We start from the raw sequence: 541,786 nt of genomic DNA, 5'->3' as shown, positions 1-541,786 counted from the left end.
CAAGAAACCAATAACTGAAAACTCCTCGAGCGTGAATCACATTTCACGGGGGAGCATTTTTTTTTTGCCTCACAAGGTCTTTTGGAGATATTACTCCACATTTGTGTCGTACTTAAGGTGCCACAGGAGAGCTGATGACAGCCTTTCCACAATTTGCTGAGCTGCTCGGCTGCTATCCGTAATCCAAATTGCCCCCCAACTTGCAGCCAAAGCGCGTATCCTGAACCCACGACACGAGGATTTACAAGGCTGGTGCAGTAATGTTGATGTTTTTCAGCATCTCTGTAAAACAGAAGCAGCTGGAGCTCACTGAGGGGCAATAACACATCATCAGGCAGACATGCATCGAATTTGGGAAATGTTTCTTCCTGAGCGTGCGGGCCGACAGTCTTCCATCTGTGACGACGGATCGCTCCGGGCAGAAGAATTATCAGTCATAGCCGCGAGACCGGCTGTCTCTCACCGGGGAAACCTCGCAGCACTCTGAGAGACATCTGACTCGATGTGTCAATAAGTCAGACAGGATATGCTGTGACATGTGCTGATGAACTGAGCAGTGCTGCCAGCGCCTGTCTTTCCGCTCTGACACTGATTCGACCAGACAAACCTTGTTTACTCCTCATTTAGCCATTATTTCAGCCCACCGACTTCACATCCCTTTTTTTTGCAGCGTGCAACTGTTACCAACATTGTTTTGCAATCATGCAAATAATTTCCACAGGCGGGAGGTGCACGCATGCCGCTGGAACACACGACGGTCCTCAATCTAAGCAGGATTAAGCGCTCATGTTGGATTAAGGTACACGGGCACATTTGCATTTTTTATTCATTATCACTGAAACCTGCGTCAGGAGGCCAGAGAATGTTTGAGTGAGGAGTTAATGCACTGATAATGCACTTTTTCATCTTTTAGATTGGCCAAAAAGGACAATAAACATCACGTTTGTCACGAATCTGGATTAGATATTTGATAGATAAAGCTATAATCTTCAATTTCCCCAGTGTGGATTATAGATAAGATGCAGTCCTGATAGAAAAACAAACATTCATTCTTATGTACAGTGACCTAAAAGGAACAGTTCAACCAACAATTTAAATTCAATCATCATCTCCTCAGCCATATGCTGATGGACAGTCAGTTTTAGAGTCCACAAATGGTTTTAAAATGTGACAAACAACCGAAAAAACACATAAAATGGCTAATATACCATACTCATCTGGCATAATCCAAGAATCCAGAAGATCTGAGATCACAAATTGATTTGAAAAGATGTTATTCACTCCTGTTTTTAATCTGAAATCTTCAAGTAGTAAAGATAAAAGTAAAGTAGTACTACTTTGGTAAACGTGAATGCCACTAATACAAATAGTACTTGAGTAAAAGTCTGAAAGTATCTGATTATAAATGTACTTAAATGTCAAAAGTAAAGGTGATCGATTGTCGACCGAGCCAATTATCAGATCTGATATTCGGCATTTTTCTGATTATTGGAGTCAGTGTTTGTTTTATGTAATTTGTTTTCATGATATTGTTGAAAAAAATAAGTTAATCTCACACACATGCACTCATTTGGCTCTGATGCAGCACGTAATCTGAATTTATAACTATAGTCAGTAGTTGCTCAGATAAATGCAGTGAAGTAAAAAAGTACATTTGTCTCCAAAATGTAGCAGAAAGGAAGTATAAGGTAGCAGAAAATGATAATACTCAAGCTAAGTATGTCAAAATTGGGCTTAAATACGGCACAGTAATCATCAGGATGCAGCGATTCTGTGGTTTTGCAAGACAATCATCAAACGATACATCAGGTGCGTGATTGATGTTGAAGGTGTAAGAAGCATCTTTTCCAATCCATTTGAATTCTTGTTGTTTTCAGAGATCTGGACGACGCCGGACGAGCAGTTCGAAGCCATTCCATGTTCCATTTTTGCCGTGAAGCTCCGGAAATGTTTCGCAGACTACGAAACTTCCCCCGACTCTCCATCAGCACGGAGGAGAGGAGATGACGACTGGTTTCTTTTTAGGGGTGAAGTGTTCCTTTAAAAGCAAAACGCACGACAGCGTGTACAAACAGAGACAATGAGGTGGAAACGAGAAGACGGGGTTTTTTGTGGGTTTAATTTATTAGTCCATAAATGAAAACCCTCCAGCACATGACGTAGCCGGCTGGAGAACTGAGAGCCAAAAAGAGCCAGTGAGATGTAAATTCAGTCACATATTTATTACATAAATATATAGTAAAATAGACCAGCGACAATTACCATAAAAATATCTTCCTTTAAAACCCTGACCATAAACAAAGATTTGAAAATCACACATAGACATTTACAAACACGCTGATTGTCTGGACCTGTCAAGAAGCAGCCCACCACAAAAACCTGACATCACACCACCCACTGGACTCGTGTTGGGAGGAGGTAAAGAGGAGGGCGGGTGCTCAGGAACAGCAGGGGATTGGGTACTTGCATGGCTGGGGGCGGGGGGGGGGGAGGAGGACAGGTCCAGGTGAGAAGGGGCTCGGCGTGATGGAGGCGTGGGTGGTGTGAGAGGAGATCACAGTAGATATTCGGATGTTTTCCTGCGTGCGTGTGCGTGTGTGTTTATTGAAAGACAAGCCCGTGTGTTGTGTTTATGAAGCCCAGAGCGTCGCCTAAAAGGTTGACTGCACGCACTTGCATGTTCGTTCGCCCCTGTGCTTCGTGGAAATGAATCCTAAACTATTAGAATATAATAAAAAATAATATAATAATAACATGTTTTATTATCTTTATTAACTTTTTATTGTCTGCGTCAAGCCTGCACCAGGAGGCTGTATGGTTTGTGGTAAGAGGGCAGTTAAACAGATTCCTGTACTTTGTGAGACACAGAAAAACAGTAAACTTATCCGGAATAAAACTCTTAAATAAAACTAGGCTTTGTTTGACCCTGAAAATATAAACTATCTGGCACATCTGGATAGAGACAGAAGGAGAGAGCTCTGCCCTGCGTATACAGTGAATGGCCATGTGTTTCCCTGTGTGGTGTACCTGCAAACTCCCGTTACACACTGCGAGCGCGGTAATATGCTCTACGACAGATCTCATCTGGATTTGTGTTCCCTTTGGCTTCTTATACTCTCTAGACGTCTCCCTTTAGTCTGTCCCGATCAAGGACTGAGATGCGTAACAATCCCGGACATCTCGGTCACTCGTGAGTCAATACAGGAAGAATGTTGAAGATACAAACTCTGCGTGGAGAGACATCTTAGTGACTTAAAGGTGATGATAAACAAATTGTTTTTTTTCTTGGTGCACTCCAAAGATGGCGTCCAGGTGACGTCATGACACACTTTTCTAAGTAAAGTTTAACAAATTGAAATAGAAAGAGTTTAAGTTGATCTCATTTGCAGTGCAAGACGTTCAGAGGTCTATTTAATGATGGCAGTTGTGTTTTTGGATGTTTGGTCCTCGAACAAACATGGGATTGGACAAACGCCACTCATGGACGGAGTGCCTGTTCCGAGACTGAAATTTTCCTGGAGATATTCTAGGCGAGAAACAAGCAGTGAGATTTCTGAATCTGTCTCCAGTTTAACTCAACTGCGGTCCATTTTTTTCAGGTATTTGCATCCATTTGCCAAGACCTCAGCTGTTATCTACGAAGACACTGATCTTGTTGACATCATACACAAGACGACAAAGTTCTGCAACTCCTGTCGCTGGTTCGCTGCAATGATCGTATTGTTTCGGGAGTCACTGCCAATCGTCTCAATCAGTTGTCTAGGTTTGAGGATGTGCTTGCTAACTCCTTGCATCCATCCAAAGATGGTGCATTAAAGCAACTCAGTAATCCAGCAGTCTCCTCCTGCTACTACTGCTAGTACTGCTGAACTTGAGACGGTGAGTCTGTATTTGAGACTGTATTTTAAAGTTGCCTTCAACATTCTTCCAGTAATGAATTGTTGGAGCCACTGAGTGTTTGAAATGTTCGGGTTTCAGGAGATCACATCCATCGAGGACGGTGATACGAACAGTACCAGTCCTGGATCAGGACGGCTGACGAACCTCACCTCAATCTTTTTTGCACGCTGCTGTTCCCAGAAGTGTCCAGAGAATTTAACTTACAGGACTCATTGGATGGGATTCTATAGTTTGCGTGGAGAGCTGTGACAAGAGGTCGACATGCTTTCAATACAACTTGACCGAAACACCTCACCATCCCGTCTTTGGCACCTTTCCGACTAAACCTGACCCTTTATTTTTGTTTTTTTCGGACAGGTCGTGACCCCCTGAGCGTCTGCAGAACACATCATAGTTTTCCCAGCAGCCTCTGCAGTCACAGTGAAGCGAGGAACTCTTGAAGGATCGGTACAAAAGTAAGAAAAGCAGCTGCGTTAGCTGTTGCCTGTGTGGTTCGTTATAGCTTGTTTTCATGTTTGTTTCATTCGTGTGAAAGTCTGTGAAACTGCTGGTTTGAAGTCATGAAGTTACAGAGTAGTTACACAGATACTGAGCAGGCTGAACAAGGGACCAAGAAAACCAAAGTAGTGCGAAAACAAAGCAATCAAAAGTTCCCCCAGAGAAGATCTCAGTGTCTGCAGATTCTTAGGTCGACTTCTGTGTGTTCCTATTGGCTGAATTTGCTGAAACATCCAATCACACGGGGTGTTCATTAAATGCACCGTCCGGACGTTGAAAGCGGCATCAAGACAGATCAAACTCTGAACTGTTGACTCTGTCTTGATTTATCGCCGATGTTCTCTGATGCACCTGTTCTGTTCTCAGGTGTGTAAACATTGTTTTTTAATTTTGAGCCTCGCGTTACGTAACAGGACAAGCGGATCGAGAGATAGCGAGTACAGACACACAAGACGGTTCATAGACATTTTGTACAATATCTACCAATAAAGCCCGACATGGACACATCTACCAGCACCGACACGGAGGACCTGTTGCAGTCCACCGGGTGTCTGTTTTGTTTTTTTCATCCTTCCTGCTGTTGAGGAAACCGCTTCGAAAGCATTGCGTTGTGGGTTTTTTTTTTGCTAAACATTTTTCAAGAACATACTACAAGCATGCTAAGCTTTCTGTACATGCGACACCGAGTCCCTTCTGTTGTAAACAGTGCGAGCAAATAAAGGAAGGTCCGGTTCAAGAAGATGTTCCCGGTGGACGTGAAGCCTTAAAAGAGGTGGTTGTCGGTGGTTTTTTTGCTGGTGCTGTATAAAGTGGCTTGGACCTGCTACAGAGTGGAATAAAATCGATCCCTTCCTTTAGGTTTCAGCTAAGCAGAGAGCGTTTCTCCTCTGGTTTTGCATACAACGGCGGGACTTGTGAAGCGTTGGTGCCAAGAGAGGTGAGTGTGAATGCTCGGACGACGGGACAGAGAACGAGAAGGACAAACGTTGGACCAGGAGCACAGGGAGGGGGACGGAAAGCACCCTTTGAGGCCGGTTTATCAAACCTGAGCAGTTCTGAACCGATTCAAAACCTTATTTTCAACCTGACAAACATTGCATATTTTTTCTCACAAAAGCGCAGATCCCCCCTAAACTAATATAACTAATAATTTATCTAATCTCTGATCTATATCTCTGATTGATAGACATTTAATAGATGAGCTAATTTGCGTACATTCTTAGCTGTCGAGGCATGTGGTTTCCCACCCGTTTACAAAAATACCCCCATGACTACATCATCCCCAATCTTCCACCTATAAGTGCTCTTAGTTCCTTTCTTGGGTTTTGGTGTACTGGGCAACCGTCTCAAAACAGGAGAGGGGACAGTGTCCACGCAAAGCTATTCATAATGTCTCATGGCCCGATTGTAGTTGGGTGCAGGGGATGGAGCTCCGTGTGCTATCGGATTAGGGACGGGGTGATGTGGTGTCGGCTTGGGCGATAAAAGTCTCGCACAAATAACGCAACAGACGATGTTATTGTCATCCGGCAAAGACATCTCGTAGTCTCGTTCACATCAAGTGGCTAGTCATTTTCTCAAGCTTTCATCACGCAATATTGCCAGCGGGCATCGTGAGGCTCGTTTATGCCCGACGTTCGATACGGATACAGACGGAGCCTTCGGTCCTTGCTCTAAGTTCCTTTCATCCGTGTTTCTGCACGTTTTCTGAGAGCTTACGGATGCGGATCAACGGCGCAGTGTTGAGAAAAGAGGTTCAGATCGAGGAGAACAGGCTCAACAGTACATTGTTGTAACACAGTGTACTGACGGAGACTTCCCGGTCTGAGACTATTTCACCCGCTACAGAATAATCTGTGGACACGTGGGGGAGCCAATGTGAGTTGGATGGCAAAGCGGAGGGCAGTTACGGTTGTACCGTTGTAATGGAGGTATCCATTTCCGTACGTAAAAGGAGCATAAACGAGCCTTTAGAAACTACGTCCTCCATGTCTGTATGTTAAAGCGCTGTGTGCCTTTACAACAGCACGATTGACCTGCAGTAACCTCCGCCAGCCCGGTCTCATTCCCACCTCGTCAATATCGGTGAGCATCGTCTCCGCTGCCACAACAGCCGATAGATTACGTAACTGCGGTTTGACATTAAAAGAGAAATGTCACATATGACGGCAAATATCACGATATTCGATAACATCAGCCCAAGCCTAATGTGGTGCAGTTCTATCATGATCAACACATCCCTGTATTTACACAAAGCCCCTTTATTCAGCCATTAACACACAAGTGAGGCTGCGAAACCAATCAATTAATTAATCAAACAGCTGATATAGATTTGGCACTTTGATTTCATCTTTCAGCTCCTGTGTTTACATATTCTCTGCTGATTTTCATTGTTGTGGTAATGTCCCCCAAAAGAGACTACTGGCTTTGATTTAGTCATTTAATATTGTGTGTTGCCGTAACCTGAAAACCACCCCAGGGAGTCCTTAACCGCCGCCACCCAGCACAGTCAATTACCAGAGATTGTGCAAGCCTTCACGGTAAACCCTCCAATGCCCTATGAAACACGCCGTAGAACGACACCACAGAGGAGCAGGGGATACAAAAAGCGATCAATAAGGCCATCATTTGGAAATAGAAATGAAATTGCAAAGCCTTTGAACTGGCAGCAGCCGCCCGCTCCGGTTGTTCGCTTGTGGGAATCGCTGCAGCTTTTTTTTTTTTTTCCTTGTTGAAACGTCGCCCACTCTTCCTCTCCTACAACCTCCAACGCTCCCACGTATTAATGGTTCTCAAGCCCTCCCCCCCTCGCGTGTTGCTCTCTGTTAGCCTGCTGAACTCAGCATTAGTTACATTCTTCAGAGGATATAATACAAGTCTATGACAGGACTTCTGTCACGTGCCGCGGCCTAAAAAGGTGCTTTTTTTTGTTTGTGTTTTGAGGAGTTTGGGAGGGGAAAAGCGAAGCAGGTCGATAGGACATCAGCACCACAGACACAGATCTCTCACATGAACATGGACGCCGATGATCACATGCACACACCTTTATATATATATTTATATATATATATATACACATGCACAGCCTCGAGTAGAGCCATGCCAGTCTTTCAGTATATCACATAGGCTAAACAGAAAGCACACTGAAATAGAACAGTGGACGGATGGAGCCCGGCTTGGATGGGAGCCACATTCTGCTGCATGAACACCATTAGCCAACTGGGTGAGGGGGAGCTGGATATTGCTTCTGGCACTTTGACCGGAAAAAAAAGTGCAAAGACCAGACAGACACCAACAGCAATGTCTGAATTTGCTTCTGTACACTTCTGGAAATGTGTTTGTGAGAAAAAAAAAAAGTCATCAGTGTGTGATTTATTCAGGATCACAAGATCAAACGTTCTGGTGTGTTTCCACCGCGGAAGCCCATTTCTGCCAGGTAACGAGGATCCTAATGTACTTTTGAATAACTTTGAGATTGTAACTCAAAATCAAAAAGGTAATAAGTTGAACATTTTGACTTCCTTTATCATAATTTTGGCATAAAACGTCAGAAAAGTGATTGATTTACTACAAGAGCTCCTGACATTTCATGAATTTTCTTTTCTTGGTTTTAATCTCTTTACTACCTGCAATCTTCACTGCTCTGTCAACTCTGCTATTCTCTACAATCTTAGCATTCAGGGAGTAGCCTCTGCTCTGTTGCTGCCCTCTTAACTGGACTGGACTGAGCTGGTTTAAAAAAGTTTTGAGCTCTTGAACTGTGCCGGCGTCACCTCAGATGTCAGGTGACACGACTATCACGGCCTCGTCGGCAGGTGACGGATCATTCTTCCTGAGGCAGTCGTAGAAAAGTCAGACGTTTGAGTTTATGATCGTTTTATGTGAAACACGGCTTCAACTGAATTTATTACCGTTAACTGAAGCTTCACTGTCTGATTATACTGATGCTGCTCCAACTTTAAAATAAGGTGAAGGTGTTGCCTTAACCTGTAATTCTATATTTGATCTAACTTTCATCAACTATGAATAGCTTTTTTAAGGGCAAGAGACTCCAATAATCCCAACCTTTCAAAGAATTCGGAGGATTTATCTCAGACCTTGTTTGAGATTGGTTATTTTAATATTTACTTGAATGAGAGCTCAGTGCGACGGCGTCACCTCGGACTTTCTGTTCTATAAAACGAAATTATATTTACTTTATCGTCTCACAGGATCATTTGTCTCCTAGCAGCTGCATCACACAACACATCCATCAATCATACTTACTGTTGGGGTGAGACGGGAGTTATTTATAAGATGATACATAATCATCATCAATGATCACAGCCATATTTTGAAGGAGGATGGATTGAATTAACTTTTCTACTGGTTTAGTCAAACATTTAGCACTCTGATCCACCAGCTTTAATAAACCATGAAAGTATTTTTATTTATTGATTAGATATGGACATAAAAGTAACACTACATCAAGTCCTGATGTTTTATTTCCTGTAACAACCCTCGAGGCTGTTTTGAGTCTTAAGACTTTAACTGTGCGGTCACGTTACCACACCATAAATCAGCTGATGAACCAAAACACAAGTTTAATATGACCTCACATCATAGATTTAAGCCAAGTGAAGTAGAGAAACACTTATTTTTATGTACCTGATTTATACATTTTGAATGATTGCTGGACTTTGGTCCCTAAATCGAATATAATCTCAGTTTTCGTCACATTCAGAATAAGGCGGTGAGCCTCACATCAGTCCACATACTGCTTTGATTTCAGAGTGGTTAAGTGATGAGTCTTGATTTCACTTTGAGAGCCTGCGTCACAAACACAGTAGTGAGTAGGTTTTGTCACCACAGATTGCTGAATCAAGTTTCCCTGTGTCTCTTTAAGTAATACAACATAAAAAAAACCTTTTATTGTGAAATATGGAGTAACTCAGGGCTCTTTTATCGGACATCTGCTATTCTCTCTTTATACTTCAACTCTCAACTCCAAATTATACCTGATGATTTAATTAAATTCACTTTATATGCCCATAAAAGCAGAAGATCATAACTTAAATCTTTAATTAGAGGCTGGGTTGTCAGGATGTTGCAGTTTCCTGCTCCTAAATTGTGATAAATCTGAAATTCTGGCTATTTAGCACAGTAGTTAATGTTTAAGTTTGTCCTGCTGAAGAGTTTTTGGTGCCCTTTAGCTTTTCCTCTTGTAATTGTGAAGTCTGTCTCCATTTCCAGGACTTCATTGTGGAGAGTGTGTGTTTAAAAGTCCTTTTTCCTGATCCGAATAAAGGAAATAACTAAATTTGACGTTTGTCTGGCAGGAATAGGCTTCCACACAGCGCGGCACCAAACACAACCCACAAACACTCCCTCTCAAACACAACAACAGACGGACACAACACTCTCCCACCTCCACACACGAGGGAACATGTTTCATTCAGGGTTAAGAAAGCAGTGAGGGCGTTATTCTTTGTGGCCGAGATAAGACTCAGGGTCCAAATCCTTCAAACCTGGACGTCTTCAACCCTTTTTTCAGTCTGACACAGGGGGAAAAAGGTACATTTGCTTTGATTGTAAATGGAGAGGACAAAAAAAAAGATGAGCTAACAATATTTTTCATCTAAGGTTCATCATCATTTATTAGAAAATGTTCTTTTACCTGAGAGAATCCTTCAATAGCTTCCTTTACCCAGTCACAAGAGGCGGTCTGTGCTTGTGTGTGTGTGTGTGTGTGCGTGCGTGTGTGTGTGTGTGTTTGGACCGGGCTGAACCGATGCTCTCACAGGTGGGCGCGTTTTGTTTTTTTTATTTTTACAAAAAAGCAATCATGAGATTATTGTTTTTTTTCTCCCACGAATGTATAAATAAGATCTGATGAGACGAGAAATACGCCGAAAGGTTCACTCACTCGCTTATTGCACTTCATTAAAAAATAATTGTAAACTTTTATAATGAGTCATTTAATGTCTTTTCCGCCTAAAGGCTGGAACTCTATTTATTTTGTCGGGTGCAGCTAATCTAAAAAACATTAAATGTGCAATTTAAATCTTTTATTTTGTCAACACCAAAGACTCGTCCACTTAGCGCGGCTCGGTCGGGGCCATTCAAAGTGCATTTTAGTTAAGTGCTCATGTACAATTGATGGTCTGGTTGGAGATCGTTCTCAGCGGGGGTTGATGCAGATTTTTAAAATCCTTTCCTCACATCTCAAAAAGCAGAGGTAAGCCGAGGTTAAGTAAACTTGCTTTTGAGACGTATGCCCCCACTGACGCACATCAACCAACCGGATTATTCTTTAATGTTACATTAACTTGGTCGCAGGGTAGAAAAAACAATTAAAGCTTCACACACATGTAGCAGAGGGATTGAATTTTAAGGGGCTCGTATGAATCTTGGAATTCGAGGGTCTGTGGCGTGGACCCACCAAACAATGAGAGCATCGCACCCAAACTACCACACATGTACATCGACACACACATGCACGCACACACACACACAGACACACACACCGCTTTCTGAGCAGTTTACAAAAAACAGCACATCTCGTAGAATCCTTATTCTCCACAACATCCCCAGTACCCCTCCTACTTGTTCTCCGAGACCTGGGCTACTGTGAACAGTTACCGGCCCTGAGGACCAGCCGGTCAGCCTGGACCCTCGCCCACACAGAGTTAGCAAGGGTCTCCAGGTCACGTCGAGAACCTCTGGAATTCGAGCCGAATTTGATTTCAGAAGCAAGACCTGCTCGTTGTTGTTACGTCGAGCTCGTCTTTTTTTGAAGGAGAGCTGGAGGGAAATTGCATAGACATCTTGCTACTTGCATGTCTTCACAAACTCTACATTTGGCATAGGGGGGGACCAAACACAACCATAAAAACCATAAAAACATCACAGACAATCTCCACCCTTGTCCAATGTGTCAACATGTGAGAATAAACCCAGGATAACATTATAGGAGGGATGGGCTCGGAAGCCCCCGCAAAGCCAGCCCTGAAACCCTCGCTTTGCTTGTTGTGGTCTATAAAATGCAATTTGCTTGAGTTAGGGGGGTCATTACAGACCCCAAATTACTTTCAGCTTTTAAGCAGTCAGCGCTGAAAATAAATACGGTGCTCAGTTAAAACTCTCATCATCATCTAAGAGTCCATTTACACTTCAGTACATGTGTCTTGGGCGGATCAGATGGCTGCCGGACCTCAAAAAGTCAAGTTCAAACGCATTCGAAGTCGTTTCTTTAAACAGGTTACGTAACTCAGTCAGTAAAGTATCACTGCCTCTATCCGTGAGTTTCCTGGGCACGTCAATGCGGAGGTTACTGGGGACACCATAATGGGCAATACTTGATAGCGCTGCTCGCCAGAACTAGTGTAGGTGACAACATTTTGAAATAACTGTCGCTCTGGCGGTTGTAGAAGCGTTAGCTAGGTGCGCCAAGCAGATAATAGTAGTGTTAGTAGTGAACACGATAAAGTCGCTAACCTTGATCTTCACGAGTGATTGATACAGATTACCGATCGCTCTATGAACGAGGGTTAGCGTCCTGTAACCGTGGAAAAAACAAAAAAAAAGCCACTTCAGGTAAAGTGACGGAGCGCGCAAGGTATCATAGCGGCTACGAATTAAGCGGATAGCTTCACCCGCTGTACAAATGATTGCTAAAGTTATGCTAAAACGATGCAATGTTGGCTAGCTAGGTGATTTTGCTAACTGTTACATATTGTAACCAAATTCGAGGTTGCAGGCGTTCTTCTTCTTCTTCTTCCTCCCCGGTTCAGTTCTGCTGTCTGGCTCAGTGGACTCACATTTATACAGCTTAGTGTAAACAAAGTTTAATCTGGATACAAGACACCTGAGAGTGTAAATGGAGCCATCGACCAGTCTTTGTCGTAAACCCGCTCAGGTTTCCAATCAGAATCTTAGCTCGCAAGGTTTTTTCGGGCTGGCTTCTGGGGTGGTGGACAAATGGGGGAATCCATTTTGGACTGGTTCCAACTACGATGTGGGTGTGCTGCAGCCAAGTTAGCCGACAATCAAGCCTAATAATAACTTGCTTGTGTTTTCTATTCATTTCCCCCTCCCTCCCCCCCCCCTCAACCTCCCACTTAATCCAACAAAACAAACCCTCCCCCCGCTGCCTTCCTAATCTTCAGCCACTGTGGCTGCCGGCAACACTCACACCGATAGTTTGGAATAACTGAACGCTGCTCCATAGATGAACACACAAACACACACACACACAACATTAGGCATTCATGTGTAGCGTGTCCTGTCGTGAGAGTATGAGGGGTACGAATCTATCTCTTTGCAAACAAAGAAGAGGCACAGGGTTTATGATTAATGTCACGGGGCACTTGAATATGGATCGGCATGCACATGTGAGAGAGTGCACACATACAAATGTACGAAGCATTACACATTACTCTTTTTTTTTTTCTCCTCTTACATGACAGTGAGGGATGGAGCGGCTAAAATTTTTACTCTGTTGCGATAAATCTCGAGTGTCGTATGGGTTTTTTTTTTGTTTCTTGTATTTACATCCTTGGTTATGGCTAAAAAATAAAAATGTAAAATGAAAATGAAAATAAAAACAGAAAAAAAACATAGAAAAATACGTAACATAGTATTGCACCTTGCAGACGGGCAATATATATTCTCAGTTTTGTTGGTTTTGTTTGTAACGTCTATGTGACACCACTATCCTTTCTGCTGGTGTGTGGAAGTTAGGTTGTGGGTGCCGGGCTCAGGTCCAGCCCCCTCCTGTCAGCTACATTCAATACCATAAAACACTCAGCCATTACAAAAGTCTTAATCCCTCAGTCTCTGGGCCATTCACATTTTGAGTTCACCGTCTTATAAACTGTGCCTTTAAGTTGGAGAAGTGCTCACATTAGCAGATGATCTCTTAACAATCTCGCGTTGCATCTCCCATCAATCCGAGAAAAACCAAATCGATAAGATAGAGAGCACAAAAGCTTGAGGGAAAGAGTCCTTTTGTAACTTCTACTGATGCGTACACACAAGCACATATTATCTTAACATATACAACTTTTTTTATTTTTTTTAAATCTATATATGCATCTCTGAACTTTCACATGTGCCTGCAAAATATGACTCCTCCCAAGTTCCTTTGAGTTTTGTGTTGTGTGAGGTATGACAAGATTGTTTCAGTTTGTTTTTGTTTTTTTTTTTACTTTTCTTTTTGTTTTTTTTGTTGTTTTTTTTCCACTTTTCAGTTTCTGTTGCATTATTTTTCCTGTTGAGGTTTTTTTTTCTTCTTTTTTTTTCTCCAAAGTTGTATTTCATTAAAAAAAAAAGGAAACAAAATATAAAAAAAAAAAAAAAAAAAAAAAAGAAATTCCTGTTTTGTTGTTTTTTTTTTTGTAAATACCTCCTGATAAAAGGGGGGACGGGGGGGACGGGGGGGGGGGGACGGACAGCTGGACAGACACACAGACAAACAGATCAGTTGGCTTATCAACACAAACTATAGATGTGAAAAAGAAGTGAAATATTTTTCTATGTTACACTGCACGCATGGTCAAAAAGTGACTACAGCTGTTTTTTTCTCCTTTTTTTGCTTTTTTTTTTTACACAGAGCAGTTTTAAGCTTCAAAAAACAAACAGAAACAAAAAAAAATAAGAAAAACAATAATAAAATGCAAAAAAAAAAAAAAAAATCTCCAATCATTTTGTTCAGGAGTCTTTTTTTCTTTTTCTTTTAAAGTCATCTCTTTTCATTTTTGTTTTATGGATTTATAATCATTTCATATATCTTTTTTTTTCTTCTCTTTTCTTAATCTAAATCAGACTCAGAAGGTAAAAAGCAGCATTATAACCCCTTCTGTCAAACACACGTTACCCAGTCAGCTCACGAGAACAAAGGACATCGATAAGTTGTTTTTTTTTACGTTTTCTCTTTTTCAGTTCTTTTACAAAGAGGTGTTGGAATTCCAAACCTGCATCTCTGGAATATGGGATCCTCTTATAATCTCGATCCTTGGAGGTGGTTATCCTTTTTTTGGAGGGAGCTGAAGGGGGGAGGGGGCATTTGGGGTTGTCAGCTGGCATGGGAGCGATGGGGGGGCGGATATGGGGGGTTGTTTTGGGATCCGAAGGGGAGGCCGTACATATTCCCGACATCGCCGCCTCCCCTTCCCTCCGAGTGTTTGTTACCATCAGTCTCTACAACCGGCCACATCGCCCTCTCTCGCCCATGTCATTGATGGCAGTGAGGGTTTGAGGCCCTCAGCTTTTTGTTTCCTGTCCCATGCGTTCTTTTCTTCACTCACATCCTCACATTCTCGCGCTCAAAGTCTTTCGTTCGTGTCGCTGCTGCTGCTTTTTTTTTTTTTTTGCCGTTCACATTCATCCGGTGGCGCCTCTGTTAAGGGCAGTTAATGGCCAGCCTTGTCTGACAAGGGTGAGACCTGGATCCCGTTTGATTTGTCAATGATTCTGGGTGGGGTGGTGGGGAAGATGAGAGGGGGAGAGAGGGTGATGATGGAAGGGAGGGCTCTGGATTTGAAATGTCACTGGGCTGCTATAGGAAGGATGATGGGAAAATGAGTTCTAAAAAGGAGAATGGTTAAGTGCAACACAGCCCTCCTAGCCTAGCCTACGCAGGGCTCTCTCTCCACCCCTGGTCGGGTCAGTACCGAGGCGAGGGTCATGTGCTGTTGGTCTAATACTGACGAGGGGACAGGTTTGGGACTGAGCCCACTGCGGCTGCCAGCCTCTGTTACACAGAGCAGCCAAATACTCCGACACTGCTCCGTTTTACACGGAGCAGCGGGGGAGTTAATCAATCCAACGAGGGGTGTACGTTACACTTTAATGATTAGGGGCTGAAGGGAGGACTGCTACAGTAGTGCAAAAACTCCACTCTAACACCAGCCTGGCTGGGTGGGGGGGGCTGTTACGATGGTGACGGGGTACAATTCAGTCAGAGCTAGGCTCACTGTGGTAGGGTAGGGTAAGGCAGGGCAGGTGATGGATCTCTGGAAGTGGGGGATGATGTTTGTGGAGGGGAGTCAGACCAGACTCCGCCATTGTGCCCAAACATGGCGTTCCAGTTCCTCTCTCCTCCCTCCGATCGGCATCGCTCCAGACGTTGAAGAAAGTGAGGCTCGGCCGTCCGTGGCGACGCCCCCGTGATCCCTGCCACGCTTTACTCTGCTTAGGTACTTCTGAGGGGTGCAGACGACCCTTCCTGTACAAGTGCCCAGTATGAACTACTGCTCGGCATTGAGTATAAAATAGAATTTTCTTAGTCTCTCTATATCTTCCATTCTCTTCTCGTAAGAGTGGTAAACCCAGTTAGATTTGGCTTGGCCCCCAGAATTGGAATGAACAGAGCGGGCTTTTACGATCAAATCTACATTCTTGAATGGTCATTTGGCTAGTACACTACGATATCTGCCATGGGTATCTGCGGTGAGATATTACTGCAATAGTGGTGAGCATTGGTAAAGTGAGTGACACTTCAGGAACTTCTAAACTGCCTCGTTTTCAGGTTGAGAACATTCCACCTTTTTTTTTTTTCCCATGTCTGATGCACCCGTCCATGCACGAGAGAAAGCTTATTTCATTGGGATTACTGATCACGATCCAGTGGCAGTCACCGTAAATGTACTGTGGAAGATCGCCATGATGCAGAAGGAAAAACCGCCCTTTCTGTGCACGCTAATTCAGCGGACGTGGCCACCGCTGGCTCTCGGTTATCCTCCACTGGTATCCATCCATCCTCCCGCCGCATGCGTTCGATGGGCGTTAGCCGGGCTGCACATCCACGCTGTCCTTTCGTCGCTTCTGTGAGTCGATTTTTCTGCTTTGACAGAAACTGGTAAATCCAAATTTTTTGAAAAAGATGACACTTGGTCCCATATAACAAAAAGAGATAACCCGAATGTAATGGGTACCATTCCCTGGAGTGGGTGACACGTTCCAGGGGGATGGCCGGCCCTCCTGTCTTCAGTGGTATTTTCATTTCAACCAAGTGATAGCACTGAGGGTGTGGTGTGTGTGTTGTATGCCGTGAGTGTTTTTGTCTTTCCATGACTACAAGTGTGCACCTATAGGCAAAAAATTATGCACAGTTGTGTGTTAATCTACACATGCGCCAACTTGAATGGTGTATGTCTGTGTGTAGGCTGTGGGCAGCTGCCCTGTGTCCACAGAGGTGAGGTAGTGCCTGACACCACAGGGGCAGTATTGCTGCCCCAGCCTGGGGGTGTGTCCACTTTGAGGTAAATGGTAGCCTTCTTGGCGTTTTGCCTGCTCTCAGTGACTGCCCATGGTAAAAAAAGGCAAATGTGTATGGAAGCCTGGAGGGGCCACACTGAGCGGAGTCCGTGAGGAGTGGACTCTGAACAAACCCTGCAGGTTAGGGCTGTATATCATATACAGTAAAATGAGGCATTCACGTTACTTTGAGGTGATGTGTGTTTTCATGTTTGTGTGTGTGTGTGTGTGTGTGTGAGACACAGATATAGAGAGAAAGTGTGTGTGTGTGTGTGTAGTGTAAGATGAGCTTTGCCGTCTTGCTGCTGGTTGCTGCTATTCGAAACCTCCTTACAGGCTGCATGTGGGAGATTTACTCCCGACTCTTGGCTCTGGATCTACGATCCACCTATTAAATCTTATCCCCTCTCTATCTCTGCTGCTCCCCTCTCTCCCCTTCCAAGTAACTCTCCCCCCTTTTCTCTCCTCTCCTCTCCTCTCCTCTCTTCTTGCTTGCTTTCTTTCCCTCAATGCAGTAACTCCTTGGAGAGAAAGAGGGACTTAATTGCCATTCACAAGACAGTAGGCTGCTGGCACAAGCAGCACGGGCAATGACGAGGCAAGTCTGCTCGTATGTGTGTGTGTGTGTGTGTGTGTGTGTGTGTGCTTTTGCATGCGCACTGTATGTCACAGGAGCCGGTCCAGTGACACAAATGAAGGTAGATATGGAGCCATGGTCTGCACGGTTTTTATCCGAAAAGGTAGACAACACAATTTCATAAAAGTGGAGTAGCCTTATATAAATATAGCACCGGTTTCACTGGGATCTAAGAGGAAGCAGCTTCATGAACAGCTGTAACGGCTCAGATTGAGTTGAGGAATTGAAAATGAACTACGGTAGGTCTGGTAGCTCCGTTTTGACGACAGCCATTACACACCAGAGAAATGCCTCAGGCGCCTGCCGAACGTATATCCACGTGCAGTGTTTTTGCTGATTGTGTGTGCCTGCATGACTGTGAGCGACAATATGTCACTGATGACGGTGTTTTTATTCTGAATCTACTGCCTGAAGAGTGATTTCAGAAATAATACTGAGAGGTGTTGGCCAGCGTGACGGCTGGAAAACATGGGCTTTAAAAATGTGTAAATCTGTTCCCCCAGAACGGGGAAACGGACCCCTGCAAAGAGCGCCGCTCTGAAGAACTGAGGTGGAACAGGCTGTGGCTCAGTGTGTGTGTGTGTGTGTGTGTGTGTGTTGTGTGTGTCTGTGTACGTGTCTTGGCAAATGGCTACAACTCTTACTAGATAAGACATCATGCTCAGACAGAAGGGCCCCCACACGGATTTTAAAACAGGGGTAAGTAGAAGGAGGAGAAAGAGGTGGAGGAGAGGGTGTTCCAAAAACAAAATCCTCTGTTTGCTCGACTCTCCTGTTGCTGGTGTGTTGTTTCTGTGATCGCTGCTTCCAGTTTTGAAACCACATACTGTAAATGTGATGTCGGAGAAATGCAGATTCCTGCCGCGAGGACTCTCCCTCCATCCTTCCCCTATAAAAAACACGATGGCCCTTCCCATCTCCCAGTTTGCCCCAACTTCCACTTCCTTTCGCATGGCGGCAACTGTGTTTCACACCTCCTGGTCCTCAAAGACCTCCAGGAAGAGCGGCGGGAAGAGTTCGTTGGGACACTCCACCTTCATGTGGAGGAAGCGGCTGGCGTGGCACGCCCCGATCATCCGCAGGTCCGTCACCTTCATCAGGAGCTTCGGCCAGAAGTGGGGAATGTTGTGCTTGCGGTAGTTGATGTAGTGCTCAAACGCCAGCAGGTAGGTCTCCTGGCACTTCTCGATCTTGTCCATGGAGGTCAGGCCAGAGCGGTCTGGTGGCGGTCCGGGGAGGGTGAGGAGGAGAGACAGGAAGAGGTGGAAGGAGGGAGAGGATTGAGAAAATGAGTGCACCAGCAATCATCAACATACTGTAATTATGTCTAAATGTCAACATACTGGCTGGAAAATGTGACCTTCAGTCGGCTCAGTGAAGTCTATCATGTGTTATTATGGACAATTACCATTGTGCATCACTGACGTGTGCTGGAGGTTTTGGGCTTTGCAGGATTTTTACGATCCCAAACGCTACAATGAAATTTGCTAATCAAGTCTGAATCCCATTGAATACGTTATTGTAGACTTATAATTAACAAAAGGCAACAATTAACAACGATCTCTCAAAAGGCAGCGACAAGCTCAGCAAAATGAAATCAGCGCTCCGAAAAGTTGAGACGGTTTTAAGTGCCGGTGCCAGAAACCTTGATTTTATATTTTGCTTGATAACCATATGATCGTCACACAGCTTCTTTCACAAGAGTCCAGAATCACAAACATCCTCTTGTTATTCCTGCCCCGTTATTCAAACACCTCGAGCGTTTTATGTGACATGAGTCCTGAAGTCAGGATGTGTGAGAGTTTTTACAACGAACAGACCAACAGTGAAGCTGTTTTAATCAAATTTAGGATGAGCTTCAGATTTCCTCCCTCCAACACAGAATGTGTGTGCAGACTTTTATCTTCGGGCCGTAATTACATTTTTGATTCACCATAGCTTTACAATGTATACTTTGCACAGAAGCGGGTAATGACTAGGAGTATGCACTGTGGTGGGCGTGTGTCTCTGAGGACGAAGACGACTGAAAATTTACATTTACATTACATTAACTCCTACACTACCGGAGTTATGAGCAGCACAGAAGTGAAGGCGTGAAGTTCGTAAATGGAGAACAACCTGAGCTCATGAGCAGCACGGCCTGCAGCAGCGCCACCTCCGTGTCGTCCAGGTTGAACTGCGCCAGGCTCTTGCCCAGGTCGAAGATGGCGTCCGACACGACGCCCAGCCCGCCGTTCTTCAGCTGCTCGCGCTTCACGGCCATCTCCCCGTTGAGCGTCAGCGTCTCGCTCTCGGGGTCGTAGCGCATGGCGGCTCGGAGAGACATGATCTCCATGCAGCAGCCCTTTAACAGGATGATCTGGTCTTCACAAGGTAGCTGGCGGAGGAACAGAAGTCTCACGTTAATGCAATGCAGCGTCATTGTTTCTTTAAATAAGTGTTTTGCCAGAGCTGTAGCGACGCAGCAGCTCTAGTGTGGCGGAGCTGATGAAGTCACAAGCATGTCAGCAGTGAACGTTCTGCACTGGAGTTTAAATTATTTACGCTAACAAAACCTTAGAATGAACTCCACAAGGGGAAGAAGGAAATGATGGTGAATGATGTCACCAAAATTACATTTTTTCCAGCAGTAACGGACAATGTGATCACTGTTTTTCTTCAGTTTTAGAGTTTCAGTTGTGAAACAAAAGGATAAGAAAAAGAAAAATGTGTAAATGTGACAAATCTGCTTCTAATTCTGCTATAAATGTGATATTGATATTATTGTTGCATCTTACATCTGTCATTTATAGTGGGAACTTTAATATAATCTTTATTTGCACAGGGCTTAAAAAAAACAATGAATAATAACATAATAACAACAGAACCAAAAAATCCATATTCCATATTTGGGGATTTATAGACACACATTTTGAGCTCATCTTGAGAAGAACCATGAGGTATATTTTGGTCCAAAGGTAAATAATATTTACATTTTCCTTCTATCTTTCCATTCATTAGTTGATGTTTAGAGTTCAGAGTGGAGCAGATGACAAATTGTTTATCATGTTCATCGTTTTACAGAAGAAATCTGGAAAAATCATGAACACGGACAGATTTTCTGTCCAAAAAAAAACCCCAAAAAACCCAACAAAACAAACAGATGTGTCTCACACAATTCCTCCGGAGTGGAAAAACACGATTTTTACACTTGACCTCACTTGAGACGAGTGTTTTTAAGTATTACCAACGCAACTGTGGCCTTGTTGTTGTTTACGTGCTGCTCGGCCTGCACTTGTTAGCGCTCGCCTCAGTTCTCCACACTGTAAACATTACACATCGCTGTTGATGCAGCGCTCGCTAAAGCAGCGACATGCAGAGGATCCAAAACCCCGCCACAAAAAAAAAAGGCTTTTTTTCAGGCACGGGATACGTCCAACGAAAATAAACACAATCCCAAATCTTAAAGGATAATTCCACCTAATTACAAGCAGTCCGACTGTCTGACTGCTTGTTGTTGTTGGACTCTATCGCCGTGTTTCCGTATTCTCAGCTCTCGACAATCGAGGTCGAGACTGGAATTACGCTGAAACGAATGAAGGGAGGGAGGAATCGGAGGGGAAAGTTATGGAGAAACAAAAGAGCGAGGGAGGGAGAGAGACATGGAGATGGATTGAAAACGAGGCGGACATGTTTTTCCACTGATGAACACAGATTATGACTAACACTCCCCTGATTTACATGGATATTAGAATCTCCCGGTTGAAACCCATTTTGATTAAATCTACAGACTCTGATGTGCCGAATTAAATCTCACCTTAATGTAAGTGTGTTCCGCAGCTCGCTGCACTCGACTGCTGAGTGGATTAATTGGCATTCATTGGCTTGATTTGTCTTGTAAATTTGTACCTGCGGGGTACGCTTCATTTTTATTTTTTTTTTAGCGGCTGGGCGAGTTTGTTTCTGCGCATTCAAATCGGCAATTCACAGCAGCGAGCAGATCTCCCTCCGCCTCTTTCTTCGGATTAAAAAGGCTGCTTGCACCAATATGATCTATTGTATTGGGACTGTAAGATAACGCGTTACACATGACTAATGTTCTGCAACGCAAAGATTTCCTTATCTGCCACCGTTTAGTTTCCTCATCTCTAAAATTAATAGAAAATCCAGCAGCAGTTTGAGGAATCTATTGTAATTCGCACTCATTTGAATACAAGCATCCATCATTATAGTAACGAGCGTCCGATAATAGAAACAATCCGAATGCGTTTGACTTTTTTAAACACGCGCTGATTAAAAAAAAGTGACGTCCTCTACTTTCTAAACTATCTGTGATTTATGGTTGTCAAGAATCTGTAATCAATCACAGCTACAGTTAGAAGTTAGACTCGTATTCAAACACACACACGCACACACACACACACACACACGCACACACACACACACACACACACACACACACACTGGCTCCGAAACAGTAACTCTACCCTGATAATTATCCAATCACACAAGGTCTCATTATGAGCAGCAGACACAAGAAGCATGATTACATGTTGCTAATTAAGGCGGAGCAGACGAGAGCAGAAGTGCTTCTCTGATTGTCGCCGGCAACAAAAGCTGCTTCTGGGTTTTCATTTCCCGAGAGTCAGACGTACATCGAGAGCGCCGCAGCATCAATGTGAATGATCAGCGTGCTGTATTTCTCTTTTAAACAAAAGAATGATTCAGAAACGAGGCTTCTAAAGTTTAATTTAAGACTTTTTTTTAAAGACTGGTTGCTACAGAGTCAGATTTTTGTGATGGTCCTGATGTTAAAGGTGCCCTGTGGAGTTTTTGACCACTAGAGGCGCCGTGGAGCATTTTCCTTTTCTTTCACAATGAGTAGGTTCTTGTTTTTTTTTTTTTTTTTTAGGTAAACTTGTTTTACGCTATTCCGCTGACCCACAGTTGAAAGAGGAGAAATTCATCATTAATGGAAGTAAAAAAGAAATAAGATGGACGTAAGCAAAGGAGGATTTAAACAATGCTCAGCTTTGTAAATGTTATGTTTGTTAGACATAAATGAGTTTTGGTGAAAAATACTGAATGTGAACAACTTTTACTACAGAACAATATTGGGTAAAAGCCTTTGCACCTTAATTTGAGCATTTTCTTGCACAAGCTTCAGTCTCCAGAGTAGGTTAATATGTTAAAACCTCAACTTTTAAACTTTTTGCTTCAAGAAGTAGTCGCCGTGTTAGCCGCCACACACTAGCTGGCTGTGCCCCGATACAGAAATGATTATTGGCCCCTTGTTGGTTTGGTTTTGTACTTTTGTTACAGCTTGATCAATGACTAGATCCAAAAACAGACCTTAAAGCCAGACTGAGGTTAAAATTGCTTTATAAAGGTCGTCATAATCCAATCGATTCATATTAACACCTGTCAAAATCATATTAAAGACACTGCAAAGGCGTGAAATTCAGATTACTGCATTTTAGAATCTATAAAAAGACTTTGCTGTCGAGTTGTGAATATTGATCCTAACTCTTGTGTCACATGTCGCTGTGCTCCTCCTCAATCAGATAAACTTATCACACATTTCCTGAACCGACTTCCTGACAGAAGCTCGTCGGTCGCTACGCCGTGTGTGTGCATCTGTCTGACTCCCAACTCTGAACCTGAAAAACCATTAACCTCCACTCACCTCGGAGAACATGGGCAGTTTTTTGGCAAAGTCGACGACACGGGTGATGGCAGGAGTGATGATCTTGGTGAACTCGCTGAAGGCCTCCAGGTCCACCTTGTCTCCGTCTGACGTGGGGGCGACCGGGGACTGGCCGATTTTGTCTGGCTGCGTGGGGACAGAGACGCGGGAAGGCTGATTAGAAAACAGTCACAACCTGATATTGACCTGAGCAGAGGGAGTCCGATGCGAGGACGAGCTGAAGTCAACAAATGCCAAAAAAAAACAAGACGACAACAATGAACTGATTCCTTCATCGAGGGTTCTGCTGTTTGTTTGGAGTCGATCACACACCGTCCTGCTCACTACAGAACCAAACGTGTATCAGTCCGCAGCTGAAAATAGTCCCAAACAAATGCACTTACTTAACTTACAATAACTGAGATATTTCTTATTAAAAAAAAAATTCAAAAACAAACAATGAAACTGTATATTTGAGATTCATTTTCACTGTTTTTCATCTTCAGTCCAAACAAATACGTTTCATGCTTAGTGGAACAGAAATGGTAGAGAAGTTGGAAAGAATACAGACAGGAAACACGATATTATACATCAGTAGTGCAGCAACAATTAATTTTATTGTTGATTATTTTGTTTGATTAATTGATTAGTTGTTGGTCTATTAAACGTCAGAAAAATAGTGAAAAAGAAAGTCTTTAATGTGTAATTTAAGAAGCTGGAATCTGAGTATTACGGTCTCAAAAAAAGACTCAAACTGATTAATTTAATAGGTGACAACTAAAGATAAACCATTAATCACCGCAGCTGTAATTGTTAGTTTTGGTCTTTTCATTGGGTTTAGTGACGATGAGGAATATACAGATTATTTGCAGCCTTATCTTTTAAATTAACTTCAAGGCACATACTGTGTGCCGCGGTAGAGGAGGAGCGGAGAGCAGTGAGCTGAGCTGAAAATAGAAAAGTTGAGTGTATTACACGATATGACAATAGATTATATCAGAACAAGTTAGAGCTGAGTGTGTGTGTGTGTGTGTGTGTGTGTGTGTGTGTTCCTGAGGAGCACAAAAGACTAAAACAAGATTAAAGGGGAATCGATAAGAGTGGTGTAGGGCTCAGAGTGAAATATAACAGAAGGAAAGAAAAGAGTTTTAAACGATTTTATGGCCTTTTTTTCCTCCTCCACAAAGCACCGACTTGCCTTGGGAGACAAATTAAAACCCATTTATAAAGATAAAGATGGCAGATTGTGCTCTGTGAAGGCAATGGGACATGTCACCGGACGGATGGCGGTTACGTAGCGGAGGACTGCAGCGCCGGGGTGAAACTGCAGCGTCATTAATACACATGTTTACAGAGCCGTTGGAATCGCGGCTTCGACTATGAAGAATATTGTTTTCACGCTCCGCTAAACGAAGCGAGTGTCAAGGCCCGAGTCATTTATTCTGGCCCGGGCTTCGACGGTAAAACGGGACGAGTTTAAAAAGTATAGAAATAATCACCTCACGCGGGGAGCCATCACTCACAATCCAGAGGGAGAGGGACGGCGCGCATCAGCGCAAAGTTAATCACGATAATAACTTTGATGGACTGCAACCGGTGTCGCGCGAGAGCCAAAACAAAGCCTCTCGGTTTTCGCCGGCGGAGGTCTCATAGGGCATTTTTCATTTTCGTCGGCGCATAAATATCTCTCTCCGGAGAGACGCGGAGAGAGCATCTGAGGTTCAGAGCTGCGCTGCGATACGAAGAAGAAGAATGGAAACAAATTACGAAGACGAAGGTTCAGCCGAGAGTCGCGAGTGACGAATACAGAGTCTCTGTGGATATAATACACAACACAGCCACTCAAAATGACAAGACCTTTGTTAGTTTCTTGGGTTGTATACTAACATCATCCCAAATGTCTCCAATGTTTCTCCTCGAGTCACGCAGACGGATTAGCTTTTTTATCAGCGGGGTGTTTTAATTGTGTTTTGTTCAAAGCTACAACAGCTGACTGAGATGTTTTGTTGATTCTGGAGGTCCCTGTGGACAGAAGTGGCAGCGTGTCCACCCTCAAACCCACAAAATATACTGTCAAAAATAACATTATGGAAAGAGAAATCTACTCCTGCTTCTTTTCAACTGCTCACTGTGACTTCGCCTGGGAAAATGTAAACACGGGCTCGTACAGTCGGCGTGCGAGAAAATATATATAGGAAAAAGTTAATGTTCTGACTGGCGGTCTTGTTGTAAGAGACTTTTTCACAACCAGTTAAAAACCCTCCTTGTAGTAGATTTAACTTAAACTGTTAAGCACACAGTATTTAACAAACTTTAAATCAAAACAATAAAAACTAAAGACTACTGGCACTACGTAGCTTACCAACCTCCCGTCTTCTCGGATATTACAGCGACAGGTGACTGAATGAAACGCACCTTTAGCGAAATTAATGATTTCTTCTGTGTTTTTTTCTTTTGGATATTGTAAGTACGTGATTTAACCAAATATATATCAAAGACCTGGTCGTTTTCAGACATTTAAACGCGTAAATATAGCACCTTATAGCTTAAAACAGTTTTGCAGAAACACTTTTTAACAAACCTCCAGCGACGTCGAGCGGTGAAGATTGGTTTTTATTTGTCCAGGTTTTGTCAGAGATATCTGACATTCAGTCGCTCCCACAGACGAAAAAATGCCATTTAAAAAAAGTCATAAAAAACATCCGACACTCTAAATGATCCGAGGACATCTTTGTCAACACGTCTTCACTATTTCGTCAGTAGACTGCAGTAAAGAAACTGTTGACGGTGACGTCTCTGGATCACCCGGGTTAACAAGGACACATTCTGCTGCTGACATTTTTTAAAATAAAAATTTCAAATATCGTTTTTCAGTGCAAACTAAAAATCCGTTGACTTCCGTCGCACTGGTGTGGCTGCAGAAATGTCAGAAACAGACACTTCATAATGTTAAAAAATAACTGAAACCAACTGCATGAAAGTTACGTGAGAATCTTAAATAAGTCGTCTAATAAACAGGGTTCGTACACATATTTAAGGTCAAATTCAAGCACTTTTCAAGCACTTTTAAGGGTCCTTTTTAAGATTTTCCAGCACCTTATTGCTAGGGTAAAATACGTATCTAAAGGAATATATATACTTGTGATTTTTTTCTTGTCTTTTTATCACAATTATGTACATTGTATTATGCTGTAAACATCTAAAATGATATTTTATAATAGCAAAAACTTCAGAAATTAATTATCCAGTCTGATCCCAATTTTGTGAAAGACACAGAGTTATAATGTCAAGCACTTTCAAGCACTTAAACTAAAATCCAAGCACTTTTCAGACCTTGAAAACACAACATCACAGAAATGTGTTTTATGTGATTATGTTTACTGTATATTTGTGAACGTCCTCCACGTCTCGGGCCTTCGGGGGGGGGCTTCATATGGACTAACGTGATTTTCTTGCAACGGTTGATGTTTGTTTCTAACTGCATGGCCATCTGGGCGGCACCGAGGGGAAAAAACACTTGGCGACAGTAAACAGGCGGAGCTGGAGGGTTGGTTGGTAAAGGGAGCCTGAACACTGTGAGATAACACGAGGGTGAATTTGGGATACGCTCTCCTAAAGAAACTCTTTTTCTGTAACGTATAGAAAAAGGAGACGGCTCGGGATGTGTCCAGAAAGAGGCCCGGGATATTTTGGGCTTTGACACGAACCCCTCGGCGCGCACTGTGAATTGGCAGCTGTTAAAACCCAGAGGAGAGAAAAGAGGGGGATTTTTTTTCTTTCGTGCAGACTCATCAGTTATGTGGAGAGCTTCAACTCCTGACCTTTTATCAGATGGATTAGTGCTGGAAAAGTTGGTTCCAGTGGAGCTGCAGAAGAAAAACGAGGTCCAATATGTTTTAATCTGGCTGATGGATGGTTTCAGCGCAGTGCTGCGACTTCTACATGCATCATACTTTGTGATTAAGATGCTTTTTTAGTTAATAAAGTTAAGTGTTTTCACAGGAAAAATGTCGAAAAAGGTCTCAGTGAATTCGAGAAGTGTCTCAGACTCTTACTGTCCGACAACATGAAACACTACACAGAGTTTATACTTTAATTTTATTTCCATTTTCTGCTGTATGTTATGTTTCTGTTTCACTACATTTTCCAGGCGAATGTTGCACTTTATACTCCACTACAGTTGTCTGATAACTTAAGTTAGCAGCTGTTTTGCAGGTTTCATGCTGCACCAGAGTCAAAGTAGCTTACTTTGACCTGTATTGATTTTATCGGCAAACAGATGAAAAGAAACCCAAAAAAACAACAACAATAAATGAAGAAAATTGCATCAGATAACCTGCAAGGCCAATAATCAGTCGACCTGCACTGTACAGTTCTATTTTGTATTTGTTTCTTTATAAAGTATAAAATCAGTTTCAGAAATTGAGTGAAAAGTTAAATCTTTGAAAAATACACAAAGATTTAAGAACATCTCTCCCCCTTTTGTTTTTATGGCAGCATGCACTCCACCTGGCATGGACTCCACAAGTTGGTGTAAAACCTGCTGACTCATGTTACCCCAGCATGATTTGACAGTTCTCCAAAAAAAAGCTTCTCATATCATCCTGGGATGATCTGGTGTGGCAAAAAAACTACAACTTGTGGAGTCCATGCAACTGTTGATCGGGCATGGACTCCACAAGCTTGTTCAAAAAAACCTGCAGACTCGTGTGATCCCAGCATGATTTGTACGGCACTTAAAGGCTGAGAAGGTCAAACATTCTGTGATATCCTCCTGTGATGAGTCATCAGGTGTGGCACAAACTTGTGGAGTCCGTGCCAGGTCGAGTGCATGCCGTCATTAAAGTAAAAAGGGGCACATACTAAACATGAAGATGTTCTGAAATTCACGCTTTTTCTTTTTCTTTACCATCGCAAAGTAATATTCTACCACAGTGTTTTCACTTCTACTCAGCCAAGACTCCTAGATGCTCTTCTCAACACTGAAATCATACACTGTGAAGTGATATGAGGGGAGATTGATGGAGATATTGATCGATACTAATGAATGAATGTCTGCTTTTCAAGGTTGCTGAAATTTCTGGCTTCCAAACTCAACTTCAATGCCAAAAACTTCCCCGTTCCTCCACACACACACACACACACACACACACACACACACCTTGAAGACATCTGAGTCGGATTTTTCCTACAGATTGATATAAATCATCTGGTGATAACATCTCTTAAAGAACCGCGCGCTGCATAACAAGGCGATACGATCACCTCGTGACTTCGACACTGAAGGTACGCTGATGTTTTTGAACCACATGTCCTGCACGCACAGCTGAGGGGAAACATTTCAGGCCAGCAAATGACTGTAGATACAGTTAATGAGGTCACAACCTATTGAAAAATAAGAGATTCGTGTGATTTTGAAAGGCTTGACATTCATTGTTGGTTTACGCTTCACTCGGCCTGGAAAACAAAACGAAAACACCTGAAGCGTGAAACGTGGACCGACCTTTAAGAATGTAAGAGCTGATGGACAGTTAAACAACATCCTGGATATGAGTTAATATGAGTGAATTAACAATTTCGTCATTTTTCGATGCCATAGGAACTTTTAAGAATCGCTTGTATTTATTCATTTCGGTGATTACTATTCTATCAGTCACATACGTTGGCGGCTGCGTTGACTCAAAGACACGCTAATCACCGTGAATTTAGTATGTTTATCTTAATACAAATGATTAGAAACTACTTCACGACAGATGTGCAGACATTTACATACACACAGCTGTATGAGCCGAATCGCTGTGTAAGCGGTTTCCAGATGCCTGACCGCAGCGCGTTACGGAGGGAACACTATGTAACCGTAACTCTGGCAGATGTGGAGGCTCCGTCGCGTTCAGCCAAGCACTACAACGAGGGGAAGAAACACGGGGGGAGCGAAGCAGGTTTCACTGAGGACGGTGGAGAATCGAAAGCTCTTCGGTACCAAAACAATCCAGAACCTGCTGCTGATCAGGTGCATTGATTTGTGGTCAATTAACAGCTTAAACCAGACACTCAGAGAATATGGGTCACATCCCGAGACGAAAAATAAACGCAGAGAAGTTTCCTGGAACGTGAACAGACTCGAATTTTCCTCCTCACATCAAAGTCAGCTGCGCTATTGCAGTTTTGATATGATTATTGATTAGTGGGAGGGACTAAAAATCATCATGATGATCTGACTTTTGTGGGGTCTGCGCCGAACGAACACGTTTACTTACATCTGGAGATTTGCAGGTCAGGACCACCCTGCGGCGCTAAAGTATAATGTTTTTTTGTCACACAGTCGACATTTATAGAAAAAAATGCAGCTGCTGTGATTTAGATATTGCAACTTCTAACTTCACCTCACGCCGAGCCACCGAGGGCGAAACAAATCACACAGGAGACAGAAAGCCGACTGGTGCCTGTTCCTCAAGGCACAACTGGAAAGGGAGCCAAACAGAGTGAATTAAGATATTGCACTTGGCAATACCGCGATTATGACAATATCTCAATTCATTGTGGAGCCCTAATAATTACAATAATCTATAAATCCTTCAGTATAATGTTTTACAGTCTGCACCTTTTTCACAATTTGCAGCGTCTTTTTGAAAACACGCCAGAAACGATCGGCTCCTCTGGAAGCATCGAGTGAAAGTTTCAGCATGTTTTATGGCTTTAGTAGATGATGTCACAGATGCTTTTGGGTCAGAGTGCTGGTGAAGGTGTCGCTGTTATTTAAACCCTCTCATCCCAGATGTTTGGCAAAAGCCTGCAGATGTTTCCGTGAACATCATCTGGTAGTCGTGCAGTTCTGGTTCTCGTCATTTCTTTTAATCACAAAATGTGATTTATTTTTTTTTTGGTTTGTTGCTTTGTCAGCAGGATTACACAAAAACTACTGAGCAGAGTTCCATGAAACGGGGATGGAGGACGGGTCTCGGTCCAGAATAGACCCGGTTACCTTTTGTTGTGGATCCAGATAAAAGGGACACACTGTTTTTCCTACTTTCTTTTGTCATTTCGTTAATTTCTAAGGAAATAATGGCTGGATCTTGTTGAATAAGATGTATTAAGGTGGCTCGTATCTATGAATGTGTACAAAGGGGGACTGTTAGACCCTGACTGACACACACACACACACACACACACACACACACACACACACACAGAGCTGTTCAGTTTATGAAAATAACAAACACATTTTTCGACACTTTGTCCAGAACTTTTTCTCTGCGCGTCTTCGCCTCTTCTCTTCTTCTCCTCCGCTGTCCTTTGCTTGACTTGACGCACAGCTTACTGTAATCAGTGCATCACTCAACACAGTCATCCTCCACTGAGCACTCATTTGTGAGTTGAAGTACGGTGAGTGTGAGTGTGTGTGTGTGTGTGTGTGTGTGTGTGTGTGTGAGTAGCGGTGTCACTGCAGCTGCTTTATAGCCGCGGGGCTGAAAAAAGGCTTAGCATGTAAATTTAGATATTCAGGGTTCGGTGGCTACAGCCTCCAGAGCCCCGTTAGTGGGTGAAGCCTGTGTGAAATAGAACTATTTATCCTTTTCAGATGAACCCGGCTCAGGGCTTACATACAGTATTTCACAGCAGTGGGGCAACTGTGCTAATCATTCAAATCCTTGTTAGTGCGAGGCAGGCTGTAGACGCGGGGCTTTCCACAACTTACAGCAGGTTCATGCTACTTATTTCCTGAATACTAACCATAACCTACTTACTGTGCTTGTAATCCTAAATGCGAGTCTGGAATAATGTTGGAGTGATGACATAATGATCACACCTTCTGCGGGATAATTCTTCAACTTCGCCGACCGGGTCGGGTTATAAATGATAGTGTGTAATTAGGGTTATGTAATCAGATTGTGAAGATCAGTGACTTTATAACATTTAGAAAAAGGAATTATGGCAAATGTTGTCAAATATAAACAGTAGTCCTGTCGTTTGTGCCGGTTCTGTTTCTGTGAAGGTGGTGAGACTATATTTATGTTGTTGTTTTTATTGTTTTAGTGTTTTTATGTTTTTTTAAATTGTGTTTTCCTGAATAAAGGAGTCGTAACCGAGCCTGACCCGAAGTGGACGGGGTGTTTTTTTATGTCTGAAACTCAACTGGAGCCTGACGCAGTTAAAGCCTCGTTCACGTCTGTAAAACAAACTATAAATTGTCCTTTAATTAATGACGTTTATTATAGTGTTACTATGTCATTTCATGTATTTAAACTGCCTTCTGTTTGAATCTTACAGTATTTTTTTGTTGTTGTTTAAAGAGACAAAATAGAAACGTGTTGCGGCTGCGTGAAGTTCGAATTTGAAGTAATCAATATTCAGATTAGTTTACATCTTTTCTTATTCAATAGATTACATTACTTATGACACAAACTGGCACGTAATCGATTACAATTCAAAAGTAATCCGACCTATCCTGCCCGGCGACACCTCACAGATCCCTCCTTTTCAAATGAAGCCCCTACATGTGGCCGTGAGCTTCGGCCCAAAGCTGCTGTGAAACTGTAAACGAGTGCTTCGGACCGCGTAAGCACCTCAGATAATCCTCGGCCAAAACATGAGGTCAGCATCTGTCTGTGTTTGTGTGTGAGACGGGGGGGGTGAAGAGTGATACCAGGCAGGGACACCCCGACAGGGCTGTCCAGGATAAATCCGAGCGGTAGCGCAAAGTCTTCCCGCTGTGCTCAGCGCTCGGCTTTAGTTTGAGAGGGAGAAACTCGAACTGCCAGCATCCCTGCCAAACTTGCAGATGAGTGCTCATGACTGAGGATTTGCGCTGGCAGAGATAAGGAGTCAGCTCACAGTGAAAAAAAACAAAACAATAAGAAAAAAACAGAGGTGAAAGTAAGGGTAGACGCCGAGGGACAGGAGGAGGGGAAACAAAAGAAATGAAGACGGGAAAGAGATTAAAGCCAAAAAAAGAGAGAGAGAGAGAGAGGGAGAGTCGAGGTGTGAATGAAAACTATGAAGGGAATTAGGTCTGGTTAAGAGCACAGAAGGATTAGGATGAATAAAACCCTCCAAATGCTGGAGAGAACTGAGGAATAAAGACGCAGGCGGAGAGAGAGACGGGAACAGAAGCGGGCGGAAGGGAAACGCAGAGTGATAAAGTCGTCAAGAGCAGCTCTGACAGGCGGCCGTGTGAGGAGAAAATGAAACACTATCGCTTCTGATTTTAGCCTCCGCGTGTTTGCGTGAGGAAACAATCCATATTGTCCCGTTTGTCACTGAAGCCGCACGGCACAATTTACAGGTTGGTATCATCCGCTCGCTAAACGTTACCGCGCGTTCACCTCGTCCTGAGCGCTTAAAACAAATCCTACCTGCTGTTGCGTGAAACAGGGACATAAACTTCGTAAAAACATACATTTGGGGGAACACTTTGCTCCGCACAGACCTTATAAAGTGGTCGTATCGCAAGAGCAGTCATTCGCAACTTTCAAAATTTGTGCCAACACGCCAGATTAAAAGCTGTGATCCAGGAGCGCTGACATCGATTAGCAAAAAAAACAGACAGGGAAAGAAACCTGAGAAGAAACCTGCAGATAAACTGAACTTTAAGGGGAGCCGGGAGGTGAAAGTGTGTGTGGTAAACACATAATCGCCATAGCTGAGTGCACAAACAGCTTCCTCACACACGGAGGGATTAATGCATTGTGACATTTCTCATTTTCACCTTTCCCTGTTTCATATTTGACATAAAAAAAACAAAAAAAAAACAGAGGTTGTGTTGTTGACAGCCTGTCTGATCTCTCTGTGTGCACTGTCAGACACTGTTGCAGAGATGTGTTCCAAGCAATTAACTATAAAAACCCTCAGCTGTTAAGATGAGACACAGATTGCAAAAATAAAAACAGAATCATCCTTTAAATTTCGAAATTAGATTAGACTGTTTTTCTGTAAACCTGCTGCAGCATTTGGCGTGTAACTGGTCACTTCTACGTCATCTCACCAGGAATTTGCGCTTCTGTTTCCACTGGGCGCCCTGAGCATTGGTGTGTCGGTGGGCCTCCGTCACCAGGTGGATCACCTCCCACTCGTCCCCGGTGGGCTCTGGACGGGTTTGGAGAGTTTTCACCATTTCCTCCTTCTTGCGCCGCTCCCTGTTCTCCTCGATTAGCCGCCGCTTAGCCACCCGCTTCGAGTCGTCCAGCACCACTGGGAGGAGGAGGAGGAGGAGGAGGAGGAGGAAAAAAAGAGGAGTGCGATTAGTTTACGCGCTGCCATCGTCTTGACACTCAATCTAAGAATGAAATGTGTAGTTTCAAAGTGATAAAGAAGCGTTAAGTGAGGCTCAGCGCCGCGGCTACGCCTGAAGGTGAAGTAACGTTAAGTTCTCTTTGTCTTGTGTGGAGTAGGTGCAGCACTCACAGTCCATGGCCATGCCCACTGCAATGCACTTCTTGAAGCGGCAGAGCTGACACTGGTTGCGGGTAATCTTGTCGATGATGCAGCAGCCATCGTACTTACAGGAGTAGGCGGGGTGGAGGTTCTTTTGAATGGTCCTACGGAAGAAACCCTGTCGGACAAACACAGACGAGGGAGAGATCAGCCGACGGTTTGTTGCCGGAGGAGAGGAAGACGTTAGAAAGAGACGTGAAGAAAGGAAGAAATATCTGCTGTATCGATTATGATAATTAGATCGATAATCGAAAAATTAGCATGATTCAGATGTTGCTGATTGGCGGCCAGCCGGTCATTCGTCAAACGCGCGATGATTAATCGCGGCGTCTTCTTCGGCGGTGCGTCAGAAATCACACCTCACTGATGAACAAACGGGAGCCGGAGGAAGACGGATGATACGGGGCTGATGTGACAGACTGACAGGTGTAAGACAAACATGTCAATACATCATCCTACTGTGGCGCTTTTATGTGTTCGTGCAGACACAAGTGACTGTTTCAGAGTGTCAGAGTGTGTGTGTGTGTGAGTGTGTGTGTGTGTGTGTGTGTCAGATATGTAGCAGTGTGTGTGTCGAAGCAGGTGACCTCAGAAGCCTCATTTCAGTACTGCTGACAGATTTTATGTGGGTTATGAATCTGGTGTGTCTTCTGAAACTCTTCGGTTGTGGTGCGTGCGTGTGTGTGTGTGTGTGTCTGTGTGTGTGTGTGTGTGTGTGTGTACCTTGCAGCCCTCGCAGGTAATGCAGCGGTAGTGGTAGCCTGTGGCCTTGTCACCACACACCACACATGGCTCATCCTTTTCGAGGTAGCTGGGTATGTACCCTGAGAGAGAGGAGCAGAGGGGAAAGTTAGACGGAACAATGTGTTTGTTTGGGCCGTTTTTACACACACACACACACACACACACACACACACACACACACACACACACACACACTTATTTATTTCTACTCATCACCACGGCAGCAGGCCCGGAGACCAAAAACATTTCTGCTGAGTCACCCAAACTGGGGAAACCCGTAACTGTAGCCGACCACTGTTCCTTTCCTGGAAAATACCGCAAGCTAAAACCTTCTAATGCGTCCAGTACAAACATATATCATAACACGCAATATATGATTATTCTCTCTCTCTCTCTCTCTATATATATATACATACACACATATAAGTTCATATATTTCCCCTTTTTTGAGAATAACTTGGCCAAGACAGCAGAATAAACGCTGTTAATGAAATAACAACAACTGGAGCCCGTCTCAGATATTAACAGTCGCTAACCTTTTCTCACAGACCATGATGCAGAAAAAAAAGACGCTTGGGGGGGAAATCCTAATTATCACATTCCCTGTGAAAATGTTATCTGAGACTATTAAAGTGTATTGATGAAGTGTAAAACATCCTGCCACCGTTAAAACATCGGGGTGATGAGTCTTTGAAAAACCACAATCGCCGGATTCTTGCAAAAAATGTGTGTGTGTGTGTGTGTGAGCAAAGCGAGGTCGACCACAAAAGAAAAACAGTTATTATACGTAAACAGGAACAACGTTCAGAGCAGCCGACTCAAACTCGTCCACAGTAACCGGCTCTGACAGCTGCAGAAGAAGGTGCAGCGTTTTTGAAAACCTTCTTTTTCTATTTTATTTTACGGATTTCCTGTCCGACACCGGGGAATATTGTAAGAACACGGGCGATATTGATTTCGGTGTTATACGCGTACACAGGTTAGAAGGAACCAGCTCAAGGAGGGATTTATACATTAAGGCCGAACAATGGGAGGGTGGGAGAGTCAGAGCACATGCAGTGAGCCGGAAAACACGACCGCGTTCGGGGGCAGCGGTGATCCCGTCTCGCCTGAGCGTCGACGTTAACATTAAACGGTCGGCTCACGGTTAGCCTCGCAACGATACAGCATCGTCTGGCCTCTGCGGCCTCGGCTGCACTCTGTGACACACCGCTCTCCTGATCGCCAGTCGGTGGCGGTGATGCGCCGAGAAATGCAGCGAACGCGAGTGCAAAGACAGCGAAGAAGAAGAAGAATAAGCCTGAATGTAAACATGCCTGATTTAAGGTGTGTGTTTCACGAGGAGGGAAATCTATTCAACGTATTTGTAAAGGAGTTTTTTGCTGAGAAACACTTCATGTAGACAAAAAACTTTTGGGATTTGTGTTTACAAGAAAACTCCACAGAGCGCCTTTAAAAGTCGGTAGCTTCATCTTCAACAACAGAACTGATACTGCCTCTCTCCTCTTTACTGTCCCTTCATCAAGTAGAATATAAGATCCACTCTGACAGAGGAAGTCTGTCTAATTACTGTCAACTCTTTTAATCAACCAACTAACTCTCGACAACATGTTAATATAAGTGTTCAGTGTTTTCTGGCCTTAAAATAAGCTGTGTAAATATTGACTCATGCTCTGCAGTACACTGTACAAACACGACTCAAATGGCTGCGGTCACAACGTTACAGATTGGCTCTTTAATGTTATTACAATATAATCCTGCTGAAAGAGAACTTGTTGCACGGGCAGCATACGGCACATTGGTTTACGTAAACGTCTGCGATCTAAATTTACAATATGTGGATTGCTCTCTCTCTCTCTCTCTCTCTCGCTCTCTGGCTCTCTGTACTCTGCGTCCTCTCTCTGCAGCCTTTCCTCTGCTTTAAACTGGGGAATAGGACACTTTGTTCTTTTTCCATACGGCCTGCAACACCAGTCAGCGCGAGGGAGGGAGCGCAGAGACACAGGAAATAGCAGATTTCCAGCCACGGCGTATGATATATAGCTCCCAAACTGGGAGGGGGAGGAGATGGTACACTGCAAGTCACAAATAAGCACACACACACACACACACACACACACACACACACACTGGCCACTGGTAGATGCAGTACATGTGTATGACACTCACATGACACATATGCTTGTGTGTGTGTGTGTGTGTGTGTGTATAACAAGGCGTGGTGAGAGCTGTGACTGGCAGTGTCAGTTGGGCTCTGCCTTTTGGCTTTGTTGCAGATTTTAGAGGAGGGGGAGGGCAAGAAGAGGATGGTGGGAACGAGAGGGGAAAAAAGACGAGAGCGAGGGGGGGGGGGGGGGGGCACATGTGACATTTTGGACCAAATTGATTTTTATAAACCGCCGAAGGGCTCGAGCGTTTTCGGTTGATAAGAAAAATCCATTCAGTGTCAGAATATGATTTTAGACCGAGACGGGAAAGAAGCAAAGCACTCGGGTGAAAACGGTGAAGGAAGCGCACAAGTGCATTTTGAAAATTACAAAAAAAAGAAACGAAAAGTCGATCCCCTCAGAGAGGGAAGAGGAAAAACACAGAGGCACTAAGAGAATAATACAAACTAAACGGGGGAGGAGGCGGGAGGGGGTGAGGTGTGAAAGAGGGAGTAGGAGGAAGAGGAGAAACGGGCCGAAGCGAAGATAACGAGGACATCAGAGAGCGATCGTATAGGAAAAATGTCAGCTCCGGTGCGCTGGCAGGGCGAGCAGGAGCAGCGGCAGCGGCAGCCGGATCCCACAGCCAGCCTGCTGTGGCTGTGTTTGGAAGCCAAGCCCAAAATCAATACCGCTGCAGCTCTCCGGCTCCGGCTGCACGCCCCTCCCACAGCGGGCCCTGCAATACGTCCACCGGCGAAAAAACCCAGGAAAGGGAAGGAGATTTTTCTAGTGTGGCTGACTCAAGATAAATATTTTGTCTTCGCAAGTTTCCCAAGACAACATCTGCCGCTTGGTTTTCTTGTGAAAGCGTGCGGATCGAGCTGGTACAGCACAGAGTCGGGTCCCTGAAGGAGTCTCAGGATTGTTTCTCAGAGGTCCTGACATGACAACAGGACAGCGGGGAGACATTGAGACTGTAAACAGAGAGGATATCAGGAGACGAGAAACTGAAACTACAGCTGTTATGCTAAACCTCGTTCCCGCTCCTGCAGTGTTCACGGCTGAAAATACAGCCGCAGCTTTAGTTTTCCCTATAAATCAACTTCATGTTCTGTTCTACTATCAAACTGCTCATTTTGTCTGAACAACAAACCTAAAGTGATGGAATTTATGATTTAATTACAGTTTTAAACTGAAGCGTGAATCCTTACACATGATAAAGTAGGAAAAACCAATGTTTGGTTTGCTTATTTCTTAGGTTAACAATTTCATTAGTGAAAAAATAACTGATTCACTGATTGTTAAAGCTACAGTGAGATGTTTTGCTGCAGGTTGTCACCTCACAAACATGTCTAAGCTAACGTGTAATCAATCAGTTTGCAATCTGCTATCTAATTGATTAACAGGATTCATTTAAAGTTGGTTTTCTGGCTACCAGATGAAACAGAGATGTAAATCCAATATTTACATCTCTGTTTGGATTCTTCACTAACTCCTCAAAGACAGTATCTGCCTTCTGAGCTGCTAAATGATTCGGCTAGTTGCTAAATCTGTCCATCTGCCGTCTGGTGCAGAAGACAGCTACCTGCTACCTGCTACCTGCTACCTGGAAACGAGGCTGATGAGAGCTGTAAGACGTACCTGTAATCGCTGCTTATCGCCGCAGGTGCCGCCAAAGAGAAAACAAAAACAGACGTTTCACTTTAAGAACATTTATTCCAATGTCTGCCTACAACAACACAGTGGCTCCACAACTGGTAGTGACTTTTTTTTTTTTTAAATGTTGGACACAAAAACCCTCCCGAGTGTCCTGAAGGCGTACTGAAGTGTCCAAAGTCTGTTTGAGGGTTGACTCTCCCGCAGGACGACGCTGACATCATTACAGCGCGTGTAATTTGATCCGAGCCGACCGAGCCCCTCAGACAGACACACTGTCATACTTTCCCGGCTCAAATGGACCGTGGCGGGTAGAATATGGTACAAGATTCCAGCGGTGATGCAGAGCGGCGGCAGAGGGAAACAAAAAGAAGCCTACTGGGAGGGAAAAACGTGACGAGTACCGGCCTGGAAGATATATTTTATAAATGCCAAATCAGCCATCCTGTACAATCTGATTTTCACGTCGGCGTTCCTCCCACCCAATCTCATTCAGCATCTCCCTCTCCCCCGTCTTCACTCGCTCCTTTGAGCTCGGGGGGGGGGGGATCCGGAGCTGTCACTCAGACGACGTTCTACGTCCGACAAGAAAGGCAGACGGAGCAGAAGGCTTTCGTTTATTGATGACAGTTGCCAAGATGTTTTATTTTTTTTTTCTCTTTGGAGGTGACAAATCGAAAGCGTAATGTGCACGAGGCGGCGATGAATAATGCACCCCGAGCTTCCGTGCAGTCACTCAGCTGCCTGCATTCACCGTGCCGAAACTGACAGCGACAATTTTCCTTCTCTAAGAAGAATTCAAAAATGTGTCAAACGCCGCCGAACGAAAATGCCGGGGAAAGTGATTTTCAGACCGACTTGGTTCTGTGCATTCAGAGAGCTTTTATCCTCTGAAGGAGAGGTGTGTTTCTGAAGAGGCTCAGAAATACAGGTTTGTTTCCAAGCTGCCACTTCAGATCTGCTTCACAGAGTCTATCTCCAACAACCCGGCCCCCTCCTCCACCTCCCCCCCATCATCAGGTACTCACCAGTCATGCTCTTCACCGAACATTGGCTGTTCTTCCTCTTCCTTTTCGGGCCATTGAGCCACCTGAGAGGGAGAGAGAAACGAGAGGGACAAAGAGAGGAGAGAGGAAAAAGAAAAAGCAATAAGCAACGGTGCATTTTCTGCATCAGGATACATTACAAGTCAAACTGGATTGGACGAGATCACATCTGGAATTGTTCTGGCCTGCAATGTGATCACATCTCAGCCAGGTGTGTGAAAGCAGTCTGTCCACATGTGAACGGGAGGAAAAAAAAAAAATGCTCGACAAGTTAAAAAGGTCGTCTAATTCCACCTCCTCCTGATATCTCAGCCTGCCCAGGAAAAGGGCTCCGGACCAACGCTTCCTCTGGAGAGAACAAATAAACACACAGACGCCCAGGCGCCGAGTCCTTTACAGCAACACTGAAGCGCCTTTATGCTGCATTCTTGCTAATGGCCAGCAGGGGGGGGGGGGGACTCCACTGGCTGCAAAAAAAAAGATGTCCGATTGTGTGTAAGCTTATGAAAAAATCACCCTACTTCTCGCTTCATTCATTATCCAGGCAAACACGTCCTGGTGAGGTTCTTGTTCTCAATCGCGTCTTCAAGTCTTCTTCATTTTGTGAATTATTCACCTCTTGTGTTTCTGCGCTGCTTGAGTGGGCAACCTAGTTTAAGGGGGTTTATTATTAATATTGCTGATTTCTTTTTGTGCTGCACAGGTTGTTTTATTCTGAGAGTAGAGCGGATGCCGCTCCGCTCTCTGACTTCACGTCTTTTGCTCGATCTGTTACAAAACCAAAAACAGACTAGAGAGCCTGTTCTCTATTCTAGAGGCCAGTTCGAGTAAAGAAGACGATGATGTGAGGCATGTTTCAGGGCGTGATTAGGAGAAGTCACCATCACCCTGCTGTCCAAACATCCCGTTTCTGGATTTTAAAAAAAACAAAGATACCGATGGTCGTGATGTCCAACTCGCTGCTTCAGAACAAACCGATGTTTGACGCCACGGTCGGCCGGGTATAAATGCCGTCTGATGGAGTAAGAACAGGCAGCAATGCACCAAATATTGAGGGGAAAAGATAAAGTATCTGCACAGTTCAGACAGTGTCATAAATAAGCCGATGAAAAAAGAAATGTTGTGACTTCCAGAAACTTTTCTGTACTTGTCTCTTCCCTTCGTCATCCTGGATCTCTGTCCCGGCTAACAACCTGCTGCTCTAATTGGGTTCAATAAAAACAAGAGCATTAATTGCTGCCAGTTCAATTTCTGACAGAGAGCGAATTTAGCTCTTGAGACCGACAAGTAAACGCTTCATCACGAGCCCCGTGTCAAAGCAGAAGGGAGTATTTGTGGCAACAAATGGTTCACTTGACGGAATAAGCTCCGTTCTCGAGGGTTCTCCCACACTGAATCCAAACAGCCGGAAAAAAAAACAATTTTATGGGGAATACAATTAATCCCCCCAAAACAACTCCAACTATTAGAGTACACGTGGGGAAAGGGCGCGCGATAACAGACGAAACACAAAGCCTGCATCGATAATACGCATCACGCAGAGCAACACACCTGCACCCTCACTGACACACGGGGGAAGGCATGTAATGCACAGATGGGAAGTGACGGCTCTGAAAGCGCAGAGATGGAGGAGAGAGGGAGTTAAGTACGGGGGGGGGGGGGGAGTGAGGAGAGCAGTATGGGAGAGAGTGCTTCTTGTCAGCGCTGGATGTGTTTAGAATTCCCCGGAGTCGAGCTCTCTCTGCTCTCAGACTCTCCCCGGCGGACCTCCAGCTCTCCTCCCACGCCGGCCCCTCTTCAACGCCAGCTCCCAGGACTCCATTAGCACCGCAAATAAAGCGAGGTCCGGCTCCGTTAGGAGGCACCGCGCGGGCCTAAAGGTTACATCTGCACTGGGATGGAGTTGTTTTACAGCGTGTTTGTTGCCGCGTGGAGGAACGATCCCTGGTGTCACACCCTCCGTCTCATTAATGTTTCACTTTGCAGAGCTCTTCCTCGTCTGAATCTATAACACTTACAACAATGGCAGAAGTTGAAGGCTATATAGATATTTGAGGCCGAGATAAAGGTTTGAATGTGTGACTGCGTACTTTGGCGTTCAGCATAAATGAAGTTGTAGTTATTTTATTAGTCAGAGTCTCCTTGAAATCTAAACTCCTCTGTTCAGCTTTTCCTCCCTCCAAAGTTTTCCGCGTGCAACAACTGACGCGTAACAACGTCCATTTGCATTAAATTTGATAAATGAATACAAACACAAGAGCTGTTTTCTCTATACGACCCACATTAGCATCACTGACAGGACCATCGGGCCATTTCCATTAAGTTATTCTTACCAGATGCATGACCTCATCGCTACGCATCCTGCAACAGCTGTGTTTTTTAAATTAAATTAAAGAATCAAAAATGTGCTGCAGATTTCTTTTCGCTTGCTTCCAAACAAAACAAAAAGGCACACGCCAGCTAGACGGCTGAAGGCGGAGCGTGTTAAATAACACCACGTACGAGACACGTAAAGAAAAATACAATCTGTGTTAAATCTCCTTCCAGGGAGAGAAATCGCTTCTAAAAAGGTCATCCTCCACATCAGCTGCTCGGTCGCTTGACTGCCGTCACGCCACTATTTGTCATTTTGTTCAGTCTTGTGTGCGGCCGGAGATCAATTCGTCCATCGCAGCTTCGGGGAAAAACAAGATTTGAAACAACGCCGTCGGCTGAGCTCCTTCCTTTCTCAATCTACATCTCTGATCATATTTTCTCACTTTAGATTATGTAGTTTGAACCTGGGAAGGCATTTTTTTTTCCCCTTTTTGAATCCTGAAGTAATCACTGTATAGTTGGCGGGGTCCGTATGACCTCACTCGGTGCTGTGATGAGGCGTTCTTTACCTCCGCTCTGTTTATCATTTCCACATGTGAGTGAAAACCTTCCCCGTTATCCTTTTATCCCCCTGCATGCGCAGACACGATCTAAACGAGGCGCAATCTGTTCCCCCTCCCGATCTGATCAAAAGCTTTTTCTCACCTCTCTTATAATCAGCCATGTTTTTGTTTTATATTTCACACCAGTCAGCAAATCGTGTTTGCCCCTCAGACACATCACATACCTGTCAGATCAGGAGTTTCTAAATGCCAACTCCATCTGCCTTTTCATGCTTTTTTGTTTTTTTTAACCTTGACTTTAATTACAGCATTGGCTTGTTTTCACTGACGGTTCTCTTCGCCCTTTTCAGAACATGTCAGAGAGCCTAACAGGGCATTAAATGATCTCAGAAACAGCCGACTGGGTTAAAGGGCTTGATTCTTCTTGGTTGTTGTAGCGTCTTATTAGAAACTCATCCGTGGCCCTAAACTCGGGGGGATGATGCTCTCGTCATGCTGTGATGCGGGAGGAGAACGGAGGGACGTCAGACAAGACAACCGTCCCCCAAAAGTTGGACAACTGAGGATGCTCGTCTGTGAAGAGACCGTACACAAAACAACAGCAAAGTTTGGAAGGTTACTCCGTGTGGCAGCTGGATCGTGATCTTGTGGTCTTCCGAGTCCATCGAGCCGGGCTTCAATCTCTCTGGGCTTGTGGCCCGAACACGCTGCGGTCGAACCAGTCTGTGACCTTTGAGGAACTGCTGGCAGCTACAGGTGTGGTTTGGGGCGCGACGACCGGCAGGAGAAGCGACTGTATGTTTCAAAACAACAACGACGGCTCCTAGAGACGTCAGCTCGGCTGCTGCATCATCGGCCGGTATCAGAACTGGAGAGTTTAGTTCATTGGAAAGAACAGAAAAGATATGTATCGTATGATCTCTGGCGTGACGGCAGTGGCGGTTCTAGACCAGTTTGAATAGGGGGGCCAGGTTGGAGCCGGCTTTTTTGTTAGGGGGCACATATAACCCGGGAAAAAAAAGATAAATCCCTCATTCAGACAAAACAGTGTTTACAATTTCAGCAATTTTGATTGGGTAGTAAACTGCTGAGACACTTTATTTCAGCCTTTCCCTTCAAAACAAAATCATTGCAAGAAATCTGTCATTGTATTATTGATGCAGACTCCCTGTCAGGGGGGCCACAGGGGGGTCCAGACTCAGGGTTACCCCCACCCCCAGGACCGCCCCTGCGTGACGGTCCCCTCTCTCATCAGGTCCCTGGTAGCGCTCTCCTACCGTTGAAGTGATTGGCTGACGGTAGCCTGCGATAGATGTTAATGCACAGACGGTTCGTTCAATCACCAGCCAAGTATTTTTTTTACACGACGACTTTGCGACCGGTTCTGCGTAACAAAACATCTGGTGCGACTGGTTAGTCGCGCGTTGAACTTCCTGAACTTTTGGCGCAAAAATCACGTCAGCAGGCTGAGAGAAAACCAATTAACGCTGCAGCCGGGAAGACAAGCTCGACTTTTTCCACCGCCGCTCGAATGTAAACATCCACATCACTCCGTGCAGCTGCTGAGGGCGACAGCCATCAAACTGTCAGCTGTGTGACAGTTCACTTCTCCCGAGTGGCAGCAGGTTACTTGGAGATGGAAATACAGGCGAACTGGATGAAAACAGAGTTATTCAGGTCTCTGTCAATCAAGCGACAACTACGCCGTCTCTGCGTCTCTGCACGCAGATCTCGCATCCTGACAACTGGCCCCCCCTCATAACCTACGACACCACAGCCTGCCACATGTTAAGCTTTACTTTCCCACAGCTGAGCTTCAACCGCACATCTGATACAAAACAACAGGCAGAGAACTGGCACGGCGACGATAATGGAACGACACTATAAATGACAGCTCCCCCGAATAAGCTCCAGCTCTACTACAGGCCGGTCAATCCAAGAATAGCATTATTGAACATATTAGCAGCCTTGCAGCTAAAAAAAGAGCTCAGCACTCTTGGAAGAGATTCAGAGGTGCTTTACGCGGCTCCGAGGGCTCTCAGTGGGAAAGGGTGACAGAGGAAGTGGCCGCGAGAAGAAGCGAAAAGGAAAAACAAAACAAAAACACAAGCAAAGAAGTGCAGAAGAGCAGATAGAGTTCGGCGTGGAAGCTCCAACATCTGCTCGCATGTTCCGCATGACAGCACCGCAAACAAGCATCAACTTTTTTGTGTAACATCATCGCTGCGAGGAACAACTCCAAACGAAGATGCGGACAAACAAACTGAAGGGAAATTTGACTTGCAGAGACGCAGGCGGCCTGGCCGGACTTTAAAAGACTATGTCACGCAGTCACGGTGGCAAACGGTGAGCAGAGTAAGTCTGTCGGTTGGTGGATAAAAACAACAAACGTGATTTGAGTATTTTTTGACGGAATGCAGTTGTGTTTTTTTGCAGGTCGAGGCACGACGCCGAGTGCCGCGCAGGCATACCACAGAGCGCCCTTTTTCTTTTTCTTTTTTACAATTTCCAACTGTGAAAAACTCCAACGGGATTGCAACACGGCTCTAAATATGCAAAGTCCCTCACACTGTGCCTCTCAGCAACCCGAGCCAACCCCGCAGCAAGCGTGCACACTGTACTTTCCCTCCAGCACACACACACACACACACACACACACACACACACACACACACACACACACACTCACACACACAGGAGAGCGACAGTTGGATCCCTACGGCCCCGCGATGGCCGCTGAACGGAGCGGGGCCGCTGTGCACATGTTGCACAACAAAATGCACAGAGTCCAGGACAAACAAGAGAGAACAGAAAAGAGTCGACGACGCGAGCCAGAAGAGATGACATGAAAAAGACTTACAGTGCTGACCTGATGACGCAGTGGGACTGTAAAATATGCATGGCGGAGGAGCACTTCGAGTTCAAGTCGCAGATGTACCTGACTTGCCGCTGCACAGCTCTCACGCATGCACTCCGGTCTATCTGCGTTTCTCACTCTCTCTCAAACCCTGATGTCTCTACCAGCCGTGCTATCTTTAGCCTGCTGACCCACTCAAACGCATGCTGCCTCTCCCTCCCCTCCCCCTCCCCTCCCACTTCTGCAATCTGTGGGACTTTTCTTGCTCTGCTGGCACTGTAGTACCACCCAGCCTCCCCCTGATTGGAAGACGGCCAGTGTCTCCACCTGTGACTCTGACAGCAGCCGAAGGGGCGTGTTGAACAGGTAATTACAGAGGCTGTCAGGTAGCTGAAGGGCCCTCGTCTATTTTAAGAAGCAGCGTAGGTTTTCCGCGACAGCTGCGGGCACGCACGATCACAAAACAAAGCGGTACGACGTCTTCTGGCAGATAATTGCCCCGAGTTTTGATGCACTTAAAGGATTACGTCGGCGTTATTGTATATGTTTCCTAATCTTTTTTTTTTTTTTTTATCAAGCGTGATGAAGCAAAACAAGTCAGACAAGACACAACACGGCGGCAGGTCGGCATGACGGGGCAAAACAGGCAAACAGCAGAAATGGTTCGGATTGAGTTTAAACTCAAAGTTACACAAACAGAGAAGAGTAGTTTTTAGACCGATTCATGTTAAATATAAAAACATATCTACACAAAGTTAGAGAGAGATTCAGCAACACACCTCCTCTGTGGTGCTTGTGAGGATAACTCCACATGGCAGTTTGAGTTTACCTCCTAACTAATCATGGATGATGGAGCCTACACAGCAGAACGGAACGACAATATCACGGGAAACACCCAACTTATCGTCAATCACATTTCCAGTGTGAGTACTTTTAGTTTCTTCAGTCTTTTGCTTGTATTACTGATCTTTAAATCTTCTCTTCTCTCCCCTGTACCACTCGAGGGAGCTGGGGCACCACCACAACAATTAGTTGTGTCAAACTGTCAAACATTCGCTGGTTTCAGCTCCTTCTGTGAGGGTTTGCTTCTTTAATCTGTCGTTTGTAATACTGAGTGAAGAGTCTTTGTGTTTTGGACTGCTGGTTTGGTCAAAACAAGCGATTCGAAGCGTTACTTTGGGCTCCGGGATGTCGAGATGAGCTAATTGCTAATTGCAGGGTGAGAAGGTCAAGTGAGAAAAAAAAAAAATGTGTATTGTTAATTGTCTGGATCGACCCCTTTGCATCAGTAACGCAGGGCTGAGAAGCACCTGCTTTGAAGCATCGTGCTCCTTGAACAGCCAGAACAATACAAAGACACTCAGAGTGGCCCGGAGATTTATATCCATAACAGCATCTGAATGAGGCCCCCTGTCCCACGTTTAATGGGCCACAGTGGCCTATTGTTCAGCGTGCATGCTACAGTCCTATAGCTGGAACCGTCTCGTCCTATACATCCAGCTAATGGACACTTTGTTCCCTCATGTGTCCCGCCACTGTCTAAATTACAGGCTGGAGCTGGAGGGGGATATAGCATGCCACTGAGTGAAAGCAAGACAACTCCCTCTGTCCAAATACACAAGTGTACAGCAAACCACACATAACCAATAATAAACATGGAGCTAAATCCTCCACATACATGCAGCCCGGTACACGCTGTGCTGCAGAGCCTAAATAAAGACTGAATCTCTGCAGCGAAGCCTGTGATTAGCTGCTTTTATTTCACAATCTCCTCTGTGAATGTGATGGGTTTTCGCATCTATAAATTCTAATCTATACTTTCCTGAACTATTTCCACCAGTGAGGATTCCAGTTTTAACATACGGGATGATGCACTAACTACAACCATGCACGTGAGCGCACGTGACAACACGAGTCCGATCACGGACACTGAATACACACGTTATCTTACTGACATTTCTTTTATCTCGTCTTTCTTTGCATACGTTTGCTTTAACCGTGCGACACTTGGATGAGTTACAGACTTTATCTGCTCGTTATGAAGAGGAAAGACGCTTCCGTTACATAATCACATTCGAGGGATCACACGCAAAGAAATGTGTGTTTATGCGTATACTCTAAACATAAAGAACATCGATATTAGAGTTGTCTTGCTTCCTGATCATCAGCATCGGCCCCAATAATCCAATAATCCAATAATCCAACCATCCAGTGTGTGTTGGGCTCTAAATCATACATCATTGTGGACCATTACCATTCTAATATCTGCGTAGAGACAACTGTAAAAAGCTAAAGAAGATGAGCCCGACTGAAACTTGTTTGAGAAGTGTACTTGGGATCGAATAAAACTGTAAGATCTGGGAAAAGTCAAGTTATTTTTTGCTGCTCTCCACATTGATTTTACAGTGAAATGGCCCCTTGAGCAAGGCACTGGTCCCCGGGTGCTGCACGCCGGCCGCCCACCGCTCCCTCAGGATGGGTTAAATACAGAGTAGCAGTGTCAACATGTACATCATATGATATGTGATATAAATAAAGATTCCTCTGCTACTTCTTCCTCTTAGGTGCTTTAAGACGTCAGGAAACCCAGTATTCACTTGAAATAGCTCAAATCTGTCACCTAAAGTCGACACAAATGCACTTTCCTCCTTTTCTTGAAAGCCGACAGTCTCCGGTTAATGTTGAGATCCCTGCAGGACGGCGGTGAAACCGACAGCTGTTTCGGTCGGTTACTCTGATCAGCCGAGGTGCGCGCCGACTCCGGTTACACTCACACACACACTCACACACACACACACACACAAAATCCAGTCGGTACGAGCCTGCCTCCCTCTCACATTATTGGAAAGCTGAATTTTGGGGGTTTTAGTACTTTACATCACCGCGGTAACTCAGGTCGCAGTGGTTCGGATGAGGTCGAGGGACATAAATGTGTGAAAGTCGTCTCCGTTCCGTCTCTGAAACACTCAACTCATGATCAGCTTTCAGTCAACAAAAACTAGTCCATCACTGAGACGGGTTTTTGCTCGGGTTAACAGGTTCAGCAGTTGTATGTATACATTGAACACATCCTATGTAGGCACACCCATATACTGTTGGAGCAAATGTCAGCTCAACAAAACACCTTCATCACCTGGCAGAAATAACCGGTTATGTACAGTAACTCCCTCTCTATTCACCCTGTTGGCATTTAGAGAGTATCAAAGCCCCACTTAGTATAATTCAATTCTCACGAGGACATAGAAGCAGTGATGTAACAAGTCATAAAATCCATAGCAACGGAGCAATTAGCAGTGCCTTTAACAGGGGGCATGGCAGGACATCCTGTCATCATGTATGTACGGGAAGGAAGAGCGTGTTTACTGCAGACGTACCGCGCTGCAGCACGGCGAGGGGGTGAATCTGATCCACGCGGACACGTGAGCTGCGGTGGGTGTTAAAGTCAGCGAGGAGGAAACAGGGAGGCTTGACGTTTATGTCCCAGGAGGTCAAGAAAACAAAAGTATTAACACATTTTTAGATTCATGCACGGCTCGGGGAAAAAGGATCGTATTTTCTCCCAAAGTGTGTCGAGGTGCGAATATTTCACAGTGTTTTCGAACTCATCATTTATTTCTCATGATGACAGTTTATCTCAGATGAAGAGAAACACGCGTTCCAGAGGGATTCTGCCTCCGACTGCAGGAGGTGAAGCTGTACTTCATTTCTCAGATTGCCTAAAACGTTCTCTGATTAGTGCGCTTGTTTTAATTCAGCTTTGTTTTGGTTATAGTCTCGCTTTAATTTGTGTTTATAGTCATTTAGCTCTCTGTGCTAATTGTTTTGCTGCTGCGTTTGTTTAGTTTATTCTCTTATTTCAATTATTTTTGATTTTCCTACCACTACTTTTGGTTGCATATATTTTCTTGTGACGCCGCTCTGACACATTAACCCCGATGGACGGCTAATATCAGTGTCAGAGGAACATCATTCTTCAAGTTTCTGTACTTTTATTATGGGAAATTACTAAAAAATTAAGTGGTAAACTGAATACATTAGGGATGCATCCAATTCTCGTCTGACACAGATGTTTGAATTTGGCCATTACTCCTGTCCCCGTTCATATTATCTGGTTTACTGTGTCATTTTTCAAGCAAACATATCAAATATTTGCCGTTTCCAGCTTCTTAAATGTGAGGATTTGCTGCGACGATAAAAATATATTGTATACAATAAAAGATTCATCTGTTAATCATCAAAATACATTGTCAGATTAATCCACGGTAAAAAATATTGATCAGTCACGGCCTGAGATTGATCTGTGCGGGTTTGACTGTGCTCCCCGGTACAGATACGCTACAAGGAGTCACGATCACACGTCTCCTGCTAGTCACAGCTGAGCGAAGCAGCTCACACCTGTGGTGAACATGAAATCCCACAGCGGCGCCCAGTCGAACAGGTTAGAAGAACGACGCAAAGGAGCAATAAAGTTGCGCAAGAGTCATTAAATCACTACGATTGTCTCTGAGCTTATCTTGACAGCACCAACTGCACCAACCGCCTGAGAAAAAAACAAAAAAAAAAACAGCACTGTGATCTTTTCGGCTCTCGTGTTCGACCGGAGGCTCTCAGATCAGTGGATGAAAACAGGCCCCTTGAAGCGCGTCAACAACAAAGATTCCTGGACGCGGCGAGGCCGAGCCTTCATCGCTGTTAATGCAACACAGTGCAAGCGGCCTTGCATCAGCCGCGGTGATGTGTGAGCGCGAGTGACGCAAGCCGCAAAACTACACATCTACGCTTGAACCAAATCCGGCGCGACAGAGCGCACAACAATTTATGAATTTTAACGAGGCAAATATGTGAAGCAAACTCTCGCAGCGAAAAACATTCCGGCTCGAGCAAGCACGTGAAACCTCAAGAAAAGTGCGTCGAACACAACTATATTTTGATGAGAGAATCTTTCACGTGTATGTTTAAAAAAATGTCCCGACCACGTATCAAACATTCCTCCACCCGTAGGTGCAGGCGTTCCATTCTCCGTCTGCAGGCTGGTAACCATAGCAACAACAGGCTGTCAACATGCAGAGGGGGAGGGGCTGACGGAGATTTAATAGCATCCACCGTCATCCTGAACACATCAGTGCCTCAGTCTGAAGCCCCGAGAGCTTCAGTCCTTGTGTTTTAAGTCGCCTGTGAGGTGCAAAGTGCTGCAGCCGGCACTCAGTACAGGTGCTCCAACACAAGCAGAGATATATAGAACGCCCACCCCCCGACATGTCAAGGGGAAACGGATCCTACATCCATGACCGTAACAACTGTCCCTGTCCCCCCCCCCCCCGGCAGCAGAGCTGTTAATCCCCCGACAGGTGCCCATGTTAGCTGAGGAATCTGCGCAGGCTCCACCGGATCGACTCTCTTGAAGCGAGTTTGCAACGCGGCACATGGAGACGGCGCGCAGGGAGAATCTGATGCTTCATTCTAGGCGGCATGCTAGTCTCTTCACATGGTGATAAAACGGGATTGCGACACACGGCTCGAAAATATTCAAGGTCCCTCCTCAGCCACCTGAGCTAACCCCACCGCAACACGTGTGCCGCGCTTCACCTCCACGGCTGCTGACGTGTTACAGCAGCAGATTGATTCCTATATAGCTTTAAATAGGTAGATGCATAGAACACATTTAAGTGTCATTAAGTTCAGGAGTCCAATTTAAACACATGGCATTAATGGTGTGTGTCTAGTGTTGCCTTCACATGCAGCTCTTATCCTCTTACTGCCAAGAAAGCAGTATGTACTATATGTCTGTAAGCAGGGCTGCCAAAAGAGAGGTCAGAGCGTCTGTTTGTGCTGCTGGCCAGCATAAGACTCCATTTCTATAGTAAATAAGTAGAAGTTATATGTTAATGTTATTGATATAGTGCCATCTTTAAGAACGTTGATTTTTCTAGTCTCATTCCCAGCTCGTTAAAGCTGTCAGTGTCAGTATGTGGCTTGTTGGGAATGAGACTCAACAATCGACTTTCTTCCAAACTGGGCCTTTAAAATCGATTCAAAAAACCAAGCAGCACTAATCAGGAAGGGTTCAGTGAAGACTCCTGGAAACGGTTGAAGGCGACCGCGATGAAACAGTAAAATAAAACCGATATCTGCAATAGAAAGACAGTACGAAGCTACAAAAGTGCTGAGAGCTGATCACACAGAGATGCACATACGTGAGTCTCGCAGTCGTGACACGGGGTGGGCTCGCTTTGAGAGACAAACTAGAGAAACTAGGCTTTTTCAGATAATCTGGCAACCTGTCTTTAGTCCGATTTAAAATATCGGCAGGCCAACCGTGTCGTTGTGTCACATGTTAATCCCCTGCAACCTCCGTGATAATTCAAATGTTCGTCTGTTGTCTTCCTTTATCTCTCTCGCTCTCTCAAAATCAATAAACACATGTTAAAGATGAACCTTCTCCAGACAGGATCCATCTCGGTTGTGGTTCGGTATATCATGGCAGAGCAAGACAGCGTGGGCCAAAAGCGAGGGCGGAAAAAGCGGCAGAAGTCGCTCAATTAAGGAGACGTGGGATCCAATTCACGTTTTGTGTCTCAAGAACTTAAAGCAGCAGGTGTTAGCTTTGGCTCGTGGCCCACCGATAAGTTTGAGTTTCAGCCCTTCAAGGCAAAAAGTTTGGGCACGCCCGTCCTCAGACAGCAGTCAGTACAGCTGTAAAACATTTATTTGAATGCCAGAACGACGCTTAATGTTTCAATTATTTCATTAGCAAAAGGAATATTTATCTACAGCAACGTAAATAAGCTTTCTGTTAAATGCTCCTTGCAATGTGTTCTTGATTAGAAAACCTGATGTGATTAAACAGAAGCTGCTGTGACCTTCCTACACCACTCAGACTGGAGACAAACTCAACAACTTCACTCTTTGTTTTTTCGTCTAACTGAACTTTTCCTCGCAGCTGAAGCCGACTGACGATCCGTCCTTCACCCAGAGGGCCCCCTTCCTCCAGCGACGGCACTTTTCGAGAGCTGCGCGGCTCCATTCTGCTAATATTATGTTTTCATTAATGAGAAGGGGCTTAAACAGCGCCGTGTTTGTTTGTGTTCGGGCTGGTCTGACTGGCTCTGCTCCTCAAGACATGAACAGAGGGAGGGAGGAGCGCCGGGGTCAGATGTAGCTATAGGCTCAGCGCTCTGGAAAACAATCCAGACGAGAGGAAGAGAGCGGCGGCGGCGGGGAGGGGGAAGAGGGGGCTACGATGTTCAGACAAAACGGCCCAGAGATGTGAAAACAAGAGCGCCATGAGAAAGATTTGGATGATAAAGGAGAGGCTTGAAAAAATAAAGATTTCCCTTCTGGATGTCCTCGGATCACCTCGTCCATATAGAACAGCGTCAGCACGCAGCAGAGAGGACGCGTCTGCTTCATGTCAGCGCTGTGTTTACATCAGGGGAGACAACCTAAAGGAGGAGCTGATTAAAGGCCGTACAGACGGGCCGAGAGCAGCGCCGCACTCACCGTTTCTCTTCTCCCTCTGATGGGCTAGGGTCCTGCTCCGTCGGAACGAGTTCCATTCACCTTAATTCCATCCAGCAGCCAATCATGAGAGACTGAGGCAAGCCCCACCCTCGGATGCACACTTGTCATTCGCCGGTCGGGAGGGTTCAGTCAGTGAAACATGACAGGGTCCCGTCCCTGAGCATTAGGGAGGAAGCGGGGCCGGGGTGGGGTTGAGGTCTCTAGAAAGGGACTTGCCCCCCTTTTGTGAGGTCGGTGCGGTGCGGCTCGGGTGCGACGCCGCAAGATGAGGAAGATGTCAGAGGTGTTCTGTTGAGGTAAATCTGCAGACGCTTTGGGGGGGGCCGGGGCTGGAGGTGGGTGTCAGTCTCAGGGGTACGGAGGGTGGAGTGTGATCCAGCCTGCAAGAGAAGAAAAGGACACAGTTAGATGACACAGTCTCTGGAGCGCAGACCACTCCATCATCGGCACAAAACCGGCAACCGTGAAGTTTACGCCGTTTTAAAGGCGAGAATGCCACAAGATGAACTGTTTTGATCCTGGTTTCTCACTATTAATGGTGTAATTGAGAAAATAATTGGCGGTTCAAACCCTTTGAACTCCGCCAGTCAAGTCCTTCTTCAAATGCTTCTTATCTCTTAAAATCTCACTTATCTTAATAACAAAACGACTCCTACAGATCCAGACACAAACTCTGCTCCCCTCCCGCCACGTTGTTTTGCACAGCACGTGACGTAACGACATCATCACGGGCGTAAAATGTGACGAGACGGACGACAGAGGACGAAGAATACTCTCGTATCGACCATCCGACGCGGTCAGTGGCTCCAGGAGGCCGATTACTAATGAAAATAAAACCCTTTGCACATTGTTGAACTGCATTCACACCAGCGAACACACTTCTGAGTCTATGTAAGCTCCATCTTTCAAAGGCAGTCACACTGTTTTGTATATGTAGGTGCAGATCTTGTTTTCATCTTTGTGACGCCGTCTGACGGCGTCTCTCGACGGGTCTCCTCCTTCTGCAACAACGTATTCTGTCGGTGACAAATTGCTCATTTTCCTGCGGAGGAAGGCTGTTTTCAATGCAGCCGGTAATCTCTCTATTAGCAGTAAAAGCAATAATAATATCAGTCATGTCTAAGGACATTCTCATGCCCTCGTATCCCACTGTTGCGGATTAGAAAAGGCATTGAGCCGGGGATTAGCGGAGGAAAAGAATAAAGCCTTCCTTGGACAACAGAGGAAGGGAGGCAGGGGCTAATGGATCAGGACCCTCTGAATTTACTCCCCCACACACACACACACGCAGTCTTTCACGCAGATTCAGCTGCACATCCTAATGCTACTTAACCCCTGCATAAGAGGTGACATTCAGTAAACAGGCTTCCAGGAAACATCCAGTTTTAGCGGTAGCAGACGGCGGCGACAGTCCCCCCTCCTCCCCTCTGACCCTCCAGGCCACCGTATCCAGTCTTAACTTGGTGTGTGACTCGAAGGAATTTTTCTCTCTCTGAGCCAGCTTCAGTGCACGTCACGTGGTTTCAGTCGGTAAACAATTTTCCAGCGGGACGCAGGGCCGCAATGTTTCGTGACTGATAAATCCGTCAATTATTTGTTTATAAAGTGCCAGAAAATTTGAGAAAAATGCTTGTTAAAATGACCTGGAGTCCACAGTGATGTCTACAAACTGCTTCTTTTGTCCAACCAACAGACCAAAACCCAAAGACTCCTCATTTACTGTCATAAATGACAAAGAAAAGCAGCAAATCTTCACATTTAAGGAGCTTGAACATGTAAATTTGGACATTTTTACATGAAAAATGACAAAAACAAATACATCAAAAAGCTGAAGTGATTCATTTTCTTCCTGGTTAACTGGATAATCATCGTAGCTCTGTTTGCAGCCCTTAAATAAAGGTTACTGTAGTGTTGTCACTACTGGAGCTGCTAACCTCGATGCAACACCTTGATAATACATACCATGTTCGACAATACGGGGGAAAAAATGTTTTTTATGTTTATGAAAAGATAAATACAACGAGGTGTGTGTACTGTGTGTTCAGAGCAAAAGCATTTAAGGTAATTGAGGCGCAGTGGGAGGAGGCGGGAACAGCACAGCTGGTATCAGTGTCGGTACTGTGGAACATGAGTACTGAACGGGTCCAAATATTCAGAAACAATATTTTTCTCTATATCTTGACGTACTTTGCTGTTCGTTTTTAAGTCTCATGCTTGTTTGTTGTGGCCAAGGCTCCCTTGTTAAAGACATTTTTAATCTCAATGGGAATGTTTCTACTTAAATAAAGGTTAAATAAACAGAAAAGGTTCATGAGTTTACAGGCCAAGTTGCTCAAATGCATCAGCTTAACACCTTCTTTATCCTGTTGAGTTTATGAATCAGTGGAGCCGCTGCGTGTCACTGCAGAGTGGCTGGATCTACAGCGGTTTAACAGTGTTATAAAGCTTTTATTGAGCTTTTAAAAAAAAGCAAAATATTTCATCATCAAGAGGTCAAGAAAAGAAAAAAAAACGTAGCTTAATGGACACCAGGGTGTGTTGCTGAAGTCTCTTATAGTGTTTTCACTCACTGCTCCGATGTCAGCCGGTTAGCGCCTCAAACAAATTGCAAACAGCCGCCTCTGCAGCCGCACACCTATCTATTATGTGTCTACTGAAAGGAAAAATCAAGAACCCTCATTCAAACCGTTGCACTTCAACACAGCACGCACACAAACACTCTGTCGTAATGAAGCTGAGTTGGCCCTACGAGGACCAACTTTGGTGAAGAGCACAGTAATGGCACAACCCCCGAGGCCCTGCCACTAATGGAGTGTGCTTTATCAACGCCGTCTCTCTATCACATCGACTGTCGCTACAAGTGGCGCTAGCGTCAGTGCTGCTGCTGTTTGTGCTCGCTGGCACAAACAGTGGGTTGTTTATGGCGCCGGGGCCGCGGTGACGGGCGAGAGAAGGGGGCCTATTGTTGGATAAGCAGCTGAAAATTAGCTCCGAGTATCAGCGAGTAAACGAGCACATGTCCGACCTCATTCAAAGAAATATGTAACTATGAGTGAGAAAAACATCTCTTACGACCCCGAGGGCTCATCTCGCTCTATTCATCTTCATCTCTCAGACCCGGAATAGCCGGGCGGTGCGGTCACGGCGGGCCGGGGTAGGCACACAAATCTCCTCCACATTTTTTTTTTTATGCAAGGAAACATAAACGAGCATACTGCAGCTGCTGTACATATTTTTCCATTTTTAAAACAGTTTATGGTCGTATTTGTGGAAACTGTCTAGGCTTCAAGTGTCTGGATTGGTTGTTTCCCAAGGGTGCAGTTCACTGACCTCCGAGGACCGGCGGTTCTAAAGGAGTCGTGCTGTCAGATTAATGGCGTGCTACTGATTGGAGCCCGCTATAACCTTGCGTAGCATCGATGTTGACGTAAGATATTTCCCCCCTTCTTTCTAACAGGCTGGCGTGTTGGTTGGTTGGTTGAGTACGGGAGTAAAGAGGAAGCCAGCATGATGGGTGCAACTACCAGGGGTGTCAAGATTCTCCAGATTCTTGATTTGATCATTTATTCTGGCCGCGTCAACCAATAAACATACCGGCTTAGTCATTAGAACATTGTGTGTTACCTTTAGACACCTGGGTATTCAGAAGTCAGAATATAAGACTTTGGTTGAGCACCACGAATAAAATACTGGGAAGACGCATCCTTTCAGAGATTAACTACAGCTGTAAAACTGTCTCACATCTCAATCAGGAACTACTTCCGCCCTCTTCTCTGAGTTGAGGCCAGACAGCCGAGCGTTGCGAACCGCGGCATTAATCAGGGTTTCCACCTTTCCTGGAAGAATTAAATGTCCCAGCATGACATCTGTGATTATTGAGCATAAAAACAAGCGTTTGACTATTTTTCTTGCCCCTTGACCTTTAATATAATCCAGATTGTGCTTGGAGGGATTTATTTTTCACACTCATTATGACAGGAGAGATTTAGATATAAAACGAGTGACATTTCCTCTTTAAAATGTCTAAAAACGACATTTGTTTCATTTTATTGAGCTGTGTTCTTACAGTTTTAATTCGATGCCTCTGGCTATAACTTCCGGGAGCGGGGAACATTAAGAACATTTCTAAGTCACATCAGATAGATTTACATCAGCAAGGGTGGCTGCTCGACAATGAGGACAACAACTGCCATGATCCCAAGCTACTTTCGATTTGGTCTTTCCCAATAAAAAAAAAAAAGGTAATTACCAGACAACATAAATCCAGTTGCACTTGCTTGCTCTCTTCCATGGGTCAGGTTGCTGTGATGGAAAATAACCAGACTGTCAAAACTCAGGACACGTAACAAGGTGCCTCAATAACAAAGAAGGAAAGTAGTCTGATAAATCTTTTTAACAAACCTCCCCTCTCTTCGTGGGCCTTATAGTTGCCCTCTAAATTACCGTGTCCTTGTACGTACTCGCTCACCCCTTTTGCTCCCACCCAGGATGTTATGCTCATATAAATATCCTCTATAACAAGGTCAGGCCACGAAAATACAGTTTGTCAAGTGGTCTGGGGTATTTGGGTACATAGCATACTTGAGCTGAGGAAAGATGGTGAGAATGAGGGGAGATAAGGAGGGAGAGCGAGGGAGAAAAAGGGAGTAAAGAAAGAAAAAAACAGAGGGTGAGATTGAGAGAGTATGTGCAGTATTTTGCGGAGGGGGATATTGAGGTAAAGTTGATGAAAGGTAAAAGAAACACTTGATTTAGGTCCCTGCTGGAACGAAGACAAAATAAACCCACTTATCAGAGCTGGAAGACAAATAACAGGAAGAGAACAGGGAGTGTCAAATAGCAGATTTAGGGCGTTCAGCTGTTTTCGAGCACGAATGTACATATATAGATAAATGTCTGGGATTTCCACAGTATCAGTTACGGATTTATTAAGAAACCATTTATGGCCCTGCGCACATTGTTGAGCAATAAAAATGTGGACAATCCAGCTCATGCTGCGAACGTATGAGGAAACAAATCACATATAATAACATGTGATTCATTAATTGCTGCTTCAGCGGGACGTGTTCTGAGGTCACCTTCCAACGGCAGCCGAAACGTGATATAGAAGACGGTGGAGAAGGAGACGGGAAAGGTGGGACCGGTAGGGATGATGTACGACAAAGAGCCCCAGCTGGATCCAATAGACCCCCTTTTTTCACGGCAGACATTTTGACTTTACAAAGCAGGAACGGCCCAGGTGGGAGCACTAATGATGGCCGCATTCCAGTTAGGAGAGCCAGTTCCAATCGCTCAAGCTCTGCGCACGCTCGCTCGCTCACCGACATAACCAACTGGGACTCTTAATGGAATGGGGCCTGGGTTAATCCCGGCATGTAGTTACAAGGCATGTGCCTTAAACAGCTCAGGCACCATGAAGCCTCTAAAATCCATCGACAAACACTGGTCCACTTTATGCTGGAAATGGTTTCCTCACTGGCAGAAAAACAGCTGCTGTGGGCGGCCTAGGTTGTTGTTCAGAGTTTTGCATTCTGCCACGGGCTTCTATCGGATGTTGATCCTGCGTGATCACTATGAAAAGGTTTATTTAAACCCATGACATGTTTTTCTAAACCTAACCAAGTATTTTAGTCTACTTAGGCATTCTAAGGATGTAAATTCCCTAAACTGAACCAGTTATTGAAGAAGCCTAACTCTAACCAAGTATTTTTGTCTCTTAAGGCTAACCAAATACCTACATTTCGTAACCCTAACCAAGTATTTTAGTCTCCTTAGGCATACCAAGGATGTAAATTCCCTAAACTGACCCAGTTATTGAAGTAGCCTAACCCTAACCAAGTATTTTAGTCTCTTAAGGCTAACCAAATACCTACATTTCGTAACCCTAACCTAGTATTTTAGTCTCTTTAGGCATACCAAGGATGTATATTCTCTAAACTGAACCAGTTATTTGAAGTAGCCTAACCCTAACCAAGTATTTTAGTCTCTTAAGGCTAACGAAATACCTACATTCCCTACGGTAACCTAGTATTTTAGTTCCCTACCCAACCAAACAGCGACAGAAAACTGAAAAGAAACTGTGTTGCTGGTCCCAGAGATACATTAATCACAATGTTGCAGGAACAACACCAAGATGGCGACATCAGATACCTCTTCCTGCCGTCTCGCTTCTCTCGTCTGGCTTCGATGCCCCAAAAATGCCATCCATCCATTGAGACATGTCAAAACACTTCAGCAGCACAATCCACTTCTCACATGTCCACCTGTCCATCACGATGTAACAAACACTCGTCGTTTCACCGTTTCTAGCTCAAGCCATCTAAATCTGGAGGAGCTTTGAAGCCACACAGAATTCATTCAGCCATATCTGGATGAAACTGGTGAGCGGAGACTTTAAAAAGGTCATGAAATATGAAGTAAAACACTTCCGAATGGGCAGAATTTGCTTTTTAGTTGATATCAACAAAGATGCATACAGCAGTATAGAAGCAGAGGACTACAGACGCTGCACAAGACAGCATCTCGACACTTAGAGTTACATCAAATTAGTGGTTTGCAGGTTGACTTGAGAAAGTCTGACATTTTATTTGAAACTGAATTCCAAGAAGTTCTCAGATTCTATACAATAGTGTCTCCTTTGAAGTGCGCACACACACACACACACACACACACACACACACACACACACACTCACACACACACACACTCACACACTGCAGCTCACATGGCTCATCCACATGCACCTAGATTCCCTTCCCTTCCAAATTTTAATTGGCCCTGCAAAAAAACTGGCGTTTTCCCTCCAGCACGGCTCACCTTTAATTGCGCGCTCTGAAATACAGCCTTTAAAATGCATCAAAAGAATAACTAGTGAATGTATGTTGATGCCTGGAGAAGCTCGGTATTAATTAAACATGACCCGCTCTCTTTTTCTCCCAAGTTTCAGGTCAGAGAGATGGATGTCCGTCTCTGTTCTTCAGAAAAGTGAGGAGAGAAAAATGGGGGAGGATGAATTCTTCAGTGCAGAAGCAGGCAAGTGTGAAATTACGAAACTAAGTTCTACACCGGGAAGAAATAATTAAGTTCAAGGATGTTTGGGTTGTGTTTTGATGGAGAGAAATCAACTGAGAGTACTATCAAAGACAACAGGCACTGAAACAATATTCGGGAATTCACGCGAGCGGAGACGCTTTGATAGTTTGTGAGTTGCAGTACAGATACCATTAGCAGAGAGTGTGCAGCGAAGGGAGAGGCACCTGTGAAGGGCATGTTTTCATATTTGTAGCCTTGGATACGCGGTGCATAACTGATCCAAGGTTTGGGAGGACCGCTGTGTTTGAAAATCACCCTGCAGACATTCAAAAGTTTCTCTTTCTCACTTTTTCCCTGTGGTCTTAGAGCTCTGGCAACAAGGCTACCGCTAGTAGCATGCAGTAGGAGTTTTACCTTGAAACTCTGATCTCAGTACTATGAGGAGGCGGAGTGAAACACCCGGATGTATTAATAAGTAGTTAAATTTAGTCTCAGACCCAACGGTGGTTTTAAACCATCTCAAGTCCTCGTGGTAAAGGGACACTAAATCCATTGAGTGAATGCAAATCCGTCACTCTCCCTTCGCCTCCTCCGTCAGTAAGGTTCAGTTCAGTTGTTCCGCCGTTACTTGTGGATAGCAACTGGGTAAAACGATGCCTCTTTCTGTTTTTAATGGTGCACCGGCGGACGTGTTTTCTTTGTGTCGATCTTCTGGTACAGCCATTACACTGTGCAGTCACCATCCATTTCAGAATCATAAGTTAAAGCAAATAAAGTTGTCTAATACACACATGAAGTACTTTGGGTGGGCCGGCAGGCATATCAAAAGCTGCCAAAGTATATTTGCCGACCTATTTAAACATTTTATAGGCTACTTTTATCTTTTCTTTTTTTTTTTATCTGTCCATCATTCTGTGGGAAACGCTGCACCAGTTTAAGTGTTTGGGTCTTAAAAACACTTCACGGCTGCAATACACACACACGTCTACCAAAAAGGCATCAACGTGGCCTACGCTCGACCGACTGTTATTCCGAGTTGGAATCACGAGTACATCAGTAAATTTTTCGAGGGTAAATGAGCTGCCTGCGAGGTCGACCTTCGTTCCCCAGAGCGGCAACATAAATCTGCCCACGGAAACAAGCCCTCGCCCCTCCCTCATTACCACCGCTGAGGTGACCTTGAACAAGGCCCTCAGACCCCACCTGCACCGACGGAGCTGCTCCACGGCCAGAAGACCAGACTCTCACGCTGGGCCGGTTCTGTGTGTGAGCGTCAGTATGTCATACTTCCAGTTTTAGACTTTAAAATAGAGCTCCGTCTACATCTCGGTGGAAGAAGAACTGGGAAACAAACACAGACGACTCCTGCCAGCCAGACTCCCACATTTAATTAACATGGTGTTATGTTGTCAATGCAGAGTGTTTTTTACCCTCTCATGGGTCTTTCCAATCCCAGCCTTCCATTCCATATGGTGTGAATGCGATGTGTGAGACACTCTGTAAATCTGCCCTGTTCCCTTACAGCTGATAAGCCGCGAGCAAATTGGAAAAATTTGGATCAAATCATAAGATTCAGTGAGTCGGTCCGACAACTCAGGTGCGTCTGTGTGACCTTTATCCAGATATTGGGAGGTACAATACCTCTGTCTGGTTATACATTCATGAGCCTTCAACCTCCAGTATCAAAGCTTTAAAATCAGTTCATCAAGACGGAGGGATCATCTGGTTTTGAGCGACACATTAGACTATAGAAAGCGTAGTGTTGTCAGAAGATGGCGGTGCAGTCTACTCTGCACATGACTGGAATAAACAGAGTAGAAGAAGAAGAGGTTGCTGACAAAACCAATCTCCAGTACAAGACGGAACCAAACCAGTTGCCTTGGCGACCTTCGAGGAGTGAATAGAAAGAGGTTTTCAGGAACGCTTTGACACGATGACGATGCCGACGGTCGTTTCCTCAGAAACAGCTGATGCGTCATGTGAGGTGACTCTTCACTATGTCACAATCTTCTTTGGAAAAGAAAAAAAAAAGTTTCCCCATCTCCCATTCTGCAGGAGGGAAGTTTTTCAAAATGTGCAGGTTCCTTTCAAACTCTTTAAGAGCTCGTAAAAATATGTTAATGGAAACAGCTCGTGGGAAAGTGAAAGAATAAGAGAAAGAAAAATCACTCAGCAGATTTTCAACACTTTGGAGACTGGTTTTATCTCCCCGCCCCTCTGCACATCACTTTTCCAATTTTGGTCCATTTAAATGTTATAATGGCACTCTTACACTATGGCTGAGACACTGGATTTGGATTCAGGGCTTTTTAACAAGTCGTTTGAATCATCGGTGCTGCGGCCTGCATGTCAGCTCACGTGTTGATGTCTTGACACACTAAAAACAGACATGTAATTCTAAAAATGTCCATACCCTCATTTAAAAATACCTGAAATAACAATTGAACAATCCGTCTGTACATGTCATTATTTGGCCGTGTTATTTAGTCACTATGAGTCATGTGTGAGGCCAGAAATAGACTATTAACAAGATTTTCTTCCTCTTGCACTTGTTTTGTTCATGAAATGTGTATAAATATTATGGGTATAATATGGCGTCCTTCGTATCTTTGCAATCAAACACTATAATGAGCAAAACAAACCAAATACAAATGAATGAATAAATACATTTCTCTCCCCTCGAGAGACTTGTTGGATGTAACCTCGGCGCGGTAGAAGATGAAGGTGCACACATGCTCGGAAGTTCAGCCCCTCGAGCTCCTGAGGAGAACCCTCGTTAGAATTCGCACCATGACAGCAGTCGCGGGGTCAGTGCCCCCGACTCCCAAGGGTAGCCCGAGCAATTAGTGGTTAAGTAATGGAACATGGCCAGGCCCGAGTTGTTGATGTGGTGCACGCAGTCCGATCAGTGGAAGAAGTGGAGGTGGGAAAGGAGGGAGGGGGTGTAAGTACCCTGGGGTCGCGAGCAGTCAAAGGCAAAGAGATCATGTTTCATGCTACGTCTCCACTCGCTCTCTCGCCACGCTAATTACTGTCAGGGGATTATTAATAGGTGCCAGCAGGTCAAAGCAAAGTGACTAAATGCTGTCTGTACCACCATTTCTTTAAATGTGACCTTGTGGCTTTGAGTCGACCCAAACACAGAAGTATGCAGACACAAAAATGTTAATGTTCAGCTAACGTGTGCACAGGAGCGCTGATTTGAGGTTTTAAACCTGTCAGGTACAGAAGGAAACTACTCACAAACTACTTATATCCATTTATTCATTACAGAGCTGCAATGATGAGGTGATTAGTCAAAATAAAGTGAGTTGACAAATTGTTTGATAATCGAATTGTTACTTCAGTCATTTTTCAAGCGGAAATATTAAACATTAGCCAATTCTAGCTTCATAAATCGGAGGATTTGCTGCTTTTTTTTGTCATTTACGACAGTAAATCTTTACACATTTCATCGACTAAACAAATAATCAATTAATGGTAAAGCTTTTCTTAAGGTCCTTGTAATCAGGGTTAGTTAAATGAAAAGAACGCTTATTAAAAGTGCAATATGTCAAAATCATGCTACAAATAAATAGGGGCCAGCGTATTGTATCTCCAGATTGACTGCTAACTGCTACTGCCATTAGCTAGTTAGCTCAGTTAGCTGTGAAGCTAATTAAAATTAATTCATACATATCGTCACTTAAACATTAATAATAGTATTAAACAATAGCATCATTAACATGTTGGGTTATCATTTTGAAGCACTTACAAGAAACTTTTATAAAGTTGATAAAAACTTTGGAACACGTACGAGTTTCTTAGAACTGTTTAACTATGACGTCATTGTCAAAACTTTGCTAAGCTTTTGTGCATTTTAAGAGATATACACTCTCTTTATTATGAATTTATGATATGATTAGATTATGCAGCTTAATATACGAGCTTATCGGAGCTATGACACCTGACTCAGCGTTGTTCTTCACCTGATGCAGAAAGCTGCTCGAGACACGAATCTCTGGTTTCAAACAGTTTGAACTTTGACCTACTTCGACACTGAGCTTTTCGAGCTGTGATCAGCAGCACTCAGTATGTCTTGCGTATCCATAATGTAGATGTCAAACAAGCAAACAATGGTTCCTTTAAATTGTGTCACTTTCTCGGTGCTTGGTATGTAAAGACAGGGTGTTTATTACAACAACACATTTCTTTCAAAGAGCCCCCATTACACTGTGTGTATGTATAAGCCTTTATATAGTACACACACAAAATCCCTCAGAGCTGCCCTGCAGAAAATGGGAACACGGTGTCCTACCCTGACTCTGCTGGTAACAGTATGTTTCTTATTCTGTCTGCATGTACAGTATGTGTGTTTGGGCGTGCATATAGACACGTCTGCACTGACAGAGGACAAACAGGACATACTGGGTCGACGGTGTTATTGTCTCTCTTATTCTTTCAGCCTTATCTGTTCCTCTCACCAATTTTCTTTCCTCATCTACTTTATCTTCCTTTCAGCCCTGTTTTTGATCTATTTCAAGAGACTGCACGTCCCCACTTCTCCAGCTGTTTTCACCTCATTCTTTGGCTGTTTGGTTGTCACTTTCGAAACTAATAATGACAGTAACGATGAAAAGGCTCGTAAAACAAAACCCATGGGAAAGCTGAACCGCTGTGAGATCTCTGTTATTTTTGCTCCCCGATTAGCATCATGCCAAAACTGCTCAGGCTACGTCAACATTGCAACTATGGAAGGACTACTGAATGACCCTATCGGGCAAAGAACCCCTGAGGTAAAGATTTCTTTGTAGAAAAATCAATCCAACTACTTCAAAAAGACGTAAAACAGCTACAAAGAGATACGAAACAAATAGAAGATACATAAAACAATAACAGATGCGCAGAAAATTGTACAAATTGTGCAAAACAAGGACAAAGACATGAAAAACAAATACAAAGAGGCTTGAAATGAACATATAGAGACCATAAAACCTACAAAGAGACGCAAAATGACCACAAAGAGATGAAAAACAACTACAAAGACACACAAATGAACACAAAGACATGCTAAACAGCTACAGAGAGACTGAAAATAACCACAAAGAGATATAGAACAATCACAGAGATCAAAAACAACTATAAAGAGACACAAAATGACCACAAAGAGATCAAACTCAACTACCAAGAGACTCAAAATGACCACAAAGAGATCAAACTCAACTACAAAGAGACACAAAATGACCACAAAGAGATCAAACTCAACTACAAAGACACGCAAAATTACCACAAAGAGATAAAAAACAACTACAAAGAGACACAAAATGACCACAAAGAGATCAAAACAACTACAAAGAGACACAAAATGACCACAAAGAGATCAAACGCAACTACAAAGAGACGCAAAGTGACCACAAAGAGACGCAAAGTGACCACAAAGAGATCAAACCCAACTACAAAGAGACGCAAAATGACCACAAAGAGATGAGAAACAACTACAAAGAGACACACAAATGAAGACAAAGACATACTAAACAGCTACAAAGAGATTGAAAATGAATACAGAGATGCAAAACCACATCGAAAAAGTGCAAAATGACCACAAAAAGATGCAAAACAACCACGATGAGACAGAAAACAACTACCTATGGATGCAAAATTACTATAAAGAGATACAAAAGGACCACAGAGTGTGATTGAAAACAATTAAAAGGACACACAAAATGCCCACAAAGAGACGGTGAACAACCACAGAAACGCAAAATGATGACAAACAATGCATATTGTTTCCCTTCGGTGTGGGGTGACATCCTCCGATGTACAGTAAAAAGGGGGGGGGGGGGTTGTTTACATGTCTGTGCCCAGCAGCCCATTGTGTCATAATCCATGACTGCAACAAAGACAGAGAGGCAATCAGAGATGAAGATGTAGAAACACGTACAGAAGAAACAGCCTGAAGAAAGCCAGATGGATACTATACATGAGCTGGCTCACATACAAGCAGGCCAGCTGGAACTCTTTTAAAACCTGTTTACCCAGAGGAAGAACATCTAGTAGTTATCCAGTAACGCCACCGTTTTTTCTTGGAGTTCTTGTAGGAGTTAGCTACGTTGCTCATCAGCAGGAGTCGGTTCAGGGGAAGTCCAGTGGCACAGCTAGGCAGAGCTGGCTGGCGCCTGGCACCGATGTGTAGTCGAAGACATAAATTTACCAATGACATCTGCATACTTGCGAGGCAGAGCAGCTAACGATGCTGCCAGCCTCCCTTTCTTCCCTCCCAGCACTACAAAGTCGCTCATTCTTAACGTTTACCGTCCTGTTACAACAAACAACATAACATGACAAACAGAACAGATGTTTTGTGTGTCTCATTTGTTTTTCCTCAAACGTTGCTCTTAGCAAATAAAAAGATTGCAAGAAACAGTTATCAGTGAATTTGTCACATTTTTCTCGGTTACTAGAGGAACTGTTTTGCCTTTAAAATGTCACAAACTGGTGAACAATGCGAGTTCCCACAGCCCGAGGTGACGTCTTCAAACTGCTTGTGTAGATCGCACCAACTGTTCCAAATCCAAATATATTCAGTTTACAGTGACCGCTCGCAAATATTAGTTTTTTTCTGGCTTTTTTCTGGCTTTTCAGTCAATTAATGAAACTATTTGTCATGAGAAAGTCGTGTTTTTGGCACAAAGCTATGGCAAGAAGTCATCACAAATGTTCAAAAGGAGGATTGTGTTGCTTAAAGTAAATCAAAATGCAAATGAGGTCAGTATGCGTGACTTCACAGCCGTTTTGTGTGGATTTTATTTGGATAAAGGCTTCTATACATTCAGACGAAGCGGTGGGAATCAAACCCGAGGACATCCTGTGACTGGCTTGTGTTGTTTTTTGGACCGAACATAAAAAAAAATGGTGTCAGCAGGGGCTAAATGAGGCAATGTATACTTTTACAGGAGCCACAAGCGCTGGAGGAAGGTTGCATACCCTCCTGCACGTGACTGCTTATAGAAGGCAATGTGAGCCCGGGCCAAAGATTAAAGTACATCTATAGATAATGTTCACATATTAACTTTTAATCTACTCGGCAGCGGGCAGAAAAGGAGGCGGAGGAGGAGGGGAGGGAAAAAAAAAAAAGGAAAAACAATCTGTCCTTTCTCCTTCTACCTCTCTCATCCCTCCTCTTCCCACCCTCTTCTGGCAAGGACAAGCGAAGGTGCTGCCAAGAATGTGACTGCATTTGGAAAACAAATCCAGCTCACTTCTCTTTTTTTCACTTCTTCTCTTTTCCTCCGCTGGCAGTTTTCTTCTTCTTCTTAAGGTGGACGCGTGAGCGCCTGCAAAGACCCCCGACGACTTCAAAACCTTAGATGTTTCTTTAGTTAGACGGATCGACCGATCTGCAGATTCCTCAGCCTAAAGATATTTCCAGCCTTTTTTTCAACCCCGCGCTCTCTCCTCGAAAAAACCTCACACAGCTGTTTCCCCCCTGCCTCGCATTTCCTCACCAGCCCACCTTAAAAAAAAAAGAAGTGCACTCGGTGTGAATCTGTCCGAGGCTGGATGCATGTGTGCTTTCCTGATTGTTTTCCCGGAGATGTCCACTTCCCCGCACTTGTTCATTTCCTCGCAGCTAATGGAAGTGTCTAATTGTTAACGAGACGACGCGGCCATAAAGAGAGAGAATCCATTACTGTTAAAAACCATCAGTAAAACGTCTCTGTGGAGGATATAAAAAAAAACAAAAACTAACAGGGTCCTTTTAAGGAGGTTTGTAGCCACCGTCTCTCTCTCTCTCTCCATGTCTGTTTGCATTACATTACATCAACCGCTAGCAATTCTGGCTATAAACTGTACACATAATGGAAACACACAGGCTGGATCCAAGGAGAGAACAGTGTAGATTTTAAGATGAAGACTTTATACTGCGGTCGCTGCGATCGAATCCCTGTGTGGTTAAGTGTTCGGAGGCGGCAGGCACGCCAAATATCCTTCTGAGAAACGAGGGAAGAGTGTGTGTGTGTGTGTGTGTGTGTGTGTGTGTGTGTCAGCGGGCGCAGGTGGTGTAATTAGATGGACTAGCAGAGTAGGGAATTCCACTTCCAGTCAGCGTGTGTGTGTGTGTGTGTGTTTTTTTGTAGTATTTTGTCGCTGTGTGTGTGTGTGTGTTAGTGTTGACTCGTGTGTGTGTGTCCATCTAACATTAGGCAGATTGAGCTGGCAACTACATGACAAGAGGAAAGGTTGTGTGTGTGTGCGTCTGGGCCCTGAGCCGAACCTGCAGTGCAACACACACACACACGCACACACACACACACACACACACACACACACACACAGGCTGTGACTGCATGGGTAACTTTGTCCAACTGAGCCGGCAATCTGGGCCGCCACTCCTGCTCGCTCTACTCTTCCTCCCTTGCTCTCTCTCTCTCTCTCTCTCTCTCTCCCTCGTCTCCCTCACCTCGCCTCTCTGTTGGACAGGTACAGGTGCCGTTGCCATGCCGACGGCCCGGGGAGAGGTCTCCTTTACTCAGATTTAAGAGATGGAGCAACAGGGAAACCCCCCTGAAAGGCCACAGCGAGGGCAGGACCGTCATGAATTCCGCGGAAAACACAGCGTACGTCCTACTGAACGAGGAAGGAGATGACGGGACTATTTGAAAAACAGATCTGAGTTCTGGACAACAAAGTACATTCTGTATAATAATGAGGCCGAAATATGTATGTTGTGGTTTGTTGTGAGTCGTGGAGTCTGATGTGGAGGATCCTCAACCAGAAATAAACACACAAAAAACAAGTCTAGTGGTTAAAATGCCTTTTTCCTTCTATTCTAACACATTTTGTGGCTTTCCACTGATTGTTTTCTTTCCTTTTCTCTCTTGTCTTTTTTGCGTACAGAAACTAAATCAATATATCAACTCACTTGCAATTATGATGGAGGATTGATTCTAAATGAGCTGAAGGTTGTTTGTTTGACAGATTCACAGCTTCTTATCTCCCGGAGCGGCTGTGGCACAACAGCAATAGTTTGCGAGTGTGTGCACGTGCACATACTGTTGTGTTTCACTGTAACCAGCCTGCCGGAGAAGATCATGTGTGTTTAATCGTGTGTGTGTGTGTGTGTGTGTGTGTACAAACAGGGCGGGGATCCAGGCACCAGCCTCGGCTCAAATAAAACAAACCAGACTGGCGTATAAACATGGGCACAAATAAAATGATATAAATAGACGTGTGCAAATTTATCGAGTTAAACAGCAAAAAAAACCTCAACAAATTGGGTTTGTGTTTGAGACGGAGCCAGCCGGAGCTCCGTGGGAGTTGCTCGCCTGGTGTCTTTACTGAGGCGGGTCTGTGCGTTTCTATCTCAAAATCTTTATTAGTTAGTGGCTGAGAGCTTCAAATCGGAAAAACTACAAAATCGCGGACACGTGCAGGTGAAGGCCCGACATACAAGCGGGTCCTCTGAGGTTTAGTAGCCGGATTATTGGGCCTGTGAGAAGCAAAGGGGCTCAAATAAAACCACCACCATCAGGAAAAAGAGCAAGCTGAACTTTAAGTCGACCTTTTGTATCTCATGCTGTTTAGCTCGTTCTCCGTGTGGGGCAACGTCACCAGCTGTCTGGCCTAGATACAGCAGGCCGGCGCTCCGCAAGATCCCGTACGCGTCCAATCAGCGCGCGCCTCGACGCATGTATAAGACGACACCGAGCAACAACACTGAGGCCATTCTGATGACCATATTTGAGATCCCGGCGCCGGCGTGCAGCTCGCCTAAAGAAGAGTGGGCTGTGTATTCAGGTCATGTGTGTGTCAGGCAGTTCTCCCAGTTAAAGAGGACACATGTCCAGATGTATAGGCTCGGGAGCGTCACATCAGAGTGAGCCGAGAGAGCGTCTGGTCAGTGTGGAGTCGTCCTGGGTGTCTGTAAGGCGTTCCAACCCCACATTATCTCAAGTGTTTGCAGTTACCCCAACCTTTTAAAATAAAAGCATCTCCTTACATGTATTATCTCTGCTTTATTTGTCAGTATTTTACAGATTTGTTCCATCTATTCAGACTGCACTTCAGACACGAGTAAGACCTTCCTGTGTCAATGCAACAAACCCTGAAAACAGCAGCCCTGAAAGCTTTTATATCGCGCTCCTCGCGTCCACGTTCTGCTTTATCAAAACCAAATTGAAAATCGTAAAAAATCTAAATTGCGCCCCGGTTCTTTTGTTAATTACTTTCCGATTTAAAATACTGTCCACCCCCGCAGCATCACGGTGAGCAGCTAACACTCCTGAGTGAATCGTGTGCTCGCAGCACGAACACTCGACCTGTTCTGACAACACGGTGCATTCAGCACAGAGGAAACACGTGAAATTTTAGATAAGAATGATGACTATAATAATCATCCAGTGACTCCACTTCGGATTACATTTTTACAACTTACACTGTTACTAACATGTATCATCATTAAGATAAAGCCTGCATGCTGTATATTATATGTATACATGTAAACATGCATAATGACCATAATCCATCCCCACTACAGTACGTACACATACCGCATTTATCCAGTATTTATGTCCTTACGTCTTTGCACTACCAGTACTGTTCACAACCATCAGAAACATACGCTTAAATACAGACTCATAGTGTCAGCCAAGACAGCAGTTTGATACGAGGATGTGTTGGATTTTTAATATCCTGTTCACACGACTATCTTCTCACATGTTATTGCACAGTGCAGACCTCCAGTACGTCTTTATTCGTCACCATTCTTTACCTCCTGTTTTCAGTTTCTGTAAGCTGCATGTGACTAATCACAAGACCACAGCGGAGAACTGTTCCTTTAACTGTACTTGAATATAGATACAGATGTTTTTAAGACACACACACACACACACACACACACACACAGTCTGTACTCCATGTCACCTTTCTCCACCCCCCTCAAACACTTCCATTCATCTCCACATCTCCGTCACCTCTGTAATGAGCAATAAAACACATACTGTAAAGAGACCAGACACACACACACACACATATATACACACACACTCACAAAGGACCAACATGGTCATTTCTTACATGCCGTCCCACCACCACCACCACCACTCCCTCAAACCCAGGGGTGTAATGAAGCCTATGAGGCCTGTTGAGGCCCCTGGGCGCCCCTGAGCCATAACTACACCCCCCTCACACTACAATCCTTTCCTGACTGGATGCAGCAGAGTCTATGAAAGAGGAGAAGGTGGTAAAGGCGGTGCAGAGGTGGGGGAGGGGAGTCTGGTGAGGTTCAAAACGTGGAGGCAACAGGCTGGAAGGTGATTTTCTTGGCAGGGCGTCTGGTTGGGGGGTACAGAGGGCCACGGGCGCAGATTCCCGCCGGCTCCCGCCCGAGTTCCTGTGTGGTCCCGGATCTGATTAGTGCCAAGCCCTCGTCATAAACAACACACACACAACATGCTACAGCTGTCCACATGTGAACGCTAACACAGGCTAGCATCGACAAACAGATTCTTACACACATACCCGATCAATCTCTCCGAACACGTGCTGTGCACATGGAGTCCAAACGGCGTTCTCGCTGTTCAGAATTCACTTCTTGTTGGAAAGACGTCAGAACCGATCGAGGGGGAACGCAGTTTACAGGTTTTGGACTCGTAAATGCAAGACGGTGATAAGAAACAGAGCAAAATGGTAGAGTAGAAAAAGAGAAAGGATGATAAAGAAGCAGTGGAAGAACGCAACGAGAGCCAAGGCTGTCAGAGCGCAGAGTTCTCACTGCAAACTACCCCGAGGAATGAAAATCAAACAGTTACACTCAAGCGTCTCATTTTTCTTCCCGTGATTTTCTCTTTGTTTTCTTTTCTTTTCAGGGATGCGCCGCACAAAAGCGGAGCACATCTACAGAATCAAACCTAAGGCAGCAGATACTGTACATGCACGAGTGGGATGCTTTTTCCGTGCCGCGGATGAGTTCAGCCAGGGTTTGCCGCCGGTGCGCGTTTACTCGGAGAACCTGAGGCGAACTGCGTCCATGTGGCAGTCGAGTCCGAAACTGTGGATGTGATTAAAGAAGAAACAGTAAAAGAGGAACGACGTGTGTTTGAGGCTGGATGTCGGGACGGATTTTCTTCTGCCTCAACATGTCTTTGAATTCTAGAGAGTCAGAATCACGGTGAAGACTGATGGTGAGAGGGAGCAGAGTGCGCCTCCTCAGACTGGCTCCACCTGCAGAACGCCTCGGGAGCGCGTCTGAGTCGACTCCATGCACGTCGAGGATTAACGATCTGACATAACATCACATTCAAACTGCTTAATCTAACTACCTGACAGCTCATGACTCAAAGTGCCCTACTACGTGTTTTACACACTTGGATCCAGGACTCACCTTCGTACCGTTTAATTAATTGAGCGTGCAGCCGCACGCCTCCATAGACAAAGTGAAATAAACTACATGTGGCAAAGGTTGAAGAGACGGAGCCGCGCAGCATCCTCAGACGGAGGGAGGCGGGGCTGAAGGGCAGGGCGAGCTGTCAGCGGCACGTCAACAACACCACTGCTTTGTGTTTCTGCTTTGGTGGGTTGGAATCTGTCTAATGATCGGATGAATGCTCTATACAGTAAGATTTGGGAGGCTATATGGCACTGCGTCTGTGGCTGGCACAGCAAGTGTGTTTGTGTGATCAAGCGAGATCCAAATCATATAAAACTCATGTGGATCTATATTGTACTGAATGTATGTTTAGATTATTTGGCACTGGATATGTAGGACACAAAGTAAACCATACAGCTCCTGTTAAAGATCCCCTTCAAGACATTTTTAAGATAGTAAAACACTGTTTATGCTATTTTTTGAAGGCAAATATATCCAAATTCTCAGCTTCCAATTTCTTAAATGTGTATATTTTCTGGTTACCTTACCGCCCACTGACAGTAAACAGGTTGTGAACAAAACGAGACATTTGAGGGATTTAGGAAACACTTTCTTCTGACATTCCATAGACCAAAACAAATCGATTTATCAAGAAAATAACCCACAAATTCATCTATTATGAAGATAATTGTTAGACGCAGCACGTCAGACAGTATGTCCACGTGTTGAACTGATGTTCCAGGGCGAGCGTGGAGAAACTTCAGAAGATGGAGGTGAGAACAGACTCTGCACATACATCATTCTGCACGGCGAAGGTCAAACCTCCAAGCGGAGCAACAATGAGCGAAACACATTTTTGAGTTAAGGAGGAACATGTGTTCATAACCGACCTTGAGGCGGACGGCAGGCAAACACTCGACACCGTGCGCGTCTCAATACCAGGTATTGTCGACGGAGGCCTTCTCCCTTTGCACTACTTTTCTTGGAGGCGGTGTTTGAAAACCTTTACATTGAAGGTTTAACAACACAAGTATCTAGTTTATTTATTGAATAATCAGAATGGAAGACTTCAAGGCCGGATTATGAAATCTATGAGTAGTTCATCCACACGTATTATAAAGTGACGATTATTTAAGGTCATACAACAGCGTTCTCTGTCCCTCCCTCTTGTTTCTACCTTCAGGCTGGGTGATATGGCTGAAATCATTATCACAACAATAACTGCATTTTCCCTTAATTCTTACATATCGTGATATGGTGAAAGTATGCAAAAAATTTACCTACAATATGATCAAACTGATGTCTGTGCAAAACAGAAAGTTGAACAGCTTCCTAGATTTTAGCTGGCTGGGAATAATTAAAGTGAGACTACTTGGATTGAAAACAAAGAAATAACATCATCCTCCAACCTTCAAAATAAAATAAAATATGGGTTCATCAGCATAGAAACGTACTTCCGACTTAAATATGCTAAGGAATTATAAGAGACATCCTAATTTTTAACAAATAACTGAACTTTTTAAAGGTCACTCAGACCTTCGTTGCACTATCTTCGAAAGCGCACTAATTAATGGAATGACCTTTAATATAACCTTTCACATAAAAAAAGACTCCCTACTTACTCAAAGATAAAGACGTTTCAGTACTCACAGTATCTAGCTTTACAAACTGATAGCAGGCTGTCTCGAGCCATTATCTAATAAATGTGCCGACGAAAACCTGATGTTCACATGATCACGTAAACATCTGCGACACTATCGCCGAACGTTATCTTTATCTGCTGATGGGTTGATAGCAGTCAGCGAGGTGATTAACGGCCGACACCAATGACTGGCGATGAATTGGAGCGTCCCTACTCTTCTCTGCTTTTTAGCCTCAGCACTGAACATCATCCTGTCATTGTCAGTTAAATAGGTCCCACCTGAAAGCCTAAACTCAAACTTGATGAGCAAAAAGCGATAAAAAGTAATTAGATGTGGGTTAATGTAAAAAGGAAATCTGCATTAATGTTAAATATTAACACTGCGATGCAGATAAAAGAAAATCTGGTTGAGAGAAAAAATGCAAATATGGCAAATCTCAGGTTTTTAATTAAACCTGTGTGGAGGATGAAAAGCCTCTTGGACAAATGGAACATTATGTGCGCTTAGTTAGTTCTCGTTGGAGCGTTTTTTTTTTTTTCTTCTTCTTCTTCCTCCTCGAGGGGGGAAGTCGGCGAAGCATATGTGAATATAGATGAACTTGAGCGGGACGGTCCTGTTCGACCAGATACAGAGCGGCCGTTGCGTCCCCGTCACACTTCGCATAAAACTGTGTTCAAAACAGCGTTACGCACACAAACGTACTCTCACAAATTCGCATCACACACATGCATTAAGCCCGGCCCAGACATGCATACAGAAACACGTCTACGCGTACTGTATGGATGCATGCACACGGGAAAAGGTCAGAGGGGGTTCAGTACACTTAAGTTCACTGCAGGCTGTTTACGGCTGCTGGAGAATCAAGTGCACCCGACGCACTCTCCCCTCCTCCACTTCGTCTTTGTCCCTTATAGAAAAAATAACTATTGTGCGCGGTGTTAATTCCGTCTTCTGACCGCTTCATGCTCTCACCCACAGGCTACTGCAAATCAAAGAGAGAGGGGAGAGTCATCTGAGCGCGGAGCAGAGAAGAAAAGAGGCAAACAAAGAAGACTGATAGAGTCTGCACGGTCGACTTCACACTGTGATCTGTGTGCGCGTCATGCAGAGTACATATGGGCACATGCAGACGTACAGCGCACACATGCTTGCACAATAGGGGAAGGAATGCTGTTTGTCACAACCTCTGAGAAACACACCTGTCTAGATGAACAGGTGCGAGTCATGATTCTTCCCCTACACGTTCAATCTTTATTTCACCGCCCTTTCGCCGTGAAACGTTTGTTTTTCCCGGAGCTTTTGTTAAATGAACAAGCTGTCCAGGTTCACCTCAGAGGAATAGTTCTTAGACAGTCATGAATGGAGGTTTTCCACTTTGTGCTGGAGTGAAAATAAAAAATAGTATCATCTCCATTTAATGTAAAGAGCACGCATAGGAAGAAATGGTTTATTTTTAAGTAAATCTAAATCTAAAAATCAATAAATCATCATTAAAAGTCATTTGTTGAAGGTGCACCAGTAAGATTTTTCTGCCTAAAACATTCAAAGCAAACATGGCTCTCACTCACACTAAATACATTTTTGTCATCAAGATAAATGCAATTTTACCTGGAAAACTAACTAAAATGTTTGAGAAAAAGTCCTGCATCCATGTCTTTATTCAGATCCCTTCCAAAACTTTACAGGGCCTATTCTGGGCCCAGACCCATCATCCATCCAAGTTTCATCAAAATCCGTCCTGTAATTTTTACTATTTTTGCATTATGTTGCAGACATTTCTACTGAAGTTAGCATGCTAACCAGCTAGCCCTGGCACCTGTACTAGCAGTATTAACACTGACACCCAGTCCAGGCATGCTCAAGCCAGCTAACACTGACTAGCTACAGCAGCTCCAGTTCGCAGCATCACTCTGCTGATTCGCTGCCCACTATTTGTTTGGAGTATTAATTCAACTAGTGTTCAATTCTTACATATTGCCCCTTTAAATGCCCGCTTGCAGCCTCTAGAGGGTGAGAATGAACCGCTGGCGTCTTATAGGTTCAGTATCTCTGGCCTTTAGACTTTTAGTTGAAGAGAGAAAGCAATCTGAAGATGTCTCCTTGGACTCTAATCATTAGAGTCCAAGGAGAGAATCATTAGTTGCAGTTAGTCATTGCTGACTCAGAGGGAGAATGAAGCAGTAATAGCAGTAAAAAAAAAAAAAACTCAGCTGATGTGAACTGTGAAGGTATTATTTTCAAAAGCAGGAGGCAGACCAGTCATTTCTACACTTCTGTGAATTCGATATTGCGAACAGACATTTTTATCTGAATATCCTCTTGTTCATACGGGCCATTAAAAGATAAAACGCTTCTATTAGGAGAGATGGGGGACAAACTCTGCAGTAGTCTCCAGTGCAGAAATGTGTTTTACAATTTATCTGAAGTTAATATGAAGCTTCAGTTACACAAATCAAGATGGTATCTTTCAAACCTCGCAGTCTTTTATTCCCAGGATTCCCTCTTTGTCTTTGCCGAGCTGCATCGGAGAAAAACAACAGACAGACCGAATAATCGCCCAGAATTTCACTTCAGATAAACCTTAAACGTGTGTGCGCGCAAACAACGAGGACTGTGGGCTTTTGTTCCGTCATTGGAGGCGCTTTAGGAAAGGCATCTTTAAAAGGCATCGAACAACAGCTAAGACTGATTACAGCGAGCCGAGACCCTGTTTTCGACGAGCTGATTGATCTGCAGTGTATCAGATCTATATTCAACCAGGATGGTCTGTTGAAATCCGAATCGTCTCGGCTGGCATCGCTGTGCTGTTTATCGTGTTAAACAAACCGACCCCGAATGAACGTTTGCAGCGAGAGAGATCAGCATGCAGAGCAGGAAAAACCTTTACGCGCATTACGAACATGCCACGCATGACAAACATACCAAAAGCAGATTCCCAAGCTTGTTTTTACCCAAAGATAGCCACGCAGCATGTAGGACACAACAGTCAATGGAGTCCTGCCATGATACCGCTGAAACAATTCCTTCATTTATCAATTCGATCCGAACGATACATCAAAGACAAACAAGCCGCGGCGACTCAGAAGACGATCAATTAGCTACTGTAACGGGCTATTCCAGGCCGCACAGTGTGTCGCGGCGGATCCAGTATCCAGCGTGGAGCCGGCCGCCGCTCCCACAGCTCTCATTAGCCAAGTGGGACGCAACCAACACCGGGGTTCGCTCATAAAGACCTTAAAAAAACCGGAGATCAAAAGTGGCCTTTGTTTCACTGAAGCGGTTAACTCAGATCTGTGGGAATAAAGTTCAGAGGGGGGGCCATTATTCTTCGGCGTGTTACAGGAGAACCCAAGTGACATAAATAGTGAATAAGCCCTGCCTGGCTCCATTAAGCCCAGTGGTGGAGCGCAGGGCCACTGGGATCTGTAGTCTAGATCCGACTGCGGAGTTAGCGCTGCATCATAGACGGAGATATAATGGGAGATGATGACACGTTGCCACGGGACACTGAGCTAAAGCAGCCCGTGCAGGATTTGCTCTACTTAATCTGAGCAAAGGGGGCCGTGTTAGATGGGAGATTTCGCTACAATGATCTCTGAAATGGAGCTGATTGCCGCTGCAGGAGGGACGGCGAGGGTTCACAGCACAGCGGTGGGGAGCTATATGTGTCCGTATTACTTCCAGAGATGCTGGTGCACGTTTATCCCACATGCCAGCCCAGAAAAGCGCGCATCTTCTATTTTGGCTCCTCTAAATTTTTGTGGTGTCCAAGCGCAGACTTCAGCTCTACAAGATGTGACAACGTAAATAATATGCGCTAAAAATAATTTCGCTAACTACCGTTCTGACAGGCAGCATCGCTCTAAAGATCCATTTTTGGATCCTCGCTGCTGCAGCCCAAACAGCTGGCTCAGCATCCAATCGAGTGACGAGAGGAGAAAAGATAGAGAGGGGAAGGCAGGCGAAGGGAGGAGGAGAGGATTAGCAGAGAGATTGAGAGAGGAGGAACGACATATATGAGGGGAAGTCCATATGGACATTTTGTTCCATCTTGGGACTCGATGATAAACATCTTGTACTGCCGAGCAGCCATCAGTGAATGTACACGTCTCACCGCGGCCCATCTTTTCCTTATGAAGCATTGTTTGACAGATCCGGCACAGCAAGACATTCCAGGTCACCCAGTCCAACACAAACAAAAGATACTGATGCGTGTTTGGAGTATGTACAGTATGTGAGAGGAAGGATAGGCGTGAGTTACCTGTGGAGAGAGGCCCCCTGCAGCGCAGCCGGCCAAGACAGCGTGAGATAAAGTCCATCTCTTTGTTTGTCCACTTATCTTTAAATTACCTTCAGCGTGCATCGACATGCATCCTGACTGATCCAATCACTGAGACCACATGCAGAGGTGGTCTGGGCCACATGTGACCACATTCTTTGAGCAGTGTGTACACAACATGTGTCCTGACCCGCCCACTCAGCTGACGTCCTCTGTGACACAGGAAGAAGCTAAAACATCAGACAGAATGGATTACACGCTGTCTTGAAAGTATTAAGTTATTCATCTATTTATTCATGTATTGTCTTCAAATGTTAAATTTCAGTTTACATGTAAAATTAAATGGGGGAGTAAACAAATAGGGGTATTACTATGTAGGTAAATACATATATAAGTGAATTAAAACATAAATATTATTGATGACAAACATGTCAAACTAGTACAGTAAAAAATATAGGCCAGTTCCTGCCTTGTTCCCAGACTCCATTCAAAAATCACTCGATTTTGAGAGTTACTGTGTCAAAAGACACTTTGTAAACTTTGTGAAACGCTGACTACAACATTTTCCTAAATAGTTGGGCCTTCTTGTTAATTCTGCAAATGTTATCCACAAACATTTTTCATTCTTTGAGTCCGTTTGTCCCAGTGACGTGACCCGTTTGCATGTGGTCATGGGACAACTGATGGGATTACAGCTGTCCAGTTGTGATGGGATCACTCAGGACGGATGTTAATACAAAGTCTGAATTCACTCTCTGTCTCACACCATTCAGGAACTTTACCCACCCTTTTTATTTCCATTAGAAATCTATCAAAAACAAACACAGTCTCAGAGACAACAACGTGAACATCAACGTGAACACCGGCGGTCTCATGTGTGTTGTTCGGCACCATGCTGCTCCTGCGTCTGCTCAGATGTAAAGGCTAAAAGAGCCCATTATACTGTGACCACAGCCCTCCTCTAACAGCTGCACCCACTGACAAACAGGCCGCCTCAGCAGCCTTATCACAAACAGCAGGCCTATACCAGCTGCCTGGAGCTCATGTGACCATATCATTAGACTAATGGGCTGTCGATTAATGTTAACATGCCAGCAGAGCTCATATCAGGGAGATCTACAGGTCGGTGCAGAGCCATCAATCATATAATTGACTGGTGAGCTACCTACCTACCTTTTATTTGTTATCTTCTCTTGAGTAACGATCCGTTTTCCCTTTCGCCTTAGAGTCCGCCACCATTACGCTTCATTGATGAGACAACCCAGGGTGGGTACGAGCATTTTCCTCTTTTTTTCCACAGAGTACACCTCCCTGATAACTGGAACCAGAGCCAAGATATACACAAGGACAAATCGGATGTATAACACAGTCTATAAAACACCCTCTGTTTACTCCATCTAAATTGATCTGCTGGGCCAACACCAGGCTACAAAGTGAGACCGTGTAGAACAACTCAGACTCGTATATGTTCATGTCGTCTCTCGTCCGAAAACAGAAAACTGGTGTCATGAGCGGATGTTGGGTAAATCATGCATAACGTATGATTAGTTTACTCCACTGAATCTTTGTCAGTGCTCGTGTTTTCGCTGATGAAGGGAGGCTGGGACTTGTAAAACAAAAATGATTCCTGTCAGCCTTACAAGACGACACGCTGAACAGGACGGATGGGGTTTCTGATCGTGTAACCTACGTTTAGTAGGTGTCCAGCAGGCGTTCTGATCGGGCACTTGATTGCTTTTTGACGGAACAACTCAGGACCCCTGCTTATCGCAAAGGTGAGCCGATCCACCCTGAGCAAGACAATTATGTGGATGATCATCTTCTTTCGATCGCTACCCAAACCTTTTAATTTGAGTTGGGAACACTCTTGTCTTCACCATGATAGTCAACGGTACAACGGCTGCATCACTGCCTACTGATCTCCCGCTCTGTTTTACCTCCACTTGTAAAAGATAAGCCGTGTTTCCACCAGAACGTTTCGTTTCCACAAGTTTCCTTGGGCAAACAATTCTGGGTTATACTTCTAGTGCTCGTCCAAACTAACGCAAAGTAACAAAAGCGCCAGTTCTTGACTGAAAGAGCCACAAGTCGTGCAAGGCATCATGGGGGCTGGGAATCAGGTGGATACACTTAAAACCAGGGTCATTACCAGATGGAAACAGCCACATCAACCACTTAAGCAGTGCGACATCGTATCTTATCATCATAGCAATCTCGGCGACTTTATCCAGTGAATACTTCTAACACTATTGTTATTGCTTTGCCCACTTAGCGGACGCTTCTGAAGCCTGTGCATCAGTTATTATGATACTCTGCGGGTTAGGCTAGTTACGCCGAGCAGCGGAAGTCCCACCACAAATCATTTCCCCACTAACCTCCCCAGTGACCTTCACAGGAAACGTGTGTACACTGCACTCGAACTCCGTCACTCATCAGTGCCCTCTGATGTAAATCATTACAAACCTTTAATCTTTCCGCCCCGAATCTCACGACAATCTGTTACCAACACAGATTTCTGAAAGCTCCAGAGAAATGTGGCTGAGAGAAGTGTCGGTAGAAAGTGAGTGGCTGCTTCCATAGAAATAAAGATAAAGCCTTCCCCAAATCTGTATTTGTGAGCACAAAACTGTACACAGCTGAGAGGCAGCGCCAGCCAAATGTTTTTTAGCGAGGGGGTGATACCTGCTGTGGCGATATCCCCCCCCCGCTTAAGAGGATTGGGAATTGAAACCAGGCACTTTCTGCTGAATAAAATATCTGAGCTTGAGGGGTCGTATGCTGGGTGAACGCTTGGTGCTGCACACGACAGGTAGGTGTAGGTGTGGTGGTGGTGCGAGACACAGCTAAGAGGCATTACGCTCACCTTTTGATGTGAGCGAGAGAAGGTGTTAGCAGAAAAAAACGGCGCGTTATCTGCGCGAGAGGTTTTTGCTCGAGCGTTGCCTCTTTGTGCGTTTTGTACAGTCGGTCCCGTTCCCAGAGAAGAGGGGATCCCTCCTCCTCCTCTGCTGTGACAGTAAGAGCTGGAGGATGAACAACAACAGCCGATATGTTTCTTCGCAGGGGGCGAGCGTCAGCGCTGGGATTAAAATCCCTGAAACTTCAACAGCAGCATCTCGGATGGAGTCTAGTTACAGCGGCAAGGTGACAAGCAAACACAGGAGAGCTTGTTTTATCTTTCAGCAGCCGGAAAACATTTTGGGGGGGGGGGGAGGAAAGCGGGAGGTGTGATTCTGACTGCCGCTGTGAGACAGCTGATAGCAGGATGACACCTTTTCACTCAAGTCAGGAAGCCCGGAAAACAATGCACGACGAAGAACTGGATCGTAGAACTTTGTGTTCAAACGTTGTATTACAGGTGTTATTTTAAAAGTAGGTCAAAGCATACGTTTACTTTAATATGTTAAATGTGGGTTACAATGTCGGAGCCAACTCCGGCTCGCACAGACCGCATCAATATATCTTAATGTCAGTAAAACACGGCAGCAGGCAGTGTTTAACATTACTTTAATCTCCTTCCTGCCTATTAGAAAATAACCTACTCCCTGTTTTATTCATGACAACAGCCACATTAATCAGTGTCCCGCTTAATCCAAGTGAGACCTGAAGCGACCCTCGGCAGCGCTGTGTTCCCACGCCTCCAGCAACCTTTCTTTTCGGGAAGACTGTTGTCAATCATAGTCCCTCTTTCCATCCACTTTTCCCCGTCGTCTTGAGTCACTTGTTGATAGATGACCAAGAAAACTTCAGTGTCACTTCTAGCGTGAAAGGTGACCCTAAGATGTCCTAAGAGTGACCGCAGGGTTGCCAGGTTTGCATCCAAATGTGAAAGAATGAATGCTTGTTCTTGTTCGTCCATTCAGGCCACACGTTCATACACTGACGGCGGCGGCTGCCATGCGAGGTTCAGGAGAAGTTTGGGGTTCAGTGTCTTGCTCGAGGACACTACGACACGCAGCTGCATTTGAACTAGCAACCTTCAAAAAAAGACATTAATGTAAACATTTTCAATCACATAACAATCAAGTTAGAAGGCCTTTTTTTCTCTTACTGGCAACTTCTATTGATATGACAATATCCAAGATGGCTGCTGAGACATGACCGAATTAGAGCGCCACGTCCCAACTGATGACAGCACAGGCACTTTTCAAGCCTGTGGATGTTGATAGTCACACTATACATAAATCAATGACATCAAACAGCTTCCTGTGAAGGTCCTAATGTATTCAAATCTGCGGCGGCATTGCAGGCAAAAACCAATAAAAACACCATGAAGGAGGCGACTGGCAGAGGCTTAAAGAAACACCAGCACGGACTGAGCTGCAGATTAGAGAGGGAGTGAGGAAAAGTTTTCAGCGGAGTTGGCCTTTACATTGCCTAAAGCAAATATGTATAACTGAATATTGTTTGAGCAAGTAAATGAGGCAGCCCTTTGTCTAACTGAACTTTTCTTTTTTTTTTTTAAACATTCTCTTTTATGTTTGCACAGCGCCTGTTCTGCATCCCAAGACTTCTCGCCAAAAGAGTAAAATATTAAAATCTCTGAGGAAATGCAGCGCTAAAGTGAATAAATGATAGGAAAAGAGTGGCTTGGATGATTATTAATGAATTGCCAGCAGCAACATGACATATTTAGCTGATTTCTTCCCCCTGCAGATTAAAAAATCCAGGTCCTGCGACAGCAGCAGGTAGGAATAAAACTTCCACAACAAGCGGAGTGATCGAGTGGATGTCATGAAACCCACTCCAATTATAAATCAACACAACCTTAGAGAGTTTGGAAATGTTTTCTGCAGAAAGCTTTTTTTTATAACAGAGATTTTTTTTTTTTTTTAATCTTTGCTGTGTAATTGGGCCATAAAGCAAACGTGTGGTCTTTGATCCCATTGAAGTTTCAGGCCCGGCTTTGATTGCTGCACCCCTATGGGGACGTTATTTACAGAGCGTTTGAACATCCATGCATTATTTGTGGAGCTGAGATAATGATGGCAGCGCCCTCTCTGTGCCTCTGTTGGCTAAGCGACGAACCGCGACCCATTACCAGCATTAATGACAGGATTTGAAGGGGGGAAAAGTCAGCAAACTGTGACTTCATGCAACTGATAAACTGCACGCCACGGCTGAAACCGTCCCCGCTGCAATTTATTCATGCAGCCAAAAAAATCCTGCATACAGTCTAATCCCCTCAACAAAGACTATTTAGGACATGAGAGGATATACTAAGATTCCACATTAGGCACATTTCTCCATGCATGAAAACCATCTGGCAGCAAGAGCTCGACAGCATGAAAATGTAAATATTACTGTTGGAAATTGCACAAATCTGAGAGTGTGTACAATCCTGCAGATGAAGAGCATCCCTAATGCTAGATGTCATTACGCAACAGTTAGAAATTATTTATTCCAGCACCAAAAAAAAGAAAAAACAGAAAACAAGGAGAAGATTCAGACTCAAGCACGGTGACTCATAATCCCGGGGCCCTCGAGGCTTTCTCTGCGACTAAACAAGCAGTCTAAATAGCTAACCTAGATAGCGCACAGCGTCCCCTCATCTGTCACGCTCACACACACGGCGCACATGATCACGCGAGGTAACACAGGAGACAGGCCGGCTACACTGCCGCTCGCTAACACAGCCAGACATGCATGACCGCTGTCAGATGGGAAACATTAAAATAACATGGGACCTGAGGGGACCGGGAAAGAGGATTGGAGCCATCCTGTCTTCCCTCGCTAACGGTCCCTCAGCACCGGGAAGAACACGTGTGTGTGTGTGTGTCCCCTCAGCAACCTCTATACACCGCAGCTAATCACATTGTATGTGGCTATATAATTACCTCGCTCATTAGTCAAAACCCAAGGGTTATCTTTATTAACTGCCGGGGCGTTGTGAAGAAGGGGCACCTGTCGCTGTCGTGCCTTTTGTTTAATTAATTGCGTTTGGAACGGGCCGCCATTCGCTGCCCGTCACTTAATAGCCGGGTAGGATAATAAACACGAGGTCGTTTGCGGCATCCAGCGGCGTTCTACACATTTATAAAAGTCGACAACAAAATACGTTCTTTATTGCGGGGGGAGTGATGCATTAGCCGGCTCTTCATGTGACCTCAGAAAAACGTAAACAAGAAGAATTGGATTACATGTGCAGCCAATAGGGGGTTGATTTGTTTCTGTGTGCACATGATCGAGTGGGTAAGCAAGCTTGCAAAACATCTGTAAGGTCACACTGTGAGTTATTATGGGCATTATTATGGGTCAGAAAAAACACATTTTCCTATGATATATTGTTTTATAAAACTTTTTGAGATCTCAAAGCAAATGTGCTACATTTCTTCTGCAGTTCTAGGTTCTAAAATAATTTTTGTATTTGTCTCTATACTTGTATTTAAAGGTGCAATGTGTAAGAATTGGCCACGTGAAAGAAGGTGCACGCATACAAACAGACTTCTGACTGCTGGGAGGAGAAGGTGTTGAGTCCCTGGATGGAGGGAACGCTGGAAAAGAGCAGCAGCGTATCATAAAGTTTAAACTGTTATTACTTCAACTTTAGTTGTTATTTTTTTTCGGTTGTTGTAATCTTTAAATCCCACGCATTGCACCTTTAATCGGCATGAAATGTACATAATCTAAATCAGTCTTTAGCCATCAGCTGAAGCCAAAACAACAATCGATTACACAATGAAATGAATGACAATAATGACATTTGTTTTCTGTTTTCTGGTATCTCTGGTGTTTCACATTCTCAGATGTGCCTTTGTCCTTGCGCAGCACCTGACCTGAGGACTCTTAACGTGCTTCCCACCTGTCACTGATCCATGTGGGGCCATAACAGTGCTGAGAGGGTCCCATAAAACCCAAACGCTCATATACACATTCCTCACATGCTGTAGATACTGTCCACGCCCCGCACTCTATAGCATATACAGCACAAGTGCCACTAGATTAACACATGTTGGGGTGTGTCCAGATAATAAAGTCCAAACAGTGCTCTGTAGTCTTTTGTGTATCTTTAGATAAGTTTCTTGTATTTTTTTTTTTTTTTTAATCGCTGGATTGTGAACGTCACTTTTGTTCCTGTGCCCGGGCGGCGAAAGAGGGTTTCGATAGCAACACAATCTTTAAGTGCTTATATCACATATATCGCTCTATATCTCAGCTATACGCCCAGATAAGCCCCGACAGTGGTAAAGAAGCAAACCACGGGCGCTTTGATGACATATTTTCTGGTTTTCCCTCTCCTGTCTCCCTCTTGGTCGACATATTGGACCCGAGTGGTCGTCGTAAGAATCTCAATCGAGAACATTTGTTGTCAGGACCTTTTAAACCCTGCTGGTAAAGACCCGAGAAAAGACTCCCACCCTTCTTCTCAGCAGCACAAATGTTTTAACCCCATCTTCAGCCGGGTCACTTACGATCAGTGAAGCGTCGACTACTTCCCAACATGCGAAGCTAATGGAGGATGTGGATTCTGGCTCGGTCCACGAGGGACTATAACAAACCGGTCGTAATCCACTAAAAGACTAACACTGATGCACTGGAAATCAGAGGGCAGGTATCGACGTTTACGTCCTAAAACTGCTCGAGCATCACTGATTTTTTTTTTCCTCTTGCGCTCAAAAGTTTGGACCAAGTTCTGCGACTCTGACAGCGAAGCAAAGGCACGGCGGTTCTGTTTGTTCGTGTGTGTGTGTACCAGCTCCGGTTAACTGAACATCCTGTCGGGCCCGAGGCTGTGTGCGCTGGTTTAAAAACCGCTGCTATTGATCTCAAGACCCGTCTGCCAAACTGTCTCCCGCAAAAGCGTCCACACTCGCTCACAAACACACCGGCATCCTTCACAATCCGTGCTGCGCAGAAAATAAAGAAAATTAGGTGTAAACCGGATAAGGAGGGAAAGAAAAGAGCGAGGGCAGGCAAAAGACAGAAAAAAAAAGGGAAAAAGAGAGAGAACAAGAATGTATCCACACTGGATGTAGCCTTTTGAGCCATTAAAGCTGAGCCATTAAATCAATTTCCTCTAATCTGGACAGGGCCGTCCCAGAGCAGGAAATGCCAGCCAGTAAGCTTCTCGAGGGAGAAGCAGCCATTGTGCCGGCACACGGAGCACAAACTGAAGATCTGATTTAATAACATGGCTTTTTTTTTCTCTCCTCTGCTGGAGGGACGGTCCCCCCGATCGGCTCATTCATTCTTCTGCTCACTAATTCGATCCATCTCTGCGTTTCTTCACCAACACCTTCCATTACAGGACTCCACAGCAACAACACACACCTCGTTACCGAGAATAAGGTCCGCCCGATTAAAGCGCTAATCGAATCAGTACGGAGCTGACGTGGGTCTGACGGGGAGCAACACATCAGCTCGTCTGTGTTGTGTTTTAATGTGAACAAAAAGTGGATTTATAGAGAGAAAATGTTCTAGTAGATAAAAATAACTTGGGCTGGGTTTTAAAACTTTATTATCTGATTGAATGATCGAATATCAATTCATAAAATCCCAAGATCGATCGTTTTTATTTATTCCTTATTACTGTAAATGGAAATGAACACCTGCTTAAATGTGGCTGTATAAAATTTATGTTATAACATGTTTTGGTTTCATTTGCAGACACGCTGTCGGAGTTTCATACACAGGGGAGGGTCGGGGGCTTAAAGGTGCATTCAGGTGCACCTTGTAAAATCTGAAATACTACATTCGATGAGCCACAAAGGCTGTTCAAGATGCAGAAGATTTTTTTTTTTTGTGATGTTCCTTAATTCAAAGTATTAGAGCCTAAATTATGGTTTAATGTTCAAAAAACACATCACTGCTGCAGCATCTTCCTTCAGAACGCTCCGTTTTAGCTCCTGTCGCTTTAAGGCCCGTCTCCTGAAAAAGCCCAGCTGATTGGTCAGCTCTCACAGACCTGAGCAGGGACAGCCCACCGCGTTTCCTCTTCCAGTTCTGTCTGAGTTTGAAACCTGAATTCCTGGTGAATCATAATATAGATGCTAGACATAATTAATGATTAAGAAAATGGCAGGAAATCTATGTGCAGCATTAGCTTAGTCTCAGAATCTCTTTCATCTCAAGGCAAAAAACTGAAATATCCCTAAACGAATGAATATTGAATTGGAAAAAAAATCTGTAAAAAGATTCTAATCGCCATGTAAACCGGACATGAGAGGATTTGGGAAATCAGCGGCGATGTATAATCTCTTTACAGGAAACGCTTCGACAGGAAGAGCAGATGTGGAGCTTCACCTCGCGAGCCACCCGGGAAGAAGAAACGCTGTGTTTGTGTGGATGAAGCAGCGGTCTGAAGAGAGTTTAGACATCACCGCTGGCAGCACATCACGAGTCTGTTTGATGCCATGCCATTGTTTTGATCCGATTCGAGTGGCCTCACAGAGCGCGTGAGGTGAGGAGAAGCGAGGGGGGGGGGGGGGGCGGGAAGAGATACCATATAATTAAAGTATCAGACGATTTTATGACAACGTGGAAGTGGATCTTTTAAATGAATCCAACATGGAAGCACGAGGAGGCTTCTCACTTAACGAAACTCTCGTCAGCTGTGCGTATATATCACACACACACCCTCCCGCTCGCGCTGTTGTTCTGGAACGCTTTTGTTATACTGTTTTACGGCACAATGCCGGAGTGCGATTATGCGTCACATCCAGTAAGAGTGTCACACTATTTGTGCGGGATGATAAAGCCTTATGTCATTCAATCCTCTCTCTCTGGATAGCTGAGTAGGTTGTGTGTGTGTGTGTGTGTGTGTGTGTGTGTGTGTGTGTGAAGGGAATATGCCTTTATCCTGTGGCGGTCCATTAGCTGACAATGGGAGAGTGTAGGTGGGGGTATCGCTACAGAGACGTTTGTTCGCTGTGTGACAACGTGCAGTTGTGAAAGGTGAGACCAAACCTCTCCACCAACCGCCCACGCAGATGCGTTCCCGTTTCTCCTCTTTCCCTTCTTCTCCGTCTGTGCAGCGAGCTCTCTGACGCCTCTTTCCGTCGTCACGAGCATCGCGTCACCTCGCTGTAGCCGTGACTGAAACAACAGTACCGGCTGAACTGCAGAGGTTGCACTCCGCCGCTGAACAGCTCCGTCTCTTCCCCCACACTTGTTCGTTATCCTTTCAGTTCCCCCGGTCGGCGCAACAGCAGCACGTGTTCCAAACCACAACTTCCTGTTGGAGCCGCGCGCTGATTGGCCGAGAGCGGTACATACCCCCGACACACCCACCCTGAAATGCTTTACTGAGGTTCCTGGCACCGGCTCTCTGGCCTTCTCTGCACTGGGCAATTAAGAGGTTTGCGTCTCTGTTCTGCATCTGTACACCCCGCCCACACACACACACACACACACACACACACACACACACACACACACAAACATCCCCTGATAGATTAAGAATAATACACACACACACACACACACACACACACACACACTAGTGCTGGAGTCAGCGCATAAGCAAACGTCAGACCTGGGCTGGGCTGTGCTACGAGGAGGAGGAGGAGGACAGCTGCCAGCAGTGACTCGCTGTGTCAAAACACATCGCTCACACCTCCTCACTGTGGTTTTATTCCACCGCTGCTTCACTGATAGGCTCTCAGTAAAACACTTCACCCGGAGAGGCGCTAAATGTAAGAGAACCCGGGGAGATGGGACGGCCGCAGTGAGGATGGACAGGACGAGAGGTCAGCAAATATAACAAAAGGCGCTTTTCTAGTCCTGAAGAGTATTTTCATACTTCCTGCGGCTGCTCCGAGAGCCCGCCCCCTTCGAACCACACACACTCAGCCCACAGCGGGGGCTTCAACGCGGACCACCTATTAGCGCTTTCCGCACCGCTTAGCCGCTGATGTGCGACTGTGGATGTGAGATTGAATGGCGGCGGGCGCAGAAAAAGAGGGCTAGAGATAGTAAAAAGAAATATTTCCTAATGATGTTCTAAAATTAGAAAAAAAACCCCCACACTGGCGGTTTTGGAAGTGGAGATCCAGTTCGTTCTGCTCAGCTGTCTTTTATACGGGGCTGGAGTTAAATCAAGGAAACGTAAAACTGCGGCTTTATACGATGGGTAAACATTAACGGCACATGGCTCGCACATTGTCGGAGGGGGGAATACCAGCCCTCGGTCCTTCTGGCCGTCTAAACTTACACACCAAACAACATTAAAGCTGGAGTTGAATCCAAGGAAAATGAAGAACAACGTATTTAAAGCAAATTCTCCTGCGTGAGGAAAATCTCGTCGTAAAAAGATCATAAAGACGGGTCTCGAATGTGCAGCGTGTCTTGGCAGCGAGAGCATCCCTGTGGGAAGGAACACAATAGCTGTTGAAGCTGTTAATAGCTCAGTGCGTCTGTTTTCTTTGCATTATAAAAAGCTGCTTGATGGAGGTTAAAGTTTAAGGCTATAATGCACAGAGCGGACCTGCAGGTCCCGCCGCCAGGTAATGACCCTAATCTTTTTCCGAGCAGGAGCTGCCCCCCGGAGGTGGTAATACATTTCCCTCCCCCGATGCAGCGAGAGCGTATGGGTGGCAGAGCAGCAGAGAGCAGGACTACAGCGTAGCACGGTGTCAGGGCCATCATCGATTATGGTAATTAACGGAGAGGAAACGTGGCTCGCTCCTTCTGCAGCGCTGCGGAGGAGAAATGAAGGAGAGGGGGAGGCCAGGAAACAGGAGAGAGGGAGAGAGAGAGGGGGGGGGGGCGCGGATGTGACGGGAAAACATAAAAAGGTAAATGAAATGAGAGGAGAGAAGACGGCGAGGAAGAGATGTGGGAGTTGATATAAGACGGGCCGGTGGATAGGCGAGTCGTGAGGGCGCAATCGTCGTCTTTTCACACATTTGTGGTTTACAGTCTGCAAATACACAGACGTGTGATCTGCAGCTTACATGCTACTGTGCTCACAATAACGATACACTTGTGTTGAAAAGGTATCAGATCTGGTGCGGTGCTGTTGTCTGATTGCTGATCAAAGAAATTAATCTTAAAATGTGCTACTTTGGCTTCAGACGCTCACTCGACGTCCAGCCCACACCACGGTCGATCCCTCATCACGACACATCCTCTTGGGAAAACGAACGTCCGCACGAAAATCTGGCACCAATCTATTCTGCAGATGGCGAGACGGTTCGGAAAACAAGCTAACTGTTATTACGTCGATGCAAAACTGGACAGAAATCGTGGGATTATCACAGTCTTAATGGTTCAGCCCCTGGGGGAACACGAACGCGCGTCCAGAACGTCAATCCCATCCATTAGCTGTCGAGCTATTTCAATCTGGAGCGCGGCGGTGGAGTGATCAGCTGACAGACCGGTGCCCTTTCTAGCAGCACGGTGCTAGCATGCTAACTGAATCATATCACGTAGCCCGTCGCTAAAATTCACAGGGCAGTAGCAGGATCACGGTCAAGGCCTGAAGGCCGTGGCACCTCGTGGAGACGAACTACGAACCTACATATGCACAACGTCTGCCCCCGCACACCCGACTTGGATTCCATATTTCACCCACATCGTGAAGTATGCAGCTCGGTGCTCGGGCCAAGCGATGTTGCGGACTTACAGGAATTTAACAAGTCTGAAGGGCACTTATTCACCACTTTTTCTCTCAAGACCGCGTATCAGGACCTCGTTTTATTTCAGTAACTCACAAGCTGCCAGGGCTGGAAGAGAATAAAGAAGGGAGGAGGAACGGAGGAAGAGAGGAGGAGGAGGAGGAGGAGGAGGGGGAGCCAAGGCCCAGCGGCTCACTGCATAAAACCAGTCTCTGGGGTAGTGTGTGTGTGTGTGTTTGTGTGTTTGTGTGTGTGTGCACGCCCATAATGGAGGTAATTAGCTGATCAAACAGATAGACAGTGTAGCAGACTCGTGCTGTGGGTGGGCTCTAATAATCCAGATCATTAGGTATGAGCGTATGTGGTTTATATGTGGCTTGTATGAATTTGTCTGAGTATGTGCAGAGTGAGTCTGTGAACTTCTGCTGCCGAGCTCCAGCAGCACTGCTGGATACGAACACTAATCAGGTCCGCGAGAGGGTTTTTCTACAATGTTTTACTGGACAAGAAGGAAAGAAGAAGAAGGAAAAAAAAAAAAAGCTTTTCCCACAAGAATCTAAAAACGTCTGGCCTCAGAGCGGAGAGGGAGCACGCACATTTTTCAAGTGCACCTCATTTCTTCTACTGTAGACAAGAGTCATTACATCATGCTGCCTCTCGCTGTTACGGGCCTCTGGTTTGTCAAAAAGCTGCAAAAAAAATTAAAGCAGAGCAGACCGAGGAGCCCGAGGGGAACAATGCCCCCTGATCTGAGTCCAGACAGGAGCCTTTGTTTAATCACATTCCCCTCCGGATCATCGCAAAGGTTGATTAAAAAATACCACAAGGTACAGCACACGTGCATCAGATGAAACACACTCGTATATAATCCCCTTCACGTCTGCTCTCCTTCTTTATATTTCCCGGTCAGCTGCTTTAAAGAGACGATATGCAAGAATTCAGCCACACCATTACGTTTTCCCAAATGTTTGCAACAATATTCAAACCCGGAAAAGTTTGTACATTTACTCATGGTTTCATTTCTACGTCTGGGAGAGGGACGTCAGCGAACAAGACTAAATGTCAGGAAAAAATAATTTCACTTCACACCGCCATTATTTTAGAAATACTGTATTCTCTATCAGCTTGTCCTAACATGCTCAAACTGCTCCTTTTTTGGCCCAATAATCACGACACAAAAACCATAAAACGTCATTAGGTATCAACGTTACTGATGCTCGTTTAATTATGTTTTCTTCTCAACATCACATTGATCTTATATCCTCAAATGTCTATAACACTGTAACGGAAACAGAAGTAATGAAGTCGTCTCTAAAACTTTTTATTTACACTCGCGTCGTCTCTCAAAGTTCAGATCAGCGTCTCCGACTCTCGCTGTGTCGGAACTTTACAGCGCAAAAAAAGTGAAATAATATTTCTCAGCTTTGGCTCCAGGTTCACGCCCGTCCTGTGGGGACCGACCAGACGCGGGCCTGCGAACCGAATCAGGCCCCAACTGCTAGTTAAAGAAAACCAGGCTCTAACTTATATAACTGTCCCGGACCAGGAGGAAACCTCCGCCTCCCGCTGTATCCCACTGTGCGGGATAAAAGTCCTCTCAACACGTTTCATCTGTCCCATAGCTGCCACATCCTTCCACTGACGTTTACGAGCTGACTGACGGGACAATGGACAGACCGCCGCTTGTGTCCGCTCGTGGCCGTTTGATCGGCCAAATGCCACCCTGTTCGCGCTCTGATGTCATCGGCGGGCGGCCGAGGCCGGGTGAAATACTGTACAAACAGAGCGGAAAACACATGTTGACACGTGTGAAACAAACCTTCGCTCTCTGGTCTCGAGCAGGGGGAGAGCGACCTGAAACATGATTTGGCAGCGGAACAAGGATTTCTCTATGCAGCTACCCCCCAAAAATGTGTGGTTTTTTTTACACACATAATATTTGTTCCATGCCATTTTGGGATAAAATACAGTGTGTGAATATTTACATTCTGTCATAGTTGAAGTCCGGGGGGATTGTAAATTGTAAAAGGGACACACACACACACACACACACACACAGAGAGGCTAAAAACGCTGACACACGAGCACATTTAGCGCTTGCACACACAGCAAACAGTCAGTGTGTTTTTGGGTCGTCTCCAAGTGCGTTGCCCATTATGAGCAGGGCGACTTCGCTGAACAGCGTCAGTGTGCTTCTGTTTGTAAAGCGAGACGATGGCGGGCACGTGAGGAGGAGCGAGACGAGCCAATGGATGAGCGAGGGAGACGATGTGCACGAGTCATTACACTCGTACACAGGCACAGCAGGACAGAGAGAGAGAAAGAGGAGGGAGGCGTATTTTTTCACGTTCACTACGCGATGTGATTGCACTCAGAGTGATATTTGTGATGAGAGCCCGGGCCTCTGACCACAAAAGGGGTTTTGTACAGAAGAGCAAAAACAGATCAAACAATAATTACGGCAGCAGAAATGATCGGCGAGGATTCTGGCAGACGGAGATCGATGAGCGGTGCAACAGCGGACCTCTGGATATTCTACGTTTTCTTCGATTGTCAACAAATCCATCGGAAGGGCTGAAAAACCAACAATGAATTGATCCGACTAACAAGTATTGTGCGTATCAAAGCCTGTTATTGCTTCGTCCTCTGTGCCAGAGAGCTCTATTGTCGTCCGAAAAAGCGATTAAAAACACATCAGAGCGGCGCTGTTAGTCCGGCCGGCAGGTTCCCTCATCGCCGTGAACGCTCGCACACTGCAGTTTATTTTGACTCGGCCCCACAACCCACTCCAGTCCTGCTGCTGTAAATACACACTGCAGCACCACATGGGTATTAATGTGCGGCTGAAAATAGTCCCCGACAAATCTGCTACAAACTACCAGTTGATTTAGGGAAGAAAACCCACATCTTAATAAAAAGTTAAAGCAAATATACAGTGTTTTGACCCTTTTTTTATAGGAGTTTTATGTCCTCAGCAGGAGCCGATGTGCTCAACGTGCCACAGACAGAGTGGAGCTGTGGGAAAGTACTGAGAGGTGGAGGTGGACTGGTGGTTTTAGTCTTTTATTGATTTGTAGGGAAGAGGAGAGGAGAGGAGAGGAGAGGAGAGGCGAGGAAAGGAGGGGAGAGGAGAGGAGAGGAGAGGAAAGGAGGGGAGAGGAGAGGAAAAGAGGGGAAGGAGGGGAAAGTAAAGGAAAGGAGAGGAAAGGAAAGGAGAGGAAAGAAGAGAGAGAAAAAAGGAGGAGAAAGAGAAGGAGGGAAAGGAAAGGAGAGGAAAAGGAAAGGAAAGGAAAGGAGAAGAAAGGAAAGGAAAGGAGAGGAAAGGAGGGGAAGGAAGGAAAGGAGAGAAAGGAAAGGAAAGGAAGGAAAGGAAAGGAGAGGGAAAAGGAGGGAAGGAAGGAAAGGAAAGGAAAGGAAAGAAAAGAAAGAAAGGAAAGGAAAGGAAAGGAAAGGAAAGGACAGGAAAGGAAGGAAAGGAAAGGAAAGGAAAGGAGAGGAGAGGAAAGGAAAGAACAATGAACTGGAAAGGAAAGTAAAGGGAAGGGAATGAAAGGAAAGGAAAGGATAGGAAAAGAAAAGAAAGGAGAGGAAAGTAAGGAAAGGAAAGGAAAGGAAAGGAGAGTAAAGTAAAGGAAAGTAAAGTAAAGTAAAGGAAAGTAAAGAAAAGGAAAGGAGGGGAAAGGAAAGGAAAGGAAAGGAAGGAAGGAGAGGAAAGGAAACGAAAGGAAAGGAAAGGAAAGGAGAGGAAAGGAGGGGAAACAAAACAAAAGGTAAAGAAAGGAGAGGGAAGGAAAGGAAAGGAAAGAAAAGGAAAGGAAAGAAAAATGAACTGGAAAGAAAAGAAAAGAAAAGAAAAGGAAAGGAAAGGAAAGGAGAGGAAAGAAAAGAATATATATTTCACAGATGACACAGCTGGCTTGCTGTTAGCCTGCAGCTGCATTTCCAGAAGGTAACTCTGGCTGTGCTAGAGATGTTTCAAAGATCCTCTATTGATTTAAGGAGAGTGTTTAGTTTACTGCAGCAGTAAAAGGCCCGACCATGAGCCTGGATACACTTACTGTATATACACTGACCTGATGCCAGAGGGAGGAGCGCTGCAGCTAAGGCACCACTGTTAGCGGCTAACATAGCAGCTCATTAATGCTGACCGGGTCTCAGAATAGAAGGCAGAAAGACCTCCACCAAAAACAAAAAAAGCATCTGAGAAGTCAGCGAGGGGGGGAGGAGCTGACATCCACAAACACAAATAAAAACGCCACGGGAAAATGAATGAGTCTGGTATTTAGCCACCACAAAACTCACTTGTGTATGACAGCTGCAAACACCCACACTCACTCCAAAACATCAGCAGCAGCGGTGAAGTGCGGCGGTCAGCTGCGGCGGTCGGCACTGTGTACTCTGCGCTAATGTATTCGATCTCTCGTTAAGCGTACGCCTGTCAGGGTATGAGAGAGAGAGAGAAAAAAATGGCTCTCTTCAGCGACTGTGAGCGGGCAGGTCGGCCACACAGAACACACTCTGCGCCCGGGCCGGGCCCTCTCTGTTTGCCAGGAAACCATTCCCCTCTGAGCTGCTGGCAAATAGCCCCCTGAGCGATGGAGGAACCACTGATCAATGAGCTGTGGGACAGGGTGGCAGCACACAGCTAGTTAGGGCGGCTGATAATGCTCCGACAGAGAGCGAGAGGCAGAGACAAGTGAGTGTGAGTGTGTGTGTGTGTGTGTGTGTGTGTGTGTGTGTGTGTGGTTGCTACAGGCAGGAGGAGTGACGGTTCAAACACACAACACTGCACTGCTGCTGATAGCAACAAGACGCCCTGCCTGCCTTTGATTACGGGTTTTTTTTTTTTTTCTTCTTCAGGTCTGTGGCCCGTCGACCTGTGTGAGTCTTTCTGTAACTCATTGTTGCATTTCGACAAAGAATTACATTTCATTTGCAGCCTTTTATGTATCTTTTTTTTTTGTCATTTCAAACGTCCCATATTGTAGAAAGTGAGACTTCCTGTCTGCTTTCTATTATAAAGCAGGTTTAGGTGCAACATTTTAACAAAACTACACCTTTAAACAAGCCGTCAGGAATTACGCAAGGTTGTGATGTCACCAGGAACACAGTGGGCGGTGCCTGCTCGGGCCTGCGAGAGCTGACCAATCGGAAGCAGGGAAAGTCTCCTTAAAGAGGACAGTATGAGAAACACAGTCATGTAACGGCGTGTGTCGTCCTGTCGACCCGTCTGTGGTGAGCATGACGAGGTAAGAACGTGATGACGATATCTACGGTGAAAAAAGTCCTCTTTGGTTACTAAACAGCCGCTCTGTTGAAGGTGAGCCGGCTATGCAAAGCTGTGTTCCCAGGATGCCTCGGGTGGACAGATTTTACCCTGAACAGAACTCACCTGTCATAGTATTCCCTCGAACGGTCATTAACGTCCAGCCGGTTCACAGCGTGACCGTCCTCCGAGTTTATGTTTTCCTTCCTATCCAGGTATTACTGTTTTGTGTCAACACGTATATGCACCTGAGGAGATGTTTACTGTCACACTACACGCTCTGATCTCTTAAAGACACCGCGGGGAGTTGAGGTAAAGGTGCTGTAGTCGTTACCCACACACAACGAGACACTTGATGTGAGGGGAGGTAAGTGTACACGTGCATGAACACCACCTGTGGAGCAGCTGACTGCAGATGGAAAAGTACCTTAAGTTCAGTGAATATATAATGGGCTCTGGCCATACCGCATTCCTCCCTACACAGCGGTTCACCGAGTGCACACACGATCAACGGCAGCAGAGATAACAAACTGAGTGGCTCAATGTCACACGCCGCTAACTGCCGCCCTCCGGGCCGCGGTTACATCAGCGGCTCCCTGTATGTTTGCAGGGCTTACATGGGCAATTTGCTCCATTGTCGGCGACAGCACATCAAGGCTTTTTAGCCAATAAGAAAAATAAGAAAAGCACAATAGAGATTAAGTATAATTTCCCACGAGCAAAGAGGCAGATTATTTCTTTTGCTCGAGCGTGAAATGTGTTGTTTCAGCGCTGTGTGGAGCCGCAGGGGCTGTATTTACAGACAGCTGCACAACCAAAACAGGTGACAGTCTAAAGTATTTGTCTACGGATTTACAAAATGTGAATGGTTTTGGTTTAAAGGGTGGAAATAATTCAATCACAGCAGTTACAACCATTATAATAAACGCTGTAGGGCACGGTTTATTTTACAGATGGGGTCAGTAACTCAATTATTTCATTGTCAATTAATCTGTTGATTACTTTCTTGATTAATCAGAGAGTGGTCCGGTCAGAAAAAGGTGAAAGTGGTCGATCAGTGTTTCCCAAAAGCTTAAGATGACTCAAATGTCTCTCCTGTGGTACCGTGGGAATCTCTCTGGGGTTCTGTCGGGTCGTGCCGGGGGCGGCTGGCTCGGGTTTGAGCTAAACTGATAACGTTGCCAAAGATCCTCGATTAATTTTCCCGAGACGATGGTTCACTCCGGACAGGTCAGAGTACAGCGTCACTTGAAGGCTGCCATTGTTTTGTTAAACTCTGTAATCTTTTTTTTTTTGGTGAATATTACTTGAACTTTTAAAACCTTTAAAAACGTTCCTGCAAATACCACCAAGATATCGAAACAACATGTATTTCAGTCAAGTTCCTCAGTTCCTGATCAATTTATTTGTCCACAGCCTCACACATATTTAGTTCTGCTGTCACAGAGGAGTTAAGAAACCAGAAAATATTCACATTTAAGAAGCTAGAATCAGAGGATTTTTGTCTGTTTTTCCTCTAAAATACTACTTAAACTGATTAATCCATTATCTAAACAGTCGGCGAGTCGGCTAATACTTTAGACTCTCCTTTGTTTTTGCATGCCGACTCGCTCCGACTCACGCGAACGCGAGTTGACAGACAGCAGACAAATAAAATCCACTGACAAACATTAAACACAGCCTGACAAAAGGGCCACTGTTCTGTGTGTAGATTATGTTAAGACTTTGGACTCGGGTGTGGACAGTGACTGACACCTAATGTTGCCAAAAGAACTGAACCGGGCGAGCGCTGAGTCGCTGGATTGTGATGACGACCAGGACAAATCTGCGGAGGGATTAGATTTACTCGGTGTCCTGCGCTGCGAATGAATTCAGACGGCTTGAATTCAGCGCGCCTACAATGCCGCCAAGATTATCTTTATTTTGTTCGCATGTATGTCAGAAGAGTGCACGGATGGAATGTAATAGATTACACTCGCAGATTATACATCAATTTCTTTTTTTCCCAATTTCGCTGCTGCTGCTGACAAGACCGGCTTTAACTGTGCGAGCGCTGTGAACCATACTATATATATACACACACACACACACACGGCTGCGTACAAACATGCACCTACTAAAAAAAAGTGCATGCTACACAGTTTGCACATGTGTGTACGAGGTGTGTGTGTGTGCGTGTGTGTGTGTGCACTGCAGCAGCTCTGTCAGCAGCGGGCCTGTAGCACCAGGTGAGATTTATGAGGTGTTAAGAATGTTTGCCTCCAGCTCACTGATGGGAGACCGATCCCACCTCCGCACCCCGCCCCGGCTCCCAGTTAAGGACACACAAAAGGGACCCACAGACACACGCTCGCATGAACACACAGCTGCCTCCGTGCACATCAACCCCTGAACCCAGAAGTGTGAGCCCGAGGTCTGCACAACCCCCCATCCCCGGCTCTGAAAGGCTCACTTCCTGCAGCTGAACACACCTTCTAAAATATCCAGCTCCACCGCCTCCACTCCAACCACTTTTTCTCTCCCAGACGATGACATCGCTCCGTCTTTTGTGGACGAATCAAACACGTCCTGGCCTTTATCTAACCAAAGAGCACGGAGGTGCCGTCTTGCGGGGAACCGCTCTGATAGAAAAGCTCGACTTGAAAGTGGCTGGAAAAGGTCGCGTCGGGATCCGGTGAGAGGGGGGGAGCACGTTTCACAGCTTTTACAAGCTTCGTGAACACAAAGGCTTCTGGCTTTAATGGCCGACACTGAAGAAGCTCTCGTATGGAGTTGCAGGGAGACGTGTTGGAGTGGAGCCTCTTCCTTCAAAAACAATCTTTTGCAGAGAGCACACAAACCTGAGAATTACCTGATACTAATTGTTTGGATTAGCTCGATGAACGCGGCTCATCGCTGATTTGTCTTAAGCCACGTTGCAACTCTGCACCATGAATCTGCCATGTGAGAACTGGTTGTCCCAGGCTAAAAACCATGTTATGTCACTGAATTCCTTACATTCATTTGCCCCTTTGGACCGTCTTTTACAAGAGGGGTAACAAAAAAATCTAGACTGCAGATGCATTGATAAGAATTAAGCTGTCAAATCGATAATCTAACAAATCAACGAAACCTGACGGTCTTTATGTAGCGTGCAACAGCATCTTAACTGAGGAATGCCCGTGCATTATGCAAGAATCAATAAACTAGGTCACTCATCTGTCTCCTCTCTCTCTGTCTCTCTGTCGTCTCAGAGGTCAGGGGTCAACGCGCTGCGGGTCAAATATTTACAACAGCGTCGTAAGAAATTACGACCCAGGTAATCCTTCGGAAGCTCCCCCTCCACTGGAAGATACCAAATCTGACGTGCACGTGTTGCATTGATCCCCGACACAAACAAACAAAGGCGGTGCCGCGACAACGATGACAGCTCAATTCTGCTCCGAAGGAATGAGACTATTGATTGATGATTCCCGCTGATCGGTTGCAGCGCGAGCCTCACTCAAACCCTCAAACAATCACTTGTAGCCGAAGCGGCAATTAAATGGGCCTCGCTTCTGCATCGCCATCAGTTCCCACAAGTAGCAGTTCAATCTGCGACTGACACCGGTTCCCTCCGGTCCAGTGTGAGCTCTCCGCCGTTAAAACCTTCCTCGCCGAGCATCTGTCCAAGCAGCTCTGGGGGTTATTCCGTCTCACTCCGCCCGAGCTGCTGTGCATTATCTCCCTCTGCTGCTTCCCTAATGCTGCAGGGACTTAGGGCAGGATTAAACCACAATTATGCACTTCCCCATTCACTCCAGCTGTGCGGTATGAGAGGAGAGGAGAGGAGAGGAGAGGAGAGGAGAGGAGAGGAGAGGAGGATACAGGACAATACTATCCGTTTGTGCGGAGTCACAGAAACAAAACTGACTTCTCAGCCATCATGATTATCTCAATTTCCTGTCTTGTAGACCAGCACAGAGAAAAACTCCTCTTACTTACAGTCAGCTTCGTCATTAATAACCATTAAGACATCAGTGTTTCCCACGCAGAGCACTCAGTTGGCTTATACGAGCGGCTGCAGAGCTATATTCGCCCAAACTGTTTCACAATGTTCTGCTTTTCATTACTTTTCCACCTGAGAGAACAAACACCTGCAGCCCGCTGACATTTGCACTGTGGAAACTCTCGCACGCTATAGGTAATTATGACAAACGCGAGCAACCAGCAACAAAAGGAACTCCTGCAAGAGCAACACTGAATTCAATTAATGTCGACTAAAAATGGAAAACTCGAATCGCTCCACGCGCACCTTCTTACTCATCAGGCAAACGGGAGAAGTGACACTGCAGCGATAACTAAATACGGTTTCACTGAATGACAACGGATATTGAGACAAGGCTGCATTCGCCACAAAACCACTAAATATATTAAATAAAAAGCAAAGCGTGCACAGACAGGGATCACTCTCTAAGTTGCTCTTCTTTTAGTTTCCACCCAAATCCTGCGGGGAATTCTCGGGTTAGAGTCACTAAAAGCTCCGATATGTTCACAATCTGGTCGCTCACCGCATCCGTCTGGCCCTCGAGCTTCTGGAGTATTATCTCAATCACAATGTGGCTATTAAGCGCAATATCCAAAAATTGCAAGAAGCTGCATTTCTTTGATAACAGTGACGTGTGTTCTAATGAAGTGCTGTGGCGCTGCAGATGTCCTCTCCCACAGATATTGCTCTCCAGATGTGAGAGAGCTCGTCACATCATCTGGATCATTTGGGATTCCACCGCAACTAATCATGCATCGGATCCCAACTGACGCATCTGTCAGAATAATCACAATATGATTATATTTTTCATGCGCGTATTGTTGTGCAGCCCTAGATTTTTTTCAGAGATAACGAAAAACGACTTCCTGCTGCGGGTGAGAATGTCACTCTGAGAGCGAGTGAGAGTGAGCCAACACAGTAAAGCTGAGGGTTGGGCAGCGAGACAATGAACTGAAACTGGCTGTAAAGCCTCGTAAAGCCGCCGGGATGTACTGTACTTTTATACAAATATTGATTATAGCCGCTTTAAGGTGCCGGCTGTGGATTGTAACGTCCTCTGGTCCATGTTCCTTGTGTTTCTGTCATCTTTCTCGACATTCAGTTCTCCAATAACAGAATAAAAACATTAAAGAAAATAAAAAAACACCTGTGTTGAGCCTGGCAGGGAAATCAGAGGGCAAAAACAGGAGGTGGGCAGACAAAAGCCCTGTGAGCATACAGGAGTGACTCAAGGTGACCCAGGTGAGCGTGTCAACATGTACATGAGCTCCTAACGGGGACAGCTGGACTGTAGGTGACAGCGTGCTCCTGAAGTAGATCAAACTAAACCTCAGAGAATTCAGGAAAGCGAGGGGGGGGGGGGAACATGTCGCTCCTGTGTCCGCTGGGAATGGCATCGTTAAGCCTGCACGCTGAAGCTTCCTGGTTTGTAAAGAAGTGTGAGGGGGGGGGGAGCACACGAGCACACGTGACAAATCGCCGCGTGTAATTAGTCGGACGAGATAAAGAAAACAAAACGCCAAGACAAACAAGCGCAGATTCCCAACAGGGCCCCGGCTCGCCCGAGTCTGCAGCGTGTAAACACGCGGCGCGCTTAAACATACATGGGCTGAACACACGAGGAGAGACGGGCAGAACGCAAACCTACCAGTCATATTGTGTGTTTGTGTGCGGTTAATGATTTCCCCCCGGCCTCCTGCGTTGTGTGGTCCGCCTCGTCTCCGCCCTGGAAGAAAAATAAAAAGAGGATTGTTAGGAGAGGGGGGGGGGCGGCCGGGCGAGCAGCTGAGAAGGAGGGCAGGGGGAGGAGGAAGGGAGGGATACAGCATATAGAAAACAAACAAGGCCATACAGTACAAAGGCCAGCGAGGACACCCACCTCCTCCCTCCTCCTCCCTCCTCCTTCGCATGAAATCTCCCAGTTTCCCTCTCTGTCCTCGCGCTCACTTTTCTCCCTCCGTTTCCACGTCTTCTCTCGACTTCAATCTCTTAATCTTCCCTCCATCGCTCCACTTCTTCCTCAGACTTGTTTTTGTTCCCCCTCTCCTCCTTAACTCTTCATATTTATCTATTTTTTTTTTATTCCTCCTCTTCCATTCCATCCCTCGCTCCTCTCTGTGAGAAAAAAAAAAAAAAATCATAACTCTGGCCTCAGAGAGCCTCGGCCTGTTTACCTCACAAGGCGGACATGAAAGCCAAACATTCATCGGCGGGCCTTGCGTCACAGTCACGCTATAATGGGTGCGGAAACATCCTCCTACAGCTAGCGTTACTGGTTTTAATGTCGGCATTGGAACCAGAGACTTTGGCGGGGGGCCGGCAGACGTTAGCGCGCATGCTACGGACGTCCGCTACCTTTAGGGTCAGACTTTGATGTTTACCAACCACGTCATCGCAGATAAGGAGCCGCTGCAGCTCTGCTGCGTCGAGAACATCAGCTGTGGTGCCGCTCTTCCATGTGGGTAAACAAGGGGTTCATAACATTTCGGTAAATACAATTATTAACCATTTTTTTCTGAGACTGAAATCTGAGAAATTCTATCCATGTTGTGTCCTCGGGTAGAGTATGGAGCCGCCTCGACTCCTTTAAACATCCATCGTACCCTTTTCGCTCACTTCAACTCAGGATAATTCAGCCTCTGATGTTTTAAGTGGTGTCAGGAAACCAATGTTTAAAAAAGCATCTTTTGAGAACGCGGCATTATCCAAACTGTTCACTCGGAGGTGCCGATGAGAGACGACGCTAAACGGTAGTCACTCATTTCAAAAGTCTGAAGCGTGAAAACAAGAGCTGACAGGGGAGCGGAGCGCTCGCTGGAGGACTTCAGCGACTCGGCGACAGCAGAATATTTAGCAGAACTGAGCTTTATGATAAGAGTCGCAATTCGGTGCAGCGGTAGTCGACCGAGGGGCGGATATGTGTCACAGTGCGTTTCTCTGCTTCGCGACACTTCTCTCCCTTTAGTTCCTTTGTGTCGCTTCTTATCAGTCGCAAAAAATGAAGATCTGATTGTCGCTACACTGGCTGCAGCTCACAACACAACACATCACAACACAACACAACACAACACATCACATCACAACACAACACAACACATCACATCACAACACAACACAACCCGTCTATTATCTGGTGAGGTCGCAGGCAGTTTATCCTTGATGGTTTGTGTCTAAATAAAAAAAAAAAAAAACCCACGTGCAGCGTTGCTCGCAGGCATCAGTCAGCTGCAGGCTGGCCACAACAGACGGCTAATTGCCGCACGACAGACAGAAACAAACAGACGGGTGGAGGAAGGTGAGAGAGTGATCGAGAGAAAACACCCAGAAATGTGCGAAAATCTGTGAGGGTGAGAAAGATGAAGGTAAGAAAGACACCTCGACTGGAGAGAGCGGTGAGACAGGAAGGGAAAGAGGAAGCAGCGAACGTCTTTACGGCCCCATCGGACAGGAAGTGCTTGAAGTAATACGTGGGTGTGTGTGTGTGTGTGTGTGTGTGTCTCACTTGTACATGTGGATGCGTGTTGTGAAATTAGGAAGTGTCTGCGTCTTGTGTTGCAGTAACTGTTCTCATGTACTGCAGGACGATTACGTATAGGACTTTTCATTTACATGTCAGACATTCTTACAACATGTTTATTCCTTTAATGAGCCCATATCATGCGGTCCATCGCTGCAGCACCTCTATTCACTCTCTGTCTCTTTAAGGCCCCCCTCCTTTAAAAGTCCAGCGCTATTCTGATTGGCCAGCTCTCACAGGCCTGAACAGGCACCAACCATGTTCGTGCAAGAGGGGGCGTGGCTAAGGGCAGCGACTGTATAGTTGTGACATCACAATCTTAGGGAGGTCTTAACGACTCATTAGAAGACAGTTTCTGATTACGAGCCGTGTCTAATTTTTTATACTTTCTACTTCAGCCTCAGAGCTGCTTTATTATTAAAAAGTACATCACTTGGTGGTCAGTAAATGGACCTTGATTTTTCCGGCCTTTTATTTACTGGATGATTAAAGAACAGGAAATCCTTCCAGTTTATTTTATCCACGACCAGATTTTAAATGAAAGGTTAAGTCATAAACCAGTGCACTCACTTTTTTCTGGAGCTTTCAAAGAGGATAACCTTATCTGCTTATTAGATCTCGTTTTGACTGATACAAATCCGACCTCAAGAGTAATTTGATAGCTTTTTAATTTACTTTTCGGAGCTTTCAAGCTGATTAAGCTCCAGAATTAAATTTTCCTCCCTAACTGCTTCGTTTCCACGGTCGCGAATGAACGTCGCGATCGACTTCCCCCGAGTAATAATCCAGAAAATGCGCGACATCCTGACACACATTGAAGACCTGGATCTTTTTTTCGTCCACTCCCAGTGTACACACTGATGGCATGCGTGGAAAATGTGATGAAAAACGACAAGTATGGGTCGGATTTAACATGCCACATGAGGGGAATTCCCCCCCCCCCCCCCTCAGTCTGAACATAGAGATCCATTTTGCTGCAGACATGCTGTGGACGGGAGAGGACGGTGAGACGGATGGATAGCTTGATGGACAGAAGTGCAAGTGGAGCCTCCAAACATGACTAATTATGCTAATAGATGAGGCCGAAGGTCAAATACTGAGTTTACACAGGGGATCCCTGGGTTTGCAGAAGCAGTCAGATAGTGGACTCACACTGACGACCGGTGAAATACATTATCTGTGCAGTGTTCGGATGTTTGAGACGAAAAATAGCATTATGGGTCACATGTGCCGGATCAGCTCGCTGAAGACACAACGCGTTACGACGGGAGGTCAACTGTTTAACCCTTTGCGCTGACTCAAATCTATCCTCCCACACTGCGGAGCGACAGACGATGATGGATGGCAAAACAGAAACAAAGCGAGCCGGGGGGGGTGGGGGTGGGAGGGAGGAGGCGTGCACCCAGTTGAGAAATTGGGTGTCTTTGGAAGAAGGGAAGCTTCAAAGTCAAGTCTCTTCATTTTGCTAACCCCCTCCAAGCAATGCTATCGCCGCTGCCAGTGCGGCCTTTTCACCATTCTGCCGACATGAATAGCTCCCTTTGTCGCGGTGAAATTCCACTGGCAGGCCTCTAATTAGCTGGAGGGCTCTTCTTCCCCCTGCAAGACCTGCTTGGGCAGAAAAGACCGGGCACAAGGAGCGAGGTAGCTCGCTGCGAAGGGGATCTGGGCAAACAATAAAAAGCCTGAATGGGAGAAGCAGTCATATGATGCCCTCCTGCTGCAGCTAAAACTAACTAATATATATATATATATATAATTTGAGTGCTCTGAACAGAGTGGAGGAAAAACAGGCCGAGAGTTTCTCCCCAGCCTCCGCGCTGTGTTGGTTTTCAAGGCAAGGAATCTGACAGGTGGTTAACCAGCGCTGGGTTGTCAGAAACCCAAATATGAATCTTACAGTTGGTATTTACATGGGATTGTTAAGGAGTGGCTGACCTACAGGAATGTGACAACTATTCTGCCTGTCAACGGCTGACGATTGGCCGAATGTTGAAATCAATCATTAGTAACGTGACCTGCCTCGCGTCTTCAGGTCGAAACTTAAAGGAGTCCCTCAAACAGGTGAGCGATGAGCGGTGGACGTCGAAGCCTCAAGTTGGGCGTCGTGGCAGAACGACAGCGAGGTGGCTTCACCATCAATCAAAACGCGGCTTTATCGTCTACTTAACTCTGAACGATGTGATCTTCATCAGACGACGCCCTGAGACATCTCCTACATCTACGACTGCCACGTAGCATCAAAGTGATAATTCTGTTCTCTCGTCCGTCTGTTCTGCGCAGACTGTGTGAAACTCTGTCGGCCCTGTGCACAAGCTGATGACGGGTGTCTTGTGAAGACTGGCATGTGATCACATGCTCGTGCTAAATTTGCACTGACTGGATAGCTATCTTATATAATGTATATAATTTGATCCCGGCGCGATGTCAGATGATGTCGTGCCCTCACTAAAACGTTCCCACGGTCACCCAGTGAAAAAGATCAGAAACTATCTCGACGGATTCCGTTTTATTACCCTCTCTCTTCTTTGCACGGAACAGGATTTTGTAATTTCTTTTAAGACGACTCACAGTTATAAAAAGATCTTCAACATCAGTCGCAAAATGAAGATCTGAAGATCAAGAACAGCTTCATTTAAAAAAAAGAGGTTTAAAATAAACCTGATGCTGACATCTGAGGAAGCAGCTTCATCTGATACATCAACAATAAAGTCATGGCGGAGCGAGATGTAAATTGGCAACTTCCTATTTCCTGTTAACAAAGCGACCACAGGTGCTGCGAGTAAACAATACGTGGTTGTGAGGCTGCAGAGGCTAATGCACAGAGAATCGATAATGCATAACAAAGTGCAAGGTTGAATCTGAAGGTAGTGCAGACGGCAACATGAAGGTAACATCCACCACGGTGACAAGACAATGAAGACGTTGTTAGGCGAGAGAATAGTGATTCATGGTTTCATTAAGGAAATGTACTGCTGGTCTTTGTTACCGTTGATTTAGTGGCACTTAAACACATCAGGACAAACCAAAAAAAAAGGAGGTAGCTTCTTGAAAGGAATATCTAATTATCTGATTGTTCTAAATTAGCTTCACCATCACGGGAATGTTCCAGAAGAGAAAAAAAAAGGGGGGAGGATTTGATAAGATGCATCAAAGGCCGAGTCTCAGGTTCACTCTGACCGACTGCTCCATGCCTATCGGACCCGGGCCGCCCTCTGGGTCCCGACATCACCCCCGCATCTTTTCAAAGACACACTGTAAAGCCTGGCCTGTAAATATAGTTCACGATGTCTTAACAGTCCCTCCTGTAAACATCTGAACTCTGCAACAGAGGTGGTCTGGTATTTTTAGTTGCTGGGATGCCATTTCCTGCAGTATCTCCACAATACCTTCCATAATGTTATCTAAATAAAGACAGAACACATTGATCCAAAGCAATTCTGAATGTAGACACATGAACAAAATATGTCTTTACTTCATTTGTTATTTTTAAGACAGGCCTGCAGACGCATCCAGCAGTTTTTCTGGCGACCAAAACCCATTTCTGGCGACCCATCTCCATCCATGATCACGGCGACTAACGCAGGTGTTTCAAGCCAAACCGTGACGTCTTCCTAACACTAACCAGGTGGTTTTTCGTGTCTTAACCTAACCAGAGCACAAGCGCGGTATTGTGACTGCAGAGAAAAGGGAAATTCAACCAAAACAGGCGCAAAGCTTCAACATGAAGAAACGTCCAGTTTTGCAGAAACGTACATATCAAACATTTATTCTGGCGATTGGAGTTGCTCTTCGATATCTCTGCCGTCCGGCTTCTCTGCTCCCCTGGTTTCACTTCCCCTGCTCCACTACTCACTCTCACCACGTTTTGCACTGCACATAAAGTGCTGTAATTATGTCAAGTCTGAGCTTCTCGCTGCAAAAAGAATGAATGCCGCAGTTGTTACGGTTTTCACTTCACAGCGATTTAAAACAGGATCGCCCCAAACAGTTTTTACTACAACCAGTCTGCCAGCGGGAGGTCTGTTTTCACAGGGTTATGAAAGTTCTGTGGTTCTGATTTAAGTATTTCAGAGATCGTTAAGGAACAGAGTCTATGCTTCAATCCAACAACGGAGACAATCATTAGCCGGTACGAATCAAAAGCCACTGCTGTTTTCTCGACACTGCAGCAAAGACATCACAGTCACACGACTTGCACATCTCCACAGAAGACGTGACTTTGATGCGCGCTGCGAGAGAGGAGGGGTTGTTTTGTGGGATATAAGTGCTTCCCCTCCTTCCCTCCGAGCGCCGAAGTGAAAGCACCGCCGACGCGATCTCGCCAGATAAAAACACCCACAGCGGACTCGAGGAAGTCCTAAACAGAAGCAGAAAGAGTCTCCCCACTTCAGAGGACGTCCGACTGAAAACATCTCGAGGGTGAATTCTGTCAGTGGGCCCCCGAAGCTCACCACCGCACACCCTCTCTCTGGTGGCGAATGCAAAGGCTTTGAACTAGAGGCTGGGAGGGGAGAGGGGGGTGCTGGGAATTCACTGGCCTGTCAGGACTGTGAATGATGGTGGATGGGGGGGGGAAAAAAAGAAAGAAAAATCAGATCCTGCCTCGCTGTTACGCCTCAAGGAAGACGATCTTCTGACGACGCAGACCGAGCCACGCAAGGCTAAACATGGAAAGTCATAAAGAGACGTGGCTCTGGGGGGCGCAAAGTGTCACAAAGGCGCCAATTACACCTGCAATTTCAGCAGAAGAGATCGTAATCAACCAGGTCGTCGGACTGTTTCTCCGACGCCTCCAGAAACACTTTGAGGTGCTCAACAACTCAGTGTTTCAGGCGGGAAGTCAAAGTCGAAGATGATTATCAGTGAAGTATGAACAGTTTTCTATCCAGTGTTTCTCTCGGTTTGGGTGGAGGGAACTCTGCCAGCCACAGTTCCCGCTCTGCATCATGGATATTCTTGTGTCTCGTGTGGGAAAGGGTTTAAAACCAATCTGTGGCAGCTTGGTATAAAGCAGATCCGCTTGCCAGTGACTTTGCAGAGTTCACATGTAAAAAAAAAAAACCCCGGCCTCCCTAGGGACACTTTATTTCCCAAATCCGACTCATCACCATCCTCTGCTTCCACTGCGTTTAACCTTAACCTAACTCACTTACCCAAAATAAGAAGTAAATGAGATCTAACAGCCCCTTTTGATCTTTCTTTTTTGGAGGAAGACAGCCCGCACTGAACCGGCGACACGATGAGAAAATACTGTGAAACAATTGCAGCAATTTATGAGCGCTCGGTGCCAGCAGCCCGAGGGATCGCAAAACTCGTCTGGCGAAGAGAGCGCGAGCAAGACAACAAGAGAGAGAAGAAGAAGTCGGGAGTCTCTCCGGCTCGGGGTGCAGTCTATGCCGTGAGTTAGTTTGCTGCGTGTGTTTTCTAAAACACGTTTAATTCCTACATATTGTTTATGAGCGTCACATGAAGCATCCAAGCCGACTGTGGCTGAGTGCTTCCAGACTAGACAGTGACAGAGGACCGGAGCTGCTGCATCGTAGATGACATGTAACCACAATAATTTACAGTGAAGAATATATTTCACATGAAAGAAGAGGAAAAAATAGAGGGAAATCACGAATACAGTAAGATCCATGATTCCTGAAAGCAGTTAAAATATGATTTTACTTTTATTTTATTTAATAAACCCAAATATTAGGGGTGTGCCAAAATATCGATACTGCAATATATCGCGATATTTCGTCTTGAGGTACGTTATCGATAAAATGGCGCCAAATATCGATATTTAAAAATGTAACCACCACCACCCCTCTTCTTAGGACAACTTTATCTTTATTCAAACATAGGTATACACCCAAATGAACTTTAAAAAATGGTTTAAGCAGCTCCGAAACCCACACATATCGATATTTAATGATAGTTGTAGTCAGTGTGTGTGTTAAGAAGAGTCACTGTGCAATACACTCTTTGTTTACTTGGCTGTCATTCATGTGAAATTGACTGACAATGTTTTGTAGTTCCTGTGAAAGGGATTCAGTGCAGTCAATAAATTCAGTGACACAGATATCGTGATGCATCGTGGATGAAATTTCTTGCAATTTATCGATTATCGCAAAATCGCTGTATCGTGATATTATCATTATCGTGGGCAAAATATCGTGATAGTATCGTATCGGGAGGTACCTGGTGATACCCAGCCCTACCAAATATACATGAAATGATCACAGCTGAGCCCAAAGTGACGTCTTTAAATAGCTTTAAGAGCCCAAAAACCCCCCAAAACTCTTCATTTACCTTCGTAAATATCAATATCAAAGCAGTTGGCGATCTATTTTAACTCGTGGCAGCTCTAGGATCAATTACAGATTTGACTGAGCTTCATGGTAACTTAACACGGGAAATGATGTACCTCTCATATAAACATACAGTACATCAGAAATCATAATTAATTTAACACTCATCTATTATGTATAATAAGGTAGTCAATGATTTATTCCATATGCAAACATGCCACATCATATAGTCGAGGAAAAACCTTTTACCGTAGACGAAAGCCCCGGCAGACACACACAGGTTTTATTAAAACAAAACTTTTTTCTATGTGTTTTGACCATTTGTACATACGTAAAGAGCATTTTAGGTCACCGACAACTGAGCTTTCGCTAAACTCCCTCCAACGTGAAGATATTCAGGATCCTTTTCGGCGTTTACGTCTGAACGGACACAGGCAGCCTCGTTTCTTAGCGCACGGAGCGTCACGTGTTTCATGATACTGGAGTATGTGAGTTTGTAGATTGACAGAGTGGATGTTATATTGTTTATTAACATTATATTCCGAAAGACACAAGTGGACGTTGACCATGCTTTGATGTGAAGGAGGGTTTTGCTAAAGTTATAAAGGAAGATTGAGTGACGAGCAGACATGTTTCTCTGCCTCGTTCATGGTATTCTCTGTAACCAAGCAACCGACCTCCATGTTTACCAGGACGTACATGCCCACTGATAGCGAAGGCCAGAGGATATGTGTGTTTTCAGGTGTGTTGGACCCGTTTTTAAAAAGTAACCATACGTGTGGGCACTCGGCCTCCATTGATGAATAAGCTGAGGTTTTGTCCTGTGTCGTCGGGAGTTGCTGCTCTGAGGAAAACAGATCTGGTTGTCAACAGTAATACCACTTGAAAATGCTCAGGGATAAAAGTTGTCTGTTTCCATTTATAGATACAATGTTGTAAAAACCGTGGATCTTCTTCTCGTTAACGAGGGATTATGCGATCGGATTTCTGGCTTTGCGAGCGAGATCAAAATTTCTGTACATCAGGATGAACTTTCAGCGTCACCACACGGGGAGAGCGACGAGATGAAATGTGGCTGCTGCCTTCAGGGACGGCTCGATATGTCATTTGTCTGTGGTCAGCGAAGGCATCATCGCGGCAACATGACGGGCATTGCATGACAGCAGCGGTACACGCGCGCAAAACCCGTCTTTTTCGGGGAAATCTGCGTCTCGCCCATCTGGAGTTGATGTTATGGGGAGAAGAAATTGCTCCTTCATGCTATTTTCGCCGTTTCATGTCCAAACAAAAACATGTTGCGGGCTCGAACGCATTCTTGCACTCTGGATTTTAAGCTCGAGACGCAGGCCTGCAACATCAGGAATCGATTGGCGGGGCCGTGCGAGAGTAGCTGTGGATGAAAGCATTTTATTCACACGTACATGGACGTGCATTCCCCGACATGCACACGCACACACAAACTACAGCGAATGTCCTTCAGGCCATCTGTGTGTCAATCTATTCAGGTTGGAGGGGGGAGAGAGAGAGGAAGGGGAGTGTTGGGGGGGGGTGACAGCATGTTCATAGTGTCACTCCAAGGGCGGTCGTTTTGTCCCGGAGAAAGACTGGATTCACGGCACGGGCGGTCGTAAAAATACACAGCACTCAGGAGGAAAGATGACCAGAGAGAGAGATGAGGAGGAGGAGGATGGCAATAAGGAGAGAGATGACGAAGATAGGCGGACAGAGAGAGTCGTTGATGAGGGTCCGCACAGCTGGATGGTTCAAGGAGACGGGGAAGATGGAGGGGAAGGGGGAGGGAGGCCATGGCTAACAGGGAGAAGACAATGCAACAGGGCTTGTCAAAATGAAAATTTAGTGTCGGTCGAGCTGCAAATAGCTCTGACTCTGTGCCCCCCGGCGGCGTATTTGCATGAAGTATGCGTTGAGAAAGAGGGAGAAACGGACGCAGGGTGAGGAAAGAGGAAGGAAGATGGAGCTGTATAGATCCTGTATGGATGTGTGCGTGTGTATATACGGGGCATGAGATGGAGCAAGACCATTAAAACTACTGCAAGTTACACAAAAATCGGTTGTGTTCGTCTTGGGTCAGTGTGAGAAGAGAGAAAAAAAAATCTGATTTAGTTTTTTAAGATGAGACGGGATGAATGTGATTTAAGCGTCTGTATTTACTGCCAATGTTTTTAAACTCTCACACACAGATTTGGGGTTTCTTTGAATGAGATCGGTCATCATTACGTCCAAGATATGTTGCTAATAAGTTAGTCAACGAAAAAGAGAATTTAAACGACAACTATTTTGATAATCATTGAGTTGTTTCAGTCATTTTCTGCTTCGTCAGTGTGAGGATTCTCTTCTCGTCTTCGTGGTTTATGACGGTAAATGAAGAGTCTTTGGGTTTTGCTCTGCTGGTTGGACAGAAGAAGGCATGTGGAGACGCCTCCTCGGGCTGAACCCTTCCTCTAAATGATTAAAGCTGCGCTCTGTGACTTTTGCAGTGACTTAGGACTTGGAGATGGGTAACACAATCCTTGTGTTCTCACCCCGTCATAACTCAAAACACAAGCCCGCTGACGGCTTAATGGATGAAACATGTTGCCTCTTGTAATGACTTTGCCTTTTAATCACTGAGCCATCATAGTAAAGACTTTTTGTTTGTTTTTTGTTGTGTATTTGGAGAGCCTGGGTTACAAATACACATTTTTACATTCAGCTTAAGAGTACGTTGAAAAATTAAAGCTACCTGTTGCAAACTGCTGTTTCTTATATCAAGAATCTCGGTTTAAAGGCCCACGAAAAGCTGCATAATGCACCTTTAATAAATTAATAAAAAACAATAACTGATAATAAGAATGACCTGTCCCCGAGTGCTTCACAAGCCTGATGTGGAACACTGTAAACTTCCACTGTAATTACATTCTGTTACACTACACTCGTCCTGCTGTTCGGAGGCGAACGTGGCTCAGGTGGTCGAGCGAGTCGTCAGCTAATCAGAAGGTCAGCGGTTTCGATCCGCAAATCCCCCGGCTGCTCGCCGAAGCATCCCCGGGCAAGATGCTGAACTGAGAGCGCGTTAACGGCTGAGCAGAGAAACATCACGCGGGGGAGGATTTAGGATGGGAAGCGCTGCATCGCTCCTGACGAGCGGGTCGACACCTTCGGCGTGACGACGTGCGAGCGTGAGAAGTGTTGAGAAGCGCTCTGAGCCGCAGAGGAGAGCTAAACAAACCCAAGTCCGCTTTCTAACAACTCTGTTTCTCCTCCTCACACACCGGCTCGTGTGATTTTAATTCGCCACCACAGACATGCTGTTGCGCCCAAAAACTTCTTTGATGCAGTTTTTCCCCCCGATGGGTCTTCCTCGTCTTTTTGACGAAGAAGTCGGTTCAGCTGCGTTTCAGATATGAGCTGCAAATCCTCGTTTCTGCGATCTACAGCTCGAGCAGCCGCAGCAGCGAACTGCCGCGATACATCACAGCAGAAGAATCAGCAAAATAATGCAGAGCCAATGTTGTTAAGATCCAAATTGTTTCGAATTAGTGTTTTTTCGCCACTCCTAGCCAACATGTTTGGCCTACAAATGTGTTATGCCCGTAAATTTCGGTCGAGCCAGTTTTATTTACACAGCAACAGTTCCGACAAAAGATATCTCGTGACACTTTCCAGTCGGAGCAGCTTTTCAGTTTGAAATACAGCCGAAGGTCTTTTCTATTCACGCCGCTGCCAAATGAGTTGACGCATGCTGACTGAGCCAAAAGCCTTCAGATAAGATGTCTGTGTTTTACAGCTTACCACTGTTTTAAACGGCCACAACGGAGAAAGACAAAAAGGTTCAATACTCCAGCTTTTTAATTGCTATGTTCATTTAATTGTCAAGCTATTTTGAAGGGATTTTTTTTAATAAGATGTAGCTAACAAAAGAACATTTGAATAAGATGAGTTTCCATCAACTGGTTGGGAGCAAATAAACTAGGCTAGGCAAAGCGTAGTTTCAGTTATGCAAAACAAATCAAAAAAGTAGAAGTAGCAGTAACGAACCCGGAAAAACAAACAGTTGCCATCTGCTAACACACCTCCGCAAAGAAGAAGAGGAGGAAACAAAACAGGTTGTCTTGGTTGTTCTATGAGGGAGCGCGGAAATTAACCTGGAGCGGGAATCATGCGGGAATATCTGGGAGAGATTCGGACAGCGGACGCAGCTGCTGCTACTTCTTCTTCTTCTTCCTCTCTGAACGGAAACAGCTGATCGATCATGTGAGCTAAATGTTTGTTATGTCAGAGTTTAATCCAAAAAAAAGGTGCTCCCATCCAAAAACATTTGTAAAAACATTTTAATACTAAATAAACGTTCTGTTTCCATCAATCTTTTCGAATGCGATACTTCAAAATGCGAATGAAACGCAGCTATCGTTTTAATCTTCGGGAACGCAAGTAGCTAAACAAACTTGGCTCATATGTGTGTTCATGATCCCACAGCGACCTTCCCTCCTCGGGGGGGGGGAAGGGAAAAAAGGAAGGAAGAAGCTCAACAGGTGCACGACAACAGCTGGGGGCCCCAGCAAAGCTCAGGACGTGCATTAAATCATCCCCGGGCCTCAGACCCGCGGCCCGGCCCAGAACAGAAGCCATCATCGCGGAGGCTAAATGCGATTAGTGTCCGGTGGTAATCTAGGGTCTATTCATTCCCGCTCGGAGTAGGTGACACGTTTGATTCAGAGGATTAGTCCACCTCTCCTCACGGTGCAGGGGAGGGGGAAATCAAAGGGCCCACGTCAGGGAAGGAGCTGCGCGGAAGAGGAAGAAGGAATATCAAAGAAACAGAAAAAGGGGAGCGGGAGCCGTGAGCCCAACACTCTTACATAATTAAAGCGGACAGTTCCTTTGTGCAGCCATGTCATTAACATAACCCGGCACACTGCGGGGGCTGCGAGTGCAGCGGGTTTCCTTCAGCCCTCCAGAACATACGTGATGAGAGGCTGAGAGACACGAGGAGCCGTCCGATGACACGTGACGAGTTTCCAACAAAAACTTTGACGACTGTGATTTAATGAGTCTAATTAGCGGCCGTGAACGCAGCGCTCGCCCCTCAGCGCGCATCCATCTAAATAGACGCATTATTCCCGGCTAAGAAAAACTCATCGCGGCAATCAACACGCATGTCAGTAAACATCGCCAACGCCATTTAACACCAGACCTTTATTTCATACACGCACACACACACACACAAACACAAACACACACATATATCTACACACTGCCACTGTCTATTTAGCGCAGCCCCATTAAAACTGCTGTGTTTATCACACAATAAGAGACATTTAGGAGCGCGGCGGTTGAGCTCATCCACACAGGCCGCCACACAAAACACCGAGGAGCCATGTGACTCACCACATGATGTCACATGTGGCTCTGGGCGCTTTATCTACGGCTCCGTATCTCTCTCTCTCTCTCTCCCGCTCGCTCTCCAGCCCCATCTGCAACCACTTCAGCCGCCCCATCTCTACATGCGTTTTGAAAATCGAAGCTTTCCTCTTCACTGATGCAAAAATAAACAGCAAAGAGGAGTAAACACACACACACACACACACACACACACACACACACGCTGGCACATGGAACTGATTTTTGAGATCATGTAACGTGACTCATTAGGGTCATGTATGTGTGTCCACCTGGGTTCAAAGCTGCTGGCTCGTGTTACAAAAGCAATTTTTGTGCGCTAATGATGAAATCTGTTACCCTACATACACACCGAGCCCTTAAAAACACAAAAATGCTAAACTCGAGCACACCTGCGGCTTCATTTAAATGCCAAGCGGCCATTAAAACGGCAGAACGTCCGCCAGAAACACAACACGAGCTCAAACGTCTGTAACAAGAGGAAAGAGAACATCTCTGGATCGTCAGTATCGCAGCGCAATGTAATGTGCCTTTTTTCAGGAAAAAAAAAAAAGGCGCCGCAAGAGAACACAACACTGCATACAGCAGTAATGATCGTATGTTCCACCCACAGAGCACACTCGAGCACAAGAACAAACACACCAAACGGTTGCAACACATCCATTTTTTCTATAAAATCTCAGCTCTGACACAACACGCGAGGAGGCGAGCTGGGGGAGATTTCACAGGTTCACGTGTGATTCCAGGACGGTCAGCTAATCCAGCTCATAATAGCCCGACACCCATTAACTGGTAATCTACTGTCCGACTTTTACTCCCACTAGTGAGCGTCAGATAATCATTACTAGATTATCTGACGTGTTGCCGGGTGGAGAGGTTCGGAGGCAGCAGCACACTCCTACCTAAAGTTACAGGTAGGTGTGATATGGCTTTAGCTTGTGAGAGCTGTCCAGCAGTCGGCGGTCAGATCTAGCTTGACTTTAGTAAGTCGCCATAATGTACGTATGAACTGAACTCTTTAAATCCCACTACCGTGATAAATTGCAGCGATCAGTCCCAATCGTTCAGCTGGGTGAAGGCCTAGGACCATCAGCCATCCTCCGATATGGAAGCCATTTTTACTACAACTCATTTGGCTTGGTTGCCTTTCTGGAGGGTTCATCTCCACCCTCTTGTATAAGTATTACTAACTATTGGCTCCAGAAATCCAAGATGGCGACGGCTGTGACGCCACGCCCCTCTGCAGAAAACCGTCACTTGCTGGTTTGGTTCATCTTCATCATCTCACAGACTAGGGGTGTGCCAAAATATCGATACTATGATATATCGCGATATTTCGTCTTGAGATTCGTTATCAATACACTGGCACCAGATATCGATATTTAAAAGTGTAAAAAAAAACAAAAAAAAAACACCACCCCTCTTCGGAGGACAACTTTATCTCTATTCAAACACAGGTATACAACCAAATAAAATTTAAAAAATGGTTTAAGCAGCTCTGAAACCCACACATATCGATATTTAATGACTTGGCTGTCATTCATGTGAAATTGATTGACAATGTTTTGAAATTCCTGTGAAATGGATTCAGTGCAGCCAATAAATTCTGAATTTCTTCAGTGACACAGATATCGTGATGTATCGTGGATGAAATTTCTCACAATATATCGATTATCGCAGAATCGCTGTATCGTGATATTATCGTTATCGCGGGCAAAATATCGTGATAGTATCGTTTTGCGAGGTACCTGGTGATACCCAGCCCTATTACAGACTGTACACTCAGAAACCTCACTTTAACTCTACCCTAAGATTGAACTCAAACTTAAAGTATGTTACATATTAATTATTGACAGAACCGGGTTCCCAATCCCAATCCTTTACTTCTGAAATGTGTCCAAAGCATAAAGTATAAAAACCTGTCAAACACAGCGAGACGGCGTTGGATGTCTTCCCAGATTTGCTTACTTATTAATGCATGTAACATTTTCTTTTTCCTAGTTTTATACTTCTTTATATAGACAGAGTTCTTGTGTTCAAGAACGGTTAAGAGCCCTGGCTTCTTATGTCAAGCGAAACGACAAGATCCAGTTCAGATTCTGTCCGTGGAGACATAAACAATAAGATTTTATGGAACAGAAATGTCATTTTCTCGCAGGAAGGTAAACAAACTGTGAGGAAACCATTAGATTCACAGAAAATAAAGCCTTCGTTTCACGGAAAATCAATACATCAGCAGCAGGGTGATACAGATATCACACTGTCACGGCAGCCACACACACACAGACACACTTTGCAAAGCCTCCTACTTGCATGTCTGTGTATCTTTATGTGTGTTTTTATTATTCACCGCTTTCCCTCTGTGGATTTTTCCATTTTCTCCACATGGAAGTGCACAGCGGTGGCACATAATGTAAGCCCTGTGAGGTTTCTCCCGGTCAGGTTTATGCATGTGCTAGTTTTGTTATTAGGGTCTCCACAGATACAACCGCACAGAGGCAGAGAGGGGGAAACAGACGGAGAACCGAGTTTAGACCGTCGCACAGCAGCGGCGTGAAGGAGCGAGCGAAGTCTGAGTCGGAAAGGATGACGAGGGGGGAGAAAGTGAAGACGAGGATGGGAAAAAGAAAGGTGACGAGGGGTGAGGTGAGGTGAGGATTTCTGTCTTTCGCCTCTGGAAAAGTGAAAAGCTTTTCTGGGGTTTGTGATGAACGACAGCATGAAATCGTTTGTGATTCTTTCAACAAATACAAACGTGTTCACGTTCAATAAACCGAAGCTCTCATGAAGATTTATCCAGGATTGCTTACTCTTCATTAAGTAAAGTGACTGTTTCCTCATCCGTGGACTCATACACTTTCTTCTAATGACTTCCTGTAACCTTTGCTGTCAGAGCCCAAGCTATCCAGCTACTAGCTGCATGCTAATGACGATACAGCCGGTTAGCTTAGAATAAACCCCGACAGAGGGGGAACACAGTAACCTTATATGGGAGGGTTAAGATGCTGTTTTCATGTCTTAATGCTAAGCTAACTGTTTACAGGCTTTGGCTCCATATTAAAAACATGGGGAAAAGAAAGATATGAGCGCATTTCCCAAAATGTCCAAACAATTCTGCAGTTAGCATGTTAGCGACGCAGCTAATCGAGGGGCGTTTCGGTGTTTACACTGCTAGCATGAGGGCTTTAGATTACCAAAAGTCGGGAAAGTTTTAAGGAACGAGCACCCGAAAAGGAGTGAGCAAAAAACAGAACTGGACAGAGGCCAGTTTGACAGATGCAACTTTCACTCCGGAGATGAAGAAGACAGGTTCAGGCGAGGGAAAGGAAAAGGTGTGTTTGGTGAGAAGTCCGTAAGTGCGATGTTACGCCATGTTGAAAGTAAATCAACAGCGTTGTCAGTGTCCTTGCTGGTTGTTCTTTGTGGGAAGTGGCGTTTACAGGCGGCTGGTTTTGTCCGTGCCCGCCAAAACAAATGTTTAAAAAATTACATTTAAATCATAAAACGGCAACAACTCGACCATTAATGACATGATCGGACAACTGCAAGTCATAGTAAGTTATAAGTTATACAGTCGGGGTGATTTCTTACTTATTTTAGTGAATGACAAATGTCATTTTGAACGAGGTCTTCTTACGTCTACAAAATTCCCCTGGATGTTCTGGTTTCCCCTCGGCTCTCGACGGGCACAGAGAGAAGCTGCATGACACTTCTGCTTTAAAGCCGGCGGCGCTGCCTTACTCTCACATTCACTGTCAAACACACACAGGGCGGTTTCAACGGTGGCACAGAGATACAAGGGCGACCAAAGTAGGCCAATCACAGTCATTGTGGTGTCTGCACGGCCTGATTGGCCTTTGTGCAGCGGGCCGGTGGGTGGGAGATACTTCAAACTGCTGCTGACAGAAATGCATTTTATTTCAGAATCTGACTCAACTGGTGTTGAAGCAGGACAGTGAGGCTCATTCTTAGAAAGACAGGTGTGAGATAAGTGTATTGTAGCATCCTTTTCATGTTGTCTGTGTCTGTGATCAAGGTTCTCACACAGTTTCCTTTAGCTTCATATCATGTTAGTTGCATATCTTTGACACCATGAAGGCATCAGCCTTTTAACGCTCTTTTTCTGACACTAAACACACCGGACAAATAATAAAAAGAGTCATCGATCACGTCCCGTGGCTTCACTTCACCGCATGAACGTTAAGTATGAATCAGCAAAGAGCTTGAAATAAAAACCGTGCAGTCAGCAGACCTGCCTCTCGCTCCACCTTAAGAACGTTACCCAACACTCCACATGCATGTTGAAACCCCAGTCCACAGATAACATCTTCCACAGTTCACCCCCGCTGCACGTTAGAATAACGAGGCCGCTCTGCTTCACGGCGAACCTTTTTCCTTTCACAGTCGCGGCATAAAAAGCTGAATTCTATAGCGGGACTTAGTGCGGACACACCCTTATTTGTATTAGCCCGGCTCCAGCTTTTAATGCCGCTCTGCTGTGCGCGGTGTAGTGCGCGTAATGTACAGAACATTATGTACTTAACCACGGTGTTGCACTGTGCTACAGACACAGGCTTAGTAATCCTCTCCTCTCTCTCGCTCTCTCTCTCTCAGACTCGGGACATAGATAAGGAAAGTGTCTACCTCTCTGGCTGTTCGCCTGTGAACGCTGATGTGAGAGTGCATTGTCCTCGCCGGAGAGGTGACACCGGCGGATCTATACCATGAACACAGGGAGATCTTCATCATGTGGAGCCACAGGCATAGGTCTGTGTTACAGCCGAGCGCGTATCAGGTGGTGTTACAGCCCGACGTGGCCTTTCGGTACGCCGAACAGTGTTATAAAGGCGGTGGCAGGGTTATTAGCGGGATGATAAATGCAGGTATAAAATTAGAAATAGGACCTCTCTGACAGCATTGTGGGTAACTTAAAGACGAGACGGGAACGGTGACAAAGGTTTCCAGAGGCACGGCAAAGTCAGAGGCATTCTACTTAAAGGAATTGACCAGTATAAATAAATCCTGATGACATGTCATGATATAGAGATCGCCTGCCGAGTTTCTTATCACAGCTGTATCAGTATCGGGGTGTATACTGTACGTCGGATGGCTCGTAACAAGATATCTGAGGTAGTTTAGAAAACAGCGTCTCCATTACATAGTTTGACCAACAGCTTGGAGTGAGGTCGGGGCGATGTCTACAGTGAAAACATGGTGACGGATAGATCAGCTGTCGCGACCCTGACGGATGTGTTCTTCGCCTCTATTGGTCGTGTTCGACCTCTGAAGCCCTCAAACTGAGCAGGAAAACAGCAGAAACTTAGAAAGAAAACACACTAAAACAGCCCGCAGAGAAGAAACGCCACCACCGCAAATGTTACCAAGCATCTGGGCAGGTTTAAAGGGGCAATACGCGAGGATTGAAACTAAATCTAAGTCACCAGAATGTGAAGAAATAGCAGTTTGGATGTACTTAGCTGCAGAGATATCCACTGAAGCTAGCGCGCTAACCAGCTGGCCCCAGCTCAACCCCGTCCAAAACTCCCACCTCAGTTCAGAAATGACATTTAAACAGTAATAACCGACTCAAAGGACCCCCTGCAGCTTTAGCTTAGCAAGAAGACTGGACGCGTGACAAAACGGCTAACCTGGCTCCCCTTAAAATCACAAACATTTTGTGTTTACATTTCATGTTAATGAGACAAATGTTCGAGGTGTTTGTGGCCAAAGTCAGACGAGCTCCTCCCCCCCCCGCCTCAGGTCCGTATGCTGAGCTTGGCAGAGGATGATACTGACATGTTCGTATGTACAGTACATATAAAGCGTTGTTGGACCAGCTGCAAAGAAAACTTCTTTTTATCAATTTTGATTGGACGAACGGGACAAAGCCCACTGGCACACACGTCTGGTCAGGCTGGTGATCTCGTCAATGTATCTTCTGATCAGATAATTCCTCAGTAAGATCATATCAAAGTGTTATTTGGCCACTAGTGTTCAGACAACACTTTACTTTTTCTTTCCAAGCCAAAACTGTGCAAGAATGAGCTCAACTAGTGTTGTTTAAAACAGGTAGAAGTGTGTGTGGGCTCGTTGGCGAGAGGGAAAGACAATCCCCGAGATCAGATTCTGAGGCATTTCCTGTCCCATTTCCAGCAGCAGCATGTGAATTTGTATTAAGTGACCTGCAGAATCGATGCCGAAAGGAAGCAAAATAAACACGAGTACAGTAAATAAACTCTCTAGCAAACACACAGCAGCATTTGTCTCCAGTCTCCCTGACGGCCAGAGCTGCCGGATTACATCGAGGCGCTCGGCTGAAGCGTGATGAAGGCACAGCAGCCACATTTTCCCAGCTGATCTGAACCGACTTTGACTTTGTCACAAGTTCAGGCCAATTCCCACCTCCCCTCTCTCCTTTCTCCCCCGCCAGATAAGCACAACAGCAGCGGAGCAGAGGTCTGGCAGCGAGACAGACGGTCGTCTGACAGGCAGCAAGAAAAAAGCATCGGCAGTGGCGGCCGCACGCCGTGACGGACCGCCCTGCCAAACACTCCGATTGTGTACGTGAGCCAAATACTCTGTTGCTCTTCTTCTCTTTTTTTTTTAATCAGAGCGACGTGAGAGCTGTCGGCCGCAGCACAGATACTGTACTATGAAAGCGGGTAACCAACAACTTCCTGTAGAGATGCGATAATGTAATTCTGTACAGTTGCATTCTTACACATCTTGCAACCTGCAGGATCATCAGCAGAGAAAACTCATTTTCCCCAGCAGATGAACTCCTCACGAGTTTTCATAATCGATTCATCTATTCGGTCAATTTCAAAAACAAAAAAAATATTTTTCACAATATCGAACAACTGTGTGTTCCTTCACCTGAGGGGACCTGGTCTGATTGTATTCTAATGTTCAATTTACATTTTTTTTAGAAGGAAGGAAGCAGCAACATTGTAACATTGTAGGCTCTAAGTTCTTATTTGACATTATTTTGTAATTTAAAAGTCTAACTGTGATATTCAGGCGGGATGTTAACGTGATATTACATTTTGGATATGGGCCTGACCTAGTTCATGCTTTTATTTTGACGCTTGTGAGAGTAAACGACGGGTTTTAAACTGTTAGTCGGAAAAAAACAGATGCGATTTGAAGACGTCACTTCGGGCTCTGAGAAGTTGTAATGAACCGGGACGCTACTTCCTCTGATACCGATCGTACTGAATCCATTTTGACAAGAGATTACATGATGCACACGTGGTGATCTGTCTCCAGGAGTAACCAAGCGTGGCGCTGATGAGATTCTTAGGTACTGAAATTCAGTCCGTGCCATGAAAGTTAGAATCTGATACCCGGGCCTGATCGATGAATGAATAGATGATGAGAATTTTTGTTGGTAGCAGCCTGAACAGATAAAGGGATATTCAGGTGTAAGTTTAATCCATGGTCTCACACACCGTGAAACTGTGTTAGACTCCCTCTCGAGCGATCAAGTTAGCAGACCGCTAATTTACGGAGTTTTATCAACCTCTGAAACGACCGCACGACAACAATACTACTGAAAAGCTGACTAAATTTACCACTCTTCTGCAGCAGCTTCCTGTTGACGGGAAGTCCCGGCGAGTCGATTACCGAGTGCAGTAGAGTTCCGCGGCTCATGGATGAAAATGTATGATTATGACTCCATGGAAAAGCAATCAAAGTTCAAATGTGTCTTACCTGCCAGTTTATAACAGTTATTATCGAGAGCGGACAGGGAAAAGAACGGAATTGAGCATTTCTAACCGCACTCGGCAATCGTCGCGTCGGGACTTCCCCGACCCGGAAGCTGATGGAGGAGAGTTGAAGTCTGTTTTTAGCTTCACAGTAGAAATCCAGCTAAGCTAGCGGAGGTTAGATGCCCCGGACTATGTGCTGAGACCCTATTTGTACTGTTGCTGAAGTTTGGTGCTGTTCTGAGCATTATTTGTGGCTTTTTGGTGGCGGTTTATATTTGGATCCATTTACTGCAGTGTATTGTTGTCGTGCGGTCGTTTCTGAGGTTGATAAAACCCCGTAAATCAGCGGTCTGCTAACTTGATCTCTCGAGAGGGAGTCTAACACAGTTTCACGGTGATTTAGAACCATGGATTAAACTTACACCGGAATATCCCTTTAATGCTACTCAACTGTCCCACTGTATAATATCATACTACTGAACTGCATGAAGTTCACCATCACAGCTAAAACTGAGATACAAAAACAAAAAGCTCCATCATCGCCGTGGACCTTCCCCTTCACAGAAAACGTGATGCCTCCGCTACATAATTGATGCCTCAACATATGAGCTACTACGTTTTTGGCTGGATCAGGTAACGCCAACAGAAGGAGGGGGGGCGGGGGACTCCTTCTGGAGTAACTGTATGCTCGTCTTTGTGCTGAGAGAACTGGAGATGTGACCGCTATGTGATCTGTGATCAAATCTCTCGATAGGACAGGAAGTGGGACTGACGTCGGGCGTCTGAGAAGTTTTCTACATGTGGAGTAAACAGTCTGACGAGCCGTGTGCTGGCAGCTGAACGATGATGAGGCGAGCCGGGCCCTGCGATGTCTTTCTGGGAGTTTGAGAAGTTAAAACACAGCCTTGTTATTCAAAGACAGAAGTCAACAACCACAACAGCCCTGGAGGACATTCTGTGGCAGTTGGCATGAATACATTATTGCTGAAATGTTAGGTCGGAGAACAGCTACGAGACTTCTAACTGCCTGATGCAACAGCTTCCACGGCAGTGTAAGGGGGCCGTTCTGCTGCCTGATGATAAGGCAAACCTGCCATTTTGTGTCATTTCTCTCATTCAGTCTGACATTTTGTTCATGTGAGCCTCTCTCTGTCTCTCTGTCTGTCTATTTGTTTTGTTTGGCCCGAACAAATCAGCAGAGATCGACGAACGCGGTCCAAAACAAAACCAAAAAAAGGTCGACATGGAGGCTGTGGTCGCGCTTACAAAGAGCAGCTGACGCCTTAATGACGACGGATGAAATGTGAACGATTGAGATTTATTTTCTTTAACTTGACTCATCCACACCATGTTTTTTTACACAGTTATTCATATTAGTAGTTCCAAGCTTTCAACACTTTTTTGTGAAGAAGCAGAGAATCTGTGCTCTGCCATTTTTCTGTCAGTTTGTTGGTTTTTCGTTCACCACGGAACACTTTAATTAAGTAGTGGCTGCCAGAAGGGACATTTTTCTTTTTGAATTTTCTTTTTAAGAGCTGCTCTTTAAAGGTGCAGTATGTAGGAACTGCCCACCTGTCGAATTCATATCTAAAACAGAGGCAGCATATCACAGTTTGCTAGCTAGCTCAGTTAGCCGTGCAGCTAACAGTCCGGACTGAGAGCGCAGGCTAGTTGAAGCTGATAACGCTGCAACACAATACACAGATTTTGAATGTTTGTTTTCAACTGAAATTCCTACATATTGCACCTTTAAAACATCCGATCTCATCCACACTCTTTCATGCATGTAGGCAGCGAGAGATGTAGGAAGACCTGTTGTTCAAACCGTGCCTGCAAAGTGGTTTCCTCGACACGGGGAAACAGCGTTACATGAGCACATCAGGCTCCTGTGGTTTTGGAAATTGCTCGTGGTCATATTGTGATCGCAGTTGTGAAGCTTGATGAGTCGGGAGAGTTAGGTGAAACTGACCAGCTCTCTGCGTAGCGTCCACTTCTAAGCAGCTCTGCAGGGCAACAGATCAAAGCGAACATCCTCCTAATGTAATAACGGTGAAAAATCTCACGTCAGGAAAGGTCTGTCACCCACGTTTGGCTTTCAAGATGGATCACGGTGGGCTTAGACTGGATAACAACACGGTTAGTTTACATCCACTGTGAATGGACTGGGTGCTGGGGAGGACTGATGGATGGATTAGGACAGCTTCGCCAGTTCAAAAACAGGAAGCAGGATCACTTCGCCGTAACAAAGGGTGTGACTTTACACAGAACCTGTGATGTCCAAAGCCCCTAACGATCCACATACACTCGTCTATTACACTGATCAATCCCTCAGTGCCTGAATATGTTTGATGCCTTTGTGAAGCGCTATGCTAGATATGCAAATCATAAGCTCCGTGCCTTTTTGTCTTTTTTGACTTCATTCGGAAGCCTGGAGATTATTTCTGATGTAATGTTCTGAATGCTGCTGGGAACAATGACTCACCGCACTGTACTGTGTTCACAGGTACAGGCACAGGCTCACTCCGCTGTGACATAACACACAAAAAAAAGGCATGAATATATTAGGGTCTTTCAGCCCGGCGTGCTCGCAGGGGCAGTTCTAGGGGGGGCCAACAGGGGCCAGTGCCCCCGTAACTCTGAGTCTGGACCCCCCTGTGGCCCCCCCAACAGGGAGTCTGCATCAATAATACAATGACAGATTTCTTGCAATGATTTTGTTTTGAAGGGAAAGGCAGAAATAAAGTGTCTCAGCAGTTTACTACCCAATCAAAATTGCTGAAACTGTAAACACTGTTTTGTCTGAATGAGGGATTTATCTTTTTTTCCGGGTTGTATGTGCCCCCTAACAAAAAAGCCGGCCCCGACCTGGCCCCCCTATTAAAACTGGTCTAGAACCGCCACTGCGTTCTCGGAGGAAGCTGGCTCTGCCGCCAACATGCGGGACAACACATCGGCTCTGCACATGGTCTCCCCCCCCACCCTCCCCTCCTTCACCGAACTGGGAATCCAAACCAGACCAAACACAATGGACAACCGAGGGCGCTCCCTATGGCAGGACGAACTAGCGGAGGGAGTCGAGGCGGGAGAGGGGGGGAGAGGAGGGAGAGGAGGGCGAGGTTGGCGCCGCGGCCAAACTCACTAAATCACTGCGCTAATGTGCAACAGGCTTGTCATCCGAGCATCTCGCACATGCACCAAAACAGTCGAAAAAGCAGCTCCACACACGCCAAATCTCATGTGGACGAGCCCACATGAAAGCCCGGCGGAGGGGGGGGGGGGGACCCCTGTGTCGACGGAGCTCAGCAGATCTTAGCTTCTTAAAACCGCGCCAGTGCAGTGAATCAATTAAAGTGGAGTTTGTTAATCAGCATACAAAACGGGCCAGACGGACACGATGTGCTGGAGAGAGAGAACAGGAGACGGGCGAGATGAGCGAGCGAGACAAGAGGGTCACGCAGAGGTAGAGGGAAGGCAGAGGAGTCATGGGGGGACTCAGAGGGAGAGAAAGCAATCCTCTGTTCGACCTCGCTTCAGGCTACGGGATAGACAACATCTGTAGAACAAATTTCTTTCCGTTGTGCTTTTTTTTTTTTTTCCCCCCGCACAGACGGGGAGAAGGCAGAGCAGGAGATGATCCCTGGAAGAAATAAAGGAAGAGACGATTCTAGAAAAGAGACAGAAAAACTAGAGCGAGGCACAAAAAGTGCATGTACGCAAACTATAAATCAAAAGTTCGGTGAGCTCTTTCTGAGAATATAATGACTTCAGAAAGATCTGATACTCGCTTCTTGAAGGCAAAAATTATGAATAGCGGGAATTAAAACAAAAAAAAAAAAAGTTGAGGAATTTCTTACCGGCTTTGATTTAGAGAAGATTAAGTGCTCTACAAGAAATGAGCTTGATTGGTTTTTGGACAATTTGGCGCACTTTCTCTGATTTCTTTCTTCTGGGATAATGGTGAAGCACATAATTTGCAGTATGTGGAGTATGTGAGGGGGGAAAGGGAAGTGGAGGATGCTTTGATTGTACTTTATTAGGAAATATGACGAGTCTTATTCATGCCGGGCTGAGTAGCTTTAATTTAATTGTTACACAGTCTTTTTTGTATTGTTGTTTGGTTGGTCAACTGGTTGGTTGATTTGTCAGCAGGATTACACAGAAACTGCAGAACAAATTTCCACAAAACTTGGACAGAGGATGAGTCTCGGCCCAGAACAGACCCCGTTAGCTCTCGGTGCCGATCCAAATAAAGGGAACGATCCAGGAATCTTTTCTTTAACACGGTGAGAGAGGGCGCTTTTTGACATTTTCGTTAATTTCTCAGCATAATAATGCATGAAACTTGATAAATAAAGTCAGGCGTAAGTGGCGCATGAAAGAGAAAAGTTAAGAAAGGAGATTTTAATGGGGAGGTACAAAAATCAGCCATCACCGCTGGAGACTGGGAGTGATGCGGGTCACAGAGGTTACCTAAACGTCGTCGGACAATTTATCAAGTTGTGACCGACTGAAAGTGAAAAGAGTGAGGAAACGAGAGGCAGCAAGGAGGAAAGAGACAAAGGGGGTCAGAAGTTATCCGAGGAGTCAGCACAACCCTTCCCCGGGACAGGTTTGTCTGTTAGCCCCCTCCCCGCGTACACAAACACTCCCCGGGGTCAACATGTGGGGTGACAGACGCCCAGCGAAAAGGGGCCCAGGGTGCTGCAGCAGCCTGTAGTTGATTTAGGAGTTTTGAACGCGGGCCAAAATTCCTGAAGGAACACAGTAAGCAGGGGAGGGAGAGGAGGGAGGAGAGGGGAGAGAGAGAGGAGGGGAGAGGAGGGGGGAGAGAGAGGAGGGGAGGAGGAGGGAGGCCATAAAAACCAGCCAAGAACTGGAGGATAAAAAAAAAAAAGAAGGGGAAGAGAGGGAAAAAGGGAATGTGGTGAATATGAAATAGCTGTGTGTGAGCGTGTGTGTGTGTGTGTGTGTGTGTGTGTGCATGTGTGTGTGTGTGTGTGTGTGTGTGTGTGTGTGTGTGTGTGTGTGTGTGTGTGTGTGAAGCTGCAGACAGGCTGGTGTTGCTATGGTGAAACAAGATTCTGGGAATGGTGGAACGGGTGAATTCCAAATGGGAACGTTGGGGGTGCAGTGTGTGCATGGAGCCAGATAGACATTACCGTGGTTAACATGTGCATATGTGTGTGTCTGTGTGTGTGTGTGTGTGTGTTTATGTGTGTTTATGTGTGTATCGTTGCGGCACAAAGCATGTTTAAAGGAGCGTTGTAGAGGTACGTCACAGGACGAGATCCGGCTCGATGACGAGGAGGCGCGAGTGAGACCCAAAGGGCAAAAAATAGAAGAAAAACAAGGTCATAAAACAGGTTACAGTGCCGTTTAAGGGGGCTGGGTGTCAGCCGAGGATTTAGCCTCTTAAAGCCGCGAGTGTGCAGCCGTTGGGAAAAGAGATGCTCACCACTGGGAGAGTGCAAACGTACGGCGTCAGTGTTGAACTTAAAAACAAAGCTGAGCAGCCACTTTGGTCGTTTCATGCTCATTTTTTAAAATCAGATTTCTTGGAGGCGGCTGCTGCAGAAAAGCCGGCAGTGACACTGGATGTTCATTTAGGTTTAACAAATTGATGCGGTGCTGAACGTCTTCAGCACCTACACAGCCATGCTGTTCAAAAAAAAAAAGGCAATTACAGATGAAAAAAAAAAAAAACAGGTTTTCCTCGCGACGCACTGTACTCAAGGACTCAAACCGAAAGCTGCATTAACAAGACGAATGTTGCGAGTCCTCCGGTGACAGAGCTCCAGTTTTTCCCCCTCGCCCATCCATATGCATTTCAGCTGTATCTAAGGCTAAGCAAACACTGTTCCCTCGCCTCCATCCATCCATGTAAGCCCCATTATAGCCTGTCGGATCAGAGGGCAAACAATTTGTTTGAGAACCTACAAAAACTCCTCTTCCTGAGAATGAGTCACCGACCGCCGGGGTTAAGACTCCTCTCGTTTCTCTTGCTCAGCCACCAGAAAACTCCTGTAAATTCACCAGACACCCTCCACCGATCTTTCTCTCCGGGGCTGCGGAAGACGGCGCGCTGAAGACGTTGTGCACCTCGCAAAAAACAAAAAAAAAAAATTCCACAGTCACGTCATTGCTTCTGCTGCGTTTATCCCTCTTTAGTCACAGAAAATATTTGATTTTCAATAATCGTTCCAAGGACAAATGGTGTATGTTGCACAGATTCTATCGGCTTGGGAATCTCGAGACTCCTCATGATTCAATTCGATTCAGATCCAGAGGGCTGGGATACGATTAATAACCCCGTTATCTAAGCGTCTCGATGTGTTTTCTCGATGATCCCAGCTGATGCACGACACCAAAAAATCATACAATACTGCCAACAAGTCCCCCACGCACTACTTCTATAAGACTAAGAAGCTTGTCTGACTCTTCACATCAGTCCTGTTAGTTTAAAAATCAACTGGTGCGTGTTGAGTTTGGAGCGAGGAGTCGAGTCTGAAGTTACACACTGAGCTACAGTCGCCCAGAGCTGCACAGAAACCGGCCTCATCAGATCTTTTTACTAGTTTAAAAACGCTAATGAATTTTACACCGACACGCATTAACGTGTACCTCTGTTTTCCCAGACGCATTATAAACATTCGTTATGTTTGCGGACCGACGACTCTCCGGCGGACCTCCGCGAGCGGCCACAGATGTGGTGGCCGCCGCGGTAGCACTCAACGTATACGACTGTACGTTACTTCCCTGATGAAAATCATAAATATGTCAAATCTAGAAACCCAAAACCCCTAACCTTTAACATAAACACATAAATTTAAAGTCAATCTGAGAATACTGCTCCTTTTTTTCTTTTTCTTTTTTCTCAATCTGTTCCTGGTTATGTGCTCTTGTGTACCTGAGTGTTGGTTTTTAGCTCAGCCTGGACTTGCAGCGATCACTTGGCCCCCGGCTGAGCGTTCAAACAGAAACCGGCTTGGTGAGTCAGTTTCACACCGAGTCCCCCCTCTTTTTTTTTCTTTTTTTTTTTTCTTTCTTCCTCTTTATCAGCACCTTCTATTTATAGCACCTTTACTGCAGTGGCGCAGCTTAGTACAGTATGTTCCACAGACACACAGGCCGCTCCTGACCACATCCCAGAGGCATGTCTCTGCAGCCGTCGCCCACCGCCGTGTGCACGTATGGAACTGGAATTATCTCAGACTGGGAGGAGGCGCACACAATAACACACACACACACACACACACACAGTCGCGGGCGCCCACACGAAGATGCATGGACACACAGTGATGCATTCAGGGACCAGCTCACATGTTTAAGGACGCGGTCGGACAAGGACACACATGTAGCGTTAAATATAGAAAGCAACATACACGCAGGAGTTTCAGACAAGGACGCCATTAATGTTTACATCCTACATGCATACTTCTACAGAGCCATACGCTGGCGGTTGAGGTTCAAGGGAAAGATAATAGTTCCTGCATGAAACTGCTCACGGCAAGATGTGTGGATTTTCTTGTGGAACCAGGTCAAGTTTTCTGGAGACAGACATCGCTGTTGAGTTTTCAAAAAGAGGCAAACTTGTTCTTGGAAGGCAGCATCTCCAACTTTCTTCCTCCCTTCTGTAAATCTTTGGGGGTTTCCTGTCACGGTTATCCCGGCTATTATAAATGCTAATCAAAATATTCTGCGTGTAATCATCAAAATATGCTTGAGACTCTTGAAAATGGCTCCAAAACACGCTATCATCATGCCACTTTACATTTTGTTAACCCTCTCAGAGAGGGTGCAATGTTTTCCGATGTTACCGGAGCGTGTTCTGGATGATGATGTCGCTGTTTTCAAGACACGTGACTGGACAAACGCCTTGTGACACGTTAATGAACATTAGAGCAAAGGCAATAAATACCATTAAAAGTCAAAGCCAGTTTTTATCTGAGAGGCTGAGAGATTCAAAGTTTTAGTGACACAGACAATTCAACAAAAATTTAAAATTAAAACAAGATCTCTACAGCTTTTTCAGTCACTCTTGTCATGATTCTCATGATTGTTCTGATCCAGAAATTCATCAAATTCAACTTCTCAGAGTTTTTTTTTTCTTTTATCCTGATCTGCGATAAAATCTTTGATTATCCCTCGCTGTTTGTTGGACAAGGTGACATCATGTCAGGCCGTGATGTACAAAGAAAATCTCATTAGATACATACATAAACCGCAGTTTTCGTCCAAAGCAGCTTACTTTTTATTGCCCCACATACACAGGAGGAGCCAGGGGAGGGGATCAAACCGCCACCACCGCCACCGCCGCCACCGCCTGACCTACTGACTGTGGACTTGTACATTTTATTTTGAGATATCACAAAAGGATTATTTTCAGTGCAGGCACCCTCACGGCGGCTAAACAGAAAAATGTCTCCTTACCGCGGTGAAATCACGACAGGCGCTGTCAGAGTCACTTCGCCGCTCGCGGAGCAGGAGCAGAGATTTGTCTCTGGGTGACATCAGAACTAGTCTGCAGCCACACTAGACCTGTTGGTGTAACACTGAGCTGCTGAGGCGGAGGGCGAGGTCACGGGAGCATTACAAACATGGCCGTTTATTGTTATGACATCGGCAGCCTTGATGAGACTGAGGGAGTGTGTAGAGAGGTCAAAGGTCGAGGCTGGGACTGCATGTTATCAACAGAGAAGTGAGGCTGATGCCGGGTGGCCTCAAAGCTAGATTGTTTGTAACAGTCAGCAGGGCTTGACTGGTTTCAAACAACAGTTTGATTTTATGTAAGCTTATGAAAAAATTATCTACTTCTCACTTGATTTATTACCTCAGCAAACAGTTTCTTTATGAGTTGATGGTCTTAATCACCAGTTTCAAGTCTTCTGTAAAACAGCATGATGATCAATTGTTAAAACATGGGCCCATTTAGAGTAAAATAGACGACAAAGCAACCTTGTGATTGTCAAGTCGCTACCACGCTGTCCACCCTATCCTCCAAAACTCGAGGCTTTAACACCTCCACGGATCAATGGGTGACGTCCCAGTGGCTCCATCCAATATTCATCATACTCTGAGAACCATACTGGGACTTGATTTCCAGGAAAAAAAATATTTAATCAAGACAGCGCGAGTCATTCTAACGCACAACAATCTAACTGGATTGAATCAAGTCCAACGACGCAAAAACAGCTGAGAAGCGTTCAAAGATCCGCCTGACAAACGGCCGACTTCACACACAAACACACACAGATGCACACACAGGTGCGTCTAACCACGCTGGCGCAACTTCAGCTGAAACTAACCTTGACAGACTTGGCTGAGTTTCCACACACGATCTGCTTTGCCAAAAGGCACGTGGGCAGTTTATGTAATCGAGATAACACCTCAGCTGGCAGCGCGGAGCGAGATCAAACAAACAAAAGGAAAAGAAGAATGACATTAAGGGGCGCCGCGGCAGCAACGTCGGCGAGAAGCAACATCAAAATGAGAAAGTAGAACAGCATATAGAGCGAAACCTCTCCGGTCGTCGGGGATGAATATGAGTCACGCATCTCGCCTCGGTGCGGCTTCCGTATCGCTTAAAAAAATAATGATATTACTCACGCTGGCAGGGACCGAAGCCTACTCTCAGTTAATGTTCAACAGACCGCCAAGTTCAATAAAGAAAGTGGTGCGAGTTTGATCAGACTTTATGACACGATCTATCAGAGTGGACTCAACCTCTGCACACACGGCGTGGGAGGGAGAAAAAACGTCCCAGCGTGGCTTCGGCTCGTCGCGGCGTGTTGAAACCCGCTCGGCAGCTTATAGAAGTACGTCTTTAATGAGAAGGTGCAGAGCGCGGTTCACTGATCTGGAACTCATCCAGCCGCGGTACAAAAGGTGGACTGATGCATTCCTGTGCACGTCCCCTCCCCCTCTGCTTCTGTACCTGCTGGTATGAGAAAATATACCGTACGTGTTTGTGCAAGCGTTCACCTGTACGTACACCTGAAAGATACGGTTACAAACACTTATACATCCACTTCCCTTTTCTTTAACAGTGTCTGTGACTCTGAACGCCCCCCCTGATGAAACTCTTCCACATGCCTGCGTAACAAACTCTAACCAGGCTGAGCCAAAGTGTCGCAGCAGAACTAACAGCGGCGACCACGTGCGGAGCTGCGAGAGCGTCCGGCGTGCGCAGCGAGCCACCGCTCCTAACCCCGGGCGTTTAATACTCTCTCTCCGCCTTTATTGGAGTCCTCCAAAGTTCACTTCGCTTGTGTGGCAGAGGAGTAGGAGTGAGCGGGGAAGGCTGGAATATTTGTGGCCCGACAACAAAAGAGCTGGAATGTCCTTCTCCAAGCTGGTTAATGCTGCCCACCACTCTCGAGCCATTTCTGCCCTCTCTTCCCTCAAGTCTTTTTCTCTCAAATGTTTCTCCTCTTTGTGTGTGCTGGGGTTTTTTTTTTTTTTTTTTCAGCCTCTGTCCTCCTGTAGGAACAGTGGTCTGGCCTTGATTATAGACATTCGCTGTACTCGGAGCTTTGTAGCCGTGTTTACAGACATTTGGACATAATAGACGTGCCGGCTGCGGATATACAGCTTTTGTTTTCAGCCCTCTGAGAGGTGCCTGTGGCCACAAAGACAGCCTTTCTTGGGCAGGAGGCAGCTTTGAAATTAACACCGACTCTTTACACCCGCACCTCTGAGTCGAGATTAACACTTGCCAGAGTACACACTATCAGATTCTCCTCAACAAGGATAAGCACACACACTCCTATACGCGGCCATAAACACCCAGTATAGAATCGTATGAAGCAGCGTGTTCTTACATGTACTCCCTCGGAGCATGTAGAACAAAATGACCCACTTTCCCCTCCGAACATGCACAGCCCCCTCCTTATCTGCACTGATGTGTTATTCATTAAACTTGCAGACCGGCAGACGCTCTGCCTTCACTGTCCTCAACCGGGGGGTAAAAGACACCGTGAGGTCTCCGCCTGTGACATACATGCTATATTTATCTATAATCCCATACGTGCTGAACGCTGACGGGGCGAGGGTGAGAGCAAACACAGCCAGCGTGGCGTTAAACAACAGAACAAGGCGCCCGGCGCGGCCTAACACTTTGAACCCCCTCTCGCTCTCTCCACCCACGTGACTGGCAGCACAGTGGCAGGCCAGACTGTATGGTTGACATATACGTATATAATGTGCCGTGCGGCGGGGGGGGCAGTTCCTGCTGTTTGAGCAGGAACTTGTGTTCATATCAGTCTCTGCTGCACCTGTTCACAGCCTCAACCGACACCGCCTCAGGGAGGCATGGAGAGAGGAGAGAGGGGGCACAGAGGGGGGACGGGAGGACAAAATGTACATGAAGAAGGAGGCCCGCATGACGATTAGAACACATAGACGTTAGGCTGTAAACACAGCTGCCACAAACATGCAAAGAGCTGCTCGGATCCTTCTTTGTTTCTTTTCACCCATGGATGAGAAATTCAGTCGTTATCATCCCCGCCCCCATGCAGATGGGAAGACAGGTGAAGTTCTGTCGTCCACAAAGCTTTTTCTGGAGCTTCACAAGCAAAACAGCGTCGCCGAAGTCTCCGGTGAAAACCCTCAGCTCGCAGAAGACGCAGGGAACCTGAACTGATTTGAACACGCGGTCGAGCTCGTCGTGCTAACACTTTTAGCCTAGCAGCTACAGTGAAGATTTTAGCATAAAAGGTACAATATGTGAGAATTAGCCACCTGTTATCTGCTAACTGTAGCTGCTGTTAGCTCATTAGCTCAGTTAGCAGTGCAGTCAGCGATCCAGACAGGAGCTTTGGGGAATATTTTATATATAGCATCCTTAAAAAGAGAACGAGGGATGCATCAGCTCTGCTCCCGCGACCGGCCTCGTCACATACCTACAGCGCACGCCGGCTTCTCGACAGTTCGTGTTTTCCAGCAACTAAAGTTCAGCGTGTTTATTTTGCAAACGCATTTATTGATTCTTTTCATCTGCGGATGAATATTTGATAATCCAGAGTGCGAGGATGTGTCAGAAACTCGTGGCAAAAGTAATTAGGTGACAGTCCGATGAAAGCGGTAACCCACTTCAGTCCTTTAGCACATGGTAATGACAGTCACAACAAAGGGAGGCTGTCCTCGCTGAGACGTTCGTTCGCTCTCTTCAAACAACAAAGCGGCCGTCCGGGAGCCCCGCGCTCGCATCACATCCAGTTCATCACTGACAGTCGGCAGCGGTTTGTTTTACTGTCGGCTGAGTTTTTACTGTGAGAGAAACTCAAAACGTACGTGTTCCTTTGTCTCGGCTGTTTGCTTATTCATGTGTTTTTCCCTTTTCTTTCCCGCACCGTGTCAGAGACCGTGTGTTACTAAGACGTGTCTTGGTGATTTATTCGTGCGTGTACTTGTAAATTCATTTCTATCATAATAAAAACACTCGCATGGATTTTTTCTCGCATTTTTGTAACGCCCATTGAAGAGAATGGTGAAACAATGCTGCAGATCATAAAGCGCCCGTACGTTTTTTGTTTTGTTTGGCGGAGACGAAAGGGCCGATGTCGTCGTTCAGGTTGAACTGAATGACAGATAAATTGCTGGATATACAATACATGAAGAAACACTGAGAACATCATCTTTTTCTCTTGTGTTGTCCAACCTAATGTCCAAAGTGCAAAGGCATTTATTTTACTATAATCAAAGAAGAAAAAGGCAAAAAATGATCACATCCAAGAAGATGAAGACTGAAATATGACTTAACTGATGAATCAGTTATAAAATGCTTGATTTTTGGGGATGATACCGTTATTAGAAAGTAGAAAATTATGATCCCTTGTGTGTGCCAACAATATGTAACAGGTTATTTTACAATCTAAAAATAAACTTTATTGTCTAAAATGACATCAGTACAACTTACTTAGGAATTAAATGAAATTAAAATCATCCCCAGCATCTCTTTCTGCATTATAAACCTCTAAATGAAGAAAAGAAATAAGTAACGTAGGATGTTGAGATTAATCTGCCAGGTAATCTTACAAAAAGTCTTCTTTTGTTCAACAAATGGTCCAAAACTTAAAGAAACTCAATTTACTATAATGAAGGACGAGAAAAAGCGACATTTTTTTTACATTTGAGAAGCTGAAACTGTCAAATACTTGCATTTTATTTTGAAATATGACCGCGAGACAGCCGTAACAATCGTAATAAACCCTCACATTGATTGTAACACAGGTACTCCAGCCCCGATGTGTTGTCTCAGATAAAAATGGAAATGGTTTACCAACAGATCTGGCTCGATGTGATAACAACAACCTCGACCGTGTTTCATTAACATCCGTATCAGATGTCTGATCGGCTCTGTGATTAAAACTACTGCACGTCACACGATCTCCCCCCCCCCGTCAGACCTCTCCAACACGCAACTGCCGCCGAGGGTTCAAAGCGCTGCAGCGAAACAGGTTCAACGTCTCTGTGGTCGTACTTCACAGCCACGTCGGTCTGCGTAAACATCCTGTCATCTTGGATCAAACTGCAGCGCGGCTCAGAAAGTCATTAGGAGTTTTCTGTTTTTTTTTTTCAGCGCGAGCTACAAAGCCAGAATGTCGCAGAGCACGTTCCATTGTGTTCCAGTTTGTAAATAGATCAAAATGTCAAAGCTTTAGTCGTTTGTGTCGCGGTCGGACTGGATCAGGAAACAGGAGCTTATTAACTTTTCAAGTTGCGTCGCCCCCGGGGGACAGCGGCGCAAACGCCAACAGTATTTATCGCTAAAAAGGTCCATAAGTCATCCGTTTTTTTGAATTCTTTAACTTAAATGGGTTTAACTGGTAATGAACAGTCTCTGTGTTGTTCTGCTTTAACTTATTAACTAAATAAACTTTCAACAAGAACCGAGTCGCCACAGATGTCTCAGATACTACAGATTGCATTTCGGTTGTCAGATGCTTGAAAGAAGCTGTAAAACAATAAACATGTTGGAATGATTCATAAAAATAAAACCATAAACCTTAAGTTCTCCGACCAGTAACGGAACAAGGAGCATGTTCAAGCTTTTGTAAGTGTCAAATGTACATTTATGCAATTAGACTTTGACATAACTTTTCCTCTTCAGCTAACTGTCACTGTTCCTGATTCTTTTCATGATGACTCGGTTGATCTTTAGTCACTACATTCTGAAGAACACTCATCGTAATTTTCCCAGAGGCCACGGCGAGGTCTTCAGTTTGTTCCTTTCCTCCAATCAACAGTCCAAAACCCAAAGAGTATTTCATTACTTCCATAAATAGAAGCGAATCTTCACAAATCTTTGCACAAGAAATCAGCTTCTCTCTGTCACTAACAGCTGGATGTATCCCATCATGCACGTCAGCGGCGGCGTATTAATACACATTTAGAAGCCAAAAAGAGTCCCAGTGTGAGACCATTTATTTTCATTGTGATTAGAGAAATGGTTGCCCGGCCACCCGGGAGCCTTATCCAGGGGCCAGATTTGGCTCACAGGCCGTAAATTGAATATCACTGACTTGGAACAATGTTCCCTGTCTGGTTTCCTGAAAGAATTCAGTCATTGTGAGTTTGAAACTGGATAACACTCGATACAATCATATCTGTTTCACACCGTGATATCCAGTTGGCCGTGTGACAGGAGCCGCTGCACTGCGGAGGCCGGCAGCGCTCAGACGGCCCTGCTGAGGAAGCCCGGCCGCGCTCAGCACGGATGTAACTCGTCTCAGCTTTGATCACAGGTTACCAAGGCGGGGGTCACGGAGGCGACGCAGCTCGACAGCAAATACTGGAAACATTTCAACTGTCGTCAGCGTGTCAATCTCATCTCCCCCTTCTGTCGCAGCCTAAAATCCACAGTGATGAAACAAAGTGCTCTCACAGCAGGAGAGACGCGCTTTAAAGAGGAAGACAGCCGGCTCTGCAGACGAGCGCTACAGCTGTGCCATCCGTCCTCCGAGCCGCTGCAAGATTTTAAAATGAACGTCGGCGCCGAAGGAGAACATAACTTCTGATTTTTGTTTGGCACGAATTCCTGGCGGCTCGTTTGAAAGGCTGAGCACATCAATCATTGACTGACTTTTAACGATCCGCGTGGAGATTTCTGATATCGCCGGGGCGATTGTAGTCGGATATGTCAAAGTGTCCTGCTGTCAGATAAGTGATGAGGACTTTCTGTGCGGAAGGGCCGGTGAGATCTGTTTGAGGAAGTCTAGGAAGAGCGCTGACGGTTGTATAGCAAAATATGTTCAAATACATTTTTCTAACAGGATCCTTCAGATGAACGTCGCCCGATTGATCTCGTATCATTCATACGACTAGTAAACCCGGATACAGTTCATCGTGGTAGACGCCACGCATAGTAAGAGATAGGCAACGTGCCTGGGGTGTTAAGTGATTAATAAATTAGTGGATGGACAGAAACATTTCAATTAAAAAGCAAAAGTGTCAAATATGTTCCGGTTCCTGCTTCTCAAATGTTGCAGCAGCCTTAACAAATCACTCTGGATGCGGATTAGTCACAGTGCGAACAGGGGATCATATAAATGTGATTTAAAAGAATGCAATTAAAAGATAATATAATACAAATCCAGCTAATACAAACATCAGAAACTTCTACTCGAGCTGTACGTGCGTACTCCAATCAACTCCAAATAAAACCAAAGGAAAAGAAAGCAGCTCTGAGAGGTCAGCCGCCGTAACCAGGAACAATATCAGGCCGCAAAAAACACTTTCAACTCTCTGCCAACTGCGGTTTTGCGCTTTTCCGCTCGAGCCTCCCCTTCTGACCCCGAGCGCGCCTCCTCGGCTTTTAATGCGCGCGTTGATCTGATCGCACGAGAGCGAGTGAGACGACCGAGTATCAGCCGAGAGCTGCAAAAAGAGGAACATTTTGTGTTTTGCTGCGACGAGGCGAAAAAAAACCCACTTCCTTTCAATGAATGAGAGAGCTGTCCAAGAAACCGCACAGTTTCACAAAATACCACCCACTCTATCTGCACGATGCTGCAACCCGGCATTACATCTGCGCCTTGTTTATGCCGCGCTGCAGTAAAACCGTATGGTGGGGAAGAGCAGGGAGGCATAGAGCAACATAAAGCCTGTGCATTAGAGAGACACACCTCCACCGCTGCACTGTGACCCGGCCGAGCCCGCTGAGCCCGCTGAGCCCGCCGGTATTGCAGGTAAAGCCGCCTCTCACAGGATTGAGAGAAAAACCACAAAGTAAGCCAACAAGACACAAACTAATTCCACCTGGTATTAGCCGGCGTCATTATTCGGATATTGTTTCCTCAGTTCCTGGAAATGTCATTTAGCAGCATGCTAATTAATCCCCGGCTTCTTTGCGGAGTAAAACCAAATTGCCGGTACTCATTTCTGTCTAGACATCCGAGAGGCTCCTCCAGGCTGCTTATTAAGTTTGTTTATTGATCACCGAGAAAAACGCTGACTCAAATGTCACAAACACAGGAGGAGACAGCAGTAATACAGCGACAGTTTGTGCGCACATCCGTCTGACTGTAATGGTTTCACTTTAAATGTCACCGTGTGTCTCCTGTCTGCACAGCATTAACGGTCGTAAAGCCTACTTCTTCCGGTTAGCGGCGGGCAGAGGCTCCCCCGGACGGCCATCTGAGAAATTCAATTCGCTCAAATTGGAATTGAGGTTTTAGTGCAGGGAGCTGTCCAAAAAAGCGAGCGCTGGGATTACCCGGCCAGGTGGCGAGTCAAACTGTCGGAGAATAAAAGTAATTTGGCCGCTGGCTCGCCGCCCGCTCCCAGTTTGTCCCGTCCTGCTGCACGGATCGGAGAGAGACGTTAGCAGAGCTCCCAGATTATCCCCAGTGTGAATGTGCCTGTTTGTGTTTTGCGCGCATGTTTCGTTGCGCGTTTGTCCATGTGATTAGGTGCGTGCATGCTTGCATTTGTGTGGCCAGGTGGGGGTTGTGTGTGTGAGTGCATGTGTGTGTGTGTGTGTGTGTGTCAGAGCGGGAAAAGTGATTCCCCTGATGGGCACGACAGCTGTGCAGGGAGTGGCCCGGCTCGTTGTCTCTGCCACCTGAGAAGCCCCGGGGCGGGATGTGTGTGCGTCGGCGTCGGCGTCCACGCTCACCTCTCACCGCCCCCGAAAGAATCCGCTTTGCTTTGATTCATGTGCCGGCTCCTTACAACGGTGCAAACACTGATAATGTTTATGTTTAAAGTCTTTCTGCAAGGTTCTGATTTTGGATCTTGTTTGTTTCATCAGCAAAGAATGAACAAAAATCTACAAAACGCTGCTACATACGCAGTGGATGCAAAGTAAACAAATGGAGCCGTGACGTCATCGTCAGGTTGCGCCTTTTCTTTAAATTTCCCCTGGCGCGCTCGTCACTTTTTCCATCCCAGCTAACCCTCCTGACATTTGAGCAGGCGACACCTGTTGCTCCTCATGTCGATGCATCAGATACATATTTTATCGTCGTTCATACGCCTCTCGTTGTGGATGCAGGTTGTAAATTAATTCGGCTGCCGCTCGAAACTGCTTCTGCCTTCTCAGCCAATAACAGCTGATTACAGCCCTCCACTGACTCGCTGAGTTTCAGGTTTGAAAAGCTCGAGTCGACCCAACACCGGAACCGGAAGATGTCGCTTAAAGACAACTGCTACACATCTGTCTACTGCAGCAGCTGCGATGTGAAAAAGACGGTCAGTCCGCGTCAACGCCACTGTGAGGGCGAAAAGGTGTCGACTGTCGGTGAGGTCACGCATGTTAGCGTGTGGACGGCAGGAATGACTGTGCAGGATGATGCTCTCGAGGGGGGAAAGAGCGCTGACTGGGACCCGTTCAGAGAATAATTTTTTTTACGGGATATTAAAAGTGTGATTTGTTTGTTCATATTCAAAGTTATGTGTAGGCAATGTATGCGATCACGCCGATGAATCACCAAGAAAATGCAAAGTTTCCTGACGTGCGATTTGGTTTGTAAATGAAGGCCGGTGCGACACGTAAACCCGTCCCTATATGCTCTACAACCAACGTGCTGTTCAGGTGTTGGAGGGAGAGAGCCGTGCTCGTGTGTCTTCCTGAGAGAGCTGCACACTCTCGCTGCAGATTGCACCACTCCGTACTGCATTTTTGTTCACTTTCCAGTTCACCCTGCGGACCTGACAGGCAAAAAGCGCCGGCAGCTGCCATGTCAGTGAGCCGCACATATGTGCTGCTGTGTGTGTCTCGCATGTACAGTACGTCCAGGACCCCGGCAAACAAAATCTGATATCTGCACCTGTGGAAAGGAGACACTGTGTTCCAGCCCCGGAAAAATAAAACCAACCCCACGTCCCCAGCGGTCTTTTGACTTTGTGACACTATGGAGGTAACTGTACACTCCCCACGATGTAGGTTCACAGTTAATCGAGTATGTGCAGGAAGCGGGAACACAGGAGGCATGTGAGGGTGTGCACAAAGCGAAGAAAACTCACCTCGGTGGTCAGCTGTCGTCACTCCACTCTTGTCGTTGTTGTTGTCGTTGCTCTCCACATTTGATCCCAGCCGTTATCCGATTGCGGCTCTCGTGGAACTCTGTAACCAGAGGAGACAATCTGTGATTCCTTCGCTTCTTTGCCAACAAAAGACAAACACTCCAGGGAGTGACAAAAGGCTTACAGTAGGCTCTTGCGAGACGGGGAGACGGCCAAATCCTGCAGATAGCCGCCGCTCCGCACGAGGAAATCCACATGGCCACTGATGCATGCATGTACTGCCAAGCCAGGGAAGACATGGGCGGAGTCTCGAGAGGTTCAAGAGAAGCAGATCTCAGAAGGAGGTGCGAGGTTCTCTTGTCTGTGCAAACCGATGTCAGATTTTCATGTGACCAGCTTACTGCTAAAAGGCTTAGCAGTCTAATCCTTTAGCCAAATGAAGTGTCTAACTTCAGGCTTAGGCTGGCCGGAGGAATCAAAGGGAGTTCATAGTATGAACCTTGGTAGACTTTTAAGAGGCCACGAGTACACTATCTGTTCAGGAATGCACCTATGGAAAGGGATTTCTGCTCGCGACAGGTATTTCCTTAATCATCTCCTTGGCCCGTGCACGGGCCATTATTTACACCTGCGGCTTTAAAACAATAAAAAAGGCCGGAGGTGTTATTAACCTGACAGCTTGGCTAAGTTTAATATCATACCACTCGTACATCAACTCAAGATGTCACAAGCCTGGCAGCCGAGTTGAATAATTAGCTGCCACGTCTCAAATGTCATCAAGGTGGAGATGAGAGATGCAGCTGGGAATGTGACGAGACACGCCGCCGGTTGTGAATGTCAAGTGCGCCGTTGCTGAGAAAGAGCATGCAGCTCTTTGGCGAACCGGCGCAGAAAACCTTGTTCGAAAGAGGGGCTATAAACATAATCAGTCCGTCCTTGATGAACGACTGCTGGAGTAAATGCTATTATACAGAACATCACGTTCAATCTCCTTACGGACAACAGGGCCCGAGCCTGCCTCCTCGCATCGGATCAGAATAAAGGGACTGGGCAGAGGCAGATTGAATAATGCTTCACATCTGCGGCCACACACACACACACACACACACACACACAAACATGCAGTATACACACGTTTATACAGAAACATATTCACAAACAGACAAACACACTGAGGGTTGAAAGCAAAAATCACTCTCAATTGCCTCAATTCCACTGATGACTTTGACTACTCGTCAAGTTAGGGGTGTAAACTTCTTCGAGTTGCGGTCAAAACGAGACACACACAGTCTCCAGCCGACCACCAACTCGCTGTGCCTGCGTAACCAGGAAATAACCCTCCGTACCACCAGGTTGTTCTTGCTGTATTCATCATTCAAAACAGGAAACCAGAAGACTCAGGACTGCGTGTGTACGAACCGCTGTTATGACGAAGCAGGGTTTGTTGCCACCAATGAAAGCCAATGGTTGGAAAAGGTGCTGGCGAAGAGGTGGAGGCCAAAAAATAAAGTAAAAAATAAACTGAGTAGGTGAAGTAAGCTGCCCCCCTGCTGGCTCACTTTGTTCCCCATTCAAAGACTCAAGTCGCTTGCAACATTCCCACACTGAAAGAAAAATCGGAGACTACAGTGTACAATCGTCTGAAAGCACGACTGTGTAATAAAATGAGTAAGTGGCACCTCAAGCTCTACGTATGAGAGGGTGGCGTGTTAGCTGAGAGTCAACATAAGATGAGGAACGCCAACAGTAGCAGCTTCAACTGGCCAACACAGATACTCAAAACACTAAATTAAGAAAGATGAAACCGTTTTTTATTGTAAAACTATCTCAGATTGCTGAAAAAGTACAATTTTATGTCATTTTTTGCTAATTTCACATTTTAGAACCGCTTTCCAAATAAGTTGGACTCGTTGATCCACACTTTCACATCATTACATAACAAGTGTCTGCGTCTTTGGCACGTCGGCCACATTCTTCCCGGTTGTGTCATTATCGGATGACATTCAGCCAAGTAGCGCCGTGGCATTCTCACCTTTCCACCTGACTTGGCAGGCGGCGCGCACACAGGGCCGCTCCTATCTTCCATTGAGGAGATAATCAAATGATTCTTCTTGGATGCACGCAGACGCGTCGACGGCTTCAACAAAAGAGAACACGAAACGGGACCGCTGGCCTTTCTCTAATCAGATTTTTGTTCTCGGTTAGAAAATAAGTGGGTGATCCATTTTCATTTTATACTGACTCTCTGTATTAAGCATTTAACTTACTCAACTAACTTTCCATTTGAAGTCCGTAACAACACTCTGTGATGTCCTGATGTTTTTTAAGTACTATCAAAGTGAAAACAAAGAAGGCACTGACTGCCAGAAGCAGTTCCTTGTAAACAGAAATATATTAGATTTGTTTAAGGTACATTGGATTATCTTATGGTATGCTTCAATCCCTTCTGCGTTATAGAAGGGACATTCTGATGAGTTGATGAGTAGAGGGTTATATTTTCACCCCGGTTCGTTTCTTGGCTGGCACGAAAAATTACCAAATGGATTTCCACGAGACTTGGATGCAGGATGAGTCTGGGCCCAGAATAAAACCCCATTAACTCTTTTACACTTGGTGAGACAAGACATTATTCAACATCTTTGTTCATTTCTCAGGGAACAACGTGTGGATCTTGATAAAATTTCCGGCGCTGGTATCTATGAGTTATTAAATAGATGCAGCGCAGTCTTCAACAAACCCAGGAAAGACACAGTTGAGTCTTCTGAACGGAACTGACTGAATCATCACTGTGAGTTTCCTATTTGCTCCACCGACTTGCATCTCTCTCTAAAATAGAACAGTGCATATACTGTAGATGGGCTTGAGTGCTGTCAGGTTTAACCTTGCCTCCAAGCAGCTGGCCTTCTTATCTCTCCCGCCTGTGCCGATGCATATTTATCCCTACCCGAGTGGCTGAGAGCTGGCTTAGCATATGGATTAGCCAGGCAGAGAATCAGATGCGTGGCCACACTGAACCGCAGTCATCCGGCAAAGAAAACAAACGCGTGGCGTCGCTTTGAGAGACGCTCACCTCAGATTGGACTTATGGAGGAGGTCGGCTGAGTGTATCCTGACATTAATGCTCCAGTTTACAGCCATCCTTTGGTAAACCATCCCACTGGTGGATCGGACTCAAACTGAGAGATCATTATGGAAGTGAGGGTGGAACCCTTTGACCCTTCTGGCGGATTCTGTTAAAAATTAAAGGCCCTCTATAAGCTTCAGGGCCTGTGGAGGTGTGAGTTAGCATACATCTTAGACTTAATCAACAATAACTAGAATGGCACTCAGTGGAGCGCATACGTCTGCCAAAACCCAACAGTCTTCCTTTAATACAAATTAATTCAAGCCTAATCCAATATTGAACCAGACAGCCCGTCATCAACCACCTAGAACTCCCATTTAAACTCACCAGATCTAGGATGAGCATCAACTTGCACCCACACACAGATAACAGCCACCAAACGAAAATGTGAAAATAAATGTTAAAGGAAGCAAGATATGATTCATTTGCCTTGTTCCGCACCAATCAACTAAACAACCAAACAACCAACCAATTAACCAGCCGGCCAACATGTCAGCCAACCAATCAACCAAACAGCCAATCAACCAACCAACTGACTAACTAACCAACATACCGGCCAATCAATCAACTAACTAACCAAACAACCAGCTAATAAACCAACCAGCCAACCAATCAACCGACCAACCAGCCAATCAATCAATCAACTAACTAACCAAACAACCAGCTAATAAACCAACCAGCCAACCAATCAACTGCCCAACCAGCCAATCAATCAACTAACTAACCAAACAACCAGCCAATAAACCAACCAGCCAGCCAATCAACCAACCAACCAGCCAATCAATCTACCAACTAACTAACCAAACAACTAACTAACCAAACAAGCAGCCAACTAATCAACCAGCATACCATACCAATACAGGTGATAACATAACTTGTACAAAGGAGATAATTACTCAAAAGATAATCAGTTAATCTAAGTTAGGTATCAAAAAGTCTATTTTTGGCATCTGTATCGTATCGGCTCTGGGATCAAAACAATTCAAATGATATCCAGCCCTACTCTGCACCACACCTTTATTTGTGGCATTGACGTGCACTGTCAGGCACTGCACCAATTTGTTGTGGTATCAGTAATAGGGGTTATAAATCAAAGCCACAGGTAAACATCATTACTTCACTCATTTGTTTGAGCAAATATAAGATAAGCTGGGAACACTGATCCCGTGCGACAGAATCTGAGCCATTCGTAATCATGTTCCTGCCTCCGAGCAATGATCACTGTTGTGAGACCACCAACGGTCACCAGGAAGTTCAGAGGGACAGACGGATACTCGAGACAGAAGAAATAACAGAAAAACAAGAATAAAGATTACTGCTCTTTCTCAACTAGTGAGACGTGCCTCCACACGAGCTCGTGACATGTTTTAATGCGAACCGACATACAGGCGCACCGGCGGGGTCGACACATGATGTCGAGGTTCAGCAGAGGGCCATGACAGATTAAGGTATGCAACCTACAGCAGGATTTAAAACGCATTATAGAATATTAGTTGTTCCTGGAAGCCCATATTACGACTGTGACCACCGACCACATTCTGAATATAAGAAGGGGAAAACATGAAGCCATTTCATCCCAGCACACAGATATGTCTCTGCAAGTTAAATCATACGCTGAGGCAGTCACTTAAAGACATGACATCTAACATTTCCTCATTAAGATGTCAAAAACCCAAACCTAAAGATGAAACCTTTGTTATGTATTTTGTTGGGATGTAAACTTACAGTGACCCAGACGTTTCCAACAATGTTGAAACCCAGATACTCATGACAACGTTGACAGGTTGCGTCATGAGGTCGCCTGTCGCTATAACTGCCAAGAGAGAGTGGGGAAGGAAGTGTGACTAAAACGTAAAGCGAGTGTAACTTTAAAAGCATGATCTCATCTGAAGATTTCCCGCCTGAGTCACATCAGATGCTTTTTCATCACCAATGCTGGTTTTGATACCGTTCTACCAACGTCATGAGTTTTGTGTTGATGACAGAAAAAAAACACACGGAGACGATGAACAATCCGTGACGCAAAACTTTGTTTCAAGGAATCGTTTGACATTTTTCAAATTGCGCTCATTTGATTTCTTTCCCAAGAGCACGATCATAACATTATGAACTTAAGCTAAAGCAGATATTTTTTTAACAAAGACATAAAAGATGGCTCCATGATAACCGTCAAGGAGAAAAAAAACAATCGTTTTTTGCTGGTCACCATTATTATCTTAAGCCTTTAGCATTTTACATTGCATAAATTATGCTTTTATATATTTTTCTTGATACTCAAAGCTTGATAGATTCTAGTCACTGCATCTCCAGATGAAGAGAAGAGATGCTCTGTTCCTGATTCAGCTTCTGGCAACTTTCCATCTGCAGACCCGGCTTTTTTATTTCTGTTTGCATACGGGTATAAACCCATTATGCAAACTGTTTTCATAAGTAAGCTTTAGGGGCAACAGTGGTTTTTTTATTTCATGAACTTTGGCTCAACTTCTCGCTGCATCTCGCCTTTATGCTCAGCTAACGCTAACCATACACTTAACTCCATTCCGGTATTCAATACACAGAAGAGAGATTATTATTAAACGGCACTTTGTATAATGAGTTTTAATGTTCTGCATCTCGGCTAGAAACATTCTTTCATCCGTCAGCAGACACATCGCTGATAATGTAATGTAAACTAGTGGAAAGCATTCACAGTTAACCACGGGAAAGTGAAATAGAACAACAATCTCACAGAACGTCACGGTGCAAGACGGCGAGCCCTGAAGGAGCGTTTTAAAACAGTCGACAGATAAAATCTCTCACAACAGAACGAGAAGAACAGAATGAAAGCCGGCGGGATCACCGGCGGCATTCTTGGACAGGCTACACAAAAAAAGGTGAGATTCCTGCGCTTATGGAAGCAAACATATGTTTCATTTCGACGAGGATGAGGAACGAACGTCCACAGAGTCCGCGGGGCGATTTCTGATTCTCTTTGAAACGCTTAAACTGAGAGAAAAAAAACCTCTCGACTGCAGTTTGTTGCTTTAATTCAGCAGTTTATATAAAACCGCGCCGTTCACCAGAGTCTAAACAAGACGAAGGTTCGCTCACATCAGGCCGAGGTGGTGTTTATGTACGCCTGCCTCTCCGCTCTGCCGTCGTCCTCTTTATAGTGCGAGAGAATGTGCTTCCTATAGGACAGCTGATGAGAAGCATGATCTAAAGACCTCATCAAGCCAAGAATAATAAAACATCTGTTTTATGCGAAGCTCCTTCCTGCTTAATGAGGTATCGTCCCCGTCTTCCCATGTGGGCTCGACAGAGGATGTCTAACACATCAGTATGCCCAGTTCGTCGGCGGACTCTGACACTTTATCTCCACAATAAAAGAATCTCTCCGGTTAGATGACAGCGTCTCCCAAAAACTAGACACGCAGCCGCTGCAGAAGCAAATGTTTAAATTATACTGACAGCACGAGCATAATAACGAACATGACCATTTTCGACAAGCAGAAATGATTGCTGCTCGGCATCCATGACACACATCAGTGAAGATTACTTTTCCCTCGACGCCTCTAAGAATTTGCCGCCATGTCTATAATTTGTAAAGCAAAAATTCCCAAAACATAGTGACGACCGTAATTTCGCCAAACGCAGAGATCATGTGATGAATTCTTCGTCCCGTGCAAATGTGTACGTCTGTGATTCGGGGGTTTGAATTTCTTTACGAACATCTGTTTTCTCTCGTCAGACAACAAACCGAGTGTGAAATCTGATCGCCTCGTAAAAAAACGTCGAACGCAAAGTCGACATCTGCGCCGTTAGATCGGCGTTATTAACATTTAAGCGTGATGACAGGGAGGGTTAGGAGCAGCGAAAGGTTGTCATATTCATGCAGAGCCACAAAGCATCTGCCGCTCCATCCCAATGAGCTGCACATGTGTGTTTACTCCCCCCCGACACATGCGGAAAGTTGGCAAACCGAGTTGAAAACTATATTTAAGAGGTGGCTTCTGATTCACAGACGCATCGCTTCCGAAAGTGGCGCAGTGAGCGTGATGCTACGCGGCGCCTTCGCTTTGTTTTTGGGAGATAGATTCTGATCTGTCGCTACTAGCTGCATGTCACCCTTCCTCCCCTCTCATCCCATTTCTTGTCATCTCTCAATCTGTCCTCTTAATAAAAAAAGAGGTAATAGGTCATTTGTATGCCAGCGAGCAAAACTTGACTTCAGGCAAGTCGGTTAATGCTGAACCCCGCGTTTGAGGATGTCACCGAGGGCTGTGGGGATTAATAACAGGCACTTTACACAAACGAATCACTGAGAAGGGTGTGAATGAACTGCATTGTTTCATTTCCTCCCCTCTCTAGATGACGTCCTTGCCGCGGTGGGTCCACTGCGGCGGCGGTCCTGCCTGCAGTCTGATCCTGAGAGCGGCTGTCACACGGCTACGACTTTCTAATAGAAGTGCTCTCGGTGCCAGAGAAAGGCCTCAAACAGGAAACGGTGCCGGCTCTCTGACGCTGTGCCAAACCACCCGCTGAATCACATCCATCTGTTTGCATATTATGCAAATCGCCCAGAGTTACTTAAGTGTTAAGAGGAGTAAATGTGCGTTTCGCCCGCGTGCGAGGGGAGCTTGTTTTTTCCAAATCAGCGCGCAATCCGCCGTGACACACTAACATCACCGGAGCCAGACGTGCCACCTATAGGACTTCACGTGCACGTCTCAGGCCCTCAGCCGGAGCTGCCTTTCACCGAGTAAAACCCGACTTCCTTTTGTTTTAACTTCGTTAGAGTCGAGAGCAGCATGTATTCCATTAACGCTCATTTCAGCTCTAATCCAATTCATTGTTCCTCCACGCCACTGTGTGTAGAATAAGTCATTTCCACACGGGATTAATCCACTGTGCTTTACTTTTAGACCAGTCTGCTGCTTTGCATACTTTAAAAGCTTAGCTGTTACATGTGGTCTCACACACACACACACACACACACACACACACACACACACACACACACACACACACACACAGAGTGCTGTAACTGAGCCAATGTGGAGATTGATCAGCTGGGCCGTGTCCAAATTAAAGTCCGTCCTCTGCCGACATGCCAAGCATAATAACTCTCTCCTCTCTTTGCACTTTTCCTTGGCAAGGGGGGGAAAGTGGGAAAAAAAAAGAGAAAGAAAACCACTCATGAGAGAGAAGAGAAAGTAAGGAGAAGAAAAGGAGGCGCAATTGGATAATGTCTTGACACCCATCGCAGAAAAAAAAGAAGAAAAAAAAAAAAGGGACGCCTGGCTCTCAGATGTCTGACCCATTTTTCGGCGCTCGCTCTCCCTCCTTCTCTCGCTAATTTCCTTCCTTCCTCTAATCTACAGTAAAAGAAGCCGTCTGACTCAGATTCACTGGCGCTCCCGTGAAAACGCGCTGCCACAGGAACTCAAACACACGTACAGAAACGCCCACGCACGCCGCCTCGCCGACTGTACGCCGCGGCAGTGGCTGGAACGACAGAACAGAGCGCGCTGGGCTGGAAATGACAAACAATTTTTAATTCTCTGTGAAGGGGGTTGATGGGAAATTCAGTGTTTGTGTGTGTGTGTGTGTGTGTGTGTGTGTGTGTGTGTGTGTGTGTGTGTGTGCTGTTAAGAGGCACATGTGCTGTATGTGTCCAACAGTATGCGTAATGAGAGGCCTGCGCTCCAACAGAGACAGCCCAATAATCAATTATTCACTTGCTGGAATCACACTGGCGCTCATTTCTAATAATAAAATCAGTTGGCACGACCGCTTGACGGCCGCCAAAGATGTCCGTTCACTGCAATTCTGAGGACGTAATTGAGCCGCGTTATCCCGCGATGACGGATAAACTTATATGTAATTACACGCAATAATGAGGAGAAATTTCCCCCCCGGTAGCTCCGGTGCATATTTGCATTTTCACATTATACTGTAATTTATGGATGTCTGTATCCGAGCATATGTTGTGCGCAGAGTGGTTTACAGGGCTACTCACATTTATATTCATTACAGTTTTGTTTGTTTTTTTTAATTGCAGTTGTTTAATCGAAAAAGAGCTTTTTCTGCTCCACAAACCCCGGAGAAGCTTTATTCACTGTTATAAATGACAGGAAAGAGACAGATTCTCACATTTAGGAAGCTGGAAACAGAAATTATTTGACATCTTTGCTTGAAAAAATAAATAACAACATAGTTGCCGAGCAGTTCTCATTTGATTGACTGCTCGCTGAGGCGCCCCTGGTTACGGTTTAGCTCCTTTAACTACATCTTCACTGTGATTGGTTGCATTTAAAGGCCTCTGCAAGTGAATTCTAAAAGGGGCAGTTCACCCAAAAGACAGATATTTTCCAGACACTCTTCTGTTGTTGTGTTTCTGGTATGTTACTTTTGAATTTAATGTGATTTAATGTGACCGTGCAACACTTCAAGCGTCAGAAACCGGAACGCCAATAACACCCATTATGTCAGGGTCCAGGCAGAGAGAGGTTTCTTTGTAATTTGGGTTAATACGTTCTTTAATAGCATGCCGACACTGCAACAATAGCACATTTCACATGTTCTGCATTAAATCACCTGTAAAATGAGTTCAACTCCTCAGGATTCCCGTCCTGGATGATTAAGCCACACAAACAGGGTCACAGTGTTAAACAGCGAGCGCGGTTCAGTTCAGAACTCCGAGGCCGCGACTGCCGCACAATAAAGGCAAACTCATGTCTGAATGCGACGCAGCAGCTGAGGGAAATGTTCGCTTGCATTAGCAGTAACTTAACACAGCTCTGATACAGCTGCAAGGAGAGCGAGCGATGAACAGAGGGAGCTGACATCAATGAGATTAAATTACAGTGACGCCGGATTACACGCTGCATCGTTTCCTGTGAATCCCCGCTGCATGAGCAGGCCATATGAATCCTGCAGAGGAATGGCGGACACTGATGCTAAAAATGGAAACTGCCACGCAGGAGGTAACATGAGGGCTGCACAATATGTGCATATAATATCACTATCCTCATATGAGACGATAAGATATCGCTGTATCATGATGTTGCATTAGAAGCTGCATTACGGTCGAGTGATATAATGTTCTGAATTTACCAGACTGTTGTTCTTGTTCTAATACTCGCCTCTACACACTTACTGATGATACTGATGATACAATATCGTCGCAATGGACATTGTTAATATACGGTAGGTTTACTGTAAATTTAGTTTAACTGTAGGTACAAAATATTTCACTGTTAACAGACAATTAAATGCTTTTTAAAACATTTACTAAGCAATTGTTTTGTTGTGAAGTTGCAAGCGATGTCTGTAATCTTTACAAATGCTTAATAAAGTTTTTATTGTGCGTGAGAGTGAAACAACTACTGACAACAAATGAAACTCAGACTTTTTATACTTCCAGTATGAATGAGGCAATAATACAAACTCTAATGTATTTGTCTTTTCCATAACTGAATAAACAAGCTGTTCTCAGAGGAAAATAAGGTCCCCAGAGCACTGTGTGAAGCTAGAAAGGTGGCAGGGTCCGCCACATGTAAACAAAGTAAAACAGTATGATACTACTGTTATGTAGTTTGTTTATGCAACTATTATTTATATACCAGTTATTAAGGATGGTTAATGAAAAATGAGAAGAAAAAAAAAAAGGTCTTTACTCCTAAATGGCGCACGGAAATACAAAATTAAAGAAGAGAAATGACTTCCTGGGAGCTTGGAAATCATTTAAAAACCTCATGGGTTTAAATTAACAGGAATGTCAGGGATACATCATTTGAATCTAATGAGGGTGATCCGCGCAAAACAGCTGGTACGGTCCTTAAAATGCGTCCTGGTGGTCGGTTTAATGTATGATAACGTGCAGAAGCGGCAGCGGACTCAGAGCGCGTTTGAGTGACAGTCTGTGCAAAAACAAAAGGGGGAAGGGCCACGACGGGCCGAGGTTAGGGGGGACCAGGAGTCGCCTTCGGTCAACTAATCCCCGAGTCAGATAAGGGTCAGCCGGCACACTCGTGCTTAGCATACTAGCACACACACACACACACACACAAATACAGGAATAACAAGGGGGAGCCATGGACTGTAAGACATGCACATCATGTGATGGATGTACACAGAATACATGAAGTCGAGCCCAACATGTGATCTGACCACCTTCTCTTTCTGCTCTAATGTTATCCAATGTTATCACACACTCTCTCTCACACACACACACACACACACACACACACACACACACACACACACAGTCCAGCAGGGCCAGCGCCGCCTGCTCTGGCACAGAAGAGGACTACAGATGTGAGAGTGGGGAGAGCTCGCTCCGGGGACCAGCTGGAGCCCGTCCAACCTGGACAAGGGTCAGGGGCAGGACGGAGAGAGCGCAAGCTGCATCTCGGGGGCCTCGGCCAGCTTGACACCCTCGTCGATCACCCCGGGCCTCCGTCCAGGCGACAGTCTGTGAGCGCTCTGTCCGTTGTTGCCCTGACATTTTTAGTCAAGAGCATCGAAAATACACAAATCCCACATGTCGGAATCAGAGTGAAAAATGACGCCGTTACAGTTGAACGACAACTGTTTTGAGAGAGGAAGTCGTTGCAGTGATACAGTACAGGGCTGTTGGCAGCTTCCACGCCGTCGTCATTTCGCAAGTTAAACAGTTGTTGTTGGGCTCGCTGGAGACGGTTTGGACAGAGCTGTGCAAACAGGGCGGCTGGCAGGCCGAGAAATTAACCGTACGTGGCTTTGTGCATGTCCCCGCGTACAGTACCGAGCAAACACTGAGGATCTGATGCAACACGTGCTCTTCACAGGTCTGTGGAAGCCTGAGTGAAGCCAGAGGAGCTGCCAACGCACATAAACTGTGTGGCTGCTGTGCAAAAAGTGCAAAACGCAGGCACGCAGGCAAACTCCCTGAACTTCTGCGTCCAGCGTTGACGGGGTCAGAGATACAGTACACTAACAACAGAGCGGTTGCCTCACGCTATCGCCTCTTGAGTTTCCTCCGACCCTGGGCCAGCTATGTAGGAGGAAACACGAGCCCGTCCTCAAACACCGAACGCACAGAGCCGCTGCAGAGATACGACATGAACACACAACTGCAGCCCGGCTCGCCACCTGCACGTGCACGTGCACATGCGCGAAATAAGAGGCGTTATTTCCAATATCAGCGAGAAACTGAATCCCTGTCAACAACCGCGGGCCAGATTTCTGTTGACTGGCTGCAGTTTAAAACACCTCAGATGAGGAATGTGCGCTTCTGCCAGATCAGCATGTCTCTCGGTGCTTTTCCAAAAAACGTGCACGCACACACACGCACACACACACACACACACAGCCTCAGGGCGTTTGGCATTAAGTTGGCATTCTGGACCTCCCAGCGTGGAGCTTTCTCTCCGCCTCTATCTCCCTCTATCTGGCGAGCGACACGAACAGGTAGAGATGAAACACATTCCCTGGCTCAGGTAAATCCCAGGATTAATGATGCACTCAAGCCGAACAATATCTAGATTGTGCGGCGGGTGGGGAAACTCGGTGATCTCATAATGTAACGCTAATGATTGTTTACAACTCCCTCAGTCGCTCCCAAAATAGTACTTCACATTTTTAAAAGGCTTAATTTCAAGAGTGCTAATAAGCAGCCGACTTCCCCCCCCGGTGCAGCGCTCCGGCGGACGAGGATTCAATTATGCTTGATTGTGTGTGTGTGTGTGTGTGTGTGTGTGTGCGTTTGTGTGTGAAGGGCAGGCAGCCAGCTCCGGAGCGGTTACTGTACCTTTTGTCTGATTGTTTGCCAGTTCCACACCTAGAGCCATTTCCCTGTCAGCGATTCCCGCGCACACCTCTCGCACGAATCACTCGAGACGCAAACGATTCAAAATAAAGTTACGGCACGTTTAAAAATAACCTCTGACATTTGAATTACACGCGTGGTTTTTTTTTGGCAACAACATTACATAATACAGCACAAAACGGTTTTAATCAATTAATCCCCTAATAGGTTTTACCTTGTTATCTTCCCCTTTAAGCAGCTTTTAAGATTGGAAAAAGTCATCTTATCCCACTCTGTCTGACAGTGTCATATAATTAGTGCTGCGACTGATTATTTTCATTAGATTAATCTGCTTTTTTTTTAATTTTCTAGATGAACCGATTTGCCTGTAAAAATGTCAGATATTCAGTTTGTCGCTGCATCTGACAAATTCTGCCCAAATGACTCGCTCCTCTTTCATCGCCGCATTATTATTATTATCATATTATTATCATAATTTGGGTTACTCGCAGTGAAGTGAGAAGTCTCGGATGACAAGTGTGCCAGCGTGTGAGTGTGCAGGAACTGGAGATAGTAATCAGGAGGGGAACGTGTCATCACAAGTCGCTTTGGCATCGCCGCATCAAACAAACTGATGAGCAGGTGACTTGTGCTTCCTGTTCCCATCAGGGGCCCTGCACACACACACACACACACACACACACACACACCTGCAGCTGTCGTGTAATGGCGAGACGATTTCCGCCCCCATCGCTGTTCGATTATTGGATCGGATTTGTTGAATTTCCGCGGCTGCTGCAAAACGACTGCGTGTGACGCAGATGTGGAAAAAGTGGCCGGTCTCACTGAAAAAATGAACATTCGCTCAAAATAATCAAAAGGAAGGGGGAAAAAAAGTCACTGGCGTAAAACGATGGATCCAGCTCGAACGTGATGTCAGAAACAAAAAGATTTTCCTCAAACAGAAAAAGTGCTCGGTAAGCAGTATAAACGCCGCGGCCCGGTGAAGCGCGGGTCACTGTCGGTCACACTCCACAGAAGCCCAACTAAACTCTGAAGTGATCCTTCACCTCACAGACAGTCATAACATAAACCAAAGTCTGCTTCAACATCTCACACACAGTCCTGTTGGCCCGGTCAGACCGGGTTGTGACTGGACTACTGTGAAAACCAAACATGTGACCAGAATCTGGGGCATTCGCCAACTGAGGAAGCAGCTTGCTGTAAATTAATAGGGTATCGGTGTGCAATAAAAGCTAGAAAAGAAGGGGCTTGTCATAACTGAACATATTAAAAACCTTCATATTAAGGCTTGGGAAGCATAATCCCCGGGGTTTAATTACTTTATAATGGCTAATTAAACAACGCAATACCAGTAAGACTATATTGTAATAAGAGATAGCGTACTTGTTCTGTTATTTTATAGCAGAAAAGTGATTTTCAACCACTCTGTACCCCAAGGAGCACTTCTGTAGATGTCAGGGGAGGCATGGAGCTCACACAATTTTATACAACACAATTTACTATTTGATTAAAGGGAAATATTCACATATCAAGTCATCTGAAAAGCCCTAAAGCTGCGAATAAGAGCATGTGGAGACAATGCAGTTGATGTTGTATGTTAGCAAGTGAGCAGGGGAATTGAAATGGTTGGCTAAAATCATAAACAGCCTCAAGAGTTAGCTAACACATCAGAATTTTTGTGAATAATTAGTGAACTAAAACAAAAAAAAAAGTAGGTAGCTAAAACTAATGGATAGGCTGAACTGTTGAAACTGTTAGCTTAAAGTAAACAGTCTCAATAGTTAGCTAAAACAGTAGATAAAAAGCTGAATCAGTTAGCTTAAACTACAAAACAGCCTAAATAGTAAGATAAAGCTAATGGACAAACAGCTAAATTAGCTAGATAAAACTTAAAAAATTCTAAGTAGTTAGCTAAAATTGATATATAGCTTACATGTTTGAAATAGTTAGCTAAAACTACAACGCAGGCTAAATACTTAGCTTAAGCTAATGGACAAACAGCTGAATTAGAATGAATAAAAAACTATAAAATCTCTAAGTTGTAAGCTAAATGATTTAAACAGATTAATGAAATGTATAAATAATAAAAGTAGCCTCATGGATACACAGTAAAATTAGCTTGAATCAATATAAAAATGGTGCAAGTAGGTGTAATATCCAGCTGATTGACAAATCAACCGTATGAGAATTTGTCCACTTATATATAATAAATAGTAATTATAATAGTGAAGAAATTAGTGGGCGGTGTTGTAGCAGGTCTAACTGAGTTCAGGGTTGTGGGGGTCCGTCTGCTGTACAACATGTATAACAGCCTCTTTCACCCCTGACGCCTGTAACTCCACACTGTCTGCAGTGAAAAGTCACGGCCCCTAATGAAAACCTACATGTTTTCTATCCTGAAGGCCAAGAGGTCTTTATTTTTGGTCTCATAATCACGCAGCTATACCGTCGCTAATGTACTTTAGGTGTCTGGTGTGTGTGTGTGTGTGTGTGTGTGTGTGGAGGCTTTTAACCGCAGTTTGAATTAAAAAATAAACAAACAAAAAAACACACAATGATCAAGAGGTGGAGTTTTGGAGGTGCTTGCCAAACCATCAGGTGTTGGAACGACTCCATCCAAGTTTCCTCGAGCATGACAGATTACAAAACAGGGAGCAATAAAAACTCCAGCCTTTTCCTTTTTTTTTGCACTGCCGACCATTCATCCAGCTTCTAATTCAGGCAGCTTCAGGAGGAACTGCAGGAGATGTTTAAGATGCACAATGATATTGTTTACCAAAAAAAAAAAGATTAAAAATAAAAAATGAAATCCGGCTACAGTTTCATTTGCAAGAGCATGGAGTAAAGAGCATTAACCTCTGCGCTTCACGGACGGTAAATGCAGCGCTGACCTATATACAGTGCAGCATGCTGGGAAGAGAAGAGCAGAGCAGCCATAGTGGAAGTTGGGTCCCGGCCAAAAATTCTAATTGTGGGGTTTTATTATAAGCATCTCTTTGCTCTGAGTTATTCATTACCTCAGCAGATTAATACGTTGAAGCGCGGTACATTTCCAAAGAGACGGCAGCGTCACGGAGGAGTTCTTCTGCCTCTCGTCACCATCGTCTTCATCGTTAGAGGCCGTCAGCCGTACTTTCCCCGACCTCTGGCTGATTCTGCTGATACATTTTGTGCACTATATTTACACACAGCACAGAAAAAACTTCATACAAAAGTCCAACAATGATCCGGCTGCAAAATCGGATATTTTGTGGGTTTTTTTACTGTTTGTTTGGACAAAACGACCAACTTAAAGGAAGTCACCGTGGCTTCTCTGGACTTGTAATTGTGGCCGACACATTTTCTCGATCGATCGATTAGTTGTTCGGTCCTTAAGATGCTGCCTGAGGTGACGTCCTCGACCGACGTTCAGACAAAGTGTCACAGAGGCCTCAAGAAAATAGAGAATATTCATATTTAAGAAGCTGAAATCAGAAAATAAAGGTATTGTTTTCTTGAAAATGACTCAAAGCGATTATCAGAATAGTTAACGATCTTGTATTGGTTATCTATTGACACATTATCTCCTGCCGCATCAGTCAAAGCAAAACAATTATCACCCCCAAAGTAAATCTTCAATTATCTGTTTTTTTACGATTCGTATTATCAGTTCCTGTTCTTTAGCGCCGGCACACAAACTCGAGTCGTAATCACACACATTAATTCCTCTCGGGAACTCTGATTATAAACTGATTATCATCTGGCCCCGGGGGCGCGGATACGGAAACTGTTACTGCCAGTTTAATCTCAAATCCACACGAAAGGGAATCCCTCTGTAGGCCGCAGCCACTCGCTGTTTATGGCGCGGTAGGAAGGAAAAAAAAAAAGTGGCCACTTTATTGTCTCGGGAACTGCTTGTTTAATACGTCTGCAAATGTGTAGCGACTTAATTTTTATGCCGCTGAATAAATTGAAGCAGCTCTCTCTCTCTCTCTCTGACACAGAGAGCGAGCGGACGCAGTTCAGTGCCAGCGAATGTGGGATGGACTCCTCCTCGTAAAGTGCTCCGCTTCACCCTGGCAAAAATAAACCTCGCGGGCCCTCGGTGCCAAGTATTCCCGCTGACGAAAAGCCAGTTGTGAGCGGCCCCAGTTGTACCCGGGCAGAGCCAAGCCGGCTGGTGTTAATAAGCGAGCAGCGCGGCCTCCTCGCTCCTCTCTTTTGGCCCGCAAAGGCCACAGTTTTGCAAAAAAAAACACTGTAACATTCCCTTGTGATTTTTATGACGCTTTTCAAGCGAAAAGGCTCGAGACCGGAGAGCAGCAGCAGAGAGCAACAACAGTTCAGAGGAGTATAAAAAGAGGTGGGGGAGCCGAGCGCTGGAAACCCCTGCTCGACAGAACGAAAGCGACTGAAAACGAAAGCGAACTCGCTCAGGAGGAGGCTGAAGGGAGGGGCGGCAAAAAAAAACACAACAGTGAGAGGAAAAAGCCACAAACTTGGCTGAGATCTGAGTGTGTTTGTGTGTCAGGGCCACTCAGGGTGTGTGTGAGCAGTGTGAGGGGTGGGTTACAGTATCTCAAACACAGCAGGACCCCAAGTGGTCCGTGTGCAGAATGCACTGATAATCTCCTTGTCGTGTTCACCATGACAGCATGCTTATCAGCGGTGGTGGTGGCGGCGGCAGAGCTGCACGGAGGGCCTCTCGACGCAGCTCCACGAGGCAGCGACGACATCACACGGCAAAAGGTTAGCCTCGTTCGTCTCCGGCTGATGAGGTTTGAATTGCCGGCGAGGACGCAGTCGTTACTCTGCAAGACAGATATCGCTGCAGGAAACGGCACGGAGGTTCCTTAAGGGCAGCGAGGACGGAGGGCAGACCAGAACTGCTGCTACAGTGTTGATTAAATTATGTTGAGATAGATAGATAGATAGATAGATAGATAGATAGATAGATAGATAGATAGATAGATAGATGGGAACTTCACCTTTTCTCATATTCTATAGATCATACATGAATTGATCAATAAAATAAAGACCTGGAATTTGTAGTCACGACAGCGGTGTTGCACTCAGAAACTTCAGGGGGCGCCAAATCGCACAAAATGCCAATTTCTACATAATGTTGCTTTAAGTTTTAATTATTTACATTATGTTTTGCCTGTTATTACCTTTTTTCATTGATCTTGACATTTTTTAGTGTTTTAATTTTCTGTTTAATCACATCTCCTGTTGTTTATTTTTGGTCCTTGTTGGTTTGTTCTTTTTATTTTGCTATATAAAAAAGGACTTTGGATGCGTCTTTATTATGTAATAGTTATCTTTATTGTCTTTGTATACATGCAACGAGTTGCAGGTTGCTGTACCAAGCTACAAATAGGAGTAAATCTAAAATATAAGCTTGCACTGCACACTTAAACATGCAATACAAACATAAAGTATAGAAAATATCAAGCATGAATATAAAGTAAGGGTTCCAAATAGGCATAGTTGTTATCGATCACTCTAAATTGACTTATTCTGCAATAATTCCCAGTGTGCTGTCTGCTAACCTGCTTCTCTCAAGGCTACCGACAAACTTACACGATTAGAAATGTAATTTATAGCTCAAAAACTGCTGGCTGAAACATTTGAAAACACTGAAACAGCTCATGTTGTTACTACTTGTTGCTCAGACCTGGATGTTTGTGAGCAGCAGGGAGCTGTGTGGAGCTCACCCACATCAGCAGATCATGATTTCATTTGTGCCTGGACTCCATCAGTAAGCATGCATAATGATCTATAGGCCTGCGCGGACAAAGACGCCTAATGTTGGTCATCTGAGCGAGCTTTTCATGCGTAAAGAGGCCGATTAATTCGCTCAAATGAAAAAAAAAAAAAGCGGGATCAAATGTTTCCATACAAATGCCCTTCTTGATAAAGATGGCTTTGTTGGACTTCTAAATACTTTACGTTGGTAAGAGGGGGGGGGGGAAAAAGAAAAACACAAGCTATATTTAACGCCGCCACAGAAAAATCTATTAACCCAGTTCCAGTGCAGGAACCCGTGATGATCAGATGGCATTTTGTGGTTGGCTGCGTCCTCCCAGGGCTGAATAGATCCTATGACCCAACCTACAAGTCCATAACATATGGTTGGCATAATCTAATTAGACACAGAGAACAACGCAGACAACGTGGTAAAGCGCCTCGAGGCCCCATCGGCTTCTTTAGGATGAGCAACAGTCAGCTGAGGTCAGACGCAACGTAAAGGCACAAGAACAACAGGCGCGTGCCTCCATTGTCGCCGCGGACGCGGAGAGGCGACATCAAACGAGCCTCGCGCGTGACGCCAATCAGCTGCAAACATGGCCGCCTTCTCTGAACTTTAATTATCCCGCCGATCCACCAGTAGGTGTGTTTGGGAAGTCGCGTTGAAATCCGGGGTCGTGGAGTCTCGAGGCATTCGGCCAAACAATGTGGCTGCTCCTTCGGGGACAATTACCGCCATGTCCGGGACATTCCTTTTACTTGGATGCGAGATCATGCGCGCGACATTCATTAAAGCTGACTTACAACAAAAAACATCTAATCAACTGTATCTCCGTCGGCCCCCACTTAGCCTCCAGCATCATCATCCTGAGGGAGACAAAAAAACAGGGGAGGAAATAGGGAGGCAAATCCTAGGATCACCACCCCCCTTTACTCCCCTCTCTCTCTTTCGCTCTCACCAGGCTCGGCTCAGGAATAGCTCTTGACATATTGGCCTACCCAGCATGCCCTCTGCCTCTCTAGACAGCTCTGACATCATTATACAGCAGATACAGACCAGGACATCAGCTGCACAGCCAAGGTTATATAAGTGAACGCTCTATGTTTCTAAGCATTAAGCGCCGTTGCTGCCGCTGCTGCTGCTGCCCAACCACCACCGGGGGAATAGGAGGGGATGAAGAGAGAGAGGAGAGGGGGGGAGAGAAAGGAGCGAGGAGGAGGAGGAGGAGGAGGAGGAGGAGGAGGAGGAGGCCAGGAAGAAAGACAGACAGAAACAGGGTCACAAAAAGAGAGGCCCACTGGGGTGCTCGCCGCTGGGAGGGGGGGACTGAAGAAGGTCACCTCTGGGCCCCCTGAAGGAGCCCCAGCCAGGCAGGGAGAAAAAGAGAAGAGCCGAGAGAAGAGAGGCAGAGAAGATATAGACCAGGTCACATGGGGCTACACCCACCCAGCCTCTGTGTGCGCTCTCATGTACAGCGCTGTTACATCACTCGGTGGGAGCGGAGCCAGCGTTTCCCTTCTATGCATGGAAGAAAACCGCTCTGAATAAGAATGGAAATAAGTGGGAAGGTTATCGAGGAAACGTCGCGCGAACGACCCAAAGAGTTTCTGGGTTTTGTTCCCATGAGTGTCGCTCGTTTGTCCACATTAAGTCTGTTTACAAAAATCCTATTCTTGGATGAAATCTTTACAGTCGAGGCGGTATAGCTTAATAATCAACCCGGAGAGAGAACACTGCGATTTAAACCGACGGCGGTGGCTAATGATTAATGAACGGTGGGCGTCTGGGGCACAAAACCAGCTGATCGGACATAAATTAGCTTTTGTTTCAGCTCGGTTTGTGTCAAATCCCGGGACCCTGCAGGAGAAATTTAGATAATACTGACATTATTACGCATTACTTATTAATCACGGTGCGTGCAATTATCCAGATGTGAGTGCTTTTGGACTTCATACTGTAAAAAACAAAGCTTCCCAGCCAGATGATTTAGACATCCAAGAGTCAGACATTGCTGGAAATTTTCACTGGTGGACCATGTTGATCCACTTTCAGGATAAAAAAAACCCCTCGGTGCGCCGGAGGAGATGCCTCTGTTGCCAGCTCAATTGGATTCAACTGCGAGAGCACCGCGCGGCTTTTAGACTGTCACTTCCAATCAGCGCAGCGCGAAGATACCACCGTGGAAAATGAGCGAGAATCGAGACCCCCCTTGACATAAATAAACATAAAAAAAGGCAGGGGGGGGGGGGGGAGCTCCGGGCTGAGTGGTTTCAGCGAGTGATCTGATTATTCCAGCGCACACAAACATCTGCAGACGCATTAGACAAACTGTCAACATTGTGCTGATGATCTGCTCGCTCTTAATCCAGCAACTGGGATTATTATTTTTTTTTTATCTTTTTGAACTGGGGAACTTCCACATGGGTCTGAGGAGCATCCATTAAAGCATTTTTTCGAAGTTTCTAGCACAGCGTATTGTTTCTTTGAGCCGCACTGGGCACATCTGTGGTAATCTAACACCCCTCCGGACCCTGACAGCTCTGATGAAATGCACATTGTTGCCCTCCGTAAGAACAGCCTGTTCCGACTCTGGTGGGGGTTTTTTTTTTTTTCCTTTTTCTGATGTATATATCAAAGGATCAGAACAGATCATCTGTGCAGCAGCGACACAAACACCACGAACAGCACAGAAAATGTAATAAATGTGCACCATCAGACACCAACCACGAACTACTTCTGTGTTTTTAAAGCAGAGGCGTGACAATATGAGCGTTAATGATCCCTCACACATCTCAGAGTGCAAATCACAGGTGTCACCTCTGCGTGTTTGTTCTGGATCTCTGCTGTAAACACTAATTGTCAGAAGTCACTCCATTAGTAAGACAGTGGAGGAAGTGGAGGCTCCCTGCAGGACGATCGGGGGCTGTGTGATAGCTCCTGATCGATCAGCCTTTGCATGCCTGCTGCTGTGTTGTGTGCACGTGTGCGTGCGCGGTTGGACCCAATGCGCGCGCGCCAGAGTGCAGCAAGGCATTCAAATTTTAAAAAATGAATACATAAATAGATAAATAAATAAATAAAAAACCCAAGTTCGGGCCTGTGTGGTGCTGCTGCACACATGACCCACTGTAACACACACACATGCATGCATACACACACACACACGCGCGCGCGCGCATGCAACCGCGGCCATTGACAACAAGCAGCACAAACCCAAACGGGAAACGTCAACAGTGGTGTCGGTGCAGCCCGGCGGTACAGTACCACCGTGTGTGTGTGTGTGTGTGTGTGTGTGTGTGTATCTGTCAAACCAGGCTACAGAAGCTAGCTCCGCCAAACAACTGCATGCCTCCACCTCCACCTCCTCCTCCTCCACCAGCACCACGCTATCGTTTCTGCCCCGATAACGACACTCACCGTCGGCTCGAGCCCACCACACACACGCACGCGGTCCCCGGAACAACCAGCTCGGTTCTCGGGGATATATCAGGGCATCAGGCAGGAAATGAAGCGGGAGAAAAGTCAGCGGGGGTCTCCTCCTCCTTCTGCTCCTCCTCGTCCTCTTCCTCCTGCTGCTCCGGGGTTCTGCACAAGTGTCGCGGCGGCGCTGAGTGGCTCCACGTCCCCCTTCAGCCTGCACTCCGAGCCCGGTGCTCCGCTCACAGCCGCTCGGTTCTCCTTCTCTTCTCTTCCCTCCTCTCTCTCTCTCTCTCTCTCTCTCTCTCGCGCAAGGCTCTCTTCCTTCTACCACCACCACCTCCTTGTTTTTCTTGTCCTCCCCTCCGTCCTACGATGTGTCCCAAAAAATAAAAAGCGTGGAGTCGTCTCCGTTTTTACGCGCCTCCTGTTTTTTCTCGTTTTCTGCTCGTCTCTCTTCCAGGAGCGGGGTTCTTTTTTTTTTGGACGGGGCTGCAGCAGCGACAGGGAGGGAAAAGAACCAAAAAAGAAATACTACACGGCTCGCTCCTCCCTCCGCTGGTGTACAGTACTGCCTGCCGGGGCTGTGACCACTTATTAAAACTATCTACCGCTCTCTACAGGACCACCACTGCAAAGCACGCACTGTACTCACACACGTCGGGACGCTCCGGTGGCGAAATGCGGAACATCCTCCTTTTGCTTTTCCTTATTTATTGACCTCATCCTCCCTCCTCTTCTTCCCCCTCCTCCTCCTCCTCCCTCCTGACTTCGGTAAAGGTGAGGTTAGTCCACCTTACACACGTGGTGATGGACGCGACTGCAGTGATGACAACACACCTTCCTGCAGCATCTGGTAAAATCAACATAAAATGGATCGATAATTAATTAATTGGAATCAGAAGTTCACACATGTGAGGAGGTTGCTTTTGTCTGCAGGTGCAACACACCAAACAACAGCAAAAATACTTAAAAGATATAATAAGTATATTAATATTTATTGTAATTACTGCACCTTTTCTACTCTACCTCAGTATTTTATATTATTTCATTTTATTCTATTTTACTCTACAACCTCTTATCGTATTTATTGTATATCTACATAAGTATTTTATTGTTTTCTATATATTGTATATAATATTTTATTGTTTCAATACTATACTTCTATTTGAATTTCAATGTATCCTGTTGCTACGATGACTTAATTTCACACCAGGGATTAATAAAGGTATTTATTTATCTATCTAGAGTGTGAATATAAATATAAATTGTCCAGTAGTGCACAAAGTTTGACCTAGATTGTGCAAGGTGTGCAGCAGATACTGATGTTGCATCATGCAAAATAAGAGCGTACAATGTCATGTATCAATAATATATGTATGTATCAATTCATGGCAACAATAATCAAAATCGCAGTATCCGAATCGACCTGCAATTATTTTGATATAAAGGGTAAAATGTGTCACAAATACCACACCGTCATCATCGTAAAATTTAATCTTCCATAATTCAGAGCTCTATCCACAGCTTAGAAACCATTCACACCTGGGCTCACCTGGCCTTAGCAACCACATGAAGGCTAGTTGAGTCAAGGACAAACAAGTGGCCATAACAACAGGACATTCCCACACACTGTAAGGACACTTCACACACTGTAAGGACACTCCCACACACTGTAAGGACACTTCACACACTGTAAGGACACCCCCACACGCTGTAAGGACACTCCCACACAGTAAGGACACTCCCACACACTGTAACGACACTCCCTCACTTTGTAAGGACACTTCCTCATTCTGTAAGGACACTCCCACATACTGTAAGGACACTTCCTCACTTTATAAAGACACTCCCACGCTCTGTTAGGACACTCCCACGCTCTGTAAGGACACTCCAGACACTGCAAGGATACTCCCACACATATCTTAAAACCCTAAGACTCCCCTCAAGTTAGTTAGTCCAGTTGTCTACGATACAGCGCCTAGAATCCATAATTATCGTGAATTATATTGCGACATCTGTCAAAATAATCGTAATATTGTAATATCGGACCGTGCCGCCTCATCGATACACACAACACGACTTTTGTGTTTTTCCACTTGATTGTTTATTCTGATCCCCCAAAAATAATGTTTTTTATCATGGAAGCTTTTTTTTTTAAGCATTAAATACTCACATAAGAGAATCAAAATCAGCAAATCTTTTCAATCTTCCCCAGAAAATTATCTGACTAATCGTTTCAGCTCTACTTATATGTTGTTAACACTGATTAGCCAATTAATCCATCAAGTCGGCGGGAAATTAATTAGCAGTTTTGATTATTAATGTGTCACTTGAGTCATTTGCAAAGCAGAAATGTCACATTTTACCAGCGACAGTCTTCTCAAATACGAGGATTTACAGCTTAGCTCTGTTTGACATTGTGTCAGATTGATATCGTTTGGTTTTGAACTTCAATTGGTTGAACAGAACAACATTTTTTATCAGTTAAGTGGATAAAATGTCTTTAAAATGGTGCGAAATAACAAAAGGTTTCGACTTTTGATTGGTTGTTTTGTCCTAAGAGCCTCGGATATTGGTGAATGCTAAATGAAATTGCATTTCTACGGCACTTTTTCCCGTTTACTGACATTCATACACTGATGGCAGAGGCCGCCACGCAAGGTACCAGCTGCTCATCAAGAGCAGTCTGGGGTTCAGTATCCTGCTCAAGGACACAGCCATACGCAGCTGTTGGTGTCGTGGATTTGAACCAGCGACCTTCCGATTACTGAACGATCTGCTCTACCTCCTGGGCCCCGTATTCTCTTCATAATGCCTTTAAATAGGAGAAAAAAACAGTGGAGTGATTACATTTGAGAAGCTGGAACCAGCAAACGTTTGGCCTCCTCGTTTGACAAATGCCTTTAACAGCTAATCAATGGCAAAATGTGTTTACATCTAAGTTTGTGGCAGCCGAGCAGCTGTTACAGCAGCTCTGCACACACTGAAAGTTTGTAAACTCATCCAAAAATAACCCCCCCACAGATTAATCAGTTCTGATAATGATGATTACCACCAGCACTAACATTGATTTGTTGTTTATTTTAGAACCTCATTCTTGGATTAACATTTGTGTGACCTCTGACCTCGAATTTAAAGAAAACCGCATTAATTGCAATAAATTTCACCCTATATATTTCGATAATGAAACAGAATTTGTGGTAATTAGCATTCACCATCGATTCCAAATGCAGTCTGGGAGCGAAAACTGTGCAAAGTGGTGATCGTTATCGCAGGACGAACACCAGCAGAGTGGATCAGGGCTCACTCTGATCGCTCTGAATGAGTAATCCCCTGACTTCCTGTGCATCATTCCACTTTATTTAACAGCCACCAACAAATCTATGGGCGCATAGGCAGAAGTGGATAATAATCTTCCTGCTGATCATATCTGCATTCCTTTTCAGGTCTGGGAGATAATTCCCTCCCATTTATTGTGAACCAAATAACAGCTGGAAAAACAGAAACCTTCCTTTCAGCAACATAATCACCATAATTGCTTCAAAGAGGCCGCACGGCGTCCTGAAAACATCCGGGATCTGTCAGCGAACGGCAGATTGAAAGCCTTTTTTATATTCATATTAGTATTCCGTCACATCTTTTTCAGTGAGTCCGGCTTAGTGCAGGCAGGGCTCATAAAATATTATTCAATGGGATGGCTTCAGCTCCGATTCAAACGACGTCTCTCTTCAGTCTCTGTGCCGAGCTAATGTATGCCGACTGAAGCCTTCCAGCAGGCAGATATTTCTGTCGCTAATCTAACAGACAAATATGCAGGAAGTCACCAGCTGTAGGTGACACCATCTCGTCGCCGCGCTGGATGCCCAGCAGTGTGACATTTACATTCGATGTCTTTCAATTGGAGGCGTGGAGGAGGTGGGAGAGGATAAAGGGTTATTTTTAAGCAGCTGCGACACACACGTGGAATATTCCTGCTGTTCCTCTGAAAGCATTATCGATGTGTGTGTGTGTGTGTGTGTGTGAGAGAGTGTGTGTATGTGTGTGTGTGCGTGTGTGTGAGAGAGTGTGTGTGTGTGTGTGTGTGTGTGTGTGCATGCCTGTACTAGGCTCGGACGTTTCATTTTAATTGGGAGTGTATAAAATATCCCGATACAGGAAGTTGGTACTCGATTACATGTCTTCTTCGCCTCGTCTTTTTCCTCCTCTGTGTTCTCCTCCTCCTTTTCTTCATCTTCTCCTTCTTCATCCCCTCTTTCTCTCTCTTCCTCCCCTCCTCTTCCTGCTTATTCTCATCCTCCTGCTCCTCCTTCTCCTCCTCCTTTTTCTCCTCTTTCTTCTTCTCATTCTCTGTCTTCCTCTCCTCCTTCTCCATTTCCTGTTTTTCCTCCTTCTTTTCTTCTTCTCCTTCTTCTTTGTCTCATCTTTCTCCTCCTCTTTATTCTCCTCCACCTTTTCTTCACTTGCTCCTTCTCCCTCTTCTTCTCCTCTTTCTCATTCTTCTTACCCTCCTCTTCCTGTTCATTCTTCTCCTCTCCTCTCTTCTCCTCCTCCTTTTCCTCCTCTCCTCCTTCCCCATCACCTCTTTTTTCTTCTTCTTCTTCTTTTTATTCATTTTATTCTTTTTCTTTGTCTCATATTTCTCCTCCTCCTTTTCTTCATCTTCTCCTTCTTCTTCTCCTCTTTCTCCTTCTTCTTCCCCTCCTCTTTCTGTTTATTCGTATCCTCTCCTGGATCTTCTCCTTCTTCTTCTCCTCTTTCTCCTTCTTTTTCCTCTTCCTCTACTTCTTTTTCTTTGTCTCATCTTTCTCCTCCTCCTTTTCTTCATCTTCTCCTTCTTCTTCTCCTCTTTCTCATTCTTGTTCTCCTCCTCCTCGTCCTCCTCCTTCCTGTCCTCCTCTCGTGGTTAATCAAGAAGACAGATCAGTGGATCACCAAAGTCACCAGGATACATAATCTAATCGTGGATTCTTGAATTTTCACACAATCCGCCCAAAATTAGTCGACTGCGACTAAAAATCCAAACGTATCCTCTAAATGTATGTGTCTAAATCGTGGCGAGGACAAAACCATCTCCAAGGTTTTAGAAACCAGCTGATGCTGCAAACCTCGGGCTCAAGTGTGCCATCAAGCATATTAATGATACGCCCATCCACCACCCCGACATTACATTTGGCAGCGTTTTATAAATGTCACTCTAATTCCCACGCTGGCACCGAGCGTTGGCACCGGGCGCCAGCCGTAAACTGCAGAGTCGTCCAAGTGAGCGTTATTCCTACAGCGAGCGGAGAGGGGACATCTGGCCCAAAGAAGCGGGACGGACGCGAGCGACGGCGAGGATGGACAGATGGATAGCGGCTCGTCTATAGGAACACATTCCCACCACAGACTGGTGGTAAATATGGACGTGACATCTGGCACTGGATTTTGAGGGTTCACCGGTCGCCGCCATTACCGAGCCTAGACGTTCAAATTTGGTCAAAGGAGAATATCAACACAATCTGTCTCAAATGTCAACGCGATTCCTTGATTTGCTATTGGTTGTTGTTGTTTTCCCTCGGCTGTCTGCGAGCTCTGATGATATCCTGCAGCGCGTTAGAAACACTACAAAGACTCACGCTCGTCTGCGGTTTTTAATTAGCCTCGTGTCATCGCAGCTAAATTACAATTTGATGTTTATTTTGTCTGCGCACCGCGCGTACGCTCTTTTAATCGTCTTTTCTTTCCTGTGAAGCACCTTTGGAAATAAACCTGTAGAATAAATAAACGTCTCGCTCTATTACCAGGGTTGTAAGTCATCGTCGGGCTGTAAAAAAAGAAACAACTCACAAACACACTCAAATCGGGCCAGAACCTTTAGTGAAAGCATTCAAACACATACAGACACACACGCAGCGCTTTAAAACCTTCAATATCTCATTACCATACACATCTGAGTCCACTTTTCCGTTTGTGAAATGTCCTGAAAGCAGCTTTTGGCATTTGCGTGAGTACATACAAGGGAAAACTTGGCATTTAACAGCTCTCACCCTCACCCTCCTCCCTTTCGTTGTATTTCCAGGGGTTGCACTTGTTGACACGATGAACATTGTAAGAGATTGGCTCTCGTTTTGCTAGCGGAATTTAATATTGGATTAAGACAGCGAGGCAACACAACACCTCCGGATTAAAGGGATATTCCGGTGTAAATTTAATCCATGGTCTAACACACCGTGAAACTGTGTTAGACTCCCTCTCGAGAGATAAAGTTAGCAGACCGCTAGCTAACGTAGTTTTAGCATCCTCAGAAATGACCACACGACAAAAATACATTGCAGTAAATGGGTCCAAAAATAAAACCGCCATCAAAAAGCCTATTTGTACTGTTTCTGAAGTTTGGTGCTGTTCTGAGCATTATTTGTGGCTTTTTTGAAGGCGGTTTTATATTTGGGCCCATTTACTGCAGTGTATTGTTGTCGTGCGGTCGCTTCTCAGGATGCTAAAACTACGTTAGCTAGCGGTCTGCAAACTTTATCTCTCGAGAGGGAGTCTAACACATTTACCCGGTGTGTTAGACCATGGATTAAACTTACACCGGAATATCCCTTTAAGCCTTGTACTTCCTTTAACGCCGATCCTACACGTCGCCGTGTGTTTCGTCCGTTAGCCGCCGCCGCCGCTCACACCAGCGGGGGAAATTAATTCCCGCGTAGCCTCGTTTGCATCATCCACGGCGGTGTGCATCATTAGTCCGGATTAAACTGAGATTATATGTTGTAGATAATCATTTAATGTTAGATCAAGAGCGTTCTTTAATGCACGCAGTAAACGTGTGTGAGACAATACTCGTTATTTGTCATTTGAAGCACTTGTGAGTAAAGCGAGGGACTAAAAATCCTTTAAGCGTACATATGGGTATATAAGTGGTGCTGAATTAACTGTGCATGTTCGGTCGGGAACATTAATTCAACAAAGGACGATACTGTTCCCTCTTCAGGGCTTTGAACATAAACATATGTGCGTGTTGTTGGGGCTCCTGCTGAAATGACTGCTGCTGCTCCTCCTCTCGGAAGGACCGTCTCCGTGTATCTGTTAGCCAGAACTAAGTAGGCTTTTTCTTTGCAGCCCATCTGCCCAACGGTTCTGTTCGCAAAATGGCAAGAATGATGTGAAAAATCAGTCCTCGTTTGATGTCATTTACTTCCAGAGACAGGTAGCAGTTGCTGGTTGCTGTTTTTTTTCCCCCCCGTTAATCTCCAGATCACTCCAGAGTGATGAGAATAAGACGGGTGTTTCTCAGTTTCTTTGTGGGATATTTCTTCGTGGTACTCTGGCAACCCAGATGTGAGCGAAACCGCTATCAACCTCGCCTCGTGTGTGTCCCGCTACAATCTCCACTCTGCTCGGTCTGCTGCTGAAAAATGGATGAAACGGGTCCCGGGAAGAAGAAATACACTGCCAATTTCACCCGATTTGGTGCGAGACCTCCCCATTTACCGACGTTGCTCCCTTGTTCGTCCTATTTCCTCCACTCTGCAGACTGTAGTCCTCCACACTTCTTCTTACCTCTACAGTGCTACCTGGAAATGATGGCTCCTCATCACGCACACACACTCTCACAATGGTTGCACATAAAGATATTTTTTCAGACAAATGAAAAGGCACTTTACTCTCACATCCTTGTATTTAATCTTCAGATCTGTGCTGTGAGGTTATATGATAGCGGGGGAGGGTTGAGGTTACGTAATCTGATGATACCTCAGAAAGTCTCGCTGTTTTAATACTCACAGCGCTCCTGAAATTAATGAATTCTGTTTTCGAGGAGCGTGAGCCGAGGGTGCTCGTGAAGCCGAGCCCGGGTTCATTAACACTTTTATTGTGACGTTCAAATCAGAAAAAAACAGCTAAAAACCTAGAAAAAGATAACAAATAGAGGCTCGATGGGTAGTTCAGACCCTTGTTCAGGACAGAAATTGCTGCAACAAGTGGTTCAGAGTGGTCATTAGTGACACCGGTCACACTCACGCCTCTATCTCCTGATCCTTTGCGCTTGTATTCGCGACCCTTTCACTGATTGTGTGCTACCGAAGGAGAAAACCAACCTTCAATGGCGGGGCGGCACCTGTGACATTTCCCAGCAGGAAAAACCAGGACTACAAATGAGCAGCCTAAGCCCTTTTTGAATATGGATGTAGAACCCGAGAAGCGTCCGCCATTTTAAACAAATCTCTTAAAAGGGCCTGATGTGTATATAGGTTGGGATACAATACTTTGGAAGCAGCCCATATTGTTTGTCAGCGTTATACCTCCTTTGTCCCAATGCAAACACAGTCGGAGTTAATCTAACAAATGGCTGCCGAAGCCTGATGCCGCAGAGGCTCCGCTCTGAATAATGGATCGCTCCATCTGCAGCGCGTCCTTCGCTTTAATGGCAGCGGCACCTAATCCAGCTCGTGATGAAGTTCCCCGCTGATCGGAGCTAACGTGTTGATCTCTGTTTGATAAAGACGCCGCCGCGGTAAAGGTCTCGTGTCGACCCGTTTATTAATCAACTTGAAAAACCGAACTGTGATTTAAGAAATTGTTGCTCGCTCCCGAGAGACTTTGAGTAATCGTGATCTTCGTGAAGCATCGCTGGATTGATTCTGATTGAGATTCGAGCAGTAAAGATGAGTCGGTGCCTTTGAAGAAAATTACATTTTCAAAAAAATTCTTGAAAGATGGGGAAACTACACTGAGAACACGTCAAATTATTATCTATTATTTATAAATAACATGGCGCTTTTCCAGTCTTACCGACCACTCAAAGCACTTTACAGCACAACACAGCATTCACCCATTCATACACACACATTAACACACTGGTTGCAAAGCGCTGCCCGCCCACCAAGATAACTCTCCAAGGCTGAATACGAGAACGCCTTGTTAAGATGGATGTTTTTAAAGGGTCGAATACGATTTTCAAGAAACTCAAACCCTGTTTTTTGCTACTTTTCACAACATAAGTACGGAAGCGCATTGCATTGACTGGATAAAAAAAAAAAATAGACACCTTATCTCGTAATTATGAGAAAAGATCTCGTAATTGTGAGATGAGGAAAGGTGCAGTCGTTGACTGTGGTCAAGCCAGCCGTGGTTCGCGTTTGCTTGGTCAAATCAGCCGCACCGTTTTTTTCTTGTGCGAGAATCTAATAACAGTTACGGTAATCGTACTGAAGCCGCTCTGAAGAGCTGCTGGTGGCGACTGTGTGGGTCAGACTGCAGTCTCACAGTCAGACCCGTGAAGCATGCGAGGATAAGGATTTTGACAGAGGATTACTTAAATAGTACACAGTAGAAGTTACACAAGTATTCTAGGGAGTACTTAGTTCAGCAGTATATGAATCTTGGTCTACTTGTTGAAAATACGTGTTTTAATAACACATAAAAGCTGGGCGAAATATCCTTATTCTTTTTCTCTGTTGAGTGTCTCTGTCGGATTTTAGGATGACTCAAAAAGTTCACAGAAAAAGTACTTCATATTATGCATGCAAGTAGTCTAGGAAGTGCTAAATCCAGCAGCTTATGAATCTTGAACTACTTATGGAAACAATGTTTCAGTTTATGACCGGGAGCATTTACTGCAAAAGTATGATCTCATAATTACGAGATCTTTTCTCGTAATTACGAGATAAGGTGTCTAATTTTTTTTTTTATCCAGTGAATGCAATGCGCTTCCATACATGAGCGCTGTATCGTAGGCAACTGGACTCGTTTCAGTTCCTTGAAGACGTTTCGCCTCTCATCCACGAGGCTTCTTCAGTTCTAACTAGCTGGAGGGCAGCTGCAGGGTTTTAAACTCTGTGTGGGAGTGTCCTCACAGAGTCGTTAGGGCCACTTGTGGGTCGTTGGCTCAACTGGCCTTCGTGTGTGTTGCTAAGGCCAGGTGAGCCCAGGTGTGAATGGTTGTTAAGCCGTCTAAGTAGGGAACTCAGCCCTCAGTGCTCTCTACCAAGTACGTTAAATGGTTTCGTGGCGGGGTCTACCAGTCCGACACTAGATGGAAATTTCCCATTTAGCCTCCTACAGCCATATGTGTGTCAGGTCACTGCTAACGCTAAGGCTAATAAGGACGCACAAAAAAATGTCCCACTGCTACGGCTTCACGTTAAAAGCGTTTAACTGGCAAACACAGAGTGGCTTTTATTGCAAAGCAGTTACAGGAAACAATACGTGCTTGTCGAGGAGGTGAGTGTTCATTGTGTATCTATAAAAAAAAAACGGTCATTTCCTGCATGTTGACAGCTGGTCAGCAAGGTGACAGACTTCACTGCTCCCTGCAGCTGTGTGGAAAAATGACTCACACCTCGAGTCACCTGACATCAAATCTCAAAGTACAGTCATCTACGACTGCTCACTGACTGTTTGTTGTAGCTCATCGACTCGGGAGTGAAGTCCCGACGTAACGACTTTGTTTTTCAGGAATCAAATGGAAATAGTTTTTTTTTAATTCCTCGACTTCAGAGTGTGAGTAACACTTTGCCCACGCACCATACTCATGAGATCTCAGGAGAAGCACTCTGTAGATAATCTTACCCAACATAACAAAAAATCTGATGAACATTCCTGATGAATCGACACACTGGGCTAAAAAAAAACAGGTAAATACGTGTCTGCTGATTTCAGAGTGCTGGTGTTATCAGTGTGGGACTGGTTATCCAGCATTCAGAGCACCTCATTTTTAATATTTATCATCAAAAAAGGGGGTGACATCATCACATCCCTGACTGGGCTGGTTCAATCCCCCCCTCCCCCTATATTACTGTTTTCCGTGTCGGACGCTGTGGCCCAGAGCCAAACATCTGTTGTCAGTTGTCAAGATGCATCAGCGAAAATTAGCGGAAGTGGGTGCTGAGAAGCTTTCTGGGCAAACGAAGAATCTCGATGCAGATGCTGCCAAATGTGCAAACATAGCAGATATGTTTGCAGCAGTGGATGTAAAGCAGCAAACGGGCTGACGGAGGAGAGGAGGCTGGGCCGTGGAGTCTACGACCGGGAAGCTGAGGTAGAGACAGCGAGCAGCATGGTGTCTTTTCCCGAGCTGGGAAATTCGAATTCAGGGTGTTCATATGAGAATGTGGGAGCGACATGGACACCAAAATTAAGTTGTTTTGCCATTTATCGCTCAGGATCCAAGAACCAAGGAAACAATACGATGAATGTACAAAACATGGCGTTGGTCAAAGATTGTTACCATCAACCCAACATTTACATTCATCCACCATGTTTCAGCTTCACATGGTGCAACTCTGACTTTTTTAGTTGTTGTTCCGACTCAAGGGCTTTCACGTGAATGTTTCCAGTCTGAAAAACGTCTCTGATCGTTCTGATGGCACATGAACGAGCGGATACTGCCCGTCCCGCTCGCCAGAAGAATGAATGCCCGTCGTGACAATGCCGTGCTCATGGTGTGGTTGAGTTGAGGCACAAAACCCACTTTGGTAAGGGTCAGCAGAAGATCATGCTTTGGCTCAAAATACCAAATGGTTTCGTAAACTGCCAATAGCTTCTCCTGTTAACAGGTCTGTGGTATCATGCCAGGATGTTAATGACACATGACGATTACCTCAATTAATAACAATTATGATAAGTAAGTCAATAACAAAAGGGTTACAATACGTATATTTCAGCATACTGCAGGGATGTTGTACCGGTCGGTGGTCTGTGACTGATTGTGGAGGGCTGGTCTGCCTCGATGCTTCTTAAAAAATAATTTCTGCCCATTTAAATTTCATTTTCACAGCAGCAGTCATTTCAGATATTTAAGCACACATACTTCAGGGTGAATACCTGCTCTATTCTGTTCTCAACAAGCGAAGTAGTGCACGTATTACAACTCTGACTGGCAGCGGATTTACTGAAAAGACTCGGCAGACAAAAGCTAATCACACCAACCCTAAAACGCCTCTTTATTTCACAGCTGGACTGGAGGAAATTATTTGAGTGTATGACCCGAGTTTTATTTCAAACAGTTTTGGAGAGGCAGCCATTTTTAACGTGTCTGTTACTCGTCATGGATGTCACGTCCGCGTCTTCATGTTTCTTGCTGTGCTGCTTAAATGCACTGACGGTGTCCATTTTCTACATTTCCATCTCCCACTTTTCATTTCTTATCGTCAACATCTTTATGTTTGCTGTCCGACCCGTCCAATGTGTACCATGTAGCTATAAATGAAATGTATCCAGAACATAATCCAGCCGTACAGTGGTACTGTTAGTCATCTCCGCTCTTGTCCAGTGACGGTTTTTGTTTTTACCAGACCCTCGGGGATTGTTAACTCGCCGATAATAATCTGTTATTTCCGCGCCCCTCCTTTATTATCGCTGTGTTTTGCTGGTTTTGAGGAAGAACGATCTGAACTTTCTCCTCTATTTGCTGCGGTAAACAACAAACTGAAAGCGTCTGGGAGGGAAAAAAAAGAAACAGTGTTTGCTGAGACCAGAAGTGTAAGAGAGGCCAAATTATTTGACCCCAGACAAATCTCCAGACACGCCTGCGGAGCTCCAGGCAGCGTTTCTTTACACTCTGCGATACTCTCGCACTATAAGATCACAAACACAAATGCCCAATCTTTTTTTTTAAGTAAGAACCGTCCTTGATTCAGGATAATTGGCTCTCAGAAGTATGAAACAATGCATATGAGTGGTAGAGGTATAACCTTGGGAGGTATCACTGAATCTTTTAAGCGTTTTTAATCAGATTTGGTTGCGGATTCTCTACATGAAGTTTTAATATCACAGAGACCATTAAAAGTGAAGTGATGACTCTCCCCTCATTCATTAGATAGGCGCCTGGTCTCGTCTAGGTTGTTGCCGAGACTTTTCTAAAAGGACTTTGCCTGAAGTGTTACGATGAGATAAAATGACTTAAAATAAGATCAGTGCTGTTTTTGTTCCTCGGTATGAAACCTTCACACACACGCAGGACCTGTATAGATCTTTGTTCTATCGGGTTTTGAACCAATCAAGTCGGGAAATATTTGAGCTAACCACGAAGCCATCATGCCAACTGACCTCTGGTGCTGTGGTTGAAATATCTCATGGTCCCCAGATGATGTCCCTGATGACGAGTGGTCATCCGTCTTTCCTCAGGTGGCACCATGGAGTTGAACATCATGACTATGAGTGAAATGTTTTGCAAACTATACGATGGATTTCCAATAAACTTGGTGCAGACATTCACGGCCCCAAGAGGAAACATCCCCATGACTTTGGTGTCCCTCTGACTTTTCCAATACTGCTGCATGTAGGCCAACGTTTTCACGTATTCGTTGAGGTATCTCGACATCTACACTTTGGATTGAGACAAAATTGAATACAAACATTCATCGCACCCCGAGGATGAATCCCAACGACTTTAGTGATCCCCTGAAGAAGTTTCCACTGGCAGTACAATCAGTTACAGACATTCATGATCCCCAGAGGATGAATCTCAGAGACTATAATCTTTGAATCTAGCAATTTGAATTTGTGATCGAATACCAGCAAAATAATTCCCATTGGCCTTTATTGTTAGCTGCTTTAAGCTGGACAAAATATCACTTGTTAAGACACTTTTGACCAATAATGATGAAGTTATTTCATAATCTTTAGACTTTACGCCTGTATTCTGTTGAATGGGGTGTAAACTATCTGAAGAATTATCGATAGCAATGGCATGTGACAGTTTGAAAAGAATGAACTCATGCAAAACAAAAGTTTAAACCTTGATATTAGATATTTTTCCCCCCCAAGATAATCTTGAGAATATCATGTGAGCCAGAAGATTAAAACTAAAGCTCCAAGACATTCACTTCCCTCTGTTGTTCTGTACGAACTTGGCAAAATGTCAACAACACGCAGCGTGTGTAAAGATGAATTCTGACTTATAAATCAATTAAATGTGTCACAGATCAAGCGGCTGCAATGACTATAATATCGATCACGAGCATCCCTCCGGCTGCTCAGCTTGTTGGACCAAAACTCACCTTTCGGATGAGAAGCCGGAACACAAGTTTACGTTACGTTGCATCCCGACTGTCTCGTTACCATCAACCTTTACAGCACTAATGCTCTCATGATGTTCCTATCAAAGCTTTGCCTGGAACAGCGAGAGCGCTCGAGCTTCACCCGAACCGCTTCGTGGTTATGAGTCATTACTCTCACAGGCGGCGCGGTCTTTAACAGTGCCATTTATCACTCACTGAAATGTAAGCAAGTGTGCATGCAAATGTGGGATCTCTCAACGCCATTTAGCAAACTACACTACAAAATAAGATGAAATGTACGAATTGGGAACAATTTCAGGCGATGTAACACCAGCAGTTAGAAACAACCCTGGTGGGAGCGCAGTGTAAGCAAAGCTACAGGATGGCGTTTAATCATGAAACTATCGTTTGTCGTACTATTTAAAGATGCTGCAGCGCTTTGTTTGCCTGTTAATCAACGGGAAGAAGCGCTGAGGGATCGGCGGCAGGAGCAGCACAGCCTGGGGTCAGATGTGTTTGAGAAGCACACAGAATGATCCCCAGAGGATGAATCTCAGAGACTATAATCTTTGAATCTAGCAATTTGAATTTGTGATCGAATACCAGCAAAATAATTCCCATTGGCCTTTATTGTTAGCTGCTTTAAGCTGGACAAAATATCACTTGTTAAGACACTTTTGACCAATAATGATGAAGTTATTTCATAATCTTTAGACTTTACGCCTGTATTCTGTTGAATGGGGTGTAAACTATCTGAAGAATTATCGATAGCAATGGCATGTGACAGTTTGAAAAGAATGAACTCATGCAAAACAAAAGTTTAAACCTTGATATTAGATATTTTTCCCCCCCAAGATAATCTTGAGAATATCATGTGAGCCAGAAGATTAAAACTAAAGCTCCAAGACATTCACTTCCCTCTGTTGTTCTGTACGAACTTGGCAAAATGTCAACAACACGCAGCGTGTGTAAAGATGAATTCTGACTTATAAATCAATTAAATGTGTCACAGATCAAGCGGCTGCAATGACTATAATATCGATCACGAGCATCCCTCCGGCTGCTCAGCTTGTTGGACCAAAACTCACCTTTCGGATGAGAAGCCGGAACACAAGTTTACGTTACGTTGCATCCCGACTGTCTCGTTACCATCAACCTTTACAGCACTAATGCTCTCATGATGTTCCTATCAAAGCTTTGCCTGGAACAGCGAGAGCGCTCGAGCTTCACCCGAACCGCTTCGTGGTTATGAGTCATTACTCTCACAGGCGGCGCGGTCTTTAACAGTGCCATTTATCACTCACTGAAATGTAAGCAAGTGTGCATGCAAATGTGGGATCTCTCAACGCCATTTAGCAAACTACACTACAAAATAAGATGAAATGTACGAATTGGGAACAATTTCAGGCGATGTAACACCAGCAGTTAGAAACAACCCTGGTGGGAGCGCAGTGTAAGCAAAGCTACAGGATGGCGTTTAATCATGAAACTATCGTTTGTCGTACTATTTAAAGATGCTGCAGCGCTTTGTTTGCCTGTTAATCAACGGGAAGAAGCGCTGAGGGATCGGCGGCAGGAGCAGCACAGCCTGGGGTCAGATGTGTTTGAGAAGCACACAGAAACGCACAACATGAATGTGTTCACCACACACACACACACACACACACACACACTTCAGATCTGAAGGTGGAATAAAATGGAATCGTGAGAGAGGTGAGAGACGGCGTCTAAATATGAAAACACTGTTTTCAGCGATGGCGTGATTACTTAGGGTTCAGTTGTTGACGATATTCTCAGATGATTCTTTATTGTGAGCGGCTCTGTTTCGCAGCGCAAATTATGTATAAATGATTACCTTCCTTATGTTGGATAATGAAGATGTTGTCACTGAAGACGGGGAGGCCACATGTGATGGATCGATGATAGTGTGTGCGGTGGTTCGTGAGTAATGACAGCCGCTCTGGCACAGTCGAACAACAACACCGATCACGGCAGAGTGTTTTCTTTGCTAGCAGGTTTGGGGCTAACAGAGGGAGAAGACGTTTAGTGCGCCCAGTTTCACAGTGACGGCGATTAAGAGAAACAAACTATACAAGCTTTACACACAGCTTTACAAATATGGCGAAGGACAGGTCTGGCATGCAATGCTGACGGCTGCTCGACGCACAGATCCAAACAGAAAATCATCCATTTCTGAGGACGTGGAAACATGCAGGTGAAGAACGGCGTCTTCGCTCTGCAGTCAGCCTCGTTTCGACATTGTTGTAAAACTGACAGCTCGGCTGAGAATCTGCGCAGAGACTTTTTTTGTTCAGCTATCTAACAGGCACCCTGTGGAGTTTTCTTGTACACAAACACTCGCTGTGTTTACATTCAGCGTTCCTCGTCAAAAACATGTCGTGTGAATCCTTGAGCTCTGACAAAGGTATTAAATGCGTTTCCTTCCTCATAAAATATGTGCAAAGCCCCGTTAAAGGTATTTCAAATCTAATGTTACGCAGAGATCACTCAATACCACCCCAACGGAGATTCTTCTTTATGCTGCCTTTGTGTTTTTCACACAGAACAGAAACAATGGCGCTGTCACAGTGTGTGACCTTGGATAGCATGCTGGCATTCTGCAAGCGAGAGGCGCTGGACCGTCTCACCAGTGTCATAACATGACCATAATAACCGCTTATCATCCCCGAATGATGCTATAGCTCTCAACCCCTCTCAGCTCAACCCCCTGGACCATCGTAACATCGTGATCTCAAAGGCGTCCCGACGAAGAGCACAGGAAAGTAAAGCAGGAGTTTTTGACATGTGGGAGAGAAAATTACAAGAAGTTTGTTGCCACTCTAACTTTCTGTCTCCATATCCTGTTTATTTATCTCATCATTACAACGGCACAGTTAGATAAACCCAAGACGCTCGGTTACATTGGTGGCAGCTGCGTTTCTTTCTCCGAGTGTGTTTCTCTCATTCCTGCAGTTGTTATTTGAGTTTCCTTAGCTTGGCTCTCTCAGCGTGGCTAGCAGTCTACCTTTGTTTCAGACTTTCTGGGGTTGAACACAGCTACGTTACAGACATGTGGCGCGGTACAAAGGCGGGACTGTTGAACGAGCCGTGAAGATCCGTCGAACAAAACCTCCACAGGAAGCCTTTAACAGAAGCTGCTGTACGAGGCTGTGAGGTAACAAATGTCTGATTAATACGTTCACCAATCATATGCCTGCCGTTACCACGGCAACAGAGCTCAGGTTGGACCCGGGGACTCACCTTAAAGTTTGCTGACGAACCCTCTAATCCTGCCCGACGAGAGGGAGAGGTCAGTGATCAGAAATCACATCAGAAGCCGCTCGGGCTCCCGAGAAGGATGAATGACTCTGCTTGTATTCCGCTCTGTGTCTTGTTCTCCAGCTGTTCCATACCTGTGAGCGCCACTTCTGCGACTGGAGCCCCCTGTGGCCCTTTTCATCACAACATGATTTATATCTGGCGCCGGACAAAAACAGCTTATCTTTGAAACATGTCCACAGACTCATTTTCCAAACTTCTCAGCGGTCCGAGCCTGATTCATCCCTTTTGTGCCGCGCTCCCGAGGAAGCTGACTCATGTTCATCATCGCAGTGGGACATTTGCATTTCAGGCCTATTTTTCATCCGATCTATTTTTCCCTCTGAAAGGAGAGGCACTTTGATGTCCCTCAAATCTCATTATGGCTGGGGCTCAGCACCGGCAAAGACTGATTTCCTTTGGTTTTGCAGTGGCGGGGAGGAAATGAGAGAGTCAAAATCCCTGTGGAGCAAAATCCGAATGGATATGGCCGGTCACGAGGGGAACCCTTTGAAATGCACAGCGCCAAGAGCCTCATTCCATCATGGAGGCGTACCTTGTTTAGCCGTGATTAGTGTGACACAGTGTGAGAGTGAGACGTAGAAGTTAGACTCTGTTACGAAGACACGTGCAAACTCCCGAGAGGATTAATCCACACACACATACACGGACACACACTGGGACTGTTTGTGTAACTGTGGACTGCGGAAAAGAAGTGTACGTAGCCACCGTGACTTCCGTGGTCGGAGTCGAGAGCAAGGGGTGGATCTGACGGTGAAGTGAAGACACGCCCACCTGAACCAGCGACCTGACTGTACCTTGCGTCTACGCTAACGAAGCCACTCCTATGTCAGTTCTGTACGGTCAAGTCAGCAAAGATACGTTTTTTGGGGGGGGAACATAAACTGAGGTTCTCATTTAGCCAGTGCCGATTTGGCCAATTCCAGTTTTCTTTTAAATAACTACAACTTTAACTGACAGCGTACACGTACAAAAAAAAAACTCTCGTCATGCTTAAAACTGTCCGGTTCCTGTCAATCGGTGCGCCTCCAGATGTGCACACAACTACATCTCTGTAAAGTATCTATAATTAACCACACTAACAGGGTACGAGACGTGAACTTTTACCGAAAACACAATCATTAACGGAGGATTAGAAGCCCTGTAGGAGGTCTAAATGACTAATTAACTAGCATATTTATTCCACTTACATCCATTCATAATGAGCTTGCCGCGTATATGTACACCAAATATCATTTTCATTCATCAGCCGATTATTCACAATAATTGGCTCGCCTCCGACGGCAGCGGTAATTACACAGCGTGTGTCAAATGGGAGAAGTGATTGCGGAGATATTCCCCCTTTTCTGAATCCGACTGTGGCAGTGAAAAAAAAATCTGTACAAATGTTTGTACAGCGTGTTTATGTCCGGCCCAGCTGCCACACCGTGAAGTTTGGCCTCACATGTCAACACATGTCAGGGAACGTCCACCCAGCGCGAACATCAGCGTTCTTTTTGAATAAGGGGCGACATATGGACGCGTATACACGAAGGGATCGAGTGCAGTCGGACTGCGGGATTTAAAAAGATTCTGCGCCGGGCTCGTGCGGAGATTTACAGTCAGAAGAACAAACAATTTATTCAGCGCGGCCATCATAATGGTGAGAATAACAGTACAATTCAGGGTTGATGGGAGAGGCCTGCTCATCATCACGTCTCAGAAATGTGTAGCCGAGCTTTAATGGCTGCCAGATAATAGGCTTCTTACACACTTTCCCCACACTCCTCTCGCAATCCTCTCCTGCCAGAATATCCATTAACGTGTCCTCTCTTTCAACATTTCACACCGAGACCGAGCGCATGTGTGCATGTGTGTGTGTGCGTGCATCACATGTCCTTTTCCATCTATTGTGCAGCACCGAGTCCAAGATACACAAAGTTTACATTTGATAGATTTTCCTCTGGACACAGGCCCGGAGTGGATCGAACGCGCTCGTTCACGGACAGGATGATTCGCACGGAGGGTCTGCAACCGTCAACATGTGCGACGATGTCATGTGGCCACGGACTTCAGTTGAGACAACACGCAAGCAACTCAGGGAATACAGAAGATGATGAGGAGTGAGATGCGACTAAATGAAACAAAAGGAGGAGAGAGAGAAGTGTTGAAAGCGCAGCACAGTTGGGGAGGCTTATGGGAAAATAATCACAGACAAAGGAATGAAAAGACTTCTGCAGTGTTGTGTTTCAAGAGGAATGCTTTATTTCAAAAATGCTGTTGGCGTGGAACAGTGGTCCGTGACTTTGCATTTATTTGATATTCCCAAACAATAATGAGCTCTGTTTTTATGGACAATAAAGAGAGAGAGCCTCTAGGTGGAGAATAAATACGTCTGGCCATTGTTTGTCTTCCAGTGCATGTTCCTGCTTTACACAACCAATAAATGGATGAAAAATATCTGGAAACCTTGGAAGAGTCACTCAATTATTAAAGCTGGGGTTGGTTAGTTATCCTAGAGGAATTTTCTTTGTTACATTTGCAGAGAACATCCTGGCAGCATTCTTTAAATCAAATGCTCTGACACAGTAAAAAGAAAATAATCCAGTAACAGCTAGCTAGCTCAGTAGCATTCGGCTGCTGAGCCAAAGAACAAGTGAGCAGCAGCGGCAGTGACTATCGTTGTTCAGCTGGTAACCAAATACCACGAAGCACACAACCCTTAGCCTGAAAAGCAAAGCCTGTGCAGCAACAACACACTCCTGTTGGCACATTAGCACAAAGCACACAGCCCCTGAGCCCTAAAAACTAAGCCTGTGCAGCAGCAACATAATAGTGCTGGCACATTAGCACAAAGCACACAGCCCCTGAGCTCAAAAAGCTAAGCCTGTGCAGCAGCAACACACTCCTGTTGGCATATTAGCACAAAGCACACAGTCCCTGAGCCCTAAAAACTAAGCCAGAGCAGCAGCAACATAATAGTGCTGGCACATTAGCACAAAGGACACAGCCCCTGAGCCCTAAAAACTAAGCCAGGGCAGCAGCAACATAATAGTGCTGGCACATTAGCACAAAGCACACAGCCCTTGAGTCTAAAAAGCTAAGCCTGTGCAGCAGCAACACACTCCTGTTGGCACATTAGCACAAAGCACACAGCCCTTAAGCCCTAAAGACTAAGCCTGTGCAGCAGCAACACACTCCTGTTGGCACATTAGTACAAAACACACAGCCCCTGAGCCTTAAAAGCTAAGCCTGTGCAGAATCAACACACTCCTGTTGGCACATTAGCACAAAGCACACAGCCCCTGAGCTCAAAAAGAAAACCTCTGCAGCAGCAACACCTTCTGGTTGGGGCTAGCGTTCGCACACAGCCCCTGAGCCCCCACAACAAAGCTTCTGCAGCAGCAACACACTCCTGCTGTCACATTAGCACAAAGCACACAGCCCCTGAGGCAAACAGAGTTGTGGCAGCCAATGTTAGCATATAGCACACACCCAAGCTAACTGTCATGCTTGGTGGCCTTTTCAGACTGAGGTATGTTTGTGATGGTTCTTTAGCTTGAATGTGTTCAGAATCAGTAAGTGTCACCATGGCAACATTTCTACTTTACCTGTCACATGGTGCTCAAGTTGTATCTGTACAGTAAGAGCCGAATCTCGTGTCAGGATGTGAAAGGGATGGTGGCAGTGTTACACCCAAGTGAGAAGGCTGCCAGGCACATTTTAGATGACTTTTCAGCATCTCTAAGTGTGAAACGACAGGATAAAACTATTTTTAACTGGACGTCAAGCCAGAACCGAAACTTTTCCTTAGCCTAACACATACACATATACGCTAAACTGACCGAAAATACACTCTTGAGATGATGTACTGTCTCTCAGGTATGCATATATTAGTTGGCAGCTCTGACACAAAGGAACGTGTATTTCACAACCAAACTGTTATTGCAGAGCAGAGTTTAAATAGACCTGTGATAACTCTGCTTGCAGACTCGCAGCATGAATTGTACAAAGGTCTGCTTTCGGGTTTCTTTGAACATGATTCTATAACCTCTTCCTGTGAAATTGTAGTAATCCGTGTGCCGGCAATGGAGCCATAATTGAAAAGCAGAGGAGAATTGGAGCCCTGAAGATAATATTTCAGTCAGCATCTGTCTGTAATCAAGATCCCTGTCTGAGAGAAAAATTGACACCTTGATTGAACTGCAGGAACAAAGATTTCAAAAGGCTGATAATAGAGACTCCTGCTGGACCTTTGTGCGGTGACTCCAGCGCTGTGCGCTGCATTGTTTGCTCCCACCATTTCGCTGATGCAGCCGTGTGTAGTTATGCATACAAATAACAAGTTGTAATAGCTAGTCCATCATTTATTCCTCACCCCACTGAGGAGCGAGCCAGAGAACACAAACACACAGGCAGGAGCGCAGAGCGGGTGAGTTATTCTTCGGAGGATCGATCTCTTGATAATACCTCCAACACCAGGAACGTAAACATGTTGTCTTTCTGTAGGGAGAAGGTCTACAGCCATTGTTAGGGGAGCTAGACTTACAGCAAACACTTCAGAATAAGAGCGCCGGAATTTATATTTCTGCAGTGATGTCAGTGAGAAAGTTTGTTTTTGGGAAAAGTTTCAGAGTCAACAAAGCAAAAATACAGACATGGTCTCTCTCTGCACAACAGTGGATAAAACACAATAAATTGAGATATCTACAGGACTCACACACACAGATTTGTAAAAAAAACAGGGGGAGCAGTTGTTGGTAAATTTCTCTCTTTGAAATGTGATGAATGTGTTGGCGCTGACAGTGACAGCTGAGTTAGTTTGATATATTGTCACTCCGCTAGAATCTACAGGATTCCTCCTCTGTTGAGCACGACGGTTCGTGTAGAAATGTATTTTGAGTGATACAGTCAGGGGGTCCGCTGTGATTTATTTTACTGCAGGATGCACTGTGGGACACTAGATAGAGACACCATGTTTTCCATGAGCCGTTGTTTTTTCAGGGCTGATACCGATTATTTATAATCGAGGAGAAAGATAGACGATACTGGGCGCTGGGGGAAAACACGCTGAAATTTGCAGTAAAAATGTTCAAAGAAGCTGCAATTTAATTTTCTTTTTATTGGCCAACTGATTAATCGACCTGTTATCTTTTTCATTATACTCTGTTCCTTCAGTGTTACAAAGGTTCTTCTGCATATAAAAGATCTTGAACAGAAGCTCCTCTTTCTCACAGAAACGCTGCTCCTGAAGTACCCTCGTCAGTTGTCCTGACATCACACTGCGTCCATATCGCACATCTGCATGACTTGTGCCTTTAGTCACGCTTGAAGTGAAGCTAACTGAAAGCCGAAAACACGACAGAGCCAACCAGAAAAAAAAGATGGTGCGCGGTGCTGGCTCGGACGTGTGCGAGCTGACCAATCAGAGCAGGTAGTGTATTCAGGAAGTAGGTCTTAAAGAGACAGGACGGTAGAAGAATTTTTAAAAAAAGGGGTGTTTTTTGAGTATAAAAGCATGCACACCTGTTCTAGCAGTAACCCAAAATAAAATAATGGACCTGAAAATGAGCATGAGGTCTCCTTTAAGACGCAGCGATGCATACAGCACTGTGTCACACCCCCTGCTGCACGTTTCAGCCCACTGTAATCACAAACTCCGTAGGCAGCCGAGTGCTATGCACTGTGAGGAGGCATCCATAGTGTTTATCAGCGTATGCGCACAATGTTCCCCATGTGTCCAAGGCAACAGAGATGGTGGCAAAACAGAGCGAGGAAACAATCTCAAACACTACAGACTGTTTCTGTGTTGAGGGGTTCGAGGACAGCAAAATAAAGAGGCAAAAATTGAGCCATTGTTCGCCGTCGTGCAGTCGCGTCAACAGTTTGTCTCTTCACCACCGAGAACATACTATTTATTTACGGCTGTTCAGCGACGGCTCTGTTCAACCTTGACTGTGCACAACAACCGCGGGTGATGTTAGCGCTCGATTTGTAAAGGGCCAGTCCCCCAACATTACACAAAGAGGAAGAAAAATATACCCTAGAGTGTCTGAACGGGCAGAAGTTCACCTGAAATTCGCCTCTCGTGGTGCCTGAAGTGAAAATAGTTTGGGCTTTTATCCCTCTCTGAGGTTTGTGCAACAACAAGGAAGCATTTGAAGGGCTCTATAGCAAAGTGTCTTTCCAGAAACAGAGTCCCTGTCACTCCAGATTGTTAACAGATCCTGCCGGTGACTGTTTCCATAGGGACGGATCCTTTGATAGGAAGTAGCTGCAGAGACTGACTGCACACTTTCTCATACAGTTTTTACATCTTCAACATCATATAAAAAATGCATTTCTCTTTCCGCAGAAGACACAGTGTTTGGAGTCAAAATCACGACGTTCAGACGATTTGTTTTCTGATAATGACGATGTCACAGCTCCATTCCCTTGTGTCTGTTCTCTCCTCCCTCAGGTGCTCCTGACAGGCCGATGATTGATTGGTGGTCCTGCCCACGTTTAAGGGAGGTTTAGAGGAGCGCGGCAGCTCTGACAGTCGCAGATATTTATTTTTCTGTCACTTTTATTTCTTAGTTTGAGTTCTGTTTCTTTCGAGGGCGGAGGTCTGGTGGTCCAGCTTTGTTTCTTAGTTTAATTCATGCAGCGTGTTTTTTTAAATAGTTTTGTAAAATGACAACAAAAACAGACTAGACAAAGCCCTTTATTGTCTATCAAACTAATACTTAGACATTTCAACTTCCGCTAAAAACTCCTATTTGTAAGATAGTTGATTCTTGACTCTCATGCCCAGCTCATCAAATTCTGACACTCTGGGTTGGTAGGTCGGTTTTGTCACAAACCCAAAGCGTAACCAGGTGCCCATAAATTGCATTTCATGGCAGCGGGAATTCTCACATACCGATGTGTGAAAACATAACCACAAGAAGGAATAAAGACAAGCAGATAAAATACGTCTCAGGTTGACTTGGTTGCAGTTCCGGTTGGTTACTCTGCAGGTGGAGGATGCTGCAGTGCCCCGATGTTTAAAATATCACATATAAATGTGCCTAATAGCCTTTCAAGCACAAAGGGCACTTGGGGTCGTATCCCATCATACCTTTAAGTGGCCCTCATCTCTTTTCAAGCTGCCATAGAAGCGTCTTGATCGCCTGTGTTTTGGCTCCTGGGCTCCTCTGCATACTAATGCTGCTGTGTGATAGAACGTACAGCCTCCGGATTCCCTCTGCTCGCGCCTTTTTTCTCCTGCCAAGCAGGGCGCCATCTAATACATGGGCTGAGCGCGTGAGTGTTTGAGTGACAAGTGGGGAGAGAGAGAGAGGCCTGATAACAGATAATCATAAGAATGCGTGTCGGTGTAATTTGTGTGCATCCTCTGCATATGTGTACGCGTGTTATGAGCACCGAGGCATGTCCAAGACCGCGGCGCTTCGGGATTTCCACATGCAGACCAGCTCCTGGCAGCGACTTACAAGGCCTGCATGTTCTGAATAAACGTGCCTCACACACACACATGCCAGCCATCCTGCCCGGGAGCTGGCATGGGTTTGAAGAAAAAATCGGAATATTTCTGGTCCACGTGAATGTGTGTGTGCGTGTGTGTGTTGGCTGTGTGGTGGTGTTCTGTAGGGAGATCACTTCACACTGTAGCTGCGCTGAACCCACAAGGGACAGCACATATTCACATACAGATACCAGATACGTACCCTGCCTGGAACACACACAAACACACAGCATTGTTCTCCATTAGAAGCTGATTAGAAAGGAAGGCGAGCAAACAATTGGTCAAAAAGAAAGTTCACAGCTCCAGCAGAAAGTCTTTTGCATATTTTTTTTTTTTTGTCGGTCTGACAGCCCTTCAGATGAGAGGACATTATTATGTTTGTTAATTTTTATCGCTGATGAATAAGATGGAGGAGAACTGACGGAGTTTAAGAAGTACACACAGCTGAAAAGATGGCCTTTGCATAAAACAGGGCCGCCTACGAAGCAGAAAGACGCAAATATGTTTGAAAATTGGTGCCACATGACCGAAAAACCCACGCTGAGGGGCGACATGCTGCGAGCTGGGCGCTGCTTGACTTTGGCTCGGAGTCCATTCTGAAAGAGGAAGTGGTTTTACATCCAAACAATTCACTAAGGCTGCATCCAAATGTCCACACTTCTGCAAGTCTGGAGAGCTGTCCAAGCCAAATACTTATCCAGACCACTGATTTAATCACCCATAATTCATTGTGAAAGAGACGTGGCGTTGTAGATCTTATTATGACGTGTAAAATAATTACTTAATTGAAACGTTACGGCCAGAGATAAATATTTAAACGCATCACGATACAGAAATCTGTAGACGTAAAGGTTACAGAGGTTACCACATTGATTTTATTATTGCGGTCTTTAATGCTGAGTGTCAGCAGCTTATGTTTGCCTTGCGGTCTCAAGCACTCGTAGACTTGAGACGATGACAGTGAACACGTCACGGTACGTATGACTGAAGCCCGCGAGGGCTCAGACCACCGATGTCGAGAGGGTGGAGATTTGGGTGAAGCCTACGACATGTTTCTGAAAACATTGGAGGACAGAACAGACGACGAGCAGGATTGTGGCTCATGACTGATCAGCACTGCCTTGTTTTAAAGTTTTGAGTTCTTTCAGCCTTTGTTTTCATGGGGCAAAAACAATATGGAGGCGATTTACAATCCTTCTCCATTTCAGCTAAATGGTGAGCTTAAAAATGTTTCTGAAAACATTCTATGAAAGGATATTATAAGATGTGTTGTGCGTTATAAGATTATCCATAGTTCAGCAGCACTGCCTAGTTTAGACAGTCTGATCTGAGTTTGCCCTGGAGAGCAGATGGTGTCAGACCCGCTGTGTAACTTGTTTTTGATTAAAAACAACTGTTGCCTCGCTAGAATAATATAATCAAAACCCCGACACGAGTGATTTATTTCACCTTGCCAGGTACGCAGCTCTGTGAGGCTGCACTCGGGGCACAGTGGTGCTTTGACCTGAATGCTAAGCATGTGAGCGTGCTTACATCCTCACAGTAAATATATTAACACGCCGATGTTCAGCAGATCTGCCATGTTTACCGTAAAGGATTAGAATGTTAGAATGGTAAGCTCTGCAAACGGCTGAAGCTCAAGGAAATTTCATTTCTTTTGCGTGCAGGCTACATGGTCGTTATCCAAAGTACCAGACAAGTCTGTAATGTCATTCATTCTGGGAAAGAATGAGTGACTGTCTGACCGACATACAGACTGACGTTGCTGTTCCTAGAGCCACGCTGCTCGGCATGTGAAGCTAAAAATGCTAAAGGTTAAACTGAGCTCAAGCTGCCAGGCTGCCTACCCGTCGCGCTGGAACCGAACCCTCGAGCAAGATAGGCTTCAAAAATATTTAACTTTTGACTGACGTATCTGTTCAATGAGCATCAGCTGTCAAAATGTGTCCATCTTCTGCGCGACGGGCTGCTGTCGGAATAAATAATGAAAAGCTAAATCTTAAAAAGCCTCGCTGGTGGAAAAAACACTCCTGCGGGACCCAGCCCACGTTTTCAGACCTGGATTTCAACCTTCAACTCGTCAACATGTGAAAATGCAGCTCTACAATGCTTGTCGTTGTTAATTGAAAAGAAAAAAAAACAATTCAAGATGTCATCTTGGGCTCTGGGGGACTGTGATACATTTAACAGCGTGAAAATAGGGAATATTTGTCGGCCACAGCGCCAGAGCGGACAGAATGTCGTGCAATGTGTCTATAACCACACACGCAAACATCCAAGCAGCACGCATAAAGTCTGCAGAACAAGCCAAACATATCTAATACATGTTTAAGCCCACAGCTCTCTGTGGTGAGTGTTCACTGTTTACATATTCAGAGCGCAGACGGTGCACGGAGACCAAAACACACACACAGTCTGTGCAGTAAATGTAAATCGACGATCATATTCCTACTATAGGTCCATACGAAGGTCTGATTAGACGGCACAGAGGATCAAAGCTCCGCCCCACCAGAGTCTCCTGGAGACCGACGCTGCAGGTGCGGAGGGTTTACCGCAGCGAGGAGGCTGATAAGTCCTGCTCAATATTCATGGCGAAGGAGAACAAAATGAGTGCATGTCCTCCAAAAAGAGACGTCCTGCCTTTGTGTTCACAGCAGCTGGGAAATGAATCAGAAAGAAATCCGCCCGTTTTGAGTCCTAAGCCGCCCTGGTGATGGTGTTCACGCTCTGCAGGCCGCTGGCCTCACCCGCAGCGGGGAATCTGTTTGAGACGCTCTTCAAGATGTTTGTCTTCATTAAATATCTCTGTCGACGGTACAAACTACGTCCCACGAATGAATTGTTGGTCTTGAGCTCATCGGTAAGCCAGCTGGCTCACAACTGTCGGAGGCCACGTTACCATCAACATATTCATGTGTGCATTTTAAAGAATCTCATTAGGAAAAGGTTTGCGGAAACAAGAGCTTATGCGCTTAAGTCAGATCCTGCCACAATCCTGCCAAACCAGCGACTGGAGTTCGAGTCTGTGTTCGGACATTTGCAAGCATGGTGGATATTTTTAAGGAGACCGGGGGACGTTTCATTTGTTTGACCAAAAGAGGTATTTTAAGCCAAACCATTATGTTTTCCTAATGTTAACCAAGTGTTTTTTGTGTCTAAACCCAACCGGAGCACGTATGTTCTGTGCTTATAAGCACAAAATTGAACCTAAGCAAATGTAAAGTTGCAACATAAAGAACAAATTGCCTGAATTTATCTGTGGTTTTTGCAAAGATGTACTTGGGCTAACATTTATTCTGGTGACTGATTTGTCTATTGGCGCTAGTTGCACTCCTCTTCTTCTGCAGTGGTGTGACTCAATGAACCAACACCTATTAAATCACATAATGAAGGAAAAAAGTATTGATTTCAAAGTCGTGACACATTTGGATGGAAACCAGGAGACACTACAAATAACACCATCAGCAGAGACCACATTCTGCTAAATGCACAGATGGGAGCACTTGTAGTAAAGTGGTGTTTTGACTCTTTTCTCCATGTATTTTTTTGTTTTAGATGTTTGGTGCATGAAATGTAAGGGTGACCAAAAAGAATGCAGAGTGCTCTTAGACACGTACTGTAATTACAGTGTGGCTGGTTTGGAATCTAGCACGCGACTGCCCAAAAAATAAGAAATCCCATCTGAAAAAAGATAATCCTCGTGATGCAAACGCAAGCTGTGATCCAGCTTCAAACTCCCCAACACATCCAAGACCAATCACAGCCTCCTCTTCCTGACTTCATCTGCCATTCGCGTGGCCTGAAACTCACGCGACGTCTCACCGTGCCGCCGTGCCTGGAAGCGCAGCTGTCATAAAGCTCATCGACGACCCCGCGAATCCAAAGCAAACACAGCCGTCTTGCCGCTCCTTCGCTACGTTTCGCCGTGTACGCGTTCCTCCCCAGATGTCTCTTATTCCACGCGAGCCTGAGAAAACAAGACACAGAGCAAGAGAGGGGGAGAAAAGCTGTAGAGGTATGCGAGCAGGAAGAGCGCGAGCTCTAATTTCTCACGTGTGCCGCTGCCAAACCAAATGTCTTTGTTGTTGGGAAGTGTTCCCTTGTTAAGCTCTCAGCGATACCAACTGAGACTTCATTTGTTATCATCAAATATACCATGTAATGAACACTTTGGGTAAATATAAACATATAGTAGGGGCGAGAGCCAAGCGCAGGAACTCTACACCACCAAAGGCGTGCAAACGCTCACCGGGATGATACACTGATTTATTTTTAAGTCTGCACACAGTACGAGGACAAACGGCAGCGGCCTCTAATACGGCACACGGGTTATGAGAGGTACCACAGGGAGCAAACGAGACATCCAGTTGTTGCACTCATTAAATCCCTGTGTGGTTTTTGTGACGCGTGCATGGAGACAGCGCAGCAGCATCGTCCTCGCTGACATTTTGGGATTCTCTGACATTGAATCGTCCCCTGACTGAATGCCCCAGGTGGTGCGCAACCCGGAGAAAAACAAAGGATCCGCGTCCGAGATAGAGGGCCCGGCGTGCTAACGGGTCACGCCGCCGCCCAGCGTGGCACAGCCAGGCCCCGTTGTGCTCCATCTCCCTTCTGCTCACTCGGGCGTTTCACTTGTTTTCTCTCTTTTTTAGCCGCTAAACCCAAAAGGATAGAGAGCTCACTCACTTCTCCCCCCCTTTTTTTTTTTTTCGAGCCCGCCTCCTTTTCACCGTTTCTTCCCCTCCGAAATGAAATATGCATAAAGTTGTCTGAATCTGAACGTCTTCTTTTAAATCTTTGATATGACAAGCAGCACTTCTTTTTTTTTCTGAAACAGGATTTTGTTGGACATTGTTTTAGAGAATGTGGCGCTTTAAGGATGCGAAATAACTCTGATTAAAATCTGTGTTATATATCATGACATTGACGGGGGTCGCTGTACTCCTAACCTTTACTCAAGTATACACTTTAACCAGTAATATACTTTTTACTCAGCTGCTTTTGCCATTTTGTTTTACCCTTTGTTACAACTCACGTGCCATAAATAGGGACTGAGCATGGGGCACCTCTACTTGCAGCTACAAGGTTGCAATCAGCTTGGATTTTTGACCACAACGGAGCAAAACTCAGAGCAAAGAGGGAGCTTCCGGCAACAATCTCCGCTTACGTCTGGCCACACTGTTCATGCCTGAGTCTAAAAAAAGGAATACAGCTGACGATGTTCTTGCTGTTCCGACTAAAAACCACTGAGATCTCCGCTTTTAAAAAAACTCCTGTTCTAACCCTCCACCAGCACGTGATAGAAAAAAAAAAACACATTAAAAATGTAGTTAGCTACGGCGCGTTCTGTCAGCACCAAACAGCCAACTACTCATTGAAGTCTGGACCGCGGCGTTATTATATTAATATTTGAATCTCATGAATTAATTCTGATTCACCATGCATTTACATTTTACGATTACTGCCCTGTAAAAACAATGCGAGCATGATAGTCGACCTCAAAAAGCTCAACTTTTAAGAGGGTCTTCCTGCTCCTGCACAGCCAGCGGACGGCTAACAACTACGCTAACAACCTGAGCACAATGGTTTCTGGGTAAAAGTAAAGTCTCTCACTTGCTTCAGAGATATTTAACACGAGTAGAGTTGACCTCAGAGTTATGTTCTCGGACAAAATGTGTTTGCGTTTGCTCTTGCTGGCTCCTTCTTCCCCCGGAGCTACGTCGCCTTTTCAAGCGCTATGTTAACGTAATGACATCACATCGTAACATATAGTCAATTTGACTTTTAATTTAGAAAGTAACGCAACATTAACGCTACTTTCATAATTGCAATTCATCAAAAGTGGATAGTAACTTGTATTTCGAATAATTTATCAACCAGGTTCCATTTTTTTTTTACATTTACTTGAGGTTGGGTTCGCAAAATGTGGATTTTCTTTTTCACTCGTGTCATTTCTTATGGAGTAATACCACCTTCAGCACTCTACCCACCACCAAATATTGACCTCAACGTATCATATTATATCAGATATAGTGCCATTTGTGAATATTCCGCCAATGTAAACTTGTAATATATAAAATAATCTGATTTGAGTGTCAGTTTTTGTCGAATCTGGTGAAAAGAAAACACTCCTATAAAACAGTCCTCCTCATTGATGTGCAACACTGACCACAGCGGCCTCAAAGAAGCCGAGATATTAAGTGGAACATTTAAAAAAACACTCGACCAAAAAAAACACTCGACCAACTTGAGTACATCATCGTATTGTCTGACCCTGCACCTCGAATTACATTTTTCCAGTCTCTCTTTCCATTACAGAGGTATGTATGTGTGCTGCATACGCTGCAGATGTGACTCTTGGCACAGCTCGCACCTCCCTCACACACACACACACACACACACACACTCACACACGTCTGCAGCCTCCATTCTTGGCTTGGACCTGAACCCTCGCTTGCTGCTGCTGCAACTCTCTCCAATCTCACCAATTAAATTCCAGTCTGCCAAAGGAAAAAAGAAAAAGCCATTTTCCTCTCACATGTTCTGTGGATTCACCTCTCACGTCACATCTCTCCTCTCTCTCTCTCTTTCTTCCACCGACTCCCCGTCTCTCCCCGCTAATGCAGACGTTTTTTTTGAAAAGGCTGGTAGCATGTAGGCACTTTTCTCCCGAGCAGCAGCTCGACATAAGTGATTAGCGGAAGTACTAAGAGCATCTCCGGCTAATGTCCAAGTGTAAATCAGCTCGAAACAGCCGGAGGGAGGTCAAACAATAAGTAGCGGATGAGGATGTATGGTTGAGAGAAGAAGAACACACCGAGGTAGATATTTACTGCAGATTAGATCGCAGCCGGAGTGAACAAAATTTGGCACCACTGCTCTTTTCCAATTTAGCTGGATATTTACTGAGACGACACATGCAAATGAGCTCTGCGGCGGCTCGTCTGATTTGCATGAACGCGTCGAAATGAAAACCCTGATGTCGGGGGCCTTTAGAGATGTGTGCTACGCATGTCTGGGAAAAAACAAAACAATGGAGGGCGAAAAAACTGCATTAAAAAAAAAGTCTCCAGGAGTCACAGAGCGCCGAGCAGGAGAGCTTTGGCAGCTCTGCAAATTGGCTCAGCGCTTTAAACTACTTAAAACAAAGTAATGGTCTTGTAATAGTTTGTGATCATAATTTTGGCTGCTTAAATCACGTCGCGTCACAAGATCGGTAAAAATACGTATCAGAAGTGTGCTGTGTTGGAAGCGGAACCGCATCCAGGGTGTAGAAACCACTGCAGGTCAACAAGAACGCGATATGTTAGCGTAGCATTGTGTTTCAGGAGACGGGGCGCCATGTTGCTCGCACGTCATATGCACAAGTTGAGGTGTGTTGGTTACTTCGTGCAAATCACGAAAACGGTTGTCGAGTCAAAATGAAAGAAAAGATTAGGCAACTGCCTGCCGTTTTCGCAGAGTTGTTTTCAGAATAAAAGGTAGCGTTTCCGAATGAGGAGCCGCGTTGGTGCACTTTGAAATCCGGAGCGTATAGTCCATGAGTGGTATTCATCCAGTCAGGGGGCAGCCAGATGTTTTAATGGCTGTAGGAGGTTGTTAATCAAGCGTCCAATGCTGGGAAGCTGCCCCTTGCAACCAAAAACGCTTTTTTAGCGGTGCAACGTTTGCGTAACTGCAAGAGGCGTACCAAACTTTCTTTGTAGGCTCTGTGTTTGGTCAGGTTTAGGAAAATATCATGATATTGGCGACAACTTCTGCTTGTTTAACCCCAACCACCCATCTCTCACTTCCTCCTTTGCAGCCGTTATAAATACTACAGCCACTAGAGGTCGCCCCACACGAGGAATGTTAATATGCACCATAATATGGTTGTTATATACAGATAAATATTATTCGTTTACAGCCTTTAAAGAGCTGCAAATCCCCGGTCAGACAGTTGTTTTTTTGGTGCATGTGTGTCGGAGTCTGTCCTCACAGAAGAAAGGCCGGGCTGTGTGTGTGCTCGTCTGTATGACGGTGAGAAAAATGGATATTTGTATTCGCGCTCACTGCTCGTGCCCCAACACACCAGATACCAGCAGCCCCCCCCAAAAAAACAGACACATCTACAGAAAAATGCCAGCTGGTCCAAAATCAAAGACATTTTACTCCTAAGCTCCAGCGCTGCCTCTCCGCGAGAAGGAATCCGGCAATTCATTAAAAAAACGGTGTTATTCTCCTCATCCTCTGTCTTCAATATCTCTTCTTTCCTGAGCAAAGCCCACACTGATATTTCCAGCTGTCTTTTATTGGTTTTGTTGGCACTACAGGCTCTACGGATGATTCCAGAGAGGGCAACGTGAGGAAACCAAAGCCTCGCTGATCTGCGGTTCCACACAGAAGCCTCGTATTTCTTTATTGCCTAATATCGCAGTGACCCTTGTCGGATTTCGGGGTCAGCTCGTGTCTACAGGTATTCTGTGTGCGAGTGTAGAGGCTGAGAGGAAGGGTTTTAGAGAAGGACGCAGAGCAACAGAGAGAGACTGAGGGAGCTGATGAGATGATTTATAAATAAATAATAAAATATAATATATGGATAAATAAATGAATAAATGCATTCCCGGCGGAAAATCTCACGCGGTAGACTTTTCTTTAAATTAAACACGTAGCGTCTCCACAACACAGAAAACACAGGGGCCTCCCAGGGAACTAACCGTCATTAACCGCATATTTATGTTGCCGTTGTCAGGTTGAATCATTTCAAACATTTTGTCTCGTTACGGCTTTCAAAAGATAACCCACGAGCCTCAGCCACAGTTGCCATGGCGACGCATGAAAACAGGGCGAACCGGCGGAGCTCGTGCGCCGCGGTAATATCGGGGCACATGCTTTTGCGGGGTTGGCGCCTGCCCAGGAGACGCCGCTTCCGTTTTTAACCACGACAGTTTGAGACGACTCGTCGCCAAATGCGTACGGAGCATCCGCTGTGTGTTCCGGCCCGGCGGATGGCGTGATGGTCTAACCTCCGAGTCTCTCGTACGTACATCCATTCGCGAGTCAGATGCTGTAATCCTGGCAGGAAGGGAACTAACTCTACTGACAGGGGAGGGTCGTGGAGTAGGGATGAGTATCAGGGGCCGGTGGTAAATTGGTAACAGCTCCTGATTGGTCAGTATGGAGATCATCAATCACAGCGGCCTTTTTTCAGCTTCCTATTGGTCCCACGAAGGACAATGACACCGCCATAAGTCACCAGCAACCTCATGAATGTCTTACTAACACAGTTGTATTAATCTGGAGTAGCAAGCAGATCGAGCCGTACTGTTGGGTCGTGCGTTGGATAAATCAAAGTGTTTCTGTGTGTGGCGCTGCTCCGATGTGTTCCAATCTTCCCCATCTGTCCAGATTTGAATGCACGCATGTGAACTTGACCGCCGTGTTTGTGTGCATCCTCTGCAGGGGAGGAATGGGCCTCGATAGCTGCTCAGCGGTAATTGAGTGGCTAAGTGGCTGAGGACATCCTGCCAAGTCAGCAGCAGCACAGGAAGAGGAAAAGAGGGTTCGGCTGCTCAGCGGGGCGGGTGGAGGGTGGAGGGTGGAGGGGGGAGCTGGCGGCTACATTACCTCCCCTCCTGCATATTAAATATTAAACATCCATCCACATTATTGTCAGCCAAGGACAAAAATGTGGACAAATTACAGGGATGGACGATAGATCAGGCAAGCCGATGTCAAATCAATAGAATCCATCATTGCCCGTGTTAGGGAGCGGCGTCGGCGCCTCACGGTTAAAAATGTTAATTTGATCAACTCGCCGAGGCCGACACAAAGAATTCACGACATCCTCGAACCCGCGGGAATCATTACAACAAATATCTGCTCGTCAGACATGTTGAATTACCTGTCAGGCAGCGGTCGCGTTCATTTGGGAATTCCCCGGGAAAAACGCTGTAATTTGTGTTTGCAGACGTCCGTCAGATGCACCTGTTTCTCATGAATATCTAATATCGCATTAAAGTGAAGGAAATCCCTCAGCCTTCCGACCGAACACCGCGCGGAGCATTCTGAGCGAGCGAGCGATCGATTTCGACGGCTGATGTATACTTACGTAGTGCATCATTTATGTCCGCCCACTCAAGTCTGAAGTTCAGCGCCGGAGAAAAAGGTCACGGGGATAATGGCTCGGATTCCTGAAGACAGACATGAATGAATAACTAAAGAAGTAAGAGGTGAAAGTGGGAAAACTTCTCGGAGGAACATCCTCTTCGCGTCAACGACCGATCGCGTCAATTATGCAGCCGTGTGTTTTTTAGATCTGGTGATTGCTGATATAGGAGAAACACAAACAGGCAGTAATAACAGTTATCTACTCTCCCTGCTTCATTTCGCCGGGCATGACACTCGCGTAGACGCAGGAAGACTCGAATAAACCATGAAAAAGACCGTAGGAGGCCAAACAAGAGTAGGAGAGTCTCTGATGAAGCCGGGCAGAACTCGGAGCTAAATCATCCCATTGTGTAATCACACTTTAATTCAAATAATTGTGTGGCCAAGGTGTATTGATTGTAACCAGACAGCCACTTTTTTTTTCTTACATTTCAATGAACCTGTGCTGAATAATGAGAGAGGGCTGGAAGAAGAACAGCTTTGAATGACCTGACCGTCAAAATCTGTAATTAAAATTGGTGTTAAACTTGAAAAACTTCATGTTGCGGAAACATCAAGCAAATATTATTGTATGTGAAGTGTGTACAAATGTAATAAATAGAATGAATTGCAATGGTTTTATTACATTTATTAAGACTTCTGTCTTATTTTGTTATCTTTGGCCATACATTTCTCTCTCTCTCTGTCGCTCTCTGTCTGATTCATGGATGTATATATATATATATAAGGAGAGTTCGACGTCCCGGGGAAAAAAATGATCAGTATCTTTGGCATCAATCCTGTAGAGATTTGGGCGCCAGGTTGGGTTTAAAGATTCTCTGTGATCTTGTTCTTCAAAAGCTTTTATTATGAAGGTGCAAAATCAGGGAAATGTCGGTTTCCACCGCCAGAAAGTTGACGCGACTCCTGAAACAGCTGAGAGAGCAGGTATCTGAAAGTACGAACGGGGACACTGGAGATAAACTAAACTGAAAACGTCTTTCTCTCTGGTTGAGTCTGGCGACACAGCCTCGTTTGGGGGGGAGAAGGGGGTCGTTCTGGGTCGGCGTTAACACGGAGGCTGAGCTTTGGACCTACTCCACGGTTTCTCTGCGGTGCTCGGCTCTGATCGGAGGGCCTACCTTGCTCGAGTCGTTAGAATACACATTAAATAAAACAAATTAATTCCTCTCGAACTGTCTCTCGGTCCGTGTTTCTTTCTTGTCTGACTTCCTCTTCGTGACGCAGCTCTGTTTTTCCAGATCTGAGAAGTTAACTTCACCGGCAGAAGTGATGGCCGCAACTACTAAAATAACTCTATAAGTGGTATGGAAGTTCTGTGTGAATCATGACATGCTCCTGGTCCTCGGGGTTGAAACCAGGCTGCAGTAATTGTGCTTTTTTTCCAGCAGCTCTCAGTGTTAAAAGTGTTTTTTTTTTTTCCCCTGTAAAGTGGGCTGTGCGTCAAGAGATTTATGTCCAACCATGTGTGTTCAACTGTGACTGCACTTACACCTGCGCGCGTGTGTGTGTGGTTGTTAAGAGACGATGAACACTATGTACATGACAGTATAGTCCAATTAACTCCCCAGCAGCTGCTCCGAGCACTAGTGCAAAGTCTTATCAGGTTAGTTCGGATCCTTCTATCCGGGGTCAAGATATATTCGCTCACCTCGGGACAGAGCTGCTGCTGCTGCATCCCAGTTTGGGGGGGGCTTCAAGGTCTGAATTTCAAGACGGAATACATTAAAGTACGAGCCTTCAAGGCCATTCTCATGTCAGCAGCTCCTCTGAAAGCAGAAGAGAAAAACTTTGGAGGACAAAACTGCTGTTGAACTCTGCAGCGCTCAGCATCCCACAACCCTCCGCGGCTGGGTGAATTCTTAAACGGCGTCCTCGTCAACTTGACGGGTCCGCACAGGATCTGATTGTTACGTCACATTCGGAGAGCGATGCTTCTCCATTGGCAGGATGGAGGCGAGCGGAACAAGCTACTGCTAACGTGAGTTGTACACAAACAATGTTCTCATTGCTCGTGTTCATGTGTAGAGACCCTGGTGATACTACGAGCAAAGTTTCATGTTGTGTCGAGCCTTCTTAGTGTTTTAAAAATAGAGATTTTGATGCTATCACTAATTTGCCCGTAGCACTCCCATTGAAAATGAGTTTGACCCGAAAACAAAAATACGGTAAATCTTAAAAGTGCCTCTTTCGTCGTAATTATGCTTTTACACGAAGGTTTGACTCGGGTACATTCACAAAAAAAAAGCCTAGGTTGTATTTTGGCGAGAGTTTCGCTTTAAGATGAGGAAATTGAAGGATTACGTATTCGTCTTGATGTTCTATAGAGCAGCAGGGTGAACGAGGACACAAATAAGAAAAATGAGCTGCCTTCTCCTGAAAGCAGCGAAAGACAAAGCCGGAGACACAAAAACTCTCTTTATGTCCAACATTAACAGCGTGTATCTCTTTTTTCCCTCAGTGTTCCCATTACACGCAGCGCCGATGAGCCGCCGTAAATCTAACGCTGTCTGCTCCTTTCACACAGGCAAAGCAAATATCAGGAAACGATTACTTGGAAATAAGCGCCATTTATTTGCCCTGTCAACAAATGCAGGAGAACATATAGCCCCCGCGTCGGCACGCTGCATTGTGGGAACTTGGCAACTGTTCTCTTCGCTATCAGCGTGTCGTATGGCTGAATAAACATGATAACAAATGGGAGGAATAACAAAGAAAAATAGACTCATTTCTGTGACCCTTCTTTTTTCAGCTGGGGCGATGTTTAAATTTGTTACGCTGTGAAAAATATTAGATTAGTGACATTAGTGGCAAATTAAATCCAAATCACATCCAACAGTCACATTATTGAATCTGTATTCTCGCCCAGACTCTCAGTTAAATTATGATCCCCTCTCACCCTGACTGTAGGTAACTCCCTATACGTTCACACGGTAGCTGCTGAATCGTAATGTATTGTTCCAAGGCTGTCAACGCAGCAGATACGCGGAGGTAAAGATACATGGAGGTGCTCTTTTATTCGGTAGGCTACACCTGTACCTGCACACCGTCCTGCAATAAATCATAGTTTAGCGCAGCGCTGTTTACACTTCCTCTCAGGACTGTGTTGAGTGCATCAGCGGGGAAAAATAACTAAACGTAGTGCTCTACCGAAGTGTACTGTTGAAGTGTAAAATGTCAGAGAGAGATTTTTGTTACACATTTTTTCTCGTCTTGTAGAAACAACATTATTATCATTATTATTTTTACAGGAGGGGCCAACTCCTCAGGTCAAGACTCTGATGTCCATCTCACATCTGAAGGAGAAAAATCGTTCATTTTATGACAACAATGTAAAACATCTTGGCCGGAGAAGACAGGCGGTTTGAAAGAGGAGTAAAAGAATCCATCTATGTGAAACTGGATCGACCATCTTTGAACAGAGGAGCTGGCCTAAGACATTACTTACAGTCAAGCCCTAAATTATTCATACCCTTGGCAAATTTGACATAAAGTTACTTTTATTCAACCAGCAGAATGACACAGGCTTCTCACAATGACACAGGCTTCTCCCAGAAGATAATAAGACAATGTACAAGAGGCATCATTGTGGAAAAAATGATTTCTTAGCGGCATGTCCAAAAATTATTCATACCCAATGAATCAGGGTAATTAGGATGCTTTAGAACAGCTTGGACTATTTGGAATGGTATAGTACTTTGGATTTTCCCATAGACTGTGACAGTTTGCAAAGGGTATGAATCATTTTGGACTCTTGTACATCGTCTTATTATCTTCTGGGAGACGCCTGTATCATTACCAATCAGGAAAAAACTTGCTGGTTGAATAAAAGTAAGTTTAAGTCAAAATTTGCCAGGGGTATGAATAATTTGGGACCTGACGGTATCATCCAGCTACAATACAGAACTGAGTAAACAACCACTCACACCTGGGCTCACCTGGCCCTAGCAACCAACATGAAGCCACTGTAAGGACACTCCCACACACTGTAAGGACACTACTCCCACACACTGTAAGGACACTCCCACACATTGTAAGGACACTCCAACACACAGTAAGGACACTCCCACACATCATAAGGACACTCCCAGACACTGTATAGACACTCCCACAACCTGTAAGGACACTTCTCCCACACACTTTAAGGACACTCCCACTCACTGTAAGGACACTACTCCCACACACTGTAAGGACACTACTCCCACACATCATAAGGACACTCCCAGACACTGTATAGGACACTCCCACAACCTGTAAGGACACTTCTCCCACACACTTTAAGGACACTCCCACTCACTGTAAGGACACTACTCCCACACACTGTAAGGACACTCCAACATACTGTAAGGACACTACTCCCACACACTGTAAGGACACTCCCATACATTGTATGGTCACTCCCACTCACTGTAAGGACACTACTCCCACACACTGTAAGGACACTCCCACATACTGTAAGGACAGACCCACACACTGTAAGGACACTCCCACACACGATGTAAGGGCACTCCCATACAGAGTTTAAAACTCTGCATCTCCTCTCCAGTTAGTTAGAACTTAAGAATCCTCTTGGATGAGATGTGAAACACGTCCAGTTGCCTACGATACAGCACTTAGAATAACTATGACCTGGATGACTGACAACCTTCGTCAACATGCAACGCTATCATTATTACTCATCTATGTTTGTGTCTGCAGGTAACTGTACATTTCATGTGTGCAAGGCAAGCTCTTCACATAAAGTGGTATAAGAAGAATGATGAATAGCTTCATACCGACTGTATCTTTTCCATTATTATATTTTTATCCATGAACTTTAAAAGAAAGGAGAAAAGAAAAGAAAAAAATAGAAAGAAAACTTTATTTCTATAGCACCTTTCAAACAAATCACATGCAATACAAAGCGCTTCACAAGTAAATGAGAAAACATGGTATATTAAGAAAACTGAATCAAGTTTAGAAACTAAGGCACACCAATTACAATAAAGTACATTAAAGAATAAAAGATAAAAATAGGAAATACAATAAAAGATAAAGATAAAATAAAAAAAGAAAAGACAAACCTTCCTGATCTCATTAATGAACCTCCTGTATACTGTATACTGTATACTGTATACTTCATAATAAATACTGTACGCTGTACTGTACCACACTGCACTACTCTGTGTTAAATTCTGCACGGGCCTGTTTTCCCCCGGGGATCTCAGGCAGCGAACAAGCGAGCTAATCTATCCACTACACCATTTATACCTTCTATTGCTTGAGTACATATTATTATTTATACATTTGTATTTCGTGCATAACATCCACTTGTACTGAGAGGAGGTGCTGCTGCTGCTGGTGGGGTCAATTTGTTCAGGCTGAATAAATGAGTGGTTAGAGCTTGGTATGCCATGGGTGACTGCGCTCTTCACCAGACCTCTAAGTCACCAGACAGCAGCTATTACTGCACTGCCTGGGCCCTGAAGGGATGTTTCAGCTCTCATCAGGCAGTAATGAGGAGAGGGAGTGGGAGGTATACAGGGTCATGTCTTTGCTGCTGGTCTGCTCACCATGAATAATAAATACGCGGAGATCTGTCTCAGATTGAGGGTGGGAGTACTGGAAGTCAGCCTCGCACGGCATCCATCGACGCGTCCACTCGTCGCCCTGTGAAAGACAGTAGGCTGTCTGATCGTGGGCGGTGAATGTTAACATATTTATACATAAATGCTGGGTTAACTATCCAATCGAAGGAAAATGAGGTAGGTCAGTGAACTGGTGTGGACTGGATAAAGAATCCAAACTGTCACGAGAACAGAAAGAAATCAGTACGAATTCAATCAATTCTTTAAACCCTACATTGAGTAAAAATCAGATAATTAGTACAGAAAGCCCTTGTGTTTTTACTACCTGCTGGTAGAAAGCCCCATGGGTGAAAAGCGGTAAATACCTCAATCAAACATTAACCCTGATTATTATTAAATTGGCTAAAATTGGTTAGTACGTCAAATTAAGCAAGAAGAGGCTTTGGTTTCTCCCCCAGGTGTGTTTACAGGTCGTGGGTTGTTCGACCTCATGTGTAAAAAAATGAAAGTATAAAGCCTTCAGATAAAGCTGCATGTTATCTAATACACTACCTCCAGTGATGTCACTCAGTAGCTGAGTTGCATTGTGGGTAATGTAGGCACCATGGTTTGAAAAGGAAGAATGTGTGGAACGAAACAGGTGATATCTCTGTTTTAAAACTGAACATAATGAGTCAGTGGACTGCTTTTTTTTTTTAAAGCTGGTGCCTACATTTCCCACAATGCAACTGAGCCACTGAGTGACATCACTGACGACTGATCACATTACACGCAGCTTCTTCTTGAGCCACAAAAGGCTTTTAATATTTTTTCCCCACATATATGCATTTGAACTCTCAAAGACCTGTAAACACATGTTGATATGTAAAATTGGTGGAGTAACCCTTTAACCAAAAATGACAATCCAACCCCAGTTTTAAAGATAACTTTTCAACTTTTTCTTGCGGTATTACTGTCTGCGCCACTTTCCCAAAGACACCGTTAGCAACATGGCTACCGCTAGCAGCCTGACTACCGTCCAAAGCTACAAACCAACTGTAAGAGTCCCGGTGGATTTGTTGGAGATCCCTCGTCGAAACTTGTTTTTTAAACGAAACTTAAACAAGCTGGAGGGAGAAAGTTGTGTGACAAAGTGCTCTGGCTTTCTAAGCAGCTTTCCCGCAAGCACAAAAAGAAAGATAACCTCTGTTATGACAACAGTGCACGGCTCATTTCCAGCGGTATTATGTTCTGGTTGGTGTTTCGGCGCGTCAGCATCGGCAGCACCGGGAATATAAATATATATACTGCAGCAGCGACCGACACGCAAAACCTCTTCCTCCTTCTCCTCTGCGACTGTAAACAGACAGACCACATCCCATCCAAAAAAAAAACCCCAGTGGAAATAATGAATTCACTTTGGTTGTTTTGGTGCAGCTCATACTGTACAGTACACTACAACTCCAAACAGAACCGGAGGAGCTACGTCACCAGGCACCGACAGGATCCGCCAGCAGAGATGAAGAAACACAGCTGCGATGAAAACTGCTCCACGTCAAAACACCGAAGGCCGAGTTCAGATAATTTCTTACTCAAGTTTACGACTTGAAAAATGGTGTTCGTGTCCAAAAGCGTTTATCTAATGAGAAGAAAGAGGCTCTCGTTGCTGTGATCCCTGGCCCTCCTCGGCGATGACTCACAGCTTTGAGTCATGGTTTTTGGCTGAGATCTGCGAGGTCTGAGATCAGAGCTGCAAAAGACGGAGGAAGATGGAAGCCGGGTTACACGGCGGGGATTAGGTTTAGGTTGTGTGTGTGTGTGTGTGTGTTTCTTTTCAGTACTTATTTCAGCTGGGCAATCATCACACAACGGTTGTTACCACGGGGTCAATTCTCCCAGCGCTCTGGAGTCAAACGTGAAAATGAGACGGTGATATTTATAAAAAAGTGACCCAGACTGTGACAATGTGTGAGTTTTTCCACATGAGAGGCAGAGAGGAGACATCAAACACGGAGTCTGTGTGACATTTTGGGCGACATTTCGTTCAAAGCAGCAATCATTTTAGCACATCGTAAGTCTCAGTAAGTAGACGTATAATGACATTCGCTCTTGTGTGTTTAGCAGCCTTTTACAGGGCAGGATTTTACTGTAGGATGGGAGAGGAGGTTTCTTTTTTTTCCACCTAAAATCTCACATGTATCAGGTAAAAAATCTGAGCTACATACTAAAAGGCTCGTCACACCTTAAAAAGGCTCAGAGAAATCAGATTTTGACTTAACATCCTTGAAAGTCACGCAACGGGACTTTCAAGGATGTTATATCAGAATCTGTACGTGGGAGTTTGAGGTGGAGCCCCGTTCATTCCTACGAAAGCCAAAATGTCTCAACTTCCTGGTTGTAAAATGACTTGGATCTTCTGCGTTGTGCGGCCAAAAGAGTGTGTGCACTGTCAACTTCTGCCGACCGAGCTGGCTAACTCCACGATTAGCGTCCGGCTACATTGAACAAAAATCAAAAATCTAGACTTTCCCGGTTTAATTTGAACCAGTGGCTTCACGTATGAAAGTCCAATGTGTCATTTCGCTTAAAATAAAATGCATCCAATGTTTTACAGTCGCTCCTTTCACAACGTAAGCGTCTTTTCGGGCCCCGAGTGCATCAGGTGACGATGTGATTACACATTATACTGTGAAAGTTGGCTTTTGCGATGACCCCAGATCTCTATTATGTAGCTATGATGTTCATGAGTGTGATGATGCTATTACAAATTACCCAAAATAAGTTTATAATGAGCGGAAATATATTTTTTAAAGGGCTGATTTCCCCCATCGAGGCTTAAGGATGGTGCATTTTGCTTCCCAAATAACCGAGTTTCGTCTTCAGTCTGGGGACTTGGCTCGCAGATTGCATTTCTTTTTTTCAATTTTGATGTTAACGAGCTAACTCTAATGCATCTCTGATCGCCCGTGGAGGTGGTGCAGGATTAAAAATCGTGACACTGAGATTAAATGTGATTTAGCACAAATGAAAAAAAAAAAATCGGATAACGCGGCGCGCTCCCTCATGAGAGCGTAAACAGGATTGGGGTTTGTCATTAATTAATTAAAGGACTAATGTGCGTCTCTGCGATGTGCACAGCGCTCTGCCAGGAGACAAGAAGTGGAGATAAGGACACCTGCAACGCAAGAAAAACGAGCACCAAAGTGATAATCACTCAAATCCTGCATATACATGTGTATCAAACGTGCACGAGCTGCTTTGAAAACGCTCATTTGTCAAATTCAAAACAGCTTTATTGGGATTCCACTCGTCTATTTTCCATCCATCTTCCCTCTCTCTTGGGAAACCAAACAGCCGGGGATGATTGAGATTCAAGAGCTGGAGAAAATAATGACCATCCTCACGCCCTCGAGATGAAAACATCATTTCCAGCTCCTCTTAAAGCCACCACCTGTAAAATGTGCAGTTTAACGAGCGGCGTGATGACAGATATTAGTCCCTCTGTGGCGGCGCTTCGCAGCAGTCGTCTTTCCTCGCAGTTAAGTGTGAATCTGCGGCATCCTGCTCTGTCTACTTTCATGCTGCGCTCTGAAACTGGCTCGCAGATTCACTGACGGACAGCTGCTCATTAACAGCCATCTCAGATGTCGCTGATTTCGCAGACCGCGGCTTCGTTCTCCTCCTCCTCTCATCTCCATCATCAGAACCCCAGATTTCTGTTTACATCTTAAGAGGGGGGGAAATATCACTCAGGACAACACTTGAGTGTGCTGCAGAGCTTTTTCCTCTGATGTGGGACGAATCACTGGAGGACTCCCTCCGTGTGAACTGATTGGTCAGAGATGGAGCGATGGATGGAGCGATGGATGGATGGGAAAAAATGCAAAGCAGAAGCTTGATATACGGACCGCTCTTATCAGGAAGCCCGCGAAGAAAATGGGATTTTTTACGAAGCTGCTGAGAGAATCATTCCATCTTTTTCACGATGTGAATCCACGTGATCTAAGCCGAACGTCTTCATCTTTATCATTAAAATATTCCCTCTCATGTAACAAAGGCCACGGCGTCAAATAAAATGCTCTATGAAAGCTCTTTTTAATTTCTTCATCGATAATCAAACGTGACATCTGTTTTTCTTTCAAATAATACATTTCATGTCGATGAATAACCGTCAGGAGCCTCGATTTGAATCTACGTCCAGCTGCAGCGGGAGGAAAAAAAACGTGATGGAAGTCGAAGAGGAGGCCAGTTTATGTTCATGAATATTGTGGGCTGAGCGTATACTTATGAAGATAATAAATCAATAACAGCAGGCTGAGTCTGAAGCAAGACGGCTAACTGTTACTATGACTCTGTCTTTGCACCTTTCACAATAAAAGCCCTGAAATGGTCCACAATTAAGAAGAAGAAGAAGAGGAGAAGAAAAGAAGAAGGAGGAGGAGATGAAGAAGAAGAAGAAGGAGAGGAGGAGGAGAAGAAGAAAAATAAGGAGAAGAAGAAAAGGAAGAAAAAGAGGGAGAGGGAGAAGAAGAAGAAGAAGGAGAGGAGGAGGAGAAGGAGAAGAATGAGAGGAAGAAGACGAGGAAGAAGAAGAAGGAGAGGAGGAGGAGGAGAAGAAAAATAAGAACAAGAAGAAGAAGAGGAGGAGAAAATTAAGGAGAAGAAGAAGAAGAAACAAAAGAAGAAGGATATATACACAACATACCATGCCAACGTAAAAAAAAAAAAAAGTAAGAAGGTATTTTTGTCTTTACACTACTCTGATCACATATTCACTTCCTAATTGTCGGCTGCAGAGCTTCCTCTCCATCTGCCTCTGCTGCCCACAACCTAATCTGCATTCACACACAGATCATCGGCTGCACGATCCATAATGGCAGCGTCCTCTATAAGTACAATATGTTCCCCGCAGTGTTTACGAAGGAGGCTCAGCAACAAATGTGTCCTTTCTAGAGCAGCACGTGTGCAGCAGGGATCAGTCAGTCAGTTTAACTTCTCCTCCGAGCCGATGAATATTTTTTTCAGGCGTCCTCTGCGTTTGCTTCTGGCTGGGAGAGGAAATCGTATTGAAACAGGCTTAATTGCATCAGCTGGTCAGCGGGTTTGTTAGCGAGCGTGCAAATGGTCTTTGTTGAGCGTGTTAGTCTCGGATCAATTTGTAGCGTTAATTTCATTTCGAGGCAAAGAACAGGTGAAGTGAGGACAGCGGGGCAGGAACAGAATCTGTATGGGAAAGAAAAGGAAAGGTAAAGACCTCAGTATGTACAGGGGATATAGGATTTGGCTTTGTTCTTATAATGTGTCCTTGTGCCTGTATATGAGGAACATGGCATCGTGCCACAGCGACCGCAAAGAAGGTCGACTGTTTACATGCGGCGCTATTAAGGTGCAAATACATACAACCCCCTGGAGGGCGCGCACGTCTTGACATACAGCAGCGCACGCGGCAGGTGGGGGCAGGATCAGGTGTCAATCAAAACTAATAGAGAGCATCAGCAGAGGTCCGTCAGGACGGCGTTTACCTGCACCCAATTAACCCGTGAAATCATCGCCTCTGTCCTTCATCTTCCGGACTGATGAGTTGCAGCGGAGGGTTAAGTGTTTGGTAATTGACCGAGGCGGCTGCCGGGTTTTTTCTTTCCTGCCGTCTAATTATACGAGATTCCAGGTGTAAATCAGCGTCTGACTAAAAAAAGCGTGAGAAGCAGCGGAGCACCGAGCCGCAGAGACAGTGATTGAAGTCATCACGAGTCACGGGGTGTTCGAGAGGCTTCTGTCAGCACACACAGCATCGACACAAGGGTCCGTAATCTTGAGGCACACGCTTTCTTTGCAAACAGAGATGTCTTTATATATTAATGGTGTAAAATGTAAGAACTGGCCTCCTACAACACCGGACTGTTTGCTGTAGCTATCTTTGGCTACAGCTACAGGCTAGCTAGTTGGCTCAGTTAGCAGTGTAGTTATTAACATTAAGCTGTACCGTGAATGGTAAATGGACTTGCATTTATACAGTGCTTTTACTGTTAACCGCTCAAACGCACATTTCTGATCACTGACACAGAACACAGTGATCCTCAGGGCCTTCCTTACGCGTCCTCCCACCCTCTTTCAATCCGATCTGCACTTGAAGTCTTTCGTATATCACGAGAAGTTCTCACATCGAGTGCCGTCTGCTGCTTCATGCGGGGACCTGCGGCGTGGAGAAGCACGGGGAGGAAAAATAACCCTGCGAACGCACGGGGATGAAAGCAGCCGGGGGGAAGCTCTAAGAGCGGCTTCAAAGAGAAACACCAGCGACTCCGACACGTGTGGCTTCTGTCCGCGCCGCCATAACAAGCAGCTCAGGACACGCGGCAGAGCGGCGCGGTCTCAAATGATCTCAGTCGATGTTTCCTTCTCCACTTTATGCCAAGAGGAGAAAATGAAAACGAAGACAATATCTTCACTCACGGCACGTCCTTTTATGCAAGGAGGAAAATAATCATCACAATGCTTTTAACGTTATCTTCATGAATCTATTATTTAAAACTGACGACTTTTTTACTCGGCTTCATGCATTAATTAGGCGGGATAACTAATTATAAAAACATCACATTGATTTTGAAGCTTCGTTCTGCTCGGATGACTGTTTTTTTTTATTGCTTTTTTTACCGTTCGGGGTGTTTTAACGCATCCTGCAGCACGTGCTCAGCAGATTTATGTCGGAAATCATACGGAAGCGTGACGACTGGTGCGCCTCGTTCAGTTGACGCGACCGCAGCACCGTCCCGTGACCTTATCTGCACCCAGCTGTAATTGAGATCATTTCTTTTAACCTCAGTGTTTCGACGCTGATGCAGTTAATGAGGTAACAGTGGAAATATACAGCATGAGGAGCTCTGGGTCACACTAACCTCAGGTGAGCGGATCTGTTTGTGGCACCACTGGATATTTTATTTTATAAGAGATCGAGGACTAACGACAATTTGCAGTTATGATTGCGGCAACAAGGAGCGGATGAATTGACGAGAAATCGGGACAATCCAGCCGTGTTTCCGGAGACCAAAACTGATAATTTGACAAAAAAATAAGAACAATTTTCAGCCGAGTTTGTTGCGGAACCAAAACACAATCTTCTGTCGACCCTGACTCACTGGATTTTTTGCATAAAGCTCACAGGAGCATAACCCAAACTGAACCTAAAGAAACATAAAGTTGCAACATAAGGAAATTGTAGAATTTATGTAGAAACAAACATTGGGTTGGACACAGATCCTGTAATCCTGTCAATCAAACACCATAAGAATAAAGTTTGTCATCTACAAACTGAAACTTTTCAGTGATATTCGGTCCAGCTGGAGATCTTTTCTGGGACGTGCTTTTATCGTCTATTTTGCGTAAAAGAGCCTCTGCTCCACGAAATCAGTTTCAGTTTCGAAAATCTCCGTTAAATCTCTGAAGTATTTATCACATTATGAGATTATGGGACCAACCGGGAACCAGCTGCCTGTCATGATGCCGTATTACCACATTTACTGGCAGACTGTCGAATTTAACATCATCACGTGTCTTTAATTCATACTCAGTGGCGTCTTTTTTGTGAACTATATGAATCATTTCTGCTGGGTTGATTCAACTCTGCACAGAGCTTCAAAGAGAAGAGGTACAATTTTTTCCCCAATGCTGGTATCAGTTTCCGACAAGCGCTCTGTGTCCTAAAAAACTTCCACATACATTCAAAACGTGCTCATCTGTCGGAGGGGACGACCGCCGACTGTGACAAAAACCCCCCAAACATCTCTGCTCCCTCCGCCGCCGCGAATGTGTTTCGGCGCCACGATGGAGGCCGTGCCTGAGAGCGCAACACATAAATCAGCGGGCAGATTCATCTGTAACGACAGCAGAAGTACACAATGCTGTTAATCTCACGAGTCAGAACCACTATTATGCTGTTGTGCCACCTTTGAACATTAACTCAGTGACGCCTGCGAGCTAGTTCGAGCAATCAGCTCGAGTCTGCCGCTGCACTCCCAGCGTGCACTTGTCACCGCGGCGCTAACATGACATACTGCTCCGACTGTCGACATCAAACACATCTCTCCGGGGGAAGTCATTGTCATCACTCTCCCGCTCCCTGCTGAGCCGAGGCTGGCGGTTTCCTCGCGTGGAGCGGCGAGCTCAGGAATAAATACAGTATTCTACAGTCACATGCTTTCACTCTCCCTCCCGAACCTCTCTCTTGGGTGCTTCCCAATTCCCTTAATTGACATTTCCTCGCTCCCTCGCTTGAAACGGAAGTCGCTCTGATCCACCGTCCCAAAAGCTCTTATTTCTGCCTCAGAGGAGCGAGGGACGCACACGACAGCAGACATCACCCGAGTCTTTTTAATGGCCGACAAAACCTCCCGTGCTGCCGCTGACCGGACGCTGCCGCCAATGGTGCCGATCTCTGACACATCGCAACACCGCTGGAGCTTCGCGAAGTGTGTTTCTCCAAAGATTGAATTTAATTTGTTTCCTGGTTCCACATCCAGTTAAAAAAAAGTGACTCAGTATGTTGATGTCGGCACCGGAATATTATCGAGTTGACAGTGATTTTGCCGTTGAAAGTCACAATAACGATGTTTTTGCTCAAACAATTAAAACAATAAATGATCTGCCTCTTCTGTGTTTGTTCGTTTTAATACAGTATTTCTGAAAAAGCAGTCGTTTCATGATGAAAAAGAACTGATGAGAACAAAGACGAAGACCCAAACCGATCCGGCGGGTCACTAAGGTTTGTAGTACTGACGATCATCGGCATCATTTATCATTTCCTTCGGTCACATGCGAAGCTGAAAGTCTTGAGTTTGATACTTTTACATAATTTACCCTGATAAATAACATCCCCGCATCCAAAACTTCTCCCCTCCAAAATCACATCCTGCGTTATTGAACGACGAATTCACAATCAGAACCTCAACAGATACGGAGGGACACGATGAATGAATAAATGATCTGCAGTCTGGCAGTAGGAGCGGCTCCTGTTCCTCTGAGCGGGTTTTACAGTGCGCAGTGTGAATACAGAGTGCAGCCTCTCTATTCACGAGCAGGTGTTTGTGACACAGGTAACAAAAAACAACGCGCTGATCGCCGCGCGCCTCCGTTAGCGTTAGCACGGCGCCCAGGTGTGCAGACACGTTCGTCAAACCTCTGCACAGCTGTCGCCGGGGACGGACGTCGCTTCGCGTGAAGCCTCGGAGGGAGAGGACGTCTCAATGGAAGACGCAAGGAGAGGACACACAAGAGAGCGAAACTTTGATGTGATTTAATTAAAAAATGGGACGCGCCCTGCCCTCCACACGGCCTTCACCAGAGATGACTTTGCTTCTGTGTTAGTTTCCTTCACGTCTACATCTACACACTGGCGCCTGATAGTTCCACATTCCCTCATTAATTGTCACGCGTAGTCTCATTATCCTGTCGACTATTTCATCTGTTGCTAATCCTGAGGCGTGTTTGCACCTCGGCGATAATCCACTCTGCGTTCTGAGTCACCTGAGTGAAATCTGAGCTCGATCGATGAAGATGAATCAGAACTTTTTGAGGTTTTATAAGCAGCTGAATTAAACATTAAGACAACCCACGTTCACACTGTATGTATTCTGTTGTATGTGTTATATTCAGCACAACAAACAGCATTTCCACTTTATCTTTAGTTCTTAATAGAGAAGTGGACTCGAGAGATTGACTCACTGTTTTGATGACTTGCAGCTCAGTAGAAAACACTCGAGACACTGACTTGAATGACTCGTCTGTGTTAATATCATGTTTCAGCTTAGTTTCTATTGCCTGGCTGTCAGTATTTCACCCTTTAAATGTGATTGAGAAGAAATTAAGAAGGTTTAATAAAATATAAAACAGATATAATACTGTTTTTTTTGTGTTTTTTCTCTATATTTATTTCACTGAATCTCAATAAACCAATTCAATTCATTGTACAACTTTTTGAACTGGATAAATTGCTCAATAATCTCATTTTTAGACAGGCAGTAGTATTTGTTTCTCTTAATAAAGATCTGATATGGCAGTTAAGACTGAAGTTTATTCAGTAGGGAGAAAGTGACTGGACTTGGGACGTATCGTGCTAAACTTAGGCTTGACGTAACGCGACTTGCCCAATAAAAAACGACGATCAGTCACATAACTTCTTCTAAAAAAGACAAACGACGGTGTTCTAATCAGAGGAAAAGACGCCCATCATCATTTTAGACCCCATCACTCCGAGTCAGAGCTGTCGTGCGACTTCTTGACAGCAATCTGCCATAAAATAAATGTTTAAAGTAGTTTGCCGAAGAAAATTTTAAAAAAAAGAACTCTATTTTTTTCGCTGAAACAGATTTTCTAAATCTTATTATCATAGCGTTGCATCAATAGTGATAACGGCGATGAAAAGCCAGTAATCATCCCGGACAGCTGGACGATTCTTTCTGCTGGTCGTGCTGAAGGAAGAGAAACAGTCGCACAGGAACAATGTACGAGTCATCTCTGTGGATTAATGACATTTTGGATGTGTCGTGAAACGCTGAGCGCGCAGTATCTTTTTTTTTTAATGTGAACGTTTCCCTCTCGGACAACAGCCGAGCGCTTTGTCTCTGAGGTGGATGTCACCGCATGGATTCATGAATAACTCTTTAAAGGTCTCTGCGAAGACTTAAATTAAGATTGTGTGTGTGTGTGTGTGTGTGTGTGCAGTCACAAGTGGGTCTCTTGGTTTAAATGAGTTCACTTTCATCTCAGTCACATCTGCAATAAACCTGGAGATATTTTGCGCAGACATGCAGTCCGGTTCATCTAATGAACAGAAAACGAGGGCTTCGTTGTCAAAGCGGCTGCAGATTTCATTCATATCTGAAATGAAGCGAAATTAACCGGACACACCGCGAGCAGACCAAAAAAGAAATCAATGGCAATGATCCGAGGTCCCTAAAGGCTGGGCTAACGTGCTCTTTTTGCCTCGGCTTATTGAGTGAAGATCACACGGGCTCAGCTTCATCACCTCCTCTTCGGCCGGGCGGAACGGACTCCGTAGCGGTGTTCGATACCGTAATGAGCTCTGAAGCGTCCCATTCATTACCACGTTTAGCGCTCAAAATTGAAAGTGGATGCACCCGGGCGTCGATGGGGAACCTCGAAGCTTCGATTCTGACACCTCTAAGAAAAATCTCTTGACCGGCGAGGGGTGTTGCATTTGTAAACAACCTTGTTAGAGCTTTAATTGGACCTTGGACTGGAACTGGTAAGTGCTGCAGGGGGGGGGGGGGCTGATGGTGTTTACCATTAGATCAATACCACTCGCTCCAGTAGTTGTGTTGCTGAACATTGGATCAGCAGCCATTAAGATCTAAAACAATCAATGTCAAACATTGATAACGCAGTCTCGCTCTCAAAGCGCTCTGAAAACACCCGGCGGACGTTTGTTTTCGTTAGCCGTGTTAGCGGCGCGGCTACGAGGATGAAAAGGTCCGTCGGTCGTGGTCCCAGGAGGAGAAACCCACGTCCCCTGACAACAAAGCAGAACAACCACTTCAAATAATAGCGGTTGAATTTACACGCAAGATGATTTAATATTAAAAAACAACATCTTGTTCTAGAGTAGCTCCAGTAAATCAAACGAGATGTGAGTAAAGTTTCCAGAAAAACATTTTTCAAATACATCAAAGTGACAGAAAGTAAGAGAAGTGCACGTATACATGTAAATATACAGTCTTAATTGTACTTTTGATGCATTTAATATCAAATACGTTAAGTGCTGTTTGTGTCAGTGGCACAGTCACAGTCAATTCATCAAAATTTGTGCATTATATCGCAATTTTCCAAGCTGCTATTCATTGGACTGACACGAGCTTTAATCGCACATAAGAGACGTAAAATAAGTAGTTTGGAAAAACCAATATAAGCAGTGTAACACAAATAGTGACGTGTCTTATTATTAGGGATGGACACTGTTTGACATTTTTTTTTATGTTGGTCCTGATGCGAATTTGATCCCAAAATGATACAGGAATATGAGATCAATGAGGAAGCATGTGACCAAAGAGGAAATAAGAAAGAACAACCACTCTGACCAGACGTCTCCGCTGCTCCGGGCACATTTTCTGTCAGTATCTCAACAGAACCGGCGTTCAGCGCGCAGGCCGCCGCGTGTCACGTTATTAATCGACCAAGATGTTGCGTCAAACTACCTGAGACATACAAGATAAAGGATGACAAATGAAAAGAAACCGGTGGGTAAACTTAATTACATTTGAGCGAGGAACAGATGCCCACGGGCTGATTTATAAAATCATTTAAAGTTAATATGACGTTTTTGATTTAATCCTGATTCGCTCAAGGTCAGTTTGGGATCCTTCGTCCGTCACGCTGACTTATTAGGGAGCCCCACGCAGCATTTGCCCCTGACGGCTCGCCTCGGGGCGCAGAACGAGCGAGCGGAAGGACAAAAAACATTGAACTTGACTATCGGGACACCTGGAGGGAAACCTTATCAAAGCTACGCAGTCAGGTGTCCGCCAGAAAAATGATGAAGAACATTTCAGCCTTTTCACCCAAGTTGCTCCGAGTCATAAAAAAAACCCAAAAAAACAGGGAGTTGGGGAAGGGAAAAAAGAAGAGCGACGGTTGACGACTCTTGTATTCTGCTGAGAGTGGGAGGATTAAAGTCGACGAGGAGAGAATGAGAGAGACGAACGAGAACCCCTCGCAGTGGAGCAGATTACCGACGTCTGCGGCGTTCACACAGATTTCATGAAGCTAATAATCAAAGCAGCAGCTGGAGGAAAAGGCCGGGGCGCAGAGACACACGAGGACAGGCGCGGGGGGGAAAAAAAAAAGGGGGGGGGAATGAGAAATGAAAATCTACGTAAGGGAGGAGGAGCGCGCCGACCGCTCTGCACGTGTGCACGTACGCATGTGCGTTTCCATGTATATATTCATGCAACAGCTCAGCGGCTGCCACTTTGACTTTAAAGGAAGCGTTCCCCCCCTGTGAAACTCAGCTGGCCAACTCTCTTCCGGGCTAATATTTCATACAGCAGCGAACTAAAAACCTTGAGATGAATTCAGAAGCTCCTCTGATTGAGAACATCTCTAAAAAATGCAAACCCCATCAAAGCGCTGCAGTCTGAATCCATATGACGATGCAGCCGGCGCCTCGCTGAAGCTTTTCAACAGCTACTTTCTTCTGCGGCCTTGATGTTAACCCTCTGGCTTCTCGATTATTAAAGGGCTCTTCCCCATTCTCCGAAAAAAGTGTTTTGCTTTGACCAGTTTCCTCAAACATATTTTTTCTCCTCTGACAGCCGTGTATGTTTTATTCCCATTATTGTGCCGACTGTAACGATGAATCTACAAATGGATGAGCTGTCAAAAGCAAATTAATCACCGACTGTTCTGATCATTTATTAATCGATTTGAGTAGTTTTTGAAGAAAGGAGAGTTGAAGTTCTTTGATAGCAGCTTCTTAAATGTGAATACTTTCTGTTTTTGTCACTCGGTGACAGAAAACTGAATGTTTTTTGGGTTCTGGACAAAAAAAAAAAGACAAACACTGATTTTCTAGACCAAAAAAAAGGGATCAATGAATCAAGAAAATAATCAACAGGTTAATCGCCACTTATATTTGCAGCTGTTTACCTAATAACAAACATTATGTCACATGTTATCTATGAGTTATGTATCTCAGGTGTGCAGTACTGAAGCAGAGCTTATTTCCTGTGGAGGATTAACTGCACTGAACTTGTTAATTAACTATAAACACGCATGTCGAGCTGCAAAACAGAGTCAGTTAATAAATGAGTCAATAAAACAAGTATTTTAAGAAGCAATTATTAGTTTGAGTTCATTGTTATTCAAGCAAAAATGTCTAAAGTGGCTCCAGCTTCTTAAATGTGACGATTAAATGTAAATGAATGAACAGTTAAACTGGATTTTAAACTGAAAGTTGGGTAAAAGAAGCATTTCAAGACGTCACTTTGGGTTTTGGGGAAACATTTTCTCTAAATGTTGTGACATTTTCCAGACTAAAATTATTTACTCATCAGAAAATGATCAGTAGATCAAATATCTGTGATAAAGATACAATATGTGTCATAGAGATTCAGTGACATAGAGTGACGCAGTGTGTTGTAACTGTGGCTGAGGACGATCCGTACAGCGAACAGTCGAACAGTCGAGCACTTCAGACGTCTGCTGCAGCCGCCTCAGTTACAACAAATGGAGCCGTGAGTCTGAGATGAAATCTGACATTCAATCGAGCTTCATAAAGTCTCATTCACAGTTATCAATATTATGAAGCTTTTAACCAATAATCTCATTAATAAAAACAGACTGATCGTAAACAAGCTGGCCTCGTCAACTACTAATCATTCCGTCTGCAACGTTACAAAGAATTGTGATAAACGTTCACAACAATTTCCCAAAAATCCAAAACGATGAATGAAAATGAATTTTTATTTATTTTTTTGTTAAATCAACAGTCCCAAACCCAAAAAACTCTTCATTCTCTAAACTAAATGACAAGAAAAAGAAGCAAATTCTGACGTTTAAGAAGCATTTTTGCTCGAAAAAAAGACTGAAACATTTAATTAATATGATAGCAACTTATTTTTACATAAACTACCAAAATAAGATTTGCAGGTGAGTCGTGCAGTTGTGTGCTGAGCTGCAGCTGACAAACTAATGAGGAATCTATCCTGCAAACTGAGCTGGATGTTTATCTGCTCGCTCATTCAGAGAGCAGGAAAAAAAAAGTATTTTGTTTTTTAGTTAAGTCAGAAATAACATTATCAGGAAAGCTCAGGTGGGTTATCATTCAAAGTGTGTGTCTCTTGTGTGACGTGCTGTCAGACGCTGTGACAGAGCGTTGATATAACTTAATTACCTTGATGTGAATACAATTAGAGCTGAGACAATTTGAATTTACTTCTTTTGGGGGACGATTCCTCCTCAAAGACGAGCACAGGACGTGTGATTGCAGAGCAGATGTGGACGCTGCAGGAAGAAAGAAAAAGGAAAACACGTGATGTTAAATTGAACATTTGAGATTATACAGTCAGAGCTGAAGACTTGCATCAAGGTCCAACTGGGAAACATCCAGCTGGGGTTTAAATTTGCACTCCTGAAAACCTCCACTGTTCTTTAACTGCACTTGCTCTGAAAAGAAAAGAAAAAAACTATTTGTGCTGTAAAGAAGTGGCCATGAGCTGACGAGCGATGAAAACTGGGCTAATTGGCTGCCGAAGCTGGTGGGCTTTCCTCCGCCCGGCTTGGATCTCGCTTCAGTCGGGGAACACTCGCGCTGTGAAGTCAAAGCCATTATTCTCTGAGCGCTTACAGTTGAATTTTGGCGGCACAGGTGCTGCTCAGCGGCGCTTTGAGCTGGATAATCAGTACCCTGAAAAAAATTCAGCGGGGAACACAACAAAGCTGCCAGGAAAAGACAAAAAAAAAACACACACAGAATTTCAAGAAGGAGCCGAGAGGAATCATCACAAGCGACTGTATCTTAATTAACAGGGAGGATGTCGGCGGTGGAGGGAAGCAAACAGACGCACGTAGAGACAGAAAACGTGAATGTGACCGACACGTTAAGTGGAACAACAGCGATGATGGATTGCGCGGAACTTCCTTATTTTAAAGGGGTTCTGATGCAACGCGCTGTAATGTTCTGGGTTTGGGTTGTGTATGCAGAGCAGCTGATGTCATGTGTCTTGTCTCCGCAACCTCGCGGAGCATTCAGAGTTACTGGATCTTAAGGAGAAACTCTTAAAGAGAGGACAAACACGTCGGAGGCGACAGACGCGCTGTCGAGGTCACGCGCGCGGACATTTCGTGAACATGAACGACCGCGACATGTTTTTTCTCATGCTGTACAGGACACGGACATTATTTATTTATTCAGCCTGGTGTAAGTGCAGTTTATCCGTCGCCTGCATCATAATGTACGTTCACCTTTCAATGCTTCACACTCACACACAGTACTGTACGTCTGACCGCACACTCACACTAAATCTCACTTTCATTAACACGAGGTCAGACGTTCAGAGCACACGTGCGCTCAGATGCAGCGCGGCTAAAAAGGTGTGTGGGCTCGGAAAACAAACCCAGCTGCCAGGCTCCGTCTCTGTTAGTGTCAGCGCGCCGCCTTAAAAGCCTTTAAAATGAAAGACGGCGACTACGGCGGCACATGAAAAAATAACATAATAGGTCGGAGAGGACAGGATGACAGAGGAGAAGCTGTGGAGGGAGAAAAAGGGGGACGGGGGAGGAAGTCCTCCAGTGTTAGCTATGTGTCTAGTGGAGCTGCAACTGATGAATCCTTTCATTATCAATTAATCTCCTGATTAATATCTTTTGATTAAAGGGGAAAACGCCTTAAAGGTGTGGGGCTCGTGGGGGACTAAACAATCAATCAAAACAAAGCAGCAGAGGCGGAGATGTACTCGCTTGAAGCGCCGGCACAGTCTCCAGGATATAACACATCTCCAGCCATGTTTGTGGCAGCAGAACCGGGTGTTTTTTAAGGAGTCAAGCGGCCATTTTTAGCCGTGTTTGTGGCGACCAAAACAGGTATTTTAAGCCGAGCCACGTTGTTTTGCAAAACCCGAACCGGGCGGTCTTTGCGCCTCGACCTGTCCGGATCAGAAGCACGGACTGTGAGGAGAGAAAAAGGAAAACTAAACCTTAACAAACAAACTTATGTGGTTTTAGAAACGTACTGAGCTCACATGTATTCTGATGATAAAGGGTGTAAGGACATCAGGTTTCTGAAGAGTCAGTGAAGCTAAATACTGTGTGGTTCTTTTAAGTTCTAATAGGATCCAGTAAGAACTTTATCGGTGCTTTTTTCATAGAAAGAAACGTACATCGTTACAGTTGGAGGCCAAGGTGACTTCTTCAGATGCCTTTTTTTAGTCCAAAACTGTTAGATATTCTATAAACGATGATATAAAAACACTAAAATGCAGTAAATCTGCACACGTAGGAGCTGGAAACAGAGAGTACGTGTTTGCGTTCGATAACAGATGCTGGAATTGTTTTTGATTGGTTTTCTGTCGATTGACGGGGAGGAGAGGCTGGACTCGTGTCCTCGGCTGCTGTTTACGGTCGCGCTCCACGTACCGCCGCCGACTTCGTCTAGACGGCACACGCAACAGGTCGCACGCAATCAGGATTTCTTTTCTTTCTTTCTCTCACATCCACACATACAGACTGCTCTCCTCCCTCTTCACCTCCAGACTCGTTCCGTCTCCCTCTCGGCCTTCTTTTCTTCCTCTTGTGCTGCTTCTTGTGGTTGATGCCGATATTTTATTCTGCCAGAACCCTAGTTCAGAACTTGTACTGATGCTTAATTAAACCGACACGAATCTCAGGAAGTAGACCGAGGGATTATGTTGCCTACGTCGTCGCTACATTTCTGCGTACGTATCGGAGAAAGAACCAAGCAAAAGGATGATTTCAGACTTACACGGATCACACCGCCTTGACCTACAGGGCCAATAAGACATTTAATCCGGCGGCAGTAACACTTGGCAAGGCCGCCTAAACTGTAATGCATTGGTCGATTCAGTTCCTATCACCCCATTTCTCCTCAATTAGACATTAAAACTGTGTTAAAGCTGCACAGTTCAGCGCAGGACAGACATTTTGGCATTAAACATACAGTTTCCCATAAATACCGTGACCCCCCCCTTCCGTGTCAGCTCTGCTACGTGTAATCTGCCGTATTAATGTGGGAAAACTCGCTCGTATTCCGCCGACAGGGATCTCTTCCAGTGTCGCTAAGCCGCGGGACACACGCTCCGTTAAAGCGCCGTCACCTGTCTGCCACACGGCGCGGCTCTCCGGATGTTGGATGTGCTCCTCTGGGAAATCATACATTAAAGCAAAGTCTACAGAAACGACTGCAGGCGAGGGATCAGCAGGCAGCGAGGCGTTAAAAAAGAGGGTAGTGTCGGGACCCGGTACCCTGGTGCAGATGAGTGAACATTAACCACTGCCCGCCAGGCTTAACATGACCTAAACTGCGGCCTCTTCGGGAGTGTAATGCAGGGTGGAGATAGAGGAATCTCTTCGGCGTTAGAGGGAATGTCAGAAAGCGCGAAAGCCCGACGAGACCGACCCGACACATGATCAGACACATGATGGCTCTGAATGTTGTTCATGTATTTTTCTTATGCTTTAAAGGACCAGTGTTTAGGATTTAGTCTAGCAGTGAGACACAGGCGCTTGTGTTTAGACAACATTCAACATCTGAGAGTTTTGGCTTCTTCTCTGGTCGCCTTCGTATCTTAAACTCGGGTTTCGCTTCGGCTCCACTCCTGAATCCCTTCGTGTCTCGAGTCAGCCTTTTCCCCTCATTTCCGTTGGCGTTGTTTGGTTTGCGAGGACAGCTTTTCAATTTTTGTCCCCTCAAAGTCCTCTCCGGAGATTCGCTTTTTCAAACAAATGCCTAATCTCTGAGGAAATGTGCGAATGGCACCAAGTGAGACCGAGCAGATTGTGATAGCGGTGCAGTGTGTGGCTGTTCGTGGGGAATTTTAATAGGCAGCGCGCTATTCTGCATGCACGCACGCACACACATTTCGAGGAACAAAAATCTCTCCGTGCCCTGAAATGAATTCATGTTCCCGACGCCAGCCGGAGGCAAATGTTATCTCCAGCAAACCCAAGACCAATTTCGAATAGAATAACTGACGTTCCTGAGCAATCGACAGATGATAAAACCTTTGATCCCTCATTGCACGCTCCATTTCTTTTTCGTTTGACACCACGATAACCGATTGAACAGCAGAAACGGCTCTGTTTGTCTCAAAGATAATCGTTTCCATGTAAATAAGCGGAGCAGGCAGGCAGACAGCACACTTAACGAGCGCTGAGATATAACGCCCCGCAGCCAATCAATAAACAACTTGTGGAAGTGACTCATCACCGGCGTGCTCACCCCTCTCGCCCCCCCCCCCAAAGCAAAGTGCTGAGGCAACGCTCTCGCCGCGACCGCTCTGCTCCACGGCGAGACGAGAGGAGATGTGATGGCCCCACTCAGACACAAGTGGCCTGCTGGCAGCGAGTCCATCTCGTCTCATTGATCCGTTCGGCCCGGATCTAAGAAATATGACTGAAGGCTGATTCCCTAATGGGACCGCAAATGCAAGCAGTGGGGCTGCGGCCTGTCCACATGATGTATGCCAGGCATATGGACAGGCCACTCATCTTCTCATTGTCAGCTAATCGCCTCTCCGCCGTGCCTTGTGTCTAGGTCGGTCTATGGCTAATAGCCGGCAGACCGTGTGATCCACTCTCATCCCGAAACCGCCACACCCTGCTTCAGATCAATGTCATACAAACATACATGCATACATACATTTCCCCCTCAGCTCCATCCACCTTCCCATAGGGGACGGGGTGAGTGCTGTGCGGTCACGGCTACGTGCTGCACTCCTGGTGACGCACATACATTTATAATCAGCGTCCTGCCACGATTCGTATTCAGACGCACACTGCCAACAACTTCACTGTGGATTATCTGCATCTGGACAGGCTTGTAAAACGTATCGACTTTAATAGTCGAGGCAATATTTCGACTCTGTTGAAGTAATTATATGAAAGGTAACCACGGAAGAAAAGGGCTGCTCGGTCCGTCTCCTGATGATATCGGCGCACAATATTGAAAAGGTTGCTGATACCATCGGCCCAATCAATCACTTCGAAGGGTAATATTTTTTTTCTCCCCCCCTCCAGTCTGCAAACTCGAGTCAGTTAATCTTGGGATTAAATCAGAGAAGCTATATTAAAGCCAAGTTATTAAAGTGAGCCTAGGTAATAAAGTGGGACTACGAGAATCAGCTCCAGTTTCTTTACCTCGCAGTTCACTGTAACTTACAATCATCTTTAGGTCTCGTTTTTTTTAATCGCACTACTTTTTTTGGGAGCAACTGAAAATGTCTCTGCAGCAAAAGAGCGTTTGAAGACTGTGATTAAGATTTTAGTTACAATTTGCCTGTTTTTCAACCCAAAAAACTTCAGACTTTTTAAAATGATACTTAACCCTAATGATTGTATACATTCTCTGTATTTTTGTCTAGACAAGTAGTTCGTGAGCCATCGTCACCAGTCGCAAAGGCCTACAACCTAAGACCAGGTCGACCAAAGAGAGAGATTTTGGATCAAATTATCCAGTAATTCACATAAAAATCAACAAAGGTTAGAGGGACGTCTGAACAAATAACTACAAATCTGTGTATCTTCTCAAGTTCACCATCACTTTGAGAACAACTTCCTTTTGATCTGAGACTAAAGCCCTCCTGTCACTTCAGGTTAGGGATGGGAATCGAGAACTGGAACCATTGCGAACTGTCTGCAAATCGTTCCCGTCCATCAGAGTTGTTTGCCTCGGAGCTTATCACTTCCCTTTTATCGGCGCCGTCGTGTTTTCCTGACAGGTGCGCTTCGTGCAACAATGTCATCAACTCGGGTTTCCACGCTGCTGGAAACCTGCAACGAGATGGGAGTCACAGCGGGGAGGAGAATCGTTCGAAACCGCGGCTTCGCATCACGAAGAAAGATGACAACAGTGCTGCGAGTAATATATACCGAAAACACCTTTCCAACACAACACGGCCTTAAATACCTGCCATGCCGGGTATCTGACAGACTACAAACGAGCGCCGCTGCTTTCCAACCAAGCAGCAGGAAGGTGTCTTGTTATAGTAACATTAGCGCCGCGCAGGCAGACTCAGAAGTAAGAAAAACCTGAATGAAAGGCGCGCTTGATGTTGGTTTTCTGTAGCTCGGAACAGGATGTGCTTGTAGTTGGGATACGACCTGACGTGTGAGAGCCAACAGGAAACTGGAGGTGGGGAAAGGGAGAGAGGCAGCACACACACACACACACACACACACACACACCACACAATTACATTATTAATGTAACAGGAGTCATGAATCAAGCTTTTATGGGGAATAAAAAGTAGATGGAGAGACATAAAACGACGCACAAAATATACAACCAGCGTCGCGGCTGAGCGTCGGAGCAGCAGCTCTGAGGTCAGCGGGCGGCGTTGATATATCGGATGTCTCAGTAGAACAATGAGGTAAATGCAATAAACCAATAAGAGCTTCCGAAAATGGAGTTATTGATCCTGCGGTTTGCCGATCAGAATTCCTTCCTCGCTGACCCAGAGAGCGTCGCACAAAACAACTCGCCTCGCTCATCAATTAATTTAAAAAATTGTGTTTTGTTTGGAGGAATTTGCGCTACGTGTCTTCTGAAATTTGAGTGATGCCTGCGTTTATGTCGTCGCAGAGGAGAGGGAGCTGTCCAACGCAGAACATAAATACAACTGAAATTGGATTTAACAGCCACACACACACACACACATTTCAAAGTTTGATGCCTGTGCAGCGCCGTGATCTCTCCGGGCCACGGAGGCAGGCAATTTTCCAACATGGATGTACGTAGGAGGCAATGTGGGGAGATGCACTCGCAGCAGCAGCAGCAGCAGCAGCAGCCACTGACGCTGACCTTGGTGCTCCTCACGAATCAGCCGAGCACTCAGCTCAAACCCAAGCCGGGGAGGAATCAGTGTGAATAATTTCTTAATGCTTTCACAGAGGAGGAACAAAAGAGGGAGGCTGATAGAAGAGGGTCAGGGAGAAAGAGAGAGAGGGAGAGAGGGAGAGAGAGAGAGAAAGAGCAGGACTGGGAGGAGGACAGAGACATAGTGGAGAAGTTCAAATGGATGGTGGTGAGACGGAGAACAAATAAAAAAACCAGAGACGAAGACAGAGCGGAGAGGGGGAGAGAGGAGCGTGATGATACATAAAGTCACAGTAAAAAGGAGGAATGGATGAAAGAGGGGCTGCACATGAAGGGGGGAGGGGGAGGAGGGGATGGAGGGAGCGCTTGTGTCCAGCGCCCTGGGATCCCGCTGCAGTCTACATTATTCATCGCAGCTCTAGATTCATCCAGGGTGACTTTACGTCGCTCATCATTTACATGCCATCACCGATGAATTATTAAAATAATGACTTGTGGCTCTGATGATCCATAAAGTACCGGGGCCGACTCCCCCGAAGGAAACATTGACTTAGAGGGCAGTGACGAGAAGCCAGGATAAAAACGGGCTGGCGGTACCGGGTCGCATTTATAGACCAGGTGGAAACACGTATCATATCGTTCTTTTATTACCTTTTCTACAAGAGGATAATAAAAAAAAAAAAGCTACTGGGAAAGAAGTGCAGCGTGTGAGACAGCTAGCAGGGAAAAATCCAAACCCCTGTGAGCAGATTAATCAATCAGAAATGCAACTATATGTTAATAAATAGATCCGTTGATTAAAGAAAATTAATTCCCAACTGTTTTGATCATGGTTTCATCATATTTCGTGCAAGAATGTGAAACATTTTCTGGTCCTAGCGTCTTAAAAGTGAGGATTTTCTGTTTTTCTTTGTGGTTAATGAGAGTAAATCAGGAGTTTTTGGGTTTTGGACAAAAGAAGGAATTGGAAGTCGGGATCGATCGATTCTTGTCCTGGCCAGTTATCAGTGCTGATAAGGAGGAGGGCTTCCCAACACATGGGTCTGTGGTCCGCCCACAACACAATCTGATATAAATAACGTCATAAATAACAGAATAATCTGTTAGAGTCTGAGAGTTACTAATAACTAAAGTCATCATACAGATGTATTGGAGAGGAAATATAGAAATACTCAAGTAACGTACCTCAGAACTGCACTTGAGTTACATCCCATTACTGGTTATTCTACACTTTGACGCTTAGATTTGTATTTTTTACTGTAAATGTCCAAATATTGGTTATCTTTCTCCTTAATTACTAATAATCAGTATTGGTACTGACCCTGATAAAAACAAATCAGTCAACCGTTAATTAATACTAACGTCAAAAGGACAGAAACAAAGAAATTGATCTCAGCTCCACCATCCGATCGTCTTGTTACTTCAGAACAAACACAAACAGGACACTGACGGCTGAATGCACAATAATAAAAAGTATTTGCATTTGTGGTTCTGGCTCATGTGTTTTCTTGGTATCCGACTCATCCGCGGCTCATTACGCCAAAACTGTAAAGCCGGGCAATGTGGCTAAAAATATCCAGGTATGATCTTTGATCCGTCTGGGATCTGGAAAGATCAAGGCACGACGAGGAGGGAAAGAACGATGAGATCATGAGCACACATTATAAGAGCTTTTTAATAAGGTGCAGCAATCAGGCCGACATCGTAACGGTGATGATGCTCCAGATCCGACCTCAGTCGTCAGGACAGAAAACATAACTAGGCGTGGGCGATCCACAATCTAAATAGCGATGTTTTCCCCAATTTTTTTTTAATGCCCTGAAGATTTGGCACAATTGAATTTATGCGTACACAGCATTAAAACACAATGCTGCAATTTAAGATTAAAGTGATTGTTTGGCAGTAGTTCCTCATTCCACCGCGCCTCGAGCTGTAACTCGTCTGCCAGTTGGCTGCGTTGCTGATTCGCTGAGGTTATGTGAAGACTGTAAACACACCGTGATCTCTGCAATTTGCCCAAAAACTAGATAGTTTACGGTTTCAGGATCGATCATGATCTAACCCGTCTTCACTCGCTTTGCGCTGAGACACATTCAAAACAAATGAATAAATAAGATGTCACAGCAACTACGATGCCAACCATGAATCACCGAGATCCTCGAGCAACCTCCGAACTGCGGAGATTTGGGAGAGAAATTCTAATCAGAAGGGAAAGACTTTTGTTTTCGTGACATAATAAACAAACTGACGATGAAAGACAACACGGTTTCATACTGTTTTTACTTACTCTCTTAAATGTGGCGGACCCTGCCACCTTTCTAACTTCAAACAGTGTTCTTGGGACCTTATTTTCCTCTGAGAACAGCTGAGGCAGAAAAAAAAATAAAACTGAGTTTGTATTATTAACTCCTTAACATAAAGTGTAAATATTAAAGTTTGGGAGTTTAAACTTTAATGTCCTTCCCAAAAATAAAAACTTGAAAACTAGATTCACATTAATTGAGAATATGAGGGTTTACGTGTTATTGTTTCCCTGGAAGCTGCAACGTGGAAGTCGTTAATGCCGATATGTCCCTGAAAGCAGCATAATGGTCAGAACTTACACTGACCACAACAGTAAATGCATGATTAGACACCAATATAGTTTCTCCAAAAAACGTATGGAGAATATTTTGTAAAAAAAATGTGTTAAAATCATAATAACGAACCCAGAACTCTAAAACTAAATGAAATCTAATCCAGCGTCTGTGTTTGGTGAAATAATCTGATACAGGAGGTTTTATACTGCACGCGCTCGTGATTTTTAGAGGCGTCAGACTTTTTTCATTCTGTGTCCGACTGAATCAAAATAACAGAGGCGCACTGGCACCGAGTCAGTTTCCCAAGCTGGATCATCCCGGCAGCCAGAGAAATCTCCCCACCACTGGAGTGCAAACAGTCCACATAAGGTATTGTTGGCATTGCTGGCACTCCTGCGTGATAACTTATACTGCAGACCATATATAGTGTACATTTCATCGCAGTATGGTCGGGAGGTCGTATAAACTCGATCCAGGTGGAAAATATGAGATCCTGCTGAAACCTGGAGGTCTGGCAGCGAACGGCGTGTTTAAATGTCATTTGATGAGGTTTAATATTCTGCCCACATGTGCAGTGTCTCCATATATACCTGGGCTTTTCCTCCAAAAACAGTTTCAGACGTCTGTCTTGAAATAACGTCCGTGATGAGGAAAACAGCCTCTTTTTATTGATCGGACAGACTCGTTAAGCGAAAGTCATGTTTACCACACAGTGAAGGACTCAGCCGCACCACTTGAAAAAGAGAAGAAACCCACTTTCACCTCATGAATCCTCTCATCATTCATTCCCTTGCTTGCACAACTTCTCCGAGGCTACTTCAGCAAAAGGACCGTCCTTGTAGACACAGGATGAGAGGGAAAAAAAAAAAAAAAAAACTGCTCACACAGTCCTTCTCTTGACCCGAGAGTCTTGACTGTGATGTTTTCCCACAAGTCTGCAGCTGAAAAAGAAAAATCACAACTCCTCGTGCTGCCTGTTAGCTCTCGCCGAGGAAGAGAGATCACTTGCTTTCCATGATCTCGCTAATGAAAGAACAAGAAATATTTATTTTAAAAAAGGCACCGGAATCCCTCTGGAACCTGTTTAAAAAAGTTTTTTGACTGCAACAACTGTCCGACAGTTCAAAGCAGATTCATCCCGTCCAATTATTTTTCAGGCGTAACATGGCCTCCGGCAGCAGCTGTCAATGAGGCTCGGTAATAACACGGGGGGGAGAAACACTAAATTTGATGATAAATGGGTGGAAGGCTTGTGCGGTTTTATTTAAAAAGTATCGTATCGCGTAAATTATTACTGTCCCGTACGATTAATGACTGCAGAGGCTTTCTTTATCAGCGAAGCTTCGCATTTCTCCCACCGAAATCCAACTCTCCCTAACATTTGGAATGAATCTAAATTACAGCACATTATTAGGAATAATTCAAGTGATTTACATGCGATACCGCAGTCTCGTCTATTCTCCAGAGAACATGCGGCGCACATTTGATCACGCACTGAAATTCGGGGCTCGCAGTGGCGAGATAGAAGTGAAACTCACTAACTAATCCAGTGCACGGTGATCAAAGCCAGTCATGAAGTTATATGTATATATCATACACATGCTAATTAATTAGTGTTAATCATCATTATTAGACTGACTTTGACACAACTCTTTAATCTCTGCACTCAAATTTGAGCTGAGCAGAAATCCACAGTCATGCAGGTGCAAATACGTGTTGATGAAGTGGTAAAACGTTAACTTGAGGAAGGTTTTTTGACCTGAAAGTCAATATGTTCAATAATATTTCATTTGAGTCGCTTGCTTCCAACCATGTGTGGGTCGTCAGATGTTTTCTTACCCCCTTGATAGCTCAACACGGACGCTTTGGTAGATTAAAAATACACTAGAGTCAGAGTGAGAGAGACATTATGTAAAACCCGCGTGCTATATGTCTGAAAATGTCTTACGAGAGACATTCGGTGCAAGTGTTTCATCCTCGAGCAGGCTCAAAGTGTTCGGGGAGTAATGTAATGTGGTACATTTGATGGAATCACCGTACCCGTCAGAAGGAGCTCGTGATGAGAGTTGAGCGGTGACGGCGAGAGGAGCGGTTCTGATCGAGGCCCACATTCCAGAGCGGTGGTGAGAAATCCTGTTGTCATGAATCCGAATCCACCCCAGTGTCACCTTTTCCACTCTAAGAAATGTTTGACGAGACGCGAGAAAAAAAAAAATTACATTTGACTTTTTATGCGATCCAATTCAGGTTTTGTTTACGTGCCATTCCGTACATTTCCAGTGGGGCGGAAACAAATCTCTCAAGAAAAAAAAAGCTAATTTGTTATCAAACGGCATGTTTTCACGTAATCAGGTTGATCGTGATAACCAGAAGTTTTCCACAAATGCACCGCTGGCTCAGGTAAACTACGCTGAGGTTGTTGGAGAGCAAACTTAAACAGCTCGATAGCAGGCTAATTAGCCTGACATGCTAACGATGGCGGTTCACATTCGAGCAGACAAATACTGTGTCTGATCTCTTTGTTACCCTTTTTTCTTGTGTTTTTGGTCACACAAAAGATAAAACTAATAGACACCATCCCTCAAACTTTGTACATCCCTCAACCTGTGGAGAAATCCACAAAAAGCTCGACAGGCCGGCGCTGTGTAGTTAAGAGTTACTCAACTATATTTGGTCAGTGAATGTTAACGTTTAGGAAATTGAAAAAAAAAAAAATTCTTCAAGCCAAATTTCAGGAAGTTATATTGGTGACATAACGTTGATGTCTCGGTCAGAGAACATACCTATTTTTTTCTTTTCAGTTCGCCATGGAGGGATGCTATTCTTTGATATTGCATGCACTGCTTTGCTTTTCAATTACAAGTGCACAACATCATTATTTTCTTTAGAGTGACAGCCAAGAATTCTCACTTCAGACGTGTATTTTTATGCACAAAGATGTGGAAAGTATACTGTGCACAAATGTTTCGTTTCTATCATGTTTTTTGCAAAATCTGGGACGTGTTAGAACATTTTGGCATTGTTTTTTTTTCCTCTGCTCTACTCCGACTGCCTCACAACTTGATCTCAATACTGTCCCGGGACTTAGTCTCATCTCAGACTCCAGTTGAGCGGTCCTGACTTACAGCCCTGCTTCACGCACGCCCTTCCTCTATCTTCTTCTCAGCATCTTCCCCTCCATGGTTTTCTTCTTCTTCTCCTTCCTCCCCCTCTCTGCACTCACATGAAGTCATATAATGAAACACAACAGAAGCTCACACCACCCACACACACACACGCAAACACATGCAGGCAACGCTCTGTTTGGAAAACAATAGTGCGGATTGTCCTTGAGGAAAAGGGAAAAATAAAAAACAGAAAAATAACACAAAGCCAGCACAAAATGCTCAGGAAGCCCTAGGTAATTAATTAAGACTGCTCAGATTTAGTCATGGCCTAATACCCAGCAGTGCAGCGCTAAATTGCGGCGAAGTGAAAGCTAATTAGGCCCGTCTCTTAAGTCGAGATGTGTTTTATTTATGACTGCATTTCTGGAGCGTTTCTCTCAAATTTATGCAGCAGTGGCCATGGTGACCGGCAAATCTTCCGCCGCTGATTCTAAACTCCGGGTGTCACAGAGCATTCATAAATCTTATTATTGGGTGGAATGAGTCTGTTAATAATGTAAAACAAGAACAGTACATGAATATTCATGCGTCCGATGATAGATCTGGGGTAGGTCGTTACGAGCTGGCTCTTAGCTCCGCCCCGGGCAGACGGCTCATTCTCAAAAGCGATTCATCATCTGAAGGTGTCGCCGCGGACAGTCTCATCCATAAAGGCACTAAAGTGGCGCTCAGTCAAACAGCTCGGGCTTTTTAAGACTCTTCCAGAGCTCAACGCAGGGCTGTTTTCACGTTTTAATGATGTTTTCTGAAAGGGGGTACTCCAGTAATTTTGCACTGCTGCCTCACAATCAACCACAGACTCACAGTCAGGGAGAAATTAACATTATACAACAATCAGATACAGAAATGTCTCTATTTTTTTGATTGTCGGTGCTCGTCGATGGTGAGGTCAATCGTCAATCCTGATCCGTTTCTGACTACAACCCGTCCATACCCTACATCTACAGCCGTGCGATATTACCATATATATCCTAGTGCGATATAAAAATGTCTACCGTGGGATATAAAACGATATTGTTTATATCGTAATTTTAACGTGTAGGCTACTTGATTAGCACTGTTGCTACACTAACGTTAACATACGCTACGGTTGTAAATTAACACGCCGTCTAAAGCACAACTCAACGTCGGAATGAGCGTTTGATATCGAAATTCTGAGTTCAAAACAAGTTTATTGTATGAAGGCGAATGTAACTGCACCAACGCTACTGCTTTGTGGCGGCATTTTTACGTCACCCGCGAGAACTCGTTTAAGGCAAAGCAGCATGGCGGAGACGGAGGAGAGCGCAACGGAAGACGAAAATAACGTTACTAGTAACGTTACATCAGAAGCAGAACCCCAAGAAGATTTGTGCCGAAAAGGGGGAACCGGAATTCCATCGCCTGGCTTTGGTTTGGGTTTAAAAAGTCAGACACCGACCAGACAACAGTAATCTGCAAAACATCCCGCCAACAAGTTGTTACTAGCGACTCGAACACATCTAAACTTTTCTACCACTTAAAGGATATATATCGTTATCGGGACATATATCGTTATCGGGATATATATCGTTATCGGGATATATATCGTTATCGGGATATAAAATTAGCTATATCATGATGTAACATTTTGTCCATATCGCACAGCACTACCTACATCTAAAACGTACCATACACAAACATACTGTATAATCAACCCACTGCTCATCTATTTCTACTTGAGTTCAACACTTCATGCAGCACATACTGTATGATTCCACTGTGTGTTTTGTCAGAGCTGCCGTTAAACAGCAGACTGACCTTTGGAGAGTCCAGCACTGTCTCTCCCTCTCAGAGCCCCACAGAGCATTTCAGTGACAGCACAGCAGCTTCAAGGGGACTCTGCCTCCTGTCGTCAGCCCTGCCCTCGGCTTCCTCTAGTTAGTTCAAAGACCCCGTGGGGTATCCAGGGCTCATAATTAATTGATCCGATCCTTGTTTGGTTCTATTTATAGCCATCCCGCTTCCGTACAGTAACGCTTCCTCCTTCCCCCGCCTAGGTGAAACACACAACGCACGAACCCGTGATGAGGCACATTATTATCAGGTCGAACTGTGTCAATGTCGCAGCAGGATAACTGAGAAAATGCATCTATGGCTTGTCGTTTTTTTTTCTGATCTTGTTCCTGTTGCTGTCACATCCTCCGAAAAAACGCAGAGCAGTCGCTGTGGGAGCCTCGCAGCGTGGGGCATGCATATTTCAAATGCTCGATCCGAGTAGATGGCATCGCCACGTGTTCTCTCGGTCGCTAAGGGCTGGATGATGGCGGTGGTGGTGGTGGTGGTGGGGGGGGGGGGGGGGGGGGGGCGCTGCCTCTCCGGCGACGCTGTCATCCATATTGAATGATGTTTTTGGTTGTGTGGCGGACGGCCATGTGACTTTGTTTTCCTCCGAGAAGAAAGCAGACATGCTGCCCGCCCAGTGCCACCACCAACTTTACAGCTCAAGTTGCAGCTCGAGTCACGAGGAGAGAAACGTAAAAAAAATAAAAAATATGGAATCAGAATCAGGCTTCATTCATATTTATGATTTTTTCTTATTCATCTGATGTTGAAGGGAAAAGAGGGAGAACAGCAACACACACACACACACACACACACACCAGTTGTGGCCACTTATGGAATGTAACTAAGTACATTTACTCAAGTACTTCCATTTCCTGCTACTTCATACTTCCACTCCATCACATTTTAGAGGGAAATATTGAACTACATTTATGTGAGAAGCACACAATTGAATTCATTCATTTTGTTGACGATCAAATAAGAGAACAATGATTCTAATAATCCGATAATCAGCTGAAAATGTACTAAAATAATTGAGCAACAGCAGACGGTACATAAATATCTGCAAATATATGTCAAATCTACTTTTACATTTGATTAAATACATTTCAAATCAGATATTTAAACTTACTCAAGTGTGACTTTTGGTACTTTTTTACAACACTGGTAGTTGAAGAAGTAATAAGATCATATACCTCAGTAAAAGTATCGATACAACCCTGTAAAAGAACTCTGCAAGTGAAATTAATTCAAAACCCGATCGAGGTAAAAGTACATAAGTATTCTCAGCAAAATAGATACTTAGCGCTGCAGAAAGAAAAGTATTTAGTCCCTTTTCTTACATATATGTACAACTAAGACACTGTAAAAAGACTCTGTCACATGTAAAGGTCCAACCAAAGTATGTGAATATTATTAGGAACATTTAATGAAAGTAATAAGAGAAAAGTATCCACATTTAAAGTATAAATTCATGCTTTTGTTTGTTTGAAATCATATCTTGTAACTCTTAACTGTAGCTGTTACATAAACGCAATGGATTAGAAGTGTAACCTGGCGTTAAATGTTAATGCTATATCTATTCATTAGATTAATAATTTGATTCATTTACACACTATAAGACAGTTCCATCCAGCAGCTCCCAAACTAAAGAAAGAAAAAACAAAGTGCAGCTCCGCACATGTGTTACTCTCTCTTTCCCTGCCAGAAAACAGCTTATTAAAGGGTCATCAGATTATTAATGGATGAATTAACACACAAACCTCCCTGCTCATGTTTTAATCCTGATTTAATTACGGAGTGGAACTGCGGCACATGATTTTCAACACTAAAAGCAGGCAACAGAGAAGTGTGAATGGGGAGGCTGTGCAGTGTACGCTGTTAACGACGGACTGCGCGGAAGATAAATTGGATCTGGAAATCATGTGGGAGTGAGAAACGGTGTTAAGAGTAGCAAAAGAAGAGGTGTTATTATTCTTTGTTACTCACTACACGGCTGCACTCATAATAAATATATTCTCGGCACACGTATTCTGAGCTTCAACGCTCATCCTGCAACTACGTCTGGACACATATTACGAATAAGTCTGCTTCTTCTCCTGGGTACTGAGTCGGTGGTACAGCTGCTACCTGAGCAATAACAGGATTTCATTTGCACACATACAGTAGAAGCACATTTCTGCATGAATTTTAGTCTTTTGTGGGTCACGCGCTTACTGTCAGGCAAATTTAGGATAGTTTCAATCAGAGCAAAGGGGGGGAAGGAAGAGAAATCATCATATTTTCATGAGACTGTAAATCTGGATGGAGTGAATGAGCAGAGAAGACAAAAAGACAAGAGGAAAAAAAGACCAATAATCTCTCCCTCACGGCGTTCCTATTTATAGGGCCAGAGTGTCGCTTCAGATTAAAGTCAATGGAAGCAATCTGCTGCCCTCTGCTGGACAGAGACGGACTCTAGTTGCAGTAATGTAATTTTAATAAACTACAGTAACATGTGCACCTGCTCCAAATCCTTTATTAACATCAACATGTCATATTTAGAATTCAGCTGTTGTTCCAGTGTGTGCGTTACGCTCTACGTGCCTCAAAATCCTCACCACACATCACAGGACGTAATTCAATTAATTGGACCACAAATTCACAAATCGCATCCCACATGCATCCCCCAGGCACGAGTCTCTTAAAGCTCATACGACATGAAAACAAACGCGTCCAAATCGTGGAGGCTCTTAGGATAGAGTGTGACGTACGGACTGTAAAGCCCCTCGAGGGGGATTCATAATATATTTATCATGTTGGGGCTGCAAAAACAAAAATTGGCTCGACTTTTGCGCGAGCGTCTTGAGCTGAAGAGTAATCAGACATATAATCTGTGAAATTTGATTGAATAAAGTTACATGTCACCCTAGTTTGTTAAGCAAAATGATTTAATACTTTATGTGATTTTAAAATATGGCGAACAGGGTGAAAAAATGTAAACAAAGGATGTCATCATACTTACCCAGCTTCCTCGGGTGATCACTAACATTAAGATGTAACTTTTTCATATTAAATATTTTTGGAAACGTTATGTAGTTATTGGTCATTTGTCATTTCACTGATATATGACAGACAAAATGTTGCAACAGTGGGAATTTTTGTTAATCCTTTTTAATCACTACACAAAACAGCCATAAAAAATATTTTGCGCTCTTGACTGCATACTTTTGTAGAACAATAATCTGAAATCAAATAAACAAAATGTGTCTTTTTAATGTTTTCTTCCCACTTCTCTGAAAGAAGAACACCTGATTTGCAAATTTAGCACCCACTGCATTACAGACACTGTGACACAGGACTATAACCTCATTTCAATCTTAATTTATATGTAAAGTATTTCACGTTAGGTACCCGTCTTTTTTCCCCCGTCGCTCTTGAAAGGTTGACCTTTTACAGTAATTGCTGCTTGACTAACAGCAGCGATATCTAGTGCTCACATCATTCAGGTGTCTGAGAGCGGTACTTAAAGCAGTTTGAGCCAAGCCCGGAGGAGATATTTTGACATTAAGTGGCGATACTGAAACGTAATGGCTGAGTACATGCATGTAGGCGAATCTACTGTTGAATTAGTGGTTGTCGTTTCCGGATAAACTACAGCCGGGTACATCGCTGCTGCCATGCCAGAAAAAAGAGGTTTGTTATTTTTGGGATGCTTTTCACATCATAGCAAAATATTTTCTCATTATTACGTCATACAAACGTTTAAATTGTTCTTGTAAAATGTACTATATATGTTCTTGTAACATGACAGTTTTTACATCATAATGTGAGCACGTAGTTTGAAAATCCACAGGGGTGCTGCATCCACTGCCCTCCAATCAGTCTTCACACACCTTGAAAACATGGGGAGGTTGATAGTTGACCAGCTCAGCGATCGATACAATCCCACCCATGAAGCAGGCTTAAAAAACTTAACATTCTGGGCTCGACTCCCGCACTCTGCAATTGGATATTGGACTTCTTCACAATCAAACAGACCCCAGACGGGACAGATTGGCAGTCACACTTCATCTGTCTCCGAGGGCTGTGTGCTCAGCACCCTCCTGTTCACACCGTAGCCACATGACTGCACTCCCAGGCGTGGAGAGAAGGCTATTGTGAAGTAGGAAATCAACAGTTTTGCAGATTGGTGCACAGAGAACAATCTACAGCTCAACATCGGCAAAACCGAGGAGCTGATTGTCGATTTGAAGGAAAGGAGGAGTGGAGTGTGAGCTGAGGTGGAGCAGGTGAACAGTTTTAGGCTCCTTGGATTCAACAAAATTTACCATCCCTGTAAATAACGTGCAGCAGGGCGCGCAGGTGTTCGAGTGGTTAGAGCGCATGCCATATAAAGCAGCCGATCCCGGTTCGATTCCGGCCGGAGGTCCTTTGCTGCATGTCACATCCCCCTCTCTCTCTCCCATATTTCCTATCTGTCTGCTGCTTAATAAAGGTGTCTATGCCATAAAAAATATATAAATAACGTGCAGCAAAGGCTCTACTTTGTTAGGAATGTCAAGAAGGCTAGATTCTGGGGCCAAGTTGTCATCAACTTTTACAGAGGAGCGATAGAAAACATCCTGAATGGAAACACAACAATCTGGCATGGTTCGTGCACGGCCCAGAAAACATCCTGAATGGAAACACAACAATCTGGCATGGTTCGTGCACGGCCCAGAAAACATCCTGAATGGAAACACAACAATCTGGCATGGTTCGTGCACGGCCCAGGACAGCGAGGCTCTACAGCTGGTGATGAGAGAGAGATACAGTAAAGAAGAATCCACCCCCACACAACAGTGCAGCTTCTTTCCTCCCTGTATTTCATTCTACATTTCTTTTTTTACATTATAACATGATAATGATTATTTGTTTTCCTGGCGTGGCAACAAAACGCTTCCGTGAGCTACAGACATAATGATATTATTACAGGTTCAGCATGACTTCTATCAATTTCCCGCCTGCACATTGATTTATATTCCTGGTCTCATATATACGATTATGAATTCAGCCTTTTTGACACCATGTTGTCAGTGATTCAAGCAGAGGAGGTCGATTACAGAGCCATTCAAAAAGCGTAAGCACTGTATATGAAACAAAATGTTGTCACACCTTTGCGGAAAATAAAAAGACTCTCTCTCCATCAGTGTTGGGGCTTCGCCAAATCTTTGTTTTCCACGGCAATTAATCCAACATGATACCCTGATATATTCACTCTAATACCACACCATTACTTTCACTTAATCAATGTTTAACAAGCCTCCGGTGTTGTGTAACAGAGCGACAGCGTACAGTACCAGTATCAGCTTGCACTGTCGAAATAAAGACCATGGATTCAATTTTCGATTTGAAGCCCCGGGACTGTCCGTCAGTTCCACCGGGTTGGATTGACAGACAGATAGCACAGCACAGGAAGGTTTTACGCTGTAGAGGACAATCATGTATTTTTCATTAGCCTAATGTGCCCTGCAGCGAAACAGCGACGGCTCTTGGAGGGCAATCAGCATGCTTTGTGGACTCAGTGTTCAAATGTAAAAACACTGGCGCAAGCGAACACGTGAAGAGATGAGAGCCAATTTCAATGGTCAACAATTGAAGAGGAGATCTGCCTCACACCATCACAGTGGATAATTCACACATTTCTTAGTAAACTGTACAGTATAAGTACATTAACCTCAATTAAACATAATACAAGACATTTTAACTGATTATGATACAGCCTCAGCTGAATACTAATGCATATATATGAAAAACAAAAGAAAACAAGACCATCAGCGAGAAGATTGGCCATTTCTGTATAATTTTTTTGCAGTTATTCTTAATGCCTGACACCAGGTCAGACTCCAACTTATCCAGGTTAGATAATCTGTTTCATGGCGAAGTGTTGAGGTCTCAACAACCTGAGGAAAGAAGCTCAATTTACTTTTATTCACCATCGGAAGGTGCAGCCAGAATCAACAAAACTGAAAAGTATTTTTAAATAACTATTATTCTGAGATGTAGAACAGTAACTTTTTTTTTGGCAAAGGACTGCAACTACTGAGTCAATCTATTATTTTCATGATTAATCGTTAAGTCTATAAAATGTTTTTCACACCTCCCAGAGCCAAAAGTGAAATCTTCAGGTTGCTTCTTTTGTCCCACCACCAGTCCAAAACCCCAAGACTCTCCATTTACTGTCATAAATGTGAAAGAAAAGCAGCAAATCTCGCATTTAAGAAGTTGGAGCAAGCAAATGTTTGACAGTTTGTCTTGAGAAATGACAAAAACGAATTGATTGCTGGCGATTAATTTTGAAGCTCTGAAATCTACATTTAAATTAAATGTTCAACCTTCCTGAATTATCAATAATTGAAAAGGTAGAAAAGGGCACGAGGATCCGACAGGTTTTGACAGGCGCACTGGAGCTGTTCAGTGACAACGCAAAAAACATTTATGTGCAGGAAATTCGCCACATTGCCACTGTTTTAACAAATACAAACAATCTTGTCCTCAATATTATAAGAAAACTGCACTCTTTTAAACTATTGTCTACTAACTACTGTCACAGCATGGCCTTAAAAACTTCACTTGTTTTGGCATCAAGCCTCAAGTCAGGGAGTTAAACAAGGAGTCGGAGGCTTGATGTCGAAATGCATTTGTTTTACGGCCTGACATGACCACAGGAAAGGCATTTTAAACTGTTTAAAAGGACTATAAACTCTATACATATACAGACAACCTGAAACACAACATCTCTGCAACAATACAAAAACAAGAAGGAAAGAATTTTGAGATGATACTTGAAAAATACTGTATTTTGGGGTCAAGCACTCTTACAGAAGTTCACATTGACATTTCCTTCAAAAGTACACTGATCGACAAACAGAAGCCGTGAGCACACTGTTTCACATTTACATCAACGTTCAGTTCAAACCTTCTTTCGCAAACTGTTTGGTTAAAAAAGAAAAAGAAAACATGACAAATGCATTGTCTCATTGTGCTGTGAATTATCACAGCATGTCGTTGAAGAAGAAGAAGAAGAAGAAGAAGAAAAAGCCCTTTATGGTGACAACAGATCAGAAACATCATGAAGAAGACATGAACGCCGCAGCAGATCAGCAAGTATTTACAATTTCCCACAATTCTTTGGTTGTTTGGTCCATTTTACGTCATTGGTTGGATGAGTAGGTCGTGCCAATCAATTACACATATCTGCTAAAAGACAAACACATTGATAGAATTGTTTTGGGTTCAGCTATAATCCACATGAAACAACATGAAGCACAATAAATAATTTAATAAGATTTGTCTCTCATCTAGCACATCTAAAAACAAACTGGTATCTTCACTACTTTTACTACTGCTGTCACTGTCAGTAATATTCATAATTATGCTACTGTGGCTACTGTAATTAATAGTAAAATGTTCGGGCGAGCATCCGTAAACATTATTGTTTTATTCCAGAGGGACACATTACCTTTTGACCTTTATTGCAGCATAATATTTATGCTAACATAATTCTGCTTTTCTGTGATTATGTGAAGGAGAATTAAAGAATATAAACACACGTTTTGGCTCGTCGTCATTACTGAATCGAAGTTGAACTACAATCCCCACATTGAGGATTCAGACTGAATCGCTGCCCGAGTAGCGACTCACACCCTGTACAATTTTAAATTACTACTTCTTACTTCACATTAACAAAACTAAAATCAGGAAGAGAACTGCCACAGAGAAATGGTTCATGGACACGTCAGCCTCCCACATGCATCAGACTAAACTTTAAAACCCTCAACATTTTTAAATTAACAGTGACATATTACCTTTTAGACATTCTTACTCTAATACGAAGCAGCTCTATGACGTAACTCAGAAGCCGTTTAGCAGAATAACTGCGATTCCTTGGATGCTAAAAAAAGGTTTTCTTGATAGTTCTGCATTTGAAAGATCATTTTGTGGATGTGGCTACAGGAAGCATCCCCATGTGTGGTTTAGTACGCAGATATCTCTTTCTAATTGTTCCATTTGTGAAAAAGAATCAGTCTTAATGTTGATCTGGAGTCAGTATTGTTTTAAACTAACCATGGACCAAGTGACTGCAGTGTGAAAAGGGTTTCTCAGAGTCACAAACACACTTCTTCTGCATTTTTTTTTTTGCTCATTGTGTTGGTTTTCAAATTCACAATCTTATCGACTTATCAACAAAAGTTTGCCAGCAGGTGAAAAAAAAGGTGGAGCGTTTAGCAGGTAAAGGAGGTTGGTGAAGACCAAAACGGCACCAAAAGCAGAGTCAATATTGGACTTTGGATTTATCAGGTCACCAAAACTCCAAATAAATGTTAAAGTTGCTCAGTATGTTACCAAATAACATGTTACCACAAAAACGTACGTTAGTGTTGCATTTCAGGACTGCTTGTTGCCACCAAATCAACTAATGTAGCTTTGAATTGTTTCTCTCTTCATATTCGTGATTTCTCGCCAATGATTTAATTGTAGCGGTGTCTGTAATACTCAGCTCTTTTCATATATTTAAAAGGGGGTGAACAAAACATTGGAAACATCTGAGTATTTCCGGATGTAATGCAAGGCTACTGACAGGCGTACCCATGTCTGGTAACTCAGTGTCTAAATTTGCCCCCAGATTCCAAACTGAGTGACATGCTCAGTTAATGTAATCGGTCCTGAGTACTTTCATAGAAAAGTAACACGCTTGTGTCTCCATATGTAGTGTAAGTATGACATAATAGGTGAGAAATGCTTATCTCTTCACTCCTATTGCAAAACCTGTGGTTACGTTGGATCAGTGCTCTTGCACATTCTTTCTGCAGACGGGCCAGACGGTTCTACTGACAGGAGGCTTTCTGTGACACAAGCCAGGACAGCAGGAGTCCAAATATGGAAATGGTCAGATAAAAATAAGGATTGTTTAACTTCCCAATCTTGGCCCTGAGTGGAGCAGCGAGGGCTAAATATAAAACCCTGTGGTTTTTCATGTCTCGCCTCTGCTGCAGTTCACAGGTTCCTCAACATTTCATTAAACTCCTGTTTCTCTCCTCTGAGCCCAGAAACCTCAAGAAAGAGGAAGCTCCTCGTGGGAGTGAAGCTGAATAAATACAGCAGTGTATCATTACACACAGAATAACTTTAGACTACTGCCTCAGTGTGCCAATGGGTGAAAAATGCCACATGAGTTTTGTGCAACTACATTGTCCTCTCCTCCTGAAACCTGTCACGTCAGAAAACTGTCATTTCTACAGAAATGGACATAATACACCCTTTTTACAAATGCGTTTTAAGTCTCTCTATAAAACCTGTGACTCAAAGGAAAGCCACAAACTGCCACTACAGTACACTTTCCCTTTGTCCTCTACGTAGAGTGTATTTTGTCTCTTTCCTAGGGTTTGGTACCACGGCAGAATCCCCAGCAGGCTTCATTTAGAGTGCTGTTCAGCAGAGTCGAGAGCCAGAGAGCCACAGATCCTCATGGATCTGCAGCCAAATCGGAGGCCTGATACTCTTTGTGCTCTCAGCAGTCCAAGGGGACTGAGGGAAGGAGGTGTCCTCTTCCGCCTTGTCAGTACTTATTAATCCCAAAGATCCTCACACCGTGCAGCTGGGGCAGCTTGGGGATGAGTACAGTGAGCAAGGAGACTGTGTTGACCACAAAATGGACACGATCGTATTTGGTGTAGAAGCTGGTTAATATATACCTGCATCAGAGAGAGATGAGGGGGAGAGAACATGTTAACAAGCCTGAGGAACATAACAAGGTCTCTATGAAAGATTGGTGAAACATCAACTTAAAGGAAAAGTTCACCACATAACAATTCAGGAACAAAATCACAGTAAAACAGCTATACAGCGTTCTCCTAAACAACAGAAGTAGATGGGGACTTGTTTTAAAATGTGAACAACTAAAAGGAAGGAAGCCAAGGGATCTGAAACTGATTTGAAAAGACCCTACACCTTTTCAAAGTCGACTTCTTCACTGTAGCTGCTAAGCTAAAAGCATTAGCGCACACCCCGTCTGAACTGGGTGCACAAGCTCAACCACACATGTACACATCGAGGGTGTAAATACATTATAACGTCTTTCCAAATAAATTTGTGCTCTCAGAGACTTGGATTGGAATAAGCAAACTGTGTAGAGCCATTTCATATTTTTACCTCCACCAGGTAGGTCATGTTTTTGCCCATGTCCGTTTGTCAGCAGGATTACACAAAAACTACGGAACGGATGACCATGAAACTTGAAAGGAGGATGGGACTGAGCAATCAATAGACGCTGTTAACTTTTGGTGTGGATCCAGATATAGGGACGGATCCGGGAACTTTTCTCACTGTCTTTCAACATTTCTCAGGGAATAATGCATGCATCTCGATGAGAAGAAAACAAATCAGGCACATTTAGGTGGCTGGTGTGAGTGAGTACAATTGATGTGGATCAAAATTAAAATCCAGATTTAGTGGATTTAAATATGTTTAACATAATCTTGGATTAGGCTTGGCAGAGTACGAAACTTTCCGTCCGCGTAGATAGTGGCTGAAATTAATAATAATTTTTGGGTGAACTCATCCTTTAAGTATGAAGTAACATTTCACTTATTTTTCTCTTGATAAGCACTGCAACATGTTTCCTAACTCGAGAACACAGTGCCAACACTTGAATCTGTGAGACGGTTTCGACATGCTGAACAACACGATTGCAACATCGCTGATTATCACTGAACTAAAGCATGCACATGTGAGGCTGCAGTACATTTACATATTTATTAAGCTAAAGAGCATTTCAATTAACAGACAGGCAGAGTGAACAAGCAACAAACACGTTCCCAGCACTTCTTTATGAACCCTGACTGTGTCCTGATACCCTGATTTGATACAAACTAATAACTGCACTCACTAAGGGACTTTTTTTTTTCAGCCAGGAATAACGAATTGCACATCCTGTTCTCTACTGAACAAGTGAGGACATGTAATAAAAGGCTCTCGAGAGACTTGCACAGATGTGTAGGTTTCCCATCCGGAGCTGAGAGACTGACCACTCGTCTCGTCCTGCTGGCACCAGCCTTGAAAACAAAATGACTAAGAGGCCCGTGAAACCAGTGTGTAAATGCGTACACCTGCAAAAACTGCTATCACTACAATGTTCAGGGCTGAGCTGGCAAGACGACCCCAGGGAGCCAGAACACTTCCTCTGAGCTGAACTCTGCTGGTTATTAAGGACAGAAAGGGGCATGAAAGCAGCTGCAAACACAAGGTCTCTTCACAATGTGTGTGCTCGGCTAATGAGGCAGCGGCGGGGACGCATCAATCAACACCAGAAGAGAGGTACAAAAGGAGTGTTATTTTTAATGAGAGGTGCATTTTAGCAGCAAATAAATTAAACAAACCAGTTCAATCTAAAATAAAGGTGAGGAAAAGTCACTTGAGGTAGCTCGAGAAGGAACAACAACTTGGTTCTCGACTTGTCCACGTCCACTTTGTGACTGCGATCAAGATGTTGGTATGCCGTTGTGAGCAAACTCCTCACAGAGTACACGTCGTTTCCACATTACAACTTAAAAGCTCATGAACACACTGAGGTCAGAAAATGATTTCCCAACACAGGGAATGAGACCCAAGGAGCGAGTTAAAGTAGAGTAAGGCGCCTGCCTGGCACAGGAGGAAAAAGCACTCACGCATCTCCACAGAGACCCACAAACACAACTGGTGCTGGTAGGTGGGAAGCCAGTGAGGGATTATGTCCTTGTCAGAGCATCAGATTAGCAGAATTAAAAATCAGAGGGTGCCAAATGCATTACAGATTGTAAAAACCTTTTAAGTTAATTGTGATTTTGGACTATGTAAAAAAAAAAACGTTTTTGTGACTCGACATCAGGAAGTTGTTCTCTTTGGTCTGTCAACACCTCAACAATGTCAAGCGTTGGCACGCAAGAGTTTCATCTTGTTTCTGTACTTCAGTTTAGATTCATCCTTAATGATCAGCTGTTCATTCCACTTGTTACACAACTGAAGGCCAAGCAATAGGATTTAAGGGCCACTTACAGGACAATGGGCGTGATGGTGAGGAACTTGCGTGACGCAGTGAACTGCACGCCGTAGTCCATCTGCTCCCAGTGCGTGAGGAGGCGAGCCTTGCCCTGATCTGGGGTCTCGAACGGCGTCCCTTTGACGGTGTGAAGCAAGAGATACATGCACTGCAGACAAGAGACACAAAGAAGAGGACTGACATCTAAATATAAAATAAAAATTGGGCTTCATCTTTGGCATATTCTTAATTTACTGTATAGACCCCAAAACCGAGCAGTGAGCCCCAAAGCAACAAGTGCATATGTTCTGGGTATTCCCAGTGTTAGGAGAGCTTCAAAAGTTCCCATGAAGCAGCTAATTAAATGGTATTTGCTTTGGTATATCTATATGTTTTCTGTAAACAGGTGTGGCTCCTGACACCCTGAGGCTGAGCGAGCAAATAGGACCGCTAGCTGCACCGCTTAACTGACGCAAAATTTGTATATGCCCCCGGAATATGTGCAGAAAGAGTCATCAACATATTTTAAATAGTTTTTCAGGAGAATACAAACTTTTACGACCCCAAAAGTACTGATGAATGTGCTTTAATATTCTCTGTTATCTCTATGTGCTACCGGAGTGTGTGATTGGTTGGAGGTGTGTTCTGCTGTGTGATGACTGTGGGAGTGCAGGTTGTAAAGCGAGCTGATTGGTCCAGCCTCCAAACTAGAAGTTAAAAGGCCGGCTCCTCCCAGTTCCTGTGGGCTCTCCTCCCCCTGCATCCGGCCAGACTGCCAGTATTACTGTTCGTGTGTTTGATGTGTTTTAAAATAAACCTGTAAATCATTTGTTGCTGGTAGTTCTTGGGAGATGGGAAGAAGGAAGTCTCATTTTCAGTGTTGCGCCAGGGTTTCCCCGAGGCCCTGGCCGTAACACAAACTCAATACCATAAAGAATACTGACAGAACAACTTATTTTTCCCCATTGTTAGGCCTGATAGTGGCGTATGAGTGAAAGCAAGACAAACAGTATGTGATAAAAAAAAACTCCTGTAACAAGCTTACACTGTTGTTAATATTATGCTTTTCCCAGAAACTGCAAGCCAGCCAGACAGTTAGGTAATCAAAGCTTATGATTCAAGACTGAGGAATAAGTCAGCTCTGAAAACTAAACGCTGGTTGAATCATTACTGGCACCAATCTTTTAACAATGAACATGACTAAGGGGCATTTAAGCCTCTGTGCAGAGATTTGTCATCCTCCGACTCCTTTGTTAAGTCATCTTCATTCACCACATCCAAAAGCCATTTACAAGGCTGCACTGTATGTGTCCTTCGCCGATATGACTCGTTCAACAAATGCTAAAGAAAGCTGGTTGTGCTGGCGGTGTCTACGGGCCTCCTGCTCCACTCACCAGATTGTGTATGAGGTTGGTGAGGGTCCAGACCACGGGCACGCTGGCGAAGGGAATGCTGAGCAAGATGACGTGCAGGAGACCGATGCCCAGGATGTAAGACAGCCACATTCCTCGGCTGTTCATCACTCGGGTGTTGGGGTTCACCTCGCTGTGTGCCGTGCCCACATTCATGATGGGACTCTACTGATGTACAGACACTAAGTGATCTTAGTCTGAACCCAGCTGGTGTGACTGTCTGTCTGCTGTAAAGTAAACAGAAAGGAGTGCATGCTGGATTATTCACAGATGGAGACAGGTTATCAAGAAAGTTATAATCTCGCGAGCTGTTAAAGGATAAGTACACCCAGAAATGATAATTCAGTCATTCTCCAGTCATCTCCATAGTCCACACAGCATTCCTGAAACTTCTCAGCCTAACAGCCCTCTCCAAAGAAACTAAAGTGTTATAAAAATCTAAACAAATTGATTTGAAAATATATTATTCACACCCTTTTTATTGTATCACTGCAGCCATTAAAGCGAGTGCACAAGCTTGACATTTCGAGGATGTGAAAAAATAGTTTTTCAAATTAATTTGGGATCTTGGGGCTTCCAGAGACTTGGACTACACAGGGCAAAGTGGAAAGAGTTATTTCATTGTTTTTTTGTAAGTTTTTAAAAAAAAATCTACTTTGGTTGTTAGGGGGAATGCTGCAATGCTGTTTTGCTGTGAAACTTCCAGAAATGTTTTGTGAGGGTTGTGTTAACTGTTCTATTAAGACTTATGTCAGTTAAGTAAACTTTGCTAAACTGTCTATACCATCAAATATTCACAGAAGGACTTGCTAGCTCCTAACTTCGGAACCAATATATTTATTGTTTTTTAGATCCCGGTTAGCTATTGTACTATAGCTCCTAATGAGGTCTACATGAATGTGTTTACAATATTTAAATGAAAATGACAAAAAGAGCATGATAGTGACGGCTGTGTCATGTTTTTGTTTTTGTTTATTTACAAAAACCTGATGTCCAAGTCAAGAAATTCCTACAAACTGTGACTAAAAAGTTTTTAATTTAACCATATGGAGTGTTCTTGTGCCATGACTGATAGCAGTTAACATCACCTTAATTAAGGATTTTGCAAAATATGATGTGTCACTGTGAAAATCCTTATCAATACTCCTCACCATCATTACATTAGTAATATTGATTTTTATCCCATGTGGACCAAGGTGCCTCCCATTTCATTAGCTTCAAATACTGTACAATAAAGCACACCTGCAAACCAATCTGATATAAACAGAAGTAACATGTAACTGAGGCTAAATGAAGATACAAGTGGGCTAATTGTGGAAAAGTGATAAAAGAAAACTGCTGAGGAAAGCCATTATCTATCTGGTTAACAGTAAATGACTGACAAGAGTAAACAGTGTAATTCCAGCATGCTGTTCTCTGAGTTCAAAACGTAACCGGCTACATAATGATCCGTAACGTGGCTACAAGTGGACTAGCTAGCTCTGCTGCAGTTAAAAGTACACGAGCTAATATGTGTCAGTTTTAAAGCAGTAAATAAATCATTACACTCACTGCAGAGAAAAATGGCTTCAACTCCGACCTGTATTGGCACTAGTCCGTTATCACACTTTGTGTCTTGTCGATGCCTCCAGTTATGTAAGTGATAGCATCACTGTGAGCCCGGCGAGCCTCCGGAGTGCCGATCAGTCATCCGGCACCATCTTTGAGCTGCGACCGTGCGGCTGCGTGCTGCGGGGCGGCTCGTGGGCTCACGATCACTCGAGACACTTTTCCTTCGTCTTCCAGACAACAGCTGGTGACAACACAGCACAGTTCATGACGGAGCGTCACCGATGGTCGTTTTCACGGCCGCTGTCTCTTTACTCGTCGCATTCTGCTCCGATTGGTTGAGATGGGTCACATGGTCAACACTGACCAATCGCGGTGTAGTGCGTTGAAAGAAACGTGGACTACGCCCCCCTTCTTACGTCACAGCGAGGGAGGGATCCGAAGAAATGGGCATGATTGATATGACTGGATAACGGAAAAATTTTAACATTTAAAAAAATTATTTCTAAATAAATTTCTACTCAATTTGTGACATTTATGACCATTTCAAAAATAAAATAAAAAAATGTGTTTTTTTTTGTTTTTTTCTAAAAATGTTTGAATGGGAGGTTTTTATCTTGTCTACATGTTTTGCAACATAAACAACTGGAAAGTTGACACCCTTGAAATAAAGATTTAAAAAGATTTTTTAAACACTATTAATCTCTAATTTTTTCATTTTTTTTCTTTAGTTTTAGTTCATGACGCAGCATCACCGATAAATTGTGACATATTTTATCATTTTAAAAATCTTTTTAAAAAAATGTCTTTTCCTTTTTTTGTTTATTTATCCAAACATTTTGTACGAGAGGTTTTTATCTTGTCTACATGTTTTGCAACATAAACAACTGGAAATTTGTCACCCTTAAAATAAAGATTTGAAAAGATTTTTTAAACACTATTAATCTTCAACTTTTTCAATTTTTTTTCTTTAGTTTTAGTTCATGACGCAACATCATTGATAAATTGTGACATACTTTATCATTTTGAAAATAATTTTTCAAAAATATTTTTTTTAATTTTTTGTTTATTTATCTAAACATTTTGTACGGGAAGTTTTTATCTTCTCGCCATTTTTTGCAATATAAGCAAGTAGAAATTTCACACAAGTTTTAAAAAAAAAGAAATCGGTCTCCAACACTATAAAGTATTAATAATACATCTTTCTTAGTTTTAGTTCATAATGGAGGGTCACCGACGGTTGCTCCACATTGTGCTCTGGTCAATATGTGTCACTCAGTCACTCAAAAGTGACCAATCACGGTGTAGTGCGTTGAAAAAACGTGTACTATGCTCCCCCCTCTGACGTCGCAGCGAAGGAAGGATACGATAAATTATACCCATTTTGTGACATTTACTATCATTTTAAAAATAACAATAAAAAAAAAAAAAAAAAAATGTTTATCTAAACATTTTGGTACAGGACGTTTTTATCTTCTCTACATGTTTTGCAACAAAAGCAACTGGAAATTTGACACCCTTGAAATAAAGTTTTTAAAAAGAAAATGTAGCTCTTAGAGATTAGCATTAACTTTTCAATATTTATTCTGGTCAACTATAGACGTTTCTCCTTTACTCTTCACGTTCTGCTCTGATTGGTTGATATGTATCACGGAGTCAACACTGACCAATCACAGTGCAGTGCAAGAAGTAAAAAGAACGTGGACTACATCCCCCTTTGAAGAAGGAGGGATCCGAGAAAACTGGCAATGATTGACTAGATAACGGAAACATTTAAACATTTTAAATAATAAAAATTAAATTTGTTTTTTTGGGTTTATTTTCTAAATATTTTGTATGGGAGGTTTTATCTTCTCAGCATGTTTTGCAACATAAGAAATGTGACACCCAACAAAGTTTTTAACCTTACTTGTGCAATGACTCTGTTGAGTCACACCCACACAGAGTTTAAAAGCCTGCCAACTCCCCTCCAGTTAGTTAGAACTGAGGAAGCCTCTTGGATGAGAGGTGAAACATCTTCAAGAAGCTAAAATAAGTCCAGTTGCCTACAATACAGAACACAGATTATGTTCACATGATCATACTGACAATGCTAATATGTTGATGTGATAGCAGGTACAATGTTCATCAGGTTCACCATCTTAGTTTAGGCTAATAAGCATACAAGCATTTGTTAATTTACACTAAAAACAAAGTCATTAAACTAGAGTGCATACCTCCGCAGAGGCCCAGCAGTCCCCTTTAATTCAGTCAGACCTAATCCAATATCAAATTCACTAACAATAACTATAATTTAAGATCACCAGATCAAATTGCACTCGCTCACAGATACCAGTCACCTAGCTACACCTGATTTACTTTAAAGAAAGTAAAAAAAATAAAAGACAAAAAAAAAATCTTGGACCCGTCCCTTTAGCTGGATCTGCACCCAAAGTTAATGGGAGCTATTCCAGGTCGAGACCCATCCTCCATCTAAGATTCCGGGAAAGTTTTTGTGTAATCCTAACGACAAACCAACCAACAAACAAACAGTCACGGGTGAAAACGTAACCTCCTTGATGAAGGTAAAAAAAATACAGCTAAGGTTGATGGCTGAGTGAATGTCCCTGGTGTCGGACTATATTATCTTATCAGTCTTGCTGGTATTGGGTCATGAACCAAAGTAATTGATAAACAGGTATTCTGAACTTATTGTAGTGCCACAGAAAAAAGTCAAGGGACCACCAACGGATTTCACAGATATCCATCCAATAGCTGCCAAAACATTCCAGACCACAAATATCAACATTATGGCAGCGCCAGAGATAAAGTCAGGGGACCATCATGCTCTGGAGCCCATGAATATTTATGTAAATTTGGAATTCCATTACATGGAAATCAATCCAGTAATTGTTTAAATATTTAAGTCTGGGCCAAAGTTGTGGCACCGACAGACAGGATGACAGGCCGACAGCCATTTCTAGAGCTATTCACATGGCTAAAAATAAAATAGCTCTTATAGCTATCAAACTGATATAAAACAGAGGAGCGAGCCACTTCAGATTAGGCTTGGCATGTGTCATGGCTCTTCAGATATCTTTTAAATTCTGGTCATTATGAGTTCACTGCCTCTGACGTCTCTCTGGGTAGCACTTGATACTCAAGTACAAAAGGAGGCCCTTGACTTCTTATGTACCCATGGCTAGAGGAGTCATTTCTAGAGGGAACAAAAAATGACTGATGGGGCCGATACTCTGGTCCCAAAATCAAAGATCAACAGTGTCAAGTTATAGGTCCCAAAGTAAGCCCCAATACTAATTTAGGCCCACAGTAGCCTGAGGCCAAGGGGGTCAACTGTGTTCTCCTGGCATGCGATGTTACGTGACACCCACTGTTTGTAAGAGTAGCCCTGTGATGAGTGGCAAGAAACAGGTTTGGCCGACTGACAGTGAACTCTTTCGTGCGCTAGTAGCCTTGGGTGCTATAGCTGTGTTAGATATGTAAACCTAGAGCTCTGCTCAAACCACGGATGACAGTACCATGAGATCATCGCTGGCACTGGAACAATGGCCGAACACATGACATTGATAAAAAAAAAAAAGACCTCGGGAGGGGGCGAACGATGACGACTACAGATGCAATGTCAAGAACAAAAAGTCGTCATCGGGATAGATTTGACATTGAGAGACGTAACGTAGATTTTAAACAGAGATGGTACTCTTTTTTCAAGTTGTGCAAATGATTGTATTACATTTATACTTAGAATCTAAGTAATAAAATACAATCGGGATGATTTGCCATCTGTATCACTTTTGTCTTTTGACTTGATCTGTAAATATTGTACGTTTAAGCAGCGTAAGCATAAAAATGAACAACAAATTCTTTATTTTTGTCTTTTTTCAAATATCGGTCCCTTTCACAATATGTACACTCAGCCAAGCAGGAGTGGGTATCTGGTCTTTGCGGTAAGAAAACTTACTGACGATAACAAAAAAATCAACCCTTCAGTCCTGCAGTCATATCCATTTCTTTACAACCACATATTTATTAAATATATCTAGATGCATTCCTCTGCAGACTTCAATTCTCTACACTTGTGATGCCCACTGGTTGTCTGGCTGAGCCTCCCCAGATGTAACCTGATGCCATTTAATAGGACTCATGTATTTTGTCCTGGCATCAGTGGCTGTCTTCAACTGTCAACTTAGATTAAAATCTTTGTGTTGTTTAGAAATAATTCATAAATCTTTATCTAATAATCATCTACAATTTCAAAACCATAATACTGTACCTAATATAATTCCACACAGAATGGACCAGGACCAAAATTTGAACCCAAGAACAATTACCTTTACGTACCAATTCTCATTGAACTGTTCCAAAATGATTAACTATTTATTTCTTGTTACACCATTGCTTTTATATTATCTTGTGCTGTTGGTTTTCCCGTCATTATAGGCAATTGTTTACTAGTTGCTGAGGCTTGTGTCATTTTGTCACACTTCAGCATTTAAAGCAACAAAATGCAACTTCATGGAGAGAGACAGTTGATTACTAAGTCTCAACCTCTGGTCGTCAAATACTGACGCCTTGGGTTTGTAGCTCGGGTCGGACGCCAACCCAAAACTGAGATTATTAGAGAGAATTCATTCACTTTACTCTCGGCCCTTATGCAGCTTGCATTAGTGTTAAAAACACACAAAAAAATCTAAATTCTAAGCTGTTTATTCTTTGTGGTAGCTTAGATTGCAATATTGCAATGTTCTTGTCTGGGGAATGTGGTCTTAAATCACTTGGTGCACCAGAGGTACAGTGAAACTGGAATCTGTCAGCGTAGTCATTTTATCGTAACAAACTCACAAGGACAATAAATCTTCTTGCTTGTTCAACAACTTTGCCTTAATTAATCAAATCACAATGGTAATGTACAGAGCGTAACACTCATTGTTTCAGAGAAGGAGACGCCTCACATTCTGCTCCTGTTTTTAAAGCAATATAAGATGTGAAATACAATGATTTTCTTTTCTTTTTTGTATAATTTTAAATTGAACAACTTGACTTTCAGTCACGAAAAATAAGAATATCTGAAGATATCAGTTTATGGCGCTCATTCGTCACAATCACTGACATTTTAATGCCTGATTATTTAAGATAATAATGGTAGCTGCAGCTCTAGTCATATGTCATATGTCTCTGTCACATTAAAGGTTCATGATGCTTACATGGCATTTCATTTACTGATTCTACTTGACAATAAAAACCCTCTGATGGTGTGTGACCAGCAGATGTCACCATCAACACACCCTGAACTGGTTCTCCAATCCTGTCTTTGTTGTGACGCACCCTCAGTCATGTAACTTTGACACAAGCACAGTGGTGCAGTCAAGATGAAATGTATATAATAATTAATACCAGCTCATTCAGTCTGTGTTTCTACTCGTTACCACTAATCTACCTTGATTCCAGCAAAGACATCTTCCTTATAAGTGCATGTATCCACACAACTGAGTACTGTACGGTTAATGTTTATGATGTGATAGTGTCTTTTCATGAACGCATTTACGTGATCATAATTTCTGCATTATTTAATACCTAAAAAGAAATGGTATGCTTGTAGTCTGCATAATTGATGCTGAATGCTTAATCCCTGTTTACATAAAGCACATTAACAGGTATCAGCAGGTACACCTGGCTGAAGTTAATGCAATCTAAACCAACACTTCTACAGGAATTCAAACCTTCATGACAGTCAAAATATGCAGTTTATGTTTTGATTCAACCTCATAATCCTTTCAGAGGTTGTAGTTTGCGGTGCGTTGCTTCATACTAAGAGGTATTTCTAATATTTTGTCAACCCCATTCATGTCAACGAGGGTTAAATCCTCCACATTTAAAGGATTAAATTAAGCTATATTTGACTAAAGTCTGCTGAACAATCAAAATATTTAGTGTTATCTGTATTCATCTTTTTGTGCTGTATATTGTATTTCTTTTCACATTTCCTGCCAACATGAAAAATAATAATAACGATCTCTGTTAGTTCTGAATCAGAGTCAGAGTGGGAATTTGTTCAAATTCATCAAAGCTGATGAAAAAGGAATACAAAAAAATATTCCTGCAGATCTTCTGCAGAGCTAACAGGTAAGAAATCTGCTGTTGATTAGCAGGGTGGTACAGATTGTTACACATACTTGACAATATATAAATATGCACAGCTTTTAACATGAATGTGCTCTTCAGGTCGATTGCATTGCAGCTTGAACGGCCTGTAGATGAGCTGGATGTGACAGGAATGACACTGCTGGGGCACTTTTTTTTCCAACAGGAGAGGTGGACTTGTGACCCAGGCAGGCTTGGATGATAGCCTCGCTGGAAAAGGCTGACGCAGGGAGTCCATTATTGCCCCTGGAGGAAGCTGAGGATTAGAACACCAAAGAATTTCAATAAAAGAAGTGTCTGTTTGGGGGTCGGGGAGGGGCAGAAGGATGGTGGTGGTGGTGGGGTGGGGGGGTTCCCCTCATTGTCCCAACAGTGATTGAGAGCAAGAGGAGGGGAGTGGGACGGCATTGTGTTTGCAGCTCCTCTGAAGAAGGTGGTTATTAGGGGGGATGGCTAAGGAGGGGTGAGGGATGGGGAGGCTGTTGACTCTTCATCTTGTGTGAACAAAGTCTCTGGCACATAGCCCTCTTCTGTCCCTCTGTCCTGGACTCCCTTGTTTACGAGTGCCATGAATTCTGTCCCTCTCGGCAGGGACCCCCACCAACTCCAACCTGCACCGCCGCACATTGTGGGGCTTAAGTGCCCTTTAATTAGGCCGCCTCAGTGTCCGGCTGAAGACCGCTGAGGGTTTAGGCTCTTCCCTGTGAGACCGTGCTGAGCGGCTCACACACACACACACACACACACACACCAATAGAGCTTCTCTCACACAGCCGATGGATGAAGTGTTTGCTGCTCTAATGAAAAAGGTTTATTTGGGGGGAAGAGGTCTTGTCGTCTTTGTCCCCTGTCTTAAGGAGTCCTCACAAAGGCGTTGATATTATCTCTAACACTCTCCCATTTCCAGGACACATTAGCGAGGACTCTGAGGTGAGGTCTCCAAGCACCAAGAGGACTTCCAAAATTCCCCAGATGAATCATGACACTAAACACGATGCACTTCCTGTACAGACAGAACTACGCACCAGAACTTTATTACCACTATCTGGTGTCAATTAATCGGGCAATTACTTCACAGATGGAGGGGAAAGAAAATCTGATTCGCGGTCATGAAATTTCCATTTCGAACATTATGTAGAAAAGCTTGAATTCATGCAAAAATATGTAAAGGAGCCTTAATTCACATGAATTCAACCATCATCCACAAACACATGCACAGCTTTGTCATTGTGATGGAGCACATTTCATTATCATAACAGCGAGAAAAAAAAAAAGAAAAAAAGCACAGGATCCGGAGTCTAAAGGGGGAGGTGGGCAAGAGGCATTGGGAATTTGCTGAACTGCTCTGGCAAAATGAGTAATTTCTGGATGCCCCCTTTGTGTGAAGAGATTACAGGGTGAGGGCCCTGAAAGGAAGAGGCAAAGGATGGATATAAACATGGGAGCAAGTGGAATAAAGTGAAGGATGGAAGGAGTGAGAGACGGCGAAGAATGATGAAAAGAAGTTTGTGAAGGGAGCAGGGCGGGATTGGGCGTGTTCAGAAACTTTTTCGCTACAGCCCAGTGTGTGTAGATACCCTCCTAATCCTGGTTTTATTGGCTGCCTGTGTCCAGCCATGCCGGTCGGATTGAGTAGGGAGGGTAAAGAGGTGGGGGGGCCGAACACATGTCCTTCTTTGTGGTAATAGGCTGATTAGGCCTGAGAAAGAGCCGGACCTGGTTACGGCCTTTCTCAGGTCACCGTAGAAACCGGCCCGGTAGGGGACCTCTGTGTGCGCCTCCCCCTCCTGTGCACCTACTGATGCAGACACGCAAGCAGAGGCCTTCCACTGCAGAGAAAACACCACCACGATCAGTGTTGTTGAGTCACAGTTCATCTCAAGATCAGGCTCCAATGTTCTTGACCTTAATCGCTGCTGCCTTTCCAGACAGTTCGCATTGCACTTGTGGCCTCAACCTGGGAAACGTGGTTTCAATGTTGTTCAGATGCAGACCGCAGACTGATTCCTTCGCCTGGGCTCATAAATTAGACCACTGTCACATTCCCCCCATCCATCCCTGGCCCTACACACCGTCTAAAGCTCCTACAGAGCAACTGTCATCCAAATCCTGGAGCTGAGCTCGGCACATTTCTGACGATCACAACAATGTTCGTGATCGAAAGCAGACCTGCCTCATTGTCAGCACCGCGATGACATACCGCATCTTGACTGGAGGCATTGAAAAGTCATCTCTATTGGTAGAATGTAGAAGACTCCCCACCACGACTGGCTGGAGAGCAGGCTCACAAAGATATCTATCAATTAATGTCACATTTAGAGACTCGGCGAACCCCCCCCCCCCCCCCCCCAATCCACTCCTCTCAAACAGGGCGGTAGGTCGAGTGCTGCTCAGTCACTGCCTGTTTCCCCTACCTTCTTTGTCATGGAGGAATAAAACAGAAGGGGTGGATGAAGGGGGTGCACTCCACTGCTGACCTCCAGACTGTGGTCACTGTGCTCTCTCTCTGCGGTGGGCACTCGGCCTCCTCTCTGCAGAGTGCATGATCCCAGCCCCTGCTGAGCGACCTTCCAGCCCCCTCAGTCCACCGAGCTCACTCATGCCCTGCAGGTCCTCAGCATAGAGACCACGGGGCCCCCGGGCAACTCAGATCAGAGGGAACTCAGACATGTTGCTGACGTATAAATACTGTTTAAAACCACTTCATAGCAACAATAAATATATTCGAGTCACCTGCCACTTTAGAAGCATCATAAACCCTAATCTATGACTTAAATACTAAACTGTGTGCTCTAAAATTAATTCCATTCATTTTTTTTGGTTGCTACAATATTAAATCAGGATGAAATCAATAAAACATCTCTTACTATGTCACTGAACCTATTATGACCTTTCTTACTTGGAAACAGATCTCCCAAAGGCTGGTTTCCATATGGCTCCGCACACTCAATCTGTTGTGAAATCTATCATGTAATCCATCTGGTCTAATGACTTGAAAATGTATTTTTAATCAACATTTACTCACATTTTTAAATTATGTGTTCAAAACAGCCTCCAAATGTAGTTCATTAGTTCACCTGGGACCAGTGTCCAAAAAAATCCTTTTAGTGTTTATTTGGCAAAATTTTGAGGAGTATTAATCTTGTCAGAAAATAGTGAAATGTAATTAAACAAAGATGTTACCACTGACAACGAGGGCTGCGACTTATGAGTATTTTTTATTTTGACTAATCTGTTGATTATTTTCACAATAAATCAATTTGTTCCCCGGTTTATAAATTATCAGAAAATGGTAAAAATGTTGAAAAACGTCCAAGACGATGTTCTCAAATGTCTTCGTTTGTACACAACCCAAAGATGTTCAGTTTACTGTCATAGAGGAGGAAAGAAACCAGGAAATATTCAAATTTTAATAACTGGAATCAGAGAATTTTTGACTTTTTCATCATTAAATAATACTTAAACTGATTAATCAATTATGAAAGCAGTTGGTGATTTTTTTAATAGTTCACAACGGATCTATTAATTTTCTGGCAACATCACTCTCTTCAGGGAGTGGAGAAAAAAAAAAAAAATCTAGCAGTGAACTGGCCAGTCGGTCAAAATAATCCAGATGTTTAAGGAACTTTCAATAAAAAGTAATGTTCTGTGAAGTCAAACATGACATTTACACTGATGAACCCCTTCATTACTGCTTTCAAAACATCTTCTACCATCTCTAACAGTCACTCTTTCCATGATGCCTGGCTGATAATCCTTTGAGACAAAACTCCTCAGCAGATAGTCATCACTACAACTGCGTGTGTTTGATCTCTGCCGGGTATCTTGTTTGCATTCGTCTTGATCAGTTTCCTTGTGTGTGAATCAAATGCGTGCTTACTTGAGGCTAAGTCCATCACAAGTGTCCCACCCTTCTCCTTCACTCTCTATCTGTTTCTCGCTCCTCTCCCTCCTCCTCCCCCCCTCCTCCTCCTCCTCCTCCCCCTCCACCCCCCCGTCCCACGGCTGCTCGCCCCGCAGCCCATCAGAATGACAATAGTATTGATGTAAAATGTGTCGCCTTTGGGCCGCTGAAGCATATAACCCCTGCATGCCTGGCCCAGCCACCACCACACTTTATGGCTTTATTGTGTCCCCTTTTATGTCCTCCCCTGTTGGGGTGGGCGGTCAACAATTTAGAAAATTCACTGTATATGTCTCCGTGAGCGGGGCAGAGATTATACGTGTGTTGACGTGTGTGTGCACGCACTGTATGCACTTATATCCGGATCAATTAGTCAGGGCGCAACCCCTAAAAAATCAATGTGTCAACACGTACGTCAGCGTGTCGCAGAGTCTTCTGGCATACATCCCGTCTCCCACCTGCAGCCACTTTGGAGGAATAATTTTCTTCAATGATCACGGATGAAACAAGTTGAGTAACAACTCCTCTCTACCTTTTTTCATGTGTCCCTCCCTCTCTCATTTCCCTCCCTCCCTCTTTTCACTCTTTCCTTTCTTTTCCACATTACCAGGGGGTGGCGTGTGATTGACAGATGGGAACGAATAATAATTTTTTTTTCGTAACCTAAGGCCATCTTCTGTGATTGGCTTGCCAGCTGACATCTCCAAACCTCATTCCCCCCGCCCGCCCGCCTCTCTCTCTCTCTCTCCCCCCCCCCTTTAATATTGGGCCTGTGGATGAGGCATCCTGAGGGAGAAAAAAGTAGAGAGAGAGAAAAAGATATCTACCTTAGGGAAGAACCTCAGAGAGAGGGAGGGAAGGAGAGGACGGGTAGGAGCGTGTGTGCATGTGTGTAAGAGACACTTATTCTCTTAACTACTAGGAGACAGACACACTTTCCTGGCCCGACTCAAAGAAGGGGGGAAAACAGGAGGAAGATTTTTTTTTTTCTCAATATCATTTTAATCTTCCCCCTCATTCAACAATCAAGCTGCCCTAAAGCTTCTCTTCCTGGAAACTTCTTCTTCATTGCCTGCTGGAAGTTCTATGTATTGATCCATTTACCCTCTCACACACTTACAAGGCTTACCTCATGGATTTGTATCTGATTGGATATTTGATGTGTGTGTGGTTGTCCAGCTCACGGGTGCTTGGAGGCTATCCCATCTGGTGGTGAGTACAAATCCACAGTTTCAGCATCAGACCCTATAGCCGCATAAAGAGTGGGAGTCTTTTTGGTCAAATGATCATTTCTGAGAGGGCAGAATGTGCACTTTCAGTAGACTGCGTGGAAAAATGTTCTCCGGCCCAGTCCAAAGAATCTTAACCTCAAATACTAGTGTAACGGAAAAGGCTCGCCGTTCTTTTCCCCTCCACACTCAGGTCCATTTATCATATTGGAGTATGTTTTGATGCAAAGAGGGTGAATTTTTAGTTTGGGAACGAGTAAAAATGTGGAGGTCTTTTTTAAATTGAAGAAAATATATATTAGCGAGTGGCTGCCATGTTGATATGAATTGTCAACAGCACTGTAAGGACTTGTGAGGCATTTCCACACAGCAGTCAGTGAGAGCATTCATTATTACATACATTTTGGATATCGCTCAAGGAAAATGATAACACTGATGTTGCTCTTTAAATCTCACAAAGCAACAAAAAATGCTAATGTTTCTCAACCGCAATCGATTTTTTCTTTCATGAAATACAAGCACATCATTTTAGGACTGACTAACAATCATGACTTATAAGATCAGCGTCGTTTTGTTTTGTTTGCTATTGTGTGTCACTGTTGTACATTCAGGCCGCCGGCCCCCCAAAACATGCCGTGAACTGAATGTGAATTGTTTTTTGTAGACGTGTGACATCCGTTAAACACAAAATCTTTGCCACTGAGTTGCTCACAATTTTAAAAATATATAGCGAATTTTTGCGCTCTGCCACGGGGTATCAGCTGTAATTAAATGAATCTTTTTTCTTTTAAGCATATCATTTTGCTTTTCAATTGCACCACAATTCACCCCCTCCACTACGGATTTGTCAGGAGACAATATGTTTAGGTGCCGCAGGGTTTTACTCTTTGTTAAATTATCCCAGATCGCTTTTGGCACCAGCTACTGAAATGTAGAGGTTTATCTCATTACAAATTCAGCTACATGCAGCTGACCTCATGGCTCCATGGTCTTCTTTTGTAACATAAAGCTTCTATTTTGGAGATATTTGCGTAGGCGTATGACAAAGCTCTCTTGGCTCACGACACAATACTTGTCAGAGCTACTGCACTTTTAGTAGCCCAACTAGCATGTGGTCCCACCGTGGTGCTGTCCAAACCGCGAGCATCTTCTGGTTTCATTTACAGAGCAGGCAGCTGCCAAGCACACAGGCCACAGGGCTGAAGTGTTAATGGCAAAGAGGACTTTACACCCACTCCTGGCTTCAGCGAGAACCATCAGACAACAGTGACAAAGAGCCTGGGATTCTCTCTCTGTGAATTACCTGCAGCTGTTCTGTTCAAGGAGCTTACATGACACTGGTATAATGTTCGAACCCTAACAATGCGCACTACCTTTGATTTGGGTAACAAATTTTGAAGTGTAGGCTAGGTGAGGGGTTACTGGGGAGGGTAGGAAGATGAAAAGCCGAGCCGTAGCTCCAGGTGACTGGGCAGGTGCTGAGGAATGGGTGTCAAACAGTGCTGTCAGTGGCATCACCCCGCGGTGTCGAACACGTCCAAAAGGAGACAAAATGAGGTGGTGCGTCAAACAAGAGGGTGCCGAGTTTCAGCGAGGGCCCAGGCAGGGTCCTCTCAGCTTCTGTCTCAGGGGCGAGGACTTGGCCATAAATTCTCCAGCCAAGGTGGGACGGGCTGGAGGGAAGAGCAGTTTTGACTGCTTTATGCCTGGCAGCCGTGCTTTTACAAGATGGGGTGTTGAAAACAAAACAGAGCATAAATAACTCCAGTGATATGCAGATATGCATGGATGAAGATGAGGTGTAGTAGAGAGCAAAGGCATAGCAAACTAATGAGGTGGGTTTGGAAAGGCGAGACTGAGCAGTAAATTGCCCTTCTTGAAATGCAAGAATGTTGGGGAAACAACAGGATGAAATGGCCAAAAAACTTCAAGGTTTGAGGGAATTCACAACAGCATAAAGCTATGTGGTGACCACACGTAATCCACAGGTCCTGCAGTGCCTCTGTCCAATTATCTGACAACGCCATCCTCGCTGTGTGGCATGAAAATGAAAAAATGTCTGTTCTTGGACTTATCGCTGTGCTGTGGTTTAACCTTTCAACTTATATTTAATAATCGAGGAATATCATAATATAAGGAACCCGAGGGACTATTAGAGAATATTCTGTTCTCATTGTTCTGATATTGTTTTAAAACTGTGCGGCTTAACTCGTCAGCAATTTTCTGAGCAGCTTAAGCTACTCTGTCAGCCAGAAAGTGTCTGTTTTTCTTTCATAAACAGCGCTGGTTGTAAGTGAATGATGACAGTCACTTTCAGCGAAGAATTACCTCAGCTGAATTTATGCCAACACCAGCCATGGAGCATCTGCGGTGATTATCGGGTTCAACCACAAGATGTTTTAATCCAATAACAGTTATTCTCTTAATCCTCTTTTATCATCACTGCTGTTAAATCTACAAGCGATAATGTACACTTGATGTGAGGCTCTTTGCAGGTGATCGTAGCACCATCTCATACGGATTTCTGCTTGTGCCGAAACATAAATTAATGGCTGAGATTGCTTAACATGTGCATGGTTGTGGTTAGGAAATGAAGAAATGGTAGGGAGAAAGGAAATTGAGACAGAAAGATGGATAAAGAGATCGTGAAAGTGTTAAATCCTACAGGGCAAGTTGTTCTAAATAACAAGTCTCTTTTTGAAAATGTGTAAAATAGATTTACGGCATGATCTTTGCTGATGCTAAAATCAATTCCTGCTTTAATGAGCAAGCAACGCAGTCCTGATCCACCAATGTTTTACTTCAATCAGTAAACCAGGCAGGGTTTTTTGTTTAACTTCAACTTAGAAGACACATTATTGGCAGTCTGGCATTCTGACGGGGAAAAAAAACAGTACAAAAGCAGCCATGACTTGGTAATATTCAGTCACTGCAAACAGATTATAAGAGTTAAGCTAGTCCTTATAAGCAGAGCACAAAACAAGAAACGGCTTCCCATTTGTTATTACACATTTAAATAGCTCTGTGCATTTTTAAAGCTTTCAATAATCCAATTTTAACATATTTTAATTAAAATATGGGGCACTCATAAGCCTAAAGACGACTTCCTGACTAAAATTGTGTTTGCTGTTTGAAGCACTACTTGTGGAAGCTTCTGGACTCTCAATAATGTCAGTGCCATACCTCTCGAGAGATCTCTCGTAAAGCTATCTAGGTTTACCAAACTGCCTAGTCTATACACAGACATTTCCAGTTCAACCTGAGCGGCTTAAATGGGGCTCTAGAGTCCATCTCTGGGTCTCAGGAATGTCATTATCTGACTGCGACACCCCCCACCTCCAATCTTCAATCCAATCTCCAACCCCAAAAATCCCTACCACTGGCAAAGGGATCACTTAAATGATTCTTACTGCGGGAAAATCCTCCGTCTGCCGCCTTGTGTGAAAAGATCAAGGATGTTTGGGTATTATTCTCAACAGCGCGGTGGAAGGTGGAGAAAAGAGCAGGAAAGTCCCGAAGAATGTCATTCATAAGAAACTTCAGGGTTCCATTATGAATGGATGAGGGCTGCCGTAGGGCCAGGGTCAAAGGCAATTTTGGGCTAAAGCTCAAGAGAAATGTCTGCACAGAGGGTGACATCTACAGGGATACAGGGCAATATGGAAGGAATAAGCTGGCATTCACCGGCTCCTCTGATGGTCCCATTTTGTTGGGAAATTGTTCTTACGACTTTGGTGTTTTCATGAGTTTGTAAAGGAACAGTTCAACCAAAAATGAAAATTCATTCATTATCTAGTAAACCTTAGGCAGACGGAAAGTCAAGTTAAGTTTTATAGTCTACAAATCACTTCTGGAGTTTTTCCTAAACAACCGAAGTAACTGGGGACAACTTAAAAAAATTAAAAGGCTCCATATAGCTCATCAGATGTAATCCAAGTCTCCTTGAGAAGGTGCTATTAAGCTCTTTTGTTAAGCTGCAATCTTTACTGTAGCTGCTAAGCTAAAAGCGTTAGCACGCACCCTGTCTAAAGTGTGTGCACAAGCTTGACTGCACGTCGAGGGTGCAAACGATGTCTGTTCAAATCAATTTGGGATCTTTGGGTTTCAGGAATTTTGCATTACAATGAAGGAACTGTATGGAGCCATATGAGGGTTCTGTTCTGTTGTTTTTTTACAGTTCAAGTCCAAAGCTACTTCCGTTGTTTTTGAAAATGCTGTAACGCTGATTTGTTGTGAAGCTACAGAAACATTTTGTGGACTACAAAACTTCACCTGACTTTCCATCGGCATGGGGGTGAGTAGATAATAACTGAGAGAACACTCCTTTTTTACACCAATATTAGACCGAATATGCAGGTTTTGTTAAACACAGTGAAACCAACTAAAAGTAAGCGTTTGACTCCTTTCTCATTACCACTAGAAGAGTTTTAACCTTTCTGTTTTTCCTTCTTCTCGTGTGTCATGTTCAACTACACAAACGCGCCAGAAAAGGGGAACCGCATGGAAGGCAATGGCAAAATCACAGTGGTTACTTTTCCATATCTTTTACTTCAGTCTCTCATTTTAACTTAACTGAACGACGTATGAATGCTGCTTGAACAGAGACGGATGGAAAACTATTGATACGCGAACGTCCAGAAGTTCAAAGCACAGCGCGTCATAGCACTATGCTGGAAAAGGCGCGAAAATTAGCCTGTCCACCATCACTGCTGACTGAATCTGGAGCCGATAAATACCCACGACTACTGAGTCATTGACCTGAGGATGAAATCGGATCCTACCCTTTCTCACTGAAGACGCCCCAAAGTGGGAAAGACGTTAAAATAGGTGTTCATGGTTTTTTTTTCCCGAGTGTGAAATGTTTTTTATATACTACTTAAGGAATGTTGCCTATCACACCAAAAATGCACCAGTCTTCAATTAAACTTGTACTGACACTGTGAAATTAACCTTGATGTGCTGATCCAAGACGTTACTTCACAAAACATTCACAGACTGATTTCAGTGAACAAGCATGTGGGATGACACTATCCAGTCAAGCCAGAGCTACGTAGGTGAGCGGTTCAAAGGAGAGTGGTATTTCAAAGCAGCGAAGGCGAGTCCTAATCTTCCACCACCATCAAAGCGCATGCAGTGTAGCGCTTGTAGGAAATGACAAAGTCCCCCAGTGCACAGCTATTAGCCGCACTAAAACACAGGCCAGGACGGTTCCTCAAAGGGAAAACGGCAGCGGCCAGGGGCAAAGAGATCATTAGGGCACACGTGTGGAGGCACAAACACACAAAATTTAAAGTCTTCATTACCTGGCTGATCTCACCTGTGTGGCTTGTTACGGATGTTAATTATAAGCAGCGAGCAGTTTCTCTGACACACAGGGTCAGTGACAGAGACGAGCTCATCACACCTGTACAGCCTATATTCAGTCAAAGCCCTCGGGTCAGTGACCAGGTCGACCAAACTACTGATAAGTGTGGAAAGGAAGAGATGAATATCAATCAACAGCTCTGAATTACAACAGGGGAGGGAACCTCTGAGCAGCTCGTGATTCAGGTCTGATTCAGCGGGTTATGTGAAAAAATAAAACAATTATCATACATAGCATATTTGCAATGATCCATGCTTAAAATAAAGAGGTGAATTCATTTCCAATATTTTTTAATATCTTCACTCAGGCTCAGCTATTCTCCCCAAAACTCAAAAGGTAGCCTAGCTTAGAGGGAAAACACAACGCACATTGTGCAGATGAAGAGTAAATGAAGAGTCGCTTTGGGCTCTCAGAAATTGTGATGAGCATTTGTTAGATTTCTTTGACATTTCAAAGGCTGAACTTAATCGCTTCATCATGAAAATAATCAGCAGATTCATCGATAATTAAAAGAATCCTAATTGCAACCGAGCGGAATCTGCCGAGACGCTTAATTTCAAAGACTTCAACTTGCACCAAAACATACTGATGTATGTCTTACAAAGGTAAAAGATAAAAGGTAAAAACATGTTGATTGATTATGAAAAGACGAGGACCTGCTCATCAACAAAAAAGTTAGGGCTCTTAGGTGGTCCTGCCTTTGAGGGAATAACTGTGGACTGGCACGCTTTATCAGCCAGGTTCATCTCTCACAATGTCATTACACATTCCAGTTTTTTGAGACTGTTATTCAAATCAACCAAGCATGACAAAGTCAACAGCAATTAGATTTTTAATTACTTTTAGAGGCGCTATGTGGTGTTTGAAATTTCCACTGAGGAATTCCAGACATACGAGAGAAGATTCCAGACAATCCCGACGAGTTATGATTTGCATATGATGCATAACCGCTGACAATTCAAGTCGCGGTGCCAACAAGCCGGCCCTAATGAGCAGAGGCAGGGAACAATGACGTGTTTGAGTTGCGGTTCATTCACTCAGTCCCTCAAGGCTCTCATTCAAACGCGCTCTGTCCTTTCAAGACAACAGCTCAGACTCTGTTGTGTCCACCTACAGACACCAAGCCATGCATTTGTCAGTGCCTTGTGCTCTCCGGTGCACTTCTGTGCAGAGCTACTGCCGCTCTCATTCACTTCCTGACAGGCAGGTTCACAAGTTTACACCCTGTTCAGCTTCCCTCTTCACGTCTCCATACATGTGACTGCAGGGGCTCCTTGTCCCAACTCCACACTCCCTGCAATAGTCTGCAGAGAGGGGAAAGGAGGCGAGGTAGAAAAGAAAGAACAGGTTGGAACATTTTTCAGGGGTCCCGTCATTTTTTATCTGATCAGCCAGGAGCTGTTGGACTACAAATCAAAAGTGTGCCAAAGAAAAAGGGAAGACAACAAAACACAGACAGAAGCTGTGCATTCCAGCCTCCACCAGGAAAAGTCCCATCCTCGGGCAAAGCCGGCAACTTTCCTTGGCCCACTTACTCTCTTTCGCGTGTCTTTATCTCTCTGCGGACTCTGTTGTGGGATTTATAAATGAAAGTGTGAGAGTGTTTTCAATGCACGTCTCTGACTGCTCTGCCAGGGCCTCTTTTAGCAACACGATGTCCTCCGGGCAAATCTGACAAGTCGAGCTGCGGCGTCAACATATAGAGGTAAATTAGAGGTAGATTCGAGTTTAATGCAAACAATATTCCTGCAGTCTGTTATTGCAGAGGCCTTTTCAGAAGGGCCTGGTGCTCACAGAAGACACTTGGGACTCAGCGCTTCAGGCACAAACCCAGCATAAGCTAACATTAATGTCTCTTTAATGAAATAAGTTAACTTGTTCAGACACGGCTAAGAACGACTGGCACCCATCGTCAATAATGGCAAATACAATCAAATAAGATCACATTTAATCAAATCTGTATATAAAAGCTTAATCCTTTCGAATTACTTATTGGCTGTATTTAGGGGCTGCTTTAAACAATTAACAGAAAACATAATACGGTGGATATTTAAGAAGTGACCTAATAAAAGAGAGGAGGCAAGTGATTCGATGAGAGATTCATCAAAGGCATCAAATCCTGACATTCTGCTAGCTCAGAAACCGCAACCATGAAAGTCTCTCTGCACAAATGAGGTGTACTTGAATAAATCATCAGACCTGAAAGCAATAGTCTGGAGAGTGCCCCAGCTTGTGATGGAACTGAATGGAAAATTATATCATCATGTGTCAGCAGTTTTCAGCATGTCCTGCAACAAGGGTGCAACCAAATTAAGGCTGTTACAGTGTTTGCACAGAACGGGCATTACGATTAAGGCATCCCACCTCTTTGCCATCATCTCAGTGATAACCCTGCTGGAAGTAGGAACTTACAAGTAGCAACACAACCGCGTAGTTCAGTCTGCCTTCACACATGCACGCAGGTTTCCATGAGGCTTTGAACAGTGCCTAAGGAATAATGCATGGAGGGATGGATTGTGACAGGCTTTCTAATCCCTCTCTTTCCCTCTCTGCTTCACTCTCAGACTTTGGTTGCCACTTAAACATTCCAATTTGTTCAGAAACAAGAAAAACTTTGAGTTACTCATGTCAATCGAACACAAAATCTGAATTTCTGCCTTTCAGACAACCAGATATAGATTTGTATTAGGATCCACATCACTTTGTCCTTAGTCATAGATACGAGCCACCTAAATACACCTGCTTCTTTTCATCAAGATCCATGCATTGTATAAATTAACAAAAAAAACGCCTCACAGTGCTAAAGAAACTGAGGAAAAACCTGGATCCATACCTATATTTGAAGCTGCTCCAAAGGTCATTGGGTCTATTCAGGACAGATCCATCCAAGTTTCGTGGAAATCCACTCTGCAGTTTTTGTATAATCCTGTTGATAAACAAAAGACTTGAGTAAAACTACAAACTTAACCTTGGCGGAAAAAGTGTGTGGTTGAAACACACCAGACACATGCTGTATAACTTGAGCACAAAATGAATAACAGCCAGAAGTCAAAATAGGGTAAAACGTGCAAGTAGCTGGTAGATTTGCTTCACTCACCCGCTTAATGGCTTTTAAAATCTTAACATTCACTAACCATTTGGCTGGTGGACCGGAAAAGTAAATTTTGCACTCTGCGTACAACACTGCTGACATAAGTCCAGTTTTGAGGTATTTGTACTAAATGCAAGTACATGTTACTTAAGACACTTACTAATTTCTGAAGGACTTACTATGTTTTCTAATTCCACTACAATAATTCAACACATATAGTTACTAGTCCCTTTTTAAGATTTAAATACAAAAAGGCAGTGATAGATTCTGACAGATTCAATTATGTATATGTATAATTATATATATTATATATAATAACTTTCTGCTACTTTATACTTTCACTCCACAACATTTTGGAGCCAAATATTGTTAGCTTATTAAACAAGCATTTTTATCATTGAAAGCACCCCATAATATGTTAAATTTAGCTCAACCTCAACCAATTTGCAACATTTAAATGCGTAATACATGTTCATTTATAGATAACAACCACATGATAACACGTAGCAGTGACAGGAGCTATTCTTCTTGTAAAATAAGTAACTTAGCTACTTATTGCTAATACATACATTTAGCCTACCTCAATCATTTTTAATCCACTACTTATATGGCACACTTCTACCTTGTGGTAAGGAACTGAATAGTGTGTCTAGCTCCAACTAAAACCTTAGCAACTAAATATAATTTAGCATAATTTACGTTTGGAAGCTATCTCATCAGAAATTACAGCTTTAGCTTACATTAGCTATCTAATGTTGACTAGCTAGCTTAGCGCCAGAGCCGAGGAGATGACGTCATCGAACGTTAATGACACAGGTGCGCGAGCAAATTCAGGAGTACGGCACCATGAGACGCCATTTTTATCAGCAGCAGTTCATTAAAGAAACAAAAAAAACAAGACTAAAACAACTCTTATCTGACTACGTGATGAAAGCAGAATTCTTTAAGGTATAGTAGACGCTCCTTACCTCAGCTATCACCCACCTTTTACACTTGAAATCACTAAACTGGTGCTAAATGTTAGGCTACATTTGAAGCACAGGGCTAATGTCAAGCTAGCTCCGCTGCTGCTGCTGTTGCTGAATAGACAAGTATCATTTTGAAAAAGTTCGGCTGATTGTTTGGGAACACTTAACAGTTACCACTGATTTTGAGACATTTCCATATTCCTCAAATATACTTTATTCAAATAGAACAACAAGTACACAGTTTGCTGCTGGAAAGAGAAGATGATTAAGCAAACCTGTTTTCTGCTTTTTGATTAAAGATTGTTGCTGGATTGATCTAGTATGTCATTAGTTTAGTTTATTTGAACAAGGACACATGGTTAAACGTGTATAAATGTTCAAAAAAGGCAATTTTACATCTGTTATCTGCTTTAACCAGATGTTAAAAAGACTTCCTGAAATACAACAACGTTAACATTCATAATACAACCTACTAATTTAAATTGAGACATTTTGGAAATGTGTCATACAAGGTGAGTTAGAAGGAGAAGACATGCTTTTAAATGTGCCTTAAATGTAATCATTGATACAGAAGTCTCAAATGGATATGCAAAGTACAGTCTGAGGCTAAGCTACATCGAATCTTGTAAGATTATGAAAATAACTGCATGAAATTATTCCTTTAAGCAATTTGAAAGTTCTTTTGACTGTCACAAGATGAGCTGCGATGATTAATCAATTAGTTGTCAACCATGAAATTAATTGCAACAGTTATTTTTAATGGAATAAAAGGTCAAAATTCTCAGATTCAAGCTTCTTAATTGTGAAAATTTGTTGGGGTTTTTTTCCTCTTTATGACTGTAAACTTTAGGATGTGGACAAAACAAGACATTTTATAAACCACACAACTAATTGATTGACCGAGAAAATAATTAACAGATTAATGGACTATTGAATTACCTATACAATTTAACTTGGAGTGGTTTTTGGTGTATTTGAGAGTGCTCATGTGTGGAGGTCTCCAATGTTTGTCATGTGAATCTTGTGCACTTTAAGCTTCTCCAAGGTCAGGACCAGTACCCAAAACCCTGTAAAGGGCCTGTATTGGGTTTGCCCAGAATTAATTGACTTAATTCCCTCTAAGAAGTAAGATATATTTAAGTTTTGTATAAATTCATGTATCAAAACACTATAGAAGAGTCTGAGCAGGTACCTGAGCTTAGAAACTTGTATCTTGGCCCTGGTCATGAACTTCAAACCGTTTCCGTGGGCCATCAGGCTGAAGGCAGTGAGGTCAGATGTCATGTTTTCCTCAACAGGTTCAGAGGGTCACCTGGTAGTTTTTGTGCCTCTGGAAATAGGAGGCTGTCACACAAAGAAAGCTCATCGGTGCACAGACATGTGCTACACACTGACCCCTGTAATGCAGACCTCCCACAATAGCAGCTGCAGCATATTCCTGACAGTATAGGAGTCCTTGACTCACCTCTTAACTCAAGCTGAGCTTTTGAGACAAAATGAAAATTGGAAGATGGAGAGGGGTAACCCCTGCTTCTCTATGTTTCTATCCAAGCAGCAGAGATTGTACAATAGCAGTGATTTTATTGGACTGGGAGTGGTTGAGTCAGAAGTTTTTGTTGACAGTGTTATAATCTTGATTGCGTGAATTTCCACTCTGCAGCGAGGTGTGTGGTGGAATCCCTTTGTTTCCTCTGCTTCATTTCTGTGGTTTCTAACACCCGTCATACTTTCACATCAGCCCAGTTTAGATACTGAGAAAACCCCCAACCAAGCCGTAAACCCCCCAGGCCAGTAGAGGCCTCATACGGACCTGCCTGGACATGCACCTGCCAAGCCCTGCCGCTCGCTGCTGCTCTGCTGCTCGTCTCGTCCCCTGCAGCAGATTCCCCCGGCATTCTGCCTCTGCGTCTGCTGCTCCCTCACTCGGTTGAGACACGTCGCTCGTGGCTTCCGAGAAGTGAGGCAAAGCAGGCAGGATCAGCATGGCACACATGTGGTCTGCATGCATGAGTCTGCGTGTGTGTCTGTTTGCACGATACGCCTCATAACCCCTCAGGGTTAAGACTCTCATTAGCACCTAGCCAAAAAGATATCCCTTTCATCTCATCTGTCCATACAGATCAAGTGAGGCACATCCTTTGCAAACAAAGACAAATAGGCTGGCAGATCCACAGCCTGTAGTCTAAACATGCTATGTCCACCACAAAGTCCCATGCGGTTAGCTAATTGATTCCATCAGAAATCCCAATTTCAGTGGCTAAGCCTGTATGTCAGAGTGGTGGGCAGGCAGTTTAGCTGTCCTGAATAGAACCCAAGATGTATCAGAGGTTGGCATGGTGGCATAAACACAGAGATATCTCAGTTGGGCAGGGGAGATTTTCCTTGGAGTTAATGTGACAGTGTTGAGTTCAAATCCAAGTTCTGTGCAGGGCATCATCCACTCTGGTCCATCCCATGACTGAGAGATTAATGGGCAGTAACCAAGCTAGCAGACAGTGTAATTAAGGTCCTTAGTCACTCAGTCACCAGACGGAGTGATGTCAGCAACACTTGAACTCAGTGATGTCGGTGGGATCAGGACTGGCAGATGAGCTAATGTGGCTGCCTCTGCTTGGGTACACCCAAGACAAGAACATGAATGGAGATTGATGAGCTCTATCAAATTACTGACTCTGCATCGGAACATCAAATTGGCCAAAACAGCATTTAAGTTGCATATGAAAGAGAGGAGACTTATTTTTCCTCATGCATGGTGGTGTTTGAAAGTTTTGAATAGTTTATGTAACTGTTCTGTCCTCGAGGAACTGTGGGTTACATGCTGAAACATAAGAATTGTTTGTTGTGTGTCAGTGTCAGTCAGGACGCTCATGCCAGCAACACAAGTGGCTGATTATGTGATCATCATATTTTCCAGCAGCTGTAAATGCAAAACGACTCCCATTTCTCTGTGTGGGACTAACCTACCTGGGAGCCTGCTGTAACAATGCTCACCTGAGATAAAAAAAAAAAAAAAAAGAAAACTGTGTATGAGAGGTGGAGGAGGGTGTTGGGAGGTGGGGGCAGGGTTTAACCACATGTAGAAAGCAAAAGCGCACATGAGCTGTGAACCTATCTAAGGGGGGATTTTTTCCCTGTGACTTCAATGGCTTGACTTTTGTGTTGGGATTGGGCGCTGCACTGCACTCATCTGTCAGAGTCAGTGGCTGCTGTGATTGGGTTGCGCCCCGCGGGGGTCCTGAGGTCATCCTGAGTGGCGCTCTGATCTGATCAGAGTCAATTGTTCCCCCATGATCCTCTCATGGCCTCCAGCGCCACGTTGTCCGCCCAGACTCAGCCAAGTGCTAGAGAGCCTGAGCCACACTGGTTAAACTCTTTTCACATCTTCACCCTGTAAACACCATAATCACGCTTTTTTTTTTTTCTATCGCTATTGACGATAATCATGATATTTTTAAACTTGAATGGCACTCAGTAGAACGCATACCTCCAACAGTCCCCTTTCATTCATTCAAGCCTAAACCAGTATCAAATGAAACATATTCAAACCCAGATTTCTATTTGGATCCACATCAAATCCAAGATCCATGCATTGTTCATTGAGAAATGTATGAAAATGGCAAAAAATGCATTATCCCAATGTTGAATAAAGCCAAACAAAAATGGCTCCATCCTGTTAACCTGATCCTCCATCCGAGCCCAAAATCCGTTCAATAGTTTTTGTGTAGTCCTGCAGACAAACCAACCGACAAACGGACACAGCCAAAAACATAACCTTCTTGGTGGAGGGTTGGGAATCACAGTTCCTTACGATATGATACGATTCACCATATATTTCTAACATTGACGATAGAATCTCGGTATTGTGATGCTTACACAATGGATTAACAATCCTTGTAAAACATCCATCTCAAAGGAAATGCAGACCTGTACTGAGACATGTGTTCTCCCTCAGGTGATATCCTTCATGCCCAGGAATAAATAAACAAGAAATTTCGGTCTGACGTCTAAATGCCTGACCTTCTGGGGGAAACCGTACAGTTTTGTTTGAGCTTGTCATACAAAAAGCGTGTTAAAACAGGGGCATGGAAAACATGTTTTCTCTCCCTCGCTCTTTTATTTCAAGAGAAATAGAACCCAATTAAAATTAATTACCTGAATGAAACTATAATGGTTTCTGGCATCACAAGCTGATCTGAGCTGTCTCGTTGTGGTGATTAATCTCTGCTTTGGCACATCTGCACGAGCCTTCTGGTGAGACACAGAGCTTCAGATATGCTGTTTTCATCCATCACCAGCAGGCTCAGCTGTATATGCTGTCATTCTTAAAAAACTACAGAGAAAAACCGCAAATGAATGATTGAACTGCTGAGGCAGGTGTCTACATATATTTGAAATTCGCGAGGGGGCTTTTCCCCAAACAAAGCAGACAGGTTCTTGTGTGTTATCTGTAAGATCAGCAGATCTGTGTTTGCTAACAAGTGGGAACACTTTGAAAAGTCACGACTAATAGCTTGTATCCCTGCCCTGAAGTGGGCCTATTAGCTTTCCCTGCCTGCTGCAAAAAAGAGACAAAATAAACAGGAGCTCTCTGTATAAACTATATTAAGTAGATAAGTCAATAAAACACTCAAGCATGAATCACATGTACTGTCACAGAGCTACGCCTACAGTTCAACCTAGGATTAATTAATAGGGAGGCGGTCTCCCCTGCTCGTAGAGCAGAGGCCTCCCTGGCAGGGCACCATCGTTGCTATTGTGGGGTTGAGTTCAAGGAGGGCACAGACTTGTACTGCGAGGAGAGAAGCTTTGCTTCTTAAACAATTGTTAAAGCACTTAGGCTGGTTATCATTCGAATATTTTCTGTACTTCAAGAGCAGATTTGATGCCAATATGACTTTTTTGATACCTTACTGAGAGAAATGTTTGTTTTTCTGAATAAAATATATATTTTTTGTTCATTTGACATGTGATGATCTCACATTTGAATTGTTGTCTAAACGCAAGCAGCAGTAAACTTTGACTTGAAATATTCAGAAAATGGCATTTATGTGCTGTAATGTGGAAACAACATGGACACTACAAAGAACATGCATTGTATTGCGAAGTGATTTTTTTACTAGACTTGTTGCTGCTCTGGTACATTCCTTAAAACCTCTAAAATACCAGGGTTTAAAGCATATAAATAACTTTCCTCACTAAAAGCACTTTACATGGATATCAACGAAACCCCAAATTAGGGTGCTTTAAACTTTTGATGACTGTGACTCGACAAAAATTATCTGTGAATCATCTGGACACCATGATGAAGATTTCACTGTGGTGTAGATTGAAAATGTCACATGGCTTTGATTTCTGTCGAGAGACTCTTAATAAATCAGGGTGAGAAAAAATGTGCTATTCATTACGTGAATTAATCAAAAGCTTCAAACGTGTACTTTCGTCCACTGTGTTTTAGCGTGTGTCGTCAAGTCATGTGCCAACATTTTCGCAACTTTCCGAGTCATTGTTCCGATTTGAGGTCGTGTTCACTGAGGAATTTTTTTAGGGGGATTGCGATATTATTGTGCATTCATGAGATGTTGGAACAATTAATGTGAATGCAAAACAACTCCGAAATGAAATGAAGATTTTGGCATAAGACTTGCTGACTTTTCATCATATATTCAGAAACATGGCAGACAAAGGTAATGTTTCGTTGATAGAAAGTTTTCATTAATTCACATATTGCATATCAAATTTAGTTTGTAACAGTTACTGCAGTGGATGTCCACTTAAAGTGACCTATATTAGTAGAAAGGTGAATTATTGGCCTTTACTCGGATAACAAGTGCGGTGAAGCAATTTCGTTGTGGTTTTAGGGAATTAACTGGTGCAGCAACAAGTCTGTAAGTCTTTGTAATATAATACAAGTAATATAAGGCTTCCAATTTTAAACAGCTATCAACATGTTGTCTCAATGCTCTGAGCAATAAAATACAGGACACCTCCTTTGTAGGAGCACGAGAATGCACAATTAACTTTCAGTACTTGACAGTTTTCTGTGGTATGGACATTTTGGCAAGTGCCAAAAAGTATTTAAAGTAATGAAAGAAATTATGCCTGTCGTATAGTAATGGCCTAATGTGCTGACTCTTTTGATCATGTTGCACTCGCTTTATTTTCCCTAGTTACCTTTAATCAACACAGATGCAGAGATTCAGATTGAGATTTATCCTTGTTGTCATGATACTCAGGTTCAACAAAACATTATTTGTCTTTTCCTTCATTAAGGAAAAAAGCAAGACAAATAACTGATCGTTTTATGGCCATCAGATCTCCCTTTAACGATGCTTTTCCTCTTTCTGTCACAGGTCCCTGGCCCTCGGGCAGCAGTACTCGTCTCTGGGGTCACAACCCATCCTGTGTGGCTCTATCCCCGGCCTGGTGCCCAAGCAGCTGCGCTTCTGTCGCAACTACATTGAGATCATGCCCAGCGTTGCAGAAGGTGTCAAGCTGGGGATCCAGGAGTGCCAGCACCAGTTCAGGGGCCGACGATGGAACTGCACCACCATCAAGGACAACCTGGCCATCTTCGGGCCTGTGCTCGACAAAGGTACATTATTGAGAAAAGAGGCAGACGTGAATCTTTATTGGTGCATTTTTGAATAATGTTCCATGTATCTCACAATTTAAAATAAATCATCTGAATGATCTCTGCCAACAACACCCAAATGTAAAAAGTCAGTTATATAGCTGAGGCTACTGCAAGCTGTTACAAAACACAGAGTTTAACAGTTTCCACCCTAAGGCTTAGCACTGCCTGTTCTCTGGGCTTCTGCTGACAAACGACTAACTAGGGCAATTACAATAATATACACCTTTCCTGGCTGCTGTGAGAAATGAGCGCAGGTACAAGCACTGACACATTATTCAGCTTCCATCCATCTTTACCTTCAATATCGCATTTGTCTGCAGAGTTAGTGGCTTCTTCCCGGCGTTCCCAACCGTGTTTACACTCTCATACATGAAAGAGGGTCAGCGCAGTAAATCTATCAACGAAACCTGACAAGTAAAGCAGATATACTGGAGGCATCCATCACACGCTTCACACGCAGAATACTAATTGTAGCGCTCCTGAAAACAATCCCATGAAGCCTGACAATGGGAAACAACAGGCGCAGGTGTCTTGCTGAAGGCCTTACAGTGCCTGATTACAAAGGTAGAGGTTTGTGTGTTGCTGCTGATTGGAAATGAATTAGCCCGTATGTCAGAGGGGAAGGAATCTGGGCAGAAATGGGCAATGTGAGCAGTCCAAGCTCCTCAGTCAAATAAAAGGGAGAGGGGAGGCCAAATGAGATTACAGGCAATAGAAAAGGGCCGGGGGGCTCCGCTCAACCCCTACTGTGCATGAAGACCAGTGCGCGCCTCACACAGTCCAGCTCCCACGGACGCCCCATTCACACGCCCTTTTGACTCTGTCATGAAAACAGGCTGAAAGGGGATCTCTCCCAACCTAGTCCGGGTGTGCACTTTGGGATAGGGAAGCAAAAGAAGGAAGGAAGGAAGGAAGGAAGGAAAGAAGGAAGCATCTCACTTTGGTTGTGAATTGAAAGTTAGCCACCAACCACCAGTTCCAGCCACCTTAAAGCTCCATGGTGGTGCTGTTGGTGGATGCCTGGAGGAAGTGGGGGGTTGAGGTCCTGTGGTGGGTGGTGGTGTATGGGATTTCAGTTCAGGGTGTTGGCAGAGGGGTGGCTGGAGAGAGAGGGAGGGGGAGAGGTGGAGGGGGGAGTTAGGGAGTTTAGGGAATGCCAGCTCCGGGCAGAGCGGGGCTGTGGGGGCGCGAGTCGCTGGGCCCTTTGTGTGGATAATACAGTGTGACACAAGGGAAACAAAGGCGGATTGATGGGCCCAGCAGGTAGCAGGAGCAGCGCTAGCCTTGGCTAACAGCCAGAGCTCCAGGGGCCCAGGGCTCACAGGCCCCTGTTGTGGAGGGCCCGGCCAGTCTTGCCAGGGTGAGCAGGGATGCCGAACCTGAGGACTGTGTGTCATCGATCCAATCATGCGAGGATTCACTAAGGATTTAGACCAAAACTGTGTCTGTTTTACCAGGACTGAACAGTGACAGGATGTCGTGACACACAAGAGTCTCGTTTTTTCTTTAGACTCATTAAGAAAAGATAATAAGTTTGCATTATTCAAATAATAGTGAACATAGAACCAATCACAATGTTTGTTGACAATAACTTCAAGGCAGAAAACCCCTTCATCATGTGTACACACATTAAAAAAGTGTATACTAGACCTGCATTGATTAATCAAGATATCGATTAGTTATTTATTATTTAATTAATCGCTAACTACTTTTGATTATTGATTTGTGTAATTCTTTAAGAAAAAGAGTCAAAACGCTCTAATTCTAGTTCCTTCATTGTGAATATTAAACAAGACATCATCTTGAGCTTTGAAAACACTGATTGACCAAACAACCGATCCAACCAATCAATCTAAGAAATGATCGACGTGATTAATCGAAATTCAAGTCAAGTCAGTTTTATATATATGGCTCTAAATTACAATCACAATGCCTCAGTGGGCTTTACAATCTGTACAGTGGACAACATCCTCTGTCCTTAGACCCTCGATTCAAGTGAGGAAAACTTGAAACTCGAAAGAAATGGAAGAAACCTCGGGAAGAGCCGCAGAGGAAGAATCCCTCTCCCAGGACTGACAGACATGCAATGGATGTTGCGTGCACAGAACAGAACAACAAAATTACAGAGTACACAGATTTCATTGACAGAATATCAAGTATCAAAACGATTATTTGAAAATACAAGTGATGAGATCCAGGAAGACAACTGAGCAGAACAAGGCATCAGGCTCCAAGTGATGCCTGAGCCAGACAACGTGGTGACCTGGAAGAATACAGGCAACACAAGATAATGAGCAGAAAACTATCAATGCATACATTGGAAATAATTGTGATTTGCAGTCCTAGTGTAACCAGCTCATTCATCTAAAATGCATGTATAATAACAAGACGTTTAGTTAAAGACCTAATTTACCTGTTGGGCCACAGACTAAAGAGAATGAAAGCTACAGTTAATAAAATTAGCACAGCAGAAACATGAAATCATTTGGACAACTGTGTTGAGCTCCGCATCTTTGATTGTTTCAGTTACGGCTGAAAATGGAAACAGAAATGAACAAGTTTGCAGATTTCAATATCCTGTTGTTGGTAGTGCAACAACACAGTGCTTCTGAGTATTTCAGTATCTGAAGACAACATTAAATGGTCAATCTGACCTTCCACCTTCCGTCAGGTACATTATCAGCATTAGTGTTGTCACGATACTGGAATTCCTATTTGTGATGCAAAGCCTTGAAAAATATCTCTAGTTGATAACCACAGGGCAAATTGTACATAGAAGGCATACAATTTTTGATTTCCCTTAAAAGACAAATATAACAAGGCTTGTGTACTGTGTTGTGCACAACAGTATTCAAGTTAATTTACTTCTGACTAAAGTCATGTGAGGGTTACAGTAGTACGTGTGTCAACTGTGTTCAAATATTGAGAAAAACTAGCATGCAGGTACTCAGAAATGTCATAAAGCAAATATCCAGCACAGATATCGACTGTTGTGGCCTCAGATCAACACCTAAAATAAAAAGACGCTTTCAGGATGGGAACATTCAACGAGGATCCAGCCAGACATCAGCAAACCTTGTCTGTGTCTTGGGTCCTGAAAGCCTCACTGGCAGCTGAATTGCTGAGGAATTTCCAGCTTGAGTAGCCACTGTGGCCTCAAAATAAGGGCCTCATTTTCTGGTTGTGCTCAAACAAATTTCAAAACACTAATCAGACGATTGTGCACATCCCAAGCTGAATAAAAAACCAAGCCACTGCTGGAAGAGCACCATACTTGTGTGTATGTTTTTCTGTCTGGTCTGAGCGGGTGGAGTGTAATGGGTGAGCCACGGTAAGTGTGCTGTGATTGTGAAACAATGGTGTCTGGTTACATAATAAGCTGTTGCCTTCAAAGGAGGCGTAACTCCATCCCTTGGTGTAAAAAAGAAACAGGCCGACACACTGCCAGGCTCACCAGAAGGCCTTCAGGCTCTGAACAGCGACGGGTTGGAGGAGAGGGGGTGACAACATTCCTGAAACACTATCCAGATGCAAAGCAGCACACCTCAGGGATGACAGGAGGTCACTGAGATCCCGCTGAGCGTTAGACCCTCCTGACACAGCCACAATGGGCTGATGTCACTGCAGGGAATCTGCTTTTAGGCTCCTTCATGTGTCCTGTATGTGCTTCCTCATGATGATGGTGATGGTGGTAAACACTGTGAACCATGTTTACAGATTGTAATACGAGAAGTTGGAGGGTTTTTTTCTTTAGGCAGTGGCAAATACCGGTACATAAATGTGCCTCTCAAAGATGAAACGTTGTGTTAAAAGGTTTTTGCCTCGAGGTATCCCTTTCAATACCTCTGTCTGGATGTTGGCAGTAGTAACCTGTCCATGTTCAACACAAGATTGACACACTCTCTGTCTTGCTGTCTTCCTGTCTGTCTTCATCCGTCTCTCTCAGCAACCAGAGAGTCAGCGTTTGTCCATGCCATAGCATCAGCAGGCGTGGCGTTTGCAGTGACGCGTTCCTGCGCCGAGGGCACATCCACGATGTGCGGCTGTGATTCCCACCACAAGGGGCCTCCAGGGGAGGGCTGGAAGTGGGGCGGCTGCAGCGAGGACGCAGAGTTCGGGGTGTTGGTGTCCAGGGAGTTCGCCGATGCCAGAGAGAATCGTCCGGATGCTCGCTCAGCGATGAACCGTCACAACAACGAGGCAGGACGCACGGTAAACACATTTAGACACACATCAGGATAATGTGCAGGGATGACCTGTTAGGGTGTGTTTTTAAAAATGACCTGGTCAAATATATGTGGACACCAGATCATTATACAAACCGTTTCTTATGTTGTAGAATTAAAGGATAAGTCAGCCAAGAATGAAAACTCAGTCCTTATCGCCTTTTACTAGTTTCATAGTGTATTAAAGCATTTCTGGAGCTTCATAGCAGAACAGTGTTGCAGAATTCTGATAAACAAATGAAGTAGATTGTGACTTGACTTGAAATGTGAAAAAAAAACAACAACAACTGAAAAGCAACACAGCTCGTCTGGCTCAATCGGTGTGTCCAGAAGCCCCCAAATCTCAAATGTATTCGAAAAGACATAATTTACTAAATTTTTAGGCTTCAGTCTTTACTGTAGCTGCTAAGCTTAAAGCATTAGCACACCATACGTCTGAGGTGGTGCAGACGTTAATAAATAACATCTTTTCAAATCAATTTGGGATCATGGGGCTTCCAAAGAGTTGGATTCCAGAAATGTTTTGTGAACCACAAAACCTCCCCTGACTTTCCATCACCATCGTGGTGAGAAGATAATGACTGAATTTTTTTTTTTTTTTTTGGTGAACTATTCCTTTTAGATTTATGATCACTGTAGCTAAGCTGTGTAGCACAGGAAATGGACAGTGGTGTCCACTCACTTCTGGCCTGATAGTGAACAAATTGATTGCAAAAGCAGTGGTTTGATAGCTACAAGATGTGCTGCATATCTTTAGGACTGACTCTGGAAAACAAAGAGATCTCTCTGTTGAGCACATTTTGTTCTGTAGGATAAAAACACTGTAATACATCACATTAATTAGGCACCCTCAGCACATTTTGTTCGATAAATCGTAGAAAAAGAAGAAAACTGAAACCCAGATGTGGTAAACAATGGACAATGATCTGAGTGTGATGCAGAGGAAAAGGATTTATCCAGGAACCCTTATTGTTCATTTGACGGCAGGGGATTTAGTATTCGACTTGTCCGCACATTTCTGAGTTTCCACTTGAAAATGAGCACTTGACTTTGAATGACTGGTTAATTACTGATCTTAGCAGCACCGTCCCTCCCGCCTCGCTCCCACACCTCGTCTTTCATGCCTTGCGTCCCAATGAAAAATTCCCTGCCAGTCAAATAACCCGAGTGAGTTGAGGGGGAAAAGAAGGAAATCAGCTACGACTTAAAACATCACTGGCTGCTGTCACCGCTCGCAGAAAACAGGCTCCCCGGCTGCTCGCTGAGGGGCAAATGGAGGGACCACACGGCAACAAGACAGCCCTTTGATCTGAGCACACAGGAGCAGCCAGGAGACCACAGGAGCTAACAGAGCAGCAGTACAGCTCGTCTCCTCTCGTCTCCTCTCGTCTCCTCGCCTCGCCTCGCCTCGCCTCCCCACCTGGCCCTCTCACGCTCCATTATTTAGCCCAGAGGGCCTCTGGGACTTAATGTTGGCATGACAAGCTCCGCAGTGTGATGTCACTACTCCATCCACCCCCCCACTCTCCCCTTCCTCACCCAGAGGTGCCCCAGCCACCTGCCTTCCGCCCCAGCTGGGGGAATTCTGCAGCTAAATATAGCCGTTGAGTTAAAGCACAACAAAATCTAAACACAAAGGTAAAATATGGCCCGAGGCAGCACAGTCATGATGTGAGCCAGTGACTTCAGAGGGAATTAGCAGCAGCACAGAGCCTCTGTACTTCACAGCTGCATGACACTTAAATAAATTGCAGCCAGTGGCGTATTGTTTTTCTTGGCCTGCTCTGAGAGTCTTTAGTGGTTTTGTTCATCTGAATTACTGAACTTCCTGTAAACTTCTGACCATAAAACTTCAACAGATCTTTCTTGGTGGTGACTTCACTGCCCCATAATACCTGAGTCATCAAATTAAGACCTGGGCATGTCAGTTAATTACACTTTAAACGCACAGTAATAATCTCTGCCTCCAGGGGTCTCTCAATCAAAACCAGGGGTGCCCAAACCTTTTCCCATAGACGACCAAAACTGAAACTTAATGGGCCACAAGCAAGCGGTGCAGACTCTTTAACAGCACAATACTAGCAGTGTTGGAATGTAACTAAGAACAACACTGTACAAACAACTACAACTACTCAAACACTGTACTTACAAATGTAGTTACTAGTTGCTTTGCAGGAAACAAGAGTTAACGCACTTAACCCCTGTGAAATTAATGAAAATGTCAAAAGGCCTCATCTCATAATCTTGAAAAAAATGAGACTTCTGGATCCGTACTTTTATCTGGATCAGCACCAAACGTTAATGGGGTCTATTCTGAGTCAAGACACATCCTTCATCCAAGTTTCAGGGAAATCGGTTCAGTTGTTTTAGTGCAATCCTGCTGACAAACCAAACAGACACAGGTTAGAACATAACCTCCACGGTGGAGGTAATGAACTGAAACTGGTTGCCAGATTTATCAGGAAAAGTAGAACATATGAAGTTTTAGGAACTGTATTAAAGCAAGTCATTGTTGTCTTCTGTGTCCCTCAGACCATCCTGGACCACATGCACCTGCGCTGCAAGTGTCACGGCCTGTCAGGAAGCTGCGAGGTGAAGACGTGCTGGTGGGCGCAGCCCGACTTCCGCATGCTGGGCGACTACCTGAAGGACAAGTACGACAGCGCCTCGGAGATGGTGGTGGAGAAGCACCGCGAGTCCCGCGGCTGGGTGGAGACGCTGCGGGTCAAGTACAACTTCTTCAAACACCCCACCGAGCGTGACCTGGTCTACTACGAGGGCTCGCCCAACTTCTGTGAGCCCAACCCGGAGACCGGCTCATTCGGGACGCGCGATCGGGCCTGCAACGTGTCGTCGCACGGCATCGAGGGCTGCGACCTGCTGTGCTGCGGCCGCGGCCACAACACCCGGACTGAGAAACGCAAAGAGAAGTGCCACTGCATCTTCCACTGGTGCTGCTACGTCAGCTGTCAGGAGTGTGTGCGCGTCTACGACGTCCACACATGCAAGTGAGAGTCAGACAAACTGACTGCTGGACTACAAGTGCTGCCCCGCCCCCTCCTGCACGACCTCCACCTTCCTCTGCATCACACACACACAAACATATTCATCAGCACACACACTCAGGCCCGAATGGGTGATGGCACATCAGTAATGGATTCTTCTACACCCTTTTTTCCCTTCCAAACCACTACACCCATTTCCATAATAACCGACCAGAACGCGTCCTGTTTTGACCTGACTGTTCTCATGGGAAGAAGCTCGAGTTGTGCCACTCTCTCCCCCCCGGTCCCTCCCCCTGCAGCATCCCCTCCCCTCCCCCTTGTCTTTATTTATTTCCCGCCTCCATGCCAACATGTCCGTGGCATGTACAGTAACACTTTTTACCTGTGAGATTAATGCAGTAAAAAAAAAAAAAGAAACTTTCAGACTGTCTTTTGCTTTTGATTAAAAAGCATCTTCTAACTAACACCTCACTTCTCTGGCCCATCCGGCTAGTTTTTTTTTGTTTTGTTTTGTTTTTGTTTTGTTTTTTTTGTTTAAACTAAACCAACCTCTACATCGTGATACTGAACACGTCGGCAACCCCAGGAAACCATCACTTTGTAACTACTGAACTGAACTGAAAACAGCAGGCAGGTGTCCTGTCTCTTGTTAACTACTGAGCTGATGAAATCCTCAGTGTTGCTGACTGACTCCGCTGCACCAGTCAACCTGGGAGCCTGGAAGATATATGCTACAGCCTGATTTTTATAGCCCTGCATTTCTGAAATATTACCATTGGGCTGGGACTGGGAGGTATGCAGCATGTGTGTGAACAAGCATGCTCATTCCACTAACTAACAACCCGACACATGTATATGTATGCACTATTCAGCTCAACCCCAGGTGGTAAACATTTGAGCAGTTGTCGATGCGAGCGAATGGCGACTTTCGGGCGCGATCGACCTGCTCATGATTTCCACAAACAGAGTCATACATTATTCAGAAAAACAGATTAAAGGTAATTGATGGCTGTATCATTTATAAATGTTCACGTCAACTTCCAGTCAAGCTTTAGCATGCTTATTATTAATACTGGTCTTAGGAGCAAAGCGGTTATTTTTATCAAACACTTCATGCGTTCATCGGGTCCATCTTAGAGGCCTTTGTCCCGAAGCAAATCTCTCATTCATCACTGTAAACAAAAGCAAAAAAAAAGGAAAAGTGGGACATGTGACGACATGTGGAGACCAGAGTGAAGCGTAGATTTGATTGGCGCTCACATCCTCCTTTCCTTGTGTCCATGTTTTCCCTCAGTCTGAGGTTTTTCAGGAGCTGATTGATGCATTTATTCCTGTCAGTAAACCCTCAAACTGCCTCGTTGTTTTGGTTTTGGAGAAAACTGGAAGAACAATGTGCTGTAATTTACTCAAAATATGTTCTTCGGAGTCAGGGGTGTTTGGCTTAGTTGATGCTGACTTGTCGTTTTGAACAAAAGGAAAATACTTTGACGATCACTGAGGAAAAAATTGCTAGAATATGAATTTTGAGAACATTAAAGAGACAGAGTCGTATTTCTGCTCTCACCTGTAGAGCTGTTTATCCATCGAGATTGTTTTGGTGTGAAGTTTTTGGAGACATCGATGGGAAAGATGTCGGCCTTCTTTCTGATGTAATGGAACAAGATGGCAGCAAGAACAAGATTGTTTGTGATGCTAAAACCCCCCAAAAACTGAACTCTGTCACTGCATATAAGGAAGTATACTTGTGGCGGCGGTAGGATGTAGAAGTTAAAGCCGTCCTTCTCAGCTGAGTTGGCTTAGTTAACTGGCCTCTTGTGTGTGGAACCAGTCAGCTTCCTTTGAGGACAACCAGCAAGAGGCGCGACTGTTGGTTTGAAAGCAACAATGGCAGCTTCTCAAGAGGTTAGCGTAGCTGCTGTAGCATCTGTTATCATGCTTTTCTCAATGGTGAAACCAACTGGCTCCACTCTCCTACTGCTGATCTAAAGTCAGCTCGTAACAGACAGTTGACAAAGTATTTTTCTGAAAGTGTCCGCTCTTTTCCAAACAGTTTCTAGCGGCTCTTTTCCAGATCGATTTGTAAAACGAACCACCCGGCGTCACGTTAGCCATCTAGTCCCATTATATCCTAGAGAAGGCCGACATCTCTGCAGTTGATATCTTCAAAACTCTGAACTCACACCGAAACAATCTAGATTTTTTTTTTAAAAAGCACTACAAGTAAAGATTTTGGGGTGAAACGATGATTTATGTGAGCGAGATGTGGATGTGCACATGACGGTTCACAGAAGGCTGCGAGAGGTTTCCACACAACATGTTCTGACAGTCCCACCGGCTTCCTATTAATTATATCCAGCGACACAAGTACCCAGTAGTGTATAGGCTGCTCTCTCTTCGTGACATAGCTTAGCATTTGTGTCATCTTCCACACAGCCCCTCCCGACCTGGGCCCACCATTCTGTGTTCAGTTCCCTCCCCCCCTCCGACCACCACCTCCCCCCGCTATATCCAAAGTTTTGTACAAATGTTTTAAAGTGAATAATTCCCTTTTTATTTTATAATCGTAAATGTTATGTTTTTATAAATATTATTTATTATACAATGTATATATCTGTATGACTGAACTAAGATTATATATTTGAAGAACAAGACTGTCTCATGCTTTTTGATTTATGAACACACACCCACACTTTAAACATAAGTTGCTCCAGAGAACATAAAATATCACAACTTTCATCATAAAATGAGGCATTTAAAGAACGTTACTGTCAACAAATCTCGTGAAAAGATGAAATAAAACAATATTTAATTATCAAAAACACATCAGTGTCACATCCCGTCCCTTTATTACCATGAAAACACACTGTAATTAATCTAGATTCAGCCCCACATGCAGCACCCTGCTGCCACAAATACATCCTCCAGCACAAAATGTGTATTCACCCGCTGCTGAAAATAGTCCCCCACGTATACACAAATTTGCTTCAGTTAGAGTAACATACATTAAAACTACAGTACACACAAAAATGGCATAAAAAAACAAGTGCAAGGATGAATATCATTAAATAAATGTGTTAATTTGCAATATTCAATTGTTAGATTTTAGAGGAAATGCTAGTTAATATGTAACAATTAGCTCAATCATCAAAAGCGTGAAGGAAATGTCGACGTGTGGCGTTCAGGATACATTTTTCACCTGACCACATTTAACTCAAGTGTATTAAAAAAAAAAGAAGTGAACATCCATTTAAAAGATCATACACAGAAACAGGAAATCTTTGTTTATAGCACAAAAGAAAAGATCTGGTTGCTCCTTATTTTATTTCACTTGTTTATAAAGAAGAGACGACCACATGTTGAAGCAACAGGATTCCCACATCTGACCCGATTCAGTAGTTTATATTTGAGTCTCATTCTGATTTGTTCTGACGGCGTCCCCGCCCTCCTGCTGCAGAAGCTACGTGGTGAAACGGGCTGACTGTGTTTTCTCGGTTGTGCAACACAGTATGCGGAGGTTAACCGCAGATGTCTCGGGAGGTTCGTCTCATTACCAGATGCCACATTTCTCATCGTTACCAGATAATTACGCTGGATTATAATTACAAGACAGTTCCTCATCATTTCAACATGCCGCAATTAAGACAGGAACATTCGATAATTAAATCAACCGGTAGCGCGCTGTTGTTTTCCTTAGCGACTGCCGTAAATTGAGGTTTCCGTGCACACTGGACCACCGTCAGTAACTCCAGAGGTTTTCTTGTGAGTGATACAATTAATTTATTCATAAAATAACAGTACATGTTAAGAGCAGAGTGAGATCTTTAAGTCGTGGAGGCGTAAACGTCCTGGAATGATCACATTACAAATCTGTGCATACAGATAAGGCCTAGATAAAACACACAGCGTCATGATTAGTGTTTGTGCATGCACGGAACCGCATGTTTCGCCTCCACGCTTTCACATATATATATATAAAATCTCAGTGGAGTGCTCGAGGCATCACAGCACTAGTCTTCAGGAAATGCAATATACACAGATACATCAAACTCTTTTATTTTACACGTCCACAGAGTGCTGAAGAGGAGGGAGGCTGCCCGGCTGCAGAAAGCTGCAGTGCAGAGAGGGAGCGTGCAGAGAGCTTCAGGGATGGGAAGGGAAGGATGCAGAGGGAGACGTGGAAACTATCTCTCCCTCGCTCGCTCGCTCGCTTCCTCCTGCCAGCCTCTTGTCAGGCTTCCGTTCCTCAGCAACTGAGTGAAGAGAAGACAAATAAAAGTGAGAAGAGACAGGCAGGCGAAGGAGACGTGCCGCCACAAGAGAGCACCTGTCTAGTCGACCTATTTTTAGGAACACGCTGTGCGCTAACTATACCATAAAGTCTCTGAGGCAAGCGATGTGAAGGAAAAAAGCTCCGGCTGCGGAAACTGAAAAAAAAAAGAAAAGTTGTTGGAAGCTTTTGTTGTTCATCACCGTGGGCAGCCTCTCCTCCTCCTCCTCCTCCTCCTCCTCCTTCTTCTCCTCCTCCTCACGGGCTGGTTTCTCACAGAGCAGGATTAACAAGTTGGCCAGGTAACTTTAAAAAAAAACGAAATGTCTTCTGAAACTTTGCTATTATCGACACTCAGGAAGGAGTCATATAATCAATCTGTCTACGAGGGATGTAGGACAACAACGCCTGATCTTATTTTCTCCCCCGACACTAGATGGGACTGTGAGGAAAAGTCACTACACCCAAACCCTGATAACCTACAATATAGACACCTCAAATTCACAAAAAGTCTCGACAGGAACCGATGAGTAGAAAATGTGAGCGTGTAGCCTGATGCAGGCGCTGCGGGTCTCACCGTTGAAGGATGCCTCTCTTTCGCGACGTGGCTCCACCGAGTCTAGATCGCCATAAACTTATCAGAACCCAGTCTGCAGGGGGGAGCAGAAAGGTTTATTATTAATCACACTTGATACCGCGACGAGAATGTAAACGTCTTGTGTTTCTTACTAGCGCCTTTCTTCTGAGGTGACAGATGTGAGCGCGGCGCGAGTGTTCAGGAAACGAATACTTACGCTCCTTCATCCTTCAGTAGACTCAGGAACTTGCTGACTCTGTAGCCCGGCTCCATCTGGAAAGACAAGACACGTCACCTCTTAGTGCACCTTACATTTCTACAAACAGAACCCCTGGTTTCTACTTTCTCGAACAAGCATCTGTTTCATTTAAAAACTCAGATGCGAGGTGTTGAAATAGCTGAACGTCCTGGAGTTCACTCTTTCAGTCTGCACAAACAGGGCTGGAGGAGGAGGAGGAGGAGGAGACGGCGACGGAGGGGAGGAGGGAGGAGGGAGGAGGGGGGGGAGAGAGGAAGTAAAATTAATGGCAACCTATGCAATAACTTACAGTACGTCTGGAATCGCCTGTAGCTACTAGAGTGAAGACATGAGAGCAAGCAGAAACATTGGATTGAGAGGAAAAAACATAAAGAGAAGACTGAGCTGAGTGTGTGTGTGTGTGTGTGTGTGTGTGTGTGTGTGTGTGTGTGTGTGTGTGTGTGTGTGTGTGTGTGTGTGTGGCTGTTTTTCAGCATGTCTCGGCAAACACACGTTCATACTTCTTCAGGCTCGGGATGGGGTTGGAGGTGGGGTTGGGGGGGGGGGGGGTGCTGCAGGGTGCAGAACATGGCTGCATTTGTGCATACCACAGCAATTACACAGCATCCAGCCTCAACAAACAGGCAGCACGCATCATCAACATACCACAGACACGCAGTCAGCGGGAGAAATTAACAGCAGCCAGCCGTCAGATTTAGGTCAATTTCTGCTGCTGCTACCTGTCTTGGTAAACACACTGCAATTAGGAAACACTTATCTCAGGAACAGTGGAAGGAGAAGCTGCTGCGAGACAAAAGCTTCTGGTTTTTTGACACAAACGCCTCCAACAGTACAGTTGGAACGGACTGCAGCTGGCTCAGGTTTAAAAAAAAAAAACGCGAAAGAAGGTTTTCTGGAACCAAATTCATATCTGACAGGTTCAGGTTTAAAGACGAGTACACTTCCAGGAAACTGGGGGAGCTGCAAAACACACAGATTAAAAGTGGAGATATCCCTGAGTTTTAGTCCCTGATCTTGTTAACAAGCATCACAGCAAAAGGATTTCTTCATGAGGTCCATCTTGGTTTTAAGCAAAGATTCAGCGCTAGCACATCTCCCGCCTGGCTAACATGCTAGCCATTAGCTCAGCAGCAGCAGGTGTTCACTCACTAGGCCTGCGAGTAGAACCACCTGGAGCCCACACTGACATGTGAAAGTGATGGACTGCCCGGTTAGGTAAGGCCGAAAAACACTATTACAATATGCTGATGATAAATGTACACCAACATTTCCGTCCTCTGCTGAGTTTAACAATTTAAGTATTTATTAGTGGAGCATCGCCAGAGAAAGTCTTGCAGTTAAGTTGCCGCCTCTGGAGCAACGATGTGCCGCTTTACAGACACAAAAACTGAAATCACACCAGGATTTCTCTCCTTAAACATTCGTCTTGTCATTTAACAGGTGAGAACTGGCAGAAAGTGTGTGCGGAAAGACAACCATAAATGATAAAGCTACAGATGAACAGGATAAAACAAATCACAACAAAATTTCCCCTGTTAATTATTCATATTCAGACCATTTTTAGAGGGAAAAGATGTTTTCTGAAAGTGTATTTGTAAATGTGCTAATGATGCATTATCCAAATAAGTATATGAGCTTTTTTCCATAAATTTCCAGCTCGCAAATCGAAACAAAAAAAAAAACACCTTATTGTTTATTTTGGATGTTTTCTTTCCACTCGTCTGTCAGGAACAAAAGGCACAGAAACCAAAAAACAGGAAGCAGCATGTTTTCACCCGTAGCGTCCTCCCTTAAATCTCTAATAAATGGATAAAGTTAAAGCCTCTGCAAGTCTTTATGACGCGCATTCAGATCATGAAGCTTCCAAAGAACTCGGGGAATGATGCATGACCAGTCTTGACTTTTTGCACGATCAGCTGGATTGATTGTCCCGGTGTTTTGACAGGGTCAGGGCGCCCGGCAAGAGCTCTGCAGATAAATCACCCGGGTACGGGACAAACATAACGACACAGGCTTCAACAGACGTTTTCAACAGAAACCCCTCGACCAAACCACAGACACCTCCTCCCCACAAAAGGCATCTTCAAGGGGATAACTGGACTTCATGCCGACTGTGCTCATCTACGTACATGCAAGTGTTGTGTTCGCACGAAGCCAAGAATCTGCTGTGGGTGTCTGATCTGTGTTTAATGCGCAAATATATGTTTTATCCCCCGCTGTATACGTTATTCGCGATGATGGCGGATCCTAATTGAATTTGCTCTAAATTGCAGAGGACCACAGAGCGTGCATGATTGTTCTTATGAGTAGCTTCCCTCTGATTCAGAACACATGGATGTAAGCTGGAGAAGCGCAGCGGTACACGGTTTCAAAACGATGAACGTACTTGGGTTTCTCAAACCGTTTGGAGAACGGTTCGTGAACTAGAAACATACTGGATCCCTCTGCTCAACAAATCATCGGGCGAAGCCACACAGTCTTTCACTCCAGCTGATAGATGACAGCTTTTTGTGACGGAGACAGATTGCGCTGGCTGCTGGGAATGCCGGCCAGATGTCGAGGCAGAGGAGGGACAGGGTGCTCAGACCGCACCATTAGGAAAACAATAACACGCAGGCCGGGCCAATCTGAAGTTCGTGCTGCTGAATAAAAATGGGAAGTGATGAGGGGAGTTGCTGAAAGACGAGAATGCCCCGGTCTTCTTAATTTACCTTCAGTGAAGTCGACTCGACCTTTTCTATAATCTAACAGCGTCAGTGAGCGCGGAGTTACATCAGCATTAGATTTATTATATGAACAAGGCACAGCCGGTAAAAACGTGAATATCTGACAATGCAGCGGAAAACAGAGAACAGCAAAAAGCAGCATGGAGACCAGCGAGAATGTTAAGGAGTTTTTTTTTACATCTTTTACTTCAGTTTCTCTTTCAAACTCAGCTGACTGGACGATGTTGGAGCGCTGTTTAGAGCGGAGAATCTACTGTGCGGCTCTTTTACAAGTGTCATACCCTCATGGCGGGAAAAGAGCACATTTCCATCAGTGCTGATCGGAGCTGTAGTCGATAAACATCTGTGACTGCTTAGGAGTCATTAGACCTGCGAAATGAATACCTTTCTTACATGTTCACGCTGATGACAAAAGCCAGATGCTTGTGGGTGTTAATGGGTTTTTTGCCAAGTGTGAAAGTGGTACAACGCCATGATTCCACTGGGCATGTCTCTGTAACCACACCTGTGTGATGCCGTTTTGTTCCACAAGAACAAATGACTCATGAGCGTCACGACTGCCTGATATCACTGACTTGCTCCGATTTTTACATAATCCGGTCCCTTTTATTTTGAAAATCAAGCGTACGGTCTATCCTGTTCCTGTTGTCTGACACCCTGCCTGGCTGGATCTTCTCTGTGCAGCTTGACTTTTAACATACGAATGCAAATGAAAGTGTGACCGCCTTCTCACCTGCACGGACATCTCAATCAGCATGAGCAGCTTTTTGATGCCGATCCACAGATTCTGGCCCTCCACAGCTTTAGCTATGCTGGCTCGCTCAACGTCCTGAAAACTCCCCAGCAGCTGCGGGGAGAAAACAAGGAGAGCAGAGCACTTAGTATGAGATAAAACAGGGAAAATTCAGAGTTCAGGTTCTGTGACAAACATCCTAACACCTTCGCTGACAGAGTGAAAGCCATAATCGATTACACTGGTTACAGATCAGTGATACATTTTAGTTTTGGGGTTTAAAGGTGCTTCTGCTTCTGCGTGTATTCAGCGTATACATGTGTAGCTGTGAGCTTCTGTTCGAGTGTGTGTTCCTTGTGTGTGTGTGTGTGTGTGTTACCTCCAGGGCTTCGACCAGCTGCTCTCCCCTGGAGATGTTGGGAATGTGGATGGTGGTGCTGAAAGCATCCAACATCTCCATTTCCTGGAGGACGTCCTTACGACTGGTGGTGCCGATGATCAGCAGCTTACGGCCCTGAAAGACACGCAGAGCTTCAGACTTTAATGTCTTCATTCATTAGCTCATATTCTTCTTCAGCTGCTTTCTTCTTATATCAGGCTCAGTGCAGCATTAAAACATTTGGAAAAGAAAAGAAAAGCTGACAGGAGAAACTGTATTTGTGTGCGTTGTGCATACAAATGAAGATCGGAGCAGACGGATTGTGAATTCTTTATGTTCAGTTGAAGCGCCGCACACTGTGAGATCTCGCAGGTTTCACTGTGCGAGATGGTTCTAATAAAATCTCACTAGAAGCGATATTAATTTGGGGGCACGTCATGTGTGATGAATGTTTCGGTGAATCACGGCCCAGAAATGCAAGCGGAGGCACGGAGCGTTGTCGTGGCCCAACCGTCTCCTGTCATCGCAGCGAAGCCCGGTTTGATTCCATCTCTGCGGTTATTATGTTTGAACAATGAAGCCAGACATAAACATTTGGCCGCGGCGCTGTTTTTTTGTTTTTTTTTTCTCTTTAACGATACGCTTGTAATGCTGTGTCGCCCGACGTTTGCTGCATCATTTCAGGTTACGTTCTAATGATGAGAATTGGTGCTGAATTTATGACACAATCAGCGATGTGATGCAGGCTGTTTCTAATAACCACGGCTCTCACTGGCTGTTGGTGGTCGGATATCAACATGAGACTGAGGATCGCCAGATTTCACCACATTTCTGTCATGACTGTGTAATCTTGAGCAGTCCCAGATGAAGGTCAGATGAGGGCTGGTGATGCCTGTAGTCATTAGTTCTTAGGTAATAAATGCTTAAGTCCTTATAAGATGCTTACTATTATTATTATTTTATTATAATAAGCTTGCGTAAATGTGTATTAAAGCGTCCTTATTGCATTTATTTTAGATTATAGGACATTTACAAACACTTAGATAAAAACTTTCTCATTACGTTTATAACAAGGAGAAAGATGCTTGGGCAAATTAAATCACAACGTTCAGAATGAAGCTAGTTTTGGTTCGTTGCACAATAAAGTTTATTATTAAAATGTTATCTGATAAACCATTTGAGGGATCACTGCAATAAAAATATACTCGAAATACTGATTTTTTATTCTCTATCAGTGTCGGCATCAGCATCGTCTATAATTATGTCACTGTTAAACCCTTACTAAGCTGTTTTTTATTTTAAACTAACAATAATATGTATTTTATTATGCATTTATTAGCAGTTAACTGTGCACTTATTAGCACTTTTTGCAGCTACTGGCTCTAAAAACTACCAGGATGTGAGGAATATCATTATGGTGGGTTTCAAACTGCTGCATAAGACCAAACTGAGTGATTACAAGTGGAACATAACGTCACATGGAGAAATATCCATTGTGTTCCACTTCCAGCATTAAGCCATGCTACTAGCAAGCCTGCGACTGATCGATCATACTCTGCCTCTGATCGTGCCTTGGCCTTAGTAGGATTTGTAAGTTAGCATGCTGGTCAGTGAGTGTTTTGGTCACATATGCTGCTTGTCTGCAGCTTATTTGAATGACCACGGAACATAATGTCGGGTTGCGTTTCTCCAAAAGTTGATTCTGTTTCAATTTTTCGCAGCATGATCCTCAATCAAATGAATGTCTGGACACTAAGGATGCAGTCTTGCGTTCTACCAGGTGAGCTACTATGTCACCCACACTTAAAACCTGACCATACACCTCTTTATTATACTGTTATTAACACTTGTGTCAATTTGCATCTTATAATAACTTATAAGGGCGTCTTACCTATGAACTAACGCTTATTACAAGAGCTTTGATATAAAGGTTTACCTAAGGGCCCGGAGTCCCAACAACAGTGTCGGGAAAGGGAAATCATCAGGAGACCGGAGAAGAGAGGACAACAGAACAGAACGTAACAGGACAGAAAACAACAGAAGACAACAGTAACGAAGACAAACAAGCGGAGAAGAAAGAAGAGAAGCTAAAGAAATGTAGCTCCGCTAAGCCGACAAGTTGGAGGAGCACCAGGAGAAGAAGACGAAGCAGGAGAGGCAGAGGAGTGGCGAGCAGACAGGGGGATTATGGCTGCCGGCTGCCCCCCCATGGCGTGGGGGGTTGCGATGCTGCATGCAGATGAGGTGCCACACAGGCGGCGGTGCTGCCAGGTCCTGGCTCTCTCACAGAGCCCATTCTCCTCCCTGTCCCCCTGGCCTCCCCCGGCCCCAGGCACCCCGCTGGGCCCAGCGCTTTACAACCCCAGAGGAGCACTGCAGCCAGGCATTCAACACCAGGCCCCGCGCCACTTCTCATGCACATGCAGCCATATAGTGGGGCTATACTCTCATTCACAAACCCATCAACAACAGACACACACACACACACACAACTACAACCAAAGAAACTATGAGAAATGGGTCTCTACCTCCACCATTCACAGTGAGCACAACAGGCCTGGACCAAAACACTCGCTAATAACCATACACTCACACACACAGTCGCTCACACATGCCAGTCGCAACCAAAGACCTCCAACAATTCCTCAGAAGACTCTGCGCTGGCATCCATAAGATCTGCTGCCCTCTTTCTGCCACCTCGGGACTAACAGCCCCACAGTGAGAGTGCTGCACAAAGTGTTTGTTACCTTTGGAGGAGGTTTCTTCAGCAGCACCAGCAGAGCTTGTAACACCAGGTTGGAGAAACGAGGGCCAATCGGGACGTAGTCTGTGGAGACGGATTTTATTTGAATATAAAGACTGATTCACAATTGAATCAGCAAAACACGAAACACTTTTTTTTTAGCTGCCTTGTTGTGCAGTGACTCTGAGGGACAACTGGAGTCTTACCTAACAGACGTTCAATGTCGTCCACAACCACACAGCTCAGCTGGGACTTGTAGGCGTCTTCGAATATCTATCAGAGGAGAAAACAAGAGCCAACAGGTCCACATCAAAAACTAAAATGTATGCATGACCTGAAAGAGAATCATTTCTTTGTTTTGCTTTGAGTACGTGCCCGTCTGTTTGAATTCAAACGACATCTCTGAATGTTGTCAACATAAAAATGTCTTCCATACTTCTTGAGTCAGTTTGAGAACAAACTCTAAGCTCACTTTTACTCATATGTGACCGTTTAACCCAGCTATTTTACATTTCACTTAATTTCCCTAATTTTTCAGAAAGGTCTACGGTGTGTAAACAGAATGATTCATGAAAACATTTCATTCACGTTAAAAATTTAAATGATCCGCATGATGAGAAACAACAGCAGTAATAAAGCACTGACATTTTCCACAACGTTAAATACTTTTTGTACGAATCCCAATCCTTTCTGCAGACCCACAAACAATCATTTTTGTTTTTTTATATGTCAAGAATGTCTGCTACGTGTGTTACCTTCTTGATGGCTTGGCACTTGGCGATCTCTGAGTGTCCGATCATCTTGTCGGGGGAGCAGATCTTTATGAAGGGGAACTGAGATTCTTTGGAGATCTCCGCGGCCAGCGCTGTTTTCCCACTGTTGGGTGGGCCTGAGGGAGAGGATCGATCACACATCAGCTGTTTGTAATAACAAAAAGTCCGGAAAATATATCCCCCACACACATTTCAGTTTTTATCTTTTGAAGGATTATTGTGTGTTTAACTGTTGTTTGCTGACTTTGGCCCGCGTGCTTGACTTCCATGAGGTTAGTAAGCCGTTACCTTCCAGCAGCACAGAGACCAACGGTGTGCGGTCGCTGTTTTTTGTCTGCTGCACCAGCAACTCCCCGTCCTCCAGGACCGCTGACACCGGGTCACCCCATCGGATGATACTGTTCATGATGTAGCTGGCGTAGTCCTCCTGGTTCGTACCGAACGCCTGGACAGGAAGAACGAAGGAGAAATAGTGAATCAGAGGTCAAGTGAGAAAGAAAAATGACACCATTGGTACATAAATTGGTTCCCTTTTTAAAAGAAAACGACAAATAAAAAGCGACAAATATGGACTGACGCAGAATATCTTCGGAGCGTGAACTTACAGGTTTGATGTCATTATTCAGCGAGGCCAGGAAGTCGTGCCTGCTGACCATCAGCTTCTCTGCCGTCTCGATGTTCACCTCCACCGTGTGAGTGGCCTACAACAACAACAACAAACACAACCACACACACACACACACGATACAAGTTGAGCGACAGAAGATAATGAGATACTCCCGTTCCGGGATGAACTCCATGCCTCTCGCTAACGAAATCCATTACACCAAGTACGGCACATTTAGATTGCACGATTCGCTGGAGACAGTGCGCTCCCTCAGAGCAGAAAGGTCAGAGCGGGAGGAGGAGGGAGGGAAGAGTAAGTGTTCAGAGGAGGGAAGAGAAACATCACAGCCATCAGACGTGCGTAAGGCCCCTCGCCGGCCATTTATCATCACCCTCTAATATCTGCTGCTGCGTGTGTGTCTGTGGGGGCAGAGCACTTAACAAATGAGAACTTCACCTTATCTGTGTAGAACTGAGTCTGTGCACCTGATAAAACACTTGTGTGAGGACGCACACGCACACACACACACACACACACACACCTGGGTGGCTAGTTAAACTGGCACTATACTGTACAGCAGTGTGCTGTGCCCACCAGGTGTGTGGCCCGCACCTTCAGATGAGAGTCATAAGTTAAAACAGATTAGCTTTTTTTTACCCCTAAGTACTTTGAGCCCTGAGTACTGTCTGCAGGTCTGCATGCTGCCCCATAACAACCTTCAGCAATGACAAAGGACAGCCTGTATGTAGCCCAGGCGTACACCCTCTGTGATGTCACCCATTTAGTTTGTTGACTACCGTTCTGAGGCCTCAAGTTTTGCATTATGGTCGTCGTTATCTTGGTTTTTTCGGGGCCAGAAGTGATGATATTTAGAGAAGAGAGGGAAGCTGGGAAGGATATCCTGATTGTGAATTGTGTGAATGCAGGTCAAAAACAAAAAGCTTGCAAAGCAGGCGAGCACAAATGCATCATATTGACTAATTTTGTTTTTTTTGTTTTTTAGACTGTAGCCCAGACAAATTATGAAGTAAGGATCACATATTGGGGTCTTTGAGACTGAACACACAGAGTCACTAGCTAAAGCCCTTATTTAAATAACTCATCTGCAGTCTCAAAGAGCAAATGGACAAGGAGACATATGGATTGTAAACGTGAGCAGTAATATGGACAATATGACCTTGATGTGTCTGTTCATGGCAGTGGACTGTGCAGCCCGGACCAGGCCCTCCAGCTCAGCACCGCTGTAGTTCTTCGTCTCCACAGCCAGCTCCTTGATGTCTACGTCGGTAGACAGCAGCTCGTGCTGACGCATCCTGGCCGTGTGGATGTTGAGGATCTGAATTCTTCCCTTTTCATCAGGTAACCCTGAGAAACACAAATCAAACCCCACGTTCACTATATTACCCTGGTATTGATCTGTCAGCGCCTCTTTTCCTGTCCGCTTACAGGAATGGATTTAACTTTTAAATGTTCACTGGGTTCAGAGTGTTTTGGACATCTTACCGATCTCCATCTTCACCTCCAGCCTTCCTGGCCTCAACAAGGCCTCATCTATCAGGTCAGGCCTGTTGGTCATACCTGAGGGAGCGACAGATGGACAGATGGCGGAAAAGAGAGACAGCAGATGAGTTAGAGAGAGTGCAGGTGTTCAGGGAAGAGCCTGTGGGTGCTGTTAGCTTGTGGATATACAGGGAGAAAGTTTGTGTCTGAGCACCTATGACCAGGATGTTGTTGAGCTGCTCCACGCCGTCGATCTTGGACAGCAGCTGGTTGACCACGGTGTCGTGGACTCCCGTGCTGCCCGCCATGCTGCCACGCTGTTTGCAGATGGCGTCAATCTCATCAAATATGATGATGTGGAGGCCGCTGTTGGCACCGAGCTGCTCAGCAGAAAGACAAGAGAGACAATGAATGACAACGGTTCATCTGTGAACTGTGAATATGTGCTGTTACTTCATATATTTTTAAACTAATGATCAGTTCTTCAGTGTTGTGCAGTGCTAGCTCTGAAAAAGTGTCTTTGTAGTGGAGGGTTGTGCACAAGTTAATTACTCCAGTGTTTCGGTTAAACATTCAGGATATGTGTATTAAGTGGACAAATCAAAAGGACTATTCCTGCATAATTGGCCTGTTTTGGGGTAAGAAAAGCCACAAAGCTTACAATTTTGATGAAATAGTCCCTAAGAAATGTCATTTTACATTTTACTGCCCTCCAGTCAATGTTTGAGTTTCACTGTGTAGAATGATGTATGTGCAGAGTTTGGCGCTAGATGGCTGTTTTCACATTCGTTGCTGAAAAATTTTAGTTTCTCTGTGCTTACTGAAGGTTTGATTTTATAAAACCATGTTAATTAGTATTGCAATTATTCCCTAACCCAATACTTCTGAGACAAATTTGCAACAGGACGACAGAGACACTGCAGACACTTTTCTTTCAGTACCTTCCCTCAACAGAGAGACAGATGAAGAAAAAGTGAGGGAGCAGCAGGGTGGGGGGTTATCCCTTCATCTACAGACCTGTCAATCTCAGCCGTAGCATTTAAAGCAGGTGTGGAGCTGTCCTTATTACACACTGGATGGTGTGTGTGTGTGTATGTATCTGTGTGTGTAGCGAGGTCTAATAGGAGGTCAAAGAGAGCCCAGCCCCTCATTAGGTGGTGAAGAGTGAGGCTCGACGCTACTGTCTGACCATCCAAAACAACCGTCACTGCTGGGCTTCAATGCAAACACACACACACACATGCAGACACACACCAGAACTTTACCAAAGTTATTACAGCTATGTCTGACTAAAGGGCAGATCTCTCCACTCCTGAAGAAATGAGTTTTTTTCCTGTTTCGATAGATGAAGTGCTCATCTGTGTTTCATGGGGAGGATAATCATCCCAGAGACCAGACTTACTGTGACTTTTAAATCAGCGTGTAAATAATAAGTAAATCAGTCTTCGTGAGCGTACGCATCTACTGTAACGTGTCCTCCGCTCACCCTCTTCTGTTCGTCCTCTGCGTCTGCGAACAGCTTCCTGATGTTGGCCTCGGACTCTCCAACATACTTGTTGAGAATCTCGGGCCCGTTGACGATCTTCGGCTCCCGGGCCTTGAGCATCTTGCCGATCTGTCGAGCCATCAGGGTTTTGCCGCAGCCTGGGGGTCCGAACAGGAGGATTCCCTTCACATGCTTACAGCCTGGAGACACGGAAAAGGGAAAGAGAAGAATACGAGTCATACTGAGCACAGGCAGCGAATGTTTCCACTTGTTATTAAGCTCATATCTTTGTTGGATGAAGCTCAAACAGACGACTTCTAAGACGATGCATTGAACTTATCAGTCAGGTGGCAGTAATGACTCTCGTCCTGAGCAAACATCTAGGGCATGATTTGCATATCTTTTCCTGGCGATATGCAAGCGTTTGCCTGATTCAACATTCAAATGATCTTCTGAAGACAGTATTTTATTCATGTTGGTGTTGGGTTGGACACTGTGAAATTGTTTGTACAAGCCTTTCATCAACTTGTGTCAAACAGTCAGGATGACTGACACAAGTTGTACATACAAGCTTAACAACTTAAAATTTGGACTAAATTTCTTATATTTTGTAATTTTCCAAATTGTACAGAGGTTGTCGGGGACATCACGCCCAACACAGAAACTCATTTACTCACTATTCAGTCTTCACAGGCGGTCTTTAGTTACAAACTGTTCTTAACTCAAGGTTTCCGACTTGTAGATCAATTTACAGTAAAATCTGTATAGTATAGTATAGTCATGCAATGCTTTAAATATCACTTAAGTCTATAGCAGATGATTATCTTACAAAATAAAACATGTCAATATCACAACCTTAGGTCTGTCACAGACACTATCCATCGACTTTTTGTTGAGGAAACCAGGGCGATGCTAACTTCCAGGTCAACCTACAAAAATCATCATCCTTGCTGCTCTCTATGACGCCTTTGTATTTGAATGCAGTCATAGGGCAACTTCCCCCAAATCCTATAAGTCCACCAACCAAAACAAAAATACACAAGCAAAAGTCACTCTCTTCGAATTTAAACTGATATGAGGAAGTTTGCACAGAGCACCTCCTCGATAAGCTAAATAATAACAGCTTGTGAGAACACTTTTGTCTCTCTAAGAGCTGCTAATATGTCTTTCAGCATTTATCAGGTCAAACAGAATAATAACAGCACTGTTCACTGTTCACAATCACTGTTTTCAGTTATTACAATCAGCCTGTGTTTAATCCATGTCTCAATATTATGGCAATACAACCTTGAATAATTCCTTTGTGGAATGCAACATTCCCTGAATCACTGAAAGCCACAATCAACGATTAGCAGGTGAGGCGGTGTGCTCCTGCAGTGCCTGGACCATGACTAAAAACCCCTGACAGTGATCCCTGTGCACACTCATTAATAGATCTCTGACAGCTGTCAGATTACTATGATGATTCACTTTGCAGAGGACAGCAGCTCATTGTAATAAAAAGCCATCAGGTAGTCGTCTTTGTGACTCATACACAAAACCTCCCTTCCCACACACATGTGCGTGGTCCTAATCCTTGCTCCCAGGACTAGAAGTCTTGTGAAAACCTGTTGTAAAGACCTCTGAGCTCAGCAAACACACACATTATTTAAACCTAGGACACACAGACACTCTATACCCACAGCACTAAGGGCCTGAGGCGGCGTCCGGCAGTGTGTGAGCTGACCTTTAGCCGGCTGGTTGTGTGCAGGAGTCGGCCTTTGGCTGTGGCCAGCTGGCTGCTGTAATGAGATGGCATGCCCTGATAGAGCATCCAGCTAAAGGTGAAGCTGTAATTGGCAGGCGTGGGGAGCAGGGAGAGCAGCCGCTGACAGAGGGGCGGTGTGCATGTGCACGTCACACATTTTGTGTGTGCGTCGGAGCAAAAGTCTGATAGTTTCACCTTGTCTCCCCTTTGCTCCCCGAGAGGTGAAGCAGACAGACAGAAGCTTCAGTGCCTTCTCTCCCAAAACAACACAACTCCCCCCCCCCCCCCACCTGTCATCCTGGCTGCTTTTCCTTCAGCAGGCCCAAATGGCAGCTCAGATGGTTATCTGGGGCCTCTCAATTAGTCTGGGCTAAATGTCATTAAGCAGGTGCAAAAGGCCATTAAAAGACCCGCACTGTAAACTTTCTCCAGGCTCCACACTTATCGAGAAGGAAATAAAACAAAGGGAATTAGGAGTGATGTGATGAGAACAGTGTTTTCAGTGAATCCCAAAAAGTTGGTAGTTGTGTAAAATGTAAATAAAATCAAGATGCAATCTTTTACAAATGAAATTAAGTTGTACAAAGTCTTCCTGAGTCCATGTATTTAAATCTTTACAAGATCTCACAAGACTGAACAACTGAGCCTTTCACGGACGCCCCTTTCATACCCAATCATGATACTATGACCTGTTACCAATGAACCCGTTCACCTGTGGAATGATCCAAACAGGTGTTTTTTCAGTCAGTAAAGGCATATATTCAGAAAAAATAATGACGCTGATGATGTAACACATTAAGCATTTTTCCAACAAAACATTTGCTGGCTCCAGCTTCTTAAATGTGAGGATTTGCCGCTTTACTTTGTTACCTATGATAGTAAATATGAATCTTTGGGTTTTGGGCTGTCGGTCCCCTGGTTGACAATGTTCTCACGACACAGACGGTCTTGTGAAATCGTCATCTGACTTGCAGCGAGACAGCGTAAAAAGGCACAAACAAATGAATAAGTGATGGCGGGATACGGAGAGAGAGGGAAACTCACCCATCTGTTCGACTATGTCTGGAGGGAAGACTCGGGAGGCGAAGGCTCGACGGAAGATGTCAGAAAACTCCTTGTCGAGGCCGCCAATTCCCATCCGCTCAAAGTTCCAGTCTGGGCTGATGATGGACTGGCGAGACCCTCGGGTCTTGGATTTCCCTGGAACGGGTAAAAGTTTTGCTCAAAAGGAGGGTCTAATTGTTTGATTATATACTGGCAAATAATAATAATAGCCTGTGTTTATAGCATGCTTTTTCAAAAAGAGCTTTACCAAATGTAATACCACATAATATAGTTGCAAAGATACCCAATTATAGAGAAATAAAACACATTAAAAACAGGGATTTCCTCAACAGTGATAAAACAAGAAATAAATACATCACAAAATCTAAAAGAGCAACATTTAAACATTTCGGTAGCGATATTGCTCTGGTTTTTATTTAGACTGCTGCAGGAGTTGTTTTGAGTTCTTTGCAGTGAAATCAATATGGTGCATTGAATAAGCTTTGTCTGAACAATTGCCTTGTCGTTTATAAGATTTAGTTTCTGATTGATGTGTTTAATTAAGTCATCACAACGTTCATAGAACAAGATTGTGTTGCAACCTTGTTATGAAGGTAAACTGACCGTCAGGTGGCCATGGGCAGAGTTGGACCTAAATACTGAACCACTGCCAACAACATGTGAAAAAGGAGAGCAAGATGTGCAAAATGTGTGAACTGTGCCCCCTTGTGGCTTTATAAAGAACCATCCTGCAGCCAGTGAATGAATATTAATAAGTAAATATGAGGTTTGCAGCAGTTTTAGCAGCTCGCTATTTGTTGTGATCATCATGTGATCTTTAGTGACTGTAAAGAGGGGATTCAACTACAAGAGACACAATTAAAAATCGTTCCAAGTAATCAACTATCCAAACTGCAGCTACTTAAGTGAAGCTCCTTGTTTTTCAATAGGTGATCAATAGCTATCTTTATAAGAGCTGTGTGTAAAGGCGTGATACTCACCAACCAGAGTCATGGACGAACTCTCCGACTTATCAAAAGCACCTGACCGTTTCCCAGCAACAGACCAATCTGAATCTGAGGAAAGATTTAATAATGAAAAAAGGTGCTTCACAAAATAAAATACAATATAGGTGCAATGAAACAGAATGATAGTGGAATAAAATTAAATAAAAAGGCACTAAAAACAGTGAAGTCAAGAACAAAAAACAAGAAATTTAAAGCACAAAGGGATAAAACAAAATATAAGACAAACTTTAAAGCACATGAACAAGCGCTTGTCTGTAAAAATGTGTTTCAAGAAGCTTTTCAAACTGAGACAGTGATCTGATATTCTTGGGGAATTCGTTGCATAGCCTTGGAGCTAAAGCAGTAAAAGCTAGATCCCCCTTTTGTTTTAACTTTTAACAACGTTTGATTCTCTGAACTGAGGCGTCTCAGAGAGGATAAAGGGATTAGGAGTTCTGAATGGAAAGAGGAGCCAGATCATGTGGGGATTAGAAAGTAATAAACAACAACAAAAATGCTGATAACAATTCGGGACAAAGCTACAATCAGCAGTTATGTTTACTCTGCCACAAGACTAATTATAAATGTACATGTATGGAAGAACGGTGCAACATTTAGCACTTCAGCTACATGTGGTTTAAATAATTTGTGTTCATTAAAATGAATAACTTCCATGTTATGCGTAAAAGCCTCTGCAGAAGAACATTGTGGTACCTTGGGTTTCTTGCCAGAGCCTTGTTCTCCCTTTAGGATGCTCGGGTCCATGGCCTCAATATCCTTTATCAATAAGCTAAACAGCTTATCACAGAAACTGAACACGAGCTAGGGAAAAAAAAACACACATAGAGACACGTAGTGAGTAAAGAGAGTATAAGATGAGGACAGAAAAACTATTTAATCAAAATAATTCAATTGTTTCATTCAGTTGTATTTATAATGAACGTTTCTGCGTTTATTGTGAACTTACATCGCGTTCTAGTCACGATTTACGTATGAATAAGTCTCCCTACATCTACAAACCTGAACAGTTATTCCGCTAATCTCTACAACAAACTCGTCAATGTTTACACCGACACATTAGAATCTCCGTAAAGCCCCGAGCACCTGCTGGCCGACGCTGAAGGCCTGGTTGTTGAAGTGCTGGATGAACTCGCTGGCCAGGCTGTCTGAGTCGTAGGGGTTGCTGTCGATGCTCTTCTTCTGCAGGAAGTCGATTTCCACCGTCATGGTGCTTATACACTGTTTGGACTTGTCAAACTTGTAGTCTGTTACTGTGGGGGGAGAAAAAGAGATGGTTGGTTCTAATCATGCTTTTATTTTTTATGGCCTCTCATGTCTTATGCTCTTATGCTTTTATGTTCTAGTCCATGTTTTTAGCCTCTGTGCTTTTATGCTTTTATGTTTTAGTCCCTCATGTTTTTAGCCTCCATATTTTAACCCTTTACTGTTTTAGGCAACAGTTTTTAATCTCCAGTGTTTCCTCAGGGGGCCTGCCAGATTGGGAGTTGTCTCTGGTCTGGCCGTGGGGGGTGCTGTCCCGTGGACAGTTCCGGCCCGGGCGACTAGAGGGCTCTGCACCTTGGTGCGGAGCCTCCTGTCTGTCCGGGATGGGGTGGTCTCTGTGGCGGTGCTCCCTGCGACCTTGGACTGGGATCTCTCCCAGTGTGGTTGGCCCCCCAAAGGTAGCTTCCTCTAGCCTCCTCTGTACCTCAGGTCTCGCTGCCCGGCCATGTCTCTGTAGTGACAGCTAGTGTTTGTGTAGGTGTGAGTGTGTGTGTCTGTGTGTCTGTGTGTCAGCGTGGCTGTGTGTGTATGTGTGAATGTGTGTATGAATGTATACATATTTGTGTATGTCTCTGTGCATGACTGTGGGGGTGGGAAGGTTGCGTTCTTTTAACTTTCTTCTCCTGATTTTATTTGATGTTTCTCTTTTTCTGTACATCTCTGTAAGGCACTTTGCGATACTTTTCTGTATGAAAAGCGCCATATAAATAAAGGTTGATTTGATTTGATTTGATTTAATCAGAGACATAAATTGGTCAAATCACACTGTGTATCCTGCAGGTCTTCAGGAGACTTTTAATTATCCCGTAGTCGTGCTGTCTAATTAAAATCAATGCATTAATACATTTTTGTGGCCATCTGGGGGACGCAGAAAATACTTTAGCTGCTAGATGCTATTCTTTCTTTACCAGCTGAACCTTCATCTGCTTTTACCTGCTGAGTGTTTCTGTTGGAAAGGGATTGATGAGGGCCAGGAAACCAAAACAATAAGCTAAAAGAGGCTAAAACACTTAATAAAGCTTGAGTAAACTGCAGTTGCGTACTTATCATTCAAGGGTTTATTATTTTCTCATTTCATATAACTATTTGTAAATGTTCTTGTCAATCTGTAGCATTATTTTGACTCTTTTTAGAGGGGATCTCTTCCAATACAATCCTAAATGTAAAAAATTGTAACAAAAATCTATTACAAAAGTAAAAAAAACTACCTATATTCTGTTTCATTGTTGTCGTCCAGCCATTTAAATGCAGTACACAGGATTTGACCAGCAGATGTCGCCCTTTTTGTCCGTATCAAATGCTTCGAACTTGAACTCTTTTCAGCACAACTGCCTCAGAAAGCGTCGTCTCCCCAATCACTACTAAATACCCCATGCAGCTCCGTGGCATATCTGCTAGTGTCTCTGATATTTATATTTGGATAATGTTCAATTAGACACGAGCTAAAAAGGCAAGGTCTCAGCTCATTAGTCTATTTGGAGTGGTTAGCAAATCAATTAATGCCTCGTTAGCAAGCCAGTTACAATCAGCATTTCCTGAGTTTGGTATGACTTGTAGGAACCTTTTCCAATTCAAATTGTCTGCATGTCTTCAAACTGCTGCTAATGCCTCATTACGGAAATTACGGATGCTGAAAGGAGCTCTCTCCTAGACGTCGCTGATATTTCCACCGCTGCCAGGTAATTAGGAAAATTACAGCCGGTAATCACGCTGCATTATTCATAACACAGTTACCAGGAGACAAAGCTGAAATATTGCATCCATTGTGGAAAGTAATTAAATGCTCAAACGTTGTGATACAGTTGATCCAAACAGGGAGAGAACAGAACATCCCTTTGATCAAAGAAAAAAAAAGAGCTATGGTTTTGCCGTTTTTCTCAAGATGCTGTCTGTGAGGCTCTTTCATTCTTTCACTCGCTGGATTATATTTTCATTCCTCCTTTTCACTCCTGATATGCAGACAGTATCATAATAGCGCCCATCAGTTCGGGCATCACTTGGCCTGAGGTAGCTGGAGAGAAATACCTCATCAAAGAACCGGCCTCGTCTTTCTCTGGATGCTGGCCAGCCTCTGAGACTGATGTGCAGTGACACCACCTTCGCATATTGTTATACTGTCTCTCCCTGCGCTGCTGCACATGTTCCCTCCACCCTTTAAGACATGAATAAACCCACTAACCCCCTGGTATAAATCTTAATCTGCAGGATATGACCATCAGATCTCAGCACAGTGACAAGTAGTGACAAAGACTGCAGCCTTTCAAAGTCAGTCACATGTAAACTGCATTAATCCTTCAAAGTCTGAAGGTTAGATTTGATGTCAGCGGCTATCATGTTTCTCGTGGTGCAGGTGTCTGTGATTCAAAAGGCATCCAGAGATAAGAGAGGGACTGTCAAGTGCTGCTAATCAATAGATGGCTGAATAATGGCAGTTATCACAAAAGGCTCAAAGGATGTCCAAGAGCAGTCAGAAGTCTGTGCGGCTGGTAGAAACAAATATGCCCCTCAATCCTCTCACCATTTTCCTCAGTTAGCATTTAATATTGCTAAATTCTGTTGACTGTTACAGCCAAACAAAGCCAAAAGGACCGTCCACACAAAGAAACAATCACTGCAACGATAATGATGTGAGCATTCAGACTGATGACACACAGTACGCACTCAAGCTGTGTCGGCAGCTCAGAAAAGTGGATAGAGGTTTTCTTTAAAGATGAGAGGGTTTAGGAGAAGCCAACACTCCTCTTTTGTGTTTTGTCCTCTTGTGAAGACAAATCGTATTCATATATTCATATGAATCAACATCAATTATCCAGTGAGGACAAAAGGAGTTCAGAGACTTCAGCAGTGCCAAATGTAAACTGTTGTACGAGATTACGTGAAACCTTGAATGGAGGATGGCTCACAGCTTTTGGTGAGGTTTTTCTCACTTTCTTCAACACTGCAAGATAAGGCGGTTTTCTACATTTTGGGAAAACCGGCTGGCATCTACAACTGCTAAAATAATGCATATCCAAATAAAAATCCAGATCTAACTGTAGTGTACATAGTAGCAGTAGAAAGAGTGAATCGTGCATATTTGTTTGATTATTTTCAGCTGCGGATTGATGTGAATTTGGTGCACTAGTGAGTATTTACAGCTGCATGACAGTATATGGAGTGCTGTGTAAAAACGAACTACAGTGTGCGTGTCCGTGTACATGGTAATGAATGAACATGTCACCCGGTGCATCAGTGTGGCTTATCGATGTGTTTTTGGACAACAGTGGAGCTGTACGGCACACAGAAGGACATTATTCAGGATCATCGGTCTCACCTTCAACCTCTTGTCCAATCGAGAGGCCAGCCCATTTTCTCTATTAAGACAAAAAGCAAGTGATCGATTTGGTTACTTCCATGTCTCATCATTTCATTTTGTATTAGGATACGTTACTGGAATGGAACCATTTAGCCACAAATTACATTTTCCAGAAGAACTAGGACAGCTATACTTCAAATGAAGAGCACTACACATTTCACGGAGACAGCAGTGCAACTTTCCTCTGCAGTATGGTCTTATTTCACAACATTTCTACACATTAATACGTAACTCTGACATATGATTTAGTCCATCTTAAATGGCTGTCCAATGACGGCTACCATGCCAAGTAAATCGATCAGTAGGTAATATTTAATGAGGTAAAAATGTTAAAATAAGACCGTTTCGAGGAAGTTGCAGTAGTACCTGTGTGCCGCTGTGGCTGCCATGTTTATAGACGGAGGAAGAGCAGGCAGAGACAGGCAAGCAAAAAAGGAAAAAGCAGTAACAGACAGATTGAGACAAACAAAGAGGCCCATGCAAAGAGCCCAAAGACAACCGCAGGAGCTAACGTACGACTTTTATACGAGGACTCAAGGTCACGTACTGCGATCAAGGTTTAAAACAACAATATGTCTGCAGAAGAAAAACTGGTTCACTGGAGCTTTGTAAAAGGAAAACTGTTGATATCACCTGTTAAATTAATGTATTACTTATAGTACTTATAGAGAAAATATAGACATATTTTATTTAACATTAAGACTTGGAGATTAATCATTAGCGACATAAGCAAAAAAAACAAAAAAAAAAACAAACAGAACATTCACTCAGCAGGAAACAGTTTATCAGCAATGCACAGCTTCCATCAGGCCACACAGTTATCATCGAGATGATGTGGCAGAGAACATTTCGCTCGCGAAAGCTGAAACCTACCTGTGGCAGGCTGAAGGCAATGCTCCCAGAGCTCACACTGGGATGTCTCCTCAAGGTGAACACATACTTGTGTGTTAAATTGCGCACAGTCACGTGTCTGCATTGAGACAAACAAATAGGAGACAGAGGGACGTTTTTAAATAAAGAGAACAAGTATAAACCTAGATGTCACCGTTCTTCCTCTTCCTGAACGGCTTCACTTCAATACATTTTAAATATTCGGGAGAGTCAAAATAAAGATCCTCCACCCATTCAACCAACAACCCACATACATATACACAAATACACTAGTATTTATATAGTGTGACGCATGGTTACATGTACCAGAGGAGATCCCACTCACTGTTCAAAATGCGGCTCCTTCTCATTGATGACGGCACAGTTGGTCAACGACAGCTCGTCTGTCGGACATTTAGCCGCTTGCATAACCTGAAACAAAGAGAGCAGAGAAGCGTGTAAACAACGACCCCAGTGAGAAATTCATATTTACAGACAGCGATACATCAGCCAAACATCAGTATCAGCTGTCAGTGACATATTGGCAAATAAAATGACTTTCACTATGAGCAGTGGCTGATGTTTATCTGATGTGCTGCATCAATTTTGCGCTGGCACATTCACGAGCTGCTGGCTCGTGTCTTCCCTGGCATCGGTTTTGTGGGACTATCACTGAGTAACTACTTGTGTAAAACATTTCAGTTATTTTATTTGTTTTATAATCAATCAATGTTTCTGTGGCACAAAAGTGGATCAGTTTATAGTAAAGAAAAGGGCAAAAAAAATGTATAAACTGAACATTTTCATACAGAGCACTTGACCTGTTAGAACCATTGTTGAAATGCATTGAAAGCGAGAATTGTGGACAATTATATGAAATAACCTGCAGTTTTTGTAGTTGTTATGTATGCTCTCCATAAAGTTGAACAGCTACAGAGACTAGCAGATTAAATAAGTCAGCTCTCATGAGGCTTTGCTTCCACTTACACAAAACCACCATGACATGCATGTTGCTATGGTGATCGCTTCACACTGATAAACCCTCACAAAACTTCCTGCTCGGTCTGGATACTGAATGTCAAATGCCTGTATGTCAAGTGTCTATAACAGTCATTAAAGGGCATACTGTGCAGGATGTTTCAGTTGCTGCTTGGAGACACTATTCAGAATTTGCAGTAAGCGATTCTGGGAAAAGGAAGTTGATTGTTCACGCTCACTGCCAGGTCATCAAATAGGGATGTCATCGACCTGGCAATGAAACTCACCAATCAACTGTCTTTCTCCAGAAGTGGGGGCACTCAGAAACATTGTGAACACAGGGAAATGAAAATAAACCAGTGCAAGCCGAGGGTATGGTCTCTGCAGGTCAAACAGCTACACACTTCTGGTGGGTCATGAGTGATGATTGAGAGGGATTATTTCAAGCTTTAGCAAGATTCTCCTATTTTGTAACTGTCGGGCAGCCTTTACAAAGTCATGCTATGCAGCCAAATATTGCACAAACACTCAGAACTTTATTCTAGTTCTAGTTCAGTTTCTAAACTCACAAACAGAATTTGTGCTACCGTCCGACAGTGTGGGAAAGGATGAGTTTAACAACCTCAAAGATACTTAAGGGGACATGAAAGTGGGAAACTGGATGTCAAAGGCTCAAACATCATTACGAGGAAAGCCGCAGCTCTTCAGCCTCTGATCCTGACTGAAATGCATCTTCCCAGAAACTCGATGGAGTGAAGTAGTATACTGCCTCACGCCGAACTACTCAAGTCTGATCTACAGTATTAGCTGTTGGCTGGGTGACTGAGCATCTCTCAAAGCTAAGGTGAAGCACGCACTGTGATGAAATGTCAACTAAAAGTTTCAGTTCAACATAGCCTCTTTTTATTTGACCTCAAAAAGTACCAACTTTGACTAGATACAGTATTTGTGGTATATTACAAATCAGACTATTATAAACCACAACAATCATTTGATTTATAAAGAAAATAAAATGACAAATTACTCGGCAAGAAGTCATACGCTCTGGACCCATTTTCAAATCAATGAATACATACAGAATAATGTCATCAAAGTTGTTTAACGTTATGAGAAAATCCAACTCTAATCAAGCCTTTCTTAGAAAAACCCTGCTCTCATTCCAATAACCTAATTAAGTTACCTCCTGACCCACATTACATTTCAAAAACATCAAACTTAACCTAATTTAAGCATTTCAGTATCTAGGCTCTCAAATTATAGAAATCTAGAGAGCATGCAGATGAACTACAGTCGATTGACTGTCCTATTATGGTTCTCTTATGTTAATGCTTTTATTTAAAACTGACCCCTTCCTTTTATTGCATTATGTATGATTGTATTTTGATGTTTCACCCAATTTTTGAGAGGTTGCGCTCCCGTTCTAATAAGTATAATATTTCATTTTAGCTGTATTTTTTTTATAATTCAACTTGAAATTGTGACCTGTGAATTGCGCCTTTGAGTTAAAATCGAATTGCACCAGAGATTGTGTTAAAGCGGGGCATTCTTTACATTGTTTCCATATAATCAGCTCAAATGTGAAGCGTTAATGAGGTTCAAGAAAGTCCAGTATCTGTAAAACCAACACAATCTGAGCAACTCTTTTATAGAGTAAAGCAGTTCCAACAAAAACTGAACCTATTAGTTCATTGATTTTTCAGCTGCTGCTGTTGTATAGTGAAAGTTTTGTCTTGTAACTGTTCTTGTCGGGACTAGATGTACAAGGTACAAGATACATCTAATGTCACTTTTTTACACAAGGGTTCAAAATACAAAATAATGATTGAGTTCTTGAATCCTGTCTCATCCATTTTAGATAACGGAGGATTGAGGAAGAGTTCAGGAGTCTTACAGTCTGAGGAGTGAAGCTGCTGTCGTCTGGTGGTACGGCAGAAAATACTTCTGTGTCTTTGGTCAGATGGCAGCAGGGTGAACAGACTGCGGTTGGGGTGGGTGTCATATTATTCCTTGGGCTCTGTGCAGACATCTCACTTCACCAACATCACTGATGCTCTGTAGATGGTACCAGTGATGTTCCGAGCAGTTTTAATCACCCTCCGTAGAGCCTTCTTGTAATAGGCCGTAATGAACCATGCCCGTTTGTGATGTTTCCAGTCAGAATGCTTTCTATTGCCAAAGTCTTTGCCCCTTCTTTGAGGTTTAAGTTTTAGCTAACTCTGGTATAGCTATGTACAATCCCTATCAAATGAACAAACAAACAAATCATAGCCATTATGGTGTTTGCAGCCATAACAACCCCCATGAATGTAGAATTGAATGCAGGGTTGTTGTGTTAGACTGCAATACTTTCACTTTTAACTAGGTGATACTTAAACACTGACAAGTGTGTGTTTATGTAAACTAGGGGACCGACCGATACTGACACTGATTATCAGAAATTAACGACACTGAAAATCGTTAATTTGCAGTAAAATTTAAACTCTGTGTCACATTTTGAACAACCAGTGATGAAAAGTGTTGTTCTCCAGTACAATTCTGAGGTAGTTTAATCCAATGCTACTTAACTTCCCCTACATTTATTTGATAAATGTAGTTACTAGTTACATTGCAGATTCACGTTATGCAAGTGTTAACAGGATACTAATTGTGACGTGTTACCTATCAGATATTATTGTGGGCAGGACACTGTGTGAGAGGATGCTGCATCAGAGCCAAAGGAGCATATTTATAAAGTAGTTTATTTTGATCGTCAATCCAACAGAAGAAACACTGCTACTGATAATGGAGAAATGCTAAATATCGGCAGAGGCTGATAATCTGTCTACCTCTGATGTCAACAGATGCATAGTGAAAGTTTCTATCCATTTGAAATGCTGCTACATTTCCCTTATATTCTGGTTATCTCGCTGTTCCTTTTGTTCATTTAGACCCATTTCATGTCCCTTCATTTCACTTCAGAGCCATCCTTGTACTGGCCTTTAAAAGCTGGAGCTGTGTTTAAAGTCCTAAATAACACTGTCAATACCCAGTGAGCCATTTCCAAACGTCTTTTAAAGGAAATTGCTCAATAGGTTGCTATTTAGCATTTTCACGTAAAAAAGGCGTTGTATTAAAAAGCGAAAGTGGTCAACAGCTGCTGCTCACGGGGAACAGAATACTGACTGCGTGGCTAAAATACGCACTTTGTTACATATTTTAACTTATATGTAGAACAACAACAGTAAAGGTACTACATGCTAGCAACAGTGTGAGTGGTCATGAGATACTCCATTCGTCTTCCGGGCTGCCTACGAAGTTTTGAATGACATCTGATTCTGCCACACAGGCTAATGCCGTGTTGGCTCACTTTACGTGTCAAAAAAAGCCTCTAACACTTTAGCTAAACGTTACCTTTGGTACTGGGTGTTTTACGTAAGTGTTCTACTTGTGTTTAAATTGTAGTATTCGCTTGAAATGAACTCACCCGGCCGCTCATCTTTGTGTTTTATACTCCAGTTCAAGTGCAATTCAGCAGAAAGGGTCTGCTGACAGAACAACTGCAGACGTTGGTTGTAACGTGCGGGGAGGCGGGCTCTCCCGACGTGCTATGATGTCATCGCGTACACGACGCACACAAGGAAGTACGGGGAGATGTTAAAAAAACGTCCATGGCTGTAAACTGCTTTCGTAAAAAAAAAAAAAAATAACGCAAAAAAGGTTATTTTTTATGATTGTTAATGCAAAATAGCATTCTGACTGATTATAGTACTCATCAGATAAATCATCATTTCAATTTGGAAGACAAGATTCATATTAATTGTTATTTTGCACAACAAAAATGACCAGAAAATATAACTTATACATTAATTGACTGGATCTATTTGGGAAATTTCACACCCAAGTATTTTGAACTGTTGGAAATTAGTTTTGAACTTGTGTAAATTGTGTTATTGATAGTTATTTAAGAGAGATTGCTCTTATTTATTTATTTATTCATTCTTTTGTCTTAATCGAATACCTAATATTGCGTTTGTAAAATTAAAATACTAAAAATACAACCATAAGTGATGGGCGATGTGGAAAGGAGGACAAATAAGAAACAGAACTTTGGTCAATATTTACATTTCATAGAAAATATATTAACATTAATAATCCTTAATAGTTTTTTCCGTTGTATGACAAACAAACCAAATGCTTAATTCTGTTGCTGTTTTTAAAGAAGTAAGCACATGGACGCCTGAGACTTGTATTAACATTTCCAAAATGTAACGTGTGAATATAATAGAAAAAAATATATAGTATGATTTTTCATGATGAGGTCAAGTCTTTATTTCGGATGCTCAAAGAGTCACAGTGAAAGGCTGTACCTCTGATAACAAATACTGAAGGACATGGAGTCTAAAAAACCTCTGTGGTGGAATATTTTGAGGCTCAGCTACAAAATAAAAAGACGGTATGATTGTGCTTTTCATTACAATTCTGGAGAGGAAACTTTGTGGCACTTGTTTGAACAGTGGTGTGAAGAAAACTTAAATGTCCTTAGAAATGGCAAAAAGGTTGCAGAACAAAGATTGTTTTTTTTTGCCCATAGGGTTGCAAGGTGAAGGTAAAAAAATATGTCCATACCCAAGTTTGACAACATGGGTTCAGTAAACATCAGTTTGTGTGGAAAAAAAAAATTAAAATAAAAGACAATCCAAAGTTGTCCATTTAACTGATTTAATGCCCTTTGATGTGAGGTGTGACAAATATAGCAGCAGGAAGAAGAGACTCTTGGGTGAATTTTTTATGTTACAGTGTCAACATCTGTTTTCCTGTGGAGTCATTTTTAAGAATTGCTTCTGACTGCTTATAAACCTTCCTTCTGATGAACAAACATAGTTCCACTGAACTACCGTATACATTTTCTGGGTCACACTCCCAAGACACTTTTTTGCAACATGTGGATCCCGTCTTTCTCAGCCTGATACTAAAAAACACAAGAGCCGAGTGTCCAATGAAATTAACCACATCAAATTACCATCTGCAGTTTTTTTTTTTTCTTTTTTTGCAAGAGACAAGACAAAATCCTTAAAATACAAAATATTTATTTTGAAAATGTCTTTATAAGAGAAAAAACGAAACAAAAAAGGAAAAAAAAATAAAATAATCAAAACCAAATCAAAACCATACAAATTGTTTGGTTACTAGCATACCACACTAGTGCTAGGAACTAACAATGGAGAATTGCTCACTCAGGGATAACTCATAGACGCTCAGAGGCGATGAATACATCTCCACCTCTGCCCTTTCGATTTCATATTGCACCCAAACGTTGAGGCAAACAGAAGCGCCGAAAAAGTGGCACTAGTGGTGAAATGGCATCCCGTCTGTTCTTAAATGTTACATAAGCAGGGCGGGCAGACATGTGGCAACCTTCTGATTTTCTTTCTTTTTTTTTTTTTTTTTTTAAAACAAAAACACAAAAACCAAAAACAAATAAAAGTGAGTTTAATACATATCTGAAATACAGTGGGTACTTAACTGTTGGCATTGATATGGTGAGGGGGGGAAAAAAAACAAAGAGAAAAAAAACTAGAGGGAGCTCTTTGACCACAACTCAGAATCCCAAGGAGTATCCCAACCTTCCAAAAACTGAACAGTGTGCTTCTGAAATTATGGATAAGAAGAAGAAGATAGCCTCCTCCCAGAGTCGGAGGCCGCAGAGGTCAATGTTGCACCTTTGAGGTTGCAGTGGAGACAGCTCGAGGCTCTGTAAGCCCAACCTTATAGCAGATATAAACATATATGTATTCTTAAACCTTTTTAATCTTTTTATTGTGGTTGTACAATATTCCCTGATGGCCTGATTTGGCCGCTGAGTGTTATACAGAATCCTGAAGAGATATCAAAATTAAAGAGGAAAAAAAAAAAAATTAAACAAACAAGAGAAGTGATGAAATTGTCCGTTGAGGGAGAGGAGGGGGAGTTTGATGGGGGAATCCTGTTTGTTGCAGTTTGTGGGACTTTTCGTTGCTCTCCCTTGTCCCCTTCTTAAAATGTTACACACGCTGGTCAAACACACACAGTTCCTCCATCGCACTGCCGTGGCAATCTGCTCTGAGGGCGAAAGAAAAAGCACATTTAGCGCAGAACACAGAGGCGATTCTTCTTCTTCCTCGTCTTACTGAAACATTTTGTTTTACCTATGTTAGCTTCTTGGCTTTGTTGTAAAGTGAGTCCACGACTTTGCTCATGTTCTGAATTGTTTCCAAGGCTGCTTCGTATGTTTTGTCCACTGGGGGCTCCTCAAATATGATCAACACGCCTTCACCTTGGTCGAGAATTCCTGCAACAATGTCATAAAAAACACATATTACGGCACACCGAAGACTCTCGCTGCGCCTGTGAAGAGTGAAATATCTGATTTGTGTATGAAAATTACCGTGAAACTTTTTGTCCAGAATCATCTGTGATAATTTCCTCTCTACATCTCCCTGCAAAGACATAAGAAATATTAATAATAACATCATAACAATGACATTTAATGGATGATTTTAACACTCAGGCAAAATTTGATAACTGCCAATATACATACCTTTGACAGTTTGATTAGACCCGATATGTGTTCTATCTGAAAAACAGAAAGAAAGGCAAATTAAATAAAGGACGTAATCGTAACATTTTTTTAACAGGACAACGAACAAATACATTAGAAGATACTCATGGCAGCATAGAATGGGAAAAGAGAGCCCCAGTATTAGTTCTTAAGAAGACTCAGAAAACGCAGGTAAGAGACGACTCTAAAGAAATTACTGAGATGGCCCAAAATCATGGACATACTCTGTTAACTTTGATATTAAAATCTATCCTGTCTGAAGAGGTTAAGAACATTTCGATATCAGGTTAGAGGGGACAAAGACAATGCTGAGGTTGAAAATAACAGAAAGATTTAGTTCACACGGCTGAAGTCCTTACCTGTACTCTGGAAAATGGTTCAATGACTCGGATGAGGTTTTGTTCCAGCAGGTTGTCATACAGCTTGGCCAGGTGAGTGTTGATGATGGGATCGTCCCTCAGCTCTGCTCTGTACTCTGTTAGGGCCTGAAGGATGCAAAAGTTTGACTTAAATCACTTGAAGCAATCTGCGACGAAAACTTTTTTAGGCAAGGCAAAGGCAGTGTACACTGAGCAACACTTGGAACACGATTTTGGGCATCATGTTCTCATCAAATATAATCTTTCAGACTAAAATTCAAGGGACAAATAGTTCATTTCTGTGTGTGCTGCACATCAGCCAGCAGGCAGGAGGAGCAGTAGCTAAACAAAAAAACTACCAAAAGGGCTAAAAGGAAGTGTGCCTCTTCTACATGAACATCCATTCAAATTAATGTGATGAGACAGAAAAGGGCTTCTTACCTTTTCAAAGTCTGCTAATGATCTGTTCTTGCTGGCCTGGGCGACACATTTCAGTGCGTCTGTCTGGATGGATCAAAACAAAAAAGACAATCTTAGTTTTAGCTTAATTAGAGTGTTTACCAGAACAAAACAGAGATGCAATAGTGAAGGTCATTTAGTGTGAGAATGATCTAAACAGAAACTGAGGAGAAAACAAAAAATTCCAATGAAGAAAAAACAGAAAAAAAAAAGAACTTTATGCGATGAGTAGAAAGTTGTCGGTACTTGCCTGTCGACCGGCATGCCGCAGGCCCAGTTTACCGCTAATCAGGGCCTGGACCTCCTCTGGTCTGAAAAAAATAAGTAATCGAGAAGATGGTTATTAGATTTTTAATTCAGTAAGGTTCATGACTCAAAAGAAACATGTTGATGCTAGGACATAGTAACTGTCAATGTAACGACTTCTACTCACAAGTTGAGCACAATTTTGCACAGTAGCATGTATTTGAGTGCTGTGATGGCTCTGGGGCTGTCGATGGAGTCGTAGCCCTCGAAGGCCTCAAAGAAGTAGGAGTAGGCGGTCTTCCAGTCCTTCTCCTCGGCTGCATGGATGATCCCTGCAACGGAGATGACACAGAGTAGTTAGCATCTAAGGCTAAACAGTTAGAAGGAAATATAAAACGCCATCTAAACTGGAAAAACTTGCTGGGCTGAAGATAAACACTGTAGCTGCGATGACAGCATCATTCAAGGAAATATTAAAAACAATGTATTGAGTCTTACTCGGTGTTGGACCACATAACCAGAATGTTGGAAGCTACTGAAGAATTAGCCATAAGCTTTGTCCTCTTTTCTTGTTCACACTAAGCTGTAAACTCATAAATAACCACAATACTGTCGAGCCTCGCAGCTCTTCAGCCTTCACACTGATGATCACAAACTGTCTGACTTTGAGATGATTATCAGCACAGAAATGTGCCCAGTCACAGAGGAACACAACACAAACAAACTCCCAGTCAACTGTTGGGAAGAAGAGTTATTTAAAGGAAATATCAACTCATTTTAACTTGTGTGAGTTGGTGTGATGCCTCCTGATGGTGCAGTCTATCACATGAGGACCACAAATATTTTATTCGTCTGAACTGTCATGAAATTGATCATCATAAAAACATTTTTAAACAAGGCCAGATTTTTCTGAATACAAAGAAAAATAGGTTGAAAAGCATAATATTTACTTGGGTGTGATGCCATAAAAAAACATTAGACACTTTTCTGCACACATTCAGTATTATAGACTTATCTGGCGCCCCCCAGTGGTAGACTCATGAAGAGACAACATAGTAGAAACTAGGATCACTACATCTTTCTACAAAAATGTTTGCTATTGGATTAACTTATGTAACTTATCAGGGTCGTTTTCCTTTGCCACAGTTAATTTCAAGCACTTTTGAAGGTTTTTCAAGACCATTTTAAGCTTTTTGAGCAAATTAAAGTTTGGTTTATATATTTACACAAATACACTCTTGACTTTTAAATCAGATGATATTGAGTCAAACAAGCAAAACTATGTTTTTTGTGATACCATGTTATGGAAGGGTGAGAAACAAAGTGTCATGTTTTGAAATGTGCCCTGTTTCTTTTTTTTTTTTTTCCCCCCCCCCAAGTAAATTAACTTTGATATGACCTGGCAAGAAAAACACAGGTGTAATTAATAATATGAATAAGGTCTGGAATTTCTTAATGGTTGTTATATCTGTGCTTTTCCTGTTATGACAAGTGAAAATGAAAAACTTCTGATAAAAAGCTTTAACCAAATCCATTATGTGGTTTGTTTTTCCAGGTGGTTAAGCTGTCAAATAACATAAAACAATAATTACTGTGGAGTCTCTGGAGGCTATTTTTCCTTATTTAAAATATTTTCTATGATACTGATAATGCTAATCATTAAATTCTCATTTTCCCCCGGCATGATAAATGCTACCCATCCGTCATCCCGCACACACACAGAATCTGGACCACTTCAGCCAAAGTAAAGTTTAAAGGTGAGACTCGTGAAATCATCTGACCTGACTGCATGTCCAGAGCTGCCTGGAGCTTTGGAGGACAGTAGATGGCGTTGGCGGTGGTCCTGGCTGAGGTGAGGGCTGCGCGAGCCTTGGGCAGGTTGCTGAGAGCATGATATGTCTTGCTTTCGAGCAGCTGAACCTCCACAAGAAGAGCTTTGTCATCCATCTTTTTCAGCTCCTGGAGCAACTGGGAGCCTGAGGAATAGAAAACGCACCAGAGTTAATAACATGCAAATTAACTGTTCCATTATCTTTGTGAAAAGCTGAGTAAACAGCCAGGGGGTTCTTGTACAATTATTGTCCTGATATGAGCTAATCTTTATTTTCTTTACAAGAACAACTTTGCAAATAAATTGTAACAATAAAAAATGTATTTCTTTCGAATGTTTGGGTGTTTCCTTGTGGACTGTGTATCTGTATGCATGTTTGATAAACATGTCAGGGCAAAAAGCAATTTTCAACCTTTTTGTAAAATCTCTGAAGTCAAATGCTGCCATTTACCCACAGACTAAAAACGTTCCGTCTCTAAACACTCACCAAGCGCCAAGGCCTCCTGGTATCGTTTGGTGTCAAAATAGAGTGAGATCAGCCGTGCCTGAAAGAAGAGAGTGTGATTAGACAAGCAGAGAGCAACTGTGCCAATCTATCGCCTTGAAAAGCTGCAATATGCATCCTGAAAGACAATAAAATGCCATTAATTACAGCAAAAATCAAAAGACCAGAACCCCAGCAAAGATGATTTCAGAGTCTTTGCACATTTGCCTAACTACATTCTTAATACATGACTGAAGAAATTGTGACATTTATCAGATTATAATAATATTTCAGGTCTAGAAAGTACAGCCTCATGTGCAACACATTTTGCTAGTTTGCTTCCAGTTTATCATGTTATACCTACGTGTCCATTTGTCTTTTAATATTATTTAAAAGAAATCAATCTAGGAATGATCACGTAAACTTTAGTTCATCACATTTAATTGCAATGTGCAAAAAGCCATTAGCTAATTTCCAGCTGCAAGTAGACAAACAGAAACCCTGGCACTGGACCTGCGACTTTATTGTCATCATGCTCTACACACAAAGAAGAATTCACTGACATTTTGATCCACATAGACCTTTACCTGAAACTGTGAGATTCCTGACAATCTCTCCGCAGGCCCTTCAAAATGTCAATCATTTTGACGCATTTCATTGCAAACACTGAGATGTTGAGATGCCAGTCACACACTTCTTGGAGCAGCATACAGACAGTTCCCACATTTCTTTTGAATTATTTCTTTCAGAGAGTGCCAGAGAGAGGAGGTGAACAAACTGTTCTCAAAGGTGGATCTTATCCAAGTACATGAGGACTTCTCCCCTTCAGCCCGAGCTCATGGCACACATCGTGCTGTTAACAAAGTGTCCTGTCATTGTTTTATTCATAATGTGTGGCCCGAGGGAAACCACGGCCTGTGTGAGGAGCATCCCTTTTCTCAGTTTTCACTCATTCATACTTGCATCTGTTTCATTATATAGTTTTCTTCTACACAGTACAAATACAAATTCTTGCTGATCCTGTTTTTTGTAATCCAGCCAAAAGCTCCAGCTATCCCGGAGTGTGAGCATGAACCAGCTGGCAGTTATTTGGCCAAGGAGACCATTTTGGCTGCTTATAGCAGGGTGATGTCATTAAAGATGGCAGCGTGTAGTCGATGTATCAGCATCTCTCATTGTCACTCTCTTCAGGCAGTTACAGATTAGCTTCAGCACTATTATCAAGTTTCCTGTTCTCTTTTGGTTTTAACCCAAAGTGATGCCACAGCAGTAGTGTTACATGTTACGACCAGTTCTCCACCATTCCCTGTCTGAAGTCACAGCGTCTCCTGCTACATGAGCCTGGAGATGTTAAATGCTATTCTTCCCACTGCAGCTGTTTATGTTTGAGGATATCACTTTTATCATTACTGTCATTAATCATGGACAGTGTGGTATGTCACTGCTAACTACGGTTGGGAATTAGGACGGATACATCAGCAGTTTGTGATTCGTTGTTTTTATGGCAAATTCACCATTTTTGGGCTAATCACAAAAATCTCAATAAGCAGAAATTTCAATTTCTACCTCATCAGCAGTCAAGGCATCAAAAGTAATGCAGACGATTGTCCTTGAACAACATAACTGCTGTGCTGTGAGTTTGTGCAAAAGCTTTTGAAGTCCAAATCTTTGCCTACAGCAAACTCAGCTAAAAAAAAAATCATGCAGAGGATTAAGTTACGTTTATGCCGTTTGATAGCGCCCACAAGCTTATTCAACACCTCTTTACCTCCAGAGCCTGTCGTAGGAAGGTTCTCTTCTCTGCCTTGGCCCACTCAATGCATTCAAGACACAGCTCAACTTCCTGCCCCGTTGCTGCCTCCATGTCCAGAAAGAGATCCAGCAGAGAGCGAACCAGCCGGGCCGCCTTGGCTTTGCTGATGGAAATCAGGAAAGGCCTCACAAATTTCAGAAGACCCCCCAGCTCTGGATGACACACAAAAACATCACATAGAATTAGTCTCACTAGGTTGGTAAAAAGCTGTGTTGGCACAGGATGAACAACAAAGTTTGCCTTGATTACCTGCAGCCTGTCCGGTCTTAGCCAGGAGTGTCCCCAGCTCCAGGATGCTCTGTTCTTTAACCCTGACAGCTTCCTCATCGTTCTCTTGAACATCTCTCCTCACTGTTTAAGAAAGACAACGACTTAAAGTCAGAATCCAGTTCATTATCCAACAGCCACAAAAAGTCTGATATGAGACATTCATTCCGTTGGTGTGAGTCCAAGACTTTTAAGCTTTGGAAATCATGACTGACTTCCTGTTTCACAATTTCTGATGTCACATGATCTGGTTTATTTACATGATCTCAATATTACTCACAGCTACCAATCAAACGTCTGTAAAAATAAAACATGCAGATCGGAACTTCCTGGGGCTAAATGTGAGGTCTAAAAGATTTGTATGCCTGACAAATATACACAAATATATTCACTTTAAAACTCAGTTAAACAAGAAGGGAGCAACAAATAATCATAATAAAGATTGAACCAGTGAAAGTTTATTTTCCTCAATAAATGACACACACTACTGTCGAAATGTCAGTTGATTACTTTTCTGTCAAATGCTAATAAACTAATTTACTGTCATTATTAATACTTGAGAGGAATATACAGTTTAGCGAGGACAGCTAACAGGCTGTAGTGACAAGGCAATTTGAGGTCAGTGCTGCCTGTGTGAAATGTAAGAGCTGTTTACAGTAATGCAATTATCATTTGCTCCCGATTACGAAACCATAAACACACAAGCAAACTCTGACCTGTTACTCAAACATGTCCCAGCAATAAAAAAAATAGTTGGTCATTATTTCCACTGTTAGCCAGCTGCCTTTCACTTTGTTGATGAAATGGTTTGAAGGCTTTTGACAACAAGCTAATGACGTTAGCTTACAGCACTCATCATGCTAACTTGACAGTCTCAAGTAGAGCTAATAGGAGTTAGCTTTGAAACTGGGTTCACTGACACAACCACACAAGGCTAATACACAGTGGGGAAACTTAACATCACTCGTAACTATTACATATTTCACGCCCAGGCCTAAAGTTAGCAAAGTTGCTAACAAGCTAACTCGCTAATATCCACTAGCAGTTGCCGTTACCCACCGTTCAACAGTGAGTCAGCACGGCACACCACCGGCTCTTGCTATCGAACCCCGCTAGCTAGCATGCTAACCTCGCCACCTGAGAAATAGCACATTACAGTGGTCAGGTGGACAGTGTCCGCCTCTAAACCCCGGCCGAACACCTACCTATTGAGTGGAGGATGTCGATAGAGGCGTTGCGGTCCGTGCTAATGAGAGACTGAGCTCTCTGAAACTCAACCACTGCTGCAGCCGCCATCTTCCTTATTCAAAATGCTGCCTGAATGAAAATTACGTGCGGGGACTACGTTACCTAGCGTGTGTGACGTCACGTACTACTTGCATGTCGGGATTTTAGGGCATCTGGGTAATGTGGTCTTTTTTTTCAGGGAGAGATGGTAAACAATGATCAGAAGCTCCTTTTATCACGCATTTTGTTTGAACATATTCATTTATTATTTAATAATTTCATTATGTATTTATTTAATTAATATTGTATCTTATTTTATTATCAATTATAGTAATTAACTTTGTTTTATGGCACAAAATATGTGGTTGTGATGACTAGAATTGCCTCTACAAACAATAATGATTGCGAATAGATGCTATTGTTATTATTTTTACTATCATTATCATCATCATAAGTAGTAGTAGTTGTATGCATTTATTCTGTGACATCAAACCACAGTGCATTATGGTAGAAGCAGAGAACAGTTAGGTAGTTTAAATAAAATGCAAAAAAATAAAATAAAATAATGAACGATTATAAATGTGCAAAACTGTATTGTCGTGTGTTTATAGCATTGTGTCTGTGGTATGAAGGACATTTCCATGATATTGATAATGGCTGACTGGCTGTAGAGCTTCAACAATGAAAGGATTAGTTGTTACTTATTAAATTGATTGCCAACTATTTTGATAATCAATTAGTGTGAGTAAATTCACTTTACTCCTCTATGACTGTAAACCGGATATCTTTGGTTAACAACGCCATCTTCGACATTTTTCACAATTTGTTGACATTTTATAGACCAAACTAATCTATTAATCAACAAAATAATCAACAGATGAACTGATTAGTGTTACATAGTAAATTAATTGCCAACTTTTTTGATAATCAATTAATTTGAGTAACTTTTTATGAGAAAAAAAATACAAAATAAAAAAAAGAAAAAGTTAAAAAGTGAATATTTTCTGGTTTCTCTACTCAGAAAACAACACATTTGTCATCTCAGACATTTTTCACCCTTTTCTGATATTCTAGAGAGCAAAACAACAAATCGATTAATCGAGAAAAATTCATTATGGCAATCATCTGTAGTTGCATTCAACTGGCTGATATTCAACAGCAACATCCGTCCAATGTCAAAATAATATTCTGAAGTGACCATAAATTATGACGGTGCACAGACACTAGAGGACTGTAGTGGTGTGAGACAGACCAGACTGGTGGACATCACTGTAAAAAAAAAAAAAGAAAAAGCTTATCATTAAAATTAATGTAATACAGACTTCCGGATCTACCTATAGAACCAACACACTCCACACTTAAAGGAAACCATCCTCGCAGTTCACCAGGTTCAGGTTGCTTGTGTGTTATTGCGTGCGTGTGTGTGTGTGTGTGTGTGTGTGTCTATAGGTGGAGTTGTTTCCCAGCAGAGAGAGAGAGAGAGAGAGAGAGAGAGAGAGAGAGAGAGAGAGAGAGAGAGAGAGAGAGAGAGAGAGCAGCGCGCACGGAGCGCAGAGCGGCGCCCCACCACCGCCTTTGCGTCAGCCGTCCTCAGCGCAGCCTCTCTGACACAACACAACATCAGCCTCCTCGCAGCATCCGCATCTCTCGGCCGGGGAGGACCAGGAGCACATCCTCATCTCCAGCAGCAGCAGCAGCAGCAGCAGCAGCATACATTCCACTTACTGCCTCTCCAGGCACCCGCACCCAGGCGTTGTAGCTCCTCATCCACCCGCTTTTGCCTTTTTTTTTTTTTTTTTTTTTTTTTAATATATCGCATCGGCTCGGATTATTATTTTTTATACCTGTGCTGCATTTATGATCCTCTCCGAGATGGTTCTGTGTTTTCATCGCGTCTTGTGAGGGGGGAATAAACAACAACAACAACAACATAGAAAACAAGCAGGCGGAGCATCATCCTCACAGCGCGATCATCCTCTCATCCGGTGAGTCTCATTTTTGGGAACATAATTACGCTTCAAGCTTCAAGTGTGGGATCTTTAAGGGTGCGTTAATATTTAGGAGAAGAAAAAAACCGCATCTGTTTAAAGAATACAGCAGTGTGAGGTGACACGCAGCCACACATAGAGAGAGATCACGAGAGAGCGGTGAGAGGAGTGTTTTCCTCCACATTGAAGCCACCGCCTATGATGGCCAGCGCTTTCGTTTCGACGCAGGAGACGCTCCGTTTCAGCACCATGGAGAGCAGCCGATGTACACACACACACACACACACACACACACACAAACACACACACACACACACACACACCCATCGGATCAGCAATAACATCCTCATCCTTTTTTTTTTTATTCCAGCCCGGTGGAGCCACATTTTAAAAAAAAAAAGGAAAAAGAAAAAGAAAGAAAGAAAGAAAAAGCTGCTGTTGTGGAATCTCTCCTCATCAGATCAGGCAGGGTGATAATGGAGGGTGATGGAATGGAGGATGGAGCAGCTTTTCCTTTTTTTTCCTCCCCTCTTTGCCAGCTCTGCGCAAGAGAGCAAAGTCGATCCATCGATGCTGTCTCTCTCTCTCTCTCTCTCATGTGCATAGGTGCTGCAGTGAGGCTGGAAAAACACGTCGCGCACAGAAGGACTCACACTCCTCTTTGTGTCGGAGCAGCTGCAGTGTGTGTGTGTGTGTGTGTGAGAGAGAGTGTGACCTTGGATGTTTTTGCGCTTTAAATAATCTTGAATCTCCCCCGCATCGGTAGGCGACCTTCACCTGTGATTAAAGGTGTTTACGTTGTCTGCCATCCATTTTGGTGGCGAGGAGGAGGAGGAGGAGGAGGAGGAGGAGGAGGCGCGTGCATGGCTCACTCGTCGGCCATTGCCCATGAAATATGAACCTCGTTATGAAACGTTTAGGATACAGTAGAGGATGCGGATGAATGGTTTGTGATATTCTCCTGCTTATCGCTCCGATCACCTGCAGCCTGCAGGATCTGTGCTGATTGGACGGGTCGGTATCAGCGAGGCTGATCCATCCCGCCACTTTACTGAGGCAAATCAATCCCGCTAATAAGCCCGAGGTGCAGTCAGATAAAGCGTCACAGAGCTGATAACTGCGGTATTAGCCTGTATTCTGTTTGCTGTTTGTCAGATTTGAAGCTAATTGATCCTTCACCAATTAGTTTTCCTCATTATTGATCTCCTGTGCTCCCTGCAGAGGCCGCCCGGAGAGCTGAGAGCCGGCAGAGACTGTTTAAGTCGAGGTGATCGTTATCCCCCCCCCCCCTGCAGAGGCTTTAGATGCCCAGCGGCAGCCTGTAGCCCCGGGACCCCCAGCTCCCAGCAGCACCGAGGCTCCGAGACCCTCCGGACCCCCACCTCGACCACCCCTGGCAGACTCTCCTCTGACCCAGCGCGGCTGAAGGCCCTGGACGCCCCCCCCACACACTCACCATGGGAACCGTGCTGTCTTTGTCCCCCAGCTACCGGAAGGCGGCCCTCTTCGAGGATGGCCCGGCCACCGTGGGCCACTACACGGCCGTCCAGAACAGCAAGAACGCCAAAGACAAGAACCTGAAGCGCCACTCGCTCATCAACGTGCTCCCGTGGAAGCGGATTGTAGCGGTGTCGGCCAAGAAGAAGGGCTCCAAGAAGGTGCAGCCCAACGGCAACTACCAGAACAATGTGACCCACCTGAACAATGAGAACCTGAAGAAGTCGCAGTCGTGCGCCAACCTGTCCACCTTCGCCCAGGACCAGAGCACCCCGGCCCTCACCAAGAGCTCCAACAACGCGGTCTCGTCCGTGAAGAAGGCCCCTCTGGCCAACTCCAACGTGGCCCCCGGGACCCCGAAGCGGGTGATCGTGCAGGCCTCCACCAGCGAGCTGCTGCGCTGCCTCGGGGAGTTTCTGTGCCGGCGCTGCTACCGGCTCAAACACCTGTCACCCACCGACCCAGTGCTGTGGCTGCGCAGCGTGGACCGCTCCCTGCTGCTGCAGGGCTGGCAGGACCAGGGCTTCATCACGCCCGCCAACGTGGTCTTCGTCTACATGCTGTGCCGCGACGTGGTCTCCTCCGAGGTGGCCACGGAGCACGAGCTGCAGGCCGTGCTGCTCACCTGCCTCTACCTGTCCTACTCCTACATGGGCAACGAGATCTCCTACCCGCTCAAGCCCTTCCTGGTGGAGAGCTCCAAGGAGACCTTCTGGGACCGCTGCCTGTCCATCATCAACCTGATGAGCGCCAAGATGCTGCAGATCAACTCCGACCCGCACTACTTCACTCAGGTGTTCGCCGACCTGAAGAACGAGAGCCAGAAGGAGGAGGAGAGGAGCCGCCTGCTCATCGGCCTGGACCGGTGAGGGGATGCTCGGGGGGGAGGGGGGGAGGGAGGGAGGGAGGAGGGGGAGCAGAGCAGGGTGAGGGGTGAGGGGAGGGAGGGGGGGGGATACTCCAGTCTGGCATTTTGAAGGATTATTCATGATGCTTCTTTTTTTTATTCATCATTGCCAGAAAGGAAAAAGTTTCACCCTCACAACAACCTTTGTTCCCAGTGAGGGAGGCTGACTGACTGTCACCGATGCTGAGGTGTTTGCACTTCACCTGGCGGGTAAAAGCTGCCTGAGAATTGGGGTTTTTTTAAAAAAAAAAAAATCAATCATCAAGGGCAAAGGGATGCATTCTCTGCAAGACCTGAGAATGACAAGCTTTCTCTGACAATGATGCATAAGGAAAAGAAAAGAAAAAAATGCCAGACTCGGGTGAATCCTTTGCTTACACACAGATATATATCTCTATGAAATACTGAAAATCTTCAAAAAACAAGACAAAAACAAACAAACAAAAAAAAAAACATTAGGAAAAAGGAAGCATACATCTACAGCAATGAATGTGGACGGTGGCTGAGGCCGCAGCAGCCAACCAGTGACCTTCTGACTGTCTGACGATGTGATGTGCACCGCCTGCTGCAGGAGGGTGAGGGCCACCGCCTGACCGGCTTTCTGCAAGCATCACCCATGAGAGCAGGCGACCCCCACCCACCCACCCACACCTACACACCACCCACCCCCCCCCCCCCCCCCCCTCTACACACAAAGCTGGCCCTCTTATATACTCCCTCTGGAACGCCAACACCACCTCCTCCCTGCTCCATCAACACGGATACGACTGGACTTTTTCTTCCCCCCCCCCTCCTCCTGCTGCAATGCATATCTGAAAGAACAGCAGGGGGCCCGTCGATGCTGGATCCATATTCTTGAAGTGGTGGAGGTGGTGGGAAAACAAGGTGGTGGTGGTGGGAGGGGGGGGGGGGCAGGACTTCTACTGTACAGCCAAACAACTGCATTGTGGGGGACTTTTGATAAGGAGGACGACCCAGCCAGGAGAGGACGTGTCGTACCGGCGTGTTGTTCAGAAACACTTTATTTTCATCTAGGAAAAAAAAATTAAATGAACAAGTTAATGGATGTTTTACTCCCCAGAGGTCTTACACCCTCGTGGAGGCTTATTTATTGCTTTCTTCTGGAACAAGTTTTCTTTCCTTTTCTTTCTTTTTCTTTTTTTTTTTTTTACTTAAGATAATGTAATGTTTTTTGCACGTGTGCCATGCAATTTTACAGAGTTTTTTCTCCCCGGGAGGGCTAGATTCAGCAAATCTCTTCTCTTTCTTTTTACTTGATTTGTAAAAAAAAAACCGACAAAAAAAAACCAACAACAACTGCATCTGCATTAGAGAATGCTGTGAACAAAGTGACACTAGTTTCTCTTTCTCTCTCTCTCTTTTTCTTTTTTTTTTAGCTATGCTTGCTAAAATAGGCTATTTGTTTACCAGGGAACTTCTTTTTGTACCTTTTGTCGATAGGTTGTGTTGCAACCACTTTGGAATGATGTTTGATTTTGTGCTTATGATTCAGCATAGAAAATGTTTAAACCAGTGCCATATCTCTGATGAAAAACCCCCCACAGGTCTGTAATACTGGACTGTCTGTCCAGCTGTTGAACGACCAGGTGGATTTTCATCTCCTAATAACTACTTACTGACACCTAATTTATTGCCATTTACGTATTTATTTAGGCACATTTGATGTAAATGAAAGACCACGATGAGAGACTTTGAAGAAGGGAAGGACACGAGGAGGGCTGGCGGAGCAGGTGTGCTTATCTTTGGTGGGAATGAAGATTGATCTGGTTGATGCAAATGAATGTTGCAGGAGTTTATCGATGGATATCTAATGAAACAACCCCCCCCCCCCGGTCAGATCTGACCATCACCAGAGTGACATCATCAAGGACACCTTGACAGAACAGAACACACGCCCTGAAAAACATCTTTTTTCGACCCAGCCTGCTGTCCCACATATCAGACAGAGAAAGCACACACACACACACACACACACATTTTTTCCTTCCAGGGGGATGAATTATTCCAGTGACACTCGTTCAGAGAAGCACAGCTCACCTTGAGGATGATCCATCAGCATCGCCCGCGTGTTAAATCAAACGCGAGGCGGCATCACGTCCGTCGAGGTGGCTGTAGGGGAGGAGGCGACCTCCACAGGAATAATCACATTTTTCAATCAGAGAGACCACTTGACCAAAATTATACGGAGGACTGAAGCTGCCAAAGCAAAACACACGTGAAGAGTTAGTAAATAAAGTTAATAAAGAAGTTAAACTGCCATTAAATTCATAACATGTGGCAAAAAGTGATATTTCTGTTTTCATTTGCTTCTGTAATTATCTATGTTGTATTGATTCACCTATTTATTTATTTATTTATTTTCAAATTTATTTTTATATTTATTTATTTATGTATTCATTCCTGTATTTATTTCTGTTTTAACACAAAATATGCATAAATAATTATGTAAAGAAATTAAATCAAATGAAAGAACACATTGGAAGGCAACTATAAAAGATTAGATAAATAATAAAAATAAAACAAATTAAATTATTTGATTAATCGTATATTGAAAAAAAAATATTTTTAATGTATTTATTTTTATCTTTGGTGGATTTAATTACATATTTTCAAAATCAATGTATTTATTCTTTGGTTTTGGCAGTTTCAGTCCTCCATAAATCGACATGCTGCAGTGTGCCATGGCAACGACCTGACAACCAAAACAGAACGCACGCAGAACACTTGAGATGTGCATCCTGTTTGTTTCACAGGAGAACATCTGGAGCTGCTTCACTTGAAGCGTTTTGTCTCCGTAACGGCTTCAATCACGCGTGAAGCGACAGTATTTCCGTCCAGAAGTCTATGAGAACTGGTTTCACATCTGATCAGAGTGTAGACGAATTGTGCACACGAATGGTGCCAACAAAAAGGCTTCTGTCATGTTTTAAAAAGCTGTTGTCAGAGAGCGAAGGCTCCTCTGCTGCTGTGTTAGTGTGAATCAGAGGAAATGAGCAGCTCCGGCGGTCACGACCTCGTCTGCAGGATTGTGTCTGGAGTCAGACCGGTGAGAGAAAGTTCATTTGGAGTGTTTGTACTGGCACAATAGGGGGACACGCACTTTGGATGGGCTTCTGCAGGGCCTCAAAAAAGAAAAACCCAGAACCGTTCTTCTCTCCGTCCACTCGCCCCGACTCACTTGAAACGTGCCATTTCTTTTTTCCACTTTGCATCATCGAGTAGTTGTTTGAGAAAAAGTACTTTCAAAAGCTTATAAAATATGAAAAAAGACTCAAGTGATAGTTAAAAAGATTTCTGTCAAAAATTCTTTTCTGTATCTTGTTGCGTACTTTGTAGATAAAAAAACGAAACAGTGGTTCAGAACTTGAAGAAGACGAAGAAGACGACGACGAGGCATTCGATGGCTGCATGTGTGCGCGAATGTGTGTGTGTGTGTGAGTGTGTGTGTGTGAGCGAGTGTACGTGTGTGACAGCGTTTTATTTGTACAGAAGAATGTGTGACATGTTGTTTTTTTTTCTTACGGACACGGAGCATACACCGACCACACCGGTACCAAGGAGTCGCTGTCTGTCCCTCGGCGGGGTGAGGGAGGGGTGTCGACGCTGTTCAAATAAAAACTGTTCTCTTTTTTTTTTTTTTTTGGGAAAAAGACAAAAAAGCCGTTGCTGTAATTGAAACTCTTTTCAGTTAGTTTCTGCTTATTTTAATTTATTTTTGTACTGTGATGGAAAAATAAAAAAATGCACTGATCGTTCAAAGAGGGGGCCGCTTTGTCTTTTTGTGCCTCCAAGATGTGGACCGATGTGGAATCACTCAGTCGAGATCATCGATGTCTCAAACGACTTTATTTATAGAGGGAAGTCTGCACAGAACAACCACAGTCAGACCTGTTGGCCGGTTAAAAAACTTGCTAAAGGGCAAATTTGTGTGCTCATCTGGGAATCGAACATGTGAACTTGCTTTTAATTCAGTCTCTGGTTATCTCGTTTTCACTGGATCAAAACCAAAATATTCTTCTACAGGAGCTTTAATTCTAAGAGTAGGCTATTAATTATATGGTTGGTAGTTTGATCCCCACCTCAACCTATCAAATGTCACTGAACAATGACACTAAGGCGCCAAATTGCTCCCAGTTTGTTTGTCTTTTGCGGGAAAAATCTAAGCTGCATTGGACAAAAAAAGTACAGATTGGATTTGATTGACAGTAAACACAGAACGTCCGGTGACTGTTTGGTTAAGACACAAACCACACATCTGATTTGCTTTGTGCAGAGGGACGTTGTTGTGTCGTATCCCCTCCTTTCTCCCTGTGTTTCCTGCCCGTGTGTCAACGTCAGTGATCAAATAAACGCAAAAATATAGAAAAACAGCATAAAGGACGGCAAAGAAATATGAAACATCCTCGCTCTCTCCCGCATTAGTTGTCTCTGGATGCAGCATGCAGGTTTTATTCTAACCAAACAGTGCAGGATTTGATTTTTATTTGATAAAGTGAAAGTGTCCGGGCAAAGACCAGTCAAAACAAGTCACTTTTTCTTTCAGTCTTTAGTCAGCGGACAAATTTACAACCTCCTCTCTTTAAATCCTTCATTTTGATGGGGACAAACTCAGAAAACCCAGAGAAAAACCCTTAAAATGCAACAGAGGAGTGACAAACGTGTGGACGGAGCTGGACCGCCATCCTAAATCGTCCAACTGTTGTGACTCTGTAACAGTTTAGGGTTCAGAAAGGTGAGAACACAGCGGCTTTAAACACCTGGAGTTCCCCTTAAACCCTGAATTTAGATTATTTAAAGGTGGATTTGATTTGAAAATGAGTTCTTCTCACACAGAAGTTGTAGAAACTGTGTGCCAAATGTTTATCTGTTACCTTCTTACGTCACCATCTCAATTTTCTGCCCTTTAAAAGAAAATACTGTTTACAAGCTTTTGTCCTTGGCAGCCTGTATCATTGTGGCTGATAGTTTCTACTGCTATAAACTCTTCAGCAACATACAGACTTCATAAGATTTCAGCCATCTTGAATTAAAAGCAGTAATCGTCCTCAGTTGATCTGCCCGTTATCCTCATCATGTCGTGTTTATGTTCCTCCAAAACACAAATACGTGGATAATAAAACCCTCCGGAAGCTGCAGGGCTTCACCACACTCGGCTCTAGTCGGGAATCAGTGCTGCATCTCCAAACACACTGAGAGCTGAGAGCCCCCCCCCCCTACATACACAGATTAGTCAGGGTCAGTTCACTCATCACGTATCACTCTCTGTCCATTAATTCCCATTTACTTAACCACCAGGTCAGTCGGTAATGTCTAACTCAGTCACTGCCCCTTAGGGAGAAAAAAAAAAACCAGAGTCATCACACTTTTCACAGCAGACAGTCATCCATCAGCCGGTGGATTATAAACCCCTGCTGAGGAAGCCGCTGACGGCTGACACAGTGGCGGTGGGAAGTGGCGTTGTCATGCCGACTGCAGGGGTTTTGTCAGCGGTCTCGACGTCACCCCGGTGAAAACAGCTGTTAGTGGGCGGATTAACGCTCACCGCGCTGCACGTTACAGGCGTGCGGCTGACTCCAGGACACATCTGAGTCAACGTTGCATCAGTGGTGACGGACAATCACGAGATAAGACTCAGGAAGCATCAGCAGAAGCAAATACATTTATTAATAAAATGATTAATGAAATATTTTCATTATGGAACATCATGGAATGCATCATCTGCATTTACACAGAATACATCTGCACAAAAATAGTATCACGACGGTAAAGTTTTCCTTTAGACTTGATCTGGATATTACAGTATATCTTACGGTACGTAATCACAAAATATGCAAAATATAAACTTAATATAAAATTAGGCACTTGCTGAATGGATGGTGCGTACGTACAGGGGTTGGTTTTTTTTGCTTTATGCGACAGAATACAGAATAAATTATGGGGAGAGAATTTGTTATTCTTTGGCTAACATGAACTGGAAACTAAGAAAATAAGATCCCGCTAGAGAGGAAAGTGAAGGGGAAAACACGATGGCACGACAGCTCGCCAAGAACATCTAATTCAACCATTATCTGCTCAAGTTTTGCAGTCCTCAAAAAGCTTCACAGCATTTCTGGAGTTGCAGCGTTCTCCTAAACGAATGAAGTAGATGGAAACTTGTTTTAAAAAGTGATAAAACAGCTTCTGCGGTGTGATTTAAACCTCTAGAAAGCCCCAAATTGATCTGAAAAGTTGTTATTTCTACCCCGGATGCGTGATCGAGCTCGTACATTCATGTCAGACGGGGCTAACGCTTTTAGCTTAGCAGCTACAATAAAGATTTTGGCTTTTCAGATCAATTTGGGAGCTTTTCTAACCTGAAATCTTCACTGTAACTGCAAAGCTAAAAGCGTTAGCATGCAGGGTGCTTCTGCTTTCAGCTTAGCAACAAGCTTGACCGCGTGGCAGGGAGGTGTTCGCAACATTTTTTTAAAATAAATTTGAGATCTTTGGGCTTTCAGAGACTTTGATTACACCAGTTCGAGCTGTATTGAGCCATTTTATGTGTTTTGTGGTTGTTTTTTCACGTTTTTAAAACAAGTCCCCAGCTACTTCAGATGTTTAGGAAAATGCTGCGACGATTGTTTTGTTGTGAAGCTCCAGAAATGTTTTGCGGACTGCAAAACTTCACCTGACTTTCCATCAGCATGCCGGTGAGTAGATAATAACTGCGTTAAAATTTTTGGGTGAACTTTTCCTTTAATTCATATTCGACATTACTTCATACCCATTTATGAAAGGTTATTTAGGAAAAGCCTGTGACCACCAACTCAATGGAATCGGGTTTGCGCACCAAAATAATCGCTTTGTTAACAGTAATAATAAAGATATAGAACGACACTTTTCTGATCCTTTGATAAGTTCTGCGTCCACAGTATTTACATGTCAGGTTCATGTACTTTGTTATTGCTGCATGGTGCTGCTATTGTTCTTGTTGCTGGTGTAGTTTCCTTTTTTTTTTTTATTTCCACGCCTCCCGGGCACAGGACGGCTGAAGGAAGGAAGGAAGAAAAAACAAACAGAAAATAGGAAAACCTTCACTGCCCTGCAGGACGGTAGAGTCGGCCCAAGTGGGCGAGGAGTGAAGTGATTTGACGGAGGAAAGAGAGAGGGAGAAAAAAAAAGAGAGAAGAGGGAGTTGGGAAGAAGAGGAGGAGGAGGAGGAGGAGGAGGAGGAGGAGGCCAAGCGAGGCTTTGTTCACCAACCCCCCTTTTTGCCTTAAGAAAGCCGAGAGAGAAGCGCTGAAGTGAGCAGTGACACGGAGTCCATCCTAATGATGAGCGGTGAATAGCGGAGTCGAGAGGAGGAGAGGCCCTGTGGGAGATTACCATGCTGAAGGATATGGAGAGCTGCAGCGTTATAGTCCACACACACACACACACACACACACACACACACACACACACTCTCATCAGAGGCAGCTCCTGCGCCTGAGCTCCTTAAAGCTACCCATGTCACTTCCTTAATCCACGCTGTGAATGCACCATTTTCCCCAAACAACTCCTCCCCGCATCGAAGTGCCTCATCCAGCGACGGCACAAGGTCGGCCGCCAACAAAAGCCGCCGCGAGGTAGAATGGAGATTTGCTTTTCCTCAAAAAGACGCCGGCGCTCGCAAACTAATTAAGATAAACGACCGGTGTTAGGACAACAATTAGAGGGGCTGCGCCGCCGCGGCTTAAGCGACCGGTGGTAAAGTTTTCCTCCTCGTTGGACTAAAGTGCCTCAACTAGGCCAGACACCGAGGGAGCGTTGATTCATAACCTTGGGCTGTCGCTCCTCAGCCGGCAGTCTTTACACGGAGACAATGCAGATGATTCTCTGAGGGGAGAGGCGTGGTACAATGCCTGTTTTCTCACCCTGACAATTTATGATACTTGCTTTCTCTCCGCTATGACGATCTCTAATCAAAAGTAGCAAGGAACAATCATGAGAAGAAACTGTTAGGGGTCATTAAACTGCCCAGTAAAGAGAAACTAGAAAGATGAAATCAGAAGTTTGTTGTTCATCCTTTTTTTAAAGTTGCTCAGTGGTGCTTGAAGCCAAAAGAGCTCGACTCCCCGGCTAATAAATCATTAATCCTACATGTTGAGCGTGCGCGCGGGAGACGTCCGCCAACTGAGGCGGTCAACTTCCGGTTTAGCGCTCGGCTAGCTTGAATGGGAATAAATGATTAAACCTTTTGGCCTCTATCGGACCTCGTGGCTACAATTCTGATAGTTTACAGCCGTGTTTAAAGTCTTCTGTGCATCACGTGACGATGTTATTACACGGTTCGGCCTCTACGACCGCTGGCTTCAAAGCCTGGCGCCCTTTTCTGTGAGTTTCTCTGAGTTTAGCTCCAATGCTAGCGTGCGGTGAGGTTGTTTTCTTTACCATCTCTTCACTCCTTATGTCCTCAGTCTGCGGACGGATATTAATACGAAACACACTGTAAAGCCGGAAAGTACGAGCTTCTGTGCTGCCACAAAATGTTTGCGGAACATATTGTAAATGTGCGAACGCTTTGAAAGCAGAGTGAAAAAAAAGTTTTTTTTCAGCACGGCCGGCAGATTGTGAGAACGGAGCAAAAACCAAAAAAAGTGTTCGAGTGCTGATGATTTGATAAGTGTGAATTGGCTGAGAGAGAAGTGGATGGAGTTCAGCAGCAGCAGCAGCAGCAGCAGCAGATGAGAATCAAGTCTCCAAACAATCCTGCCGCTCACACGAAGAAGCGAGGTAAACTAGGCCAGCAGACTTTCACACCCTTCTGTCTCCGCCCGTTCGCCGTGGCCATTAGCCAGACGCTCGGCCTCGGAGCCAAGAAGAGACGAGCTAACAGAGCTAATCGACACACTCACACAGTCGCACCCACACACACACACTCTTTCCTCTGCGATGTAGGGGGATATTTGTCAAATGGAAGTCACTAAGCTATTCACTCAGCAGAAAGACAGCGAATGAGACTAAACGCTGAGGGGCTGGAGTTCACGCGGGATTACAAGCGCCGGCCTCTGCTGCTAAACTAGAGCGTTAAACCTCACAACCAAAAACATCTTTACATTTGCCTTCTGTTGCAGTTATAGCATCCCTTTTTTATACTGAATGCAGTATAAGTGCTGTGCTGAATAAAGTATATTCTAACCTTTGATATATAAGCTGTATGAGAGTATTACAAACACTGCAGCAGAGAGTATAAGAAGCAGGATTTAAATTAATAGCGTTTGCACGAAGCAGGCTGCAGCGCTCAGGACGTGCTCAACACATCCCGCGACTAACAAACTACGAACGAGTCCAACTGAACCGACCGCATCACATTTTTTTCCGTCCCCACATGTGATTGTAAACATTCAGTAAAGTGGAAGTGGACGCCACGCGTTTCCTTTCATTTACCGCGTCGACATTATTATTCCTTAGAATAAAAAAAAAAGAGTTTTTCTTTTCGATTTTTTTTTGATCAGATAATCAAAACACACAATGATCGTACATAAATATCGTCTTACTTCATTTTTTCAGGGTCTTTTTTTTCTCCACTTTTGATCTGGCTCCCGCACAGAGAAGCTTGCAGGGGATTATAAATTCCCCGTTATGCAACACGAGTGGTTCGGAGAAACAGTTGCCGCGTAATCTCCTCTCACCTTGACTGCCACATTATTCCATCGACAGTGAAGTAAAATATTGCACAAAAGCGAATCATCTGAAATTTTGGATGCGAAAAAGGGAAGAGAGCACCACTTGGGTGGATTATCCTGTAGTGCCTTTTTCTAAACCTATTCAGCGAATGACATTTTTTGCATGTAGGCGTATTGTGCACTTCCCCGTTTATAGCAACATTGCATAGAAATCTACAAAACAGGTCAAATTTGGCATGGCTTTGCATTTTTTTTAGTTTTTTTTTTAGAGGATTGAATTACCCCAATCCTCCCACAGAGCTGCTATAAAAAATCATCACATTATCAGCAGCCACCGCGTGAAACACATGAAGTGAATCAGAAGTGAATCATCATCGGCATCATCATCATCATCATCTCGGCCTTGTTTCATATCAGCTGTCACTGTTTTTCTGCCCCCCCCTCCTCCTCCTCCCCGCCTCGTTCGGCGCACTTTAATTGCCCGGAACAGCCAGTATGTAACCGGATCGGCTCTTGGTGAAGTCCGGCTGCGTGAGGTTGATCTTGGGCTCCACGATGACCGTGCACTTCCTCCCGTTCATGCTGCACTGGATGGGACTGGCGATGTTGACCTGCAGCTTCCTCTTCTCGCTGCGGAGGAGACGATAAAAGATGGAGGACAGCGAGACAGAGAGACAGAGAGAGACAGAGAGAGAGAGAGATTGGTTACTGGCAGTTGGAAACATTTACAGATATAATCAAAGTTTACTCATAAACTCATATTACTGCGTGCCTCAGTGGCTTCACATTACGTTCAGTCATAGTTTAATGCGCAGGAATAAAATATGAAGATCCATTAGTGACCCAGAGTGTGTGTGTGTGTGTGTGTGTGTGAGAGAGCAAAAAATATGAGGGGCCATAAATCATCTCCGCTCTCACACACACACACACACACACACACACACACACAGCATCATAATCTCACAAATACACCGCATTCATTCACGCACACTCGACTATTATACACACTTCTATATGCGCGGTCACTCGCCCACGCAAACACTTGAACTTTCGTATAAACGCGCACACAATCACACTTTCACACACATTGTTCCCCTTCACAGCGGTGCTGTCGGGCTGATTGTGCAGAGGAGAGAATGATTTTGTCCTGGAAAATGAGACGAGCAGCGCGTTAAAAAGGCCCCCACAGGTGTTTTCATTTACCTACACGCTGCGCTGAGACCAGATTCTATGAAACCGCCCGTTTGGCGTTCTGAATGCGTCGCCGCGGGAAACTTTAATTTAATCTTTTTAACAGCTTGTAAACGTTGGCAGAAGACAGAATCTCTCCCTTCTGGATTCGGCCGCAACGAAACTACGAGAGAAATGTGTTTATTGGATTAGCTCGCAGTGCTGCCGGTCTGTTTACGTGCTGCGCAGGACCGTCGATTCAAGTTGGAAGGAGAGAGGAAACCACTAGTGACACAAACCTGGCACGGCGCTGGTTTTAAAGGAGTAAACTCTCCGGCGTTTGCAGGTGCAGCAACGCTAACAATCTGTCTGTTGGCTTCAGTGGAAAAGGCAACAATCAGCATTGATCCTCGGGTCAAACGGCTCCGAGATCAGCAGTGATGGAAACACAACACCTACATTTTGGCCCCCTTCCTGGCACTACGACTCGTGTTCAGGAGACAAAAATGTTCTCAATCTGTCTGTATTCACTCGCCGTCTACTGTTCCCTGTTTTAATGGCTTTCAACAAACGCAGGTCCACTGTCAAGGGGAAACGAGTTGATGTGACTATCGGTGAGGTGACCCACGTTTAAAAACCTACACACACAAGATTGTTTTGCTGCGAAAAACAAGAGCGTAGAGGTGAGCTGCCAATCAAACCCATTTCGTTTCCATAAATAGACTGAATGACCGAGTCCTGCAGCAAAGTGGAACAGCGTTTACCGTTGTGTCAGAGCAAGAAGGTGCTGGGTTTGAATCCCAGGGGCGGGGCCTGTCATCGCTGGGTACTCCCCTGTGCTTTACGTGGGTTTCCTCCACGTATTTCCGTTTCCCCCGCCATCAAAACATTCCCTGATTCCCCCGCCAGTGCCCTTGACGAAGGCACCCACTGAAAAAACAAGAAATGTTGTGATATGTTCTTAATTTCTGGCAGTATCAGAATTTATCGCAGGCTATCTTTGGTTGCATGACTGTGACAACGGCCTCCCACAGTTGGATGTAGGACTGGTGTGATCAGCTGTTTGTTCGACTGGAGGAGACGCAGTAATCCGTTGGAGTTGTTGGAAAATAAAAAAAACCACGCAGTCCGCTCACGATACGCCGGACGGAGAAGCTAGTCTGTGAAACGCTAAGCTAACCAGCTGCTTCGTATCTAAACCTCACAGACACGAGAGGGGTACCAAACGTCTCGTCTGTCGGCAAGAAACCAATTACAAGGAAGTCTATTCATTTAGAAACACAGTAATGTAATTGAACTGGTTTGCGGCCTCGTAAACAACAACAACATTTACCTACCAGGGGCGTTTAAATAAAGCCAAGATGAGCTGTCTTCCATTTACTATCATGGCAGAGTTTAATGTGGGAGTGCGGTTGTATTGTAGTGCGATGCTGCGTATAACAGAGGATGAAGTCAGAGGGTAAAGGACTGCGTGTGGGAGTGAATATGTGCAGGATTATGCAGCTGTATGTCCTCAAATCCTCTCACACAGGAGAGGTTGTGTATATGCGAGCATGTTTGAGCAGATAGGCTGAGAATATTAAGACGAATAACAGAGAAGAAATCAAGCCTGGGTCCTGTTGAGGTAATGATCCATATGGCGTTGCCGGGCTGAAGCAGCAGCAGCAGCCGCAGCAGCAGCAGCGGATTGGCTTTTAGTGCCTGTCACATCTAGTTAGAGCCTTTCTGGGTGAACGGCTGCTTTGGCTCGTTCGCTCTTAAACGGGATCGATGACGGGAATCAGAGAGTGAGAAGGAAAAGGGCGGCTGGGAGACAGAGAGAGATGTAATGTGATGTAAATGTGAGGGGGAACGAGAAGATGACGATGTGGTAATGTAAACGTGAAGTGGCTCGGAGAGGATAAAAGCTTGATAAACACACACACACACACGCGCCTCTTCGGTCAAGTGCTCGTCGTGACACACTTTCTCACTGGCACGGTTACCCATCACGGCTGTCGCTCGGAAAACAAATCCATTAAGGGGCGATTACCGCGGCGGTCGCACAAAGGCGCCGATCTCGGCCCCTCGGATCTAAACTTGGGAAGTGAGTCGAGCACCCGATGACACCGACATGTTGCGCAACAACAATAAGTCATAAACAAACGAGCAAAAGGCCCGCGCTGCCCACGCCGCACTCCTCTGCAGCGCTCGTATCTCGGCTTACATGCAGAGCGGAGAAAGCTCAGGGTAGCGCTGATGCTGGTTTCCATGGCAACCCCCATGAACTGAACTCCCCCATCTGTCATGGCTGCCAGCCAGCCAATGGTGCTGTGTGTATCTCCTGTGGTGTGTGTGTGTGTGTGTGTTTGTGTTGTGTCTCTTTCTCTGACCGTCTCTCATCCCGTTACTCGTGCATCTCAGTGAAAATGCCAGAGGGGGAAGCAGCTCTGTGCTCCTCTTGAAGGGCAAACAGGGTTAGGCTCACAATCACAGGAACACACACACACACACACACACACACACACACACACACGATGTAACACACCCTAAACCAAGCTCCCATTTGGTGCACCAAACAGGTCTTTGACACCTTTCCGATCCCATCCTCTGCCTCTGAATCAGCGCTCTGGCATCCCGATAAAAACCAATAAAACACTTCATCTGCGAATAGAAAACCCGATCAGATGAGTGTTAAGGTCACGGGCTGGCCTTTCCCGTCAGGAGCCGGCCCGAGCCAGTCAGACCCCCGAGGGCAGACTTAGTCCTTCGCTGGATGGCCCTCTCTCCGGCTGGAAAAATCAATTCTTCCCTTTCCCTACCCCCCCTGTTCCCTTTGTGTGTCTTCGCCCTTCATGCCATGTGAGTCCAGGCCCACTTGCTCCCAAAAGTACCTCCTCTGTCTCAGGAAAGGATGGAGAGAGGGGGGGAAGAGGAGAAAGAGAAGTGGCACAGAAGTAAAAAAAAAAATAAAAGTGGAAGACAATTTTCTCTAGGAAGAGATTCGGGGCAGAGAAAATTAGAAAAAGAGGGAGTGTGGGAAATGATTTATCGGAGGGAATATGTAAAAAGTACAGAGTAGAAAGTCGGAGCGCTGAAAGGTACCGGAGTGAGGAGAAGCGCCGCCTAAATGAGAACAGGGGGAAGAGGAGCGAGAGAGGACGATCACGGCTATTTTCAGGTCGAGGAGCCAGGATTACCTCCAGTCTGTGAAGCCATCCAGTCCCACTTCTGAGTCATCCCCCTCTAATAGCGTACCTGGCTCTCCCCCAAGCTCTCTGCTGCTGAAAAATAAATGAGCGCTGCAGGTGGGGAGGAGAGGAGGAGGCGCGCGCCGCAAAGCCGACTTGCTTATAAAGACTTTGAGGAGGTGATCAAAGTTGGATCTCTCTTCACGTCTGACTATGATGACAGAGCCATTTAAGAACTAAAGAAAGAGGATAAAGAGAACTTTACGGCAGCGAGTGAAGGAGCTAAAAGACTGACGGTGAAGAATCATGTAGAGCGGCGACGATTTATGGATTAGATGTCAACTACTAAATTAATGACCAACTATTTTTGATGGTCATTTAATTAGGTTGAGGAGTATTTCAGAGAGAAAAGTCAGTTTTTCCTGATTTCCAGCTTCTCAAACGTTAGTTCACGGAGAAATTTAAATTCAGCCCATGGAGATGGAGAGCGAGGTGAAGTTTTGTAATCCATAAAACATTTCTGGAGACTTGCATGCAGCTTGTCCGGCGTAATCCAAGTCTCCGGATGCTCAAGAGATTCCCAGATTTAAAAGACGTTATTTACATCTTTGTCAGCGCGCTATTGCTTTTAGCTTAACAGATTTCAGCTTCAGAAAGGGTGCAAACTATGTCTTTTCACATCAATCCGTAACCACTGGAGGCTTGGATTACACCGGAGACTTTAATGCAGGCATTTTATTTGTTTTTTTGATTGTTTAGGTGAACGATGCAACACTGCTCGCTGTTGAAGCTCCAGAAACGATTTGTGGATGACAAAACTTGACACGACTTTCCATTAGCGAGGGGGTTGAGTAGATAATGAGGGAACTGGCATTTTTGTGCGAACCGTTCCTTTAAACGTGAATACTTTCTGCTATTTTCTTTCCTCCTTTATGATAGTAAACAAAATCTTTTGAGGTTGTGGATAAAAAAAACCCATTTGCTATAATTTTATTGACTAAACAACGAATCAATTAATTGAGGAAATAACTGAAAAAGGAAAAAAAATCTTTAGCTGCGGCCCTCAAATCACGTTTCCAAAGGACATCTTTCAAACTAACCCAAGCTCAAGGACATCTAAAATAAAGTCTACAGTAAAATCTTAATTATATTAGAGAAGATCATCATTGAATTTATCCAGTTTTGCTCTTCAAATTAGCATAAGAAGCACTTCACTGTCCAACTCTCTCCGTCTCATAATTCTATAATAAGCGATTTCACTGCTAATTTCGGTGTCATCTCATTAAACCAGCGTAGGAGGCAATTATTTTCCTTGTTGGAATATAAAAGATGAGACCGGCGGTTGTGAATAGTGCAGAAGTATGCAGGAACACAAGAATATTTCCTCCTGAAGGAATAAACAAATCAAACAGACGCATGTGCGCACTGACAGACACCTGTTCCCCGGCAGGTCGATGCAGACGGGAGCAGGAGGTGAACTCACGCTGCTGATCTGTCAGAGAGCTCAGAGCTGATCTCCTCCTGCTGCTGTGCGCACACACACACAGCACACACACACACACACACACACACACACACACGCACACACAAGCCTGAACCAAGTGATGCCACTTTCTTGTTTTGAAAAGTCTCCTCGCATTAATATTTCAGTTTGTGAGACCACACTGAGATCAAGACAGTGAATGCATGCAGTGAGGAGAGAGAGCGCACACACACATGTATACTGTATGTGCCCTCCTGACAGGGTGTGTGTGAAGGTCAGGCACCAGGGGGGCAGTGAGTGCACACTGCAGACAGAACCACGCTGCCTTCATGACGGATGGATAGCCGGGCTATTTTTCCCTCTCCAGACTCCTTGTGCACAGCGTGGTCAGACACGATACATCAGTACGGAGGCAGCTTTATATAAAAATATGAGTGCGCTGCAAACCAGTCGCTGAGAAAATTAGAGCTTTATTACATTTATGCATGGCAGGAAAACCTCCCACCTGGTTGAAGTGCTTTTGATTATTCAGGCTCCATGCTGGATGTGATTATATAGCTGCACATATAACGGTGAGATTTTATAACGGCTTGGGGGGGGGGAAAAAAAGCTTTTTTCCAGCCTTTCTTCTATGAGAGACAGACAGAAAACAGGGAGACAGCGAGGCGGATGAAAGCAGGAATCAAAGTGTGGATGTTGCAAGGTATAGTACGCACTTCAGACCACTAGATGCCTCATGTTAGGGCCCAGATCCACCGAAAAAACTGCACTTGAACACACCAGAGAGAGATCAGTGGATAGACAGCTAGCACATAGTGGCAGATATCACCACGTAGCAGCAGTTTGTATTCGACGTTGGACTTTGGATATATAGCAAGGTTCAAACTGATTTATTTGTCATTATACAACATAGGGTTGCATAACAAAAATCTAAGTTTGTCACTCCTTCATGCTCCACAAAGATATAACATGTATACAGAGATTAAGGGCTTTAAATATATATACATAAACATGCAGAAAATGATTCTGTAGCGCGCTGTTTTTCAATTTGCATTTGGGTGAAGGCAAACAGCTGCATCAAGATGGTGGTGATATTATGGTTGCAGCAGGTCACATTCAGAGTTCAGGTAAACATTGTCCACCGACAGTGAGCATGTTTGAGCACCAAGCATCAAAGACGTAAACACAGAGTCCACCGCTCCTCGTTCCACTGTGGTCGACTGTAACACTCCCCGACCTTCGACAACATCGTTCAACATCTGCAGAAACCGGGTATTACGGTGAAAATGTACATTTTGGTCAAATTACCATTCATTTTCACAGTAAAATGTGTGTTTTCCACGTATTATGACAGCAGAAATTTAAGTTACGTATCATTTCTTGACTTAGGGTGGTAAACTATTTTCGGTTTCTGGTGTTATACTGACCATACATTTTTCCCTTTATTTTTAACATCTTATTTCCGTATAAATTAAGGTGCGTTCTTGCTGAATTGTAAACAGTTTTATACTGTAAATTTTAAAGTCTACATCAGCAAAATCTGTAATTTAAACTGCATAATACCGTTAATTTTAGTGTGATTACATATAAGTATTTGTATTTCCACATGTGTTTTTTACATATTGTTACAGTAAAAATTCAAGTTCAGCACCGTTAATTTAGGGAAAGTCCATGTATCTACTACACTGATTTACTGTTTTCAACTTTACAGTCGTTTACTGTTGGTATTTAACAGTTTTTTACTGTAAATGTACAGAAGAGTTGGCCGAAAAGTCACCAACACCAATCCGACTGGTTCCAATGGTTTAGGACACAAAAGAAAAATCAGGGACATATTAAAAGGTATATTATTCTACCATGTTTGCCATCTTAATTTAACGTGTTAGCATGCTAAAATGAGCTAAATTAGCAACAGAGACCTTGGTGCAAATCCATCCAGTAGATGCTTCGTGCCTGTTAAAAATGGTCGAGCTATGTTTAAATATATAGGTAAAGCAGTGGAGGGAAGAAGTATTCAGATGTAGTACTTCCATAAAAGTAGAAATACACAAGTCCTGCATCTAAAATGAGTTGAGTAGCATAAAATAGAAATGCCCAAGTAAAGCACAAGCACAGTCTTAAATTCCAGCGCTGTGGTGGAGACGGCCCACGTCTCTGTCTCCCCTCACCTCTTTCATTTTTCTCTCTTCCCACTTGCATACATGGATTTGCATTTAACACCAGAACCTCACACATCGCCTCTCTTCCTCTCGCCGTCACACCCTTCCTCTGTCTCACATGGCTGCATCACACGTCTCACGTGCTTCAGTGTGCTACATCTTCACCGGAGAGGAAACGGGAGGACGCACGCGGAGCATGAAGAGGCGCAAAACGCACAACGCGAGACAAACCGACGTCAGCTAAATCCAAACAGGCCTTTAACGACCGTCGCAAAAGAGAGAGTGAAACTGTAACGGCTCGGCCTGTCCCAGTTTTAAGTGGCTGGGGTTTGGACTGGTTCGACGTGCGAGAGAACTGCCTGCGAGGCTTTTCTGAGTGCACTTCTTTAATTAGCATCAGTGTGCCCAAGTTACACAGTTCTGCTCGTACCGCAGCTGCAGATGTGCTGTATGAATAATAGAGACAACGCAGAGGGAGAGGCAGAACTCGAGCGGTACTGACGGCGCGGTGGTTGTGTTGATGATACAGATGCTGCAGCTCGGTATTACGGTTCTGGTGCTGTGCGGTCGGGGTGTCGCGGTTGATGTTACGAGCGATAACTGCGATATTTAAATATCAAATACTGATTTCGTGCAACTCATATCCATATTATGATATTGTGTGAATCAGACAGAACCGCTCTGAAACAATCCAGGAAGTGTTTTTGTTTTTTTTCTCAGATATGGTTACCGACTCTCTCTCCACTCATTTATTTGCCAAAAAAAAGAGACAAAACACACAATAAACAATGTTAAAGATGACAGTCCACCTTTCTCTGACTTAATAAATCATGATAACTATTCATAAACTGGCATTAGGCGTCTCGATTGACCACCACTCTTTTCCTTGCTCTATATGCAAATGAACCTACATCGCTGGGTACAAGAAGGTCCAAATAAATGAGAATTTTTCATAGACATTGTTAAACAAATCTCCCTCTTTGTCTCCTCGCTCGACTGACTGTAGTTGATGCGGCGGATTTGACCCAGAGAATGTTCTGTTAAAGTTTGTTCAGTGTTCTCAAAACTGTTCATACCTTTGTTTTCCTGGTCATTTACAGTAATGACTTTAATCAGACTGACCCCTCGGCTTCCCCCGACTGTGACTGACTTCCAGCATCCCATTATACTGCGATAATATTGTTATTGTAAATGTTAATTGATTAGTGAAAATCTCATTACATCAGCAGAACCCGGGGTCAGCAAGTCAGAACCACTCTGAGCTGTAGATAAGTTGCCCTTTTCTTCTTTTCTACCACTTATTCAAACTTTTCCCTCTTTTTCCGTCTTCTGTGTTGACGAAACGCGTCTTTTTTTCGCGCCGAAGAGCCTCAAAGTTAAGCTGCAAACTACAAAGAATAAAATGTTTAGAGGCGAAGAAAAACCGCCGAAAGAGCAGATAAAAGGCAGCGCTGTGAAAACCTTCTTCAACAACCCGTCTTTGGTTATTTCAGCAGGTTTAGTGCAACAAATTAGACCACAAAGCGGCCTCTGCTCACAGTATTTACTGAGCTGTGAAAATACAGAAAATACGAATATGGATATCTTCTTTTTCACGCCTTTCTTTCCCTGCCTCTTTCTAATTGTGTGTTCCCTTTCCCAGCTCTTATCTTTTCTTCTCTCGGCTGCGCTCACAACGGGGGAGATTACTAAAGTAGGTCATTTTCAAAAAACGGGGTGAAAATGCACTAACAGCGGAAATGCTGCCGGTTAAAATATGTACGCGGAAAAAGGAAAAGAGAGAGGGTCGATCTTAAAGGTCCACGTGGAGAAGTGGTGGAGTTCAGAGGTTGGAGCTGCCGGAGCGAGGCTTACATCAAAGACCGCGGGCTGAGCGTCGGCGCCGCCGCGGGCCTCGGCGCGAGACGAAGAGACGGGTCGGGAGACGTGGAAGGAGTGGGCAGCGGACGACGCTGCAAAACCCACATGTTCATCGCGCTGTCAGACATGAGAGAGACACACTCGACTTTAAAATATTATGAGAACTAATCTCCAGCGCTCCCATGAGAAGCCGGATCATACGTGCACAGTAAACACAAGCTACGAGAAAAAAAGGGCCGCTGCTTGTTAATATGCTAAGCTAGTATTTCTGCGTCTTTATGCACCGTAAGCGAGATCTCTGGAGCTGCAGCAGAGAGGGGGGGGGGGATACAGGCGCTGACGATCAAGGGCCCCCCCCCCCGAGGGTCCCCGGGGTGCCTTGAATAAAATGTCTTTTGTGATCGTCAAGTCTGAAATTATAAATATTTTATAGATTCTTTCCCCCACAGTTCCCCGGTTTTAGTTGAAGTCTCTCAGACTGAAAACAAACATTCTGCAGCTGCTGCGTCATCTGATGAACATGTAACGAGCAGCGGCTCAGTTTTCTTATCTGCTCTCCAGATCCTGTAAAAAAAAACAAAAAACGACTACCGATGGGAAAAACTTGCAATGGCAGCTAATTAGCCGCGAGCTATGATTTTAATCAGGAGTCATTGTCCTGTAAATGAATGTGTAAATGGTTGTGTTTGCTAGATTTAAAGGTTTTATTTCATTACACTTCCATAAAGTTGAGGAACCTGCAAGAGACGGATGAAGAACGGATCTAAAGTGATGCAGCAGAGACCATTTACACAGAGTTTAACTTTAAACCCTCTATAAATTATGTCTTTAAAAGGTTCTGAAAGGACTGAATTCCCTCTTCATTATATCAGTATATTAATATGTAACGACGCTCTCTGGGAACATTACACAAAACTGGTTTTCAGGCTTCCAGCTGCGAGCCTGACGACCAACGTGATAGATTAATTTACTTGTTACACCTGGAAACTGTTGTGGAAGAGCGGAAACGTCTTCAAAAAACACTTGGAAGGGGATCTGATCCACCGCTCATCACCGTCTGTCGCATCTGTGATGTGGAAGGAGAGTCGATGGCGGTCAAGAGAAGAACAAAAACTTATTTTACACGCAGTCCTGACGTAACTGATGCTATAGCAGCTACGCTAACCTCTTGTTTTCAAAACACACGGTCGCACCTAAATCAGACCCGTGGCTGGTGGTGGTTCCTCATAAGATACCAACGCCTGTGCCACAAGCGCTGCCCATCTTTGAGCTTCTCTAACCTCAAATTCTGGTTTGTTTGTGATACTCAGAAGAAGTGATTCATACTCTCAAATCTGTCCCTTTTGTAATGATCGTGTTTGAGCCCGGCCAAGACAATAAAACCTCCTGTGTTCAGAGCCTGTAACTCCTCACGACGCCCCGGAGGAGAACATAAGCTGGAGTGGACAACATGCGGGCTTGACCATTGGCAGGTTCCACACATGGCATCTGGAGATTCCTCCCACAGGACAGCGGGTGAATGGCGGCTGTCAATAACAGTTACAAGCTGTTCAAAAGGCCCGGCGTTCACAGATCAGCGCTCAAACAAAGGACGAACCTCTCACCTCTGTGTTTCTCTGTTTCGGAGATCAGTGGGAGATGAAACAGGACCGGAAACGGACAAAGCAAAAAGGCCTCCGGTCTCTGGGGGGCGACGAGGTGCTACACAGATGGCGGAGTCTACCTCATAATAGCCACACAGCGGGAGGCTTAAACAAGCGTGTGTTCGTGTGTGCGAGGTCAGATCCCGTCTTCCTCATTGTTGTGGAACCGGTGAGCTAAATCTTTACTCACAGCTCAGCCGCGTCTTCGGCCTTTCAGGGGGACTCCAAGGCTGAATGGAGTTGGCTTAAAAACACATTAGGCAAATCAATAAGCGAGGCGAAACAGAAAAAAAAGACGGACAAGGAGCCTCAATTGGTTGCTGATTACCGAAGGGAGACCGCTCACTTCTCGAGTGGCTCGGCCTCCCAATTCTGTTCATTAAAGGCGATCAATACATCAATCAAAGCTTCATCTGTTCTCATCTGCTGACGCGTGGCTGTTTGTTCTGTTCAGTGGCAGGAAGGTTGAGTCACCGTCAGGGACGTGAGTGGGGGATGCCGGCCTCAGTTTTGCGTCTCAGCCAGTTAAAAGTGGGTTAAAAGGGGCGATGTGGAAGATACGGCCTAGATTTTAGATTTTAGATGTCTACGTACTGTAAGGCAGAGATGTTAGCATGCTAACCATGTAGCACATCACAGCTAGAATCACAGCTCGTTCTGAGAAGAGTGAGAAGAACGTGTAACGGTAGATTAGACTCTCGTTATTTCCATCATCGTGGTCGTTTTTACAAAGAACACCACGTCTTCAAAATAATCCACAGACAAGGCTACAGGAGCTACAAGTGAAAGACTTAATAACAACTCTCAGAGCTAACAATCAGGTATAAAACATGAACAAAATCATATTTTCCAGCACTGTGGTTGAGCAGGGAAAAGAGGTTTTATTTTCAAAAGTCACACTTTTTATTCATGGACTCGTCCCTGAATTGGCCCGTTGAAATGTCCTTGCAAATGTTTTATTCTAGCTGTAATAAAGAGGTCTTTGTACCTTGAACTAGTTTCTATTTTGGCCATGTTTTATAGTCTGAAAAGCACATAATGCAAAGTCTTTTTTACTTAATTCTGGAATTAGACAGCTTGGAGTGACTAAAAGAAGTCAGACACTGCTTCAAGCTTTTAAGTCACTCTGTAGGGGTTTCTGGGTTTCTGCTCTCCTTCTGTGTTTTATCTGACGGAGACGTTTTGCTAAATGTCAGATCAAAGCCGGAGCTCTCTCTGCGCGGGCAGCGCCGGGTCAGGAGATCTGATTTGCTTCGGAGGCTGGACGTTACGCGAGGTGGGATAAAAAGCAGAAACGAACAGATGACATGGGAGGGGAGGTGGAACAAAGGAGGGATGGAGGTGTAATGAATGAGTGACGCGAAGGGAAATTACAGTTATGTGACTAAAGGGAGGACGAGATGAAGGAGAGAGAGAGAAAAAAAAAAAGAAGACGCCTGACCAAAAAGACGCGAGGTGGAGGAGATTAATGGCAGGAGGGGAGTGAAGAAGGAAGGCAGGCACAGGAGGACAGAGGAGCGGATCAAGGGAGGGAGGAAAGAGGAAAAGAGGAGGTGAAGGAGGGGAGGAGGGGAGGAGGGCGGGTGGCTGAGCCTAATCATAATTGGCCTGACAGTGGGAGATGGTTTGGTGCTGTTGCTGGGTGGAACATGTGTGTTTCTGGGGGGAAGCGGGGGGGGGAGGGTAAAACGCAGAGGTCACTGCAGAGACGGAGTCCATAAAATCTCGAGGCTCGTACTGTATCATCGAAACTGCTCAGCACTTAACTGATGCTTTTATCCAAAGTGACACTGAGCCGGTCGACTACAGTAGAGAGCGCGGATGCGTTCAGCTCCTGTGGGACTGCAGAGGAAGCTTTAAGTGGCCACGAGGAGATTAAATATAGCTCATCCACGCACATCCCTTCACATTTTGACTAATATACTGTGTGTATATATAGTAGAGCAGAGGTTTGTTGTGTTTTCAGGAGTTATTTTTACATTTTCGTTTTGGATTCGGCTCATTTCACTCCAGTTTTTATTGTTTATTTAATTATAATATGGAGGTGTTTTCAGGGACACGATTTAAGCAGTTCAGAAGAGGTATTGTGTATTCAGCTCATTAAAAGCTTTATTTAAACTTGAAGAGCCACAGAGAGGTGACGTCACGCCTCTTCTGAAGGAGCACCGTGGGAGCTCATTTCAGAAAGACACATTTATGGTAGTTAATAGTGAAAGATCAATAATTTCTACTATTTTTTCTTGCGTTTTAGTCTTTTTCTGGTTAGTTTTAGTTAACAATAATAACCTCGGAGCGCAAAATATAATAATGTGCTTGGATTTAGGCAGTTAATCATGAAAAATTATTAATCTAAGAGTACACATAACTTATTTATTATGATCATAAACGTCACCCCCCTCTCCTGACGCCTGCCGGGCTCTGTACATACCGTTTATAGACGGAGGATGTTTGAGGTTTAATGCAGCAGCTTTCCAACCAAAACCAGACCACATATTTACACATCACTGCACCTCCTCTCACAGCTTGTTTGAGTTGGACACGGGCCTGTTGTGCCCAGTTTACAATAACCCACACCATCACTTCCTACAGCCATTAAAAAAAAATAAAAAATGGTGGTTACACTGCACATAACAGACAGGACTACACTGGACCGACAACAGAAAACAGTGCTGACCTGTCCTACTAATGTACAAATCTTCATTTAATTGTATTCAGGGTTCGTACACATTTTTCAAGGTAAAATTCAAGCACTTTTCAAGCACTTTTAAGGGTCATTTTAAAGATTTTCCAGCACCTTATTGCTTGGGTAAAATACTTCTCTACAGGAATATTTAAACTCATTATTTTTTCTTCACTTTTTATCACAATAAAGTACATTGTATTATGCTGTAAACATCTAAAATTATGTTTCATAATAGCAAAAACTTCAGAAATTAATTATCCAGTCTGATCCCAATTTTGTGAAAGACACAGCGTTATAATGTCAAGCACTTTCAAGCACTTAAACTAAAATCCAAGCCCTTTTCAGACCTTGAAAACACAACATTGAAATTCAAGTACTTTCCAGGATTTCAAGCACCCGTACGAACCCTGTGTATTATATCAGACAGCTGTGGCTCAGAGGTAGAGCCAGCGTCCCGTTATCGGAAGTTCGCTGGTTCGATTCCCCTGGTAACCCCAAACTTGCATGGCAGCCACCGCCATCAGTGCATGTATGTGTGAATTACTATACCCTGAAGGTAAAATATAAATGTATAGTAGATCATTCAAGAGGTTAAACCCCTGAAAATAATCAGTTTAGTGTCACAATTGATAAAGAAAACCAGTAGAAGCAGTGACGATTTGGCACTTTTGCCTAAAAAAAAGACATAAACAGTTGATTGTTTGCGCTCTAATTGTGGCGCTTAGTACAGAAAATATGTCTGTAAATATTTTTCACCCAAACTGTTAATAATTACATACACTACAAACATATACATCCTTATACAAACACACAATAACGTGGTGGATTATTCATGGCAAATAAATCTGAAATTAAATGAAAACAAAAAAAAAAAGTTAATTGTTACAGAAATGACGAGGGCCTCATTTACGACATGAAAGCGTCGGGGCTTTTCATTCAATTTGCACTCGCAATCTGTCTGTAATTAGTGTTTGATTTACCGAGACAGACACTAATCACGCAGTCAACAACTGGGACTGTGTTTTAACTGCAGTCGAGGTGGAGCCCGACAGGCAGAGTTCAGAGTTGTCGATTCTGTCTTGAGATCAACAAGCTAAAAAAAATCACGACCCCGAAATAGAAACCGGCTCGTTAATGAAGTATCAGCATTTCAAATAATCACTGAGGCGGCAATTAAAAAAAAAAAAAACTTCAGAGGCGGAGAATTCTTCCGAGCAAAGCTGATCCTCCACAAATGAGCGTGAACTCGACTGACTCCGGCGACACTCTTATCTCTAAACGCGCTTGAAATGAAGGCTTAATAAATCCGTCCCGCGGGTGAAAGGGTCAGAGCTCATTACGACTGTGCAATTTCTGTTCGCACGTTGCGTGAGATTGCGTGCGTTTGGCTGCGGGAGGACGGAAAATGATACAACAAGATGTGTGAGCAGCGTTCCGGGAACACTCACGCCACGGTTTGATCTGTAAAACGTCATGACAAAAGCTCTCGGTTGGTTTTCCGGAGCCCCAGGAGACGTCTTTAAGTTGCAAGATCCAAATATACGTACATTAATTTGAATTTTCCTGCATTCTGGTGACTAAGAAGTAGGAATACTTCTTTCCAGGAAGCTTGAGATTTGTTTTACCTCTCCATTTCTAGATTTTGTCTCTCAGCAGTAAGCGTCCTGACGTCTAGAGCCAGAAACAGAAAAAGAGGAAGAGGGTGTGAAAAGTTGTCATAAAATCGGGAGAACTGTGACCCCGGGAGGAAACCTGGGGCGGTGTATGAAAATGAGTCTCCTGGGAAAATCATCCCGGGGTTGACACGTATGCATATTCGGATGAGATGGCGGCGCTGAAGAGTAGGTTCTGATCCGATCTGACTGAGAACCTGTTGGCAACTTGTCAATCACAAGGCAGCCACGCCCTAAAACATACCCCACTTTATCATCTATCTCACTCTGAATAAGACTGTAAGTTACAAAATGAACATGGAGCCTGAAACTAGAGATTGAGGTCATAAAGTCGTGAGGAAAACTTAGAGAGAAGTGGCGTCATTTTCTCATAAGCTTACATGCAATCAGGCTTCTCTAATGGACAGTGGCTCCACTTTTTAGACCTGGAAGCTAGAAACTATTTGATAAAAATATATTATATTCTTACGGGTTTGAACATTGTTGGAAACAGTCGTGGATAATGTAAGTACAAAAATAAACACATATATAACAAAAATCTCATCATTGTCAGACATTTTAATAAGGAATTGTTTGATATTATATCTTTAAAACACGCGCAATCATCTGAACAGTCTAAACACTTTGACCTTCAAGCTTTACATTTGACCCGTTCATCTGTTACAGCTCGCTCCACTTCCTCTGCTTATGCCGCATAATAAAAAACACACCATGGTGGTATTAGTGGGGTTAAAACCTCTGTAACACACTCCGCTAAGTGTGTTTGCTCTTGTGTGTGTGTGTGAGGGGAGAGAGACGGAGGGGAAGAGAAAGGTTGCTTGGCAGGGACTCGGGGAGGGCTGCAGCGCAAAAAGTAGGTCAGAGCGTCGACTCTTCTTCTTTCATTCATACACAAACCCCTGATGCGCACTGTGCGTTTTTTCCACACCTTTAATATTATCTCTGATGTGTACTTACACAGTCAGCACGCACAAACACACACACACACACACACACACACACACACACACACACACACACACACACACACACACACACACACGCTGGCCTGGCCACTCGCCATCCATCACTCCACCCAGCCGGCCTCCTCCCCCAGGCTGCAGCACGGTGCCAATGAGACGAGCTGGACTCCCCACTGGCCCACATAACAATGACTCTGAGTGTGTGTGTGTGTGCGTGTGTGTGTGTGGTTGTGTTCGCGCTGGTCTGCTTTTATACACGTGAGAGAATTTGTGAACTTGCACGCAATTTTGACTTTGCAAATTGGAGGTTATATAACGGTGATGCAGATAGATTTATCCTTGAGGACACTTTGGTGACGGCGCAAAGTTTTTTGGGGTCTTTTGTCGAATCAACAATAGCTGTTTTCTTTGTTTTTCTGATACTTTGACAGCTCGCTTTGAGAAACACAAAGGTGTTTTTTTTTCCATTTAACAGGAGAAGTTCTTGTCGCAAAGAAGTTTGCCTGAGGAAAAAATAGTGAAAGTTTGATTTAAAACAGGAGTGATCGGAAGAAAGAAGGTGGAGAGAAGATTTGGTTATTGCAGCTCTTCTACATTTGATGCTACGCTCCCATTTAAGTTAATCACACTGTATGGAGGATTGATTTCCTGCCCTAATTTTCTGTGAAGCTCTATAAGCTCGTGCTGATTCCTCTCCATCCCCTTTAATGTCCTCCATCTTTCTTCCTCTCTAATCTTTACATTCCTCTCACAGTCGTCCTCCCCCCTTTCGACACTCTCTGGTTTTTGTCTGCGTGTGCGTCTCCGGACCTCTCGTCTGTGGTCTGTGGACGAGATGTGCCGTTATTATCTCCAGCCAGCAGGGTTATTAATGGATCGCGTACGTATCAGACAAACATGGATCCAATGGTTGCCATGGGAACTGCATCCGCAGCGCCCCAGAAAGGATGGAGAGGGAGCGAGAGAGAGAGAGAGAGGGAGGAGAGGATGAGGAGAGAAGTGGAATGTGAAGTGAAAAACAAGAGGGGGGAGGGTGAGCAGAGGCGGCAGCAGTGGAGCGGGTGATTAATGGAGAAAGAGGAAATAGAGAAGGAGGGATGGAGGGGAAAGAGGAGAAGAGAGAAGCCCACTTCTATCAGTCTGCAATATTTGATTCAGCAGAAAGGGTGACCTTGGTGAGGAAGACAAAGGCAGCTTCTCTCTCGCTCTCTCTGTTTGTCTTACCACTCGTCTCTGCCACCGCCCTCCCTCATCCTGCTGTTATTAACGATGCTCGTGTCATCACAAAATAAAAGAAAAATGCACTCTGACACATTTATTTAACAACAGTTTATATTCTTAAATTTTCGTCACCCTCTGGAGCTCAGCAACAGATACAATTTCCTCCAGGAGGATGAACAACATTTAGATGACGGCCTGTATTTCACTGTCGGGTCATGAGAGCGATTCTGCAGATTGTTTGTTTTAGAAATTCTGATGTATTTTTATATCACAATTGCAGGTAGGCAGGGGTGTGCTGATCCAATACACATGATCTATGTTATTCTGTTGTTCTTTGTCAGTATATTTGTTGTGTTTCATCCTCAGTTACAACCATCCAGACACAGTGGGTGAAGCTGCAGACGATATAAACGTTTGCTCCACGCAGATTTCAGAACAGGATCCACAGGATCAGGATTCCAGGCAGGCAGCCATTGGTCTCCTTTAATTTCACTGGAAATAAATCACGTTATCACTTAACATTTTAGCTCGAACATGCCTGAAATACAGACTTTTCTACAGTGCTTTTCCAGTCTCATGACCACACTTGTCACATTCACCCATTCATACACTGATGAAAGAGGAATTTTGGGTTCAGTATCTTGCTCAAGGAATTCGTCGAGGCGCCGGGAGCATCGGTGCTGAGGAATCGAACCGACGACCTGCTCGATTTCCTGAGCTACGGCCGCCCCAATTTCCAGATTTAGGAACAGAAGAAGGAATCCAGCCCACCTCCTCCATCTGCCGACTCATTACATCACCTCACTTCCTTTTTTTGCTCCCTTCATAATTACGACGCCCACACGAGGTCCTCACCCAGCAATAAACATAAATATGGGTCGCACGGAGCTGATTGCACAGACGTGGAAATGCCTTTTGTAATGAACCCTTGTATACATGAATCTGAAAGAAGAGACTGTGTGCAGAACAGTTTTAAAGCAATTATTAAAAACTAAACATTTGGATTCCCCGATGAAATGTTACTACAGCTTTCACGTCCTGGTGATGTGTTCTGACTCCTGAAGCGAGATGAGATGTAACATGGTTGTACTGTGATTGTTACAGAGTGGATCATCTTCTCTTACAAGCAATCTTGGGCTGAGAACAGACTTCAGCTGGCAGAGAGCTCTTTAACCAGACCAGTTTGTCTTCCCCCGATTATCAAGTTACTAACGAAATTAGCTAAAAATCAGACGACGTTAGCTGAGAGCAGATTAGCAGATCCTACGTTTTGTCAACCCGCAAATGAAGAATTGAACACTGATGTCAACCTGAGACACTGAAAATACATCAAACTATCTCTAATGACATCTAAACATCCATGTGGACTGAAGAGAAACTGAAGGTAAAAGAATGCCGGAGCACACTGACGCCCACATGTCTGCAGAGCGTCTGATGACACCGCCTCATCTCTGCAGACTCACGTTCCTGACGGGCCGTCTAAAACCTCCGGTGACTCAGAATTTTGTTGTGTGCTTCTGTTTCGTACCCGACACGTTCTATATTTCACGTGCTTCGTTTTGCATCTCCACCTCGGTCTCACCTCCCTCCTCCCCCCCCAGCTCATCATTCCTGACTCGCTCTGAGCAACACTTTCTTTCTGTGTTTCTAAATCCACTTTTTTTTTTTTTTCTTCTCCCTGAGCAGTCTGGCTTAGCAACTCCACCTCCACCCCCCCAAAAAAATCCCTTCTGCAGTGTCAGGAGCAGACGGGGGGGGGGGGAGGCTAAACGCTCAGGTCTTCGGGGAGAGGGGGCAGAAGCAAGGGCAGAAATGGAATATGACCACATCACTCTGACAGATCAATGGAGGGCTGTGGACTGCCGCTGACTCATACTGTAGGACGGAGGGTGAGGGTGGGGGGGTGAAGACGACAGGAGACAGAGAGGAAGGATGAGAGCCGGTGGGAGGGAGACAGGAAGGACAAAGGGTGGTGGTGGTGGAGGTCAGAGGAGAGTAAGACGAGAGAAAGTACGAATGGATGCAGCCATGCTTGAAGACAGATAGTGTGTGCGGGAGGTAAATCCATAAACATCTGTCACAGAGACAGATGTGGGCAATTTACAGTGGTGTTAGGAGGGAGGAGGGCTGAGAGGGAAGTCCTCTCACACACACTGTCGGTCCTCAGCACCGGAATAAATCAGAAAAAACTGCAGCAAGCGATTTAATATCACTTTATGTAATTAGCAATTAATCCCCTGGTTCCCAACCTGGGTGACGGGACCGTTTACAGGGTCACGAGATGAATGTAAGGGGGTCGCAAATTATTTCTGACGTATTAAAAACACAAATACAACCTAGTCGAGGCTTTGTATTGAAGCAATAAAAAAGGCTGAGAGCCTCTTAAAGGGATATTCCGGTGTAAGTTTAATCCATGGTCTAACACACCGTGAAACTGTGTTAGACTCCCTCTCGAGAGATAAAGTTTGCAGACCGCTAGCTAACGTAGTTTTAGCATCCTCAGAAGCAACCGCATGACAACAATACACTGCAGTAAATGGGTCCAAATATAAGACCGCCATCAAAAAGCCACAAATAATGCTCAGAACAGCACCAAACTTCAGCAACAGTACAAATAGGGTCTCAGCACATAGTCCGGGGCATCAAACATTTGATATCATTGGTGCTGTTCTGAGCATTATTTGTGGCTTTTTGGTGGCGGTGTTATATTTGGATCCATTTACCGCAGTGTATTGTTGTCGTGCGGTCGTTTCTGAGGATGCTAAAACTACGTTAGCTAGCGGTCTGCAAACTGTATCTCTCGAGAGGGAGTCTAACACAGTTTCACGGTGTGTTAGACCATGGATTAAACTTACACCGGAATATCCCTTTAAAGATCTGTTGACGTCATTTCTTTTGTCGCGTCTATAAAATGTAAGAAAGTAGAGAGAAATAGTCCAAGGTAACATCTTCAAATGGCTTTTTTTTATCTGACAACCTGTCAATTTCTGTATATATTCATTTTTTATAATAAAAGAGTGAAAAGCAGAACATGCTCCCATTTTTAAAGCTGAAAAGCTCAACGGATGTTTGATATTTTTGTCTCGTCAAGGTCTAAAATCACTGCCGGGAAAAAAAAAAAAAAAAAACGCGGTTTAGTTTTTCTTTGACGTGCAGTGTGTGACGCCCTTCTACTGTCCAGCTGTTGGTCAATTAACATGTAATGATGTGATAAATGAATTAAAGATAATGTTTCTATTTTAAATGTTTCCCAACTGATACATGTTCTCTGTCTATCGAACAGAATCAATCCATCATTTCAGCGCTGAAACCATCAATCTGCTCGATGCACCAAAAGGCACGCAGAGGACAGGACGGCAGGCCGGGGTTCATAAAATCATGTCAATGGTGTCCATCACACAAACACACACACACACACATGAACACGCACACACACACACACACACACACACACACTATATCACTCTGCTGCTCAGGGATTTTCATTAGTCACTGTGGACACTGACAGCGGTGGTAGCTGTGGATGGAGCCGAACCAAGCTGTTGCTACAGAAACAACCCACAGTGCTTTTTTTTTCTAAGAAACCAATTCCAGCTGCTTACACAATACAGACACTACAATGACACGAAGACAGAGCGGATTACGTGCACCAGGGATTTACAAGACCTCGGCCACGGGGCGACTTTGTCATCAGGTCGTGACTGACGCGGAGAAAATGTGCCGAGAGGTTGCGAGCGACACGTTGCGCGCCAAGCGATCTCGACACTTTTAACGTCAAAACACGTTCCTGCTTATAAGTAACAAGAACATTTCTGCACTTAGTGCGATGTCGTGTCGCATTTGAAGGGGCTGAATCTTTAAACTTCAGTTTATCACCTGTGAGATTGGAGGATGTGGATGAATAATTCAACAGCGAGTTTATTTTTACATTCAGTTCTCAGTGGGGGAAAGTGTGAAGCAGAGTGTGATAACGGCGTCGACTGAGAAATAAACAGTGAGAAATGTTTGAAAACCGAACAAGAGGAAATATAAAAACGCGCTTTCAGATTCAGCGTCGAGTCGCAAGACATTTGAAAATATTGTTACACGTCGGTAAAAAACACTTTACTGAGCAAACCCAGTACAGAGGCGCGAGGTTAAACCTGTTGCTCAAGGGCACGGCAGCTGGCAGAGACTTTTATTCTTCCTGTTTGGCTTCAGTGTCGGGCTGGGAAATGTATTGGTAGCATATAATCATCGTGATATGGGAACTGGAGACTGTTTCCAGCGATGTATTACATCTTTTTCTTGGCATAAACCCTCTGATAAGTTGACCTCAGGTGTACTTGCTTTAATCAAGCAACTTAAACAACTCATATTCCTCATTCTGTTCATCATTTAACACATGATACTGTATATCTTGGAGCATAAAAGCTGCGATTGTGTGAAACGTGCATCATAACACAAACACAACCTACAAAAGGAGACGGTCGAGTGATGTTACAATGAGAGACCTCTTCGATTGTAAGATTTGATGACGTACTTTGATCTTCACGAGGTATTCAAATGCGCGATATCTTTTGCTTAACTGCGGCTGAAAAGTCAGCAAAGTAGCAGTGATTATGAATTATTATTAGAGGCTGAAGTGCAGTGCAGCAGTGATCCTTACATTTCTACAGATCTTGGAGTCTGGTTAACGGCAAAAAGCCAAAACCAGGAGACGTCTTATTAAAACATGATAAAACTACGTAAAAATCTGGGTTGATTGAGAATAACGATCGCTCTCTAATATTAAAAACTAGTTCAAAAAGACATATTCTATCTGTAGAGAACGTAAAGTAATCGATAGGAGCGTGGAACATGTTAGTAAGGTCCTCTGGATCGCCTGGATGTCTCATTGATTATTGCAAGAGTTTGTGTGTGACAGATGCGGAGTGTTTGCTCGGCTGTCCTGCCGGTGGACGGTGGGAGTACTGCAGTCGTGCATGTCAAACACACACACACACACACACACACACACACACACACACACACACACACACACACACACACACACACACACACACACACACACACACACACAGAGAGAGAGAGAGAGAGGGAGAGGGAGACGGAGAGGAAAGGGGGTGGCTCTGTCGCATCTAAATATAGGCCTCAACAGCAGCACAGTCTTAAATATTTCATTGCCTCCTCTCCAGAAATGAAGACGGGGGGAGCCGGGGGAGAAGACGGGAGGGGAGATTTGGAGGAGAGAGATGAGGAAGCGGAGGGGGGGGGGGGCCGCAAGGGGTTCATCAGTACAAAGAGGATATAGTCAAAAATAGGAAGACGGAAAAAGGCATGAAAGAGGGAGGGGGGGAGGATGGAGGGAGGGAGGGAGGGAGGGAGGGAGGGAGGAGGCATGGGAATCTAATCCCCCCTCCCTTCCCTTTTATGCAAAATAAGAATGAAGTATTTCTGAATTTCTCGAGACAACTGGTGCGTCATGGCCGATAAGAGGGTTATCTTCTTATGGATGCGCTGCGGAAAAAATCTCTGAATCACTTTCGGCTTGAGACGACTCGGTGCGGTATTGATAAGTCTGCTCTTTATAAGAAAAAATAAAATAAAAAAACAAAAATAAGTCAGCCTTGAAGAAGAAGAAGAAGAAAAAAAAACACTCCGGTCCTTCAAAAATATCAAAACATTCAGAATAACATGAAAGAAAAACAGATTAACGCCGAGCAGATTTAGAAAACTGTCAAAAAGCAAAACCGCGGCTCGTGAAAACTCGAGCATCCTGACGCGAGCTGTGGCGGGGAGGAGAGGGGGGGTTCACTCCCAGCGGTGTGTCATTCTGCTTTGGCCTCGCTGTCATTTCGAGGGGGATAAAGTGATGCTCTGTTGCTGCTGTAAGCTGCCCTTCTCCCTGCTCGCCATTGTGCATATTGTGCACTGTGCAGCATGTTGAAGGAGAGATAAAGGTTAAAGCCACGTCTGCGGGGAGCTGCAGCGGTGGATCATGCGCCGGCGATGCACAGCCGTCGCGTGCAGGGATCTCTGAGACACGCATGCACGGTAATGCAGCCGGAGGAAAGCGAACACACGCGTATTTTGCGCATGCCGGCGTGCCCCTTTGTTCTGTCGGTGTTTCCGCAGTGATGGATGAGTCGGCATGCCGAGCACACGGAGGGCCATTCCGCGAGGCCCGGCGGAGGCCTTTGCTCAGCCGCGACACCTACAGAGAAAACGAGCTGCGCCGTGGAGCGAGATACCATCACAGAATAGAAAACGACTGAGCCAACACACACATCCCCTACACACACACACAGAGATAAGCAGATTCACAAACATCTGTCTGCACGCACACATGCTGTCTCTCTCTCTCACACACACAGACACACAATGAGAGACAAACATGAATACAAAAATCAATACGTGTGCCAGACCGTTGCGGAGGAGTCAATTCAATAATCAGTGAGATGAGCGACGTCAGTGATGTAAAAAACAAAAACAAACACAGCAGCGGAGGTTTTAGAGCCATCAGATCGTCGGAAATGGTCAAACATTAACACAAATCACCCTCTGCTTTTAGCTCATCGATCGGAAAAGATGCTTTGGTGGAAATTTTTCCACAGATCAATTAATGAGTTTACTTAAAAAACAAGTCTTTAAATGTGTTGATGAAATTCTCTTTTACACACACTCACAGACACCAGCCACCTAAATACGCCTCGTTTCTCTCATCACGATCCATTGCGTCCCGAAATTAACAAAAATTGTGCGACGTTAAAGAAAGCTGGAAAATAAATTCCTGGATTTGAACCTAAAGTTAACGGGGTTGTATTCTGGGCTCAACCTCCATCATTGTTTCGTGGAAATCCGTTCAGTAGTTTTTGGGTAATCCTGCTGATAAACCAACCAATCAAAAAAATCATAACCTATTTGGCTGAAGGTAATCATGGACAACAAACTTGGACGTAGCAGCTGTCATGTCACCTTGGATTTGGGCTCTGATGTGTGATTGTTCCTGGAGCCAGAAAATCCAAAATTTGGCAAAGATGGATCGAGCTGTCGAGGAACAAGACTGAACCTGTCCGTCTCTCATATAGATCTTTTTTTTTAGCCATGTTAGCAGCGTAGCTTTGGATGGTCTTTTGGTCAACCAATGAATTGCTATTCAATTTTGGTCATGATTACCAGATATTAAATCCTGAAGACTTTTTGCATCCACTGACTTTGACTTTGCTTCTCGTGCTACCATCAGGTCAACATTTTGATTTGTTCAATTTGTAACGACCCAAAAACACAAAATCCCCCGTCTGGTTTGTGGACGACCGTGTTGAGCCCAATAGTTTAACATTACATCAGTCGCCATCTTGGTACTTTAGGGGCCAGACGTGACTGTGCTCCATGAAATCACATTATTCAAAGATATCATTAATGTGTATTTCTGCATTAAAATGTTTGGTTTGAAGAGTTTGGCACCACAGCCGTCGCCATCTTGGTTTTCTGGAGCCACAAGTGACCACATTTGGACAAGAGGGTGGAATTAGGAGCAATACTCTGACTGAAAACCACGACACGCCGTGTTAGCATCTCATCAATCACAAGGCAGCCACACCCTAAAGCACACCCTGCCTTTATCATCTATATCACTCTCATTGGGACCATAATTTACAAAATGAACGTCAAGCTGTGTTAAAGATGACTTGAAACTAGAGATCGAGACCATAAACTCATCAGTAATCTGTTTACTGGGGTAATAAATCAAATGAGAAGTTGGGTCATTTTTTCATAAGCTTCACGTCCAGGCTGACTTCTCTTTGCAACCAGTGGAGTCGCACCCTGCTTGCCATTAGAAAGAACGCACAAAACCGTTTACATTCTCACCAGCTTCACCTGCACAAACATCAGCATTAGCATGTTTGCATTTAGCTAACTGAGACTAGAGACTGCTGGCATGTCTGCAGACTCTAAAGCCCGTTAACGACGACAGATCCAACGAATAACAACAAGTCGAGACGAACTGCTGAGAATTTCCTCAGACACCAGCATATTTGTCAGAGAACATAGCGGCCCGGTCAGAAGGTCTAAATAAAACTAGTTAATAACCACAGTACAAACCAGCGACAGAAAGGCCAACAACGTTTACAGCAGAACAGCCTGATTTAATTACAAATCCAATTCAAAGAGCAAATAAAGCGCAGTGGGTTTAAGTGGGAACAAAAGGTCCAGTCAGTACAAAAACTTTCTCCATGTGCAGTGAAATGAAGCAGTAGAAATACAAAAGAAATCAACAAATACAGGTATAAACCATCATGACCCTGAAGGACTCATACAGGACTTGAAGTACTTCAGCTTTTCTGGTCTTTCAATCGCATTCTGTGCTTTTTTTTCCTCATTTATTTTTCCGTGCGACAGTCGTCTTCTCCTGATGAAAGTGGAGCGGGTGGATGAATGAAATCACTTTATTCGCATTCACTTGTTGCTGGAGCGGCTTTGTTTACAATTGTTCTGGGGTGACTGAGACACGAGGAGTCAAATGGTTTCCCTGCTAATGTGTAGCATAACCTTTCGGGAGCTGCTCGTGATAAGGAAACAGTTACCGTAACACAATTAATAGCATGTGACAGCGTCTTGATTCGTTACATAAGAGACAACCCTTTGATTCAAGCGACCACACAATGAAAGGTACAAGTGAGGACGATCTGAGGTCAGTTTGGTGTGAGAGGAAGCGAGCGGGTGCTTGATTTTCCTGATGCTAAGAGAGAAAGACAAGCAGACCTAATGCAGCTGGAGTCACCTCATGTGAACGGAATGAAGTAAATAAACTCAGCTCGAGGACGAGACAGAGATTCAACCTCCTGCTCCCGTTTTATTACCCTCTCCACAAGTTTTACCTTGTACCAACAACGGAACAAAAGAGGATATTCTGCGCGAAATGTTCTGATCGCCCAGTTTCTTAAACAAAGTCCGTAAGTACATGTATTAGAAACGTGCACCTGAATGACTTGAATAGGTTGATATCTGTGGTTATTCGTCACGACTCAACGTTATAGAAGGTATAAAGGAGATGGTCCTGATGTGAACCTCAAGGATTTCATTGACTCCGTATCTGTTTCTCTGCCTCTGCGGCTGAAAAACTAAATGAATGCCGGCCTTCACAGTGTTATGTCCTGAAGAGGGCTTTGTTTAACTGAACATTAAGGTTCACGTTAGGACAGCTGTGGTCCTGTAATCCCCCCCCCTTGCCACAGGTCACGCCGGTCAATGCCGTACATCTGGACGGATGCTACTGGATTTGATACGATGTTTTTGAAATTCAACAACAGTATTTTACCTTTATAACAATGAAAAGAATGCTGTGGCCTCTGCGCTCACCTCAAGCAGAGGTCAGTTCATCCCCCAATAAACAATCTCATGTTTCCTCTCACCTGTTTATCCATCCAGATTGTTTTGGAGTGAGCCGCAGAGTTTTGGAGATGTTGCCCGTTTACTCAAGTACAGTTTGAAGTATTTATACTGTATTTTACTTGAGTATTTCCATTTTCTGCTCATTTTTTACTTCCATTCATCTACATTCTGGAGGCAAAGATGCATTTATGTGATAGGATTGCATACTAGGGGTGTGCCAAAATATCGATACTACGATATATCGCGATATTTCGTCTTGAGGTACATTATCGCTACACTGGTGCCAAATATCGATATTTAAAAATGTAAAAAAATAAATAAATAAATAAAAAATAAAAATTTTATTTTGGCCCACCACCACCCCTCTTCAAAGGACAACCAAATAAAATTTTAAAAAATTGTTTAAGTAGCTCTGAAACCCACACATATAGATATTTAATGATATTTGTAGTCAGTGTGTGTGTTAAGAAGAGACACTGTGCAATATACTCTTTGTTTACTTGGCTGTCATTCATGTGAAATTGATTGACAATGTTTTGTAATTCCTGTGAAATGGATTCAGTGCAGTCAATAAATTCTGAATTTCTTCAGTGACACAGATATCGTGATGTATCGTGGATGAAATTCCTTGCAATATATCATTTATCGCGGAATCCCTGTATCGTGATATTATCGTTATCGTGGGCAAAATATCGTGATAGTATCGTATCGCGAGGTACCTGGTGATACCCAGCCCTATTGCATGCAGCATCATAGCCAGACTAAGTGGCCGGACAAATAAAGAGTCGACTGCAGGAACTATTTTCTCCTGGTATCACCGTGCAGAAGGAGGCATGCATCGACTCATGGACAAGAGGCTAGTTTTCCAAGCTAACTAAGCGCAGGAGGATCGCGTTGACGTTTACATCCTAAACTGTCACAAGGTCGAGAATCTCGTCCATGAGTAGGTGCATCCTCCTGCGCAGTGATACGGAAAAACTAATCACGACACGCTCTGTGGATTATCTTGTGTAACCAGGTGGACAAATTCAGCCTCTACCACCACTTGTTGCCCCCCCTGCCTCCCCCCCCGTCACTCACCTCTTGAAGTGGCTGAGTAAGGTGCCAACCAGCTCCCCGATGCGGCTCTCATTGGCAGGCACCATGCCCTGCAGGCACACCACGAGGTCCCTGCTGTCCTTGGTGTGGAACACAACCAGCTGGTCCTTCCCGGGGGACACGCTCACTCCAGTCACCTGGGACGGCGCCAGGAAGAGAGCGAGAGAAAGAGAGGGCACGATTAAACACAGACAAACATGTACACAGTCAAACGCAAACATGTGAAAAGGGAGGAGAAACGCATCACGTAACCATCTGTACGGTAGATAAACACAAATACAGCTGATACAGACGCAGAGGCATATCAGAGGATCTGAGCTGGGGCATCCCGGAGGACGAGAATTCACCGGGGTCGACAATTCATCATGTTTAACTTCCACAGGAAGTAAAGAGAGGAGACCTGGGGTTCGCTTACTCAGCACATCCTCTGCTGTAGCGGGGAAAGACAAAGACACTGCTTCTGTTATGTTGTTCTCAGTAATGAGGACATCTAATGCAGTGAACCGTTGAAAAATGCTTCCGTGTAGCTTAATGGACAAAGTGCTTGCGCTCGTGTTGCGGCCACAAATACTTTAACTATCTGATCTGCTAATAGGCTAATGCTAATGAGGACATTTTGACACAGTGATGAGTATTTAGCTGCCTCAGTTTTCTGCGTCCTGGTGTTTCTGTGTGCCGTCTCACTGTCACACTGGTGGAAAGCCAGACAGACAATGTATGGATTAAACACGATTTAAGCCTCGAGGCCAAATAACTGCTAGATTAGTCGGCGTTTGATGTGCAGAGAAAAAAGGGAGAAGCGCTTTGTGCAGTACTTCTGTGAATGGAAAGTAAGGAGAACATTTGGAGGAAGATGTGGACGATATTTCTCTGTTCTCGTTTTCTTTATTCTGCAGCAAAGTCTAGTCTACAGTTTCTGCCACAACATGTAAAATACTGCTCTAATAATATCAAACACTGACCGCATTAGAGCAGGAGAGACGACTGTGGACGGTTAATTAAATCATCACATATGCCAGAAACCCAAATGATCGTTAGAAAAACAGATCGTTGTTTTTTTTAAAATGCCAAACACAAAATCACCTGCTCGGTTCTCAGAGCGCCTCCAACTAGTTTAGACACTTATCACTGAACACACAGGTCACTCCGTCATCTCAACGCGTGTTTGGAAAACACAAACTGAGAATCACTTCATCACCTCTACACAACATCTGAGTACTCTCCTTATTTTTCATGATTAAATACACGAGTTGAAATATCTAATGTTTGGTTTCTTTTGTATTAATTCCAGTGGAGCGCGACCGTCACCATTATCTTATTAGTGACGGTTTTATTTTTAGGATCATCTGATATTCTCATATAGATTATAAACATTAACACACGTTATCAGCCGATGATTCCTGGTCACGCTTTAATCTGTCCGACTCTAACGCACTTTATCTACAGTCACGGTTGTAACGTATGTTTAATCAGAAAAACTGTAAACGTATTTAATGAGGTTTTAATTCATGCTTTGAGAAAATCCCCGTTGCGTTCTCTGTTTTGAGATAAATTAGTTATTGATTGATTGATGGCACGGGCGGACCGGGTGGGGAACAATCTAAAAATCCCAAAACAAAAGAAAAATATAGCAGTTTTTAGAGCTTTTTTGTGTAAAAACAGGCCGGTATCTGGTGTCTGTTGGTTCATGGGATCTCTCCCACTCAAGGCTTAAATCAGCACTTGCAGTAAAGATTTATTGATCGGCGTCCCCCAAAGGCCCAATCGAATTCTTTCCCACTCAGAGCCCCCCGAACGACCGAAACAGAGCAGAGCAGCACGGCTAAAAGGGGGAATCCCGGCTTTTGCGGTCGGGTTGTTTAGCTTTACAGGTCTTCAGTGCAGACAACAACGGGAAGAAACCGATATCTTCACAGGTAAACACAGCTCAGGGGGAAAAGGAGCTCATTACCTCCCCGTTTCTTTCTCCTTTATCCTCTTTCTACTCTTATCTCTCCTCCTTTTAGCCGCGCTTTCCTCTGTCTTCTTTGTTGCTCCCTCTTTTAGGTTTTTCTAGACATTTATTTCCCTCTTAATTTGTCTTTTTCCAAGCTGAACGGAGGCGTGTTGAGGAGACACAGCCACGGGGCAGCCAGTCAGGTAGCGTTAATATCCACGCAGCAGACTGCAATGCTTGGACAGATTCTCCATCAGGAGGAGGGACGGGTCGCCACCGGCGGCTAAAAAACCACCAGCTAGCTTATTTAGCTCCGACATGGCTCCAGAAACAAACACTTCACATAATCAGCGTGAATTAGGGCCTAAAGCCGTGCCTCTCTGTCTCAGCAATGACACCCGCAGTTAATTACATGGAGCCGATTACATTTACATTTATATTAAAGGCTTAATTGATTGGAACGACAGTCGGTGTTCTAATGAGCTGGCTAATGATACATTCTGATTCGCTTCCTTGTCTAATTTTTTTTTGTCTTGATTTACCCCGAGTAGAGGCATTTATCTGCGCAGCCATCTGTTCCAGTGTTTGTCTAGTCGACCCAAACGCTTCCCGACGAAACGATACGCTGATGATACATTTTCAATAAAGCAATCCAACTTATACGCGTTAAATTGTGTAGTTCATGATGATCCGGCTCATTGTGACACTCGGCGAGACGGATCGAATAAATTCTTGGATAAAAAACTGAATACAAATGTCAAGATATCCATTTTGAGGATTGTGCAGTGAATGCCTGATGAAATGCAACAATCAGCTAGCTGAAGCTCTTCGATCTTTATTTTATGTGAGAGTGACGTGAATGTCTTTGGGTTCTAGACCGGCAACAAGCGATTTCGGAGACATCACAGTAAGCTCCGGGACATTTTGATGGCCATTTTTCCCGCTTTTCATGACAGCTCGTGATAGATCTGATGTGTGAGAAGATAATCAGTGAGTTGTAGCTGAGTAGGCGATCTGAGGATTTTAGATCGGGATCAACATTCAGCAGATTACATCATTTAGTATCTTCTTACTTCTGTTTTCTAAACTTAACTTAACCTCACCGATGAGCAAACTACGCCAATATGGCTCGTGGCTTCAAAGCTTCATTTTTTAACCTGAACATTTCCATTCCAAATCAACAATCAATGTTTAAACCTGGTGTTTTAGCACAGTTGCAGGCAAAGACTAGGCTAATATCATCATCATTTCATTCCAGTTGAAGCTGCGTAGGATTGTTTTTCACTCCACACGAGTTGGAAACAATCCTATGCAAACATTTCCAACAACTCCAAAAAATCCAAATTAACTGAGAAAAGAAAGATTAAATACTTTTATATCTGATGAAATATTCCGCATGAATCCATATTTATTCCAAAACAACATTCTCACTGCGGTCAGAAAGCGGTTTCGCTCTGCGGTTTCGCTGCGCACAAACGGAGGCTCATCAACTCATTTTAATCTGATGAAACCCTTTATTCAATTTGAGGACCTTATTAAAGGAGTCATGACATCATAAAATATGATGAAAGACACAGACATTCAAAGCTTCTTGTGAAAAAGAACCTCAATAAAAGCTTTGAATGTTAAAAAAAGAAGAAGTTTGGTGCAGCCCTAATGATTACATCATCATTTTACAGATTGAGCGTCCAGTCTCGACCCCAAACGCCCTTTTTTGATTCGTCCGTGTGCTCCAGCCTTACGTAAACGCCGTGTGCTTTTCCTCTCCTCGCATCGCCGCTATGTTTATTCTTAAATCACACCGCTTGACTCCAGGACTGTTTGTTGCTATTTCTCCCAGGAGAGCGGCTCAAACTGCGAAGGTCAACTTCTTTTCTGATGCCTCGCTCCGAAACAGAAACACCAGCGAGTCCTTTTTGGTAAAAGCACTCGTGAATCAAACTCCTGTACAGGCAGGAGCACTATAGTTTTTTTTGTGGTTTTTTTTTGTATCAAGTGCTCTCCGGTTTGATCCACTTCTGCTCTGCCGTTGTCATGAGGACATCATTTTGAACAGCAGGTTATCCCAGTGCATTCTCTCATGAGAATAACTTTGCTGGTTATGCAACACGTCTCACAGCAGTCCTGTAAATATAGAAGTAAAAAAAAAAAAAAAGAAAACAGGGAGCGCGCAGGGTGGGGCCTCTGTGATTAAGTGGTTATAATATGATGAACTAAGCTTTGCAGCCATTCATGTTGTGAGGCTGCGAGGGCACAGACGGGGATGTTTACGGGGCAAAAAAACAGTCAAGTTGCCCCCCGCGGTGTGTGAAGCTATTATTACCATTTGCGCTTCATCAACTTCTAACCTGATCTTGTATACGATGCAGGCACACCTGCATAATTTAAGAGTTCCTTACAGCCAGCAGACGTCTCTTTTGTTAAACATTATTGCCCCATTTTTCTTTAAATCTATATGATCACACTGCAGCCGTGGTGTGGTGGAAGGTTGAGAACTAACCGACCGAAGAGGAGGGATCAACGGGCGGACGAAAGAGAAAGGCGAGAGAGAACGCGAGGAAGACGAGCGCCGCGAGGGATCAAAAACAAGCCTCGCTGGGAGCAGGGCGCACATACAGGAGGGGCGATTTGTGCACATGCCTGAACGACACCAGACATCAGCTGATCTGCCCTGCCGCTCGGTATCCATGACAACACTGTCTCCTGGGAAGTTGGCATGACAACAACGGGGAGGAGAGAGAAGCGGCGGCGGCAGCGAGAGGAGGGAGGGGAGAGAGGGAGGAGGGGAGGAGAAGAAAAAAAAAAAAGAAGGAAAATGTGAATAGGGAAGAAGAAGATGGCGAGGATGAGTCACTGATGCAGAATGGATGTTTCGCCGTATTTGTTTTTTTATGTAACGAGAGATGCGGCGTGATGATTTCGCTTTTGCTGCACTGGCATTAATTGGTGTGTAAATCTTGTGGCGGACAGTCGTTGGCTCCTCTGCTGGAGCGCCAGCCATCCGTCAGCCCGGGCCGGTCCACCTTTAGCTGCCCCGCAAGAGCAGCAGTAAATACATCGTGTAGGGCAGCCAAAGGGGGGGATGCTACGCTGTTAGCCTATCAGTGCTAATCAACAATGAGCTAACTGCTCTCCCCTCTGTTTGACCTCCCCCCCCCACCGATCGATCGCCTCGCGTCACGCCGCCGCAACTCCGAGACTACAGAACATCTCTATCTCTGCCTCCTCACCCGTCTCTCTACTCTTCTTCTCAGCCGCCTTTCTTTGCATCTTTTCACTCTCCCACTCAGTTTGACATTTACAGTGTTGCAGAAGGACCGGTGTCACGGACACAGAAGGGCAGCGGTTATAATCAGTAGTGTGGAGGTGGCTGAAAAGATGAATGAACTTCTCTAACGGCCATGTTTATGAGCGAGAACATATCATTATGTGTCTCAATTCACCATTTCTGATCTTTTAACACCACTTTCTGCACCTTAGGCTGGTCATAGCTCTTATTTCTCTTATGGTGAACAAAAAAAGGTGACCAGAAACAATAATACTTAACAATATGTGTGTGAGTTGCGTCTTCAGCTCGCGGATGAGTTTTATACACAAGCAGGATGCAAAATATCTTGAGATTTTCCAACACATTCTGGCTGATTGCCACAAAGGCACTTCTGTTTTTCCACCTTTAAATTACAGATAACATCAAGTCTCTCCTGCGACGAGATTAATATATTATCACGCCCGCTCTTGGAGTCGAGTGCAGAGAATTGCAGCTTCATGTTATCGGCCTGTCATATTTCTTCTCAGGCTGAAATGTTTGCTTCAGGCCGATGCTCATGTCCAATTTAAAAGCAATTATCAGCGGATACATATTAACAGTGCGAGGCAGAGACAGGAATAATTGAGAAAAGCTAACTCCTTGTTGGTTTTGAATTCAACTGAATGAATTAAGACAAATCTGAGTGAATGGGAGCCGATCCTTTAATACTAACACCACGTCCTTCTTGTGACACTCAGCCTGAAAGCCACTTAGTTCCTACTTAAGATGCAAATCTTTACAAATGTGTTGCTAGCGACTAATTTCAAGTGCGGACTCAGAGATTTTGGGGGGGTTTCTGGTGAGTATTAACACCATATTTATGATTTATGACGTCTAATTGAGCCAAATCAAACCGCGGTGGTGTGTTTTTAAATGATTTAAGGGGCAACGATGGCGCTCGACTGCACAGAGGAAGAAGCTACGTCAGCCTTGGGATATATGAGTATATTCATCGTTCGTTTCGGTCATTTCATGGGATTTGATGATCGTTTAGAAGCAACAGATTCCCGACTGTAAAGAAACTGACACAAAAATGTTGTTTCGTGGTTAAAAAGGGGGATTAAAGCAGCTGGAGATGCCTCCACCCTCGACCAGATCTCTGGTTGTAATGTGTACGAGGAGCTGAAGGTTTGCACTTCACTCTTGTTGTGTCAGAGTCGAGGTGTGAAAGCTGCCAAGAGTGGACGGGACGGAGCCTCATCTATCAAACTCAGTGTGTATCTGTGTGTGTGTGTGTGTGCGTGCGCAACCCGCTACACACTCTGAATGAACAATAACTAAAAATCTCCTTAACTCACGCTGCTCTCGCTCTGCCACCATCTGTCTCAGCTCCATCTCCTCATTTCACTCCCAGATGCAGCGATACGGCGCTTTCCGGGTGTCCGTCTCAAATCTCACTAATTCCCCCCCCGCCCCCCGTCACTTCGTCAGATTGAAACGCTGGGGCGTCTTGTCACAGTTGTCACCGCCGCGCCGGCCTCGTATCTCGCTCATTCCACCAGACGACGGGGGCGTATATACAGCTGCAGAGATTAATGCATTACACCTTCACTTCCTGTCTCATTTCTGCCTCACCTCCAGGGTCAGCGACGGCGCGGATAACCTGCGTAAGCAGTATCTGTCATATCGGAGCATCGCTGGAGAAGATGGATGAATCAGAAATGTCAGGAAAAGTTTGTTTAAAGGAAGACTCGTCAGGAAATTTAAAGTTGATTTTTCTGACTCACCTCTTCCAAGCTGTCGGGGTGTGAAGATTTGATTGGTGTGATTAGTTGTTGTTATCTCATCTTGTCCCTAATGCTGCTATTTTGACCCCATCTTGGCTCGGTTTCACTTCAACAATTTCTTAGCTGCAGTTTGACATTTTTTGGATACTGGGATATAGTATCCATGTTCTTTATTCACGACTGAATACCTGTTTCACTTCTCAGACTTTCTCAACTACCGTTTGAAGCAACGTTTATGCAGAAGTGTTGTGTTTTGTTTATGTTATTAATCGAAAACCGTAAAATAGAAACACCTGGAGTAAAATAAGCAGAGAAACTGAGCCCCTGGTCTGCTTTCTGGCATCGTCCTCCCTCTGCAGGAGGTCGAATTGCTTTCTTTGAAGACTGTCCTCTCAAGGAAAATGTTATGTATTATTTTCATAGACATGTTATGTAATAATTTTCTGGATGCAGCTGGTTGCCTTGAATTTTTTTCCACTTTCGACCGTATGACTGTTTCTGACTGCCTCCGATGATCACTCGTGGATGTCTGAACATAAAGTAACAATAAGATGTGACTATTGAAAAACTGCTTCATGCCGTCTCGCTTTCCTCCACGAAAAGAGACTTTTTTTACACTGTACCATCAGGATGAATGTGCTACTAGAAAATAATTAAAATAGGATAATACTTGACGGCTAAATGAACGAAACAACCGTGTGTTTAGCAGAACGCTTCCATCAGCGGATCCAGTCAGTTCTGATATAACTGATGCTATAGCAGCTACGCTAACCTCTTGAAGAGCAGCCATTGTTGTTTTTTCAAACTGTTGCTTCTGATTGGTTCAACCACTCTGTCTTCCACATGATGGCTTAATATTTTCAGAAAATTGCTGCAAATAAAGTCGCTACTGCCTCAAACAACCACTTGACCGCATGGCAGTGAGATCAACTCCCTTTTTCATGGGTATCGTTGAAGACGAGACACCAGGAAGTCTCACGTGAGCGGTGTCGATGTCCAGCGTGAAAAAGAATAAGCGTGTTTCACCGTCAAATGCCTGAATATCTTTTCTGAGACCAACAAGCTTTCTACTAAAAATAAATAATAACCAGTCTAATGTACAAAAAGGGAGAACAATTCCACTTTAAATGCAAGTGAGTCGACACACAAACACACACAGGACACATTTGCCATGGAAACAGCCTCATGTGCTGTGTGCATGTAGCAGCCTTAATGGGCCTATCACAGTGTGAATGTGAATTAAAGCCAGCCAATTGTAGAGCCGAAGGGTTTTTTTTTTTTTTGCATATTGACATGTTGCCACAGAACAACAGGCTGCTGGGAAATCAGAGATAATGCTGTCACCTCTGCCACGGCTGCAGGAAGACGCTGTCTGACAGCTTCCCCGTGTTTTTTTTAATCACATACTGTATCACATACAGGAGGACGTACAGAAGGAGAACTGCAGGAAGATCATATCGTAAATGTTTCACTGTACTTTGAGGCTGACATTTCTGATAGAAAACCTCAGTCGCTAATGATTATATTCATTAATAATGAATCAGTTACTGTTTGATTTTTCTGGTTGGTCGAATGATTCTTTGTTCAAGTTGTTTTGTCGACCAGAATCAAAACATAATCCTCACTTTTGAGGTGCTTGAACCACCAATTATTTGGTGTTTTTTGCTTGTTAAATGATCTTTATGATCAACTGACTATCTATAAAGTTGATGATGGATTTACTTTTGATTACAAATAGTCTAATAGTCTACTTATTTCATCATTTGTCCTCGTCAAGCTTGTATCAGGGGCCTTTTATAGGATTTTATAGGATGATTGTAACCTAAATATAAACCTATTTAAAATGATATCTGTTAAACCACTTTCAAAACTATAACATATCCTTAAAAATGGGATGAAATGTCTATTTCGCTTCTGTTTACAAAAGTTTAATCAAGTGCAAAGCAACATAATCTGTCAGAAGCTGCCTTCCTTCACCTCACGCACCCTCAAATTCATCTTTCCTAATGAAATATGAATACGTTGACGGGAATTTCACACCAGGCTACGCGTTAGATTTATCACCCACAGAAACAAAAGACTCATTTCTGGAGCTAATATGATTCATGGCGCTTCATTTTGAAACCGCTCAGGTGTGAAACATGTAAGTCAGATTGAATCAGAAGCAATTCTGCATAAATAAGCTGAATTCTGATGCATATTTATGAGCCGTACGTGATCCGGTGTTTTATAGATTTGCACCGAGAAGATCTCGACTTCTTTCAGTAACCTTTTTTGGAAATCTGCACCTAATGAGCCGCCATCTGTGTTTGTACTGCGGGAGGCTGCGAGAGGATGAGTGTATCATACGTTGTAGAGGGGGATGCTCTTCATGGGCTTGTACTGCTTCAGGGGGTCCATCTTGTACAGGTGGCGGTCAGTGATGAGCACAGCGCGGTCCTCCGCCTTGTGGAAACGGTTGATCTGGGAAACACAAAGCCCCCTCATCAGTCACCCCACAAGTTAAAGTGCACACACACACATGTGAACTCCCCTGCAGGGAGACGGAGTAAACCAGGAGCAGTTGGGTTTATTTGTTTGTGCAGACAGAATCATGTCGTGTGTTCATGTGGTTAGCGCTGGATAAATGCTCTAAAGAGTCTCCAACCTTTCGCACGTTGCAGGAGAAGAGAACTCGCATGAATTTGTCTTTCCGCTGCAGCTCGCTGGAGACCAGCGTGAAGGATGAAGCCGTGTCGGGGCTGTCTCGCTTCTGTCGGCCACAAAAGAAACAAGAGAAAAACTGTTGAAACACAGGAAATTCAGAGACAGCGCTGGTGTTCATCGAGTTTATATAATCAGCTTATACACACTGTTAATTGGCTCGGTTTTCGTTTCCTAAATTGCATTAGAGTTCAGCATTTTGGGATTATTGCTTTTTCATTTTTGGGTTTCTTTCCTCCTCTGTGACAGTAAATTGGAATATCTTTGGTTTGCGGACAAAACGAGACATTTGAGGACGTCATCGTTGGTCTCCGGGAAACATTGATTGACAGTTTTTAACCATTTTCTGACGTTTTATAGACCCGACAACTAATTGAGTAACAGAGAAAACAATCGATAGATTAATGACCAAATAAAAAATGACTGCTAGCTGCCGCTCTGCTGATTAGCTGAGCTTAGCACAAAGACTGGAAACAGGGGAAAACTAGCCTTGTTATCAACAGTTATGTGCCAGACTGTCTCTTAGCCTTGAGCAGTGACTTCCTGGAGAAGTGAACAAGCAGTTTTTTTCCCAAAATGTCAAACTTTTCCTTCAGAGGACGGCTAAAACATAAAATGGCATCCAACCAATCAGTCCACAGTCCCGGTCGATAACACCCAGCTAGTCAATCTGTATTAAAACCAGTAAATCTGCTATTAATTAACGAAGAAACACATGTCATGATCCTCAGTATTGTCTTGTTCACTACTTTTAACATTAAGACTGAAAATGAGCCACCTGGAACATTTTACATTAATTTTCATCATCTTGTTCAGTCCAAGATCAATAAATTTAGACTACAAAGTACAGAAAATCGATTTAAACATTATGGCAACAAAAGAAATGAGATATCACTCACATGTTGACGAAAGAGTTATTGCAGTTTATAGTTTGTTAGGTAAATGTAACAATTTATTATAATAAAGTGAATTGTGTGAAATACTTAACTAAAAACAGCCTTTATATTTAGACAAAGAAGACAGTAAAAGACAACAAACATAACTAAATCTCACAGATGATCTTTCTTTGTTTACTTTCTCCGTTCCAACGTATAAAGACTCATATTACTGGACTCCACCTACGCCCTCACTGCAGTCCCACATACTCACCAGGTAGTTTCCTTCCCAGGCCCTCTGCAGACCCAGGTCGGCCCTCTGGCCCTTCAGCGCCTCCAGGCTGGCTACCTTGGCTCTCACCTGCAGGGCTTCTTCTGGAGAGAGGCCTTTGATCAGCGTCCAAGCCCACCACCTGGAGGTAAACACACACACACACACAAAGAGGACAGTAAGAAACGGAGGAAGATCGACTTTCTCCGCCGGGGCCGTTGCACAAGTTCTTGAAAGTGAGGTCAACGGGAGCTGCAGCGAGCCCCAGCTGTACTGTACTTATTGGCCTTTCACTCACACACCCTGACAGCCAACATTATTCTCCAGGAAGGCTATTTTCTCACTGTGCCCGGCTTCAAATAGAAGAAAAGCAAACAAACAGACGTGCGGATGAAAGGCAGTGATGAGTCTTTGATGGAGGAAGGGAAATCAATGCCCAGTGTGAGCCCGAGGCAGAAGGAAACATGTGTAAGTTGCTTCAGACGGACTCATCTGGATGTAAAATTACACTCGGGGCCACACGTTCTCTCCTGCAGCAGAACCCACTTCAGCCAATTTAAGAAACCCATTTTCTTCAAAAGAAAGCAATTTAAAACATTTCTTCTTCTGTCCTGAATTATATTAATGTGAATAAAAGATATACTGTTGAACATTACACTGTTAAATAAAAGAGAATCGACCCCAAACTACTTGAAAAAGCGAGAACCTTTATATAAATCTCGCTGCTGATTATTTTCACAAGTTATCGATTGGCGACTTCTTTTTTCCAAACAAACAGTCCAGAAACAGAAAGACTCACAAAGCAGCAAAGAAACGCAGCAAATCCTCACAATTAAGAAGCTGGAACCAGCAAACGTTCGACATTTGTGATTGGAAAAAAACAACTAGAGCACAAACATAAAGTAATGTTCTCTAGAATGTTTTACTCAGGAGATACCTGTTATAGATGCTTCTGAGAGCCTCCTCGAACTTGCGCAGGACTTTGGGCGGCGTGGGCCACTTCACGTGCCGGCCGTAGTCCTTCATGGCTCGGACGTTCTTGAAGCGCCGGTTGACCTCGCGGATGTAGGACTTGACCTTGTAGCGTCTGTAGGCCCGCAGGATGACGAGGGCCGCTCTCATCCGCCGGTATCGCATCCTGGCTATGGTGCCCCTCCACACCTGCAGACAACGGGACGGTGAGAAAATGTACGCCACTGCAAGTAACGAAGCCCTCTGTTGATGACGCGTTATGTGTTTATACATGTCTGAAGCATAAAGTCTGCAGAGATCCTCGAGAAATAAGTTCAGGTGCATGGAAATAAAAGGCTGAAGACTGAAACTGACTCTAAGAGTAAAATCAGCGGCGTTGCTTTTTAAGGAATGGAGGAATTTTAATAATGCAGGAGAGATGAAGAGACAATTACAACTGTGTTCCACATGTAGTATCTCCCAGAATAGTACCACTAACTTCAAATTATTACACTATTCTAAATTAAGAGTTGCGACCTCTGCACTGAACTCTAAGCTACGAGTGAATGTACAGAAATTATCTTTATATGCATTTCAGTGTGTCGTACAGCCATTCTCTTAGCTCACAATCACACAAAGAAACTGTTCAGTCGTTGTTGTTGTTTGTTCAGTGCACCAGTGTTTGTACTGCTCGGATAACACATGGACTCGGACAGAAATAAGGGGCTAAATTAAGGACCCCAGAAGCCCGCCTGTAACCAAACATAGGTTGAGTGGCTATCAGACCCTCTAAAGCATGAATAATAGATGTAAGTGGGGCCCCGGGGAGCCATAACTCCTGATCCGCCCTCGCTAAAATCACCACCATATGCTCCCCTTTTACTGTAACCTCTCTCTCTCTCTCACACACACACACACACAGCATCTCAATTATTTACACTTTTATTCGACTGCGTTGTACCTAAATAATCCTCAAGTATCGGTAAAACGGTGGATTTAGTGTCGCGGGCCAAACATTCATACTTTTAAAAGGCGATGCTGCACTGGAGGCTCACTTCAGGATATCATGGAAGTGTGATGCAGTGTAACCACGGAGATAATATTTAATCTTTTAAAGTGTGGGGGAGGCCCGAAGGCACAGGAAAAAAAAAAAAAAAAAAGGATTTCCTGCATTTACATATTATAAACGTGGAGGAGGAGGTGATGAGACGGGCGGTGTAATAATTGGCAGAGAGGAAGGTAAGTCATGCAGGCAGCACATTCATTCATGTCTCCATCAGGAAGATAACCTTTGAACCACATGAGCTGCATGTATGTGTTTAAGTTGAGCTTCATCCACTGATTTATAAAAGTCATGCAGCTCTGAAGAAGACCGGACAGACATCTAACATCACCAAGCCAGCCTGGTCACACAGGGACGGTTCAATTTGGATAATTTGAGCCCCGAAGTTTATGTAATCATGTGTTTTATCTCCGGTAATCTGAGATCAGCCCGATCAGGCTCAAATAAGGAGAGATCCGTCCTCATGGTGTCATCTGATACAGACTAAAGCCTAGCGACCCGGTTTTCTAGGCTTAAAATCTCAGATTCCTAAACAGTTTAATCATTACAAATGTTACTTTCACTTCAGACTAAAACGTGAGATATCATGTTAAAATATAAAGTATCTGATATCAATTGTACTTAAGCTGCACTGTGTAATTATGGGGAAGAAATCTGTCCAGTTGTCGGGAAAATAAGCTCATTTGAAAATGCGCTACTTTGGCTCTGATGCAGCATGCAACCTGCAAAGTACCAAATAAATGTAGTGAAATAAGAAGAATATCTGCCTCCAGAATGAAGCAGAGTGGACGTACAAGTACCTCCAACTAACACATTCAGCTACCTTAACTATCTGTTTTTCTTATTTCACGATTCATTTCCAAACATTACATACGCTCTCTGATTTCTTCATGTTTATGCGAAGCAAACAACATCTACTCATGTATAAATCAGCTCCTCTAATGCTGCGTTACTGGCAGCAAGTCTCCGACGGTGCTTCTCTGGCAAAATGGCAGTCGACGACCTTTTCCTCCGCTGCACCGTCTCTAATACATTATGTATGAGAGTGAGAAAAAGAGGAGCAGCTACATATTCATCACTAATCGACCCGTGAGATGACTCGGTGGGAGGAATGGATGGTTTTTACTGCCTGCCCTGGCTTGGTCGTCTCTGTGGACAAGGTTAAAAGTTACTTTCATTCATATTCAGAGCGTTACGGTAAATTAGGCAAGAGTTTTAAGAGCAGGCATCGGGTCAAACATCGCTGTCAAAATGGACCTGGTGGTCGACTGGGAGCGCTTTTAAACATGAACCGGAGCCTTTTTAAGGTAAGTAAATACAATTTTTCTGTCTGAGCTCAATTTCACGCTCATATCCTGAGTTTATGTGATTCTTAATTCATTTTTTATTGTCTGCAGCGTTTTCATTATATTGTCTGCCAGGATTAGATACCTAAAAAAACCCAATCATTTCCTGCTGACGCCACAACTCAGAGGAAAGGTGAACAACTGATAACCTACACAGTCTGATTTCATATAAACAAAACGACCACGTCGTCAAAAAGTGGAGACGAATCTGAGGATGTAGAAGATCCTGGTAGGTGTTAAAGGGCGTTTTGACTAAAGGTGCGATTATGGTATGGATATTCGATATATGATTATTTGAATTCCAATCGGAGCACCACAGGGTTGTGTGCTCGGCCCCCTCCTGTTTTTCTTGCTAACTTAAAACAACAAGCAAAGCTCCAGCGTTTTCTTTAAGCTTGCTTATGACTCAACCATCCGTGACCGCACACAGTGTGGCGGTGAAGATAACCAGCTGGTTAGAGGACAACAACCTCTCTCTCTCTTTCAATGTCACTAAAACTAAAGATATGATAATGAACTACAGGAAATAGCAAAGGAGTGGACATCTCCCCATCAAGGTTGGTGAACCTGAGACTGAAAGATGCATCAACTTCAGGTTCCTCCGGGTGCAAATCACCAGTTTCATTTGCCAGTATCACAAAGTCTGCCACAATGTGATGTCGATTAAAGCCAAGGGCCAGAAATCGATATGAGACGATGTCCGCTCATTGAACACAAGCAGTTACAGAAGAAGCTGCCACCGCTTTCTTTTCTTCCTTTGGCCATCAAAGAATGAAAACAACCAGTAAATAACTGGAAAGAACTGTGACAGTTTGAAGTACACTTGACTGGCGCAACACGCATAAAACATGGCTTAACAACAAGAACAATTAAATGTTATCCGTCTAACCATCTAGTGTTTTAGATTTGGCTGCACCTCTGATTAAAGTTTGATCTCCGCTGTTTTTCTCCATGATGTTTTTAAACCTTTATATCTACATCTGAACCGGTGAACCTCTAAAATGTCCTCTCAGCATACAAACCCCTCCTCTACCCTCCCACGCAGACGGATTCCCACCCCGTATGTGCTCACATGATACACTGAGTAACAAAGCAGAAGAGAGGCCAAAAGAGATCTTCAGTGAGAGCTCAGTTAAGATGTCGCCTGTATAACATCCACATGGGGCGTAGGACCTCTGCCAGATCAACAACTGTGTTTGTCTGAGCCACAAATCGCTAATTAAATCATAAATGAGTGAGGTTGGAGGTGCGAGGCAGGAAAAAAAACCCTCCATAAAGCAACAATGAATCAGATAACAGCAGACATAAAATGTGTCCACTGTCTTCTGAGCCTCATTAAGGTGTGTGACAGGTGGAAAGCGTTGAGAGGTTTAGAGTTACGATGGGGCACAAACACCATAAACACCATCTTCTGCTCCACAAACAGCGGAGCAGACCGGCTGCGATGGCGCTGGTGGAGCTGATGAAGATGACACTCGGGGGGAATGTGGATAAATCAGGCCAATAACGAGGCCCCTGACGGTCTGCCCCCTTACTCTCCCGGCCAATAAAGCCATCTGATCATCCTTTTTAGAGACTCTGCCATCATGGAGGCGGCCCCTCACCGCGCTCCGGAGCCCGGGATTTATGAGATCATCAAAGCCAGATTGGGGATCTGTGGTTGCGACAAAGCGGGACAGATTGCTGGGGTTTTACTTCGGGGGGCTTGGCTGGTTTGGAAAAGGGGTAAACGTGCTCACAAATCACACGAGCCAGGGCAACCGGTGAGAGCTGGAAGGTCTCGGGTGAGGTGGCGAGCAGGGCAGAGCAGAGACAGGGTCCAATACTGGATACTGAATGTCTTTAATCAGAGTTAGTGGAGGCTGTAATAACAGATATCATCAGATAAATGTTATATTTAGATAGGCAAATGAGGCATTATCTTATGAAAAGTGAACTGATTTGCATATATTTCTAGAACCAAATGTAAACGGAGATAAATCCCCTCCAGAGAAAAGAAAGGAATAAAAGGAAAATCTTCTTTTGTTTTAAACCTGGGCCCTATTTTTTTTTTTTTTTACATTTTCTGGCATTTAAATGACTCATTCTTGCACCTTGTCTCTATTAAACTTTTGTGTCATGAGGTAAGGATGCAGGCATTAGCTTATTATTGTTTTTTTTCCATCCTACAATGATTCATTCTGATCCAAACTTTTGGAATCGGTCCAGTAGATCGCCTCAGCTGGCATCTCCAACGACTGCAAGTGTCAATATATCTCCACTAAAAGGGCTCGTATTTGTCACTTTATCTTGCTCTGAAGTCTTGTTGCAGTAGGATGGCTGTGGAAATATAAATCTGAATTTGCAGTTTGTTAAGAGGAACTGCCAGCAAGAATTTATTTCCAAAGTCACGGCTGCACGTTTGACAGATTCAGACAGGCGACAACTGTAAGAACTCACCTCTCAGAAGATTTCAGAGACAAAGTGGGATCTTACTATTCAGCAAAAAAAGGTATTTCTCTCTAGGAATAGTTTCTGTAATCTTGTCAGACACTTTAACCTGTCAGTGGCAAAAACAAGCACTTCTGGTGGACGTAACTTTGAAGGTTGTGGCTGGATTACCCCGGAGCCGTGTTGTGGCTGTCAGCTGAGGCGATCTACTGCACAGATTCTGCTGGAAAGTATAAATTATTTACGCGTCAAGTCATATAAATATAGGGCCATTTTAAAAATGCTGGTATTTCACCTTTAACTGGACAGTTTGGTGTATTTAACGGCTACTGAACCAGGAGATTTCTGGCTCAAAGTCTGAGAAATTGTAGAGATTTGTAAATTCAATTGAAAGAATTATTACAGCCAACATGAAACTTCCTCAGTTTGAAAACGTAGACGGTTATTTTGTGTTAATTATGTTTAATAAGCAGATGATGCTATCTAGTTAGGTATGTATGTAGGTATGTATGAACAGAAATCTGAATTATATTAATTTAATTTTGGACGTTGGATGAAGTCTGAAAGATGACACGTTATGGCGGCAAAAATAACCCAAAATCTCAAAAAAAAAACACCAGTCCAGTATAAAAACACAAACCCTTCACTCTGGAGGGGTTAAGAAAGAAAAACCTGACCAAATTCCAACATGGAAAGAGAGATAGGCCGACCTGCACCATTGACACACTTGACTGCAGCTCACTGCTGAACCTCTGAGTTTCCACGTCCTCTGGGGGATATCGAGCTGGTTTTCCAGTGACATGCTCGATGCGGACGGCGGGCGGAGGGATGGAGGGAGGGAGAGAGGCCGAATCAAGAGCATGTGACACAATTTAGTGAGGCTGCAACGTGCCCTGACCACAGGCTGTCATAGGCAGAGGCACAGGCCACCAGTCATTATCATAAATCAATAAAGTGCTCGGGTGAGCAGCGACACACACACCAGCAACGCTAACGCCACCGTACAGACACAGACTCTCAATCCTTCCATCATGACTCCCGGTAGTTTGTCATTTGAAGGTTTTCAGCTCTGGGCTAACGTGGAGTTGCGGCGTTATGAACGTGCTCGAGCTGATCTTGAACAACGCGGTCTAATTAGAAGGGACGGTATTGAAGAAATAAATTGAACGGCTCTGGACGGTCCATCCATCAATTAGATGGGACAGGACAAAATAGATCGGAGGATATATTGCCGGTGGTCAGCAGTCTGAGCTTAAAGTGACGCACACGACTCAAAAGACGACGAAGGACACTCAAGATAATCAACTTATTGAAGAGGCAAAGCACAAATACAGCTGATTATCTATCCACTCAAACCATCATGTGAAAATGAAAGAGCAGACGGCAGATCATTAAAGGGTAACTCCACCACTTTTACACATTAATTGTGTTTAAATATCTTGACAACAGTGGTATGAAACCTTTTGTGGCTCCAGAAGAAGCTGCTTTGAATCTGATAAATTACCTCCAGGGATGCCACTCAGTAGCACAGTTGCATTGTGGGTAATGTAGCTGCTAGGTAGCATTGCTCGACTGTAACACTGCTGGAAGTGGAAGCAAAACTTTTTTTTTTTTTTTTCTCAAAAATCTGTGCGCTCTGGCGGCAAGCCACAAGTCAGTTGCCATGGAGAGAGGTCCGTGGTTACAGGAGTTTTTACACTCGCCTAAAGGTGTTGTGTACTGTAGGGTATTTTTAGGCTGCAGCACTGAAAGAAAGAAAATAATCCACTCGATGCCGCAGCCTTCAAATCATCGTTTTGAATGTTTATTTTGAAGATGGATTACCGCCATACGACTGAAGGACGGCTGGAAGGTCAGAACAGAAACACAAAGTCAGCTGCAGGTTAGCAAAGCTGCATTTTCAAGAATGTCCGACACCAGAAGAGAAAAAAGCTCCTCGAGTCACAGAATCAGTGGTAAAACAATCTAACAAAGGGGAAGGTCAGGTCCTGGTGGAAGACACAAAGAGAGTCGGCTTTCTGAGAACAGAGGCGGCACATTTCCTCTCCTTAACTTCCAGCCGTGTGATTGTTACAAGAAAAAAGTTAAAGCCTTTCCTCTTTGATGTGCCGCTGTGTTCCCCACCCGCCGAAGTTTTTTAGCGGAGGTGATAGCTTTGGATGATAACTGAAGCACTTTGCAGGTTTCAGTGGGGGGATCAGAGGATTAGAGATCATGTTTCTGCTGAGGTCTAGCAGCAGGCAGATCAGTTCTGGACAGTTGAGCAGAGGAGGAGGAGGAGGAGGAGGAAGCTGCTCTAGCCTCGCACTAAGTAGCCTGCAATTCACAAGAGGAGCTACACGGAGCTGTCCACAGATAACTCTCCTCCTTCACGTCAGGCCAGACCCTCCAAAAAAACAAGATTGGATTTTATTACGCCTGCAATTTATTTCCTCAGGACACGAGCTATCCACTGGGTAACAAGACTAAATTAAAACAAATAAGGCTCTATCCTTTTTTTAAACGTCTTCATTTAGGCTTGCGCTCAGGCAAAACCCCCCCATGGCCGCGCTTGCGAGAGCTGACTACCCAAGACATAACACTCGCCACGTCTGATAAACCCCCTGCAACACAGACACTGTGTAAAGCTTTTGGAAAGCAATTAAGGCGGCGGCTCGGGATACACGAGGGGGAGGAGGGGGAGGAGGAGGAGGAGGGGAGGAGGGGAGGAGGGGCTCTCCTCTCGTCATCACTGCGGCTCTGACAAGCACCGACAGTTAATGTGATGTGGATGGCTGAGCTTGAATTTATGAAATATTCATTTCAACAGAGAGCGGGTGGGGGTGGCCTATGTTTAATTTATAATATCTGTATTTATGTCGGATTGTGAGCCTTTTTTTAGCCGTCTTCCAGTTGGCAGTTCACGTTCCCCGCAAGCCGCGGATATGTTGAGATTTACACATGTCATACGTCCGATATTGACATTTCTACTATAAGTGTCATAGCACATGTATGTTTATGATCTGACTTCCATGGTTGGAGGGGATGATGGTGGCGTTACAGACAGTCGAGACGGCTGTTCGAGACAACGTTTTCATCATTTTCTGACGTGACTTCTGGAGTTTCTCCAGCTGTGTTTGTTGCAATAAAAGGGGATATCTTTATTGAGATGTCTGGACAATTTTAAGCTGCGTTTATGGCAACAAAACCAGATATTTTTTATGAGACGGAGGATATTTATCAGATGTATGAGTGGCAACATAAGTAGATTTTTTTTTTTATATGACGTTGGGTCATTTTCCAGCTGCGTTTGAGGCAACAAAACTGGATAAAACTGCAAGACATCTGGTTAATTTCCAGCCTTTTTTTTGGCATCAAAACCAGATTTTTTGTACATGAGGTAGAGTCATTTTCGAGACGCGTTGGTAGTAACAGACCAGATACTTTTTGATGAGACATCGGGGATTGTTCCACCCTTATTAGCGGCCATTGAATCACATATTTTTGATAAGATGTCAGGACAGTTTTCAGCCGTGTTAGTGGCAACAAACCTGGACATTTTTAAAGAGCTGGAAGGTTTTTTCCAGCTGTGTCGTTTGCTTAGATATCAGGACATTTTGCAGCCCTGTTATTGGCACGAAAAACAGATATTTTTGACGCGACTTCATGTGAAATATATCTGAAAAATATCCTTAAGTGTTTTGTTTTTTTGCCTTAACCTTAACAGGCAATGAGCACAGCGTTGTCACAATATACACGCAAAAAATTCAATCTAAAGAAATGTGAAGTTGCAACATAAAGTGACAAAGTTTCATCGTAACCTTGGTTTGAAGAAACAAACATTGACAACATAACTCTGGCGTTTGTGCCGTCCAGTTTCCATCTCCTAAAGTGGTGATGATTAGATTGCTCTGTACAAGATGCAGCTTTCAGCGCTGTCGATGCATGAACACATACAGGAGGACGTAGAGCAATCGCCGGTAATGCACACGAGCTCTGATCGCAGTAAATCTCAGGTGGGGTGGACTGACTGTAGCACCACAGGAGAGGTGGAGAGAAGAGGTACGAGCCCGTGAAGAGAGGAGTGAAGGATGGAGAGAACGGAGGGATTAAATGGAGCTGTGAAGGAGCATCCTCCCCCTCCCCCCCCTCCTCCTCCTCCGGCCTCGATCATTTCCTCTAGCTACTCCCCCCCTTCAGAGAGGAAGAGAGGTTATGGAGATTTAAAATGAAAGTGCAGCTACAGAGAAACACAATGTTCTCACAACCTGGACAGGAAGTGGGAGCACTCAACCTGATTTTTAGGCAGCGTGCACATTCACAGATCTTTTCTTTTCTTTTTCTCCCTCTGTTGCTTGATGGGGCAAGCTGAGTGGTATTATTAGACATCCATGTGGCAAACGGAGGGACGAGGAGTGTGTCTGAGCCTCAGTCGCAGGCTGACGGTCCTGGCACCGTGGTCCCGACTGGCATAAGGCAGTGTGGTGTGCCAGGTGCTGATAAGGGGATTGCTTGGCGCAGCAGATCGGACTCAGGCTGGGATGTTTGTTTGAATAACAGCATGGTAGATACAGGAGTCAATACTGCTGTCACACCACTATTTGATTGTGCCTCGCGTGTCAGCGAGTGCATACAGCATGAGTGAAGCACACACTGCATGCATGGCCTCCACACTGACAGAGGTTAAGATTAAATATGTCTGCTCCGACAACTCTGCCATGTTGCGATGTTTGTTTTGGGGGGGGGGGGGGAAACGCCGCGATTCCTCCGGGCTTTCCCCTTCGCCATCAAAGCCTGCTTATCCTGGGAGATACAAGATAGGATTCTCCTGAGGGAGCGGTGGAAGGATCGCCCGTCTGGTGCGTCTGAGGGAAGAGCCCGCGAAGGGTCGGGCAGATCAATAGAAAGGTCGTCCAATCAATCTGTGACAGGGGTTAATTTGGAGCTTGGGAAAAAAAAAAAAAGACAATGAAAGCAACGCGGTGCTGAGGAATCTGCCCACATGGTCCTGATGTAATTACAGGTGTCAGTCACATGGCTCCCAGGTGTGATGATGCTCCAAGCGCCAAGATGGTGTTTGCTGGAGGGGGTTTTCTGCACCAACATGCGGTTTTTTTCGAGCTACCTGCCTGTCAGAGATGACATTTCTTCAAGCCGATTCAAGCGGTGCATCCCGATTTGGACAGCCAGACAGAAGCGGCGCAGCGTGTTTACAAACCGATCTGTCAAAGTGACAAAAGTTTTGCTCTCCATGCTGATTTGACACGTGTCAGCTCGCGCACCGTAATCACACCGAGACGCCGCCGCCGCCGCCGCTCTCGCCTGAGGTTGTCAAAGAACCACTGACGCATGAGGGGATTACTGAGACGCACGGGCAGCGATCAATATTCATAGCAGATCATTTAAACAAGTTAATGAAGGGAAAATGGATATTCTGGTCAGACAGCAATAAGATACGAAAACATTCAGTTGGACCAAACTGAACAAATCTGCCACACCCAGACAAGAACCGGATTATATGTGCATGTATTTGGTTTTCGTGTGATGTCGTCTTTCTAACGCTTGAATTCTCTCTGTTTGTATTCACTCAAATTGTCATTGTCTGTCTTAACTTGACCTTTCAAGTTAAGACAGGCCTGGCCTGACTTGTAAATATTGTCTTCCTGAGCATCCTGCTTCTGTTTTTGTCTCCCAAAGGAAAAAGACAGTTTAGGTCGCAAAAATAAGCAAATACATTCAAAATAACTTCAAAGTTTGAGTTGTACATTTCTCGTATGAACTATGGACTCTGATTTAACACCAAAACAAAAAACAAGAACCAGATTTGTCTCCATGGTAACAGACAAACATCACACAAACCTGCGCTGTATTAAAGTTTTTTTTCCAATCAGAGACATTCGTGTCGCTGCAGAAAAACTCTGAAACATTTCAAATTATAAATCAGGGATCCACTCAGCCGTCTAACAACTTTACAAGAGCTGTGTGGGTGAAAACTCAGACCGAGAGAGAGGAGAGACAGAAACATTCACCCTGAGAGATATAAGAGACTAATAATACAAGATTAGATTAGCTCTAAAAATACCGCCGTGCTTGTATAAAAATTTCGACCGGAGTTTTTTTTTCTGGTCTCCGAGCTTATTCATATGCAGAACAAGAGATGGTGAATTTCAATGAGAGCCCCGACTCGGGGCCTTGAAACCAGACCTTGTCTAAAGGCCCTCGTCAGATAATAGCTGGTGATGATTGGCAATCAGAGGCATTCACAATGACAGATGTTTGCAAATAGGAGCGCTTTCATTATCGTCAAATACCGGGAAAAAAAAAGGACAGCGTTCGTTTGGTTCATTGGTTTAAATTCAAGACAAAATCGGGGAGAGATGACAGAAGGATATGAAAAGGAGGAAAAGTAATAACTCGGTGGCTGCAGGGTGTTTCTCAAGTTTCCTCTCTTTTAATGTCACAAATTCTGAGTTTCCCCGTCGGCTCTCGTCATCATCTGAGCTCATAAGCTGGCGTTGATGTCTTCAGACTTACCTTCTGGAGGAAGAGGACGATTCTCTGGACCATCTCCGCTCGCTGCTCCTCCAGGCTGAAGAGGGTGCGCGGCGTGCGGATGAAGACCTTGGTCTTGCCGTAGGCGACGTCGTGGTCGAAGCCGCAGCCCTGCATGAGCCTCTTCACCGCGTCTTTGTCTGACGGCAGGTCGTGGTTCGGCCACGTGAACTCGGAGATCATCTTGTACCTGCGGGAGGGACGAAGTGGTCGTTTCAGTTTGTTAAATTAATTGGGAAAGATCATAATCATCTCCACTGGCCAAAGAAAAACAAACTCGTAGCTTCTTAGAGGCAAGACAAATTGGGCTGGAACCGAGGAACAACTGTGTGTTTAAAATTGATTTCATGTCTTTTTTTTTTCTCTTCTTCAGCTCGTATCATATCTCAAAGAGGAAACAGCTGGCCCGGGAGCACTGTACAGTGTCCTATAGATCTTCTTAATTACTAAGAAAGCACTGGGACTCTGCTCCTGGCACGTTGCCATGGAAATCACTTCATTTAATACATGAAAAGAGGATTAATTATCATGTAGTGCACCTGCAGCCCGGCGCAGGAGGTGAGGGGTCAGATTACACTCTTAGAGTCTGTCCGGGGACCGATTCAACTGAAATGCATCAACTTTGATTCAAGCTTTTAAGGCTTTAAATTCTTTTTTATCAAACGCCAGTTTTGTGTTATTTTACGACCTGTTGACAAGGATTCATAACATCTAATTTTAATCATTAACTGGTAAATTCAAGAGTGAAGGCTTGATGGAGGGTCACCAGAGCTGAGGAACATCTTTTCCTGTTTCTTTCTTTGTTAGTATTATTAACAACAAAAGCGAGGCTGTTGGAATCTGCGCACAGAAAGTGTTAAATCTATCTCATAAAATCACTTTTCTCCAGAACTGCGCTCTCCTAAATTGATTATTCTCTTGTTTTTATTTGTTTTTTAACGTGTTTGAGTCACACTTACCCCGCTCGATTTTATCTGTACCAGTTGTACTTTATTTATCACCACCTGGTAATTGCTTTTGTGTTTATGTCGATGTAAAGCTCTTTGTAGCTTTAAGAGATGTTTTGCAAGTCAACAACTCCACTCCGAGTCCGTGGAAAATCTTCATCATGATCTCCATCATCTGAGATCCGAAAGATCCCGGCGCTCTTGGACAGACTGCGTCCCCCCGTGTCGTTTCACAGCCGACACACTGGCGAGGCTGTGATGTAATCCCAAGTGCAAAATCATCAGCGAGGAGGATTGGACGGACGGACAGACGGAGTTGGATGACTTGTTACGCAAAAGACTCTTTAACCTAATCCTCAGTCCAGCGCGACGGTTTCTACGAGGGCAGTGGGCAAATGTGACAGCTGGGGAATAAGGGCACGGCTGCAAAAAGTGTGTGTGTTGTGGTACGGTAACGTGTGTGTGTGTGTGTGTGTGTGTGAGTCTGTTGTGGAACATTAGGACAAAACAATCTTGTAACTAAATCATTGAGTAAAAACAGCTTAAAAGTCGCCTGTCGGGCTTCAGATCTCATCTGTTACACAACGAGCGCAGCGTGTGTGTGCGAGCGCAACGTATCTCGTCCTCCGCAGGGAAACATAAGGTGACGTTCGAGGCTCCAAGGACCCTAAACTGACCCACATCAGCCCTCATCCTCTCTCCTCTGTCTCTTCTTATCATGAGTCGACACAGAAGATCTTTGTGAAAGATCTCGTGTGCAGGACTTTGTCAAGATTAAGAGATTTTTATGGCTGCAAGTGATGGATTTTTTTATTTCCAAAGGTCCTCAAACCTGTCTTCTTTTGAGAGCAATTTTGACAAAATGCAAGTTATGTAATGCAAGTCATTAAGAGCTACTGGCAGCTCGTGAGCTTTGAGTTGGAGACCCCTGGTTTAATCAATAGAATGTCACATAAATCGTGATACAATTCAATATATAGATACGCGCTTTTCACAAGTCTACAGATGATTTAATTTGTAAAAAGCTGCAAATCTTTACACATTAGAGGCTGTAACAAGGGAACATTTACAGTTTTTGCTTGATGAAAAGTTAAATTTGCGTTGAATTTATTTATTTTTCCTTTCTTGCGTTCACTTCTAACTACTTCTCTCTTCAGATGCTTCTGTCCTTTGTTGCTTTATACAATATTTCATACTGTATTTGTTTAAATGCGTTATATAAAAGCACCTGGAGCGGCTGTTACTCATGAAATGCACATTGCCTTTTCTACTTTTGATTCTCATCTTTTAAACTCATTTAAATGTACACATTTGTTTTGCTCAGCTATTGATTTTGTTTTCTGTACGACTGCCTGAGATCTCCGACTTTTTTCTACCTAAGCATCGATATGGAGGTCAGCCTCAGAAATCCATTGTTGATACTCAGCGCGCAACAACAAATTACAGCTAATTTGTATGTGAACAGACTCGTAATGTTTCTACAGGTTATGAATAAAACATGAGTTATTAGCGCAGCTCGTTCGATAATAGCTGTTTGCCGCAGTAAAAAAGGTTCCTGTTTGCAGCGCGGTAACATGTTTTCCACGACGTGTCTCCTGAGTATTAATAATCCAGCCTGCTTTTAATGAAGGTCAGAGGAGAAACATATTATTCTAGCAGCAAACTGAAAAAACAAAGTGTGTTACACGTAACGGCTGCTGGATATGAAACCGATCAGCTGCAAGACCTGATTAGATGTGAGCTGATTGGCGTTACACAACGCGTCTTCACACCCCGCAGTCAGGATGTGTCATGTAATATCCTTCTTGTGCAGCCTCGGCGCGAAGCCTCGGGGGGGGTTCATGCTTCGTGTTTGTCCAGAACACTTAAATATAAAAAAGTGTGTGAGGTGATGGTGGAGGTGTTTTACTCCATCACTTCTTCCACACAGATTTTAAAAGCCAGTCCCCAAAACAAGCAAAACACTTCACCTTCAAATCACAACCGTAGCACGATTTGACAAGTTATGAAATATGCCAAAGGCTTAAATCCACTGAACCAAATTAAGCAACTGCAGCAACAATATTGATGACTGCACAACGGCATTTTGGGTCAGAGGCACGCCGTCGTTAATCGACTCGTTCCACTGAAATGACGTGTTTGGTGAAGTTGTGAAACAAAATGAATCGGCAGCTGTTTTCAGGAAAAATGTCAAAAACCTTCTCTAACTTAGCTTCTTAAATGTGAAGATTTCTGGCTCGTCTTCGTCCGTTATGATAGTAAACTGAATCAGATGTCAGATGCATCTACATCTAATTATAACGGTCGTTTTATATTATACACTATTTTGATTATCGAGTAAAAGAATAAAGAAAATAAAGTAAAAAGGTTTTCTGATTCCCGCTTCTGGTCTCTTCCGTCTTCTGTGACAGGAGAAAATAAACTGAATATTTTTGGGTTGTGGACAAAACGAGACATTTGAGGACGTCATCATTAATGTTTTTCACCATTTTCCGACATTTCATAGACCAAACAACTCATTGATTGTTTAAGAATATAATCGACAAGTTGCAGCTAGACATGTAGAGAATAAAACCATTTCAGGGAAGCGAGACAGAACTCACTGCAACAGGTTTTATCAAGGTGCGTATTGTGACGAGTACCTCTGCAGGAAGCGCGGGTACGTCTGTCTGTAGGCGAAGCCGGCGCGTCGCACTCTGACGTTCTCCAGCAGCCCGAGGTACTCCACCTGATGGCGGCAGCGCTCCTGCTCGAACAACAGAGGGGACTTTACATCGTTGGGCTTGATGCAGCGGACGTAGTAGGGTTCCTGCAGAAAACAACGCAGAGGTAGTAAAGTCAGTGCTCAGAGGACTGACCTCAGCATGGGTCACAAGGTCATGGAGGTGATAAAAAAAAGTACTACAGCTCGTCTTTTTTATCTGATCGTCGAGTTAATTCAAAGCAAACTTCTGAGATGGTGCGATGAAAGAAATAACTGAGAATTAGCTGCGATTCAGCTGGTTTCAAGTGATAAAACAGGCTACACAAAGCATAGTTTTGACCTAAGTTGGGGGTATAAACTACATTATTCACGCCTGTAACAAAGAGTAAAAGCTCATCTTTATTTCAGATGTCCCTACGAACTCTCACTCTTCCCTCTGCTCCACGCAGGTGTCTACAGCCCACCTGCTCACATCAGCTCAAGAAGACTTTCTGATAAAAGTCCTGCTCAGCACACGTGAGCGGCGGGTTTGTCGTAGCTCGTGTTAAAACGATGCATTAACGCTGACCCGATGAACAAAACGAGCCTTTAATTTGCAGAACAAACTGAAGAGGGAGCCCGGTTTGAGATCACAAACGGGAGCAGTGTGATGCGAAGTGTGTGTAAACTCTCAGAGTGGGCTGTGTAAATGCCATTCCAGAAAAAACATTTGAGAGGTGGGTAAACAGTGTGTGTGTGTGTGTGTGTGTGTACCCTCCATTAGAGAGCTACATGTGAAGCTTGTTAAATCTCTTCTGCCCCTGACTCGTCACCTTGCTGGCCAGGTTCTCCACCAGCGAGATCATGGAGTTTTTGAAGAGCGTTGCGGCCGTCAGCGGCCGTTTGGTGACTTCTGTGATGCTCAGTTTGCCCTCGGGCCACATCGCCTTCAGCACTGGGTTAGCGCTGACAGAGACACAGAGGTAGAGTCGGATAAGTGGAGACAACAACACTTTACACGACTATCAGAGCACGGTTCTGTGTTTTGGGCTGTTTAACATTCATGAAAAAGGACTCAAACATTGTAACAAGCGGGGCGGTGTGTTCAAATGACTCCCACCTTTCATCATTTGTATTTTAACTTTCTGGTTACAAAACCAAAAACCAAACCCAAAAATGTTTCCATTATGTCATCAGTGCAGCAGTTAAGCATCTTTGGCTGCTCGTCCAAACACCCTGTTTTTGACCAGCCGTGTAAGAGAGTATCATAAAATGCACATTAGAGAGGTCAGGAATTACTAAGACCTCACATTTATATTCAGCAGAGGAAAAACACCAGAGGATTGGAGAGCAGCAGCAGCAGCAGCAGCAGGAGGAGGAGGAGGAGGAGGAGGAGGAGGATAAGAGTGAGCTGAGAGGAGATTAGTTGTACCGGCTCTGTGCTGCTTTTTTTATAAAGGGGTGTCATGTAATCAAAGTGCTGCAAGGAAAACAGAGGAGAGTGTGTGGACGTGACTGAAGCAGCGTGTGTGTGTGTGTGTGTGTCACCTGTTGTACAGAAGTCTCTTGAAATCCTGGAACAGGGTGTCTTTGTTCTTATCTATGAAGCCCACCACCGAGTACCTGCGAGGAGAGGGAGGCAGGTAAACGCAAAGTCCACACGTACAGTCCTGCAAACTGTCATTAACAAGAAGCATCAGGACTTAACAACTATTATATCCATGCTGACATGAAGCATCTGCAGCTGCACATTCATGCTGTGAATCTTTGGGATCTGATGACTGTGCAGCTGAGAGGAGTTGCCCCAAACTCACTGTCACGTTCTGTCAGCCTGAGATGACACACGCGCCGTGAAATGAGGCATTATCCCGCAGGAAAGTGGCCGTTAGAAGATGATGTGCTGCTGCGACTCAGTCGAGGATGATGGACGATGTTCCCCAGATGTCGGGTTTTAATACTAACTGGATGTATATATGCAAATGTAAAACTGTACTGAGTGTTAATGTATTCTACTGTAATTTGAATATTTGCAGGGTTTCTTTGCTTAGCATTTTCATCTTTAAGGCTGCTTTCATTCTTTGAATCCCTCTGAGAGAGAAGACGCCATCAGACACTATGTAACGTCCTGCAGACAAACTGTTGATGCGGTTCTGCAGAAATAAAGTTGATTTTTGAGTCTCATTCATAAGTCGTTATACATCGACATTATTATACATAACTATCACATATTTATAGCACTCTTACAATATTTTTTGTAGCTCTATAGTGAGGAGGAAAAATCCAAAAATGAAAAAAACTGCTGCTGCTTCCTGTGGACTTGAACCACTCTCCTCCTTTGTACTTTCTCCTTCGCAAAAAACTTCTACCCACAAAAAACTGAACTCACTGGATGCGTTTTGTTTTTTGCTCCCTTGTCTTTTCACTAAACTCTAGAGACTGTCGTGTGTGAAAATCACAGGAGATCGGCTGTTTCTGAAGTACTCCAACCGGCCCGTCGGGCAGCAACAATCGCTCTGCCGTCAGACTTCAACAGATGCTCAACCTCCTCCTCTGTACACTTGTGCTTTAACGTTGCTGCAAAATGGCCACTGATGGTGGTTTGAGTTGATCTAAATATGGCAATGTATGTTAATACACACTTGAAGTTAATCTGCGATGTTAATAATGAGCCTTCTATAAATAATACCCTGCTGTGAGACGGTCTGAGTGGCTCAGGGATCAATCAGTCCGCGGTGGGAGACACTCCACACGTTTCCATGAGAGCTCTTTTTTTTTGTGATTTTATTCATTTGAACGATGTCCAAGTGCTTCAGGGGATTCGGGAAGAGTCATTTTGGAGGGACGTCCTTCAATGAATATGCCGTTTAAATGTTCGAGTGTGTTTTTTTTTTCGAGTGTTTGTCTCCCAGTCTGAATGTCAACGGGAGGCAGATATTTGGCTCTTCCATGATTGATGCACATGTTTGGAACGAGCTTTAGAGGCTTTTAGTGGTTTTGTTATTTTATGCTTCAGAAATTGACGGTTAAAGTTTTTAACATTTTTTCCTTCTTACTCTCTATTTTTGTGTTACGCTACATTAACTCTGGTGAACAGACGACATTTCTGAGAGAATCCTCTTATTCGACCACAATGTGGACTTTTTTTTTTTGTTCCCAGTGATGGAGGACATGCTCACTGTGGGTCCTCATTATTTAAGATTACTCAACTTAAAATCAACATCCGGGCTGATTAAAAACTCCTGCTCTGTGGGAATAACGTCTGAAAAGTTTCGTGCGCATAAAAACAATCTTTGATCAATTATTCCTTCCCCTCCTGCTCCAAGATTAATGTGCATCTTCATTTTGGGTTATGGTGTTTTGATGTTGTTCCTCCTTTTTTGCCAGAAAGCTGACAGATATATTTTCATTTTTATTTTTTTTATCCTCGGCTGGCAAGTTTAAAAAATGCATCTGAACATATAAATGTTGCAGTGAGGTGGACTGAATGTTTTGGGTCTGACTGAAGAAGATGGAGTCTGATTCTAACTGTATTCTGCAGAGTATAAAACTGCACATGTGTATTATATGATACTGATACTGTATTTTTGCATGTTGCACATGTTCTGTACATAGATTTATCTTATTATTCTTATTGTTTTGTAGATGATTTTTAACTTGATAACTACGTTTTTCATTGTCAAACAGCATTCAGAGTGGAAGGCAAAGGTAGAATTTCATCGTACAGGGAGACTTCTTTCTTAAACGCCTCAAATCGTGAATTTTATGTAGGTCACAACGTGCCCCTCTGCGACTGATAACTCTCTCAAGTGATATTTTGGCTGACAGATGCTGTGCGCGGGGGGATCTGCAGTCTGTTTGGAAGAGATTTAAACTGTCAGTTTAGTCTCAGGTATTTAAGTAGTACGTGAAACCATCAAACGAAACGTCTAAATCCAACAGCTATCTTCTTTCGATAAGTTTGACGTTTTTGAAGTTTTGCCTGTGGATGAAATCTCACTTGTTACGCAGTCACATTAGTTTTATCGGTGCACAGAAATGGAAATGTCCCTTTTTTTCTTTTGTTATACTTTGAATGAATTAATCAAAGATGTTACATAGAGCAAAGGTTTTGGAGAATGATTCATCCGTACTGTGAAAGCAGTGACAGCTGAATAGACAACGGAGCTCCAGTCATGAAAACAATATTTAAGTGTGAATGAGCGACGCTCCCACATCTCCAGAACAACCATCGAGTTTCATTCAGGAACTCAAACTCCCGTCTTTCTCTCTCTCTCTTTCTCAAGACTGTGGTTTCAGTCTGCAGCTCTGCGGCATGAATATGTAAAAATGTACAAATGTGGGAAAAGAGCAGGAATCACTGCTAAAAGCTTTCCCTGAATAAATAAAAACTTTAAGATACTTACACCACATCTCCTGCGTAGTGCCGGATACGAAAGTCTCTGTCGAACTCCAGGCTCTTGTCAGTCGGCGAGAGCTGCAGAGAGACGGACAGTGATGAAGACTTTAGTCAAAGCAGTGACACTTTGATGCGAGTGCTTGCTTTGATTTTACTGAGAGAAATACATTTATAAAACCCTGTTTTCACCTGTAGTCTCAAGTCCTGGGTTTTAGTTTAGTTACTTCCTGTTTTATGTTGAAAGAGAGCGTTAAACTTCCTGTCTTTGTACTTTTCCCACCTGTTTATTAGTTAATCAGTCCCTCTACGAGTTGTGAGGTTACATTCTGAATATCTTTTTTGATTGTTTGTTGGACCGCACGCTTCATATTTTCCAGCCGCTCTTAGATACTTTGTGTTGCCATCAGTAAAGTTAACTTTTGTTCGTTTAACTTACATAACTGCGACATCTTGTGTCATGTACTGCTTGAAGCTTTCTCCAGAACCGCTCGTCCCAAACTACTTCAAACTCCACGCTGCACTTACTCGGGTCCTCAGCAATGCACCCCGACGTGCTTGGAGTCAGTTGGATGAATAGTTGTGTAGAAATTCAAGGACAGAGAAAGATTTCTTCCTTTTCAGTGAGTATAAACTCTACAATGTCAGCCTTCGCCACATGATTCTGACTGCACTGAATAAATAGCAGTAACCAGTGTCTTACGTAAAACACGTGAGGGATAAAAGCTCTGTTGTAACCACGATGAGTTCCCAACACGAGTCGACCAAAGTGCTTCAAAAACAAGGACAAACGACAATAAGAACAACAAAACAGAAAGTTCAAGTTCAAGAGTGAGGCCATGCAAAGCCTGTCCGGCGCCTCTAACACAACGATTATATAACGCTTCTGACATTCGGCCTCGAGTGAGTCGAGTCTCACAGAGGTCAAACAAGAAGAACTTTTCAGGACACATTTCTACAACAATCAAAACAGACTTTAAGCTGCAGTACAGGAACACAGACGTGCTGTTGAGAGGTTCCTTTAAGGTTCCTGTGGTCCAGCTGAGGGCACTTTTCCTTTACTCCACTTGGCAGCGGTGCGTCCTGAGATATGCCCTCTGAGAAACCTCTTCAATTCTGACCTTACACACAATGATTCCATCAGCTTCCAGAAATCCTGCTGACCACTGAAATGAACTCCCGCTGCCAGCAGACTGTGGCTGAAGAAGTGTACAGTCGCAAACCTCTGGGAAAGATCATTACTGACAAAGAAATAAGATTTGTTTGTTCGACTTACTGGACGGAGAATATCACTCATCTCGGTCTCTCTTTTTTCTGTCTGACCACTTTTCTATCATCATTATTTCACTTAATTCAGTTTATTGTCTGCTAATGTATTTCTGTAATGTCAATGTGCAGCTGTGTAGTTTGTTAACTTTCTGAAAACAAAATAAAATACTCAAAAAAAGGTTCCCCTCATTTTTATAACTCTGCATATTATGTTTTTTGTCATAATTTCTGTACGAGACCTACTGTTCTGTCCACAAGTGCGCAAACAGACACGTAAATAAGACGGAAAGATGCAGAGGACGACGAACGAGACAAAAACTTCAATTACAGAGCGCATCGGTATTAAAGATAAAACTCTTAAAACAGTAAAAACGCCAACTGAAGCTTCCACGACTGAAGGATGAATTTCACGACCATCTTCCCCTGCAGATTATTTCGGGGGACGGCGCAGGTTAAGTCTAAAACAAAAACTGGAAATGAAAAAAGGAGTCCAAGTTTCAAGTCTATAGCTTCAGACGTTACATAAGGCGGGAAACTGTAATCTAATCTGACATAATTCGACAGCTTCCCCGGAGCAGAAGGAGAGAAACCTCCAGTGAATCAACGCTGGCTATAAATCTGGCTGAAATATAACTTGCAAGTTTGTTCCTGTCAAAACGGCCGATCCACGGTGAAGCTGGATAAATCGAACTGTCTGCATTGTTTTTTTATTCAATAACAAACTCTGGGATTGATTCGCAGAATTGCAGAGCTGCTGCAAAAGCAGATGCATTGATGCGGAAAACAGCATCACTGTCAGGGCGGATAAAGTCTGAAAGAAGAGGAGGAAGAGGAGGAGGAGAGGAAGAAGAGCAAGACAGGAAAGAATGTGCAATTCAAGAAAGGAAGGGGGCAGACGAGGACCGAGGAGGAGGAAGAGGAAGAGAGATATCGTACGATGAGACGAGACAAGCCTAAAAAAGAGTGTGTGAAAGTGTGTGTGTGTGATACTGATGCCTGTATGTAGGCCAGAGAACGAAGGGAAGAAGCATGAATGGAGGTGCAGAGCGGTCTGTCACCGCCTGGCAGCCGCTTCTGATCATAGCTGGGTTTATGTCGGTGGAAGTATTACGCTGACATCAGAGATTAAAAGGCAGAGAAGTGGAGGAAAGTATCCTGCAAGCTCATGATCGACTGATACAACGACAGATACATGATGAAGCCAAAAAACACGAGGATATCCCTGATCTGACCCTTTGGCTCCATTAAACTTTAAACTGGTTATGTAACCCTCTAAATGTAATACGGACGCCTCTGTGACCACATAAACAATCATCTTTTTATGGCTTTAAGAATCTCTCAGAGGAAATAAGCCGCTCTGTGGTCTGGTTAAGATGTTTCTGCTTTGAGTCGCCCTCATCCAAATTTCAGAAATGTGCAACAACAACGATAGGTCTTAATTTCAGCGTCGAACACCACGTATCATGTCTGTTCGATCCAAACGCAAACAGAAAAGTAATAACAGTTTAGGTCTCCAACCTGGCAACCCTTACCGCAAAGACAAGAGTCTGAGATCCAGCAGTCGTTTGTCATGAACTTTGCCAGTTGTTTTTCCTTTTGTTTCTGGGCTTTAAGCTGAGCCAGGCGAACCCCGACTCTCCTCCAGTTCAAGCGTCAACCTCCATGCTTCCCCACAACTGTAAAGTGGCTGAATTTTCATTTAACTCACTCGTTTCAGTGGCTTAACGTTATGCGTAATTAAAAGAGTCTGCGCTTTGAGTGATAGCTAGCAGACCAGCAACCTGGGCTTCACTGAACCTGCTTCAGTCACACACCTTTTTTTTTAATCTCACCTGGAGTTAAGTATGAGTCATGCACAGCTAAGATGGCGGCAGCTGGAGCTTTAAAGTGGTTCTTAAAGGGATATTCCGGTGTAAGTTTAATCCATGGTCTAACACACCGTGAAACTGTGTTAGACTCCCTCTCGAGAGATCAAGTTAGCAGACCGCTAATTTACGGAGTTTTATCAACCTCAGAAACGACTGCACGACAACAATACACTGCAGTAAATGGATCCAAATATAAACCGCCACCTAAAAGCCACAAATAATGCTCAGAACAGCACCAAACTTCAGCAACAGTACAAATAGGGTCTCAGCACATAGTCCGGGGCATCTAAACCTCCGCTAGCTTAGCTGGATTTCTACTGAAAAGCTGACTAAATTTACCACTCTTCTGCAGCAGCTTCCTGTTGACGGGAAGTCCCGACGAGTCGATTACCGAGTGCAGTAGAGTTCCGCGGCTCATGGAGGAAATGGACGATTATGACTCCATGGAAAAGCAATCAAAGTTCATATGTGTCTTACCTGCCAGTTTATAACAGTTATTATCGAGAGCGGACAGGGAAAAGAACGGAATTGAGCATTTCTAACCGCACTCGGTAATCGTCGCATCAGGACTTCCCCGACCTGGAAGCTGATGGAGGAGAGTTGAAATCTGTTTTTAGCTTCCCAATAGCTTCCCTAGCTAAGCTAGCGGAGGTTAGATGCCCCTGACTGTGTGATGAAACCCTATTTGTACTGTTGCTGAAGTTTGGTGCTGTTCTGAGCATTATTTGTGGCCTTTTGGTGGCGGTTTATATTTGGATCCATTTACTGCAGTGTATTGTTGTCGTGCGGTCGTTTCTGATGATGCTAAAGCTACGTGAGCTAGTGCTCAGCAAACTTTATCTCTGGAGGGGGGGTCCTACTCGGTGTCACGGTGTGTTAGAACATGGATTAAATTTACACCGGAATATCCCTTTAAGAATCCTGCGGGTGCACTGTGTTTTTTATATTCCGTGCTCCAGCTTCGTATGTAAACAGACTCCACTTCGGCTCTTGTGGCTCGATGGGAGAAAAAAAAAAAAAACATTGCGGCAAATGTGTGGGTGTCCACATACTTTTGGCCATGTCATGCACTTACAGTTGCATCAATACCGGACACTGATGCTGAGGAGCCGAGCAAGAAGGGGGCCGGAAGACACAGCCATCAAATAAAACTTTAAAAGCCGCACTCTCGTCTACCTTGATGCTATTTCCGTCAGTCGAGCCAACACAGTGTGTTCTGGTACTTTGTGAAAATGCTGAATGAGTCACCGTAAAGCTCAGAGCTCTTTCTCACACACACACACACACACACTCAGACTCAGACGCTGAGAGAAGGAGCCGTCCCTAATGAGAGGAAATATTGTAAACAGAATAAAAACCTCGCAGAGTGTTGAATGAATCAGTCAGCCTTGATTCAGGCCCAAAACCACACAGGACACCAAAGTAAATCCTTGACAGAGCCAAGTGAAATTCCTCAGAGAAATTAGAAAAACTGTTTACCTCAGAGGCGCTTCACAAACGCACCGAAGCATTGAAGTGCCGCCAGTAATACTCGCAGACGTTTGTCAGCGCTAACGGTGACGTGCTCGGCCGACAAAAGAGAAGAAAACGCGTTTAAAACAGAAAATCTGGATCATAACTTCAACCCTGTGTGGAGGAAACGTGACAGTTTTAAGATGAATTAATAATCTAGGTGGAAATTAAAGGTGCGTGAAACATTTCAGGGGCTGTATTTGAGTAACCGTCGCAGGAAAACAAACATACATGAGCGCACACAAACACACGCAGAACGACAGATGCACCGACAGACAGACAGCCTGCAACTGCTGGAAGCCACACGGCCCCTCATCCATCACAATCAGTCACACTCCAACACACACACGCGCACACACACACACACCATCATCACTGTCACACCCTCGCCCTTAACATTAGGCTGAATCCCAAACACAGAGGAGGTGCTAATAAAAAAGCTGCCAAGGATAGTGTGTGTGCGTGTGTGTGTGTGTGTGTGTGTGTGTGTGTGTGTGTGTGTGTGCGTGTGTGTGTGTAGAGAGAGCGAGAAGGAGGGCAAACTAATAGAAACAAGGTCAGAATAATAAGAAGAGGAAGCGGTGAAAGGAGGAACATAAGCCTGAGTCAAAAGGCGACAGAGAGACTTCCAATTCAGGAGATGGTGTGCTGATACTGATCCAGTCTATTTATATCACAGCACTTACACTAACCTAACGACACAGGTGTTGTCTTTAGAGTCACAATTATATTTATCGAGCAGAGATGCTGATTACAGCCTCACAAATGTGAGTTTGGTGTAATTTTTGTGATGACGGTGGCGGGACCACTGCCGTCTATATTAGGGCTGCCCCCCCAAATAGTCGACCAAGCACTGGTTGACCAAAAACTCATTAGCTGACCAAAATGTCACTGGTCGATTGGTCGCAGGAAAAAAAAAAAAAAACATTTGGAGCTGTGTCTTGTCAAAATTAAGTCAAAATCTATGTGACTGGCGGCTGGCCTGTGTATAAAAGGTGGGAAGGGTTTTAATTTGAAGGGCCAGATACAGGAAGTCGTGACACTCACTCACTGTCAGTGTTTATTCTTTAACAGGGCAGGTCCCTTCGACGTCGTGGTTAGACAGTTAACAATTAATAGCCCACCATGTCGGGAAAGACGTCTAAAATATGGGATCATTTTGAAAAGAAGAAGGATGACCCCAAGAAGGTGACATGCAAACTTTGCAAGAAAAACTTTGCCTATCACTCCTCCACGACGAACATGATGTAACACCTTAAACATGCAAGTAGCCTAGCTACCTGCCCATGGCGGCCCAAACGTTTAAAAGCAGAGATAAATACATTTTATTATTGTTATATGTGCTAGTATTAGACTATTTTCTGACACATTCAGAATTAGAATCTGAAACAATTTGCCGGCGTCATTAACAGGCGCCAGACTTATAGCGCGGCCGTGTCATAATTTTATGTTATTCTGTCCCTGAGGCTAGTATACTTGGGGGGGGGAAAGCGTTTCTTTGTAAATAAACAATTTCTCAGCTTGAACGACGACCAAATGTTTCTTTTCCCTCTTTGACGGTCGGTTTTATTTGACTATGTTACTCCCCTCATCCCCAGGATTTGCAGAGACGTAACATATTTCTTTTCTAAAATTAAGATTGGGATCTATCAGTTCTAGACTGTTGGATGGACAAAAACACACATCACTCTGGCTCTCTTTGACACTTTAGAGACTTGTTTGAATTTATGTCGATGTTTATGTTGCCGGTTCAGGTACACGTGCTAATTTAACTTTTTCTTACCTTATTTCTGAAAATGTCGATTCATAAATAAAAAAATAAAAATATTGCTCTTGGAAAACTGTATACTTGTATTGTAAAGATACCTATTACATTACCATTAAATCAGAGACATTAAACGGTCATTAAATAAGAATAACATTGTGTATCGCATCTTATTTCTGTGCCGACATGTCGTCCAACGAACAAAGTTGTCGTGACAGAACGACTCATTTGAAGATGTCTCTGTCTTTACACTGACCGCCTGATTGTTGAGATGTACAATATCCCTCCTCTGTTGTGAATCTTTGAGGGATCCCTGCAAAAAATGTTTGAATATTAGCCAATACATTTTAAGAAGTCGGGCTTTCATCCAGAGAGACAAATCAACAGATTAATTAAGTAGATCTCAGGCGCAGCTTGACACTGAAACAAGACAGAAAAAGGGTCAAAGTGACACATGAAGAAAAAATAATGAGCTCAGGAGATGCACAGAGGCAGCGAGTGTTTTACGGATGTTAGTTTTCAGTTTAATTAAATAAGATAAAGACAAAGGCAGAGCAGAGCAGGTCGGGGCGGTGACGGGAACATTTAGAATTTAGAGAGGGGAAAAACTGCGAACGGTGGGAGAGGTGATGCGAGAAGGCGAGAGACAGGAAGGTGGAGAAAAGAACGAGAAGACGGTGGACCGAGTGTGATCAGGTACACAATGTGGCAGCGCTCGGTGTTGACGTGACAGGAAGTGATTATACGATGGAGGTATTGTTATATACACGTAGATATTGTTCGCAGAGAAAACACAACAAACACAGATATTCCTCTTTCCTTCCACATATTTCATCTTTTTGTCCTGAAGGTGGCCGTGAGGTTTAACAAAAGGTCCTCAGCGGCGACACTGGAAAGGCCAACGTACGCCGACGTATGACGGGTGAGTGACGATTCAAAAGGAAGAAAGAGACGAGAAATGCGATTCAAATGCGTCCATACAGGCCTGAGGGGTCAGTGAGCAGTCAGAGGCGTTGACTCATCTGCTCTCACACCTACAGGAACGGGAGTAAATGGAGTCAGATGTTGAGTGACGCTCGATGACGTTCATCAGAGGAGGATTTTGGTTGTACAACAGCTGACTAAGACACTTTACGCTGATGTTTCCTTTGATTCGTCACCGTTTCACACCTCCACGGACGGTCTCACATCGAGAAATACTCACCTATAACGTTGGTGATACCTTCTTAAACGATCAGTATTCATTCCTGTTATTGTATCAGGATCCCTTTAAATCCTTTTACAGATTCTTATAAGCGCTCTGCTGCAGGTAACCGAAGGCTAAACCTCAGCTCAGAGATGTCTAATATTGGGTGAGAGGACAGAAACTGCACAGGTTTCAGCGTCACGTCTAATTAATGTTCTCAACCCGCGTTAATTAAATGTATCCGACGTGTTGAATGAACAGCTGCAGCCTGCTGGACGTGACAAGTTACCAGCGATACAGTCGATGTCATATTTTCACTGAGGAAAGTCACTTTTGCTTCGGAGTCCTCAGTTATGATTTAATAACCTTTCCTTTAAGTCTCTGAATTTTTTTAGGATGCAGCTCAAGATTACACTTGTTTTTCACTGAATATCACAGAATAATATCATATTAAATGGTCAAACTTGCCTTGAAAGGTGTCAGACGCAGACACAAATTTTAATAGAAGTCTAAAAAATATCCTGAACCAAGTGTTGTATGTAAATTAATGTTGACTGCTAGAACAGGCTCATGTGCCCTAAAAACTTTTCTAGGTTTTTGCAGGACCTCACGTGTTTTGCTGATCTGGAATCAGACCCAAATTGGTTCAGAACTCATCCTCAGCTAAATCACACAGTTTCCCACCATGCAGATGTTAGCTGTCTATCCGTTTGTGGAGCAAAATGTATAATTTAAGCAGATTTTTCCATATTAAAGTCATCTTTTAATCATTTAATATCTCTGAGTTTATTTGTCCTCTGCTGGTAAATCGATATGCACGACTGTTTGTATGCAGACTAATCCTATCTTCAGTTTCCAGAACAAAAAAGAACACAAGAGTGAAGATTTTATTCATGCTGTCCACTCATGGCTGGATACTAGTCAGTGTAAAGTCAGAAAATATGTGGGATCTTGGTGATTTTGGCGCGTAATCAGTTTGACCAGAGAAAATATTTTCATCCCAAATTAAAAGTGAATTTCTATCAGGTCGTTATATTATCATATCTGCGTTATCTGTCCCTGTTGTTTGCTCCATCGGTCGGTAACAGCTTCTGACCCTTCAGTCGTCCCTCCGTACAGACTTCCCCCCGGGCAGTACAGTAAATTATTTTTTATCACCAATCTGAGAGAACTTCCACCTCAATCTGACCCTCTCTGACTCACAAATCCACTCCCCTCCCCTCCAGCAGCTCCTGCAATCATTTCCCCGACTACCCTTTCTGCCACCTCTGCCCTTCCTGCTCTCTGTGGACAGCAAATCCACGACGAGCTCGAGCCAGACCCCCCGCTGAGCAGCGTCTGACTGTCTGCAAGCCTGTCAAGAACTCTCAGTGGGGACCGCGGGAGCTGATCCAGGCGGCAGATGACGACATGGATTTTACATTTCACGCCCGGTGCTCTGACTGGCAGCTGTCAGGGTATTAAAACAACATCCTAAAGCGACATCCTCACTCTTGAGAGACGTACGTATGAGTACAACTCGCGTAAAAAACCCATCAAACTGAACCTCCACGTGTCCCCGCCGCTCACGACGACCTTGCAGACCCCTAACATGTAATCATACATGTAGAAGCAGGCGGACACACACGTTCACACACACACACACACACTTCACATCCTATTATTATGCTGCACCTGTACACGCAACGTGCCGAGACGCTTCTCTTCTGCAGTATAAATGGAGGCAGATGAGAAAACAGATAAAGAGGCGACAAAGGAAGTGAAGACTAGAGGGAGTCATTGAATTAGGGATTGTGGTTGAGCTAAATAAAAAGAAAGGAGAGGCAAACGGAACGACTGTGTCAGCACTGGGTGCTGAAAAAGCAGATTTGGGAGATCAAAGTGGCACAAAGTGAGACGAGGAGGGAGCGAGGAGTGTTGGGAGACACGCCGACGCTTCAGCTGAGCTCTGGCTGAGGGATAAATCTCCTGTTACGATACAAAATGATCAAATCCCATAAAAAGAACAAAAACAACACATTATCCTTCTCTAAAAACAGTCTGCCTGCCCTATCCTGCCCACAAGCTCACTGGTCTCCAACGAAGAGGCCACGTAAATATTTAAACCCGCAATAACAAATCTTTTGACGACCTGAGGGCGGCAGAAACCAGCTGTAATCACAAGACTGACAAATATCTTTATATCACATTGAAAGGGGGAGTTGTTCGAGGTAACAAACGGAATGAGACTCGACCAAAGCACCTAAATATCCGACTTTAATACCAAAACAAGCCTGTTGGAGCTGATGGGGAAACAAGTCGAGTGATAGCTGCTCTTAATTCATCACCCCGAGCAAAAAATGTGAAAATATAGATCATAGCAACTGTAAAAACAATGGCAAAAAACATAATTTAATTGTTAAAAAAAGGCTCGATAAGGTAACTTTAATCAATTAGTACAAAGTGGTAGATTATTTGTGGACTACTACTTTTAATCGACTGAGTAATTACTGCTGCAGGAAAGTCTATGTAGGACTGACTTCAAATTAAGTGCAGTACAGTGCCCACTGCCCAAAGTTTGTTTGTGCATTTCAACCTACAAAGACCAACTTTCTTTCTTCAGCATAATGTATTTCGTTTGCTGTGCACCTACGTGAATAGTGCGAGGAGAAGATTGCGTTTTCAATATTTTTTTAGAAAGCTCCAAGGCGCAGAGCAAATAGCTGCAGTCAGGCGGTAACACACTGAGATAAAATAGCAGCGCATCATCAGTCAGTGTGGTTGGTTGTGGTGCAGTGACCTAAAAATAACATAAAAAAAAAAGATGCACGACTCAAGTAAACAAGCGCGCAGCTCGCTGGCTGTAGGTCAGCAAGAGTTAAACACTTATGAAACTCATTTAAGTTCAGCGTGATGAAAGCACAATCTAAAAAAAATAATAAATTAATAAATCAGATTGAGGCGTCATCCGCGGCACATCAGATTCAAGCGTTTTCCCCCTTTTAGGTAAGACATCTTCTGTAAACAAGCCCGAAGCCGCCGCGCATCAAACGCGCCTGATTAATTCACAACAACGCTGAAGACGCCTGGAAGCCAATAAAAAGAATTTCTCATCAGCAGACAGCGGAGCCAGAACAGAGTGATCTGAACTTCCTCCTCCTGCTTTTAATCTCCTATCGGGTCTGTCAGGTGTGTGTCGACATGTGCACATATATCTAAGCTTTGTGCGCTGAGAGTACGCGATGGCTGCTCACGTGTAGTGAATGAATGAATGAATGGACGGCAGCAGGGCGTGTGCGCTGCGTGCAACATCATTCAGCGCTGGAAGGAGGGCGAGAACATAAGTGCAGACACAGAGCGCCGATCGTGTTACAGAACATCTCCTGGAATAGATCTCTGACTCATTTTCTTTCCTGTCGACTCTTTCTTGTCTCCTCGGTTCTTGGCAGTGAGGCTCTCAGGCTGATACTCAATATGTATGTTTTAGTTGTTCTGTTGAGGGCAGCGGCGGCGGTGCTGAGAGACAGGAGGCTGTCTTGACCCGGGGAACAGCAGCGCGACGATAACGGCTCAGCTCCAGGTCAACTTTACAGCCCACGCCCTTTATTGTCAGGCTGCAGTACATTCTGATTACAAGTCGCTTTTCAGGAGGTTGTAGGGTGTATTTTTTATGCATTAAACATGATACATCTACACAAACTGCATACTGTACATACTGTACTCCAGAGGAAGCTGCATACAATCTGATCACTCAGTAGCCAAGTTGCATTGTGGGTAATGTTGGCACCTGATTTTGGAAAAGGAAGACTGTGTGAAACAAAAAAGCTGATGTCTCTGATTCTGCTGTATTGACTCTGATCGTGTTCTAAAATGAGTCCAACGCCTACATTTCCCACAGTGCAACAGTCACACTGAGTTTCTGGGCATCGCTGATTGCTGAGTCTCATTTCCAGGTCGGGTTCGCGGCTCCATCCCGAAGCTGAGAATGAACTTATTAAAGCTTCCTTACGCCACAAGTAAGGTTGCAGCAGTGATAATCTACAACTACAAATCCACTTTCACATTTTTCAACGGAACATGCCAGAAAATACAACATCTAACACATGTTAAGTTGCATGCAGGCAAATGTGTTAGCAAATATTCTTATTTACACATCGGAGCAGCTTTCATTTGGCGTCATGCTTTTGGCGACCTGATGAATCGTAGCAGTTTTTGTCCCCGCCGACTCTCTTTTAGCTGCTAAATTTTTCAGCGTTCACCAGCTAGTTGCTAGCTTTGTCTGTCAGCCTGTGTGATGCTGGGCAGACGGTGAGATGAGAGCGAAAGTCTGTGAACCAGAAAACCCAACATAACGAGCTTCAAGAGTCGAAAACGAAGGAACGAGGAGAGCTGCAGAATTGGGTGATAACTCTCTGTGGCTCTGTCATCACAAGCCACTCATTCATACTATATAGAGTTCATTTGATCCATTGTTAAAATGAGAAATAAACTAAAAACTACGCCACTGAATCAGGTGCTGCATCAGACATCACTGACTTTACTCTGAGCTCCTGGTTTCCTCCTCGTCTGCATGTCGCAGCCCCTTTTTCTCTCCCTTGATGTGCATATCTCACTTCCTCTCACATTTAATTCCCCGTCTCTCCCTGCGCTCCTCTCTTCCTCTTTCCTCTCACTTCATCTTCTCTTTCCACCTTCACACTTTTATCCCGGCAGACAGACGTGCAGAGGCTGCGTGAGCTGCGAGGCTGGAGGAGCGGCGGCGGTGGGTGTTTTAAAGTCTGCAGAGCTCGTGTACACTTTGTTCCCCTCTGAACTTTCCCCAAGAGCTCATTTGCATCATGAGTGAGGCTTAGGATATCTATTTCAGGTCACACTATAATACAGGGAATGTTTCATTCTCTTTTTTTCTCTTCGGCTGAGAGTAATTCAACAATCTCAGGGTTCCTTTCCCCTCCTGAAATTACAGAAACCCTCTCCGCTGGAATGTCATTAAAAGTCAGCGCTTTTTTAACTTTATCATTTAATTTATTTTCTGTTTTTTTTGTGCATTGCTCAGGCTTCTCCTTAAATGTCTTGCTCTGTCTAACTATTTCATTTGTTGTTGTTGTTTATTCTCATTATTCAGGAGACTTAAAATAAAATCAGTCAATATGTTTTGCAAAAAAAAAGAGGAAATAAACGTCTGCATCGCACGTTTGAAATCACAGTCCTTCAGTTTGATGTCGTCCACGTGCGGACACGATGTTCCTCCACAAACTTTGCTTTTCATTTATTTCAAGAGCAATAAATCGTCTCTACTTCAGTAAATAACATGTGAATTCAATCTCTACTTAAAGAATCTCACAAGACTGCAGATATTTCTACGACCACTAAGTGGTGCTAAGAACAAAACGTCTAATTAGCCGTGGCAGCGCCACCGCTCCACCTTTTCAATTAACGTCCATATGGGACAATTAATCACTCTCAACTGGAATCACCATGACATCAATCAATGCACAAAGGACCTCTCAATGTATGCGGGTCCACAGACGGTAACAAATCACCAGAAACGACAAAAAACAAGCTCATTATCATATTAATAAAAAAAAAGGTTGCATACAACCCACGTGGCTCTTTTGTGTTCATTGTATGAAGCCACCTCTTACATGAGGAGTGGTTTTGTTTCTCTTCCAATTTATTTAAGAAAGGGAACAAAACAAAAATATGAATATGTACCTTAAGATGAGGAAATTAAGGATGATGTAATTAAAATCTGTTTACCTGTAGTGTCAAGTGAAACTAGTAAATTGTAGTTTCTTGTCTGCAGCTCATATGTTTTGTATTAATATATACAAAGTCTAATTCAAACAATAACATGGATAAATCTAGTTTGCATGGGTAACACTTAACTTAAACGTGCCCTATTTGGAATCTAAAGCAGAGTCGGGCTCTTTAAATATGTAGGACCCTTAATTCATATTTTTTCTTAATCTGAACACAGCGGACAGAAACAGAAATAGTAGATACCTCCAGAAAACACTGACTGGTGCAGCTGAAAAAAGCAATCACTGGTAGAGGGCTGCAGACAGACGCCGCCTGCAGAAGATAACTGGCTTACAGTCGTCGCAGAGATTCAGGAGATGAAAAAAGAAAATGACTTATGCATTGCAAGATGGAAAAAATTATAATTTATTAGCTGAAATAAAGAACATGGCTGGTGGCTTTTTGCCTTCTCGACCGCTCAAAATGTAATTTACCTTCCTTCCATTTACGATCCTCCTACTCTCCGCTGATCACGGAAACTTATATACAAGTTATGAAGTGTTGTATAATAACCACCTGTCCGTAAACTATAATGTAAAATGTTTGTCACCTGGAAGTTTTTGACGAAGTAGTGCCTGGCAACGATGTTGTTGCACCATGTAGCTACAACTCGTTCTGTGACTGACCACTGTTCTAAAAATATAAAATATATCTTCGTAGGCATTAATGAACACTTAAAATGTCCTTATACCTGTTTAAAAACACATTATAGAGGGTTATTAACCGTTTACTAAGGTGCTTGTGAATGATAAATGCAGGGAGGGGTCTGTTTGCCCCTGTGGATTTCCCCACAGATGAATTTTAATGACAAAGTTGTATGAAAGCCTCGTCTCGCTGGATTAACTTTCATCATGACTGTTAATTTAAACAGTAATACACTCTGTTAAAAAATGCCCTGGAGATCAACTAAAGCCCTCAGCAATCCACACTGCTTCCTGACAAAAAAGCCCATTATGTTAAGTTGCCAGGCAACAGGACTCCAGACAGTAACAGGGGAGAGAGAGAGCGGAGAAGATTTCTGGCTAATATTGATTTGCACCAATATTGGCTCCAGGAAGTAACAGCTGGGCGACTGCAAGTTTCAACCCTCCATTTCACATGTGTGCCGCTGCCAGAGGAGCAGGTCAGGAGGGCGACAGCAGGGAGCGCATCGACTCCCAGATGACAGAGATGCTTCACGAATCGATACAGCCTGCAGCACGGCACAATCTTTACCCCGTCTTGACTCATCCTTTCTTATTCTCAGCTCCCTTGTCCCTTGTGTGCTTTTTTCCACTGGATGGGGAAACAGTTTGTCTGCAGGATTCGGAGCCTTTTAACTAGCTAAATGTATTTTTTTGCATCAAATGGAAGCACAAAGATGTTTTTTCACTTTGGAGCCTGTTGCTTTAAAAAGGTGCAATCTGTATGAAATGGCAAGAATTGTAACGCAGCTCCAAAACTATAGGGGGCAGCGTAGCCAATCATCGCTACTCTGTGTGTTCTTTTCTGTAGCTATCTTTGGCGTTAGCGACCATGGACTGATAATTAGTGGACACAGCTGGAAGGTGGAGCCCCGATCATTCCTGTGAAAGCTGCTCAGTTGCGCATTAGAGACTTCCGCCAACTAGCTTCCTGTTTAGCACCTAGCTAACTTGAACAAAGATGAAATAATTTAATCGTTTGGCTCTTCTAGATTTTACAAATAATACTGGACCAAAAGACTTAAATTATGACAGTCAAGCGCAGAGGTCGAGATGCTCAAAAATATATGACTGCTGTTTTACAGGCGCTTCTTTTACAATGTTAGCTTATGGGAGAGAGTATTTTTGTGCCGCTGGGCATCACATGAGGCTGTAGTACACAGTCCCTATGAAAATTGGCTTCATCCCCCGACCTACTTCCTGAGGGCTTGGTAGCGACTAGTTGCCATTAGCAAGTAGCTCAGTTAGCCATTGGTGGACACCAGACTGGGACTGAACACAGAGGCCAGTTTGAAAACAGTGGGTAGAGTATGGAGGCGATTTACAGCAGATGTGACTCTGACTCCAGGGATCAGACGAGACAACAGGCGAGGACAGAAGTAACATGAAGCGGCGAGTTGGGCAGAAGCAGGAAAAAACGGTGTGTAGCACCTAAAAATGTTTCCTTCCTTGACATTTTGTGAGGTTTTCTTTTCTTTAACTTGGTGGAACAAGTAGCAAACTCACTGCTTCCCATCTCTCAGCTAAAGCTACGGGGACTATCAGGCCGCAGCTTTGGTTTCAAAATCCAGTTTACCGACGACTGCATCATTTTCTCACTCCCCCTCGTCGTCCTCACAGTTTCTCTGTTTGCTTCTCCTCATACATTTGTAAAAACATCCTCTTCACCTCCCCGTCCCTCCGACACCCATTCTAACACAGCAAAGCACCAGCTCCACACTCTCCCATTGGCTGACAGTGACATCACTTGTGCAAAGTGTCGAGTCAGACTCCGGCTCGCTCTCTCTGACAGCTGATGCCCTCTTGTGTCCACGGAGGACACTGCAGTCCTTTTATAAAACACTGCTGTGGTTTCACGTCTGCTTATCAGCCTCTGACATGTTTAACATCTGCAGAGGCTGAAACACACTGACCCCAGATCAGCGACAGTGAGGAGTGACTTTGCCTTTATCTAAGTCATCTGATCCCGAACACAAACTGAGGATGTTAGCAAAGTAAATTGGCTCATGTTTTGTCTGCCAGTACAAGCCATTAGAGTGAATTAGACTGTAAGCCTTCCTGATTATTCAAACTAACAGGATCAGGTTCAATCTCTCTGCTCTCTGCCGCTGATTGTTACTCACTGCGTGGTGTAATCTGCCCTCTGGTGTTCTCAGCTTCCTGCAAGCACCACAATCTCATCTAATGCTTCATGTCTCGCTGATTTTATTGTTTTGGTTGTTTGATTACATTAGCAAATCGTGACTGAAAATCAACCGTCATGCGCTGTAAAAATCCAGAATTACATCAACAATGTTCAGCAGAGGGCTGCAAGACATTATCAGTTTTACGATGGATGAAAATGTTGATTATTTTTAATTGACTGATTGATTCTTAGTGTTGTTTTGTCCAACCAACAGCCCAAAACAAAAACATTCAGCTCACTATATTCTTAAGATGACGAATTTTGACGTTATAGAAGCTACAATGACACAATAATTTACATTTTTCCTCGATGAATGCCTTTAAATTGACTATTTTTATACTTGCTGGTAAATCTTCTATCAGTGGATAAATTAAAGAGACTAATCATCATAGTGCTGCAGTTCAAATGAGACCCCCAAAAATCATATTTGAGAAAAAGTAAAGACCCGTCAGTCACAGTCATCCATGTGAATGATCCTCGATTAAAAGTCTTGTATACTCATTAAAGTATCTAACAATAAACATATTTAAGTGCCAAAAATACAAATAAAAGTAAATTATTGATACATTTACATTTAAACTTCTTCTTCTTCACCTGAAATCTTCAGGTGAAGAAGTATAAACTGTTAAATTCATGTATCATTGACACATAAAGATAGATAACATGACTTCTTGATCGCCCCCTGGTGGCTCCCTGCAGTATAGGTCATGAATCCATCCCCTTGATGATACGGACAAACTAAAAACTCAAAGTAAAAGCCAAATAAAATGTTCCCAAAAAGGGTTTCTGTCATATTTCGTACTTCATATAACACTAATGGATGTCCAAGGTTAATCTGTCTGATATTTTTGTTATTTGATGCTGTAAAAGGGGGTTTAACATCATGATTGACAGCTGAGCTCTGGGTCAGGTGGATGTGTGGGTGGGAACTCAATCGCATTGCTCCTCCACTCAATCACTTCTGTGCAGACTCTGGATCTAAATGATGTCACCAGTGCAAAGTGGCAGCGGTCACATCCTGAACATTTACATGTTTGTACAATCGGAGGAAGTTATGCATCTTTATATGTCTGTCTTAGATGAGACGATGGAGTTTGGGTTTCTTACCTTGCGACTGGTGTAGTGGGCGTGTTTGGCCAGTTTGCCGTTGAGTCCTTGCAGGAAAACCTCATCCGTGACTTTGCCCACATTCATGCAGGCTTCATCCAGCACGGAGAAGATGCCCTTATGCTGCTGCTCCACCAGATCCACGATGATCTGATTGTTGAAGTAGTCGATCTAACAACAAAAGGACACAGAAGATAAAGTCAAAGTCTCTTTGTAAAGACAGAGAAACATCCAACTGAACAAACAGATCTCAAATTAAAACACAGTAGGACCAAAAAATATCCTCCGTACATGTTTCCAGGGGATTCCTTCTCGCTGATACTCTTCCTGCTCCTGCTTCAGCACCAGCTGGATGAAGAGCTGCTGCAGCTTCTCGTTACAGTAGTTGATGCAGAACTGTTCAAAGCTGCAAAAAGAACGAATGTTACGGATTCACATACTGTAAAATATTCTACACAAAGCAGCAGGTGTTGTCGTGTTTTTTTACACAGGTGGAATATTTGCTGTCATTCAAACCTGTTGTTCTGGAAGATCTCAAAACCATAGATGTCCAGCACCCCGATGACCGTGTTCTTCCCGTGGACTCTGGCGTCGTAGTTCCTCACCTCGATGATGTCATTGATCCGTCCCACAATCCAGCAGAACAGACGCTCGTACATGGCCTGAGGACGACACAGACGCATTCATCAGAATCAGAATCAGTGCGTGTGGCGGATGATTGGCTGCCGGCACAGAGCGGTCTAGCACGCAGACAATGGACAGTCACAGATGCGACCGCCGCGAGTGAAAATGTCACAATATCAGTGAGTCAGACGTTTTGTTCGCAGCCCACACTGCTGGTTTAAAATGTGCCCACATGCATTGCTTCCTCCACAGTCTCCAGCCTCTGTCTGGAGTCATAACATTGTGACTCACGCTTCTGTGAATCAGCGTGAACCGCTGTGAAAATATCGTTTAGTGAAATGTCACAACCCCGCGGACATCAGCGGGTCCGTGCTGTTTTTGTCATTGTCGTGCGGCCTGACAGACCGACCACAACGTGTAATTTTGTGGGTTTTTTTCCAACAATAACCTTGGCGAGAGCGTCCCGTCCGTAGCTGGCCTCTTGTATCGTGTGCTGTTTCTCGATGACGTCTCGGCCCGTCGCCACGGTGCGGTACAGCATGGCCTTCTCCACGTTCTCTTCTTTGGTGGACAGCAGCTCCCTGAGTATCGACACCAGCTTTGGGTTCTCTATCAAGGTCACGTCGCCGTCCACCCCGAAAGTCAGGTTGCCCTAAAACAGAGGCCACAGAGGAGGACGGCTTATTGCTTAAGAGTTCAACATCGGGCAAGAATATCGATACCAGTTACGTGTCTATACATTACATAGGCAGCTTGAGTAGGGACACATTTCAACATATGTGAAAAATAAGGTTTTCGGTAATACACAAATGGTGACTGGATGTTTACTCGTTAAATTCAGCAGGTTTTGCAAGGAAATTCCTCTGAAAATCAACATCTGGGATAAACTCACGCGACACTTAACTGTGGTTAAGCTTTGTCTCTGTTTTTAAGTTATTTTTATTCACAGGGAACTTCCAAAGAAATTATCACCAACCTGCAATACAGATGTGTTAAAAAGAACCATTACGAGATTTAAATTGTGAGCTGCTTTTTCAGTGGACACAAGCGCATCCTCAAATCTTTATTCTCATTATCCATCTTGGCAACACTGGGCCGCACACTCATTTGTCTAAAAAATCTATACACAGCACAACAGAGATACTGGCACACAGCTGGCGAGAGAGAAACGAGCAGGGGTTTGATATTATCGAGTATTACCAGATGCAGGATGGTGGCCAGGATCTTGTAAACAGTCTGAACCTCGTCCCCGGTGAAACCGATCACTTTCATGGCATCGGCCACGGCTTTGAAATCGGCCCCATCGTTGATAGAAGACTGGAGAGGGAGGAAGAAAGACAAGGAAACTAGTGTATTGGATCAATCTCAATTGTGTTGTCAGCTTTTCAGCATCTTTGTGTTTTAGTTTTGTCCCACAGCTTCTTCTTCTTCCTCTCCAATTAATCAAGCCGGGATATCAACTTCCCACGGTTAATTAAATTGCAAACTGGAGCTTAACTGCGATGTGGCATTATATAAAAAATAGGAGCCGCTGAGACACACAGCGTGCACAGACCGCCACCTCGGCTGTTTGGTCGTGTTTTGTTCCATGACATCAGGCTGTTTGTTGCTGTCGAGCGGTTTTCGTTCCTACTCATTAAGACATCAGCGCACAGCCGAGCTCTAAAAAAAAACAAAAACCCTCCTCTGTAGAGCGTCACAGAGATGATGATGAGGGCTGAAATACTTTTCCTACATTCAAAACCTTAAACTCCAAATATGTGATTGGTGTGGTTTGTTCCAGAAAGCTTGAAACACACATCTGAGAGTGGTTTGATTGGTTGTTTTTCTCCCCCCTGCAAACAAACACGCGCTCGGACTTTCGTTTTTTTTGTGGTTTTCATGCGCTTCTATTCGTCCGACTGTGTGTATGCGAGTTCACTTTCACGTTAATTGTTTAGTCTACCTTAATCTGGCCTCCGACTTTGATGTAGTTGTAGGCTGTCGGGTCCTTCTGGATGTGAAGAGAGCGTAACAGGGAGTCCGGAGCTCCTCTGAGCAGCTGGTGACGAGCAGAAACACACAAACTTTACATACACAAATTCACACAGTAGAGCTTTGTGTTTTTTTTTAGGGCTGCGATGTTTTAATTTAATGCATCTAAACTGAAGATTTCCTCATTCTCTCACACTTAACATCCAACACAAACTGTGACCTCATTCTCACCTCCGTACACTCCTACACGTAGGAACAAAATGCCTGTTGATGACTCAGAAATGCTGCATGGATTCATTTTTCCTGCCGGTCGATTCAGTCTTACACAAACAAAAATAATACGTTTGCATGCACACACACACACACACACACATATGCAAACAAACAAGCATGTTTACCTGGTAGAATGAATGAAAGCTCCTCTCGCCTGACTGTTGGAAAATGACCCTCGACTGCAAAACAAACAAAACAGGACAGTGTGACATCACAGCTGTGTGAGCGGAGGGAAAAGGCACTGCGGTATGATGATGACAGGGTGTTTAAAATGTTTTTCAACCCTTTAAAGTGGAGCCATGTCCCTTGTCATAGGTTGAGCTTGTAAACAAAAATAATTTTCCCCTACAGACTGTTTCGTTTTAACAGTTTTTGTGAGCCTTAAAGCAAAAATGCTGGAAGTCAGTCACAGTTAGGGGCGCTGAGGGGCAATGACGCTATTGTAAAGGGTGCATATTCATTCACTGTCGTCTTATTTTGAAAGGACAAGACCAAAACAGACAGCAAACTTGAACACCGACATCAGCAGCCACATCAACTACAGTCAACAACAGCAAGAAGATGAAGAGGGGTAGAAACTCCCCAGACTCCCTTATAAAATTGCTCAATTCTGTGAGTTGTTGAGCTTGGAGAACATTTTTCAACTTTGTGAAACTCTGTCTATGACAAATTCTTAATTACTTGCGCCCCCTTGTAAATTCGGCATATGTTAACGACAACAATTGATGGTTTTCATTATGCTTCAGCTCTAGTTTCTGCAAGGGGAAAACTCTTGAGTATTTCACAAGAAATACAGGCACAATTAGTGAAAAGTCTTAACAAATCTAGCCTGTGTAGTGGAATAAATGCACATTTCATGCAGCATCTTGTTTATCAAGACACAACCCCTCTGATTCCCAACATCCTGAATCCCCAGTGGGCGTCCAGACCTCCAGGTTGGGATCAACTCATGCATGCAACGGAGGGACAAAGAGGAACATGGCCACCAGATGACTGGAACAACAGTCCAATGTGGGAATTATCACAACATTTGGAACACATTTCAATTTAATGCTTGGCTGAAACAACCTGTTGTACAACACAATATGTTAAACCTTTTTCCCTTCTGCACTCACAATCAACTCTTTATTGAACTAAATCAGTAAAAGAAACCTTCACTGTCACCAGATTATACACACTGTGTGACTGTCGTTGTTAGCCGACGTGCCGTTTACCTTCTCCAGCAGGTAGTTGCTGATGTGGCCTCCGATGGGATCCCCCTTGAAGTCAAAGTTGATGTCCATGTACTTGCCAAAGCGGCTGGAGTTGTCGTTGCGGTTGGTCTTGGCGTTCCCGAAGGCCTCCAAGACGCAGTTGGATTTGAGCAGCATGTTTTTCACCCTGTGGGGGAGAAAGGACGATATTCCAGGTGATTCTGGCCACATGTGCGACTACACAAAGATCAAAAACTGTCCAAAAAAAAGTCAATTTCTTTAACTGAAACTTTCATCTATAGTCTCTTATTGTTTATCTTAAGAATGTGTGTCACCTTTTATACACCTGGATTTATAACCTGGAGGACGATAATACTGATCGCACAATATAATCTAATCTCATGAATTCAGATGCAATACTGTGGAAAGTTGTTATACTGCGGTGCCAAAGGTTAGTTGGCAGAGAGGAGTTAAAACACATGCCGCACATTCTCCTGTGACCCGAGTTAGATCACGATGACCTACATTTTTACCAAATTATAATCATTGCTTTATTACGTGACACCATTACGTAAATTCTGCTGTGTAATGTTTGTTTTGTGTGCGTGGACTAGGTTTGACATACTCAAATGTTTCTCCGGGAGTTTGTTTTCAACGCCCGGCTGCATCAGTTGACCTTAAAACCTCATTCTTCTTACACAGATCTCAACTTAATCTCTGACCTACATTTGTGTCTACTACAAATCAAAGCTTCCCTCTCCACAGCTATCTGCTTTCACCACAGTTAAATATTAGTAATATGGCACAGTTCCTCCTGTTACGCTGTCAGGGCCACACCTACTCAGCTATCAGTGACCTTGTTGAGCTGTAACTATATCTGACCATGATTTAAGAGACTTTTCCCGGCAGTATTTATTCACTGGACGACGTGTGACGATGACTTACTTCACACAACAATGGCTGTGATAAAATAAGAAAAATGACCTGACCTGCCGTCTGAGTTCCTGTAGCGTTATTAGGAAACAAAATGCGTTATTAAAGACCTTTTCATGACAAAGAGGAAATAATAAGAAGTATTAGTTGTATGCTGTTACAATGCAAATATCACAGGAAAGAAAAGTCTCCTCATCTGGGAAGATTTGATGTTTGGTCACCAAGCCGAGCCTGTGCAGAACACTGCAGCATGTTCGGGCGTAAAAAGGGTCAATGGCAGCAGCTCACCTTTCAACTTCAGCCCTCTGATTGGGATTGGTGATAGCAGCGATGTATTGCATGATGTACTTGCTGGCTTCTGTCTTTCCTGCTCCACTTTCCCCTGCAAACACACACACAAAGGGCAAATTAACAAAACCAAAAGCCACCAAACTTCGAGTGGACTAAATAAGTGAACGTTAACATCTGGACAAAGCTGCTCAAACATAAAAAACACAACATAAAGTCAGAGGTTTCTGTCATCAGACGGCAAAACAAAGCCTGGTTTGTTGCTTTATTTGGTTCAAGATGTTTTAATTAAACATTATTAAACAAGATTTTGAGATTTATCTATTCAGTCTGGCTTTGATTTAGTGTCTCATATTTTTTATGTTTATTTATTTCATAAGTTTCATTGTATTTTAGTGCATTAATCTAGTAACAGTCCAAGTTTGATTGATTGATTGAAATGCTCATATACATAAAAGGAAACACAGTTTGACATATAAATGTTGGATAAATATGAAATAGAGGTATTAAAGAAGAAAATATGACATTATGACATTAATGATCCTGACATGTTCTCATTTCTATTAAATTTCTAAGAAAAGATGACACATTGTGATCAATTGTTTTGATTCTCCTCTAAGAATACATTGTTGCCTCCCTAAAGCAGCAGACAGACTGTAATGTCGTTCACAAATGAAAACTATCCTGTGTTTTTGTCTCGTATGGACGTGATATGAGGGTTCACTTCCTCCTCTGACCACCGAGTGGTGCTTCATCCTCTGTGTGGTTTCTCTGGGCTGCAGCTTGTGACCACATGAAATAATGGGTTGGAGAAAAATGCATTATATTTCTTACTTAACAGCGGTTTTACAAAAATGTCTATTCTCTAGAACTTCTCTAGAACTTCTCTTGAACAGAAAACATCTGAGGATGAGAGGAAATAATAGACTGTCACAGCGGGACTTTTGTTTATTTTTCCAATACGACAGAAATTCTTCAGAAAACTTGTAACAATACGAGACAGTGAATCATCTTTGTGCTTCGTGTCCGGGCCGTGCAGGAGAGGGGGAGAGGGGGGCTTCCCGTGATACCTGAGATGACGATACACGTGTCTTTGTTCCTCCTCTTCATGGCTTTGTAAGCAGCGTCGGCGATGGCGAAGAGGTGGGGCGGCCTCTCGTACAGCTCGCGGCCCTTGTACTGCTCGATGGTGTCGCGGCCGTAGATGTTCATGGCACGGTAAGGATTGACGGACACCACCACCTCGCCGATGTAGCTGTAGATCCTCCCCTTCTCAAACCTGAGGGGGCACAGAGAAGGATCACTGAGATATGGAAGAAAATACTTTTATATGTATATGATGACAATTTAGTTTGCGTGATCTGATCGACAATAATGATCCCTGGTCGAAAAACGGGAGAACTCTTAACGTCAAGTGTGTTTGGAGAGTAATCAGTGCTGACGTGTTGTTCTGATGTGGGATTCATTTGCCTACAAACGTGGCATTTAAACGTTAATAATAAGACGTTTATCTAGATTAAACCAACATTTTTCTGTTTGAAAGAGATGCTTCTGGTTTCTCAAGAAGGAGTTTAAGGCTGGAGAGCAACAGAAAAGTAAGAAAAGTAAAAGAAGAGATGACAAAGATGGACAAGAAAGAGACGACGGAAATCAAAAAGAAAGAAAAACAAGCAAAGGGGGAGATGAAAGGAAAAGAAATAAAGCAGAAAAGGGAATTAAAACACAGAGAGGATGGAGAAGAATACGAGCTGATTTCCAGCTGAAAGGAATTTTGCCTTTGTATTCAGAGCCGTTGACTTTACGTCAGAACAAGCTAAACATCAGCCATTGTCATAAATGTATCAGATGCCGTCATTGCTCAAATAAGCCATGATGAATAGTTCACCATCTGTCCACGGGCACAAGTTCCCATGTTACAGTGTGACAGAGGACCGCTGAGTTTTAATCACACTGTCAGTCATTGTTGTACAGAAGGCACTATATATATAAGACAGAGGTGCAAAGTTGAGTCGATTCATTGATTTTGATTCATTGTTTTCAGTTATTTTTAAGCAGAACATCAACGTAAGGATCTGCTGATTTTCTTTGAGGAGTCTTTAGGGTTTTAGACAAATCTGAAGTCGTCACATTGACCATTTCTAAAAATGTAATAATAAATCATGAAACAAAAACAATCCCTAATATCAGACGTCAATATGATGTAAATGAAGAGATCCAGCTTCTCCCTCCTCTCTCTCTCTCTCTATCCTGTCCACATGCTTTTGTGTTGAGGACAAAGGTGTGCTTCCAACTTTGTGTCAGCTGTTTGTGTTCGTCCACTTCCTGTTTCCTTCGTGCACAAAGCCGGGGCCCATAAAGAAACAGCGTTAAATAAATGTGACCGGCCTTCACGGAAACCTGATGTCAACCTAGTCCGACACCTTTTTGGGGATGAATCTGGAAACTGACGCTCATGTTGGACCTCACCGAGCAAATTCCTGCAGTCGGGTTCAAAAATGTTGTGGCGAGACTGAATCCAGAACCAGAAGTAATCGTAATTATCTTCACTATCATTATGTGAGTTGAATGTTTGGGTGTCCACACACTTTTGTACATATACGGTAGCTTTGGCTCTCTGTGCCCGTCTCTCTCTCAGCTCGTCTCTCTCTCTCTCTCCGCCCCGGCCGCCTGCCTCACTTCCTTCCTCTCCTCACAGAGGACCAGGATCCCAGCCTCTCTCCACAGAAAAGAATGGTCTCTTTCTTCACAGCTGCCAAACCTCTGCCGCTGCCTGGCGAAACAAGGCCAGAAGCGGATTATTCCAAAGAGACGGTGCTAACAGGCCCAAAGTGTTCGTGACTGTGGGTTTGAAGCGTCCGCCAGATAAACTCGATCGAGCTCATACTTGCTTAAAGTCGAGCCAGATGTTGAGATATCATTTTGTGAATTAGCGGGAGAACGACACATCGAGCACCGATGAAAGCACCATCTGTGTTAACTCAAAAGGACCTGGAGGCTGCTGACAGACGACACTGTTATAGTTTATGAGCGTTTCCTAAACCTTGACTTTTTCAGCCTTGACGCGTGTAATCCATCTGATCTTCTCTAAACTGAAAGTCAAAACACACACGGCGTCGGGACAGTCGGGCAACTCGTACTGCATTTAAGTGTGTGACAGTTACAGAAGAATAGAAAACGGGTACGTAACAGCATCGTGCTCTGGAGTGAGATTACATACAGTAGCTGGAAACAACAATGCTACAGTACATGCACTTAACACACATTAGTCCACAGCACACGTTCGGATTAGCTCATCCTTGTGTGTCAGATTTGAGAACCAGCATTCATACTGTATGTGCACGAACTGGCACGACAAGCAGACAATGACACGAGATGCTCATGTGTCCCGGACACTCGAACATCTCTCTACAATAGTCCTCTATTATCATACTTTACATATTTATGCCTATTTACCACAAATCATGTTCACATTCTCTTAGAGCTCATTTTTAGAAAGTCTGTTTGCATTTATTTCTGAGAGTCACATCGATTTTTGTCGTCTCCGCAGGTTTTATGTCTGCATTAATTGTTCGGATCTTTTGATTCAGATTGAACACATTACCTTCACTTTTTTTTTGTACTTTTATACATTTCACACAGAGTGAAGACTGTGAATTTTATCCCCGTATCACTTTCATTGGAAGAATGTTTTAAAGGGATCTGGAACTGGAGGAATGATGCACCTGATTACAATTACAGACAAAAGAAATCAAACTTGTTGCAAATTAAAAGAAAATACATGGAAACGCTAGAAGACCTCCTGATAAATACAAAGATCTAATCTCTGGAGCATGCATTTACCATCGTCACCGTATGATCATCTTTAAATCACAATCTTTATTTACACTGGAAAGAACTATTGCAATCACTATGTGCTTAACTTTAACTTGACTGTGAAGCCAAACTACAATCAGGAGGACAGATTAGAAACACCGAGCAGGGTGGCTATGTTTCCTCTGGACCGCTAAGCTAACATGTTGGCTCTTCTGCAGAAAAAGACCCATTGTGCCGTCCCGTCGCCCCCCCCTCGGTCAGGAGGCCGCTGTGTGCCCGCTCCATTGTTCCGACGTCAATCGGAGGTCTTTGTCTGAGACTGTCCTGCGTCTCCCCCTACACGGGCCGACGCAGCGAGCTGCCCACTTAACGCACACGTACAACAGCTCCTGGAGGATTGTCCACAATGGCTTACACGATGGGAGGGGCGTGTCTGGAGTCCCAGCTGGGTAGAAAGACGAGGTCTGATATACATGATGACAACAGCCACAGGTAGTTTCCATGTTGGACGCTGAGCTGATTCCAAAGAGGCTGTGTGTGCACTGAGACGGGTCAGAAATGCAATAGTTCATAATACATTCCACGTATATTGATTGATGTGAGGACATTTTATACTAAGCTGATATTCTCAAACTCCAGCTACCTCTGTGTTAAATGCTATAAATCATAAGTAGCGGTGATTTATGGAATCATCAGAGTGACATTATGTTTTTTACATCAGTGTGATGCCGACAGTGATTCAGGCGTCTGGGAACTGGCTTATGAAACATCCTGATGTATTAGGGTATTTAATTCAATGTGTCTACCAGAAACAGACAGAACCATCACCGGGATTTATCTCTAGATTAATTCTATATCAGATTTCCAGGGGAGTGTTTGTAAATCCTGATACAAAGACGGGTGACAAAGTGAAGGAAAGCCCTGATTAGATAAGGGAAGCTGGTTTGATGAGTGTGATTAAAACGACGTGAGTCATACGTAAACCTGTGCCAAGATGTTCTGGAGGGATGAGCTGAACCAGCACCTGACTGAGGAACTTGATTCCCGTCTGTATATTGTTGTTTCGGTATTTTAAATGACATATAATGTGAAAAAAAGACATTTAATCCTTCCATCAGCCAGTGCAGCACACATTCTTGTCGCTTGTGCCAGGTTTTTATCACCGTCTGGGTTTGAATACTTCCAATAAATGATTAATAATGATGATAAGTTTCATATGTCAGGCTTACAAAGCTGCATTCTAACATAATAAAAACAGAGACTGTCTCGAAACTCACTCGAGGTCCGACTCTTAACTTGACTGATATCTAAGCAGCTGCTGAAGATAACAGCTATCAGATGTGGCGTGACACAAGAGCAATAAATACAGCTGTTGCAACAACTGTATTAACACAAGAGATTGCACTTACTGACGGACGAGCAAAACTGCAAAAATCAGTTTGTACAACGAGCCAGATTGAGGCAAAATCATTGCACGCACGTCAGAGGAGATATCTGAGTAAATGTTTTCGTAAAAGGGAGTGTCAGTGTGGCACTAACAAAACACGACACGCTGGACAAACAAACCGCAATCACAGCTACGCAAAACCATCAGAGAAGAGAGGAGAAGAGAAGAGAAGAGAAATCAATCAGCTGGAGTGTGTCGGCGGAGCTGCAGCTGATCCATCTGTTCCACTCTCATCTAGGAGGATTTAAATGGACACACAGGACAGAGATTAGAGAACCTTATGGGTCGTAATAGTCTCCTAGAAATGCTATTTATAGTTGCGTGAAGGCGGAATGAGATTTGTAATTGGTAACACGGGCATCTGTCTTGTTTGTTTCTGAGGCCACGGGATGGAAAGATGGATACAGGTTGAGATACGAGTTTGAAAGCGCATAAAAACTGGACGGGAGGGTTGATGATCCATGAATCCTCCCTTGCTACATTCATCTTCCATTCAGCCTTCATCTTTCTGTCCGTCCAGCTGTGAAGGGAAGTGAGTCTAAACGGGTCTGACCTGCAGCCGTGTGATCCCTCTCCAACAAAAAAAAAAAAAAAAAGAGGACCCCTCCCAAGAGCTGCCAGGAAATGAGAGACAGGCGGGCAGAGCGAGGAGGGCGAAGAGAGGGAGGGAGGAAGATCATACGTGCATGCACGGATCGTTAATTGCGAGAAATCTGATGATTCATGCGCAGACTCCACCTCAGGGATGTGCCGTTATCAGACTGCGGAGAAGAATTTCATGACGAAGGCTCATTTTCGTGATATTCATCAAACTTTTCCAGGAGTTTCCTGGTCAGTGAAATGTTTAACTGCAGCTTTAGTGGAGGAACAACATCAAATACACCGAAACACCAGACAGAAAAACGCAGGTTGATGGTTTGAAGTTGAAGATATTTGACGGGAAATGACTTTAAAATGTCTGTTTCTCCTCTGGGTTTCTTTCTGGGTGTTAAAAGTTAGAAACAGACATAAAATCAAGCACAGTATTGATCACTATTTTGCTCCTGGTACCCTCATAAAAGGTAAAAATCTTTAATTTTATTTCAGGGTGTAAATGTCTGGGGGGGTTCTTTCACAGCTTAAGATCAGACCCACCTGAATTAAAGACTTTCTGAAAGAGCTTTGTAGCAACAAACATCAATCATCCCGTTTCATGCTTTCCACGGCATTTAAAGATGAACCTTTTTTATTCTACGGGATCTGCGACCGCTTCTTTAAGTGCCTCAGAGCCACTAGGATCACATTTACACCTGGCACTGAACTGTGATCTGTTTTCCAGCACGTTATCGGGATCCTGTTTTAATAAGTTTCAAAAGGATGAAACTGGGACTGATAGAACTAAACTATAACCCGGTGTGTTAGTGAAGCACAAAGTTTATCCGGCTCTTCTTTCTTTTGTGTTGGCGTCAGTGTGAAAAAAGTGTTTCTTCGTCGCTCACATAAAAAGCATCCTCGCTGCTCTCCCTCACTCAGCATCCACAAACTACCGGCGCTCCTGCAGGTCGGTGAGCTACTGTTAGCGTAGCGTAGCGAGTCTTGGGTAGCTACCCAGACGAGGAGCTGGTTCTGTGGTCCCGCTGGGACTCTGACGCTCATAAAACCAGATGCTGACAGCTGTGCAGAGATATAAAAAAAAAAAAAAAAAACGGACTTCAAAGATTTTTTCCTCACACGAAAACAAAAGCAGACCGGCGACCAAATGTTTGTCACTCTACCGAGGAACTGTGTCTGCCTGCGAAATACCAGAGGAAACCCTAACGCCACAAACACGCTGACGTACGTACCTACAGCATGTACACACACACACACACACACACACACTCACACACACACTCCCCCTCAGATGTGAATTACAGAGAGGAAGCCGAGCACAACCGCTGTCTCCAATCTTGTTTGGGTGGGTCTATTTAATGGTTAACTTTAAGGAGGAGCGCCACCGATTTATGACATTTTCTCACCAGCAGCCCCTCCCCTGCTTTCCACACGCACAGAGAAAACGTCTGAGAGGAGAATTAAGACGTGAATGGGATTAAAATAATGACGTGAGAACGAGACCCTGAACATCTTTAACCCCTGAGGCTGAACACACTGGTGTTATTATCACACTTTGATATGATTATACTTATTACCTTATATAAAAAAGGCAGAATTTCAAGGCAGCTGAGAAAGTTTATCCACAGTTAAATACACCTTTATGTGTTCACGCCATAAAAGTCTTGATTTAAATCTGTGTCCTATATTGGACTGTTCTGGTTCACTCCGTGGCCCATATTGGCGGCGAGCTGAGCCGGCACGTGTCGCCATCGTGATGTGTTTGAACTCTGGGGTCGTTCTAGGAATTATGAAGGCAGATAATCTGTGTCTGTTCCACTTTTTTTTATCTCTCAGGGTTCATTACCATCACAGCTCTTGTTTAGACTAATAGCAGTATGCTTCAGGGGGCTTATCCTCCGCGGCTGCTGCGTTAAGGAACATCTCGTCTTTCAAAAGTTGTTTTTTCTTTTCTTATTTTTCCATCTAATCCGTGCGACGGGAGTCCGTTCTGTCCTTTCTTTAAATGCTTGTAACGCAAAGCTGATGACAGATTCAGGAGACGAATTCGGAGCTGCAGCGATTAGTCGGTCGGTTGGTGATTAAATTAGTGTTTTAATCAATTTTCAAGCTGACGTGCCAAACATCTGGTGGTTCCAGCTTCTCATAAGGGACGTTTTTATTTGCCTTATATGATAATAGAGTGAATATCTTTGGGTTTTGGGCTGTTTGTCGGATTAAACAAGTCATCTTTAGGACACTGCTTATGGCTCAGGGTTATTATAAAACAAGTTTTTACACAATTTGCTGATATTTTATTGACAAAAACAATAACAAAGCACTCTATAATTCTTATAAAGCTGCAGGAACTGTGCTATTATTCACTAGGGGTGGGCAAAAATATCGATACGGCAATATATCGCGATACTTTGCCGCCCAATACAATATCGATTTTTCAAATCCAAATATCGATATATCGCCGAAGAGCGACTCTGCTGTGCGGCGGGTGTATTTCTGTAGTAGAGAGAGTGGCTGAGGTCTTTGCAAAATGGATGGCAAGTTAACAACGCCTCCGCAATTTAAAGTTGACGTTTGGAAGCACTTTGGCTTCAAAGTTAAGAGAGATAGCAAGAACAACAAGCTGGACAAAGAGAATATTACTGCCCGGAAATTTCATGGGAATTAATAAAAATGGAGAGGCTGTTTTGAATGAAATAGTTTTGACTCAATTTGTCCTCTGATCAATATCATCTGATGTACATATACAGGTACTTGTGTTTTCATCTTTATTTATATCGTAATATCGTGATATCGTGATACGTATCGTATCGTGACCAAAGTAGGTTCTTGCCAATACCCACCCCTATTATTCACCTTATCTGCAAGACTGGAATGTCAAGTTTAATGTTGTAAATGTAAATAAAGTAGTTCTCTGCATTTTACCTACATTATCTCGGAGGAGCAGCGAGCAGCCAATGTGCAGCATCCTGGAACCAAGTCCAGGTCTTAGCCAGTGCCTGGGTCAAGGCCACTGACTGGAGAATTAACCCAACCCAACTGGGGGAAGGGGAAACCGGAGCAACTGGAGGAAACCCACCAGAATACGCTCCACACAGAAAGGCCCCGCTCCAGCTGGGATTCGAACCCTTTACCTTCTGCACCACCACGCCTCAGAATAATCCATTTCTCCCTGGACACATCTCATCATTCACTACCCTCTGCTGTTTCAAGGGATCACGACGAGCTCATTGTCATTCATGGCGAATAAACTCAGCGGAGGATGAGAGAGCTAAAAGTCTGGCAGATGGATGCGATGATAAGCGATGACAGCTCTCGACGGGACGAGAGGAAGACAACAGCTACAACGGTAAATCCAGCATCACTTCTCAACAATCATGTCAAATCTGGTCTGAGGCAGTCTCTGAGGGGGTTATCGAATACTTCAGAGCAAAGTCAAGACGCCGGGATCGACAGAGCCAAAGCAAACAGAACATCTAACTGATGGCTCATTTCCTTGCTCTCAATAATCATCAAATTATGCTTAAAACTCTTAAAAATGGCACTAAAAGACACTTTAATCACTTGACCTTACGTTTCTCTTCAGAAAGAATATTGAGAGAGCAAACTGGAGGTGCTGAATACATTTCCATACATCCAATTTAACTTCATTTTGTGTCGGAGGTCATGGGCAAGCTGTGCAGTCAGCCATGGTGAGAGGTTTAGGGTGTATAATGACTGAAACGATGCAGAATCCACCTTCTAGCATTTCAAAACAATCTGCTAATCTATAAAGGACTATACTTTGGCAAAGCCAGACATCTCTTTCAAGAACCAGGAGCCTCCATCTGCTGCTGTAACCGCCTCCACTCGTCTGGTTTCAGGTTTTTTTTTTCCACCAGATTTTCTGGAAAAACCTGGCTGCAGGGATCTGCTCCCATCCAGCCACAAGGCGTTGTCACTAACGGGGGTTGAGGTCGCGGCTGTCTGCGGGTCAGCTCGCAGGAGTTTCACGTCTCGTTTGTCGTGTTGTCACTGCCACGCTGAAACAGGAAAAGGACCGAACACAAACTGTTGTGGAAGCTCACCGTTGAGCCGCAGTTTGACCTGTTGAGTGGAAGCAGCTGCGACAAACTGCTGCTGGAGGCAGTTAGGAAGATTGTTGATTATTGTCTAAACCAAATTGTTGTGTATTATGTGGTGCACAGCCGTCCATTTATCACCTCTGTATAACAGCTATTACTCCTCAGAGGCTAATAAAGGTCCACAGCGCTGCAGGACTGAAGTTCAGACTGAACATCAGAGCGGGGCTTTTGTCTCGGACATATCGGGGTAGTTTTCATTCCTGGAGATCCACCAGAAATGAGTCAAGTGTCGCTCTACTCCACCTTCCTCTCCTCCGCTGCACTCTTTCATGTACAGAGTGACAGAGGCCTCCTTCACGGTCTGCAGCCGTCAGACATCTGGGCTCTGCATTAGGGGATTTTCCGCTCCTTTGTAAAGCTTGCTTAGTGCTACACAGCAGCGCCTAGACTGTCTGCAGGAGACGCAGCCCGTCGACACATAACACATCCAGCCCTCCCTCGGGCCCGACATCAATCTTCTCCCAGAATCAGAAGAGGTAGTTTCCCTGCTACCAACACAGCTGGCCGGCACTGAGGCTGGAGCAGGGAGACGCATTACGTAAGACCCTCACACAAGGCGTTTATAAATCCTCAATAGTGCGTTTCAAGAGGTTCGCCACAAAGATGTGTCACAAACCAAAATAATACAGTGATGTAACACAGATACAATCGTATCACACAATGTTATCTGACCATTACATCATCTTTTTATCTCCAGATGACACAGGCACGAGTAAATCTTCTATTATTTAATGACTAAAGGTTTATTTAAAGCTTTAATGACGCCGCGTCTGGCTGAGAGTAAATTTCGGTTGTAGCAACCAAAAAACCTTCTGCTTTCATTCCTTTAAGAGTAAATTTGACTGACAATAATAATATTGTGTATTACCCTGACAATCTAAAAAAGTGTGATATTCTCTGAGATGGTTATTGGACCATCAACATGTGATACCGTTTACAACCCGGGCTGCAACAAAGCAACGACAGATTACATCATATGAGCCAGCTCTCGTCCTCTGAACTTCAGTCAGTGCATGCAAACTTAGTTCCCTGTGAATCCCTCGCGCACGGACGCATCATTTGAATCCAGCGTGGAAACTGCAGAGTCCGTCACCAGCAATCACAGCAGCCACTAAGGACTATGTTGATTATCTGACAGATTATTTCCAAGATTAATTGTTCTCCATGTCACAAAAATGGGATAAATGCTCATCACAACTTGTGACGTCTTCCATTTGCTTCTTTTGACCAACCAACAGTCTAAAAAGTCCCAAACTTTTCATTTAAATGACAAAGAAAATGCTTAAATCCACAAATTCAAGAAGCTGGAACTCACAAATGTTTGACTTTTTTGTTTAAAACATGACTGTAGAGGGCTAATTATTGGTCATGCTCTCAACAGTTATCATAGAATAATTATCAGTACAGATTGGGTTCTATATTAGAGCTGATGTACATATTTTGACTGATTTTACATTTGCAATATGATTCCCGATAAGTGGGAATGTTGAGGTCTGCACCAAACAAACTTGTTTTCTTTCATCTGGAGAAGAAGATTTGCAGAGTCATCTTGTTCATAACACAACTTCACATCTACACTAGTTTACAGCAGCAGTTCTCCTGCTTTTATTTGAGAAAACCCCTTTTTTTTTCAAATCTGTCCGAGGTCAGATTCCACAGTAACAACTCCGTGATAAGGAGATCAATATCAACTTGACCTCTGCATCTAATCCATACAGATCGACCCGGATGTGTTTAACCTAGTTTAGTTCAAGTGGATGTTGACTTCCCGAGACAGGCGATGATTTAGCTTCGCTCACCATCTTTCCTGTACGCGCTCTGCCGGAAAAAACAACTGTTTTCACGTTGTAGCAACAGCACGACATGAACACGCAAGGACAAAGTCATAAGTTCATGCTTTAATAGCACCAGAGAGCCTGTGTTCCTCACACTCACACTACAGGATGTTCCCATGAGGCTGGCAGGTCCGGATACTTAGGGGAAATGGGAGCCATGTGTAAACAGCCTGGCTGCAGATCAGGTGGCTGACCCTCCTTTCTTTGCTGACTGGGATCACAGCCATGCACCACACCCCCCCCCCTTTATACACACACACACACACACACACTACACACACACACACACACACACACACACACACACACACACACACACACACACACACACACACACACACACCAGGCTGTTACCGTAACACGGGATTCAATAAACGGGCTCTCTGGTGAAAAGCAGGAGAAATTAAGGGAGCAGTGGTGGTGGGGTTTTTTTTTTGGACCTGGCTGCCCGCCTGATGCAGAACCTGTTTATGCTTTAACACACTGGCCCGGCAGCGGCTGATGTAAAAAAAAAAAAAAATCACAGTGGGCTTGGAAATGAAAAAGGGATGACTGGATGGATTTAGAGAAACAGAAAGGGAAGAGAAGAAAAATGAACCCATCCAAGAGAAACCAGACATTACTCAACATGCTATTTCAGGAAGGCACTATGATTTCTATCAGGGCTAAAAGAAGGGCAGAGAAGAGCATAAAAACAGGCAGACGGACAAAGAATAACAAGAGAAGAGGCAGCGGGAGGGAAATATGGGCCGGGACAGAAACAATGGGATTATAGAGAGCAAAAACGGTTTACTGGAAACATTTACTGGAGGTAAAAGTACCAAAACAATGATATAAAAATAAAGTCCGGTATTCAAAAGTAAGAAAAAACATTATGTTAGCGTAGGAGTCGTGAGAAACACGACACGCTGCAAATGTTTTATCCTTTTCTTATTATAAACTGTTCTTTTGAGCAGCAGCATCTCATTTGTGAGTATTTTTATGCCAGTACGGTCGGACAAGGCAATTAAATCATCTTGAAATAAACTTGGGAGGAGGGATGATGGAAAGAAATTCTGATGCACACATTTATATTCATCTTTTGGATTTTTATTTCAGAGTGGAACTTACTGCAACAACTTGCAGACACTTGACAAAATGCCCCAAGAAGTGTTGTAGTTTGACGTATATATCGTGCAACTTTCATGCATGAAAATGTCTCCATGTTGTACATTTTGTTGAGTTGCGTACCTACATTATCCTCAGTGTTTCCAATAATGTTCAGCCCCAGAGAGATGTAGTTTACTCAAGGTGAAGGACACATGAGAGGGTCGGTGAACGTGACTAAACGTAGCGTGAATAAAACATCACCTCATCTGTGTGAACACTTCTGCCTGAGTCACCTTGGGTAGATCTTCATCAGCAATAGCGTCCGTTTAACAATGAAGACCACAACTCCCATGATGCCGCGCTGCTTCGCGACATCATCGCAGTACGTCTTTTGTATTTTCTGTGTTCTCCGGCAGCAGAAAATGAACGCTGTGCTTCTAAGCGGTTACGTATCGTATGAACTTAGCTCGTCATGATTTTTTTAATATCCTGGAATTTGAAGCGATAATAATTTTCACCCCTTCCATTGTTTCTGTCTCACGAGAAGGTTTTAAATGCTGTTAGGTGTCACATTAAAGCTGTCTGCCTCATGATTTAACAACCAGCCACATCCTCTGTCTGCAACATTACCCCCAGACACAACTTCCAAGAAGCCTCCCTCAGCGGCCCACACACACACACACACACACACACACACACACACACACACACACACACACACACACACACACACACACACACACACACACACACACACACACACACACACACACACACACACACACACACGATGCATTCATGCGTCGCTCTTATCTTCTCTCTGAGCCTCATTCACCAAAGTAACAAGCGTGAACTCTTTCAGGAATCGGCCTGCGTGGTCGTCGTGTTGGGGAATCCCTAATGATGCGTGTGAGTCAGACGGTGATGATGCACCGTGTGTGTGTGTTTGTGTGTGGGCGGGTCGTTCCTTTGTGTGTACGCCTGTGTGTCCCAGGTGGCTGTGATGTCATTCTCTGCTTCCCCTCAGTGTTGTTTTGTTCTCTCTCGTCCACCTGTTGGAGTCGTGCCCCGAGCCGCGGTGGGGTGGAACAGCCTACTCACTTTCACAGCCAGCGCCACATCACTTCACACACACACACATGCACACACACAGGGCTGGATTATTTACCTCCACTAGCTAATGCACATTTAAGTCCCTTCAGCGATCTTCAGACAGTGTTGGAAGGACCGAAATATTGTTTCTGAGGTCAGTAATGAACTTTGAAACTTCTTCTAGAAAAGTTATATTTGAAATCAGAAGAACTGCAGTTAAAAATTCCCTTAGACATCGCATTCAAGTGGCACGGTGCCATAAAAAGTAAATATTAACCTGAACAAGCAGTCAATGCCAATTTCCAATAATTAAAACATACTTTAGATTTTTGATGCTACAAACACAATAGGGCTGCAACTAAAGTCCTTTTAATCATTGACTAATCATTCAATAATAATGGGTGCAATTAAGATTATTTCTGTCAATTATTTGCAAGATTAATGGATTAACCGTCTATAAAATGTCAAAAAATGTCAAAGATGCTCGTCACAACGTCCCAGAGCCCGAAGTGTTTGCTTTTAAATGCTTTTTTTGTCCAACCAACGGTCCAAAACTCCAAAACTCTTCATTTACTGTCATAAAAGACAAAGAAAAGCAGCACATACTCACATTTAAGGAGCTAGAAACAACAAATATTTAACATTTTGGCTTGAAAATGACTGAAACGATTAATCGATTACTATCAAAAAAGCTGGTGGCTAATCGACTTATCGCTGCTCTGGTCAGCACTTCATACTCATGTCATCCTGCTGTAACTTAAAATATCAGTGATGAAGCATGCATAGAACATATCACCTTGTATTAGAGCAACGGAATTAAAAGACAAATCTGTGAAAGGCAGTGGGTCAAATGAAATGGCAAAGAAACTATGACACTAAAAACAGAACATGAGCTGGTGAGAGCTCGTTCTGAGCGGCGTCCTGCTCCCGAACCCGCCCGCCAACTCCAGGCAGTCCCACAAATGAGACGTCTCTGGGAGCTGGTGAACTTATTTTAGAGGGGGAATAAAGCTCCACGAGCACAGCCCCTGTTTATGTAAGGATGGTAATGTGTTTCAGATTACAGACGGTCGTATGGAAATTCTTGTGGCGAGACTGGACTTTTCGCTGCTGGGTTGCAGGGGGAGCAGCAGGCCTACGAGGCACTTTTTAAAAAAGGAGACTCTCTTCATGACCAGAGCGCAAAAAATCTCCTGGGAATGTGAGTCTGATGAAGTATTACTCTCATGAGGAGTTTTTTTATGAAGTTCTGACTACTACAGCATAAAAGACGTATGTTTTATGAGCTCAACTGGCTGACCATCTGCCTCAGATCCTGTATCTTCAAGCCCGTGATTGTAAATGACATCGCACTCCCTCGCTGCTGCTGCTGCTGCTGCCGCTTCAGGCAAAGAGCTACTGGGCAAATGAGCAGGAAGTGAACTGGGGAACGCTTTTTCTATCTTAGCATTCATCTATAAATATTTCTCCTCCGGTCTCCGACCACCGCTAAGAGGAAAAAACTTTAATAAGCGGGTTGGGATTAAATATTCTTAGGAGGCATTTGCTGCACAGATTCACCCGTTTTTTCATCTGTGCAGCAGAGTCTGAACACGTCGGCCAGAGCTGTGTGTTTTGCACGTGGACTTTGACTTTATGAGCGCCGAGCGAACAAAGGACCCCGGGCTATAAAAGCGTCGATACGTCCAACACTTTTAATACTTAACGAGGATTAATACTTTCATACTTTTACAGACGTATAAACACTTGTTGGGGCATAAAACATGTCGTCAGTATCGACTTTGCTTTCGCTGAATAGAAAGTTCAGGCTTATTTACTCAACCGTGTACAAAGTCTGACCTTTGACTTTCGGGCTTCTCTCCCCGGCGAGCCTTACTCTACCTGAGCCACGTGGGCACTTTGATCCCTCTGTTTATTCTGCAGGAGACGAGAGAGAAAGAGTATGCTTTCCTCTCTTTTCTCTGCCACACCTCTCCTCCTCCTCCTCCTCCTCCTCCTCCTCCTCCTCCTCCACATCTACCTGCAGCTACCAGCAGTTAGCACAGAAGAACCATTGTTCAGTCAGCAGCACATGAAAATAATTTACCAAGCAAATTTCACAGCGGAAAACCAGGAAACACCCGAAATAGACTGACAACTTTCACTTCAAAAAAGGTTTCACGCTGTGGGTTATGTAACACCAGAGAGCATGTGTGAATAAAGTCCACACAGGTTTTGAATCCGTCCGCGCGCTGGATCTCCCCGGCTAACCTACGGAGAGGGGCTGCAGGAAACAATGAAATGTGAGGAGCAAAGGCGAGGGGGGGGGGCGAAATGCCAGCTTTCCTGCCTCGCTGGCCTGCTCTATATTATTAGAGTCTTCCTGTTCCAAGTCCTCTTTAACTCCACATAGACGGGTTCAGAGGTCAAATCACTCGGAGCAGTTTATAATGTCAAACAAACGGGAGCTTTCAGGAGTTTTTTGGCACGACGTTTGGACTCATTCGGACGGAGATCAAATCTTACATCCCGCTGGAAAAACACAAAGAGCTGAGAGTCCTCTCTCCGTGCTGTAACATCTTTGTACCAGATAGCGGTGCATACCACATCTGGGCAAAGCTGACGTTCAAACAGCGCACATATTTGGGGCTCTGATAGTGTTTTGCTACGGGATATAAGCCCCGCCCGTCATGTACTCCCGCATGATTAAAACAAACATCCAGTCCTGTGGAGCTCAGAAACCCCTGTCAAGTTTGTCTCCAACAGTTTTCATTCACCAGCAGAAAAACAGATAAAGATCTAAAGTTTACATCGAGGAGAGCTTATATGCTTTGTGATCTGGAATGTGGAGGAAGAATTATTTTTTTTTTTTAAATCCTTCTGTAATTATTTGGAAAAAACACAAAGCAGTTTGTGCAGGAATGTTTTTTTCCTGGATTCCAGAGGGGCACACAAAACAATGCTGCCTTATAAAGACATTCAGCTGCAGTAAAATCATGCCTGGCTGCTGGGATACACACACACACACACATACAGTAGTCTGAGCTCACAGCGTCATCAGAGTGTTTGAGCTTTGGATCACTGCTGTCAGCAGAGCCGATATACTGACCTATTACAGATTAGGGCTGCCCGGTAAATTGAATTTTCATCGTCATAGCGACATGTGCAATAAACACATCGCAAAAGACTGCCTGACACGCGATGAATACGGAAAATCTTTTTGTTTACATGCGCCATGCACGCACCATGAGCACGCCATATTTAGCCTATCGGACGGAGCCCTGGATACAAGGGCCAATCAGATGAAGCCCTCAGCTAGCCGTTAGCTACCATGACATAATAAATCGGCATCAGTTTGGTGGCGATTGCCTGGTTATGATGTCCGAGGGAGGAGAGAAAAGCCATGAAAACGTGGTCGACGAAGACCTTGTGGGGAAGAGAAACAGCACTTCTGCTATATGGGCTTATTTTGGATTCAGGAGAGACGACGTGTTCACAAACACAGGTACAGGTGTAAAACATGCCGAGCAGTTGTTGCAACTTCTAGAGGAAACACAACCAACCTCCATCTCCAGCTGCAATACAACCATAAAGACCTCAACGAACAATTCAAAACTAACGTTAGCCATCATTAACTGTATAGTTAATAATATGCAAACTTCAATATTTGTTTATTTATTGCAAGTTATATCGTCATCACAATATTAAACAGTGTTATCGCACATCGCAGATTTTCCTCATATCATGCAAGCCTGTTACAGATACATCAGTACTGGTGCATTTGTTGCCTAACATGCGGCAAAATAAAGGAGATTTTAATGGACAAAAAGATGCTTATACTTCATAGTTATCAAATTGAAAGATAAGGAACAGTTTGCCTAAAAATGTAAATTCCCTTACTATCTACTCATCTCTATGCAAAACAGCATCGCAGCATCCTCCTAAACAACTGAAGTAGATGGGGACTTGTTTCAAAGCAGGAATAAAACCTGAAAAAAAAATGGCACTGAACAGTTTGTTGGGTACAATCCAATTCTCTAGAAGCCCCGAGATCCCAAACTGATTTTAAGAGACGTTATTTACGCCCCTTTTTAACCCGGACCCTCATCGTAGCAGCTATGCAAAGATGACTAAGCGTTATCGTGCATCCCGTCTGAAGCGCACAAGCTCGACTGCACATCAGGATTTTAAATAACATCTCTTCAAATCCATTTAGGATCTCAGGGCTCCAAGAGACTCGTTTTCCGCCAGATCACCTCTAATTTCTTTCGTGCTGTTGTGTTTTTAAGCTTGAAAACACATCCTCATCTACTTCAATTAAGCCGTGACGCTCCAGATCTCATCTTTTAAGGTAGATGTAGGTAAGAGATCTACATCCAGGCCCCCTCATGACGTCCATGTTGCCGAGGAGCTCTTGCGCTCAATCACTATCATTTGCAGGGGAACTCCTCAGCACGCCTGACTTGTGGCATCAAGTACACATCAGCTCAGAGAGGGAGGGAACAAAAAAAAGCCTTCAAACATGTATTTTGATACCATAATTCTCGCCGGTCTGTAACCAGCTGTATTTTCCCGTCATGACTCATTTTTAATCACACATCAGTTGATTCTCCAACACAAACACGTCGTCGCTCCGGCGGGCTGCGTCGCACAGCTCTTCAGTCTTATCTGCTGACTGGTCAGTTCGGGCGAAAATTCCCAAGATCCTTCCAGGAATTTGGCATGAAGGTTTATCCTCCCAGACATCTCTGTGAAGAGACCGGGCATCTGCTGGGCTCTATTTAGAGAACTGGGAGGCTCTCTGGAACGGGTCACGCGGTTCAAGCTCAAGTCAAACAAAGTAAATGTCAACGTTGACCGGCCGCGTCCTGCCGCGCCGAGGGGGGAAACGAGCAATCTTTTCCAAAATTACCTACTCAACATGGCGAGCATTTAATGACTCAAGTAGAAATCCCCTGCACAGCAGTTTAATTCAGTTGGTTGCGGGTCAAACTCAGGCAACAAGAGTGATACTAATACCATTTGTAAACTGAAATATGCATGAATATTAAAGTTTTATTAAACACAGGTAAACCCACATTTAAAATAAAAAATGTCTGCTTTCTCAGTGCCAGTAGAGAAGTTTCCCCTCCTGTTTATTTATCCTGGTGTGTCACGTTTGACATCATAAACAAACCAGAAAAGAAATGATAATTTTCATTATTGTTTACTCTGCTGATTATTTTCACAATTAATCTGTTTGGAAACATCTGGAAACAATGAAAAATGGCCAGCGCAACGATCCAAAAACACAAAGATATTCAATCCACTGTATCGTAGGAGAGGAAGAGCGGCATAATTCTCACATTTAAGAAGATGGAAACATCAAACGTTTGCCTCGAGAAGTGGTGATTATTCAGCCAGCAAAAAAAGTTGCCCGCTGCCTGCGGGAGATTATGTTTCTGTTTTTGTCTGGCGTGTCACATTCAATGTCCAAAATGGGCCGGAAAACAGGGAACCCAATCTTTTCCTTCAGTCTCTCTCAAACTCAACGCAAACCCGGCGATGTTCAAGTGCTGCCTGAACGGACAGGGATGGAAAACTATTACACACCAACATCTGGAATTTCAGCACGTACAGCATCGCACCTGAAAAAGGTGCAAACATTAGTGTGTCCACCTGAATTTCATGTTTCCATTGCTGCCAGTCAAGACATGAAGCATATAAATACCGGTGACTACTGCGCCCAAAAGTTCTGGAAACAATATGTGCTTCTAAATGTGCACCCTGATGAAGCACAGACACGATAGTCTCCCAGTACTTAGATATTTGAATAAATTAATTTTGTTAAGCGAGCCTGGAGCTGAGCCTTTCGTGTGCAGCAGCAAGCCCTTTTTTTTTCATTATGCCGGGCGTTTAACTGCGAGGCTGAGCTCCCACACGCAGCGTAAAATACACCCAGGAGAGATGTGCAGATGTGCTCCAGACCTCCTTGTTTTGCAGAACCGTACCAGGACAAATGGAGGCCATTAGACGGTTCATGCCCTTTTGGATCCCTCCTTCAAGCAGTCCACTCCCACTCAAAACACACTCATGCATGCATGTATGACCAGGGGGAAAGGGAGCGGAGAGGAAGCACTCCTGGCCGGTCACACCCTCTGCAAATAACAATCTGCACGCGCCATCTCCGGGCCGAGCTGTCTGGCTGGAGGGAAAACAAACGGACAGAAAATGGTGAGCGAGCTGGGGGAATGAGGCCCGCTGCTGTCTGGTCGCTCTCAGGTCTTCTCGTCTGGCTGCCAGAGCTACTGTATACACCACAGCGGCTTGTGTCATGTGCAAAGTATGGCTGCAAAAACACTGCAAACCAGAACTGCTCTCTCAACTGAGACCTCGTCCACGCATACGTAACGCTTTTTTTTTTTTGCAAGAACCAAGAACATCTCATGCACAACCGTCCTTTCTGCCGCCACGACGACTTTTATCTGCGTGTATGTGTGAATTAATGACGTAAACAGACTATGGCAGATGTGCTTGAAGCTAAATTATGCATGATAAGTGAATGGAAAGTCAGTGGAAACGCTGGCACAATCTATCGAGTGGCAGAAGAAAGACAGTGGATTAGATTTACAAGTGTCAAAAATTAATCACAGAGCCAAGACTGCCCTCATTCATCACCCAGATGGCAGGAAAGGAATCAACAAGTTCCTGCGGAGGACATAACTTCCATCTGCTCGGCCATAGAAGGGAAACCGTGCAGAATACAAGCCACCGAGTGAAACCTGCATCCTCAGAAGCCTCCAAATATTTATCCAACGAGTCATTACTGGCAGTCTGAACCGGGACTGGCTCGAGAACGCAGTTTGCCAACCACTAGTGTAGAAATTACAACCAGTAGGACGAAGATGAGGAGGAGGAGGCTTACTCTCAGAGGATCAACGGATCCAAAGTCATGATTTACTCAATTTAATCCACCTAAACTGAACATAGAAACATTTAACAACCATTCCATTCTGCGATCAGTGGTAGACAAGAATATTTTGGTCTTGTGTGCCCTGATAAAGTCAAACTACGAGGTTAAATTCGGCCTTTTTTACGCCTGATCTTTTAAAATGATATAAACAAATAGGCCAGGTCATTAGAAACAATCATGAATTACGATATCAACGATAAGAAACTTCAGCCACATCAGCCAGGCCTATTCTGTACTCTGACTTTTGGTAGAATTGGCGAATACTTTACTTACATTAGGTTTAAAATCTGGGACTTTTATTTGTAATCTGTATATTTATATTGTGCTAATTTCACTTAAGTAAAGATCTGAGTTCTTCCTTCACCACTATTGATGTGTTATGCGATAAGACACGGTGTTATCACCTGTCACAGACCAACGATCAAGACAGCTTTCACTTACTGACATCAAGGTGTGTGTGATAAAACAAAGTCTCTACAGCAGAGAGTAGGCACAGACCGACATAGCACAGTACTTTACTTGAGTAATTCCATTTTCTTTGACACATTTAGTTACTAGTGCAGATTGAGATTATTCAGCGTTTACAGGTGTTTAATTGTGACGTGTTACCGATCGGATATTATTGTGGGCGGGACGCTGTGTGAGACCCTACGTAGCATTTTTTTTTAAAGACATGAGGTTTGAAAGAGGAGTGAAAGAATCCATCTATGTACTGAGTTATCTCCCCAGACAGCTTAACAACCGTTCACACCTGGCCCTAGCAACACCTCATGAAGTCATGTTGAGTGGGGCCTTAACGACCATGTAAGGACACTCCCACACAGAGGTGAAAGGCCTGCAACTCCCCTCCAGCTAGTCAGAACTGAGGAAGCCTCTTGGATGAGAGGTGAAACAAGTCCATTCGCCTCCATACTTAGAATTACTTAGAATTACCATGACCCGGATGACTGAGAACCTTCACCAACATGATCATCAGCCGGGCCAATAACCAGTCTGCCCCTGGTGCAGAGCTAAACTCCTGGTGTCCTCTTGACATGTGCAGCACTATGATTTGTCCGCAGACTCCAGGCCCTGCTGAGCAGCTCACTGACATCAGGGATCAGTTTGCACTTTCATTACAGACGGCAGGAGGAGGCGAGGAGGCTGAAGCGTGACGTCTACTCAACACGCTCTGTCTGTCTATTCATTCGAAAAGCATGCCTGACACTGACAACACAGCTGACAGAAACCCGTCTCCTCCTATCCGCGGGGTGGAGGAGAGGAGGGGAAGGTGGAGTAGTAATCACCTGCTGCCTGGGTGGAGCAGTGCAGCATTTTTCAGATGGGCATGATCGAAAGGAAAACATCACATGAATGCTGCTCATCCACCTCAATACAAGTGAGCTACTGTTGCGGAATCCAAAACACGCGAGAGTTCACACATCAAACGCAGGTGTGGTGACACACACACACGACACGTTGAGCTGGTTGAAAACTTCAGTTCATTCATGTATTTTAAGTTGCTTCACAAAGCTGTTTAGCACCTGTTGAGATGCTAAACATGACTGCAGCGATACCGGAAAGATGCTACACCTGTCCCCAGGTGAGCTCACGAGGCGTTCGGTGGGTTTTACGCAGGTCTGCTGCTGGGGGGGGGGTCGTTCTTACCTGAGTTTCAGGTTGCCCATGAACTCCTCCATGGACACGTTGTCCAGAAGCACAAAGTCGGCTTTCCCATACTCCAGGCTCTCGTGCTCTGCCATGACGCCGGTGTGTCCTGACCCTCAGACGAAGTTTAAACTCAGCAGCTCTCTTTGAAGCGCCGACACAAGGTGAACATTGGCGGGCTTCTTCTGCGCGCCTCCTCTCCTCAGCGGACGATGCGCATCGCCATAAAAGTCAAACTCTAACTGCAGTCATGTCCAAATGACCGAAAAAAAGAAAAAAAACTGCTGTGAAATTATATCCTTTGGCTAGAAATAGTGACAGAAGCGCGTTTTGTCGCTTAAAATTCCTTCTTTCCTGTCAGAAATGGCGAGTTATCCCCTTAAAATATCCTCATGTCCATACAGAGTTCCCTCTTCGCGCAGGAGGATCTCCTCGTCCCGTTACACCGTGCGTCAGGCGGCTCCGGCTCTTTTCCTGGAGTTTTCTCTCCTGTCCTCCACACCGACCGTCCGCCAATGGGATGCCAGCCGCCTCACCGAGGCCCCGCCCCCCCGCCCTGGTCTGTGGAGAGGTGTTGGTCAGGCTGGCCCTGCTGGAAGGCGAATAGTTTGCACAGACCGCAGCTCCACCGCTCCTGATACATATTTCAGCGGTGACGGGGCCGCGTCTGAGTTGTAAAACACCCCGAGAGAAGAAAAAAAAAAATCAAACTTTTATGATGCCCTCTGTTACCATAAAAGGGAAAATGAGGGCTCGTCAGAATTTTCTCAATGGGATGTGAATGAATTGATACACAGAGACAGCAGCGCGCTGCGATCAACCTGCTGACTTTAAAACGTCCTTTATTGAACACTCGGGTTTTTATCATTGTCTCTGATCTTTGATGAGGCCTCCTGTTTGAAAGCTAAGAACACACTGCTGCCAGGCTCACACTGATGTTAGTGCGCCATCTTGTGCCAAGGAGAGGAAAGTGCATGTTGGAATATTGTTGGTAGGTGTCACAGGGTACGAAACCTGCAGAGGTGGATCAGTGTTTGTGCCATAAAACACAAGGATTTAGACAGTCCCTGGAAATTGTTCAAATTGGTTTGAGTGTGAGGCTTTTTCTTAACATTTTCTCCAGTCGTTCAATCATAGGAACTTTTATTTTTCTTGTGTTTTTTTTAATAAAAACATGAGTAAACCCCACATGTCCAACGTTTTAACACAGAAACCCAGAAATCTCAAAAACGTGGTATTCTTTGTACATCTTTGTCCAACAGTCAAGGCATCAGAAAATTGTGAAATCAAACATTTTGGTTTTGTCATGTGGAGCCACATGTCTTTGGCAGTTTCTGCAGTGAATTCTGCGTTTCCACAGCCAACAGAAAAAGATAATCCTGTGTGTTTTCATACTAAATACAGCTGTTTGTCATTACTTGGTAGCAGCCGGGGACCTAACCCTTCACGCACTTGACATCTCAAAGAGCAAAACACAAGAAAAACATCCAATATTATATATAATAAACATATTACACATGAGTCAAGTTCACATTTTGATCATTAACAACATTTTGCACATTAAAATCTCATTTTATTCCTTAGATATACTTTCATTTGGAAACATTTTACAAAAGAGTTTTTTAATCTTGAATTAAAATACATTTGGAACTAAAAGATGAATAAAAGTAAGAATAATTAATAGATAGAGAGATAGATAGATAGATAGATAGATAGATAGCTTTATCTCATTTGTACAAGCAGTGAGCCTCCAAATGTGATGGTGGTTGAGGAGGCGCTGGCCCAGGACCGGCCACAGTTGTGGGTGACGTACACTTTAGCCCCTCTGCGGAGGAACGTCATGTACGTAGACAAGCTGCCGGCGCTGGAGCGGCGGGGGATGTGCGTGTGGGAGACGGCGACCCAGTAACTGTTGATCACCAGCCACAGGTCGGTCTTCAGGCCCGAGTTGGCCGTCTGGGTGGAGAAGAAGAACTGGTAGACTCCTTTAACGGGAGCCTTGAACACTCCGGTTCTCCTGTTGAAGCCTCGGCCCACGTTCACCAGAACCTTACTGTACTTGATCCTGTTCACCTTGCCAAGGAGCTGGCCGGGGTAAGAGGCAAAGAAGTGGACCTTTTTGGAAGACCCTGAGAGAAAGAGGAGACATTATTGATATTGATATTATTGGTTATTGAGAGAGAAATGGAGGATTCAGAGTCCAGCACCAATTTTAGCCAATCTTTATATCATATATTGTCTTTTTCTTGCAACTTGTCCTCCAATTTAATGGAATCACAGTATAAAATGGCTGGAGACACTTAAACTCCCACTCTTTTTCCCTTTATGTTGCTTAAAGGGACCACAAATGTTTAAATGGAGGGATGGTTTCTGATTTGAAGTGCCATTAAACCCTCTCTGGATCCAGAACTCCATCCAACAAACATCTCTAAATGATAAAAGAGAATGAATTCTCTCCCACAAAATCAAAACTTACTTCTTCTCTTCGTCTTACACCTCCAGTTAATCTTATCTCTGCTCACACAGGACTGGTTTCTCCTGCACCGCCCGCATACAAGAGTGTTGATATCTGGGAAATAGACATACAGCAGTTTAGAATCATTCACACGCATTAAAAACACTAAACTAAATTAAATATTTCATGAAATATCTTCAATTTGTCTCAAATCAGGAAAAACTACAGGCCTGATATAAACAAGATAAAATATTTCAACATCTGGGAACTTTTTTTTATTTTTGTACATTAATTCTTAATGGCAAAATGTTCTTAAATGTATATTTATATATCAAATTACTTTTATAAAGCATATTTAAAAGGTACTGTCCTGTTTTCTATATCACAGAGTCTCTAAATAAACTATTTACTCTATCAGATATTCGGCCATGTGATATTTTCCTCGATTTAAACAAATTTAAAACTACTTAGAGATATAAGATTAGTTAAAACTGAAGCAAGGATGAACACGGCCTCCAGATCTCCACTCCACGATTCTTAAATTCTTAATCTCTTTTATTTTGTGAATTAATATCAGAAAAAACCTGTCCACAAGTGTATAAACGTAGATTTTTGACTATCACGGTTCGGTACCTGCGCAGTAAGCCAGATAACAAGACGTTGGAGGCGCGAACTTGTAGACGAAGTAGTTGCCGCGACACTTCTTGACCTGGATGGGGTTGGACCGGAAGGCGCAGCATCTCTTCTTCCAGTGGCCGCACACACTGCGGGTGACGATGCCCTGCCTTCTCTTCGGGTGAGGCCCCGACAGCCACAGCGGGGAGTGGGTGCCGCACTTGTTGACGGGGACGCACCTCTCAGGCATCTGAATACTCTTCCCGTTGTAGAAGAGGCGGTACCAGCCTGCGGAAGATACAATAAAGAGGAATCATCACTGCCATCAGCATTAAAGTCGGAAGGATCTTTCACAACATCTGGCTACCTTTCCATTTGACATTGCGGTCACACATCTTGAACTTGCTGGTGGTGTTGGTGGCCCTCCAGGCCTGGTCCAGGACCGTGTAGTGGAAGCAGGGGTCCCCTCGCCTCCTCGAGTCTCCCTCGGGGGAACGCAGGTCGTCTTCATCATCGTGTGAACCGTAAGTAAACATGTGTGTTCCTGCTTGACAGGAGACATTTTTCCACCGGTTTTCAAAATGAAAAAAACAAAATCATCCACAGAAAGATGTTTGTGTTTTTTAATTCACTGACCGACTTTCTCCTGAGCTCCGTCCTCACGGCTCGATCTACGCGTCTGTGAATGAAGGTGAAAAGTGACACGTTCAGGAGCTGATGTGCAGCACGCAGGGAGATTGTAAGGACTTTAAATAGAGGCTACCTGAGTGAGAGCGCTCTGCTGCTGCTGCTGCTGCTGCTGCTGCTGCTGCTGCTGAAGTGTTGTTTGTTCACACCTCAGGCTCTCCACCTCCTGCAGAACAGCAGAGTGTGCATCTTTAGCCGTGATTGAGGTGTGAGAACCTCATTTAAAAAGACAGCAAATTCCCCCGGATTCATTATACTGGGGGATTAACATGATAATGACGAATTCAGACGGTGCAAATTCAAAGTCGAGTCGAGAGCAGTCAGGGAGAGGGGGATTTACATTTCTGGATAATTCGAAATATCATGAATATGTTCTTTTTTTTTAGGGCAAAACCATTCAAATATTTTATAATCCGTGGCAGAATTATATCGAAAAGTAAGAAAAATGTAAGAACAACTTTATTTTTATAACACCTGGTGATACAAATTCATCAGAAAGTATTAAATGATTAAAAGCTCAAAGGAATAAATGAATTTTCTTGGTGGAGGGTCACATTTTTTTTGCTGGGTGGGGTTGTACTCGGGGGACGTGTTACGCTCTAATTTTCCAAAAATTTGGACCACAGCCCCGGACAGATGTGTTGGGAGCGTGACAGACTGACGTGACATAAAAAAAAGTAAATTCTCACAGCATGAGTCAGCATGTAATATTACAGATATTCATGCAACTAACAATTATTTTTAAATGTCGATTTATCTCATTTAAGAAAATAGGTCAGTTTACTGTGTTTTCTCTTGTCCATCAAACATGACAAACACAAAGACATAAAGCATCCGGAGACGCAAGACAAAGAAAAGCTGTAAAACTTCATATTTTAGAGGCAGGAATCAGAGAATCTTTGGTATAAATCCTTGAAAACGGCAGGAAACTTGTTGTACTTGTACTTTACTTGGGTATTTTCATCATCCGTTACTTCATATTTCCACTCCACGACATTTTGGAGGCAAATATTGTACTTTTTACGCCACTAAACAACAAAAATGACCTGCATTTATATATACATATATATATATATTAAGATACCTGGCAGCATGTAATGTATATTTTGACGCCAGTACTTGTGTACAAAGTCAGGTCAAGCGTGTAGGATTTAGTGGCATCTCATCTCACCCTCAAGTCCCTCTATGGACTCAGTGCTTAATTTGTCCATTCTGGGCTACCTTATAAACTTTTCAGGTGATTATAAACCAATGAAAACACCCTTTGAAATCCTACATATTGGACCTTTAAGTGAAAATGTGTTACAGTCTTCTTATACTGTTCTATTGCCGCCTTTCTTTCAATTGCCAAATCAATTATTCAGCTCGTCAGGTCACAGGTATGTCACAACACCTTGATCACAGCAGCTAGTCGCACAGCCAGAGGTTGATCTTCCATCCTCCATAACATCAGCTCAGTCTGTCAAAAAAAAAGAGAGAGAAAAATTGAATAAAATACGTTTCAAAGTTTGTCACACGACTTTGCCAGTAATTGGTTTTTAAGATCATGTTCTGTTCTCTTTTACAAGAAGTTCAGCGTGACAGAAGCTCAGCACGGTTCAGTCTGTGCTCAGCAACATCTGGGGAAACTTTAGTTGCATAATGAATGATTTACAAAAAATAAATAAATTATGCTCCATCTGCCTCTTAGCCTGGTATTGTCCGCGAACAAAGCTCATACTCACAGAATTTGTGCTTCCCGAGCAGCCAACTGCACAGGATGACAACGCTACAAACACTGCCACGGCTAAGACAGCCATCTGGGGACAACAGTTGCACAATTGTTACGTAAAAAGATGACAGTTGTATGGTTTCTCATTTACTAATTGTGTGGCAATAGTAAGATTTAGATCCGATAAGCCTTCTAAAATAGCTGCTATTAAGACATTTGTGTATATTTGACTAAAAATAACAAGAATATGTTCTGAACGTCACTCTTACCTCTTCAGATCGGCATGATGAGGAGCTCCACCTGTGTCCGAGGATCACCTTATATACTCGTCAGCAGGTGACGCGGTGAAACATGAATAAAGAGGAAACTACAGACTTCAGTTTAACAGCATCGTTCCCACTCAGTTTTAGGTGTTACTTTTCACAGACTAGTTGCAAATGTAGACATGAATTTTGTTCGCCGTTGGCAGTTTTTCAGCCCGTGTGGTCAGCAGAGAGCGGCGAGGGTGCAGCCACTCCACACTGTCCATGGATGGAAGTGTGAAAACCGTCAAACGAGCATTCATGTGAAGGCTACTTAACAATATTTAGTATCCAAAACATTAAAACGGCTTAAAAAATAATGGGTGAGGCTGTTTTTTATTTTAATGAGCTCCTCTGTGATATCAGAATCTGTGAAAAGAGCAGCAGCAAGGAGAAAATTATTGAATTGATGTTATTTCCTTGTTTTTACTCATGAGACCTCAATTATATAAAGCAAATTCAATCTTTAGAGAGATTAAACGACAACTGCACAGTACAAAGAGTAAGAGAAGAAGTTTATTTTATTGCAATCTTGAGAAATATGGTTGGAAAACTGCTGTTAATTCCTGTTTAGTTTGACTCGTATGTTTGCGATGATCCTGTGCGGCTTCTGTAGCCCAACTTATCATGTTTAACAGGAAGTGGAGATTTATTGTGAAGGTTTCTGTTGTGTGAATGAAGGCGTGGTGTCATGTCATCCATATTTTTGTGGTTATAATAAGAAGAAACATAAGCTTAAAATTAGGGGTGTAACGATACATTGATCCGGATTGATATCTCGATTCAGTGATCAACGATCCAATAGAACCGCAGTCATTGTTAATATACACCTTTATTTTGAAATTCCCATGGCATGTCTGTGGCTGTGTCCCAATTCAAGGTCTGCATCCTTTGAAGGCCGCATTTGAAGGCCAATTACGCCACAAAGCAGCGCGATTATCCTAATTCGAAGGCTCCTCCAAATGTAGCCCACAAATGCGCCCTTCTTTTCCCTCTTTTTGGAGGATGCACCGTTACTATCCTTCAGCCTCACATATCCCAAGATTCTTTGCGTGCCCGAAAAAATGGCGACATCATGTGGCGTAGATTGTCACTGTCGCAGGCCTTGGGTGGCACAAATCGTGACGTAAGGGTAAAACATCTGGTGACGCAACCAGGAAATGTTCCGAAGGCTGGAACGTCCCATTTAACAACGGTTGCCGCGGCCTTTGAAGGTCTCTCTGAAGGACTCGCCTTCAAAGGCCGCAAAGGTCGCGTCCTTCGCATCCCCGAAATGTCCTTCGAATTGGGACACAGCCTGTGTCACCGTTTCCATCTCCTTTCTAAACAGAGCTTTCTTTTTATTAAAACAAATAGATTGTTTTCCATTTAAATGTCAGGAATGAAGTGTTCAGTAATAAAACTGTCCGATCAAATTTTAGTTGCTTTTTGGTTGTGTTAAATGGGCAGATGACATCATCCTATGTTGATCGCAGGCATCTGTATCGAATCGGATCGAAATTCTATGGGGGCAGACTTATATCGGCAAATATCTTAGCGCTGTCCAAAGAATCAATATCATATAATATATATCTTATTGTGATGAAACTTGTTTTTCCCACAGTCAGACTGGATTTCTTTTAACAAACAGACCACCAGTTTCTTTTATCCTTCAGTTGCTCAGGATGGTTTTCACAACAGAGAGACGGACCGAAACTGGAGTGCAGGAAAATTGCATCAGCACATCACATGCTTCAATCCAGACGCTGCAGCACACGTGGAAAAGAACGAAAAACACTCCAGTGACACATGAACCAGAGCACTCTGACAATCCAACCTGGTAATCAGCTCTCCATGAAAACAGGCTACTTGGCAGCCCGGTCTCTGTTGGCAGCTGCTACGCCGACATGCCTCGTTCACACACGTCGGCCATGATGCTGGCAGTTGTTATGTTGTGATGCTCACTATCAGTATCAAGGGCACCAGGCCACAGGTCACTGAGGGACTGGACCGAGCAGGGAGTGAAGGCCTGCATGTATTCTTTTCAACCGTTCTCCCAAAGTAACCCACATGACCACGACCACTTCCTGATTGATTTCCACCGTTTATCTTTTTATATCTCCCAATTCTGATGTTAAATTGACTTTTGGCTGTCTATCTCTACCATTTATCCATTGATTCCAGTCTCAGCTGCATGAACCACTTCACACACGGACAACAACAACATGGTTTTCACTGTAGATACCAGCAGTATCTGTGATGTTAGGATAGTATATCAGACATGTACCTTGACCAACAACAGTACACAACATAAAGGGCATGTAAAGGCTGAAAGAATAATAAATCATTGACATGACAAGTCATATCAAATATGGCTGACTGGACTTTTCAAACACTGTAAATCTCACAAAGATGTTATATAACAGCGTGTTTGTATAACAGTGACTCTTACCTTTTCATATCAGCACGAAGAGGAACTCTATTTCAACCATGTGTACATCATTTTAAGCTAACATTGCTAATTCAAACATGTATAGGCCTATTACTTTTGGTAATATGTTTTTTAATGGAATACTGGAATACTCATCAACTGTACATTATATTATCATGTATCCATACTAACAATGTAAGCTACCCTTTAGCTACTTTTAGCTAACTGTTGAAACATTATATCAGACTACTTTCTTATCCGTTAGCTACTTTAAGCTAATTCAACTGTTCAATTAGGCCTATCTATGTCTACAAAAGCTATTACTTTTAGATGTCCTATATTATGATTACTTGCTTATCGAGTTAGCTAAAATCAGGATAACAAAGTAGCCTAAATATTTGAAATAGTTTAGCAACAGATAAATGGTAAGATAAGTTTAAACTAGCTTATTTAAGCCTGTTAAGTAAATTGTTAGTTAAAAGAAACAGATATGACATTAAATTGGTTGACAATAAAACTAACTTTAAACTATAGGCTATGCTACTTTTAGCTAGCTACAGGCTAGCTATTAATCCATTATATGTTAAATGTTACTTTTAGCGAACTATCTCAACTACTAGTTACTTTAAGCTAAGTATAAAACCATTTAAAGCTAATTTTTAACTAACATTTCTTTGAGCTAGCTATTAGCATATCCATTACATTTTGTTAACTCTCCAAAAACATCTGCTAGCTTGCTCACAGTACTTTCAATCACAGAACCTTGTGTTTAGTCATTACAGCTGAATCAATGTGTTGATGTCTCTTTCAATCAAATGATAATTTGTATTTCCTTTTAATTAGTTGAGCCACTCAACATCTCTTCTCACTACCTGCAGAGGTATTCCTGTGGGGTACAAGCATCTGTAATATCTCACTGAATTATGTAACATTTAATAATTTGACTCCATCTTCTTTTGTACACGTTGCAGACTTTGTGGACGAGAGATTATACAAGAGATGTCAGGAGTGAAGCACACACAAACATGCAGATATTGGACGTGATGTTTTTTTTTGCACTGCGGCAGTTGTTCCTGTTGCCATGGAGAGTTTATCAGCCCGTTGTTTGTACGAGATAAGGAGAAGGGGGCACCGTCAGATTCTTTCCACTCCTCGGTGTAGCTGTGACGGCCGGCCGGGGAGGTAAACATCCTGGTTCTATGGCCGTATTTGGATGTTAACCCTGCCGGCACATGTGAACTTGAGAGCGACTGTAAAAGGAGACACACATGACATCTGCCACCCGGCAGGATCGCTCATTCAACATCCCCGGAGAGAAACGTGCCAGACAAATATAGCACCTGCAGTCTGTGTCCACGTTATGAAATCGATAATATAAATGAGGTCTCAAGTCTTTAGTTGATCCTTTTAGTGTATTATTAATGCATTTATGTAGTTTTTATGGGTTTTAAAATGTAAAACTACACGATAAAAGTCAGATTGTGTCACAGAAATATGCTCATTTTCTTGTTTTTGGATCATGTCAACCATCATTCTGAATGAAACGCAGCGTAAGGAATCAAGCACAAGTATCTTTTAAACATGCAGAATTACTTTTCACCACCTTATGTGAACTATACGCTGCCTCTCTCCTTTTATATACTGTAAAATATGTGACACAAAAGAAGCCTTCTATTCTTAGAGCTCCCTTCAGGCTGTTAGCCTTTAGCTGCATGAGTCTCACATGCTCTTCATTCTCGAACAAACCACAACGGCCACGACATTTCTGTTCTCCTGCGCTGACCTCTGTCTTATTGGGCTCCGGGCCAAAGGAGGCAAGATGTACAAGTCTTATCTACCTTGTCACTTGCCGGTATAATTGTAGCGTGTGAAACACTGTGTACCCGCAGGCGGAGGGAACATCAGCTGAGTGGTGACTTCTCCTGACACGTGGCTGTAAGATTTATTTTGTGCCTGAGGGGTCTGGTGGTGGAGCGGCTGCAGGGTACAGTCGCTGAGCTTGATCTCGTCACCAGCTTCAGAATAGATCCGGTGTCATCGAGTCGGAAACCCTTTTCGTCATGCAACTTAAAGGAACAGTTCACCAAGAAATAAGAGTTCAGTCATCTACTCAAACCTGAAGTCGAAGGAAAGGTCAGGAGATGTTTCGTTGTCGGTACAACAGCCAAATAAGAGCTGTAGCATTTTCCGAAACAGCTGAAGTAGACGGGGACTTTTTTAGAAACGGCACAAAATGGCTGTTTGTAACTTGTCTGGTGTAATCCAAGTCCACGAAAGCCCAAAGATCCCAAACTGATTTCAAAAGATGTTATGTTTTTATATATTTGAGCTTGAGCATCCACTTCAGACTTGTTGTGCGCTAACGCTTTTAGCTTAGTGGCTAAGTGGCTTCATCTTTTCAAATCAATTAGAGATCTTTGCTTTCCAGAGACTTGAAGTACGCCAGGCAAGCTGTTTGCAGCCATTTTATTATTATTACATTTTTTTTTTTCCAAGTAGTTTTAAGTCTCAATCTTCTTCAGTTATTTAGAAAAATCTGCAACTCACAAAATTCACCCACATTTCAACCTGCAAGATGGTGAGTGGATGACTGGGTGAACTGTTCCTTTAAAGAATACTGAGGGACATAATCAATCACTTCTATACACCTAATCAACTGTAATCCACTATAACACACGCATCATGTAGATTAAATCAACACAACAGAAGCGCTTGGTACTGAAGTCGTTCCTTTTTATTATCTCGATTGTATTTACAGTATTTACAATCATTTCATCGCAAAAAAAAGTGTCTCTATAAAAATAACATTTCACATAGTGTATGATTAAGATAAATTTAATACAAAAAGAAAACTGTATTTCAACACATATGGACCCACAGCACTGTGTAATATAACATCCGGCCTTCAACTACTGGATCACAGACTGGTAGAAGAACTCAAACATGACATGCGTCGCCTTCTGGGGTTTAATAACACTAGCCTCCATTGTACTGAGCTAAAAAGCATTAAACCGCCGAACAAGCATGGCTAATGCCGCGGTGGCAGGCTGTGAAACGTCACGGAGGACTCGGGGCCCTAAAGCGCTATCCTTTCTGTAAGTTTACACTCTCTGTGATTAATGCAAATGAATGCACCGAAGAGAGAGGAGTACATTCAGCCCGGTCCAGAAAAACCGACGCTAAGATAACAACGTATCTTATCAGTCAAGTGTCAATACTGCGCTTTAAAACTTTAAAAAGGCTGAAATAACACATATCCATGCACGAACACACTCAACTTGAAAGTCAAAACCTTTGTTCCGATCAGTGTTACAGTACTTTAACAATTAAACGAAAGGTGCAACTTGATTTTTTTAAATAGTTCAAGTATTTTTCAATGACATGAGCCTTTGGGTGAAGTTGCTACGGTAAGGCTTGGGTGACATTTCCTACAGAAAATAAAGGATCTGGTCCTCTTTCAATTGTTCAACAACAGGTTCCTCCTGTTTCCAACTGAATGTGGCGCTCCTCACACATCTGCTGTCACATGTCTAGCATCTTAAAACTGAAATATTTCGACCCAAATCGGTTTCTTTCCACTCATGTTCCCACTTTTGTTTTTTTAGTCACAACACAACACCCTTAACACGCTTTGGTGCGGCCTCTGTTACCTCCTGCACTTACACTCCCACTTGACACAACACTGGAGACGTCTGTGAGGTGACTCCGACAAGTATTCTCTGTTAGTTTTCTATTTTCTTATAAAGAAAGACAACAGGGTACTGAAAACAACATGAACACACTACTGCTAACGCCAGGCTGAAATATGAGAGGACACTTTTGTCTGCTTCTGTATGGAGATGACCCCCCCCAGAGAGAGAGAAAAGGTGCGGCGCCCACATCTGCCTTGACAGATGATAACATGGGAATATGGGAGACAGAAATGCTGAAGGCGTCGTGGTATGTGGGGCTCGTCAGCGCCTAGGCCTGGAGGACATTTTCACTTGGCCACCTTATAGTTTCTCAGATCTAGGGGCTCTTTGCTGGGTATGCACCAGTCGTCGGCCTCTTGGCTCACTTTGTAGTTCTTCAGGGCAGTCGTGTTGTACACCGGCAGCCTCTCGATGGAGTCCGTGGACAGCGCCTGGAGGGACGAGACGAGGAGATGTAATTGGAAATATCCTGTCATACCATACCTGCGCCGGCTCCACAGGTCTGCAAGAGTTTGTTCTGCAGTTTTATTCCTCTGTTTTTTTCGCCGCCGGCTTTCAAACTCTTGGCGTCTCGTCACAGTTTCATGCATGATCACCGCGCCTGGCTCACCTTCAAGTAGATGACGGCGTCTGTGCCGTGGCCCTCCATGGAGTAGAGCTGCAGGTCCCCCTGGAAGTACTTGGCGTAGAGACGAGAGATGGGCAGACCGTAGCCGAAGCCAGCCTGCGCAGAGACGGAGGGGATCAAGGGGTTTAAGAAGGCTTTGTTCCCTGTCAAACTGCACGCTGCAGCTCTTTTGTCAAGTTTGCATTATGTATTGTAGGTCACTCATATTATTTTACAGAAAAGCGATGCCAGGATTTCAATCTTTAAATAGGAATGAGAGTCTAAACTAAAAGGCTAAATGAGCATTTGGCTGCTTGAAGGCTGCACATTAAACCGACTACATGACATATGGTGCAATTAGCAGCATCCCTACGCCTGCAAAAAAAACAACTTTATTTGTTTTTCTATGTACGTAGGCGTGAAAATGAGTTAATAATGCAGTTTCCGGGGACCGCGTCGCCCGTTTCTCTACTCACCAGTGGAGGCCGTGTGTACTCTCCGATCTGTGGCGCAGGTGCGGTGGAGTACATGTAGCTGAAAAGGTTCTCGATCCTCCGAAAGGGAACACCGCCGCCCTTGTCACTCACCTACAGACAGGAGAGAGTGAGTGTGTGAGGTCCTTGAACAACGCTGAGCCACAAAAAGGCAGAGATGACGCCGGCAGACAGGTGCCCGTCTGTCATGAACGCTTGGCTGCAATGTGACAATAGAAGCTGAGTGGCCTCCAGTTTGTTTGCTCTGCATATTGTCAAGGTAATGTACATCTGAGCCACAGTACTCAGTATATACTTATATGTATGTATATGTATTTCCTTATATTTTCTTTCTTTTTCTGCTGAGAACGGAGTTGAGAGTGAACCAAAGCAGTTAAGTTGTGGGCTGTTAAACCAAAACAATGAGCTGAAAGACAGTAAAAGGGGCTAAGCTAAGAAGAACTGCCGGGTCTGGTGATAATTTCCTCCAAATTAAATCCATTGTTGATATAAAAACCTTGTTTCTTCCCGCTTTAAGTGCTTAATTTCACTATTAGCAGTTTGATAAATCAGATCATACTAGGAGATTTTATTGTTAGTAACATGTCCCAGTAACAAGCGAGCATTTAGACGAGGTTTAGGGAGGCACGGAGCCAATGTAGATAATCTGATCAGAGCTTAGTAGCTGCTGTTGCCAGTAGGCACTGTGTTTAATTGAGGGTAAGGTTGTTACATAACACGACGGTTAAGAGGAGAATTCGGGTAGTGCTCTTATCTTTAAAAACGAAAGGTGTGCTGTACTGACATTTGTTTCAGCTCCTCATAAGTCTCACCGTGTTTACTTATGCATATTTGTCTTGTTACCTTGTCCTAATAAAAATAAGAAATAACGATGTGTGTGCAACAGGGGCGCGTGATTGATTTATCTAACACTAAACCGATCTGAACTTGTGCAACAGCAACAGTGCGAGAGGTTAACTTTGTGAAATAATTTCATCGTCGCAGGCTTCATTGAACTTGTTACACATGTGCCGGTTCTCGCGGAGCGAACAAACACGAAAAGGCACCCACATCCCCGTCCACTCCTACTCACACAGGCCATCTGAAGCTCTAATTAAACCATGTGAACATTATGGGAGAAAACTCCTGAGAGAAACTTGCACAAACACAGACAGAAACATGCGAAAAAAAAAAAAGTCTGCACCAAAGAAGCTGTAGGCTGGACTGACTCACTGGCAGCCACGGAGTCCCCTCTGTGCAATTTCCCTATTCTAAAATAGTCATTTCATGGAGCTGCAATTTGCAACCCACCTTGATTGACATGTCCTCGCCTCCGAGAGAAACCATGACTTGAATGGGTGGAAGGTTGTTGCTGTTCTCATGGGTCTCAATAGTTGCTCTCATAGCGTTCTACAAAAAAAAGGGAAAATAGATCATTATGAGAGTCATTTTCAAGCAGTTCTTTCACAATAACATCATGTTTATCTTAGTATAATTAAAAACTATAGGACGTGTCGTACCTTAAAGAGCTCAAACAGCATGTGATAGAGGTGAGAGGGCACGTATACCATGCTTACTGGAAGGTTCTTCTTCTTATCTGCAGGAGGGGGGGGGGGGAAACAAATAGTGTCTGAATTCTACCCACTTCATTTAAAAATTCATCATCCTCACCACTCGTGCATTTTTTCCATCATTGGCAATTATTCTGCTCTGCTCTGGTTTTAAGGTTGGAGAGGATGGAGAGGAGAAGGTCTGTGTGTCAATATTGCCTGATGCAGCCAGCCGGACCCACTTAGCCACACTCCAGTGCTATAATTAGAGGCCCCTCAGGTCCATCTGGCTGAATGTTTTACATGCGGACACTCATACTGTATTTAGAGGGCTTGGCTCAATTTTGTTCTGTATCTAAATCTCTTGCACAGGCCACGACACATTACGTGAGCATCACATTTGCCCTTTGCCAGAGTAAAGCTGGGTATTTAACTAGATTAAATGTATGTAAACTTACTGCTCATCTCCTGTAGTATCAGATCAGGGGAGCGGAGATAGTACTGGTCACACAGCATCTTGGCACTGTGGAAGGCATCTGGACCGAGAGACGGGGGTCAGAAATGAGTACAACACAAAAATAATGGAAATATCGGTCCAATTAGAAGTCACGTTCGATTTAACACGATTCATCTGACCCGTTTAACTTCAGACACATTTCATATTCACCTTGGACTACATCTCCGACTTGACAGTGAGGGTCAATGCTCCCGATGGTGTTTGGGTGAACAGGGTTGGCAGAACCATCAAAAATAAGAGCTGCAGTGAACAAGAAGAACATCATATTAGGCAGAACAGAAAGCTGTGAGTCATCTGTGCTCACTGGACCATCAACATATCAAGTTCAGTAAAAATCAGAGCCAGCTTTGGCACTGACACCAAGAGGATACTTTTTTTCCTCTGATACCTTGGATATTATGTAAGTACAAAATAAGGCAAAGTTGTCCTTCTATTGCAAACTAAAATCCAGTCTAAAATGAGCTGAATCAATATTTGAATAAGTAAATTTTTCAGAATAAGTAAATATGACTGAAAGTTTAATATACAGTCTGAGTTAAAAAAACAAAAATTACTTAAAGCAGCTACAAGGAACTTTTTTGTTGTTGATAGTGGCGGCCCCTGTGGTCAACAGTGGTATGACCACCATAAAGACCTTGACGTGGCTAGCGTGTGCAGAGGAATCCTATTTTTAATACTATTTTTCCTGTTGCTGTTAGCAACATGCATGGCAATATCTGTGGTTATGTAAAGGTTAATACATGCAATTATCCTCAGAACTAGTCAATGTCACGACTTATCACACCCGGAGGCAAGCATTAAGAATAACTATAATTATTATGCAGAAATAGGAGATCTTCTTGCTGATGGTCTAGTTTGCTTATATAGGTCATATAGAGGCATCTGCATTAAGTCGTGTTTCAGCACCAGTTCAGAGTTGCTTCAGTATGTGAGTATGTTAAAATACGTTTACACACGTTTAAGAAAGAACAGAGAAAGAAAACGGAAAAGGAAATAAATTAGGTTTTCCTGAAAATTCATTAAAGCCAAAATGGTTTTCCCTGCGTGCAACTATAGTTTTGAAATCAACATAATGCTCCATGTGACTGATGATACCTCTAAAAACTTATAATAACAAACATACTCTGAACAGTAGAATATCATCATAGAACTGGCTTTCAAGTTTTTTTTTTACAGCATTACATTTAGGGAAAATGTTCTGTCAACATCCCCCACTAATTTCATAATGTGCTGCATGATTAAGTATCTTTTTTTTTTTTTTTTAATGAGATGCCTATCTTGATTCTAGCTCGTTCCCCAAGGCTTGAAAAAGACATCCCACGTAGAAAATCTGCGAGGGATTTGACAATAAAAGTTTGCAGGGCGACGTGTTTTGAAGGATTCTGTCCCGATAGACTGACACTTATTTATCCCTCGGGGTGTCAGGCAAGTGACAGCAAGCAGCCCGAGATGACAAAACCCGTCTCAGACACAATGCAGGCGGAAAATAAACAAACTACATTTAGGCTCAGTGTCTATTCTGGATGTGAAATCTTAACCTGTGGATGTTTGTGGTTCATACTGAGCACAATAAATGTCAGCAGACGGGCAGAAAAGCTGCGTTTCACACACAGCTCCACTGGTATGGATATTAAACACTGGTTGTTACTCACTGTGCTGGTTGATGAGCATACGGATAGAGATGCGGCTCAAGTAGAAGCGGTCCAAAAAGTACTGGATATTCTGGTTGGTTACCAGGTCCTGGGCGAAAGCCTCTTTGTATTCTATGATACCCTGGGCCATAGTCGGCACGACATCGTTGTGCCTGTTTCTGATGGTGACTAGGGCGTCAACAAACCTGCGGAGGAAGGAGATACAAATATAAAGCTTCCTTTAATTCTGCTACATTTAATTTATATTATTCTTTTTTATCATTATTGCAGTGTTCTCCCCAGAATTTTTTTTTGTAGTGGTGCCCGTCAGCCGGGAACAGGGGGGGAAGAGACGCTCGTCATCGTCAGTGGGGGAGAGGGTGGGGCTGCTTGCTCGTTATCGTCAGGGGGGGGGAAACGCTCGTCATTGTCAGCCGGGGGGGGGGGGGGGCTCGTCGTCGTCAGCGGGGGAGAGGGTGGGGCTGCTCGCTCGTTATCGCCGGGGGGGGGGGGGGGGAACGCTCGTCATTGTCAGCGGGGGTGGGGGGGGGAGCTAACACTGAAATTGAGTATAGTTAGGGCTGTCAAAGTTAACGCATTAACGCATTAACGCAACATCCTCTTAACGCCGTTGATTTTTAAAAACGCGCAATTAGCACTCTGTATTCAAAAAAAGAAACGCGCATTGTTTGATTTACGGCCGACGCTGGCACCTGTAGTCTTGATCCAGAGGGCGGCAGAAGAATAAGAAAGGGAATCAGAAGAAGAAGGAGCAGGGTTGGCGTTCGGAAAAACACGGTCGACTGAAAAGCGAAAGTGAAGGGAAATGGAGAAAGGACTTATGAACGGCAAATTCACTCTCAAAACACTGCCAGATGGTTCGGTCGATAGGACAAAAGTTATCTGCACGTACTGTCGACATGAAATGAGTTACCATTAAAGTACGTTGAGTCTCAGATATCATTTGCAAGCCAAAAACATGGCAGATGCAGAGAGCCCACCCCCTCGCCAAAAGCAGACATCACCATGTTTTGATCCCATTTAGGGTGAGGGGATATTTTTTGAGCCTTTTATTTTCCTGCATGATTTGAAGTGTTGAATAGACATTTTCATAAAGCAAGCATATTTGCCCTTTCTTATGTTGTTAAAAGTATTTAGAAAAACATTAAGGTACATTTAGTTATTTTAGATTAATTTTTTGATTAATTGCGAGTTAACTATGGACAAAATGCGATTAATCGCGATTAAAAAAATGTATCGTTTGACAGCCGTATTATAAATACAATATATTATTACTATATACAGATTATTAGCATCTCTAAAGTAAAAGATAATGCCAGGTTCCCTTTTCTAAAAACCTGACATAAACACACAGACTAAAACACCTTCAGGCTTTGTTTAAGCACAGGAGGGAGGAAGTGTTGCGTCACTGGATTGTTTGGTCTCTTCACAACAAGGCCTCAAAGAGCAGTGAATGTGAGCCTGTCTGGGAAAAGTTGGACTTACTCTCCCAGGACTTTGTAGTCGTCAGGGTTCTTGTCTAGGAAGTCAAGGATCTCCATTAAACTCTGGATGTACCTGAGAAAATCACAAATAAAAAGATATTCACATACATAAACAGATTTTGTACAATGCAAGACAAACTGGTGAGTCAGACTGCAAGAGTTTTACTAGTGAAAGAAAGTTCTTCATTTCTCAGGATATTTAGGTCACGGTGTCTCTTTCTCAACAGGAAAGAAAAGCAGACCCTTCTGAAAACACAGTCACGTGACACGTGGCCTGAAAGTAGGGTAAAGTTCAGAGCTGAGAGCCTCCCCCTCCTGCACACCGCGGGTTGGAAGGAGTACAACTTGGTCAAAGGCTGCTTTTGTAACTGGGACTGTGACATCATCACAGTGTCCTACTGGAAGTAAACAAGTCACCAGCTGTTAACGATCGGCTAATCAGGGGATGAAATACAGTTTCCAACTTGGCTTTCACTGAGGCTGAGGGACAGACTTTGTTCTGGGATGTTTCTGTTGAATCAAAACAACACCACAGCCACAGTTCACTCGTGTTTATAGGTAACTTTAATCATAATCCTCCAGGTTTGACTTACCAGCTCTGCACCATCTGCACAGACGGGGTCGTGAGCAGTCTATCCGGCAACAGGTTAATTTCCTTCATGATGTTTGAAAGTCTTACGGGGAGCTCCTGCCTCAGAAAGACAAAGGACGTCTTCTCACAGGCGTTGATCGAACCTGGATCAACGCAGAGAAAAGTGATAAAGATGAAGTTGATCGATAGAAAGTGAATGTGATTGATGAGTTCAGGCAAAACGTGCCAAACAATTGCTGATTTCTGGCTTCTATAATGTGAAGACTTTCTGCTTTTTGTTGACATTTGTAATAACAATTAAAACTTTTTATTTGTGTTTTTTTTCACAGTTGTCTGACATTTTATAGACATAACGAACGATTGGTTGATAAAAACTGTCTGAAACTGAACCTAAGCAATAAAATGATCACAATTAGATGGGTGTTTTTTTTTTTTTACAATTTTCGGACATTTGATTGGCTTTTCTATTTATTTACTTCTTGAAATCTGTCAGAAACTGATATCAGTCGATTATTAGTCGTAGTCCTGCTCAGTTTTAGGCTGTTGGTTGGTCTAAACAAGCTGTTTTAAGACTTTGCAGACCAGCTGTGGCTCTGAAAATGTGGTCATTTTGAATATTTTCTGGCAACAAAACTTAAATAACTAAATACTTAATCATCAGATTAAGACAATAACCAATGGCTTGGGTCTTAATAGCAACAACTATTACTGTAAGAAAAATATTGATTTCTTTCAAGCAAATATTTGTGTTATTGAATGTGACACAGACTTCCTCTGCATCACAGTTGATTTGCAGGCTGGTTGCAGTTTATTAGTGACTGTTAGTAGAAGTGATCCAGTGCAGTGTGTCCTTCACTGGGCCCGAACAGTGCAGCCTGAGCTTGATCCACAGATCTGACGCAACACTCTGCATTATGAGCACCATGCTACTACAGTCAAACCCCTTTAGCAACAGCCTCCACAGAGCAGATGGTGGTCAGTTTCTGTCACTGACATCTCTCAGCGGGGTTAGAGACCTCGAACATTAGCTTTCCACACTAACGTTACTAGCTTGTTTGCTACATCGACAGTTACCCATCTGAGGGCGGATCGATACTCACCGAAATCCAGAAATTGCTTCATGGAGAGCGGTGAAGGAGAGAATTTGGAAAAATGCTCGATATGTTTTGGCACACTGGCCAAGGCGGCGTTTTTCATAATAAACCTCACGAACTTCATTATTGCTGAGCTGTCGGGCTCTTGTGTTTGAGCACAACGTCCGATGCTGTGATGCTGCTCCGCTTCAATCTGTCCGAACCTGCTATCATGCTGCCGTTAAGAGAAAGGGCGGGGCGAGGGCGGGGTGGAAGAGAGCTGCAGCCAATAGGAGGGCGGGGATGTTTATTTACGTTCCACACTGGCCAATGAGGAGTCGCGAGGGGGCGGGCTTAGTGATGTTTGGGTGTTCCCGGTCTGGAGCTCCTTCAGGCGGGCACGTTCCCCTCGCCTGTATTATGTCACAGGTGATAAACTGCTCAGAACACAAACATACAAGCAGCTGGATGAACAGGTATGAACGTGTCAGGTACTGAATATAACTATAACTGCCATTAACTAATGGTGGGAAGTTACTTAGCACTACTTTATGTACAATCAAAGTGCAGCTTTTGTTGTGACACTTGCACTTTGCTTGAGTATTTTCCATTTTAAGCTGCTTTTCTACTTATGCTACATTTCAGATAAAACTTTTAATCCACTACATTTGACTGACAGCTGTATTAACTAGTTATCTCGAAGTCATAATCACACCTAGCTATACAGCAGGCTATACAAAAGTAATAGCTTTAACATATACTACTATAAAAGTTTGTGCTAACTGTAACTACTTGATATACTTTGTCATTTCATTAAGACGCACAACACCTTTACTATCTGTGTCCTGCCACAAAGACTTAACTAAACATCAACATCCAACGCCCTGGCAATGAGACTAGCCTGAGTTAGCTAACTATTTGCCGCATTTCTGTAGGCTAACCCAGAAGTTAGCATTGCCCTGGTTCCACCCACAAGAAGCCTATGAGATTTTTGCCATTGGATATTGGTTTTTGTGGAAAAAGACAATCTTTGGCAAACACAATCTTGTGATCTTAAGTGATTCTGGAGGCGTAAATCAATTGACTAGAAGTAAGAGCTAACATTAGGCTGTAAACAGCCTAAATTGCCGTCACCTTGTCATTGCTTTCTACACAATTACTATACACGTCTTATATAAATTGATCAATGTGCCTGTTGTAAAGTTAGTTTGTAACTAGAGATGGAGATGGCAGCTGCAGGGAAACCGAGGGTTAAGCTTGAAAATTCACTTTTTCTTTAATTTGGAAATTTATAGGCCTAAAGGACACGTTTTCAGGAGTAAATGTTACTGAATTAATGTTAATGAATATGCTTAACTTTGCAAGGGGATAATTAGTCATTTTCATAGTCAATTAATGTGTTGATTATTTTCTCAATTAATTGATTAGTAATTTGATTGGTGATTAACCAAATAGTAACCAATCAATTTAGCAAATAATCATTGCAGCTCTAGACAAAACAAAAGGTTTTGCTGAAATATTGAACTTTAAGTGTGACAATAACAGCAGCTTTGTTATTTTATTTTTAGATTCTGACACAGATGATGCGTCAACTAACAGTGCTGCTGCAGCTCAAGGACTTTTGAAGATCTACAGATTTCAGGTATATTCAAATCAGTAAACGGACAATGATTTTACTCAGGAATCATTTTAAATTTTAAATCAATTTGTAGTTGATAAACTTGATGTGGTCGAGATCGGCGTATAAACTTGGGGGGAATTCCATCCATCTCCGTCCTCATCTGGATGATAACACCGTCTGGTACCGTGCGCTGCGTGTTTACTTCCTCCTCTCCTGATGGAAACAAGTTCATCCCCTGTGAATGATTCTCTGGAAGCTCGCCACCCGCACTTTTGAATAGAAATGCCTTTGTCAGGGAACACACTGTCCCAGTCAAATCTCCCATTACATAAGCGGCGGCTGTGTCAGTACAGTCGGGGATTGTCCTTATAAAGCCAGCCTGACATGCCTCTCGATCAAAACACTAGTTCACACCTTTTGTATCGTCGCACGTGGGAGGCAAAGCGAACCTGGAATTAAAAATAACAGGGCGACGTGTGTGATGTCAGAAAATCTGCGGCGCTAAATATCACGGCTCATTTCAGCTCTGCCAGCTCACAGCTGATGATGTGCTGATTCCTGCGAGACAATATCAAAACAAGTATTAGTCATATTGTTTTCAAGTGTCAGTTGTTTGGGGTCTTCTAATCAGCTCATGTAACAGGATTTCATCTTCAGCTCAAGGTATTTAGAGCTTTAATCAACAGAACACTTGTAATATGAGCTGCCTCCACAATAAGCGCAGAATACCAGCGCCTTATCCTAACCAATTTTTTTCTTGCAGTGTAGTCTGGGTTTAAATACCTCTGAGTCCACAAAAGACATATTTAAATGTGCCGTCGCAGCACAATGTGTTGTCCTTCAGGCAGATGTGTCCCTTGAAAAGGAGAGCACAGGAGTCAACTGAAGCGGCTCCTGTTGGGAAAGAAAAGTCCTCGGCCAGCAGACGAATTATTACCCGCGGCGATTTATTTGTGTTTGACCACAGGTGATTGAGAGCGGCAAAGTGAAAAAAAAAACATGTTTTGCTGCATTTTTCAACGTTATTTAGGCCACTTCATTTCATATTCGCTCAGAGGGCCGTCTCTCTCTCGCTGCAGCGCACTTGACACTGATGTGAGGAGTAAGATTTGTAGTGGCTGCATGCCGACCAGTGATGTCTGTCAACATCCTTACTTTAGGCATCCTAACAGTGGTGGGGCACAATTTCTCCAAAGTTATAATAATTATAGTTAGAATGGCACTCAGTAGAGCACATACCCCCGCCAAGGCCCGCAGTCCCTTTTAATTCAAACAAGCCTAATCCGATATCAAACTCCAAAGCCTTGTATCGCTCTAAATTTAAAACTGAGATCTAGGATCTGTATGAAATTGTACTCGGCTGCCTAATTTCAGGCGTAGATCCAAGCTCCTTGCTTTTTTCCCACTGAAGCTGGCAGCTCTGCAATTTTTCAAGGTCTCCGGTGTGATCGTCACCCTTATTAAGCTACAAAATCCAGCCTGGAACTTACTCGGGTGTCTTTTGGGGGACTTTGTAGTTTGTACAATAAATCATAGATCTGACATTGAGTGCCTTTGAAGATTTTATCCACTTTCTGATGACCATAAACCGTTAGCGGTACAGTTCTGGTGCGTTTCCACTCTGTTTTTTTCCTCATGTTCATTTAATTATTAACACATCCGTGTGACATCACTGCAGCGTACATATTCTGATAGCCCAGGTTGTCCTGATAATGAAAAAGAAATCATGTTTATAACTTCGTTGTGCATTCCAGGGTTGATGTTATACAAGCATTATTACACAAAAAAGACAGCGCAAACCTAAGATAGGAAAGAAATAGCTCATTAAAACCGATGATTGTTTAATCTCTCTCTTTTTTTTGCACCACAGAAACCCCCAGCCTTTGTTTACTGATATAGAAATGATTCCAGTGAGCTCAAACAGTAAAACACACCGATTCTAAATGTGGGAAAAAGAAACGTGGTACTTGGTCAATACTCGGGAACAGATGATACCTTGAGTTTTGGCATTGGAGGAGAAATGTCTGATTAGTACATTCCTGAATAACAATCCGAGGGGCTGTTTTTCATGGGAAAGGAAATACTTTAACTTTTGATACTTGAAGCACATTTCGCCGAAACCGCTGGATAGTTGTTCCTTGGCGTTATGACTTTATTTGTGTCTCTTCGGTTGCCAATACCCGCAGCGCATACTTTGTTTTATTTATTTATTTTATTATGAATCCACGACAGACTCCAACTCTTTCCAGTCTATAAGTTTCGTGTGAGCTTTTATTCGGTCGTGGCCCGTAACTGCAGGCCGTGCTTGTTTATAACCGGCCCTGGAGACACATCTAGTGGGAGAGTGCTCGACTGGTCAGGGGGTGGGTGGGGGTGCAGGGAGGGATGGAGGGAGGACGGGGGGGAGGGGGGTAGTTGTTGGCTTACCCCCAGTACTTTTCCGCTCCCCATCAGCCTACATTCCTGCCAGTAGTCAGCTCCGATTCCCCACTGTCAACAAACAGCCGGGCATATCAGGCTTAAATGTTCGGGGCATTCTGTCAGCGGCGTGTCGGTGGAGGAGACTGTAACTGGACAACAACAACTCCAGTGGAAATTTCCCCTCGCTGCAGGCCAGGGGGAGCTGTTCACGGCCTATTACGCACAACCGGGGTCACTTCAGTTAAAAAAAAAATGGCATTTAAATACCAACAATTCACTCCACAGGGTGCAGCTTGGTCAAAACAAAAAGATCCCCCTCTGGTTAAAAGTTTGAATCAAGTCCACTTCTCCCTGAACTTCTTAGTAACAATCCACACGTCCTGCGGACAATTTGTTTTTTAAAAAAGACCAAAACATTTCACGATTAATCAAGCCCATTGTGTGTTAACAGTTTGTCTGGCCGGTAATCATCACTAGTTCCCATTCATGAAACAACAATTAAAAGTCATGCGTCATACATGCAGAATGAAGAAGACGCTCCACTAATCAAGCACACGATTCGGGCTTTATTATTATAATCATCGTGGAACAAGCCGCTCATGGTGAACAATGACGAGAGTAACAAGGGGAAATATAAGTGACAGAGACAAACGGAAAGGTTATGTAGCCCGAAACTGTGATGAAACAAATGTTTTACTGTTGATCTGCTCATGATTTATTCACTGCCGAGACACCTCTGACCAGGTGATTGGTCATGTTGAGCCTCAGTTCTGTTTTGGGTCATTTTCTTAAAGATCTAACCTCACAACAAAGTGCTAAACTAACAGGAGAACAGCTGAATGTCCTCTTCTTCATTCTTGGTTGGTTGGTAAATAACTAAATTGTGCCTCACAGCCAACATCTGTCCGCTTGTTGTGTTGAATCCCAGCTGTTTAGATCTCTGTTCTGTCCCATCCTACTCTGTTTTAAGGCCGCCGACCCCAAAGATCGAGTTGTTCCCATTAATGCATTCTTCCTTGTCAGAGACCTGAAAGAACATTCAAAGTGATTGGATTGCTACTGCTTCAAAAGATTAAAATGTTCAGGAACTTCAGGTTAAAATGTCTAAAAACCTGTTATTTGTCTCGTGTAGTTGTGAGCCTACAATGTTTAAACTCAGAGAAATCTGTAATGTTGCTAAAGGTGCGTTTCATTTAGACATTACCGCTATGAATTCTGGGGAAACCACCAGATGATACATCAGAGATTGAGGAAGGAAGTCGACCAGTGTGACTAAACATAAACGGATCAGAGCAAATCATCATCTCGTTCATGAACAGTCACATCAGATCAATGGAAGTCAATGGAAGACAACAACTCCCACAATCCCCCCCGTTACTCGATGATGCAATCAAACTGCATCTTTTCACTCGTTTCTAATGGTAAACACGCAAAAACAAAACAAAAAACATGCACAGGTTGATTCGACATCCAGATATCGACAGAACTGTCGCAAAAATCTTGCCCAAGGACACTTGAACATACAGACCAGGGGTAATCAAACCAGCAACCTTCCGATAACAAGATGCTGGCTCTACCTCTGAACCACAGCCGCCCTATAAAGCATAGCATTTTGCTGCAATGTTGTAAAACATTGATAATGAAATATCCGAATTCACTGATGAAGAATTTCACATTGTTTTATTTTGATCATATTTGTGTTCTGGAGACTTTATTTCCCCCTGAGAGCAGCTTGTTTATTCACTTATGGAATATATAAACATTATTGTGTTTGTATTATTACCTCACTAATATATTGTAAATAGTAAAATTCTGAGTTCTAGAAATTCTGCGCTTTAGACCGAGCTCCAGAGATCCTCACACGAGGCCCCATGTGTCGTCCAGAGGCTACAAAAACTGTTTTCCTTCTCGTCTGCCCGCTGTAGGCTGGACCGCCTTCAGCCCCCTGACAGAGAGAGAGAGAGAGTGAATAAACAGCAGTGAAGGAAATGAATGAATCAGAAAATTCATCACAACCTGAAAAAAAAAGTGAAAAAAACCCATCTATTTATACGTAGGTTATGTTATATAAGAAACACCCACAAGTATGTTATGTCTTTGATGTGCTCAGTGTGAGTGTGATGGCTGTTGTGCGCTCCGGCCCGCGGGGGAAAATCAATATAATATCCCTGTAATCAGCGGTATAGTCGGAATCTGACAGATCCGGAGCCAGGACTCTCTGGACCGTCTCATTCAACCAGGTACATTTATTTCAAATCACATTTTGATCCGTGAGCGCCATTTTTTGCGATCATCTTATTCGGTTTGTATGCTGGAAGATGTCGGTGGAAGAAACAAAAGCCAAATAAACTGAAGCGATGCGTTGCCGACATATATTGACAATATAACAAAGAGAATTTTATAAGACATCTCAACAATCACTTTATTGATCAATAGATAGTCTGGGCCCTGATATCACCTGTTCAACTGTAAGACAAACATACATACAATATAAATATACATATCAGTCAACTGTCAATGCGTCATAGGATGAGATTTCATTGATCTCTGAGGGGGAAATCACATTTTAGAGCAGCACAGTGACTGAAACAACATATTTTTGAGTGAAATAACTAACTACAAGCTTACATTATTAAAGATTAGCTTCATACAACATATAGATTACGACACCTTCGACTATTTAAGTGGAGCTCTAGCAAAAGGTCACCCAGGAATATTTCTATTTGTGCCCGCTCTGGCCTTTAAATGTATTTCTCACACCGTCCTCTCGTCGTGCTCGCTCACTCATACTTTTCCGGTCACTGTATCGTCAACTGAGATATCAGCTGTCCACATCAGCCGGTCAGCATCCGTCCTATAACACAGCGACACACCTACGCTGTTAGCCTATCATCTCGCTGCTGTCTTTTTAAATATGACCGTCGATCTGCCTGCGGTTCATTCATGCTGCCGTTCTGCGTACCCCCTCCTGATGCCCCCGCGACCGCTCAGGCCTCGTAGATTCCACCACCAGTGTCTGGATGCCATGGAGGGATTCATCGTGCAGCGGCCCTTTTGACGCCCTTTGATCACAACTGTAAAAAACCTTTTATCTACTGCATTCACTCGTCTCTCCTAATTAAACTAGAAGTGTTGAGGTTTGAATAATGAGTCAACATACATAACATGTGATAAATTAAACAGTAATTTTACATTACCATGAGGTATAAAAGATACATTTGAGGAAAAACTATAATAAAATGTTTTAGATTAGATTAACCTTTACTGTCATTGTGCAGAGGACAGAAACAAAGCCAATGAAATGCAGTTAGCATCCAACCGGAAGTGCAAATACAAGTACGATGGCATAAGTGGTGTAACTATGTACAGTGTTTACAATATGTACTGTACAGTGTACAGTACAGTGTACAATATGTACAGTACAGTACAGTGTATAGTATGTACAGTACAGTGTATAGTATGTGCAGTATGTATAGTACAATCTATAGTATGTGCGGTGTGTACAGTGTTGCCCACAGACAGTGGAGAGCAACATTTACATATGTATTATACATATGAATATTATAAATGTATTTATAATATGATAATTTAAAGGCACAATCGTGAAAATATACTTGGGACAAGGAATCGGACTCAAGTTGAATTATTTAAAAAAAAAAACATTAAATCTAAAACAAACAAAAAAATGAAAGATTAGGACTAATATGTAAAAGAAAAAACTGCACATTTTAGGAGTGCACAATTTCCTGCAGTTTTTGCATCAAAACAGTGGCAGGATTTATTACACAGTGTTTTTTTCTGACCCTCTCACTGTTCAGTGTTTATCACAGTGACAGCCTGAGGGGAGAAACTGTCTGTCTCTGGATGTTTCGGTGTGCAGAGCTCTGTAGCGCCTACCAGAGGGGAGGAGCGGAACAGTTTGTGAGGGGTCTGCACAGATGTTACCTGCCTGTTTCCTGATCCTGGACTGGTACAGTTCCCTTATTGGAGGGCAGGTCGCCTCCAGTAATCTTTTCTGCAGACCTGATCTGTCTGTTGCAGTATGTTCCTGTCCTGCGTGGTTGCAGATCTGAACCAAACAGTGATGGAAGTGCAGAGAACAGACTGTATGATTCTGAGGCACGTTGAACTTCCTGAGCTGTCGCAGGAAGTTCAACCTCTGCCGGGCCTTTAATCAGACAGTTGCTGTGTCTCAGTTCAGGGTCAGCATCCTTCAAAGGACGCGGCCTTTGCAGTCTTCTAAGGCGAGTCCTTCGGAGAGACCTTGTTAACCACGTCAGCCGTTGTTAAATGGGATGGTCCAGCCTTCGGAGCATTTCCTGGTTGCCGTTTTCTCTATTTTTTTCTTCTTTTTGGGCGTGCAAAGAATCTTGGGATATGTGAGACCGCGAAAGATAGTAGTGGTGCATCCTCCAAAAAGAGGGAAAAGAAAGCCGCATTTGTGGGCTGCATTTGGAGGAGCCTTCGGATTGGGACAGCCTTTGCGCGGCATAGTGACGTAATTGGCCTTCAAATGCGTCCTCAGAATGATGCAGACGCTGAGTTGAGACACAGCAAGTGTCTATGGGAGATCCCCTTCAGGTCAGAGCTTCAGATTGTGTTTCCCAGAAAGCTGAAGGTGTCTGTTGAAGATTGTGAGGAGGGGGGAGATGTAGGCGGGCTTCTCCTGAAAGTCCACTGTCGTCTCCGCTCCAAAAAGCAAATCCACGCCCTGCATGTGATCTAAACGTCTGCTGTCAGCGTTTTTTCTCTCCTGTCCGGCTCGAGTTACGTCCACGTCCACAGAAAGCACGAACTCTGATAATTGTGTCATCATATTCTCGGATGACACAGCTATCTCGGGCTTAGTGCACGAGAATAGCGCCCCGTCAGTATAAAAGGGAGCGCTGTGAAGCGGTGTGATAAGAAACCATCTCGCCGCTGAGACGTGGAAAAAAAGAAAAAGATGGAGGAGACAGGTTTTGATCCCAGAGGTAAAAGCCTGTGGTTATCCATCATGAATCCATCACTCACACCGGCTCCTGCAGGAAACGTGGAGTTGTACGCTGACAGTACACCAACTCTGGAGACTCTTACTGAGAGCGTTCCTGATTTCAGTGAAGACACACAGCAGGGTTTATGGAGCGGCACCGTCCTGGAGACATAAGACTCGGTATTTCTGCCGGTGTCTCTTCCCGTGCTGCTCGATGCCTTTATGCAACAGTCTGGAGGATTAATGAGCTCGGTAACACCTTGCATGAGTCAACTTTTTAATGACACGCAGATAAAAGTGCCTCCGACTGAGCTCATACTTCCACCAGACTCCAGATTCTAAATGTTTTTTTTAATTTCTGCGTTGATCAAGCTTTCTATGCAGTGACTGTCCTCGCTGCAGCGGACTGCTTGTGCAAACTACAACACTATATTTTAGATTATTTTGCACTTAGAAGCAAAAAAGTATAAAGACACCCCCATAAGCTTAAGTGTAATTTTGCTGACAACAATTCAGGTGTGTCAAAAAGCAAGATATTTTCCTGAACCTAACCAAGCGTTGCGTGTCTAAACCCAACCAGACATGAAGCACGGCATTGTCAAAACATACAACTGATGAGGTTTATAATCAGATGTCAAGTGTCAAGATATCTGGTTTTGCAGAAACGTACATCGCCAAGAATTATCATGGAGATTGTGTTCGTCCACTTCAGGAGAGCAGAGACTGTGAGGCAGCCTTTATAATTATTATAATTGTATGTATAATGCATTCAAAACATAAAATTACGCACACATCGCTCGACGTATCGCGCTCAGCTGTGGTGGACCTCAGTGATGCTCTTGTGTCTGAATGGAAGCAAATCTCTGCTGCCAGGTTCCCAAAAATCTGGTTGAAAGTCTGAAACAGGAAAAAATTATAATTCTGCTTTTCGAAATGAGATTTGGGCGATAACATATACTTTTGTCCACGGTATGTATCTGTGGTTAAGGAGGTCGTTTTACAGGTTACACACTGAGGCTACTGGTGAAGTGATGCTCTTAAATGTGGGAGGAAATGCTGAATGTGTGGTGTAGAAATTAAAAATATTCATATTAAGCCACATAGTAGTGATAGTTTGAAAATGCAATCTAATATTCGGTATTTAAAGTCATGCAAAAAAAGTCAGAAAGTAAAAAAGTAAAGATGAACGACAAAACAACTCAAGATTTAATAGACTTGAAACTCTAAAACTCACTAAAGACAGCAAATAAAAAGCAATTCCTCTTTCTTATGAGCACATGAAAGTGGGACATTAACACACATCAGGGTCAAGGCCATAAGATTGAGACTGAGGAGTTGAACAAAGGACAAATTAAAGTGTGTGTTTGTGAGGCGGTTTGTTCCAGTCCTGGCCACATGCAGACACTTTCTCCCTCGCAGTGTGTAAAACAGAAGGTGTGAAGAGTTCTCATGTATGTAGGAAGAAGGAGCCTCGGTGGAGCCATGTGGCTTTAAATGTAAGCTGTTGAATTGTTTTTTCCCTTTAGCTCGTGCTATAAATACACTTCAGTCTGCTTTATCTGCTGCTTTTTATCTGAGTCCCTCTCCTGCTGAGGAGCTGCGCAGGACCCCATGCGTCTCTGCTTTCAATTACTGGAGGAGGAGTCGTTTTATTATCTGAATAAGAGTGTTAGATAATCTTTCTGTGCAGGGTTTTTTTTTTTTTCTTTGCAGAGAGATGCGTTGTCTTGACTCTCCCTCCTCCAGCACAGGCTTGAGCGGAGGAGCCGTGGACGTGAGATGTTCTCGCTGAGAGGAGAGACTGACGCTCCTGTTCCCGCGACATCATCATCCCACACTGGTGGAGCTCCACGGCGCGCGGCGTGAGGCGCTCAGTCCCGCACGGAGGCAGCTACAGGAGGCGCGCTCGTCCACCCCCCCTCCACTGCCACAGGAGCACAGCAGGGCGACTGGAAGCGAGAGGCCAGCAGGCTTGTTTTCCTACCGGCCACTTGACACACGGTGAAAGAGAGAGCGCTTCTTTTTTTCTTCTTTTTTTTATATACATATCGGGGGGTTTGCTCTTCTTCTCCTCCTCCTCCTCCTCCTCCTCCCGCCGCCTCCCACTCCTCCTCCGAGCGATGGCATCCACGGATCGATCACCGGGAGCGCGTGAGTTATCCCCTTTTATTCGATGTCTTCTGGATGTGACGGACACAATGTGTGTGTGTGTGTGTGTGTGTTTGTGTGTCTGTGCGTGTGTGTTTGTGTGTTGACAGCGCAGCGCGTCACAGCCATGTTTCTGCGAGCCTCGTTTCGAAATGGGCCAAACCACGAGGATCAGAACCGAAAAATCATCATCATCATCATCTGCTGTGTTTATTTAGTATACGCGCATTTTCTCCATTCGCAGCAGCGTCCACAGCTGGCAGCACACAGCGCTCCTTAAAGGGGACGCTCCGCTCCGGCAGCATCGGCGCCACACGGAGCAGAGATGCTCCTCTCTGGCCGCAGGCAGCCTCCAACTTCAGCCCAGTGCTGGTGGAGAGCGGTCAGCGGGAAGTAGCCTACATCTGTCAGCTTGTTGTTCCCTGGCCTGCTTTCACAGTAACGGGAGAGAGACGAGCAGCCTTTGAAGCATCTTCAACAGAGAGCTGAACTCGCGATGTGTAGTTATAATCCTGGATTATTAATTTGATTTTAACAGGATGCCTGATAGACAGAGTCATAATATACAGACAGCAACACAAGACTTCATATGAATATTTATGAATTGCAATATTTATTTTTCATTTATTTATTTGAAAATGTAAATATTTCATGCAAAACACTTCAAGAACTACTTGGATTTATGTGGATTATTTATGGATTGGCTCATCGATAGCACATCTTTCTATACAGGTATTAAAATGTTTATTTTCCCTTCTTGAACAGCATTGATCAAAACATTATTAATAATATAAATCTAAATTCTCAGTACAAAAACACCCATCTATTAACATCCCTGTTATATTTTTTATTATTTGATTATAGGCTGTCTTAGATACTTTTTCACTCTGAAGAGTTGCTATTATTATGCACAGAGAATAAAAAAAATAACCCTTGCTAAACTCATGCTTATCCCTAAAAGAGTCGAAATGCTGATGTCAGCATGCTAATGTGCTCACAATGATAAAATGATTGCATGCTAAAGTTGATAATCACATCAAAATTTGACGGCGCAAAATGAAATGTAACAGGATCTGCAAGTTTATCGCAATCCATCCGATGGGGACCGCGAATGTCTGATCCATTTCACGACAATCCATCGAATCTTACTAAATTTATTGAGACTTTCATTATGAATCAGAAAGTTCAACCTGCTGGTCACAGCAGAGGAAAAGTTAGTCATTAAATTCCATCATCTGGGAACCCTGAATGTCTGGAGAGTCTTTTTGTCAATGCATGATGTAGATGTAGACATGTTTAAGGTGAAACTTGGACTTGTTGGTTGTGCTGGATCATGTCAAGGGATTGTAAAGTCCTCAGGGTTCATCCTCTGGGGACCATGAACTTCTGATGCATTTCATGCCAATGCATCCAGTGTTTTGTTCACATTTTTTAGTCTGTCGCCAAATGGAACATCCATGAAGTAGAGTGGCGATATCTTTACCTGCTGGTGGTGCGATATCGTGTTGTGTTATAAGGATGCATCATCTGGGGACCATGAATATTTGTAGCATTTCATAACAATCTAAACATTTGTCTTTAAACCATAAATGCCAACCTGCTGGTGGCAATAGAGGTGAAGTCAGAGGGCCACTACAATCTTTGGGATACAAAATCTGGGGGCCATGAATATCTGTTGCAATCTAATTAAGTTGGGGTGAAGTGGTGGACTGAACAATAGACTGGCTGCCCTGGAGAAATGCTGCTAGCATGGCTAAAAACACATACGAAGTCTGATAAGAGAGGGTGCTAATTGGGCTGTCAGAGTATTTTTGGCTCTGGAAATACAAACACTGCAAATCAAGGATAGACGAACGCCAGATGAGACCAAAATGGTCGCTCGCCTTCGAGTTTGCACGCTGTTTTTTTTTCGTGTGAACTGAGGCTTTGAAGGAAAACCTGTCATTGTCCCGAAGAAAGCCTGCGGTGGATTAAGAGTGGACAGCGACGTGGTGCTGAAATGCAGCCAGGTTTCCCTCACAGCTTAAAGAAACGTGAAAGGCCTCGGCTGAAAGGAAAAAAAAAAAAAAAAGGAAAACAAACCCCGACTGCTTCCTCATGCTATCAGCATTCACATCTCTGATTCGAGTCATTACCCTCGTGAGCTCAGACGGGCCTGATAATTACTGTAGCTCCATGCTGAAGTCTGTCAGTCACCGTGTCTGCAGCGGTCTGTAAGAAGGGTCACCGGGTTACATTAAGAAAATCCTTTATTTTTCACTTTCTTCTCCTCAGACTTCAGTTGATTACCATCCTCGGCCCACCCTTCTCGTCCGTTCCCGGGGGGTCCCGTCCGAGGGAGGTAATTTTAAGGGAGTGAATCATGGCTTAAACCGACCTGCTAATCACCAATCACATATCCGCAGCACTGCTGTACACTGTCTCATGGGTCTGGGCTTGTTTTTTTCTGTATTTTTTCCTGCACTTGTTAATCATGTTTTTTTTTTCTTTCCCCCCCCCACACTTTTAAATTGGATCGCAGCGAGCTCCCTCCATGCTTGAAGCTGTTGTATAATGTACTTTGTTATGTGCCGATGAGTGCTGTTGATGCTGCTTTTTGTGAAACATGATGCGCTGTGAAGTGAGGTTGGAGCATGCCAGGGAATTCATTCTCACGAGGAAATGACCCCCTCAGTCTGAATTTGTTTTTTTAAATGATTAGATTTCTAGCAAAGGACGCTGGCCCAGTCCAATATGATCTAACTTAGGAGTTTTTTGTTGTTGGTGGTGTTGTTGTTGTTGTTTGATAGCGGCAAGTGAGAAAGTGTCACGCTCCAACAGGTTGGATTTGGCTTTGTGATCAGGGCTGACGAGTGTTTGTTGCATGTGTGGAGTTAATTAGAGTGTTATTAGAGGCTGCACTGAGCCAGCTGACCTTGAGGAGGGCTGTTCTGGAGCGACTCCTGCAAAATGAGGGAGCGAATGTGCGTGTGTGTGTGTGTGTGTGTGTGTTGGTGAGGTGGGAGGAGGGGTTACTGACGCAATCAGCCTGAGAACATTGGCACCTTCGAATGTACAGAGAAAGTGTTTTTGTCTGTTGAATGAATTACAGGAAAATGGGGAATTGCAGCTGAAGCATTCGCTGTTAGCACGGCTCGTTCGGTGTTCTGGATAACGGCACTGAATCACATCCTGACTCGAAGCTTTTTTTAAAAAAAAGAACAAGATTACACAGTCAAAGTAACACGTTCGAAAGCCTCATTCAAATCAAAATAATCGAATGAAGAACTTCTGAACCCTGATGCAAAAAGGAAGCGTTTGCAAATTGTTGCCTCAGTGTTGCAAAAGTTACGGAGAGCAGCGGAGTCGACTTCAGCTTTTTGCAGACGTACATTTTGAATCCCTGCGGATCCCTGGGACAAATCTTTTTCTGCAAATTGCACGTGAAGTTGTGATGCGCATGTGCACACAAATCCGTTTTTCACCTATTATAATAAGAAGTCTTCTTCTCCCACACACGTCGATGATGACATTAATTAGATGTACATATTCTGCAAGGCTCCGATTTTCATTCCATCCGATAAATAAGTGAATAAATAATTAAAAGCAAGCATTTACCGCACTGTTATTACTTGTTGTTTTCTTTTTAAATAAGTGTTATATAAGTATAGTGTGCAGCCTCAAAAGCTGCACATTAGAAGTGTCCAGCTCGTCATCGCTCAGGACAGACTGCCCATAAATCAAAGTCTCTGCAACCGTAAGATCACTTATTTGAAGCTAAACTAAATGACAAATTACATCGTCAGTCTTTGCCTTATTATAAAACCGTTGCAAATTATTCACATGGCTGCTTTTTTAATCTGTAAAATGTTAAGTTTAAGGTCCACTGTGCAGGATTAAGGTGTGTAAATGTTATGAAGGATTCATAATTATATCTCCGTTAGTGTATAATAACCTAGAGAGGTTGAGGCGAGGGTGTTCAGCTGATCGCAGTCTGCAGCCTCACCACTAGGTGCCGCTAACTCCGACACACTGGACCTGTACGACCCGGTTAGGTGTAGGCGAAGGCGACGTAGCATTGAACTCCTGTAACATCGCCGGACTCACGATTAATCAAATAATCAAATGGACACCGAACATGAACTGTCATCTTATTTATTCCACACACCCGTCTTCCGAACCCGGCGCTAACATTACCCACAATGCAACAGTCTGATCATAGATTCTGGGGTGTTATGCAAGAGGAAGCAGCTGTAGCCGCAATCCTGAAAAATGTCCCATCGGACCGAAAGACCGTTAATCAAAAAAATCCCACAAAACAAGACGGCCATTGCTCTGAAGACGCACTTTACCATAAATAAACATTCTTACGTATATTTTATGACCAACATACGTATTTTAACCCAAACCATGATCCCTGCCTAAACCTAACAAGGTAGTTTTGGTGCCTTAACCCAACCAAATGACCACCGTTTCACAACATTAATCCTGTGTTTATTATTGTTAACTTGATGATCATAAGGTCACCTTACTGCATGTCCAAATACACTAAGATATTTAGCTGGACTCTGTGGTTCAAAGATCCTCTTTAAAGATACAGAGATATTGTAGTGATGATTAAAGGACACAAATATAGTTTACAGTCAGTGGGAAGTGTTGGCCCATCTGTGTTACCTACGATGTTTGGTGGTCACACTACTTACTCCTCCTGACAGACAAGGGTAGTACTTCACAAGAGAGGTCCTTGTCGTTAACCTCAATCATACGTTGTGTAGCGGGTGACTCACACGGCTGTTTTTGTTGCGAGGAAAGAGTGAGTAGGATAAATGTTTTCGGGACATGCACTTTATGTTGTTTCCTTCCCCTGAACCCCGACCGTCCTCTCTCACAGAATCCGAGAGCTATTAGAGCTGTCAGCGCGCCGAAAACGTCGGAACACATTGCTTTCTTTACACAAAAAGAAAAAAACAATTGTCGTTCTTCTTCTTTGGCGAACATCTCTGTCAGAATGAAATGATAATGATGACGAGAAAGCAAGTCAGTGCCACGCCAGTCCATCCGTTCTGTCGCTTTCTTTCAAACAAAGGCGGAAAAAGGAAAAAAAAAAACGCTGGGTATTTCTTTTTATCCTGTGAAACCTCGGAAGTTGCTTCCAGCTCCACGAGTTGAAGAGCTGCTTTGTTGCGATTTTCAGTCCGGTCGCTTTATTTCCTTTTCCCGGTCGAGAGTTAACTGCACATCGGCCACATCGCGTCAACAGGCCGTGCTGGAGGGTCGTCTGTCTCCGGTCGGCTGTGCGGGGTGGATTAGACGCTCTGACAGCTAATCATCGTTCTCTCCGGTGTCTTGGGGGGCGAAACGTCGAGCATAAATGAATAAACCTTTGATGAATCGCTATTGAATTAAATGTTAGGTAAAACAGATCCAAACAGAGCGCGCGGGCCTGTTGGTGCAAGAATAAAGATAGTGTTAACGATCCAAGCATTTAAAGAGCAACTATTTATACTGTATATACTTCGTGAAATATTCAAACCCAGCGCTTTTCGAGTCTCTTTTACATGCTGCCCAAATATAATATTCATTCCAGGCATGTAAGTGTATCCTGCCTGTACTACTGCAGCAGAGGTAACATGATTTACAGTTGATTTCACAGTAAATATCGCGGCGTGGAGTTGCATTAATAACTCGCTCGGTTCCCCTTCCGAAGCTCGATGATGCCGAGGTTTCCGCTCGGGCTCAGACGCGAGGATATGAGGTCATTTATCTCACTCTGCAGAATCATCATCACTGGTGGGCAGCATACATTAGACCAAACTCACACACACACACACACACACACACATAGATGAGAGAGAGGGGAGGTGTCCTGCCTGGGAACAGCGCTGACATAATTTGCAGCGAGCTAATTTATGCAAAGCCAATTCCATTTCCCTCCGTTGTCGTCTTCATCGTCGCCTCCAATGTTTCCTGCCCCTGGGTCTCCCCTCTCCCTGTGAATGTACACACTTATCCTATGATTATGTTCATACACATAAATACGAAGCTTTATGTAAGCTACTTACAGACTGACTCGCTAAATGAAGAGGGAGAGCAGAGGCCCTGCCGGCTGATGGAATATTCATAGACAGCTTTTAAGGGTCGCGAGGGGTAAAGAAAGTGAGACGGAGAGAAGTAAGAGGGAGCGATTCTCTGCCTCCCTCCCGCCTCTGTATTCAAGTCCAGACTTTTTTTTCCATTTAGGCCAGGCTTGTGAATTAGTCAAAGGTTTTTGCAATGTAAGACTGTGTCAGATGGTTCGTTTCGTAAGTCAGAGCGGCAGGTTTGTGTGTTTGTGGAATTTGAATTTCTTTGGAAGCAGTCGCCCGCTTCTGGGCGCAGACGCGAGATAGAGACCATTTCCAAAAGATGCTAACCAGTCACGACCGCTGACTAAGTGTTAATCATTTTGCGATACAGCGTGTACCGAAATCCAATTAAGCAAAATATGTCCTCAGGCTCAGACGCATGAGAGGAGAGGGCTGTTTTTTTTTAAATGCTTGGTAAAAAAAAGTGTTGCTCAGGAAGTGTCAGTCTCCCGTCCAGCGGCTGACAGACAGGCAGCTCCCTGCTGCGGCAGCCAGATTTCACTCATCAGGTTTATGGCGAAGTGATGAAAGCCAAGTTGGAGGACAACTCTGTGCCAAAACAAAGCGTTGACAAGTCCAGGAAACAGCGTCTCTGAAGGATCCTCCTCCATCACCTTCAGGACGCAACATGGTCGAAACACACACCTCATGTTCCCCCTGTTCTTTATCAAACTCTTAAATGTCTACTTAGAGTTGTTTCAGCTTTACAAACTCCCGTGACGGCTAAAAAGATACATAATTTTTAACTATTGTTTTTGGTTTGTAATATGCTTTTGCAGCCAGTAGTATCGAAACTCAGATTGAAAGCCATTTTATTTGTACACACACACACGAGGAATTTGTACGCATCAAATTACACCAATTAGAAACTAGAGACTCTTTGAATTTTAAACTTGAACTAGGATTCATTGTTTATCGGATATTAAATGGTTTTAACTGTATCTATATTCTTGGACATTAATAGTTAATAATAATCAACTTGCTGCTGATATGATGATATTATGTTTGTTGGTACAATCGCCGTCATATATCCTCTGAGCAGAAACATATCCAAGGTCGTCTTTTCTACATCTTTGACGGCCACAAAAAGTTGCCAGAGGAGCCTGTTATAGTCCCTCCTATAGAAATCTTTTAAACTGCAGTTACAGACGTCTAAAGAACTTCTTGTGGATCAAAATGTAAAGTTTTTATGACGGCCAAATTTGACTCCAGTCAGCAAAAACTACGCGGTGGATTCAAACCTTAGTCTTAATCACAGCATCCTGCACGAGGGGCTTTTCATCAGTTTTATTAAATACATAAAAACGTCTAAGGTTGGAACATTAGTCTACTTGATGGAGGTTGGACGACCAAAACATGGAATCTTAAGCTGATAAATAGCTCACCTGGCAAATTGCGTGGCTCATACGGGCTACAGAGGCTGAGGCCAAGAGTTTGAATCCTTAGTTCTGGACCCTGTGAGGACGTGACTGAGACATCACAGTGAATGTTGAGGAGAAAAAAAACGTTTCTGGCTCTCCACTGGACGTCTTTTCAAAGTGGTCGTTTGGATGTTTCTGCCCTGTGAGCACTGTTATAATCAGCTCCTGTACATGAGGGCAGATGAAACATTTGACTCCTTGTGTTTTAATTAACATTCTGACTCGAAACATTTTGATGACTGTTGAACAAGTGGAACACAAGTTACCAACATAAAAATGATATCCAGATACCTCGAGCAGCGTGAGCACGGTCTTCCCCGCTAATCCTAATCCTCTCTGAGTCATATTTTCCGTAGTTCTCACATTGAGTAGGTAGTCCGTAACAGCAGCTCTGGGTTCCGTTTGACATTTGCTGAGTGATGGTTGTAAACAACTGTACAAAACTCCCTTCAGTCGCAGGGGGGGGGAAGTGTTTGTTCTTGAGCTCTCTCTCACTAAAGTTTGCGCTGGAAAGTCTTTCTCACTAAGTTGCAGAGTAGTGTACTGAGCACTGAGGTCATAGATGCGTGTAATCGCCTCCAGTCGTACGTCGTTACATTGACTTTGTATGGAATCAATCCTCCAAATTAGCTGCGCGAATACACCTTCACCTGGTCTGACTTCTCCCTCTACCTCCTTACCTTCTTTTCTCTCCATATTTTTCTCCTTTTTTTTATATAACTGTGGTGTAACATATGTGGGCCAAGGCAGTGACCGCTGATTCTCTCTCCTCTCTCTTTTCTCCTGCTTCTGAAGAAGCCATGGGCGGCCCACCTGCATCAAGGCTCTCCTTTCTGTCAGAGTTCTGGCTTCAGATGAGTCACTTTTGCCATATTCTTTCAGCGAAGAGAAAAAAAAAACACAAGCCTCACCTCTCTCCAAACTCTGCTCTGCTGCTCTCAGAAACAACACACTCACACCTCCCACTGCCCCGTCCCGGCTGCTTCCATTGTTTTTCCGCGAGCAACCCCGCTGACTGCACCAAACGCCGCCGAGTCTTCTCACGGCGGTGCAGCGGGATTGTGACGGCGGGGAGATGCGTTTTTTTTCTTTTTTTTTCTTTCTGTTGTCTCTCTGATATGGAACCTCGAACACTGTGTGACAACTGGAGGGTGACATAACAGCATCGTGGCCGCGCTACTTTTGTTGTTGGAGGACACCTGGTTGCTTAGGAGACTGAAGGAATGTGATGTAACTGCAGTGTAATGTGACCGCTCACTCTCTCTGCCCACTCAAGGCGCCGTGCCGACCGTGGAGGCATAATGTAGAGTAATATGCACAGTACGCTAAAAAGGATCTGTGTGACAGAGGGGCTCCTCAAAGTACCCATCCATTATCTGAGACCGCTTATCCTACTCGGGGTCGCTAGGGGGGGCTGGAGCCGATCCCAGCGGGGTACACCCTCGATAAGTCACCAGTTCATCTCAAAGTATTGACAGAGATTTATAGTAAAAATAGTGGGAAAAAAGGCGCAAAAAAAGAACCTCGTGTGTGTGAAAATCAAGATATCCTGGTTTCCAGAAAGAGGGAGAAAGTCCGTTTAAGGCCTGGAGTCTTTTTTGCTCACTGGGGATTCACACAAGTCTTTTTGTGTCTCGCAGAAACCAGGTTACCCACTTGCTTGTCACTCGTTACTGGACTGCCTAAACTCCCTCCGGTGCGCCTAAAAATATCCACTCACGCTCAGAGAATGCCCCACCAGTGTTTCGTGTAAGAAAAATGTCTTGTTGACATTTCAGGAAATGTTTGCTATTTCAATGCCGCTGCTGCCGTGACATTATTCCTCCGCTTTCACGAAAATGAAATACAGCCAAATATCAGGCCCGAGTTAATGTCGACGCCGCCGCGTCTCTCAGAACAAAAGCAGCGCCTGTCTGGAATCAGCCGTTACAAGCAAAATGTCATCGAATTGACTCGGAGGATGATTCCGTCTGCGAGATAATCTGTGTTTGCAGCGGCGCCTGGGCACGGAGCATAGATTTCCAATGAATATGTAGCGGAAATACAGCTAGCATCAGAGAGAGTGACAGGCAGACGACGGCGCAAGACTGAGAGGAGGCACAGCGTGTCTGTTCCGTGTGCTGCATCATTGTATCGCGCGCCGCTGAGGAGAGCTTGACTTATGTAGGTCTTTACTTCAGTGACTTTGAAAGGAGAGGACCAGCTGCTTTGTATTTACAACCTCGCGCTCTTTGATGGTGTGTTTTTGTGGGACAACCAACAGAGGACCGACAGACAAGCAGCTAGAAAAACTGCTGGAGGAAATTAATATCAGGTTTTAATTACTGCGTTGGCTCTTAAAAAGGACAACATCCCGAACTGCTAACGTGGAATAAACGCTCCACTCTTACTCCTGTTTCCGTGCAGCCGCGCGTGCTCTCATTAACGCGCCCCACCGTGCCGTTCATCGCGCCAAGATACGGGAAAAGGCGGAGCAGCTGGGGCGGCGCGCGCCATTTTGCATCAAAATGACATTTTCCACTTGTGAAGGACTCGCTCAGCTGTGCAAACACAGCCTTCCCTCTGTCATTCCTTCAGCAATCTTCTTGAAAAGGTCGCCGTTGCGATATTTCATCTCCGTCCCGGACCGGCAAACTGTCGGCGAATTGGATTGTTTACAACGCAGCCGTGACAAAGCACAGAGCTGAGTGTGAGCAGGCAGTGTGACAGTGCTGCAGACGGCAGTAAAACCCCCCACTGAGACGGATATTCTGTGTACTTCACCAAAGAATGCCTCTTAAACCTTAATTATATCAGCATACCCTGCGTCTTGATTGGAAAAGGCTGCATTCAGAATAAGGCCTACTTTGTTATATCAAAAGGAATAGTCTCTTTACGTAATACATAATAATCGTAAATATTTATATACACGCAAACTAAATCAGTATTTAAAGGTATTGGCCACTAGTTGAGCTGTGGGTCGGTGTTTTGATGGGCGGGTCCCGGACACGAGGACCGGTGTTTGCGCTCGAACATGTGTAAGGCGACGTGACACACACACTGCGATGCAAACGTGAAGTACACGCAGGCTTTGCAAATTCCCCCGCAGCCACACGCTAATTCAATATTAACGTGAAAATGTAGCAATGTGCCAAAAGAAAAAAAAAAGACATCACACAGCACATGTTGTGAACATAGATGAAAGCTTCGTAAAAGTAAATTATACATAGGTTTACTTGCGTGTGTGTACTGTGTTCCGTCGGTCGACTGATCACAAGATCTGACATTCAGCACTTGTTTTTTGAATCGGGGCTTTTGTGTTTTATCCGCTTACCAATGAAATAAATTGATTTCGAAATCTGCTGCTTTGGCTCTGATGGCAGCATGTTGCCTTCAAAGTCACTGGAAACTAAAACTATGTAGCCGAGTAAAAAGTCCAACATCAGAGAGTCAAAGCGGATCGAAAAACAGAAGAGGAGGAAGTATGACAGCTACAACTGGAGTTGCTGGTCTGTAGAATAAAAACTTACATAACATGCTTGTTTTTACTAAAGCCGACAATGTGATACTGATCTCTTCAGTCGTTACTGTACATGCCTGGAAAAATGCTGCCAGCACATCTTTGTTTTTGGCCAGTGAACATCGCTAAAACTGTCAAAATCACACAAAAATATCCCCGTTGCGTGTTTGTGGCGTTGTAAAGTTCTACATACAATAACCTAAACATGTTGATATACTGTGGATTATGTATGTGGCCCGGGGTTTACAACTCAACATTAGAGCAAATATTCATAAATTAAGACGCAATGTAAATTTTTTACATGTTGGCTCGTTCGTTGTTGTTTTAATTGCTGATTTAACATCCTGCCCAGGGGCAAAACCACTCCGCTGACTCGGGCACATTCACAGTGATGTTTGTCGCCTCTCATCGTCCCTGTGCGGAACAAAAGGTATCTCTATCTTTATACCACGTTGTGTTATTGTGTGACTCGTCTTCCACGGAAAGAAAGATAAAGATAGAGAATAAACGCAATTAAATTCCTCGGTCAGCTTCTCAGAGAACAGGTACGACGGAGCGAGCACAACATTCGAGCTTGACCAAACATCGGCAGTAATGTCGTGACAGCGTCCCTCCAATCATCCTTAAAAACTGAGGCGGCTTCATGCCTGAGATCCTCGGTGAGCAGCTCGGTCCATGCACCCAGACTAATAGATTCCTCCGTCTCATTGAATCAGTATCACATCTATTCAGGGTCCAAGAATGTGTACGAGCACATTGTGTTTCCTGTAGTAAAGCACTGGTAGTGCTTGTTTGCCTGCGTGGGCTGCTCTCCGTGGTGCTGAACGCCAATAACCAGATGAACCGTGCACAAAGGACGGAGACAATTATTTCTTGGTTCCTATAGTGCAAATCAGTGCGACCCAATCGATCGGTCAGGGGGATCCATCTCCATACGCTGGGACGGAAACGTCTTACGCAACAGTCCTGAAAAACAACGTCTCAGTCTTCCGGTGCGATCAGTATCGAGGGGTAAAAAACTGCCGGTTAGAAATGAGCCAAATATGAGCTGAAGACAAAGAGTAGTACACACATGAAATGTTAATAAGTGTCTCATAATACCACTTTCTTTTATCGCGTGCTTGATGTCGCCGTCAAAGACCTTTTTTAATTTTTTTTCACCTCCCTGTGAAGCTTTTGTTCCACGCCAGACGATCAAAGACAGAGAGGTGTTACATGTGTGCAGGAGCTCGCTAAATACGGACAAAGAACGAGCTGCAAGCCATTTTTTTTCTTTATACGCGTGAGGACGAGTGGTGTTTCTGCAGTTAAGGGCTGAGCGCGCCCTCTCGTCTGAGCGAGGTGTGCAGAGACACGTGAAGCGGAACATATGGGTTCGGTGCCCTTACGAGTCTGTTGTTGTCTGCCCGTTGTCTGCGTTTCGTTTGGTAATTGGCTGTTGAACGCCTCTACCTGGCCCGCAGACCTCCTCAGCCCACGGTTGCTGTAATCTGCTGCAGTTGTTGGCTTTGTCCTCCACAAGTGTTGCGTGTCCTCCCCGCCGAACCCCTCAGATCACTTAGTTACTGTGAAATCCCCTCTCCGTCTTCTGACTGTTTCTTTCTTTCACTCTGCCGGCAGCTGCGTACAAACGTAGTAAAGGAGTCCTGGTGGATGCACACCTCCCTCATTAACTGCTGAGTGTGTGTGTGTGTGTCTGTGAGTGAGTAGTGAGAGAATCGCCGTTTCAAACTGTTTCATTTCTCGGGGTTAGATTTATGAAGGGATGGGACGGAGACGTGTCCGCTCACTTGCAGAAAAGCTGAAGTATCTCTAAGAGTACGGCGGCCCCCGAGGGTCAAAACACAATCAAGTTTTACGAAACAACAGTTCAAAATACGCTGACTTGCTATCTTGCAAAGATCATACAAGCTGGCTTACATAACATAATAATAACAGCTGTTTAAAGTTTTGTTCCCATTAATTAAGCCGTAGTAAGTAACGCACTTCTGGTCATTTTCACAAAAATAAAACACCCGTTGTCCTTTAATTATAAAGAAAACCATAAGGATAGAATTTGCGCTTTTATTTTATAAACAGGAAGCGAACCTCCCCTCGCTGTGGCTAACTTGAAACCGCCGTAACTCTGTTTTAAATTCCGCTATAGCGCCGGTAACATCAGGTTTGAAAGCTTTTTCGTGGGAGAAAGTAGCCGTTTGGTTCCCCGTTGTGCCACCAGTTTATCCAAATAACGCTTGTTTGCACATTTGCTCCGACGTGGTGGGAGAAGTCCAGACCAGCTGCACCTGTAGCGGAGCGGCGGAGCAGCCCAGCCCGGGTCTGCTGAGGTGATCCGCGGTCAAAACTTCACCGTCATGCCGGTAGAAGAACACGAGCCGATTAATTTACCTGCAGCTTTTTGGAGATTAAACACGGGCTGGATAGCTTCATTTTCGGAAGATAAATGTAGGTCTCGTAGATGAAACTAAACATCTGTGGCAGCTACGTTAGCTTATTTGAATGAAAAGTGTCAAATGTAAATAGCAAAAATGTAATGGCGCCTAGATTTTCACGTTTTTCAAGGGCCGCCCCGCCAACAGAATGGTAGGGGAAACACTGCCTTAATCTAAAAAAACACGACATTTCACAAAACACAACAACACTTCACAAAAAACGCAAAACACAACGTTTCACAAAACACAATGATATTTTACGATGTTTTTTTAGTTGTTGCGTTTTGACCCCTCAGAGCCGCCGTACTCAAGATCACAAGGCTGAAAAGTCATTTTCATTCTGGTTCCACTCTCGGCAGATTCTCTGCGATGAGTTCACTGCTCATGAGCAGAGACACTCGATGTCTTTGGTTTGCCTCATGAAAAAAACATGTTGTGCTAAAAACTGCCTGAGTGGCTGAAAACACAAACACATGGAGGGAGTGCAAGTGAAATTAAAAAGTTTTCTCCAACATTTTTTTTTTTTTCGCAAAGGTGGAACAAAGTCACTGTTCTGCAAGTCACACAGGCGGGAGTGATGGAAAGTACATTTACTTCCACTCCACTACACGATGGAGGCAAATATTGTACTTTTTACTCCACTTCTTAGTTAATGAACTTAACTTTGATCACCAGTTACTCCACGGATTACATTTTCAGTCTTAAACCTGTTTTCAGATTTGCCATTTTTTAACAGCAAAACACCGAAATATAAAAGTGAATGTACACAAATAATGAAAATGATAATAAAAACATATTCTTTGTCAGGAAAATGGACAATTGGCTTCACGCAACACAGCTGAGTTCCATTTTTTAAACTTAATTTGCTACGATTTTTTCATAATTTCGTATATCGTAATGATTTTACCATCTTTGGACAGTTTATTTACTGAGATGGTGTGCAGTTGCATGTGAGAGCTGATCTTGTTGAGTACAAACAGAGTTTACAGTGGGACGTTACTCAAATCAACGTTTATGTCTCTCAAATTAATTAAGCAATAAAAAGCTATAATTCTGGCATCGTTCCTGACACCCGTGCATCATCAGCAGCAGTGTGTGTGTGTGTGTGTGTGTGTGTGTGTGTGTGTGTGTGTGTGTGTGTGTGTGTTGTGTCTTAATGGCTCTCGGTCTCACCGCTGTGTCTCTAATGTGACATTCACCCAGGATCCTCCCCTCTGACTTCAGTGGAGTTGTTGGAGTCCTATGCCCCTTCCTCCTTCCTCCTTCCTCCACAGACTCGCTGTCTTTTGATCGCCCTGACACACACACCCACACACACACACACACACACATGCTCTCCCCTTTCTTAACACTCCAGTCTGTGTGAGAAGATGAGCATCGCAGGGCAGCGAGGGGGAGGGCTGGTTTAATGTGTGTGTGTGTGTGTGTGTGTGTGTTTGTGTGTTTCTAAGCGGTGGTTGTGTCCTCTGCCAAGGACGCCGACTTTCATTAAAGTAATGTACTAACACGTGCAACTGGAGCGCACACACACGCACACACTCCCTATTGTTTTTCAAATCAATGACACCTTGATGAGCGGAGGTATATCCATTGTGCGCAGGCGATGTCACACACGTGCTCGCATCACAAGCGTACGCACACGCTCCGCTCCCACAATGCACTGCACATGTTTATCATATATTCTTTCTGATCCAAGCCGGCGCTCTCTTTCCCCCCCCCTCACACATCATCTCGTCTCTAGACTCATCCTACCAGCAGCAGCAGCAGCAGCAGCAGCAGCAGCATCATGCACTATTAATTAATCAGCAGACGCAGATTGTCACATCAGTGCAGGGAGCCAATTAAACACTTGGTTCCATTTTCTCTCTTATTAAGCAGGTTCTCAACGATCTTTATTTCTTGAAATAATAGAGGGGCTTTTTTTTTTTCGCAGCTTGTTTGGTTAATTTTCCCGGGATATGATTGGATTCGAACGCGTTATATAATTTAGATTTGGGATAAAGATCTTTTTATGTAACCCAGCTGTCGTTTTATAAGCGCCCGTCCTGCATGAATCCATGCGGTGCTTTGCATTTTGTGAAGCGCCTGTGTGGGGAACGGATAAAAATGAACTGAATGAAGCGTTGGCAGTTCAAACCGCTGATACCTACACACTCGTACACGTCATAGGCTACGCAGCGCACTGACATTCCTACAATGCATGTCATACCACAAAGGTATTACGTGTTTGTGACCTGACTTTCGTATTATAATCAGGAGTTCAGGCCGAGAAGGCTCAAGACTGTAACAACATTTATAAGCTTGACACAACTTTATATTTCAAGGAGACCTCGGGATTATTTCCAGCCATGTTTGTGTTGCCAAAACACAGATATTTTTGATGAGAAGGGGGAAGATTCACAGACACGTTTGGACAAAAGGATGATTTTTTTCCACACATCTTCACACCTAAACAACTGAATGTGTCACCAACAACATAACTGTGTACGACAGCGACAGGTGTACCATCGCCGTACGAGTCAAAGTTTGGGGTTTTTTAAGTTTCATTTTGTAGATTTTATCCTCGTGTGTCATGTGTTACTTTCCACTTCCTGTCTTTGTCTTTCCCCGCCCCTTTTCTGTGTAAAAGTACGTTTCATTTGTTCATCAGCCCCTGTGCTTTCAAGTCCGTCTTTTCCTCCTCGCTCTTTGTAAGTTCATACCGTTGTGTTTTTGCAACTCGGAACCAGACGCAAGACCCTCAGAGGCAAGAAGGTAAAAGAACCAAAACAAGCTTTAATGATGAAAAACATAAAAGGCAGGCAAACAAAAAAAAACAGCAAGGAGGATCCAAGAAAACTAAACAGGGATGATAAAGCGGAGGATGAACCATAAAGTCACGGGGAACCCGTCAGGAACACAGGGAACATACGATGAACAGACGAAGGAACGCAGGATGAAAACCGAAAAAGAGTGAGGGAAAAAGACTACTTAAATGCTGAGATGCACAAAAGGCTAACAAAAAAGGCTGAGAAAAGACAAAGACAGGAAGTAGACACATGAGGATATAATCTACAAAATAAAACAGGAAATGATGGGGTAAGCAACTAACGGTACGTTATGTACGTGACGTAACTTCGCTAAGTTGAAAGGACTCACTGTCACACTGGACACCAACAGCTTCTTCACCTCACTTCCTCCTTTGGACCTGTAATAACTACTACACCTGTGAGGTCACTGCAAACGTAAACACGGGTCGTAATATAAGATCCTGAATGGTTGTCTTTCTGATGAGAAACAGGATCATCTGTTGGACCCTAAGCACAGCTTTGTCACAACACAAGATAGAAAACTTAACCTAAAGGAATGCAAAAGTTCAAACATAATCCGTGCTTTGCAGAAATGTTCTGGCGTTTGGATCAGTATTCCTGTGACATATGCTTTTGTTTTGCGCATTTTTATGCATCTGTTGTTTCAAGTAGAAAAAATCAACGTGGAGAGTAATTAGTTTGCTTTGATTCAGGATGAAATTGAAATCTAAAAATAAATAAATACAGGATTAGTGTGTTTGTTACCGCAGCAGCTGCGTTTGTACGTGCGTTTATTCCTCATTTCTATTCCTCATGCGTCTTTAGTGGACTGTTTTTTTTGGGCTATTTGTGTGTGAAAATGTGTGTGTGTGTGTGTGTGTGTGTGTGTGACTATCAGTCTGTCTTTTAGTCAGCGCATGACAACAGAACAGACACATCGGAGGAGGATGTGATGTTCTGTGAAGCGGGAGGGGGGGAACAAGACAAAAGTGAGAGGCAAGTACGAGTCAGGGCCACCGGCGCTGGAATGATTGGAGCTGCTCCTGCTGTCAAGGTCTCTGGCTGGCATTAATGTATGAATTCACCGTGAGGCAGAAGTGTGTGCGTGTGTGTGTGTGTGTGTGTGCGTGCGTGCGTGTGATGGGATCTGACTGATGCTGCTTTCCACGTCAAGGTGGTGAAATCAGAGCGTGCCGCATCGTTTTGCATTACAGCATCTTCCTCCACCACCTGATCCTCCCTCGCAGCAGGTTATGAAAACTCGGTCGACAACTGCGGCATCACTGAACCACAAACACACACACCGCGCTGTGTAGTGTATGATAATTACAAACTGTTGATAAATAAACCAGAAGACTCATCACGTCCCACTGAGGATTGCACCCGCCCCTTGTACTCTACCGAAGCCCACCGCACAGCAGGCTACCGTGATATGTGAAAGCTTCAGCTCTAAATTAGGGAGGCAGTATTATCGATGAAACGACTGTATAGGAAAAAGTGGAACATTCACATGAACTCAAGGGAACATCGTCAGATTCCTCACTTCGTTGGACCAACCACCCAAAACCAAACGTTATTGAGTTTTCAAGGATATAAAACAGATAAAAGAAAAAGCAAAGCAAATAAAATCTTGACGTGAGAAGCCGGAGCCAGTGAGAATGTCTGATGGCAAAGTTATTTTATTAATGATTTAAAGTGAGACTTTGCAACCTTGTAAAGAAGAAAAAAAAAGAAACAAATATTTGTTTTTCTAAGCTGACGACGGCCGTGACGAGGAGTGAGACATCTCGCAGGACAATGGAAGCGTTACCTTGGTTACATCTTTTTCATTCCGTCGCTCTTTCAAGCTGGACATCACGCGGATGATCGAGCGCTTCTTGAACGAGGATGAATGGAACCATTTATGAACCAACACCCTTTAGTTTGACGCATATTATCGCAACGGCAAAGGGGCGTAAATTATCTGTCATGTTTCCATCACAGACGATTGGAGCTGGAGTCAATAAATACCTGTGCTGATTCTACCCTTTCCCACTGAACACAAGATCCAGATGTTTGACGCTTTGGTGCATTTTTTTTTTTGTCCAGCGCGAATAAGGATATTGGTCTTGTTCTGGTAGCTTGTGTGGCTAATGCTAGCAAAGCGATCAACAGCAACTTAATGACTCTTCCCTGTTTGTGCTACTGTTTAACTAGCCGCTACCTACATGCGGCCACAGTGGCTGCCGTCTACAGATGTTAAACCATTAATCAGATATGAAAACAGCTGTCAATCGACAAGCCACATTAATTGACTGAGCACTTCTAAACTACTATAAATTATAATGTGGTCGATATTTTACCACTAACAACTTGGGGGCGGCGGAACAAGCTGGAGAGACCTGTCGTATTATCAAGATTGTCTTATACAGCCGTCATGGAGAACTTTTAGCAAACAGCTGTGTGTGTGTGTGTGTGTGTGTTTGCAAATTGCAACAGTCTTGTTTGTGGCCACCTGATGAATGTACAACATCTTTTCTTATTCTTACCCTATATTTATTCATTTCTACACTACATTTTCATTAAACGGGCTTAAAAGCACAATGTTAAATGATGTAAGCGAACATGACAGAAACCTGTGAGTTATTTAAAGATCTTCGTTCCGATCAGGCCCAGCTCGACAGGTCCTGACGGGTTGGGGTCCGGTATCCATGCACAACGGGGCGAGGGCGTGTCCAGTGGATGTATTAACGCTTTTTCCCATCTAAAGTTGGACATCAAGTTAATTAAAGCAGTTTCTGCGGTTTAAAATACCCAAACAATGAGGTGAAACACACTCAGAATCTGAGGAATGGGTTTTCCGTTATGAGTGACACCTTTCACATTAGTCATCCGCTCCATTGTTGTTATGCAAATATTGATTTGTGCATCCACAGCTCTCTCGCTTCCCTTTCTCCCATTGTGCGTCTCATCCGTCCCGAGCAGCCATCTTTCACTCCGTCCTGCCGGTTGAGAGAAAGCCTCGCACTCTTTTCCTTAATGCGCTTTGTAACAGCTGAGACCCAAATTACAGGCTTTGTTTCACTGGAAAACACACGAGTGCTCGTGAGTCATCCAACTCGCTCACCCTGTCAGCCTGTGTGTGTGTGTGTGTGTGTGTTACATGCACAACACATGTGGCGGTGACTGCATGTGGTCCTGGTTAATTAGGGAGGCTAAGTGTAGTTGGTTAAAGGAGGGTGGGCTTTAATTGCAACCAGAGGAGAAAATAAAGTAATTCTTATCTTGTCCTTTCCGCCTCTTTTCCTCTCTGGTCTTTGCCTCGGGGCTGCAGCTTAACTCGACTTTGACTCAGATTTCAGAGCGAGGGAATCCAACTATTGGATTGGTCGTAGTATTAATGAGGAGATTAATGTCCTTTGTGGGGGAAAGTTCTCATTCAAAGTCAAGATGGAGTTTTTTTTTTTTTTTTTTTTTTCCCCCCTCCTCCGCTCAGGGGGGCTGTGATGAACTTTGAGCTGAATACCAAGACGGATGAATGACAGCGAGAAAGAGCAACAGAGGAGGGGAAGAGGAGGAGGAGGTGGGGGGGGGGAACAAACGAAGGGAAGGAATTGACGGCTCGATACGACTCCGCCGGAGAGAAAGATGAGTGGAGGGCGAAGGAGAAGGAGAGAAAAGAGCGATGGAGCCGACAGAAAACGGAGAGGGGGGAGAAAAAAAATATACAGCAACACAGCTCATTGTCTCCATCCTGCCCCTGCCATCAATCTCCCGGATGGCAGCTGCCTTACTCACACACACACACACACACACACACACACACACACACACGGCGCTCTGCCCGCCTGCCTGCCTACGCGGCCGATTCCCCGAGTGATGAATCATGGCGCGGTATGGCATGGCACAGCACGGCATTTGTTAGAGGTGCTGTTTTTCTCCTGTACTGACAGCCCGTATAAGTGCTTTGTATAGTTTGTGTGTATGTGTGTGTGTGTGTGTGTGTGTGTGTGTGTGTGCGCACATATGTGAGTGTGTGGGAGTGTGTATATTGTGGTTATGGACAGTAGTGGCACGTGGCGTTTGGCCGGTGCTGTGTGTGTGTGTACAGATGACATGTGTACAGTACATAGTGTCTTCTGGGTAACCTGAACGCCTCACGGCAACAACAGCTTCATTTCACAGAGAACAGACGCAGAGCTGCTGCTGTTAACCTCTTACTGTGTTTTAAACGGAGCAGTCGCAGGGATAAAACACAAAGGAATACGGCTGTGTGTTCATTGCAATATGTTTTTTTATGACTGTATTCTTCAATTAACCAGGACTAAGTGTAATTTGATTAAATAGATTTAATTAATTTTCTTTTTAATCAGGTTTATTTTGCCAGAGAGCCCCTCCGGCAGCCATTGGCGCCATAAAAAATAAAAACATTTGATTGGTGAATTGTAAAAAAAGGAAACACTTCATTTAGAATTGAAAAGGTGCCACTCGTCTGATCAAATGCAGGAATCGTATTTGAGGGGTTCACAATCAGCAATTCACATCATTTTACGGGCCGATTCCCAAAGGTTTCGTTAGACTTACACATTTCACACCAGGCAGAAAAAAAACAAAACAAAAAAACAACCGCTAACATCTGGCATTTTGTCTTCAGTGGGAAAGGGTACGATCAGCATTCACTCCCGCTGTCAACTGACTCAGAGGTTGTTCGTCAGCTGCCGCTACGATTGGCAGGGATGGAAACGCTCACACCCACGTGGACGCGCTGATTTTTCACTCCTTTTTTCCAGTGCTTAGTAAAGGCTCTGGGCACATTTTCCATCCATCTCCCTTCGAGCAAAACATCTTTCAGTCGGTGCTGAGTTTGAAAACGAGACTGAAGTAAAAGATACAAAAGAAACATCCGTCACACCGTCGCTGGCCTCCGCAACGCTTTGTTTTCTCGTGCGTTTGTGTCGAAGGTAAACTCATCTGCCTGCAGTGGGAAAGAAATGAACCGCCTGTTTCACATCACAAATAAAATACTTCAACAATGTACGGAAAAAGCTTAAATCAGTGAATATATAAGAATAGAGAAGATATAGATATAGGATGTTTTGAGGTTTGATTCTCAGAGCCGTGACCCTCGCGTGTTTGCATAATGAATATTTTTGATTAACCTGTTTCTGAAATCCTGGCCGTGGCCCCCCTCGTACAAATGACTAAATCATAGTACGAAACATTAATTCTAATTAATGTGCATAAATTGACGTGTTTTAATGTAGGTTGCGATGTAGTGTAGGTTTGGATTTTAGAGTCTGAACACATTTCGTTCCTCCTCTCACAGCTTATTTTCCACTTTACAAAAACTGCACCTACATTTTTTTCTTTTAGAAAGTTGCATTAATGAATAAATAAAAGGTGCTCAGTCAGACTAATTGAATATGTCGGTGGCCTTTGCTAATTCGAGCACTGGAGGTGGTTACTCTGAATGCTGGCAGGTGAGAATGACGATTTCTCGACACACCTGACTCAGTATTTTCTTTTTCTTTTTTTATATCTCCAGTCTGGATCACCAGATGGTTGGTTTTATCACATCAGGTTGGAGTTGATATTATCAAAAAAGAGATGCGGCTCAGTGGAACCGTTTTCTCTCATCTGAACTTTGTTTTCTTGAATTTGACGTTCGCTCAGCCCAGATTTAACGAAAAAAAAAAATCATCTTGTAGAGTTGAAAACAAATCTGATGCTCTCAAACGTTGAGACAAATTAAAAGATGCTATATTTTCAACGAGTCCTTCTTCCCTTGCCTCTATATGAGTACATCCATTGTGTTGCTCTACTGTATAAGACACCTGCCTCCCTTTTTGCTACTTCACGTGGGCTGAAACAAGTGTTGTTATTACCGTTTGACCCAGATCTGACAGCAATCGGAGCCGTTTACCCACAACATTACCCCGAGGAGACTCAACTGTCCATCACCGGGCATGATGGACAGTCCGGCTGTCGGTGTTCTCTACGACAGGAATATGTTTAGCTGTGACAGAAAGCCACCGAGGATGATTGCTGATGATGGCTTAAACAACGGTTGTGATACACATAAAGGTTTTTGTGAGTTTGAACTTACATCTTTGGGGGAGACAGAAGAGATGGATATGTTAAGATTTTTAAACTAATAGACCATAAAAATGTTTTTTATGTTAAAAATATGAAAATAATTTGCATTTGCATACCGGTACGACACTTATGTTTCATTTATTTGACATAAAAGAGTCAAAAGGGAATTTTCGGATCTTTTTTTATGACGCCATAAATCAGAAAACACCATCAGCAGCCATAAAAAATTGATCGTCCCCATGATTCAGAAAGAGGTGTTCTATAAATCAGACTATGAATGATGTATGAACAAACCCGTCTGTGAAAAATCTTAAAAATTCACCGTTGATGGGAAAAAAAACTAGAAAGTTTGGAGTGTGAGAATAAACTGTGTAGACGTGATGGAGATGGTTGTTTGAGTATAGTTACTGGAGGACTGGACTTCAGTAAAGATTTGAGGTAATTATACAGATTCATCCGACGACCTCAGTTGATTATCCAAAAACAGTTTTTCCAGCCGAGTTGCCGGGATGAAACGCTTTATATTTTTCTGTTATCATCGGTTCTTCTGATATGAACAGATGCACCCGTACGTAGACAAACTGAAACAGCTGTCCGATGCAAGTATCACCGTGTTTTCTAGCAGATGCTAATGTGCAACTGCCGTCCCTTTAGAAGGGCTTTTATGACAATAAGAAAATAAAAACAATGTGATGTGAGTTCCGAAGCTTACAGACACAATGAGAAGTCTACCAAGAGACAGACAGAGTGACACCGCTGGATATCTTTCTAGCCGTGCTTGTGGTGCGGAAAAACAGGTATTTTAACCCAAAATGATCTTTTCCTGAACCCGACCAAGTGCTTTTTTGTTCTTAAACCCATGCAGACAATAACACAGTGTTGCCTCGTGATAGTAAAGAAGTTGCGACATATCAGTGGTGTGCAGGAACGTACGATGTCAACATTTATTCTGGCTCTCCGGGGAAGTTTCCACGACCTCGCTCTTGAGTGAAACCCACGTATCACCAAATTTGCTGATTCAGATTTTCAAGAAACATCAGATATGGTAGTAAAACACTGACAGGGAGGATTTAACTGCAGAATTTGGGCTTTTACTTGATTTTTTAAAATAATTTTGCTGATACTACTTTAGTGCATCATTAATTCACTACTGCCCGTCTCTCTCGCTGCGGTTATGTCCTTGTCCTGACACACACTCACACACAAAACACACTCTTGGCACTGACTCACAAACTCACATTGACGTGCACGTGCTCACCTGGACTCGCACGCAATCAAACAGCACCTGCCGCCGTGTTAATTGGCTCTCAGCGTGCGTCGCACCGTTCAGCTCCGGCCTTCAACGTTGGAAGTAAAATACAGGCGGCTTCTGCAGAGGACACAGGTGCAGCGGCGCGAAGCGAGGCATTATGGGATCACTTGGCTGGATGAGCGCGAGGGCACAGAGGCACGCCACCTCTCTGCCCCGGACTCTCCATTCACGGGCATACTGTCTGAGTCAGAGGTGCCAAACGTCCAGCCTGTGGGGATCACAGGGCGGCATTGAGAGGAGCTGGACTGTTTAGCGCCGCCAGACAGACGGAGAGAGGAGGGGGTGAAAATAAAGAGCGAGACGAGGGAGAGAGAGAGAGAGAAAGGATGTGAGAGAAAAGGTACAGAGAGGCTGATGTTCAGAGGGAGAAGAACACTGTGAAATACATTAACAGCTGGGGGAAGGAAGAGGGGCGATGGAGAGGAAAGCGGTTGCATCTCCCTCGTACAAGATCCAACATTAACATCACACACTGCAGGGACTCGGCGTCCTCTTTGATCCTGGTTCTGTTATCGGCAGAAAAAACCAAGCCTTGACCCAGCTGGCACGGTTCCTACTGCTCTCATATATTTATGCCCCGGGATACAACAGAGACGTACACAGACAGAGGCGTGTACATACACAGGCTTTATGTGGAAGAAAGAAACGGCTCATGATTATATACAGGGCTTTTTATTCTCTCTTGTGTAACCAGAGAAAGGATCAAGCCACAAAAGCGGGAACCAGTATCAATATTAACATCTGTAAGAAGGAGATTTGCGGCGTTATAGTCCGCCACAATCCCTCGATTAGCGAACCGGCAGACACAAACACAACTCCCATCGAGAGAACAATTATCTGTTGCTCCAATTCTCAAAGGATCGCGGAAAATACGATTTGCAGTATTCTTCTCAGAGAGCAGCGGCTCTGGGATTAGATCGGGTTATGTTTGTAAGTGGATGAGGCTTGTTCTTTTTGGCTCGGAGCGGAGATGCCCTGCAGAGAGTTGGGAACAGTCCGGCTGCATCGAGTGTTTGCAGTTTGAAATTTGTTGTGTAAAGTTATATATACAGTATCATGGCAGTCGGATAGAAAGAAAAGAGTGCAGACGCGAAACTGATATCTACAAAAGGAGGTTAAACAATCTAGATGGATAAATAGCACTATAGATATGCATTTGTGATATCGGGTGAACTGTCCCTTTAAGTCGGTAGTTTTAAGAAACAGACAAAGGACACTATAGGGGACATCAACGCCATATATTTGTGATACAAAACTCCGTATTTTCTGTTAAAATGAGGAAAAAGAAAACACATATCGATGCAGGAACCACGAACAAAAGCTATGAATCAAATCCTGTTGCACTCAAGTAAATTAAAGCCCTTTTAAAATAAGAATCTTTATATTTAAAGCTTCATCTATCCGTCAGTAATTTCCATTTTCGTGTTCAAACACGAGTATCTTATTTAAATGTCTTGCAGTGGGTCCATTTAAACGTGGCAGAATCATTATGGATATTCAGATATTTAGTACAGAGTGTGTGAGCCGTGGCACTGTGTGGGAAAATAATAAATGTCTCACAGGCGGCATCAGTAATGGATTTTAACTCTTGTTTTTCAGCTGAATAGTTACCTCCTTGGCTGCATTTATGACTCATTGCCTAACGATTCTCATGAATGTCATCAGTCACAAGATAAAGAATTCAAGAAGAAGAAACTCTGCTGCCTGATGTATACGAGCAGAAAGTGTCCAAGCCAAAAAGAATCACAACAGAACTTCTGGGATAGTTTTGGGTAAAGATCGTAGTTTGGGCACGTAACGCAAGTGATGTCACTCACCTTACGTACGAGACAAGAGTTAAGTCATTTACGTGTGATAACTCAGTGCCATTACATAAATTAAATGTTCACATTGATCACAAACAGGACAAAAACCCACTCTACAGAGAGAAAGCTCCAGTCATCCCCTGACTCTGACTCATCTCTCCCTATCCCTGTAGTTTGCTAAATGCTAAAGTCAGTGCTAACATGCTGAAGCTACGCAGCTAATTCTTTGCCGTGTTAACCATTTTAACTTAGCGAATGAAGTTAGCACGCTACCAAGCACGGAACAACACATTCTTTTAATGCGACTGAAATGTCATGTAACCGCTAAATGCTGCCAACTGTTGCTGCTGTTCCCTAGTTAGCTCAGTTAGCAGTGCAGCTAGCGGTGCAGCTAGCGGTCCAGACTGGGAGCTCAGAGCAGTCGGGAAGTGTTGGTGTTTAAACCGCCAGCAAAGGAGCTTTGGACGAAGACAGGCCGCGGTTAGCTGGTTAGCATGCTAACTTCAGTAATGTTGTGTCAAAACTATTATTTCCACCCATTTTGTTTAAAATATTTGGTCATTTTTATACGTATTTGGTCTCAAATCTGACATATTTCACCCTTAAATGTATTCTACTGAAATTTAGACAGTTTATATGAAGTTTTGGAATAAGCCGACTGATTTAAAGTAAAAAGATTTCCACCTCACGAGAAGTTAAGGGATAAGTTGACACATGTTAAGCAGGATGGAACAGGTGAACCAGGGCGAGGAGACGGGGATATGATTAAAAAGGTATTATTGTAACGGCTAAATTATAGAGAGGCTGATGTTTGTTCTTTCAATTGCGGGGAAAAAAACGTCACTAAAAATACATTTATGCAGACCTACAGCTGACGTGTCGCACCGTCTCCACTAACGTCATGAAAAAGTAATAAACATAAACCTCCGGGGGAAGAAGAGCAGAGGTACCGTTTCACACAACAAATGCAATATATTTAATGGGCGGCTTTATTGTGAAGGTCGTGACAACAAGACGAGACGCGTCAGAGTCAGTGACTTTCTTTTCTCCGCCGAACCATCACCAGAGGCAACCATATTCCCTTTAACTCATTAAACTGCATTGATTTTTGTTGAGAAGGCGTTCAAAAATAAGCAGATTTAATTGCGCTCTTTATTTAACCCCGTGTCGCTGCAGCCATGACATTAATGTGACAGCGTTCGATTCAGACTCGAGTCGTGCTGGAAGGAAAATGTCATCAGTTTCGACCTCGTCAGACTGCTGTTGTGACTTTTATTCAAACAGGAGACCCTACATGTAAAAGAAACGCCACCGTGTGACACAAAAGCTTACGTGAGAGGGGCTCCCACTCTAGATGTCAAGGTCCGCCGATGACGACAGCAGAGCTCGGCCCTTTCAGTACCGTATGCGGTGACATAGAGGAGGAGAGCGGGGCTTTATCCCAGGAGAGAAAAGGGAAGGAGACAGAGCAAGAGAGTGGTGGTCTCGGTGGAACAGCGTACGCCATGTGGGCCACAGGTAATGTATGACTTCCTGTGGTAATGGCCATAACGAAGCAGGGAGCCGGTCGGGAGCGAACGCGTACGCTTGTGCTTCTGCGGTGCAGCGCGGCCCCCGAGAGCCTCAGCAAATGAGCCCAGAGATCCAGGAGATAGAGTGGATAGCGTGTGATTGGGAAGGAGGAGGGAGGAAGGAGGAGGGAGGAGGAGGAGGGGTTGGATGAAGCTGGATATTTTGGGTAGAGGAGCAGAGAGCGAGGAAGGGATAGGAGAGGGGAAGCTTAGTATGAGCTGTGTGTGTGTGTGTGTGTGTGTGTGTGTGTGTGTGTGATAAATGCCTCATTTCTGCGCTGCCAATGAGAGGAGCGCAGACAAAATGGATGTTCCTGTGTCCTGGTCCTCCAGTCTGAGGCCACGTTCGGTCGTCTATCAGCGGCCACCGCAGAGCGCGTGAGCCGGTCGATAGCAGATATATTTCCGCGGACATTAGTCTGGTTATCTCGCGCCATGTAGGGATATATAGCCCGTGAATAGGTGCTCAATATGATATCGGATTATGATATCCACTTGGCAATTTTATCAGATTTTTGTTCTATGGATAATTATGTCCTCGAGCCTGAACGTAGGCGGGCGGTGTTCGCTGCTTCAAGAGGAATTTTTATGGAAATGTGGTCACTTATATACAACGAGATGAGAACATATTCTGTTATTTTGCATTTTCCCCATAAAGTTTTGCATCCTAATAGAAAGTTGAAGCCGCCGCGGCGACGCTCTGCTAACGCTGAGCGCAGACGATGACGATGAAGTGTTTAGTAATCACAACTCTTTTTACAACCTCAGACTGAATGAAGGCTTTTTAAGTCAACATCCCACCTGCGTGCCAACTCCTCGAAATGAGAAAATAGGTTGTTTATTAGTGCCTTCCAAAAGGACTCATGACTCAACAGTTACAAACGTGTTAGAAAACGAAAAAAAAAACCAGTCGTGGTGCAACAACTGAGTGTTCTTCGGGGCCATTGTGGAGGCAGCGGATTGAGGTGTGAGCACAGAACTCCCTTATTCTCACCTTGTAAAATTGTTTTGGTGAACAATAAATAACAGCCTACTTCACACATTCAGCAGACACGGAGCGCCTGATTTACCAAATTGGAAGAATGCAAAGCCAATCCTGACTCTCCTCTCTGCTCCACTTTGGTCTCCACCAACTCCGAAGAAAACTATCCAACTCTTTTAGCTCTGCGTTTGGTCTCCACCGACTCCTGAGGGAAACATCTGACTCGTTAGCTTCTAGCTTCAACACAAAGGTTTACCAGCTAGTTTGCTAACTGTGTCTGTCTGCTGTTTGACACTGAGCAGGTAGTCTAAATTGTGTTTTAGGGCTTTTTGCAACAAAAAAAACCCTCCCTGCTGCTTACTTACATTGCAAAGCAGCTAGATTTTTGTGAGATCACACACACTACGAGCATGGTCTAGGTGTGATGACCAGTCGCTGTTCGTTTGAAAAAACAATGGCGGCTCCACAATAGTTAGCGTAGCTGCCATAGCATCTGTTATCTGCAGTTTACATGACATTTAATGCAGAGCAAAGAGCAACAATTAAGTCTTTTTATACTTGAAACTCTCCTCTCGTAAACGTTTTATTTCAACCAGCTCTGCGGATGGCGCTCTCCTGCCATGTCAGTCAGTTCTTGGGCTGTGATATGACTGGACGTTGATGACAGAAATCTGTATTTGAACAGTCTCTAAGGTCGACTTCTCAGTTGATTCTGTGTAACAAACACATCTGCCGTGTCCAGTTTGCTGCCTGCTATGAGGGCGGTGAGAGTGAACCAAAACACTGAGGTCGTTGGCTGGATGGACTGTTTCTGGTTTTAAGTGATATTTTTTCAGTCCCAGCTCATGATGTATTTCCATAATTCTGTTTGTCTTCCCAGCAGCACCTCTTCCTGTTGTTTTCGTGGCACAAAATACAAATTGAGTGCAGATATGATAATAGTGCAACGGGGAAAGCTGCACCGGAGCCGGCAGCATTATGTCAACGCCGTCCACATCACAGGGCCTTAATATCCTCCCAGTGTAAACACCGGCGTTCGGGCAGCTGGCAGGTGACCGGCTCAGTCCGTCTGTGTCGAGCGTTTGATCACACATGCATTTTTTGTCCACACGTGCATTTTTCTCTCCGTGTGTTTGTCTTTGGCAGCATGTGCACAGACGTGTGTTTGTGCGCGCGCCTGGGCGCGTGGGAGTGCTTTTGGATCATCCTGTTAGACCAGCGAGGAAAAAGAGCCGTAGATTGGCTGAGGCTTTATCCCCCTCTCTCTTAAAACACAAGGAAAATAGCAGCGTGGAGGAAGGGAGCAGATGAAAATAGCTCAGTAGGCAATCGCTGACTCACAAGGCAATGCTGGGTGTCAGGAAGGCATCCATTCCAGTATGCATCAAATCAACTAGCTGTTGTGTAACTCCCTCAGTACCCGTAAATCAAACTGCTCTCGGTGCGCCTTGACTCTTGTGCACACGTCCCCTCTGTGGCTGCGCGACAAAAAAAAAGGAAAAAAAAAAAACCGGAGGTGACATCACAGGTGCCATTTATCACTTTTGACAGCATTGCCCGGAGTCTTCGGGGCAGAGGAGGGAGGCCACGGCCGGCTGGCTGCGATGTAGCGTGGTCAGCTAACTACCCGGCTCATTCATCATGCCACTCAGGCAGCGTAGGCTGTCAGAGCTCATGTTTTTTTAAGTACTGTGAAATGGAACAAGAGCCCGAACCAGACTCAAATGTAAATCAGAGTGTGATTAACATATCAGCTGCCGTACACGCCCTGGTTTCTCATGCACCTGTGGGCCAACTCACCAGAAACGATATGGAGTTATTGTAGAAGAGAGAATTAACTTCTTGAGGCTGAGGAGAGAATTAATACGTGTGCATGCACACAGGAGTGTCTTTGTTATGATCGGTGCAGTGGTGGAAGGTTACTAAGTACATTTACTCAAGTTTAGTAGAAAAGAGATGGAACCTATACAGGTTACAGCCTATAAAAATAATCACCTGCTTAATTTTTTCCTCCTTTTATTGCTTTTATGAATGGAATCATGGTCAATTTACAAAGAGAACATACAATGGTACAATATTTCAATGGTTAATCGAAAATAAAAATAATTGCCACCTAATTGTTTAATCGTGTCAGGCATTTTTTTAAACCAAAAATGTCAAACATTTGCTGGTTCTAGCTACTTTGGGTTTTGAAGCGATTTGAAGATGTCAGTTTGGGCTCAGGAGCGCAAAAAGTGCAAAACATTTGTACCTAAGAACAATAAGGCAGCTATTCATCAATCTACACCTGTTACTACGGATTATAAAGACTGACACATTGGGTGGCTGTAGCTCAGTGGGTAGAGCTGAGGACTAGTGACCGGAGGGTCGCTGGTTCGAATCCCTGGCTCCCCAGGGCGGGACTGAGTTACAAGCCGAAGCATCCTTGAGCAAGATGCTGAACCCCAACCCCAACACTGCTCCTAATGTGCAGTTGGCACCTTCATGGCAGCCACTGCCATCAGTAAGGGCCCTGCGATGAGTTGGCGACTCATCCAGGGGAGTACCCTGGCCTTCGCCCATAGAGTCACTGGATTTGGCCCCAGTACCCCCGCTCCACCTTGAAAAAAAGGTGGTATAAAAGCGGTAACATCACCCGCGAAAAAACAAAACATTGGGTGGCGGTTGTGATGGATGAATTGTTCAAACAAACACGTGACTTTCAATGAGGGGTTTGAGGTTTACGTCCTGTGTGAAAAAACTTGACTTCTAAAACTTAAACTAATTCCTATTTCAGTTTTTAGCCGCAGTTGGGATGCCAGTAGCCTATTTTATAACAAAAGTATTACCTGACAATGTTTAAGTGCTCGCTAGCAGTGCTAAACTTACACACAACTATGTGCAGCTCATCTCTGCTTTACGGATTTATAATTTCGGCTCACCGGTTAGCAGCCCGGCCCCCGCCGGATGTTTTCAACTGTTTTTTAGTGGGGGGAAAGTTCTAAAAATTCACAGTTCACTTCCTGCATCGCGCTATGAGTTTTCAAGTCCCATAACGGCAATAAATAGCTGTGGTCAGCGATGGAAGCAATGGAAACCTGAAAATAAGCTCAAAGAAGCGCTGATTCATCTCGGCCCTCGAGAGACACAAAGTATGAGTGTACACTGAGTGCTAAGAGCCATGAAGACACATCTGTATGGAGCGGTGCAGGGGTTTAAAAATATTTGGGAGCCGCAGAGAAGGACTGCAGTGATACACCGGCTTTGTAGACATTAGCTACGGCTAGCTAGCAACATATACACCAACCCTGAGGAGTGAAGCTGCCAGTGGTGTACGGCGGTATACATTTTCAAGGTGTATATATATGAAAATCGACCATTATCATAGCGTGCACATTTTGGAATCTATGATGTTGAACCATGTTAGTCAGGAAAAATATTAAGAGTTGCGTTATTGAAGTTTCTTCAGTCCTTTAGTGGCTGTTGTAGCTGATAATAAACTAAAATATTTACTGCACAGACGAATATAGTGGAGTAAAAGTACACTTTTTGACCCTCAATGTACGTTAAAGAACCTTGAATTTGTACTTAAACACGGTAGTTGAGTAAATGTACTCTGTTACGTTCCACCTCCAGCTGCTCGACTGCCTGCATGAGACTGCCAGAGAGAGCTCGGCCTCTTGTCTGATCACAAAGCGCGCCAAGGACTCCACTTCTTTTCTATCATTTTATTCTAAAGCACATTCATGACGAGTACATTAAAGACTCGAGTCATAAAGACTCTGCGGTTAGGCTGAAACACCCTCACGTTGTTACTGTGCTTCACTTTATTCCGCCCAGGGTGAATCACTGTGTCCATCACATCGTGTAAAATGTGTTTCTCCTTCAGTCGGAATAGAACGTTAAAAAATCATGAAACCAGATTCCTGCTGAACGTGATCACAACCGGGACATCAGCTCGATGTGGTGACTAGATAATTACACCTGCATCTGAAGTGATAATAAGACGGTAAAGCAGTGAGTAATCTTTAAGTTTCAGTGTCCCTCGGTCTTCCTCCCGTAACGCTCTGTACCCACTTTGCTTTTGAATATTTTACATCATGTGTGCCAGAAATCTGTCTGCTCTCAGTTGAACGTCTTTGTTCCTTTTTCTGTTTGTTGCGAGTCGCTGCCTGCTTGATGTTTTTAGCGCCGCCGAACCGCTGCGAGAAATTGTTTTCCTGGTCGGTACATTTAATTGAATGGAAACAATCTGCTGTTTTAATAATTAATAAGCAAACAACTGTCTGTGTCTGTCCTCAGGCTGAGGCTCTGAGTGATGCAGTCTCTGTTCGGCGGAGGGGAGCTGGGGCTGCTGGGAGGAGGCGGTGACGCCGGGGGCCTGAAGGAGGATGGCTGCGGCAGCGTGGCGTGGCACTCCTCCACCCTGCCCCCCGATGACGTCTACTCGGCCTCCCACTTTGCCCTCATCACCGCCTATCAGGACATCAAGACGAGGCTGGCGTGCCTGGAGCGAGAGAACAGCAGCATCAAGAGGAAGCTCAAGATCTATGAGATCAAGGTGAAGGCTTCTCACTTCAAAGTCGAATAATAGCAGACTTTTTTGCAAACTAATTGTTGTTGTTTTCGTCCTTGCTGGTATCGGACAGAAGGTCTCCGGAGCAGACGAGGATGAGGCTGGTCTGCTTTTTGATTTATTGGAAGTGTTTTAAAAAAAAAAAAAAAAACGGGGGGGAGAGAGCGCTCCACTCACCCTTAGCATTTTCCATTTTTATTGAGGCACCGAGATTGTACACAAAGATAAAAAGAGGGAGAGCTTTGGTGGGCTTTGATCGTGGACCAGCGGGGGAGTAAACATGACTCCAAAAGAGGGAAATCATTCTAATAAATCCGGGCAGAAGGCTACGGAGGGTTTTAACTCGTGTTTACGTAAAATCATATTGAGCGCCTGGAAGCAACGAGACGGGCTGTAAAAAGGGTTTTCACACGTAACCTCGTGTTGAAACTGACCTGCTATTAACATGTAATTGGTGTCTGGATATTGAGGTAGAGGCTCTCTTTACTTTTTTTCCTGCATTGGTGTTGGATCTCAGAATGCAAATTACTGTTGGCAGAGCTGGCAGACTGTCAACAAACATGACACGTCCCAGGTAAGGCGGAGCGAAGCTGCTGTCTCAGCTCTACCTGTGTTTCCTTTAGCAGGCTTTTTGTCGAGGCAGAGACAAGGAGACAGTGTCAGGGCTGCGACTATTTTCATTATCGGTTAATCCCCTGCTTATTTTCTCGATTAGACAATTAAGTTTGTCTGTAAAATATCAGACAATTCAGCCACAAACAGTCAAAAGCCCTAGAATAAACTAAAAAAGTTCAGGGACACTGTGAAGCAATTAAATCCAGGCTGCCATCATTTGCAAACAAACTGTGTTTCCTGAGCACATGTTGTAATATCCCTCACACAATCATGTCTTTCACGAAGTGTTGAACCTCGCCCCATCCTTGGTCGTGATCGACTGAGCCTTGCTCACATCAAATTCCCCCAAATCAATGTCGTTGATTAGGTAGAACATTGGATGGACTGTCTTTGCGCTGTTTTCTATTGAGTATGTGTCAAAAAGGATGAGCAACGTATCACATTCTGTTCCATTCGGTCGTAAACAATAGACCAAACAACAGCACATCCTCACATTTGAGAGAGTTTGAACTTGTGAATGTTTGGTTTTTTGTCTTTAAAAAATGACTAAAACGATGAATCAGTTATCACACTGATGGCATTTTAATCAGTGAGTCAACCAGTCACTGCAGCTCTGGTCTGGTCTGACTTTGTTGTCATAAATATGTGGTCAAACTTTATCCTACCTGTGGGATTTCTGTATCCACACAAGGGTTGAAAACATTTTGTTATGCAGTAATCAGCTGGGAAATGTTTCACAGTGAGATCTACGGCATAAGTTTATATTTCTACAGGCAAAGCTGAGCTCAGCTGAGCTGGCCAGTGATTGATTAGTGAGGTCATCCTTCAGGAACTGATCCTATAGAGTCACTTTAATGCTGAACTCAAAGGGATAAACCATCTCAACTATATTTGATGATATGAAGATCATCCCCAACTCAGATCTGACCAATCATGGACTGAGACCACACACCCTGTAAACAAACTTCAAAATTCAGCTATGTAGCCTCCCTTTATTGATATTATCTCAGTTTTAAACCCAGTTCAATTAATCACGTCTACATACATGAGACGTATTGGTGAAATCGATCCCAAGTCAGCAGGGGAATAGTTATTGAATATGAACAAGGATCGTGTCAAGAGGCAGGACAGAAGGTTCATAGGGCTCATCCACAGTGAGGTCATGAGATCTCAGGTATTGGAAAACCACGTCCGACCTGAATCCGAACAGAACAAGCTGTACATAATGTAACTCCGGGTCTGAAACGACAGAGAATCAGCTTGAAGTTTCGTGCATGAAGTCAGTCACACCGTGAACATTTCTGCACAGCCGGGCCCGTTTGCTTGGTGGTGGGAATGAGACGACTTCTCGGTTGGATGAGGGAGCGGGTGAAGCAGAAATCCACCTCGTAGCAGTAGCTGGGCCAGCGGGCAGATTTGCAGGGAGGGGGGAAATGAGCATAAAAGGAATAGCGTGGGAGGGCAGAAAGTGAAGGAAAGTGGAAAAAATAAGCGGGAAGAGGGAGTTAAATGGGCAGAAGGATGTGGCGCGAGACCCAAAAGGGAAGAGAAATGAGCCAGAAGAAGGAGATAATGATGTAAGGAGCATGGGGGAGATAAATTGCCGAAATTAAGAACAAAGACGGATTAAAGAGAAGAAAAAAAAAAAACCCCACTCTTGGATATTCTTCTTATTATCATCAGTCCGTGGTGTTCTACTTACTCTAGGAATCATACTGTGCAGGGACGAGGCTGTCGTGTATCCGCTGCCCCTCAGCTTGTGTCGCTGGTTTTACGTTACACAGGTGTACAAGAATGCGAATGCAGAGAAGAGACGTATCATGAGCCGAGAGCGAGCTTTTTTGTCTGAGAGAAGAGAGGACGAAATGCTCCAAATGACAAAAAGTTATCAAAGAGGCTGCTCCTCGAAATGCTGAGAAAGACAATTTCCAAAGCCGGTGCAGCAGCATTCTGCTCGACTACCCAGGATGCTTTTAGTGGAGAAAACTGAATCTTTTTGTGATGTCAAAGGTTTTTTTTTTCTTTTTTCTTGCAAACTGAAGCTCCAGACAGCTTTGATTCTGGGTCAGGATTAGTAGGCTTGCATGTTTTTTTATAGAGCCAGTTACATAACTTCAGGTAGAAAAACACCCCTTCATCACGCACTCGCTTAAATACACTTTATTGTTTAAGTGGGTGCAGACTCATTCATCTAAACGGCATGTTTAGTAAGTTCATATCTCATTAAATTGTTGCACTATGTAGTTCGGGGAACACATTTTCATCAGAAGAGAAAGATCGTCATTAGCTGATGTATTTTTATGCCTAAACAAACTAAAAGATAACAAACTCTTCATTTTCATGCCTGAATAAACTGAACTTGAACCTCTTTTGAGGGGAGGGCTGATGAAGGGAGATGAAGTGCAGGTGTGGAGCGAAAACAGCTTGGGGAAGAACTCAGCTAACAGGGGCTGGGCTAATTAAAGTGAAACAAGACGGGTGTGGAGGGAAAATCAGGCCGGTGAGGAGAAAAGGAGGGAAAACTGAACGCTGGAAAAAGAGGAGAAAGACACGGACCATGACGGCGACACTGACGGGAAAGCTGCGTTAGAGTTTCAGTTTGATTTAATGTCATTTTTACGTACGATGTAACCGCTAAATGTTTGTTTTTGTCATTATGGACACGTTTCTTTTAATTGTAAAAATTCACCAGTTAAAACAAAAGCAATAAAGAGGAGCCGCTTTGTTGGCAGAGGGAGAAACTTAACAACAACATCTGCAAACGTTCGTGCAGATTTGATTTTGCACAAACAAGTGTAAGTGTTGTTTTTTCTTTCAACACACTTCAGGATGCCCGGAAGAAGGCCAAGCGAGGGCGAAGAGAAAAAAACAAAACCACTGTGAGGACCGCTGAGCCTGCTTTTGATTTGGATAATTGATACTAAGGGCTCATTTTGATCAGTTTTTACTAAACTTTGAGTTGAAACCAGTGAAATATGACCTTGCAGTTAAAAATCAATGAATAGATAAAAACATAAACATTAGAATACAGTTTTAAATCTGAGATTTTTCTTATTTTTCAGTGTGGCCAGTTGATGTTTCCCCTCCGTCCCCTCGGCGAGTGCTTCGCTCTTGCTCAGCCCTTCACACTCACCGATTCATCAGTGGGCTCGGGTTTTGATTGACATTTTGCGCGAAAGTAAGAAAATGCGTTTGCCGTAAATCACGGATGTCAGTTAAGTGTTGTGGATGATGAGCTGACAGACAGCCCAGCTGATCATCACAGCAACGACGTCAATCAGCATAATGAAACCAGTCGGCAATTTAGCACTCAAATACATTTCATTACTTCCATTATTCATTCGTAAACATTTCACTTCCATTTTTCATTTGACTTGAGGCAACTTTTCCTCGATAATGAATCGCGCGTTCGTCTTGTGAGTGATGAACATCGCTCTGCTTTCATCATCTCATGTCAAGTTGTTTTTAATCCAATCAGCCTTAATTAAATCAAATCACTTAATAATTCATCTTAACTTAACTCATGTGGCAGAGTGCTGTAAAGTGCTTTGTGTGGTCTGTAGACCAGAAAGGCGAAATATAAACAGAAGTCCATTATTTACCATTTCAGATCCACTCGATGTTTAAGTTCACAAACATCATCATCGCCCTTAATTTTTTATCAATTTATTGGATTTGTTGGTTTGTTGATTCAGAGATTAAAACTGGCAATCGATGACAACACAGTTTGACTTTCCTCTCCTGACGTATGGAAGCGAAGAAATCCTGCATCCTTTCAGCGAGCAGCTGCTGCTGAAGGCCGCGGGCTGCCGCGTCGATGCTGTCTTGCCGGCAGTTTGTTCAGGACCCGTTCCCTCTGAGACAGGTGTTGATTTTGGGAGAGTGGGTGCAGATGCTGGCTGTTGTCACACCTGTGCATCTGTAAACACATCATGTGTCCTTTTATATGGACATCACAATATTGACTCGCCCAACCGGCAGTTTCTGGAGTATTTTTCTATAATTTCAGGCCTTTTTTTCTTTTCTTGTGACGACTTCTAAGTTTTGCTGCAGGCTTTCTCTAAGTGCGGCAGCTGTAATGATGCAGACGGGAGTGCTCCCCGCTGCTTTGAACATGGGGTGAGAGCGAGCCTGTTCTCCGGTTTCCCCGATGCTCTGCAGTGTGAGAAATCCCGGGGTCCCTCGGGGGGGTTTTTTGCCCATGTTGCGAACATTTACTGTTAAACTGAGCGGAGAGAGGTGTTCTGCTAAATGGAAAAGGGTTGTTTGCTCCTCAAATAGATGTTGCATCAGTGGCAGCGACTTCACACGGAAAAAATGAAAAAAGCCCTCCCTGCTTATGGAAGGCACTCTAAATGTAAATGCGTTCATGTAGGGTTAAAAGCACACAACGTTACGTAACGCGTGTGTTTTTCTATCGCAGGGGTCTGCAACCCAACGGCAGTGTAGCACTCGAGCTAGACAAATTGCTTACTTTTTAAAAGTGAAACAGCGGTACACGTTGTACAGCCCACAATGCTTATCCTACAGAATTATGATTGCATAATCAGTCATATCTGCATAATCGTAGCTGCATTTAATGCGATTATTTCTGCATAATTGAGATGTTTTCATGAAGTGCTGTTGCAGCAAACTTGCACCTGTTCCTCTGTTTCATAATACGCAGCCATGAAAGTGTTCTCACTCTTGGCTTACGAGCTCAGTGAGGCGATCGTGTTCTGAAAGTTAAAGGTTGGAGACTACCATGAATTGTTTCCAGTATCAGAGTCTGATACATCGTCTTCCTCGCTGCCACAGAGCTCCGTTGTAGTCCGGAAACACATTAAAAACACATCAATGAGACATTACCGTGAACACACACACACTGTAGTTTGTCTTGACTCAGTCCTGCGTGCACCGTCCCGCTGCACGAATTACTCACAAACTTTCCTGGAGCCAGATGCATATTCGTATCCCGATTTGTATGCAACAAAAGAAAACATGTGTACACCTTTTTTCCCCACGTGTAAAATGGTATTAAAACGGTGTAAAGACAAGTTTTTGTTTCGAGAGATAGCCGCGGGTAAGACGATGAGGTGGGCATGAGATATAAGAGGAGACAGGTGAGGAGACACAGAGGCAGGTGGGTGGAACAACAAAAAGCAAAAAGCTTTGTTGAGATAAAGCTGCATTCCAAGTCCAAGCGTGGACACCGGATTACTTTCCTGATCTTTTTATTCGATCCTGAGTTTGTGAAGCAGTTTGTTAAGCCCCATTTTTATATGAACGCCAGAGCGACATTATGTAAAAATTGACATTTTGTGTGATTTTCAGGTACAGTACATGTGCAGGCACTGTGCTATAATTAGCCCCAGCTGTCAGGTCACGCTTAATGACACCTGGTTTGAGCATTTGTACTTTTTCTTTTCTCGCTGACAAGCCTAACGAGCGCTGGAGTGGGCACAGGTATCGATATAGAAACGGGTGTTGAAGTGCGTGTCTGAAACACAATCAGGCGTGCACGCAGCTGTTAAAGTGATGCGTGAGGACATTTTATGTGGTTCTTTCTGGCTCTGTGTGTGTATTAATTCACGACTGAAAATAGTCCCTTACAAAGGTTTTGTTCATTCCCGTTAAAAACTACAGCGAGCAGATGTTTTATGAAACTACGGAGTCTTTTTTTCTTTTCTTTTTTTTAAAGAAACTAAATATTTACATTTTTTTTTTCTAATTTTCTTTAACATTGCAAAATAGGATGTTTTTCTACATTTCCGTTCATTTTCTCAGGGAATCTAGCCTGGATCTGATCTGATTGATAAAACAAATCTGTTGGTGTTTAGGTGGCAGCCGTCTGTGAGTGATCACAATTTGATGAGGATCCAAAAAAACATCCGGCTCCAGCAGATTTGAATATATTTTCTTTGATACTGGATTAGGCTTGATTGAATTAAAGCAGACTGCTGGGTCTTGACGGAGAGATTGCTGTTTTTGAAGATGTGTTTCCTCACTAGGCTAAACTACCACGTTGTTGGTTTTTGGTCTTTTCATGGGATTTGTTGACAACAACAAAAACACAGAATGATGCCCTCCATATCATCTAAGTCTACGGGGCAAGGATCCGTTTTCTGATGCTCCATCAGCCAAATGCGTCTAAAATCTCTAAATGTTATTGTTGTGTTATTTTTCGGCATCGTTTTGTCAGAAACATGGACAGATGGACAAATAAAGTTATCAATAGATGGATAGAAAAGACAGCAGCTGAATGAAAGACCTTCCCCAGATTGTGGGATGAAATCACAAAAGTATGATAGAAACCAACTTTCTGTTCCATTTCACTGAGAACCGAAAAATGAAAAATCTAGTTCACGAGAGAAAAAACATCCCCCAAAACATGACTTTAGTTAAAAGTGATATCTGGGCCAAACAGACGTTGCAGTCGATGCAGGATGAATCTTTAATGATCCCAGTGTGAAATCATCGGAAAAAAAAAAAAATGTGCAGAAAACAGCAGGAGAAAGAAAACTAACAAAAAAAAACATGATAAATAAGAAAAAAGGGTTCATTCATTGTATTATTTTACCGTCTTGTTCTCCGCTGCTCTCTCCTAACCACATCCTTGTTAGTGCACGTCTCATAAATCTCTGTAACGTTGTTTACTTCTTCTTCTTCTTCTTCTTCTTCTTCTTCTTCTTCTTCTGCTTCTTCTCCCGCAGTTCCCGATGATCAGCGAGTTCGGGGACAACAACTCCTACTGCTCCTTCGAGAGCAAAGAGACGGCGCTGCTGCACTCGGAAAATGGCAACCTGCAGCAGAGAGTCAACGTCCTGACCCACGAGGTAAGACGAGGGAAGACGAGGACAAATCCCCTTTATTTTAGTGGGAATAATAAAAACCTTATCGCACCAAAGTGTTTGAATTCCGCCGAAATCCCTCCCTGCGTGTGAATTAATTGAATTAAGAGTGAATTGAGGCCAACCCTGGTGGACGTGCGCTGAAAGACGTCCAGAACTAATTAAGCTCTAAAGCTGCTGTCCAAGCAGAAATTACTGAGATCGGGTGTTTTTTAAGAAAACCATCCAAGCAGCAGGGTGACATGGGATTTTCACGCTGGTGCTCCACTTCGGAGACGCGCTATAATTGGGACCGAACCTGGCCCGAGATTTTTGCTGAATGTGTACGCCTTGAGAAGGAAAAAACAAGAGTCTCTCCCCGACGCATCCCGCCGTGTCTGTTGGGGACGACATACATCAGATGTGTGCACGGCCGTCGGTTTTATTACTCTTCTTCTTCTTCTTGAATGTAGCTCTATGACTCTGTGAACGAGAGCGTGGGGAAATAGAAAATGAGAAACGGCCGACAACGGGGAGGCGAGCGGCAAGAGGAGCCAGAGAGCAAGAAAAAGGGGAAGGAAATGGTTTATGGGAGCAGCAGAAACGATTAACGGGACACGCAAGGTCGCACAGCTCTGACACCGGGCAGTCACGGTGATGAAATGTGCCACGGCTCACTGAGCATGCTCTGTCGGGACCTGGACCACACACGCTAAAAAAAACATATCCTCTTCTTCTTTTTGGTGAAGAGATGACTTGCACTTATCAAGGAGAGGTGGAGAAAGGTGACACATATTATTTCCTGTCCTGAGGAGTAGAATTAGAGGAATTCAAAAGGTCAAAAGATGAAGGAAAAGTGTCGTCGGCGAGGCTTCTCCTCGCATATCGTCGGACACGTGACGGCCGAGGCTTCGATCTGAACATGCTGCGTGTACATTCAGTTGGGAATAAACTGCATCTACCACTGAAGCGAAGTCGACTGACACGAGAGTGTTAATGTTTCTGTCGCTCTGCTTTATATCCGACCTCGAGGGCATGTTTTGCAGCGCAGGCCTGTGTCAAAATCTGTTTACAAGACCTTCATTATTTCAGTTCTGTGCTTGTATTTTGTGGATACTTAGATTACACAACTAAATCCGGTAAAATCAGAAAATAAGGAGCGCAAATCGCCTAGAGAGAGGAATAAACGAGGGGCTTTAAGAGCCCCAGCAGCAGATATTTGGCTCAGGGGCCACCAGCACTGACTCTTCCCTCTCTTTTATTATTTGCTTTAGTTGGCATGAGCAAAAATCAGCACAAGGCCCAGCGATCCCAATCCCAATCCATCATCTATATTTAAGCTCACAAGATTTATGATCTGCATCAGACTATTGTCACTCACAGATGTCAGCCACCTAAATACGCAGGATTTCTTATCAAGATCCAAACATTATTCCCTCGGAAATTACCAAAAATGTACACCCTGTTGCGCAGTGTTCCACAACCTTCCCAGTCTTTTGTTCAGGGTTCGTACGGGTGCTTGAAATCCTTGAAAGTGCTTGAATTTCAATGTTGTGTTTTCAAGGTCTGAAAAGTACTTGGATTTTAGTTTAAGTGCTTGAAAGTGCTTGACATTATAACTCTGTCTTCCACAAAATTGGGATCAGACTGGATAATTCATTTCTGAAGTTTTTGCTATTATGAAACATAATTTTAGATGTTTACAGCATAATACAATGTACATAATTGTGATAAGAAAACATCATGAGTATATATATTCCTGTAGATATGTATTTTACCTCAGCAAAAAGGTGCTGGAAAATCTTGAAAATGACCCTTAAACGTGCTTGAAAAGTGCTTGAATTTGACCTTGAAAAATGTGTACGAACCCTGTTTGTTACACAAATTCAGAATATGCATATATTTACAAAAATCTAAGGCAAAGCATTAGATATATGTCCTGTCTCTCAGTTAAGGGAAAGTCATAACTGATTAGCAAGTGATCACATTCTGGTTTATTTATGCTTTGCATGGTGTCCCAACTCTTTAGGAATTGGGATTTTTGTTCAAAAACAAAACATTCAACATTCAAACTTGCACGCCTTGAATTCACTTCTTTACAGAGGACTCGGAGAACCATTGTTCCACTAAACTAAACTGAATATCCTCTACAAAATACTAGAACAAAACCAGGCGACTGTGAGCTCAAGAGGCTTCATGAAACAACAAATCAGTCGTGCAAACAGTGTCCGGACTGACATACAGATTTAGAAGGTGATAATGAGAACGTCTTCTGTATCTTTTTTCAGTCCCTTCATAGAAATCCAGCTCCGTATTAATCCCGCTCTCCTCAGTCACGACGCTGTTGACAGGCCGTCCTCACCTCGGTTTCAAGCTTCTACGAGAATATGTTACCATAGACACGCTGAATAGGCCTCGTCGCTCCGGCACACCGCTGTGATGCTGCTGTACCTCTTTGTCCACGCCGTCTCTCTGTTTCTCTCACTCCTCTTCCAGCTGCTGCTCCCGCTCACATCTTCATCAAAAAAAAAAAATCTCACTTCCGTCTCCTCGCCCGCTTTAAAAAAAATCTCCTCATTTCACTCAATTTGCATGTCACTGCCCTCAGAAGTGTCAAGAATGATGCGATTATTGCTCCCGGTGACATTCAACCCCTTTATTATGTCACAGTGCGAGGAGGATAAAACCAGCTAGACATCCTGACAATTTTTCTTTTCTTTCAAAAGATTGTTGAAAACATGATTTATCCATTTGTCGAGATCCGGGATGAGTTCGCTGTGTGCATGCTGAGGTGTCAGGATTTCAGCGTCCTCAATTTGTTGGTTATGTAACCAGTTTTTTAAGAGACACATTTGATGAATCTCACAATGGAAGTTTCTGGTTTTTTTTCTCTGCCTTTTTTATTTTTTGTGGCAGAGAGGAAGTTTGACAAAGGAGCAAAAAAAGTAAATGTATGTCAAGCCTTTTTTTCCCTTCTTCCTCTTCTTTGGTCTCATCTTCTCGTTCTCTGTTTCTCGCTGCAGCTCCAGAAGAGGAAGGAGAGAGAGGAGCAGCTGGAGGACGTGATCCAGGCCTACGAGAAGATCCACATGGAGAAGAGCAACCTCCAGAGGGATCTCGACAAGATGGTCAGAGGCAACATTCTGTTCATCGCACCGAGCATTTCTCATTTTACACTAGCTTTACACGTGAGCCACATGGCTTATTAATGATTCCTTACATGCTCTGCTGATGGGGGTGAATATGTAACGTAAAATATTAACATGCCCACGTATACATTGAAAGCACTCTTGGTTAGTGTAATCGATCCTCCTTTTTTTTTTCCCCAGCTGTTTGGATTCTCTCTTTAAGCATTTTTCTATCCAAGAGTTGGGGGAAAAAACAACAATCCTCGTAAATTGTTTAACCAAAGTTAGACAGAATTTAGTTGGAAGTCAAACTGCAATAACTCACTTTAATGAGCGTTCTGCCGAGGGGAAGTAAGGCAGAGAATAGTTGGCAGATTCTTGAAAAAAATAGCAGCTATTTATCAGCTTCTTGTTGGAAAGTAGTATTATTAAATTAGAGTAGATTTGGGCCATATTGTGGCAACTGAGAGGCAATTCCAAATACATTTCAAACACGTTCCTTAGTAATTACCACCTGCTCACCGTGAAATTTGTGAAAGTGTGAAGTGTCACCTAACTTTGATTCGAGAAGCAATCTCTCTAACGAGTGTAGACGGTGAAAAGAAGAAATGGGAACCTACTCTTCAAAGTTTGGAGAGCGCCGGTCGTGAACTTACACTCCGATTCACATCTGTCCAGGGAAAAATGTCGGATCTCACATTTCCCAAAATGACACCAATAGAATCTTTAATTAGACATCCGTTCTTTTAAAACTCCACTCTTTTGTAGTCAGCACAGATTTATGTTAAAAGAAAAAGATTATTTTCTCAGACTTTACAAAGTAACCTCTAGACGCTCAGAGAGTCTAGAACAGTTCTCACAGGCTGAGACGTCGCCCTCATTGCAAGTAAGCTAAGTGTGATGTGGAGATCTCTTCACAATGCTCATGGTCTTAAATGTATATGAGTGTTTTCCTTTACAACTTTGCATACAATCTGTATCCCAATACAAGCCTGAAAGCAATATATAATACTGATAAAGTCTTCATGCCTTGCAGTGGACATATTATAGACAAGCCTCCTTAAAAATGAACATTTTTTACTACCTATGTTTACGTTTATTGTTAGATGGGGACCTCTAGTGGTTGCAGTAATTATGACAGGAGCAAAGGAGGAACTCAGCTGACATAAAGACCAAAAAAATCCAAACACACACAGGAAAATCATGTGTGTGAAACCAAAAGTTTGGAAATGTTGACAGCATGAGTTCACTTAAATAACATAATGTGCTTATATAACTTAGGTAACGTAACAAACAGTTATTTTTACACAAACTTCTCCTTAACCTAACCAATGTGTTTTATTGCCTAAATATAATCAAGCTGTGACCGTCTCACATTAACCATGCGTTTAAAACTGCAACCATTTCACGACTTGAGATAAAATAGTTATTGAATGCAGCTACAGCCCTATTATTACACTCAGAACCAAACAATGGTTATGTAATTTCATTTCATTCAGAGTTTCTGGCAATCGGCCTATTCAGTCGTTTATATGTGAGGATGTGTTGCTATATTTCTGTTGCAAACTTCAAAACTAAATCAGTAACATCTCAGCTTCCTCCGTGTAACTTCCCTGGGTAACATTTTATATCATAAAGAATTGATCTCTAGTCATGTAAATCCTTTTTCTCTCCTGATGTTTCTTTCACATTTGGGGACTCTGATAGCTCAACAGAGAAGAAAAGACATTTTGAGTGACTTTACAAATTGCATTGGATCACTTTGACTGTGCACTTCCACTACACTACACTGCTCATTTCAAAGTAATTGCCTCTTCAGCGAACTTTTTCATTACTTCTTATAGTGAGTCAACAGTCCTTCAGAGAGAAGAGTCCTCTCAGAGTCATTCACTGAAATCTCTCCCCTGACATGGCACATACACTTGATTTTTCTTTAGTAGAAGCGAACAAAAGTTTTCATTTAGAAAATGAATGTAATTGTTTTTCTAAGAAACTGCAACTCCTTGTCATATAAAAAGTAGTACTAGGATTAGTTTTTAGCTTCATCCTCCAGCTCATTTTGTTAATAACATTTGTGTGCGACTGTGAATTTTTTTTTAACACATTTCTGTAACAAATCAAAGTCGATCCAGACCAGGTAGAGTCTTCCAACTGAACAGATTGGCTGGCTGGTCTCTCTCAGATCCCCTCTGTGATAATAAACCATCTCATATGAGAGTGGAGTCCATTGAGCGGCTCTTTGCCGAGCAGCATCAGCAGTTTTGTGTGTTGGGAGTGATTAAAGGATGAGGTGTGCCAAGATGTTGGAAGTGCCACCTGCCAGTGACTGACACAGTGTCAATGTCACCTGGAGCTGCGCCTCCAACTACCTACTGAGCCTCATTGATCTTTAACCTTCCAGCAGCGCACTCGCTCCCTAATCTACATAATGTTCAGACTTTTTCACTAAATATGTTGTACAAGGACAGCGAGAAGTGAAATGAAAACTATTTTCAGGAGGGCCAATACCACCCTCAACCCAACCAATCTAGTGTCGCAACAAAATGATTATTTTCATCGTTGTTGAATCTATTTTCTTGATTTAATGATTAGTTGTTTGGTCTATTAATAGTCAGTAAATGGTGAAACACATCAATCAGTGTTTCCCAAAGCCTTGAATGTAAGTTCTTAAATGTCTTGTTTTGTCCACAACCCAAAGATATTCAGTTTTCTGTCAAAGAGGAGAAAAGAAACCAGGAAATGTTCACATTAAAGAAGCTGGAATCAGAGAATTATCAAAAAGAGTTGGCAATTAATTTAATAGTTGACAGTCGTCATCACGTGGTTAAGGCTGTGAAATGGTTGCATTTTGTTGCGAAACTAAGATTATCTTCTTGGGTGTTAAAAGTTAACTTCAGCAGGTAGGCCCTGATTTACTTGATTTGAAATGAATCGGTTTAATGCGGACAAAAGAAGAACATTCTCCCAGGAGAAAGCCTTTGTGGTGTTTACAAAGGTGTGTTTGGTGTGTGCTTTTCTCAGTTTGAGTAAAGTCTTACGAATATAAAACCTCCATGAATCAAAAAATCCTAATAAAAAGAGTCAAAATAGACCTTATGTGCAGTTTGAGGTGTGCTGTCAACAGATTTACAGTTGACAGTCGTCATCACGTGGTTAAGGCTGTGAAATGGTTGCATTTTGTTGCCAAACTAAAGATAATCTTCTTGGGCATTAAAAGTTAACTTCAGCAGGTAGGCCCTGATTTACTTGATTTGAAATGAATCGGTTTAATGCGGACAAGAAGAAGAACGTTCTCCCAGGAGAAGGCCATGGTGTGTTTGGTGTGTGCTTTTCTCAGTTTGAGTAAAGTCTTAAGAATATAAAACCTCCATGAGTCAAAAAATCCTAATAAAAAGAGTCAAAATAGACCTTATGTGCAGTTTGAGGTGTGGTGTCAACAGATTTACAGTCCCTTTTATGATGGCAGTTTGGGCCTCAAGGGAAGCACGTGACTTCCTCCTTTGCTCCCAAGGGTCACTGCCTAATAATAAACTTAAATATGGGTTGTAATAAGCTGCTTGCACAGATGACAATAACAGACATTTTTTTTCTGGTGAGGAAGGCTGGATTCATCACCTCACATCAATCAAACCTTTGGATAAGCTGATAAAGTTAATATCAATCCCTGGTGCAGATATCAAAAGTATAATATCAGTCCCAGGAAATGAATGTCGATTAGTCACACTGACATTTAGCAGATTTGGAAATTTTAGCAGGTTAAAAAGAAGCAAAGCCTGGTTGTGTGGCCAGAGAATTTAAAGTATATGCTTTTAATGTATTTGCTGGTTTTAAACGAAGCGTTGAACATGTGTGTGATTCCAGACGAGCCTGGTGGAGAAGCACGTGGAGCGGATCCTGGGCCTGGAGTCAGCTCTGAGGCAGAGGGACAACTCGCTGCAGAAACTCAACATGCAGCTGCACAGCAAAGACATGCAGTACCTGCAGCTGCACGCCGGCCCCGACGCTCACAGTAAGTGACTGCCAACTCTCTTTATAACTTTTTATCTGTAGCACAGACTGTGAGGTGTGATGGCAACAATGGCACCAAAGATTTCTATTACTATAATTGCTGTTGTTTTCAGAGGGCACCTTGAACGCAGCACAGCACTTCTGTCCTTATCAGCACTTTTATTTGGATAAATCCCGAGGGAAAACATTTTTCAGCAGCAGGAACAAAGAACAAAACTCCTCATTTGTTTCACCTCTCCGGCTGTAACTTGCTTTTCTAACAGCAGCTGGCTTAAATGACAATTAACTTTATTATCAGTGTAATTAAGTGTTTCTTTCGGATAACATCACATTAATTTTACCTTGAATGTAAATAATGATGGAAGTCCTTGAGTCCTGCTACATCTATTTCTGATAATGGAGTGTTTAGGAGTTCAGGAGTCTTACAGCCTCGGGAGTGAAGCTGCTGTCGTCTGGTGGTGCGACAGCGGATACCTCTGTATCTCTTGTCAGATGGCAGCAGGGTGAACAGATTGTGGCTGGGTTGTGTGTCCTCTTTTATTATTCTTTGGACTCAGTGCAGACAGCTCACTTCACCAATGTCACTAATGCTCAGTAGATGGTACCAGTGATGTTCTCGTCGTACAAGTGCGAAGTCAGCTTTGAATTTGATCAGTGAAGGAATGTTAAAATACAAAGTAAAAATAATTCCTTTCCCTTTATGGCTCCAGATTATTCATGGTTTCAGTATTTAACACAAATAAGTTATGCCCCTACTACCTACCACAACAAGATGAGTTCAGGTTCAAAGACAGAAGGAGGTGAGTTATAAAACTATCGTTCCGTGCACATGCACTTCAGCTCCTAAAGTGATTATAGAGAAAGTTTGAAGTTAATAACTTCTGTGGTGTTTTGGGTGATTGAAAATTGCAAGTCAGCACCATCTGAGACAAGTCCACAGAGGAGATGGCTGCCCTCCAGGAAAGAGGATTTGAACGCCCACCTTATTTACCTGATTTGGCACCCTAAGACTGCTGCCTCTCCCCCGGGATGAAGAAGGGGCTCAGCGGTCGCCATTTTGACAGCGATGATGACATTTTTTTGCTGTTGTGGACCAAAGTTCAAATCTGTATGCTCCATAATCACTGAACTAAGTGTGTTGTAGAATAAATGTGCTAGATATTCTGAATTTGGCCCTGAACTTACAGTATCAATCACCCCTTGTGTGCAAATATGAATGTAGTTTAACCATCAGCAAGCTTCTGCAGAATTATATTTGAATCATACTGCTGATCCTCCTCAACCTCACTCATCAGAGGAGAAGAGAGGATGATTTATTGGAATCTAGCCGATGCTTTTTGTAAGTGGAAACTGCCCAAATGGTTCAAAACTCAGCCCAAATTATCACAACCCACCTAAACCTATTTTTACCCACATAACTGTATCTAACGTAGTCTGGCAACACTGCCATTATGTTCTCACATTCTGCCTTTTTTTAACCATTAGCACCCAGCAAGGAGCGCTTTCAGAACACAATACTGAATAAGAAGTGATTGACGGGTCACTTTAACGAGTATCAAAACCCTCAAAGAGAAATCAGAACAATTACGTAATTATGAGCTGGTGAATAGAATAAAAGAGGAAAAAGGAAATATTGGTCGTTTATAGTGATTTCCAGTCAACGGTCTAAAAATTGACATACACATACAAACAAACACACGCACACACACCTGCTTTTGTTCATAGTGTTTTAAGTGTATTTGATTTTGATCCAATAAAGCTGCAGTATACTACATTTTAGCACTAATAACTGTATTTCAGGAAGGTTTGATGATGATGGTTAAAGAACTTTGCCTAGCATAGCAGTCAAATCTGCTACATATCTGTATATGCATCTATAAATGAATATGTACAATACCAATTAATGATATAGATTGCAAAGGGACACTAGTTATCTCTGTAACTGCTCATCTTCGTCAATCTTTCATCAGATCCAACAATCTGTCCGGAAAGCATTTTAATTGAGGTCAGGTTCATCCTCGGCCTGTTGGAGAGAGCCAGCATGGACATTTTGTTCCAACTCCCCCGGCGGTCACAGTCGCAGATAGAGAGACCTCCAAACTATGAGTGTGCTGGTGATTGAAACCCAATCATTCTGGCTTGGAAAAACATTCGGAGCGACGTGTCTGCAACTGTAAATTTGAGGATTTTTCAGTATTATTCAGCCTGTTGCTGCCATCTGCACCGCCGAGCGATCTCTATTGTGATGAGTCTGCAAATGCTACAAAAAAAACCTGTGAGATAATTCGACTTATTACGATGCAAATTAATTCCTGTATGAGGAAAAGTTTCAAAGATGCTTCAAACAAGGCGGGTCGCTCGTCTGCCTTCACTGGAGTTATGAGAGAAAGACGAGTGTGAATTCATCTGAAATCACTAAAGATTTTGGATTATAAACCTTCACCAACTCAACAGACTCCCTCATTTTTAGACTCCATGATAACATATGCAGGCCACCACTTCTGTAGAGGAGAGTCTGTTAAACTTTAAAAACTTCTCGAGTCGGTAGATGCTAGACTCTGCCCTCTCCGGTGACGTGGGTGGCTGCTGAAACATGGAAGAAATGTGTCACCGCCACCTCAACAGATGCCTCTGTACTGATGGTATACCTTGACGAAGAGGAGGTATAACTCTGTACATTCTCTATCTTATTTCATCTCATTAAATCTGATTAAAGTGGGAAAACTTTGCATTTTTATTTGTCGCTTCAAATTGAAATACGATGGAAAATGTACATGTTATAAAAACACCAAACGTCACTATTTCAGGCACATTATTCTCGGAGTGTATTCTTGATTAACAGCTGTGTGAGTGAGGGTGAGAAGACGTCTTTCAGTGCAGACTGTGTACAGTATGTGTGCACCTGTGACTACACATGAGTGCACTGTAGAGGAGGCGGGAGGAGCCGAGATATAAAAGACGATACTGTCAGAGTGTATTCTGGCTCAAGGACTGAGCAGGGCTGAATCACTCACATGCCCACACAGAGCACATCACCGAGGTACACGCTGAAAGATGCTGCCCTTGGAAGAAGTGAAAGGCTCCTGCTCTTAAACGCTCATCTATTGTACGATGGCTGTTGGCAGAAGAGCGCTGCGTTAGTTAAATGAAAAACACATTGTTTTGTGTCTTGGGTTTCACGTCTTCGCCTCTTTTTCTCTTCCCAGTGCTCGACTGTCCTGCCTTGACTCTTCAGAGCTCCCGCAGCCTGGACGCCCTGTCCGACCTGAAGCTGCAGCGGCTGGAGGCGGAGCTGGAGGGGGCGCGGCACGAGGCCCAGGGGGCATGTCAGCGGGAGGAGGAGCTAAAGGGGGAGTGTGAGAGACTGAAGGAGGAGATGAGGATGCTGCAGAACAGCCAGAGGGACAGGGTCAGTGTTGGCTGGGTTCAGTCCGCTCGGCGTGCCGCACGGGTGGGCGAATCAACTTTAAACACTGTCAGAGTAACAGCTCACCTCAGCCCTTTTCTTGTGATGCATTCCTTGAACTGCTCTGATTGTGAGAAGTATGAAAGAAATGTATTCATCCCCGAACAGAACACTGATGTTTACATTCATATTATATACTTTCTTTGCTTAACTTAATGCATTTTATGAGCAGGCTTTCAGTGACATTACTCACTTCAGGGGTCATAACAACTCAATCCTCAGGAAGTTTGTTTGAAAAGATGCAGGAAAGCGTCAGACTTTCAAGCACTTTAGTTTAGTTTAAAGACTTCTGGAAAACATTAATAAAAGACTTATGGCTGTCTTAAAATGATTTATAACAGCCTTACAAACACATTTATCGAGTCTCAGGAACTGAACCTATTACTGTTAAATCTTTACAAGGTTTTTAGTGCTTTATTAAAAGTAATATATACTTTACTATATATTTAGTAACAGGTAACTATTCTTTTTGAAGCAAATGGATCTAAAGCAAGAGCAAAGCCTTACTAAGGTTAATATGTTCTTTATTTTACACTTTTTCTATGGATAGTGAAGCATTATAAATATATGGCCTGATATTGGGAAATGTATATTGCTTGTTGTGTGTTGTATCAGTGAAAATATAGATGATAAATGGAGCAAATAATATGATAAGTGTAGCATCCATACACTATGAAACAGTCAGTGAAAGTATGAGCATACGCATGGTTCACCAGGGCCTTGCTATGTACTAACACTTATTACAAAGCCAAGTCAATGATGATGGTCGATGATGAATAATTTAAGTTGCATCTGAATACTTGCAAATCTCCAGATATCATAGTTTAAATCAAAAATGAGAGCAAACCCCCAGAAAATGATTAATTTCAGACTGTTTTCCTGCGTTTTAGTGAATTTATGGAGTAATTTTGTTGCCAAAATCTGGTGTCAAGAGGGGGGAAATGAAAAATGGGACTCTCTGGAGGATCTGGAGGGTTGGCAAGAAGCTATAAACAATGTATGAAAAGTAAATGAAGGAGAAAACACATTGTTCAAAGACGGTGGTTCCTGCAGGATAACGCTGTCCAGAAAAAAGATTTTGTATGGATTAAACTTATTAACTAATTATTGAGCTACAGAGGTGCTGATAGGGGGATTTTATATTTTTAAATTCACCCTACAGGCAGGAAAATCTGAGGATTTGTTTGATTTCTTCAGCTGCTGCTGCTGTCTGTGCTGCTGACTGATCTCTATTGTGATCACTCTGTGAGATAATTTGACTTTTTAGCAACCAGCAGTGCGTATTTACCCCACAGACATGAGAGTGGTTGAACCTTTTCATCTCGCTCTCGGTCTTATTAACAACTCATCCTGTCCTGCTGATTTGTTGAACTTTAATGACACATCCCAGCATCTTATTAGTCACTAAAACAAGAACAAAGTCTCAGCTATCCAATCAAGATAATTTACTCTTTTTGTTGGAGCAATACTGCTACAGATTGCGGCTTCTTGGATGACTTGTTGTACAGATAGACACACACGTACTTAATATAGACACACATACTATTATTAATAATAATAATAATAATCAATCCCCAGGGCCTGTTTTTTACCCACAGTCGCTTTTTTTTCCTGGCGATGTTCCCCTCAAACATGTTGTCTTGATTCGCTGCCGCTGTCAAGATTTTGTCCAATATTCCAGCAGCACCTGCATGCTAATCTAATTTCATGCTCTACTTCGACAGGAAATGACTTCTCCGTGCAAGCAGTGCGATGTGGAGTGGATAAAGAAGGTGGGGGACGAGCAGTAAGTGACCGCAGCCGATCTCTTTGGGTGGGAGGGGAAGGGAAGGAGGGGAGGACATAAAACAAGGATGGATGGAAGGAAGGAAAGCAGAAAAAAAAACAGCGGCTCATCTATATCTTTGTTCTCCTGCTCTGATGAGCTCGGGTTGACCTCCGGGGGCCTCATTAGAAACTAGACGAGCTCTCCAGCGCTGGCTAACTGGGTTCAAACGCAGCATTGATGAAGGAGCCTTATTGTTTGTGCACGAGGGCAGCACTTACTGTACACTCTACTGTGTGTGCATTCAGCTGTGACACCACTGATTCTCCCTCTGAAGGTTTGTGGTGAGTCTGAACAGTAGGGGGCAGTGTAAGCACAGCGTAGGACACCTTCCTGTCCACTTCCTCGTGTCTGTGTGTATGTTGGACATCACTATAAAGGTTTGATTTATCTACGCATTCATTTTCTTAAGCCTAACTATTCAAAACTACTCAAAAAGAGCACTTCTGCGTGTAAAGCTGCCGTGTTTCCACTCATGTTTCTGTGTTTAACTTGTGCTGGGAGGAAAAGAAACCACTTCTTCATGTCAAATTCGCCCCCCAAAGGCTGTTAACAAGGTGTTAAAGGCTTTATAAAAAAAAAAAGAAAGAAAGAAAAAAAAAAAAAGAAAAAGGAGTACATAACCACACAAGCAGGTTGGGCAGCTGACACCCACACAGAGAAACCCCAGACGCGTTTCGATGGGGAACAAACTGAAAGTAAACGGCGCGGCAGTGAAGAGAGTTTTGACTGAGTGTGTGGTGGAAGCCTACTGCTTTTTTCCAGACCTTGGTCACCTTTTGGTTTTACTCAACAATATCACGAACACCCACGAGAAAAACCTACGATGCCTGTTCTTCGTTTCCTGCTGCCCCTTTTCTTGTAATTGGGCTCATTTAGTGTAAACTGCACAGATTGATGTGGAAGTTTTTTTTGTTTTTTTCTAACATTTATCGTCACCGCCACCTTTGGCCTAATAATCAGCGGCGCTTTGTGAGTCTGTTGTGGAACATTGGTGTTATTTAAGCCGGTGTGGTTTGATTGTGGTACTTTTAAAAGCGTCTCCGGCAAAACTGAAATTGCTCATACCAGCAGTAGAATTGAATAAAACTGATTATTTATCCTCCATGAGTCACAAAGTATTCTTGTTTTTGGAATTCTGTTTCTTTGACCTTTATGCCTATATTTATTAGCTGTCAGGGCTATGATAATGTAATACACATACAGTGCATGAATAATTTCCAGCCACCAAAAAAAGGTCAAAACACATCATAGCTATCTCGAGTTTATTAGTTCAATTGAGCACCTCTCTCCTCTTACCTCATTTCTATCTGATTTGTGAGTTATGTAAGCATTTTGTGGCCGATTCTACAACCAGTTACACATCGTTTGTGACTACATTTGTGGAATTTCGTTTGCCTCACTCGTAACTAATGAGAATGCAAGAGTGCTTCCCTCCACCGACCACAAGCCGCACTGGCAGTACAACCTCCCCCCGTCCTCCACACTTCAGCACACACAGCAACTGACTAATGCCTCTTCAGCTTTCAGAAAGTGAGAGCTGTTTCCAATAAATCACGACATGGTGATTTGAAGTCAGAGTGGAATTCACACTCTTGTGGTTGAAATTCAAAAAACAGGCTTCTGAAACTGTAAATGTAGCTTTTAAAAGTCCTTTCTTTCCAGATTTAAATTGATTGGAAACACTTTATATTGTGGCCCACCAGGTTAATGAATTATTCACTCTGCACTTTTTTTGAAGAATATATTAACATGCTTTCTCCAGTAGAATCAAACCCAGGTCAGTGCAGTGAGGACTCAGCTCATAAGTGCTTATAAATGCCTGATACTGTGATAATAAACATGTTTATGATGCGCTTCTTCATGCTCATATAGTCTTTTTAATGATAACGAGCGTCTCAGAATGACTTAAGAGGACGATCAATCCACCCAGTCACGGGGACAAAATGTTGGCAGGTCAAGTTTCTGCAAAACACAGATGCATTCACATGTTTATGTTTCATAATTGACAAATCATATTGAAATTTCTATTGTTCTTTTCTGATCAGGATTACTGAACATGTTTATTATCTGACTTTCATGCCGGCAGGTGAAGGGTTGGTGGAGTTAGAGGGGATGAAGCTGCCAAGCCAGTGACCATTGTTCATGCCTGTGTTTCAGCATTTGTAAGAGGGACACCGCTGGACCTCGGCACAATTTCCAGCCGTGTTTTTTCCAATGAAAAACAGATATTTTTGATAGTGTGTCGGGCCACCTGCATCCGTTTCTGTGACGACTAATCCAGGTGTTTGTAACGAGGCCTAGGGGCATCTCCAGCTGTGTTCATGGTGACCAAATCTGCTATTTTAGGCCGAAACAAGATGTTTTCCTAACTCTGACTAAGTGGTTTTGTGCCCAAACTGAACCAGAGCATGAGCACGGCATCATGTCAAGAGAACAACTCAGATATTGAACATGTAAAGCTTTTACTTATCTTATGGTTTTGCAGAAACAAATCGCCAACATTTATCCTTACGACTGGGTTATTACAAGAACTGGCAACACAAGTAATAAACGGTTGAATTGCAGTGCGTTAAACTTTAGTTATGAGTTATTTCACTGATAACAGACAATAAATTGCTTTATTCACCATTTATAAAGATAAACACCAGTGAGCGCTGACAGTGAGCAGATAAAAGAGCTGAACACAGTGACTGTGTGTTGCAGCATGGCTCAGTGTGAGAGCGGTTTGACACCTCTGAGTGTGTTCGGCTGAAAGTGCTTCATGTGCGTAGTATGAGCAGAGTGTGAAAAGCCCCGACCGTTTGACACTTGGTCCCTCCGCGAGGCCGGAGTCACGCGGCGCAGACCCAAAATGACTTTGTTCCCTCCTTTAAAGAGCCATGAATTGTCTTACTTTTTCCCAGCCGCGCAGTGACGGGGTTCATGAGAATATTCATCATCGCCACGTCACGCTGACCGCCGCGTGTTCGAGCGTTAGCTCCCACCGCGCCCCTCCCGAAGGCCACGTTGTGAATGTGAGCGACTGGAACTGAGCATTTTAATGGCCAACAAAGAGGAGCTCAGAGCTCTCAGGCAGCTGCAGCGACGGCTCTTTTCTCTGTAACGTCTGATCAGATCAGAGGTCAGATTTCAGCCCACACTCTCTTCACTTCATCTCCCACACACACACACACACACACACACACACACACACACACACATATACACACACTCACACTGTATATACTGTTGTACCTGATCGATTCAGTGGCACGAATCTTTCATCAATGCTGCATCGGCATTATCACACCCCTCCTACGCACCCCCACTGTACATTGTACAGTATGTGCTCGCAGTCACACACATACAAGCAAAGCAAAAAGGAAACAAAGTGAAGCAAATGTGCAAAGTATTTTTAGACGCACAGAGACAAAAACAAAGGGAGCCGGTTTCACAGAGGCAAAACAGGCGATGTTTGAGAAGCACTCAGGTGCAGGTGTTGACACATCTGCTTCCACTGCATTGTACTATGAGTGAGAGAGGTGTTGCAGCCTCACCCAGGTTCCCGACACACTTTTATCAGAACTTCAAAAGTGAGATAGCATATGTGTGAAAAAGGAAGAGGTGCATGAATCCAAGCAGTCGAGAAATTAAGAAAGAAAGAAAGAAAGAAAGAGAGAAAGAGCCAGAGCTGAGATTCAGCTGGAGAGTAGCGAGGAGAGGGATTACATTTAATGGGCGCTCTGGTGATATCGATAATACGCTGCACGCTCCACCCACCATGCCAGTAAGTAACCTTCTGATTGTTATTTTCCAACCGTTGCACCAACTGGGTTTAAATGTTTGCAGGAAGTTTATACCGCCGCGAAGTGTTTTGTGCATTTTTCACCACAGATGACCATGAATCATACCAGTTCCTCCGACTCGTACCACAAAGATGGATGTTGTGTGTTTGCAGGGTGGGGGGATGAAAGTGGGCTTGATACCCCACTCTGAGTGAGTCATAGCACAGGGGTGGAAAACCAGGTGGGCCAGTTGCAAAACCAAGCCAAGCAGTGGAAGTTCTGACTTATTTTCAGTTTTTTTTTTTTTTTTTGGAAATGATGGACTTACTTGAAATTGGGTCCCTGGCTTGTTGTCAATTGTCAATTGATCCTCTGATTCAGTGTATTAAAATGTCAGACTGTGGTGACAAAAACCCAAGATGACATCCTCAAATGTCTCGTTTCATCCACAACCTAAAGTTTACTGTTCAGAAACCAGAAAATATTCATATTTAAGATGCTTATTACCAAAATAACTGATCGATAATCGTCGATTGATCGTCGCAGCTGTGTCTGTGTCCTTTATCTAACTTCATTTTGGAGCGATAAATGTTTCTATTCTAAAATTGTGTCAGGAAGCAACACAGCATGTTTTTCGCATTTGTTAAATGTAAACAGGTGCAGGATTAAGATTGTAGCTCAGAGGTAAAAAAAATAAATAAATAATAAATAAATAAAAATCTGCTGTAATTAGGACGACGAAATATGCAGCGTTCGTCTAATACGTACCCGAGCGGCGGGTTTACACACACAAGTGGGAAGACTCAGAAGTGTGCGGGAGTGCTCGGGCACATATTTTTAATCAGACGGTGTGTTTTATCTGCTGTGTAGGCACGACATGTAAGTGTTTTCTTTTGCGGTGCCGTCAGTGGAAGTTCATATCTATTCCTGTTCATGCAGCCGAGTTCCCAAAGGTTATGCATGCTTCTTGTTTGCCATTTGTTTATCTGTCGCCATCTCTATGGAGGGAAGGAGCTGAGTCACATTCTGACAATCAACATAAAGTCGATGTGCCTTATCAGATCTTAGTTGGGCAGAAATCTGGCACTCGCGTGCAAGAAATGCTCTGTTGTCATCTCTTGTTTCCAGTCATAGGTGGTGCAAAAGTTCAGGTTATCTCTCTACATTAACGCACCTGAAACAATTTTGACTTTCAGTGCCAAGGACGTCTATGTGTTGTGTTTCAGAGATGTCTGCGAGTCGGCCCCGCCCCATCCTGTCTCGCAAAACCACTTTGTACCTACAAGAGGAAGTTCAAGCTTTTCTTTTGTTCAGCCCCAGTCTGGTGTGGAGCCCAGTTGACTGTGGTGACTTCCCCGGATCCCAGTCCAGGCCTACTCCTGTCAGCTAATGGGCTACTAGATTAGCTACAGCTAACCCAGCTAACTAGCTAAGAGTAAAGTGAGCAACATCTAGGGTTTACTCCCAGGATGGGCTGCCATCTATATTTTAGGAGCTCCCTTTTAGAGCATGTTGCCCCTTTAAAAGCAAGGCAGGTTTATTTGTATATCACACATTTCATACACAAAGGCGATTCAAAGTGCTTTACTGTAACGTATCAAAGTTTCTTGAGCTTCAAATCTCACTTCTTTAGGCCGAATTCTTCACTGCAGCCCCGTCACCAACGGCGTTACAGCGCACAGTGAAGATTTCTGCCTCAGAAATTGTATAAATAGTGTCTTTTTTAATCATTTTGTGACCCGGGGGCTTCCACAGACTTTGATCACCCAGGACGTTTCATATCCAGCCATATTTTTCTTTTAAATTACGTTGTTTTTTTTATAACAAGTCCCCATCTGCTTGAGTTATCGAGGAGAATGACGCAACGCCGTTTTTCTGCGACGCTCCAGAAACGTCATGCGGACTGTGAGACTTCACCTGACTTTCAAGGAACAGTTTTATTCTGAGTATTTAAGGCTCACGCTGGGTTTTCAAGGTTTTATTCAAGTCAGAGGGTAACGCAGAGCGTAAGAGTTTAGCTTGGATCTAAAGGTTGGTTTGAGTTGGTGCCAGTTCAAGTTCGCTCATTTGTTGTTGCTAATCCAAACTGGCTCGTCTCGATGTGAGAAATTACTCACGCTGGCAGGATAAAGTGATTATCTCGACAGATTTCAAGTCAGATGTCATGGTTTCACGTCTCGCCCATCTTGTTGTGAACAGTCTAATCTACCACTAAACGGTTCTGGAATGAGTACATTTCAGGTCAAGACTGAGGTGTTTATAAAAAATTGGTTAGACATTTGAGATAAGCTGCCTGTTATCAGATGTAAGTAAATCTTAAAGCAACCTACACTATCTCAAGCTGTCTTTTAACCACATCACTCTTTATTCATCTGTGCTATTGTCGACACTCAGAGATGCAAACATGCTCTCGGAGATTATCCCTTATACCTTTGCCGCTCGCCTCTCAGTAATCTATGTCGTGGGCTTCGGATCGGTTTCGCGCCAACGAGTCGAGACAAAGTCAGCTCGTTGCCATGGGTAAGAACACCGGCAGCACGCGGCGTCCTTGTTTACGGCTCCGGAAATAGAGTTGCTCCGTCAGTGCGGCCCCTGAGAGAGTCATGACACATCTTGCGTGAAATGGAGTGATTTTATGCACTTCAATTACGCGCTGTGACTTACGCTCTAAAAATATAAAAACCCTGTAAGCCTCTCAATTAGCCGGCCTGATTTGCGAGGCGGCGTCAGCGCCGCGGAGCTCGTTCAGTTTGAGGAAGAGACGGAGATCCGCGTGGATTTGTGATGCGCTTCATTCATTTAACAATATTAAAGAGAAGCCTTTGATTAACTCGGGTCATTAAAAAGTGATTACTGTGTTTGTATAGTAAGTTGTAAGACATTAGCATACCATCACCGCTGTTGTATTCTGTGTTGATAAGTTATGATAATCACATCTTTTCCTCCCTCCTCCAGGGTGAATCTGGCTCTGGCCTACACGGAGTTAACGGAGGAGCTGGGACGCCTGCAAGCGCTGAGCTCCAAGCAGACGGAGATCCTGAGGAAAGCCTCGCAGGAGCAGGCCAGTCCAGGTTAGCATCTACAGAACCATGTGGAATAAAAATCCTGACAACCCTGATTATAAAAAGGGACGGACACAGAACTAAAACGTCAATAAAAACAGAATGTAATCATTTGCAAATGAACTGTGTTTACTGACTTTATGTGTTTTTGCTAATGTTTGCTGTTGCTTTCCCTGTAGCACTTTGAGATTGTTTAAATGTAAAGTGCATTACAAATTAAATGTATTATTATTAGTATTATTATTATTATTACTACAGTTCCTGAGCCCATGTAGTGTTGTAAAAAGTACGCAACAGTCATACTTGTATACAAGTAAAGAGACTGTGTTAAATTATTACTTAACATATGAATTGTACTTGAGTAAAAGTCTTGAAGTATCTGATATTAAATGTACTTAAGCATCAGAAGTAATCACAATATAAGACTCAAGTACTTTTCTTATTATTTTACATAATATTTTAATATTTTAATAGGATATCTTTACTTTTACTTTAGGTGTGACTTTTTTGAACACTGCAACTGAGATGCTGGCTTAAAATGACAACAAATGTATAAATGAGATTTTGTAAATTTTTCATAAAGACCCTTATTTTAGATGCTGGTACAAAAAAAAAAATTTTTCACATTACTGTAGGTCTTTGAATTTTTGCCGTTGCCATTCTGAGGGCATTGAAAAAACAACTCCTGGTTGTGATTTGTTGTTTCAGTTTTCTCACTGAAAAGTCAAAACCAACGCCGAAGTGCTAAAGAGTAGCAACACCTTCCTCTTCCTGCACACGTACTCACACACAGTTTGGGTCTCATGGCTGTGCATCTACTACTGCCTGCCACAAAAACCAAAAGGCCCCACATGCATTGTCTTAACTCAGCTGCATGTATTACAAACTGGAAAAATAATGTGTGTGATGAACGCTGCATTGTTACGCAGCAAACGGTTGGAAAAACACCGACGCTGCCAAACTTCGACGCTCCCCCTGAGGTCATGTCGTGTCACATTAATCTAGAAGATGTGAGCTGAATGGCACTTCTGTTTAATTAGTTACAGGATCACCGAAGTGACATGATTGCCTCGCGGCTATCTTTAACAACAAAACAAAAGCCTTTTTTTGTGAATCGCTGAAGGAATCGGCGGAGTGGGAATTTGCGCAGAGCCATAAAAAAACTCTCCTGGGTGTTGCGCTGTAAGAGTAAGCGTGAATTGCACGGTCCCGTTCGACAGTTTCCTCCTCATTCGCAGGCTCAGAAAAAGAGCTTCAGCGCACAAACACCCCCTCCTTTTTAACACCTCAACCAACCGGCCATAAATGATGTTTCCTCTTTGAAATGGGAAGTGTAGCTGAAGTGACTGACTCATCGACGAGTCTTGCTATTACATGAAACAGTACAACTGTACCTGTGCAGATCTAAATCTTTTTTACCATCACACTGAGGAACATGATGTGCTTTTCTAGTAACTGATTATCCTGGCACAGTGGTCGGTGGCAAAGTTTTATTTTGTAACTAAGCTGCTGGAAATGTCTGTTTTGGTTTCAAAGCGTCTGGACAAGATGATTGTGTCAATATCCTCACGAGAGACTTTAAAACGTCTCCTATGTTGCTGACGTACAGTCTTATTTTGAAATACAACAAAGGCTGAAGGCTTGGCATCCCAATTGGAACATTTATGAATGTTGTTTTGTCTTTAGTCGAGGTGCCCTGTGATGCAATGAAAGCATTTGTTTCTGAACAAAATGTATGTTTTTTTTAGAGTCACGCTGAGACCAAAGATGCAGCAGAAAGCAGGCAGATCAGATGCAGAACTTTTACTCCACACTTAACCGAACTGAACACAGGAACATGCGAACACAACTGACAACTCAACAAAGACCGAACTAAAGACTTGGCTTTGATACAAGCTACACGAACGAGGGGATGAGGTGCAGGTGGAGGGAGGCGGAGAAACACGAGTGAGGGGAGTGAGTGGAGGAAACAAGAGAGCAGGGAAGGAGGTGGAGAGAAACACATGACTACAAAATAAAACAGGAAATAACTGAAATAGAAAAAGATAAATGTTTCAAGCACATTGGGATATATTAGTTGGTCGTAATTATTTTGGCCGGGACAACTGTGACATGAAATCCTCATAACCATCCAAAGCCTTAATGTGGACACCTGAACACCAGTGTGTGATTGTAGAAACATCTCATTCCAAACTCTATATTTTTCTGGGAACGCTTTCAACATGATTTCGCAAGCTGGCTGCACAGACGCGGTCACATCAAGGCACAGGAGCATTAGTCTGGCTCGCAAACCAAAACCTGGAAAACCATTTTTCTTTTCTTTTCTTTTTTTTTTCTCGAGGACCTGGATTGTGCATGGGGGCATGGTCATGTTGAAGCATGTTGGGCACCAACCAGATTGAGAAATTCTTTTGTTTTCAGCAACAGGACATCAGGCGTCGCACGGGACAGTAATTCACACCAGTAATTAATATCAACACCAGTGGAGAGAAACATATGCATCAATAGAAAACAAGTCAGCAAATATGAAGATACACCGAAAGAGCTTGAAATAGAATACAGTGAAAAGAAAACTTAGCATACTGAAAAGATATGTACCTATAGGATATATAACGCGGGTGTCTGCATTATATAAAGTGTAATGACAGGTTGCCGAACTTTTTTGAAATGGTCGTGTTGTTTGTCTTTGTTGTCTCAGTCCAGCGTCACTCTCCCATCCACCACCAGCGCCACTCTCCAGTGTCTCAGCGCCACTCTCCCATCTCACAGCGCCACTCTCCGGTCCCTCCTCCACCGCACCACTCCCCGATCCAGCAGAGACGCTCCCCGGTGCTGCAGCGCCTCTCCCCGGACATGCACCGCCGCTCGCCCCTGCTGGACGTCAACGACGGGCCGGCCTCTTACTCCTGCCGGCCTCCCAGCCAGCACCTGAGGGCCAGCTTCCAGGGCCGCCGCAGTTACTCCGAGGTCGCGGACCCCTCGGCCTACCAGTGCCCGCCCCGCTTCTCCCTGGACCCCGTCTCCACCCTGCCCAAGCCCCGGCCCTACATAGAGGGCTACACCAAACAGCAGCCCCAGCACGTGGGCTCCTCTCACGGCGGACTGCAGCACAGAGGCTCCCCGTCCCCCCATCAGGGTGGCGCAGGAGGAGATGGTGAGAGCTCCATGCGCCACTCAAGAGAGATGCCATTCCCACTGTCTGAGGTGGCCCACCTCCACTTTGAGCCGCCTCCTCCTTCCACACCGGCCCCCCAGCCCCCACAGTCCTCCGAGGATGAGGAGGAGTGGACCTGCCCACATCCCATCAGCCCGCCGCGGACGCTGGGCGTGCTCTCTTCCGCAGTGCCCAGTGGCGTGATGAGAGGCCCGGCGTCCTGCTCAGCCTTCCCCATCCCTCAGAGGTCCAACACCCTCAGCTGCCACTCGCAGCCGGGCTACATGTCGGCAGAGCACGCTCAATCCTGGCCTTCAATCAACGTGAGTAAAAAAACGTTTTGTACAGGGTTTTCTGATTCTGGAAACATGAAGTTGCAGCGCTGAAAGTTTACAGAGTCACATTGTCAGAGCTGTATTTGCTGAGCTGGTTCTTAGAAAATAACTTGAATGTTTTTTTTTAACCCCAAGAACTCTTTCCACTGAGTGCAGCTTTTTTCACAATGAATGTTAAAATCATCCGAAGGCGTCCGCTGAAACCACGTCTCCGATTCCTTCAGCGTCACCATTCAACTGCAACAACGTGACTTTCTTAACTTCTGAAAGTGAGATGAGAAGTTTGATATCAGTCTGACGTGTTTGCAGAAGTTGGGGTCAATATGTTGTTAGCCTAGCTTAGCATCGAAGAGGAAACAGCTAGCCTTGCTCCGTCCCGAATGCTGACTAAATAACACTGTATCACCGCCCCCCTGCAGTACATGAACTGAACTATTGGGGTTTTAGAGTGAGTTATTCAGTGCTGGGACTATTCCACAGAGGAGACCGATGTTTGTTTCTTTGAACCACACTGATAAAGATCTTCATCAGCTTGATAAAGTTCATTGAACCCAAACCATAACATTTCCACTATTCTTATGAAGTTGTTTTTGCATCTTAATCTATCAAAACCTCAACTTTCAACCTACACCATCAACAGTATCGCAGGGTGCTGACAAATAATTTCGTCTTGCTCAGATGTGTCACTCCAGGGGGAAATTTCACAGGAAACACTTTGCTGTTGTGGAAAAAAAGCTTTGTGCGCAAAGCAGCATTATGCAAGAGTTTGGTATTTTTTCCGGTTTGGCTAGAGTTTATGTGAACAGGTGACCACAATCTTCTGCCATGATTACATTACTTCTGATCATGTTATGAAATCATACTTGTGGTCTTTTTTTTTTTCTCCACTCGGTGTATTTTCACTTTCGTGCAGTCGGACGGTCTCGAGGATGTTTGTGACCTTTATCAGCGACTTTTGTTTTGTGCTAAGTTGTGCAGATTTTCTTGGACATCCCCCCTGGTCGTTCTTTTCAAATCCAAGGTGCTTCCATATCCACTAAGAAATCTATATTTTCCTCAAGGTAGCAGCACGTTTTATTAGATCGCCTGTTGCTCTGACTTCTGTGAGAGGGCGAAGAAGGAATTCAGTGAGGAAGACGTCATATTCTGTGAATAAAACTTAAAAACCTGTGAATATTTGTGCCTATTCGAGTCGAGCAGATAGATTTACATCATCGTAGAAATCACGTATTGTGCTTTTAATGTTGCTTTAACACACTGACACGAAACCCGACATCAATCTTCTCATCCCGCTCTCGCAAAGAAAGGCGGCTAAAGTCATTCCCCAAGATGTGCAACTGTTATTCAAATTAACTTCCTCTCTCTCTCTAAACTGAACTGGATGACATGATGAGTCAGTACCTGGCTGACAGTTTCCACTTGGATTTACTACCAGTCGGGGTATTTCGTGTCCTGACCCTGTTGTGTAAGTGTGAAGTGAGCTCTCAGCTAGTAGTGATGCAATTATTTCTTTTTTTTTTTTGCCTCCCACAAGGATGACTAATACAATCCAGTGGAGTGAGTAAGTTGAGGAACTCGTGTGATTTATCCTGAAGTCTAAATGTGTGTGTGTGTGTGTGTGTGTGTGTGTGTGTGTGTGTGTGTGTGTGTGTGTGTGTGTGCGTGCGTGCGTGTGTTTTGCCCTGCAGCTCTGGATGGAGACCGAGGAGAGCGACATGCGGAGCTGCCCTCTCTGCCAGCTGATATTCCCCGTCGGTTACCCCGACGATGCCCTCATCAAGCACATTGACTCCCACCTGGAGAACAGCAAGATCTGATCGCCATGGCACCCAGCCACCCGCAACACATCTGCGCTCTCCTCTTATAGATTATGTAAGAGACTGGCAGACCCGGCCCGAACAGAAAAAAGTCATCGGTAGTAATCACAGGCGAGACCAGCTAGCCATGTGCGATCATCTGTAGGTAGGGATGCAAAATGGGCGCAGTTTGTGAAAGTCCTTTTTCCTTAAAGACAGCTCTGCCTGTATAATCACCGGCTCTGGTTGCTGCTGTTTTGTTATGAGTCTTGTTGTGCGGTTTCAGACAGTTTCAGGTGTCGTGTTTGTTTTTCGCTTCACAGTGTAGTACACTTTGATTCAGCAAAGTAAGCCAAAGACGAGGTACGAGAGGCAGGCTGGAGGGTTCAGGGGCTCTGCATGTCAGAAGGTTTAGTTTCAGTGTTCGGCAGTGAACGATCAGGGAGATCTGAGGCGTCTCTTGTTTTTTTTTGTTTTTTTGTGGAAAAAAACAGATCACCACTTAGCTTTAAACACTGTACACCTGCTTGGACATTTTCTATCTCACACACAAACACACACTACAGTATTTCTCGCAGAGGATTCTGTGCAGTAAGTGCCAAGGACGGTGATCTGGTAGAAGCTGGTTTATTGAAACGATCCGACAGAAGTCATGCAGGACGGTGGTTAACGGTCGTTGACGGGAGGATTTAACGACACTGTGAGGGAATTCTGACTTGATTTGTCGATCAGGGTTTGATGCCAGTTCACTTTCACTTCTCTGAAACGGGGACGTTTGTTTTTCCGCGGCAGTTCAGAAAGTATAAAACATTCCAGTCTCACATTTCATCTACTGACAAAGCCGGGGAACATGAATGTGAAAGTACATTTGGATCGAGACGATGTTGATGCCCTGCAGGGCGGGGCGCTGATGTGTCTTCTCTACGAGCGGAGGGAATTTTTTTTGTCAGAATATACCTTTATGCTTGCGGCCTGTTAAAAAAAAAAAAAGAAAAATCTAAATATCTTAGCACTTTAAGTTAGCATAGCCTATACGATGTATCCGTTTTCAGTCCCCATATATATTTTCCATGTATAATTTACTATTTATATTGTCGATCTGTAAGGCAAAAAAATATGAAGATATATTTTTGCAGATGTAAACGCGCCGCGTGTCCAAACGCACGCCGGCGCCTCTCCCATGTGCTCGCACACCGCTGTATATAAGAGGAGTCGAAGATCGAATTCCGCCACACGGGATCACTTTTCTGTACAAAGACTTTCCGTTGTCACCTGGGATTCTCACTGGTCTTCCTAAAGATCTGACCTTCAAAACAGTTTGATGTCACGACTGCCCAGACCACCCAACAAAAAAACCCCACCACCGCCACCACAACAAACAAGGACACACACACACACACACAAAGCTGGCTGCATGAGATCAAGACTTCTGACCTGCTTTGGTGGCCGGCTTTTTAGTGTACTGTATTTCTATCTTGGAGAATCAGCAAAAGTTATTTCTGCAGGGTTTCAGCACTGACAATACTCTTCTTTTGATACATGGGTTTTAGTTTTTAAATCACAAGTGGAATCTTAACTCCAGATCTGCTTGTGGGACTTGAACTGTTTTTTTTCTTCTTTTTCTTTTTGAGGAAAAAAAACAAACAAAAAAACACAAAGTTACACTGATGTCAGCTTATCTGAGGCTTTCAGTTACATGTGCAGTTTCTACCGCGGGGAAGTCCCCGCTCGCCCGCCCCATGCATTAAAAACTAGTTTGAACTTACGGAGGAGATGAAATGTGGTAGATAAAGAGCAGATAGGATGGAGACTGCGGCGGCAGGATGATGGAGGGCACAAGGTTTCAAGTCCTTGCATCAGATCACGTCTACCCACCTGAAGTACTCTTGAGCAAACACTGAATCTCTACCAGCTCTGGAGGCTTTGCTCCGTGGTTTTTTTTTTTTTTCCATGAAGGTTTAAAGAGAGAGAGAATTTTTCAAAGGGGGGGGGTCAAGGAAAATCTCTTTAAAGGATAGCTCTGGTTTATTAACACTCGGACCTCATTTTAGAAGGTCTGGACGCTGGTTCTGTTGGTTCTAACACTGTACTCACCAAGTTAATTGCTCGAATCTGGGGACATAGCAACATTGCTAACATGCTAGCCAGCTGAGCTAGCACTAGTAAGCAACAACAACTTTTGTCTACTTCTTCTTGCCATTTTTTTGCCACCTCTTTGTTCATGAAAACATTATTGAAGAGGGGAAATAAAGCTGTCCGAGCTGTTAGCAAGCTTGTTAGCTCATCAGCTTAGCGACAGCTTATTTATAAGATCATTGTATCATTGGCTCCTGTTTCATAATTATTCTTTTCAAGAGCAGCTTTTAGTCCAACAGAGGGACAGTGCAACAAAGCTAATAAGCTACTGTAACTTCTTCCATTTTGGACCCTCTGGCTTTCCGTACAACTCAAAGATCAGCGTTGTGACCAGGCCGTTAACCTTTAGACACTTGTTTTATTGTTTGATAATATTTTCAATGCTTAAATGTGTCTAAAGACATCATAAACAAAGTTAAATGATTTAGAAAAAAACTTTAATTGACACACTGATGATACCCTACTTTAGATTTATCGTGCAATCGTATGAGCAAGTTTACTTAACCATACTCTAAATTAAAGCGCAGCATCTATCTCTAACGGCAAACTAGTCAGCTAACTGCATATCTTCGAAACCTATCGCCGGATTTATCTGTGCTATTATTCGTGGCACAAGTATTGTTTCGTATCTTAGTTTAGCAAGAGACTCTGACACACCCTCCACCTCAGAAACCACCAGAGCGAGTGCAGAGGGTGAGACCAACACTGACACGTACCTGAGCGGCCCACCGGGTGACACTGGAAACGTGGCAGAGCTGCGAACTTGCGTCCAGCTTTATTATTCTGTACATTCACGAGCCCTGTTGAAAAATGTTGGAGACCTCTGCTAGTGTTTAGTTTAAGTTTAAGTCATTTTAAAGGCTGTGAGAAGTTAAACCGGGGTTAATAGTGGAGGCGCCTTGTCTTTGCTACATATAAAGACTGCCTCCACTAACATCTGAAGGAATTATTGCACCTCTCTGAAATATAAAAACATAGAGAGGCATCACTTCACACAGCAGATTTAAAGAATGAGGCTTGTGACTTCATCGGTTGAGTGCAAGCGGGCGTCATTGATCGACTGATCCCATCACACTTTTGTGTTACATCAATAGATCTGAAAAAGCATGTTGCCTTGTCTGGTAAATCAGCCATGTTTCATCCATTCACCCAACAGAGCCAACCTATTAAATAAGTGTAATGTAATTTGTTTGCACACTGACGCACTCACGATAGCAGAGTTTATATAAAGAAGGCTTCTTGTGGCTGAAATTAAAAAAAGAAAAAAGTACCTAACACCTCCACATTCTAGTTCCTGGGGAAACCCTGAAAACTGCTCAGAATTTCACAAGAAAAGGGGAGAAGTTCAAAGGAAACGCAACACCATAAATCAGAATTGATATTTTTCCAATTTCCTGCCCGCCTCTTGGTGATTACAGTGTTTCATGTAACCGATAGAAACCCAGTTCAAATAAACTGGAACGAACCTTTAAAAAGAAACCACATCCTGAGGTGTACAAAAAAAAAAAAAGGGCAGCACGGAGAAAACTTGACCATTAAAATCGAAAGAGGGCTTTAACGACTCCCGATTATTCTATACTGTATGTATGTTCCTATATCACTCTGTGTAAAAAAAAAAAAATATTTAAAAGTTGTGTACAGACAGGTATTTTGCAAGTGTGTAAGGCTAATGCAACATGTACTCTATTACTCAACAACTTCAAATTGGAGTGTCTGTAAATCAGTATATATAATCCTAGCCACCACCACCACCACCACCACCACCTCCGCCACACTGAATATGAATTATACGCGAGTTATATACAAGTACTACCCTACACCTTTCCTCTTTTACTCACTACGTAGCGGTACGTCCTCTAGTCAGCGACAGTAATATCGACCTCCGAGTAACAGACCTGTCAGTTTGAAGCTGTGGGATGCGTGACGGGCGGCGAGCACTTTCAAGCTTTGTCACATCGAATGATCTCGACACAAGTACACTAAGAAAATCCAAAAAATGAATGTTTGTCTGAAGGTTTCAGTTCTTCTAAAGTGTGAATATACTGAATAACTGAATATAAAAAGTTGAAAAGATGCATATTTTTCTAGGCGCGCGGCGACGAAAGAAAGAAAGAAAGAAAGAAAGAAGCACAAGGATCATAAATGTGCATGGTTGTCCGCTCTTCACTGACGACGCTGATGTAATGTTGCATCAGAAAAAACATTTAAAAACCACACGAGGCTAAACGGCATTTGGGAGCTTTTAGTTAAGCGGTGGTATTTTTTTTTTTTTGTTCACAGAGGAGATGTGCAAAGTGTCTCACAAACAACTTGCTGTTTTCTTTTGTTTTTTTTTTTTTTTTACAGATAACCTTCTACAACAACATCAAATTATTTCCTGTATTCTGAAAAACAGAGGGCATGGTTCATGTGAGTGTGGGGGAGGACGCTGCATTGTGGTTAATGGTGCTGGATTGTTGTTGGCAACCACAGCTCTGCTGGCCGACAGCAGCGAACAGGCCTCGTATGAGCTCACATGTCTGCAACACATCCGCACATACAGACGCTGTGTGCCGGGGTCTGTCGCTTAAAGACATAAAGACGTAAAGACGTAAAAATCTTCGTTTTTTTATCATCCCCAAAAATCGAAAACTCTTTTTTTCTTCTTCTTTGCGTCCTTGGTTTACTCAGGAGATTAACAGGGAGACACATCCGGGGCGGTGGAGAGATCAGATTTGTCGGCGTTTGATTAAAAAACATATCTTTAGTCATTAAAATTTCACTCAAAGTTTCCCTCAGATTTACTCAGGAGACAAGTGGCTAGAGAACAATTTTCAACGGCCCGATTTTTTTCATTCTTGTAAAGCTCAACTCTCCGACGAGTAACTGTGCGAGTCAGGTTGTTCTCCTGGGTAACATTAAGCGCACATGGAGACCTCAGCACTAATGAACTCTCTCCACAACACTAATGAGAAGTAATGGCTACTCTGCGGCGAGCGAGCGCGTGCGTGTGTGTGTGGTGGAACAACACCGCTGGCATTCAACGACTTTACAAGAGTGTGATGAGCAAATAGAGAGCAGCAACAGAGGTATATAAAGAGTCACTTTTTCTTTCTCTCTCTGTCTGTAAATATTCCTATAAATAAACTGGAACTTGCACTGAAACGATGTGTGGACCGGCTCCTTCTTTATGCACACGTGATGATGTGAGTTGCTCTTGGCTTCACTTCACCCTCTTCTGACGCACATGAGGCTCGAAAAGCGTTTGAGGACTTACACGGTTTGTGTCAAGAGAATTTCAAAAAAACAAATGTGGGCGAATTTGGCACTCTTCCTTCAGTTTCCATGCTTTTGCAACCATTTTAGATGAATATATATTGCTTAGAATTATCATAAATACAGAGATTAAGTGTTGTTTGGGGCCTGAAATATTTGACAGAGAACATATAGCTGATGCAATAACAGCTAGCTGCTGCTACATTTAGCCAGTTAGCTCAGTTAGCCGTGCAGCTAGCCATCTGGACTAGGAGCTTGGGGCACCGGGTTAGTGTTGGTGTTTAACCGTGCTAGCACAGGAGCTTTGGATCGAGACGGGTTGGGGCTAGCTGTTTAGCATGTTAGCGACAGTAGGTATCTCTGCAACACAGCACAGACGTCATGATGCCAAAAC

At 43.9% G+C, this 541,786-nt stretch overlaps 10 protein-coding genes and 1 long non-coding RNA gene across 29 annotated transcripts; 3 read left to right on the top strand and 8 right to left on the bottom strand.

Annotated features, from left to right (window-relative positions):
• Positions 1 to 14,178: 14,178 nt before the first annotated feature.
• On the bottom strand, positions 14,179 to 52,329 carry LOC115571764 (thyroid hormone receptor alpha). Of its 5 annotated transcripts, none has more exons than XM_030401337.1 (9): positions 44,704 to 44,836; positions 38,947 to 39,008; positions 37,904 to 37,915; positions 34,092 to 34,192; positions 33,339 to 33,486; positions 32,920 to 33,125; positions 22,938 to 23,084; positions 19,391 to 19,649; positions 14,179 to 18,491 (listed from the first exon to the last, which is right to left on the bottom strand). In XM_030401337.1, exons 1-9 carry the CDS (start codon positions 44,742 to 44,744, stop codon positions 18,241 to 18,243), a joined length of 1,227 nt encoding a protein of 408 aa, XP_030257197.1. In that variant the 5' UTR covers positions 44,745 to 44,836; the 3' UTR covers positions 14,179 to 18,240. The 5 variants fall into 5 exon arrangements, with proteins under 5 accessions (XP_030257197.1, XP_030257198.1, XP_030257194.1 ...); XM_030401334.1 differs by lacking the exon at positions 44,704 to 44,836 and adding an exon at positions 52,201 to 52,329 and having other exon boundaries at positions 14,725 to 18,491; XM_030401335.1 differs by lacking the exon at positions 44,704 to 44,836 and adding an exon at positions 52,201 to 52,329 and having other exon boundaries at positions 14,725 to 18,491; positions 37,904 to 37,912.
• Positions 52,330 to 101,045: 48,716 nt separating this feature from the next.
• ormdl3 (ORMDL sphingolipid biosynthesis regulator 3) lies at positions 101,046 to 247,771 on the bottom strand. 9 transcript variants are annotated; one of them, XR_003981979.1, is made up of 6 exons: positions 247,428 to 247,770; positions 245,859 to 246,103; positions 244,482 to 244,633; positions 218,222 to 218,331; positions 140,744 to 140,843; positions 101,046 to 101,076 (listed from the first exon to the last, which is right to left on the bottom strand). XR_003981979.1 is itself a non-coding variant. In XM_030401361.1 (5 exons), exons 2-4 carry the CDS (start codon positions 246,030 to 246,032, stop codon positions 218,238 to 218,240), a joined length of 420 nt encoding a protein of 139 aa, XP_030257221.1. In that variant the 5' UTR covers positions 246,033 to 246,103; positions 247,428 to 247,770; the 3' UTR covers positions 191,561 to 191,588; positions 218,222 to 218,237. The 9 variants fall into 9 exon arrangements, 8 of the variants coding, with proteins under 8 accessions (XP_030257221.1, XP_030257219.1, XP_030257220.1 ...); XM_030401361.1 differs by lacking the exons at positions 101,046 to 101,076; positions 140,744 to 140,843 and adding an exon at positions 191,561 to 191,588; XM_030401359.1 differs by lacking the exons at positions 101,046 to 101,076; positions 140,744 to 140,843 and adding an exon at positions 202,756 to 203,422 and having other exon boundaries at positions 218,264 to 218,331; positions 247,428 to 247,771.
• Positions 247,772 to 258,272: 10,501 nt separating this feature from the next.
• On the top strand, positions 258,273 to 284,633 carry wnt3 (wingless-type MMTV integration site family, member 3). 2 transcript variants are annotated; one of them, XM_030401340.1, is made up of 4 exons: positions 258,273 to 258,678; positions 274,470 to 274,711; positions 278,700 to 278,965; positions 281,512 to 284,633. In XM_030401340.1, the coding sequence occupies exons 1-4, from the start codon at positions 258,599 to 258,601 to the stop codon at positions 281,989 to 281,991; spliced, it is 1,068 nt and encodes a 355-aa protein (XP_030257200.1). In that variant the 5' UTR covers positions 258,273 to 258,598; the 3' UTR covers positions 281,992 to 284,633. The 2 variants fall into 2 exon arrangements, with proteins under 2 accessions (XP_030257200.1, XP_030257201.1); XM_030401341.1 differs by lacking the exon at positions 258,273 to 258,678 and adding an exon at positions 267,953 to 268,099.
• On the bottom strand, positions 258,596 to 267,921 carry LOC115571773 (uncharacterized). Its single transcript, XR_003981980.1, has 3 exons — positions 267,732 to 267,921; positions 266,894 to 266,986; positions 258,596 to 258,711 (listed from the first exon to the last, which is right to left on the bottom strand). It is a non-coding gene; the product is annotated as an uncharacterized LOC115571773 (long non-coding RNA).
• A 134-nt stretch (positions 284,634 to 284,767) lies between the features above and the next one.
• LOC115571761 (vesicle-fusing ATPase-like) lies at positions 284,768 to 311,905 on the bottom strand. Its single transcript, XM_030401332.1, is given in 22 exon segments — positions 284,768 to 286,901; positions 287,046 to 287,101; positions 290,547 to 290,660; positions 290,926 to 291,060; positions 293,673 to 293,752; positions 293,875 to 293,941; positions 294,424 to 294,557; positions 294,730 to 294,886; positions 295,047 to 295,142; positions 296,226 to 296,413; positions 296,552 to 296,626; positions 296,763 to 296,928; positions 298,035 to 298,234; positions 300,826 to 300,981; positions 301,827 to 301,865; positions 301,868 to 301,901; positions 302,547 to 302,654; positions 302,937 to 303,103; positions 306,430 to 306,469; positions 307,345 to 307,441; positions 307,688 to 307,773; positions 311,783 to 311,905. Coding segments are annotated over 22 exon segments (2,238 nt in total). The 5' UTR covers positions 311,795 to 311,905; the 3' UTR covers positions 284,768 to 286,870.
• Positions 311,906 to 313,003: 1,098 nt separating this feature from the next.
• On the bottom strand, positions 313,004 to 321,716 carry psmd11b (proteasome 26S subunit, non-ATPase 11b). 2 transcript variants are annotated; one of them, XM_030401028.1, is made up of 13 exons: positions 321,561 to 321,716; positions 320,338 to 320,439; positions 320,044 to 320,240; positions 318,279 to 318,336; positions 317,742 to 317,936; positions 316,148 to 316,292; positions 315,965 to 316,025; positions 315,697 to 315,759; positions 315,256 to 315,381; positions 314,876 to 314,911; positions 314,723 to 314,774; positions 314,484 to 314,626; positions 313,004 to 314,397 (listed from the first exon to the last, which is right to left on the bottom strand). In XM_030401028.1, exons 1-12 carry the CDS (start codon positions 321,649 to 321,651, stop codon positions 314,484 to 314,486), a joined length of 1,269 nt encoding a protein of 422 aa, XP_030256888.1. In that variant the 5' UTR covers positions 321,652 to 321,716; the 3' UTR covers positions 313,004 to 314,397. The 2 variants fall into 2 exon arrangements, with proteins under 2 accessions (XP_030256888.1, XP_030256889.1); XM_030401029.1 differs by having other exon boundaries at positions 313,004 to 314,392.
• Positions 321,717 to 323,128: 1,412 nt separating this feature from the next.
• Positions 323,129 to 325,949, top strand: cdk5r1b (cyclin dependent kinase 5, regulatory subunit 1b (p35)). The gene is made up of 2 exons (XM_030400828.1): positions 323,129 to 323,567; positions 324,792 to 325,949. The coding sequence occupies exon 2, from the start codon at positions 325,028 to 325,030 to the stop codon at positions 325,934 to 325,936; it is 909 nt and encodes a 302-aa protein (XP_030256688.1). The 5' UTR covers positions 323,129 to 323,567; positions 324,792 to 325,027; the 3' UTR covers positions 325,937 to 325,949.
• A 5,691-nt stretch (positions 325,950 to 331,640) lies between these two features.
• myo1d (myosin 1D) lies at positions 331,641 to 441,008 on the bottom strand. Its single transcript, XM_030400612.1, has 22 exons — positions 440,510 to 441,008; positions 419,014 to 419,222; positions 417,944 to 418,037; positions 416,744 to 416,909; positions 415,655 to 415,708; positions 415,228 to 415,323; positions 414,483 to 414,599; positions 413,731 to 413,934; positions 413,175 to 413,320; positions 412,950 to 413,064; positions 412,659 to 412,829; positions 395,313 to 395,383; positions 392,458 to 392,532; positions 391,743 to 391,875; positions 390,869 to 391,035; positions 387,262 to 387,469; positions 375,896 to 376,119; positions 374,962 to 375,100; positions 373,757 to 373,861; positions 373,459 to 373,572; positions 364,122 to 364,276; positions 331,641 to 336,272 (listed from the first exon to the last, which is right to left on the bottom strand). Exons 1-22 carry the CDS (start codon positions 440,602 to 440,604, stop codon positions 336,116 to 336,118), a joined length of 3,015 nt encoding a protein of 1,004 aa, XP_030256472.1. The 5' UTR covers positions 440,605 to 441,008; the 3' UTR covers positions 331,641 to 336,115.
• Positions 441,009 to 441,334: 326 nt separating this feature from the next.
• LOC115571281 (uncharacterized) lies at positions 441,335 to 446,324 on the bottom strand. 2 transcript variants are annotated; one of them, XM_030400614.1, is made up of 9 exons: positions 446,247 to 446,324; positions 445,991 to 446,065; positions 445,660 to 445,725; positions 444,343 to 444,432; positions 444,216 to 444,258; positions 443,947 to 444,123; positions 443,598 to 443,867; positions 442,986 to 443,078; positions 441,335 to 442,638 (listed from the first exon to the last, which is right to left on the bottom strand). In XM_030400614.1, the coding sequence occupies exons 2-9, from the start codon at positions 446,063 to 446,065 to the stop codon at positions 442,232 to 442,234; spliced, it is 1,221 nt and encodes a 406-aa protein (XP_030256474.1). In that variant the 5' UTR covers positions 446,247 to 446,324; the 3' UTR covers positions 441,335 to 442,231. The 2 variants fall into 2 exon arrangements, with proteins under 2 accessions (XP_030256474.1, XP_030256473.1); XM_030400613.1 differs by lacking the exon at positions 446,247 to 446,324 and having other exon boundaries at positions 443,947 to 444,126; positions 445,991 to 446,074.
• Positions 446,325 to 451,401: 5,077 nt separating this feature from the next.
• Positions 451,402 to 460,569, bottom strand: pdk2a (pyruvate dehydrogenase kinase 2a). The gene is made up of 11 exons (XM_030400799.1): positions 460,357 to 460,569; positions 459,258 to 459,399; positions 458,666 to 458,737; positions 457,181 to 457,365; positions 455,679 to 455,768; positions 455,470 to 455,547; positions 454,982 to 455,058; positions 454,773 to 454,871; positions 453,465 to 453,575; positions 452,992 to 453,105; positions 451,402 to 452,812 (listed from the first exon to the last, which is right to left on the bottom strand). The coding sequence occupies exons 1-11, from the start codon at positions 460,472 to 460,474 to the stop codon at positions 452,669 to 452,671; spliced, it is 1,230 nt and encodes a 409-aa protein (XP_030256659.1). The 5' UTR covers positions 460,475 to 460,569; the 3' UTR covers positions 451,402 to 452,668.
• Positions 460,570 to 460,706: 137 nt separating this feature from the next.
• tbkbp1 (TBK1 binding protein 1) lies at positions 460,707 to 541,281 on the top strand. Of its 4 annotated transcripts, XM_030400383.1 has the most exons (12): positions 460,707 to 460,805; positions 461,898 to 461,971; positions 471,095 to 471,494; positions 503,763 to 504,021; positions 511,344 to 511,466; positions 514,484 to 514,588; positions 518,450 to 518,597; positions 521,803 to 522,047; positions 523,787 to 523,848; positions 530,610 to 530,725; positions 533,415 to 534,193; positions 535,894 to 541,281. In XM_030400383.1, the coding sequence occupies exons 4-12, from the start codon at positions 503,779 to 503,781 to the stop codon at positions 536,020 to 536,022; spliced, it is 1,950 nt and encodes a 649-aa protein (XP_030256243.1). In that variant the 5' UTR covers positions 460,707 to 460,805; positions 461,898 to 461,971; positions 471,095 to 471,494; positions 503,763 to 503,778; the 3' UTR covers positions 536,023 to 541,281. The 4 variants fall into 4 exon arrangements, with proteins under 4 accessions (XP_030256243.1, XP_030256244.1, XP_030256242.1 ...); XM_030400384.1 differs by lacking the exons at positions 460,707 to 460,805; positions 461,898 to 461,971 and adding an exon at positions 470,726 to 470,839; XM_030400382.1 differs by lacking the exons at positions 460,707 to 460,805; positions 461,898 to 461,971 and having other exon boundaries at positions 470,890 to 471,494.
• The last annotated feature ends 505 nt before the right edge of the window (positions 541,282 to 541,786 follow it).

This window comes from Sparus aurata, chromosome 20 (genome assembly GCF_900880675.1).
Source record: "Sparus aurata chromosome 20, fSpaAur1.1, whole genome shotgun sequence".
Lineage (NCBI taxonomy): Eukaryota > Metazoa > Chordata > Actinopteri > Spariformes > Sparidae > Sparus > Sparus aurata.
The sequence above is the reverse complement of the archived record's forward strand: the minus strand, read 5'-3'. Positions and strand labels throughout refer to the sequence as shown.

Excerpts from the sequence above, each read along its gene's own strand:
- LOC115571764 (XM_030401334.1), bottom strand. The coding sequence starts at position 52,256 with ATGGAACTCGTTCCGACGGAGCAGGACCCTAGCCCATCAGAGGGAGAA. Across the intron at positions 33,126-33,338 it reads AGTGGGCATGGCCATGGACT|TGGTGCTGGACGACTCGAAG; the intron begins GTGAGTGCTGCA and ends TCCTCCTCCCAG. Across the intron at positions 19,650-22,937 it reads AACTGCCCATGTTCTCCGAG|CTACCTTGTGAAGACCAGAT; the intron begins GTGAGTGGAGGT and ends TTCCTCCGCCAG.
- ormdl3 (XM_030401354.1), bottom strand. The coding sequence starts at position 246,032 with ATGAATGTGGGCACGGCACACAGCGAGGTGAACCCCAACACCCGAGTG. Across the intron at positions 244,634-245,858 it reads CCAACCTCATACACAATCTG|TGCATGTATCTCTTGCTTCA; the intron begins GTGAGTGGAGCA and ends TCTTGTCTGCAG. Across the intron at positions 242,144-244,481 it reads ACCATCACGCCCATTGTCCT|GTATATATTAACCAGCTTCT; the intron begins GTAAGTGGCCCT and ends TCTCTGATGCAG.
- wnt3 (XM_030401340.1), top strand. The coding sequence starts at position 258,599 with ATGGATTTGTATCTGATTGGATATTTGATGTGTGTGTGGTTGTCCAGC. Across the intron at positions 274,712-278,699 it reads CGGGCCTGTGCTCGACAAAG|CAACCAGAGAGTCAGCGTTT; the intron begins GTACATTATTGA and ends CGTCTCTCTCAG. Across the intron at positions 278,966-281,511 it reads ACAACGAGGCAGGACGCACG|ACCATCCTGGACCACATGCA; the intron begins GTAAACACATTT and ends TGTGTCCCTCAG.
- psmd11b (XM_030401028.1), bottom strand. The coding sequence starts at position 321,651 with ATGGCGGCTGCAGCAGTGGTTGAGTTTCAGAGAGCTCAGTCTCTCATT. Across the intron at positions 320,241-320,337 it reads TAAGACCGGACAGGCTGCAG|AGCTGGGGGGTCTTCTGAAA; the intron begins GTAATCAAGGCA and ends TGTGTCATCCAG. Across the intron at positions 318,337-320,043 it reads TCCTACGACAGGCTCTGGAG|GCACGGCTGATCTCACTCTA; the intron begins GTAAAGAGGTGT and ends CTCTTCTTTCAG.
- cdk5r1b (XM_030400828.1), top strand. The coding sequence starts at position 325,028 with ATGGGAACCGTGCTGTCTTTGTCCCCCAGCTACCGGAAGGCGGCCCTC.
- myo1d (XM_030400612.1), bottom strand. The coding sequence starts at position 440,604 with ATGGCAGAGCACGAGAGCCTGGAGTATGGGAAAGCCGACTTTGTGCTT. Across the intron at positions 416,910-417,943 it reads CAGAGGGCTGAAGTTGAAAG|GGTGAAAAACATGCTGCTCA; the intron begins GTGAGCTGCTGC and ends TCTCCCCCACAG. Across the intron at positions 364,277-373,458 it reads AGAGCATCCCCCTCTACAAC|GTGACTGGAGTGAGCGTGTC; the intron begins GTATGATACACT and ends GCGCCGTCCCAG.
- LOC115571281 (XM_030400613.1), bottom strand. The coding sequence starts at position 446,065 with ATGGCTGTCTTAGCCGTGGCAGTGTTTGTAGCGTTGTCATCCTGTGCA. Across the intron at positions 445,726-445,990 it reads GCTCGGGAAGCACAAATTCT|ACTGAGCTGATGTTATGGAG; the intron begins GTGAGTATGAGC and ends TTTTTTTGACAG. Across the intron at positions 444,259-444,342 it reads AGCAGAGCGCTCTCACTCAG|ACGCGTAGATCGAGCCGTGA; the intron begins GTAGCCTCTATT and ends CTTCATTCACAG.
- pdk2a (XM_030400799.1), bottom strand. The coding sequence starts at position 460,474 with ATGAAGTTCGTGAGGTTTATTATGAAAAACGCCGCCTTGGCCAGTGTG. Across the intron at positions 458,738-459,257 it reads GTGCAGATGGTGCAGAGCTG|GTACATCCAGAGTTTAATGG; the intron begins GTAAGTCAAACC and ends TGATTTTCTCAG. Across the intron at positions 455,769-457,180 it reads TATGCTCATCAACCAGCACA|CTCTTATTTTTGATGGTTCT; the intron begins GTGAGTAACAAC and ends TGTTCACTGCAG.
- tbkbp1 (XM_030400383.1), top strand. The coding sequence starts at position 503,779 with ATGCAGTCTCTGTTCGGCGGAGGGGAGCTGGGGCTGCTGGGAGGAGGC. Across the intron at positions 523,849-530,609 it reads AAGAAGGTGGGGGACGAGCA|GGTGAATCTGGCTCTGGCCT; the intron begins GTAAGTGACCGC and ends TCCCTCCTCCAG. Across the intron at positions 530,726-533,414 it reads GCAGGAGCAGGCCAGTCCAG|TCCAGCGTCACTCTCCCATC; the intron begins GTTAGCATCTAC and ends TTGTTGTCTCAG.